The sequence below is a fragment of the Podarcis liolepis genome (assembly GCF_965112155.1).
Source record: "Podarcis liolepis genome assembly, chromosome: Z".
In the NCBI taxonomy this organism is placed as follows: Eukaryota; Metazoa; Chordata; class Lepidosauria; order Squamata; family Lacertidae; genus Podarcis; species Podarcis liolepis.
The window spans coordinates 37,769,309-38,311,256 of NC_139570.1; the positions used below are offsets into that span (position 1 = coordinate 37,769,309).

The 541,948-nt window shown below is 46.0% G+C and overlaps 14 protein-coding genes and 3 long non-coding RNA genes across 43 annotated transcripts; 13 read left to right on the forward strand and 4 right to left on the reverse strand.

Moving 5' to 3' along the window:
- The first annotated feature begins 662 nt into the window (after positions 1 to 662).
- On the forward strand, positions 663 to 46,556 carry ADAMTS13 (ADAM metallopeptidase with thrombospondin type 1 motif 13). 9 transcript variants are annotated; one of them, XR_014521519.1, is made up of 32 exons: positions 663 to 859; positions 2,334 to 2,400; positions 2,840 to 3,123; positions 4,167 to 4,308; positions 4,880 to 5,019; positions 6,209 to 6,292; positions 10,099 to 10,223; positions 10,957 to 11,103; positions 15,347 to 15,481; positions 17,520 to 17,670; positions 18,199 to 18,303; positions 18,594 to 18,745; positions 19,279 to 19,342; positions 27,467 to 27,596; positions 27,717 to 27,865; positions 29,620 to 29,740; positions 30,664 to 30,744; positions 32,120 to 32,301; positions 32,453 to 32,588; positions 33,342 to 33,471; positions 34,978 to 35,157; positions 35,724 to 35,913; positions 36,863 to 36,980; positions 37,975 to 38,104; positions 38,376 to 38,555; positions 38,746 to 38,928; positions 39,626 to 39,830; positions 40,761 to 41,097; positions 41,775 to 41,921; positions 42,823 to 43,021; positions 44,208 to 44,392; positions 46,027 to 46,556. XR_014521519.1 is itself a non-coding variant. In XM_083485495.1 (32 exons), exons 1-32 carry the CDS (start codon positions 785 to 787, stop codon positions 46,177 to 46,179), a joined length of 4,782 nt encoding a protein of 1,593 aa, XP_083341621.1. In that variant the 5' UTR covers positions 667 to 784; the 3' UTR covers positions 46,180 to 46,556. The 9 variants fall into 9 exon arrangements, 7 of the variants coding, with proteins under 7 accessions (XP_083341621.1, XP_083341620.1, XP_083341622.1 ...); XR_014521520.1 differs by having other exon boundaries at positions 664 to 859; positions 42,845 to 43,021; positions 44,208 to 45,089; positions 45,290 to 46,556; XM_083485495.1 differs by having other exon boundaries at positions 667 to 859; positions 36,866 to 36,980; positions 42,845 to 43,021.
- A 2,247-nt stretch (positions 46,557 to 48,803) lies between these two features.
- CACFD1 (calcium channel flower domain containing 1) lies at positions 48,804 to 62,048 on the forward strand. The gene is made up of 5 exons (XM_083485603.1): positions 48,804 to 49,100; positions 53,335 to 53,407; positions 56,645 to 56,770; positions 58,173 to 58,280; positions 58,406 to 62,048. Exons 1-5 carry the CDS (start codon positions 48,965 to 48,967, stop codon positions 58,500 to 58,502), a joined length of 540 nt encoding a protein of 179 aa, XP_083341729.1. The 5' UTR covers positions 48,804 to 48,964; the 3' UTR covers positions 58,503 to 62,048.
- A 1,685-nt stretch (positions 62,049 to 63,733) lies between these two features.
- SLC2A6 (solute carrier family 2 member 6) lies at positions 63,734 to 82,271 on the reverse strand (the record flags this gene model as incomplete). The annotated part of the gene is given in 12 exon segments (XM_083484508.1): positions 63,734 to 64,040; positions 64,044 to 64,181; positions 65,553 to 65,698; positions 66,406 to 66,579; positions 67,249 to 67,357; positions 68,434 to 68,586; positions 70,821 to 71,032; positions 72,773 to 72,872; positions 74,349 to 74,555; positions 79,324 to 79,486; positions 81,020 to 81,128; positions 82,193 to 82,271. Coding segments are annotated over 12 exon segments (1,620 nt in total). The 3' UTR covers positions 63,734 to 64,010.
- Positions 82,272 to 84,232: 1,961 nt separating this feature from the next.
- On the forward strand, positions 84,233 to 94,267 carry RNF183 (ring finger protein 183). 3 transcript variants are annotated; one of them, XM_083485588.1, is made up of 4 exons: positions 84,239 to 84,418; positions 87,364 to 87,466; positions 88,115 to 92,031; positions 92,625 to 94,267. In XM_083485588.1, exon 4 carries the CDS (start codon positions 92,670 to 92,672, stop codon positions 93,258 to 93,260), a length of 591 nt encoding a protein of 196 aa, XP_083341714.1. In that variant the 5' UTR covers positions 84,239 to 84,418; positions 87,364 to 87,466; positions 88,115 to 92,031; positions 92,625 to 92,669; the 3' UTR covers positions 93,261 to 94,267. The 3 variants fall into 3 exon arrangements, with proteins under 3 accessions (XP_083341713.1, XP_083341712.1, XP_083341714.1); XM_083485587.1 differs by lacking the exon at positions 92,625 to 94,267 and having other exon boundaries at positions 84,233 to 84,418; positions 88,118 to 92,031; XM_083485586.1 differs by lacking the exon at positions 92,625 to 94,267 and having other exon boundaries at positions 84,238 to 84,418.
- Positions 94,268 to 94,961: 694 nt separating this feature from the next.
- PRPF4 (pre-mRNA splicing tri-snRNP complex factor PRPF4) lies at positions 94,962 to 107,376 on the reverse strand. Of its 2 annotated transcripts, none has more exons than XM_083485570.1 (14): positions 107,243 to 107,376; positions 105,861 to 106,038; positions 104,180 to 104,366; positions 103,990 to 104,077; positions 103,706 to 103,785; positions 103,385 to 103,478; positions 102,843 to 102,937; positions 102,307 to 102,365; positions 101,275 to 101,398; positions 98,523 to 98,612; positions 97,787 to 97,909; positions 96,508 to 96,615; positions 95,984 to 96,102; positions 94,962 to 95,557 (listed from the first exon to the last, which is right to left on the reverse strand). In XM_083485570.1, exons 1-14 carry the CDS (start codon positions 107,273 to 107,275, stop codon positions 95,364 to 95,366), a joined length of 1,572 nt encoding a protein of 523 aa, XP_083341696.1. In that variant the 5' UTR covers positions 107,276 to 107,376; the 3' UTR covers positions 94,962 to 95,363. The 2 variants fall into 2 exon arrangements, with proteins under 2 accessions (XP_083341696.1, XP_083341697.1); XM_083485571.1 differs by having other exon boundaries at positions 107,252 to 107,354.
- Positions 107,377 to 107,453: 77 nt separating this feature from the next.
- Positions 107,454 to 109,697, forward strand: CDC26 (cell division cycle 26). Its single transcript, XM_083485610.1, has 2 exons — positions 107,454 to 107,702; positions 109,264 to 109,697. The coding sequence occupies exons 1-2, from the start codon at positions 107,622 to 107,624 to the stop codon at positions 109,435 to 109,437; spliced, it is 255 nt and encodes an 84-aa protein (XP_083341736.1). The 5' UTR covers positions 107,454 to 107,621; the 3' UTR covers positions 109,438 to 109,697.
- Positions 109,698 to 120,810: 11,113 nt separating this feature from the next.
- Positions 120,811 to 155,370, reverse strand: SLC31A1 (solute carrier family 31 member 1). 4 transcript variants are annotated; one of them, XM_083485599.1, is made up of 6 exons: positions 155,267 to 155,370; positions 151,522 to 151,696; positions 124,432 to 124,609; positions 123,527 to 123,599; positions 122,880 to 123,048; positions 120,811 to 121,119 (listed from the first exon to the last, which is right to left on the reverse strand). In XM_083485599.1, the coding sequence occupies exons 3-6, from the start codon at positions 124,564 to 124,566 to the stop codon at positions 120,918 to 120,920; spliced, it is 579 nt and encodes a 192-aa protein (XP_083341725.1). In that variant the 5' UTR covers positions 124,567 to 124,609; positions 151,522 to 151,696; positions 155,267 to 155,370; the 3' UTR covers positions 120,811 to 120,917. The 4 variants fall into 4 exon arrangements, with proteins under 4 accessions (XP_083341725.1, XP_083341728.1, XP_083341727.1 ...); XM_083485602.1 differs by lacking the exons at positions 151,522 to 151,696; positions 155,267 to 155,370 and adding an exon at positions 141,642 to 141,666; XM_083485601.1 differs by lacking the exons at positions 151,522 to 151,696; positions 155,267 to 155,370 and adding an exon at positions 131,232 to 131,350.
- LOC310698428 (FK506-binding protein 15-like) lies at positions 154,785 to 187,405 on the forward strand. 11 transcript variants are annotated; one of them, XM_083485526.1, is made up of 27 exons: positions 155,536 to 155,769; positions 162,931 to 163,040; positions 163,387 to 163,525; positions 164,302 to 164,371; positions 165,651 to 165,725; positions 166,762 to 166,860; positions 167,140 to 167,289; positions 168,067 to 168,135; positions 168,704 to 168,847; positions 168,997 to 169,139; positions 169,721 to 169,769; positions 171,262 to 171,381; positions 172,764 to 172,845; positions 173,473 to 173,558; positions 174,381 to 174,471; positions 175,568 to 175,677; positions 176,679 to 176,786; positions 177,859 to 177,953; positions 178,231 to 178,333; positions 179,691 to 179,723; positions 180,561 to 180,732; positions 181,693 to 181,829; positions 182,443 to 182,526; positions 183,293 to 183,400; positions 184,937 to 185,532; positions 186,258 to 186,354; positions 186,886 to 187,405. In XM_083485526.1, exons 1-27 carry the CDS (start codon positions 155,627 to 155,629, stop codon positions 186,964 to 186,966), a joined length of 3,294 nt encoding a protein of 1,097 aa, XP_083341652.1. In that variant the 5' UTR covers positions 155,536 to 155,626; the 3' UTR covers positions 186,967 to 187,405. The 11 variants fall into 11 exon arrangements, with proteins under 11 accessions (XP_083341657.1, XP_083341649.1, XP_083341650.1 ...); XM_083485527.1 differs by having other exon boundaries at positions 175,571 to 175,677; XM_083485531.1 differs by lacking the exons at positions 155,536 to 155,769; positions 186,886 to 187,405 and adding an exon at positions 154,785 to 154,887 and having other exon boundaries at positions 186,258 to 186,548.
- A 5,235-nt stretch (positions 187,406 to 192,640) lies between these two features.
- Positions 192,641 to 461,436, forward strand: LOC310698429 (FK506-binding protein 15-like). Of its 2 annotated transcripts, XM_083485533.1 has the most exons (26): positions 192,641 to 192,745; positions 193,422 to 193,439; positions 240,535 to 240,579; positions 250,273 to 250,382; positions 292,706 to 292,829; positions 293,930 to 293,999; positions 295,306 to 295,380; positions 295,914 to 296,012; positions 296,622 to 296,771; positions 297,554 to 297,622; positions 298,489 to 298,632; positions 298,782 to 298,924; positions 299,505 to 299,553; positions 350,387 to 350,468; positions 397,383 to 397,468; positions 398,243 to 398,333; positions 399,422 to 399,531; positions 401,684 to 401,791; positions 403,962 to 404,056; positions 451,503 to 451,605; positions 452,563 to 452,595; positions 453,461 to 453,632; positions 454,669 to 454,793; positions 455,383 to 455,466; positions 456,241 to 456,348; positions 460,384 to 461,436. In XM_083485533.1, the coding sequence occupies exons 1-26, from the start codon at positions 192,693 to 192,695 to the stop codon at positions 461,053 to 461,055; spliced, it is 3,018 nt and encodes a 1,005-aa protein (XP_083341659.1). In that variant the 5' UTR covers positions 192,641 to 192,692; the 3' UTR covers positions 461,056 to 461,436. The 2 variants fall into 2 exon arrangements, with proteins under 2 accessions (XP_083341659.1, XP_083341660.1); XM_083485534.1 differs by lacking the exons at positions 192,641 to 192,745; positions 193,422 to 193,439; positions 240,535 to 240,579; ... (14 more) ...; positions 401,684 to 401,791; positions 403,962 to 404,056 and adding exons at positions 432,901 to 433,185; positions 442,196 to 442,305; positions 442,671 to 442,794; ... (5 more) ...; positions 449,499 to 449,642; positions 449,792 to 449,934.
- LOC310698467 lies at positions 206,160 to 207,899 on the forward strand. Its single transcript, XR_014521537.1, has 3 exons — positions 206,160 to 206,259; positions 206,877 to 207,026; positions 207,809 to 207,899. It is a non-coding gene; the product is annotated as an uncharacterized lncRNA (long non-coding RNA).
- On the reverse strand, positions 244,130 to 249,991 carry LOC310698486. The gene is made up of 2 exons (XR_014521557.1): positions 248,572 to 249,991; positions 244,130 to 246,724 (listed from the first exon to the last, which is right to left on the reverse strand). It is a non-coding gene; the product is annotated as an uncharacterized lncRNA (long non-coding RNA).
- Positions 272,960 to 274,341, forward strand: LOC310698469. The gene is made up of 3 exons (XR_014521539.1): positions 272,960 to 273,555; positions 273,680 to 273,776; positions 274,308 to 274,341. It is a non-coding gene; the product is annotated as an uncharacterized lncRNA (long non-coding RNA).
- On the forward strand, positions 327,969 to 349,786 carry LOC310697906 (FK506-binding protein 15-like; the record flags this gene model as incomplete). Its single annotated transcript, XM_083484509.1, has 8 exons — positions 327,969 to 328,009; positions 338,781 to 338,850; positions 340,147 to 340,221; positions 340,810 to 340,908; positions 341,437 to 341,586; positions 342,369 to 342,437; positions 343,299 to 343,442; positions 349,778 to 349,786. The coding sequence occupies 8 exons, from the start codon at positions 327,969 to 327,971 to the stop codon at positions 349,784 to 349,786; spliced, it is 657 nt and encodes a 218-aa protein (XP_083340635.1).
- On the forward strand, positions 351,507 to 373,258 carry LOC310697907 (FK506-binding protein 15-like; the record flags this gene model as incomplete). The annotated part of the gene is made up of 9 exons (XM_083484510.1): positions 351,507 to 351,626; positions 352,374 to 352,464; positions 353,531 to 353,676; positions 354,671 to 354,778; positions 355,829 to 355,923; positions 356,468 to 356,570; positions 368,462 to 368,633; positions 369,759 to 369,895; positions 372,785 to 373,258. The coding sequence occupies 9 exons, from the start codon at positions 351,507 to 351,509 to the stop codon at positions 373,085 to 373,087; spliced, it is 1,275 nt and encodes a 424-aa protein (XP_083340636.1). The 3' UTR covers positions 373,088 to 373,258.
- Positions 461,437 to 464,010: 2,574 nt separating the features above from the next.
- Positions 464,011 to 466,344, forward strand: LOC310698464 (uncharacterized protein). Its single transcript, XM_083485611.1, has 3 exons — positions 464,011 to 464,457; positions 465,186 to 465,282; positions 465,823 to 466,344. The coding sequence occupies exons 1-3, from the start codon at positions 464,231 to 464,233 to the stop codon at positions 465,901 to 465,903; spliced, it is 405 nt and encodes a 134-aa protein (XP_083341737.1). The 5' UTR covers positions 464,011 to 464,230; the 3' UTR covers positions 465,904 to 466,344.
- A 10,522-nt stretch (positions 466,345 to 476,866) lies between these two features.
- Positions 476,867 to 504,526, forward strand: LOC310698432 (FK506-binding protein 15-like). Of its 2 annotated transcripts, XM_083485544.1 has the most exons (21): positions 476,867 to 477,201; positions 483,202 to 483,311; positions 484,858 to 484,978; positions 486,073 to 486,142; positions 487,416 to 487,490; positions 488,123 to 488,221; positions 488,501 to 488,650; positions 489,253 to 489,321; positions 490,032 to 490,175; positions 490,325 to 490,467; positions 491,089 to 491,137; positions 492,330 to 492,411; positions 493,476 to 493,561; positions 494,753 to 494,843; positions 495,949 to 496,058; positions 497,058 to 497,165; positions 498,243 to 498,337; positions 499,219 to 499,321; positions 500,999 to 501,170; positions 502,157 to 502,293; positions 503,535 to 504,526. In XM_083485544.1, the coding sequence occupies exons 1-21, from the start codon at positions 477,059 to 477,061 to the stop codon at positions 503,835 to 503,837; spliced, it is 2,460 nt and encodes an 819-aa protein (XP_083341670.1). In that variant the 5' UTR covers positions 476,867 to 477,058; the 3' UTR covers positions 503,838 to 504,526. The 2 variants fall into 2 exon arrangements, with proteins under 2 accessions (XP_083341670.1, XP_083341671.1); XM_083485545.1 differs by lacking the exons at positions 502,157 to 502,293; positions 503,535 to 504,526 and having other exon boundaries at positions 476,917 to 477,201; positions 495,952 to 496,058; positions 500,508 to 501,170.
- Positions 504,527 to 507,164: 2,638 nt separating this feature from the next.
- On the forward strand, positions 507,165 to 534,931 carry LOC310698434 (uncharacterized protein). The gene is made up of 16 exons (XM_083485551.1): positions 507,165 to 507,449; positions 516,471 to 516,580; positions 516,923 to 517,046; positions 517,842 to 517,911; positions 519,193 to 519,267; positions 519,782 to 519,880; positions 520,160 to 520,309; positions 521,077 to 521,145; positions 521,856 to 521,999; positions 522,149 to 522,291; positions 523,355 to 523,457; positions 529,426 to 529,458; positions 530,325 to 530,496; positions 531,387 to 531,520; positions 532,810 to 532,911; positions 534,056 to 534,931. The coding sequence occupies exons 1-16, from the start codon at positions 507,307 to 507,309 to the stop codon at positions 534,548 to 534,550; spliced, it is 2,166 nt and encodes a 721-aa protein (XP_083341677.1). The 5' UTR covers positions 507,165 to 507,306; the 3' UTR covers positions 534,551 to 534,931.
- Positions 534,932 to 541,948: the final 7,017 nt, after the last annotated feature.

The window sequence follows — 541,948 nt, forward strand, 5'->3', positions numbered from 1 at the left end:
TGGAGCATGATTGGGTGGTTCCTGCCAACCAATCATACTGCTGCATTGTTCTTGGACCAATCAGACTGCTGCATTCTGAATCCTATTCTTCTAGGACCAATCAGACTGCTGCAATTTGGATCCTATTGTTCTAGGACCAATCAGACTGCTGCCGTTTGGATCCTATTCAACTCAGTACATAACAGAAAAATTAGGAAAAAATGCTTGCAAAAATGTTTACACTAGTCAAAACTGCAGAGAAATATGTGTTTTAATACAAGAAATTGACACCACAGTGCCGTAGAATTTTTGTGAGGGTTTTTAAAAGTTTGCAAACTGCTTCATAAATATGGAGAATTGATTAAAGATTGGAAAAATGAGAAACTGAAATGACCAAAATTGACAAGAGCCTTCCATCCCTGGTTGACACAAACCGGGAATCTGCTTGAAAGTAGAACAAATGCCTCTTCCACCCCCCTGCACTCCTGGGCTTCTCTTTTCTGTCTTGTTTTGCTGTGTGTGCATTTTCAAAATAACCCATCCCAAAGCTCCTATTTCCATCACTGATTGTTTGGCTGAGGTCAGTCTGTGCAAACATTGCACAAGCCTTCCTCCGCCCTTCAGCTCCTTTGGCAGAGCCCCCAGCTGCAGCAGAAAAATACCCTTTCCCCTGAAATGCCCCACCTCACTTGTTTAAACTCTCTGCCGTTTGTTGATTCTGCTCCATGACACGAAAAGGCCAAAAGGAAGCCCAGAGTTTCTCACTTGCTCCGAGGTGTACATTGTAGATCCTGCTGGTATCATCATGACCCTAAATACCTGGGTGGTATTTTGTGCAGTGTTCCCCTTGGGAGTTTGCTGGCTGTCAAGAACCCAACGGGTAAGTTTGACCTGTAGAAAACAGGGCTGCAAGGGAAAGAGTTCATTTCCTCCTGCAAAAGAAATACTTGATGGAGTTGATCCAGCTCTTTAAATAAAACTGTGGGGTAGTTCAGTGGTAAACCTCCATTAATTTGCCCTCCTCAGCTTTGAGCCTGCTCTCTGCTCCCGCATCTCTATGAATGGCACCATCTAGTCAGCAGTTTTTGTGTGGCTAGTTTCATGCATGGAAAGAAGCACTCAGTCAGATACTAGGTTGAAAAAATATATAAGCCCAGATCATTGCAGTGAGTGAAGGGGGAATGTATTGCTGTAGTGTTGTCTCTGAACAAGACACTTAAAATTTATTTATTATGGTACTTGGACCTCTTTAACCACAGACTTGTCAGAGCAGCTTACAAAGATAAACACTAAGATGGCCCCAGCCCTCAAGTATCACAATCTAAAAACACACACAGCACACAAGGAAAAAAACAAGAGGGTGGGAGGAGTAGAAAGTTCAAGCACAAGTCCTTTCAACTGCAGTTTTTATTTACAGCCAATGTCAGCAGAGGTTCTGGCACACTCTCCAATACTCCTCAGATGAAAATAGGGACATTTCTCCCCACCTCCCAAGTGACCCTCCTCAAATCCCCATTCCACCCCCCCCCCCAGCATTTCCTATCAGAAGAAGGGTGGGTGCCATCACCACTTCACCAATGGGACACAGCACACATGCCTTCCACCTTCCTGGAAAAAAACACCTTAATCTTTATTTGATTTTATTCTTTGGTAGATTTACAAAAAGAAAAATACACCAAAAATATCAAAGATTTGCAAGGGATTATGGGGGGGGGGTTAAATAAACCTTTTACAAGTGACACAAGCTTACTTAGAATGTTAGGGGTGCCTTTTGGGGTAAAGGCTCCTGACACTTGGCTCCTTTTAGAGCTGGGCTATTTTTTTGTTAAGGGTCCTGGCTATTTAGTTTCCATGTCAACACGGTATCTGTATTTGACCTCTTTAGTTACACAAAGGCCTGTTCACAAAGGTAGCCGCTAAGGAGACAACTGTCAGATAATATAGGGACATGCCAGACCAGTCCCTATCCTCTTGACAATTATAGGTTCCCAAGTCCTGCTTTAAAATCATAATCAATGACACACAAACTAGCCATCTCTTAAGCAGCACACACACATCTTTCATTCCAAATATGTGACTACACTTTCTTGCTTTTAAAAATGGCCCTCAAATACACCCAACTTAGGAGGGTGGGTAGGGATTGGGACCCTCCGTACTGCAGTTTCGTCAGGCAGGCTGTCATCTGAAGAAGGCCCCTCTGGTTTACCCCTCATAGTACCCAGGTTCCCTGTCTGCATTGGAGGGGGTGCTCTATCATCCAACTCCACTTCTTCAAAGGGCATCCCATCAAGCCAAGAGTCAGGTCCACGCATTCATAGTTTCTGACTCTCTCCCTGCCCTCTCGCCCCTTGCAGACGTTTCTGGATTCTTTGGAAACTCATGACACTTCCTCATATTTTGGCACCAATTCAGTTTTTGAAGGTAAGAAGTTAACTACTACCCTGCTTTTGATTTAGCAAGCCCAGTCTGGGTTCAAATAGGTTGTCTGCTCTGCAATTGCAGGGGGGAAGCCTTCTATTGGCTACCAACTTTGTAACCTGGGTTTGGAGGGAGGAGGGGATGCTGTGTGTGCGTGTGTGTGTGTGCGCGTGCGTGTGTATGATTATTAAAATTTGTATACCACCCTATACACATGGGTCTCAGGACAGTTCACAGGATAAAATCACAACAAAATACACAATCAAAATGAAACAAAAACAACCAAATAGCACCCCCCCCCTCACACACACACATTGTAAAAGAGCATTTGAATGTCAATCAGCCAAAGACCTGGTTAAAGAATCACTGCACTTGTTTGAATTCTTCATCAATATCTATTGCTTTTATTAACGCCAGGTGTTTCCACTCCCAATTTCCACAGTGCCAGAGTTCAAAGTGGTATACCTGACTTGCTCCTGTGAAGAGGGCCATGCTGGACGGACATCTTGCAAAACCCAACTTTGCTTATTCAGAGCCTCAGGGGAAGTCTTTGCCTTCAAATTCCCAGAGGACCAAGCCCTCTTTTCCACATCCTTCGTGAGCAACCGAAGGCTGAGCTCATCCGGCAGTTTGCTACGCCGTTTCTGGGGCAACTGTTTTGCTGGGGGACAGGTCCTCAGTCCTCCAGGTGCAGAAGGCCAAGTGACATATTGTGAAGGGCAGCTGGTGAGTTTAGTCTCAGAATGTTTTAGAAAGCAAAGATCCCCCACGAGGCAGGCAAATATCACATTTCTGCAAGTATCTAAATACATCAGCTTGAGCTCCAAGATTGGCAGGGGAGCCGCTGTTGGTGATGTTGGCTTTGGGGGTTATCAAGTTGGTGCTGACCTGGGACAGGGCCTTCTCAGTGGTGGTTCTTTGTGAAAAGCATCTGGCTGATACTGTTTCTGGCAACTTTGAAATTATTAGCTGTGAGGATATGTGATTGTTTCTATATATTTTACATTTTTTTTAACATCATTAATTGAGAGGTATTACCATACTTTTTGGGGTGGGGGTGAGTGGGTTTTTTTTTTTAATAATAATTTTTATTAATTTTCCAAACATATAATAAGACAAATAACAAAACAAAACCATACAAGACATACAAACAAATAAACATGTATAATTTCTTAAACTTATTTTCATAAACCTTCTTTCCCGGACTTCCCCACACCTCCCTTTTTCTGCATCCTTATGTTAACCCTTTCTCAGCAACCCTTCGTTCAATTGGTTCGCTCATTTTCGTTATGCATTCTTTAAAATTATAGTTTACAGCTGCAATTCTCTATTTCTTATAACCATAACATCTCAGCTATCAGGGGGGGGGGTGAGTGGGTTTTTGGTTTGCCAGCCTGGGCTTCTTTGACAGCAAGGGAAGAATATAAATCTAATTTAATAATCATAATCATATCACATAATTAAACTATGGAACTCATTCCCAGAGTAGGCAATGATGGCTACCAGTTCGGATGGTTTAAAAGAGGGCTGGAGAAACTCACAGAGGATAAGGCTTTCAGTGGCTACTAGCCATGATGGCTAGGCTCTGCCTCCACAGCCGAGGCAACAATACTTCCGAATACCAGTTGCTAGAGACTGCCCCAGTGTTTTTGTGCTCAGGCCTGCTTGTGAGTTTCCTGCAGGCCACTGTCAGAGGCGGGTGCTGGAGTAGATGGGTCCTTGGCTTGATCCAGGAGATTCTTCTTTCTTATGTTTTTACCTCCTCCTAGCAAGGATTTGTCATTGTCCATGGTGCTAAAATTCACATTAAGCCAGTTAGAAGACAAGACCAAGGGCTGCTGATGGGCCCACTCCTTCCCAAACCTCACGTCATCTTAAGGACTCAACAGAACAACAAAACAACACAGACAGGTAGGCATTTTTGTCAGAACCTTGTCAAGAACCAGGGGGTCTGGTCTGCGTGTCAGTCTATGTTGTTCAGAGTAGGAATGGGGAAGAAATTCAGTACAGTAAACTTGAACCTACCTGTCCTCTGAAACAATATGCAAATCAAATTGCAGACACCCCCTGAAATTCGCAATGCAGGTCTCCAGCCAAGTAATACTTTTAAAAATGTATATAGTATGTATGGAATACTTTAGCGATAATGACATCCATAGATCTGAAGGCAGCCCTGTTTAGGGAAGCTTTTAATATTTGATGAATTATTGTATTTTAATATTTTGCTGGAAGCCTCCCAGAGTGGCTGGGAAAACCCAGCCAGATGGGCGGGGGTATAAATAAATTATTATTATTATTATTATTATTATTATTATTATTATTATTAAACTGGATTATATCAGAGAAAACTGTAAACAATGTGTATATTAGGCGAACAAAGGAAGCAGCATCATATCGGCTCTGAGCACTGGTCCAAATAGCTCAGTACTATTTACTGGCTTGGCAGAAGCTCTTGAGGGATTCAGTCTGTGTGCTATTGCAGGGCGGAGGTTCCCGTCCCGATACCGCAGAGGGACTGAAGGGGACGTGAAACACTTGGAGCTTTTGGTTGTCGTGGGCCCAGATGTCTTTCAGTTCCACAAAGAAGATACCGAGAGGTACATCCTCACCAACGTGAACATTGTGAGTTGCTCTCTGGCTGTATGCAGGTGTTCTCTCTCTCTCTCTCTCTCTCTCTCTCTCTCTCTCTCTCTCTCTCTCTCCCTCTCTCCCCCCTTCTTTTCCTGATCCAGTGGCAGTTTGTATCTTTTATGTGATGCTACACTAAAAAATTTTAAAAGGTCCTGCTGGATCAGGCGAAAAGCTTATCTAAGAGCAGGATTCTCAGATCCCAAGGGCTAGCCTGATGCCCTAACAAGAAGTTTGCAAGCAGGGCATGAACGCACTAGTAGCTAGAGCACAAAAAATAGGTGTGACGCAATGATATCTATACATCAATAACATCTAGCAAACTCTGCCAACATCCTGATAGCGCTGGAGGTTTGCTTCCTCCCCTCCACCCACAGTAAAACCCTTGCTTCATCAGACCAAATGTTTGTTTTATTTTAGCACTCTGTTTCACTTCCATGGTGGCCAGCCATGGGCTTCCAAAAAGCCAAGCCTCCTCCTTTGCTCTTCCTCCTTTCCCCCCAGCAACTGGAATCCAGAGATAGTCTGCCCCTGGATCTGGAGGTTCCATTCAGTTAAGCATGTATTGGGTTTAATACATTTTATGTTACAATGCATGTTCTACCCAATCATATAAGCGTTGGTAGACAAACGTTCTAATGGCAAGTAAGTGCATGCACTTTCAACTGTCAACTATCAACTGTCAACTGTCAACTGTCAACTGTCAACGGTCAGTTCATGCTTGGCATTATTATCGTCCAGTCAGTTTGGTTCTTGTGTTCCTATGAGTGAGCTATTGTCACTGACAAATGTTGAATAAACTTAGTTGAGGAACTTGTACTGCCTTGGGCTTCTGACTTTTTCCGAGCATGTAACAGCGTTTCTGAGACTGTTTTAGCTCTCACATTTATTGCAACAGAGAATGCAAAAAACCAGTGTTTAAAAGGTGGCCCTTTCCTTCCAAAGCTTCACAGAACAAGTTGAAATGGCTTGTGTTCTGCACTGTAATTCATCTACAGCTGTTGATATGCTCATAGCTTTGTCTTAAACCAGGGACTTGTAGCCCTCCATGTAAAGTTAGATTAAAACTTCCATCTATGAGGGTTGGCTATGCTGGGGCTGATGGGAGCTGTAGTCCTACAATATCTAAGAGAGCCACATGTTCCCCACCCTTGCCTTAAGCTTTCTTTCTTTTTCTCAACAGGGAGCAGAGCTTCTTCGAGATGTGTCACTGGGAGCACAGTTCAGGGTTCACCTAGTCCAAATGATTGTCCTCACTGAACCTGAGGTATAAATAAATGAAGACCGTGTCGGCTCTAGGCATGGGCAATATATTGATTAATCACCCGAAAATGGTTTTGAAACCTGCATCACAGTGACAAATTCACGATTTTAGGCAAGGCAATATACTGTGAAAGCCAGCAGGTGTCACCAGTGTTTCATGCATGGCCTCCTCAGTCCTCAGCTCTCCTCAGAGAGCCATGCAAGGCCACCTGAGGCCTCCTCCCTCCCTCCCTCCACTGCCCAGCCATCCCCATAGATACGGGAGTGGTCACTCACTCGCTCGCCCACCTGCGCACTTGCCTGCCAGCGCCATCCCTTCTCCAGCCAAACAAGTGGGCTGCCTCCTCCTTTCTGCCTCACACTTGGCGCTGGGAAGCGGAGGCATGGCCGAGTCCTTTGAGCCCCTGAGGAGGCAGCACGCAGGGAGCAGCGGCAAGAGCAGTGCTAGCTCCTCTTCCTCACCTCCAGGCCCAGGCCTTCATGGTGGTTTGGTGGTAGCGGCGGTGCCCATTTCCCCTCAAGCGGCTGCCCGAAAGATGGAGGTTGTGGGACTGGTTGTGGCGCTGGCACCATGAGGCGCAGCATGAAGCAGTGAGGTCCATGGGGAAGACTAGAAGGGAACCAGCGCGTCTGCTTGGGGGCAGTGAGAGGTGCTGAGGCGAGATGATACTATCGGTATATGCTGTCCTATCAGTGCAGATAGAAACTACAATGTGGTACAAAGGAGGAATGGCTGTGGAGCGCTAGTTGACTACTGTACTGAGATAGTTCAAACCGCTTTGAAGTCCTCCTTCCTCTTCATTTTCAGACATCATTTTATATATATATATATATATATATATATTTGTTTTCGTAGATTTTCACGGGTACAGGAATGCAGGTTTTGGTGTCCTCGGGTGTCTTCCCGTGTAAAAGTTGGGGTGTCTAGGCGACGTTTCGACGAGGTCTCACTCGTCATCTTCAGGCTGGTGCTTTCGGCTTCTTGTTACTGGAACAGAGCGGGATCTCAGTGTTTGAGTTCCTATAAATACTGTAGAGGGGTGTGGTGTATTGCCTCAAAAGTTCTGGGCAGAGGGGAAGTTCCCAGGCTAGTGTTCTTTTCTTCTTTTGTTCCTTAATTACTTGAGGGATATCTTGAGTGATTTTTTGAGTGATATTCTGAGTACCACTTAGGTGGGTCATTAGGTGTGGATTAGTTGCTAAAGCCTTCGTGTCTTGACCTCTTGAATTTGTGAAGAGTTTTTCTGGGAAGATGGCTGTACTGCACTTAGTTGTGCTTTGGCTTGGCTTCGTGTATAGGGGCGAGCTGTGGTTTTGTGCCCTGTGCCAGCCAGATCTGTGTAGGGATTGCAGGGGGGTGCAGCATCCGGAGTTGCCACTATGGTTTGGTTACTGGATGGTGTCTGTAATTTATCTGTGGAGAGGGTCTGGGTTTGGGTCTGGTGTGGTTGATTGGTGGTGGCGTTCTGTGTGTCTCTGGATCTGGTGTCGGTTTTTGTGGGGAGGGCTAATTTCCAGATGTCTGGCAGGCGGGACGTGTCGTCACGCTTGTTCATGTTGTGAGGGTGTTTCTCTATCTCGATGGCTTCCATGATTATTCTCTTGTGGTGATGTTCCATGTTAAAGAGCAATTTGGAATCTGCAAAATTAATTTCGTGTCCTGTTTCTTTCATGTGTTGGAAAAGAGAGGAAGATTTTTCTTCTTTTTTGACGGCATTCTTGTGTTCTGCGATACGTGCATTTATTCGTCTGTTTGTTTGTCCAATGTACGTGGCTGGGCAGACTTTGCAGGGTATTTCATAGACCCCTTGGTTTTCCAACTGGATTTTATCTTTGGGGTTTCTGAGGATATTGGCTATTTTTTGGTTGGTGCAAAAGGCTGTTTTGATATTGTGTTTATGGAGGATTTTGCTAATTTTATCTGTAGTGCCCTTGATATAAGGAAGGAGGGCCATGCCATTGTTTTCTTCCGTGTCTTGGTTTTTGGGGGGTGTTTCTTTTTGGATTAGCTTCTTAACCCTGTTTTGCTGGTATCCATTGGCGATTAACACATTTGAGAGATTCTGTAACTCAGTTGTCAAGTGGTCTTTGTCAGCCAGGCGTTTGGTTCTGGAGATGAGGGTCTTGGCTACGGAGTTTATTTGTGCAGGGTGGTGGTGTGATTGAGCATGTAAGTAGCGGTTGGTGTGTGTTTTTTTCCGGTAGATAGTGTGTCCTAGGGAGCCATCAGGTTTTTTGTAGATTAGGACGTCAAGGAAGGGAAGCTGGTTGTTGGCTTCTATTTCCATAGTGAATTGTATTTTGGGGTGTAGGCTGTTGAGATGTGTGAGGAAGCTATCTAGTTTTTCTTTCCCGTGTGGCCAAATTACAAAGGTGTCGTCAACATATCTGAGCCAAAGTTTGGGTTTGTGTTCTGACTTGTCTAAAGCATTGGTTTCAAAGTGTTCCATGTACAGATTTGCGATGACCGGTGAGAGGGGTGATCCCATAGGTGCTCCTTCTATCTGTTTGTATCTTTGTCCATTGTGGATGAAGTACGTGTTGGTTAGGCAGTGGTTGGTCAGGTCCAGGATGTATTCGGGGGGATTGTATTTGTTTTGAATGGCTGTCAAGGCTTCATTAATGGGCACTTGTGTGAAGAGAGATACAACATCGAAGCTCACAAGTAGGTCATCGGGATGTAGGTTTTGCTTCTTTATTGTTTCTATGAACTGGAAGGAGTTTGTAACGTGTGAAGAGATGGATTCTGCATAGGGCATAACAAGAAGCCGAAAGCACCAGCCTGAAGATGACGAGTGAGACCTCGTCGAAACGTCGCCTAGACACCCCAACTTTTACACGGGAAGACACCCGAGGACACCAAAACCTGCATATATATATATATATATATATATATATATATATCACAATGTGGAACGCTCTGCCTCATGAGACCAGGGCCCTGCAGGATCTGATTTCTTTCTGCAGGGCCTGTAAGACAGAGTTGTTCCGCCTGGCCTTTGGCTTGGAGCCAATTTGATTCCCTCCCTCTCTTTTTTCTTTTCTTTTCCTTCTCCTCCTGCGAGGAGAAGGAAATAATTTTATTAATATTAAAATATTAATATTTTAATGTTTCAATATTTTAATGTTGTATTTTAATTTTGTTTTTAAGTTGTAATCATTCAACTTGTTTTTATTATTGCTTGTAAGCCGCTCTAAGCCCGGCCTTGGCTGGGGAGGGCGGGGTATAAATAAAAATTATTATTATTATTAATGTTTGGCTGGTGATACATCACAATGTTGAAAAGCAGATATCACCCAGCCCTAGTCAGCTCCAGGTTTTAGTTGACCCTGACGCATGACACCCTCCGTAGGGACCTCTCGCACAGTGAGTCCGTCTCCTAAATGCATCAGGTTCTAGGGACTTTTATCAGTAGCGTGCCCTACTGGGAACCTCCTGGCCTATTAACCTCATATGGATCTGTGTACACTCAGATCCAGAACCCTCATCACGCAGGAACAAACTAGCACTTAGATTACAATATTAAAGTGAGCCGTGGGCCAAGCTAGGATCAATAACTCGTGAATGGTAAATGAAATGAATCCAACTCACGAATGACGTCCCTAATTGGGTGGTTGTTGGCCATTGGGATGGGTAGGGGGAGGCAAGGAGCCCAAACAGTAGATGGAGCCCCAGTCCATGACAAGCAGAGCCATAGCCGTTGAGAACCAGAGACAACTAATTCTCGTTTGTGCCCATCCTCCTCCCTGCTGAGTTTTACAAGGGCACCCCTGAGACTAAAGTGGCCTCAGTGAACACCCTCTCTCTAGGAAGGCATCAACATCTCTACCAACATCACTTCCTCAATCATCAGCATTTGCACATGGGCTGGGAAAGTCAACCCTGAGAATGATTCGGATCCTCACCATGCAGATCTAGTTCTGTACGTGACCAGGTAAATTAAGCTCTCTCTCCTTTCTTTGAGTGATGTGTAATGGAAGGTGGACCATAGGCCCAGTGTGTTCCAAGTTTTGCTTGCCTGAACCTCTCCCGTGAGCACATGGTCCCTACATGGATGGCGTGAGAGCACCCAGTGCTGGAACTTAGCAGTTCAGTAGGTCTTACAATGCCCATGGAACTGCAAAGCAGCTCTTGATAGCCTTGTCCAGGGATAGAAAAAACTGTGGCCCTCCAGACTCTTAAGTCCCATCAGCCCCAGCCAATACAGCTAGTGGAAAGGGGATAATGGGAATCGTAGTCCAACAGCATGGGGAGAGCCACTGGTTTCCTATCTCTCCATCTGCCCGGGCTCCTTGAGACAACATATTTACTGAGCAATTGCCCTGATCTGCTTGCACAAAACTTACACAGAGGTTAGACAATGCCTGTCTTTATTGAACATCCATCTTGATTTGCTTGCAGGAAGTTTATATGTCTTTCCATTAGTCATTTCTTAATGCTGCACTTTTCAATGCATCCCCCCCCCCCACTTTCCTAACTTCAAAAAAGTCAAACTTTGTTTAAAAGTAGATTTGTTGCACTAGGGCAACAGAGTTCTTTAATCCCACTTTAATTGTGCACAACCTAAATTTTCCAGTATGCACTTGCACTCCCACAAAACACATTCTGGAGGAGCTCCCCCCCCCCAATTGTTCTAGTGTTCTTCCTCTTTACCTGTTTTGCTTTAGATTTGACCTGGAATTACCTGATGGAAACAAGCAAGTGCGTGGTGTCACTCAGCTGGGCGGGGCCTGTTCCAGTTCATGGAGCTGCATCATCACCGAGGACACTGGATTTGGTCTGGGAGTTACCATTGCCCACGAGATCGGTCACAGGTCAGTGGGCAAGGAATTAATCTCATCATTGTTATTTATTGAACTTGTATACAACCCTTCATCCGAAGATCACAGGGCCAGTGGCTTAGCGTGGGGGGTGCAGGGGGGCCGGCCGCACCGGGTGCAACATCTGGGGGTTAGGGGTGCAAATCCACGGTTTAGGAGGCGCAAACCCACGGGTTAGGGGGCGCAAATTACTTGCCTTGCCCCGGGTGCTGACAACCCATGCTATTCCACTGGCACCCAGCCTCCGCCAGAGTGCTTGGCCTCCTTCTGAGGACATGAAGTTGCACATGAATCGTGCCTGTGATGTCGGGGCCCCTCAATCTTGGGGGCAACCCCCTCAATCTGCCGGGCCCCCTCAATCTTGTGGGCAACCTGGTGCCTCGGCTCAAGGAGGGGTCAACACTTGGCTAGTGAGGGATGTTGCATGAAGAGAGATCCAAGGAACAGAAAGAGTGGCCTGGGGGTGAGGAATACCAGCTTGAGGAAAGATTACTCAACAAGTTTAAACATAGGGAGCAAAGTACAGCAGGAGCAAAGTTCAACCCCACTATCAGGTGTGCCCTAAACCATGAGTAAGAAATCACATCACAGAGAAGCAACTGGGAACAGGTATCCAGGGCTGGGCGCAGCAAGGGAGAAGCTCTTTCAAGTCGTAAGCAAGTGTCTCAGGCACTGTCCCCAACTTAATCAGCCTTTGCAAAACACTTTTTAAAGACACTGACTTCTACAAAAGTAAACTCTGCTTAGAAATGCAAACATACCAGAGAACGAGCAAATGGGCTCTGCAACAAAATGGTACAGCACAGAGTGCTCCTGTACCCAGTTGGCTGGGCAGCCATGCCCTCCATTCCACTCTTGAATGAAGAGAGGGTGCACTTTTTGCAAAGAGTTTCATTCTATCTATCTGCTTTTATTTATTTGAATGTTTTCAGACCACCTTTTAGAGCAACACTCTTGCAAGGAAGGCAGCTTACGGCAAACACAAAATGCAATATTACATTTCGATTAAAAACAAAAACAAATCAAGAACCAGTCAAACCAGGTCCCTTAACTAACCCACAGGCTAGCAAAGGGCCATTGTAGTGAATGAAAACAAACTTAATATTAGATAAAAGCCAGCAACAACACAAAACTAAAACAAAAGTTTCAGGCCAGTTGCCCTATTAAATCTTTCAAGGACAAAGATCCTGGAAATGTGTGGTTTTTATATAAAAAGTCCAGCTGCACTGATGGCAGACATATGCAAATAACTTGAAAGGGTGTGTCACAAGCATGGAGCCACCACCAATAAGGTCCCAGTTCTCATGCCCCTGCCTCACAGAGCTACAATTCCAGTGTGGTTTAATAGTTGATCCCTCTTCACAGGGAACTCAGGGAACTGTAGCTCTGTGAAGGGAATAGGAGGTCATCTCAGTGGCATAGCGTGCACGGGGGGCCGGCCGCACCGGGCGCAACACCTGGGGGTTAAGGTTAGGGGGCGCAAATCCACGAGTTAGGGGGCGCAAATCCACGGGTTAGGGGGCGCAAATTACTTGCCTTGCCCCGGGTGCTGACAACCCACGCTACGCCACTGCACAGGGCAGTTCACAACATTAAAAAGACCAAATGAAAACACAAAATGCATGATCAAAAACAAATCAATACCCCCCCCTTTCATAAATGCACTGAAAAGGCCATAGAATGTTTAATCAGCCAAAGGCCTGGTTTTAGAGAAATGTTTTTGCCCGGTGCCTAAAGATATGTAATGAAGGCTGGAAGTCCTCTTGTGTTTTGAGGGAACATACAGAGCTAAGGGCAGATCCCCGGCATACATTTAAAGCGCATCCAAAACACATTTAAAACACATGACTTTGCTCAAAGAATCTTGGCAGCTGTTGTTTGCTGAGGGTGCCTGGAAATGTAGCTCTGCAAGGAATAAACTGCTTTGTGCTTTGTGGTTTGTATACAGCCTCTGATATTTTTTCTATGTGACTCCTGGGCATAGCTGTCAACCTTCCCTTTTTTTGCGGGAAATTCCCTTATTTCAGCACCATTTCCCACTGCTTCCTGCTGCTATCCCGGATTGTTAGATATCCCGTAGACTGTCCCTGGGACAGGTAATGCTGCTGATCCCTTATTTTCAAATCCGAAAGTTGACAGCTATGCTTCTGGGTGCTTTTATTTCACTTTTCTAATTTAAAACCATGCAATACAATTCAAACAGCAAAGAATGTGTTATCTATTGAAGTTTTCACCCTGGCCACCAGGGGTATTGTGTACGTATATACCGTAGTTTTCACTCAGGTCCACGTCAGTTAATTTAGGCGGGAAACCCTGGGTTGTTGTTACAATGTTGACAGCCGGCTGCTTATAAAAGCAGGCCGACTGCTATGTCCACCTACAACTTAATAGAATGAACACTTTATTTTAATATATGGTGTGAATACAGTCAGAGTGCATGATCTGTCTTCAACCTGGAAAAACTGGGGGTTGGGGGGGGAGTTACAAGCATCTGTCTGTACCCACCTACATATCCAGCACTCACATGTATTCATACACACATTACAGAGAGATTTGGGCTCTTTTGCTGGAGTTATAACGTTTGTCCATTTACGAATATGTGTTTTACCCTTAAACCTATACCCATAGAAGTTCTTGCACAAAGGAATAAAGCTTGGTTTGTTATATGAAATGAAAGTGACAGAATATATATCTGTATTTTGCGCCCCATAGGACGCACCGGCCCATAAGGCGCACCTAGTTTTTTTGGGGGGAAATAAAGAAAAAAAAGTTATTCCCCCCCCCCCAGGTGCGGGGCTGGGGCGGGGGAAGCCCGAGCTTCCCCCAACCCCAGCCCCCAGAACAGGCTGCTCTGTGCAAGCCGTGGGAGCCCTCCCGTGGCTTGCGCGGAGCTACCCGAAGCCCCGGCGCAACTGCCCAGCGCGCCGGGGCTTCAGGATAAGAGGCAGCTCTGCGCAAGCCGGGGGAGGGCTCCCGTGGCTTGTGTGGAGCTACCCGAAGCCCCGGCGCGACTGACCAGCGCGCCGGGGCTTCGGGATAAGAGGCAGCTCTGCGCAAGCTGCAGGAACCCTCCTGCGGCTTGCGCAGAGCTACCCGGACCCCTCCCGTGGCTTGCACAGAGCTACACAAAGACCCGACGTGACTGCCCAGCGCGCCGGGGCTTCGGGATAAGAGGTGGCTCTGCGCAAGCTGCGGGAGCCCTCCCGCGGCTTGCACGGAGCTACCTGAAGCCCCGGCGCGACTGCTGAGTGCGTCGCAGCTTCGGGATAAGAGGCAGCTCTGTGCAAGCTGGGGGAGGGCTCCTGCGGCTTACGCAGTTTCCTGAAGCCTGGAGAGCGAGAGGGGTCGGTGCACACCAACCCCTCTCGCTCTCCAGGCTTCAGCGAAAGCCTGCATTCGCCCCATAGGACGCACACACATTTCCCCATCCTTTTTGGAGGGGGGAAAGTGCGTCCTATAGGGTGAAAAATACGGTAAATGCTACAGCAAAATTACTATTCAGCTGGCAGCAAATTATTTCATATGTCCACACCTTGATCTGAAGAGTAAAAGATTCCCCAATTGTTTTTAAAAACCTAGAAAAGTGAGAATTTTGCTATAGAACTCACACTGAAAGTAAAGCAGAGAGCAAGGCGGGGGGGGGGGAGTACACCCAACCTTAAAGCAAAGCAGGCATGGGAGTGCTGAGTAAGCTCTTTGCTGTTGGAGCTATGAGAGCTATCTAACTTGAAAATCTAGGGAATTTTAAATTCACCAAAGCCCTCTAGTGGAGAAGGGGGGGGGCTTGAGATGAACAATTCCTAAATTTCCAGAGTTATTGTGCTATTGATCTTATCTCAGTTTCTTGCCTGCTTCCCACTCTCTGTGTTTTGCTTAAAACAAAAGGTTGAAAGAATATGTTCCAAGTAAGCAATTGACTAAACCTGCCCATCCTTTTTTTCTACCTGCTGCCTTAAAATTATCTCACCATTAACTTGATGCCATTCATTCCGGTGTTGAACAGACTTTAGTGGCAACTGGCGTCAGGATGTCTTCCTGCCTGGCTTTTAGAATATGTTTGTGATAAGGCTGGTACAAGGGTCAAGCAAGGTTCATGCCATGATTTGCAGTAATAAACCACAGAATTTAAGTTCAGATTCATTCTCTCATTCTCTCTTTCTCTTTCTCACACACATACACACACACACCTATTCACACTTCCTACCTTTCATTCCTTCCCTTTTTATTTTCATTGCAGCTTTGGGATCCAGCATGACGGAGAAGGGAACCGATGTGCAGGCGATGGGCACATCATGGGCTCTGAAGGTGGCCACAACAGTGTGGATTTGACCTGGTCCGCCTGTAGCAGAGAGCAGTTCTTAGCCTTTGTCAGGTAAAAGGGCCAAGGGGCCCTTCGGACCATGTCTTTTGCAACCTCTTGGGCAGTGGTGGATCGGTGTTCCTTGGGACTGGTAGGAGCACAACAGTAGGGAGAGCCAGCCAGCATTAGGCAGAGCCAACTAATTTTTGTTTTCCCCCCATAATCCGCCCTGCTGAGTGCTCCCACCCCCTGGAATGATTGTAAGTAAGAAGGCAGGCAGGTGGGATATGCCGGAGGGTGGGGGAGACTGAGATTGGCAGGGCTGTGCCCTGCTCACCACCTAATGGACCATCCTTCACTTGGTCCTGGGCACACAGTTAATGGGAACAAAACACCAGGCAAGAGAAGTCACATACACTTTTTATAGATCATTTTAAGAATGGGATTCTGGGATCACATCAGTCTATATACAGGAAGACCACCACTAGCGCTGTGGTCTAAACCACTGAGCCTCTTGGGCTTGCCGATCAGAAGGTTGGCGGTTTGAATCTGCGTGACGGCGTGAGCTCCCGTTGCTTTGTCCCAGCTTCTGCCATCCTAGCAGTTCAAAAGCATACCAGCGCGAGCAGATAAATAGGTACCACTGTGGCAGGAAGGTAAATGGCGTTTCTGTGTGCTCTGGCACTTGTCATGGTGTCCTGTTACGCCAGAAGCGGTTTAGTCATGCTGGCCCCATGACCCGGAAAGCTGTTGGTGTACAAACACTGGTTCCCTCGGCCTGAAGCGAGATGAGTGCCACAACCCCATAGTCGTCTTTGACTGGACTTAACTGTCCAGGGGTCCTTTACCTATAGACATGGAGAAGTTACAGTGGTACCTCTGGTTACGTACTTAATTCATTCCGGAGGTCTGTTCTTAACATGAAACTGTTCTTAACCTGAAGCACCACTTTAGCTAATGGGGCCTCCCACTGCTGCTGCGCTGCCGCGCGATTTCTGTTCTCATCCTGAAGCAAAGTTCTTAACCCGAGGTACTATTTCTGGGTTGGCGGAGTCTGTAACCTGAAGCATATGTAACCTGAAGCGTATGTAACCCGAGGTACCGCTGTATTTCAGGATCTGTTCTCCACAGGGTGTGGGGAAATAAAACTGGGTAAATATCTCCTGCTATAAGGGAATCTTCCTTTTCCATCCTTTTTTTATTATTACTATAATCTTATTACCTCATCAATAGCAAAGCCCCAGGGCAAGTTAATGATTCATATAGAAGCAGTGCCGGAGCTTCATGCTCTGGCAGGGGGGGGGGCGGAGAGCAGGCGGGGGCGGGGCTGGCACGCGTCCTGGGGGTGGGGCACACCGCCTGCAGGGGCATGGCGCCCAGCGTGGGCGGGGGGAGGGGCAGCCGCGATGACACCCTGCAGGGATCGCACTGCCACGGACAGTGTGCTCCCCCCGCACTATACCCCGCCAGTGTATAGAAGTCAGTGGAAGCCACTGAAAGCTGAGTCAGCCTTCAATTTCATAGCCCCACTTCCTTCATCTGCAAATACTAAACTGCACTCCCTGAGAGCTCAGCCAGCTCCTATCTGAATAGCCCATCCCACTTCATCTGCATATTATAAACAGCCTCTCCCGGAGTGGCTTTGCTCAGCCCCATAGAACTCAATGACAGCCGGTGAGAGCTGAGGTAAGACTTATCTGCATAGTTATCTCCTAGCTACATGACCCCGCCCAGAGTGGCTCGACCATTAAGCGGACTGAGGTGATTGAAGCCCCCAAAGTCAATATCCCAGGTTGATTTCAGCAAGATTCATGCAAATTGGTGCAGATACAGGGACCGCTTTTCCACCAGTGGTGGAGGTAACAGGGCGGGCAGAGAAGCAGGTACAGCAGCAACCAGGCAACACTTTCCATTCTGCTTCAAGCAGCAAAACGGGCCACACCACTCCTGACTCCACCTCTTCTATCTGCATAGCCCTGCCCTAGCATCTGGACTATGATGGAACCCATTGGTTTTTTTAAGAGATCACTGGTGGGCTACACATTTAATAACAGTTGGCACTCCTTGAAGCTAATCCACAAGCAATTTTTCTGTCTTGGTTTTTCCCCAGTACAGGCCAAGCAAGCTGCACAAATGACTTGCCAGACCTCAAGGATAATATCCCAGGAGGGAAGCCAGGCCTTTATTATGGGGTGGATGAGCAGTGCAAAACGGCCTTTGGGGGCGGAGCTACAGCTTGCACTTTCTCCAGGCACGACATTGTATGTATTACATTTACCTGCTGGATCATGCTGATATTACATGCAAATAATCATAGCATTTCCAATTCAGTTACGTATTACATTTTTCTCTTATCTTTTCTTCAAAAAGCTCAAGGTGTCATACATTCCACTTCTCCCTTTGCGCCGGTCCCCCCCATATTTTATCCTTGCAACAGTTCTGTGGTGTAGGACAGGCTGAGAGATGGTAAGAGGCCCAAGATCAGCCAGTGAGCTTTGTGGCTGAGAAGGGGATTTGAACCCTGGTCTTCCAGATCCTAATCTGACACACCACCACACTGGCTCTCAGATTCACTTTGTGTTTTGGCATGTTCAAAGCATGTCATGTACGTTATCTTTGTCATATTGGACAACAGCCCAGTAAGGTAGGCCAGTGTTGTGGCAGTGTGCTGAGGCTGTGGGAGTGGTTTCCCTTACACTCCCCACTCCCATGTTTTCCCTAAGTCAAATAAATAATAACCAATAAAGCAGCAGGTCACCTATCTTCCTCCTCCCTTCTCCTATTTCTAGGATATGTGCAAAGTTCTTTCTTGCCACACTAATCCAGCTGACCAATCCAGCTGCACTCGGATCCTCATTCCCCTCCTGGATGGCACTGAATGTGGAATCAATAAGGTAAATGGGTCTTCTGATTTGAAACAGCAGTAGAATGGGGATGAAGACAATGTGGCCCTCTAGATGTCTAGCTCCCTGAATGTCGGCCAGGCTGCCTTGAACTGATGGGAGTCCCATCAGTCTAAGGAACCTGTAGCCCTCCAGATGTTGTGGTCATGGTTGATGGGAATTGAGAGTTCAGCTACATGCATTTTGCTTAGCTTCTCTGTGGCCCTTCTGGGTTCACACCTCCATGGCCTTAGTTGTGCTGCAGTTCTGGTGCTTGATGGCCGTGCTGTTCTCAATTCCAGTGGTGCTCCAAAGGTCGCTGTAGATCTTTGGAAGAACTGATTCCTATTGCAGCGGTCCATGGGAAGTGGTCTACCTGGACCGCATTTACTGCCTGCTCCCGGAGCTGTGGTGGGGGAATCGTGGCCAGGCGGCGACAGTGCAACAACCCCAGGTGAGTAAGTCCTTGTTAGGGCAGCGTTTTTGGGGGGGACTGTGTTCAAAGGGAGCCATAGAACCTGGGAGAGAGTTGGATGCAGGTGGACTGAGGATGGTGGGGCAAAGCTCCATTCACCCCAGTGGGACAGCCTCTGCGGCACTTAATTGAAACGAGATGAGTAAATGTCTGCTTAGTAGCGCAGTGCATATTCATAGGTCCTTCCATGACTCCTGGGCAAAGCTGCTTGTCGGCCAGGTGTGTCCCGGGTCTGTGCTGACCAGCATCTTGTCTATGCTCAGAGAGCAGCTTCACTTCAGAAACAGAGATCTGATGGGTCACACACCATGCATTTAAAGCATTTTTCACTCACCCAATGCAAAGAATCCTGGGGACTGTATTCCCTCCCTCATGGAGCTACAATTCCCAGCACCCTTAAGAAACTACAGTTCCCAGGATTGGGGTCAGGACTTGCTTTAAATGTACAGTGCGGGTGTGATTAAGATCCTCTCTCCTCCTGCCACATATACAAAGGTGTCCTTTCCTTCCAGACCTGCTTTTGGTGGACGTCAGTGTGAGGGAGAAGACTTGCAAGCAGAGATGTGTAATGAACAGGTAGGCAGGCAGCCATTTTTGCTTCTGTCCTCTGTTTAGAAAGCCCTGGCAGTTTTTCCTTTTGTAAATAGTAGGACACTCTTCATATACATAGGCTCTGTGGTGTCTTCCATGATTCCTTACATGTGGAACGTACCAGTTATGCCAGTTTTTGGAAAATCACAGGAGGGGAGAACGCTGTTGCACTTAGATCCCACTAGCGTGCTTCCCATAAGCATCTGGTTGGCCGCTGTGGAGAACAGGATGCTGGACTAAATAAGCAACTGGTCTGATCCAGCAGGCTCTTCTTACATTGGTGAGGAGTCTAGTTCAGCATCCACAGATGTGGACCTCTAATTCCTAGTTTTGTGTCAAGTTTCTAGTCCTCAAGTTGTAGAGAAAATCTCAGGTGCACAGAAAGCTGCCTGATACCAAGTCAGACCATTGGTCCAGCTAACTCCTTATTGTCCATACACTGTTAGGTAGCAATTCTCCAGGGTTTCAGGCAAAAGCCTTTCCCAGTTCTACCTGACTGTCCACCCCCGAGCTGTACAGCTCTTCCCAATGGAGCATGTATAGAGGTTGCAATAATAATGATGATAATGATAATGATGATGATAATAATAATAATAATAATAATAGTAGTAGTAATAATAATAATAATAATAATAATAATATATAACCTGCCCATCTGGCTGGGTTTCCCCAGCCACTCTGGGCGGCTTCCAACAAAATATTAAAATAAAATATTCTATTAAACATTAAAAGCTTCCCTAAACAGAGAAAGAACACGCTCCAGATAGTAATGGATGGTCTTAAGGTAGAAAAAGGCTACATAAGGGAATTGCATGGATGTGGTCCCTTGCATACAGGACGCGGGTGGTGCTGTGGTGTAAACCACTGAGCCTAGGGCTTTCCGATCAGAAGGTCAGCGGTTCAAATCCCAGTGACAGGGTGAGCTCCTGTTGTTCAGTCTCAGCTCCTGCCAACCTAGCAGTTCGAAAGCACATCAAAATATAAAAATAGGTACTGCTCCAGCGGGAAGGTAAACGGCGTTTCCATGCTGTCAGAGCTGCTTGAAGATCCTAGCTCACAGAGGATCACGCTAGCCAGCGATCATTAAGTAAAAGTCTTTATTGAGTTACAGTTTCCATTCTCAAGCTGCTGCGTGCAACTCTACGTCTAGTAGCTAGATCGGCGAAGCTCCGTCTGAGTCTCCGCCCCGTGTGCACCAACTTAATATCCTAGCCCGGCTCCACCTTTTCCGCCTGACTGTCCTCCTCTGGGTCCCTCTACCCCCCGGGGTCTCTTCCTTCCGGGATTCTTCTGACGCTGACCCCCCAGACCCTCCTGTCTCCTTGCGCCGGGCTTTAGGACCTGGCTCCCTTTCCGGGCTGCTTACTGCGCCGCCTTCCTCTGCATTTGAACTTGGCGCGCGCGCCCAACCTTCCACTTTCCGCTTAACCGTTTCTTCGCTCCCCGATGGAGGTGTGGCCACTCCTGACTCGTGCCCTCCCTCCTGTGGTGAGCTGCCAGCGCTTGCCCCCTGGCTCCCTTCCTCTTCCCTGCTCTCTGGCGGTGACGCTGGTCCCGATTTCCAACTGCTCTCCTCTGAGTCCCCTCTGGCTCTATCTTCCTGGGGTGCCCCCCTAGACTCCCCCCTTGCCCTGGCCACTGGTGCTCCTTTCTGTGAATCCTCTGATTCACTGGAAAGACTCGGAGATCTCGGGTCGTCGTCATCACTCATCTTTTCTTCTGCCTCCTCCCCTTCGCTCTCTGTTTCCTCCCTTGCCCTTGCCTCTGCTCCTAAACCCCTGACATCCATCCCCCCTCAAAGCCCCCCATTCCCCCCTCCCCTCCTTCCGGTGCTGGAGCTGGGTGCTGCTGTTGCAAAGGGACGAACGTCGGATATCGTTCGCTTCCCGTGGCGGGCCTCCATCTGAAGTCTCCCGGGTCTTCCTCCCTGCTCTCGTCGACGACGGTCACCTCCGCTTCCATCTCTGTGCCGCCGTGCTCGAAACCAGGGTCGTCCCCGAAAACGTCCATGTCCGTCTCTCCCTCACTTCCTCCTGGCGGCGTTGCTCGTCCTGGGCATTCCAGCCACTTTCTGCGGAACTGCTCCTCTGGTCTATCGTCCCACCAATACGAGGGTTCTGAGGCAGATCCCGAGGGTGACCCCTCCGGGGAACGGACGTCTCGTGTCGGGTCCTCGTCCGAGTCGAACCCCCGGAACGTGCTGGCCGAAAGCGTGGGCGTGAAAAGCCAGTCGTTGAAAAAGTCTGCTGGCATTGGTCTATGTGGGAAGAGGGCATGAAACTCGTCTTTGAGCAGAGGTTCGTCCAAGGCGTAGCCCGGCACCCAGCTGTTCGCACTGGCCGGGGTGCCCTCCTTGGCGAGAAAGTATTCTACCCCCTCTTCCCCCCATCTGGAGTCCAAAATCTCCGTGACTTCGTTGATGCGCTCCTTCTGTGCCACTCCCGCGTGCCCTGTTCTGTCTCTGACCGGACTCGGCGCCGTTCCGGGTTCCTGGAACCTGTGCGGTGCCTTGTAGGGAGTGAGCACCGATCTGTGGAACACCGGATGCATTCTGGAACCCACCGGAAGTGCCAGTCTGAAAGCTACCGGGTTGACCTGCTCTTCGACTTGGTAGGGCCCCAGTTGTTTATGCCCTAGTTTCTTCTTGGCCAACGACCTGGCCGGCACTGCGTGGGCTGCTAACCAGACCCAGTCTCCCACGTGGAGCTCTTCGCCAACCCTTCTGTGTTTGTCCGCTTGTACCTTGTATGCGTGCTTGGCCAGCTCCAGGTGGCGCCTCAGCTGATCGTGGACTTCCTGCAGCTCCGACGCGAACGCATCTGCTGTCTGCGGCTCCCCCTCCCCCATTCTTTCCAGTCCCGGGAAGGTTCTGGGGTGCCTCCCGTTGTTGGCGAAGAACGGCGTGACCCCCGTGGACACGTGCTTCGTGTTGTTGTAGGCGAACTCGGCAAGCGGCAGATAATCCACCCACGTCGCAGGCTGTTGATTTGCATAACATCTCAGGTACTGCTGCATGATGGCATTGACCCGCTCCGCTTGCCCGTTGGTCTGCGGGTGTCTCGCCGACGCCAGGTTGATCTTGACGTTCAGGAAGCCCATCAGCTTCTGCCAGAAATTCGAGATGAACTGCCGCCCCCGGTCGGACAGAATAGACCGTGGCAGACCGTGAACCCTGAACACGTGGTCTATGAACAGTTTGGCGGTTTGCTCCGCCGTGGCCACCTTAGCACACGGAATGAAATGTGCCATCTTGGAAAACAGGTCCACCACCACCAGCACTGCCGTCTTGCCCCTCGAGCTGGGCAGATCCGTGACAAAGTCCAGGGCCACCCTTTCCCAAGGTTCGACCGGAGTTTGCAGCGGTTCCAACAGTCCGGCCGGCGGTCTGTGCACTGGCTTGGCCCTCTGGCAGGTGTCACACCTCGCCACGTAGTCTGCGACCTCCCCTCTCATTCCAGGCCACCAGAAATCCCTGGCGACTAATTCCACCGTCTTCTCCTTGCCAAAGTGCCCGGCAGTGGGCGCGTCGTGCAGCTGCTGCAGCACCTTGGCGCGAAGGTCGTCTCCCGGCACGTAGATGGCCCCTTTACGGATGAGCAATCCATCTCTTAGCTGGAAACCGTCGGCCGCTGCCTTGCCCCTTTGCACCTCTGCCATATTTGCTTGCGCGAAGGAGTCATCCTGCAACGCTCGTCGCACCGCCTCCAGGTCCACGGTTGCCGCGGCGCACGCCCACACTGTTGGTGCGAAGATGTGCATGGCGGCCGCTGGCGTTGCGTCCTCCAGATACTGTGGCTTACGGGAGAGAGCGTCCGCCATGATGTTAGTGTCCCCCGGGACATACTCTATGCGGAAGTCGAAGTTCGCAAAGAACTCAGCCCAACGTATCTGCCTCTGGTTTAGGAACTGTGCCGTGCGCCAGTGCTCCAGATTCTTGTGGTCCGTGCAAACCTGCACCGTGTGCTTGGCGCCGATCAGGAAGTGCCTCCACGCTTTGAACGCTGCATGAATGGCCAGCAACTTCCTGTCCCAGATGGTGTAGTTCTGCTCGGACTTGCTGAGCTTCCTGGAGTAAAACGCTCCCGGTCGCCACACCCCCTGCGGGTCCTTCTGCAGCAGGACCGCCCCCACGGCTCTGTCCGAGGCGTCTGTCTCCACCCTCATCGGCCTGCTGGGGTTGACATGAAGCAGCTGCTCTTCCGACGCGAAGAGACGCTTGAGTGCCTGAAAGGACTGCTCCGCCTGCTCTGTCCAAATGAACTTCTTTTTCTTGGAGCTAAGCGTGTCTGTGATGGCCGCTGTCTGCATAGCGAAGCCCTTGATAAACTTGCGATAGAAGTTCGCAAAGCCAACAAACCGTTGGACCTCCTTCCGGTTGCGTGGGCTCTTCCAATCCAACACCGCTCGAACCTTGGCGCTGTCCATGGCGAGCCCCTTGTCAGACAGCTTGTAGCCCAGAAAATCCACCTCCGTCACGTCAAATTGGCACTTCTCCAGCTTGGCGTAGAGCCTATGTTGCTTTAGCCTGCTCAGCACTTCCTTGACGTGTCCATCATGCTCCTGCTGCGATTCCGAAAAGATCAGGATGTCATCTAAGAAACAGACGCACGTCTTGTAGAGAAGTCCCGCCAACACGTGATGCATGAAAGCTTGAAAAACGTGGGAGCCATTTAGCAATCCAAAAGGCATAACTCTATATTCGTAGGTACCCAGTGGCGTGAACATGGCCGTCTTCCACTCATCTCCTTCCCGCATGCGAATGAGGTTGTACGCCCCTCGCAGGTCTAACTTGGTGAACACTTTTCCCTTCCGCACCTTCGCTAGGAGGTCGTCGATTCGGGGCATGGGGAAGTCCGATGGCTTGGTCCCATTGTTTAAAATGCGATAGTCCACTACCAGTCTTTTTTGGGGCGTGTCCCGCTTTTTAACAAAGAATACAGGACTGCCCCCCCGCTGCCTTGGACTCTCGGATGAAACTGCGCTCCAAATTATGATCTATGAACTCTTTGAGTTCTTGCAGTTCGTCCTCTGACATGGAATACAGTTTCCCTTTAGGCAGCGCCGCCCCCGGCAGCAGGTCAATTTTGCAGTCATATGGTCTGTGAGGGGGTAGCCTGCCTGCCTCCTTCTCGCAGAAAACTTCCAAAAATTCTGCGTACTTGTGGGGAATCGCTTGCAGCGTGCCTAGCAGCAGCTGTGACTCCTCTTCCTCTCCTTCCTGCCTGGGCACGATGCAGTGTTCAGCACAAAAGGAAGAGCCGAAGGTCAGCTGCCTCTGGAACCAAGCCAGCGTTGGGCTGTGCTTGTCCAGCCAACTCATTCCCAATACAATGGGCGTATCCGATAGTTGAGTGACATTGAAGCTGATGATTTCTTTGTGATTCCCAAGTCGCATCACCATTGGTGGCGTCTGCTTCACCACTTGCCCCCCGAGCAGCTCCCTGCCATCCACCGTGACAACCTGCAGGGGCAGTGTGGCCGGCAGCAACTGTATAGCGTGTTTGTCGACAAAGTCCTGCCCTATAAAGTCCGCATTGCTGCCTGAGTCAATGGTGATTGGCACGTCCATGGTGATTCCATTGGGCAGCTGGAGAGATGCGGTGAGCCTCACTACTGGTTTGGGCGGGAGGGGGTTCACGGGCTGTAAAATCTCTGGGGACTGCGTCACTAACACGTCTGGCTGGGCCCCAGGGCCTCTTCCTCCAGCCAGACTGCGTCGTTTCCCTGCTGTGGTCTTCCTTGCTGCGTTGCTGCAGTCACCATTGCTGAGGCTGCAGTGAGCTTGTGGAGCCTCTGGGGACACTCTTTCGCCATATGCCCTGGCTCCTCACAGACGTAACACTTCCTGTTCCCTCTAGAAGGCTTCGCTTTCACTGCTGCCGGTGCTAGGGCTCTGGTTGCTGACTGAGCCCTTGCACCTCCAACCTCCATAGGTTCCGCTCCTCCTCCTGGCGGAGGCGTGGATTGCGCACGCGCTGCTTCTCTGGGAAGGAAGGAGGAGCCCCTGGCTGGTTCGCGCCCTCCACGCCCTTCGTCCCTGCTCCACGGACGTTCTTCCATCCGCACCCCCACTGCCAGCGCCCTCTGAACGACCTCCTGGGTGGTCCGGGGTCTCTCCCCCCTCGCGATTTCATCTTTAATCGAGCTGTGCAACCCCTCCCAAAAGAGGTCTCTTACAGGGGCCGAATCTCTGTCCCATTCCAGGGCACTGACCAAAGCGAAAAAGCGGGCATGGTACTGCCTCACGCTGGCCCTCCCTTGCCTTAGTCCATGCACCTCCTTCCGGGCAAGATCCACGTCAATGCTTGATAAAAAACACCCATCCATCGCTTTAATAAAGGCATCCGCATTTTGGAGCGCCGGATCCTTATCTCTCCATAAATTGCGCAGCCATGCTTTAGCATCCCCATGCAAATGGGACATGATGAATCCCACTTTCTCTTGCTCATCTCTAAAGTCTTTATTCAGCAGTTGCAGTGCGCACAGTACGTCTGCTCTAAAGTTGGGATACTGTTGCAGGTTCCCATCGAAGTGAGAGACCAGACCGCCTGTTCGTCTCGCCAACCCAATTCCCTCCTGCCTGGGTGTCTGCTTTGTAAGCACGTCTAACCTGACCTGGAGATCCCTGCAGGCGGCAGCTGCCTCCTCCTCTCTCTTCCTGGATGCGAGAGCCGCTGCATTCAGTTGTGACACTGCTTCTCTGAGTTCCGCTATCTGCTGCTCAGCCGTCATGTCGGCTGCCGTTCGTGAGCTCGCTGGTAGGCACCTGCTTCTCTCCCCTCCTCGAGGCTGTAGATGCCCACAATTGTGAGACGGAGCTTACTGTCAGAGCTGCTTGAAGATCCTAGCCCACAGAGGATCACGCTAGCCAGCGATCATTAAGTAAAAGTCTTTATTGAGTTACAGTTTCCATTCTCAAGCTGCTGCGTGCAACTCTACGTCTAGTAGCTAGATCGGCGAAGCTCCGTCTGAGTCTCCGCCCCGTGTGCACCAACTTAATATCCTAGCCCGGCTCCACCTTTTCCGCCTGACTGTCCTCCTCTGGGTCCCTCTACCCCCCGGGGTCTCTTCCTTCCGGGATTCTTCTGACGCTGACCCCCCGGACCCTCCTGTCTCCTTGCGCCGGGCTTTAGGACCTGGCTCCCTTTCCGGGCTGCTTACTGCGCCGCCTTCCTCTGCATTTGAACTTGGCGCGCGCGCCCAACCTTCCACTTTCCGCTTAACCGTTTCTTCGCTCCCCGATGGAGGTGTGGCCACTCCTGACTCGTGCCCTCCCTCCTGTGGTGAGCTGCCAGCGCTTGCCCCCTGGCTCCCTTCCTCTTCCCTGCTCTCTGGCGGTGACGCTGGTCCCGATTTCCAACTGCTCTCCTCTGAGTCCCCTCTGGCTCTATCTTCCTGGGGTGCCCCCCTAGACTCCCCCCTTGCCCTGGCCACTGGTGCTCCTTTCTGTGAATCCTCTGATTCACTGGAAAGACTCGGAGATCTCGGGTCGTCGTCATCACTCATCTTTTCTTCTGCCTCCTCCCCTTCGCTCTCTGTTTCCTCCCTTGCCCTTGCCTCTGCTCCTAAACCCCTGACACATGCGCTGTTCTGGTTTGCCAGAAGCGGCTTAGTCATGCTGCCCACTTGACCCAGAAAAACTATCTGCGGACAAATACCAGCTCCCTCAGCCAGTAAAGCGAGGTGAGCACTGCAACCCTAGGGTTGTTTGTGACTGGACTTAACTGTCAGGGTCCCTTGCATAAGAGTATTAGCAACTAGAATTAGAATACAGTATGTGTGTACTTGTTTAAATTGAAGTATAGTTGGTGGGCACAGGAAGGGTTAAGTACCCCATCTTCCCACCTGCCAATCCATCTCTAAAAGCACTGCCTCTCTTTTGATGCTATCTCCACAAATTCAGGTTTGGGACATGATATTCATCCCTTAAAAGCCCCTGCTTGGAATTAAGCTCCATTTAAATGAGCAGGACTTGCCTCCAACTCCAACTTGTGGTTAGAAGAATGCGCCATTTACTTGTTCCCCCAAAGCAAAGGGCAGCCCAGCTGTTATGGTGGTATGAAATGGCATGTTTGATCTCAGCCATTTGATCTGTCTCCTCTTCCACAGCCCTGCCCAACGACAACCCAGGTGGGTTTCATGGATGAACAATGTGCTTTGACGGATATGAAGCCACTTTACCTCAGCCTTGAGTTCCCATCCTTCTATAAGTGGGTGTCGGCTGTTGGCTACACCAAAGGTAATCCAAATTTGGGAGTTTTATGAAAAGGTGGTGGGGAGGGGAGTTCTAACATTTTCTCAAAAACCATTTAAATTCATTGTCACACTAAAACCCTTATGTACTTTCTACCCATCACAGGAGACGCCATGTGCAAACACATGTGTAGGGCATCTGGGAAGAATTTCATGGTGAGCCGAGGGGATCGATTCACAGATGGAACAAGGTGTGAGCTGAGCAGCCCTGCAGAAGAGACAGCGGTTGGCCTGTGTGTGATGGGCAGCTGCAGGGTAAGGACAATAGCCATGCAGAGGTGTGCCAGAGAACATCTGACACTTCATTAAGGCAGGCAGGTCCAGGAGTTGTTGTTTGTAATCCTGTGCCTTTTTCTGACTTGCACCCATTCTTAGTTTGTCTCCTCAGTGACTCAGCCCAGTGAAGCTTTCCCTATAATGTATATCCAGGACAGGAAAAGCCTTGCTTGTGCATTTATGTAATTATTATGATTCATTTGACAGTTGCTCCCTGCATAAAAATATGCTTTCAAAAGATTAAGAGCTGAAGGCATAACATAAAATCAGAAAACAAGGCTTTGTTATTGAACATAAGAATTTAAGAATAGCCCTGCTGGATTGTGCCAGTGACTCATCCGGTCCAGCATCTTCTTCTTTCAGATGCTCCAGTGGAAATCCCACAAGGAGCAATTGAGCAATAACCCGTTAAAAGAAATAACCTGTTAAACAGCACTTAGTTTAGTTTTCCTGGCTGCTGTTAAAGGCACAGGAGCAAGGCTGAAAGGAAAAGGTGGCAACCCGTAATTATGCCTCGCTGTAAACAGCCTTACTAGAAAAATTAACCAATAAACTGAAACTGACATGGGGACAAACAGAAGAAGACGCCTTCACCCCGGTATGGCTCCCCTTTATCACATACACATCCCAACAAGACAATGACAAAAATCCACCAACAGCATACAAATCAATATGACTAACCTGATCCAAAACACCCACCCACCCCACTCACATACAAAAACAAAGATCACCACAGCCAACCACAACCAAACAACCACACCCTAGGCCAACCCCAACCTCTCTCACCACCAAAGGAACACAAGTGAACAGCAGAGAACCTGCACAAGCAACACTGACACCAAACCCTACATACATTAAGTAAAATAGAAACATTGCCACCCGACCCCCCCATCTTCCCCCCTCCGCCTCCCCCTCCCCTTTTCTTTCTAATGTCTCAACAAATGAAACTGATTTGTAAAAATGTTACATGGAAAAATACGAGAGAGAGACATTACACATACTCATGTAAATCAAGAAAATCTTTAATAAAAATACATTTTTTTTAAAAAAATATTCCTCCCTGTTTTCCCCATCACCCAGTTGCACAGAAGAGGAAGGGACCTTAGGAACACAGGAAGCTGCCTTATTCCATGTCAACCCCTTTGTCCATCCAGCTTAGTATTGTCTACACTGATTGGTAGCACTCTCCAGGATTTCAGACCAAGTTCTCCCCCCAGCTTTACCTGGAAATGCCAGAGATAGAACCTAAGACCTTCAGCGTGCAAAGCAGAAGCTCTGCCACTGTAGTGGTTCTTCCACTGGCCACTGTGAGAACAGGACGTTGGACTAGATAGGCCTTTCACCTGATCCAGTAGAACTCTACTTATCTAGTAAACTGCAATGGGCTGCACAGAATATCCATTTCTTGGGGGAGGGGGAATGACAATGCTTAGAACCCCCCCCAAAAAAGACCCCCCCAAAAAAACCCTGCAACTCCCCTAATAAGTAAAGATATATTTAAAAAACAGGCAGGCAACTCCCCCGCAATAGACAACACTCCCCAAAGTCCAAACAACTCATTTTGGGGGAGGGAGAGGGAGGGGCGGAAACTAAGGGGTGATGGACTGAGGGCCCTATGGTGTCCGTGGGCACCATGCTGGGGACCTTAATCATATCCTATCACTGCATTAGGCCAGTTGTGGCTCCATCATCCCCTGGGCGAACTGAAGCAGCTTTCTTTCTTTTTTGCCCAGATGTTTGGTTGTGATGGTAGGATGGATTCTGTGAAGAGGATGGATATGTGCCGAGTATGTGGTGGAGACAACACTACCTGTTTCGGTGTGAAGGACTCTTACGCGGAAGGAAAATCCAGAGGTATAGCACTGCTCCTTCTCTTTTTCCTTTCTAATTGTTACATTTTTATTATTCTTTTTCCTCCAAGAATGGAGCACACTGTTTTCTTCATTACATTCAGAACAAGCCTGGAAGGTAGGTTAAGCTGAAATATAGTGAGTGGCTCCTGGTAGGGATAGGGAAGAAATCAGGTTATCTCAAAACAATTTGCAAACTGAAATTTTGCTTGGATCTAAGTTTAGTTCAGTGATTAAAAGTAAAAAATTTAAAACCAATTTTTGCACTGGGATGCTGAAATCTTTTGGCATAGCTTTGGCATAGTTTTGAATGTCACATGGCTGGGGCTGTAAAAAAGCAGCAACTTCCATTCTGAGCTGTTCTTATCCCAACCAGCACTGTTTCCTTGCCCCTGCAGTTCGGTTTCCACCAGATAATATATTATTTGCCTTGCTTTCTGCTATTTCATGTAAGTTAAATAATAATTTCCATATAACCGCCCAGAGTGACTGGGGAAACTCAGCCATATGAGCAGGGTATAAATAATAAATTATTGCATTATTATCATATCACATGTAAGTTACAAATTTAATGCAATGAACAACATAATAATTTCCTCATTCATTTAAATACAAAGAAAGCACAATTTAAACTGAGGGCGCATGAAAGGAAGTAATCAATTACACATCCTTTGCAGACTGAAAACACCACCAATTACCAATCGGTATTTGCTGGATTGATTTACATTCCAAACACAGGCCAAGCAAATAAGCACCAGCAATTTCTGCTTCTATTTTTAAATGGAATTTTTCACTTTGCCTGTTTGTGCCTCAATCCCACACATTTTTAGCTGCAGACATCTTCTCCTGCCTCTCGTTTTTCCTTTCTTGGATCTTCTTTGGTATAAATGTGCCCCGTTTCTCCCTTCTCTTTTGTCCCCCTTCCAGAGTATGTTACATTTTTGAGGCTCCCTCCTAACACCACCATGGTCCATGTGGTCAACCGGAACCCACTGTTCACGCATTTGGGTGAGTTTAGTAATGCAGCTTTTAAAAAACACACAACTGAAATCCTTTAAACATATAAGACAAAACTACAGATAGTAAAGTTGCTTTAAGATTACCACAACCAACCTCAATAATTTCTAAAGCAAACCCATACTAGATTTCCTCGAGAATGCAAACATTTTGCAGGGGGAAATCAGTCACAAACCAGAAATATACATTTGCGTAATTAAAGTGGATTAAAGTGCTCTGTTGCGCTAGCACAACAAATTCACTTTTTAAAAGAAAAATATGACTTTTTGTGGTAATGAAAGTTAGGGGAAATGCATTAAAAAGTGGAATAAATGAATAAACACCACACAAGAAAATCAGGATGAATGCTCTCATTTGATGTATAACCTCCCCGCAGACGATTCTGAACAGCAGCTCAGTTAATAGGGTACGTTGTCTGGCCTCTGCATAAACTTTGCCCAAGGAAATCAGGATGAATGCTCAACAAACCCATCATTTTGTGGGAACCCCAATATTCCAATGTAGCAACCCCCCCGTTTCCTTTAACCAAAAACCAATCCAAAAACAAATGTCTTGGGAGTGTGCCTACTAAGCCATGCTTTCGCAAAGCTCCGTTTTTAATATGCTTATATTCACAGCAAAAGCTGTACCAATTAGATGTGGAGAATAGGGCTGGGGAAACATTGCCCGAAACTGGGTTTGAAACGGGTCATAGCGGTGACAATTTCAGTTTTAAGGTAGGCAATATACAATGAAGGCCAGCAGGTGTCGCCAGCGTTTCACGCATAGCCTCCTCAGCTCTCCTCAGACTGTCAGTGCCATCGCTTCTCCAGCCAAGCAAGCAAACTGCCTCCTTCCTTCTGCCTCACACTGGGTGCTGGGAAGCGAAGGCAGGGCCGCGTCTTTTGAGTCCCTGTGGTGGGAGCACATGGGGAGCAGTGCTGGCTCCTCTTCCTCACCTCTGGGCCTTCATGGTGGCTTGGCAGTGGCACCAGTTTCCCCTCAATCTGCTGCCCGCAAGATGGAGGTAGTGGAGCTGGCTGGGACGTCGGCAATGTCAGGTGCTCCGTGAGGTGCAGCAAGGCCCATGGGGTAGGCTAGGAGGGAGCTGGTGCACCTGCTTCAGGGCGGCGAGAGGCGCTGAGGCGAGGCAATGCTGTCGGTATATGCTGTGCCATTAGCGCAGCAAAGGAGGAATGACTACGGAGGGCTGGCTGGCTACTGTACTGAGGCAGTTCAATCTGCTTTGAAGTCCTCCTTCCTCCTCATTTTCAGACATCATGATATATTACTCTACTACGATGTTTTGCTGGTGATAACATTGCAATGTTGAAAAGCGGGTATCTCCCATCCCTTGTGGTGACACATTGCTGTTGCCTCCTTCTAGGTGTGAAGGTACAAGGGCAGTATGTAGTGGCAGGGAAAGGCAGAATCTCTTTCAACATCACGTATCCCTCAGCCCTGGAAGACAATCGGATAGAATACAAGGTCTTTCTCACTGTGGAGAACCTGCCAAGCTTGGAGGAGATTCATGTTAATGGGCCAACGCAGGAGGACATAGACATACAGGTAACACGGTACAGCCTGGTAGAGAAGGCTGGCAGGCCATTTGGCCTGTAGGCCTGAGTTTTCCCACTCCCTGCTTAAACCCATTGAAATCAGCCAAACCATTGGTTGATCTCTGGACGCCATTCAAACCCTGGTTCCTTTTCCCTTCTAGGTTTATAGGAAATATGGGAAGGAGTATGGGGCTGCCACTAGCCCAGACATTGCCTTCAGCTACTTCAGACCAAGTGAGAAAGAGATACATTCATGGGTACCCCAGCTTGGCCCCTGCTCCGTGAGCTGTGGGGAAGGTGAGGCACATTGTTTTCTGGCTCCACGCTCAATTCAGTGGGACATTTCTGTGATGAAGTTATTTGAGCGCAGAGGTGGGATTGCTCTCCAGGGTGCTGATTTAGAAAAGGTGCACTGGGGCAAGTGGAACACTGTCTCAACAACCTCTGTCTACCTTCTTACTTAAATATAGTCCACAGGCCCCGCCTGTCAGCTTCCTCCTTATTTGCAAGGGTTATTGTCATTGGCTATGGCTCCACCTCCTCTTGGTCTTCTTGCACACCCCACCGCTCCCAATTGACACCACTGGGTGTTATAGCCTCAGGTTTCCTGCAAGGGGTTGGATGAGGATGGTTGAGAATTTCATTTGGTCCACAGCTCTAAGTGGACTAACCTGATCCACCCTACTCAGGGCTAAAAGGCATTAACTTTCCAGTTTTGCCACTCTCAAATTCCTTGAGTCCGTCCCCCCCCCCAAAAAAGTGGCAATATGTGTGCTTGGGGTTGAGATGTGCACAAAAATGAGCTTTTTTGGATTAAATTTGTACAAAGATTCATACGTCACACGGCAAAGTATGTACTGAAAAGCAATTAGTTGTATCCAGCTAAGTTCTACTTAGAGTAGACCCATAGAAAATAATTCACCTGTTAGTTGTGGCCATCTGCTTTAATATTGTCTGTCTTGTCACCTATAGCTGTTCTGTCCAATCAGCACTGACTCCCCTCTTTCCTTCTGGCAAATCCTGATCTCCTTTACACTTCATATTTTGCAGGTGCTCTGAAGGTCAGTTACTCCTGCTTTGACAAGGCAAGGAATGAAATGACGGATGACCTACATTGTCAGAAGACCCCAAGGCCCCCTGCAAGGCAAGAGCCTTGTGCTGTGGCCCCCTGCCAGCCCCAGTGAGTAAAGGTCCTGCTAGTTCTCTTTGTGGGAAAGGAAGAGCCCAGGTGACCCATGTTCATCTTCAAAAGCCTCTGCATTGCCCATTGCTGCCATCACTGAAAATGCTAAAGTTAGGGTATCAGTGGTAGAACATCTGCTTTGCATACAGAAGGTTCCAAGTTCAATCCTATTAGGGCTGGGGATGCCTGAAATCCCAAGAGAACCACTGCCAGCGTGAGCAGAGAATATTGAGCTAGGTGGACCAATGGATTGACTGGGTACAAAGCAACTTTCTATGAAAGGGTTGTAGCTCATGGTTTCCATGCAGATGATCCCAGATTTAGTTTCCAGCATCTTCAGGTAGGGCTGAAAATAATCCTCTGAAACTCCAAAGAACTGTCAGTGTAGACAGTGAGCTGGGTAACCAACAGTCTGGGTCAATATAGGACAGTAGGACAGCTTCCTATGTTAGTTATGTCCTAACAGTAAATATAGGTTAATTTAGGAGATGTGTACATATTGAAGCTATCTCAGAAGACCAACTCTGCATGAATCCACTAGTCCTAATATTCCAGTTTGGTTGCTAGAATTGGCTAGGCAAGTGTGGTGCAATGGTCTTACTAGGTGGCACAGAGTCCCAGGAAGAGCATCTTCCTTGCATGCAGAAGGTCCCAGGTTCAACCCCCAGCATCTTCAGCTTGGGCTGGGAGAGATTCTCTGCCTGAAATGCTGGAGAGTCACTACTGAGCTAGATAGGCCAGTGGTCTGACTCATACAAGGCAGCTTCCAACATTCTTTTTTATTTCATCCCCTGTACTCAGAACCACAAGGACTAGAATATTGCTTTCTTTTCAAGTAAACTGCAGCAGCTCAGAATCTGCTTTGCTTGCAAAAGGTTCCAGGTTCAGTCTCCAATGGCATCTCCAGGTGGGGCTGGAAGAGACCCGTCTGAAACCCTGGAGAGCCACTGCCAGTCACTGAAGACATTACTGCACTATTTGAATCAATGTTCTGAACAGGGCTGGGCAATATCTGGTTTTCAACCTTGTGATATATCACCTGTTAAACATTGGTGATATACCAATACATCCCAGTGACCAAAATAAGGATGAAGCTTTGTAGAGGCATTGGTTGGCTCAGTGGTGTAGCGTGGGGGTGCAGGGGGGGGCCGACCGCACCAGGCGCAACATCTGGGGGTTAGGGTTAGGGGGCGCAAATCCACGGGTTAGGGGGCGCAAATTACTTGCCTTGCCACGGGTGCTGACAACCCACGCTACGCCACTGGGTTGGCTTTCCCCACATTGTGATTTTTGTATAGCACATAAACACACACACATCATGATTTGTGATATATTGCCAGGTCAAGAATTATGAAACTGATATGATACGGACTTCAAACCAGTTCTGGGTATATCGCCCACCCCTAGCTCTGACTCTGTTATAAGGCAGCTTCCTGTGTTCCTGATGCCACTTCCTGCATGACTGTGGGGTGGGTGTGACAGGCCCTTCCTGTTTTCTCCAAGATGGGTAGCAGAGTACTTTGGGCCCTGCAGCGCCCCCTGTGGCGGTGGTGTGATGGAGCGACTGGTTTACTGTGCAAAGGAAGAAAGAGGATTGAATGTGACCCTGCCTGATTCAGAATGTGTGGATGCTCCCAAACCATCAGCTGTCGAGTCCTGCAACACTGAGATGTGTCTTCCAAGGTAAGTAAACATATAAGTCACCCATAAGGGACAATGGGTTGTCCAATGTCTTGGCCTCCTGTGATTCTTCAGAAGAGCAAGGAAGAACTGCAGAAATGTGCAGTGATTGGTGAAGATGGGTGGTGGCACACACATACACCTGGAACCATGAGTCTTTTAATTGGCTCACAAAATTACATTGAGGGGTTTTTCTGATCTCGCCCAACTACACCAGGGAAACTTTGATCATTTCTAAGTTAATCCAAGGAGAACATAGGAAGAGCCTGGCTGCTGGGTCAGACCAAAAAATTTAGTCCAGCACCCTGTTTTTATAGTGGCCAACCTGATTCCTCCAATGGCAAGTCCGCAAGCAGGACCTGAGTGCAACAGCAACTCTCCCCTCTTGCAGAGGCAGACTGCCTCAGACAATGAAGGGAAAACAGAACCATTGTGGTTAGAAGCCATTAATAGCATTATATTCCATGAAAGATTCTCCACCCACGAACACACAGTGAATACAGAATCTGTTGCAGAGAAATCCAGAAGTGGCCAAGGTCATTCTGTAATGGCTGTTACTTCCTATCCAGGTGGAAGGAATCAGAGCCAGGCCAGTGCTCTGTGATTTGTGGCTTGGGGGTTGCCCCAGTGAATTTGACTTGCGTTCAACTCTGGGATGGGGTGGAAAGTACCATGGATGCCAGCCTGTGCCCAGCGGATGAGAAGCCCCTGGCCTTTGTGTCTTGCATGGTGAACATCTGCCCTTTGGGATGGAACACGGTATGTAGAGCATAGGAGGAGCTCTGTTGGACTGGACTAAAGGCCAATCTAATTAGGGTTGCAGGGAAAGCCCAGTTTAGTTTGTGTCTGAAGAAAAATGTACCTAATTTGCCATTTCAAAACAATATACAAACTAAAACGCAGCCATGGTTCAAAATTTGCACTTCTCCGAGTTTGAGAATGCAGTTCTCCACGTATACCAAAATATGCATGTATTAAAGTGTGTATAAAAATGCATATAATAGTGGAAAGAACATACAAAATGCATTATATAAGGGAAAATAGAAATATTGGGGGAGATACAATTGCAGTTGAATGTAGCCACTGTATGCTAACAGCTCAAGCCATGTCTGATACACTTATTCAGCTTTTCTCTCCATCGACTCTTGAGTAATATAGCTTTGCAACTGACAGAAACCCCAGCATATTTGTGATATGAAATGGTTTTCTGGAGGAGACCGTGTTGACAATGTAGCCTATTAAAATAAGTTGGTCAAGTACATAGGTAGGCAAACTAAGGCCTGGGGGCTGGATCTGGCCCAGTTGCCTTCTAAATCCGGCCCACGGATTTGGTGTGTTTAACATGAATAGAATGTGTCCTTTTATTTCAAATGCATCTCTGGGTTATTTTTGGGTAATAGGAATTCGTTCATTCCCCATCCCCCCCCAAAATAGCCCGCCCCCCCCCACAAGGTCTGAGGGACTGGCCCCCTGCTGAAAAAGTTTGCTGACCCCTGGTCAAGTATGTAGCATAGATGCATCCTCAAACTGGACGCATAAGCGCTACATACTTCATTACCCTGGGAGCTGTAGTACGATGAAGCTGCTGAGAAGATCCTTGTGCCAAAACTGGAGTCCCCTGGGTTCCCTAAAGGGGAGCCTTGACAGATATGTTACATTCCACATCCTAACTTGTTTCCCTGCCATGAGATATTGTGCTCTTCTGCAGCAGGAAGACATGCCCCACTCAGAGCTCTTGGTCCCGTTTTGGCCTCATAAGACTGGAAATCGCTCAGTGTATGTCTGGAGCCCTTTGGCTGGAGCATGCCCTGTCACCTGCGGGGGAGGTAAGGTGGTTTCCTAGGTGCTTCTTGTGCATTAATGAGCTCATCAAAGACTATTTTGTGTATTATCATTTTCCAGAAGGGAGCTTTGTCTTGACAACCCTCTTATCCTACACTAATTGTTTGTTTGACTTCAAAACATTTTCATTCTGCTCTTCAACCAAAACAGCTCCCAGAGTGGCTTACATATGATCAATAAAGCAAGACAATCCCTGTCCATAGGCTAACAGTCTATCCTGAGTGATGTGACATGAAAGAAAATAGGGATGAGGAGGGAAGAGGAAAAAGCAAGCTCAGGGACTGGTTCTTAATGTTAGATGGAATGCCTGATGGAATGCAAAGGCCATGGCTAGATGGCAGTTGAAGGCTGGAGAAGCCCAATGGAATTGGTCTCTCAGTAGAGCTGATGTAGTCCCAACCCTCTCTCTGCTGCAGCCTGATGGGATGGCTGCTGCCCAGCTGAGATGAAGCCAAATGCAACTGATGTCTTAGTAGAGCCAGTAGAATAGCTCTGTTTTTATTCTCTTTTTCTGCTGCAGTCCAATGGAATGATCACTACTAGTTGTATGGGAGCCAAAGATGACTGGTGGAGTAGCCCTGCTTCTTGTTTCTTTCCCACTCCTCTGCATAGCTGTCAACCTTTCCCTTTTCTTGCGAGGAATCCTATTCAGGAAGAGGGAATTTCCCTTAAAAAAAGGGAAACGTTGATAGCTATTCTCTTCTGCAGCCTGATTGGATGGTGGCTACTAGGTGACAGTTGAGAGAGAACCAAAATCAATTGGTCTTTCAGCAGAGCCAATGGAATAGCACTGCTTCCCTTCTGTGCTTCTGGCTTCACAGCCAGATGGAATGGCTGCTGCCAGGCTGAGAGCTGGAAAGAGGGAAGATCCAGTGTCCCTGCAAGAAGGAATTAAAAGAAATTGGAGCTCATCAAGTGTGCTCCTGGGGGGAAACAAAGGAGTTTTACATAATCCATTCTGGCCACTTCTCTTTCCAGGCTTGATGTGGCTGAGCTATGTCTGCCTGGTCTTTGACACCAGAGAGGAAGCAGAGGAGGAACATTGTAACCAGGCACCAAAGCCAGCGAGTCAGCTGGAACTGTGTAACCCCACGCCATGTCCAGCAAGGTAAAAGTGCATAGCATGAGCATAAGTATGAATAAATCTTGCAGGTCTAGCCTTGTAATCCTTTCACAGGCCCGTGAGGCACATTCGCAGCCCGGAAGAAAGAAAAAAGAATCCACTCATGCGTTTACAAACGATTCTTTGCCTGATGGTCACCTGGAGATTATTCCTGCTTGCCACCGGTGACTGGATCCGTGGTTTTGTCACAAGCCCAAGGAAGTTGATGGAATAAGTTGATTTGTGTCTGTCTCCTCCTTTCCTGCACTCTCTCCAGCTGGGAAGTGAAGGAACTCTCTCCATGCCCTGTGACCTGTGGTGGAGGAAAGATACCCCTCTCGGTCCGCTGCGTCCGGCAAGACAAGAACACAACCCGGACTCTTCCTCACTCGAAATGTAGTCGGATACACAGGCCAGCTAGCAGCAGAGAATGTGCTATGGAGCCATGCCCAGCCAGGTAAGTGCCAATCATTTTGAGGGCAGTGGCCAAGGAGAGCCTTCTTTGTCTTTTATGATGAATTCACAATCTCTAGAGCCAGGTCTGGGATTGGCCTGTTAGCAGTGGGTGGAACTGATGGTGGGAGTCACATGTTGCCCCCCGGGTGCTTTTGATTCAACAACTGGGTTCTGTTGTTTCCACCTGCCAGGTGGTCCTACAAAATGGGCACGTGTAGCACCAGTTGTGGTAGAGGCGTGATGCGCAAGGTCCTGTACTGTGCACGAGCAATGGGGGAGAAGGCGGAGGAAGAGATTCTACCAGACACGGTCTGTGAGAGTTTGCCTCGCCCTGAAGAGCAGGAAGTGTGCAACCTGGAACCATGTCCCCCAAGGTCATTCATTAGTTGTGAATTCATTTAACTGGAGTCTTTTCCTCATCACCACAAATATTATTTTGTTATTATTTAGCCAATTTATAGACTGCTTATCTATCTGTACTATATATCTAGGATATATCTAGGAAAGTTGATTTTTCAGTGTGCATTTGAATATTGCAACCAAATTTAGCATGATGGTTCCTGAGGTGAAGGAGCAAGTTTTTGTCTATATTGGAATACAGTTGAAAGCAATTTTGAATTAAGATGGTGGACTGAACCTTTCAAATCTTCAATGATTTTCTTTTGTTTCTTAGAATTCTCAAGGCATGCCAGCTACGAGGCTGCTAGTTATGCATAAATTATATTCAAATGGTTCAGACTGAGACGAAATCACTAGAACAACAACAACAAAATGTCAAGGGCTCCAAAACATGCAACAGCTCTTTACACATAAACAGATAACTTTAAAATGCTACATATAATTTTCTTATTACCTTGATGTTTTAGATTGAATTTGAATGTGGTGTGTAAATTGCTATGGGCTGTATTTATGAAGAGCAGTATAGATAGATATAGATAATCTGATATTCCCAAATGTTTTGTGCAAAGTGGAATGATAGGAAGGCCCTGTTAAAATCTGGGGATGGTGCGGAGGGCAGTTGTGTGTGTTCACTTGACTCACTGATCAACTCTTTTCTCTCTCTCTGAGAAGGTGGAAAGTGACTAGAATGGGTCCGTGTTCCTCCTCCTGTGGACTTGGGGTAGCCACCCAGTTGGTGACTTGCATGCAGCTTTCTGGGGGACAAGAGATTGAGCTGGCTAAGAGCCAGTGCCGAGAAGCAGAGAAGCCCCCCTTCAGTGTGCCTTGTGTGATCCGGGTCTGCCCTTATGAATGGAGGGTCACCAAATGGACACAGGTAAACCTTTCAGTCAGGGGTGGGAACTAAAGCCTTGGGGTCACCTGGCCTCTCTATCTGGCCAGCAAAACTCTTCCCAGGCCACACACCCCATTGGCCTTGCTTCACATCTCAAGTGCTTTTACTTGGCTAGAATGTGTCCCTGAAATCTGATAATGCCTCTTGCTTGGATGGAAGATGGAGACAGGGTGGGGTGAGTCTGCAAAATTTCCATCCATTGCTCCTCCTACTTATGCCTCTGGCCCCAACATGGAATGTGGCCTTCAGAAGGCTGTCTAGAAGGGAATGTGGCTCTCAGGCTAAAAATGGTTCCCCACCCCTGGTTCAGGCTTCAATACATTCAGAGATGTGTTGGAATTAGGACAGAGCTGGGTTGCTCTCAAGAACCCCCCTTGGCATTTGCCAAGGCCCCCTGCCCCTCTCGTTATTATTTTTTACTTTGAGGACTTGTTCTGTGGGCATTGCCTGCTTTTTTGTTAGTCTTTGTTTTTTGGGAAAGTGGTTAAGTGTTTTGCTTGTTTAGAGAGGGAGATTCAGTATCACCAGCTTTTCTTCTGTGAAATGGGCATTTTGTGGTGCCCACCACAGTTTTCTTAGATTTCTAGATGTGACCTCCAGCCCAAACTGGTTTTGGGGAGCCCTGGGTTAGACTCTTCGACTAGAGCTAGATCAGCCTAGCTTCAAATCCCAAATGCCACCCTTGTGAGAGTCATTCTTTCCCAGCCCACCCTTCTCACACAAAACAGGGAAAGCCATCTGTACTGCCTTGTGGTCTCAGAGGAAAAGGCAGCATAGAAGTGTCATAAGCCAATGATGGGAAAGTTGGGGGTGATGCATAAAAGTGTTTCCTGCCCATATTATTCCAGGACTCCTCTCATCTGTGAATACTTACTGTGCATTTAAAAATAGCTTCTGGGTTTCTCCCTCCAGTGTTCTGCCTCTTGTGGGAATGGTATTCAGACACGACAGGATTTCTGCATCAATCCCGAAACTGGGGCATGGGTGAACCCCACCTTTTGCATGCACTCCCCTAAGCCTGTGATGCTGCAAAGTTGCTCCGTCGCTCCCTGCCTTGAACAGGCCACAGCAGGTCCGGTCTCCAGGACAGATCTCAGGACTTTGCCGCCTCCTACAGAGCAACTGATGGCTGCAGTGACCATTGGCCCTGAAAAGCCACACCATAGAGCTTTGGACCTTCCACAGCCTGATGGACTAGCTCCTTCCATGAAACGATTTGAGGATATACTGTGGGATGCTGATGAGTACAGTTGCGCAGCTTGTATTTACTTACGTGTGATTATCACTAGACTTCGCCTTTTAACAGGGGCTGCCAACCCCTTTTAGGCCAGGAAGTACATTTGTGAGGAAGTGCAATTGGTGGGGCATATTTGAGAGACCACCTCTTTCCCTACGGACTCTCTTGGGTGTTAATATCAGAAAAGCCTTCAAAAGTTCAGGGGTGGTGGTTGCCTGGAAGAGAGCATTCTCTGTGGCAGCCCCTAAGTTTTGGAATTCCCTCTCCACAGAGGTCCATCTGGCTTCTTAACTATACTGCTTCCAGAGAAAGCTGTACAGATGTACTTTTTTACCCTGGCCGTTGACACCTGAGTTGTGTGTGGTTTTGGACCCACAGTGTACCTATGATTGCTAAGTGTTCTTAGTAATAAATTCCAAATTGTTGTAACCCACCTTGGGACCTGCAGGAGAAAGGCAGGTAATAATTTAATAATAATAAATTCATAAAATGGCTGTTGCAGGGCATGACATAATGACTTCAACGTAAGAGAAGCTGGTTCTCTGGTACTGAGCTATGCCCTCTTAAGAACATAAGAAGAGCCTACCTGATCAGTCCAAGGGGCCAGCTAGTCCTCTTCTCACAATTGCTGATCAGATACACTAATAGGAATGGCATTCAGAAGCATTGCTGCCTTTCTTCCTTTGCAGGTCCCTGTGGGCAGCTGTTCCTAAATTCCACTGGGTTCATCAACATGACTGGTGTGCAAGCCAGCGACTGCATTGTTGCCATTGGCCGCCCCTTAGGAGAGGTCCTAAGGGTCCAAGTGCTGGAGAGCTCCCTGAACTGCAGTGCAGGTGAGTGTTTGGTTCATAGCATTGGAGGACATGAGACCTGGGAAGCCACCAGTTCAAATCTTAACTCAACCAGGAGATGCTAGGCTGAAATAGCTTCTCCACACTATTCTGTGGCCTGAATTGAGATTACAGCTGCCTGCATAGTTATGTATGTCCCCGACAGCTCAGGATGAGAGAGAAATCCAACTGAATTTTTGCATTGAAAGACAAACCTATAATAATTCACATTTTCTGAAACAATGCATGACCTGAAGCACAGCCCTCCTTCAAAATCTGTTTTGCAGTTCTCCAGCCTCAAGTAATGTGTGCAGGGAAACATGCTTTTGGGTGAAGTGCACATATAAATAAATGTATATATTAGTGAAAATGGCATACAAAAATGGATTTCATTAGGGAAAGGTGCTGTGCCAAAATATACATGTATTAAGCAAAATTGTGGAATATTCTGCCAATAGAGATTCAGCAGGCACCTTGTGCTTCAGCACTTGCTGGAAAATTTTCTATTCTGTCAGACTTATACAGATGATTAAGAAAACATATTTCTAGAATAGTTAGCCGATTCTGATGTTAACTTTATACCGGGTTTCTATTGTATTGTTTCATGTATAGCAGTTTTAAAAAAATGAATAGTGGTTTATAAATATTTTTACAATTAAGATTACAAACAAGCATATGCATATAAAGATAAAATAGCAGATTATAAGAAATAGCAGCTAAATGTTCATGAGGACCTTTTTAAAAATTATGCACTGATGCAGAAATGCAGTGAACACAAAACTGGAAAAATTAGGAACTGAGAGGAACCAAAATGGACAGAATTAATTGCCCTTCCCTACTATCAGCAGACAATCTCATTTTTTTATAAAATGGTTGTGGATGATCAGTCTTACATGTTCCCCAGCATCCCTTGTCTTTTGCTCCAGGTGACGTGATGTTGTTTTCTACACGGATGATGTGGCGGACAGGCTGTAAGAAGCTGGTGCATTCCACCATAAACACCAGGACCAACACACTGGTGGTGAGACAGCGCCGCCTGGGTCCTGGGAATGGAGTTTCCCTTTGGTACAGCAGCAAAGTGGCAGCTAAGAAATACCATCAAGGTAGGTTTGGTTGCATACTGAGCTGGCTCCACTGGAAGTGAAAAAGGGAGAAGGGCTTAAGGGTGGCGCTGTGGGTTAAACCACAGAGCCTAGGGCTTGCCGATCAGAAGGTCAGCGGTTCGAATCCCCGCAACGGGGTGAGCTCCCATTGCTTGGTCCCAGCTTCTGCCAACCTAGCACATCAAAGTGCAAGTAGATAAATAGGTACCGCTCCGGCGGGAAGGTAAGTGGCGTTTCCGTGCGCTGCTCTGGTTCGCCAAAAGCGGCTTACTCATGCTGGCCACATGACCCGGAAGCTGTCTGTGGACAAACACTGACTCCCTTGGCCAATAAAGCAAGATGAGCGCTGCAACCCCAGAGTCGGTCACGACTGGATTTAATGGTCAGGGTTCCCTTTACCTTTTTAAGAAGGGCTTAGGTCTCCATGAGAGACATGAGGTCTGTGGCTGGATCCTCTGGTGTCTTTTTCAGAGTGTAAAAATAGGTTGGTGCACGGGCCACCCTGGCCAGGCACTTGTGTTAGGGGTCGGGCGCACCACTGGGCAGTGCACTCACCCATGGAAGCCTACCACTTCCCTTGCTTTTAATGTTTTTTTCTTGTAATGCAACTACAGTCTGTTTTCACTGCTACTTTGTCTCTGCCTTGCTCTGAGGAAGGGAAAGCGGGTCCTTTCACAGAGTGAGGCATTTGGGAAGGGATAGTCTAGGACATGGGTAGGCAAACTAAGGCCTGGGGACTGGATCTGGCCCAATCGCCTTCTAAATCTGGCCCGCGGACAGTCCAGGAATCAGTGTGTTTTTACATGAGTAGAATGTGTCCTTTTATTTAAAATGCATCTCTGGGTTATTTGTGGGGCCTGCCTGTTGTTTTTACATGACTAGAATGTGTGCTTTTATTTAAAATGCATCTCTGGGTTATTTGTGGGGCATAGGAAGTCGTTCATTTATTTCCCCACAAAAAAATATAGTCCGGCCCCCCACAAGGTCTGAGGGACTGTGGACTGGCCCCCTGCTGAAAAAGTCTGCTGACCCCTGGTCTAGGAGAGTTCCTGGGTTGCTTTCATTTTTCCAGGGCAGCTAGGCATTCTCTTTCAAAAACATTTTTAAAGTTTTAAAGCACAAGTAAAACTCTATCACAAACTCCTGGACTCATTGCTCTCTTCTGCATCCATTTCCTTAACCACAGATTGTGACGTGCAGTTGTTCGGTCCCAGTGGGAGAATAGTGACCCCTATGCCTTTGGCAGGCTGGGAACAACAAGGGGCTTGCAGGACATTTGTTGACGTGGCTCCAAGGCATCGCATTGCCATTCACGCTGCATATGTGGACCCAACAGCTGACTCCAACCAAACACACTCCAGTTACATCTCGGTGAGAAAACTGCACAGAGTAAGGGTCCAGGTGTCACACACTAGGAGAATAAAAGCAAAACATTAATCAGACACAAGGGTGGGGAACCTGATCAGCACTCAATTTACAGCGGTGTGGGTGGTTCCTTCCGCACAGGGGGCTGAGCCAAGGGAGTGCAAAACAACAACAACAACCTATATTCATATGGGTACCTACTGAGAAGATCCACTGTACCAAAATGAATTATTGTGAAAATAAAAAATATGGGAGGTGGGAAGGGCAAGCCAGATTTTGTTCTCACTCAGGGCGACATATTACGAAAGTCCGCCACTGACCTATTGGTTGCATTCCTTCCTGGACAACTTTCTGGGAGCCATTTACCCATGGTGAGCAGAGCCAGAGGCAAAAGTGTGTGGAGCAATGAGTGCAAATGTTACCTTTGTACAGGAGGCTATTTTCTAACATGCAATCAGATTTTGTTGTTGTCTTCTGCTTTTTCTTTCTCCCGCCATCTCTGCTCCTTTTCCATTAAAATGCTGCTTCTACCCTGGACATTTATGGTGGAAGAGCCACTCTTGGGACCCCTCCAGAATCCATACTAGGTTTGGGTTGTTGTTGTTTTTCTTTCTGAAATCATGTAACTTTCCACACCACAAATGTTCTGGTTTATTTTTTATCCCGCATTTGTTGCCCTGTAGCAGAAGAGTTATCCCTCCAGGTAGACCAACTAAGTTAGTTCTTGGTATGAGCTTTCGTGTGCATGCACACTTCTTCAGATACACTGTATCTGAAGAAGTGTGCATGCACACGAAAGCTCATACCAAGAACTAACTTAGTTGGTCTTTAAGGTGCTACTGGAAGGAATTTTTTATTTTGACTATGGCAGACCAACACGGCTACCTATCTACTACCCTCCAGGTAGTAATAGTGTGGTTCCATTTTGGGGAAGCATTGCAGAACAACCAATAAAGCAGAAGAATGTGTGAACAGTCCAGGATAAACCCACCACCAATGCAACAAATGTAGGACAAAATAAATAAATAAACCAGAACGTTTGTGGTGTGAAAAGTTACATGATTTCAGCAGGAATTTTATGGGACATGTGCTGACTGGAAATGGAGCAGTAAGTCCGCCGCGAAAACATCTGCAGGTGCAAAAGTGTGGTCGTGTATAACCCTCCTGATACCATCATAAGCACAAATCAAAATGAACGTAAAGTAAAACTGGAGAAATGAAGGAATCCTTAGGCACTGTGAACATAAGAACATAAAGAAAGCCTGTTGTATCAGGCCAATGGCCCACCTAGTCCAGCATCCTGTTCTCACAGTGACCAACCAGGTATCTGTGGGAAACCCGAAAACAGAACCCGAGCACAAGAGCACTCTCCCCTCCTGTGGTTTCCAGCAAATGATGTTCAGAAGCATTGCTGCCTCCAACTGTGGAGTTAGAGCATAGGCAACATGGCTAGTAGCCATTGATAGCCCTCTCTTCCATTAAATTTGTCTGCTTCTCTTCTAATGTTGCTCAAGTTGATGGCCATCACTGCCTACTTTGGGAGTGAGTTCCATGGTTTAACTCTGCACTGCAAAGCATAGTTTAACTGTTGTGGATGTCACGTTTCTGGGTCTTTGGCTGACCTGACTTCCATTCTTCAGATCCGAGACGTCAATGCCTTGAAGACCGCAGTTTTCCATGGAAACCAGCCATTCTACTGGGAGTCAGTTGGGAGCAGGGCCGAAATTGAATTCAGCAAAGACTTTGCCAGCGTCGGTTTCCAAGCAGAATACTGGGTAACTTTACCCAAATAAGCACAGCCTCAAGTTATTTCAAGTGCAACTGTTCATCCAAGGGTTATATAGCCAGGGGGAGTTAGTAAACACAGTTTGTCTTGTAAGAGGGATGAATATGATATCGTCTAAAAAACTCTTAGAGGTTGCAGGAACCCTTCTCTTTTTGCACCTGTTCCCATTGCTGTGGAAGGGAGGGGCTTCTCATGCCTGAACTCACCCTGGCTCTGCCACTGTCTCAGGTGGGGATCTCCACCGATTCAATGATTTTTCCTTCAAATGCTGCTGCTGTTGTTTTCGAGCAGGGTTAGTCCTGCTCCTCTCATGTGCTAAAGTCAACATACACATACCTCTTGGAGATCTGCCAATAAAGTCTTTATATGGTGTGAACCTGAAAAGTTATTAGCCTGAAATTAACAATCCCTGCACCTGTGTACTTTATCATGTAAGCCTGAGTTGGCCAATCTCTGCTGTCCTTTACCTAGAAATTATTATTCCAAATGCCTGTGATTTATAGATGAGGTGTATACAGTATATTGAAAAATGCAGTGTGTTCAAATATGTTTGCAGTTGTGTGTGTTATGCATCTACACTCACTGCACATACAGGCTTGGCCATGGCACGCTGGAGGATGTGTAGACTCAGTTGCAAATGCAGGTTTTCCAACTCTTGAATGTGAGGCAAATAGTGTTGGAGTTTGGTATATATTTTCCTATATACTTAAAAATCAAAAGCTGTCATCATACAGCTCCCATCGGAGGATTTGTAGTGCTGGATCACACTTCTGGATTTGCCTGGTCAGGGTGGGGGAAGGGAGCAGAAGAGAAAGGAAGTTTTAAAATGGTGGTTTTAAACAGTAAGAATTGAAGGATGCAGGGATGGAGAGAGACAGGAGCTGTGAGAGGGTGGAGGGGCAGGCAGGCGGTAGGAGGGAGTAGTGAGCAACACTAGCAGTGGCAACAGCCTTGAGAGTGTGTGTGTACACAGCAGAGTGCAGGAATAAATAGTTTGATAATGCTGCAACTTATTGCAAGAGTTGCTTTACTCCCAACACTCCTTCTGAACAAAGTGTGTCCGGTGGTCCCTGGGAAGCGGATTAGTGAGACTGTCTAAAAAATATTCTTAAAACTGAGGTGGCATGGGTGTAGCGGGGGGGGGGGGGGGTCGCTGCCCCCTAAACCAAGTAAACAAATAAAAATGCTTAACTAACTGACCCATTGCATTGCAAACGACTTGGTTCTGCCCCCCCCCAACATAAAGTCTGGCTGTACCCATGTGAGGTGGTGTAAATAGTTCTCTTTTTTCCATTATCCTCACAACCAGTCCTTTTTATCTAGAAAAAGAGGTGCAGGTACCCTTGAGTACCCCCTGGGAAAAAAGCATTGCTTACAACCAGCCTGTGAGGTAGAGGTTAGGTTGAGAGAATTAACTGCCCCAAAAGTCACCCAGTGAGCTTCATGGCTGAATGGGTATTTGAAAACTTCCATATCCTAGTTCAGCACTCTAACCCAGAGCTTTCCAAGCTTTTCATGTTGGTGACACACTTTTTAGAAATGCATCATTTCGTGACACAGTAATTCATTTTTACTAGCAAACCAGAGGTTAAACCTTTCCAGCCCCTAGAGGAGCGTGGCGGGAGCATTCGCGTGACACACTTACACACTGCAGCCGACACACTAAGGTGTTGTGACACACAGTTTGGAAAGCTCTGCTCTAACCATCACACTGCACTAGCATCTCCTTCCATTTGCACTGGGAAGCAAGATTTTAACATGTTTCAAAATTCAACTTCACATGAAAATTCAGCATCACATCTTAGAAAGAGCATAAACATTGTTATGTATTTGCTGCTATTCCTCCCCCTTTCTTTTCCTTTTTTTTAAAGGGGGTGTGAGATCTCTCAGCTACCAGTTTCCTATAGCATACCCTCCAACACTGTAGGAACATACTCCATACATCTGACTGGGTCGCCCCAGCCACTCTGGGCAGCTTCCAATATATACAGTGGTACCTCGGATTAAGCACCACTTTAGCTAATGGGGCCTCCCGCTGCTGCCGCGCCGCCCGAGCACGATTTCTGTTCTCATCCTGAAGCAAAGTTCTTAACCTGAAGCACTATTTCTGGGTTAGCAGAGTTTGTAACCTGAAGCGTATGTAACCTGAAGCATATGTAACCCGAGGTACCACTGTAGATATAAACATAATAAAACATTAAACATTTACCAAAAAATGAAAGAAAAACCACCCCTATACAGGATTGCCTTCAGACGACTTGGGGGTCAGATAACTCCATACCCTCCAACATTTCTCCAATGAAAACACGGACATCCTAAGGAAAAGTGGGACATTCCGGAATCAAGTCAGAAATTGGGGCAGCTTCTTTAAATCAAGGACACCCCTGGAAAATAGGAACACTTGGAGGCAGTTTTATTACGTGGCTTCAAAATTAACAAGGGAGTTGCAGCCCTTAACAAACAAAGGTCAGTCTACTTTTCCCTCCTTAAGTCTATGGATGAGAGATGTAGACAGCCCCTCCCACTTCATCCTCTTGCAGAGGAGGAGGGGACCCAGAATGCAATACAAAGGGAGACGCTTGGGGGGGCAGCTGGTTGGGGTGGGCGGGGCTGTCTCCATTGTCAGCTGGAGCTGCTTTTAAAGGGACAGTGGGTGGGCAGTGGGTGTACAGCGATGCGCTGAGGACTAGGATCCTGCCCAGTGCTGGGGGCGGGGGAGAAATTACAGTGGCAAGCAGCAGAGGAGAAAGGTGGATTTACCTGTCGTTTTAACACACATACCCAAAGGCAGGATGAATTCCCATGAAGAGCAGCCTCAGTCAGATGCAGCTACTGCTGCTGCTACCCCGTCTTCCACCGATGATGATGATGGGATGACCTGGTGGTACAAGTGGTTATGCAGACTGGCTGGCATCATTGGGGGCATCTGTGAGTATTTCCTCCCACCCCACAGTTTTTTCCTCTAGTGATTCCCCTATCCCCGCACCTCCAGAGCAAAGTCCCAAGATCCAATTTGCCTCCTATGCTGGGGGCTTGCTTTGCACCCACTGGCTGATTTTGTGTCTTTGGGGATTTTTGCTTTAATTTTCTCTCCTGTAGGGGGCAGGGGAATAGCACTGCAAACTTTTTGTACACATGTTTTTGGGGTGGGTGTTTTTTATATATATATAAAAACATGTTTTGTCACTCTTCTGTTGTGAGCTGTCAAGAGGACTAACCTCTTTACTGCCTTCGTTTAAATATAGTTAGTAGGTAAATAAATACCTACATCAGGGTGTGCAATATGCAAAACAGATCAAAAGTGCAACAGGGTAGTGCCTATTTTGCATTAGCAAATGTTTGTATTTCTGCATTGCATTTTGGTGTTTGATTGAGTTACTCAGAGTCACTTCATTGATTTTTTAAAAATATATATATTAATATCCCACCTTTTCTCAAAGGAGCTCAAGGCTCTCCCCCTCCCCATTTTATCCTCGCAACAACCCTGTGAGGTAGTTGAGGCTGGGAGGCAACAACTAGTCCAAGCTCAGCCAGTTGTCTCTCTCATGTCTCAGTCTACAGTGCTGTCATGTGGGGGACAGCCACCCAGTCTCTGCTTGTGCCTAAATGTCCCCCACCCTCCTGATTCATAAGAACTCCATGACCGAATCAGATCAAAGGTCCAACCAGTCCAAAACCCTGGCCAGCCAGATGCCACCAGGAAACCAGTAAGAAGGGTATAATGATATTAGCCATTCCATATTCTTCACCTCCGGATCTGATATTCAGTGGGTAATCTGCTTCCGACCATGGAGGCTCCACTATCTTATCAGGGCCAGCCGATGTTGACTCAGGTCACATCTGCACTACACATTTAAAGCAATAACATACCACTTTAAACAACCATGGCTTCCCACAAAGAATCATGGGAACTGTAGTTTGCTAAGGGTGCTGAGAGTTGTTAGATGACCTCCTATTCCCTTCACAGAGCTACAGTTCCCTGAGTTCCCTGTGAAGAGGGATCAACTATTAAACCACACTGGAATTGTAGCTCTGTGAGGCAGGGGCATGAGAACTGGGACCTTATTGGTGGTGACTCCATGCTTGTGACACACCCTTTCAAGTTATTTGCATATGTCTGCCATCAGTGCAGCTGGACTTTTTATATAAAAACCACACATTTCCAGGATCTTTTTCCTTGAAAGATTTAATAGGACAACTGGCCTGAAACTTTTGTTTTAGTTTTGTGTTGTTGCTGGCTTTTTTCTAATATTAAGTTTGTTTTCATTCACTACAATGGCCCTTTGCTAGCCTGTGGGTTAGTTAAGGGACCTGGTTTGACTGGTTCTTGATTTGTTTTTGTTTTTAATCGAAATGTAATATTGCATTTTGTGTTTGCCGTAAGCTGCCTTCCTTGCAAGAGTGTTGCTCTAAAAGGTGGTCTGAAAACATTCAAATAAATAAAAGCAGATAGATAGAATGAAACTCTTTGCAAAAAGTGCACCCTCTCTTCATTCAAGAGTGGAATGGAGGGCATGGCTGCCCAGCCAACTGGGTACAGGAGCACTCTGTGCTGTACCATTTTGTTGCAGAGCCCATTTGCTCGTTCTCTGGTATGTTTGCATTTCTAAGCAGAGTTTACTTTTGTAGAAGTCAGTGTCTTTAAAAAGCGTTTTGCAAAGGCTGATTAAGTTGGGGACAGTGCCTGAGACACTTGCTTACGACTTGAAAGAACTTCTCCCTTGCTGCACCCAGCCCTGGATACCTGTTCCCAGTTGCTTCTCTGTGATGTGATTTCTTACTCATGGTTTAGGGCACACCTGATAGTGGGGTTGAACTTTGCTCCTGCTGTACTTTGCTCCCTATGTTTAAACTTGTTGAGTAATCTTTCGTCAAGCTGGTATTCCTCACCCCCAAGCCACTCTTTCTGTTCCTTGGCTCTCTCTTCATGCAACATCCCTCACCAGCCAAGTGTTGACCCCTCCTTGAGCCGAGGCACCAGGTGGCCCCCAAGATTGAGGGGGCCCGACATCACAGGCACGATTCATGTGCAACTTCAGAAAGAGGCCAAGCACTCTGGCGGAGGCTGGGTGCTGAAACTGCAGCACACACAGGGTCCCCTTCAAACAAATATCGAGGAGAGTTTTTTCCCTTGAACTCTGATAATGCTTCCTACATGTCTACATGGAGGTTAGAGAGGGGTGTGTGAGGCTGTAGAATCTGGCCTACTGTACAAAAATTCACATTCATTGTCCCAGCCACTATTCTCCTTGCTTCATGGGCGAGCTGGCTGGCTATAATAGAATTTGGCTGGGTTCCACTCTCTGCTTCTCCTCCCCACTTGTTAGGGAAAGTTTCACCTGCTAAAATTCTCAGACCTTTGGCTGCTTTTAAAGGCAGCACTTCCCCCTGCCCCTCCCCACCCACACAAAAAAGCAACTATGCCCTGAACAGTCCGAAAATAAGCCTTGGAACCACCTGGGATTTGGTCCTCATTAAACTTGCAGCAAGGTTCTCTGCATCCGATACAGCATCAGACCCCTTTCGCAGTCGTCAGCAGGTAACTTAATCCCAGTATTATGCGACACTGCTCATGAAAAAACAAGGGCCAGCAGAGCTGAGTTGACAAGAAATAATGGCACAAAGAACACAGATGCACTCAATTCTCCCACCCCACCCCCCAAAAAAACCCTACAAAAATTAGTTTTGGAAACATTGTCAGAGTTTGTAGAGAACAAACGTCCAGTTTTCAAAGCTCTCGGAACCCAGTCTGGTTACGTCCAGGAGAATCACATCAAAGTTTTTCCTCTGCTATGAAGGCGGAGCGTAACCTTAGGCAGGTGACTAGCCCTCGGTGTCAGAACCTGTCCTCAGAATAGCCACAAAATTTTGTGATCTTCATCATGTGATGTCATGTTGCAGCTTCATTTCTCACAATCCATGGTTGAACTGTGGAACTCACTCCCACAAGATGTAGTGATGACAACCAACCTGGATGGCTTTAAAAGAAGATTTGTAGACAAAATCGTGGAGGACAAGGATATGGATCCCGATGTTCTACCTCCACTGCTGGAAGCAATGAATACCATTGTTAGTGTGCCTCTTGGAGTGAAGTCAAACTGCTGTGACCTTCTGTGATGTGCAAGCCTGGGCAGTATTTGGGGGTCCCGGGTTGCCCAGACTACAAGCCTCTCAGCCTTGCCGATGTGGTCCAGAAGAAAGCAGAGCAATATGTTTGGCACCAGCTTGGCTGCAGGATTTGCTGGAAGGAGGACTGCGAGGTGCCATCCATCCATCTTAGGGACTCCAAATTTGTGTAGGATTTACTCCTTAGCCTTCCCCGCCCCCCTGAAGATATCCCACAAGACAGTGGAGGTTTAGGATCAGAGTTTTTCTTCAGCTAGATGGGCTAACTTCCTAGAAGAGTTTGGATTTGTTATCCCACTTTATCACTACCCGAAGGAGACTCAAAGCGGCTAACAATCTCCTTCCTCCCCCACAACAAACTGTGAGGTGAGTGAGGCTGAGAGACTTCAGAGAAGTGTGACTACCCCAAGGTCACCCAGTAGCTGCATGTGGAAGAGCGGAGACACGAACCCAGTTCTCTAGATTACGAGTCTACTGCTCTTAACCACTACACCACACTGGCTCTCCTAGGTTGATGAGCCCCATCTGCCCCTCACTTCTCTCTACAACATGAATGCAAAACGCCTTCTTGACTATTGGACCCAGTATTGGTCTGATCCACTCAATCCACCAGAGCCTGTCTTCACATGCAGGGGAAGTCCCTGACTCACCAAGGGTTTGAGACCCATCAGCTACCTTCACCAGGTTTAGCTGGCCAGTTGAATCTGCTCCTGGGTTGTGGCCACTGTCACATGCTGGCAACTTCTAGGAGCCACAGGTGAGAGCTGGAGGGGGGGGGAGGTGGACAAGCTACCCCAGAAGTAGCATGTTATTTCCCCTGCCAGAGGTACTGCCCCTCCCCTAACACCTCATACACCCCAGTATATACCAGTGTAGACAGACCAGTTGCTGGGAAATGCAAGTAGACAGAGTGTGCTGCTGCACTCAAGACCTTCTTGGGAGCCTCCCAGAGGAATCAGGTCAGTAATTGTGAGAACAGGATGCACTGACCCACCAGGGCTGATCTTAACATTTTCTACCTGCTTTGTCCATTCAGCGTGTGCCTTTGCTGGCCTCTTTAACTGTGTGACCATCCACCCTCTCAACATCGCAGCTGGCGTTTGGATGATGTAAGTAAACTTGACTTCCTTTGCGGTGACTATTTGTTTCGAGTACTGGGGTTCTGCAAGTCAACACCAGCTGAGATGAAAGTCTGTTGCAAATTCAGAGGCAGGCAATGAATGATTTGTCCTGGTGGGATGTGTGGCCATTGCACTGCCCACTCAGCACAGTCTCTGGCCTCCCTGCTAGTTCCAACCCCCCCCCCCCCCAGGCTGAATCTACACAGGTATAAAAAACACTGTGAAAGTGCTTTTTTTTTTAATTAAAAAAAAGTAGTAAAGTATATATGGAATTTGCCATTAGCTCACCAGTGTCACCTAGTGCCACATTTGTTTAATACACTTAAAATACACTTAAAACGTTATACAGTGGTACCTCTGGTTGCGAACGGGATCCGTTCCAGAGGCCCGTTTGCAAAATGAGCAGAACGCAATCTGCACCTGTGTGTCTGCATGTGCGCGGGTCTCGATTCACCGCTTCTGCGCATGCGTGTGACGTCATTTTACACACCTGTGCATGCGCGAGTGGCGAAACCTGGAAGTAACCCTTTCCAGTACTTCCGGGTCGCCACAGGACGCAACCTGAAAACGCTCAACCTGAAGCAAACATAACATGAGGTATGGCTGTATTTGCAGCTGAGTCCCTGTGGCACCGAAAATAGAAAACCGTTGAGAGTAGCTTTGGGAGAGGGCCACAGCTTACTGGTAGAGCAAGGCTTAATCCCTGGCATCTCCAGGTGGGGCTGGGAATGTCTGATACTCTGGAGAGCCACTGTCAATCAATGTAGACAGTTCTGAGCTAGACGGACATGGGGTCTTACTGAGTACTAGGCAATTCCATGTGTCAACTGGCTGTTTGTTCAGAACCATGAGGACTAGAATCTTACCTTATTTCTAGGGAAAGAGCCATAGCTCAGTGCTAGAGCATCTGCTTTGCATGCAGAAGGTCCCAGGTCCAATTCCCAACATCTCTAGGTATGGCTGGGAAGTCTCTTGCTCTTAAATCCCAGAGAGCTGCTGCCAGTTTATTCTATTCAATTTTAATTGAAAATGTTTTAAAGCCACTTTTCTAAGTAAATGCCCCAGGGCAAGCAAGGTGGAAGATTTAAAACAACAATGCAGTACAAACTGGAAAACTTTTAAAACACTACAAAATTTAAAACACTTAAAACTAGAAGTAAAATAAAGCACAGAACCCAAGAAAGCATAACTGAGTCAGACCAAGCTAACAATCACCGTACCTGGAGGGTCGGCTGCATTTAAAGGCACACCAACCACACCCACACTTTCGGAAACAACGAGAACTGAAACACAGCCAAATATTGAAATTTGTGCTTCTCTGGATTTTGCAGTGCAGTTCTCCAGCCAGCTCATGTGTCCACATTTGCATAGACAAAGGTAAAATCTGCCTATCAGTACATAGATCAGTGAAAGTAACATATAAAAATGCTTTATACAGTGGTACCTCAGGTTAAGTACTTAATTCGTTCCGGAGGTCGGTTCTTAACCTGAAACTGTTCTTAACTTGAAGCACCACTTTAGCTAATAGGGCCTCTCGCTGCCACCATGCCGCCGGAGCACAATTTCTGTTCTCATCCTGAAGCAAAGTTCTTAACCCGAGGTACTATTTCTGGGTTAGCGGAGTCTGTAACCTGAAGCGTATGTAACCTGAAGCGTATGTAACCCGAGGTACCACTGTATATGGGGAAATTGCCGTCTTGGCTGTCTCTTAGTCCAGACCCAGGTCACTGAGCCTGAGCTTCCACAGCCGCTACCTGCTATGAACCACCAATGGCAGGATTGGCAGCAACAGCAGCAGATATGTTCTATGCTTAAGGTAATTTTTTATTCTCTTGCTAGTGCTGTTTTAAATGTGCATTTTATATTTGACATTATTAATGTTTTCTTTTGAAATCTTTAAGATAATTTGTTTGTTAACATTGCTGCATTAAATGGGCATTCTGTAGTTGGCTTCTTTTGCAATGTTCGGTTTTGAAATCTTTAAGATAATATTTTAGTTTCCTGTTAAATATCATTGTTTGAATGTATACTTGAATTTCTTTAGTAATGTTTTATTCTGGATTGTTTTATCTGATGTTTCAATGTTGGTTCTAAGCTGCTTTGAGATTTTTTAATTAAGAGTATAAAGCAGTAGAGAAATGAATAATAATAGGCAAAAATTCATAACAAAATGTGCACATAGGAAAAAGTTTGGGGGTGATTTTTCATGTGGACTTTTTTTTTTACAAAAGAAAATATTGCACATGTGTAGAAACATAGAGAACTGAACTTAAAATCAGAAAAATGAGAAATTGAGAGAAACCAAAACTGGCAGATTTGCCCATTCCAATTCCAGTGGATCTCAAATGCCTTGGCTCCCAAACAATACGATTCCCGAACGATTGAAACCCAAAAGTGAGTGTTCCAGTTTTCAAACGAGTTTCGGAAGCTGAAAGTCCGGTGCAGCTTCCGCAGCCTCTGATTGGCTGCAGGACGCTCCTACAGCCAATCGGAAGCCATGCCTTGGTTTTCGAACGGTTCTGTGAGTTGAACGGAATTCCGGAAGGCATTCTGTTCGAGAACCAAGGTACGAACTGTACTAGCTAAATAGCCCTCTGGCCCCAGTAAGGTTATAAAAGCTTAGAACCTAAAGCAGCCTAAGAGTTTCACTGGCTGTGGTGTCTAGTACTTTTGAGAAAAGGCAAGCAAGAGTTGACATAGTAGAAGTTCATAAAATTATGAATGGCATGAAGAAAGTGGGTAGAAAAAAGTTTAAATCCCTCTCTTATAATGTTAGAACTCATGGTCATCCAACATGGCTGAAAGTCAAATCATTTAGGACAGATGAAAGGGTGGACTTCTTCTCTCAGTGTAGAGAAGAACTTGCTCCCACAGGAGGTAGTGATGGCCACCAACTTTAAGATGCCTTTAAGAAAAGATTAGGTAAATTCATGGAGGAGAAGGCTATCCATGATTTCTAAACTATGATGGCTCTACCCTGCCTCCGCAGTTCAAAGCAGCAATGCTTCTTTGCAATGCCACAGGAGAAGAGACAGCTCTTGTCCTTGGCTTCTGCTTGTGGGTTTCCAGTTGGGGCAACTGGTTGGCCACTGTGAGAACAGGATGCTGGACTAGATGGGCCATTGGCCTGATCCAGCAAAAAATGCATGCGTTCACCAGATGGGCCCTTTCATTATGGATGGGGTGGGTTCTCTCTGGTTTTGAGTGTGACTTCTTGCCCCAAAGGTTGAATGCCTTCGTCCTTTTCCTGTGCGAGGCCCCCTTCTGCTGCCAGTTCATCGAGTTTGCAAACGCTGTGTCAGCAAGGGCAGACAAACTGCGCCCATGGCAGAAAGGTGCCTTCTACTGCGGGTAAGTGTGTCTTGGGGTTGGGAGTGTCTCTGGATTACCAGTATTGTGCCAGAGGGATTCAAGTGCATACCAGAGCTCTAGGTTTGCACAATTAAAGTGTTCTGGCATAACAAATCCATGATAAACACAACAAAGCATACTCTTTGTGGTTTGGAAGGTGACGATGACTAGTGAGAAGAATCACAGAATCATAGGATTGTAGAGTTGGAAGGGACCATGAGAACCATCTAGTTCAAACCCCTGCAATGCAGGGATCTTTTATCCAACATGGGGCTCAAACCCACAACCCTGAAGTTAAAAGTCTCATGCTCTACCAACTGAGCTGTCCTAGAGTTCATTTATATATATATATATTTAAAAAGCATTTGTATCCTACTCTTCAGCCAAAAAGGTTCCTAGAGCAGCTTGCAGTACAAACAAAACAAGACAGTCCCTACCCACAAGCTTACAATCTAACAAGAACCCACATGACACACAAGGGGTAAAGGACAAGGAGGGTAGAGGAAAACAAAAAACACAAGCACAGATTTCTAGACAGTTGGTCCTGTATTAACCATCTGGTCCTGTATAGGGTCAGGAGGTGCCTGATGAAGCTGGGCCTCAAGTAAAGCTGATGAAATGAGCCTGGCTTCCTGGGGTGGAATGGCTGCCCTCAAGTAACAGTTAAGGAAGAAGAGGCCTGGTGAAGGCTGGCTTACACCCTGGGAAGAGGGGTTGATAATTAAAGAACTCTGGGAATTGTAGTTCTGTGAGGGGAATGGGGGTTTCCTAAACATTCTCAGCTAACTACAATTCTCAGGATTCTTTTTCTGAGGGGAAGCCATGACTGTTTAAAACTTATCTAATAAAGCTTTAAATGCATGGTGCAGATGTGGCCAAAATCTTTTAATTATTATTTTTTTAAGTTAATGAGTGTTGCCTGGCGTATGCTTCCTAGAAAAGTTGTTAATGGGCAGTATCTCATATTTGGAGTAGACCTGTTCAGTCATTTGTCCAGTAACTTTCAATGAGTCTATTCTGACACTGACCTGTTGGATATCACCCAGTATGTTTAAAATACAAATTGTTCTAAACTTTTCCCCCTTGAATGCCTTTGGTTCTTGAAGCTGGGTATGTTTTCCCTCTCCACAGACCCCTTTCCAATATCTGGTTTGTATGTACCCTAAATCTGGTTGTGTGATTAAAACGCATTGTAATTCATGGGTATGCCTAACCTGGGTTCATTCACTTCAGTAGGTCATTTCAGTGACCATTTGGAAGCGAAAAATCTGAGATCACAAAATCCTGTACCAGCAAACTGTTGATCCACATTTGGGTCCTTGTTTTGCTAGGCATCCTGTGTTGAAGTGGATTGCAGCACAACACTGCCTTAACTTCACAAATTTCCTCTCTTTCCCCCCAGGATGGCGATATTCCCAGTTATACTGAGCCTGACTCTGACAACTTTATTAGGCAATGCCATTGCCTTTGCGACCGGAGTGCTCTATGGACTTTCAGCATTAGGCAAAAAGTAAGAGAGAAGAGATTTCCCTCCCTCCCTGTTTCAGCCAGTGGATTGCTGGTCTGTCTTGGGTGCTGTGCCTGTCAAAACCACCACTCACTCCAAGCTCCTATGCTGTCTTTTGCCTTTTGTAGGGGAGACGCCATCACGTACGCAAGGATGCAGCAGTTGCAACGGAAGCAAACAAACGAAGAAGGGGTGACAGGAAGTGTCGAACCACAGGCTGTGTGACATCGCCATTCTTTTGAGGCCAGTCATTCCCATCTCATTGAAAAGCAAAGCTTGGGAATTCACTCCAGCCTTAGAAACTGGCCTTGGAATCCTGTGCTGTGAAACTCTTTCAAAACTTCTAATTTCAAGCCGGAGAGTGCAGAATGAAAACATACCTTCTCCTTTGTCCCCAGAACATTTTTTAAAAAACAAAAACACATTTATGCAACACTGTGAATCTTATATGCTGCAGTTTAAGGGGGCAGGATTTAATGTGGGGTCCTCCCTTCTCCCACCCTGCTCCTTTCTCAGGTTGGTGTGGAACCAAATAGGGTGAACAAGCCCCATTTGTCACATCACTGTGGTGGACTCTTAGTCGCCTGTGTTGCAACAGCCTTTTGATACAGTTTTAGCAGCTCAATACGGTACTTCTGAGATCATCAGAAGCTACATTCTGGGCCTTGATTTTATTTTGACATTTGGGGTGATGGGGAAGCTATTTTGGGAGCTGGAAAATGTGGTACCAAATGAATTCTAGGATCTCAGCGTTTAATATTTTAGCCACCAACCCAGTCTCTGATTTGGTGTTCTCTCTTAGAGTTACAAACTTTGGGGGCTTGATGGACCTTGCTGTCTTCCTACTTTAGAGTCTTGTTTTCCCACCTCTGCATTGCAGAGAATTATTCCCCCGATGAATTTTTAGACCCATTTCTTTAGTAATTTTAGAACTGACGTTTCTTTAGTAATTTAAGAACTGAGCAAACTGTGTGTTGATTTGTGAGATGCATTTTCTTAAGGAGAGAAATTACTTGAAAACCCTTAGTTTGTTTGCATTTGGTATTTTTCCTTTTAGGATTCTTCAGCAGTGGGAGCGGGGGGAGGACTAGCTTTTGCTGTGGGGGAAAAGGAAACTTTTTGGAGTGATCCTGGATTCCAAGGGTGGAAAGGGCAGCCACTGTTGCATCCCAAAGTCTAGCAAAGGACCCCCTGCTTCCTTGAGAAAACTGTTGCTCTCACTTTGCAGCAAAGATGGCCAGAGGTGGCATGAGAGAATTATTGGTTTACAATACCTCAAAGCATTTCATGTTAAGGGCCTCAGTAAGCCCCTTCCCCGTCCCCCATAAAAAACACTTGAGCTGCAATTATAGGCATTTTTTGTACATGTAAAAAGCACAAATCTTAGGTTCCATAATGCAATACTGTAAAATGGTTCAAGCAGCTGGCCAGTTTTGTTTCTGGTCATCTCTTTTTATAACTGGAAAAAAAACTTCCTTGCCTGAAATGCTACGCAGTTGCAATCTTCTTTGCTACTGTTTAACCTGTTTTACTACTTGATAATTCCACTTTCCATATTTATACCCTTTAGCTAAAATTTAATTTATTATTCCTTTTCCTTGTAATTTGCTTTGGAAAGCATAAAAAATGTATTATTATTATTATTATTATTTATTTGGAGTTCCTTGAACTGTTCCGGTGGGGGATCTGTTCTCTTGGGGTATAGAACATGAGACAGGTGCTTTCATTTGCTGGGAAACAATTTCTGTCTAGTAGTGTTAGGTCACTGTCTTTTTAGGAAGAGGAAGATGGGGCTAGTTGGGAACTGAGTAGGGCACAGAAATAGTGTGAAGAATTAATTAAGTCTATAGATGTAGTTGATAGAAGGGCGTGTGAGAATCTTACTTGCCAGATGCAGTGTTGTGTCCCACCGCTAAGGGTCAGTATTTTCAAATGCATTATCAACAAGAAGTGATGGTATTATAGGCTTCCTTTAGGAGGAAATGCTTTGCTAGAGATTCCCGTTTCTTGTTGAAAGATAAGGTTTCAGAGGAAGGGACCTTTGTCAAAAACCTCACCCTGTCTCTGAAGATTGAACAAAGCTGGATCACTGCCATTTTGAAGGAGCATAAAAGAATAAGGCAGTCTCTTCTCAGGCGTAGTTAATTTTTGTGAATAATTATTGGAGACTCTGGATTCTACATTGTAAGAATTTCTTTTTCTTTTACTGTGCTGTATAACGGATAATATTTTCTTGTTTCTAGGATGCGTATTGCACAGTATTGTCTGATTTTTCCCTTCAGGTTTTTTTTTTTTTTTAGCATGCAACAAACATACCACTTGTATTCACCAACACTATCTTTCAAGCAGATGGAAATGCAATAATTTAATTCTAGGGTCCCTTCTGAAATTAATTTATCTTGTAATTAATGGCGGAATGAAAAGCTATTGTTTGAAAGACTGTGTATGCACCCTAGTGCAGGGGCACAGAACCCTGGTCAGCCCGAGGGCCACATTCCCTTTTTGACAACCTTCAGGGGCCACATACCAGAGGCAAAAGTGGGCCAAATGACAGGTGTAACATTTGTACAGTAGACGAGTTTCAGCACACACTCACACACGCCTTACTTTCCTCCATCCTGGCAAGCAAGCAAGAGGCACCTTCAGGACCCTGGGACACATTTCAGCCTGGCAAAACCACCTGAGGATGTGATGCAGGGCTGCTGAAGGTTGTGGCTTGGGGAGCTTTCTGAAGGCCGGCTAGAGAGGTCTGGAGGGCCACAGCTGGCCCCTGAACCTGAGGTTCTCCACCCCTGCTGTTAAGGGGCCTCAGCAAGAGCTGTGCTGGATCAGACCAAAGGCCCATCTATGTCAGCATCCTGGTCTTATAGTGAACAACCAGGTGCCTGTGGGAAGCTCATAAGACAGACCCAAGCACAACAGCACTCTCCTCACTTGTGATTCCCAGTAACTGGCACTTAGAGGCAGGATGTAAACCACCTTGAGAGCTGCAGGTATAGGGTGGTATATAAATTCAATTAACAACAACAACAACAACATAGCGGCTGTGGCCAGTAGCCTTATTACCCTTCACAAATTTGTCCTAACCCATTTTAAAGCCATCTTTGCTTGGTGCCCCTCACGGAACAACTCTCTGGAGTAAAATCCATAGCTCAACTACGTTCTGTGTGAAGAAGTCCTTACGCCTGTCTCGTGAATTATATGATGCACTAGGGGAGGGTTTTGTGTAGAGTATGTCCCCTAGATGTTCATGGACTACAATTCCCATCAGCCCCTGCCAACATGGCCAATGGCCAGGGATTCTGGAAGTAAGATTCTGGAAGGCAACTGGCTGGTTATCTCTGGCCTACAGGATAAGCAACCATGAGCAGATGGCCTCCTCCTTTTCAAGGATGTGAAGCTTTAGGGCCCATGAGGCAAATGAAGCAGCCCAGTTTAGGCAGTGGAATCCCATGGGTTAGTGCTGGGATTGTGCAGCTGTGGCTTCCAGGGAGATTTCGCCAGAAGTCACCATACAACTCCAGTAAGTGAGGCTTTGAGGGGGTGCTGATGCAAGGGCGCACCTTCCCGTTTCTCCTCAGTTGGCAAAATGGGATGGGCCACTTCTGTGAAGCTGAGACTGCTGGCTTGCATCACTGGTCTACGGGGAAAGGGTTGATCTGAGTAAACCAGTTTTTATTCTGTGTAGAATCCTTGACAACCACCAGTTTACTGAACCTGCCTGTCACTGATCCTCTTTTTGTGTATGCAGTGAATAAAAAGACCATTCTACCTCTGGTAATAAGTTATTCAGTTTCAAAAGCTACTTACTACAGTGGAATGTGTGTGTGTTTGTGTATGTATGTGCTTCCTGCTGCTAAAGAATGTACTCTGGAAACAGAAAAAGCAGGATACATTCTATAGAGCTGATTCCTGTGGATTAAAGAGCTTCTGACCCTTTTGATCTTTTCAGAGCTATTTCAGACTTAGAGGAGCTACTTCCTAGCTCATGAAAATTGCACGCGTTTCACTTTTTCTGAAAGTTCCCCAGTACAGAATTGGGTGCTTTGCATAGCTTTTCTTTTTAATCACCCCAAGTTCTAACCATCACGATTCCAGAAGATAGCTTGAAAGTATGCTGACATGGATGATGAATGTTCAAAAGACCAAAAGTGAGGGGGAGGCATCCAGCTATGAGGGTTGTGCAGAGTCTTGGTGCTACTGAAAAGCTCCTACTTCTTCTGTAGTTGTTGAGCTTAACCTAGTCCAGGCATGTCCAAAGTCAATTTCGGGTGCCTAATCTGGCCCGCCGGTCGGTTTAATCCTGCCCCTGTGGCAATTTATTTCCTGGGGTAAAATCCTAAAAAACCCTCAACAACTTCAATCCTGAAAAAAGGTTGACAACTTTGGTCAGCCCTCATGGCCCTTCACTTCATCAAATCTGGCACTCTTTGAAAAAAGTTTGGACACCACTGACCTAGTCCATAAAGCCCTCCCCCTTTTCTCCGTTCCCCTCTTGCGCTCTCTTCTTTGCCAAACAATTATTCATTATTTGAAATATGGCACTATTAAAGCAAATATATGCATATGTGTGCTTGGGCTGCAAATACAAGAACAGAATGCAATGCCATTTGCTGACATTTTAAATACATAAACATTCTCCATCTAGTTCAATTAATAGTTGGGGCTTCCTCTTCTCCTTAGAAGTAGTATGAAACCAATATGCAGTTTAAAAAGCTAAAGCTGCCTATGGTTAATGCACATAATGCATTCTGATGCTTGGCGTTGGATTCCATGGTGTGGTCGTTGGGGCTGCCAACTTTTTCAACTGGTTCCTGCAGCTGTGCCTCTCACTGCAGTTTTCTGAGCAGATGGCTTTTCTGACTTTGCTCTCCATGATATGAAAAGAAACCCCTGTTTATTTCTGCCAGTGGGATTTGGGTCCTTGACAGACTTCTTAAATGCTATTGGCTAAACATCTAATGGACTGGGGCCCATAGCAATGTAGTGTTCTTTTCCATTTCCATTGTCTCTCATGAACCAGGAAAATAGGTGTGGTGATTGTCAGGTAACCTGCTAGACCCACGCTGAGCACATGGGGAAATGACAAATGGTGCCTCTAGCCAATATTTTGTAGGAGGGATTTCAAACACATACTGAAATGTCAGATTTGCTTAAATAAAGAACTCAGTTGCTCTAGTTCAAATAAATCCTTTGGTGGTGGAATGTGTGGTTTGGATAGTGATGGAGAAGTCCATTGAAAAGCATGGGATGAACAAATGATTAATTGCACCCATGGCACTTTCTCAAAATTCCAGATATGCTCACTGGCTCACAGATGTTAGCGGCTCCTGATTTATAATGTTCAAAATGCTTCACACACATCCTAATAGCAGCCCTTACAATAACCTTGCAAGGCAGGTCAGTATCATTGTTTTCATATTGCAGACGGAGGGAGCTAATAAAGAGAGAGTGGCTTGCCTTCAACCATTTAATAAGTTTGCGACTGAGGCAAGGTTCCAGCTGAGAACTTTCTGTTGTGTATTGCAACCTCTTAGCTGCCATGGCATCTGTCAGTTTTAAGGAAATTAATAAATGCATATGAGCAAGATCTCACTATATCCGCCCCACCTCCCATCCCAGTTTAAGGACTGGGGAAACTTGGATAATAAGTTGTCACAGTGGTCAACCTGTCATGGCCTCAAAAGTCTCTCATTTGCTTATATTGTAAGGACTTGAATTGATGCTGAAAGTTCATTTAAGGTGGTGGAAAGATTCCATAAATTATTTCTGCCCAGTCCTGAAGTATGATTCAATCTGCTCCAAGGACCTTCCTTTGGTTTCGGGAATGAAAAACGTGAAGATAAGGTTCACTATGCAGATGGCCCCAAAGAAGAAGAAAGGAACCTCCAGACCATACTGTGCCTGGAAAAGAAAAAGAAATTATCCTTTGGACAAGCAGAGAAAGAGGACATGGGGCAGAGTGAAAAGTACTTATTTATGCATTAGATCTATTTCCTAGATGCTCCTCCCACTTTTGACTGTGGCCTTGCCCACTAGTCATATGTGGCCCCTGTGGTAAAAAAACAAACATTCCCCAACCCTGCTCTAGACCCTGGTGAGGGTACTGAGACTTTGGCTTCATTCACACCACTATGCGCCATGGTGGTGCTATGATGCCACTTTAAACAGTCATGGTTTCCTCCAAAGGATTCTGTGGGTTGTACAGTGGTACCTCGGGTTACAGACGCTTCAGGTTACAGACTCCGCTAACCCAGAAATAGTGCTTCAGGTTAAGAACTTTGCTTCAGGGTAAGAACAGAAATCGTGCTCTGGCAGCGCGGCAGCAGCAGGAGGCCCCATTAGCTAAAGTGGTGCTTCAGGTTAAGAACAGTTTCAGGTTAAGCACGGACCTCTGGAACGAATTAAGTACTTAACCCGAGGTACCACTGTAGTTTGTTAAGGGTGCTAAAGGTTCCCAGGATCAGGGGTCAGACTGTTAAAGCAGGTTAGGGCTGTGTAAATGTTACCAGCTTAAAACACCGCTAGGTCCTTTTTCTCAGTTTCACCTGAAGCTGGGTTTGTGGGGAAAACACATCAAACCATAATATTCCATAAGAAATGACACGATAGATACAGATTGTGGTGGGGCTGCACTGAAGGTGAATGGGGGTGTGTACACAGCCCCTTTCTGTGGCATATCTTGCAACATGTATGAAGTCTCTTCTTCAGGGCTGTCTTAAGCATATGCGGCACTGAGGTCCAAAGATCCACCTGGCGCCCCCCAAGTTGACCTTTTTTAGGGGGGGACCCCCAAGTTGTTGACATTTTTTTTAGGGCAGGCCGGCGAGGTGCACACAGCAGAGCTGGCTGGGCTGGCCACCTCAGCAGCAACAGAGGAGCCTGAGGCGGCGGCGGCAGAGCAAGGCTGGGGCCAGGCGCCTGGGGGGAGGGGTGGGCAAGGAGAGCCCAGCACAACAACAATCGAGCCTGAGGTGGCGGTGACTGAGTGAAGCCAGACGCCTTGTGTGAGCAGCGTGCTCTGGGCGGGCCTCTTGGCGGCCCACCAATCCCAGGCACGCAGGAGAGTGGAGTCAGCCGGCTGCCTCAGCACCTCGCTTGCCCACTCTGACGGGCTCTGCTCCACTCGGCAGCGGCTGTCGGCTCTTCCCAATCCCCCGACTCCAAATCTCGGCCCCAGACTCTCGGCCTGGCACCCCTGAGAGCCCGCGCCTGAGTGCCCCGCACCCCTTGCACCTATGAGTAAGATGACCCTGCTCTTCTTCCTCTACTTACCTTAACCAACAGAAAGACTTTTGTCAAGACAAAGGCAGTCAACCAGCTCACAAGCACACACAGCCCAGACACTGTCCCTCGGGCCTTCAGTGGGAGAATCTCAGCCATCAGCAGCCAGGTGATGGGGCCCCACCCAATGGCATAACCTAGAGACAGGAAAGAGGAGCCCCTCTGAAAAACCTGGAAGAGGTGAGGCCTCAGGCAAAGCTGAATGACTAGTCCTTCCTCAAACATGTTAGTGTGGCAAACCAAAACAGCTATAAATGTCAATTTTGATTTAGTTCTGTTCTATAACAGCAGGAGAGCCCTGCTGGCTCAGAGGAAAGGCCCATCTAATCCAGTATCCTGTTGTTATAGTGGCCAACCACATACCCCAAAAGGGAAGCCTACAAACAGGTTCTGAGCACAACAGCATTCTCCCAACTCATGTTCCTCAGTGACAGGTACTGGAGGTAATACACTTCCATCATGACTGGTAGTCATTGACAGGCTCCTCTTCCTCCATGAATTTGTACAGTACTCATTTAAAGTCATCCAAGCCGGTGGTCGTCATTGCCTCTTGTGAATTCCATAGTTAAATTATCTTACTGTGTTTCTCTGATCTGTCCTGCATCTTCCAACGTTCGGCTTCACTGGATGTCCATGAATTCCAGCATTATGACAGACAAGAGAAAAGTTCCTCTCTTTCCACATTCTCCACACCTTACATAATTTTATACTATAAATGCCCTGTGATCCTCAGTTGAAGGATGGTATATAAATCTAATTTGCAATAATAATAAGCCACATCAAGCTACTGCTTAAAACATTCAGAGGGTATCTGGGTGGCTTCCTGTTCTTGACAATAACATACCTACAATGAAGACCATGGTGGCGATCAGAGGGATGACGGTGAGGCCACTTATCCAGCTGGTAGCCAGGCCCTCGTGGCTACTACTGTTAACCATAATTGCTGAATTATGGGAATATTGAGGTATGAAGTGGATGTAGAAGCCCAAAGTCAAGTTTGAGGCAAGCATAATGATGGCTGTCAAAAAAGAAGAACAACAGTGTGAGATGTGAGGTTTTTTATGTCTGGGAATTTCCTCAACCTGCTCATTATTTCACACCCAGTCTTTGGATCCTGACATTCTAGGGAGATGGCCCTGCGGCTAAGAACCTACTGGGTTTCCCCCCCCTGTAAAGTGCTTGGGGTAGGAGAACTTTGGCCTACCCCATGGATGTTGCTGAACTACACCTACCATCCCTAGTGTAGTTTAATGACCAATCTCTCTTCAGAAGGAACTCCAGAATTGTAGCTCTGTGAAGGCCATAAGGGGTTTCCTTAACAGCTTTCAGTACCCTTAACTACAGCTCCCAGAATTATTGTGTGCAAACCATGACTGTTTAAAGTGGTATCATAGTGGTTTAAATGTGTGGTATGAATGTGGCCTAGGCTGGCAAAGGCAAATGCTGCAAAGCACCAGCGGCCCATTTTACTTTATTGGGTATCTGGTTTGGGGGTGATGGGGAGAGAATGCCCACCCGCACCCCACATGTTCAGTGTTTTCAATTTATTACTTTCTCTCTCCCCGCTCCTCTCTCCCCCACCCCCCAATGATTGAGCCAAACAATTCCCCAAAGCTGGTTTTGACTCTGCAAAATAGATCTATAGATGCACCAGGTGGGGTGTAATAAGAGTGGACAAAACCTGCACCTGAGATACACAGAAGAACCTTCCTTCCGACTTTGTCCATTGAGAAGGTGGCAACTGCCACTGATGCTAAGCGTACGGCCCCCACGATAACAGCATCATATTGCGGCTCCTGCAAAAGTAAAAGGAGAAACAATTTAGCATATCTGAGGCTCCTTCTTCCCTGAGTCAGCATTTTCTTAAAACAGACACACACAGCGAACAGGAGATAACTGGCCAAACTGGACATGATAATAAATCCTCCCCCGCCCCCAACCCATTTCCCCTTTTTCTCGTGTCTCTTTAGGTTGTAAGCCTGAGGAAAATGAGAGTTGTTGTTTTTTCCTGTTACGAGAACGAATTTAATAAACTAAGAATGATATTATATTTTTTCTTAATCAATAGCAGATGTGGATGAGGAGCAATTTTTTATGGTGATTCCAAATGCCACATTTAGCTTCATGTCTAGTTTGGTGCTGGGGTGTGGGGAACGTACAGGTTGTAAAGGTATTTTATTTTATTTATCACCTCTATATGCCGCCTTTTCTCAAGGTGGTGTACATCGTTTCCCTCCTCCCCAATTCATCCTCACAAAAATCCTGTGAGGTATATTAGGCAGAGAGATGGTGACTGGCGCAAGGTCACTCAAGCAGCTTCATGGCTGAGTCAGGATTCGAACCCTGGTCTCCCAGGTCCTGGTCCAACACTCTAACCATTGTGCCACAATGGTAGAAACTAAACACACAGTGAACAAGCAGCGCCCTCACTTCTGTAGGCTGATTTGGTATTTGATTCCCTCAATGCTGTTAAATTAGAACTCCCATCAGCCCATCAGCATAGGCAATGGTCAGGGGAGTTGCGGGGCAGTACTGTCTGTATAATGAAAAACTTTAATAAAAACATGGGGAAACACCCTCCCCTTGGGCAGTGATACTGATGTAGAACAGAATGTCTCTCCTTTCATCTGAGGAACGTTGGAAGGCATGCTTTAAAGACTAAATTACATCTGCTCCATAAATTTAAATCACTCTCTTACTACTTTAAGCAGTCATGGCTTCCCCCAAAGCATCCTGGGAACTGTTATTAGGAGGCCCCTTCACAAATGAGAGTTCGCAGGATACTTCAGTGGAAGCCAAAAAAGGAAGGCAGTGGGTGGAATGGGGGTGGGGACAGGTCCTGAGGAGAATTTTGGATAAGTGGCTAGCTTACCAATATGACCTCTGTGCTGTTAAATATCACCTGCAAGTATACAAGAATGGGGGTAACGCCTGAGAGCTGCTGCAGGAACCTCATCAACAAGGTGATAGCCAGCGGTTTCCAGATGTAGGGCTGCTTGATCTCTCTCCAAGAAATTGGTCTGTTCTAAGGAAATATGGATACAAATGGTTCAGACAGACCCATTTCACACACACCCAGGAACAAGGTCAGGATTTTGTGGAATGGCCTCCAAGGAATGGAATGACGCCTTTCCTTTTGCTTGGCTCTCCCTTTCGATAGACAATTGCTCCTATGTGTAGGGAGCCTTTGGCCTTCAAGAAAGTGCTGAAGTACCATTCTCCCCTGGGAGTTGTAGTTCAGCAGCCCCTGAAGGGTCAATGGCTCACCACACCTGTTCTACATCAAGAAGAAGACAGATTCACATCGCACTTGAGGATTCGCTGCCTTCCAGATGAACAGAGGAGGAATTGCTGTGGGAAACTATTTCCATTCAGGGGTATATTCTAGACTTGGCTAACCTCGTGCCCTCTCGGTAGTGGCGCCCTCCCTGTGGAACGCCCTCCCACCAGATGTCAAAGAGAACAACAACTACCAGACTTTTAGAAGACATCTGAAGGCAGCCCTGTTTAGGGAAGCTTTTAATGTTTGATGTATTACAGTATTTTAATATTTTTTGGGAAGCCGCCCAGAGTGGCTGGGGAAGCCCAGCCAGATGGGCGGGGTATAAATAATAAATTATTATTATTAATAATATTACTAGATGTTTTGAACTACAATTCCCACCGGCCCCAGCAAGCATAGGCAGCTCGGCAGGCTATTTCAAAAGCTTCAAAGGTGGGGAAGACAGTGCGGGGGAGCCAGGGTCGTCTTAAGCATATCTGGCGCCATGGTGCAAGGATCCCTCCGCTGCCCCACCCCCACCCCCACGTTTCCTTCTAGGCAGGCAGTGGCTGGAGGGCAGCTCCTCCAGCGGAGCGGAGGCTCCTGGTGCATGGCGGAGGCAGGTGAGGGTGGCGAGCTGATGTTGGGAGGCGCCACGTCCAGCCTCTGCCTCTTCCCTTGCACCCTCCAGAACTTGGTGCTGTGGAGCCCCACGCCACTAGCCTCTATGGCTAAGACACCCCTGGGGAGAGTGTGCAATACGACTACCATGTTAAGTAATTGTAGCTTTAAAACTCCAGGCCACTTTGCAAAGGAATCTGCCAGACTGCAGATTCTAAAATGGGCCACTGACCTGCCCCTGGTCATAATCCTCTTGGGTTGGATTAAGTACTGTACTTTTCCATGTATAAAACTATATTTTTTACTGAAAAATTATGTTTAAAAATAGGGGGTTGTCTTACACATGGGTAGTGCCTAGCGGGGACGTGGGATTTTCTTAATTTTTAGTCCCCCAAAATAGGGGGCATCTTATACATGGGGGCGTGTTATACACGGAAAAGTACAGTAAGTGAGATTTAGAATCTGAGTAAAGGCAGATTCCTCCTCCAGCCCTACTTTTGAGACACAAGAGTGTAATTTGGGAGCAGGGGGCACAGAAGGAGATCAGAAAATTGGGGTGGTGCCACTTTAGACTGCAAACTGCAAGGCAGTTTTTATATTACATATATATATATATATATATATATATATATATATATATATATATATTACAGGGTGGGTTGGAGTATCATTTCCCATCATTTCGTAGCAGTCATAGCAGTAAAGAAGGGATAGGGGGAGAAATTTGGTTTGGTTACCAAGTTCACTGTTTCCAAAACAATATACAGTGGTACCCCAGTTTACGAACTTAATCCGTTCTGGAAGTTCTGTTCTTAAACCGAAACTGTTCTTAAACCAAGGTGCTCTCTCCCTAATGAGGCCTCCTGCAGCTGGCGCTCTTCCACCGTTCGGCTTCCATTCTTAGACCGAGGTAAAGTTTGCACTTTACTTCCAGTTTTGCGGAGTTCATAAACTGAATAGTTCGTAAACAGGGCTGTTCTTAAACTGAGGTACCACTGTACAAACTAAAACACAGCCTTTCAAAATTCACACTTTGCCAAATTTTGCAGTGCTCCACTTCAGCCAAGAAAGATGTATAAAAATGAAAATGCTAGGCAAAGCATCCATAAAAAATGCATATATGGGTGAAAATTGGTTCAAAAATGCATTGAATTAGAGAAAATTGGCCTTGCCAAAAAAAGGGGGGGGAATTAGGCAACATTTCATTAAAAAATGTGTACAGTAAGAGAAATTCACACAAAAATGCTGACAAATTTTCACAGGAGCTTTTTTTTTTTTTGTAAGTTGCAAAAGGATGTGAAAATGTGGAGAACTGAATTTATGACTGGAACAAAGGAACTGAAATTGACATGTTCGCCCATCCTTCCATTGCACACCTGCTCACTGAAGCTTTCCTTGATTCGCTCGTATTCCCACCAGTACTGTGCATTTGCTCCTCTCAGCCATACCAAGGCATCAAGGGCCTTATCCTCCTTCCCCTTGGAGACCAGAAAACGAGGTGAGTCAGGCATGAAAGACAGCAGTACGATCATGAGAAGGACAGGCACCTGTCCAGCCACCGCCATCCAGCGCCAGGGAAGAACGAGGCCTGCAGTGGGAAGAGGACAGCTGCAACAGTAATAAACAACCATACCCCTCTATTCCCCATGTTCAGAGATGGTGTAGTCCACACTTGGGGAACCTTTGGGCCTCCAGATGTTGCTGAATTACTGCTCCCATCATCCCTGGCTGTTGGCCATGCTGACTGGGGCTGATATAGTTCAAGAGTATCTGGAGGGCCAAAGATTACCCATACCTGTTGTAGTCCATTATCAGCTGGAAGACACCATGGTGATTGCCCCAGCTTTGGGCACAACAGCTTAAATGTATGGTAATTCCGGTCCTTTTAATCATCTTGGGAAGGCCTACAACATTACTGCTGGATCCCCTTTCTCTCTCCATTCCTTTACCAGGCAGGCTGTTTCAAAAACCTTACATGTTCTGACTTAATTGGCAGGCGCCCTGAGCGACTGCATTATCTCTAACCAATCTGTTGTTTCGATCTCGGGTTTTGCAACCAAGAGCCTGACTGAGACATTATCGGCTCCCCAATCCTGTCCAGTGTGTTTGGTCTTCCGTGTGCACTTCCTGGCTCTTGTGTTACGCAGTCTTTGCCTCTTGAATGTCAACCTGAACATTTACAGAAAAGGTTGCCTGGCCCCTGAAAGAATAACCTGAAGAGCCAGCATGGTGCAATGGTTGGAGAGTTGGACTACGACCTGGGAGGCCAGGGTTCAAATCTATCTGATTCCAACAGGAAGTGCCTTTTGTGACTCCAACCATTGGTTCATCTAGCTCAGTAATGCCTGCACTGGATGGCAACAGACCTCGAAAGGTTTCAGATGCAGGTCTCTCCCAGCCTTAACTGGAGAAGCTGGGGACTGAACATGGCACGCAAAGCAGATGCTCTTTTATGGTGCTATGGCCCTTTCCAGGAATATAAGAAACCACCTTATGTTGAGTCAGCCCATTGGTCCATCTAGCTCAGCGGTTCTCAACCTATGGGTCCCCAGATGTTGTTGGACTACAACTCCCATCATTCCTGAGCTCTGGCCTTGCTAGCTTGGAGTGATGGGAGTTGATCTAGCTCATTACTGTTTGTACTGACTGCAGCAGTTCTCCAAGAGTTTCAGACAAAGGAATAAGAGCCTGCTGGATCAGGCCAATGGCCCTTCTAGTCCAGCATACTGTTCTCACAGTTGCCAACCCGATGCCCCAATGGGTAGCCCGCAAGCAGCACCCAAGATCAAGGGCACTCTCCTCTCCTCTGGAGTCTTTCACAGCCCTACCTGGAGCTACTGGCTATTAAACCTAGGACATTTCTACATGCAAAGCAGATGCTCTGCCACTGATCTGAAGCCCACGCCCCAGACATTGGCTAAGCTCTGATAACCAATGTGTGTTTCTGCCAAAGGTCTGAGAAAGGGTTAAATGCAGAATGACTTCAAAAGATCAGATAAATTGCTTGTGAAATTTCCAGTGTTTCTCCAAACAAATAAACAAGGAGTCACTGGGTTGGAAACCCTGCAATTTGGGGAGGTCCTGAGCTGGTCTTACTTGTCCAACCAGAAGACTAGGCCCCTGCATTGGAAGAGGGGATGCAAGACTCTGGCAGGGGGAGGAGAAGGATACCTTAATCCTTCCAGAACAAACAAAGCATTCCAATCATCTCTGAAGCCCAGTTCTCCTGTCTGAAGACACCACTGATCTAAGGACCACCAGCCGCTCTATGTTTAAGCCAATAGTCTGATGCTGATCCGTTCCTCCAGAATTCACATCTATTACTTGCCTAAAGCATAGAGGAAAAGGGCACCCAAGACGGCCATGATCTGAGGGCAGGAGCCCAAAGCTCCCCGGACTCCAGGGTGAGAGATCTCAGAGATGTACACCTGGAGGGACAGAAAAGGAAGGTAAGTTGCCAGAATTTTAATCAGCAGAACAGGGGTGTGTGTGTGTCCAAGTAGGCTTTGCACAGAGTAGACCCAGTGAAATTAATGGACCTAAGTTAATGGATGTAGCCACAGTTAGGGATGGATAAATCTATCAGTTTCAGCTCCTCTCAGTTTCTCGTTTTAACAAGCATAACGTCAGTCATCTACGTTTGTACATCAGACTGCGTTGTTTTTTTTATAAATAACATGTCCTCGAAAAAAATTCATCAACATTTTTTGTGCAAATGTCTCCTTCTCTACATGTTATTTCTGAGCAGTTTTGCACTTCTGTAGGTTATTTTCACTGATGTATGCATTGATGCACTTTACCTTAGCACATACATTTTTTGAGGCATTGTGTGGCTGGAAAACTGTAGTGCAAAATCCAGCTGAGTGGGGATTTTGTAGAATGGCTGTGTTTTGGTTCAAATATTGTGTTGGGAATTGCATTTTTTTAAAGTTTACATTTGAATGAGAACTTAATTTCTCCCCTGTTCCTTGCCACAGACTGTCGGATGCAATATGCCTCTGACTCCCAGTTGCTGGGAATCATAGGTGTAGAGTACTCTGAGTTGCACTCAGGGCCCTACAAAGGTAGGTTAGTATGAAAATCAAACAGCTCATTATTGTCAACACTGATTGGCAGTGACTTTCCAAGATTTTAGCCGGGGAAATTTTCCCAGATAACAGGGACCTTCCACATAAAAAGCAGGTGCTCTACCACTGAGCTACGACTGTTCCCCTAAAATTAAATTAAGCTTTCCAGTCCTTATGGTTCCGAATAATGGTCTGGTCTAAATGGAAAAACTTGGGAAGCTGCCTTCTACTACGTCAGATGCACTGTTCCAGTATTGTTGACTTTGTTAGTGGCTCTCCAAGGTTTCAGACTGGGGATATTCCCAGCCCTACCTGAAGATACCAGGGGTTGAATCTGGGGCCTTCTGTATGCAAGGCAGATGCTCTCCCATTGAACTACAACTCAGGACACCACTACCTCCAACTTTCCCTATTTTAAATATTGCTTAACCAAATTACACTGGCTCAACCAGTAAATGGAAGAGGAGGGAGGTGTGTGGCAAAGACAATTATCACTTTACCATCCAGGCTCTTGGGCACATGCCTGAAAGCAGCTGCAGAGGCAAGAAAATCTCTATGAGCCATCCAAGTTCCAGTGTGGGCTTGGCAATTCCTGGATGTTTTCTGGGAAGAGGGACTGGTTATTACACCACTCTCAGAATGGTGGTTTTGGGAGGTGAACAGGAGTCTCCTAATGACTCTTGGCACCCTGAACAAACTGCCGTACACTTCCCAGGATTCTTTGGGAGGAAGCCATGACTGTTTAAAGTGGCCTCAAGGTGCTCTCAATGTATGGTACACAATTTGAGTTTGCTGGAATGAGATTGAACCGCAAGGAAAAGTACATTGTTGACTTACTGGGATGGAAGCAGAAGTCACTCCCCCAGCAAATCCTGTTAACAGCCTGCCCACCAGCAGCATCCAGGTCCCTTGGGCGCTGGTCATGAAGAGATATCCGATGACAGATGGGACAGCAGAGAACATGATGCTCAGCTTGCGGCCCAGGTAGTCGTTGAAATACATGGTGCCCAAACCACCTGCTGCGACTCCAAGGGTGAACACAGACTGCCAGACACACAAAGAAACAGGGGCAATATGTTAGGAAAGCAAATTTGATCATGATGGTGGCCTGAAACCATAGAAATAGGAGTGTAACTAGTAAGCTTTGAATTCAGCACCCTGAGAAATCTGGTCTGGGGGGGGGGGAATAAATTTTCTATGATGAAGGAAAGATTTGAGGGAGCTGGGTATGCATAGCATGGAGAAGAGCATTTTGCAAAAAAACAACAACTCAACAACTTTTGTTCGAATTGCGTCCGAAATATGGCAACCCTAATATAATGGCCGAAGTGCTGTCACATGGAAGATGGAGCCTCTTGTTTTCTGTTGTTCCAGAGGGCAGGATCTGAACCAATAAATTCAAATGATTAAAAAGAAGATTCCGACTAAGCGTAAGGAAGATATTTCTGACAGTAAGAGCTGTTTGAGAACAGTGGAATGGACTCTCTCAGGAGGTGATGGACTCTCCTTCATTGGAGATTTCTGAACAAATGCCAGGTGGCCATCAGTTGGGGATTCTTTAGCTACAATTCCTGCATTGCAGGGGGTTGAACTAGATGACCCTTGTGGTCCCTTCCAGTGGCGGAGCTTCATGCTCTGGCACCGGGGGCAGAGATCAGGCATGGGCGTGGCTGGCGCGCATCCTGAGGGCATGGCACACCGCCTGCAGGGTCTTGGTGCCCAGCACGGGTGGTGGTGGGCAGCTGCGATGGCGTTCCATCGGGATTGCACTGTCGGGGGTGGTATGCTCCCCCTCTTCCTCCGCCAGTGGTCCCTTCTAGCTCTCAGGGTGATTAGCTTCTCCTATATAGAACTATGAGTATTTTGCCCAGGAAGGAAGCATCACAAGCAAGTCTAGTGGGTTGTATGGTCTGTTCATTAAAGTTGTGTTTGTCTTTGGAGTCGGCAATGACACCTGAACAATTACTCTCACTAGAATGAAGATTACAAACTAGGGGGGCTGGGATAGGTTGTGGAAAATAGGCAGAGCTGACATGCCTCTTAAACCCACCCATCAACTATATTTAAGTATATTTGCATATTGTTAAAGCCTCAGTGTAGGCGATGTTAAGAGAAAGAAAGGAAACATATGACATTATGGTTTAATCAACAAAAAACTCCCACATTGTCAGACAGGAAGGCCACTTTTAACACAGCCTCCTCTGCTAGAGCAACACACTGGAGCCAAAGCAGCAGCACCCAGTGGATGTATTTATCTCTCTGCCCTACTGGTTAAAATTAGCATCCGTTGACTAATCTGATGGATTTGCAGATCGCTTCCCAGATTAAAATTCTTAGGCCTAATCATCTCTGCAAAATGCACTTGTTTAATTTTGCAGAATCCTAGAGTTGGGCAGGGTCTTGTAGGCCATCTTCTAATTCAGGTCCCTGGAAAATCTTCCCAGGCCACAACCCTCACCAGCCCTGCTTTGCATACTCCTCGAGTGGTTGAAATGAGCTGGATGAAGGCAAATACCTCAAGGAATTGCCTCTTTCCATATGAAGCAACTTGGACTCTGAGATCATCTTCTGAGGCCCTTCTTTGAGAGATCCGGAGGATGGCAACACGAGAACGGGCCTTTTCGGCAGCGGCTCCCTGTGTGTGGAATGCTCTCCCCAAGGAGGTTCATCTGGTGCCTTCATTATACACCTTTAGGCACCAGGGGAAAGCATTGTTCTTTAACCCATAGAAGAAATAGACCTGAGAGGTGCATGCCATCGGTTGGATTGCAGTGTTCCCAAGGGGTGCCAGGTCTCAAAATATGACCCAAATCTTCAGGGTTTTAGCCTCTTTCTCTGGGTCTCCATGGGAAATATGATGGGGTGGTCTAGTTTCTGCTTGGGAACTTTTGCTGCTAACCAGGGCTGGTCCACCTATGAAGCAGGATCCACAAGGGTGGAAGGACTCAGAGGGGAAACAGATCACCCTCCAATAAATTTATCGCTTCTACCCAGTGGCAGCTGCAGCATGCTTCTTGGAGGCCAGATCTGCCACTTCCTTGGCAGCACGCCCATGCCACTTCTACAGCGGCCTTTTGCTATACAGGAAGTGCTGCTAGTCTCCACCCACCCTTGTTCCCAAAGAATTGCCTTATCCCCCCCCCCCCCCTTGTTCCTGATGTAGATCTTCACTCACTCTTTCACTGCTGATGGTGATGGGGTGTGTGTGCACCTTTTTGTGGTTTGGCCCATTCCATGTTGACCAAGCCCCACCCCATCCTGGTAGGCTCAACCCCCTGGTCTATATGCCATCACGTGAGCCTTAGGAGACCCAGCAGCCCTGGGCTCAACCAAAAGATTGTTGGCCCCCAGAATCTGCTTCAACCTTTGCAATGGAAGAATCCAAGCTGAGTGAGGGGGTGAGGCTGAAGCAACCAGGCTGATTGGCATCCACTGCCCTTTTAAAATGTGTTGGGGGGGAGGGGATTATTGGATTGTTTTTGTTTTTATTATTTATTCTCTGTTTTTACATTGTGGTTTTATGTTCTAACTGCCCTGAGACTTGCAGGTATATACAGTGGTACCTCAGGTTAAGTACTTAATTTGTTCCGGAGGTCCGTTCTTAGCCTGAAACTGTTCTTAACCTGAAGCACCACTTTAGCAAATGGGGCCTCCTGCTGCTGCTGCGCCACCAGAGCACGATTTCTGTTCTCATCCTGAAGCAAAGTTCTTAACCCGAGGTACTATTTCTGGGTTAGCGGAGTCTGTCACCTGAAGCTTATGTAACCTGAAGCGTATGTAACCTGAGGTACCGCTGTATATTCATTCATTCATTCACCCCGCCCACTCTGGGCGGCTTGCAACACATATAAAACCACAGAAAATCATCAACCATTAAAAGCTTCCCTACACAGTCATACCTCGAGTTGAATGTGCACGTTGAATGTGTTGAATGTGAACGGAGCACGATACTTCTGGGTTTCGCCGCTCGCGCATGCGCAGACGCTCAAAATGACGTCACGCGAATGCGTGGAAGCGGCGAAACGCGACCCACGCATGTGCAGACGTGCCGTCATGTCTTACGTTCCATTCAGGATGTGAACGGGACTCCGGAACGGATCCCGTTCGCATCCCGAGGTACCACTGTACAGGATTGCCTTCAAATGTCTTCTAAAAGTCGTGTAGTTATAAATAATAGCATTTGCATTGTAGTTCCACCCACTTTTGCCTCTAGCCCCTCCCACAACTGCTTTGCAGCCCTTGGAAAGTTATCCAGGGGGGAATGTGGCCCTTGATTTATTATTATTATTATTATTATTATTATTATTATTATTATTATTAATTTATTTATACCCTGCCCATCTGGCTGGGTTTCCCCAGCCACTCTGGGCGGCTTCCAACAGAATATTAAAATACGATAGTCTATTAAACATTAAGAGCTTCCCTAAACAGGGCTGCCTTCAGATGTCTTCTAAAAGTCTGGTAGTTGTTGTTCTCTTTGACATCTGGTGGGAGGGCGGGTGCCACTACCAAGAAGGCCCTCTGCCTGGTTTCCTGTAACTTGGCTTCTCGCAGCGAGGGAACCGCCAGAAGGCCCTCGGCACTGGCCCTCAGTGTCCGGGCAGAACGATGGGGGTGGAGACGCTCCTTCAGGTATACTGGACTGAGGCCGTTTAGGGCTTTAAAGGTCAGCAGTGACACTTTGAATTGTGCTCAGAAACGTACTGGGAGCCAGTGTAGATCTTTGCAAAAAGGTTCCCCACCCCTATGCTAATCCAATCACAAGGTCATAGAAGAAAACTTAAGAGTAAGAACATCTCCAGGGCTCATCAGGTTCCAGCTGAAGACTTCCAAAGCAGAGGAGTCTATTCCTCCTCTTGGTAATTGGTTTGTTGCTAAACCTCTCTTACTGACAATATAATTTTCCTAACGTTCCATCTAAACCTACCCTCCTGTACCTGAAGCCTATGAGATCCACCTCTGCCCTCTGGAGCAGCAGAGAACCATTTTGTCCCCTTACAGATTTGAAAAATGCAATCATGTCCTCTCAACAACCCTGCAAGCGAGGTAGAGTCGACCAATCCAAGATACAGCAACTTGCCCAGAAATAGAAGGCATATCCTTGCTTCAGCCTCACCCCCTCACTCAGCTTGGATTCTTCCATTGCAAAGGTTGAAGCAGATTCTGGGGGCCAACAATCTTTTGGTTGAGCCCAGGGCTGCTGGGTCTCCTAAGGCTCACGTGATGGCATATAGACCAGGGGGTTGAGCCTACCAGGATGGGGTGGGGCTTGGTCAACATGGAATGGGCCAAACCACAAAAAGGTGCACACACACCCCATCACCATCAGCAGTGAAAGAGTGAGTGAAGATCTACATCAGGAACAAGGGGGGGGGGGATAAGGCAATTCTTTGGGAACAAGGGTGGGTGGAGACTAGCAGCACTTCCTGTATAGCAAAAGGCCGCTGTAGAAGTGGCATGGGCGTGCTGCCAAGGAAGTGGCAGATCTGGCCTCCAAGAAGCATGCTGCAGCTGCCACTGGGTAGAAGCGATAAATTTATTGGAGGGTGATCTGTTTCCCCTCTGAGTCCTTCCACCCTTGTGGATCCTGCTTCATAGGTGGACCAGCCCTGGTTAGCAGCAAAAGTTCCCAAGCAGAAACTAGACCACCCCATCATATTTCCCATGGAGACCCAGAGAAAGAGGCTAAAACCCTGAAGATTTGGGTCATATTTTGAGACCTGGCACCCCTTGGGAACACTGCAATCCAACCGATGGCATGCACCTCTCAGGTCTATTTCTCCCGCCTTTCCTGGTGGCTGGCCATTCTTACCCCAAACCAGGATGCCGTTGCCTCTGTTAGTCTTAAATTGCGGACCAGAGATTTTTCCAAAGCAGGGATGACCGGGGAGGTGTAGACTAAAGCAAAACCAAAACTAAAGTTCCCAAGCACAGCAGCGAAGGTGGCAAGGAAGAGCCGATGGTTTTTAAGAGTCCTGGAAAGGAAAGGGAGAGAGAAGAAAACAATTATGGAATGACCAATGTGGTCCATCACGGATGTTGATGGCAAGAGAGTTCCTGTATTTTTATGAGTTTGGTGGAACATAGGAAGAGCCCAGCTGGATGAGGTCAAAATTGGGTGGCCAAGGCAGCCATTGGCAGCATGCCCCTACCAGGCTGTCAGGCTCCTAGCAACTTGCCCAGGGTTGCCAGGTACTGGTTCTATCATTGAGTGGAGCCTTCTTCTTTTGCAGCCCCATCTTATCGTCCTAAACTCCATGCACCTGCCCTCCATGCAGGCTGAATCCAACCCTCCAAGTCTCTCTGTATGGCCCCCTGAACTTTCTCCAGGCTTCGCACCGCTCCTAAGCCACACCCTCTTTTAGTACTTTTTCTTGGCTGAAATGTGTCCTTGAACTCTTATGTGTTAAGTATACTTGTTTAATTGACACTGAAATGGTGAATGCCTGTATGTATATCACTAAGGGTTGAACTGGAAATTTCCGAAACTAAAGAAGAGCAACAGGAGCTTTCTGCTCTCTAGCAGGTTGATGATTAACTGTTGATGTCTTCTGGTTTGTCTCGTGACTGACTTAGATCACATGAAAGAGATAGACTGATCTTTTATGCATATGTTAATCTGCGGGGGTCTCTGTTTTGTGTGAGTTGAGTTCTCAAGCAGCCAATAACAAAGGGTGTGATAATGAGGTCTCTCCTAAAGAGAAAACAGCTCCAGGCTGTAATGGAGGTTGTGGGAGAGACAGACCCTTGGTTTCATATTTTATAAGAAGCCCAACCTGTGTTGGGACATGCACATAAGTGTAAGGAATTGTTTTGGATGCATCATTAATGTTTTTGTACCTGTTTTGAAAGAAGATCTGGTTAGTAAAGCTTTGAACAATACTTATGGGTCTGGGCAGCGTTTTTCCCCAAGAGGAGTTAGTTTTAATGCATCCAATTGCTTCAAGCTGCACAATATTAATATCTGCAATATTATCATGCTTCTTGCTTTACATGTGTTACTTCACCCGCTTTTCCCTCTGGCAAATCTGGCCATTGCTGGCATGTAACCCTTGCCAGAACTGAATGTCTTGCCTCAGGCTGAAAATGTTTTCTCCCACTCCTGGGTCACAGAAACACAAACAACACATTATCAAAGTACATGATGTTTTGTACAGGAACCGTAAGCTAAACTGTCAGCTCCCTAGCCACCACCACCACCAAGAATCCTGGGACCTGTAGTTTTCCCTCCACAGAGGCACAATTCCCAACACCCTTTCAAACTACAGTACCCAGGATTCTTTGGGGGAGGGTGAGCCATGTGCTTTAAACATGCGTTAGATATGCTTTAAAAGTATGGTGTGGATCTGGTGCGGGATGAGGACCAGCAGCTTATGCCAAAAGTATTCCAGGAAAGTGGGATTTAAGGGGGAAGAGTTATAAGCAAGAAAGGTGTGCCTCTAGGCATGAGAAGGGAAAAAAGAGAGATGAAATTAGCAGAGCTGTCTTAAGAGAGGCAGAAACTGTACCTGTAATATTCTTGCTCCGCCTGCTGAGCATCTTTCTCCTTCAAGCTTTGATAATCTTCTCTAGGCTCCCTGCAGAGGAGCGGCTCTTTGCTGCGGGGATCCAGGGTGGCTCAAGGTGTGCCTTTCCCTCTCAGAGAGAGATGGAGATGCAGCTGGAGGGCACAGAGCTGTTTGCCCAGTTGTTCCCCCTCCCTCTGCACCCAGAGATGCTGTTTGCCTTCCAGCAAACCTTCCTTTCCCAAATGGGCAAGGAAAAAGCAGAAAAGGCAAAAATAATAGCAACCGTGGAAGAGACACCAAATGAAGTGTGCTATTGGGGGGGAAATCTCTGTTCTGGTTGGCCTAGCAGCAGACCAAAAAGAGGAAGTCAGGGAGGATAAGCAAACAGGGTGTAGAAATAAGATAACAGAGGAGGTATCATGCTTGAGCTGGATGACAAAGATAGGCAAATCAGATGGGTGGGATACAAATAATAAAACTATCATTATTATTGTCATTATCCTTGTTATGTTAGGAGAGAATCTAGCTCCCTTGGGCTGTGTACATGCCATACATTTAAAACACACATCTCCAAAGGATCCTGGCAATTCCAGTTGACTCCTCACAGAGCAACTAATTCCCAGCAGCCATAACAATGATGGGGGGATGTGATGCATGCTGTGTATGCAGTGTTTGTCCTCCCCCAATAGGTCTCTCCCCCAAGGTCAACTGGGGGAGGCTGCACCCTGCAGCTAAGCCCCTCCCACCACCTTCCCTCAGTTCCACCCCCCCACCCTGTTCCACCCTAACCTATGGGCATTCCATTATCTGTGGCAAAACTCTTATCACATGCTGGATCCCTGACAGGAATTTTCCCAAGTCCAAGACCCCTTAAAGATTCCCACCCAGATGCTGCCTAAACAATTTTGCCAAAGAAGAGCCCATGACCCTTCCCAAGGAAGGTCTATTCTACTATCAAGCAGCTCCTTCTGTTAGGAAATCTCTCCTAAGGTTCATTGTGAATGAGCAAAGCTTGACATAGGTCTGAACCCAGTTTGTTCCGCAAGTAACTTGTGCCCATAATTTTAAGTGGGTCCACTCTGTGTAGGGCTAGTACTGAATACAACCCAATGCTTTTTAATAGTGACACAACAGGCTATCATTCAGTAGGTGATGTATCTGCTTTTTACTAACCCACTGGTGGTCTCCCCCACTCAATTGCCACAAAGCCTTGAAGGAGGATGAAAGCTGTCCACAGGATCAGCCCAGCCATTTGACTGCAGCATCTATATCTTCTGGGGATTGGGAGACCTGTGGCCCTCCAGATGTTGGTGGGCTCCAGTTCCCATCATCCCTGATCTTCAGCAATGCTGGCTGGGACTAATGAGTCCAACATCTATACACAGGGCCACTGAGGTTCTCCATTCCTCACAGATATACTGCAGCCACATATACTGGGATCACATCACATGAAAACAGCAAGCCATGTGTATGTGAGAAACTAAGAAGTCTTAGGGGCATTAGAACTGCCAACCTTTTTCTTACCAGCTTTACTCTTGTGCTATCTTTTTAACTGGCCAAAAGCCCTTGGTCTTCCTGAACTGCTGTGTGCTGGAAGTGGGGGAAACCACAGGCTGCATTTCCCCCACCTCTCCTTGGAATAGCTCAACCTGTTGAATTTTTGCTTGGTGCGCAGGTGTTGCAGGCGATCGACTTAAAACAGGGCACAGGGCACCCTTAAGGGTGGTTCATTGTGGGAATCTCCACTTTCAGTGGAAACAGCCAGCTTGCTTTTGCTTTCCAAAAGAAGCAGTGCAAACATTATTGCATAGTTACTGGTTAGGACTTGCCAAACCTTTGCTAATTTGCGTGGCTTGCCTGGCGGCTTCACTACATACTTTTAGGCACCAGGCAAAAAGCTTTCTTTTTAGCCGGGCTTATTAACATTCCATGTTCTTTTAAATGTGTTTGGTTGAATGGGGTTATTGGCTTGTTTGTTTGTTTTTTGTTCTTGCTTTTATTATGTGAACTGCCCTGTGATCTTTGGATGAAGGGTGATATGGAAATTTAATAAATATCAATAATTATAATAGTTCAGCTACTGTGCTGTCTTTGAATCTTATCCACTGCACTTTTTTGGGGGGGGGGGCTTTAACACAAAGGCATGGGAAATCTGTGGCCTTAGAGAGGTTGATGGACTACAGTTCCTATCTCCCTCAGCCAGCATAACCTGTGACTAGGACTGGGGGAGAAGTTAGTTTCTGCACATTTAAAGATGAATCTATCTGATTTGAACTTTCCAAAACCATGTGCAGATCAAAACACAGTCTCCCTTCTCGGAATTTTGCAAGCCAGATCCCCAGTCATGTATTGTGTGCAGAATTCTATATATTGGCTGGAAGTGTGCATAAAGATGTCTATATTAATGGAAACAAGATACAAAGATGTTGGGGAAATTGCTTTGCAAGAATATGTATATCAGGCAAAATTGCATAGCAAACTGTTTATATTAGGAATAATTTACATCAAAAGGCTGCTGAATTTTCAGGAGGACTTAAAAATAAATAAATCGCCAACCAATGTGGAAAGGGGGGGGAATGAGAAACAAAAATTGATAGGTTTGCCCATCCATACCTGCTAGTAACAATTTGTGGAGGGAGGTTTTGAGCACGTCCAGAGCGCATCTCTCAATCCACAGAGCAGCAGGAATTTGCCATTAGGATTGCTGGTTCCTCTTTTCTAAATGGCAGCATCATATATTGTATGTGCCGGAGGCTTTGTTGTCATGCTGGGAAATGTTTCATGCCCTAATTTTTTGTTTATAACACATTTAATTTTTTTGCACAGGAGCACAGTAGTAGGGGGACACACAGTGTATAATAGGTTGCATTTAGGGACTTAGCTGTAGTGTATTCAGTTGCATGTATCTTAGTAACAGAGTACATGTCTCACATTTGAAAAGGTGCTAGGTTAAATCCTCAGCATCTCCAGGTCGGGATAAGAGAGATTCCTGCTCAAAACCCAGGAGAATCTCTGCTAATCAATGTGGATCTAGATGGAACAATAGGCCTGAATTACTGTAAGGTAGCTTCTGATGTTGCTGGGATGAGATCAAGCCAGGTGTGACTTCTCTGCAGAACCTATACAAATGAATTCAGCCCTGGCTTGTACGCACTCATTATGTATTACGCCCAAAACGAAGACGTACTAGCTTTAGGACCTGGGGAAAACTGTGCCTTGGAGGGAGGAGATCTTCTGTTAGTTGCATACCTGTGATAATATCTACCTGTATGCAGATGAGAGGTGTCTGCAGGGAAGTTGGCGATGCCAAGTTGAAAGAGCAGTGGGCAACTTGAAATGCAACAAGGGAACCTTTCCATGGGGGAGTGGAGTGTACCCCATTTGTACATGGAAAGGGTTGTAAGTATTTGCTCCTTTTCAAGACTTGTTCTCCTTGGTTCTATAATAACTTTTTTGGGGAGAGGTGGTGGGGAACGAACCATTTTATGTTTCTTGCAAATCTAGAAAGTGCCAGGAATCTGAGAACTTTTGCCAACTTTTGCGCATACAGCAAAGCATGAAGTAAAGGAGAGTCTAAACATCTCAAGAATGAAGACAAGAGGCGATCCCAAATATTTTCAGTAAATAAAACCAGACATCATTTTTGGGGTGGTGGGCAGATAATGTTATCAGGTTTTGCACAAGTGCCTGTAGCTATGCTTTTAATGGGCATTGTCTGAGCTGCAGCCAGAGGAACATCAGAAGCTGCCTCAGTCTGAGCCAGACAATTGGTTTATCTAGCTTGCCTTATCTACTCTGACCAGCAGAAGCTCTCCAGAGCCTCGTTTGGGTGGGTGGGTGGGGGGTCTCTCAGCTCTACCTGGAGATGCCATTGGAGATTTAACCTGGCACCTTCCGCATGCAAAGCAGATGCTCTACCACTGAGCTATGGTGCTTTCCAGGAACACAGGATACCTGCTTTAGCCCAAGTACTGATCGACAGCAGCAATCCAGAATTTTAGGCAGAGATGTCTCCCAGCCCTACCTGAGGTCCCAGGAACTGAACCTGGGACTTCCTACATGCAAAATGGTGATGCTCTTATGCTAAGCTACAGCCCCTCCAAATAAGATGGCTAGATGAATATTGTTAAGAGTTGGGTCAGAGGGAGACCCCCCCCAAACCCAAGAAATTAATTAAGCAAGCAAGCTAATGTCTGGGATAGGAATGGGAAATGCAGGCTACAGAACTGTGTCAGAAAAGGAATCCATGGGCCAGCTTATGCAAACCAGTCTGGCCTGGCTGGTTGACTGCAAGCCATTATGAAACAGTGGCCAGGTACTAAGAAGGTTCTCAGGTCTGTGCAAAACAGGAGTGACAGGGAGGGGGCGCTGAGGTGACAGGGAAAAGTATAATTTCACAGGAGGCTTGGGGTTTTGGCAAGAGGCATGCCAGGAAGGAGAGCAAAGGCTAGTTCTCCATGAGCTGATGGGAAGGCCAGAACTTTATGTGTGTGGGTGTGTGTGGGTGTGTAGAGGTCAGAACCACTTTGGCACTGGCTGGAGGAGGCTGTACCAGGAGCCATGACTGGCTGCTGTTTGGAACCCAAGTTTGCTGAAGATATGAGAGGGGCAATGAGAGACACTCCTGGGGTATAGTGTTCAGCAACCCCTCCATCGCAGATATCCAGGTGTAAACATGTGTTAATAAGACATATTTCTTAAAGATACTAACCGCTGCTGTGCCTCGATCTTCCCAACGGAGACACAACCTTGGGTAAACACTTGGAGCTCCAGGAATCTCTTACAGCTCATGGGGATTGGAGTGGCGTGTAGCACTGGTGTTAGATGTGGGATCTGTGTTTGCCCAAGAGCAAAAGTGAATGGTAGTGTGCATGCAGCTGAAGAACTATTACTTTAAAATGACTGAATATACACTAGCAAAAGTGGAAACTCAGCAGAGAGCTCTTCATTTTTCTCCCTCTTTAAAACTTTGCCTTTAGCCTACTTTGTCCCACCTCACTGGGGTGGCCAATGTTTATTGATCACTTTGTAGAGAAAATGGCACCTTTCTCTGAGATTATCCTATAAAAACTGCCAGGCCTATTTTTTATGGCTCAGAACAGATCATAAGAGTTTATAAGCATTTCAGTGCTCACATTCACTTTATTGCCAAAGTTCAGAGTCAAGTGCCGATCCTTATATAGCCACATGACAACACCCAGACGCAAGAAAGCAGGCGTTGTATCCCCAAACAAGTTCGGAGGAACCCCATTGTTTGCAGAAATACAAAAATATGGGGGGGGGGCAGAAATCCTAAATTGAGGGAGCTCCCCGCCCCCGAATACTTCCCAGTTAGGACTGAATGTACTCATTGATCAGCCTCCTTGGAGGGTTAGTAGAGGCTGGTCCATTGGCATGTAGAGCACTGCCTCCACCAATTTCACCATGCCCTCAGCCAGCCCCCAACCTACTTGCCTTCTTACTTGCTGTCAGTCTATGCCAGGGGAAGACAGAAGTTTTTTAACTCACAAGTGTATATATAAAGGTCTAACAGCCTATATTTTCATACTTTACTTTGCTGCATGTGTTGTGATTTTTAAATTTCTGCTGGGGTTCTTTCACCAAAGAGTACAATTTATTTTTGCTCCTGTGGGAGGAGAAGGTAAAGGTAAAGGGACCCCTTACCTTTAGGTCCAGTCGTGACCGACTCTGGGGTTGCAGCGCTCATCTCGCTTTATTGGCCGAGGGAGCCGGCGTACAGCTTCCGGGTCATGTGGCCATCAGGACTAAGCCGCTTCTGGCGAACCAGAACCAGAAATGCCATTTACCTTCCCACCAGAGCAGTACCTATTTATCTACTTGCACTTTGACGTGCTTTTGAACTGCTAGGTTGGCAGGAGCAGGGACCAAGCAACAGTAGCTCACCCCATTGCGGGGATTCGAACCACCAGCAAGTGTTCTAGGCTCTGTGGTTTAACCCACAGCGCCACCCAGAGAAAGGAGGAGAAAGGTGGAGCCAAATTACTCCCTCACTTTCCCATGTGTCTCTCTCTCATTACCAGCATCTCCAGGTAAAGATTGGGAGAAACCCTTGCCTAAAACCCTGGAGAGCCATTGCCAGTCAGAGTAGAGAAGACTGGACTATATGCACCAGCCATCTGACTTGGGATTAGGCAGTTACCTATATTTCAGTCTCAGCAGCCTACTTTGTGTATCTGACAAACTGGGCTCTTGTCTATGCAAATGTTTGCCACAGAGAATGTGTTGGTCTCTTAAGGGGTCTCAGGGGTTTTGGCTGTTTTTGCTACAAGAGGCTAATTTAACTGGGCCACTCTCTCTCCTCTTTTCCTTCTCTCCATACTCAGTAGGTGCCAGATGTAAGAGAGATGTACCTATAGATGAAGATTTGTGGGAAACGACCCTCTATACAGAGAATGGCTCAAGACATGTCTGCACTCCAAGCTGAAAGTAAGTCGCTGGTGTAGGTGTGGCAACTTCTTGGCATTGTCTTTTGCATGTGATGTGCAATAAACCTTTGGAACTCACAACCACAAGGTGTTGAGATGGCCGCTACCAAATATGGTTTTTAGGTAGAGGCAAATAGGTCAAGGTGGCATACACACTTCTCCTCCTGTTGCTTTTATTCTCACAACAACCCTGTGTGGTAAGTAAGGCTAAGAGTGTGTGACTGGGCCCAGGGTGACCCAGCGGGCTTCATGACTGAGTGAAGAAATGAACTCTGGTCTCCCATGTCCTAGTTTAGCATTCTAACCACTACATCACACTGGCTCTCAGAGAAGGGGTAGAGTTTTAAGGGGACAAAAACTGGAGACAAGGGCAGCCACTGGGGTGATTATTAATGCTTCTCTGTATTAAAATCAATCCATCAATCCAGACCCTACAAATAAAAGGTCAGCACAGCAGGCAGAGAAGTTCCAGCTATGTTGGATTTGGACCTGCAGGGAACATTCCAAAATGTGACCCTCTCCCTTCAGAGTGAAATGGTACAGCCATACTATTTCAGGTCTCTACTACCTTGTTCAGTGCTATGCTTACGTGTGTGTGTGTTGTTTTTAAGACCCTGCTTCTGAGCTTTCCTTTCTTTCTCTGTGCTAGAAGATCAAGATATGCAAAGGATGTGGAAAGATGTTGATGATGAGGAGACCTATTTGTTTGACTGTAGAAACTTCCCTGAAGAACCGTGTTGTGAACCCTGGAAGCGTGCAGAGATGGAGGCCAGAGAAGGATCAGCTCCTTCTGCCTCTACTGAAACTCCTGCACCAGACCTGCAAGACTCTGATTTCCTCCCTTCTGTTTCCCTTGCTGCCTTTTTGGCCCTCGTGTTTGTCTTTGTTTCCGTGATCCTGCTCCATCATGGTAACAGCCACTTATCCTTGGATGACTACAGGGCTGTGAGCCCCACCAAGAACCAATTGCCCCAAAGCCGGCTTGGACTCCTTCGCCTTCTCTTCCCAAACCAGCCAGAAACTACATGGCAGATTCTGCAGCAATACATATGTGGCCAGCTGGGAGGGACAAATCCTGACAAACCTTGGGTCCTGGTCACCGCTGGGCTGGGTGATGCAAGAAGCACACTTCTGTGCCTCACCAAAGCAACTCTTTCCCTCCTGACGGAGGAGAGTGCCGTGAAACTTCGGTATCTCGAGCAAAGTAGTGTCTGGCTTCCCTGGAGGGGCATCCTGGAAAATGGGACCTGTGATATCTCTGCTGCAGAGATTTATGTGGGGCAAAGTCTTGTACCTTACGGCATAATGGTGTCCACACGGAGCTCTGTGAATGGAAAACGGTTGGCCACCAAGATCAACCTTGCTGTGCTGCTGAATGGTATGAAACGAGCACGGGAAGAGTTCCTCCTCCAAGTCTTCACTCCCAGATTGGTGTCTGATATTTTGAATACTGTTCTCTTTGCTGATAGGGCAGTGGATAAATTGGTGGCTTCCAATGGGAGCTTCCTTGTCCTCCTGGTAAGGTCTGAACAGTATTTGGAAAGTGGTTTTGTTTGCTAAGGAGCAGGTGTCTGGAGCGCCAACACTCTCAGAAGAGGACACCTTCCTTTCGATGTCTAGTGTGGCTGCAGAGTAACAGGAGAGTCTGGATGGCATGCATTAAAAAACAGAAGCCACTGTTCCTTGGGTTTTGAAGATTCTATAGGTTAAGAAACTTTCAACTTGAATTGTAGCATCAGGAGTACGACCCCAGTTCCAGTCAGCTGTATTCCTGGAAATAAACACACCCAGTATTGTCTACACTGACTGGCAGCAGCAGTCCAGATTTTAGGCTGGGTTCTCTCCCAGTCCTATGTGGAGATGTTGCAGGAGACGGATCCTGGCATCTTCTGCATACAAAACAGATACTCTGCCATTGAGTTGCAGCCAGCAAGCCTGGAGGATTATATGCATCCTGTTTGTCCAAAACACTGGCTGGCCACTCACAGCTGCTGAGCAGATGCCTATGGAAAACCCAGAAACAGGACCTGAGTGCAACAGCACTCTTCAATTTCTAATTCTCAGCCATCCTGCCTCTGACAGAGCAGGTAGAACTGTTATAAAGCACTTTGGGTTGGAAAGGAGAAGAGGTTCTTCTTCTTCTTTTGGCAACTGAAACAATGCACAGAGGTAATAAGACCAAGGACTACAGTTACCCAGCTGCACCACTATACTAATAGTCTGAGGTATACTGCCTCTGAAACTGGAAGTTCCATTACAGTATATTATGGCCAATGGATAAAGGATGGTTCCTCTGGAATTTGGGAAGGGAGGGAAGGATTTTAGTGGTTTGCCAATTGGCTTTGCCCATCCCAATGAGGGTGATTGGTTGTGGGGTGGGCTTGCTCCTTGTTGAGACACCAGAGCGGAGGGGAAGGGGGAGGGGGGCAGGATGTGTGTTAGCCTGGCTTCCAAATGAGAAGCAGAATGATGGGAGTTTTGTGTGTGATGAGAGCATGAAGGCAGTTCACAAACACATATCCAGAGTAATAAGAGGATATTTAGTATTTTGCCAGTCTCTTCATGCAGCACTGGGCAATGCGCTTCAACACTTCTTGTAAATCTTGCTTAGCCAGCTAATTTTTATGACCCCCCACAACATGACCGTTCTGAAGACAAATTTGAGGAGCAGTATGCTTTTACTTGGGATGCAGGTGGCACTGTGGGTTAAACCACAGAGCCTAGGGCTTGCCGATCAGAAGGTCGGCAGTTCGAATCCCCGCGATGAGGTGAGCTCCTGTTGTTCGGTCCCAGCTCCTGCCAAACCTTGAAACCTTTGAAAGCACGTCAAAGTGCAAGTACAGTGGTACCTCGGGTTACATACGCTTCAGGTTACATACGCTTCAGGTTACACACTCCGTTAACCCAGAAATAGTGCTTCAGGTTAAGAACTTTGCTTCAGGATAAGAACAGAAATCGGGCTCCGGCGGTGCGGCAGCAGCAGGAGGCCCCATTAGCTAAAGTGGTGCTTCAGGTTAAAAACAGTTTCAGGTTAAGAACGGACCTCCGGAATGAATTAAGTACTTAATCCGAGGTACCACTGTAGATAAATAGGTACCGCTCCAGCGGGAAGGTAAACGGCATTTTCGAGAGCTGCTCTGGTTCGCCAGAAGCGTCTTAGTCCTTCTGGCCACATGACCCAGAAGCTATATGCCGGCTCCCTTGGCCAATAAAGCGAGATGAGCGCTGCAACCCCAGAGTCGTCCGCTAACACTCAGGGGTCCCTTTACCTTTTATGCTTTTACTTAGCAGTCATTCAACTATAAATTAGCCCCTTTCATATAGGAGATGCTGGGTCAGGCTGCCATTAGGCTTCTCGGCAAGCCATGCTCCTTCACCATTTTATATTGCTTTGATTGATTCATTGTATTTTATTGTGTGTTTTCTTTCATATTAATATTCTCTTCATTGCTTGGGGGGGGGGGGCTCTGCACACACAAAAGTAAACAAACCATAATATCACTTACAAATGCAGGAGATTTTTATTATTATTGTGGGATCACCTTATCTCCTATGTGCCCACTTAAGCACTGTTACTAGCTCCACAGAATACTTGTTCCACACTTGCAAATAGTCAAACTTTTACTGTGGCAGCACATACACTTTGGAACTCCTTGCCAATTGAAATCAGGTGAGAAACCGTTGTGGTATTCTTTTTGGTGCCTGCTAAAAACATTTTAGTGTCGGAAAGCTGATGTGGGCATGTTGATGTTAACATGTTTTAATCTGTTGACTATTAGTTTCAATTATCTTTAAATGCTTTTGTTTTTAACTTTAAAAAATATGGGGGGGGAATGTATTGTTTAGAGGTTTTAGCACAATCAAGCAGTATATTAAATATGTTAAATAATACATTTACACCTGTTTCCACCATCAATGGACATGGTCCATTGCAATGTATAAGGGGGGAGGTTTTTGCCCTCCCACCAGGGTTTAGAAGCTACAATTCAGTACTAGAAGGAGATGGTGGAAGGTGTTTGAGAATTGTGCTGGGATTTTAGGGCAAATGCTGCTCTGCCTCTTGGAGCATGCCTTATTGTTCTCCCACGCTCCTAAACCAAGGTACCTAAAAATCAATGGCAGCAGTGCTGAAAAATAGGTCAGCTTGGGGCTTCCTGACTTCCAAGGCAGCCCGAGGCTTTCCCCGCCGGCCTTCCACCAGTTCTCTCACCTTGGCTGCCAGGCCCTGGTAGTAAACAACAGCTGCTTACCAACCTGACAGAGGAGAATGCCAAGCTCAGCCTAAGGGACAAAGTCCCCTGAGAATGGGAGGAGGAGAGCGAACACCTTTGGTTTAGCAGCACCAGCAAAGGAAGCATCTTCCTGCCTAGGCTCTCTCTCTCTTCATTTTGGACCAGTTCAGATCCCGCTGCAAACCCACACTTGCTCACCAATCTTAAGAAAGAATAAGGGAGCAGAAGGAGAATGCATCAGACTTCTGGCAAGTGTGAAAAGCAACATTGTTCATGGATGGAATTGAGTTAGGATGAGGCCATACTGTCCACATCTCCTGCTTTTCAAGGCAAGGTAGGTTTTGGGTATTGTTTTTTTTGCAGGGGTGAGTGGGTGTAGGACACAGGCAGCTGCCTTTATGCTATAGAGTCAGAGCATTGATCCTTCTACTGGCAGGCTATACCACTATAGCACAAGCCTCTGTGTGCTTCCTCTGATAAGGCTATCAATGGCTACTAGCCATGACACCTATGGTTTGTGCGCAGTTTCCCATGTATTTCTGGTTGGCTGCTGTGAGAAGAGGATGGGCTAGATTGCCACTGGCCTGATCCAGCAGGCTGTTCTGATGTGGATGCTTATCTTCCCACCCTTGCCTTATCAATTGCTTTGCAAGAGAAGGGCTTGCTTCCACTCTTAAACTTCATACTGCAAATACCCTTGGGCGGAGGACCTCTCTCTTTGCATTTGCTGATGCTGTAAAAGCCAGATGTTGGGGACCTTTGTCCCCCCACCCCCACCAATGCTGAAGAACTACAACTCCCATCAGCCTCAGCAAGCACGGCCCTATGGCAAGCCTATTGTTGCATCTCATGGGCCAAAGGTTCCACTGCATTGATGCTGCTGTATGATTACTGTCACTGAGCTTCCACCTGCCCTTGTTTTTTTAGTCTCCTAGGTAGCAAAGAAGGCTGTGTTGCTGATTGGGTCTCCCCATGGCTGAGAAGGAGGTCCAGGGGCTGGAGGCCGAATGCCCCATCTGCTGGAACCCATACGACAACACTTTCCGCACCCCCAAGGTCCTTCAGTGCCAACATTCCTTCTGCATTGAGTGCCTGGCTCATCTCAGCTTGGTGTCCCTGGCTCAGAACCGCTTGCAGTGCCCACTCTGCCGCCACCCTACCGTCCTCCCCTCTGACCAGCCTGTCACTGAGCTGCCCACCAATGAGGCCATCCTGCGCCTGCTGCGCCTGGAGCCCAACCACATCATCCTGGAGGGCCGGCAGCTGTGCTTGAAGGAGCAGCGTAAGAGCAGGTACTTCCTCCGCCAGCCCAGGGTCTACACCTTGGACCTGGGCCCAGTGACAGACCCCAGCATTGACAGCTACCGTGAGCAAAGCCGCCCGGCAAGCACTACCACTGCCGCCACAACCCTGCCCAACCACCACCGCTCCCCAATGTGGGCGTGTGCCTGCAATCCCCAGCTCCGGATTTTCACCTACTTGATGGCTGTCATCTTAAGTGTGACTTTACTACTCATCTTCTCTATCTTTTGGACCAGGCAGTTCTTTTGGGGGTGGGGGTGACAGGGACCAGCAGCCTCCTCAGGTGGAAGATGCTGGGAGCAGGGTAGAGGTGGTTGCCAAGCAGCAGCAAAGTGTTGGGAGGACTAGCTTGTGTGTGCCACACAACCTGCCTTGAGTTCTCTAAGTCAGCTCAAGTGTGCCAGAAGACATCGCCCAGAATTATGATTTAAGACTCAAAGCTCTGTCAGATTCTGCCTATCGAACGAGAGAGAGGCTGCCAATTGTCGTTTGCCCCAGACAGCAAAATGGTTTGCACTGCCAGTGGGTCCCAGGACTTTACCTTGAGGGTTACTTGTGAGCTTTAAAATAAGGATACGGATGAGGACATGACAGGGCAGTGGGAGTATTTCAACAAACTCACTGCTTCTTAAGTTGGCTAAAGTGGGTAAGAGGGTGAAAATGGATAATGGGAACATAGCAGGTGTGGAGAGGAGAGCTTTTCTCATTCCAGATGTTGCTGAACTCCAATTCCCATCATCTCTGGTCATGATGGGAGCTGTAACAACCACGTCTGGAGGGCCCAAGCTTCTCCATACTTGGAGTAAAAGGACATAGGAATCTGCCTTAAGTCAGGCCATTGGTCCATCTAGCTCCATATTGTCTACACTGAGTGGCAGCTCTCCAGGGTTTCAGGCAGTGGTCTGTCTCTCTTATTCCTACCTGGAGATTCTGGGGATTGAACCTGGAAGCTTCTGCATGTAAGACTCTACCACTGAGCTATGCCGACCCTCCAAACCGGACTCTTCCCCTGTGCCAAATGCCTCTGCTGCAGCCAATGAAGAGTTCCCAACATCCAGAGAACACTGACTGCACTGCTGAATGTGGAACCACCGAGGCTGCAGATCATCACTGTTCTCTGTCCAGGCTTGGAGATGGTCTCCTCTGTGTACTCAAGTCATGCAGGCACAAAAATGAAGGCAGATGCTCAACGTTTTTTCTCTCTCCTGGTGTATGCACTAACGGTTAGAGAGCCAAATGGCAGTGACATTAAAACTTTTGTATCTCAATGCTGCAGTGTTTTGTTTCAAATTGCATCAGCTTGTAAGAGTGGGGGCTGATAATAGGATCAAAGCAATCTTTTGGGTCTTGCAAGGAGGTAGGTTTAGCATGGACAGGGTGGATTGGGAAAGGGACACACAAAATGAACATTAGTGGGGTGGCTGCAGCGCCTTTCCCTACAAGGAAATGCCAATTCAGGGGTGGAAAATCTTTTTTCCAACCCAATTACCTCATTCCGTTCTGGGCAACCTTCTGAGCGCCACATGCTGGTGGTAGGTGGGGTGAGGCAAAAGTGAGTAGGGCAGCTAATGTAAATGTTACCTCTGTGCAGCAGGCCAGTTTCCATATCCACACACACCCTTCCATATCCTCCATCTAGGCAAGCAAGAGTATTATCAGAGTGAAAGGACATATTCCTGCCAGGCAAAAACTCTCAGGGAGGATGTGAAACATGGTTTGCGGAGGGTTGTGGCCAGGGGAGAGTACTGAGGGCCAGGCAGGGAAGCCTGGAGGGTCACATCTGGCTTAGGGGGCCTGTGGTTTCACCATTCCTGGGCTAATGATCTTTAAGGTCCCTACCAACTTGATGATTCCATGGAAACAGGAAAGCTGAGCACTGAGGGGTGGGGCAGGGGAGGCACCCCATCACCAGAGGCTGTTTGGCTCAAGAAACAATGTGTCAAAAACACAACCCACACAGGCTTCACCATTTTCAAGCAGCCACTCTGCTTTAATGTTAGGGTGTCGTTTTTCAAGAAAAGTCTCTGTCCGAGTGAGAAGCTGTGACCCCACTCCCAAATAACAACCAGAACAACCCACCCTACCAGCTCTGCTAGCACCATGGGTATTCCTAAAGGCTGGTGGTGTTGGATCAATGCAAGCCCATTCCACAGGGAAGGGACGGGAGAGTACACAACTACAGCAAAATGCAATAGGAAAGGCGTTCTCAAACTCAGCTTGGCCTGACCAGAGGGTGTGCAGGTGTGAGGAGGAGGCAGTATCCCAGAAGCGCATTAAGCCATGCCCTGATCTGTGGCGGAGGCCCAGGGAGTCACAGCAGGCTGCCTTCCTTGGCTGTGGATCCGGCATAAATGCTCCTTCCCCCTACTCTGCCATCCAAAGCTTGAAAGTCCTGTCATAAGAGCATGTGGCGATCAGCTGCCCGTCCAGGGAGATGTCCAAGCCCATGACTTTGCCCTCATGTCCTGCCAAGGTTTTCAGCGGGGATGAGCCTGGGTGCGTCCAGACCTTGGCTGTGTTGTCATAAGCGCCAGTAAGTAGGAAGTTGCCATGATTTGCTGGGTGGCGGGAAAGAGAAAAATAACAGGATGTAAAGAGGAGGACTAAGGAGGCAATATAGAGATTCACCACTTACAGCAGGGGTGAGGAACTACAACTCCCATCGTCCATGACCATTAGCTATGCTGGCTGGGGCTGATGGGAGTTGGGAGTCCAATAACTTCCAGAGTGCTACCAGTTTCCCCAAAGCCTTACCCAGAAGCCAACCATAAGCAGGGAACAGGGGGGATGCAGGAAGAGGGAGGGCGAGTGACAGAGCATACAGGCTATTCTCAAGAGCCAGTGTATTTGGGGAGGATGGGGAGCGGTATATATCTATGTCTTGGGAATCTATGTTGCACATGGAAACCATAGACAAGGTACTTTTCAGCCCATTATATATCCTCAGTTTCTGGGGAAAGGCCTTAGCAGCTGCAGAGACTTACGTTCAAACTTCACTCCGGTCACCAGGTTCTGATGGGCAGGGATGGTGTAGATGCACTTTCTCTGGCGGAGATCCCACACTTTACAGGTGTTGTCGCCGCTTCCAGTGGCAATGTGGTACCTATGAGAAGTACGGAAGAGGAGGAATTCGGGTTTGCGTGCAAGGGGGTTGTTCCCAGTTTCAGCCCTATTCATAATCCCACATGATTATGAAAAAGCTTTAATAAAATATATTGGGGGAGGGGGGAAGGCTATGTACCCAGCATACATTTAAAGCACACGGCTTCTGCCAAAGAATCCTGGGAACTGTAGTTTACTAAGGGTATAGGGAATTATAAGCTCTGTGAGGGGGAAACTAAAGTTCCCAGGATGATTTGGGGTGGGAAATGTGCTTTGAATATATAGTGTGCATGCAGGCTAAATTAGTTCCATTAATTTCAATTAATCTACTCCGAGCAGAAGTTAGTTGTCTGTGTGTCAATATTAAGACCTGCACCCCAAGAGGGGATAGCAAATTGGTTCTTACCCGTTAGGGGAAAAGTTGATCCCATAGATCTCCTTGAGATGACCCTCCAAAAACATGATACAACGCCCCGTGCGCAGATCCCACACGCGGCCAAATGCATCAAGGCCACTGAAAGGAAGAGGAAAATATCAAACAATCTTTTTCTCACATAAACCCCTTCCTGTGCTTCCACCCTGAATAAGAGGCTTCACTTAAAGCCATCTTTGGATCTTCTTTCCTCTTTAGTTGTCACCTAGGCTGGATGCCTCTTAACATCACTAAACAGGAGCCAAAGGAGCTTCTGTGAACCACAGCCGTTAAACTGGAGCAAAGCCTTTCTGCAATACAGCTTGGATTGCCTCCCATGTTACTACCACCTCCTGTCTGCAGATCCAAGGTTTTGCAAGCAGGACCCAGATCTGACCTACCTGGCAAATCACATGTAGCAAAGTCTAATTTGCACACTTTGTTTGTATAGATTTAGAATATCTATAATGCACTTAAATCAAAAAGTTATCTAAGAGTACAAAAACTGTAAGTGAAACATAGCTAAAATCTACAAAACAATTAAAAAGCAAATATACATAAAAGCCATTGGCATTATAAACGCACATAAAAATAAGCAGAACTTTAAAAACAAAGTAACTAAATTATGCACCTGGGTAGGCTTGTCAAACCAAAAAAAAATAAAAAAAAAATTTCAGTAGGTGCCTAGAACTATATAGCTTGCTTAAGGCAGGGAGTTCCAAAGCATAGTTATGTGACAATCAAGGATCGACTCAATTACAAACAAGCTAAAGCAAGAGCTGCCCAGATCAGAATTTGCAAATTAGGAACAATGATGGGGCAAATCTTAATATTACCCTAAATAGTTGAAACTTTTATTTTAATGAGTAGTATAAACTCAGGAATACAGTCAAGCTATTAGGAACGAAGGAAGTTTCCTTGAAATGAAATGAGTCAGAACATTGGTCCATCTAATTCAGTAGTGTCTACACTGACTGGCAGCTGCTCTCCAGGATTGTAGATAGGAAGATAACCATTGGGGATTGAAGCCGTGACTTTCTCCACGCAGAGCAGATGCTCTTATCAAAGCTATGGCCCCTCCCTCATTAGAATTTCCACCCCGTGACTTTTTAGCTCCAGGAGCGAAGACTTGTGTGGGATCTTCTGTTGGTCCTAACCAGTTCTCTCTCTTTTCTGGCATTTTAGAACTAGCAGGAATGAGCATCATTACTGACTGGCTGATACTCGCTCAGTGACACCCCCAGGGAGGGTTAGGACTTGCATGTAGATTTACCCAGTGGCAGAAAGGGAGCCATCAACATGGAAGGCGATGTCGTAAACTCCTTTGCTGTGCCCCTCCTGGTGCAAGATCTCCTCCTGAGCCTCCAGGTCCCACAGGCGCCAAGAGTGGTCATAGCTGCAGCGGGGGTGGGGGTGGGGGGTGGAGAAGAGACAAAGACCCACGTGAATATCTCACAAGTCCCTAACAGGTCGTCCCGCCCGAAGTTCAAGCAGGTGGCTGGATTGTCTATCCTGATCTCCACTCCAAGCTGAGACCATGGAATTAATCTAATCTGCCCCTGGCCCCCACAAACTGAGACGATCAGCCAACTGATACAGGGATATGAGGAGCATTTAGGACACATAATTCAATTCCCTGCTCAGTTGCCAATCTCACTGAGGAAGTATTGGGATCTTCAACTGCAGCTCCCTCCCATTCCGACCTCTCACTTTCCAGTGTTGTGTAATGAGTGCTGGGCTGAGTGGAAAGAAGTAACATATCACAAGGGGATATGTTTTTCTATCGAGGGCAGAATTCTTTTGAAGGTAACCCATGGCGGTGGCATTGCCAGTGAGGGCGAGACTACTAACAATGGAAGGCACTCCCTTTTCTTCCTTTCTGCCGCTCTCTGCTCTTCCTCTCCCTCCATCACATCATTTCCCTACTTATTCTCCTCCTTGCTACCCACAAGAAATTAGACCAGGTGCCACATGTGACCCTTTGGGCCGCACCCCCTCCTCTGACTTACCAGGTGGTGCCCAGAAACCTGCCAGAGGGATGCCATGCCACCCGGGCTACTCTCACTGTGTGTCCCTCGATGTCAGCCACTGGTTCATCACTGAAAGAAACATAACATCTCATGGCAAAGTCTTGATGGTGCTGGCTGTTCCGTAAGTGAGACTAAAATAAAGAGGCAGTTTGGAAAACACAAGAAGTACCAACAGTGGAAGATTGGCAGATGAAGATGATGGACTTTTCGGAGCTAGCCAACCTGACTGGAAGAGTCCGTGACCAGAAGGAGGAGGATTACCAGGAAATTTAAAGACTATTTAGTTAAATATGTTAAGTTAACTTAATTGGAAAAACTGGCAAATATCAGGTAGGCTTAGGATTTAAATATGTAATGTGATGAATCAATATGTTTAATGACGAACTGGGAAGAAAGAAAGGTGCTAAGTGATTAAGTTAATTTTATAAGAATATTGGATTTGGAAAACCGTTAAAATAATATACACTGAAATTCAACCAGGGGGATACGAGGAAGTCACTTAACAATGTTACTAAGATTGGTTTAAATACGGTTGAGATTTATGTTTGTTTGTTTGTTTGTCTGTCTTAAAATTTTTTTAGGAAAATCAATTTGAAACCTTGAAAATAAATAAATAAATAAAATAAAGAGGCAGCAATACAGAAGAGGAGAAAGGTGTGATGGGTGGATCCAGCTGGCTGGCTGGAGGACAGAGTGTGTGTACAGAAACTAATCTGCTGTGTGAAGGTAAAATTTACAGTAGCTACTCTACTTACCACTGGTAAGTGACCCCCCCAAAGGCTGCCCAGAAGAGAAAAGGGTTTCAGTTGTTACTGAAAGATTCACAGACTAGCTTGGCTTTATCCAATGACTTTATCAACAGCTTAGTTATAGTACACTATAAGATTTGTACACTGCTTGCTGCCTTTCAAGCCTAAAATATGTTGTGATTGGTCTTTGCAAAACTAGTTCACAAGGAAACAAACCAATGCTGTCTCTGTCTCTGACTGGCTGCAAAAATACACAGGCAGCTTGGGATGCTTCATGTAGGCTACTCCCCATTGTTCCCAGGGCTGCAAAGTACAAATATTAAAGTAATCAAAGGGCATTCGAAACAGAAGGGAAAACCCTGACTGCCCAAGCAGAGCAGTTGTGGCTCAGTGGTAGACACACTCTGCAGGCAAAAGAATCCCAGATTCAATCCCTGGTGTCTCCAAGTACGGCTGGGAAATCCTCCCACCTGAAACTGTGGAGAGCCACTGCCTGTCAGAGCAGACAACAGTGGCCTTGAGAGGCAATTAGTCTGGCTTGCTATAAAGCAGCTTCCTATGGGGTTGTATTCAATTAAGTTCCTTTCAGTGCAGACCCAATGAAATTAATGAACCTAGGTTAACCATGTCCATGCATTTCAATGGGTCTGCAACCCTGTGTTCCAAAAGAAAGCGATCGGATAGTGAACCAGTAACCGCATTGGCAGGGGGGGGAGTCTTAATACTTCCTCAAGTATCAGAGTTACTAGACCAGCTCCACTTACTGTAGCTGCTCTCTTCAGTTTGACTGAGCCCCCTTGCTGCTGGAATGATCCAGTCCTGTACACGCAACCCTGACTTTCTTAAATAAAAGGTGAAGGAACTCAGGGAACTCCAGAAGGAAGCCTAACCCAGTGGGGTTTGAATTTGACATCAATATAACAAGCCAGAGTGGCCCCAGAACAACACATTTTAAAAGCTCTTCTACATGTTCCTTTTGTGGCCGTGTCTTTACCTGCCCCAAATTATACAATATGTCAGGGGTGGGGCAGGTGCGGCTTGGCAAAAATGGCCCCATGGGCCATATCAGGTTCCCTGCCAGGCCCAGTCAGGCCCATGGGACACAGGTCCCTCACTGTTGCAAAAGAGGGTCTTGAGTTCAACAGGTGAGAGAAAATTTATCACTAAATATGAGTTTGAGCAAAAGATTCCTGCATTGCAGGGGGTTGGATTCCATGACCCTCGTGGTCCCCTCCAACTTGACAATTATATGATTCTATGACCTCACAGGCACCCAAGACTGAGATAAGGAGTGTGAATTTACCGCCACTGATGCTTCTGCCCACAGCAACAGTATCTGACAGAAATAAACCTCTTCCCTGAGGCCCAATTAAAGAATCTGCGCTCTCTGTTTCCTTGGATAAGGCACTGACAAAATCAACTGTCTTCCCCAAGAGTCACAGCGCCTTGACTGTTGGAACAAACCCAGCTTGTCTGGGTGCTACTAACAGGGGACATAGCAAGACATGAGGTGTAAAATGTAAGACAAATATAACATGAGGGAGAACTGGGAACCCCACAACTCACAGTTTGGGCCGGGGGCACAACCAATAAGCCAAGCAAACTCGTGTCTCTATAAAGCTTTAGAAACAGTAACACAGAAAAGAAGCCTCATTATAAGGAGGAGTACTGCTGGATCAGGCCCCAAAAAGCACCCATGGCAAAATAACTCTGGGAACTATAGTTCACCCGTACAGGACTATAATTCCCAGCACTTGTAACAAACTACAACTCCCAGGATTCTTTGGGGGGAGCCATGTGCTTTAAAAGTATGGTGTGGTCATGCCCCTGCCTCAGCCACTTGTGTTAGCTTTTTGTTTGTTGCAGAAGGAAGTTAAACAGGAAGCCATTCTCTGGGCTGCTTTAATATTTTTCTCTACCACCCGCAGCAGCCAATAAAATAAGGAAGGGAAGGCAACTGATTTTCCTGGGCCCAGGCATACCTTTCAAGACTCCAGAGTTTGACAGAGCCATCCGCTGCGCATGAAGCCAGGTTAACGTCCTTCTTGTCCAGGGAGATGGTTGCCTTGGGGTGAAAGACAATGGCTCCAACGTTGGTGTTGTGCCCTTGGGAACAGACGAGACAGACAGTTTGAGAGCCATCCAATTTTAAGCTTGCTTCCTCTGTCTGAGTCTGGGCCTCATCCTATTGCTCCGAAGAGACTGGGAATCACTCCAAATTTGACTGGGAATCACTCCAATTTTAGTTTTTGTGCTAAAGCAGGGGTGGGAAAGCTTGGCCCTGTAAGCCAAATGTGGCTCTCAAGGCCTTCCACTTTGGTCCTTGGCACTCTCCCCACACTAATTCACTCTTTCTCCTCAGGCCACACACTTCACTGTCCCTGCTTCACGCCCTTCTTGAGTGTCTTCTGCCAGCCCGGATTGCATCCTTGAATTCTGAAAATGACTCTGGCTGGCCTGAATGGAGGATGGCTGCATGCCAATAGTGGGAGGGGCCAAAAGCAAAAGAAGGTGGAGCAACAAATGCAGCTTTCCCCTTTGTATAGTAGGCTACCTGCCTTCACACTCCCATTTCTAGTCTCCTTCCAGGCCTGATCAGAATTCAAGGACACACTCCACCCAAGTAAAAACACTAGAGGGTGCCAAGCAGGGTTGGTGCAGCTTGAAGAGAGTCCCAAGAGCCAGAGAGGCTGTGAGGGCCACATGTGGCCCACGGGCCTGACGTTCCCAAGCCCTGAACTAGTCAGCAGCTAAGCAGTGGGCCTATAGGATATGACTCCCAACACAGATTATTAGAGTTCAGGCTGTCTTCGAGAAAGGAATGCCATCTCACCCAAGCCCAAGGTGGGGGGGGAGGAAGAAGTTTGCACAGCACCACTCTCAAAATTCATAGCCTCCCACCCATGTAGCCTTATGCTCCTAATCAGCCATATAATTGCTCCAGTCATTTGAGGGAAGATAAGAGAAAAGCAGGTTGCTTTGGCAATGGGTGCGGTAGGAAACAGATACGATACCTCGCAAAGTGTGGATGAGATTACAATCCGGCACTGACCACAGCTTACAGAGGCCGCTCCTGGGAGAGGAAAGGCAGAAGGAAAACTGACTGGCATTTTATTTTATCTTAAAATGTTTTCAATCCCTTGTCTTTCTGTTTTTCAAACAAAACCAACCAAACAAAACCAATCAAGGAAGCTAAGAGTAAAAAAAAAAATCATAAACATAAACACCAAGCAAAATTCAATAGCAACACACACGCCAGTTGCAAGATAACAAGTCTAAAAACAAAACAGAAGATAGCAAGTCTAAAAACAACCTTCAACAAAATGATAAAATGCACCCACAGCACTATCACTTTCTAAATACTCCCACAATAGCCTTCCCGAGCTTGCTAATTGCCGGCCTTGAACAAGATTACTTTCGGGATCCCTTCCAGCGCTACAATTTTATGAGTCTATGACTGCCCTCAACGGCTCAGGCAGCCTCTCCTGTGCACTATAGGAGAACTTAGCAGGATTGGGAGGGAGATAATAAAAAGCAGAATAAAGTTTACCAGCAAGCTGTAGCCAGGAGCTTGGAGTTGGGGCTGAAGTTGCAATAGGAGATAGGGCGGTCGTCCCCAATTTGGCTGCAGAAATTATTCAAAGACTGAAAGGGAAAAAAAAAAAGATAATATTTTGCCACCAGAGGAACTGATGGGCTCACTAAAATGAGATGGCCCTGAGATGGTAAAGAAAAGAGATGGCGTTTCCTGCCCAGGCTGCTCCCCCACCTCACCCCCAGTAGTGTTTTCTACTGAGCTGAATTGTTGGGCCCATTTAGTGCAATGTTACGTGCTCTGAACTGGCAGGTGAATTCCAAGCAACCAGCAGAAATCTTTCCTTGTCCAGGTGTTCTTGGAGATGGAGATGCCAGGGAGTCAAGCTGGGATCATCCACATTCAAAGCATTTACCATTGAACTATGCTGAGGAGGAGCAGAGGCACAGAAGCCTTCTGCAAGCTCATTTGAACCTCTGCATCTCGGGGGGCCTTCTGGGCTGCAGCAGCCCAGTGCCCAGAACTTTTAAGTCATAGCAGAGATGGGTCCCACTTACCCTTAGAGATTTGTGCAGCTCCTGTTTCTGGGATGTCCGTGTGGCCTCAGGGACCTCCTTGAGCAGCCGGGCTTCCTCCAATCGCTTCATTGCCCTGTGAAGGGGACAAAAATTAATGTAACCAGGTCTTGCCCATATTCAACCCTTGCAGAGGCCTGCAAGTTGTAATGGTGACAATTCTTCTGCCATGTGCCACCTGTCTTTTGAGGTGGGTTTGAAATCCCCCATTTCTCAACCATCACCACCACTCTAGTTAGGGACAACAGATATACAAGGCCTCATCAATGTCTGCATTAGCATTTCTGAATCCCATCCCCTTACCGAGGGAGAGAGTAGTTGGCGATCCACAGTCTGGCTGTCTTCAAGGTATTTGGTCCTTCATGGTACCAGGTTTGCTGATACTAAGAGAAAGGAAACATTAAAGGGGTGGGAATCTCTTGTGAGACTTGGCTAGTATAGTGGGCACACATTTATAGCTAAGGGGAAAGGTCAGAGCCCAGTGGGAAAGTGTGAGCTGTGCATACAAAAGGTCCTAGGGTTTGTGAAGACTCCCATTTGAAACCCCAGAGCTGCTGTCACTCATAACACACTTTAAAATTTATTACCTCCTCTTTTGATTTCTTGGACTTCTCATCATCTTTTTTGGTCTTCTTCAATGCGTCCGTGCCAACCACAGACAGAATATTACGTAGCCTGTTGAGAAATAAAGTGAAGATTAAATTGCCTTTGTTTATATGAGTCACATCAATGAACTGGAAAAAGAAGTGAGAGCAAGTCAATTTCATCCTCTCTCACCTCTCCCTCCTTTCTGCAGGGCCCTCTCCAAAAAGTGTGATGGGCTCCCCGAGGGCTCGTAAGCAGGCCTTGACCTCTGAGTCATCTGTGGAAACATTGATTTGCCTGGCCCGCTTCCGGCGCTCAAACTCTGCCAGGACCTCTGCCTGGCGCTCGCTGATGTGCTCTTCCAAGTCAAAAACTTCACCTGATCATAGTAGAAAGCCAAAAGTTATAGGAAATACAACCCCAACAGGACCCTACAAAGCCTCAACACTTGACCCTCACTTCGTAAGTTTGCTTCATTCCAATGAAGCCACAAGCAAAGAGCAACAAAATGTGGTATATGTTGCGTCACCTCTCTCTGCTCCTTGAGTGTCCAGGTCAAAGCTTATGTTATCAGTGAGGCCTGTGGCTTAAGACTTTGATCTACACCCCTCTTTTCAGCCAAAAGTGGCTCCCCAAATGGCTTAAAATCAAAATTCATACAAAGGCACAATGTAATTAAGGTATTGCTTGGGGGCGGTTAAGACAGCACAATCTTTTATGGCCACTGGCAGTACACATTTTTATATCCAGAGGGAACAAAAAGGACCTGTAGATGGGCAGGAGCTAGCCAACAACCATTTCCTCCCCTGAAATGAAACCTAAGCAGAGTGTACCTACATTGATCTGCTGCCACCTGTGACACTCCTTCTCATCTAGTGTTTTGCTTCTTACCACCCCTATCTAGACTTAGATTATAAAGACCTCAGGGCAGGGATTTGTCTCTTGCTTGCTTTCTCCTATAAAGAACTACAGTGGTACCTCGTGTTGCGAACCACCCCCCTTATGAATTCTTTGGGTTATGCGCTCCACTAACCCGGAAGTAGACGCCCCTCGCTGCGAACTTTGCCCCAGGATGTGAGCAGAAATCACACTCTGGTGGTGTGGCAGCAGCGGGAGGTGCCATTAGCATGTCATGAGCGGTTTCCGGTTACGAACAGACCTCTGGAACGGGTTAAGTTTGTAACCAGAGGTACCACTGTATGTATAACTGATAGCATCCCTGGGATAAAGATAGCCTGGTCACATTTATCCATGGAATGATTACTACAATGCACTGTACTTGGGGCTGTCTTTGAAGATTGCTTGGAAACTACAGTTAAAGCAAATAAATGGGACTGGACATGTGGAAGCTATTTTGCCTGTCCTAAAGAGATACACTGGATTAAAGTTCATTGCCAAGCTCAAGCCAAAGTGCAGATTTTGACCTACAAAACCCCAGATGGGTTGGGGCCAGGCTAGTTGAAAGATTACCTGTTCCCGCATGAACCCACCCAAACATTAAGATCTATTCTAGGTCCTACCACCCTTGGAAGTATGGTGGACAATGACACAGGCTTCTTAGATGTGGCATTCTGTCAGAACCAGGTGAATGCCTTCTTTGCTAGCACAAACTTTTAAAATGTTCTACTGCAGCACGTGGTTTTATGTCAGCATCTCGTTTAATCTCCATTATGCTGTGTAATGCTTTAGTGTGATTTGTTTTAAAGGACTTCCTAATTTAATTGTAATTTTAGTATTGAACTGTAAGCTCTGAGAGCATTTGCTGAAAACAACCTGCTTACAAGCATTCTAAACAAATTATCAGCCCCACTTAGCAGTTCTTCCCTCCATCCTTTTCCTTCCATCTCCCAGTCAGCTCATTACCATCTCTTACCACTGGTGATATTGATGTTGCCAGCCTCAATAGCTGCTTTGACCGCATCCTTGCCCATCATCCCAGATTCCCCTTTGAGAAGACGCTCTCGCTCTTTCTCCTCCAAGCTCCCATAGAAAATTGGGGCTTTCTTGGCTGGAGGAGCATCCCCTTCATCTGAAGCCTTTGTTTTTGAACCCTGCAAGAAGGAAACCCAGCAGTAGCCTACATGGAGAAGTAAGAGAGCAAATGTGGATTTCCCCCCACCTGCTGTCATAGGCTGGCTTGATGCAGAGAACTGGGGAAGAAGGTTCAGAGCCAGGGGGACAGTGATGCGTGGTCAGTGGGAGAAGATGCAACAGGCTTTAGTGAGCAGGAAGAGACTTGGGGCAGAGAGCAGTCCAGACTGAGGCAGAAAAGGAGGCTGAAAAGGAATAGGGCCAAAAGGCAGCAACCAGCTCCCCTCCCCCTATACTCCTGACTCATGACATCTGCCCATATCTGACAGCCCCCACCCCATCAAACAGTACATGAGACAATTTTGTTTTGAATCCCAGCATAATGTTAATCACTAAGACTAAAACCCTAAGCCCACCTCTGTGGGAGTCAGCCCTACTGAACTGAATAGGACTTTCTTCTGAGCTGACATGGTTAAGGATTATACTGTTTGGTAATATATTTATTACAGTGACTAACATAAAATATTCCACAGGAAAAGTCATATTAGTCCATGAGTATCATGCTACTTTAAAAGCAAAGGACTGTATCCATATCTTGCTCTGAGTGGGCCCAGTAAAACTAAGGGGCTTGAATTGGTTATGTCTATTCATTTCAGTGGGTCTGCTCTGTGTAGAGATAGCACTGGATACAATCCTAACATACATACATATATATATATATATATATATATATATATATATATATATATATATATATATATTCTGGCATACTCTTCATGGACTACAAGTCCACTCTAATAGGTGGTTTTGCAACAACAACGTTTGTTAGTCTTTAAGGTGGCAAAGAATGCCTTGTTATTTTAATGCAGCAGAAATATTACAAATCTTAAAGCATAACATTCTGCCTTTTGTGGCAGAAGCCGAAGCGTTGAGTTGCACCCAACTCCGCTCCACTGAAAGAGTAGAACCACTGAAATTAACAGCCGCAAGCGAGTCATATTCATTAATTCAAATGAGTCCAACCTTGAATTGAGCTTTAGTTGGATACAATCCGTTACGCTTTAAAAACATTTACTACCGACGTGAGGTTACGTTAGTCACTGCAGTAAATAAGTAGACACTGGCGTCTATTTCAAACAGATTTTTCATTTTATCATTTCTATGAAAAGATACACGTTTTTTAAACTAAGAAACCACATTATATCCCAGTTTCAAGCTCCCTGCCTTATTCACCACGGCGATCCGCGACGCAGCCATGGCGCTTTCCCAACCCCTCTTCTCAGACCGGGGCTCTGTAGTGGGGGAATCGCACACAACGGGCTCCCCACAAACACTTCCGGCACAGCGGCTTCCCCCGCCCTCGCGGAGCGCCACAGCCAATGATGCCTTTCCATTCCGTCCCGGAGAGCGGGTCACTCTAACCTGCCTAGGAGCTCTATGGTTATGCGGAGCGAGACCTTCCGGGTTGCTGGCCGGCGACGTGGGGCATGGTGGGATCGAGCCTCTGGCGTTGGCGTCTGAACTAGAGGTGCAGGTGAAGAAAAGAGCGGGTTGCTGCTGCGCACGCGCGGGAGAGCCGCGGGGGGAAAGGTGTACTTGCAAGATGCTGCGGCGGAAGCCGACGCGGCTTGAACTGAAGCTGGACGACATCGAGGAGTTCGACGGCGCCCGCAAGGAACTCGAGGTGGGTGGGTGAGTGGGTGGTTGGTTGCGGGACGGCGAGGCGCTCCTTGCCCACCTTTCTTCGGTGGTGGTGTTGTTGTTTGCGCACTCTGCACATGCTTTGTTGTTGTTTAGTCATTTAGTTGTGTCCGACTCTTCGTGACCCCATGGACCAGAGCACGCCAGGCACTCCTGTCTTCCACTGCCTCCCGCAGTTTGGTCAGGCTCATGTTTGTAGCTCCGAGAACACTGTCCAACCATCTCGTCCTCTGTCGTCCCCTTCTCCTTGTGTCCTTCATCTTTCCCAACATCAGGGTCTTTTCCAGGGAGTCTTCTCTTCTCGTGAGGTGGCCAAAGTACTGGAGCCTCAACTTCACGATCTGTCCTTCCAGTGAGCACTCAGGGCTGATTTCCTTCAGAATGGAGAGGTTTGATCTTCTTGCAGTCCATGGGACTCTCAAGAGTCTCCTCCAGCACCATAATTCAAAAGCATCAATTATTCGGCGATCAGCCTTCTTTATGGTCCAGCTCTCACTTCCATACATCACTACTGGGAAAACCATAGCTTTAACTATATGGACCTTTGTTGGCAAGGTGATGTCTTAGAGATTCTCTTGTCCTTGCTCTCTCTTTTCTTTTTTAAAAAGCTGTTTCTCCTCACAAGGGGAGTAGCCATCCTGTTATTGAGCTGCCTGGCCCGGGCTGCTCTGTCTCAATCAGGAGGGTACTGAGTATAGTAAACAGGCGGTGAGGTAGAGCCACCCGCTGGGGTTGGATGCAATTCCCCCCTCCTACCGTTCTTACTTGGGTGGAACATGCAGAACCAAGCTTATAAAATTATTCACAGTATGGAGAAAGAACACCGGCTCCTCAGGGCTGCTATTTGCTTGTTTTAATATAAGGTTGTTGGCTGGGGAAAGGTCGCAGCTCAGTGGCAAAGGGTTTTCTTTGCATTGAGCAGGTCCCAGGTTCAATTGTGAGTACTGTATCCCCAAATAAGTCTGGAAGAGCCTTCCTGCCTGAAACTGTGGAGAAGTGCTGCCAAACAGGGTGGACAATACTGAGCTAAGTGGATCCAATGGTCTGACTCGGTAAAAGGCAGCTTCCTGTGTTCTATGTTAGATGATCATAAGCTCAGCTGTAAAGCATTTCCTTTGCATGCAGAAGCTCCCAAGTTCAGTCTCCCAGGTAGGGCTGGGAGACTCCCTGCCTGAAATCCTGCAATATTGTTGTTAGAGTAGACAATACTGAGCAAGATGAAACAATGGTCCAATTTGGTATAAAACTGCTACCTGTATTCCTGTGCAAGAAGGTGTGTTTGTGCGTGCACAATAGCAGATCTAAATGCCAAATGATTCTTGAGGTTGCCTTCATGTTAGCCCCCTGCACTCACAAGTAAAGGTCTTTGGCACCTTTCTGTGGCAGAACCTTTTGACAGCTTGCAGTGTCTTAAATCTGAAAGCAAAGAATCTGATACATTGCAGCTATATTTGAAAAAGAAGACATGTCATGGGTGGAGGAGACACATATGTGATTGTCCTGGAGAAGTTTTCTTTAATCATGCTTCCCATTTGTTTCCACAGAGTCGTAGGAAGCGTGAGGAGGTGGACGTGGTGGGAGGCAGCGATGGTGAGGGTGCGCTGGGACTCAGCACTGATCATAAGAGCCGGGAGCAGATGATACATGACCGGATTGGCTACAAACCCCAGCCCAAACCAAACAACCGTTCATCTCAGTTTGGGAACTTTGAGTTCTAGAGCCCAAAGGGCGGACAATGGCAGTGCCTGGTACCTGTGAGCTTCGGAAGAAAGCAGGAATTTGTTTCAGGAGCCCAACAAACCCCGTTTAGAAATAGCAGAAGAGACTGATCTTCTCTCCTCTTGGTTTTAAATGGAGTTCCTCCTCCAAGCAGAGCAAGTCTTGCTTTCCCTTCAAAGATGGGATCTCTGCCTTACTTGATGGTTTCTTTTGTGGAACCTTGCTAGGCTGCCGTGCTTAATAAAATGTTTGTTTTTAACTTTGCATGCTTCATTGTATAAACATGATAGACATTTTTACTTGTGAAAGAGACCTTGAGCCTTGCTGACGGGTGCCGTAACAGAAGTGAAATTGAGCAATTTTTATTTTTTTTACTTTGAGGTGGTTTTAGAGTGGGTTTATTTACAATTGAGAGGCCCTAGATTATTAGCGGAAGAGTACAGACTGGATATGCAGAAGGTCCCAGGCTGAACTGCTGACATTGCCAGTTAAAAATGCTTCTGAGTTGCCAGCCTGGGAAATGACCATGTCCTGCCTGTATCCCTGGAGTAGACAAGGAGTGCGGAAGCTGTGGTCCTCCAGACAGTGCTGAATCATAGCTCTCATCCTCCCTGACCATTGAAATAGGCTGGCTGACATTGATAGGAATTAGGAGTTCACCATTGTCTGGTGGACAGTGGCAGAATTTCGCCTGCTTTAGAGTGGACTGAACTGAGTTAGGTGGACGAAAAGTCTGACTTTGAAGCAAGATTGATTTGGGGGGCAATCACACTATATTCCTCATCTTTCTCACACAAAGATGGAGTTGACCACGGTTATGATCAATATGCTTTTATTTGCGGGGTGAAACAAGGTACCAAGATCTACTTGTTACAGAGATGCTCCAAAGGTGCAGGAGATGTTAGTGTTTGAGGATCTCCCACTCCCCCTTTTGTCTTGGGAAGAAGGCATTCTCTCTAAAGCTGCTGCATACTGACAAATTAATCTTCCTGCAAAACAGTATGCCACAAGAGGCTGCCTTATAAGTCCATGGGTTGCAATAAAATCTGCTCCTGCCTTTTGTGTTTGAATTCTGTGTGATCCATTCATAAGCAATGGGCTGTAGCCAATGTTAGTCCTACTCAGAGTAGATCCACTGAAATTAATGAACGAGACTAACTTGGGTCCATTAGTTTAATTGAGTTTACTGATTAGAACAAGTGTTAGCTGGTAATGGTTTTCTGCAAAGAATTCTGGGAGCTGCAGTTTGTTAAGGGTGCTCAGAGTTGTTTTAGTTAACACAGCTGATTTTTGGTTCTTGCCAATAAACTGAGCAGCATAAAAATTATAGCGGGGATCAAACACTGGAGAGAAATCACAAAAATAATAATTCTAATAACATCTTTTGTCTTCAGAATTGACGGGTAAATCTCAGTCTAATTGGAGCTTAAACAAAGGGAGTAGGGGAACTTCCATTATTGTTAGCAGGCAGGTCTGGTTCTGGAGTTGGGTGGCCTAACAGTGAGGGGGGTTTCTATTAAAGCCACGTAAAAAACAACGACCTACTTGATGTTTAGAACATTTTATGTTTCTCAATCCTCTCCCTGGAGGAAAAAAGATTCAGTTACATTAAAAGGCAGCCATGGCTTCCCCCCACCCTGCCCCAGTGTTGGGAGCAATAGCCCTCAGCAGCCTGTGTAGATGCTGGAAGGTTTATATGAAGTAGGTGCTGAGAGAGATGGGGAGGAACAATCTCTGTTCAACTACAAAAGCCCTCACAGCATCCACCAGGCCTTGGTCAAAAGTCACAAGAAAGCATCACACCATTCCTTCAGGCAGCCATAACAGTCTCTGGATTGCTTGGCGTTGGCACTGCACATGTTCTTCAGCCACTCGCGGAAGAGGTCATTGTCCTTCAGCACTAAGAACTGTCCCAGAACCACGTACGCCTTGTCACAGTTTTTGTCTTCTGGTTTCCTGCCAAGTACTTTTCCGCCATGAAGTCCTGACGCTTCTGACTGGTGGTCATGTTGCCTGCAGCTCTGCCTGCTCTCTTGCCTCAACCACTGCTCCCGCCAAAGGGTGCTGAGAGTTGTTAGAAGACCCATTAGTCTCCTCACAGAGCTACAATTCCCAGAGTTCCCTGTGAAGAGGGATTGATAAACCGCTCTGGGAGCAGAAAAGGGGTTCTCAGCCTTCTTAACAAATCAGTTCTCAGGATTCTTTGAAGGAAGCCATGACTATTTAAAACAATAGTGTTTTAAATGTGTTTTGTGAATGTGGCCAGTATATATAAGGAGGCATCATCAAAATCTATCTCCTGCACGTGGTTCTAAAAAATGTTTTGACACCGAAATGCATGAAAGATGCTGCCCCCCCAAAGACACTAGCTTCATGGTACTGCTAGGTGCTTTGAAACATTCCACACACATCCACAATTTCTATAAGATACATTCTGCTTTATTAGTTACATACACAGACTGTTCATCTGTACTTATATAATGTTATCAGATGGGCAATCTCAAACTGGATTTAATGTACATCTGCCATAGAATATTTTGCTAGAAGAGAGAGACAAGTCTGAAAATACATTGAAAGGCACCATTGTTTATTGGGCACAGTGGGGTATACAGCACCAGCAACACAATTCTTTAGCAAGTAAAATGAGGCCCCAACTGCACCATATGTTTAAAGCAATAGCACATTGCTTTAAGCAGTCATGATTTCCCCAAAGAATCTTGGGAACTTCAATTTGTTATGGGTGCTGCAGTTGTTAGGAAACCCCTAGTCCTCTGTTAGCTACAATTCCCTGAGTGGTTTAACAGTCAATCCTTTTAGCATGGGAACTTTGGGAGTTGTAACTCTGTGAGGTGAAAAGGGGGTCTCCTAGCAACTCTCAGTACCTTTAACTAAGGATCACAGGATTCTTTGAGAAACCATGACTGTTCAAAGGGGGCAACTGGCAAGTTGAAGGCTCGGAGGTGGGAGGAAGCTGGAGGCCTCAAGTACACCCATGAAAAGCCTTTCTTGCAACTTCTCATGAGAACATTGCGGATCTTCACTCTCAGAGCTGCCACACTTCCACCAAAGGCACCCCACTCACAGAACATGCCAAGCAGTACTTGCCTGGGCAGAAATGGGTTTGTGGACCGATGGCAGGAAGCAAGCAGAGAGGCAGAAGCAGGCAGAAGAAAAAGGCTGGAATGTAGCTGCCGCCAAGCACATATTGCTGAAATCACATGTTAAATGCACATAAGATGCAAATTGCCTGTTTTGTTTTGCTTCCAGTTATACATAAGATATAAGCCAAGATTAGGCACACTAGAAGAGACTGGTTTCCTCCCATCTATATAAAATGAAAGTTTAGGTCTCCTAAAGCTGGGAGCACACTGATACTAGCATTGGGGTGGGGGGGGGGGAATCTGTGGCCTTGCAGATGTTGGGACTCCCAGTTCCCATCAGCCCTAACCAGCACAGCCCCTGCTCAGAAATATGGGAACTTTTGTGCAGCAGTACCTAGTGGGCCCAAAGGTTCCCCATCCCTGTACTCTAGTATGAGCATCTTGCCTGTAAAGGAATGATTCAGAGGTTTGAAGTTGCTTACACATAGCTCAGTTACCTACAATCTACTATAGACTTTCACCTTTCCGAGTGACGTAGTGTATAGTGAAATGTTAAAAACACATAAAACACAACAGACCTGGGGAAGCTATTTGACTGTGACATTTAAACTAGGACACAGTTTGTTTGCTTCATGCTAAAGACAGACTGCATGCAGAAATTCTGTAATAACCTTACATCTCACTTTATAAAGTTACTAACTTTACTTACACAGTATTATTCATTTGGGGCACGTAGTGATCTTGGATGAAAAGAACCAACCACACTCAAAGCAATTTACAAAAAAAAAGGACCAGTTGAAGCAAATGGCTATCTAAATTCTACTCTTTTGTTGCCTCTAAAGTCATTTTTTGCAGACGTCTAAAGCAGAAAAGTGGGTATGATTTTAATATGCAGGCACTGAAAGCCAAGCTCAAGAAGGGTTGCACATGCCTTCTAAAGAAATTATGCCAAAGAAATCAGTCCAAAATAGGGGACTTGCGGGGTGGCGCCATCGGCAATGGCGGACTCCCTCTGAATTGGAGGTACTAGCTCCGCGCGAAACGGGTCTTTTCCGCTACGGTGAAGTGGGGACCCTTTTAAAAATCACAGGCGGATGAAGCCTGTGACCATGGGACTCGGCGGGCACCCTTAGCGCCCCCCCAACCCGCAAAGGAACCCACTAACGGGCTCCGAAGCGAAGAGGGGGAAGTGGCGTGGTGCTGTGAGTCAACTGCTATTTCCGTGGAGCGAAGCCGCACAGCCGTTGCTGGAGAGCACTGCCTTTTTCCTGGGAAAATTTGGCTTCTAAAATAAGCACCCGTGAGTACTTAAACTTTGAGCAATTGGGCTTTAAATAAGGACTGGCGAGCAGAAAGGAATTGGACTTAAAATTTTTATTTCAATTTGGTACTGAAACGGGAAGGTCTAAACAGGAAGTCAGCCTTCCGTTTCTTTGTAAACAGAATAAAGCAAAGACAACGTAAACTAGAGCTCAGAAAATCGCTTCTAAAGGATTGGCTTTCATCATTTAAAATTGTTGAACCCCCCTTCGGCAGCAGGAGAAGAAGGGGGATCTTTTCTGGACTGTTTAAACCTGCAGAAGTGAGTTTAAAGTAAAGTAACTTTCCATCGTCCTGATCCTGGAGTGGGGTGTCAGGACTGACGTTTGAAGCTCATTGACCAGAGACAAATGCTTTTGACAGATAGCTAAAAGAAGAGAAACATAGTGATTCCATTGTTTCCTTTCGCACCTTAAAGGAACAAATATTGACAAAATATCTGAAAAAATCTGAAAAAAGGAAACTCTGTTGCTAGACTTGTCTTTAAAAGAAAGATTAAATAGAAGTTTTCCCCCTAGAGGGAGACTGTGAAACTGTAACCAACTCCTGGGAGCTGGCAGCTGTTACAGATTATAATCGTGGGAATAGACATCTGACCTTCAGGACAATGTATTCAGAAGCTCTGTTGTGTGCTTTCTATAAAACAAATGCCCTACTGGAGCAGCTACATGAGAAGACGAATTTGATGGCTGATTCGATTAGAAATTTTGAACAGGCAGTGGGAAAATATTTGGAGCCCACCCAGGAATTAAATCAGGAGTGTGCCCTGACAAAACAGGCCCAACAGGAATATGAACTTTTGGATTTGACAAATGAACTTGGAAAAAGCCAGATTTGGAAAGAAAAAGTTTGGTTTGGTCTGGAAATGGGGGGTTGGATAGACCCTCCTATGCAGGGATGTTTGGACTTTTCAAGTCTGGCAATGAGCCGTGAGATGTTTGGGATTGGGGGGGCTTTTGGAGGGATTTTGAAACATGTCTTTAAATACCACATGGAATTTAGTGTCGATTATGGAAAAGGGGCTGATCTGTCGAGAAGGGTCAAAAATATTGCTAAGCTGGAGTTCCCACGAGTGAAACGAGGAGACAAGGGAAAATACAGTTACAAATATGAAGAAGAGCTGCGGAAGGGACATGGAAGAGACTTAAGGGCCTTGGATATTAGGATACCAGGTTAATGCGCCAGATTGATGGGATAATGAGGACTGACAAAACCCGGGACCAGGAGGAAGGGACGCTGGATGAAGATTGGATTTGTTTTTATTTCCTTTTTTCACTACTAGGACTGTTTTACAAAATTGATGAATGTTAGAAAAATGTTGGAATGAAATTACTTGGCTTTAGTAAAAATGTTTAAAGAATTATGCAAGAATATTATGGTTATGAGAAGTTGGTAAAAATAAGATTTAAGTTTTAAGTTTCAAGGTTTTTTATAGTAAGATAAGATTAAAATAGTTTAAGGTAATGTAATGACAGAATATTATGAAATATGGAAAGGACAATTAACAACCAGGATACAAGGAAGTGGAGGAGGAGGAGGTCAAGGAAAGAGGGTAATGATAGTTGAGGAGTTGAGAATAATGGATTTGTTTTTAAATGTTTTTAAATGATGGCCGAAATATTGGGAAATTTTGGAACAAGAAGGAGACAAATTGAAATTGCAGCGTTTCGAGAAATTAAAAAACAAAGTGAGAGATTGGTTTCATTATTATCAGATAATGGAGGCATATAATTTGGATAAAAAAATTGGCTTCCAGGTGGAAAAATCAAAACTAGAAACAGAACTGCTAGAACCCAAAACTAAGAATTTGTCAAAAATGTATAACTTGCTGTTGAAATGGAATACTCAGGATGAAACGGTGAAATCTGTTATGATTAAATGGGCACAAGATGTTGGACATAATATTATGTTTGCTGACTGGGAACAGTTATGGACCACAGGTATGAAGTTTACGGCATGTAATGCCTTAAGAGAGAATATTATGAAAATGATATACAGGTGGTACATGACCCCAGTCAAGCTTGCAAAAAGTTATCATTTGCCCGATAATAAATGCTGGAAATGTAAAGAAACGGAAGGTACATTCTTTCACCTTTGGTGGACGTGCCCAAGGATTAAGGCTTTCTGGGAAATGATATATAATGAACTGAAAAAGGTATTTAAATATACCTTCTTGAAGAAACCAGAGGCCTTTCTTCTGGGCATTGTCGGCCAATTGGTGCCAAAGAAGGACAGAACTTTCTTTATGTACGCCACAACAACAGCAAGAATACTTATTGCAAAGTATTGGAAGACACAAGATCTACCCACTTTGGAAGAATGGCAGATGAAGGTGATGGACTATATGGAATTGGCAGAAATGACTGGCAGAATCCGAGACCAGGGAGAAGAGTTGGTGGAAGAAGACTGGAAGAAATTTAAAGACTATCTACAGAAATATTGTAAAATTAATGAATGATAGAACGATAGAATGATGTTGGATAGCAACTAAGGGGTTTCCAGCTGTAATGACTTAAGAGAATATGAAAAAAGGGTTATAAATGGGTTAAAATCTAATGGTAAGGATTTGCTGAACCAATAAATTGAAGTGGAATACAAAAAAGGGAGGTATGAGGAGGTCCGGAAAATAAGCTAAAAGAAAATAAGTAAAAGAAAAAATGTATGTTTTTAACTGTTTTTATTTTGTATTTTTCTTTTTCATTTTTACTGTTATATTTCAAAAAAAATTTGATAAATATTTTATAAAAAAAATAGATGTTTTTAAATGTTTGTGGTGTATTTTTTGTATTTTTTTCCTTTTCCTTTTTCTCTTATTTTGAATTTGTATATGTATGGTTGAAAGTGGCTTTCTTTTTCTTTTTCTACTTTGTTTTTCTTTTGTAACTTAAAAAGAAAGAAAGAAATCAGTCCAAAATATTTCCCTTACTGGTAATGGAGGTATAGACCTTCAGTCTTAAGTGTTCCCCTACAGAGGAGCTGTTTCATTTCAATTAGGACCATTAATATGGTTGCAGGGAAGAGTTTAGGCAAATTATTTAAATAAAGCCTCTCTTATTATATGCTAAGCAACATAACAACATATTGAATGACCAAGAGTTAAATGATACACTGCTTTCATTTTTAGCTTCCAATAAACTTGCCCAAAGGGCTTCTGTAGACAGGGGTAGCCAAATGGTGACCCTCTGTGGATGTTGTGAAATCCCAACAGCCCTAGCCAACATGGCCAATGACCAGGGATGCTGGCAGCTGTAGTTCCAACAAGAAGTATGTACAGGGACCTTCATCTGCTACGCAATGCTTTACTACATCAATGGCAACAGATTCAAGACATACTCAAAACAACGAACATCTAAATTAGTTTATGGAATTCACTGACACAGGATTTGGCAACGACCACTGGTTTGATGCCTTTAAAGGGAGATTGGTCAAATTTATAGCCAATAAAGTAATTGGTGGCTGTTAGCTAGATAACCTCTAGATAAAGGTAAAGAGACCCCTGACCATTAAGTCCAGTTGCGGACGACTCTGGAGTTGCAGCGCTCATCTCATTTTACTGGCCGAGGGAGCTGGCGTTTGTCCGCAGAGAGCTTCTGGGTCCTGTGGCCAGCATGAGGAACCAGAGCAGCGCATGGAAACGCCGTTTACCTTCCGACCGGAGCAGTACCTATTTATCTACTTGCACTTTGACGTGCTTTCGAACTGCTAGGTTGGCAGGAGCAGGGACCAAGCAATGGGAGTTCACGCCATTGTGGGGATTCGAACTGCCGACCTTCTGATCAGCAAGCCCTAGGCTCTGTGGTTTAGACCACAGCGCCACCCACATCCCTAACCTACAGAGGTAGAAATGCCTATGTGAATACCTGCTGCAGGGGAATGAGGTAGTGAGAGGAGCCTGTTTGCTACATACCTTTTAATGCAGGACAAACTAATGCTGATTAAAGTCCTATTCTGCTTCTGTGTCAGTTATTTCAGTTTGATGCTGTTTGGCACTTCCAGCTACACCTATGGCCTTCCAGAAGTTCCTGAACTACAACACCCATCAACCTCAGCAAGCATGGTCAACAGCCGGGAATGATGGGAGTTGTAGTTCAGCAACATCTGGAGGGCCAAAGGTACTCTACATCAAACTTAAACTATTGTTTGTTGTATTGAAAGGAAAACTGGCCCAGTCCCTCATGAGATGTTTTTCTTGCAGACTTCCTTGTTCTTGTGAATAAACCCACCGAGGCCCTACTGGCTGTGTATTAATCAGCACAGAAAAAAGAGCTACATCCTTCATTAGCTCTAGTTGTATTTGTGTGGTCTGCTACAAGGCAGCTTTTGAATCTGTATATTAAGGGTCATCAAGTGAGCAGTGGCATGCAACATAGGCCACTGATTCCCCAACTGCAGCCTCCAGGTCGTCCTTCCTACCTAAGAAAGTAGCCTCTTGCAAGACATTAAAACAGATAATTGGTTCTTCACATTTGTTCCTTTTGGGGAAGGTAGGTATGCCCTGAATGACATCAACAGAGTCCTGTAACCCTTCCAGGAAAGATTTCTTACATTGTACTGCTGACGGGCTTAGGGCAGGTGTGGGGGAACCTTTGGCCCTCCAGATGTCTTGAAATACAACTCCCATCAGTCCAGGCAACGAGCATGGCTAACAGCTAACAGCCAGAGATGAGAAATGTAGTTCAGCAACATCTGGCAGGCCAAAGGTTCTCCACACCTGACTTTGGGGCAGACACACAGCTATATTGGTTGCTGAATTCTTTGTTTGCTCCAGGACTGATCAAAACACAAGGGGGACGACTCTACAATTCTATGATTCTATGACATAGTGGACTTTTTGGGATGCGGTTATGGTATTTCTACTGGGATTTTTGGGTATACAAAGCAGTTCACAATTATAAAATTTCATTTTGGATAGCCCTGTGCTAATAGTGTAAGGTACCACTTTTCCAGAAAACAACACTCAGGTGGTCTTCACCATCTTTTTTAAATAAATTAGGTTATGCCCTAAACCTACATTAGAAAAGAAGTGCAAGAAAGGCAAAAGTCACAGGGTTGCTTTGAAAATAAAAAATATATTTTTTCAGCATCCTGAGACATGCACTATTATTTTGGGGCTAGATCTAGAACATACCAGGAATCACCGGCACAACCGGCACTTTCTTCTGGGATAGTGTTACTTCAGGGAAAACCAGTAATGTTCTTAGGAGGGAAACTAAGTTTCTTGTGATGATTTAGACAGTCAAGGACATTGATCCCTAGCTAGCTTGCTGCTTGAAACTGCAAACTGAGATGCCTACCTGTAAATGAATTAACACAGGTGTGGGGAACCTTTGGCCTTTCAGTTGCTGCTAAACTCTAACTCCCATCAGCCAATGGCTAGGGAGGATGATGGAAGTTGTAGTTCAGTATCTTCTGGAGTGGGTAATAGGTTTGTGTGTGCTCCCTGGCAACTCCTGTGCTGGTCTTTATCTTAAAGGGGCTGGGAAATAGACAAAAGCCCTTGCAGAAATGTACCAGGAGGAGAGAAACCCACCCACCACTCCTTCCTCAAAAAAGAACAACAGATAGATCGCTGAAGCAGAAACTGCCTAAAGATTTCCCAACTCCAGCCTGGTCTGAGGGAGTTCCAATCTTGTGGGTCAATATGCAAACCGTTTGTATAAGACAGACACTCTTCCTACCCAAAAGTCGAAACGAAGCCAGTGTTTTGTTCCATCAGTTTATTTAAAATAGAACTTGCTACTTTGAAAACTGGTTTCATTTGCATTCATTTTTGCACATCCCATCGTTAAATCAGCAGGTCCCAGTTGCACATGAGCTATGTGTTGTTCTTAGCAGTTGGCCTATTACCCTTGGCTGATGTGTAGAGGCCCACTGCTGTTCTGAAAAGCAGGTGCTGCAGCAGTTCCTGGACCAGACGCAACAGGCTGCCCCAAACCAGGGGGGCATAAACTGCTTGGCTTGGGGGTTTGGGAGAAGAGCACAATACTAAACTCAAACATTGAGGAAACAAGTGATCAAGAGCCTCCAAGCAATAGGCACAGGCCTCTATTATATTACCAGAAAGAAGTACTGGCACAATGACTGAAGCTCTCTGTACATTTCTGCTACCACTGATTTGAGTAAAAAATAACAATAGAGCTTATGCTACTTAAAAGTATTATTAAAAGAACGTGGAATAATTTTCCTGTCAGCTTGCCAGCTATTTTCAATCATGGTACAGTCTAAAAACAAAAAAGTACAATCAAGCACACTAATTGTATCTAGCATATAAAGCCAACCATCCTAAGCAGGCTATCTTAGCTGGCGATCAGCACTCTTTCCACCAGTCAGGAGCATAGCTGTCAACTTTCAGATTTGAAAATACAGTGGTGCCTCGCAAGATGAAATTAATCCGTTCCGCGAGTCTCTTCGTCTAGCGGTTTTTTTGTCTTGCGAAGCAACCCTATTAGCGGCTTAGCGGCTTAGCACTATTAGCGGTTTAGCGGCTATTAAAGGCTTAGCGGCTATTAAAGGCTTAGCGGATTAGCGGCTAAAAGGCTATTAGCAGCTTAGCGGCTTAGAAAAAGGGGGGGGGAAGCAGAAAAAAATCGGAACACTCGCAAGACGTTTTTGTCTTGCAAAGCAAGCCCATAGGGAAAATCATCTTACGAAGCAGCTCAAAAACGGAAAACCCTTTCGTCTAGCGGGTTTTCCGTCTTGCGAGGCATTTGTCTTGTGGGGCACCACTGTACGGGATCAGCAGCCTCGACAATAAAAGATCAGCAGCCTCACCTGTCCTGGGGACCATCCGGGATAGCAGCGGGAAGTGGCACTGGAATAAGAGAATTTCCCGCAAAAAAGGGAAGGTTGACAGCTATGGTCAGGAGCCCATGTTTATTGGGAAGGAGAGGGATATGGGGGGAGGGGGGAGTGAGAGGCACAGGCACAGGTTTCATCCCCAGAGAGTTTGGGGGGGGGAGCATCACATGGGATGTTCTTGGCCTGGTTTCCAGTAAGACTGGGGCTGCACCTGGTCCCTGCCAGAGGCTGTAGGGAAGGCCTGGATCTGTTGCCTGGTGTTAATGGCAATGCTCCGTGATATCCACCACCACAGCCTTCTTCCAGCTGAAGAGGAAGTAGCCTGTCCCAGCGCCTGCTGCCACGGCAATGCAGAGGTAGCCATTGTAGGTCATGAAGATAAGCATAAGGAAGTAGCTGACCACCACCTGGACGATGTGCAGCGCAGTCTGGAAAAGGTGAGGGAAGCTCAGCATCTGTTGCCTGACCAATTAGAAAGAAAAAGAGAGAGAGAAAGGAAACATTCAGTACATGCTGGGTGGATGGGCAAGGACTGACTACGAATGGCAGACTTTGGAGCGAGAAAGGGTTAAGATCTATAAATGACCTACGAACTGAAGCAACAAGGTGTAATAAGAAAGAATTAAATTGACACATCTCTCACACATCTAGCATAGAATGGCTCCCAGCCCCCTGCTAGAGAAGGAGCAGCCCACTTTGGTTCCTGACACAACAAGGCTGAAACCAGCAGGGTGGAAGTTCAGCAGGAATGAATGTGAAGTCCTGCATTTAGGGACACACAAAATATGGTTGCAAGCATAGCATGTGGGAGACTGGTGTGGCTGCAGCATACGTGAAAAGGATCTAGGTAACTTGGTGGATCACAAGCTAAACTTGAAGGGTGGTATAGAAATAACAACAACAACACTAGAGTAATGTAATCTTAGGCTGCAAAGCATCCAGAACATGAAAAATAACAGCTCATTCTATTCTGCATTGGTCAAGCCTTGTTCTGGGTTCCACGTTTCAAGACACACATTGACAAACTGGAGCATGCCCAGAGGAGGGCAGCCAGGATGGTAAGGTGTCTAGAAACCAAGCCTTATGAGGAATGGTTGAAAGAACTGGGAATGTTCAGCTTAAATGTGAGAAGATTAAGGAGAGGCATCTTAGCCAACTTCAAATATCTGAAGTGCTGTCACACAAAAGATGGAGTGGGCTTGATTCCTATTGCGCCAGAGGACAGGATGAGAACAAGAGTGGAGTGGGAAACAGAGTGTAAGACTTGTGTTTGGAAGACCAGGGTTCAAATCTTCACTTAGTCACAAAGCTAACTACATGACCTTGGGTCAGTCGCTGTCTCTCAGGGTTGTTGTGGGGAGGGAGAAGACCATGTACAGTGGTACCTCTGGTTACGTACTTAATTCGTTCCAGAGGTCCGTTCTTAACCTAAAACTGTTCTTAACCTGAAGACCACTTTAGCTAATGGGGCCTCCCACTGCTGCCGCGCTACTGCCGCACGATTTCTGTTCTCATCCTGAAGCAAAGTTCTTAACCCGAGGTACTATTTCTGGGTTAGTGGAGTCTGTAACCTGAAGCGTCTGTAACCTGAAGCGTCTGTAACCCGAGGTACCACTGTATGCCAAACCTTGAGCTCTTTGGAAGAAAAGGCAAGAAATAAATGTAGCAAACAAGAATTAGTGGGCAGGAAGCAGGTCTTGGGGTAAACGTTTGAGAGGGGTTGTATCCAATTAGGTTATACCCGAAGGAGACCCACTGAAATTAATGAGCCTAAGTTAGATGTGTTCATCAGTTTCAACGGGTGCTCTGAGTAGGACGGCTAACATTGGATATAACCTGGTGGAATAGTCTGCCTCAAGAGGTGGTGGACTTTTCTTTGTGGAAGGTATTTAAAACCATCTGCCATGGATGCTGAAGCTGCAACCTACACCGTGGATCCTGCTTTCTTTCATCTCTGATTCTACAGCAGCCTTCCCCAACCTGGTATCCTCTACAGATAATTTTAGACTCCTGACTCCCGTCAGACCCAGCCAGCACAACCCCAGTGGTCAGGGCTGATGGGAGATGTGGTCTAAAGCATATGGAGGGCACCAGGCTGAGAAAAGCTGCTTTGTGAGATACCACAAGTACTGTGAGTTAGGTCAGAAAGGACCATGAACTGGCTATGCCCCAGTTGGGTTTCCCATGTTAAAGTCCCCTGTAGATAGAAAGTGTGTGCATACCCAACTGTTTTGTGTGTTTCCATCAAGACTGTGCCATTTGGTCCAGGAACTGGCATGGAGTTGTAGCGGATGCTGACTTGCGACTTCCGGAGGAGGCTCTCTCGGGCAATCTTCAGGCCTTCGTAGAACATGGCCAGGAGGAAAATGGCCACAAATGCACCAGCCATTTCTAGCAGAGTGAGAAGGAGGAAAGTTCCTGGATCTATTCCGTGCTAGGATATCAGCACTCCAGTTAAGGCAGGTAAAGCACACAAGTGATACTACAATCTGATCGACTGAGGTTGTTACTTAGCAACATTGATTCCAGCATTAAGTTATTCAGAAGGACCACATGTGATATGCCATTGAGCTATGGCCCACCCCCATTGTTAACATTTCCAAGGAGGTCTGGATAATGGAACAAGTCTTGAAGTTGATCTACCATACATAAATCAGTAAATCTAACAGTTCCCAAACTCTCTCCCCCCTCTCCCCTGCCTAAGAACCACTTGAAAATTGCTGAGGGTCTTGGCAGATTATTTGATGTTTTTTCCTGCCTGTTGCTGTACTGTATTCGGCCCAACATCCCCCACTCCTCCACCAGACTGTGGTTTGGGCAACAGATACTTTGAACCATCTCAGTGGCACCTAGTAAATCACTCACTCACCTCCAGCAGTGTTGATGACAAGCCCGGAAAACAGCAAAGGCACATTGTTATAACTAAAGTGGAAGGTCATATCCTGCACAAGAAACAAGGAGTCCATTTAATGCCACAATGCAGCTTTGTGAGTGGCAGGGTCTTTGGGCATCACAGTTTCAAACAGATTGCATGGGACTAGAACCACAGAGACTGCAAATTAATTGGAGTGGCACCCTACTCACCCAGCCCCACCCCACTGCCTCTCTCTTTACCAGCATGATCCAAGGGTGGTGAATGTGTACATGTGAGAAAAGAGAGTGGCCAACATTTGCACTCTCCAGTCACCATTTGCAGTCAGCCGCTGAATTCTCGAGATGGAAGGAGGCTCATCTCAGAAACACTTGCAGTTCCACTAAGGTTTGAAGACCCTCTGAAATTACCTGTCAATCGTTCAACATCACCCTGTTGTCAGGTGACCCAATTTCAAAGCTGACTTTTGTGTGGCTTGCTGCAAGGGCCAATCTGCAAGCCCTGCTTCAGGCAGGGATCACCTTCACCAAAAAGTCACTGATCAGGATGCTACAGGGCTTGCTGTTGGTGTTGATCAGCACCTTGCTTAAAATTTGGTGGGGCCACAAACAGGCCATGTGACTGGCAGTCAGCACCCACAGAGCTGAAGAGTCCAAGTGGGATGTGCGTGCTGTTGCTTCTCTCTGTCTTTCTGGATCTGGACAGATTTTTAGTAGATCTGGTGACGTTGCTGATATACCCTACCATTCAGAAAGCAGGAGTCAAGTCCTATTTCTGCAAGGTTCAGGTGCACAAGCAGCACACCTCTGCCTACCCTACACCTGACATCCAATGTGGAGACCTGGCAGACCAAATTTGTCACACAGCTTCTGCACCAGAGGTATCGCTTGAGCTCTACTCACCATCATCATCATCATCCCTCCATCGTGTATATGCCCCGATGTTGTCATGGCATGATGGTGTGCGTGAGGATCTGGGGTGGGCGTTGTTGAGCTATTCATATCATGGCCCATGTGCGCCATGTGATGGTTGGACATTTTGACCCCCAAGGAACTAGAGGGCAGTGGATGCTGTAGAAGCCTGGAACACACACACAAAATAGAAGAAATTAAGAAGAAAGTACCTCTAGAGGAAGAGGCATGCCTGTAGCTAATCTTAAGAAACTTGGCCCTTAGACCAAGCCTATGGATATTCTACACAAGCACTGGAATGTTCATTACTCTTTTGGGTTTTTTTTAGAAAACCAAGTTTCCAGACCTTATAAGGATATGGAAATCAGTTCTGGAAGATTGCGCAATGCGAGAACAGCTAACATGTATATAGAGAAGAGCATTCATTAAAAGTGCTTTTAATTTATATTCCATCATTTCCCCCCTCTGCTCTACTGTATCTCACAACCACTCTGAGGTTAGGCTGAAAGCCGGTGAGTGGCCCAAAGTCACCTGCAGCAGTAGTCTTCAACCTTTACAGACCTGGGACCCAACTTTAACTCAAGCATACATTTGGGGACCCAGTTCTTTTTCTCTCCCCCCCCCCCCATATGGTGGTGATGCTACAGCCTACTTTAGATCAGGCCATGAACCAGTAGTGGCTCGGTTCAGGGGCGGCTCGTGGGTTGGTTTAACAACCCCCATGGGCCTTAGGTTGCTGACCCCTGACCAATACTATAATGGACAGAGCAGTACAAGGCTATCCCATTCAGCTCTCCCAGCTGTGAAGGGCAACGAGCCCATGGAAGAGTCCCTTAGCAGCTTGGCAGAAGGAATTGGCATTTAAGAACTGGAGAAGGAAGGGTAGCCGGAGGGTACATAAAAGCATGTAGCAGGCCAGGAACTATTCCATAATAATTTCCAAGGCTGCCATAGACATAGTAGAGCAAACAGGGGACTGCCCCATCAAACTCAGTCTACCCTCTGCCAGCCCCAGCCTGCCTCATTACTTACATCCAGCCCAGACTCCTCCTCTTAGTCTCAGTGTTGCCCTTGTAGAACTCAGCAGGTGGGAGAACGCTGAACTAAAATTCACTCTGCCTGTCACTGATTCAGGCTCCACCTACTGATGTTCTTCATAACATTGGCCAACCAGGCCCAATGAGCATCATCCTACACTGCATAGACACACAGAGGACCAAAGGGAACCTGGTCACCTTGTAGCCAGACCCACAATTCTATGACGCAACAGGGAGCAGGAATAAGCAAAAGTGGACATGCTTTTTATCAAATATCTGCTTGGGAACTGCAGGAGTTATCCACAAACATCTACAAAGATAACTTTGTTGCCACAGGGTTTAATTGTGCTACAGCCCTATTTTAAATTACATCAACTCAAAAGTCAAATGCATGGAAACTTTCCCCTCTAATTGGCAACTGGACATTTTTATGGGGAACAGATCTCTACAGTCACATTAGGTGAAGGTGTTGTCCAGTAGCAGAAAAGGACATCGACTGCCCCCAGTCATCTAGTCCCCATTGCCAGGCAACAGCCTCCCCCATCTCTTCATAATTGAATGAGACGGGAGATGGTTAAGTGCACAGAAGGCTGGATTGAAATCTTTTTAATCTCATTGCCACGGATAATCAAATAGTCTCCCGGGAAAGAAAGAGAAAATGTGGCTGCCCAACATTCAAGGTGTAGCTGTTTCCACAGGAAGAAAAGTGGTAAGAAATCCAAGCAAGGAGATGTTTAAACGTTTACCATATAATGATCCAAACCATATAGTAGATTGGTACTGTAAAGAAGGTACTTTACAGGTACTGTAAGAAAGCTAGTAATGATGAACACTGGACACAAACTCCTGCCTCCCCCCTTTTCTCAGAGTCAAGAAAACTCAGCTAGATAAGGGGGATTTATGGTTTATAATGCCATGGCACGTCCAAGGAGTAACATATTTGGGGAGTGGGGCAGGAAGAGAGCCATGTCCTTGCTCAAAGGAGCTCACAGCCTAAATTTCAACAGAGAGAGAAGAAGGAAGAGTCAAGAATAACAAGGAATGAATATTATCAAACTCTACCACATGTAGGCTTTGTTTCAATTGGGGATGAGGACTTTCAGGGAATAAAACAAAAGATTGACTCCAAGGAAAGTTATGAAGGAAGAAATGGATTGGTGGTGCCAGCGATTTTATATGTGTAAACCAGGAGTGGGGAACCAGATAGTGGGCACCCCACTATCTTCCTGAGTTTTCCTCTTGAGATATGTTGTGAACTGCTCTGATACCTCCGGGTATAGGACGGTGTATAAGTTGAATAAATAATAAAAATAATAATATGTCAGGCACCTGCCATCTGTACTTTCCAGAAACAATTGAAGACTGTTTGTTTTCATCTTTGCTTCAACAAGAGGAAAAGGTCTCTGCCTAGGTGTCCATCCTGTGTTGATTTTAAACCTATGCACAGTTGTTCTACTGCTTTTTAAATTATTTAAACCGGTTTTAAGAATGTGTCCACAAATCACCTTGCAACGTTAATCCACAGATTAATAAATAAATATTTACTTGTGGCCCTCTAGATGCTGTTGGACTACAGCTCTTACCATCCCTGTCTATTAAGCTGATGGGGAGTCCAATAACTTCAGGAGGGCCACAGAATCCCTATGCATGGGGCAAACCGAACAGTCTCCCAAGTAGGGCAAAAACAAGGGCGGAAGCTATGGTAAAAGGTTGGAATGTTACAGGATCCAACCCAGCTCTGAATGACTTTCGATCTGGTGATGGCAGCAGTAGTAGTAGTGAGGCCCTCGGTCCCACAACCCTCACAGGCACGCTTGGTACAAACGTGGGAAACGGCATCCTCGGTGTCTGCTCCCAGACTTTGGAACTCCCTCCCTAGAGAAGCTGGACTGGCTCTCTCCTTGTTGTCCTTCTGCCAGCAGGTGATGACCTTCTTGTTCCAGTAGCCTTGGGGGAATTGACTGCTTTTAATGAAAGGTCTGGTGCTGTGCTGTTTTTATTGCAAATATTGATATGGTTTTAATAGATTTTATATATGTATACATTTTTTATTTTATTGTTTAGTTGTTTTTAATTACGGTCTTTTCTATGTTTTTAACCCTTCTTGTTATTTATTTGTAAGTTGCCTTGTGTAACGTCAGGCAAAAAGGTGGGTATCAAATAAGAATATACAATAATAATAATAGTCAGTAACTTAAGATGATGTGTGGGGACAGCCTCTTTCCTACCCCACAAACATGCCAAGGCCCACACCTTACACAGCAATACCAAATGCTCAGAGATTTTCCAGCCACTGCAAAAGGAGATCCCTGCACAACATAGCCAGTCAAGTGCAATACCAGAGCTACAGGCCCCAAAGCAAAGTGTGCGGTTCTTGACAGGAAGCCAGTGGCTCAGCCTGAAAGCACCTTATTGTCTGCCGCAGGCAGGGCTCCCAAGCAGCCCGGGCAACCCAAGTGAATCCTGGCAGCTGAATCTCAGGGCAGGGAGGGGCTCCACCTCTCGGCACTGTGTCTGCTCTGCACATTAGCATAAATGATGAAAAAGCATGAAGATCAAGAGCTGAATGTGTTCCAGTGCTAGGCAACCTCCCCTGCTACAAGCGCACACCATGTACTCACATGCATATTAAAGGGCTGTGTATAACTCAAAGTTTGCAACTTTAAATATAGAAACTGGTCCTTGAAGGGCTGTAGCCTGGTGCAGAGCACACGCTTTACATGCAAAGGATCTCATAGAGCCATTGAGCTTAAAGGAATCTTTAGTCTAACACTTCGTAAATGTAGTACTACATACAGGGAGTCTGATAGATGTCCATCAAACCTCCACTTACAGTCTGTCTCACTGCCCAACAGATTGTAACATCAGGGTTTTTCCTAATGTTTATGTCAGAGATGGGAAACTAGTCTACAGCTGTTATTGGACTACAATGCTCATCATCCCTGGTTACTGTCTGGGCTGGCAGGGCCTGGTGGGAACTGGAGACCAACACTACTCAGAGTGCCAGAGGTTTCCCATCCCCAGTCTGAATAATTTTTCTTTCAATTTGAACCCACTGGTTCAGGTTTATTCTCTCTGAACTTTGTCAACATATAAGTGGTATTTTGCAGCCAATTTAGTTATGTTTAACATGTCCACTGAACTTTTTTTGTAAAAAACCCCAAAAGAACCAAATTGGAGGTTCTGCTCCTTGTCTCATTTGGGAAAATCAGCTACAAAGGTACCCATGACAGAGCCTTTTCTTTCATTTATTGAAAACTTTGTTTCAATGGTGCTTTGGCTGTCACTACATGACTTTTAACTTCTTTTTTAGATTCAGTTTTACCTGCCTGAGTCTTAAAAGTATTCCTATTTTATGAAGATTATTTATGCTTTTACAACACAAATCCCAGGCAAGTAAGCCCTAGGAGGCACAAGATTGCAGCCTTAATATCTTTTTTCCCCCTTCCATTTTGTAGGATGATTTTTGCATGTGCACACAAACAAAGGAGGGAAGTGTGGGGTTGTGGGGTAAATATTATTAATAATTGCATTTATTCATTACTTTCTACCAAAAATGTCTCAGAAGCAACTTACAAAAATATAAAAATATCCAACAGCTCATAAATCATTTTAAACAATGGGTTGTACTTGATTTAGTTGGGTAGACCCGCTGAGATTAAGAAACCTAAATTAGGCATCTCCATTAATTTCAATTGGTCTACTCTGGATGGTGCCCTGCACACCTCCTTCTGGTAACTCCTGCAGCCAAGGTGGTGCCAAACGTATTACTTTGCGTTCCTTTGGACAACAACAGTGAGGCTGAGAGGTGATTCTTATTGTATGGGCAGCCCAGGATCTCCATATACACTGCCCGGGCTTACACAGTGGAGAGGTCACTTTGGTGCTGCTAACACAGCGGTTTGACTTTACCCCCAGAGATGAACTCAGTTGTCTCTCGAGACAGACAGATACCAACAACAACTCTTGGCAGATCTTGGAGAGCTTGTAGCTCGAGTGAATTGGATTGAAATAATCACAATGTCTGGAGTTCAAAGGTTTTATTAATGCAAAAGCAGGTTTATCTTGGCAGGAACGGTTTACAGGACCAGTAGAGGAGGCAGAGAGAGAGAGAGAGAGAGAGAGAGAGAGAGAGAGAGAGAGAGAGAGAAAGAAAGAAAGAAAGAAAGAAAGAAAGAAAGAAAGAAAGAAAGAAAGAAAGAAAGAAAGAATAGCAAATATCTTGCCTCAACAAGTTGGGAGAGAGAAAACAAAATGGCTCAACTTGTAGGGGGCAGAATTAACTTAGAGAGGATACAAGCAAGTGCTGGCTAGATTGCTGAACAAACAGTGCCCTCGTGTAACAAAGGACCTAGAACCTCAGAAGAATTAAATGTATTTGCTTTTTTCCAATAGGCCAAACATTGGATACAACCTTATAAACATAGAATAAGAATACAGTAAAAAAAAATGCCTATAGGTGTCCATCCAACAAAAATAAAAACAACAAATCCTACCCCACCCCACTAGAAGATGAACACCCAGATTATAAATTGATCTAAGTGTGATCTAAATTAAAACCAAAAACTTGAGCAAACAGGCTCAGCGCCCCAAAGCTGACAATGTTGGCACCAGGCCAAAACCAATCAAATATCCAGTGGACAAAGTGTCCTGCTCAGATCTCACTCCTTCCTCAGGACCAGCAGAATCAGAACAAGTTTTTTTAAATTAAATAAATTTTGCTTATTTTATACAGGACATGTAAACCACCTAAAGCACCCCCCCACTTCAATAGCAAAATTGAAGGAGTTAGAAAACCTGTTTTGCAACACAGCCCATTAGCTGTTCAAACGGGAAAAGTCCTACTGGGTCTAAGGAAACACTTGGGCGAGTCTAAGTAGGGCTTTGGATTTCAGCCGACAATGTGCAGCTGTAAAAATAGATTTGAACCAAAACCCTTAAGATAAAAAAATAATAACTGAGTGGCTAACAAGCTTTACTGCAATGGTTAATCCAATGGTTAACAGCAAAATCTCTTAAATCAAAACACTACACTGCTAAGGAGATTATAGCACCAGGAAGCTTCCCTCCTCCAACATGTACATGTTCAAGGAAGCACAAATCAAAACGACTTTCCCTCTCACCCAACACTTACAGATGCAGAGCACTTACAAATGCAGAATACAATATCTTTTAAAATTCAACACTCACATATCCCTCTGCCCTTTAATCACTGCCCTCAGGTCTTCCCAGAAGAACAAGAGTTAAACATCACACTTCTTGGGTTTCCATTGTGACCAGGTTGTTCAACACACACATAACCTTTTCCCTCCCCACCAGATCCCAGGTTTGGGAAAAAAGCAGCCGTCCAATGAGGCAGATAACAAATGGTTTGCCACCCTGGGATGTTCCCATCTTGCAGCAATTCCACATGAGCCGACAATGCTTGTTAGGAATGCTCTCCAGATTGTAGTGAGATACAGCCACTATTTCTGGTGCTCTGATCCATCCCATAAGCAGACAGCAGATAGTCCACAGCTCAGACATACATATGTAAATTATTCCCTTTCTATCTCCCAGGACAAATGATATAAACTTCAAACAAATGCTGGGGAGCATCTAATTAGCCCTGTCTCCTTGTTAACCGGGAAAGATTCCCTGTTACACATGAAGAGTTAGAAATAACAGCCAATACATACAGGTGAGGCAGAAGCTGGCAGGTAAACACAAGTGTTAGGGATTCTTACCTCTGAGCCAAGCTCTTTTCAGACTAACCTTTTGCCCGCTAAAGGGAGATGAGGGACCCCAGAGCTGTTTATTCACACTCTCTTGCCAATTGCAATGGATACTCTTAATCTCAACATCATGAGACCAGAATGCTGCTCCCAGTTTATTCAATTTCCTGACATCCTTTTGCAAATATTAACCATTTCCTCTCCAAAGTAAATACTACCACATTTCAAGTCCTGAACCTCAGCAGTTTGCAAAAAGGAGTTGTTGAGGGGAATAATATTTATGGAAAGAGCCACAACAGGATTCGATCCAAGTGTTTGCCCACACTTCCACAAATATTCAGAGAAATGGCGAGCAAAGAGCTGTTGCAATTTTACATCCAGACACACACAACTCATACGTTCAGTCTCCTCCTCTTCTCCTTTTAAAAACAAACAAACAAACAACCTCATTATCTGGCTCCTTCCTTTCCCTTATCACTGCCTCTGTTTGGTTGTAAACCTTTGCTCTCTGTGCTTATGCTGCTCTTCCCTGCCCCCTCCCTGAGTTGCATTATTTTTCAAATTTGGGTTGCAAACCAGGCTCATTTGACACACAGGCTGGTTTATGGCTTATGATTTACTGGGTCTGTGACTGAATAATAAAATATGTATTGGTGGCTTATGACAAACTATGTACAACACCATGTCCATTGCCCAGGGTGGTGGCAGGCTGTATTACTAGGAGAACACATATGGAGAGATGCTGCTCCATCATCTCATATTCATAGGACTGCAATGTTCATGGGTAAAATGGGAGAATGGGAGGGTCTGCTTTGCTCCCTCAAAGGAGTTCACGGCTAAGGGGAAACTGAATCTTGTCTCACCTTCCGTCCTATCCTGACTGAAAACTATAATCAAGCTAGGCTGGGGAGATACGGTTAGTGGCAGGGTACATGAAAGGTCAGAATAGGGAGAGGTTTGGAAGGGAAATGCAGGTCTGGGCTTGAGCCAATTTTTTCTTGGGGGATATATTTGGTGCAGAATTTCAGGATGCTCAAGTGTCATGGAATATGGGGAGCGGGGAGACATCTCACCAAGATATTCTCCAAGAGACCTCTCTAAACCCTTTTTTCACATTACAGTGGTGCCTCGCAAGACGAAATTAATTCGTTCCGCAAGTCTCTTCGTCTTGCGAGTTTTTCGTCTTGCGATGCACGGTTTCCCATAGGAATGCATTGAAAATCAATTAATGCGTTCCTAGGGAAACCGCCTTCAGACCAGGTCCGGGGACAGTCTGTCCCCGACCTCTTCTGAAGGCTGGGGGGGACGACAAGGGCTTTTCTTCCCACCCCCAGCATTTTAAAAAACCCCGGGACAGCGGAGGACTTCTCCGCTGTCCGGGGCGATCTTATAATGCTGGCGGGCGGCATTTTAAAATCGCCCCGGGACAGCGGAGGACTTTTCCGCTGTCCGGGGCGATTTAAAAGCCCCTGGGAAGGCAGGCAGGGGGGGACAAAGACTTTTGCCCCCCGCCAGCCTTCAGAAGAGGTCCTGGACCTCTTCTGAAGGTGGGCGGGGGGCGAAAGTCTTTGCTCCCCCCCTGCCTTCAAAAGCCCTCCGGGACAGGCAGGCAGGGGGGAGCAAAGACTTTTGCCCCCCGCCCGCCTTCAGAAGGTGTTCCCTCCCCCCCGCCCGGCTTCGGAGCACCGTTCCGAAACCGGGCGGCGGCGGGAGGTGTTCCCTCCCCGCCGCCCGGCTTCGGAGGAGCCTTCCGAAGCCCGGCGGTGGGTGGAGGTGTTCCCGCCCCACCGCCCGGCTTCCGAAGGAGCCTTCCGAAGCCCGGCGGCGGCGGGAGGAGGTGTCCCCGCCCCGCCGCCAGGCTTCGGAGGAGGTCCGAGGACAGTGGGGAAGATGCACTGCGCTTCCCCGCTGTCCCTGAGATTTCCCTATGGGCTGTCGTCTTGCAAAGCAAGCCTATAGGGAAATTCGTTTAGCGAAGCGCCTCCAAAACGGAAAACCCTTTCGTCTAGCGGGTTTTCCGTCTTGCGAGGCGTTCGTCTTGCGGGGTACCACTGTATTTCACTTCCTCTTTTCACTGCCGCCTTGGCACTTTTTGGCTAGGGAAAAATTATCTCACTGGCTATGTCATCCAGGCAATCAATGATCATATAATCAATATGACAACAACATCATGGCAACAGATTTGGTTCTGCAATAGCATCATTAAACCAAATCAAAGTGAGGCCAATGCTTCCCACCCTCAAACCAAATGGAGGAAAATTTTGCCCTATATTCCAGTGCCCCCACCTCAAATACTTATTGCTGCATTTGTGAATGTGAGTATATACAGTACTGTATTTTTCCGTGTATTGGACGAGGTTTTTTGACTCAAAAATCACGTCAAAAACTGGTGTTATCCAATACATGGATAGTGGATTGGGGGGGGGGGAGAAGTGGCGTGCCGCCAGCCAGCTTGTTGGCGGGAGCGCAGCTTCCCCCGATGCCACAGCAAGAAGGGAGCGACCTGGGGGGTGTTTCCTGCCTGCAGCTACATGGGGGTGGGAGAAGCTGCGTACCACCAGCCAGCTCGTTGGAGGGAGTGCAACTTCCCCCGCTGCTGCTGCATGCGGTGGGTGCTCCCTGGATTGTTTTCCCCAATGCTGCTGCGTGCGGCGGCCGTTCCCTGGATTGTTTCCCACAAGCAGCAGCACTGGAGCGCAATGGCTGATGGGAGCGCAAATCCCCCCCCCATGCTGCTGTGCATGGGAAACTAGGAAATGTTTCCTGCCCCCAGCTGCGTGGGGGGAGAGGCTCAACAACTTTGGGCCATCTCCCCTCATTTTCCTAAAATTGAGTCCCCTAAAATAGGGGGGTCTTATATACGGGGTGTCCTATAGACGGAAAAATATGGTAGCCTTCACAAGGGGTGATTGTTTCCCATGAAAAATGCTTTTCCATTTCAGCTCAGCCCTAGTCCTGTGTATTAGATGTGGACTAATAGGACAGTACAGAGGCATGACCTTGTGAGTCATTTCTTATAGCGGCACACTACTTCTATTTGGCCTTTTGTATGTGTGCATGCACATTTATGCAGCTAGAGACCAAGTTCCATGGGCAGGAAATTGAAGCTTGCCACCCTGCTATTGGCTATTCTAAAAGCTTGAAATCAGCTGCCAGCCCAGAAAGTATTTATGATGGGCCAATTATCACAGCAACAACATACTTGACAGGCAAGTCACACCCAATTGCATTGAGACAATCTAGAGGTCTACATTCACCAGAGGTACAGGTTTTACAACTTATCCTGCCAATGAGGTTATCTTTAAGCTTTAAAAAGAAGTTAATACTATTAGGTTCATGTTTCTGCATGTTTATAATCATGAAGTTGATAAAGATTTTGCCCAGTTGTGTTTGTTTTGTTTAATGTCTCTCCCACACTCCAATCCCACACTTGGCAATTTTGCTATTTTTAGCACAGATTCAAGTATTTGGAGAGCACTGCCTCTACTCCTGGGAACCTGAGGTCAGGGGTCAGAACACAGAAGCTCATGAGAGTTCAGAGGTGGCTTATAGCTTCTCTAATGTGTGATGCAGCTCAGATTCAATTCTGGAGATAGTCTCCCACACAAGTGTTTTTCTCACTTAATCCTTCTATAACTGAGATGAGGGACCTGTGGTCCAACAATATGGGATGATCATGGGAGTTATGGTCCAATATGTGGAGAACCAGAGGTTCTTGCACCTCTGCTCTAGAAAACCGGAGTTTCCCCTTGAGATCAGATCAAGGTCCACCTAGTTCAGACCTCCTCATCTAACAGTATCCAAACAGATATTCCAAAGAAGATCACAAGTAGTGACTGGAGACAACAACCTATCCCCAAATCCCCTTTTTATTCTCCATATAATGCTATCCTGGCAATGTGGCACACAGCCTTAAAAAGACAACAAAAACTGAACTGGCCTCAGTCCCAATATTAACCCCTAATTTCTTCCAAACCTCAAAGGCAACTGGTCTGTATTGTGATGGGATGATGAGCTGCTTGTGCGTAAAATGCAAGTCCCTCAGAGTTTGATCAGGTTTTCAAACCTCTGCCTGTGACGGAGCCCCTCCGGCATGGCTGCGTCAATCGCTAGTAGAATCCGAAAGTGGTTGTTTTCGGAAACGTTTCCAACATAAGAGCTCTTTCACGGAAACACGTCTTCTGGACTCTCTGCGTGACAGTTTCCGGCGAGGAGTGGGTGTCCCTATAGGAGGTCCTGAAACCTCTCCACTGTTTTCGCTGGAAACGTCTCTGAGCCATCCCTCCGACTCACTTTCCCTGGAAGTTCCTGCTCGCCCCCTACTGGTTCCCTCTTCAGCTGCTACGTCTCTTTCAACCTCAGGGAGCCTTTGCACCTCCTGTCCTTCCGATGGCAGTTCCCTGACATCCACCTCCCCTCCAGGGCCCCCTTCACCCCCTCCCGTCTCCTCCCCTCCGGGCTGGGAGGAAGTAAAACCCCTGAAAGAACCTTCATCATCGTCCGAAGTTTCGAACACTTCCCTCCACCTGCTACTGTCCCTCGTCTCTCGATACTCCTCGTCATCGGAGTCTATTCCCTCTTCCAAATCCGACTCCGCGAATCCTTCCATTTCCTGTTCCTCGTCGGTGGTGCCAAAGTACTCCCTCCTAAACCTTTCTACCGGCTGTGGTTTCCTAGGGAATCTTCGGTGGAACGTTTCTGTTAAAACCTCGTCATTGACCTCCCCTGCAGTCACCCAGGTGTTTTCCGACTCCGGTTCCCCTTCCCACGCCACCAAATACTCTACCTGATTTCCCTTCCACCTGGAATCGAGAATTTCCGCTACATGGTTGCTGCGTTCCCTTTCTTCCAAGGCTGGTCCCCTGGCGTGCTCCCCTGCACTCCCCCCCCTGTATGGTGACAGTAACGACCTGTGGAACACTGGGTGCAATTTCATGTGGTTGGGTAACCGGAGTTTGAAAGCCACTGGGTTGACCTGCTGAATGACCTCAAAGGGTCCCAATCTTTTGGGCCTCAATTTCTTACAGCCCCCTTTGAACGGCAACCCTTGGGTTGACAGCCACACCTGATCGCCCACCCTTATGGTTTCACCTTCCCTCCTGTTCTTGTCTGCCTGCTTCTTATATTGTGCCTTGGCCCTTTCTAAGTTGAGCTGGAGCTGCTGATGGATCGCTTCCATCTCTTCTACAAAATGCTCGGCCGCTGGGACGCTCCATCTCTCCCCTCCCTCCCCTGGAAAAGCCCTGGGGTGACAGCCGTAATTAGCCAAAAAGGGGCTCATCCCTGTGGACACATTCTCCGCATTATTGTAGGCAAATTCTGCCAGCGCCAACTTTTCGGCCCAATCGTTCTCTCTGTCATTGACATAACACCTCAGATATTGTTGGAGTATGCCATTTGCTCTTTCCGCCTGCCCGTTGGTTTCTGGGTGCCGGGCAGTCGAAAAATTGACTTCCACATGCAGCAAGCTCATGAGCTTCCTCCAGAACCTGGAAGTAAATTGTTTGCCGCGGTCTGAGATCACCCTCAAGGGGGCGCCGTGCAACCTAAAGATGTGTTCTACAAACAACTTCGCTGTTTCTTCCGCTGTGACTGCATGTGAGCATGCCACAAAGTGGCACATCTTAGTTAACAGGTCTACTACTACCATGATGGCTGTTTTCCCCTTGGATTTCGGCAGATCCGTCATAAAATCTATTGATACCGCTTCCCAAGGCCGTTCTGGTGTGGGTAATGGTTCTAATAACCCTGCCGGTGCCCTTCTTTCCCCTTTGGCTCGCTGACATTGGTCACACCCTCTTACATACTCCTTTACATCTTCTCTCACCTTGGGCCACCAAAATTCCCAGGTCACCAACCACATGGTCTTGTGTTGCCCAAAATGTCCCGCCGTGGGGCTATCGTGCAACTGCTTGAGTATTCTTCCCCTCAATTCACCTTCGGGTATATACAGTGCCCCTTTGTAATACAATGCCCCATTTCTTTCCTCAAAACCTCCGGGGCTCTCGCCCTCCCCCCTGAGACCTCTGAGCTTATCCTGGGCATATTCATCATTTTCCGTTTCCTGTACCAGTTCACGTTGCCCCACCATCACCGCCCCACACACCCAGCGGTCCTCAGGGATGACATGTCTCTCTTCGATTGCCCCCTCCCCCTCCAAATACTCTGGTTTGCGTGAGAGGGCATCCGCCCTGACGTTTTCTGGGCCTGGCACATAACAAATTTCAAAGTGGAATTTGGAAAATTCCTGGGCCCATCTGACTTGTCGTTGGTTGAGTACTCGAGCTGTTCTCCAATACTCTAAATTCTTGTGGTCGGTGCACACTTGCACCTTGTGTTGTGCCCCAATCAATAAATGTCTCCACCTCCGGAACGCTTCGTGGATGGCGAGTAGTTCCCTGTCATACACCGTGTAGTTCCTCTCGGATTTATTCAGCTTCCTCGAGAAGAAGGCACAAGGTCTCCACTCCAACGTACTCCTCCCCGGTTGAAGAAGTACTGCTCCGATAGCCCGGTCGGACGCATCGGTTTCCACTCTCATGGGTTTTCGTAAGTCCACATGCAGAAGTTGTTCTTCCGAGGCGAAAGCCCTTTTTAGTTCTTCAAATGCTCGCTCCGCCTCCGCCGTCCAAACAAATTTCTTCTTGCTGCTGAGGCAGTCGGTGATGGGCGCCGTCAAATGTGCAAAGTTCTTGATGAACTTCCTATAAAAGTTCCCAAACCCCAGGAATCTTTGCACATCCTTCTTGGTCTTCGGTGTCTTCCATTCCAGTACCGCTTGGACCTTGCCTGGGTCCATGGCCAATCCCTTGTCTGACAAGCGGTACCCCAGGAATTCCACCTCCTTGGTATGAAACTGGCACTTCTCCAGTTTCACCCACAGCTGGTTGGCTTGCAGCTTGCCCAACACTTCTCGAACGTCCTTCACGTGCTGCTCCTCATCCTCCGAATACACCAACACGTCGTCTAAAAAGGCCACACAATTCTTGTAGAGCAAAGGTCCCAGGACGTGGTTCATAAAAGCTTGAAAGCACGCCGAGCCTGCTTGTAGACCGAAGGGCATAACGAGGTATTCAAAGGCCCCCAAAGGGGTGAACACGGTGGTCTTCCATTCATCCCCCTTCCTTATGCGTATCAGATTGTACGCCCCCCGCAGGTCCAGCTTTGTAAAAATTTTCCCCTTCCTCACCCGGGTCAAAAGGTCATCAATTCGGGGCATCGGAAAAGCCAGGGGTTCCGACACGGCATTGAGGGCCCTAAAGTCCACTACCAATCTCGGCTTATCGGTGTTTTTTTTGTCCACAAAAAACACTGGGCTGCCCCCCACCGCTCGTGACTCTCTGATGAAACCTCGCTTCAGGTTCTTGTCAATGAACTCCCTCAACTCCTGCATCTCCCTGTCAGACATGGCGTACAGCTTGCCCACTGGGAGTTGAGCCCCAGGGAGTAGGTTGATTTGACAGTCAAAGGGTCTATGCGGCGGCAGCTTGTCTGCTTCCCTTTCGCTGAATACGTTGCTCAGATCTGCGTATTGTGGGGGCACTTTCCCTTTATCCATTACTTCCATCCCGGCTAGGGTGACGCCAGCTCCTCCCGGAACCTTCCCCTGCTTGCAGTGTTCTAGGCAATACGCTGACCCAAATGAGACCACCCTCTGATGCCAGCCCACTAGCGGGTCATGTAGCGCCAGCCAGCTCATCCCCAAAATGATGGGCGCTCCTCCCAAGGTGGCCACATTAAATGCTATTGGTTCAGTGTGCCTTGCCACCCTCATTATCATTGGGACAGTCTGTTGGCTAACTTCTCCTCCCAACAGCTCTCTGCCGTCAATCGTGGTCACCTGCAAGGGGTTACTTAAAGGGATGGTCTGTATCTGGTGCTCAGCTGCAAACCCCTTACTCATAAAATTACAGGAGCTGCCTGAATCCAAAAGCGCCTTGACCTGTAGTGGGTGTCCATTTTGCAGCTCTAGTGACACTTCTATCACTAAAGCAGGTCTGGGTGGTTCTGGCGTGGGCACTTTCACTGCTCTTTGGCCTGGCTGCTGTGCCCCAACGGTGGCAGCCAGGCGTTGGCTTTTACTTGCTCCTTGCTTTCTTCCTCCCTCTCCCCAACAGCTCCTGCCATCCCTTGCCATTCCTTTCTTTGTGGGCAGACTCTGGCAAAGTGCCCTGGCTGTTGGCAGAGATAACATTTCTTGGCGCTCTTTCCCTCCTTCTTCCGCCCTTCACTGGGATTTGAAACTGCGCGCGCCCGCGCTGTTCCAACTTCCATCGGCTCTGCCGGCGGGAAAGGTGGCTCTGGAATGTCTGGAATGCGCAGTTCCCTCCAACGTTCTCCTTTCCCTTCCCGCCTTTCCAAAGCCCTCGCTTCCTGGCGCGCTCCTATGGCCAGCGCTGATTTGGTCAGCTGATCCATAGACTCGGCCCTTGGCCCCCGGGACAATTCATCTTTAACGGCCGAAGAAAGCCCCTCTTCGAAAAGCATCTGGATGGGTTCCGCCGATAGGTCCCACCCCAATTTGTGAATCAACATAGTAAACTCAGTCCAGTACTCACGGACAGATCGGCTCCCCTGTTTGCAAGCCATTAACTGCCTTCGCACCACTCCCTGCTCAATGTCGCTGGAAAACATCAGGTCCATGGCACGAAAAACTTCCTCGTGTCCTTTAGGATCTCATTATTCACTGCCATCAGGGGTCGAACCCAATCCTTCGCCCCCCCTTCGAGATGGCCAATTACAAAAGCCACTCGCGATTCCTCGTCGGGGAAGTCATCATACTGCAGGTTGAGAGCGTATTGCATCTCAGTTCTAAAGGCATGATAGTTTCTGGGATCCCCCCCGAATTTCTGCACCAATCCTGGCACCTTTCTGGCGATCGAGGTGGTTTTCTCCTTTCCCTTTTCTGCATCCTGAGCCCTCCTCTCCTCAAGCCTCGCCGTTTGCATGGCAAGCTGGATCTCCAACGCCCTGTACCTTTCTTCCAGGCTTGGACCTCCTCCAGCTGCTCCTGCTCCTCCGGTTCCGGCTGGGTCGCTCATGATGCCGCTGCTTGCACAAGCTGGCTTTCAGGGACTTTCGGATTGCTGTGATGGGATGATGAGCTGCTTGTGCGTAAAATGCAAGTCCCTCAGAGTTTGATCAGGTTTTCAAACCTCTGCCTGTGACGGAGCCCCTCCGGCATGGCTGCGTCAATCGCTAGTAGAATCCGAAAGTGGTTGTTTTCGGAAACGTTTCCAACATAAGAGCTCTTTCACGGAAACACGTCTTCTGGACTCTCTGCGTGACAGTTTCCGGCGAGGAGTGGGTGTCCCTATAGGAGGTCCTGAAACCTCTCCACTGTTTTCGCTGGAAACGTCTCTGAGCCATCCCTCCGACTCACTTTCCCTGGAAGTTCCTGCTCGCCCCCTACTGGTTCCCTCTTCAGCTGCTACGTCTCTTTCAACCTCAGGGAGCCTTTGCACCTCCTGTCCTTCCGATGGCAGTTCCCTGACATGTATATTTTGCTTCATAGCTGCAATTAGCTCATTGTCAGCAAATAATTCCTCTTCCTCTCCCAGGTGGATGAGAATTAGTACATCCTACAGCAAAGTGTTCCCCAGACAGCAAAAAATACTGTTGTGTTTTCTTCCGATCTAAAACACAACCAATCTAAGACACAGCAGAAGCTCCTCCTCCTCATCTGCTCACATTGGACGAGGTAGCGGATTCAGACATTATAGTGCAGCACCACATACTCTACTCTCCAAACAATAAGCGAGCACTGCAGCAATCTTTCCTTCCTAGCCCAGGGGATCATTGAGGGTAGGATGCTGCATTCACTCTTCCCATTTGGAAAGAATAAGCACAAACCAGGCAGGAAGAAAGAGGACAAAAAAGAACAATATCTGACTTCTTGAAACCAAAAGAGGCCAGGATTTTCAGGCCACACACCAAGATGTTCAGCACCAAAGAGTGTGCTTAACATTTCAGAGAAACATAGGATACTTTCTTATTCAAAGTCAGAACATGCAGAAGCTCCCCAGACTTTTGGACTGAGGTCTCTCTGAGCCCTACCTGAAGATGCCTGCTACTGAGCTACAGCCCTTCCTCAGACAGTCTCCTCCCAGAGAGGAGCCTGTGCAATGTGCAAGGTGGACATAAGCAATAAAGCCATGCGAACCACACCAAAGGGCACAGAGCAATATTGTAAGAGATTCAAACCCCTCTTCCCTCAGCAGATCATCACTATTATTTCCTGGGAGAACTTAAAGAGGCACAGGCTGGTACACTAATGACCATATCAAGGCAAGAATCTAGGTTACAGGAAGAAAAGCACCAGGGAAACTGGCTCCTGCTGAAGGAGCAATTTTATTTCCTGAAACCCCGCAGATATTTTGCAAACTCAATACTGTTGTTCATGAGGTGACAAGAGAATGGACATTGTGCCCTTGCACAATGTAAGACTTACTGTACCAGGGGAAACAATACCTCTGTACCTCTCCTCTGACTAAGCCTTTAGATTAGAATGTCATTGTAAAGGAATTGCTGCCACTATTATTTACAGCTATTGCAACAGGCTGTAATGATCCAATTGGCAAGCTCCACCCTCAAGTCCATTGCCCGTGCCTGACCCCAAAAAAGATGGTAAACCTGCTTACAGTGGGGTTCTGCCAAAAGTCACTGCAGCATCAAAAGAAAACAGGAGCAATGGTTTTGGTCCCGTGCCCCCCATCCTCCAAAGAAGCACTGCAACCCTTTGGCTACAGGCAACTGTTGTGCAACTTTGAACTCTAGAACAGCACCCAACTTTGTCTTGGCATGATAAGGCCAGAGGGCTGGCAGATTAGAGCCTTTGACGCAAGTCCATTGCTTGCTGGGGCAGGTATCTGTGGGGGCCAACAGCCAGGAGCAGTGAATAGTATGTACCTCCTATGAACCATCACTATTGCCAGTGAAATCTGGATGGAGGACCACATAACGGAAGATAGTGTGTTCTGACAGTTTACAGAAAAGTCAGAAACATAAGGAGGACAATGGGGCAAGGGGGGGAGAAATGAGGCAAGAAGTTCTATTCAGAGTTGAATGGCAAAGTACCCCCACAACATCTTATACACTTTGTACAGCAAGAACATAGGATTGAACCAGACCATTGGTCCATCTAACTCAATACTGTCTACCCTGACTGGCAGTGGATCTCCAGGGGTTTAGGCAGAGCTCTCTCCTAACCTTAACTTGGAGGTACTGCTAGAGACTGAACCTGGGATTTTCTGCATGCAAAACCAATGCTTTCCCACTCAGCTATGACCCTTTCCTGTGCTGTAAATACTCAACATTAAACACAGCCAAATGTATGTACGGTAAACCCATTCTTTATTTTAGTATAGCACATAGCAATTGTAGGGATCATCAGGTTTCAAAACCAGGAAGGACCTCAGCCAAATGGAACAATGAGCAGTTCAGTTTGTGTTAGGAAGGTCCTTCTCACCCCCTAGTGAGAACAGCAGACAGGCAGACTCTGTATTTTGGCAGATTATTCAATCTGCCAAAATACACATTAAAGTTGTGGGTATGGAGCTCTGGGATGGGAGGGGGGAAAATGTAACCAAAGCAAGAAAAAATTGTTTCTGCAATGGATGGTGTCAAGCTGGTGGTATATTTTTGCTGCCTTGCTAAAGAAGCCTCTCAAGACTGCTCCTTCTTCAGAAGCCTTCCTTGAATTCAAATGTTATCGCCTTTGAATATTACCCTCTATCTAATTGTCAGGTGAGCAGCTGATTGGAGGAGGGCTGTGCGGGGAGGGAAGATATAGTGGTAGCTAGGCCATGTTGTGACAACATGCTGTGCATTTGGTCATAAGAAAGATATTGAAGTGGTCAAAGATAAAGATTTGCATATATGGTCCGGCCAGTAGGAAATGCAGCTCGCCTTTCCCACTAGCAATCCAAGCTATGTGGTGCCCAGAGGACTCATAGTTCAATGTAAGAGCTGATTTTTCGCATGCAGGAATTCCCAGGTTAAGAGGGATGTCAGGTAGCTAGGACAGACCACTACCTGAGGTCTTGGGAGAGCCTGCTGCCAATCAGCACAGGGAAAGAGTGAACTCCTGTTTGGCATCAGAACAATAAAGGTTTGCAAGTTCCAATAATCTAGCTTCTTGGCTTCTTAAACACGTAATGCTTTTCAAGAAATCCTGAATAGGCCAACAAGGGTTGGGGGCTTCCTTTCTCCCCATCTGCTTCCCCATTTCACAGCTGGCAGGAGACCAGCTTTCCGCCCTTGCCAACAATCCCTCAGCAGATCAAAGTTTCCACACAGCAGCTTTCAATGGCACTGACATGCAGCATCCAGACCCACTGTGTATACCTGGAGGGTAATTATTAACTCTCCAAAGCTGCTTCAGCTTCACAGTCTCTCTTCTTCCAAGCCATCACCCCCAGGGAGGTTTGAGACTTGAGCTCATTCTAATAGATATATTTGGGGAGAGGGCAACAGAAGCAAAAAGAGGGAGTGGAACTAACCAAAACCAAGTCGGCCTGCTTCCTCCATGTACCACTATTTCTAGCAATTAAAGATTCTGTATGACCTGCGATTAAGCACTGCTAGCCTAGAAAGTCACATGACCCAAACCTAAATGCCCCACCAAATAACTCCACAGACTACTCTAGATTAAGAAAAAATAGTTTTCTGTTTGGAAGCCTCCATACAGGCATGGGTAAATGACACTGACAAAGGACAAGAAGAGATTAACTTTAAGGCACATGAATATAGGCATGTGATGCACATTTGTGAGTGACTCTCTGTATGGGTCGCTTGTGTGTTTTGCAACTGTTTTCTAGCTGTGGACCCTATGTTCAAGTAACACCCACTCTGAGGAGAGCTGGCAAGACTCCATTCCTGTGGAGTCAAGGAAAGCCTTTTCACATTATCACTGTGTACTCTCAAGGCTTTCTCCCACCCTACTGCCACGTAGAGTAACTAGAGAACAGACAGGGGGCAGTCAGAAGGTGGATTGGAATCTACTGATAGATCTCTGTGTGACTTGCAGCCAATCGACAAGGTGTTTTTTTTGTTTTGTTTTTTGTTGTTTTTGTTGTTTTTGTTTGTTTGTTTAACAAACAACTATTCTTTCCATATGAATAATCTGCTGAAATGAAAAAAGCTGAAGGCTAACCGGGAGGACTATGAGCTTAGTTCAGTTCTTGTACTGAGAACAAATCCCTAGTCTCAAAATGCACTTAGACACATGCCCTTTAAATCTTGTGCATCTTTTGCATCTGACTCTGGTTGATAGATCCTGAGATTCCGGGGTGGCGCCTCCGGCAATGGCGGACTCCCTCTGAACTGGAGGGACTAGCTCCGCATGAAACGGGTCTTTTCCGCTGCGGCGTAGCGGGGACCCTTCTGGAAATCACAGGCAGATGAAGCCTGTGACTGTGGGACTCGGGCGGGCACCCTTAGCGCCCCCCCCAACCCGCAAAGGAACCCACTAACGGGCTCCGAAGCGAAGAGGGGGAAGTGGCTCGGTGCTGTGAGTTAATTGCTTTTTCTGTGGACGAAGCCGCATAGCCGTTGCCGGAGAGCACTGCCTTTTTCCTGGGACAATTTGGCATCTAAAATAACCAACCGTGAGTACTGGAACACTAAATATTTGGACTTTAAATAAGAACTGGCGAAATAAAAGGAATTTGGACTTTAAAATTTACTCTAATTTGGTACTGAAACGGAAAGGTTTAAACAGGAAGTCACCCTTCCGTTTTCTTGTAGTCAGAACAAAGCAAAGACAACGCAAACTAGAGCCTTAAAAATCACTTTTAAAGGATCGACTTTCATCATTTAAAATCGCGGGAACCCCCCTTCGGTAGCAGGAGAAGAAGGGGGACTTTTTCCTGAGCCGTTTAAACCTGCAGAAATGAAGCTAAAGTAAAGTAATTTTCCACCGTCCTGACCCTGGAGCGGGGTGTCAGATTTGATGCTTGAAGCTCATTGACCAGAAATAAATGCTTTGACAGACAGTTAAAAGGAGAGAAACATTGTGACTCCATTGTTTCCTTTCGTCTTTTAAAAGAACAAATATGGACAAAATATCTTAAAAAAGAAACTTTGTTGCTATTGTTTTCAAGGAAAAGAACAATCAGAAGTTTTTCCCCCTAGAGGGGAACTGTGAAATTGTAACTAAATCCTGGGAACTTGCAGCTGCTACTGATTACAACTGTGGGAAAGGATTTGTGACCTTGTAGGACAATGCCTTCAGAAGCACTGTTGGGTGCTTTCTGTAAAATAAATGCCCTATTGGATCAGTTAAGTCAGAAGACGGTTTTTATGACCAATGCGGCCAGAACCTTTGATCAGGTAGTGGAAAATTATACGAAGCCCACTCAGGAACCAAAACAGGAGCGTGCCATGACAGAACAACAGAAAGAAGAGGACCTTGCTGAATCTTGGGCGCCAGGGATGGAGGGACTTTTGGCCCAGCAGGAAAATGAGTCTTTGGATTTGACAAATGAACTTGGAAAAAAACCAGATTTGGAAAGACAAAGTTTGGATTGATTTGGAATTGGGGGGTTGGAATGGCCCCCCTATGCAGGGATGTTTGGACTTTCCGAGTCTGGCAATGGGCCGTCAGAGGGTTGGAGCTGTTGGGACTTCCAACTTTGGAGGGAATTTGAATCATGTCTTAAAATACCACATGGAGTCTAGTCTGGACTATGAGAAAGGGGCTGAGTTGTTGAAAAGGGTCAAAAACACTACTAAGCTGGAGTTCCCACGAGTGAAAGGAAAATATGAAGAAGAGCTGCGGAAGGGACATGGAAGAGATTTGAAGGCCTCGGATATAAGATCACCAGGTTAATGTGCAGACTAAATGTTGAAATGAAATTAATTGGCTCTTGTAAAAATGTTTAAAGAATTAGGTAAAAAGGTAAGGGTTATGAGAAGCCTGTAAAAATAAGATTTAAATATTAAATTTTAAGGTTTTTTATAAGATAAGATGAAAATAGAGTGAGGTAATGTAATGACAGAATATTATGGAAAGGATTTGCTGGGACAATTATTAATCAAGATACAAGAGATGGGAGGAGGAGGAGGTCATGGAAAGAAGGTAATGAAAGTGGAGAATTTGAAAATGATGGTTTTATTTTTTCTTTTTCTTTTTCTGTTTTTGTCTTTTTTCTCTGTAATTTTGTTTTTTTTTCCTTTGTAATTTTAAAAAATTCTTTTCTCAATAAATATTATTATAAAAAAGATAGATCCTGAGATTCTAGGGGGGGGGGAGAAAGAAAAAACCAAGGGGGGAGGACATTCACCTAAGTTTTACTCAGAACAGACCCATTGAAATTAATGAAATTAGGTCCATTAATTTCAATAGCTCTACTCTGAGTTTAATAAAGCTTAACTTTAATTAACACCACCCAATCCAACAAACATGAAGTCTATTCTGGGGTAAGCAGACAAGTCAGCACAAATGAGACTGTCCCTTCTTATCAAAAACAGGCCTGCTTTGGATGCCACTGCAAGAAAATTAAAATATTTAAGAAGCAAAAAGCAGAAGCACCTAGGCTAGTTACCATGGTTTATCCTCTATGAAGCTGTACATGGTCTGGGACAAGAGTATTTCATAGAATCATAGAATTGCACAGTTGGAAGGGACCTCAAGGGACATCTAGTCCAACCCCTTGCAATGCAAGAATCTCAACTAAAGTAGGGCTGCCATATGTCCAGGAATTGTTCAGAAAATGGTGTCTGGGCGATTCTTTGCTGAATCAGCAAAATGTCTGGGAAAACCTGAAAGTATGGCAAGTTGGGCTATTTTTTTAAAAAAAATCTTAAAAATCTAAGAAAAGCCCCCCCAAAAGAGAGATGTTCCCAAAAAAAGCTAAGCAACTTTGATCCAAAGAAAAAACAACAACTGTCCAGATTTTCACCATTGGGAATATGGCAACCCTAACTAAAGCATCTAACATCAATGACAGATGGCCATCCAACCTACGCTTAAAAATTTCCAAGGAAGGAGAGTCCACAACCTCCCAAGAGTCTCTGTTCCACTGTTGAACAGTTCCTACAGTCAGAAAGTTATTTCTGATGTTTAGTTGGAATCTCCTTTCTTGTAACTGGAAGCCATTGATTCGAGTGCTACCCTCCAGACCATAAAACAAGCTTGCTCCATCTTCCATGTGACAGCCCTTGGGATATTTGAATATGGCTATCACATCTCCTCTTAGTTTCCTCTTTTCCAAGCTAAATATACCCAGCTCTTTCCAACTGTTCCCATGAAGTCTTTATTTCCAGACCCTTGATCATCTTGGTTGCCTTCCTCTGCACATGTTCCAGCTTGTCAATATATTGGCTATGGTCTGACTAAGGTAGAATAGAGTGGTGTTGTTACTTCCTTTGATCTGGACACTATTCTTCTGTTGATGCAGTCTAGAATTGCATTAGCTTTCTTGCTGCTGCATCACACTATTGACTTATGTTAAGCTTGTGGTCCACCAAGACCCCTAGGTCCTTTTCACAAGTGTCCCTGATCTTATATTTGTGAATCTGGTTCTTCCTGCCTAAGTGCAGAACCCTGCATTTGCCCGTATTGAAATTCATTTTGTTAGTTTGGGTCCAGTTCTCCAATCTGTTACGGTCATCTTGAATCCATTAGCTACCTGTCCTATTTGGTGTTATCTGCCAATTTAATGAGCATCCCCATCAATTCCTTTATCCTAGTAATTTTTAAAGACATTGAACAACAACGAACCCAGGAGAGAACCCTATGGTACCCCTTGTCACTTTTTTCCAGGATGATGATTAGTGAGCACTCTTTAGGTTCGGTCAGTGAACCAGTCAACAGTTACCTCATCCAGTCTACATTTTACCACCTACCGTATTTTTTGCACCATAACACTCACTTTTTTCCTCCTAGAAAGTAAGGGAAAATGTCTGTGCGTGTTATGGAGCGAATGCTTGCGGGTGGCGGGGGGGGGGGAATCTGCTGCAGTCGTGAGCAGAGGATCCATGGTTCCCCTTCCTTCCCTCCTCCGTGGTTACAAAGCATGGATCCACATGGATCCTCAGGATTTTTGCATTGGGCTACTCCAAACTCACTGTCAGATCACATGTCTGTGGCCACAGCATGAACCACAAAAATCATATATCCACTATTTTGTTTAGAATATTTTTTTCCCTTGTTTTCCTCCTCTAAAAACTACGTGCGTGTTATGGTCTGGTGCGTGTTATAGAGCGAAAAATACGGTACTTTGCAAGAATATCAGGGGGAACGTCAAAAGCCTTACTGAACTCAACTTCTGAGGAGGAATGATGGCAGACTAGTTATCAGCTGCTGACACTCCTGTCCTCAGAGATCCTGGCTGGTGTACCGGCCACCTAGCGCACCAGCAGCCACCCTGTCAGGCCTGCTGGAGGCGGTGGCCGGCTGGGCCTTGGAGTTCTCTAACCTATTGGTATTGGGGGACTTCAACATCCATGCCGATGCCACTCCCTCCTCACAGGCTCTGGACCTGGTGTCTTCCATGGCGACACTAGGGCTCTCCCAGTTTGTTTCGGGCGCCACACATCAAGCAGGCCACACGCTGGATCTGATCTTTGGCGTCGGTATAGATGTGATCATGTTTCCTTCGATGAAGGTGCCATGGTCTGATCACTACACTCTGAAAGCCAGGATTGACGTTCCACCCCCACCCTGCTTAGGTGGTGAGCCGATTTGGGCTCGCCCGCGGAGGCTGATGGACCCTGATAGATTCCGTCAAGCCTTGCGGGACCGTTCTCCCCCTGGCGACTCATTGACTGAGCTTGTTGAGGGCTGGAATACCCAGCTCCTGGCAGCCATCAATGAGATCGCACCTAAGCGCCCTCTGCGACCCCGCAGAAACCGGGCTCCCTGGTTTACTGAGGAGCTCCGGAAAATGAAGCGGGACCTCAGACGGCTAGAGCGAGTATGGCGGGGTGCCCGTGACGGAGCCTCAAGAACATCTTATAGGGTTTTTATGAAAACCTACGAGATGGCAGTGAAGGCCACTAAGAAGTCCTACTTCTCGGCCTCCATTGCATCCGCTAGCTCTCGCCCGGCACAATTATTTAGTATAATTCGGTCTTTAACGTCCCTCGAAGGACAGCCAAATTTAAATAACAATTCGACACACAGCTGTGAGGCATTTGCGAGCTTTTTTGCGGAGAAGGTCCTGTCGCTCCGCCATGACCTCCCTGCCAATTTGGATACAATAAAGGAACTGGAGGCCCCTCGACTGTCCTCGGGTCCAGTATTGGACCACTTTGACTGGATATCCCCAGCCGATGTGGACAGACTCCTCCGAGCTGGAAAGCCCACCACTTGTCCTCTCGACCCGTGCCCGTCTTGGCTGATTAGAGCGTGTCCAGACGAGGTGCGGGCCCCCCTGGGGGATATCATCAATTTGTCCCTTGGCACCGGGACATTCCCAGGGGAACTGAAGGAGGCAGTGGTGCGTCCGCTCTTAAAGAAAACATCGTTAGATCCCTTAGATCTATCCAATTACCGCCCAGTTTCGAATCTTCCATTCCTGGGTAAGGTGATTGAGAGAGCGGTTGCTGAACAGCTTGGTAGGTTTCTGGATGAAACATCGGCTCTGGATCCATTCCAGTCCGGCTTCCGCGCTGGTCATGGGACCGAGACGGCTCTGGTCGCCCTAACAGATGATCTTCGTAGACAGCTGGATCGAGGCGGGTCGGGGCTGCTGATTCTTCTAGATCTGTCAGCAGCTTTCGACATGGTTGATCACGAACTTCTGGACCACCGCCTCGCCGACGTGGGGATCCAGGGCGCAGTCCTTCAATGGCTGCGCTCGTTTCTCTCTGGTCGAGGACAGAGGGTGGCGCTTGGGGGGGAACTGTCATCCCGCCACTCCTTGGTGTGTGGAGTGCCTCAGGGTGCGATTCTCTCCCCGATGCTTTTTAACATCTTTATGCGCCCCCTCGCCCAGCTTGTCCGGAGTTTTGGGCTGGGCTGCCATCAGTATGCTGATGACACCCAACTCTATCTGTTGATGGATGGCCATCCTGACTCGGCCCCAGACAGATGCTTGGAAGCTGTGGCTGGATGGTTACGTGGGAGCCGGTTGAAGTTAAATCCTTCGAAGACAGAGGTCCTCTGGCTGGGACGGGACGATATGGGATTGAGGGGGCAACTCCCATCTCTTGCGGGGGTGCAATTAGTGCCAGCACCGTCCGTTAAGAGTTTGGGTGTAATCTTCGATACCTCCCTCTCCATGGAGGCGCAGATTGCAGCTATAACAAAGGCGGCATTTTTTCATCTCCGCCAAGCTAAGCAGTTGGCTCCTTACCTCTCTCGCCCTGACCTAGCCACTGTGATCCACGCGACGGTCACCTCCAGACTGGATTATTGTAACTCGCTCTATGTGGGGCTGCCCTTGAGACTGACCCAGAAACTCCAGCGGGTGCAGAATGCCGCAGCGAGACTACTTACGGGGTCTTCGCTGCGGGATCACATCCATCCGGTGCTATACCAGCTGCACTGGCTCCCGGTGGAGTACAGGATCAGGTTTAAGGTGCTGGTTTTAACCTTCAAAGCCCTACACGGCCTAGGACCCTCGTATCTACGGGACCGCCTCTCCTGGTATGCCCCACAGAGGAACTTACGGTCCTCAAATAAAAACATCTTGAAGGTCCCAGGCCACAGAGAGGTTAGGCTGGCCTCAACTAGAGCCAGGGCTTTTTCGGCTGCGGCTCCAACCTGGTGGAACGCTCTGTCACAAGAGACAAGGGCCCTGCAGGACTTGACATCTTTCCGCAGGGCCTGCAAGACAGAGCTGTTCCACCAGGCCTTTGGTTAGGGCACAGCCTGACTCCCTCCTTTGGCAATCTTTACAATACTTTAGTTTATGGTTGCCATCAATTTTGTTTTTAATTAATTCTTATGATGTTTTATAATGTTGCACTATTTTAGTGTTGTTAGCCGCCCTGAGCCCGGCTTCGGCTGGGGAGGGCGGGATATAAATAAATTTTTTTATTATTATTATTATGCCGTGATTAAAGGCAACCAAGGCATATTGACAAAACTCCCTTTTGAGATAAGGGGGTCAGGGATAAGATAAACCTCTCATACGACATAAAGGTTTTGGGAGGTGGAGAACTGTCTTGAGCAAGGAACATTAATGAAGTCCACACACTGTATAACAGTTCTTAAATTAGGGCACTAGGTCAGCAATATCTTCTTCTTTTAACTATTCACGAAACTAGAAGAACTATTTGGATTCTCTATCTGCCAGCTAATTAGTGTCCACAAAATAAATGAACTGCTGGAAGATAAACAAGCATTAATTAACAAGCTAAAAATAGACCAAAAAGCTTACCTTAACTACGGATGACTTCAAAAGTTTACAAATGAAGAGATAGCTCTTATCCTGTGTAAAATTTGCAGTCTATATTATCTGTAATTCTCCGTTGTTTGTGTGCTCAGCCCTGCTCCCGAACACCAAAGCCTAAGCAAGCTCCAACTCCTGGCAGCAGACTGATGATTTCTGTACACTGTCAAGAAAGAAAAAAATGGACTGTTTAGTCAATAGGAATACCACCTTTAAGAACCTCAGGGACATGGGCAGGTACACAGTAAAAGGAGGAAAGTTGCCCTCATGTTGATTTTTATTTTGTGCCTTCTTCTCATGAAAACACTCTCAATTTGGCAAATACAGAGTCCAAGGTCAGATGGATAGCACAGTGGCTGGAATCAAACAGCTAGAACAAGGCAATGTGGTTTCTGGGGATTTGTTTTTTAAACTGTGTACATGCTCTAACAAAAGTATGAAGAACCTCCCCCCCCCCCATGAGGTTGCTGAAGTACAACTCCAATTATTATTGTCCATTGTGTATGCTTGCTAGGGCTGATAGGAGTGCAGCAACATCTGGAGGAACAAAGCTTCCCCTGCCCCCCTGCATCTGGGATGTGCTTGCTTCCTTCATCAGGGCAAGGAGTCAGACGTTCTGTTGCGAGTGAGTCAAGTCTGAGGCCTTCTTCTGACATTAGAGCTGCAGTGGGGTAGAAATAACTACTCCCTCCACTGTCCCAAACATGGTTAGAAGCCTACAGTTTGCTTTAGTTCTGCACTTGCTGGGTGTGAACAGAGAGCCAAAACAAACCTCTGTCTTACCTTTCTGGCTCTGAGCTGGAGGAAGATGATGCAGGTGCAGAGACAGGGAAAGATATCACACCCTTGCATCTTTGTCCTTCATCTTACTCCATCTTTCAGTGGTGCAGCAGGCTCTTTGTAGCAAGGGCATGTTCTGGTGACCACAAATTTTGAATTGGCTACCCAGGTTACACAAGCTTTACAAGCTCGTTATAAGACATTGTAGAAAAATCAGCAATGCTTCTGTTCACTGATTCCTGGAACTTTCTTGAAATGTAGGCTTCAGCTGCAAATATTACTGGAGCAGCATGTGGGAATGAAAGGCACACCACTTGTTCAGTGCAAGAATTAACCTCAAGAGATGATCCCAGAGTTGGATTATTTTCTATGACAATTCATGGGTGTTTAGAGTAAGATGCATCACCAAACCTCTTAAATCCCACATTATTGGCTACACCAGCTCAGTTTCCTCTTCAGCTATTTGTCCGATCTAACCAACATCTGTTAGGATTTGAATGAGTACAAAGAATTTGAATCTGCTGTTTCTGGTGATGCAGTTTTCAAAGACACAATTGACAGGGAAAATACAGCTGGCTTCTAAACTCTCAAGTTTCAAATCACATTTTGAGAGAGACTCTTATTACAGAAATCTCTCTTTTTTAAAAAACAGAGTTAATCTCCAAGAGTGTAAAAGCCTTTTTAAAATCAGTTCTTAATTCTTCTGGGAGACGTGCCTAGCCAACTCTCCAGACAAAGGCATTCTAAACCAGGAGATCCTGGACAACAGCCCAGAAATGGAACCTGAGGCACAGAAGATAACAGAAGAAGGGTGCATTTCTGGGCAGAATGAATTAGACTACACCTGCAAAAAAGATAGCCTACTCCTCAGTAGTCAGCACCAATCATGATAGTTCAAGCCTGAGAAGTTCTAGGTGCCACCTTTACACTTCTTGGAGCCTGGGAAACCAGATGCCTAGAATGCTTATCCACCTACTCCTGTCCGCCGATCTAGGAAGTGCCCTACAACACTGCCACCTCCAAAGCAAGGGTGGAAAAAAAACATTTCACACAAGCCACTCCTATGCAATACAGATTTATTGATTTATTTGTATTTTGAGCCTGTTTGTCTTCCAAATCAGCAAACACTTCTTCACCAGCTTGGAAACTGAGATTCTTTCTAGCTAAGTCTTGAAAAACCCCAAAAGAAAAATCCCCCAAAGAAACTGTTTGGACATAAAAGAACTAGAGAGTTAGGAAGGTAAGTTACATCGCTTCCTAGAACGGCACTTTGGAAGGTCTGCTGGTCATAAATACACACCTTCCCATTTCCCTATAACATTAAACTCTACTAGTCCAGCCAGCTGATCATTCTCTACCACCACTCTCCTTTCTCATTCGGCCTCTGTCTCTCACCTATCATTCACTCTCATGGTCTTTCCTTTAACCCACCTATTCATCCTGTCACTTTACAAATCCCATTTCAATTCAACACTCAGGTCCCATCCTTCTCGCCATTCCACACACTCACTCACAAACAATAATGGTTTTAAGAGGCTAGCAACAGCTACTAGCCATGATGCTATGTCTTCCCTCCACTGTTAGAGGCAGTCTGCCTCTGAATATGAGCTGCTAGGATTCACAAGTGGGGAGAACTGTAGTTGCACTCAGCTCCTGCCTGTGGGCTTTCCATGAGGACATCCATCTGGTTGGCCTCAGTCAGGACCGAAAGCTGGATTAGATAGGCTTTGGCTTGACCCAGTAATAGAGTTCTTCTGCCCATCTTCTGCTTTCATGGATCCTTGCTCTTCACTCAATTCATTTTATTTTTATTTATTATTTTACAGTTATTAGTGACATTTTTGCATTCGGGTACCTCAAAGCAACTTACACAGTAAAACAACTGAGACTGCGAACACACTACATTGTTAAAGCACACAATTCCTCCTCACCTCAAAAGAATGTTGGGAACTGTGGTCTGTTAAGGGTTTGGGGAACTTGAAGGTGGGAAATGTAATTTAAATGTATGTTGCATTTGCAACCAGGTTGCACACATGCCACACATTTAAAGCACATTCCCCACAAAGTACCATGGGCACTTTAGTTTATGGGTGCTTGGAACTGTAGCCCAGTGAGGGGTACACTACGATTTCCAGGGTTCTTTGGGGGAAAGACGCATGCTTTAAACGTATTATGTGTATGAAGCCAGCCGGGGAACTTAAGTTTAAGGGTGCTGGGAAATGTAGCTCCACGATGAACAAACAACTCATCCCAGGATCCTTTGGGGGAGGCAAGCATGTGCTTTGAATGTGACTTAAGTGTACTGTGTGCCACATGCACCCAAAGGTATTGAAATCAGACGAAAGCAATAATAAACAAGAACTAAAATGCCACATCGGAATACAACGGCACTTCCCACCTCCCGAGCTCCAGCCACCCGCCTTTTCCGCCCTCGTCCCTCCTGCCCTCTGCCTCCCCCTCGGAATCCTGCCCTTCTTCACCCCCGTTTCACTCCTCCTTTTCACCCTCAGGCCCCCAGGCTCCCTGCGTTCCCGTTGCTCCTCTGTCATTTAGGATTTATTCATTATTCTTGAGGTAACGATCATATTTATTTTATTATTTTTCCAAGATTACCATATAGATATATGAACACATATAAAAACGGAACTGTTTCCAGTTATCTTCGTTCCCTGCCTCCTCGTCCACCTCCCTCAGCCATAGATGTCAACTTTCAGATTTGAAAATAAGGGATCAGCAGCCTCGAAAAAAAGGGATCAGCAGCCTCACCTGTCCCGGGGACAGTCTACTCTACGGGATCTCTAACAATCCGGGACAGCAGCGGGAAGCGGCGCTGGAATAAGGGGATTTGCCGCAAAAAAAGGAAGGTTGACAGCTATGCCCTCAGCCCCCCCCCCCCCCCCGTGAGGCGCTGGCACCGGAACCCTCGCACTCGCTCCCTCTGATCGCCGCCTACCTGCGCCTTCCTCGCCTTCTCCTCCTTCCCTCGACCTCCTCAGACGTGTCCCTTCTTCGCCCGGCGAACGGAGGCGCCACCTCACTGGCCAGCATCGAGCGAGCGTCACCCGCCCTCCCGCCTCCCTCTCCCAGAAACCAGCTTCCCATTGGTCCAGCCATGTCCCCCTCCCTTTCCGTCAAACATAAGAGCCCCGGCGCTAAAATCACGGCAGCGGCTCGCGAGCGCCCCTGTGGACGCGTTTCTTTCTTCCGCCTGGAAGTTTGGGCCGCTTGGTGACCGGTAAATGCTTGGCCGTGATCACGTGCCGCCGGCCGCTTTGGCTTGTTAGTTTCGCTTCCGCAGCCCAGCGCTTGAGCCATGGCCGAGAAGTTGCAGCCGCGCACTTTGCGGCTCTCGCCCCCCGGCTTGGGCTTAGTCGAGGGGCGCGGGGAGCGAGGGGCCGTCAGGATGTTGGGGGACATGGATGAAGAAGACGAGGCCTTCCAGCTTCCGACGGGAGGGTGAGAATGCGGCGCCTCTCTGCGGGGGGGGAGATGCGGGGTGTGCGGGTGTCTTTGGGTCCGCGTGAGGGGGCGGGGCTGTGTGAGGGGACCATAGCTGTATGTGGGGCTGGGGCAGCATGTGGGGTTGGGGCAGCATGTGGGGTTGGGGTGGGTGTGGGGCTGGGACTGCATGTGGTTCTGGGGCTGCATGTCGTTCTGGGGCTGTATGTGGGTCTGGGGCTGCATGTGGGACTAGAGCTGTATGTGGGGCTGGGGCTGCATGTGGGGCTGGGGCTACATGTGGGGCTGGGGCAGCATGTGGGACTAGAGCTGTATGTGGGGTTCTGGGGCTGTATGTGGGGCTGGGGTGGGTGGGTGCAGGCTTGCGAAGGGTGATTCCGAACACATGCAGAAGGCTTTGTCTGCAAATACGTGCTGTTAGGCGCTGAGAGGCGAAGTTCAGCTGAGCCAGGCGTCTTTGAGCCAGCTGTTGAGGATGAAATGGGCGGGGTTTCGTCCAGCTAAGGATGAAATGGGAGGCGCTGGGTTGCATCCGACTAAGCTATGCGTTGGTTATGCCCGCCCATTTCAGTGGACCTGCTCTGAGCAGAGCCAGCATTGAGCTGAAACCGAAGTGCCTTGTGTTTTCACTGTTTCTTACATGCTTAGCTTTGGAGCATGCAGTGGCTAAAAAGTTCGCCTCTCATGATGATTGGGTGCGGGAGGCAGGGACCCTGCTGCAGAAATAGTAACCTCCGCAACCCCGGACCGCTACACCACTGGTGATGGGAGTGCACTTGCGCTACAATCCAGAGGGCCAAAGGAACCCCACACCTTTTGTAGAGTGAGGGAATACATTATCTTTTAGTAGTGGTTTGGGACTAGGAAGTTCGGCCCAGGGGTTAATGGGGAAAGGAGGATTATTCCTAAAAAGCAAGACTTATTGGGGAGTAGACTCCACTGAATTCAACTGAACTTCCCCATGAATGTACATAGGGTTGATTTGCATACAAATGCCTGTTGCCTGTGCTGTGGTGAAATATTTTCCCATTTCCTGATTCTAACTTTCTGTTTCCACTTCTTCTTTGCTGATGTTACACTGAGAGAGAGTCACAAAGTGAGCTTCATCTCCAAGTGGGGGTCTGCACCCTGATCTCCCAGGTCACAAGTTGCCATTCTAACTCCTGCCCTAAAGTGGGTGCCAGTAACAGGACTGAATGGAGGTGTTTTGTGGTCTTAGATTCCTTCTACAAAAGGAACCCTAAGAAAGATTTCTAGTGCCCTTACACTGTGACATTTTAGGTGTTCAAAATAAGGGCACTGCACTGCTGCTTTTGGCAACGCTGGCAGTGAGCAAAGGTCAGAGTGACATATAGCCACCTGAATAAAGTGACCACTGAACCCTAACTGCTCCATGAGAGGACGACTCATCTGGAGGGTAACGTAGGTCTGCAGCTTGGTCAGCTAGAATTCACTCTTCCTAACACTTGTAGCTGATTAATTTGCTTCAGGAACTGGTGTGATAATTAGTAAGAAAGAGAAAAAGGCATCACTTGGAAAGTCCCCAATTCAGTACGTACATTATTTAAGTGAATCTGCTATCTTTCAGGCTTTGGTCACTTCTTCCTATATGACTGGGAATACTATACTTGGTCTACATCACAGACTTGTAAGGGCTAAGGTCAGAAGGAGAACCCTGCTGAATCAGGCCCAGAGCCCATGTAGCTAAGTGCTCTGTTCCTGCAGGGCCCAACCTCTTCAACCCACACTTTCCAACACTGGCATTACAGGGTGGTGAAGTATCTTCTTTGCATGTAGAAGGTCCTGGGTTCAATGCCCAGCATCTGCAGGTAAGGCTGGGAAAAACTTCCTGATCTCATCTTCACTTTACATTTAAAGCAGTATCATACAGCATTCAATAGTTTTTGCATCCACACACAATTCTCAGAGTGACTGCAGTCCCTCTTCCCAGGGAACTCTGGGAATGGTAAGTCTGTGAGGGGAACAGGGGGTCTCCTAACAACTCATAGCAGCCTTAACATACTACCGTTCCCAGGATTCTTTGTAGGAGAAGCCATGAGGGCATAAAGAGGTATAATAGTGCTTCCAATGTATAGTGCAGATGAGGTCCCTGTCTGGGACCCTGGAGAGCTGTTGCTATAGGTGAAATTGAACTAGATGGAACAAGGACGTGACTCAATGTAAGGCCACTTCTTATGTTCCTAGGAAGAAGACATCCAACCACACACACCGGAATGGCCTTCAAGCTGGGCTGGGGTGCTTGGGCAAGTTGAGGAGGTTTTAAAAAAAATCTCTCCCCCCCAAATTATTATGGAACCACAGAGACAAGTAAACTAACAAAAATTCAATGCTTTATACAACTAAAGGCAGGGTATACAAAACCTAAACATACTAAATTGTCTTCCACCTCACATTTCTCTGCCAAAGCAATGAGAATCCTCTGCAAGGGCATCAGCTTGACTTGAGAGATGTCTGTCAGTCTCCTTGGGAAACTAAATCAGGGCAGCGCCTCTTGCAGCTCAACTTAGTTTGTTTTTCCTACTGCAAAAGACATTTCCCCAAGCTGCAGCTTCCCCCCGCCCCAAGGCTGAAGGTAAAGTCCTTTGATTAGCTGAGTTGATTCTTTTGGAATGCTTTGGGAACAAAATTAAGTGTCTGCTTTGCATGCAGAAGGTCCTAAGTTCAATCCCTAGTATCTCCAAGTAGGGCTGGGAATGCCCCCTGTTTGAAACCCAGGAAAGCCACAGCCAGTCAGTAGACAGTACTGAGCTAGACAGACCAAGGGTCTCGTTTGATAGACGACAGCTTCTTACATTCCTGATCTTTTTCCTTTCAGGCATGACATTTTCCTTGGGTGTTCACCTCTCATGTCTTATGGTGGTTGGTGGGGAGAAGGCTCTACCTTGTTTCCATAACTACCTCCTCCTAAATCTGTGCCTCCAAAGGAGAGATTGCCCCACAGTAGAACATTCTTCCAGAGCAAGGGGGCTATTTCTCTTATCAAGAATTATTATGGGCATTGCCATGTCAGAGGGCCACAAGGAGGGCATAAGGCAGAGATGAGAACCTATGGCTGGACTCCAGCTTCTGTCAGTCCTTGCCAGCATGGCTGAAGGCCAGGGACGGTGGGAGTTGTAGTCCAGTAATTTCTGGAGAACTGCTGATGCCCCCCCCCCAATATCATGAGCTGACATGATAGTGTTGGAGAGTGTCGTCGTTGCCTTGGAACTCTTAAGGGTGGCAATGGGGGAGGTTAACTGTCTGGACCCCGAGTGAATGTTGCAAGAATTCAGTGAGATAAGCAAGCTGTGAATACTGATTGCACAAAAGGAACAAGTGCAGTTGGGTTTAGCAAGGTTGGGGTGCCATTCATTGACTTGTTGGCTGTTCCTGTGGTAGTGGATTCCTGGATGAGGAGGCATGTAAAAATGAACCCTGATCCAGCAGGGAACATTGCATCATCATCATTGGCAATACATTGAGGAATAGGAAAGATCATTGGTGTTAGTTTCCAGTTTAGGAAGGATTTTCAGAAAAAACAGGAATCTAAAAGAATTCAGAAGGGCAAACACTGAGGAAATGCTGGTGTAGGAGCTTGGTGAATTCCTCAATTGCACCACTACTGCACTCAGCCTAGTTCTTGGCATAGAACTGAGAAATACTGTACTGGGAATAGATTCAGGTAGGTAGCTGTGTTGGTCTGACGCAGTCGAAATATATATTTAAAAAATTTAAAAATGTCCAGTAGCACCTTAGAGAACAACTAGGTGTGTATCTGAAGAAGTGTGTATGCACATGAAAGCTTATACCAAGAACAAACTTAGTTGGTCTCTAAGGTGCTACTGGACTTTTTTTTATTAATATATTTGTATTGGGAATCTTGGCTTTCACTTATGAGAGTTTTCACCTAAGGTTGTGCCTTTACAAAATCATCATCATCATCTAACTATCTAGCCTTGAAGGATATGAAGAGAAGCTTGAAAACGTGATTAATGCCTGGTTGAATATTGATGTCAATTTTTAAGGGGGAAAGAACTGCTCTTTTGAGTGCTTTCGGTGCGCAAGTAGGGGAAATGTCATGATTCTGAGTAACAGTGTCAAACTTTTAAGCCCTTGGGAAGCCATCAGAAGCTGCTGTTTTAGGGCATATGGGACACTGCCCCATCAACTTCAGTCTTCCCTTAGCCAGCTCCCACCTGCGTCCCTTCTTGTCTATGCCCACCAGTCCAAGGAGTGGCCCTAGTTTTCCCATTGTAGAATTCAGCAGGAAGGAAGAGGATGGGGACAACACCACCAGACTTTCCTGGCTCTGCCTCCTCCTACTGTTGGGCTCCCAGCCTTCCACCCCACCAGTCCCAATGGAAACCAGTCATCACCAGTTCAGTTAATGTACAAATGTGGGAGCAGAGAGATCCTTTGGAATTCAGTTCTTCAGGCCTTTACCAAGGTGATGCCCACTCCCTGGTTTACTCTTCTGACTGGCCCTGCCCTGCGCACACCTCAGGTGCTTTTGCTTGTGTGGAATGTTTTATTGAACTGTGATGGTGCCTCTTGCTTCCCTAGATGGAGAAAATAGAGAGAGGGGTGTGTGGAAACCTCTGACTTTTGCATGGATGGGATGTAGCCTCATGTGCAGAGTCAAATTTCAGATGTATTAATAAGGCAACCAAATATAGGTTGCAGCATAAATTATGCATAAAGATTGAACATAAAAATAAAAAGTTGACCAGTGCAGTAAGGTAAGAGTCACACTTTGGCCCCTGATCCCACCCACAACTAGTATGTGGCCCCTGAAAGGTTGCCCACAGGGGAATGAGGTCCTTTGTCTGAAAAAGTTTCTCATCCCCTACTTTAGTTTAGAGAGGCCATGGAAAGAGAGCCTGTGAGATACAGGGAAATCCTATCTTGGCACCGCTGAAGTCCCAGATTACTTAAGGCATTTCCGTACTCCATGCAGTACTTGTCAGTTTAATCCCTTTCAACCTGTGGAACTTGCACTTCGGCAAGGGCCATGCGTGTACCATCTGTCACTAGGGAGTCATTTATTTTAGTGTGGCAGCACCCAAACTTTGGAACTCCCTGCCTGTTGACATTAGGCAGGCACTATCACTGCTCTTCTAGATGCCTGCTGAAAACTCTTCTGTTTTAACAAGCCTCTCCAGGCACATGATTGGATTCCTGTTCTTAAATTGGTTTTAGATGCTTTGTTATGCTTTTAGATGTTTTTAACAGTTTCTCTATTTTTATTTAAGTTTTAATTGTATTTTGTATATATATCACACACTTGTTTGCTGCTATGGCAAGGGGGTGTGGTGTATAAAGAAAGAAATGCTTTGAGGGTCCTGCCAACTCCAATTCCTGTTTTACTTCCTCTTCTTTAGTTTGCTCTCCCTGCCTCCAAGTGGAACTGAGTAGGCACGTGAGTGGGGTGAGCTGGATCTACTATGTCTTCCCAGAATGTCACTCTCCCCAGAAGGGGAAGCCAAGCTCACAATCTCTGTTCCGCTCGCTTCTTTTGGGAGCCCCTCAAACATGCATGTTGCCACTTGTGGTTTTTCTCTAGCTGGAATCCTATAAGAACTGCTTAGGGATGATACGGGATAGATTTTCGTATCTCTCACAAGGTCATGCAGCCATTCCAGAGGCTTGCTGTTGTGCAAACACAGAATTGCCTTTGGAAACCTTAGCTGTTTAATTCACCCCCCACTGCCCACGCCTTACTTGGCTGATGCTTCAGGATGGAAAAGAGAGGGGAGGGGTAATGACACGAGAAAACAGCAGCCAACATTGAATGGGTGGGAGCTGGAGAACCGACTGGGGCACTTCAACAGCGATGTCAGACCCAGGGCGAACAGAGTACCTTTGGCAGGCAGTCCACGGGTTTGTTTCATCTGGACCAGCTGTTTGGGGTGCTGTCAGGCATTTAAAATGGGCACTTCACCCCTTGGATATTTTTGCTTGCTGTTCAGTATAGCATGGAGTTTGGGGCTAAGTCTGGAAATTTAATGTTTGAAGATACTTAGTGTTTGTTTGTTTGTTTGTTTGTTTGTTTGTTTTAATCTGCAAGTTTCTGGCTCTCAGGAGTGCAGGGAAGCGGGCTAGGATGTGGGGTAACTGGTATGTTTCTACTCCTAGAACAACCCTGAGATGAGATACTTCTGAATGTCTATAGGGAAAACTACTTCTGTTCAGGCAGGTTTATTCCCTCTCCCCACATTCCTGGCTATGAATCTACCTGTGTAAAGGGTAAACTGCAAGGGCAGGGCTTGTATCTTTGCAATAATGGATACCTTTAAATTTTTGTTTTGTTTACTAGGTTCTATAAAAGCCTGGGTGCACTAATTTGGCAGCAGTCTTTTCAGTTTTAGGGACTTTGTAGTTTAGACAAAAAGCAAGTAATAGGTAATATGATAGAAGTTTATCAAATTAGGCATGGCATGGAGAAAGTGGATAGGGAACAATTTCTCTCCCTCTTGTGAACATCTGATGAAGCTGAATATTGGAAGACCTTCAGGAAAGGCAAAAGAAAGTACTTTCTCACACCATGCACAGTTAAACTACAGAACTCTCGCGCAGGAGGCAGGAATGGCCACCAACTTGGGTGACTTTAAAAGAGGATTAGAAAAATTCAGGGAGGAGAAGTCTAGCGATGGTGGCTATGCTCACCAAGTTGGCGGCAGCAGGGCTTCTGAACAACTGTTGCTGGAGACCACAGGAGGGGAGCGGCCTCTTGTGCTTGGGTTCTGTTGACTACTGTAAGAACAGAATGCTGGACTCGCTGGGCCTTTGGCCAGATCCTGCAGGCTTTTCTTTTGTTCTTAAGAGAGGTTATAGAAACTTGATAGGAAAAGGAAGGGATTGTCTCCAACTAAGTTCTGCTTAGAGAAGACCCACAATGTGTCTACTCCTTTAGTTGTGTGCATTAATTTCTTACGACAGCTCTGCCAGGCTGGTTACCCCCAAGAGAGACTGGGCAAAGCTCCCCTCGGCAAGCATTATGACCTAGTGGGGTGGCCAACATCCTAATCCCTGACTGGATTCTAGTTTTTGAATCCATTACCCTCTGGTCTTTGGGGAAGGCTGCAACAAAATCGCCAACCTGCAGTGAAACATGAGCATCTGTGAATGAAGTGAATGGTTACTTTTCTGTCTGCCCAGGACCAGGCTGGCCTCTCTCTTTGGACAGGATCAGACAACTACAGAATCTGGAAATGTGCTGTTCCAATACATGCCACCCAAGCAGCCTAAAAAAGGTCAACCAGCTACCGGTAAGTAAACTGTTCACAATGCCTAGGAACATAAGATGAGCCCTTGTGGACCATCTAGTCCAACCTTTGGTTCTGAAGCCCCACAGAATCAACTGGGTTGGTCAACTCCCGAGTAGCGCTGGGGAGAGACCCCTGACCTGGGGCCCCAGAAAGGTGCTGGTGGTCTGTATTCACCACACTGAGGTAGATGGACCCAGTGGTTTGACCCCATACAAGGCAACTTCCTATTTTTCATTAATCTGAGCAACTGGCTTGGTCCCAAGACAAGGGAGCTAAGTTGGCCTGATGTTTGAAAGCAATGCTCTGTTTGCGACAGAGCACTTACCCTTCTCATGTGCTGCTCCAGCTGCAGGTCTGTCTACCCAGAAGCATCCTCCTGCAGCTGCTGCTGCTGCACCCACTGCTGCGCCTACTGCTGCTGCTCCTGCACCCACTGCAGCAGTGCATTCAGTCTTCTTTGCTACAGCTGTTCATGCATATCTGTTGTGAGTACTACAGTAGAGGGGATGAGCTGCAGTTTGTTCTTGCTACCTAAGTCCTGTGCTCACATCTTTTGCAATCATCTCTCCATCTTGCCTGGCTTGTTCGGAAAGAGGTGGAACTGAACAATGGTGGGGGGTGGTCAAATGGGGCACTGCCTCCCCAACCTCAGCCTGCCCCCACCCACCTGGTTGTTGTTTTTTACAACGAATCAGGCTGTGGATATCATTGACTCTGGCTCGATGTGCTGTTGATTTCCTTCCCTTATGCCACACCAGTGAAAGCAGGTCCAGTAGGAAGGCGCCCCCTCATTCTGCCCCCGGCTGGCTCCCACCTGCCTGCCTTCTTATGTCCAACCGATCCAGAGGGCAGGACTGCCTGTCAGCTTCCTCTTCCCCCTCAGTCTCCATGCTGCCATGGTAGAACACAGCAGGGAGGAGGATGGGGACAGCCCTAGACTTAGCTGGCCTTTCTTGTCGTTGGTTCTGGTGCCACCTAGAGTTGGGCTCCCTGCATTCACCCCAATGAGGCACCAGCCAACACTGAACTGAAATGAGGATAGAGACCTCCTGGGATGGGGAGCTTGTGGGCTGATAAAATGTTGCTGGGCTGCTACCGCCCACCCCCCACAATGCCCCTCACCGTTGGCCAGATGGCCTGGGCTGATGGGAGTCACACAACCCCTGGGAAGTCTTTGTAAAAAGCTGCTTAATATAACCGATGGGGTTGGCATGGTGGCAACAATTGTGGGAAGCTAAGAGGTGTTCTCTTCTCATTCCAGTACCAATGGGAAATATGTGAAACATGGCAAGTATGGAGCAGCTGTAGTGGGCAGCAATGCAACCAAGGAGGTAAGAGGAGGAGGTGTGGTGTCTTGAAGTAGCCTGGCTTTCTGCCAACTTGCTGTCCTCCAAATGTTTGGGACTACAGCTGCTGTTGGTCCTAAACATCTGGAGGATAGCAGGTTGATGTAGGTTGGGCTAAGGAAATGCTTCCCTTTGTCTGAATCCTGGTTTCCTGATGGTGTTTTACTCTGGAAAAAGCAAAGGTGCTGTTTTGGCTCTTGTCTCTTTCTGCCCAATCAGCTCGCAAGGGTTATAGCTCCCATTTTTCTTATTCTGACCTCACTTCTCTACAAAAAGTATTCGCAGCAGGGAAGGGGCTGTCACTCAGCAATACAGCATCCACTTTGCAGACAGAAGCTCCCAAATCCAATTGCTAGCTCCTCTGGGTAGGGCTGGGGACACTGCTGCCGGTCAGAGTAGGCAGTCCTGAGCTAGAGAGACCAGTGGTTTGATTCAGTCCAAGGCAGCTCCCTGTGCTCTTATTTAACTAGAACCATGTGAACTAGCATCTTGACAAAAGAAGGGCCTAGGGGGTATTGTGTGTGGAGTGGATAGAGGGAGGTGAGACAGTAACTTTGTTGTGGCTTGAAAAATCAATAAACGTTCCCACCACACTCAAAAAAGGAAGCGGGTTTCAGCAGCTTATGTTGGAAAAGGGATTCAGTTTTTCCAGCCTCTGTCCTTTTCAGCTCAGTCAGTAGCTCTTCAGTGGTTTGTTCTGCCCCACTTTGCTATGAAAGGATTCACAGGTGTTTTACAAGCAACAGATAAAATATGTCAGGAAACATATGCGTTTATTCCAGGAAGACTCTGGTATGATTGCCTTGTCCCACTCCCCTGTTGCAGGTGAGGGTGGTGGGGACAGGATAAAACACTGGGATGTCATTCCCGTTTAGCTGATTGGGCGGAGAAGGACAGATCTCACCCCTTGGTTTCTCCAGGTGTAGGGAGCCTTTGGTCCTCCAGATGTCGCTGAACGACAGCTCCCATCATCCCTCTCCACTGGCCATGTGGCAAGAGCCAATGGGTGTTGTAGCTCATCACCAAAGGCTCCCCACGCCTGCTCCACTGTAACGAAGTCACTCCACATGTAACTAAGCCAGGCACCTGCAACCAAAGCAATTCCTACGATGAACACCTCTGATGTATTTGTATGTTAATGTGTCATTTGGCTGTTGGTATAAGAGCAGCTCCAGGTGCTTTTGAAAAGAGCCAGCCCCGTAGTTTTTGATTCCTCACTTTTGCTCCTGTTTTCTTCTGTCCTTCTATCTCTTGTGGAATCCAGTACAGAGTGCTTCTTTACATCAGCAAGCAGCAGCAGATTGCAACCGCCAGGATTGATGCCTGGTTTGTATTCACGGTAAGCTTTCGTGCTAAGACCTGCAAGGACCATGGCATAGGCTGAGGTTACACGATGCAACGCATCTTGCTGAAGCTAAGGAGGTGTGGATCTGGTTGGCTCCTGGACAGCAGACCTTCTAGGAACCCTGTGGGGCTGCCTTGAGATCTCTCATGTAGTAATAGAAATCACTCGGCATAAGCCAGGTATTGTGCATCCAGAAGGTCAGCAAAAATAATTGATGCAAAAAAATCCTGGAAACCTAATGGTCTGCCTTTTTGCTTATTTTTTGCATTTCTATGCCTCCTTTTTCTCAAGGTGGTATGTGTGGTTCTCTTTTTGCCTCATTTAATCCCCACAAACACCCTGTAGGGGGAGGTGAGGCTGAGAAGCAGTGATTGGCCCAAGGTCACACTCAGCGATCTTCCTGTTTCAACGGTCAGTCCCTCTTAGTACAGAACTGGGGGGGATTGTAACCCTGTGGTGAGGGGAGTAGGGGCGTCTCCCAATAACATTTCAGCACTCTTTGCAAACTGCAATTCCCAGGATTCTTTGGTGGTATGATATTGTTTGAAAAGCACATTGCATATGAGGTCTCAACTGTGGTCAATTAATTTCAGTGGGTCTGCTTTGAGTAGGGCTAATGCTTGTTGAAACCCATTAGATTTGAGTAGTGTTAGATCCAAGGGGCCCCTCTATGGTTAAAACGCTTACCTAGAGGTAACAAAGTAAAGTAGATGACATTCTGCCCTCTGTCCTACTGTAGCTTACATCCCTTGGGGTAGCCCTCCACCCCGAAGTCCTATAGCATTTTTCCATTTCTAAACATGACACACTACAGACGTTGATGTGTGTGTGTGTGTGTACTTAGAGTAGACTCACTGAAATTAATGCACCAAAGTTCATCATGTCCATCAATTTTCATGGGTCTGCTCTGAGTAGGGCTAACATTGGGACACAACCCAAAGTCTTTAGCAATACCCATCAGGAAGAAAGTTGTTTTGAGCAGAGGCTGTCTGCTGCTCAGAATTCCACTTTCTCCTTTCTCTTTCCGCAGCTGCAGCCCAACAACTACTGCACATTTTATGATGATCAGAGGCAGAATTGGTCCATCATGTTTGAATCAGAAATGGCGGCTGTGGACTTCAGCAAGCAGGTGCCAGAGGCGTGCATTGCATTTTGGGGTAGGGGGTGACTGTCCTGCAGACACTGAACCAGTGTTCGCGAGAGCTCAGCTCTCTTGCATCAGTCACCAGAAGCTTTCTCTGCCAACCACTAAGAAGCATCCAGGGAGGGCAAGGAATGGTGGTGTAGCCAGTTGGGGCCTTTTCAGGCCCCTGGGGTCCTCAGCCAGTGCTGCGCTGGGTCAGATTGCATAGGTGCGGATGACAATGCAGGCTAATAACACAAATGGCTTGGTTCTTCCTCCTTGCAGCTGTGCATTGCCAAGTATAACAGCAGCCGTTCTCCAGACTCTGTGCTGTGCCAGGATCTTGTTCTCGGAGACGGCCAAGGAGTGGAGACTGGAGATGCCCTGGAGATCACTTTTACAGGCTGGCTGTTCCAGAACGGTAGTCTTGGGCAGGTGAGACCTGGCAGAGGGGGTGGCTGGGGATGATGGGGGTTGAAGTCTCTAGCAGCACTGCATGGTCACAGCTTTCCCACTCCTGGTTTATAGATTGCATACAGCCCTTTTCTCCCACAACCCCGTCTTTTTGCCTTTCAATAACATTTCAAGGAAATTCCTCCTGAAACAGGAGAGGGACTTGGTGAGGTTCACCCAGCTTGCTTCACAGCTCAATGTGCATTTGACCCCAACCCCAATGGGCTCTAGCCAGTGCTTTTCCATGGGGTTTGCATTGGTTGCTCTCCAGAGGTGGGGCCTTTCCCAGCCTTGCCGCCCTTTCTCAACTGGGGATGCTGGAGAGGGAACCCAGGACCTTCTTCCTGGGAAGCACATGCTGTTAGGTCCTAAGCTACACCTGTCTCCAAGGTGTAGATCCTATTTCTCAACCATAATTCTACCCAATCTGCAACATGGGAGGCACCGCTAGGTAGGGGATTCAACATAGAAAGCTGCCTTGCACTGCATCAGGCCACCTGGTCTAGGTTGGCATCGCCCACATTGACTGGCAGTAGCTCTCCAGGCTTCCAAGCAAAAGCCTTTCCCTGACCTTACTTGGAGATGCCAGTTTTGAACCTGGAACCTTTTGCCTGCAAAACAGGTGCTGTGTCCCTGAGCTGTGCCCCGTCCTTCGATACTCATTGCTGTTGGCTCAGCAACTGGAGTAGCGGAACGTGAGCCTATTACCTTCTGCATTAAAAGTAATTTCACCCCATTGACCTTCCACTTTTGGAACAGGTTTTTGACTCGAATGTAAATAAAGAGAAGCTGCTCCGTCTGAAGCTTGGCTCTGGCAAAGTCATCAAGGTAAGATGGCACTATCTTCCCACCGCAGTGCAAGGATTCTTTCTTCCACTTCCACATCTAAGCAGAGTGGGAAGCCTGCTCTGTGGCCTGGACCAAAACAGTCCTGGACCTCCAGTGTTGCCTCTTGCTGTCCTGGATGAGAGACAGAGGGGGGAGTGTGAGTGGGTGTCTAAGGTAGCCTATTGTACAAAGGGAAAGATTACATTCGTTGCCCCTCCCACTTTCCCCTCTAGCCCCGCCCACTCCTGGCATGCTCCTCCCCACCAAGAAGGTTTCCCCGGAGGGAATGGTTTTCATCCCTGCTTTAAACTACAGTACTGTCCTCAAGAGTGCAAGAGAACTGTCAGTATTCCTGTGCCCTGCTCTCGACCAGCCTTTACCAACCTGACAAACGCACACAAAGATCCTGTGGACACCAACTCCCATCATCCCCAGCCTGCTGATTGGAGTTGGAGTACAAGGTATCTGGATGACGTCAGGTTGGCGAAGGCTGTGTGGTTCTGGCACTTAGCGAAGGCGGTCACCTAAACCTGTTTTTTGCTTGGTTCTCCATTTCTGGAAATTGAAGGGCTGGGAAGATGGGATGATTGGCATGAAGAGAGGAGGCAGGCGGTTCCTCCTCATCCCACCAGCATTGGCTTACGGGTCTTTGGGAGAAGCTGAACGCATTCCTCCGGACTCAACTCTGGCCTTTGAGGTGGAAGTCAAACGGGTGAGTGTGTCTTCCTCCCAACGTGTTAGCAACCAAGAGAACCTCAGAAGGTTGTTGGGTGGTCGGTCTACTGCCTGGATAAAGTTCTACAAATGGAGGTAGTGGTTGCCTTGACCAGACTCCATGATGCCTCTTTTTTGCTCCCTTAGGTGAGGTTTGCAAAGGGTGCTGACTCCGCCGGACAGAGCCTGGGCCCCAGGGACTCCCTCACACCTTCACCAGCACCACAATCAGAAAGCCCCGCTACAGACCCAGCCTGGCTGACTCCTCCTACTCCCGCTCCAAAGCCAGGGTGAGAAATAAATTGAGGGTGCCCTTAGCTTTTAATCCTTCCATTCTCCCAGTTGTCCCATCCTAACTCTGCATAACCTCAGCTGCATAACTCAGACCCCATCTGCACTGTACCACCTTGGGATCTACGGATGAAGTCTGGTATACAAATTCAATAAATCACAATAAATCATACGTTCCAAATAGCGCCATGCCATTTTCAACAGCTGTGGCTTCCTCCAAAGAATCCTGAGGGCCACCTTGTCTCATAGACAACCTGGCAGGGGCCACATTCCAGGGCTGGGCTGGGGCTCCAGTGGACAGAGCAACAGATGCTGCTCCTGCCTTCTGTGCAGCCAGAAAATACACCATGTGGGGCTTCTTTCTGCACACACCCCTCCCTGTCCAGGGAAGCAAGGTGCACTGTCACAGTTCAAGGACACATTCCAGCCAGGCTCAAGCTCCCTTGGGGAGGTAATGAGGTGGGGTAGGTGAGGGGCTTGGCCAAGGCAGAGTCCCAAAGGCCAGTTTGTGTATCCTACCCCTTAATAGACTCTTCCTACTGTGCTCAGGTTTGTTAACTCCCTTCCTTCCATACTGCAGGGAGCCAGCTGTGCGTGCCAAATCAAGCTCTATTAGCGAACAACTAGCGGTAAGTCCCCATTGGAGCCAAATCTGCCTATTGATTGTATAGTTCCGGTTGAATGTGGCCAAAGCAATGAGAATTAACTTGGTCCTCCCATAGAGAGTGGGATCCTTATTGGTGAGCATTTTTTGAGAAACTCAAAAGCTCCCACATAAAAAAGGTACTGTATTTTTCAGTCTATAAGAGAAGACTTAGATTTGGGACTTAGATTTAAGAAAATGGGGGGAAATGTATCCGTGTATAAGATCCCCCCTAATTTTTGACATTATTTTTAAGAGAAAAGGCCTTGTCTTATACACGGAAAAATACAGTGTGTCACAGGAAATGCATATCATCAGTAACCACGAGTAATTAACATTTGATATTGTGCTTGCATAGACTTCTGAGATGGGTTTCTAAGTGGTTTTTTAAAAAATAATAATGCAGTTTTAAAGTTCTTTCATTAATAGTTTTAGAGTGAAAATGTAGCAAGGAAATGGTGTGTTCATGAGGAACCCCCACACACACACATTGGAAGGTTCTATAAATGTAAGCCCCCCCCCCCCCGTATGGGTGTGCATGTTTACAGCATCTTAGTTGATTATCTGTGTATTTCATTCCCGTTTCCTATCAGAGGGCATGCTGGCTGGGGGTTGATGGGAGTTGTAGTCCGTTACACCTATAGGGCCCCAGGTTGGTGAAGGTTGCTGTGCCCTTTTCTATAATAATTTTTATAAAGTTTTCTATTTTACATTTCAAAGTAAACATTTTACAAACTGTAAAATATCCAGTCATTTCCCTTCTTTTCCTTCCATGGTTCATTTTATATATTATACATTCTGGCATATTTTAGTATACCATTCAAATCAGTTTTCCACTTTTACACCCATCAAAAATTATTTACTCTGTTGAATTTATCTCAGTTCTGCCGTCATTTTCAGCTGGTTGATAGGCCCTTAACTAAGGCCTAAGTACTGAGCATCTGACATGCATTGTCAGGCACACAAAGGAAGCCACAGGGCGAGGTGGGGGGGTAAGAGAAGGACAAACCAGCTGCTTTCTCTTAGGGGATCTTGCTTGGGCTCTGGTCCCCTTGGCTTAATCCTGCCCAGGGGATGTGACAGCCCTCACCACCATTTTGAAATCCCACTGGTAGGCTTTGAAAGGGTATGAGAGGTTGTTTTACTGGATGCATCCCATGATATGGGAAGAGGAATCTCTCTCTTTTTTTAAGAAACCATGAAGATATCTAATGCAGGAAGATTGGAAATCTAAATGCAATTTAAGCTGTTGTATGAGCTTGTAAACCACTTTTATTTTCCTTAGCTGGGCAATGAAGTCACTTTGGCTTGGGGAGTTGTAGCCGACAACATGTAGATGGAAGGTCCTCTCTATCACCCTCCCTGTTTTATAGCCTGATGTCATATTATGACAAACAATAACTTCGTTTCTGAAAAACCTGGATGGCCAATTATATTATTTCTCATCTTCTCGCCCCCCTTTCTCTTTCCCTGGACAGAATCCTGATGTAACAAAAGTGAAACTGATTTCCCGTATGGCGAAGATGGGTCAGCCTATGCTACCTGTCCCCTCCAGCACATTTGCACCCCAGCAAGACTCAGCTGACAAGGAGGTAGAGGTGTGTTAGCTTCAATTCTCAGGTTTTTTTCAGTGGGGTTTGTGTGTGTTGGCTGTTGCTGAAATTCAGGTAGGTTGGCAGGATGACTGTTGAGGAACATAGCAAGCTGCCTTATACCAAGTGAGACCAGTGGCGTAGCGTGGGGGGTGCCAGGGGTGCCGGCCGCACCGGGCGCAACATCTGGGGGGGATGCGAGTCCAGAGGGAAGGGACAAGTTCCTTCCTCCGCCGGGCTCCCCGCCGCCACCGCCAGCCTTGCGCCCTAGCGCACGCGCCCCCTGCCGCCGCCGTGGCTGCGCTCCACTCACTGCTCGCAGGAGGAGCAGCCGCTGCAGCAGCGCCGACGCCGCCACCGACGCCTGGCCGGGCACGGGCAGCCTCCGCACGCCGACGCCATCCGCCATTCTGCCGACTGGGAGGGAGGAGAGCTCCGAGGGGCCTCACCGCGCCCTGCGCTCCCCAAAACCCTCCGAGAGGAAGCCGGCGGGCAGGCAAGGGTCTCCCGGCAGAAGGGGGCGCTGCTGGCTCCGGCTCTCAGCGCAAGTCTCAGCCGCGGGGGGGGGGGCGAGGACGGAGCACGGCTGGAAGCCCCCGGACCCAGCCGGGAGGAGGAGAGGCGCTCGCCAAGCCCGGATCTGGAGCTCCACCTACAGCCCAAGGAGAGGAGGGGGCGGGGAGGCGCCCGAGGGGAGGGGGCTTCGGCTGCCTCGGCCCGCGGGGGCTCTGCAAATAATAAATTTAATAAATTCTTGCTGAGCCTTTGGGGGGGGTCATTGGCTCCTTCGCTCGCCCCCAGCCCCAGTGGCGTAGCGTGGGGGTGCAGGGGGGCCGGGCGCAACAACTGGGGGCGCACGCTCGCACTCGAGTGCTAAAATCCACGGGTTAGGGGCGCAAATTACTTGCCTTGCCTCGGGTGCTGACAACCCACGCTACGCGGCTGAGTGAGACTGCTCATCCACCTAGCTGCCTACTGTCTACACTGACTGGCAGTGAAGGAGGGGAGGGCCCTTTTTCTAGTTAATTACAAAGCTACCTGGTTCTCCAGGGTTTCAGACAGGGGGCATTCCCTGCCTACCGGGTATCAAACCTGGGGCCTTTTGCATGAAACTGAGGGCCTTGCCCTCCCAAGATCCAGTAGTCACCCCAAACATTTTTTGGGTCTGAATCTTAATTTGAGGGAAAACCTTGTAAGGATCATCAATCATTTTGTTTGTATGTCACCTTTACCAAATTAAAACAATGCTCAAAGCGGCTTACAACGTATTAAAAAACCCCATAGCTACAAATGCTCTGGCATGCCTCTCTCTCGTTAATGTGGGATTTGAAGCCTCCAGGGTCCCTTTCCACTTCCCAGGAGGGTTAATTGTGCACTTTCTTCTTCAGGAGCCGCATGCCATTCAAGAATTTTCAACCCTCTGTCCGAACGACTACCGTCCAATGGCCCCTCCTCAGTGGGCAATGCAAGGTAAAAAGTGTGTTCCCTTGTTGTGCCTTGGTGATGGTCACCAACTTGGGTGGCTTCAAAAGAGGGTTAGGCAAGTTCATGGAGGAGAGGGCTGTCAGTGGCCACTGGCACTGTGGCTGCGCCCTCCCTCCACGGCTGGAGGAAAGAATGCTTCTGAATGCCAGTGGCTGGAAACCGCAGGAGGGGAGAGGGCTCTTGCGCTCAGGTGCTGTTTACAGGCTTCCCATGGGGGCACCTGGTTGGCCACTGTGAGAAGAGGGTGCCGGACTAGATGGGCCACTGGCCTGATCTGGCAGGGTTCTTCTTGAGTGCAGTGGCTCTACTCAGTAGAATTTAGTTGGACACAACCCAGAAGCCAGCATGATGATTGTGCATGGAAAGCGGAGGAAATCTGGATGTGTGGGGATGGGGGAGCAGTGTCCTTCATTTGCTGTAGATCAGCTTGAGCAGAGTCTGCATCGGTCACTGGCATTGTGTTTACATGCTTGAATTGATCTGTTTGTGTGCTGACTCTTCTGGGCTCCTTTGGGTGGAAATAGAGACAAACATTTTGATGTTGATGATGATGATGATGATGGACTGCTTGTATTGAGATGGGCAACGCTGATGCCTCTGCTTCCTTCCTAGCTCCTCATCCAGCTGTGTCAGGGCTCCAGCCGCCTGCTGCCCCCCAGCCACACCCACCTCTTCCAAGAACCCCTCAAAACTGTCAGGTAAGGAATCCTTTGTAGGCAGGGAAAGGTTCTTTCATAGGTTGCCAGGTGAGCCACAACATCATGCTCTGTTCCCTGGTTTGCTCAAGACAGGGGCATGTGACTAGCAGGCTTGACTAAGTTTCCTCATCCTTTTCTGTCAGTGTCAGGTCTTCATTTGCAAAATAGGGAGGGTGCAGCATAACCGTGAAGGTAATAGCCCTTCGGTGCAAATGCCAAAAGCGCTAGATTAAGAGCTGGCAGCATCCATTGCCTTGGGTTGGAGGGAAGCAGTTTCTTACCTCGGCAGTGCTGAGGTAGTTTCCACCAAATCCAGCGGGGATCTTCTATATATTGGATGATCTTTAGAAGAATGTAAGAAGAACCTCTGCTGGATCAGGCCAATGGCCTATCTAACCCAGCATCCTGTTCAGATGGGGGCACCAGTTCTCAGTGGCTACCTGGATGCCCCAGTGCAAAGTGCACAAACAGTGCCTGCATGCAAGAGCTCTTTCCCCTCCTCCAGTTTCCAGCAACTGGCATTCAGAAGCATTCCTTCTTCCAGCCATTAGCTGTCGAGGCCAGTGGCCCATCTAGTCCGGCACCCTCAATAGGCGCCTACCCATGGATTTGCCCAATCCTCTTTTAAAGCTATCCAAATGGCTGTCCATCATTGCCTTTTGCAGGAGAGGATCCCTTGCAGTCCTTGGCCTTTGGGTCTTCTAGCCCTTGAGAGCAGGCTTAAGCAATCCTGCTGTTTTAATGGGGGGCCTTGTTGCCGTCTGTTTGGTCAGTGTGACAAGTCACCTGACTCTCCTTTCCCTCCCCCACCTGTGTTCTCAGCCTTATGCAGGGATGCCATATGCTTACCCCCAAGTGAGTGCCGCAGTTTCCCAGCTCCAGCCTGTTGGGTTGTGCCCAGCTCCTTTCCAAGGTATGTTCAAACTGTGCACTATGTAGCTTTGGGAACTGCTTCCAAACATTAACTTTTTTAAAAAAGCAAACCCCTTTATTAACATTGTTGACAACCCAAAAGTCTGGTAGCAGGCTTGCCATATATGAAGAAAGCAAACAATAAATAATAAGAGAAAGAAATGGTGACTCACCAGGATTAATTAAGACACCCATATTTCCCAAACTGGTACGGATAGTGAATGTTGAGCATCTACCTCTGTAGCTCAGGAAATGAAATCCTACCTGTTGAGCATTGACTCAGTGAAAGTTAGAAATCCCCCCGTTCAGAGCATCACAGCCTACTGGATCAGGCCAGTGACCCATGTAGTCCAGCATTTTCTTCTTACATTGGCCAATCATATGCCTGTGGGAAACCCACAAGCAGGATCTGAGCACCTTTCCCTTCCTGTGCTTTTCAGCAGCTGGTATTCAGAAGCATTTATTGCCCCCAATTGTGAAGTCGGAACATGGACTCATGGCTAGTTGCCATCAATAGCCTTCTCCTCCTCCGTGAATTTGTCCAATCCTCTTTTAAAGCCATCCATGTTGGTGGCCATCACTGCCTCCAGCAGAAGAGAGTTGCTCGGTTTAAGTCTGCACTGTGTGAGGAATCATTTCCTTTTGCCTTATTCCAGCCGTTTAAAAGCTGGGAAGAGGCAGCTAAGTTGTCTTAAAGTCCCCCACCCTAGAAGATTCACGGCTGCTTGTTAAGATGCTCAAGGACAACTGTGTTCTTTTCTCCCTGCCCTTTCTTATTGGTGTGACCCCTCTCTTCCCGCCCTGTCCACTTCTACAGTGGTACCTCGGGTTAAGTACTTAATTCATTCGGGAGGTCCGTTCTTAACCTGAAACTGTTCTTAACCTGAAGCACCACTTTACCTAATGGGGCCTCCTGCTCCTGCTGCGCGGTTTCAGTTCTCATCCTGAAGCAAAGTTCTTAACCCGAGGTACTATTTCTGGGTTAGCGGAATCTGTAACCTGAACCCAAGGTACCACTGTATTTGCTTCTGCTGGCAGTCTCATTTTGAAACAACAATAAGAAACACAACCTTGCAAAGTTTTCTTTCCTGTCACAGCAGCTGGAGACCTTGGTTCATTCCTGCTGACAGAGACCCGGCAGCAGAACACAGAGATCCGCCTGGCCGTTGGGAAGGTGGCTGACAAGATGGACCAGCTGTCAGTCAAGGTAATACAGAACTTTCAGGATAGGAAGCTGCTTAAGAACTGCCTTGCTAGCACTTTCCAGAAACAATAGGAAGGTGTTTTTCTTGCAACAGGCTTTTCCAGTGGGCTGAAAAGCTCCCTCCCCTGAGGTGTTGGTTTTGTATTGTTGATTATTTTATTTCATAAAATAACTCAAAGCACTTTACAAAAAGAATAAAACAATAGAATTATTAGTAAAAACAATTTAAATATTCAAAAAATTAAAACCAGCGATAAACTAGAAACCTATCAGCGTTCTAGAGATCTAAAGAAGCATGTGCCGAAAAGGGTACAGGCAGTTCCCCATTTACACGGGGTTTGCGTTCTGAGGCACTGTGCACGTCAGCCTGCCCCGCACCCCTGCAGGGCCAAAACTGGTGCGCCCACAGATGGGGAGTTGCCTGTACAGTGAAGGTGCCTGCCTGATATTGATTCTTGTTCAACTGTTTTAAGGCTTTTAAACAACTTTGGCGTTTTATGTTCCTTAAAAAATACATGTATCAGGCAGTATATACATTTTCTGAAATAATAAATCAGTCTACCTTCAGGTTTTGCTTCTGTTTCATACTGTTTGGAGAACTGTATCTAGCTGTTTTTATAGTAGGCTTGTGAATTGTCTTTTTAATCTCTGGTGGGGGGGGGAGGTTTGGGACGAGGGAAGTTGCTTCAGCTAGGTGGTGGAGCACCTTTTTGCATGCAGAAGGTTCCATGTTAGCTCCCTGACGTCTCCAGGAAGGACTGGGCGACTCCCCAGTCTGAAAACCCAGGGAGATGCTGCCCGCCAGTGTTGACAGCACTGAGCTAGATGGACCCAGTGGTCTGATACTGAGCCAGGTTCCTGTGCTCCCGGCAGTTTCTCTCCTTGGCAAACAAGTGAGCAGCTCAAAGGGCCCAGGCCTGATCAGGCTTCTTCTCTCCCATGTGCTGATGCTTCAAGCTGCATCTCCTTTTTGTTTTTCCTTTCTCTCCCCACATCCCTTGCAGATGGAGGAACTACGGAAGCAAAACTCTGGCCCCGGTTTGCTGCCAGGCGTCTCTTCTGTTACCATGGAAACCTCTATGATCATGAGTAACATCCAGCGTATCCTGCAGGTAAAGAGCCTGTCTACTTGAGAGCATGAAGACTAGAACCTTGCTTTTACCTTCAGGTGAAGGGTCACAGTTAGCGGCAGAGCATGTGATTCGCAGGCAACAGGTCCTGGGTACAGTCCCCAGTGGTGTCTCCTGGCAGGGCTGAGAGAGACCCTGTGCCTGAAACCCTGGAGGAGACGCTGCCAGTCAGTGGGGAGCCTTGGGCACAGATGCTGCCCTGTCCTTCCCTGTTCCTGCTCTGCACCTTCCTTGAGTTCTTTTGGCCAGCTGGAAGTGTCTTTGTTGCTAGCCTGGATGTGGAGCAATCGGTGTAGAGACTTCTAGTCTCCTGTATTATAGCCACATCTGTTGCTCCACCCACTTTTGTCCCTAGCCCCACCCACACCTGGACAGTTGATCCAGAGGCAAGGCAGCCTTTGGACTGGCAGAGGTTCTTTGCCCCTGTTGTAGGCTGCACTGAGCTGGATACACGCAACTATCTGGCTTGAGCTAAGGGAGCTTCCTCTGTTCCAGTTCCTCTAAGGCTCCACTAGCAATTGGGCTTTTAGTATTGCAGCTCCAGACAGTTTCCAGCCCAAATCAGACCAGGGCCTAGTGTGACGCTGTTCAGATGCCTCTTGAAAGCATGCTTGCTTTGGAGGGCTTCCATCCTGAGATGTCAGTTATGCAGATCAAGTTTTATACCTGCTGAAATGGTGTTGTTTTTTAAAGTTGAGTAGAAGAGATGGGCTTATTGTATCAGAGTTTGTGAGACTGATTTTATTCATTCTCAGAGCTTGGATTTCTGTGTTGTATTTTGCTTTTACCATGTATCTTGCTTCCATGGCTTCATGCTGTACAGCTGTCTCGCAATTTGCTGACTAAATAAAGTTTACCTAAGAGGCTTGCTAAAGGGGAGCAGCTCCAAACTGCCCATGTTCTGTCCATGACCATGGCGGAAGACCACAATGATTTCTCTCCTCAAATCTGGGTCCCCGAGAGAGGTTGGGGAAGAGATTGTGGCTGGAGATTGTGAGAGTTGTAGAGGCCAGGACTGCCTCTGACACATTCCGTTTTGCTCTTTGTGCCACAGGAAAATGAGAGGTTGAAGCAGGAGATCGTTGAGAAGAGCAGCCGCATTGAGGAGCAGAACAAGAAGATTGGTGAACTGATTGACCGCAACCAACGGTGAGGGAGACTCTTGCTCACTTTTGATGCTCTATGAGAAACAGCTGGTATTTGTGGCTGAAGCCTAAAGCTCAGGTGGCCTGGCTCAATCCCCAGGCACCCCAAGGCTGCTGCCAGTCTGAGTGGACAGTACTGGGCTGGATGGACAAATAGAGGAATACAGGAATATAGCCAGTGTGGGGTAGCAGTTAAGAGGGTCTGTCAGAGTAAGATCTGGGAGACCAGGGTATCAAATCATGCAAACATTCACATGTGCAAAAAACAATTCTTCCCCCAGCTATGTGGAGCAGAGCAACCTGTTATCTGAGCAGAGCAACAGCTCACTGCAGAGGACCATGGAGCACACCCAGGCAAGGGTCCTACATGCTGAACAGGAGAAGGTAAGCCCTGGCAGTGTGACAGCCACAACAGGAAGGCCAAGTGACTGAGGCTGTGGGGAGGGCAAGTGCTATCCCAGGAGTTCACAATCGCTAGTGCAGGTCACAATTCCCCTTTGCCTGCAGGCCAGAAAGAAGTTGCATTTCTGAGCAGCAGCAACAACAAAATACAGTGGTACCTCGGGTTACATACACTTCAAGTTACACGCACTTCAGGTTACAGACTTTGCTAACCCAGAAATAGTACCTCGGGTTAAGAACTTTGCTTCAGGATGAGAACGCAAATCGTGCAGCGGCGGCAGCAGGAGGCCCTTTTAGCTAAAGTGGTGCTTCAGGTTAAGAACAATTTCAGGTTAAGAACAGACCTAATGAACGAATTAAGTACTTAACCCGAGGTACCACTGTAGAAGAAATGACAGTCTAGGTATACATGCACATAAAGGTAAAAGATTCATAAGCTTCAGGTAATCCGTTGAAAAGCACCTCAGATCGAATATGAAAGAACAACAGAATGTTCTTTTAAAATCTAACAGAGTGCCTAAGGAAGAAAATGCACCACATTGGGGTCAATTAAGATCTCATTGGCTGCATTCATATGCCATGCTAAACTGTGGTTTTGCATGACGTGAGCAAGCACAATTAACGTCCCCATCACCTCCTCCTATGCTGCCAAGAAGAAGGGCGTGAGAGTTTCCACTTCTAGGTAACCGCTGCTTCCTTTCTTGTTTGGACTGAGAACAGGCATTAATGTTAAGCAGAATTACCGTATTTTTCGCTCTATAACACGCACCCAACCATAACACGCACGTAGTTTTTAGAGGAGGAAAATCCGTAGGCATGCCACCCGTAGGCATTCCCTCCATAACACGCACAGACATTTCCCCTTACTTTTTAGGAGGAAAAAAGTGAGTGTTATGGTGCAAAAAATACGGTAGTTTCTGAAGTTAGCTTATAGAAACAAACATTTGAAGTTGGTGTGTTTGATATTACCCATAGTTGATGTTAGCTGCAGCTCGTTGTCCCAGGCAACACAGCAAACCATGGCTGGGCATAAGTGTCAGGGTTCCTGGCCGCATGAGAGGAGGAGATGTAAGGGAAGAGCATGCAAGTCCAGGTTTGCTGTGGCTTGTTCTTGCTTGGGCATCAGCGTGCAAACCCTGCCATTAAGGGATCTTCCATGCATCTTACCCTGAGGCCGCTGGGATTTTCAGTGATATAATCAGCCCTTGGACCACAGAATAAGCAGAGTGCTCTTAACCCAGAATGCCATTGCCTCTTTTGATAAAACTTTCTCCCCTCTTGCTGTTCTTGCTTCTAGTGGTGTTAACTCTCCTCTCCTTGTCGCCGCTTTTCTCTCTAGCACATGCCGCCACTGGATCAGGGGTGGGACCAGGTGAGGCATTGTCCTTGGGTGTCCTGATTACCTAAACACTTCCTTACTCCCTTCATACTTTCCAGGTCAACCATTTCATACTTTTAGCAGGGGAAAACCCCACGCCTTCTGCAGGTGTCTCTTGTTGTGAGGCCTCTCTGTGCCTTGGCATCCCAGCTTCAGTGACAATGGGTTTTCCTAAATCAGGGGTGGGGGGACTCCAGGCCCCTGGACCAAAGGCCACCTTCCAGGCCCTCAAAACTCCTTCCAAGCCACGCACCCTCACCAGTCCTACATTGCACCCTCCTTGAGTGCTTTTGCCTGGCTGGATCAGGCCCAAAGCCTGTCTTATTCTCACAACCAGATGTGAATCCTACAAGCAGGATCTGCGCTCACCCTACTTGCAATTCCCAGGAACAGCATGCTGCCTCCAACAGTGGAGGGAGACCCTACCCTTGTGGCTGCTGGCTGTGGATAGCTTTTCCTGCCCCATTGTTTTGTCTAATCTGCTGCTAAAGCCATCCACCTTTTTGGCCTTCATTCCATCTTGTGGGAGAGAGCTCTGCTGTGTGAAGATGTCCTTTCTTATGTCTGTCCTGAATTTTCTGAGAAAATTCTGCTCTCCATTTTATGCACCTTTGTCGTGCATGCTTTCTCCTGAACTAACTAAAAAGCCCAAGGCTTCTGCCTCCCCCTGCTCCTCATAGCCTTGCCAGTAGACCAGTTCTTCAGGGTGTTTCCTGGGAGACTCATTCTTAGCATTTGGGAGCCTCCAAAAGCACAGCTCTTGCATCCTCCCAGGAAAGGTCTTGTGGGCTCTCCTTCCCCATATGTTCTCCTGTCTCTTTTGCGTTGCAGGTCAGAATCAGCAAGGAGCTAACGGAATCCACGGCACAGATCTCCCAGCTCCAGCTGGAGCTGACCCGTCATCAGAAGCTGGAGATAGATCTCCACTCCCAACTGAATGAAGCCCTGACAGAGTCGGAGAGGCAGAAAGCCCAGGTCAGCCGACTCCGTGCACAGCTGGCAGGTAAGGGAAGCTGAGAGGAGGCGCTGAAATGGCAGAAGAGCACTATCCAAGCACATACAGAGTAGTTTTATCATCCTAGGAAATTCTTTAGGTTGCAGGTAGGGAGCCTGTGGCCCTCCAAGTATTACTGGCCTTCACCTCTCATGAGCCCCAGCAAGCGTAGCCAGGGATGCTGGGGTTGGAGTCCAGCAATCTCTGGAGGTCCTGCTCCTTAGGGCCTCCTGCAGTGTAGCTGTTAAAAATCAGACACACAATCTCCAAAAAGACTCTTGACTGATTGTATTTCTATGCTGCTTTTTGTTGAAATGAATCTCCAGCTTACAAACAATAACATAATGTAACATAATAGAAAATGGGTTTGTGCATATTCTGCACCTTCCTTGCCCTGCATGCAAGAGCAGAGCAGTGTAAGAGTGAGATATGTCTATAAATGCCATGATCATCACAATTATAACAAATAGAGGCTTGACCTATCTCGCTTTGCATGTCATGAGTTATCTCATATATTAGTTTCACCTTTTAAGTTGCAGTACTGAAATAAATGAACTTTTCCATGATATTCTAATTTTTCAAGTTTCACCTGTATGTCTTTAAAGTTACACAGAGGCCCCATCCACACTATACAGCGTTATCATGCCACTGCAGTCAGTCATGGCTTTCTCCCAAGGAATCCTGGGAAGTGTGGTTCATTCCAGCTGCCAATAGTTGTGCTGAAGTTGAGAGCCCTGCTTAAGCGGCAATTTCCAGCATAGTTTAACAGTCTGGGAATTGTAGCTGTCTCCGGTCTCCCACCACCCCTCAGCACCCTTAAGAGAATGTTCCCATTTCCCAGAATGTTTTCTGGGAAGCTGTGAGTGTTTGACGCATATAGTGCAGATGGCGCTGTACTTAGGTTTAGCTACAGCAGTGGATGGAAACAAGGACATGCACTGTAACCGGCTCTCTGCCCCACCTCCACAGAACTTCAGAAATCGTCTGACGTCATGAAAAGCAGATACCAGGAGGAGAAGCTGAGTGGGAAGAAGTTGGATGAGAAGGTGGTAGCCCTGGAAGAGGAGCTGGCTGATATCCGCATTAAGAAGGAGAATCTGGAGAAGGTAGTGCCCAGGGGTGGCAAAAGTCATCACCCGAGGCCAAAAGTGGCTCCCTGGAAAACTCTCTCTGACCCTTAGGATTATCCCAGTGCCACACCCCTCCCCTTCCCCCACAGCTTTGCACCCTTGACTGTTCTTTGCCTCCCTGGAAGATCTAATAATAATAATGATGATGATGATGATGATGATGAAAGAATCTATACCCCGCCCATCTGGCTGGGCTTCTTCTTTCATTTTTAAATGGAGGATTGAAAGGGACAAGTGGGGAAATTAACGTGTGTTGCTCCACCTACTTTTACTCCTGGCAGGTGGCCCCCAAGAAGTGATAGTCAGTGGAGTCTAGTCTATTAGGCAAACAGGGCACTGCCCTCACCCAGCCACCACTGGCTTGCCTTCTTCCTTACAGCCAATCAGGATGTGGCTCTGCCTGTCATTGGACTCCTTGCCTTCTGCCCCACCCACCTCAATGGGCAGGAGCCACCTATCCTTGGAACACCTCTGCTCACTCTGCTGGGTTCTCATGTCTGCCGTAGGTCTCTCTGCTTACTGTTTATTACAAGGGCTCTTGAACTGTGGTCTGCAGACCACCACTTAGTTAATGCTGGTTTCCTTCTAGCTTTCCCTGCTTAAAACCACAAGAAGCTCAGGGAACGAGAAGCTGTCACCACAGCAGGAACAGCCAGAGCCTGTGAAAGGCAAGGTCAGTGGGGCTCTCTTAAAACGTCTTGATGGAGGGTCTGCGGTTCTAATGTGTCCCACAAGCTTGTTACACATCTGTGCTGTGAGCCAGTGTGATGCTGTGTAGTAATGCAGAGACTGAACTGCATTACTGTATATAGAGCTTAGCGCTAGCTGAAAAAGCAACTCATAAATTACATGTTGTCAAAGGCTGAAGGACCCTGAAAAATTCAATGCAGGCAGCTGGGTAGGAGTTTACCTTGTATACAAACTGTAGAGAGAGACGCTGGACTCCCTGTCCACAATACAGTGTGGAAATGTGACTTGCCTAATTGGTCCCAAACTTTTGGAAGGGCACCAGGTTAGCAGAGGCAACAGCAGTTAACAACAGTTTAAAACAGTTTACAGTCTCACAAATAAGGTATCTCCTAAAAATACACACTCTGTAACCTCTCTCTGTAACAAACCCTGAAGTGCTCTTGAAATAAGAAGTGTTAAGGAAAGCGGCGGGGGGGACAAGCAGTAGAGAGAAATCTTAGTCACATTCAGCAAAAGCAATGGCAAACCGCACTTCTGTAACTTCAATCGGGAGTTCTTACCTGTTAGTCTGAACAGCACTGCAATGTCATCCATCTCTTGGCACGTGGATGCTATCCAGATAATGTATGTTGATTGTAAAATAAATGAAATCATCACCACATTTGGCTGTCCAGAAGCTCTTGAAAGCCCACTGTCCTTGCTGGTGTTGCTTCCCTGCCTTCTGACTCTTTGGCATCATCCTGCCCCAGGTGAAGAAGATCATGAACGAGGTCTTCCAGTCCCTGCGGGGCCAGTTCAACTTAGAGGAGTCCTATACTGGCCAGGAGGTCCTGGGTATCGTCCTGAACACCATCAAGGTACAGCCCAGGGCAGATGGATCCTGAAACATGAATAAGATGCAGATTGAGTGAACTGGTCTATCATTTCTCTTCCTTTTTGTATGGTTCCAAATGTCATGAGTTTGGGTGCCAGAGTTTTGGGTGCAAGGTGCCCATAACTACTGGGTTTAGTAAGTGTTAGAATTTAATCTGCTTGGAGAGTGAAACTGAAAGTCAGACGCTTAACGGCCGGACTCAGCTTCCTGTGTTGAGGAGATTGCTTGAGAGGTGGGCCATTAGAGAACTAATGATGATGATGATGGTAATGATGAAGATGATGATGATGGTGATAATGTTGTTGTTGTTGTTGTTGTTGTTATTATTATTATTATTATTATTATTATTATTATTATTATTATTTTATTTTATACCCAGCCACTCTGGGTGGCTTCCAACACATATATAAAACATATTCAAACATTAAACATCTTTATAAAATGGAACACTTCACCAATTTGCAGAGGCCATGCTAACCTCTTTATCAATCCAATTTTAGTATACAGTATGTGCTGCAGACAGAAAGATGGGCCATCAGCAAGACAGACACTCTACCAGCCAGCAGATGGGTGAAGCCCCACCCAGAGCTTTGAGATAGCGAGTTTGAAGAGAGTGCCAATGTTTTGGTTAGGAGGAAGTTTTAGGATTTCAGTTGGCTATGGTGTGATCAAAAGAAAAAAGGCTTTCAGTCTGTTAAATGCAGCAAGCTGGAGAGGCAGGATCAGAGCACAGTTTGAATTAGAGGTTGCAGCAACGGGGAAAACGGGACTCTCTTGGAGTGTATGCTGGGGGCCCCCTCCATTACAGGCTCAGGTGTAAATAAACTATATATCATTATGACACCACAGTCTACACTGTGCCTCATTTCCAAAGAAACACAGACTAAGTGCCTAGACCCCTGGAATCTTGCACCGGTCAGAGATTGGGGTGGCATTTAGCCCCATATTACTAATCATGGGAGCAGCAAAGAGGGTGAAGCCCAGCTCTCTAGAAATACAGTGGTACCTTGCAAGACGGAAAACTCGCAAAACGAAAGGGGTTTTGGTTTTTTTAGTTGCTTCGCAAGACGATTTTCACTATGGGCTTGCTTTGCAAGACGGAAACGTCTTGCAAGTTTGTTTCCTTTTTCTTAAAACCGTTAATACAGTTGCAACTTGACTTCTAGGAGCAACTCATAGCACGTGGTGTGGTAGCCTTTTTTGAGGTTTTTGAAGACTTTGGTGATTTTTTAAGCTTTTCCAAAACTTTTCCGACACCGTGCTTCGCAAGAAGAAAAAAACCGCAAGACGAAAAAACTCGCAGAACGAATTAATCTCGTCTTGCAAGGCACCACTGTAACAGGTTGTATCTAAGGTACTACAAAGTGAAAGTCACTTAGCTGTGCCTGTGTGGCTGAGTAGGGATTCAAACCCTGGTCTCCTGAGTCCTGGTTAGAGGCCAACCATTACACAGTACTTTCATCAGGGGCTGCAGTCTTTTTTGTGGCAAATAATCCCTCCTCCCCTCTACTTGTTCCAGACAACAACTCTGCAGCTGCTGGAGAGTCAGGAGGAGCAAAGGGGGAGCAGCAGCACCGAGGAGGAAGGACCTGCGGGAAGGAAGCAGCCAAGTGCCGCACCCCTTTATGGAGATCCCCACAGCAACTCTCTCCGAGAACCAGCCCCAGTGGCATCCCCCGCTCCTTTGGCTAATCTGAAGGAAAGCTCAAGCAGTCCTCCATCCACCGCTCTCGAAGGAGCCCAAGACAGTCTGCTTTTTGCAGCTCCTGAGGCTCATTCTTTGGAAGCACCGGTTGAACAAACGCGTGCAGCCTCTGCTCAAGCTGCAAGGCCGCCTCTCAGGCTCTCCGCCAGTATTGAGAAGGAGAGGCCAAGCACTCAGGGTGAAATGGACACAATAGACACTGCCTTTCTGGCACCTCCAAATCCAGCGGCGGATGAGACGGCACCTCCAGTGGAGGGGTCCACAACGGGTCCAGAGGGCAAGGAGGAGAGTGGGGCAAGTCAGCACACCGCTGGCCCCACATCTCAAGCTGCTGTAGCCGACAAGCAGCAGGACTTGGCTGGAGCCTCACAGCCAAGACCAGCGTCCAGCCCCATGGAAGCGGATTCCAGGTCTGTGCCAGGGCGGGAGGGGGACGGGAACTGTACCCATTATGAGTCTCTTGCCTTTCCGTGCCTTCCCCCCACCCCCTAATAACATGGGGTTTAAGGCACAAAGGAAGACCCTGGCTCCCCCTTGTTGGGTGATAACGCCAAGGCCTGTTGCCTCCCCCCAACTGCAGCGTCGCCTGGGATTCATTCCTCGGGTCTCCCGTCACACTGATGTGGCCCATATCCAGGGACATGAGCACACAGTGAGCAGAGTTCAAAACAGAAGCTCAGCCTTGAGTAGTAACATCTAAGCCTAATTTATTGCAAATTAAATCAAAGGTAACAGAACAAAGAAAACATGGCTGCTCTCTCTGTCTTTCTTCCTCGGAGAGAGAGCGGCAAAAAACAAAAGCTATACAGAGCGGAAACAGCATATCTCAATTTCATCTCACAAGACTCCCACAATCAGTGCTGGAATGTAAACAGACATGTGACATGTAACAATCAAACACATCTGCAGTACGGGAGGAATGGAATTCTCAACACCCCTCTGCTCCATTCATTGACATCAGCGCTAGCACTCCCCCACTCCCTCATTTAACCCCCACATCAACCCTGTATGGTAGGCACTACCCAATGAGCTTCAGGACTGAGTAGAGATTTGAACTCTGGTCTCCCAGGGTTCTGGTCCGTTAACCACTGCATCACTCCCACTCTCCTTTTCCTTCTGTCTTTTTCTCTTGCAGTCTTCTTGAGGACAAGGGTGGTTTCTTCAAAGTTGCCACTCCCAAGCCATCTGCATTGGGAACTCTCTTGGCAGAAGACGACGACGAGGAAGAGGTGGTAAGAGCTTTGAGGGAGTGCAGTGGTGTATGGTGCCATTTGGGACGGCTTAAGGTGGCAGGCATAGAGGCCCTCAATAGGTGTTTGATAAACTAAAGTGGTAGTGTTTTGTTACCAGGGCACCACCAATCTTTCCTGTGGCTGTTAGGGGCACTATATTGTTACGGTTTTGTGGCATGTTCATATTTGTTTCAAGCATGCTTTCAGCTGCTATGGCCTTTGAGTAACAAGTGACTAACAAGTCCAATCAGTCCAATCACTTTATTAGGCTCAATGTCCACTATTCAATACTAACAATAGCTGCCACTGACGGGCAGCAGAGCCAATTACTTCCAGTTTTGTCCTCTTCTTCCCTGCTGAGTCCCACAAGGGGCAACCCTGAGACTTACTAGGAGAAAGCTAGAGCCCGCATCCTTGGCTTCCTTCTCCCGCTTGCCTTGCTGATGGTCCTGCTCAGCTGGCCACCTGAGTCAGAGCCTGCTCTGCCAAGCAGCAGTGACCTAACCCTGCCTTTTTTTCTCTCGGTTTCAGAGCCTTAAGGGTCGGCCTCCCCCCACCCCACTCTTCGATGATGATGACGATGACGACGACGACCTGTACCTGCTGGGATGAGCAGCTTGGCAAATGCCATGGCAATACTTTCTTTTCTCAAGAGCTTCAGTGATTGCTATCTGGGGCTGAGATGGATGGAGCTGGGGTTTTTCCTGTGGGCCTCCCCAGATTGCTCATTTGGGCTTTGGTGGCCTTAACTTGTGGTTTTTGAGGCTGCTAGCAGGAAGAGGGCTGACTCTCTCTCTCTCGGTAGCAAATGTCAATTGGGGACTTTGTCTAGCTTCAAAGTCCTGACTGTTTAATTCACCACTGCCGAACACACCTGTACCCTACACACTTTTGTCCCAGCTGCTGCTGGGAGTAGCGATGGGTATCACCTTGAACAGCTCCTCTCTGTGGAAACCAAACTTAACCTATTGCCATAGCTCACTTCCAGTTTTGAACCTTGGCAAAACGGATCTTGAAGAAGAAAATAATAATAAAGTGCAATTAAAATAAATTAACCCTGTTGCCTTAGTTCTTTCACTTTAGCAAGGCAAGAAGGGGAGGGGTATTTGTGTGGTTCTGTACGCCAAAAACCGACTCACCATTTATAGGGCACCTTAGGTGCTTCACGTTCATACACCCAATATGTTATAATAATAATAATAATAATTTATTACGGCCGTAGGCCCATACAGATAAAAACAAGACATAAATAACAGCCTGTGCACGTGGGAAAAAACAGCCGCTAAAACACTACTATAACAATAAAATACTATAAGATGGAATCCCAATATGTTAAGAATTAACACCAGTCCTGTGAGGGAGGCCAGTATTAGTAATCTCTTCGTATTGCAGATGGGGAGGCTGAAACAGAGAGTGGCTTGCCCAAAGGTTGAATGATATGCAGAAGGTGATACAGTGGTGCCTCGCAAGACGAAATTAATCCGTTCCGCGAGTCTCTTCGTCTAGCGGTTTTTTCGTCTTGCAAAGCAACGCTATTAGCGGCTTAGCACTATTAGCGGTTTAGCGTCTATTAAAGGCTTAGCGGCTTCCCTGGGTCCTAAATGCCATTGGAACGGAGAAGATTGATACAATGAGTGATTTCCGATGAATTTCTAAAGTTTTCCCATTGAGCCAGTGCATACATACATTTATCAGTGAATCGCTCCCAACTCCTTCTTTCCTGCTCCCAAGAGCTGGGACTCATGATTTTACAGCTTTTAAATGGAATTATGTATTGACAAGACACTGGCTTTTTCTGCCATCTATTAATTCCAACTCTGGGGAGCCCAACTCTCCCTCCCACCCTACCCCCAACACTTTTTCTTTCATGCTGGAGGAATATGTTGACCTGACTGATATTTTGGGAAATGGTTTGCCCATTTACCCTCTATACAATTGGAGAACTCTCCATTTATAATACTAAACTTGGCATGAGGATTCCCAGGGTGGGGCGGCAGACCTTATTGCTGTTTGTATGTTGGGTGCCATTTTGAATCAAGATGGCAGACTGAAATTTCAGTTTGGCATGACTTTGCCCGTTTTGTGGCATATGTTCAGCCACAAGTAGAGATATGATTGCGAGATTCAGCTCAGGAGTGCTCAAGGTGTGTGTGTGGGGGGTCTTCATTGATGTTTGGATGTTGGGTGCCATTTTGAATCCTGGACAGTACCTGTGTGTGTGTTATTAGTGTGGGGGGTGTTAGAGGAGAGGTAGTACCTTTGGTGGAGGACACACCATGCTCCTTCGGTGGTAGTTTGTTCTCAGTGAGCCAGCCAGCAAGAAATCATACGGAGTAAGTGAAGTTAACTCTTTATTAGAAGAAAAAAGGCCTGCTTGCTCCCTTCATCAGAGCAAGGAGTTAGACGTGCTCTTGCGAGTGGGTCAAGTCTGAGGCCTTCTTCTGACATTAGAGCTGCTGAGGGATAAAAATAATTACGCTCTCCGCAGTCCCAAACATGGTTAGAAGCCTACAGCTTCCTTTAGTTCTGCTAAACACTTGCTGGGTGTGAACAGAGAGCCAAAACAAACCTCTGTCTTCCCTTTCTGGCTCTGAGCTGGAGGAAGATGATGCAGGTGCAGAGACAGGGAAAGATATCACACCCTTGCATCTTTGTCCTTCATCTTACTCCATCTTTCAGTGGTGCAGCAGGCTCTTTGTAGCAAGGGCATGTTCTGGTGAGCACAAATTTTGAATTGGCTACCCAGGTTACACTAGCTTTACAAGCTCGTTATAAGACATTGTAGAAAAATCAGCAATGCTTCTGTTCACTGATTCCTGGAACTTTCTTGAAATGTAGGCTTCAGCTGCAAACATTACTGGAGCAGCGTGTGGGAATGAAAGGCACACCACTTGTTCAGTGCAAGAATTAACCTCAAGAGATGATCCCAGAGTTGGATTATTTTCTACGACATGTCATGGGTGTTTAGAGTAAAATGCATCACCAAACCTCTTAAATCCCACATTATTTTTGCATTCAGGTACCTCAAAGCGACTTTCATAATAAAGCAAACTGAGACTGCGAACACACTACATTGTTAAAGCAGACAATTCCCCCTCACGACAAAAGAATGTTGGGAACTATGGTCTGTTAAGGGTTTGGGGAACTTGAAGGTGGGAAATGTAATTTAAATTTATGTTGCATATGCAACCAGGTTGCACAAATGCCACACATTTAAAGCACATTCCCCTCAAAGTACCCTGGGCACTTTAGTTTAAAGGTGCTTGGAACTGTAGCCCAGTGAGGGGTACACTATGATTTCCAGGGTTCTTTGGGGGGAAAGATGCATGCTTTAAACGTATGATGTGTATGAAGCCAGCCGGGGAACTTAAGTTTAAGGGTGCTGGGAAATGTAGCTCCACGATGAACAAGCTACAATTCCCAGGATCCTTTGGGGGAGGGAAGCATGTACTTTGAATGTGACTTAAGTGACTGGGAAGTCAAGGAGGAGGAACTAAAATGGGTTATGATACACTGGGCCCAACATATTGGACACAATATATATGGAGGAGTGAGAAAGGCTGTGGAAGGAGGACATAAGATTCACTGCATGCTATAATCTTAGAGAAAATGTGATGAAGATGATGGAAGCTAAAGCTGTTAAGAAGCTTAATATGGAGTCTAAATGGCCGAGATACTGGGAAATTCTGGAACATGAAGGGGACAGACTGAAATTGCAGAGTTTTGAGAAACTAAAAGGGAAAGTGAGAGACTGGCTTCACTATTATCAAATAATGGAGCTTTTTAAAATGGACAGGAAAATTGGCTTCCAGGTGGAAAAATCGAAATTGCAGAGTGAGTTGTTAGAATCCAGTACTAAAAATTTGTCAAAAATGTATAACTTGCTGCTGAAATGGAATACACAGGATGAAACGGTTAAATCACAATGATTAAGTGGGCTCAGGACATTGGTCATAATATCATGTTTGCTGACTGGGAAAAGTTGTGGACCACCGGGATGAAATTTACGGCATGTAATGCCTTAAGAGAAAATGTTATGAAAATGATTTACAGGTGGTACATGACCCCAGTCAAGCTTGCAAAAATTTATCATTTGCCCGATAATAAGTGTTGGAAATGTAAAGAAAACGAAGGCACTTTTTTTCACCTTTGGTGGACATGCCCAAAGATTAAGGCTTTCTGGGAAATGATATATAATGAACTGAAAAAGGTATTTAAATATACCTTCCCGAAGAAACCAGAGGCCTTTCTCTTGGGTATTGTCGACTAGGGGGTGTTAAATAAGGATAAAACTTTTTTTATGTATGCTACAACAGCAGCAAGAATACTCATCGCAAAGTACTGGAAGACACAAGATCTACCCACCTTGGAAGAATGGCAGATGAAGGTGATTGACTACATGGGTTTGGCAGAAATGACGAGCAGAATCCGAAACCAGGGAAGAGAAACAGCGGAAGAAGATTGGAAAAAATTTAAGGACTATTTAAAGAAGTATTGCAAAATTAATGAGTTTTAAAATGATGTTGGATTAGAAAATAAGCAGTTACTAGCGGTAACGGATAAGCTAAGGAGAATAAGTAAGATTAAATTCAAGTTAAAAGAAGGGAAGGATTTGCTGAATAGTTGATTAGAAATTGGAATACAGAAAGGGGAAGTATGAGGAAGTCGGGGAAGTAAATTATAAGAAAATAAGATTTTGAAATTGTACCTGTTTTTTGTTTGTTGTGTTTATTGTATTGTCTTGTTTTGTTTTTGTTGTTATAAAAATTATGGAAACTCTAATAAAAAATTTATATATAAAAAAAGAAAATGTGATGAAGATGTTATACAGGTGGTACCTAACCCTGGCCAAATTGGCCAAGATGTACAAAAACAGTTCAGATGTTTCTTGGAGAGGCAAAAGTGGGGTTGGTACCTTTATACACATGTGGTGGGAATGCAAGAGGATAAAAGAATTCTGGGATATAATTTCTAAGAAGAAGAAGAAGATGAAGAAGAGTTTGGATTTGATATCCCGCTTTGTCACTACCCTAGGGAGTCTCAAAGCAGCTAACATTCTCCTTTCCCTTCCTCCCCACAACAAACACTCTGTGAGGTGAGTGGGGCTGAGAGACTTCAGAGAAGTGTGACTAGCCCAAGGTCACCCAGCAGCTGCATGTGGAGGAGCAGAGACGCGAACCCGGTTCCCCAGATTACCGCTCCTAATCACTACACCACACTGGCTCTTTACTCTTTACTCTAAAGTTTAAAAGATCTTCAAACTCTCATTTCCAAAAAAAACCCTGAATCCTTCCTGTTAGGTGTTATGTCCATGGAAATTAATAAAAACCACAGACCACTTTTTATGTATGAAACCACAGCAGCCAGGATTTTAGTAGCAAGGAATTGGAAAGGTGATGTTATAACAGTGGCGTAGCGTGGGTTATCAGCACCCGGGCCAAGGCAAGTAATTTGCGCCCCCTAACCCGTGGATTTGCGCCCCCTAACCCGTGGATTTGCGCCCCCTAACCCTAACCCCCATATGTTGCGTCCGGTGCGGCCGGCCCCCCCTGCACCCCCCACGCTATGCCACTGTGTTATAAGTTCTATAACAGTGATATCATCCCCACAAAAACGGGCTGGCAAGCAAAAATGATAGAAGATCTACAGCTTGCCAGAACAACAGGGAGAATAAGAGGAAATTCCATACCAAAAGTTAATCAAGATCGGATAAAATTTAAGGAAGATCTTAAAAAGGAGTGGCAACGTTAATCTCCTGACAGACCTAGAATGAATCTTGGAATATGGAGAATGTACATAGTAAAAGTTTATGGATATTAAACGAGAAGGCTAAATAAGAAGAAAGAAATGTGTTTTGCCAGACCAAGTGTAAATAGCACAATGAGAAGAATCGGAAGTTAGCTACCTGCGCCTTCCTCGCCTTCTCTTCCTTCGCTCGATCTCCTCAGACGCGTCCCTTCTTCGCCCGGCGAGCGGAGGCGCCACCTCATTGGCCAGCATCGAGCGAGCGTCACCCGCCCTCCCGCCTCCCTCTCCCAGAAACCAGCTTCCCATTGGTCCAGCCGTGTCCCCCTCCCTTTCCGTCAAACTTAAGAGTCCCGCCGCCAAATTCGCGGCAGCGGCAGCAACAGCTGATCGCTGGCGTCCCCGTGCACGCGCTTCTTCCCTCCGCGTGGAAGTTTGGCCCCTTTGGGGGCCGCGAATGCCGCCGGCCGCTTTGGCTTGCTAGTTTCGCTTCCGCAGCCCAGCGCTTGAGCCATGGCCGAGAAGTTGCAGCCGCGCTCTCGCCTCCCGGCTTGGGCTTAGTCGAGGGGCGCGGGGAGCGAGGGGCCGTCAGGATGTTGGGGGACATGGATGAAGAAGACGAGGCCTTCCAGCTTCCGACGGGAGGGTGAGAATGCGGCGCCTCTCTGCGGGGGGGGGGGAGATGCGGGGTGTGCGGGTGTCTTTGGGTCGGCGTGAGGCGGCGGGGCTGTGTGAGGGGACCATAGTTGTGTGTGGGGCTGGGGCTGCATGTGGGGTTGGGGCAGCATGTGGGGTTGGGGCAGCATGTGGGACCAGAGCTGTATGTGGGGCTGGGGCAGCATGTGGGGCTGGGGCAGCATGTGCGGCTGGGGCAGCATGTGGGACCATAGCTGTGTGGGGGGCTGGGGCAGCATGTGGGGCTGGGGCAGCATGTGCGGCTGGGGCAGCATGTGGGACCATAGCTGTGTGGGGGGCTGGGGCAGCATGTGGGGCTGGGGCAGCATGTGGGGCTGGGGTGGGTGTGGGTCTGGGACTGTATGTGGTTCTGGGGCTGCATGTGCGGCTGGGGCAGCATGTGGGACTACAGCTGTATGTGGGGCTGGGGCAGCATGTGGGGTTGGGGCAGCATGTGGGGCTGGGGTGGGTGGGTGCAGGCTTGCGAAGGGTGATTCCGAGCACATGCAGAGGGGTTTGTCTGCAAATACGTGCTGTTAGGCGCTGAGAGAGAGGCGAAGTTCAGCTGAGCTAGGCGTCTTTGAGCCAGCAAGGTTCCTTCTCTCTTTATCTCTCTTTTTCCTTCTTTCTGTCTCTCTGCCTCACAGCGTTGCTTGTGAGGATGAAATGGGCGGGGTTTCGGCCAGCTAAGGATGAATTGGGAGGCGCTGGGTTGCATCCGACTAAGCTATGCGTTGGTTTCGCCCGCCCATTTCAGTGGACCAACTCTGAGCTGAAACCGAAGTGCCTTGTGTTTTCACTGTTTCTTACATGCTTAGCTTTGGAGCATGCAGTGGCTAAAAAGTTCGCCTCTCATGATGATTGGGTGCGGGAGGCAGGGACCACTTCTTCTGTGCTAATGTTACACTAAGAGAGAGTCACAAAGTGAGCTTCATCTCCAAGTGGGGGTCTGCACCCTGATCTCCCAGGTCACAAGTTGGCATTCTAACTCCTGCCCTAAAGTGGGTGCCAGTAACAGGACTGAATGGAGGTGTTTTGTGGTCTTAGATTCCTTCTACAAAAGGAACCCTAAGAAAGATTTCTAGTGCCCTTTACACTGTGACATTTTAGGTGTTCAAAATAAGGGCACTGCACTGCTGCTTTTGGCAACGCTGGCAGTGAGCAAAGGTCAGAGTGACATATAGCCAGTGGGAGTTGTAGTTCAGAAATTTATGGAGAACTGCAGATGCCCCCCCCCAATATTCAAAATATAGTCCGGCCCCCCACAAGGTTTGGGGGACAATGCACTGCCCCCCTGCTTAAAAAGTTTGCTGACCCCTGATCTATGTCTTCCCAGAATGTCACTCTCCCCAGAAGGAGAAGCCAAGCTCACAATCTCTGTTCCGCTCGCTTCTTTTGGGAGCCCCTCAAACATGCATGTTGCCACTTGTGGTTTTTCTCTAGCTGTTTGGAGTGCTGTCAGGCATTTAAAATGGGCACTTCACCCCTTGGATATTTTTGCTTGCTGTTCAGTATAGCATGGAGTTTGGGTCTAAGGCTGGAGATTTAATGTTTGAAGATACTTGACCTTGGTATGTGTGTGTTGTTTGTTTGTTTTTTTTTAATCTGCAAGTTTCTAGCTCTCAGGAGTGCGGGGAAGTGGGCTAGGATGTGTTGTAACTGGTAAGTTTCAGCTTCCAAAACAACCCTGAGATGAGATACTTCTGAATGTCTGTAGGGAAAACCACTTGTGTTCAGCCAGGTTTATTCCCTCTCCCCACCTTCCTGGCAGTGAATCTCCGTATGTGGGGAAAGGTAAGCCGCAAGGGCAGGGCTTGTATCTTTGCAGTACAATAGTACCTCGGGTTACATACGCTTCAGGTTACAGACTCCACTAACCCAGAAATAGTACCTCAGATTGAGAACAGAAATCGTGCTCCGGTGGCGTGGCAGCAGCAGGAGGCCCCATTAGCTAAAATGGTGCTTCAGGTTAAGAACAGTTTCAGGTTAAGAACGGACCTCTTCCACAAATTAAGTACTTAACCCGAGGTACCACTGTAATGGATACCTTTTAAATTTTTGTTTTGTTTACAATGTCTTCCGGACATCTGTTCCAAAACCAAAGCATTCCAAAACCAAGGCGTACTTTCCTATAGAAAGTAATGCAAAATGGATTAATCCATTCCAGACAATTAAAAACAACCCCCAGAATAGCAATTTAGCATGAAAATGACTATCTAATTAGACTATTGATCCATAAAATGAAAGCAATAGACCAGGCTGCTATCTGCTACCCAGTATTAAAAACTGGCAGTGATTTGCTCATTGCCATTGGAGGGATGAGTGCACGGGGTGTGTGATGGGGGAGTTCCAGTGGTGGCGGGGGGGGGGGATGGAAAGGAAGGCAAAAGTCATCTCTCTGAGGAGCCAGTTGGCTTCTCTTCCTCCCCCCATGCTAGCCTTTCTGGATCCATCCCCCCACCCACCCAACCCGCCACTCTTACTACAGTGGTGGCACCAGCATCCTGTCACGGCAGTCACTTCTGGGTGTGGATCAGTAGCAACGAAAGCGGAGAAGGCGAAGTCGCTACATCATTAACGACACCTTCTCTGCCTCCAGATTTCACTGCTGGCACCAACTGAGGGAAGGCCGTGCCGAGCAGACAGGGGGTGTTGCTGCCACCCTCTGGGTCCCTCTGCCACCGCTGTCCTTGCAGCATCAGCCACCCCCTCCTCCACTTTTGGGTGTCGCCAGTGGCTGATGCGGCTGGCGCTGAATAAGGGAAGCCCAGGTCAGGCAGCAAGCAAGCAGGCAATGGAATTGTGGCACTCAAAACAAAAGTGCAACCCCCCCCCCCAACGAAGTACGTCCAGATGCCAAAAAAAGTTTGAAAACCGGAACACTCATTTCCGGGTTTGAAGCATTCGGGTTCCAAGTAGTTTGTGAACTAAGCTGTTCAAAAACCAAGGTACCACTGAACTAGGTTCTATAAAAGCTTGGGTGCAATAATTGGGCAACGGCCTTTTCAGTTTTAGAGACTTTGTAGTTTAGACAAAAAGCAAGTAAGAGATAATATGATAGAAGTTTATCAAATTAGGCATGCCAGGGAGAAAGTGGATAGGGAACAGTTTCTCTCCCTCTTGTGAACATCTGATGAAGCTGAATGTTGGAAGACCTTCAGGAAAAGCAAAAGAAAGTACTTTCTCACACCATGCACAGTTAAACTACAGAACTCTCACGCAGGAGGCAGGAATGTCCACCAATCTGGGTGACTTTAAAAGAGGATTAGAAAAGTTCAGGGAGGAGAAATCTAGCGATGGTGGCTATGCTCACCATGTTGGCGGCAGCAGGGCTTCTGAACAACTGTTGCTGGAGACCACAGGAGGGGAGCGGCCTCTTGGGCTTGGGTTCTGTTGGCTACTGTAAGAACAGAATGCTGGACTCGCTGGGCCTTTGGCCAGATCCTGCAGGCTTTTCTTTTGTTCTTAAGAGAGGTTATAGAAACTAATAGGAAAAAGAAGGGGTTGTCTCCAACTAAGTTCTGCTTAGAGAAGACCCACAATGTGTCTACTCCTTTAGTTGTGCGCATTAATTTCTTACGACAGCTCTTCCAGGCTGGTTACCCCAAGAGAGACTGGGCAAAGCACCCCTCGGCAAGAACCCCTAGTGGGGTGGCCAACATCCTAATCCCTGACAGGATTCTAGTTTTTGAATCCATTACCCTCTGGTCTTTGGGGAAGGCTGCAACAAAATCGCCAACCTGCAGTGAAACATGAGCATCTTTGCGCTTGCAGATACATGTCTTGTTCTGTTCCCATCTACTTGCCTCTCCCTGTGAATGAAGTGAATGGTTACTTTTCTCTCTGCCCAGGACCAGGCTGGCCTCTCTCTTTGGACAGGATCAGACAACTACAGAATCTGGAAATGTGCTCTTCCAATACATGCCACCCAAGCAGCCTAAAAAACGTCAACCAGCTACCGGTAAGTAAACTGTTCACAATGCCTAGGAACATAAGATGAGCTCTTGTGGACCATCTAGTCCAACCTTTGGTTCTGAAGCCCCACAGAATCAACTGGGTTGGTCAACTCCCGAGGAGCGCTGGGGAGAGACCCCTGACCTGGGGCCCCAGAAAGGTGCTGGTGGTCTGTATTCACCACACTGGGGTAGATGGACCCGGTGGTTTGACGCCATACAAGGCAACTTCCTGTTCTTATATCATTTTGTGAGAAGGGCACTATATGAAGTATGGGGGAGAAGTAAAAAATCAGTAGTGACCAAAACACCATGGTGGCTGTCACCGATGGAATCTATGACAGTTCATAGGAAAAATATGAACAGTGATTGGTTAACATACAAGGATTTAGTAGAGGAAATAAGTAGCAACCCGAAAATAAAGGACCTAAGAGAATTGAAACAGAAGGGAATAACCTGGCTGGAATATTATCAACTAAAAGCCGCCAAACTATTTTTAAATTGGGAAAGAAAGGACGAGGATATCAAAGAAATTACAGTAAAATGGGAGAGGGACCTGGGACATATGATCAAACCCAGTATTTGGAATGAAGAATGGACTAAAAAATCATGGCTTGCTTCCTTATAAGGGAAAATCTTATGAAAATGTACTATAGATGGTACTTGACCCCCGTAAAACTAGCAAAAGTAAATAAATCATATAATAACAAGTGCAGAAGATGTAAAGAACAGTTAGGAATATACTACCATATGTGGTGGTCCTGTATAGAGATATAAAGGTTTTGGAATATGATTTATGAAGAGATAAAGAGATTGATAAAAACTACATTTAGCAAGAATCCGGAAGAATTTTTATTAGGAATGGTCTCAGATAATATTCCCAAAACCAAAACCAGGTTATTTATGTATGCAATGTCAGCAGCAAGGGTTATAGTGGCAAAACACTGGAAAGATAAAAATACACCCACTAAAGAGGAATGGGGAGTCAAATTGTGCGAGTACTTGGAGCTCGTGAAGCTGACAGATGCAATAAGAGATAAACCTAAAAAGATGGTGAAAGAAGAATGGAAATGTTTAAATAATTATCTTTTTCTTTTTTTAAAATAAATTTTTATTAATTTTTTCCACCATAATAACACAAGCCACAAAGCAGAATAATACACAAAAATAGAAAAGGAAAAAGAGAAGAAGAGAAAAAAGGGGGGAAAGGGAGGAGGGAAAGGGAGGTAACAATAAACAAATAAACAATAATAACAAACTTAATTCTTCACAAATCCAACTTTTTAAACATCTTGATTGACTTCCTCAAATCCCTCCCTTCTGAGTTTCCTTGTAATTTAAAAGTAAGAGTTTTCCAATATCATTATTAAACTAAAACAATTTCCAATTATAGTCATCTTATTCACTTTTCTTGACATTCTGAATCCCATTTATTTAATTATAACTTAATTTGTCCTAGGCCTATTTGTTTCTTTCAAGTAATTTCTAATTTTTTATATTACAATATTTGTTCAAATAGTCCTTGACTTTCCTCCAGTCCTCTTGAAACTCCTCTTCTTTCTGGTCGCGGATTCTTCAGCTAGCTCCAAAAAGTCCATCATCTTCATCTGCCAATCTTCCACTATTAGTACTTCTTGTATTTTCCAGTTTTTAGCAAGTCATATTCGAGCGGCCGTTGTGGCATGCAAAAATAATTTAACATTTTTCTTGGGCAATTCTAAACCTGTTATTCCAAGGAGAAAGGCCTCTGGTTTCTTAATAAATGTATATTTCAACATTTTTTCCAGTTCATTATAAATCTTCTCCCAGAAGTCTTTCACCTTGGGACAAGTCCACCACATATGGAAAAAAGTACCTTCTTTTTCTTTACATTTCCAACAAAGATTATCACTTTTGTGATAAATCTTTGCTAATTTTACAGGGGTCAAGTACCACCTATACATCATCTTCATAATGTTTTCCTTTAACATCATACATGCAGTGAACCTAACCCCTTTCCTCCATAGCCTCTCCCAGTCCTCCGTCATTATATTATGTCCCACATCCCTTGCCCAATCAATCATGACCGATTTAACTTGTTCATCCTTTGTATGCCACCCCAACAACAAACTGTACATTTTAGACATATTCTTATCATTAGTGTCTAACAACTTCGTTTCCAATTTGGTTTTTTCTGTTGCAAAACCATTTCTCTTATCCATCTTATATAATTTGTTAATTTGATAATAATGCAACCAATTCACTTTATCTTTAATTTGTTCAAATGGTTTTAATTTAAAACCTTCCTGATTTTCTAACAACAAATCTGAATACCTCAACCATTTGTTTTCCATATTTAACTTTTTTTGGGGCCTGTGCTTCCATTGGTGAAATCCATTTTGGTGTTTTTCTTACTAAGAGATCTTTGTATCTAGTCCATACATTGTATAATGCCTTTCTAATTACATGATTATTAAAACCCCTGTGGGCCTTTACCTTGTCATACCATAGATATGCATGCCATCCAAATCGATTATCCAGTCCCTCCAAGTCTAACACATCATCATTCTCTAATTGAATCCAATCCTTGATCCAGCAGAATGCAGCAGCTTCAAAATATATCTTCAAATCTGGCAGGGAAAAGCCCCCTCTTTCTTTTATATCTGTAAGTAATTTATATTTAATTCTAGGTTTTTCCCCCTGCCAGATAAATTTAGACAATACGTTCTGCCATTCTTTAAAACATTTGACATTATCAATGATTGGTAAAACTTGAAATAAGAACATCTTCGGCAATACATTCATCTTAACCACCAATATTCGGCCCATCAATGAGAGTTTTAAATTTGACCATACCTCAAGATCTCTCTTAATTTCATTCCATAATTTTTCATAGTTATCTTTGTAAAAATTCAAATTCTTTACTGATAAATTCACAATCAAATATTTAACTTTTTTCACCAAAACAAGGCCTGTCCTTTCAAAAAGGTTTTTTCTTTCCTCATTATCTAAGTTTTTTCCTAAAACTTTGGTTTTGCTCTTGTTTAATTTAAACCCTGCTACCTGCCCAATCTCTTGAATCAGCTCCAGTGCTTTCACTACACTGGTTTCTGAATCTTGTAATGTTAAAACCAAATCATCAGCAAAGGCTTTTAATTTATATTGCTTGAATCCTACTACAATGCCTTTAACCACCTCCTCTTTCTTCAACATGTTTAACAAAACCTCCAGAACAGAAATAAATAGCAGAGGGAAAAGCAGGCATCCTTGCCTGGTTCCTTTCTCAATTCTGATTTCCTCTGAGACATTATTAACTATGATTTTTGCTTTTTGTTCAAAATAGATCGCATTAATACCATTAAAAAATTCCTGGCCAACCTCAATTCTTTCTAGATTTTTCATCATAAATAACCAAGAAACATTATCAAAGGCCTTTTCAGCATCAATAAACATTAACATTGCTTTACAATTTCTTTTCGCTTCCAACCTTTCTATTATATCAATTAAATTTCTAATGTTATCTTTCCTATGTCTCCCAGGCAGAAATCCTGTCTGGTCCTTATGTATATAATTTGATAGAACCTTTTTTAATCTACTGGCCAAAATGTTTGCGAAGATTTTATCCACATTAAGTAATGAGATTGGTCTATAATTTTTTACATGAGATCTATCTTGATCTGTTTTTGGAATCAGAGTAATAAATGCATCTTTCCAGGTTTTGGGAGCTTTGTCCCCTCTTAAAATCTTAGTACACACATCTGCCAACGGTTGAATTAGCCAATCTTTCAATATTTTATAATATTTTGCAGAAAAACCATCCGGTCCCGGGGCTTTGCCTGACTGCATCTTATTTATTGCCATCTCAACCTCCTGTCTTGTAATCATGCCATTTAGTAGGAACCTTTTATCCTCGGGAATTTTCTGCATTTCATTTGCCACAAGAAATTGCTCAATTTTATCCTTATCTTCTTTACCTTTTTTATACAGCTGTTTAAAGTATTTCTGAAAACATTTTCTTATATCGCCAGGGTTTTCCATAGATTTTCCTTCAGATACAATGTTTGTAATAGTACTTTGCTTCTGTCTCTTTTTTAATTGCCAAGCCAACAATTTCCCACATTTATTTGCAGATTCAAAATTTCTCTGTTTCATCATTTTAATTTTCCATTCTATTTCCTGGTTAATAATTTGAGAAAATTGAATCTGCAATGCTTTAATTTCTTTTGGAATCTGTTGACTCTTTGGCATTAATCTTAAACTTTTCTCTTTGTCTTTTATTTGAGACAGAATTTTCTCTTTTTTCTCATTCTGTATCTTTTTCCTTATCGAGTTCTGTTGTATGAGGAAACCTCTCATTACTGCCTTACTTGCATCCCAAATGACTCTTGTTTCAACCTCTGTGTTCATATTTAGTTCAAAATAGTCTTTTAGAGTCTTTAGGGCCTTACTAATTATCTGTTCATTCCTCAACAACTCATCATACATCCTCCATCTAAAGGAACCCTGCAGGTATAATTTCATCTCCAAAACCACTGCATTATGATCTGAGCAAGTCTTAGGGCAAATTTCTGTTTTAGGAACCTTAGGAACCAAATCTCTGGATACCCATATATAGTTGATTCGCAAGAAAGATTGATTTGAATTTGAGAAAAAAGTGAAATCTATCTCCATTGGATTTCGTAGCCTCTGTATGTCCGACAAATCGTATTTATCAGTCATATCAAAGAAAATCTTTGGTAATCTGCCGGAACTTGGATTTTTCTGTCCCTGTGTTTTATCCATTCATGTTGATGCTACTCCATTCAGATCTCCCATTAAAATCAATTTGTAATCCATACAATCCATGTTTTAAGTCCAGATTCTTAAAGAATTCCACTTTGCCATCATTTGGTGCATAAATTCCCAGCAAAAGAAATTTATCGCCTTGTGCAGTAATGTCAACTGCAATGTACCTCCCTTCCTCATCTTTAAACAACAATTTGGGATTCCATTTTTCTTTAACATAAAAAACCACACCTTTTTTCACTTTGTCGGATGAAATAAATTCCTGCCCAAGTTTCTTATTTTGGAGAATTTTCTTATGAAGTCTTATAACATGTGTTTCTTGTAAACAAATTATATCCAAATTCTGTCTTGCCAGTACGTGATAAACTTGGTTCCTCTTAAAACATGAATTTAGACCATTCACATTCCAGGAGTAGATTTTCAAAGACATCCTGATTTATTAGGGGCCCACTGCCCCTGCCCCCTGATGAAGGAGAACTTTCCAGTCCAAGCTCTTTTGCGTTTTTCGCCAAGAATCTTTCTTTCTCTCCGACAGTTGTTATTCTTTGTTTCCTTCCTTGAAATTTAAAAGATAGTCCTTCCGGGAACTCCCACCTGAAGAAAATGTTCTTTCTTCTTAGGGCACTGGCCAAATCCGTATAATTATTTCTCAGGGCCAAAAAATATGTCGGAATATCTTTAAAAAAAATTATTCCCTTCTCATCTATCTTTAGAATTTATTTATAATGGTGGCCTAAAATAATGTCTTTCTGCTCTTTATTTTTAAAAATCACCATACAGTCATGTGTGATCTTAGTGTCTTTTTTAGGTCCAAATCTGTAGGCCTTGTCTATCCGGGAATTTAGATCTTCCAACATGGAAGATGGTGAAAGAAGAATGGGAATGTTTAAATAATTATCTAGGGGATAAGAGTACATCAATAAAGACCTGGTTATGTTTAGAATGATACCACATAGGGAAATGTTCCCTGATACCAAGATGAGGGATTCTATGGAATGCAGATAGAGAGAACTGATAAGAATAATGATCTGTTGTGATCTTGACGGAAGCGTACAATGGACGAGCCTTCTTGTGTTTTGGCTCATTTCCCCCCTCTTTCCCCCCCACTTTTTTCTTTTCCCTCCTCCTCCTCCTCCTCCTTTCCTCTTTTTTCTTCTACCCCATAATGGCTTATATTCTATGCCATCTACTTTGATATTTTTGGTAGTTGTTTAGCTTTTTCCATTATTGTTATTAATAATTTTTCTTTTGTAATTTTGGTTGTTTATATTTATCTGTATTTGTTTAAAGCAAAATAAAAGTATTAAAAGAAAAAAAGTCAACTTCCTGTTTTCCATAAATCTGAGCTACTGGCTCAGACAAGGGAGCGAACTTGGCCTGATGTTTGCAAGCAATGCTCTGTTTGCAACAGAACACTTACCCTTCTCATGTGCTGCTCCAGCTGCAGGTCTGCCCACCCAGAAGCATCCTCCTGCAGCTGCTCCTGTGGCCGCTGCTGCTCCTGCGCCCACTGCAGCAGTGCAGTCAGTCTTCTTCGCTACAGTTGTTCATGCATATTTGTTGTGAGTACTACAGCAGAGGGGATGAGCTGCAGGGTGTTCTTGCTACCCAAGTCCTGTGTTCACATCTTTTGCAATCATCTCTCCATCTTGCCTGGCTTGTTTGGAAAGAGGTGCAGCTGAATAGTAATAATAATAATTTATTTTTTTATACCCCAGCTACTCTGGGCAGCTTCCAACCAAATATTAAAAACAGTACAGCATCAGACATTAAAAATTTCCCTAAATAGGACCACCTTCAGTTGTCTTTTAAAAGTAAAGTAGTTGCTCATTGCCTTATTGCCTTGACATCTGCTGGGAGGGCGTTCCACAGGGCAGGTGCCACTACCGAGAAGGCCCTCTGCCTGGTTGCCTGTAACCTCACTTCTCACAGCGAGGGAACCACCAGAAGGGCCTCGGGGCTGGACCTCAGTGTCTGGGCTGCACGATGGAGGTGGAGCAACAATGGGGGGGGGTGTCAATCGGGGCGAATGGGGCACCGCCTCCCCAACCTCAGCCTGCCCCCACCTGCCTGTTGTTGTTTTTTTACTTCCAGCCAATCAGGCTGTGGATATCATTGACTCTGGCTCAATGTGCTGGCTCAATTGCCTTATGCCATACCAGTGAAAGCAGGTCCAGTAGGACACCACCCCCTCATTCTGCCCTCAGCTGGCTCCCACCTGCCTGCCTTGTTATGTCCAACCGATCCAGAGGGCAGGACTGCCTGTCAGCTTCCTCTCCCCCCTCAGTCTCCATGCTGCCGTGGTAGAACACAGCAGGGAGGAGGATGGAGACAGCCCTAGACTTAGCTGGCCCTTCTTGTCGTTGGCTCTGGTGCCACCTAGAGTTGGGCTCCCTCCATTCGCCCCAATGAGGCACCAGCCAACACTGAACTGAAATGAGGGTAGAGACCTCCTGGGATGGGCAGCTTGTGGGCTGATAAAATGTTGCTGGACTGCTACCACCCACCCCCCACATCGCCCCTCACCGTTGGCCAGATGGTCTGGGCTGATCAAACAACCCCTGGGAAGTCTTTGTAAAGAGCTGCTTAATATAACCGATGGGGTTGGCATGGTGGCAACAACTGTGGGAAGCTAAGAGGTGTTCTCTTCTCATTCCAGTACCAATGGGAAATATGTGAAACATGGCAAGTATGGAGCAGCTGTAGTGGGCAGCAATGCAACCAAGGAGGTAAGAGGAGGAGGAGGTGTGGTGTCTTGAAGTAGCCTGGCTTTCTGCCAACCTGCTGTCCTCCAGATGTTTGGGACTACAGCTGCTGTTGGTCCTAAACATCTGGAGGATACCGGGTTGATGTAGGTTGGGCTAAGGAAATGCTTCCCTTTGTCTGAATCCTGGTTTCCTGATGGTGTCTTACTCTGGAAAAAGCAAAGGTGCTGTTTTGGCTCTAGTCTCTTTCTGCCCAATCAGCTTACAAGGGTTATAGCTCCCATTTTTCTTATTCTGACCTCACTTCTCTACAAAAAGTATTCGCAGCAGGGAAGGGGCTGTCGCACAGCAACACAGCATCCACTTTGCAGACAGAAGCTCCCAAATCCAATTGCTAGCTCCTCTGGGTAGGGCTGGGGACACTGCTGCCGGTCAGAGTAGGCAGTCCTGAGCTAGAGAGACCAGTGGTTTGATTCAGTCCAAGGCAGCTCCCTGTGCTCTTATTTAACAAGAACCATGTGGACTAGCATCTTGACAAAAGAAGGGCCTAGGGGGTATTGTGTGCGGAGTGGATAGAGGGAGGTGAGACAGTAACTTTGTCGTGGCTTGAAAAATCAATAAACGTTCCCACCACAGTCAAAAAAGGAAGGGGGTTTCAGCAGCTTATGTTGCAAAAGGGATTCAGTTTTTCCAGCCTCTGTCCTTTTCAGCCCAGTCAGCTAGCTCTTCAGTGGTTTGTTCTGCCCCACTTTGCTATGAAAGGATTCACAGGTGTTTTACAAGCAACGGATAAAATATGTCAGGAAACATATGCATTTATTCCAGGAAGACTCTGGTATGATAGCCTTGGCCCATCTCCCCTGTTGCAGGTGAGGGTGGTGGGGACAGGATAAAACACTGGGATGTCATTCCCGTTTAGCTGATTGGGCGGAAAAGGACAGATCTCACCCCTTGGTTTCTCCAGGTGTAGGGAGCCTTTGGTCCTCCAGATGTCGCTGAACGACAGCTCCCATCATCCCTCTCCAATGGCCATGCTGGCAAGAGCCAATGGGTGTTGTAGCTCATCACCAAAGGCTCCCCACGCCTGCTCCACTGTAATGAAGTCACTCCACATGTAACTAAGCCAGGCACCTGCAGCCAAAGCAATTCCTACGATGAACACCTCTGATGTATTTATATGTTAATATGTCATTTAGCTGTTGGGGTGCTGTGGAAATGCTACCTGGTATAAGAAGAGCTCCAGGTGCTTTTGAAAAGAGCCAGCCCCGTAGTTTTTGATTCCTCACTTTTGCTCTTGTTTTCTTCTGTCCTTCTATCTCTTGTGGAATCCAGTACAAAGTGCTTCTTTATATCAGCCAGCTGCAGCAGATTGCGACCGCCAGCATCCATGCCTGTTTTGTATTCACGGTAAGCTTTGACGTTAAGACCTGCAAGGACCATGGCATAGGCTGAAGCTAAGCAGAATTCTTTGGTGGTTGGAAATACACATTGCATATGAGGTCTCAGCTGTGGTCAATTAATTTCAGTGGGTCTGCTTTGAGTAGGGCTAATGCTTGTTGCAACGCATTAGATTTGAGTAGTGTTAGATCCAAGGGGCCCCCTCTATGGTTAAAACGCTTACCTAGAGGTAACAAAGTAAAGTAGATTACATTCTGCCCTCTGTCCTACTGTAGCTTACATCCCTTCGGGTAGCCCTCCACCCCGAAGTCCTATAGCATTTTTCCATTTCTAAACATGACACACTACAGACGTTGGTGTGTGTGTGCGTGTGTACTTAGAGTAGACTCACTGAAATTAATGCACCAAAGTTCATCATGTCCATCAATTTTCATGGGTCTGCTCTGAGTAGGGCTAACATTGGGACACAACCCAAAGTCTTTAGCAATACCCATCAGGAAGAAAGTTGTTTTGAGCAGAGGCTGTCTGCTGCTCAGAATTCCACTTTCTCCTTTCTCTTTCTGCAGGTATAGCCCAACAACTACTGCACATTTTATGATGATCAGAGGCAGAATTGGTCCATCATGTTTGAATCAGAAATGGCGGCTGTGGACTTCAGCAAGCAGGTGCCAGAGGCGTGCATTGCATTGTGGGGTGGGGGGTGACTGTCCTGCAGACACTGAACCAGTGTTCGCGAGAGCTCAGCTCTCTTGCATCAGTCACCAGAAGCTTTCTCTGCCAACTACAGTGGTGCCCCGCAAGACGAATGCCTCGCAAGACGAAAAACCCGCTAGAGGATAGGGGTTTCCATTTTTCGATGCGCTTTGCAAGACGAATTTCCCTATGGACTTGCTTCGCAAGATGAAAACGTCTTGCGAGTCTTGCGATTTTTTTCGCTCCCCCCTTTTTCTAAGCCGCTAATAGCCTTTTAGCCACTAAGGCACTAAGCCTTTAATAGCCGCTAAACCGCTAATGGCGCTAATCCGCTAATAGGCTAATAGGGTTGCTTCGCAAGACAAAAAAACCGCTAGCCGAAGAGACTCGCGGAACGGATTATTTTCGTCTTGCGAGGCACCACTGTACTAAGAAGTATCCAGGGAGAGCAAGGAATGGTGGTGTAGCCAGTTGGGGCTTTTTCAGGCCCCTGGGGTCTTCAGCCAGTGCTGCACTGGGCCAGATTGCATAGGTGCAGATGACAATGCAGGCTAATGACACAAAGGGCCTTGGTTCTTCCTTCTTGCAGCTGTGCATTGCCAAGTATAACAGCAGCCGTTCTCCTGACTCTGTGCTGTGCCAGGATCTTGTTCTCGGAAACGGCCAAGGTGTGGCGACTGGAGATGTCCTGGAGATCAGTTTTACAGGCTGGCTGTTCCAGAACGGTAGTCTTGGGCAGGTGAGGCTGGCAGAGGGGGTGGCTGGGGATGATGGGGGTTGAAGTCTATAGCAGCACTTCATATCCACAGCTTTCCCAATCCTGGTTTATAGTTTGCATACATCCTTTTTGTCCCACAAAACCATCCTTTTGCCTTGCCATAACATTGCAAGGAAATGAAACAGGAGAGGGACTTCCTGAGGCTCACCCAGCTTGCTTCACAGCTCAATGTGCATTTCAACCTGACCTTTGCTCACTGAGGCTTGTTTCTATAGAAAAAAGGCTTTTTCATGGGATTTGCATTGGTTGCTCTCCAGAGGTGAGGCCTTGCCCAGCCTTGCCTCCCTTTCTCAACTGGAGATACCAGGGAGGGAACCCAGGACCTTTTTCCTGGGAAGCACATGCTGTTAGGCCCTAAGCTACACCTGTCTCCAAGGTGTAGATCCTATTTCTCAACCTCATTTTACCCAATCTGTAACATGGGAGGCACCGCTAGGTATGGGATTCAACATAGAAAGCTGCCTTGCACTGCATCAGGCCCCTGGTCTAGGTTGGCATCGCCCACATTGACTGGCAGTAGCTCTCCAGGCTTCCAAGCAAAAGCCTTTCCCTGGCCTTCCTTGGAGATGCCAGTTTTGAACCTGGAACCTTCTGCCTGCAAAACAGGTGCTGTGTCCCTGAGCTGTGCCCCGTCCTTCAATACTCATTGCTGTTGGCTCAGCAGTGGGAGTAGCAAAACGTGAACCTATTACCTTCCGCATTAAAAGTAACTTCACCCCATTGAACTTCCACTTTTGGAACAGGTTTTTGACTCGAATGTAAATAAAGAGAAGCTGCTCCGTCTGAAGCTAGGCTCTGGCAAAGTCATCAAGGTAAGATGGCGCTATCTTCCCACCACAGTGCAAGGATTCTTTCTTCCACTTCCACATCTAAGCAGAGTTCAGCAGCCCGGGCTATGTGGAAGGCTGAATAGCAGTGATGTTTTTTGAGCTCAGACCCTGATCAAATGGCTTCCTCAAGAACAGCAGGCACGTAGCTGTCCCAGCTTGTCTACGCCTGCCATGATCTGCTGGAGTGGGAGGCCCAAACAGGGTTCCTCGATCCCTGCAAAATTCCTCATCCTGCCCTACTGGTCAGTCAGGCTTGGCCTTTCTTTACAGGAGGGGTGGGGGAACCTCAGGCCCAGCAGGGACTGAAACTGGCCCTCAGGATTCACCCCAGGCCATGCCCCTCGCCAAGCCTGCTCTGTGGCCTGGACCAAAACAGTCCTGGACCTCCAGTGTTGCCTCTTGCTGTCCTGGATGAGAGACACGGGGGGAGTGTGAGTGGGTGTCTAAGGTAGCCTATTGTACAAAGGGAAAAATTACATTCGTTGCCCCTCCCGCTTTCCCCTCTTGCCTCGCCCACTCCTGGCATGCGCCTCCCCACCAAGAAGGTTTCCCCGGAGGGAATGTTTTTCATCCCTGCTTTCAACTACTTTCCTCAAGACTGCAAGAGAACTTTCAGTATTCCTGTGCCCTAGCTCTCGACCGGCCTTTATCAACCTGACAAACATACACACAGATCCTGTGGACTCCAACTCCCATCATCCCCAGCCAGCACCTTCTGATTGGAGTTGGAGTACAAGGTATCTGGACGAGGTCAGGTTGGCGAAGGCTGTGTGGTTCTGGCATTTAGCGAAGGCGGTCACCTAAACTGGTTTTTTGCTTGGTTCTCCATTTCTGGAACTTGAAGGCCTGGGAAGATGGAATGATTGGCATGAAGAGAGGAGGCAGGCGGTTCCTCCTTGTCCCGCCAGCATTGGCTTACGGGCCTTTGGCAGAAGCTGAACGCATTCCTCCGGACTCGACCCTAGCCTTTGAGGTGGAAGTCAAACGGGTGAGTGTGTCTTCCTCCCAACGTGTTAGCAACCAAGAGAACCTCAGAAGGTTGTTGGGTGGTCGGTCTACCGCCTGGATAAAGTTCTACAAGTGGAGGCAGTGGTTGCCTTGACCAGACTCCGTGATGCCCCTCTTTTGCTCCCTTAGGTGAGGTTTGCAAAGGATGCTGGCTCCGCTGGACAAAGCCTGGGCCCAAGGGACTACCTCACACCTTCACCAGCACCACAATCAGAAAGCCCCGCTACATACCCAGCATGGCTGACTCCTCCTACTCCCGCTCCAAAGCCAGGGTGAGAAATAAATTGAGGGTGCCCTTAGCTTTTAATCCTTCCATTTTCCCAGTTGTCCCATCCTAACTCTGCATAACCTCAGCTGCATAACTCAGACCCCATCTGCACTGTACCACCTTGGGATCTACGGATGAAGTCTGGTATACAAATTCAATAAATCATACGTTCCAAATAGCGCCATGCCATTTTCAACAGCTGTGGCTTCCTCCAAAGAATCCTGAGGGCCACCTTGTCTCATAGACAACCTGGCAGGGGCCACATTCCAGGGCTGGGCTGGGGCTCCAGTGGACAGAGCAACAGATGCTGCTCCTGCCTTCTGTGCAGCCAGAAAATACACCATGTGGGGCTTCTTTCTGCACACACCTCTCCCTGTCCAGGGAAGCAAGGTGCACTGTCACAGTTCAAGGACACATTCCAGCCAGGCTCAAGCTCCCTTGGGGAGGTAATGAGGTGGGGTAGGTGAGGGGCTTGGCCGAGGCAGAGTCCCAAAGGCCACTTGAGTATCCTACCCCTTAACAGACTCTTCTTACTATGCTCAGGTTTGTTAACTCCCTTCCTTCCATACTGCAGGGAGCCAGCTGTGCGTGCCAAATCAAGCTCTATTAGCAAACAACTAGCGGTAAGTCCCCATTGGAGCCAAATCTTCCTATTGATTGTATAGTTCCGGTTGAATGTGACCAAAGCAATGAGAAGTAACTTGGTCCTCTCATAGAGAGTGGGATCCTTATTGGTGGGCATTTTTTGAGAAACTCAAAAGCTCCCGCATAAAAAAGGTACCGTATTTTTCGGTCTATAAGACGCCCCCTGTTTTTTGGGACTTAGATTTAAGAAAATGGGGGGAAATGTATCCGTGTATAAGATCCCCCCTAATTTTTGACATTATTTTAAAGAGAAAATGCCTAGTCTTATACACGGAAAAATACGGTGTGTCACAGGAAAAGCGTATCATCAGTAACCACGAGTAATTAACATTTGATATTGTGCTTGCATAGACTTCTGAGATGGGTTTCTAAGTGGTTTTTTTAAAAAAATATGCAGTTTTAAAGTTCTTTCATTAATAGTTTTAGAGTGAAAATGTAGCAAGGAAATGGTGTGTTCATGAGGAACCCCCACACACACACATTGGAAGGTTCTATAAATGTAAGCCCCCCCCCCCCCGTATGGGTGTGCATGTTTACAGCATCTTAGTTGATTATCTGTGTATTTCATTCCCGTTTCCTATCAGAGGGCATGCTGGCTGGGGGTTGATGGGAGTTGTAGTCCGTTACACCTATAAGGCCCCAGGTTGGTGAAGGTTGCTGTGCCCTTTTCTATAATTTTATTAAGTTTTCTATTTTACATTTCAAAATAAACATTTTACAAACTGTAAAATATCCAGTCACTTCCCTTCTTCTCCTTCCATGGTTCTTTTTATATATTATACATTCCTGCATATTTTTGTAAACCATTCAAATCAGTTTTCCACTTTTACACCATCAAAAATTATTTACTCTGTTGAATTTATCTCAGTTCTGCCGTCATTTTCAGCTGGTTGATATGCCCTTAACTAAGGCCTAAGTACTGAGCATCTGACATGCATTGTCAGGCACACAAAGGAAGCCACAGGGCGGGGTGGGGGGTAAGAGAAGGACAAACCAGCTGCTTTCTCTTAGGGGATCTTGCTTGGGCTCTGGCCCCCTTGGCTTAATCCTGCCCAGGGGATGTGACAGCCCTCACCACCATTTTGAAATCCCACTGTTAGGCTTTGAAAGGGTATGAGAGGTTGTTTTACTGGATGCATCCCATGATATGGGAAGAGGAATCTCTCTCTTTTTTTAAGAAACCATGAAGATATCTAATGTTAGATGTTGGAAATCTAAATGCAATTTAAGCTGTTGTATGAGCTTGTAAACCACTTTTATTTTCCCTGAAAGAGGGGAGGCCCTTCTTTTTTTTTACTTAATTACAAACCCACCTGGTTCTCCAGGGTTTCAGACAGGGGGCATTCCCTGCCTACCGGGTATCAAACCTGGGGCCCTTTGCATGAAACTGAGGGTCTTGCCCTCCCCAGATCTAGTAGTCACCCCAAACTGGTTTTGGGTGTGAATCTTAATTTGCGGGAAAGCCTTGTAAGGATCATCAGTCATTTTATTTGTATGTCGCCTTTCCCAAGTTAAAACAATGCTCAAAGCGGCTTACAACGTATTAAAAAAACCCCATAGCTACAAATGTTCTGGCATGCCTCTCTCTCGTTAATGTGGGATTTGAAGCCTCCAGGGTCCCTTTCCGCTTCCCAGGAGGGTTAATTGTGCACTTTCTTCTTCAGGAGCTGCATGCCATTCAAGAATTTTCAACCCTCTGTCTGAACGACTACTGTCCAATGGCCCCTCCTCAGTGGACAACGCAAGGTAAAAAGTGTGTTCCCTTGTTGTGCCTTGGTGATGGTCACCAACTTGGGTGGCTTCAAAAGAGGGTTAGGCAAGTTCATGGAGGAGAGGGCTGTCAGTGGCTGGAAACCGCAGGAGGGGAGAGGGCTCTTGGCCTCAGGTGCTGTTTGCAGGCTTCCCATGGGGGCACCAGCATCTTAAAAAGCAGAGACATCACCTTACCAACAAAGGTCCGTATAGTTAAAGCCATGGTTTTCCCAGTAGTGATGTATGGAAGTGATAGCGGAACCATCAAGAAGATTGATCGCCGAAGAATTGATGCTTTTGAATTATGGTGCTGGAGGAGACTCTTGAGAGTCCCATGGACTGCAAGAAGATCAAACGTATCCATTCTTAAGGAAACCAGCCCTGAGTGCTCACTGGAAGGACAGATTGTGAAGTTGAGGCTCCAGTACTTTGGCCACCTCATGAGAAGAGAAGACTCCCTGGAAAAGACCCTGATGTTGGGAAAGATGGAGGGCACAAGGAGAAGGGGACTGCAGAGGACGAGATGGTTGGACAGTGTTCTCGAAGCTGCAAACATGAGCCTGACCAAACTGCGGGAGGCAGTGGAAGACAGGAGTGCCTGGCGTGCTCTGGTCCATGGGGTCACGAAGAGTCGGACATGACTAAACGACTAAACAACAACAACATGGGGGCACCTGGTGGGCCACTGTGAGAAGAGGGTGCCGGACTAGATGGGCCACTGGCCTGATCTGGCTGGGTTCTTCTTGAGTGCAGTGGCTCTACTCAGTAGAATTTAGTTGGACACAACCCAGAAGCCAGCATGATGATTGTGCATGGAAAGTGGAGGAAATCTGGATGTGTGGGGATGGGGGAGCAGTGTCCTTCATTTGCTGTAGATCAGCTTGAGCAGAGTCTGCATCGGTCACTGGCATTGTGTTTACATGCTTGAATTGATCTGTTTGTGTGCTGACTCTTCTGGGCTCCTTTGGGTGGAAATAGAGACAAACATTTTGATGCTGTTGATGATGATGATGGACTGCTTGTATTGAGATGGGCAACGCTGATGCCTCTGCTTCCTTCCTAGCTCCTCATCCAGCTGTGTCAGGGCTCCAGGCGCCTGCTGCCCCCCAGCCACACCCACCTCTTCCAAGAACCCCTCAAAACTGTCAGGTAAGGAGTCCTTTGTAGGCAGGGAAAGGTTCTTTCATAGGCTGCCAGGTGAGCCACAACATCATGCTCTGTTCCCTGGTTTGCTCAAGACAGGGGCATGCGACTAGCAGGCTTGACTAAGTTTCCTCATCCTTTTCTGTCAGTGTCAGGTCTTCATTTGCAAAATAGGGAGGGTGCAGCATAGCCATGAAGGTAATAGCCCTTCGGTGCAAATCCCAAAAGCGCTAGATTAAGAACTGGCAGCATCCATTGCCTTGGGTTGGAGGGAAGCAGTTTGTTACCTCGGCAGTGCTGAGGTAGTTTCCACCAAATCCAGCGGGGATCTTCTATATATTGGATTATGTTTAGAAGAATGTAAGAAGAACCTCTGCTGGATCAGGCCAATGGCCTATCTTGCCCAGCATCCTGTTCACATGGGGGCACCTGTTCTCAGTGGCTACCTGGATGCCCCAGTAGCTCTTTCCCCTCCTCCAGTTTCCAGCAACTGGCATTCAGAAGCATTCCTTCTTCCAGCCATTAGCTGCCGAGGCCAGTAGCCATCAATAGGCGCCTACCCATGGATTTGCCCAATCCTCTTTTAAAGCTATCCAAATGGTTGTCCATCATTGCCTTTTGCAGGAGAGGATCCCTTGCAGTCCTTGGCCTTTGGGTCTTCTAGCCCTTGAGAGCAGGCTTAAGCAATCCTGCTGTTTTAATGGGGGGCCTTGTTGCCGTCTGTTTGGTCAGTGTGACAAGTCACCTGACTCTCCTTTCCCTCCCCCACCTGTGTTCTCAGCCTTATGCAGCGATGCCATATGCTTACCCCCAAGTGAGTGCCGCAGTTTCCCAGCTCCAGCCTGTTGGGTTGTGCCCAGCTCCTTTCCAAGGTATGTTCAAACTGTGCACTATGTAGCTTTGGGAACTGCTTCCAAACACTAACTTTTTTAAAAAAGCAAACCCCTTTATTAACATTGTTGACAACCCAAAAGTCTGGTAGCAGGCTTGCCATATATGAAGAAAGCAAACAATAAATAATAAGAGAAAGAAATGGTGACTCACCAGTATTAATTAAGACACCCATATTTCCCAAACTGGTACGGATAGTGAATGTTGAGCATCTACCTCTGTAGCTCAGGAAATGAAATCCTACCTGTTGAGCATTGACTCAGTGAAAGTTAGAAATCCCCCCGTTCAGAGCATCACAGCCTACTGGATCAGGCCAGTGACCCATGTAGTCCAGCATTTTCTTCTTACAGTGGCCAATCATATGCCTGTGGGAAACCCACAAGCAGGATCTGATCACCTTTCCCTTCCTGTGCTTTTCAGCAGCTGGTATTCAGAAGCATTTATTGCCCCCAATTGTGAAGTCGGAACATGGACTCATGGCTAGTTGCCATCAATAGCCTTCTCCTCCTCCGTGAATTTGTCCAATCCTCTTTTAAAGCCATCCATGTTGGTGGCCATCACTGCCTCCAGCAGAAGAGAGTTGCTCGGTTTAAGTCTGCACTGTGTGAAGAAGCATTTCCTTTTGCCTTATTCCAGCCGTTTAAAAGCTGGGAAGAGGCAGCTAAGTTGCCTTAAAGTCCCCCACCCTAGAAGATTCACGGCTGCTTGTTAAGATGCTCAAGGACAACTGTGTTCTTTTCTCCCTGCCCTTTCTTATTGGTGTGACCCCTCTCTTCCCGCCCTGTCCACTTCTACAGTGGTACCTCGGGTTAAGTACTTAATTCGTTCCGGAGGTCCGTTCTTAACCTGAAACTGTTCTTAACCTGAAGCACCACTTTACCTAATGGGGCCTCCCGCTGCTGCTGCTGCGCAGTTTCAGTTCTCATCCTGAAGCAAAGTTCTTAACCCGAGGTACTATTTCTTGGTTAGTGGAATCTGTAACCTGAACCCAAGGTACCACTGTATTTGCTTCTGCTGGCAGCCTCATTTTGAAACAACAATAACAAACACAACCTTGCAAAGTTTTCTTTCCTGTCACAGCAGCTGGAGACCTTGGTTCATTCCTGCTGACAGAGACCCGGCAGCAGAACACAGAGATCCGCCTGGCCGTTGGGAAGGTGGCTGACAAGATGGACCAGCTGTCAGTCAAGGTAATACAGAACTTTCAGGATAGGAAGCTGCTTAAGAACTGCCTTGCTGGCACTTTCCAGAAACAATAGGAAGGTGTTTTTCTTGCAACAGGCTTTTCCAGTGGGCTGAAAAGCTCCCTCCCCTGAGGTGTTGGTTTTGTATTGTTGATTATTTTATTTCATAAAATAACTCAAAGCACTTTACAAAAAGAATAAAACAATACAGTGGTACCTCGCAAGACGAATGCCTCGCAAGATGGAAAATTCGCAAGACGAAAGGGTTTTCCGTTTTTGAGTTGCTTCGCAAGACGGAAACGTCTTGCACCTGGAGACCTATGGGCTTGCTTCGCAAGACGGAAACGTCTTGCAAGTTTGTTTCCTTTTTCTTAAAAGCGTTGATACAGTTGCGACTTGACTTCGAGGAGCAACTCATAGCACGCAGTGTGCGTCTCCGTAGGGGCAAGAACGCGTGAAGGCGGGAGAGGGAGCTTTGTTTCGGCGAAAAATAGCAAGGCGCGCACACTTCCCTCCCCACAACTCCCAGTTAGGGAGGCCAGGCTCCGGGGCTCTTCGGACGGGGCTCCTTCCTTCTCCCCCCCCCCCCAGCGCCCCGGCGGTGACAAGAGCGCCTGCCCTGGCCCTCCGCGCTCGCCCTGCGAGGGGCGCCCCCTACCTGCATCTCCGCGTTTTCCAACCCCGCGCCTTCTACAGCTGCGGCAAGTTTGCCTCTCGGTGTGTGCGCGTGCGAGTGTGTGTTCTCCTCGCTCCGCTCGAGTTAGTCCCGGCGCAGTGCAGGCAGCAGGTGAGTCGCCCTTTGGCAGCGCGGAAGGCGCCGGGCCAGGCAAGGGCAGCTCGGGAGCCACCGGGGACGCGCCCCTGCGCTCCTCTCCAACGGGCTGGATGCACCCCTCTCCGCTCGCGCGCTTCTGGCTGGCTGGCTGGCTGCAGCAGCAACAGGGGCAATAGGCATCCACCGTCGCCGACGCTCCCTCCCTCCCTCCTGCCCGCGGCGGGCAGCTGGCTGGCTGGCGCTCTCGCTTTCTTTCGGGCTGCTGCTGCAGAAGGGATTTTGCACCAGACAACTTTTAGGCCGGTAGGAGTTTTGACTACCACGGCGACAGCAGCAGCAGCAAGACGGCGCTGACTGTAGTGCAAATGGTCGGAGCAAGGTGAGCCGAACCGATCCCGGGGGCTCAGGCAGCAACCTCCGCCCCACGCCCGCCTCTCCCTCCCTCCCAAGCACCCCCCTTTTTTGAGGTTTTTGAAGACTTTGGTGATTTTTGAAGCTTTTCCAAAACTTTCCCGACACCGTGCTTCGCAAGACGAAAAAAATCGCAAGACGAAAAAACTCGCGGAACGAATTAATTTCATCTTGCGAGGCACCACTTTAGAATTATTAGTAAAAACAATTTAAATATTCAAAAAATTAAAACCAGCGATAAACTAGAAACCTATCAGCATTCTAGAGATCTAAAGAAGCATGTGCCGAAAAGGGTACAGGCAGTTCCCCATTTACACGGGGTTTGCGTTCTGAGGCACTGTGCATGTCAGCCTGCCCCGCACCCCTGCAGGGCCAAAACTGGTGCGCCCACAGATGGGGAGTTGCCTGTAGAGTGAAGGTGCCTGCCTGATATTGATTCTTGTTCAACTGTTTTAAGGCTTTTAAACAACTGTGGCGTTTTATGTTCATTAAAAAATACATGTATCAGGCAGTATATACATTTTCTGAAATAATAAATCAGTCTACCTTCAGGTTTTGCTTCTGTTTCATACTGTTTGGAGAACTGTATCTAGCAGTTTTTATAGTAGGCTTGTGAATTGTCTTTTTAATCTCTGATGGGGGGGAGGTTTGGGACGAGGGAAGTTGCTTCAGCTAGGTGGTGGAGCACCTTTTTGCATGCAGAAGGTTCCATGTTAGCTCCCTGACGTCTCCAGGAAGGACTGGGCGACTCCCCAGTCTGAAAACGCAGGGAGATGCTGCCCACCAGTGTTGACAGCACTGAGCTAGATGGACCCAGTGGTCTGATACTGAGCCAGGTTCCTGTGCTCCCGGCAGTTTCTCTCCTTGGCAAACAAGTGAGCAGCTCAAAGGGCCCAGGCCTGATCTGGCTTCTTCTCTCCCGTGTGCTGATGCTTCAAGCTGCATCTCCTTTTTGTTTTTCCTTTCTCTCCCCACATCCCTTGCAGATGGAGGAACTACGGAAGCAAAACTCTGGCCCCGGTTTGCTGCCAGGCGTCTCTTCTGTTACCATGGAAACCTCTATGATCATGAGTAACATCCAGCGTATCCTGCAGGTAAAGAGCCTGTCTACTTGAGAGCATGAAGACTAGAACCTTGCTTTTACCTGCAGGTGAAGGGTCACAGCTAAGCGGCAGAGCATGTGATTCGCAGGCAACAGGTCCTGGGTACAGTCCCCAGTGGTGTCTCCTGGCAGGGCTGAGAGAGACCCTGTGCCTGAAACCCTGGAGGAGACGCTGCCAGTCAGTGGGGAGCCTTGGGCACAGATGCTGCCCTGTCCTTTCCTGTTCCTGCTCTGCACCTTCCTTGAGTTCTTTTGGCCAACTGGAAGTGTCTTTGTTGCTAGCCTGGATGTGGAGCAATCGGTGGAGAGACTTCTAGTCTCCTGTATTATAGCCACATCTGTTGCTCCACCCACTTTTGCCCCTAGCCCCGCCCACACCTGGATCCAGAGTTGATCCAGAGGCAAGGCAGCCTTTGGACTGGCAGAGGTTCTTTGCCCCTGTTGTAGGCTGCACTGAGCTGGATACACGCAACTATCTGGCTTGAGCTAAGGGAGCTTCCTCTGTTCCAGTTCCTCTAAGGCTCCGCTAGCAATTGGGCTTTTAGTATTGCAGCTCCAGACAGTTTCCAGCCCAAATCAGACCAGGGCCTAGTGTGACGCTGTTCAGATGCCTCTTGAAAGCATGCTTGCTTTGGAGGGCTTCCATCCTGAGATGTCAGTTATGCAGATCAAGTTTTATACCTGCTGAAATGGTGTTGTTTTTTAAAGTTGAGTAGAATAGATGGGCTTATTGTATCAGAGTTTGTGAAACTGATTTTATTCATTCTCAGAGCTTGGATTTCTGTGTTGTATTTTGCTTTTACCATGTATCTTGCTTCCATGGTGTAAAGGGAATTGGGGTTGCTTGTGCGTAGAGGGTGTGCATGCTCTAGGCAACGTTCCCTGGCTAAACCTTTCCCTAGCTGGTCAGCCTTTACTCCGTGGCTGTGTCAGTCACTGGTAGAATCCGTCAGTGGGCGTTTCCTGAACTTCTTCCAACATAAAAACTCCTTGACACCAAGTCTCCGCTTAGACTGCCTGCGCGGAGGTCTTCTGTGCAGAGTGGGCGTGGCCAGCGGAGGTCCTGGACTCTCCCCGCTGGTCTCTGTGGAAGAGTCCTGGAGCCCTCTCTCCGAAGTCCTTCCCTGCTCCCCTTCCTTCCAGGTGTCACGCTGATTTCCTTCTCCAAGGGAAGTGTTCTCTCTCCCTCTGCTGGTCCCTTCTCCCGCATCGTCGCGGAGCCTTACCTCCACTCTGGGCTTCGATGGCAGTTCCCTGACATCCACCTCCCCCCCAGGACCCCCCTCACCTCCGTCCCGTTCCTTGGGCCTAAATTCCTCCCTTTCCTCTGACAGTGATGGGGGAAATCCCCGGAAGGAACTACCCCCCTCTTCTGAAGATTCAAACATTGCTCTCCACCTGCTGCTATATCTCCGCACAGGGTAATCTTCCCAGTCCGATTCCTCTCCCTCGGATACCTCTCCTCCCTCCTCTTCGGAAGCCGGAAACCCCATAAAATCTTCTTCCTCATCTGTGGTGCCAAATTGCTCCTCCCAGAACCTCGCTGTTGGTTTGGGTTTCCTTGGGAACCTGCCATGAAACTCCCCCCGGAGATACTCATCCCTAATGGTTTCCGCAGGAACCCACGTGTTTTCCGACTCGGGTTCCCCCTCCCAAGCCACCCAATACTCCACCTGTCCTCCTCTCCATCTTGAATCGAGTATTTCCTTGGCTTGACTACTAAGTTCCCTCTCCTCTACGCGTGGGTGAGTGGGGACCTCTCTCTCCCGCCCCGGAAATTCCAGTCCCTCCCTGTACGGAGAGAGTAGGGACCTATGGAACACTGGGTGTAGTTTCATGCTGGTTGGCAACTTGAGCCTGGTTGGCAACGGAGCCTTACCTCCACTCTTGGTTTCGATGGCAGTTCCCTGACACATGGCTTCATGCAGTACAGCTGTCTCACAATTTGCTTACTAAATAAAGTTTACCTAAGAGACTTGCTAAAGGGGAGCAGCTCCAAACTGCCCATGTTCTGTCCATGACCATGGCGGAAGACCACAATGATTTCTCTCCTCAAATCTGGGTCCCCGAGAGAGGTTGGGGAAGAGATTGTGGCTGGAGATTGTGAGAGTTGTAGAGGCCAGGACTGCCTCTGACACATTCCGTTTTGCTCTTTGTGCCACAGGAAAATGAGAGGTTGAAGCAGGAGATCGTTGAGAAGAGCAGCCGCATTGAGGAGCAGAACAAGAAGATTGGTGAACTGATTGACCGCAACCAACGGTGAGGGAGACTCTTGCTCACTTTTGATGCTCTATGAGAAACAGCTGGTATTTGTGGCTGAAGCCTAAAGCTCAGGTGGCCTGGCTCAATCCCCAGGCACCCCAAGGCTGCTGCCAGTCTGAGTGGACAGTACTGGGCTGGATGGACAAATAGAGGAATACAGGAATATAGCCAGTGTGGGGTAGCAGTTAAGAGGGTCTGTCAGAGTAAGATCTGGGAGACCAGGGTTCCAATCCCCACTCTGCCTTGAAGGTGACCTTGGGCCAGTCACACTCTCTCAGCCTAAGCTACCTCACAGGCTTGTGAAGATAAAAAAGGGAGGAGAACTATATACCAGTATTTGAGCTCCTTGGAGGAAAGATGGAACATAAAATAAGAACTATTATGATTCTGATATAAAGGATAGAAGCTCTCCTAGGGTGGCTTTTCAAAAGTGAGATCTACATATGATACTGCCTTGATTTATTATTATTTTTCACATGAGAGGATGGAAAGTATCAAATCATGCAAACATTCACGTGTGCAAAAAACAATTCTTCCCCCAGCTATGTGGAGCAGGGCAACCTGTTATTTGAGCAGAGCAACAGCTCACTGCAGAGGACCATGAAGCACACCCAGGCAAGGGTCCTACATGCTGAAGAGGAGAAGGTAAGCCCTGGCAGCGTGACAGCCACAACAGGAAGGCCAAGTGACTGAGGCTGTGGGGAGGGCAAGTGCTATCCCAGGAGTTCACAATCGCTAGTGCAGGTCACAATTCCCCTTTGCCTGCAGGCCAGAAAGAAGTTACATTTCTGAGCAGCAGCAACAACAAAATAGAACAAACGATTAGCTAGGTATACATGCACATACAGGTAAAAGATTCATAAGCTTCAGGTAATCCTTTGAAAAGCACCTCAGGTTGGCATGACGTGAGCAAGCACAATGAATCTCCCCCTCACTTCCTCCTATGCAGCCAAGAAGAAGGGTGTGAGAGTTTCCACTTCTAGGTAACTGCTGCTTCCTCTGTTGTCTGGACTGAGAACAGCCATTAATGTTAAGCAGAATTAGTTTCTGAAGTTAGCTTATAGTAACAGACATTTGAAGTTGGTGTGTTTGATATTACCCATAGTTGATGTTAGCTGCAGCTTGTTGTCCCAGGCAACACAGCAAACCATGGCTGGGCATAAGTGTCAGGGTTCCCGGGCGCATGAGAGGAGGAGATGTAAGGGGAGAGCATGCAAGTCCAGGTTTGCTGTGGCTTGTTCTTGCTTGGGCATGAGCGTGCAAATCTTGCCATTAAGGGATCTTCCATGCATCTTACCCTGAGGCCGCTGGGATTTTGAGAGATATAATCAGCCCTTGGACCACAGAATAAGCAGAGTGCTCTTAACCCAGAATGCCATTGCCTCTTTTGATAAAACTTTCTCCCCTCTTGCTGTTCTTGCTTCTGGTGGTGTTAACTCTCCTCTCCTTGTCGCCACTTTTCTCTCTAGCACATGCCACCACTGGATTACTTGCAATTCCCAGGAACAGCATGCTGTCTCCAACAGTGGAGGGAGACCCTAGCCCTTGTGGCTGCTGGCTGTGTATAGCTTTTCCTGCCCCATTGTTTTGTCTAAGCCGCTGCTAAAGCCATCTAACTGTTTGGCCTTTATTTTATCTTGTGGGAGAGAGCTCTGCTGTGTGAAGATGTCCTTTCTTTTGTCTGTCCCGAATTTTCTGGGGAAATCTTTTCTGCTCTCCATTTTATGCACCTTTGTCGTGCATGCTTTTTCCTGAACTAACTAAAAAGCCTCCCCCTGCTCCTCATAGCCTTGCCAGTAGACCAGTTCTTCAGGGTGTTTCCTGGGAGACTCATTCTTAGCATTTGGGAGCCTCCAAAAGCACAGCTCTTGCATCCTCCCAGGAAAGGTCTTGTGGGCACTCCTTTTTAAAAAAATGATATTTATTAAAGTTTCAAAAAAGGTTACAAAAATAAGAAAAAGGGGGGGGGGGAAAGGAAAAAATACACAATACAGAAAAATAAAAACACTTAAAAACAGATCAATCTTTCCATATCTTGTCTTTCATTTACTTGTTTCCCTGACCTCCTCACACCTCCCTTTTTTGTATTCCAGTTCAGTTAGTTAGTTAGTTCAGCAAATCCTTTCCCTCTTTGTTTTCATCCTAATCCTTTAACTTAATATATTGTAACTTTGGATTCTCACCTGTTAACAAACCATTTTTACATACTCCTTTGTAACATTGCTGCTAAAACCACTTAACTTCATTCTGACATCATTCTAACATTCATTAATTTTGCAGTATTTCTGTAAATAGTCTTTAAATTTCTTCCAATCTTCTTCCACCGACTCTTCTTCCTGGTCTCGGATTCTGCCAGTCATTTCCGCCAGTTCCATGTAGTCCATCACCTTCATCTGCCATTCTTCCAGGGTGGGTAGATCTTGTGTCTTCCAGTACTTTGCAAGAAGTATTCTTGCTGCTGTTGTAGCATACATAAAGAAAGTTCTATCCTTCTTTGGCACCAATTGGCCAACCATGCCCAGGAGAAAGGCCTCTGGTTTCTTCCGGAAGGTATATTTAAATACCTTTTTCATTTCATTATAGATCATCTCCCGGAAAGCCTTAATTCTTGGGCATGTCCACCAAAGGTGAAAGAATGTACCTTCAGTTTCCTTACATTTCCAACATTTATTATCGGGCAAATGATAGATTTTTGCAAGCTTGACTGGTGTCATGTACCACCTGTATATTATTTTCATAATATTCTCTCTTAAGGCATTACATGCCGTAAACTTCATACCTGTGGTCCATAACTGTTCCCAGTCAGCCATCATTATGTTATGTCCAACATCTTGTGGCCATTTAATCATAGCAGATTTCACCGTTTCATCCTGAGTATTCTATTTCAACAGCAAGTTATACATCTTTGACAAAATCTTGGTTTTGGGTTCTAACAGTTCTGTCTCCAATTTTGATTTTTCCACCTGGAAGCCAATTTTCTTGTCCAAATTATATGCCTCCATTATCTGATAATAATGAAGCCAATCTCGCACTTTATTTTTTAGTTTTTCAAAACTCTGCAATTTCAATCTGTCTCCCTCTTGTTCCCAAATTTCCCAATATTTTGGCCATTTGGCCTCCATATTGAGCTTTTTCTGCGCCTTCGCTTCCATCGGTGACAACCACCTTGGGGTTTTATTTTGAAGTAGGTCCTTGTATCTTATCCAGACATTAAACAATGCTTTCCTGACAATATGATTTTTAAATGCTTTATGTGCTTTGACCTTATCATACCATAAATATGCATGCCATCCAAATACATTATTAAAGCCTTCTAAATCCAAAATGTCTGTGTTTTCAAGAAGCAGCCATTCTTTCAGCCAGCAAAAAGCTGCTGATTCATAATAAAGTTTAAGGTCTGGCAGGGTAAATCCACCTCTTTCCTTTGCATCCGTTAGTATTTTAAATTTTATTCTAGGCTTCTTGCCCTGCCAGACAAATCTAGAAATATCTCTCTGCCACTTCTTGAAGCAATCCATTTTATCCAAAATTTGCAATGTTTGAAACAGAAATAACATTCTAGGCAATACATTCATTTTAATCGCAGCAATACGGCCTAGCAGTGAAAGCTTCAAATTTGACCAGATTTCTAGATCTTTTTTCACTTCAGTCCAGCATTTTTCATAATTGTCTTTAAATAAATTCCCATTTTTAGCTGTCATGATAATCCCCAGGTATTTCACTTTCTTAACCACTGTTAAGCCTGTCTCATTCTGAAACCTCTCTCTCTCAATCTCTGTTAATTTTTTTTTAATATAAAATATTTATTAAGGGTTTTAAACAATTTAAACAATACAACAAACTTCCCTCTCACAATCCAAAAAAAAGAAAGAAAAACACCCTAAACCAAAAAAAAGACAAAAGAAAACATACCAAACATACAAAAAAGCAAGCAAAAAAGACATAAAAAGACATAAGAAAGAAAACAATTCAATTTCTTAAATATTATTTCCATAACCCTCTTTCATGACTCCCTCACGTTTCCCTTTTCTGTGTTCCTGATTAGCAAATCATGTTCAGCAATACATCACCTTCTCTCAAAATTTGTTATAAATTGTACATTTCAACTATTATGTCTCCAATTTTACCCTTTGTTGTCAAGTGTTTAGATATTTTAGCTTGACATAATATTGTTCAAATTTCATCTTTGTTCATATAGTTCAGTTATTTTCATACTCCTTTCCGCTAGGTTACTAATGCCATATTTTCTTTATATCCTGCATCATTCTAACATTCATACAATTTACAATACTTTTGCAAATAATCCTTGAATTTCTTCCAGTCCTCTTCCACTGTCTCTTCTCCCAGGTCTCGAATTCGGCCAGTCATTTCTGCCAGTTCCATATAGTCTATCAGTTGCGTCTGCCATTCTTCCAGTGCTTTGCGATGAGTATTCTTGCTGCTGTTGTCGCATACAAAAAAAAAGTTTGGTCCTTCTTTGGCACCATTTGGCCGACAATGCCCAAAAGGAAGGCCTCTGGTTTCTTAAGGAAGGTATATTTAAATACCTTTTTTAGCTCATTATAGATCATTTCCCAGAAAGCCTTAACCCTTGGGCACGTCACCAAAGGTAGAAGAATGTTCCTTCAGTTTCTTTACATTTCCAACAGTTATTGTCTGGCAGATGGTATATTTTTGCAAGCTTGACTGGGGTCATGTACCACCTATATATCATTTTCATAATATTTTCTTTCAAGGCATTACATGCCGTGAATTTCACACCGGTGGTCCATAACCGTTCCCAGTCAGCAAACATAATGTTGTAACCAATGTCTTGCGCCCATTTTATCATAGCTGATTTAACCGTTTCATCCTGAGTGTTCCATTTTAACAGCAAGTTATACATTTTTGAAAGTATCTTAGTTTTTGGTTCTAACAGTTCTGTTTCTAGTTTCGATTTTTCCACCTGGAAACCTGTTTTTTTTTTTGTCCATATTAAAAGCCTCCCTGATCTGAGCATAATGTAGCCAGTCTTGCACTTTATCCTTTAATTTCTCAAAACTCTGCAATCTCCATATGTCTCCATCTTTTTCTACTATTTCCCAATATTTTGGCCAATTGGCCTCCATATTGAGTCTTTTCTGAGCCTTAGCTTCCATTGGTGACAGCCACCTTGGGGTCTTACTTTCTAACAAATCTTTGTATCTTATCCAGACATTAAACACTGCCTTCCTGACAATATGGTTTTTGAAAGCTTTGTGAGCTTTAACCTTGTCGTACCACAAATATGCATGCCACCCAAATACATTGTTAAACCCTTCCAAATCCAAAACGTCAGTGTTCTCCAGAAGTAGCCAATCTTTCATCCAGCAGAAAGCTGCTGATTCATAGTACAATTTCATGTCTGGCAGGGCAAACCCCCCCCCCCTCTTTCTTTAGCATCAGTTAATATTTTAAATTTTATTCTGGGCTTTTTGCGCTGCCAGACAAACCTGGAGATATCTCTCTGCCACCTCTTGAAACACTCCATCTTATCCACAATCTGCAAAGTCTGAAACAGAAATAACATTTTTGGCAATACATTCATCTTTATAGCAGCAATTCGACCCAACAAGAAAAGCTTCATTTTTGACCAAATTTCTAGGTCCTTTTTAATTTCTGACCAACATTTTTCATAGTTATCTTTAAATAGATTCAGATTTTTAGCTGTCATATTGACCCCTAGATAATTCACCTTTTTAACCACATTTAGGTCTGTCTCCTTCTGAAACCTTTCTTTTCCTGCAATTGTCAAGTTTTTTTCCAAAACCTTAGTTTTCTGCTTATTTAATTTAAATCCCGCCACCCGACCAAATTCTTGAATCAGTTCTAACACCCTTTTCGTACTAAATTCTGGCTCCTGTAATGTCAAAACTAGATCATCTGCAAAAGCTTTAAGTTTATACTGTTTAGCTCCGACCTGAATTCCTTCAACCAACCGGTCCCCTCTGATCATGCTCAGGAGCACCTCCAGGACCGAGATAAATAGCAGTGGGGAGATGAGCAACCCTGTCGTGTTCCTTTCTCAATCTTAAACTCTTCTGTCACCACATTATTAACTATCAGTTTTGCCTTTTGTTCTGAATAAATTGCTTCTATACCGTTTTCAAACCCCCGTCCCACTCCCATCCCTCTAAGATTTTCCTTCATAAATTTCCATGAAATGTTGTCAAAGGCCTTCTCCGCATCAATAAAAATCAATACTGCTTTTGTATTGGTGTTCATTTGCAAAAGTTCCAAAATATCAATAATGTTCCTTGTATTGTCAGACAAATGTCTACCTGGGAGAAAGCCTGCCTGGTCCTTGTGAATCACTTCATTAGTCTATTTGCCAAAATATCTGCAAAAATTTTGTAATCCACATTTAACAGGGAAATGGGACGGTAGTTCTTAAGTTGTGTCTTTTCAGTTTCAGATTTAGGTATCAATGCGATGAAAGCTTCTTTCCACGACTCCGGTGCCTTCCCCCCCCCCCTAATCTCATTGCAAACCTCCTTTAATGGTTGAATCAGATGGTCTTTCAAAGTCTTATAATACTTAGAGGTAAGCCCATCCGGCCCTGGAGATTTGCCCAATTGCATATTCTGAATGGCACCTTCAATCTCTTGTTCTGTTATTTTATAGTTCAATGTTGTCTTATTTTCTTGAGATAGTTTTGGTAATCCATTGTTTCGTAAAAAATGGTCTATCTCAATCTCTTTTTGCGGCCCTTGGGTATAAAGTTGTTTAAAATATCTCTGGAAGCATTTTCTAATCTCCACAGGGTTCTGAATGTTTCTCCCTTCAACTTCTAGGTTAGTAACCGTATTCAATTTTTGTCTCTTTTTCAACTGCCAAGCTACCAGTTTTCCACATTTATTTGCCGATTCAAAAGTCCTTTGTTTCATTTGTTTGATTTTCCATTCAACTTCCTGATTTATCAATTTTGAATATTGTGCTTGATAGAGTTTAATTTCTCTCAGAATCTCCTGTGACTTTGGTTTCAGTCTTAACTTTTTCTCACCTTCTTTTATTTTATCCAAGATCTTATCTTTTTTCTCATTCTGAGCTCTTTTCTTTATTGTATTCTGTTGTATCAGAAACCCCCTCATAACCGCCTTACTTGCATCCCAGATTACTCTTTTTTCCACTGTGGTTTTCAAATTTATTTCAAAATAATCACTCAGAGTCTTATGGGCCTTTTTAACAATCTCCTGGTCTCTAAATAAGGTGTCGTTCATCTTCCATCTAAAGAAGCCGGTTGTAGTTAGTCTCATTTCCATCTTTACTGTGTTATGGTCGGAGCAGGTTTTTGGGCAGATTTCCACTTTTCTAGTCTTAGGTGCCAGTCCTCTAGTTATCCATATTTGGTCGATTCTTGTCCATGTCATTTTGGCTTCAGAGAAGAATGTCCCCTCTCTTTCCAGGGGGTTCTTTGTCCTCCAGATGTCAACCAAGTCCATATTGTCAGTTAGTTCAAAAAAAGTTTTTGGTAGTCTGCCCTCTTTTGTCATAGTTTGGTTCTGCGCTTTATCCATGTTCGTAGATACCACCCCATTCATATCACCCATCATAATGATGTTGTTATAGTCCATGTAGTCCAACATTGTCTCATGCAGCTTCTTGTAAAATTCCGATTTCCCCTCATTCGGTGCATAGATTCCCAAATTAAGAATTTCCCCCCTTGTATTTGCACTTCAATTGCCAAAATTCTTCCTTGCTCGTCTTTAAAAAGAAATTTTGGTGACAGGCTCTCCTTTGCATATATCACAACTCCTCTTTTCTTCACTCGGTCCGATGAAATAAATTCTTGGCCTAGTCTCTTGTTGATTAACACTTTTCTGTGGAGCCTGATCACATGTGTTTCCTGCAAGCAGATAATATCTAATTGTTCCTTTTTTAATAAATGAAAGATCCTCTTCCTTTTTTCCGGGGAATTACAGCCGTTAATGTTCCAACTTATAAGCTGCAGACATCCTGGACGTTTCTATTCTCCCTTTTGTGGTGGTGTCTCTTTCTCCTGGTCTTTAGGCCCCAAGGGTGCAGGTAACAATCCTGGTAGTCCAGAACCCAAGGCCCCAGTTCTACAGTCCCTTTCTGAAGGTCTTCTCCGTGATCACTCAAAAATTTTTCCTTGTCTTCAGCTGTTTTAATTTTCACTTTCTTCCCTCTAAAATTAAAGGATAGTCCCTGGGGAAACTCCCACCTAAAAACAATTGAGTTGCTTCTCAACAGTTTAACAAGATCTGCGTAGCAAGATCTGAGCTCCAATAGATGTTTCGGGATATCTTTATAGATTTCCACTCTCAAATCTTGAATTTCAAGTGATTTTTGAAAGTGAGCACTCAGTATCTTATCTCTTTCCTCCTTCGTTCTCAGAGAAATCAAACAGTCTCTAGGCTTGCCCTTTTTCACAACTTTTCCCAGTCTGAATGCACTTACAATAATAAAATCTTTGTCTTCTTCCAAAGGCCAAAATTTTGTAAATTCTTTTGTCAAGTAATCAATTAAATCCCCTTTTTCAAGCTCAGGAATTGACCTCAATCTCAAATTATTCTCCTTACTTCGTAATTCAATCATAGACAGAGAGGCCTGCTGTTCACCTATCTGCTTGCGCATAGGTTTAACTTCCTCTTGTACAGCTTCTGCTTTCTGTTTAGCCTCCTCAGCTATTTTGCGATTTTCTGTAGTAGCTTCAAACAACTTCCCAATTGATTGTGCATTTAAAGCCACTTGTTTAGTCAGGTTGTCAACACTAGCTGTATTTTGATCAATTTTAGATGATTGTTCAGATACTTGTCTACTCAGGCCTTCCAATTTTTCAAAAATTTTATCAAGTACTGAGTCCCCTCCTGCAGCCATTCCTTCTGTCCTGGCCTGCTCTGATTCTTCCTCTTGTGCCAGTACAATGGGAACCGATGATCTGCGCAGATGTGAAATTACAGTAGTTTGTTGTGTCTTAGTTTTAGCTGATCTTGTTCTCCCAGTTCCACTCATCCCAGTTCTGTCTACGTGTCAAGGTCAGTCAGTGAGCTATTCCCATGGGAATCCACAAGCCAAGAGATAAACAAAAAAAAAGGAAGAATAGCAGTTCCCCAGCAGTTATAACCCACAATTCCTCTAGAGGGAGTTTAGATGAATTAGGGAGGAGATCAAAGTTATTGTTCTTATAAAAGTTTCTTACACTCTCCAAAATCCCTAAATAACAGTGACCAACAGCTTCTAAGTCCCAAAAGTCCTTCAGCACTTTAAATCTTAGCAGAGTTCTCCTTAAGTTACTTACAATGTCTCAGAAAGTGCCAGGTTCCATGAAACAATGTATCAGTTCAGCAGAACAAGTAACAGTCCAATGTAACAATCCAGTTATCCAAATCCACAAACTGACAGTTTTGACAGTCTGGCAGCCCGACTGCCTGGGTTTCTTGAAGAAATTTATAAATCCAATAAGAAAGAGGTACAATAGCGTCCAAAGATCGGGAAATAAAATCAAATAGTGCCAAAACCAAATCCAATTTGATTGATGCTCGGATTAGTTCCTTTTTAAGTACGACTTCAAAGGCGTTAGAAAGTTTAGAATCTTTCCTTTGAATCTTTTAAACAGTACCGGGAGACGGACTTCCTGGTTGCGTCTCCCGTTTTAGCCAAATTCTCAATTTAAAGTTGGTCCCCCAGATCGGTCTTTTCCCCTTACTCACGGGTTGTTGCGTTCTTTAGCTGAATTGTTCCAGGAAAAGGGTCAGCGCTCACCGACAGCAGCTTTGCGGCTTCACTCCACAGAAAGAGCGATCGACTCACAGCACCGCGCCAGCCCCTTTACGCTCCGGATCCCCTTGCGGGTTTCCTTCAACGTTTTGGGGGGCGCTAATGGTGCCCGCCGAGTCCCACGGCCACAGGCCAACTCTGCCTGTGGTTTTCTGATATGGGTTTCCGCTTCGTCGTAGCGGACGACCCGTTTCTGTGGAGCTTCCCCTTCACAGCAAGAAGGAGACCGCCATTGTCGTTTGCGTCGCCCCCGGAAGTCCTGTTAAATTTTTCTCTAAGACCTTTGTTTTTAACTTATTTTGTTTAAATCCTGCAACCTGACCAAATTCTTGAATCAGTTCCAAAACTCTTTTAGTACTAGATTCTGGCTCCTGTAACGTCAATACTAAGTCATCTGCAAATGCTCTCAATTTGTACTGTTTGGCTCCGACTTGTATACCTTTAACCAATTGGTCCCTTCTAATCATATTCAACAGGACCACCAGGACAGATATAAAAAGCAGTGGGGAGATTGGGCAACCTTGTCGTGTCCCTTTCTCCATCTTAAATTCCTCTGTCACCACGTTATTCACAATTAATTTAGCCTTTTGTTCTGAATAAATTGCACTTATACCATTTCCAAAGCCTTGACCTACCCCCATCCCCTGTAGATTCTTCTTCATAAAACTCCAAGAAATGTTGTCAAAAGCTTTCTCCGCGTCCACAAATATCAGAACTGCCTTGGTATTAATATTCACTTGTAATTTTTCTAAAATATTGATTATGTTTCTCATATTATCAGACAAGTGTCTACCCGGGAGAAAGCCTGCTTGATCTTTATGAATCTCTTCCATTAACACTTTTTTTAGTCTTTTAGCCAGAATGTCTGCAAAGATTTTATAATCCACATTAAGCAGTGATATGGGGCGGTAGTTCTTAAGCTGCGTCTTTTCAGTCTCTGTTTTCGGTATAAGTGTAATATATGCTTCTTTCCACGACTCTGGTGCCCTTTTCCCATCCATTATTTCATTACAGACTTCCTTTAAAGGTTGTACTAACCATTCTCTTAAAGATCTGTAGTATCTAGAAGTCAGTCCATCCGGTCCTGGAGATTTACCTAATTGCATATTCTGAATGGCACCTTCTACCTCCTGTTCAGTTATTTTATAGTTCAGCATTAATTTATTTTCTTGAGAGATTTTTTGTAATCCATTTATTTTCAAAAATCGGTCTACATCAATTTCTTTCTGTGGCCTTTGTGTATATAGTTGTTTAAAATACCTCTGGAAACAGTTTCTAATCTCAACTGGGTTCTGTATGTTCTTTCCTTCCACTTCTAAATTTATAATAGTATTTAGTTTTTGTCTTTTTTTCATTTGCCAAGCCAACAATTTCCCACATTTATTAGCCGACTCAAATGTCTTTTGTCTCATTTGTTTAATTTCCCATTCTATCTCCTTATTCATCATTTTCATGTATTGTACTTGATATAACTTTATTTCTCTCAAGATCTCTTGCAACTTTGGTTTTGCTCTCAATTTCTTTTCACTTTCCTTTATTTTCTCCAATATTTTATCCTTCTTTTCATTTTGAATTCTCTTCTTTATTGCATTCTGTTGTATCAAGAACCCTCTCATAACAGCTTTGCTTGCGTCCCAGATTACTCTTTTTTCAACATTAGTGTTCATATTTGACTCGAAATAGTCTCTCAAGGTTTTTTGGGCCTTCTTAGTCACTTCTTCATCTCTAAATAAGGTGTCATTCATCCTCCATCTGAAGGAGCCAGTTGGTGTTAGTTTCATCTCCATCTTCACAGCATTATGGTCGGAACAGGTTTTTGGGCAAATTTCCACTTTTCTTGTCTTTGGTGCCATTCCTCTAGTGACCCATATTTGGTCAATTCTTGTCCATGTCATTTTGGCTTCAGAGAAGAAGGTTCCCTCTCTAGCCAAGGGATTCTTTGTTCTCCAGATATCAACTAAATCCAAGTTGTCTGTCATCTCAAAAAAGGTTTTCGGTAGTCTGCCATCCTTAGTGACTACCTGTCTTTGTGCCTTGTCCATATGTGTAGATACCACTCCATTCATATCTCCCATCAAAATCACATTATAATCCAAATAGTCCATCAAGGTCTCATGCAACTTTTTAAAGAATTCAGATTTCCCCTCATTTGGTGCGTAAACTCCTACTATTAAGAATTTCTCTCCTTGTATTTGAATTTCAATTGCCACAAATCTTCCTTGGTCATCCTTAAATATAAATTTCGGTGATAGTCTCTCCTTTGCATAAATCACTACTCCTCTTTTTTTAACTTTATCTGATGAGATAAATTCCTGGCCCAGTCTTTTATTAATCAATACTTTTCTATGTAGCCTTATCACATGTGTTTCCTGTAGACAAATCAAGTCCAATTGTTCCTTTTTTAATAAATGAAACACACTTTTCCTTTTCTGGGGGGAGTTGAGACCATTACAATTCCAGCTTAATAGTTGCATAGCCATGATGTAGTTACTTTACTTTTCCTCCAACTGCACCAAGTGCCTGTTCCTGCTCTATCGGTGGTATCACCTTCTCTGGCAGTCTTTTAATCCAAAAGGTAATTTTGCTATGTCTAATATTCGTCTTTCTAGTGCTCTTAACTCTTCTCCAGATACTTTCTGCAGGTTTTCTCCGTGGTCTTTCAAAAATCTTTCTTTGTCATTCACTGATCTTATTTTTATCTTTCTTCCTTTGAAGCTAAAAGATAGGCCTTGGGGAAATTCCCACCTAAAGATGATTCTGTTGCTTCTCAACAGGGCAACCAAATCTCCATAATTGGACCTAAGGTCCAAAAGATATTTCGGAATGTCTTTAAATATCTCCACTTTTGACTGGTGTATTTCCAAAGTCTTCTGGAAGTGCAGACTCAAGATTTTGTCTCTCTCCTCTTTTGTTCAGAGGGTGATCAAACAGTCTCTCACCCTGTTCTTCTTCCCTCCTCTTCCCAGCCTGAAAGCACTCACTATCTTGAAATCTTCCTTGTCCAAATCTGGGTTCCAAAAGTCTGCAAATTCCTGCATAAGAAAGTCAGTCAGATTGTCTTTCTCAAGTTCAGGTACGGCCCTGATCCTCAAATTCGTTTGTTTCTCCTTCAATTCAATCATAGACAATATCGACCTGTGGTCTTCAAGTTGCTTATGTATCGGTGGTATCTTCTCTTCTACAGAAACTGCTATTTCATTTGCTTCTTCAGCTGTCTTTCAGGTCAAAGTAGATTCCTGTAGCAGTTTCTCAATAGTTACTGTATTAGTATTTACCTTCTGTCCCAAATTGTTGACACTTGTAGGATTTTGGTCAATTTTGATTGATGCTTCAGCTACTTGTTTACTTAGTTTTTCCAGAGATTCATTAATTTTGCCTAATGCTTGAGCTAAAACATCTTTGGGTGTCATTTATTTAGGTTTAGGTTGTACAAATGCAGCCCCTGATGATACAGAGGGGCCAGATGTTGAAGCTCTTCGTTGAAGCCCAGCTTCTGGGCGAAAAGATCTACCAGACCTCGTTGTTTTTTCCTGAGGCAAATCTGTCTTTTCTTTTCCATCTGCCATAACACTCTAGTTAAAGCCCAAGGTCAGTCCCATGGCCAGAATTTGTTTTGAAGTGGAAAATTCCCCTCGCCCAGTTGTTATTGTAACAATTTCAAACTTCCTCTAGGGGAACACAGTAGCAGTCAAAAGTTGTTGCCTTAAAATAAATAACCTTTTTTTTAATCCCCCAATTCACAAAATAGACAACAGTTTCAATTTCAGTTATTTTCCAGTTACTTTAGAACCAGGAGAAGCCAGCCAGAAACATTGTATCTCACTTGCAGAGTTAGCTGTCAAAAAGTACTCTATTCATTAACAGTGCATTTCACAGTACGGCATTCTTGTTGTCCAATGGCAGCCCGTTCCCAGGTTTTAAGCGGTGGATTTTAGCTTCCTTTTCTCTCTTTTTGCAGGGAAATACAGTTCACACCTTTTCCCCCTCCTCTCCTGCAGCCAAGGGGGGAGATCGCTTGTTTTGATGTTAGAATTATAGTCCTTTTCAAGTGTCTTTCAAGGTTTTAGCTTACAAGTTCATTGCTTTGCTCTATTTACAAAGAACGGAAGGCAGACTTCCTGTTTATGCCTCCCCGCTTCGGTATCAAATTACGTCTTTGTTCTCCTTTATTTCCAAAATTTGTTTCCTTTATTTGTTCTCCTTTATTTCCAAAATTAACCTACTCACGGGTAGTTGTTTTTGTAGCCAGATTGTCACAGGAAAAAGGTAGCACTCTCCGGTAACGACTGTGCGGCTTCACTCCACAGAAGAAGCAGTTGACTCTCAGCACCACGCCACTTCCCCACTTCACTCCGGAGCCCGTAATTGGGCTCCTTTGCAGATTTGGGGGGGCGCAAAAGGTGCCCGCCGAGTCCCACGGTCACAGGCTTCACCTGCCTGTGATTTTTTCAAGGGTCCCTGCTTCGCCGTAGCGGAACAGACCTGATTCGCGTAGAGCCAGTCCCTCCGGATCAGTGGGAGTCCGCCATTACCGATGGCGCCACCCCGGAAGTCCAACCGTGGGCACTCCTTCCCCATATGTTCTCCTGTCTCTTCTGCTCCTTTGCGTTGCAGGTCAGGATCAGCAAGAAGCTAGCGGAAGCCACGGCGCAGATCACCCAGCTCCAGCTGGAGCTGGCCCGTCATCAGAAGCAGGAGATGAATCTCCACTCCCAACTGAATGAAGCCCTGACAGAGTCGGAGAGGCAGAAAGCCCAGGTCAGCCGACTCCGTGCACAGCTGGCAGGTAAGGGAAGCTGAGAGGAGGCGCTGAAATGGCAGAAGAGCACTATCCAAGCACATGCAGAGTAGTTTTATCATCCTAGGAAATTCTTTAGCTTGCGGGTACGGAGCCTGTGGCCCTCCAAGTACTACTGGCCTTCACATCTCATGAGCCCCAGCAAGCGTAGCCAGGGATGATGGGGTTGGAGTCCAGCAATCTCTGGAGGTCCTGCTCCTTAGGGCCTCCTGCAATGTAGCTGTTAAAAATCAGACACACAATCTCCAAAATACTCTTGACTTTAATTCCATCTTTTTAAAAAAGGCAAGCTTCTGATCTCTACAAACTTGATTGATTGTATTTCTATGCTGCTTTTTGTTGAAATAAATCTCCAGCTTACAAACAATAACATAATGTAACATAATAGAAAATGGGTTTGTGCAGATTCTGCACCTTCCTTGCCCTGCATGCAAGAGCAGAGCAGTGTAAGAGTGAGAAGAAACATATGATATGTCTTCAAAGTTACACGGAGGCCCCATCCACACTATACAGCATTATCATGCCACTGCAGAAGGCATGGCTTTCTCCCTAGGAATCCTGGGAAGTGTGGTTCGTTCCTGCTGCCAATACAGTGGTACCTCGAGTTACAGACGCTTCAGGTTACAGACACTTCAGATTACAGACTCCACTAACCCAGAAATAGTACCTCGGGTTAAGAATTTGTTTCAGGATGAGAACAGAAATTGTGCTCTGGTGGCGTGGCAGCAGCAGCAGCGGGAGGACCCATTAGGTAAAGTGGTACCTTAGATTAAGAACAGTTTCAGGTTAAGAACGGACCTCCAGAACGAAATAAGTACTTAACCCAATGTACCACTGTAGTTGTGTTGAACTGGAGAGCCCTGCTTAAGCAGCCATTTCCAGCATAGTTTAACAGTCTGGGAATTGTAGCTGGGGGTGATGGCAGACTGGGGTTTCCCACCACCTCTCAGCTCCCTTAAGAGAATGTTCTCAGTTCCCAGAATGTTTTGTGGGAAGCTGTGAGTGTTTAAAGCATATAGTGCAGATGGCACTGTACTTAGGCATAGCTACAGCAGTGGATGGAAACAAGGACTTGCATTGTAACCGGCTCTGTGCCCCACCTCCACAGAACTTCAGAAATCGTCTGACGACATGAAAAGCAGATACCAGGAGGAGAAGCTGAGTGGGAAGAAGTTGGATGAGAAGGTGGCAGCCCTGGAAGAGGAGGTGGCTGATCTCCGCGTTAAGAAGGAGAATCTGGAGAAGGTAGTGCCCAGGGGTGGCAAAAGTCATCACCCGAGGCCAGAAGTGGCTCCCTGGAAAACTCTCTCTGACCCTTAGGATTCTCCCAGTGCCACCCCTCCCCCCCAGCTTTGCACCCTTGACTGTTCTTTGCCTCCCTGGAAGATGCCCTTGAACTCTGATCATGCGTCTTCTTTCATTCTTAAAGGGAGGATTGAAAGGGACAAGTGGGGAAATTAACGTATGTTGCTCCACTACCATCACCCCTCTTATATCATCTGGGTTATGACACTGCCCTTGAATCCTTGAGGCAAAGGCTTTGGGACATCTCACATAGGGACCTGCGATCCCGATCTTATGTAATTTGTAGCCTGGTCGCAGCTGGAATCCAATGCGGGTATGACTATTAAATATCCTCATACCTTAGGAATTTGTCTGTACCTACCTATCGGCGTTTATTTACCAAAGCCAGACTAAATATATTTCCCTTAGAAGTTCTAAATGACAGGCTGAGAGGCAGCCTCTATCAGAATAGGCTTTGTTTATGTTCTCAGGACATCGATTGCATGAACAAGCAAGGGACCAACTGATCAATCCCCTACTGGCAAATTTTCCAGGAAAATCTGAATCCTCCCATATTAAATACCTTTTGGAAGACAGGTCAAATGATATTACACTGGCCGTGGCAAAGTTTCTTTCGGAGGTTGTAAGAAACAAATATCATTATGCTGTAGATAAAACAAAATGGACTGCCTTGGTTTCTTCCATCCGTCTGGTTGTTTTAACTGTATCTAGTTTAGAAATTGTTTTGTGGATCTTTGGACCACAATAAAGTATAGATAGATAGATAGATAGATAGATAGATAGATAGATATCATTATGACACCACAGTCTACACTGTGCCTCATTTCCAAAGAAACACAGACTAAGTGCCTAGACCCCTGGAATCTTGCACCGGTCAGAGATTGGAGTGGCATTTAGCCCCATATTACTAATCATGGGAGCAGCAAAGAGGGTGAAGCCCAGCCCTCTAGAAATAACAGGTTGTATCTAAGGTACTACAAAGTGAAAGTCACTTAGCTGAGCCTGTGTGGCTGAGTAGGGATTCAAACCCTGGTCTCCTGAGTCCTGGTTAGAGACCAACCATTACACAGTACTTTCATCAGGGGCTGCAGTCGTTTTTGTGGCAAATAATCCCCCCTCCCCTCTACTTGTTCCAGACAACAACTCTGCAGCTGCTGGAGAGTCAGGAGGAGCAAAGGGGGAGCAGCAGCACCGAGGAGGAAGGACCTGCGGGAAGGAAGCAGCCAAGTGCCGCACCCCTTTATGGGGATCCCCACAGCAACTCTCTCCGAGAACCAGCCCCAGTGGCATCCCCCGCTCCTTTGGCTAATCTGAAGGAAAGCTCAAGCAGTCCTCCATCCACCGCTCTCGAAGGAGCCCAAGACAGTCTGCTTTTTGCAGCTCCTGAGGCTCATTCTTCGGAAGCACTGGTTGAAGAAACACGTGCAGCCTCTGCTTAAACTGCAAGGCCGCCTCTCAGGCTCTCCACAAGAATTGAGAAGGAGAGGCCAAGCACTCAGGGTGAAATGGACACAATAGAAATAATTTTGAAATAATTTATTTATTTTTTACTTGCATTTTCATTATTTGGGTCTTTGGCTAATGTTTTCTCATTTGCTTCTATTTCCTTTCTAATTTGATCGAGTTTTTCCTCTCTAATTCTTTTTTGTATCGCATCATGTTGTATATAAAAGCCTCTTATGAAAGCTTTTCTTGCATCCCATATCACTCTGATGTATGTTTCTTGTGCCATGTTTATTTGAAAAAATTCCTTCAGAAGCTCTTGTGCTTTGTTCATTATCTTTTCATTGTTTAAGATTTTTTCATTCATTCTCCATCTTCGGTTACGAATGGGATCTGTTCTGGAGCCTGGCCACATCCCAAAAACTTTGAAACTGGAGACGCCCTTCTGTGCATGCGCACAGCTCGATTGAGCACTTCTGTGCATGACCACGCAGTGAAACCCGGAAGTATACACTTCCAGGTTTGCAACCCAAGGATTACGTTACCCAAAGGTAACATAACCTAAGGGTCAACTGTATTTTTTTGTTGTTTCTTAACTCCATCATAATTGAATTATGGTCTGTTATTGATTTAGGTTGTATTTCTACCTTTTTGATTTTCCAAATTAAATTGTTTGATACACAAATTCCAGCTATTCTTCCTGCCTATTGCTTGGCCTCAGAATAATTAGTGTATTATTTTTTCATTTGGGTATCTATGTCTCCATGCGTTTTTTAAATTTAAATTTTCTGCCATTTGAAAAAATGAATATGGTAATCTCCCTTCTTTTGATTTTTCCCCTCTCTCTGTTCTAATTCTATTGAGGTAATGCCTGAGAACCTGAGATCCAGGCATACCCCTGTCACGCAAATATAGTCTTTCACACTTACTCCCATCTCAGTACAAAGGAAAGTATTTACAGCTCCTTGGTCCCTGAGTCAAATCAAATACACCCCTCTGTCTTGTCCGGCTTCATCCCACTATAGGATGGATAGTCATTGTGACTGAGGTGGTTGGATATCACTGGCCATGACTCCTTGGGAAGGCCCTGCAGATGTGTCTGTACATCTCGGGGATTATGGTGGGCTCACTCACCCCTCCCCTTATACCTCACTTCCCTGGATCCTAAATGCCATTGGAACGGAGAAGATAGATACAATGAGTGATTTCCGATGAATTTCTAAAGTTTTCCCATTGAGCCAGTGCATAAATACATTTATCAGTGAATCGCTCCCAACCCCTTCTTTCCTGCTCTCAAGAGCTGGGACTCAAGATTTTACAGCTTTTAATTGGAATTATATATTGACAAGACACTGGCTTTTTCTGCCATCTATTAATTCCAACTCTGGGGAGCCCAACTCTCCCTCCCACCCTACCCCCAACACTTTTTCTGTCATGCTGGAGGAATATGTTGACAGGGACGCGGACTTATAAAAAATATTGGGGGGGCCCGGGAAAGCTCATGAATAATAAATAAGCTCATGCATATGCAAATAAAGTGGCGCGTCCTCCTCGTGAGCGAATAGGGAGAGCGTGCTGCGCCTATTAATCAGCTCTGGAGCGGAAATTGGGTGGAGCTTTTGCTCGGGAGGGAGGGCAGGAGGCATGCAGCCCGACCCTGTGCATTTTGGGCTGGGGGAGGGGCGGCGATGGCGCTCTGCTGGAGGGGCGCTGAAGATTATTGGGGGGGCGGAGCACCCCCAAACGAATTTTTGAGGGGGCTCGGGCCCCCTCAAGCCCCATGGAGTCGGCGCCTATGTATGTTGACCTGACTGATATTTTGGGAAATGGTTTGCCCATTTACCCTCTATACAATTGGAGAACTCTCCATCTATAATACCAAACTTGGCATGAGGGTTCCCAGGGTGGGGCGGCAGACCTTATTGCTGTTTCTATGTTGGGTGCCATTTTGAATCAAGATGGCAGACTTAAATTTCAGTTTGGCATGACTTTGCCCGTTTTGTGGCACATGGTAAACCACAAGTAGATATATGATCGCTAGATTCAGCTCAGGAGTGCTCAAGGTGTGTGTAGGGGGGTCTTCATTGATGTTTGGATTTTGGGTGCCATTGTGAATCCTGGACAGTACCTGTGTGTGTGTTATTAGTGTGGGGGGTGTTAGAGGAGAGGTAGTACCTTTGGTGGAGGACACACCATGCTCCTTCGGTGGTAGTTTGTTCTCAGTGAGCCAGCCAGCAAGAAATCATACGGAATAACTGAGGTTAACTCTTTATTAGAAGAAAAAAGGCCTGCTTGCTCCCTTCATCAGAGCAAGGAGTTAGACGTGCTCTTGCGAGTGGGTCAAGTCTGAGGCCTTCTTCTGACATTAGAGCTGCTGAGGGATAAAAATAATTACGCTCTCCGCAGTCCCAAACATGGTTAGAAGCCTACAGCTTGCTTTAGTTCTGCTAAACACTTGCTGGGTGTGAACAGAGAGCCAAAACAAACCTCTGTCTTACCTTTCTGGCTCTGAGCTGGAGGAAGATGATGCAGGTGCAGAGACAGGGAAAGATACATCTTTGTCCTTCATCTTACTTCATCTTTCAGTGGTGCAGCAGGCTCTTTGTAGCAAGGGCATGTTCTGGTGACCACAAATTTTGAATTGGCTACTCAGGTTACGCTAGCTTTACAAGCTCGTTATAAGACATTGTAGAAAAATCAGCAATGCTTCTGTTCACTGATTCCTGGAATTTTCTTGAAATGTAGGCTTCAGCTGCAAATATTACTGGAGCAGTGTGTGGGAATGAAAGGCACACCACTTGTTCAGTGCAAGAATTAACCTCAAGAGATGATCCCAGAGTTGGATTATTTTCTACGACATGTCATGGGTGTTTAGAGTAAGATGCATCACCAAACCTCTTAAATCCGACATTATTTTTGCATTCAGGTACCTCAAAGGGACTTACACAGTAAAGCAACTGAGGGTGTGAACACACTCCATTGTCAAAGCACACAATGCCCCCTTACCACAAAAACCTCTTAAATCCCACATTATTGGCTACACCAGCTCAGTTTCCTCTTCAGCTATTTGTCCGATCTAACCAACATCTGTTAGGATTTGAATGAGTACAAAGAATTTGAACCTGCTGTTTCTGGTAACAGTGATATTATCCCCACAAAAACGGGCTGGCAAGCAAAAATGATAGAAGATCTACAGCTTGCCAGAACAACAGGGAGAATAAGAGGAAATTCCATACCAAAAGTTAATCAAGATCGGATAAGATTTAAGGAAGATCTTAAAAAGGAGTGGCAACGTTAATCTCCTGACAGACCTAGAATGAATCTTGGAATATGGAGAATGTACATAGTAAAAGTTTATGGATATTAAACGAGAAGGCTAAATAAGAAGAAAGAAATGTGTTTTGCCAGACCAAGTGTAAATAGCACAATGAGAAGAATCGGAAGTTAGCTACCTGCGCCTTCCTCGCCTTCTCTTCCTTCGCTCGATCTCCTCAGACGCGTCCCTTCTTCGCCCGGCGAGCGGAGGCGCCACCTCATTGGCCAGCATCGAGCGAGCGTCACCCGCCCTCCCGCCTCCCTCTCCCAGAAGCCAGCTTCCCATTGGTCCAGCCGTGTCCCCCTCCCTTTCCGTCAAACTTAAGAGTCCCGCCGCCAAATTCGCGGCAGCGGCAGCAACAGCTGATCGCTGGCGTCCCCGTGCACGCGCTTCTTCCCTCCGCGTGGAAGTTTGGCCCCTTTGGGGGCCGCGAATGCCGCCGGCCGCTTTGGCTTGCTAGTTTCGCTTCCGCAGCCCAGCGCTTGAGCCATGGCCGAGAAGTTGCAGCCGCGCTCTCGCCTCCCGGCTTGGGCTTAGTCGAGGGGCGCGGGGAGCGAGGGGCCGTCAGGATGTTGGGGGACATGGATGAAGAAGACGAGGCCTTCCAGCTTCCGACGGGAGGGTGAGAATGCGGCGCCTCTCTGCGGGGGGGGGGGGAGATGCGGGGTGTGCGGGTGTCTTTGGGTCGGCGTGAGGCGGCGGGGCTGTGTGAGGGGACCATAGTTGTGTGTGGGGCTGGGGCTGCATGTGGGGTTGGGGCAGCATGTGGGGTTGGGGCAGCATGTGGGGCTGGGGCAGCATGTGGGACTAGAGCTGTATGTGGGGCTGGGGCAGCATGTGGGACTAGAGCTGCATGTGGGGCTGGGGCAGCATGTGGTACTAGAGCTGCATGTGGGGCTGGGGCAGCATGTGGGACTAGAGCTGCATGTGGGGCTGGGGCAGCATGTGGGACTAGAGCTGTATGTGGGGCTGGGGCAGCATGTGGGACTAGAGCTGTATGTGGGGTTGGGGCAGCATGTGGTACTAGAGCTGCATGTGGGGCTGGGGCAGCATGTGGGACTAGAGCTGTATGTGGGGTTGGGGCAGCATGTGGGACTAGAGCTGTATGTGGGGCTGGGGCAGCATGTGGGACTAGAGCTGCATGTGGGGCTGGGGCAGCATGTGGTACTAGAGCTGCATGTGGGGCTGGGGCAGCATGTGGGACTAGAGCTGCATGTGGGGCTGGGGCAGCATGTGGGACTAGAGCTGCATGTGGGGCTGGGGCAGCATGTGGTACTAGAGCTGCATGTGGGGCTGGGGCAGCATGTGGGACTAGAGCTGCATGTGGGGCTGGGGCAGCATGTGGGACTAGAGCTGTATGTGGGGCTGGGGCAGCATGTGGGACTAGAGCTGTATGTGGGGTTGGGGCAGCATGTGGTACTAGAGCTGCATGTGGGGCTGGGGCAGCATGTGGGACTAGAGCTGTATGTGGGGTTGGGGCAGCATGTGGGACCATAGCTGTGTGGGGGGCTGGGACAGCATGTGGGTCTGGGGCAGCATGTGGGTCTGGGGCAGCATGTGGGACCATAGCTGTGTGGGGGGCTGGGCAGCATGTGGGGTTGGGGCAGCATGTGGGGCTGGGATGGGTGTCTGCAGGCTTGCGAAGGGTGATTCCGAGCACATGCAGAGGGGTTTGTCTGCAAATACGTGCTGTTAGGCGCTGAGAGAGGCGAAGTTCAGAGTCTTTGAGCCAGCAAGGTTCCTTCTCTCTCTTTCTCTCTTTTTCCTTCTTTCTGTCTCTCTGCCTCACAGCGTTGCTGGTGAGGATGAAATGGGCGGGGTTTCGGCCAGCTAAGGATGAAATGGGAGGCGCTGGGTTGCATCCGACTAAGCTATGCGTTGGTTACGCCCGCCCATTTCAGTGGACCAACTCTGAGCTGAAACCGAAGTGCCTTGTGTTTTCACTGTTTCTTACATGCTTAGCTTTGGAGCATGCAGTGGCTAAAAAGTTCGCCTCTCATGATGATGGGTGCGGGAGGCAGGGACCCTGCTGCAGAAATAGTAACCTCCGCAACCCCAGACCCCTACACCACTGGTGATGGGAGTGCACTTGCTCTACAATCCAGAGGGCCAAAGGAACCCCACACCTTTTGTAGAGTGAGAGAATACATTATGTTTTAGTAGTGGTTTGGGACTAGGAAGTTCAGCCCAAGGGTTAATGGGGAAAGGAGCATTTTTCTTAAAAAGCAAGACTTATTGGGGAGTAGACTCCACTGAATTCAACTGAACTTCCCCATGAATGTACATAGGGTTGATTTGCATACAAATGCCTGTTGCCTGTGCTGTGGTGAAATATTTTCCCTTTTCCTGATTCTAGCTTTCTGTTTCCACTTCTTCTGTGCTGATGTTACACTGAGAGAGAGTCACAAAGTGAGCTTCATCTCCAAGTGGGGGTCTGCACCCTGATCTCCCAGGTCACAAGTTGGCATTCTAACTCCTGCCCTAAAGTGGGTGCCAGTAACAGGACTGAATGGAGGTGTTTTGTGGTCTTAAATTCCTTCTACAAAAGGAACCCTAAGAAAGATTTCTAGTGCCCTTTACACTGTGACATTTTAGGTGTTCAAAATAAGGGCACTGCACTGCTGCTTTTGGCAACACTGGCAGTGAGCAAAGGTCAGAGTGACATATAGCCAGTGGGAGTTGTAGTTCAGAAATTTATGGAGAACTGCAGATGCCCCCCCAATATTCAAAATATAGTCTGGCCCCCCACAAGGTTTGGGGGACAATGCACTGCCCCCTGCTTAAAAAGTTTGCTGGCCCCCGATCTATGTCTTCCCAGAATGTCACTCTCCCCAGAAGGGGAAGCAAAGCTCACAATCTCTGTTCCGCTTGCTTCTTCTTTTTTTTTAGATAATTTTATTTATTTATACATACAACAAGAAAAACACACAGAGAGAAAAACACAAATACCAAATTACACACAAATTACAAAAATAACCATAGACACATAATTTTCTTGGCAAACAATAAAACATCTATTGGTCTTAACACTAAAGACCCAACTTCCCGTCTATTCCATATTTCAAATTCATATTACGTATTGCCAATACACATTTTTTTTCATAATTAAACTTATTCTCAATAAATCTAATTTCTTCTATCTACCTAGCAACTATCACTGAAGTTCCTCGAATGCTGCAACAGAATTTAAACTACTATATTTATTTTTCAGATATTCTTTGAAAACCTCCTATTTAGAAACAAATTCTTGTTTTGATTTATTCTTTATTTTTTCTGATAAACCATCTAATTCGGCATATTCTGTCAGCTTTTGGATCCAATCTTGTATAGAGGGGATTTCATTACTCTTCCATTTTGCTGCGATCAAAACTCTTGCTGCTGCCGTCGCATATAAAAAGATACCCTTACTCTTTTGTGGAATATCCAAATCTGTTATTCCCAGGAGGTAGGCCTCTGGTTTTTTATTGAAAGAGATCTTTAGCATTTTTTGCAGTTCTGCATGTATACTCTCCCAGAATACCTGTATTTTCCTACATATCCACCACATATGATTGAATGTTCCTGAGTCTCCGCATCTCCAACAATTACTTGACACATTTTTATACATTTTTGAAAGTTTCCGTGGTGTTAGATACCATCGATGTTGCATTTATGAAAGTTCTCTCTAATTGTGTAACAGTTTGTGAATTTCCAATTGATCTTCCATAAATTTTCCCATTGGGCCATGGTTATTGGATGGCCAAAATCCTGGGACCACCTCACCATTGCCACTGTTACCTCCTCCTCCTTGACTGTCCAGTCAAGGAGGAGTCGGTAAGTTTTGGAAAGAGTTTTTCTTTTAGAGTTTACAAGATCAGATTCGAATCGGGAAATTTCTGCTGAGAACCCCTTTTGTTTGTCAGATTTAAATTTTTCAAATAACTGATGGTATTGGAACCAGTCTGAAATGTGTTCTCTTATCTCCTCAAAGTTTTTTAATTTTATTTGGTTATCCTCATTTTTTAGAAGTATTTTATATGTTGGCCAGCTTTCCCGAGTATTTTTCCGTTTTACTGCTATGGCTTCTACTGGAGAAGTCCACCACGGGACTTTAGGCTCCATCAGGTCTTTATATTTTTCCCATACAGCAAAGAGTGACTTTCTTATTATATGGTTGGTAAAATTTTTATGAATTTTTGCTTTTCCATATATTAGGTAGGCGTGCCATCCCCAACGGTTGTCAAAACCTTCCAGGTCCAGGAGGTCCGGATCCTGCAACGTGCACCAATCTTTTAGCCAAGTGAAACAGGCAGCCTCGTAGTAAAGTTTTAGATCGGGTAGGGAAAAGCCTCCTCTCTCTTTTATGTCTATTAAGATCAGGTGTTTAATCCTAGGTTTCTTCCCTTCCCGCAAGAATTTGGAAATTTCTCTTTGCCATATCTTGAGACAACCTGCTTCACCCAGTATCGGAATCATTTGAAATAAGAAGATTAATTTTGGAAGCACATTCATCTTTATAATGGAAATCCTACCCAGAAATGTTAATTTTAGTTTACTCCAGATTACCAAATTTTTTCTAATCTCTAACCAAGTTTTGGTGTAATTATCCTGAAATAAGTTTATGTTCTTGGGGGTGATCCAAATACCCAAGTATTTCGCTTTTGAAGAGATTTTCAGGCCCAGTATTTTTTCTAAGTCGTCCTTTTCTTCTGTGGTTACATTTTTAACAAGCATTTTTGTTTTTGTTATATTCAGTTTAAAGCCTGCCACCTCTCCAAATTCTTTAATCAATTCCAGCACTCTTTTCAGACTTTCTTTAGGGTTTTCAGTCATAACAAGTAAATCGTCCGCAAAAGCTTTGATTTTATATGTTTTGTTTCCCAGAGTGATGCCTTTAACAAGCTCATCCTTTCTTATCTGATTGTTCAAGACTTCCATCACCAAGATAAATATCAGTGGTGACAGTGGGCAGCCCTGTCTTGTTCCCTTGTTTATTTTGCACTCCTCAGTAATTCTTCCGTTGATTATCAATTTTGCATATTGTTCCGAATAGATGGCATTTATTCCTTTAGAAATATTTTCTCCCAGTCCGATTTCTTCCATTAATTTTTTCATAAACTTCCAGGACACATTATCAAAAGCTTTTTCAGCGTCTACTAACATAATAGCTGCTTGTTTATCAATTTTAATATCCAAATATTCTAATACATTAATCACACATCTAATTTGGATTGCATAAATCGTCCGGGAAGAAATCCTGTTTGATCTTTATGAATTATATCTTTCAGCACCATTTTTAATCTATTTGCAAGAATGTCTGCGAATATCTTGTAATCGTTATTTAGCAGTGCAATGGGTCTGTAATTGGCCATGTTCGAGGCATCTGTTCCCTGTTTATGGATAAGAGTAATAAAGCTGTCCTTCCAGGTTTTTGGAAGCATTCCATTTGCCAGAATATTATTCATTAGGTCTTTCATGGGAAGAGATAATGCTTGTTCTAACTTTTTATAGTAATTAGCTGGAAGACCATCTGGGCCCGGTGTCTTTCCTAATTTTGATCTCTGTATAGCTTGTTGCATCTCCATAGCTGTTATTGGTGAGTTCAGGCTTTCAGTTTTTTCCTTAGGTATTATTGGTAGTTTATTTTTGCCCAAATAATCAATTATTTTTTCTAGAGTCTCTGGATCTTCTTTATATAGTTTTCCGAAAAAACTAGCAAAGTTTTTACTAATTTCCTTCGGTTCTTGAATCCATTTGTCTTCAATTTTAATTTTATTGATAATTCTATCTTCCTTTTTCTTCTTTAATTGCCAGGCCAGAAGTTTGCCAGGTTTATTTGCAAACTCAAAATTTCTATGTCTCAACCATTTTATCTTCCATTCTATCTCTTCATTTATTATCATGGAGAATTGCGTCTGTAAAATTTTTATACTTTGCTTAATTAGTTCATCATCTGGTTTTTGGAAAAGGATCCTTTCCTTTTTTCTAATTTCCTCCCAGATCTCCATTTTCTTCTTCTCTTTTATTTTCCTTTGGAATGTGTTTTGTTGTATAAAGAAGCCTCTTATGATGGCTTTACCCGTGTCCCAAACCGTCTCTAGATCTACTCCTTGATTTAAATTAAACTTAAAATATTCTTCTAAGATTTGCTTGGCCTTCTGTACAATTTTTTCATCGTTTAGCATACTCTCATTAAGTTGCCACCTTTTAACCTTTTATTCTTTTCCTTTAAAGTTAACCCAGACTGTGATCAGAAATTGTCCTTGGATGGATTTCTGCTTTTGTAATATTATTTAATAAATCCTTTGTTGTCCAGATCGCGTTGATTCGTCCCGCCGATTTATGTGGCTCTGAGTAATGTGTAAATTCTTTCTCTGTTGGATTCTTAGACCTCCAAGCATCAAACAAATTCAGGAGTTCTATTAATTGGAAAAATGTAGTTGGGAGTTTGTTCTGCCTCTTTTCTTTCTTCTTTATTGTTCTGTCCATGTTTGGATTGACTACTCCATTAAAATCTCCTAATAATATAATTTCCCCCCAAAAAAAATTCTATGACTTTTTCTTCCAGGAATTGATAGAATTTGGATTTTCTTTCATTTGGTGCATAAATTCCAATAACTATCACTTTTTCATTATTGATCTTAACCTCTATAATCACTGTTCGACCTTTTTCATCATTGTAAAGCAGTTTTGGCTCCAGCTGAGGTTTTACATAGATTACCACCCCTCTCTTTTTTTCTTTACTTGATGCAATAAACTCAAGCCCCAATCTCTTATTTATTAATACTCTTTTATGGAGACTTCCGGGTTGACGCGATCTGGAAATGGCGGATTCCCTCCGAGCTGCGGAGGGAATCGGCTCTACCGAGGACGGGTCTTTGCCGCGCCGGCGATGCGGGGACCCTTAGAAACCGCAGGCGCGGAAGCCTGCGGACTGAAGACTCGGCGGGTGCCTTAAGCGCCCCCCGATTCACGAAGAGCCTTTTTAAAGGCTGCGGAGAGGATACGGGGGTGGCGTGGCACTGAGAGTCGATCGCTACCTCGGTGGAGCGAAGCCGCGAGCCATGACCAGAGAGCGCTGACTTCCTTCCTTGAAAATTTGGACTGAAAGAATCACCCATGAGTAAGACAGATTGGGACTTTAAAAAAGTTTTACCCTGAATTGGAGACGACCGGGGGGTGTGCTAAAAGGAAGTCTGCACCCCCCCCTGCAGACGATCTAAGCAACGACATAAGAGCTAAGCTGGAGAACCTACCCTTGGTGGGGTGAGTTAAAAAGGACGTTATCTTTCAAGATTTAGCTAAAGGAAATTTTGGGCTGGAGAGTGGAGTTTTGGAAACCTTCTTTTTGTTTTAAACAACCCCCCCTCCCGGGCTCGGGAACGTCCTGCCTTTGTGCCTGTGTAAGAGCTGCGGAGTTTGACAGCTGTCAAAGCTGTCAAACGGGCGGTTTAAAGTGGAAAAATCGCTATCTAAGATTCCTCTGGACTAAGACGAGTTATAATTGAGCCAAAATCGTTGGAAACAAAGTAATAATAATAAGTTAAAGGACTGTTGGAGAAAAGACTAATAAGTAACCAGATTCCCCCTAGGGGGAATTCTGTGAAACTACAATGGATACAATGGCTGTGGAAGGAAAGTTACTAGCGGAAATCGAAAGGATGTTTCAATTGGTGGGAATCTTACAAGAGCAGAGCTTGGCCATGAATAAACAACTTGTGACTATGACCTTGGGAACAGGCAACTCTGCTGTTTGTATTGAGGACCTGAATGAGAAAGAATCCACAGCTGAATGGGAAACAATATCTACAGAGGTGGAAGAGACTAAACAACAAGAAAAAGAGGAAGTAACCTTGGGAAGCAACAACCAAAAGCTGACATCTGTGGAACATAAGCAAGGAGACTCTGGGAACATATCTACCACAAGTCTGCGAAAGACACAGAAGAAGAAGGAGGAGGTCCCGGGACAATATGGAATACAGGAACTTAAAATAAAGAAATATGATTGGGGCCTCCGTCTGGACTTTGATTTTGAAGACACAGGCTTTGTGGAAATTTTTCAGCAGTTACTTTTAAATCTCCTTGTGGGAAGAGAATATATTTTGATGGTGAAAGAACTTTTTCCAGACTCGACGACTGACATAAAGGACTACCAACAAGACAGGCGGAGAGGGACTGAAAGAGACTTGAAAGCCTCGGACATGAGGAACCCAGGCTGAGATTTTCAACTTTGGATTTTTATTGGGAAGGGACAAAAACCAGGGATGGGAGGGAGGGAAGAGGAGATTCTTAAAAACTCTTAAGACTTTTAGGTTTGGTTAATATGACTTCTAATTAAGATAAAATGAAAAATCGATGGAAGAGAACTTAAGTCCAACTTAGGAAAATCAATTTTTTATTATAAAAGAGGTAATAAGATGAATAAGATGGTTAAGAGGAGAAATACCAACTTGCTGATATAATCTTGGGAATTGGGATGCACGAGGGGGGGTGGGGGGAAGTCAGGGAACAAGGTTATGAAACGAGGATTTGCTGATTTTATACATGTTTTTGTCTTGTGTTTCTTTTTTGTGTGTGTTTTGTTTCTATAAAAGCAGAAAACCCAATAAAAATTTATTAAAAAAAAAATTAATACTCTTTTATGTTTTTCCGCTACATGAGTTTCTTGCAGACAGATTAGATCATATTTTTGCTTAACCAGAATATGTTCCACCTTGTTCCTTTTTGATTTTTCATTTAAACCATTTACGTTCCAAGTAATAAATTTATAATCCATACTTTATTTCTTATGATACGTCAACGGGTTAAAAAAATAAAAAAATTACACATTCAAGGTCTCAGTATACATTTAATAAATTCCCTTCTTAGATCTGTCTCCTAACTCTCAACTGTTTGTTCAATTTCCTCTGATTCTCCCAACAATTGCCTTTTTCCTCCGAGGTCTTTCCGGTACTTTCTCCAGAACTTGTCCGCATCTAATGCCGACAAGCACTTTCTATGTTTCCCTTTAAAGAAAAAAGAGATGCCTGCCGGGTACTCCACCTATAGTACACTGCCTTTGCCTTTAGTGCCTCAGCCAGAGGTCTATAAGCTTCTCTCTTTTTTATCAACCGATTTGGAATAATCTTGTGGACGATAATATCATTTCCTTCTGATTGAAATTTCTTCTTGTTACTAGCTTGTAAAATTCTATTTCTGAAATCCATAGAGTTAAAAGAGACTAAACAATCAGCCGGCCAGTTGTTTGCTTTTGCTACATTAGATTTGACTCTGAATGCTTTTTCTATTTTTTGTGCTACTTCTGCTTCTTCTAGGTCTAACCAAGCTGCTAGCTCTTTTGAGATTTTTTTCTCAATTATTTCCTCTGCGTCCTCTGTTAGTCCTCTGAATCTTAGGGTATTCTCCCTTCTCTGCTTTTGCAACATCGCAATAGAGTCCAAAGTTGAATCCTGCTGTTCTTTCAGATCTGCTGTTTCTTTCCTTATCTTATCGCATTCCCTTTTCAACTCTCTATTTTCATTTTGTAATTTTTTCTGAGCTTCCTCTAGGTTCTGTGTTTTACCTTTAAGGTCTAGCACTATTTTCGTCAGTTCTGAATTTTTTTTGTACTAAATTATTGACCTGAGTTGATAACTCAGCTGTTATTTTCACATTTTCATCTATTTTGACTCCCATTGAAATAAGTTTTTCTTCTGTTGCTTTTGCCTTTTCATTTACATTATTTTTTAAATCTTGGATATCTTTCTTCAAACTTAAAATTAATTCTCTCATATCTAGTGATTGATGCATGTCAGTTACAGAAGTTCTCCTGTTTTGTGAGGCTGAAACTGCCGCAGAACCTGTCACAGTTGTTTTTTTTACCATACATCACTAAGAAATTCAGTTAGCTCACTAGGTAATTTGTTCTCTTTCCTTCTGTCTTACAGATTGGATATCAATTAAGTTCAATCTTTCTTAATACAATCATGTCAATATTCCAATGTGATAATTAATGAATGTCAATTAAGTTCAATCTTTCTTAATACAATCACGACAATTTTACCAATCTGATAGTAATCTTCGGCCTATGTATCCACTAATTTTTATATTCCCAGTTTCACTAAATATATTTTAAATTGATTATGAACAATTATCTAATTAGTTACAGCCAAGCATCAATACAGCAATATCACAAATTCATCAGATCAAATAAATATAAACTAATCACTGACAGGATTCTAGTTTTTGAATCCATTACCCTCTGGTCTTTGGGGAAGGCTGCAACAAAATCGCCAACCTGCAGTGAAATATGAGCATCTGTGAATGAAGTGAATGGTTACTTTTTTTTTCTGCCCAGGACCAGGCTGGCCTCTCTCTTTGAACAGGATCAGACAACTACAGAATCTGGAAATGTGCTCTTCCAATACAGGCCATCCAAGCGGGCCAAAATTAGTCATCCAGCTACCGGTAAGTAAACTGTTCACAATGCCCAGGAACATAAGATGAGCCCTTGTGGACCAGGCCAGTGGCCCATCTAGTCCAACCTTTGGTTCTGAAGCCCCACATAATCAACTGGGTTGGTCTGTGACAACTCACGAGTAGTGCTGGGGAGAGACCCCTGACCTGGGGCCCCAGAAAGGTGCTGGTGGTCTGTATTCACCACACTGGGGTAGATGGACCCAGTGGTTTGACGCCATACAAGGCAACTTCCTGTTTTTCATTAATCTGAGCAACTGGCTTGGTCCCAAGACAAGGGAGCTAACTTGGCCTGATGTTTGCAAGCAATGCTCTGTTTGCGACAGCGCACTTACCCTTCTCATGTGCTGCTCCAGCTGCAGGTCTGTCTACCCAGAAGCATCCTCCTGCAGCTGCTGCTGCTGCACCCACTGCTTCTCCTGTGCCCACTGCAGCAGTGCAGTCAGTTTTCTTCACTACAGTTGTTCATGCATATTTGTTGTGAGTACTACAGCAGAGGGGATGAGCTGCAGGGTGTTCTTGCTACCCAAGTCCTGTGCTCACATCTTTTGCAATCATCTCTCCATCTTGCCTGGCTTCTTTGGAAAGAGGGGGAACTGAACAACAGTTGGGGGTGGTCGATTAGGGTGAATGGGGCACTGCCAACTCAACCTCAGCCTGCCCCCACCTGCCCGTTGTTGTTTTTTTACTTCCAGCCAATCAGGCTGTGGATATCATTCACTCTGGCTCTATGTGCTGTTGATTTCCTTGCCTTATGCCACACCAGTGAAAGCAGGTCCAGTAGGAAGGTACCCCCTCATTCTGCCCTCAGCTGCCTCCCACCTACCTGCCTTCTTACGTCCAACCGATCCAGAGGGCAGGACTGCCTGTCAGCTTCCTCTTCCCCCTCAGTCTCCATGCTGCCATGGTAGAGCACAGCAGGGAGGAGGATGGGGACAGCCCTAGACTTAGCTGGCCCTTCTTGCTGTTGGCTCTGGTGCCACCTAGAGTTGGGCTCCCTGCATTCACCCCATTGAGGCACCAGCCAACACTGAACTGAAATGAGGATAGAGACCTCCTGGGATGGGGAGCTTGTGGGCTGATAAAATGTTGCTGGGCTGCTATTGCCCGCCCCCGCCCCCCACATCACCCCTCACTGTTGGCCAGATGGCCTGGGCTGATGGGAGTTAAACAACCCCTGGGAAGTCTCTGTAAAGAGCTGCTTAATATAACCCATGGGGTTGGCATGGTGGCAACAATTGTGGGAAGCTAAGAGGTGTTCTCTTCTCATTCCAGTACCAATGGGAAATATGTGAAACATGGCAAGTATGGAGCAGCTGTAGTGGGCAGCAATGCAACCAAGGAGGTAAGAGGAGGAGGTGTGGTGTCTTGAAGTAGCCTGGCTTTCTGCCAACCTGCTGTCCTCCAGATGTTTGGGACTACAGCTGCTGTTGGTCCTAAACATCTGGAGGATACCAGGTTGATGTAGGTTGGGCTAAGGAAATGCTTCCCTTTCTCTGAATCCTGGTTTCCTGGTGATGTCTTACTCTGGAAAAAGCAAAGGTGCTGTTTTGGCTCCTGTCTCTTTCTGCCCAATCAGCTCACAAGGGTTATAGCTCCTATTTTTCTTATTCTGACCTTACTTCTCTACAAAAAGTATTTGCAGCAGGGAAGGGGCTGTCACTCAGCAATACAGCATCCACTTTGCAGACAGAAGCTCCCAAATCCAATTGCTAGCTCCTCTGGGTAGGGCTGGGGACACTGCTGCCGGTCAGAGTAGGCAGTCCTGAGCTAGAGAGACCAGTGGTTTGATTCAGTCCAAGGCAGCTCCTTGTGCTCTTATTTAACTAGAACCATGTGGAGTAGCATCTTGACTAAAGAAGGGCCTAGGGGGTACTGGGTGTGGAGTGGATAGAGGGAGGTGAGACGGTAACTTTGTCGTGGCTTGAAAAATCAATAAACGTTCCCACCAGACTCAAAAAAGGAAGGGGGTTTCAGCAGCTTATGTTGGAAAAGGGATTCAGTTTTCCCAGCCTCTGTCCATTCAGCCCAGTCAGCTAGCTCTTCAGTGGTTTGTTCTGCCCCACTTTGCTGTGAAAGGATTCACAGGTGTTTTACAAGCAACAGATAAAATATGTCAGGAAACATATGCGTTTATTCCAGGAAGACTCTGGTATGATTGCCTTGTCCCACTCCCCTGTTGGAGGTGAGGGTGGTGGGGACAGGATAAAACACTGGGCTGTCATTCCCGTTTAGCTGATTGGGCGGAAAAGGACAGATCTCACCCCTTGGTTTCTCCAGGTGTAGGGAGCCTTTGGTCCTCCAGATGTCCCTGAATGACAGCTCCCATCATCCCTCTCCACTGGCCATGCTGGCAAGAGCCAATGGGTGTTGTAGCTCATCACCAAAGGCTCCCCACGCCTGCTCCATTGTAACAAAGTCACTCCACATGTAACTAAGCCAGGCACCTGCAGCCAAAGCAATTCCTACGATGAACACCTCTGATGTATTTGTATGTTAATGTGTCATTTGGCTGTTGGTATAAGAGCAGCTCCAGGTGCTTTTGAAAAGAGCCAGCCCCGTAGTTTTTGATTCCTCACTTTTGCTCTTGTTTTCTTCTGTCCTTCCGTCTCTTGTGGAATCCAGTACAGAGTGCTTCTTTATATCAGCCAGCTGCAGCAGATTGCGACCGCCAGCATCCATGCTTGCTTTGTATTCACGGTAAGCTTTGACGTTAAGACCTGCAAGGACCATGGCATGGGCTGAAGCTAAGCAGAATTCTTTGGTGGTTGGAAATGCACATTGCATATGAGGTCTCAGCTGTGGTCAATTAATTTCAGTGGGTCTGCTTTGAGTAGGGCTAATGCTTGTTGCAGGAGTGCCTGGCATGCTCTGGTCCATCGGGTCACAAAGAGTCGGACACGACTAAACGACTAAACAACAACAACAATGCTTGTTGCAACCCATTAGATTTGAATGGTGTCCCCGCCCCCCCTCCCCGCTTTGGAACAGCTTTCCGAAGTGGGGCGGCTGGGGCAGGTGTCCCCGCCCCCCCTCCCCTCTTCGGAACAGCTTTCCGAAGTGGGGCGGCTGGGGCAGGTGTCCCCGCCCCCCCGCCCCACTTCGGAACAGCTTTCCGAAGTGGGGCGGCTGGGGCAGGTGTCCCCGCCCCCCCGCCCCGCTTCGGAACAGCTTTCCGAAGTGGGGCGGCTGGGGCAGGTGTCCCCGCCCCCCCGCCCCGCTTCGGAACAGCTTTCCGAAGTGGGGCGGCTGGGGCAGGTGTCCCCGCCCCCCCTCCCTGCTTCGGAACAACGTTCTGAAGAGGGGCGGCTGGGGCAGGTGTCCCCGCCCCCCCTCCCTGCTTCGGAACAACGTTCTGAAGAGGGGCGGCTGGGGCAGGTGTCCCCGCCCCCCCTCCCCACTTCGGAACAGCTTTCCGAAGCGGGGCGGCTGGGGCAGGTGTCCCCGCCCCCCCTCCCCACTTCGGAACAGCTTTCCGAAGTGGGGCGGCTGGGGCAGGTGTCCCCGCCCCCCCGCCCCACTTCGGAACAGCTTTCCGAAGTGGGGCTTTCCGAAGTGGGGCGGCTTTCTGAAGTGGGGCGGCTGGGGCAGGTGTCCCCGCCCCCCCTTCGGAACAGCGTTTTAAAATGCTGGGGGTCGGGAGTGAAGCGCTGCCGACCCCCAGCATTTTAAAACCTTCCCGGGACACGGGGAGATTTTAAAATGCTGGGGTTCGGCAGCGCTTCGCTCCCGACCCCCAGCATTTTAAAACCTCCCCGGGACACGGGGAGATTTTAAAATGCTGGGGGTCGGCAGCGCTTCGCTCCCGACCCCCAGCATTTTAAAACCTCCCCGGGACACGGGGAGATTTTAAAATGCTGGGGGTCGGCAGCGAACGCTTCGCTCCCGACCCCCAGCATTTTAAAATCTCCCCGGGACAGGGGGAGATTTTAAAATGCTGGGGGTCGGCAGCGAACGCTTCGCTCCCGCCCGCCAGCATTTTAAGATCGCCCGGGGCAGGCGGGGGGGAAGGCTGGCGGGGGGGAGCAAAGACTTTTGCCCCCCGCCGGCCTTCAGAAGAGGTCCTCTTCTGAAGGCCGGCTGTGGGCGAAAGTCTTTGCTCCCGACCGCCAGCATTTCCCTATGGGCTTTCGTCTTGCGATGCAAGCCCATAGGGAAATTCGTCTTGCGAAGCGCCTCCAAAACAGAAAACCCTTTCGTCTTGCGGGTTTTCCGTCTTGCGAGGCATTCGTCTTGCGGGGTACCACTGTACAAAGATATACATACGATAACAAACAAACACGTATAATTTCAACTCCTTTTTTTCCTTAAACTTACTTCATCGACTTCCCCATACCTCCCCTTTCTGCATTCCAATTCCCAAAATTATTTCAGCAAATCCTTCCCCTTAATTTATCCGATTTTTTCCTTTCCTTTTCTTTTACTTAATCTTTAACAGCTGTAATTCCTTACTTTATATAACCACAACATTTTAACATTCATTAATTTTGCAATATTTCTTAAGATAAATTTTAAATTTCTTCCAGTCGTCTTCCGCCGTCTCTTTCCCCTGGTCTCGGATTCTGTCAGTCATTTCAGCCAGTCCCATATAGTCAATCACCTTCATCTGCCACTCTTCCAAGGTGGGTAGATCTTGTGTCTTCCAATACTTTGCTATAAGTATTCTTGCTGCTGTTGTAGCATACATAAAGAATGTTCTGTCCCTCTTTGACGCCAATTGGCCGACAATGCCCATGAGAAAGGCCTCTGGTTTCTTAGGGAAGGTACATTTAAGTACCTTTTTCATTTCATTATATATCATTTCCCAGAAGGCCTTAATCTTCGGGCACGTCCACCAAAGGTGAAAGAAAGTACCTTCAGTTTCTTTACATTTCCAACATTTATTATCGGGCAGATGATAGATCTTTGCAAGCTTGACTGGGGTCATGTACCACCTGTAAATCATTTTCATGATATTCTCTCTTAAGGCATTACATGCCGTAAATTTTAAACTGGTGGTCCACAACTGTTCCCAGTCAGCAAACATAATGTTATGACCAATGTCTTGTGCCCACTTAATTACGGCCGATTTAACAGTTTCATCTTGTGTATTCCATTTCAGCAACAAATTGTACATTCTTGACAAATTCTTAGTATTGGGTTCTAACAGTTCTGTTTCTAATTTTGATTTCTCCACCTAGAAGCCAATTTTCCTGTCCTGTTCGTAAACCTCCATTATTTGGTAATAATGGAGCCAGTCTCGTACTTTAAACTTCAATTTCTCATAACTCTGTAATTTCAATTTATCACCCTCTTGTTCCAAAATTTCCCAATATTTTGGCCATTTGGCCTCCCTATTAAGCTTTTTCACGGCTTTCGCCTCCATCGGCGACAACCACCTTGGGGCTTTATTTTCCAACAAATCTTTATATCTTATCCAAACATTGTATAGAGCTTTCCTGACAATATGGTTTTTAAAAGCTTTATGAGCTTTAACCTTGTCATACCATATATATGCATGCCATCCAAATACATTGTTAAAACCTTCCAAATCCAAAATGTCTGTATTCTCAAGAAGTAGCCATTCTTTCAACCAGCAAAAGGCTGCTGATTCATAATAAAGTTTAAGGTCTGGCAGAGCAAATCCCCCTCTTTCCTTTGCATCAGTTAAAATCTTAAATTTTATTCTGGGTTTTTTTGCCCTGCCAGACAAACTTCGAAATGTCTTTCTGCCACCTCTTGAAACAATCCATCTTGCCCACAATTTGCATTGTTTGAAATAAAAATAACATTCTAGGCAATACATTCATCTTAATAACAGCAATTCGGCCTAACAAGGAAAGCTTCAAATTTGACCATGTTTCTAGATCTTTTTTTACTTCTGTCCAACATTTCTCATAGTTATCTTTAAATAGATTTACATTCTTAGATGTCATATTGATCCCCAAGTATTTCACCTTCTTAACCACAGTTAATCCTGTTTCATTCTGGAACCTCTCTCTTTCAATAACTGTTAAATTTTTCTCCAATACCTTAGTTTTTTGTTTGTTCAGCTTAAATCCTGCAACTTGACCAAATTCTTGAATCAATTCTAACACCCTTTTCGTACTAGTGTCTGGCTCTTGTAAAGTAAGTACCAAATCGTCTGCAAAAGCCCTCAATTTGTACTGATTAGCTCCGACCTGTACCCCTTTAACCAGCTGGTCCCTTCTAATCATATTTAGCAAAACCTCCAGAACCGATATGAAGAGTAATGGGGAGATTGGGCACCCCTGTCGTGTCCCTTTTTCTATTTTAAATTCTTCCGTTATCACATTATTTACAATTAATTTGGCCTTTTGTTCTGAATATATTGCACCCATACCATTCTCAAATCCTTGTCCTACCCCCATCCCATGTAGATTCTTCTTCATAAAACTCCAAGAGATATTGTCAAAGGCTTTCTCCGCGTCCACAAATATCAGTACTGCTTTAGTGTTTATGTTCGCTTCTAATAGTTCCAAAATGTCTATTATATTCCTCACATTGTCTGACAAATGCCTTCCTGGGAGAAAGCCTGCTTGATCCTTATAAATCTCTTCCATCAGCACTTTTTTCAGTCTTTTTGCCAAAATGTCTGCAAAAATTTTGTAATCCACATTAAGTAATGAAATGGGGCGGTAGTTCTTAAGCTGAGTCTTTTCAGTCTCTGTTTTCGGTATGAGTGTGATATAAGCTTCTTTCCACGATTCTGGTGCCCTTTTCCCCTCCAAAATTTCATTACAGACTTCCTTCAAAGGTTGTAGTAACCACTCCTTCAAGGCTTTGTAATATCTGGAAGTCAACCCATCCGGTCCTGGAGATTTGCCCAATTGCATGTTTTGAATGGCACCTTCTATCTCTTGTTCGGTTATTTTCTGATCTATCTTATTTTGATGAGAGATTTTTTGTAATCCATATTTCTTTAGAAACTCATCTATATCCCCTTCTTTCTGCGGCCCTTGCGAATAAAGTTTTTTAAAGTAACTTTGGAAACAGTTTCTAATCTCATTTGGCTTATAGATATTCTTTCCTTCAACCTCTAAGCTTGTAACCGTATTTAATTTTTGTCTTTTCTTCAATTGCCACGCCAGAAGTTTGCTACATTTATCTGCAGATTCATATGTCCTTTGTCTCATTTGTTTGATCTTCCATTCTATTTCTTGATTTGTCAATTCCATATATTGCGTCTGATATAGCTTAATTTCTCTCAAAATCTCTTGGGACTTTGGTTTAGATCTCAATTTCTTTTCTCCTTCTTTTATCTTTTCCAAAATCTTGTCCTTTTTCTCATTTTGGCTTCTCTTCTTTATTGTATTTTGTTGTATTAAAAATCCTCGCATAACAGCTTTCCTTGCATCCCAAATTACTCTTTTTTCAACATCTGTTTTTAAATTTATTTCGAAATAGTCTCTCAAAGTTTTTTGGGCCTTTTTGTAGATCTCTTCATCTCTAAATAAGGTGTCATTCATCCTCCATCTGAAGGAGCCAGCTGTTGTTAACTTCATCTCCATCTTTACAGCATTGTGGTCGGAGCAGGTTTTGGGGCAGATTTCCACTTTCTTTATCTTTGGAGCCATCCCACTAGTAACCCATATTTGGTCAATTCTAGTCCATGTCATCATAGCTTCAGAAAAGAAAGTTCCCTCTCTCTCGAGAGGGTTCTTTGTTCTCCAGATGTCAATCAAGTCCATGTTTTCAGTCATTTCAAAGAAAGTCTTTGGTAGTCTCCCATCTTTGGAGATTACCTGTCTTTGTGCTTTGTCCATATTTGTAGATACTACTCCGTTCATGTCCCCCGTCAAAATTAAATTATAATCCAAGTAATCCAGTAGAGTCTCATGCAACTTCTTAAAAAATTCAGATTTCCCCTCGTTTGGTGCATAAATTCCCACGATCAGAAATTTTTCTCCTTGAACTTGAATTTCAATTTCCAAAAATCTTCCTTGTTCATCTTTAAACATCAATTTCGGTAACAGTTTTTCCTTTGCATAAATCACAACTCCTCTTTTCTTAACTTTGTCAGAGGAAATAAATTCTTGTCCCAATCTTTTGTTGATAAGTAATTTTCTATGCAGCCTCGTCACATGTGTTTCTTGTAAACAAATCAAGTCCAATTGTTCTTTTTTCAATATATAAAACACATTTCTCCTCTTTCGAGGAAGGTTCAAACCATTGCAGCTCCAGCTTAGAAGTTGCAGAGCCATCTTAGAGTTATTTACTTGCCCCTCCTGCCGCTCCAAGTAGTTGTTCGTCAGTAATCGGTAATTTCAGTCCAAATGATAGATTGGCAATGTCAGGTATTACTTCTGCTGATGATCTAGGTTCCACTCCAACCACTTCTTTCAGAAGGTCTTCTTCGTTGTCTCGTAAAAATATCTCCTTGTCACTCACAGATTTAATTTTTATTTTCCTTTCCTTGTACTTAAAAGATAGGCCTTGAGGAAATTCCCACCTGAAGAGTATTCTGTTCTTTTTCAGTAAATCAACCAAATCTTTATAATGAGCTCTGGCGTCTAAAATGTGCTTGGGTATGTCCTTGAAGATTTCCACAAAGGAATTTTCAATTTCCAAAGTCCTTTGGTAATGTAGATTCAATATTTTATCTCTTTCTTCTTTTGATCTTAAAGTTATCAGACAGTCCCTTGGTTTCTTTCTGTTTTGTCTTCTGCCCAATCTGAAAGCAGCCTCTATTTTAAATTCTTCTTTCCGCAGCTCCTGTTGCCAAAAGTTCAAAAATTCTTTTGTGAGAAAGTCCGCCAAACTATCTTTCTCACTTTCAGGCACTGCTCTTATTCTCAAATTTCTCTCTTTTCTTTGCATTTCAAGCATAGACAAAGCTAGCTCATGTTCTTCCAATTTTTTCTGAACTGGTGGTATCTTTTCCTGGGTGGTGACAGCAATCTCTTTAGCTTCTTCTGCAATCTTTCGAGTTGTAGCTGATTCTTCTAAAAGTTTCCCGATAGACTGCGTGTTAGAATTCACCTTCTCACCCAGGTCATTAATACTTTTCGTGTGCAAATGAAGCTTTGCTGCAACCTCAGCCAGTTGTTTCCTAGATTCCGCCAATTGTTTGCTGGATTCCTCACCTTGTTTTGTCAAATGTTCCAAAGATTCATTTATCTTACAAAGAGCTTACGTTACAGCATCGGTAGACATAGCTTTTGGTTTTGTCTGGTCAGCTGCAGCTGTTACTGTACCAGAAACTGAGGCCCTTCTCCGGTGTGAGGCGTCAGTCCTGTGTTGTTTACCCGATCTAGTTCCATATGCCATAACACTCTCACATCAGCCAAGGTTGTTCCCACGCTTGTAGGTTGTTTTCAAGTGGAAGTTTCCAGTGGCTTAACTTCTACAGTCCCATTTACAGCTATTTTAACCAAATCCTCTAGAGGGGGAAATCTCCAACGTTCTTGCAACAAAATGTCTCTTTTAAAAGAGTCCAAGTTTCCTGTTGTAACAATTCCCCCAAAGTCTTATAATCCAGTAATTCTGTATCTTTCACAGAGTTAAGTTAAATTAAGTATCAATTTAGAAGAATTTCCTTTAACAAAGTGACAGTCCTCTATTTGGCTTCCCTGTCAAGACAGTCCGTTCCCAGGGTTTTAAGACAGCAGATGTAATTCCAAAAAGTTCCTTTTTCATGCAGGTATATCAAATAAGTCTTCCTCCCCCTCTGCTCCTGCATGCATGAGGGGGATTTCAAATTCAATGTCTAGTTTACTGATTTTCAAAATAGTCCTCTCAAGTTACGCTTTGCGCTCTCTTTGCTTTGATCTTTCTGCAGTCCGGAAAGGCAGACTTCCTTATTTTTTGCCATTCCCATTTCCGGCCGAATTGTTCAATAATTTGTTCCAATTCCAGATAGTTATTTGTATCCTACTCACGGGTAGTTGTTTTCAGTCCGAATTACAGGAAGGAATCAGCGCTCTCCGACAATGGCGACGCGGCTTTGCTCCACGGGCTTGAGTAACGACTCTCAGCACCGCTCCTCACACCCGCTGCCGTTTCGGAGCCTTTAAAAAGGCTCCTTCGTGATTTCGGGGGGGAGCAAAGCTGCCCGCTGAGTCTCCTTGTTCACAGGCTTCCACGCCTGTGACTTTTAAGGGTCCCCGCTTCGCCGTAGCGGTCAGACCCGAACTTGCGGAGCAGACTCCCTCCGGAGCTCGGAGGGAAATACGCCATTAATCGCTGCTGTATCAAGAACCCTCTCATTACAGCTTTACTTGCGTCCCAGATTACTCTTTTTTCCACAGTGGTCTTCAAATTTATCTCAAAGTAGTCTTTCATAATTTTTTGGGCCTTCTTGGTAATTTCTGAATCTCTAAACAAGGTGTCATTCATCCTCCATCTGAAGGAACCAGTCGGTGTTAGTTTCATTTCCATTTTCACAGGGTTATGGTCAGAGCAAGTTTTTGGGCAAATTTCCACTTTTCGAATCTTGGGAGCCATTCCTCTGGTTATCCAGATTTGGTCAATTCTTGTCCAGGTCTTTTGGGCTTCAGAAAAGAAAGTCCCCTCTCTACCTAGGGGGTTCTTAGTTCTCCAAGTATTGATTAAGTCCATATTGTCTGTCATTTCAAAAAAAGTTTTCGGTAGTCTTCCATCTTTTGTCACCACTTGTCTTTCTGACTTATCCATATTTGTCGATACCACTCCATTCATGTCTCCAAGCATAATAATATTATAGTCCATAAAGTCCAACAACGTCTTATGCAGTTTCTTAAAAAATTCTGATTTCCCCTCATTTGGTGCATATACCCTACTATCAAGAGTCTCTCTCCTTGAAATTGTATTTCAATTGCCACAAATCTTCCTTGATCATCTTTAAAAATGAATTTTGGTGATAAACTTTCTTTTGCGTAAATCACCACTCCTCTCTTTTTAACTTTATCTGATGAAATAAATTCTTGACCTAGTCTTTTATTAGTTAATACTTTCCTATGTATTCTAGTCACATGGGTTTCTTGCAAACATATCAAATCCAATTTTTCCTTTTTCAATAAATGAAAGATTCTTTTCCTCGTCAGGGGAGTTCAGACCTCGAATGTTCCAACTTAATACCTGCAGAGACATTATATAGTTATTCTGTTTCCCCTCCAACTGCTCCTAATAGTTGTTCTTGATCTGTGGGTGGTATCACTTTCTCTGGTTTATCCAATTCCAATGGTAGCTTTGCTGGGTCCAAAACTCCTGGTTTTGGTATCTTTGGTTCTTTTTCCTCTGCCTCTTTTTGTAAATCTTCCTCGTGGTCCTTCAGGAATCTCACTTTGTCCTCCTCTGATCTTATCTTCACCTTTTCCCCTTTGTAAGTAAAAGACAAGCCCTGGGGAAACTCCCACCTGAAGATAATACTGTTTCTTCTTAACAGGTTCACTAGATCTCCGTAATTAGCTCTAAGGTCCAGTAAATATTTTGGGATATCTTTAAAAATTTCTATCCTTGAATCCTCTATTTCCAATGATTTCTGGTAATGCAGGCTCAGTATTTTATCCCCCTCTTCTTTGGATCTGAATGTAATCAAACAGTCTCTTACCCTGTTCTTTCTTCCCCCTTTGCTCCCTTTACCAAGTCTGAAGGCAGTCACTATCTTAAAGTCTTTTTCTGGATCAAGGACCCAGAATTCTTCAAATTCCTGTGTAAGGAAATCACTCAAATTACCTTCTTCCAATTCCGGTACCGCTCTGATCCTTAAATTGGTCTGTTTGTCTTTAAGTTCAATTAAGGACAATTGTACCTTATGGTCCTCTAGTTGTTTATTAATTGGCTGTATTTTTCCTTTTACCGCCAACACCTTTTCTTTTGCTTCCTCGGCAATTTTTCTTGTCAATTTAGATTCCTGCAGCAACCGATCAATGGCCTGTGTATTAGAGCTGATAGTTGTAGTGTTTAAATCAATTTTGGTTGACAATTTTTCCAAAGCTCCAAATACTTTATCTAGTGATGCATTTAATGTCTCTTCAGAGCCCACATCTTTTGCTCCAGACTGCCCAGTATCTTCTTTTTCTAGAACAGGAGGTGCTACTACTGATTGTCTTCATTGCTGCTGCCTGGCTTTTATCCTTGAAGGCTGGGGTTTTTCCTGATCCACTACTTTATCTTTAAAATTCAAGGTCACTCACACAGTTCGGATTTCTTTTGTGGTGGGAAAATTTCCTAGCCAACTGTAATGGAAAATCCCCAGCTATGTCCCAAGCCTCCTCTAGGGGAGCACCTTGGCAACAATGTTCCTTTCAAAGCAACTTATTTCTAAAGGCAGTCGTATCCTTTTTAACTTCCAATTTTCCAATAAAAAGCAACAATTACAGAGAGGGTCCTTCAATATTTTCAGTTCAATTGCAGAGTAGTCACATATGGTTACAAATGTCTATAAATGGTGCAACACTTTCTTACTGTCTCTGGCAGACCAATATCAGGGATTAAGCGGTGGTCTTTTTTTCCACCCTTTCCCCTCAAATCCGAAAGTTTCTTCTCCCCCCCCCCCCCGCTCTGAGAGGGAGTTCTTGTATCTGGCATTAAAATTTAGCTCCTCTTAATTCAGCTTTTCCAGTTCTTAGCTTCAAAAGTCTTTGCTTTAGTCCTATTTACAAAACCGGAAGACGGACTTCCTTTTTGCGCCTTCCCGCTTCAGTGCCAAATTCAAGTTCGTTGCGTCGATCAAAAGAAACGAATCCTTTGATCTCCCAAATTTTACAGGATCTTACTCACGGGTTGTAGTTTAGAAGCCGAAATTTCAAAGGAAAAAGGTCAGCGCTCTCCGGCACCAGCTGTGCAGCTTCACTCCGCAGAAGTAGCGATCAACTCTAAGCACCGCGCCGCATACCCCGTCTCACTCCAGAACTCTTTGCCGAGTTCCTTTACAAAACGGGGGGGGGGGGGGCGCAAAGGGTGCCCGCCGAGTCCCACGGTCGCAGGCTTCACTCGCCTGTGGTTTTCGATAGGGTCCCCCGCTTCGCTGCAGCAGGTAGACCCGATTTCTGCGGAGCTTCTCCCTCCGATTCAGAGGGATTCCGCCATTGCCGATGGTGCCGCCTCTGCTGGGTTCTCATGTCTGCCGTAGGTCTCTCTGCTTACTGTTTATTACAAGGGCTCCTGAACTGTGGTCTGCAGTCCACCACTTAGTTAATGCTGGTTTCCTGCTAGCTTTCCCTGCTTAAAACCACAAGAAGCTCAGAAAACGAGAAGCTGTCACCACAGCAGGAACAGCCAGAGCCTGTGAAAGGCAAGGTCAGTGGGGCTCTCTTAAAACGTCTTGATGGAGGGTCTGCGGTTCTAATGTGTCCCACAAGCTTGTTACACATCTGTGCTGTGAACCAGCGTGATGCTGTGTAGTAATGCAGAGACTGAACTGCATTACTGTATATAGAGCTTAGCGTTAGCTGAAAAAGCAACTCATAAATTACATGTTGTCAAAGGCTGGAGGACCCTGAAAAATTCGATGCAGGCAGCTGGGTAGGAGTTTACCTTGTATACAATCTGTAGAGAGAGACACTGGACTCCCTGTCCATAGTACAGTGTGAAATGTGGCTTGCCTAATTGGTCCCAAACTTTTGGAAGGGCACCAGGTTGGCAGAGGCAACATCAGTTAACAACAGTTTAAAACAGTTTACAGTCTCACAAATAAGGTATCTCCTTAAAAAAACACACAGATGTGTTCCTCTCTCTGTAACAAACCGTGAAGTGCTCTTGAAATAAGAAGTGTTAAGGAAAGTGGTGGGGGGACAAGTAGTAGAGAGAAATCTTAATCACATTCAGCAAAAGCAATGGCAATCCACACTTCTGTAACTTCAATCAGGAGTTGTTACCTGTTAGTCTGAACAGCACAATTCAATGTCATCCATCGCTTAGCACGTGGATGCTATCCAGATAATGTATGTTGGTTGTAAAATAAATGAATAAATGAAATCATCACCACATTTGGCTGTCCAGAAGCTCTTGAAAGCCCACTGTCCTTGCTGGTGTTGCTTCCCTGCCTTCTGACTCTTTGGCATCATCCTGCCCCAGGTGAAGAAGATCATGAACGAGGTCTTCCAGTCCCTGCGGGGCCAGTTCAACTTAGAGGAGTCCTATACTGGCCAGGAGGTCCTGGGTATCGTCCTGAACGCCATCAAGGTACAGCCCAGGGCAGATGGATCCTGACACATGAATAAGATGCAGATTGAGTGAACTGGTCTATCATTTCTCTTCCTTTTTGTATGGTTCCAAATGTCATGAGTTTGGGTGCCAGAGTTTTGGGTGCAAGATGCCCATAACTACTGGGTTTAGTAAGTGTTAGAATTTAATCACTGCTTGGAGAGTGAAACAGAAAGTCAGACACTTAACAGCTGGACTCAGCTTCCTGTGTTGAGGAGATTGCTTGAGAGGTGGGCCATTAGAGAACTAATAATGAAGATGATGATGATGATGATGATTTATTATTTTGTTTATACCCAGCCACTCTGGGTGGCTTCCAACACATATATAAAACATAGTCAAACATTAAACATCTTTAAAAAATGGAACACTTCACCAATTTGCAGAGGCCATGCTAACCTCTTTATCAATCCAACTTTAGTATACAGTATGTGCTGCAGACAGAAAGATGGGCTATCAGCAAGACAGACACTCTACCAGCCAGCAGATGGGTGAAGCCCCACCCAGAGCTTTGAGATAGTGAGTTTGAAGACAGTGCCAATGTTTTGGTTAGGAGGAAGTTTTAGGATTTCAGTTGGCTATGGTGTGATCAAAAGAAAAAAGGCTTTCAGTCTGTTAAATGCAGCAAGCTGGAGAGGCAGGATCAGAGCACAATGCAGACTGACAGTTTGAATTAGAGGTTGCAGCAACGGGAAAAACGGAACTCTCTTGGAGTGTATGCTGGGGGCCCCCTCCATTACAGGCTCAGGTGTAAATTGTTAGTATCTTCGCTCACAGTCAGAGGTACCTGGCCTCCCCCGAGGCAATTGAGTGAGATACCGTGTTTACCTTCCATCTGCAACTGCCGGCAGGCTAGGTAAACAAACCCGGCGATTCTTCTCATTAGTCGTGAGAAAGAACACACCCTCTGCTTCTCTGCTTCTCTCTCCCTCCCTGCATTCTCCCAGGGAGGGGAAATGAGACAGACAGGAGTCCTTTTACATGTTTTATTCCTGTCACTCAGCAGTACATAGAAAAGCGACTGCTCCCTTCAGACTCCATCAGAAGAGACACAATTCCGCCCCTGTACTTCCAGCACAGGTCATATTACACTCAGAGCTAACATCCGGTGCTCAGTACAGAGAATAGACTCCACCTTTTCCCCAACAGTACAGCTGCAAAACACAACATCCTGTTTTGCATTCCAGCCATCTGGAGCTGGCTTTTGCCTTGGTGCTTTTTCCCAACATCCTCCCCCAAAAGCATCAATGGGCAAAACATGATCCAGAGAAGAAAACAAACAGTTGTTATACATATAACAGTCCCCTGTTGTTTCAGTTCCACCCTTGGAACTCCCCACCACTGGTTTCACCAGTGTACCTCTCTGGTTGTCTGGCTTCCAAGGTATGAGTGCTTCTACATTACCTTGGCTTGCTACTCTCTGTTGTGTCTTTGTCTCTGACTTAGACACTGCTTCAATCTGTCTTGAGTTGTTAACAATAGCAACACATGCAACAGCTAAGTTAGCAAACTCTTTTGAGTACCTCTTTGGTGGTACACCCTTTGTAACTCTTGCAGACCTGCGTATGAGGTTCTGACCCTCTGTGCTCACTGGTTCAACCTCTGGACTCTGTTGAGAACCAGTAGCAATGGCTAACAGTGGTTCTTCCTTCATCTGTGAAGGTCTATCCATTGTGTGAGATTTTCTCTCAATGACTGTTACGACTGAACTCTCTGAGCTATCAGTGTCATCATCAGTACCACTGTAACTTGTGACATCAGAAAAATCATCATCATCATCATCGTTTCCTGTGGAAAATGTGTGTTCTACAACCCGCTCTTGCTCTGGAGCACTCTCTAGAAACTTTGTGAGAATCACCTGACCAGATTCAGACAAAATTACTCTGTAGAGACCCTTTTCATAACCCACAAAAATGCCTCTGGCATTCTTTACTCCACCTGGAGCTTCTGTTCTCACATGAGACCCGAAAACCTTAAAATAGGCAACAGAAGGTTTTCTATTGAACAGCTTCTCAAAAGGAGAACATCCCAACTCTGTTGAGACTTTTCTCAACCACACATGAAGATAGGACGCTAGCGATTCGGCCCAATAATCATGTGGCAAGTGTGAACTCAGCAATTGCGCATTCATCCCCTTTTGCAATTCTTTGTTCACTCTAACACAGACCCCCCCTGTTCCACGCTTCAGTCGAAACAGCAACTTTGTGGTCTATCCCTTTTCCATCCAGGAACTTCTGAAACTTCTGTAACAGAAAAATTTGCTTCTCATCTGTGAAAAGACAATCAATGTTAGCATCATGCATATTCTTAACCTTGTCACAAAACTCCTGAAACTTTTCTAAAGTTTCTTGCGGTTTCTCCATCATATAAACCCAAGAATAATTAGTGAAACAATCCACACACAAAAGGTAATATTTTGCACCACCCCTAGATGGTTCTAGAGGACCAATCACATCAGCATACACCCGCTGAAACGCTCTGTCGACCTTCTTGGTCACCTTCCTGGTGCTCGTTTTGGTCACACCCGCAAGAGAGATTTCGTTAGAATCAGAAGAATTACATTTCATGTAATCACTTTGATCAAAAGTCAACAAATACAGTCCATCTTTCTCTTTGGCAGTAAGAAACAGTTCTACATCCTTGTAGATCTTGCAGCTTTTAGCATCATAGAACAGTTTCAGTCCTTTCTTTGCAATCTGCGACACACTCAGCAGATTAAATCTCAGTTCTGGAACCAGGTAAACATCACTTATAGTCAAGTTCAGACTCTCAAGATACACAGTCCCAATTCCTGTTGCTTCCAACTCTTGACCGTTGGCCTGTTTCACAGTGAAGCTTTGCTTCTTCAACGTCGAAAACAGTTGTCTGTGCGGGCATAAATATTTTGTACATCCAGTGTCGATTATAAAGGCATTCCCAACATCTGGCGTGGTTCCTTTCGCCATCATAGCCTTTGCAGGTTTCACCTGGCACTTGGAACGGCTTTTGCCTGACGCCTCAGGCTTCGTAGAGCTGCTCTTTGCTCCTCTTGTCTGGTGCGGCTTCCTACAGTTCCGCTGTAGATGCCCAGTCTGTCCACAATTGTAGCATCGGACAGCACTCAATGCTACTCCATGCTCCCTAGTAGATTCAGCAGTGGGGGGATTAGAACTCTGTTCTTCCCTCCCCCTGTCCTTCACTTCCAGTGCAGCAAGTCTGTCGTGTTCATTCAGGACCACAGCACACACTCTCTCCGCGGTTAGCTGTGAGGCCGGTAGGGAACCAAGCTGACTGGCAACAACCTTGTAGGTGCGATTAAGGCTGTTTATCATCATGAAGCAAAACACTTCCTCCTGAAGACGGAAATTGCGTTCCACCATCTGTTGACGCAGAAACTTCATCTCTGTCAGGTGCGCTTGAACATCTCCATCAGGCGCAAGTCTCAGATTGGTCAATTTCTCAAAATACAGCAACGCTGAAGAACCAGCATCTCTCTGATGCGTTGTACGCAGCGTGTCCCAAACCTCTTTCGCATTTTGTAAATGCTGGATATGCACAAGCTGCTGATCTGAGACACACAGAATTATAGCAGTCCTGGTCCTCATGTTCTGTGATTCCCAACCTCTGGTTGGTGCTGCAGGGATGGGGTTTTCAATTACATCAAAAAGCCTCTGATTCTGCAGCAGGGCCTTCATCTTAACAGACCAAGATGAATAATTGTCATTGGTTAGGGGAGGTGGCCAAGGCAGAGCTCCCCCTTTCTTGGCATCCATCTTGAAGCCAAGCCTCCAGCTCACACTCTCAAACAAACTGTAAAATCCAACAGTTGTTTTTTTCTTTCTCAGGCAGGCAAACTGCAAGCTGTTTACGCTTTTTGCACCTGGCAGCTAAACGCTGGCTGCTATGGAAAGTCCCTCCAAGAGCACGTAAACGTGTAGCCAAAACATTCCGTGGCTTTGTTTCGCTTTCCCAGGCTCACACTCACAGTCCAGCCCCTTTGCCAGTAACTTTCCACGCAAGAGTGCATTCATGACTTCTTATCTTAACCACAAGAATTTGTGGAATGCAGGCTTCAGCCTCTGAGCTGCAGGCCTCTCCTATCAGAGCTGGCTTTTCCAAACGCAGCTCCCGTGAACCAGGGAATTAATCAACCTGCGTTCACACTTTTAGCCCGAAATGTGCAGCATACCTTGAGCTCCGTTGCTTGGAAACACTTTCCTCTGGGTCTGTTCAGCCTCTGGCTTCTCTCAGACGCTTGCCTTCTCCCTTGGAGCAGAGGAGGACAATCCACCAGCCTCTCATGCAGATATCCGATGAATCGCAACCATCCGAAGGCTGCCATATTCTAGTATCTTCGCTCACAGTCAGAGGTACCTGGCCTCCCCCGAGGCAATTGAGTGAGATACCGTGTTTACCTTCCGTCTGCAACTGCCGGCAGGCTAGGTAAACAAACCCGGCGATTCTTCTCATTAGTCGTGAGAAAGAACACACCCTCTGCTTCTCTGCTTCTCTCTCCCTCCCTGCATTCTCCCAGGGAGGGGAAATGAGACAGACAGGAGTCCTTTTACATGTTTTATTCCTGTCACTCAGCAGTACATAGAAAAGCGACTGCTCCCTTCAGACTCCATCAGAAGAGACACAATTCCGCCCCTGTACTTCCAGCACAGGTCATATTACACTCAGAGCTAACATCCGGTGCTCAGTACAGAGAATAGACTCCACCTTTTCCCCAACAGTACATCTGCAAAACACAACATCCTGTTTTGCATTCCAGCCATCTGGAGCTGGCTTTTGCCTTGGTGCTTTTTCCCAACATAATGAAACTATATATCATTATGACACCACAGTCTAAACTGTGCCTCATTTCCAAAGAAACACAGACTAAGTGCCTAGACCCCTGCAATCTTGCACCGGTCAGAGACTGGGGTGGCATTTAGCCCCATATTACTAATCATGGGAGCAGCAAAGAGGGTGAAGGCCAGCTCTCACTTCCGGGGTGGCGCCATCGACAATGGCGGACTCCCTCTGATCTGGAGGGACTAGCTCCACGCGAAACGGGTCTTTTCCGCTACGGCAAAGCGGGGACTCTTTCAAAAATCACAGGCGGATGAAGCCTGTGACCATGGGACTTGGCGGCCACCTTTAGTGCCCCCCAACCTGCAAAGGAACCCACTAACGGGCTCCGGAGCGAAGAGGGGGAAGTGGCGCGGTGCTGAGAGTCAACTGCTTCTTCCGTGGAGTGAAGCCGCACAGCCGTTGCCGGAGAGCACTGCCTTTTTCCTGGGACAATTTGGCTTCTAAAATAATCACCCGTGAGTACTTAAATCTCAGACAATTGGACTTTAAATAAGGACTTGCGAGCAGAAAGGAAAATTGGACTTAAAAGTTTACTTCAATTTGGCACTGAAACGGGAAGGTCTAAACAGGAAGTCAGCCTTCCGTTTCTTTGTAGATAGATTAAAGCAAAGACATAGCAAACTAGAGCTCAGAAAATCGCTTGTAAAAGGTTAACTTTCATCATTTAAAATTGTTGAACCCCCTTCGGAAGCAGGAGAAGAAGGGTTTTGTTTTTTTTCAGACTATTTAAACCTGCAGAAGTGAGTGCAAAATAAAGTAACTTTCCACCGTCTTGATCCTGGAGCGGGGTGTCAGGACTGACGTTTTTTGAAGCTCATTGACCAGAGACAAACGTCTTTGACAGATAGCTAAAAGAAGAGAAACATAGTGATTCCATTGTTCCCTTTCGCATTTTAAAGGAACAAATATTGACAAAATATCTGAAAAAGGAAACTTTGTTGTCAGACTTGTCTTTAAAAGAAAGAACAAATAGAAGTTTTCCCCCTAGAGGGAGACTGTGAAACTGTAACCAGCTTGCAGCTGTTACTGATTACAATTGTGGGAATAGACTCTGACCTTGCAGGACACAATGTATTCAGAAGCTCTGTTGTGTGCTCTCTGTAAAACAAATGCCCTACTGGAACAGCTACATGACAAGACGGACTTGATGACTGATGCGATCAGAAATTTTGAACAGGCAGTGGGAAATTATATGGAGCCCACGCAGGAATTAAATCAGGAGTATGCCCTGACAGAACAGATGAGGGAAGAGGATGTTGCTGAATCTGGGGCGCCAGAGATGGAGGGAGTTGTGGCCCAGAAGGATCATGAGCTTTTGGATTTGACAAATGAACTTGGAAAAAGCCAGATTTGGAAAGATAAAGTTTGGTTTGGTTTGGAAATGGGGGGTTGGATAGACCCCTATGCAGGGATGTTTGGACTTTTCGAGTCTGGCAATGGGCCATGAGATGTTTGGGGTTGTGGGGGCTCTTAATTTTGGAGGGACTTTGAAACATGTTCTTAAATACCATATGGAGTTTAGTGTGGACTATGGAAAAGGGGCTGATTTGTTGAGAAGGGTCAAAAACATTGTTAAGCTGGAGTTCCCACGAGTGGAGTTCCCCCCACCCTTCCCCGGTTTCGATTCCCCATGTCCATCGGTCTATCTGCTATCAGCCTGGAGATCTCACGTTTATGACCAAATCTTTCTCAACTCCACTTTGCCGGTTTTCTTGGTAATCTTTAGCTTCAGACGCCCAATCTTAGAGAAACCCCTGACAGGCCTTTGGTCTTCCTTGGTCTTTCACAATAATATGGCTCCTCCTTTGTTCTCTTCCAAATCTTCATCAGTCCTTTGTTCTCTTTCCTCACTTTTCTCAAGTTTCTTTTCCTGTTCCGCTGCAAAAACATTCTAATTCAAAAACTTGGTTCCTCTACAGGGGTTATTATTTGTTCAGGAACAAGAACTTGCGTCAAGTCCCTTCCATTCTTCAATAGATAATTCTATTGTCTCCTTTAGTGTAGAAACCTCTGTAGACAAAATAATGTTTCGTTTTTGCAGCTTTCCCAGGAGATAAAAAGTCCTGTTCGATTCCAAGAGTATTTTTACACTTACAACCGTTCTTGTAATGTCCCAAAACCCCTCTAGGGGGATTATAGTAACTTTGTTTCCTTCCAAATCAAATCCAAAAGTCAAATTGTTATTCCTTGTTTTCAACAATTTATATCCAAATTGTAACAAAACTAACCAACAAAGTCCTCATAGCAAAGTCCTCTTTATATTCTCCAACTTTGACAGCTACTTTGACAGCTGTCAATGTCTCTATCTCTCTTCACCAGGTTCTCTCACGGATCGCCCCGGTTCCCGGGGGGGTTGCACTTTGACTCTCACCATCCACTCTTCTCCTCCAGCACAGTTCTTATAACTTCCCACCATGGAATTAATAACTTTTATCAATAAACAGAAGCAAGCTCTTTTCTCGACCTTAGTTGCCAAATCCTTGTTTTAAATAGTCTACAATAGGGGGGAGACAGACTTCCTTTTTGCACCTCCCCCGCTCGTGCCGAATCCGGAATTTTTTTTTTTCCTTTTAGGTCCGATTTCCAAATTACTCACGGGTTGTTGTTTTTAGTCCAAATTTTCAATAGAAGAAGTCAGCGCTCTCCGTCGAATGGCATGCGGCTTCGCTCGGCAGGGAAAGCAGAGGACTCATAGTACCGCGCCACCCCCCGTCCCCCGCTCCGTAGCCTTTAAAAAAAGGCTCCTTCGCGGGTCGGGGGCGCTAATGGTGCCCGCCGAGTCACCAGGTCCATGGGCATCCGCGCCCATGGTTTTTGAGGGTCCCCACGTCGCCAGCGCGGCAGGACCCAACCCCTACCGAGCAGACTCCCTCCGGAGCTCGGAGGGAGTCCGCCATTCGGCGATGGCGCCAACCCGGAAGCCCCCATTACACAGTACTTTCATCAGGGGCTGCAGTCGTTTTTGTGGCAAATAATCCCCCCTCCCCTCTACTTGTTCCAGACAACAACTCTGCAGCTGCTGGAGAGTCAGGAGGAGCAAAGGGGGAGCAGCAGCACCGAGGAGGAAGGACCTGCGGGAAGGAAGCAGCCAAGTGCTGCACCCCTTTATGGGGATCCCCACAGCAACTCTCTCCAAGAATCAGCACCAGTGGCATCCCCCGCTCCTTTGGCTAATCTGAAGGAAAGCTCAAGCAGTCCTCCATCCACCGCTCTCGAAGGAGCCCAAGACAGTCTGCTTTTTGCAGCTCCTGAGGCTCATTCTTTGGAAGCACCAGTTGAGCAAACGCGTGCAGCCTCTGCTCAAGCTGCAAGGCCGCCTCTCAGGCTCTCTGCCAGTATTGAGAAGGAGAGGCCAAGCACTCAGGGTGAAATGGACACAATAGACACTGCCATTCTGGCACCTCCAAATCCAGCAGTGGATGAGATGGCCCCTGCAATGGAGGGGCCCACAACGAGTCCAGAGGGCAAGGAGCAGAGTGGGGCAAGTCAGCACACTGCTGGCCCCACTTCTCAAGCTGCTGTAGCCGACAAGCAGCAGGACTTGGCTGGAGCCTCACAGCCAAGACCAGCGTCCAGCCCCATGGAAGCGGATTCCAGGTCTGTGCCAGGGCGGGAGGGGGACGGGAACTGTACCCATTATGAGTCTCTTGCCTTTCCGTGCCTTCCCCCCCACCCCCTAATAACATGGGGTTTAAGGCACAAAGGAAGACCCTGGCTCCCCCTTGTTGGGTGATAACGCCGAGGCCTGTTGCCTCTCCCCAACTGCAGCGTCGCCTGGGATTCATTCCTCGGGTCTCCCATCACACTGATGTGGCCCATATCCAGGGACATGAGCACACAGTGAGCAGAGTTCAAAACAGAAGCTCAGCCTTGAGTAGTAACATCTAAGCCTAATTTATTGCAAATTAAATCAAAGGTAACAGAACAAAGAAAACATGGCTGCTCTCTCTGTCTTTCTTCCTCGGAGAGAGAGCGGCAAAAAACAAAAGCTATACAGAGCGGAAACAGCATATCTCAATTTCATCTCACAAGACTCCCACAATCAGTGCTGGAATGTAAACAGACATGTGACATGTAACAATCAAACACACATCTGCAGTACGGGAGGAATGGAATTCTCAACACCCCTCTGCTCCATTCATTGACATCAGTGCTAGCACTCCCCCACTCCCTCATTTAACCCCCACATCAACCCTGTATGGTAGGCACTACCCAATGAGCTTCAGGACTGAGTAGAGATTTGAACTCTGGTCTCCCAGGGTTCTGGTCCGTTAACCACTGCATCACTCCCACTCTCCTTTTCCTTCTGTCTTTTTCTCTTGCAGTCTTCTTGAGGACAAGGGTGGTTTCTTCAAAGTTGCCACTCCCAAGCCATCTGCATTGGGAACTCTCTTGGCAGAAGACGACGACGAGGAAGAGGTGGTAAGAGCTTTGAGGGAGTGCAGTGGTGTATGGTGCCATTTGGGACGGCTTAAGGTGGCAGGCATAGAGGCCCTCAATAGGTGTTTGATAAACTAAAGTGGTAGTGTTTTGTTACCAGGGCACCACCAATCTTTCCTGTGGCTGTTAGGGGCACTATATTGTTACGGTTTTGTGGCATGTTCATATTTGTTTCAAGCATGCTTTCAGCTGCTATGGCCTTTGAGTAACAAGTGACTAACAAGTCCAATCAGTCCAATCACTTTATTAGGCTCAATGTCCACTATTCAATACTAACAATAGCTGCCACTGACGGGCAGCAGAGCCAATTACTTCCAGTTTTGTCCTCTTCTTCCCTGCTGAGTCCCACAAGGGGCAACCCTGAGACTTACTAGGAGAAAGCTAGAGCCCGCATCCTTGGCTTCCTTCTCCCGCTTGCCTTGCTGATGGTCCTGCTCAGCTGGCCACCTGAGTCAGAGCCTGCTCTGCCAAGCAGCAGTGACCTAACCCTGCCTTTCTTTCTCTTCGTTTCAGAGCCTTAAGGGTCGGCCTCCCCCCACCCCACTCTTCGATGATGATGACGATGACGACGACGACCTGTACCTGCTGGGATGAGCAGCTTGGCAAATGCCATGGCAATACTTTCTTTTCTCAAGAGCTTCAGTGATTGCTATCTGGGGCTGAGATGGATGGAGTTGGGGTTTTTCCTGTGGGCCTCCCCAGATTGCTCATTTGGGCTTTGGTGGCCTTAACTTGTGGTTTTTGAGGCTGCTAGCAGGAAGAGGGGTGACTCTCTCTCTCTCGGTAGCAAATGTCAATTGGGGACTTTGTCTAGCTTCAAAGTCCTGACTGTTTAATTCACCACTGCCGAACACACCTGTACCCTACACACTTTTGACCCAGTTGCTGCTGGGAGTAGCGATGGGTATCACCTTGAACAGCTCCTCTCTGTGGAAACCAAACTTAACCTATTGCCATAGCTCACTTCCAGTTTTGAACCTTGGCAAAACGGATCTTGAAGAAAATAATAAAGTGCAATTAAAATAAATTAACCCTGTTGCCTTAGTTCTTTCACTTTAGCAAGGCAAGAAGGGGAGGGGTATTTGTGTGGTTCTGTACGCCAAAAACCGACTCACCATTTATAGGGCACCTTAGGTGCTTCACGTTCATACACCCAATATGTTAAGAATTAACACCAGTCCTGTGAGGGAGGCCAGTATTAGTAATCTCTTCGTATTGCAGATGGGGAGGCTGAAACAGAGAGTGGCTTGCCCAAAGGTTGAATGATATGCAGAAGGTGATACAGTGGTGCCTCGCAAGACGAAATTAATCCGTTCCGCGAGTCTCTTCGTCTAGCGGTTTTTTCGTCTTGCAAAGCAACGCTATTAGCGGCTTAGCACTATTAGCGGTTTAGCGGCTATTAAAGGCTTAGCGGCTTCCCTGGGTCCTAAATGCCATTGGAACGGAGAAGATTGATACAATGAGTGATTTCCGATGAATTTCTAAAGTTTTCCCATTGAGCCAGTGCATACATACATTTATCAGTGAATCGCTCCCAACTCCTTCTTTCCTGCTCTCAAGAGCTGGGACTCATGATTTTACAGCTTTTAATTGGAATTATATATTGACAAGACCCTGGCTTTTTCTGCCATCTATTAATTCCAACTCTGGGGAGCCCAACTCTCCCTCCCACCCTACCCCCAACACTTTTTCTGTCATGCTGGAGGAATATGTTGACCTGACTGATATTTTGGGAAATGGTTTGCCCATTTACCCTCTATACAATTGGAGAACTCTCCATTTATAATACTAAACTTGGCATGAGGGTTCCCAGGGTGGGGCGGCAGACCTTATTGCTGTTTGTATGTTGGGTGCCATTTTGAATCAAGATGGCAGACTGAAATTTCAGTTTGGCATGACTTTGCCCATTTTGTGGCATATGTTCAGCCACAAGTAGAGATATGATCGCTAGATTCAGCTCAAGGTGTGTGTGGGGGGGTCTTCATTGATGTTTGGATGTTGGGTGCCATTTTGAATCCTGGACAGTACCTGTGTGTGTGTTATTAGTGTGGGGGGTGTTAGAGGAGAGGTAGTACCTTTGGTGGAGGACACACCATGCTCCTTCGGTGGTAGTTCGTTCTCAGCGAGCCAGCCAGCAAGAAATCATACGGAGTAAGTGAAGTTAACTCTTTATTAGAAGAAAAAAGGCCTGCTTGCTCCCTTCATCAGAGCAAGGAGTTAGACGTGCTCTTGCGAGTGGGTCAAGTCTGAGGCCTTCTTCTGACATTAGAGCTGCTGAGGGATAAAAATAATTACGCTCTCCGCAGTCCCAAACATGGTTAGAAGCCTACAGCTTGCTTTAGTTCTGCTAAACACTTGCTGGGTGTGAACAGAGAGCCAAAACAAACCTCTGTCTTACCTTTCTGGCTCTGAGCTGGAGGAAGATGATGCAGGTGCAGAGACAGGGAAAGATATCACACCCTTGCATCTTTGTCCTTCATCTTACTCCATCTTTCAGTGGTGCAGCAGGCTCTTTGTAGCAAGGGCATGTTCTGGTGAGCACAAATTTTGAATTGGCTACCCAGGTTACACTAGCTTGTAGAAAAATCAGCAATGCTTCTGTTCACTGATTCCTGGAACTTTCTTGAAATGTAGGCTTCAGCTGCAAACATTACTGGAGCAGCGTGTGGGAATGAAACGCACAACACTTGTTCAGTGCAAGAATTAACCTCAAGAGATGATCCCAGAGTTGGATTATTTTCTACGACATGTCATGGGTGTTTAGAGTAAGATGCATCACCAAACCTCTTAAATCCGACATTATTTTTGCATTCAGGTACCTCAAAGCGACTTTCATAATAAAGCAAACTGAGACTGCGAACACACTACATTGTTAAAGCAGACAATTCCCCCTCACGACAAAAGAATGTTGGGAACTATGGTCTGTTAAGGGTTTGGGGAACTTGAAGGTGGGAAATGTAATTTAAATTTATGTTGCATATGCAACCAGGTTGCACAAATGCCACACATTTAAAGCACATTCCCCTCAAAGTACCCTGGGCACTTTAGTTTAAAGGTGCTTGGAACTGTAGCCCAGTGAGGGGTACACTACGATTTCCAGGGTTCTTTGGGGGGAAAGATGCATGCTTTAAACGTATGATGTGTATGCAGCCAACCGGGGAACTTAAGTTTAAGGGTGCTGGGAAATGTAGCTCCACGATGAACAAGCTTCAATTCCCAGGATCCTTTGGGGGAGGGAAGCATGTACTTTGAATGTGACTTAAGTGACTGGGAAGTCAAGGAGGAGGAACTAAAATGGGTTATGATACACTGGGCCCAACATATTGGACACAATATATATGGAGGAGTGAGAAAGGCTGTGGAAGGAGGACATAAGATTCACTGCATGCTATAATCTTAGAGAAAATGTGATGAACATGATGGAACCTAAAGCTGTTAAGAAGCTTAATATGGAGTCTAAATGGCCGAGATACTGGGAAATTCTGGAACATGAAGGGGACAGACTGAAATTGCAGAGTTTTGAGAAACTAAAAGGGAAAGTGAGAGACTGGCTTCACTGTTATCAAATAATGGAGCTTTTTAAGATGGACAGGAAAATTGGCTTCCAGGTGGAAAAATCGAAATTGGAGAGTGAGTTGTTAGAATCCAGTACTAAAAATTTGTCAAAAATGTATAACTTGCTGCTGAAATGGAATACACAGGATGAAATGGTTAAATCAGCAATGATTAAGTGGGCTCAGGACATTGGTCATAATATCATGTTTGCTGACTGGGAAAAGTTGTGGACCACCGGGATGAAATTTACGGCATGTAATGCCTTAAGAGAAAATGTTATGAAAATGATTTACAGGTGGTACACGACCCCAGTCAAGCTTGCAAAAATTTATCATTTGCTGGACAATAAGTGTTGGAAATGTAAAGAAAATGAAGGCACTTTTTTCACCTTTGGTGGACATGCCCAAAGATTAAGGCTTTCTGGGAAATGATATATAATGAACTGAACTGAAAAAGGTATTTAAATATACCTTCCCGAAGAAACCAGAGGCCTTTCTCTTGGGTATTGTCGACCAGGGGGTGTTAAATAAGGATAAAACTTTTTTATGTATGCTACAACAGCAGCAAGAATACTCATCGCAAAGTACTGGAAGACACAAGATCTACCCACCTTGGCAGATGAAGGTGATTGACTACATGGGTTTGGCAGAAATGACGAGCAGAATCCAAAACCAGGGAAGAGAAACAGCGGAAGAAGATTGGAAAAAATTTAAGGACTATTTAAAGAAGTATTGCAAAATTAATGAGTGTTAAAATGGTGTTGGATTAGAAAATAAGCAGTTACTAGTGGTAACGGATAAGCTAAGGAGAATAAGTAAGATTAAATTCAAGTTAAAAGAAGGGAAGGATTTGCTGAATAATTGATTAGAAATTGGAATACAGAAAGGGGAAGTATGAGGAAGTCGGGGAAGTAAATTATAAGAAAATAAGATTTTGAAATTGTACCTGTTTTTTGTTTGTTGTGTTTATTGTATTGTCTTGTTTTGTTTTTGTTGTTATAAAAATTATGGAAACTCTAATAAAAAATTTATAAAAAAAAGAAAATGTGATGAAGATGTTATACAGGTGGTAGCTAACCCCGGCCAAATTGGCCAAGATGTACAAAAACAGTTCAGATGTTTCTTGGGGAGGCAAAAGGGGGGTTGGTACCTTTATACACATGTGGTGGGAATGCAAGAGGATAAAAGAATTCTGGGATATAATTTCTAAGAAGAAGAAGAAGATGAAGAAGAGTTTGGATTTGATATCCCGCTTTGTCACTACCCTAGGGAGTCTCAAAGCAGCTAACATTCTCCTTTCCCTTCCTCCCCACAACAAACACTCTGTGAGGTGAGTGGGGCTGAGAGACTTCAGAGAAGTGTGACTAGCCCAAGGTCACCCAGCAGCTGCATGTGGAGGAGCAGAGACGCGAACCCGGTTCCCCAGATTACCGCTCCTAATCACTACACCACACTGGCTCTTTACTCTTTACTCTAAAGTTTAAAAGATCTTCAAACTCTCATTTCCAAAAAAACCCCTGAATCCTTCCTGTTAGGTGTTATGTCCATGGAAATTAATAAAAACCACAGACCACTTTTTATGTATGAAACCACAGCAGCCAGGATTTTAGTAGCAAGGAATTGGAAAGGTGATGTTATAACAGTGGCGTAGCGTGGGTTGTCAGCACCCGGGGCAAGGCAAGTAATTTGCGCCCCCTAACCCGTGGATTTGCGCCCCCTAACCCGTGGATTTGCGCCCCCTAACCCTAACCCCCATATGTTGCGTCCGGTGCGGCCGGCCCCCCCTGCACCCCCCACGCTATGCCACTGTGTTATAAGTTCTATAACAGTGATATCATCCCCACAAAAACGGGCTGGCAAGCAAAAATGATAGAAGATCTACAGCTTGCCAGAACAACAGGGAGAATAAGAGGAAATTCCATACCAAAAGTTAATCAAGATCGGATAACATTTAAGGAAGATCTTAAAAAGGAGTGGCAACGTTAATCTCCTGACAGACCTAGAATGAATCTTGGAATATGGAGAATGTACATAGTAAAAGTTTATGGATATTAAACGAGAAGGCTAAATAAGAAGAAAGAAATGTGTTTTGCCAGACCAAGTGTAAATAGCACAATGAGAAGAATCGGAAGTTAGCTACCTGCGCCTTCCTCGCCTTCTCTTCCTTCGCTCGATCTCCTCAGACGCGTCCCTTCTTCGCCCGGCGAGCGGAGGCGCCACCTCATTGGCCAGCATCGAGCGAGCGTCACCCGTCCTCCCGCCTCCCTCTCCCAGAAGCCAGCTTCCCATTGGTCCAGCCGTGTCCCCCTCCCTTTCCGTCAAACTTAAGAGTCCCGCCGCCAAATTCGCGGCAGCGGCAGCAACAGCTGATCGCTGGCGTCCCCGTGCACGCGCTTCTTCCCTCCGCGTGGAAGTTTGGCCCCTTTGGGGGCCGCGAATGCCGCCGGCCGCTTTGGCTTGCTAGTTTCGCTTCCGCAGCACAGCGCTTGAGCCATGGCCGAGAAGTTGCAGCCGCGCGCTTTGCGGCTCTCGCCTCCCGGCTTGGGCTTAGTCGAGGGGCGCGGGGAGCGAGGGGCCGTCAGGATGTTGGGGGACATGGATGAAGAAGACGAGGCCTTCCAGCTTCCGACGGGAGGGTGAGAATGCGGCGCCTCTCTGCGGGGGGGGGGGGGAGATGCGGGGTGTGCGGGTGTCTTTGGGTCGGCGTGAGGCGGCGGGGCTGTGTGAGGGGACCATAGTTGTGTGTGGGGCTGGGGCTGCATGTGGGGTTGGGGCAGCATGTGGGACTAGAGCTGTATGTGGGGCTGGGGCAGCATGTGGGACTAGAGCTGTATGTGGGGCTGGGGTGGGTGTGGGGCTGGGACTGTGTGTGCTTCTGGGGCTGTATGTGGGGCTGGGGCAGCATGTGGGGTTGGGGCAGCATGTGGGGTTGGGGCAGCATGTGGGACCATAGCTGTGTGGGGGGCTGGGGCAGCATGTGCGGCTGGGGCAGCATGTGGGACCATAGCTGTGTGGGGGGCTGGGGCAGCATGTGGGGCTGGGGCAGCATGTGGGGCTGGGGTGGGTGGGTGCAGGCTTGCGAAGGGTGATTCCGAGCACATGCAGAGGGGTTTGTCTGCAAATACGTGCTGTTAGGCGCTGAGAGAGAGGCGAAGTTCAGCTGAGCTAGGCGTCTTTGAGCCAGCAAGGTTCCTTCTCTCTTTATCTCTCTTTTTCCTTCTTTCTGTCTCTCTGCCTCACAGCGTTGCTTGTGAGGATGAAATGGGCGGGGTTTCGGCCAGCTAAGGATGAAATGGGAGGCGCTGGGTTGCATCCGACTAAGCTATGCGTTGGTTTCGCCCGCCCATTTCAGTGGACCAACTCTGAGCTGAAACAGAAGTGCCTTGTGTTTTCACTGTTTCTTACATGCTTAGCTCTGGAGCATGCAGTGGCTAAAAAGTTCGCCTCTCATGATGATTGGGTGCGGGAGGCAGGGACCCTGCTGCAGAAATAGTAACCTCCGCAACCCCAGACCTCTACACCACTGGTGATGGGAGTGCACTTGCTCTACAATCCAGAGGGCCAAACATACCCCACACCTTTTGTAGAGTGAGGGAATACATTATGTTTTAGTAGTGGTTTGGGACTAGGAAGTTCAGCCCAAGGGTAATGAGGAAAGGAGCATTTTTCTTAAAAAGCAAGACTTACTGGGGAGTAGACTCCATTGAATTCAACTGAACTTCCCCATGAATGTACATAGGGTTGATTTGCATACAAATGCCTGTTGCCTGTGCTGTGGTGAAATATTTTCCCATTTCCTGATTCTAGCTTTCTGTTTCCACTTCTTCTGTGCTGATGTTACACTGAGAGAGAGTCACAAAGTGAGCTTCATCTCCAAGTGGGGGTCTGCACCTGATCTCCCAGGTCACAATTTGGCATTCTAATTCCTGCCCTAAAGTGGGTGCCAGTAACAGGACTGAATGGAGGTGTTTTGTGGTCTTAGATTCCTTCTACAAAAGGAACCCTAAGAAAGATTTCTAGTGCCCTTTACACTGTGACATTTTAGGTGTTCAAAATAAGGGCACTGCACTGTTGTTTTTGGCAACACTGGCAGTGAGCAAAGGTCAGAGTGACATATAGCCACCTGAATAAAGTGACCACTGAACCCTAACTGCCCCATGAGAGGACGACTCATCTGGAGGGTAACGTAGGTCTGCACCTTGGTCAGCTAGAATTCACTCTTCCTAACACTTGTAGCTGATTAATTTGCTTCAGGAACTGGTGTGATAATTAGTAAGCAAGAGAAAAAGGCATCACTTGGAAAGTCCCCAATTCAGTACGTACATTATTTAAGTGAATCTGCTATCTTTCAGGCTTTGGTCACTTCTTCCTATAGGATTGGGAATACTATTCTTGGCCTTAACATACTACCGTTCCCAGGATTCTTTGTAGGAGAAGCCATGAGGGCATAAAGAGGTATAATAGTGCTTCCAATGTATAGTGCAGATGAGGTCCCTGTCTGGGACCCTGGAGAGCTGTTGCTATAGGTGAAATTGAACTAGATGGAACAAGGACGTGACTCAATGTAAGGCCACTTCTTATGTTCCTAGGAAGAAGACATCCAACCACACACACACACACACACACACACACACAGGAATGGCCTTAAAGCTGGGCTGGGGTGCTTGGGCAAGTTGAGGGGTTTTTAAAAAAAATCTTTTTCCCCCCCTCAAATTATTATGGAACCACAGAGACAAGTAAACTAACAAAAATTCAATGCTTTATACAACTAAAGGCAGGGTATACAAAACCTAAACATACTAAATTGTCTTCCACCTCACATTTCTCTGCCAAAGCAATGAGAATCCTCTGCAAGGGCATCAGCTTGACTTGAGGGATGTCTGTCAGTCTCCTTGGGAAACTAAATCAGGGCAGCGCCTCTTGCAGCTCAACTTAGCTTGTTTTTCCTACTGCAAAAGACATTTCCCCAAGCTGCAGCTTCCCCCCGCCCCAAGGCTGAAGGTAAAGTCCTTTGATTAGCTGAGTTGATTCTTTTGGAATGCTTTGGGAACAAAATGAAGTGTCTGCTTTGCATGCAGAAGGTCCTAAGTTCAATCCCTGGTATCTCCAAGTAGGGCTGGAAATGCCCCCTGTTTTAAACCCAGGAAAGCCACAGCCAGTCAGTAGACAGTACTGAGCTAGATAGACAAAGGGTCTCGTTTGATAGAAGACAGCTTCTTACATTCCTGATCTTTTTCCTTTCAGGCATGACATTTTCCTTGGGTGTTCACCTCTCATGTGTTATGGTGGTTGGTGGGGAGAAGGCTCTGCCTTGTTTCCATAACTACCTCCTCCTAAATCTGTGCCTCCAAAGGAGAGATTGCCCCACAGTAGAACATTCTTCCAGAGCAAGGGGGCTAGAGCTCTTATCTAGGAATTATTATGGGCATTGCCATGTCAGAGGGCCACAAGGAGGGCATAAGGCAGAGATGAGGAACCTATGGCTGGACTCCAGCTTCCGAACACATGCAGAGGGCTTTGTCTGCAAATACGTGCTGTTAGGCGCTGAGAGAGAGGCGAAGTTCAGCTGAGCTAGGCGTCTTTGAGCCAGCTGGTGAGGATGAAATGGGCGGGGTTTCGTCCAGCTAAGGATGAAATGGGAGGCGCTGGGTTGCATCCGACTAAGCTATGCGTTGGTTTCGCCCGCCCATTTCAGTGGACCAACTCTGAGCTGAAACCGAAGTGCCTTGTGTTTTCACTGTTTCTTACATGCTTAGCTTTGGAGCATGCAGTGGCTAAAAAGTTCGCCTCTCATGATGATTGGGTGCGGGCGGCAGGGACCACTTCTTCTGTGCTAATGTTACACTAAGAGAGAGTCACAAAGTGAGCTTCATCTCCAAGTGGGGGTCTGCACCCTGATCTCCCAGGTCACAAGTTGGCATTCTAACTCCTGCCCTAAAGTGGGTGCCAGTAACAGGACTGAATGGAGGTGTTTTGTGGTCTTTGATTCCTTCTACAAAAGGAACCCTAAGAAAGATTTCTAGTGCCCTTTACACTGTGACATTTTAGGTGTTCAAAATAAGGGCACTGCACTGCTGCTTTTGGCAACGCTGGCAGTGAGCAAAGGTCAGAGTGACATATAGCCAGTGGGAGTTGTAGTTCAGAAATTTATGGAGAACTGCAGATGCCTCCACCCAAATATTCAAAATATAGTCCGGCCCCCCACAAGGTTTGGGGGACAATGGACTGCCCCCCTGCTTAAAAAGTTTGCTGACCCCTGATCTATGTCTTCCCAGAATGTCACTCCCCAGAAGGAGAAGCCAAGCTCACAATCTCTGTTCCGCTCGCTTCTTTTGGGAGCCCCTCAAACATGCATGTTGCCACTTGTGGTTTTTCTCTAGCTGTTTGGAGTGCTGTCAGGCATTTAAAATGGGCACTTCACCCCTTGGATATTTTTGCTTGCTGTTCAGTATAGCATGGAGTTTGGGTCTAAGGCTGGAGATTTAATGTTTGAAGATACTTGACCTTGGTATGTGTGTGTGTTGTTTGTTTGTTTGTTTGTTTGTTTTAATCTGCAAGTTTCTAGCTCTCAGGAGTGCGGGGAAGTGGGCTAGGGTGTGTTGTAACTGGTAAGTTTCTGCTTCCAGAACAACCCTGAGATGAGATACTTCTGAATGTCTGTAGGGAAAATCACTTGTGTTCAGCCAGGTTTATTCCCTCTCCCCACCTTCCTGGCAGTGAATCTCCGCATGTGGGGAAAGATAAACCGCAAGGGCAGGGCTTGTATCTTTGCAGTACAATAGTACCTCGGGTTACATACGCTTCAGGTTACAGACTCCACTAACCCAGAAATAGTACCTCAGATTGAGAACAGAAATTGTGCTCCGGTGGCGTGTCAGCAGCAGGAGGCCCCATTAGCTAAAATGGTGCTTCAGGTTAAGAACAGTTTCAGGTTAAGAACAGTTTCAGTTTCAGAATGGACCTCTTCAACAAATTAAGTACTTAACCCGAGGTACCACTGTAATGGATACCTTTTAAATTTTTGTTTTGTTTACAATGTCTTCCGGACATCTGTTCCAAAACCAAAACATTCCAAAACCAAGGCGTACTTTCCTATAGAAAGTAATGCAAAATGGATTAATCCATTCCAGACAATTAAAAACAACCCCCAAAATAGCAATTTAGCATGAAAATGACTATCTAATTAGACTATTGATCCATAAAATGAAAGCAATAGACCAGGCTGCTATCTGCTACCCAGTATTAAAAACTGGCAGTGATTTACCCATTGCCATTGGAGGGATGAGTGCACGGGGTGTGTGATGGGGGAGTTCCAGTGGCGGGGGGGGGGGGATGGAAAGGAAGGCAAAAGTCATCTCTCTGAGGAGCCAGTTGGCTTCTCTTCCTCCCCCCATGCTAGCCTTTCTGGATCCATCCCCCCACCCACCCAACCCGCCACTCTTACTACAGTGGTGGCACCAGCATCCTGTCACGGCAGTCACTTCTGGGTGTGGATCAGTGGCAACGAAAGCGGAGAAGGCGAAGTCGCTACATCATTAACGACACCCTTCTCTGCCTCCAGATTTCACTGCTGGCACCAACTGAGGGAAGGCCGTGCCGAGCAGACAGGGGGTGTCGCTGCCACCCTCTGGGTCCCTCTGCCACCGCTGTCCTTGCAGCATCAGCCACCCCCTCCTCCGCTTTTGGGTGTCGCCAGTGGCTGATGCGGCTGGCGCTGAATAAGGGAAGCCCAGGTCAGGCAGCAAGCAAGCAGGCAATGGAATTGTGGCACTCAAAACAAAAGTGCAACCCCCCCCCCAACGAAGTACGTCCAGATGCCAAAAAAAGTTTGAAAACCGGAACACTCATTTCCGGGTTTGAAGCATTCGGGTTCCAAGTAGTTTGTGAACTAAGCTGTTCAAAAACCAAGGTACCACTGAACTAGGTTCTATAAAAGCTTGGGTGCAATAATTGGGCAACGGCCTTTTCAGTTTTAGAGACTTTGTAGTTTAGACAAAAAGCAAGTAAGAGATAATATGATAGAAGTTTATCAAATTAGGCATGGCATGGAGAAAGTGGATAGGGAACAGTTTCTCTCCCTCTTGTGAACATCTGATGAAGCTGAATGTTGGAAGACCTTCAGGAAAAGCAAAAGAAAGTACTTTCTCACACCATGCACAGTTAAACTACAGAACTCTCGCGCAGGAGGCAGGAATGTCCACCAATCTGGGTGACTTTAAAAGAGGATTAGAAAAATTCAGGGAGGAGAAATCTAGCGATGGTGGCTATGCTCACCAAGTTGGCGGCGGCAGAGCTTCTGAACAACTGTTGCTGGAGACCACAGGAGGGGAGCAGCCTCTTGTGCTTGGGTTCTGTTGGCTACTGTAAGAACAGAATGCTGGACTCGCTGGGCCTTTGGCCAGATCCTGCAGGCTTTTCTTTTGTTCTTAAGAGAGGTTATAGAAACTAATAGGAAAAGGAAGGGACTGTCTCCAACTAAGTTCTGCTTAGAGAAGACCCACAATGTGTCTACTCCTTTAGTTGTGCGCATTAATTTCTTACAACAGCTCTTCCAGGCTGGTTACCCCAAGAGAGACTGGGCAAAGCTCCCTTCGGCAAGCATTATGACCTAGTGGGGTGGCCAACATCCTAATCCCTGACAGGATTATAGTTTTTGAATCCATTACCCTCTGGTCTTTGGGGAAGGCTGCAACAAAATCGCCAACCTGCAGTGAAACATGAGCATCTTTGTGCTTGCAGATACATGTCTTGTTCTGTTCCCATCTACTTGCCTCTCTCTGTGAATGAAGTGAATGGTTACTTTTCTCTCTGCCCAGGACCAGGCTGGCCTCTCTCTTTGGACAGGATCAGACAACTACAGAATCTGGAAATGTGCTCTTCCAATACATGTCACCCAAGCAGCCTAAAAAACGTCAACCAGCTACCGGTAAGTAAACTGTTCACAATGCCTAGGAACATAAGATGAGCTCTTGTGGACCATCTAGTCCAACCTTTGGTTCTGAAGCCCCACAGAATCAACTGGGTTGGTCAACTCCCGAGGAGCGCTGGGGAGAGACCCCTGACCTGGGGCCCCAGAAAGGTGCTGGTGGTCTGTATTCACCACACTGGGGTAGATGGACCCGGTGGTTTGACGCCATACAAGGCAACTTCCTGTTCTTATATCATTTTGTGAGAAGGGCACTATATGAAGTATGGGGGAGAAGTAAAAAATCAGTAGTGACCAAAACACCATGGTGGCTGTCACCGATGGAATCTATGACAGTTCATAGGAAAAATATGAACAGTGATTGGTTAACATACAAGGATTTAGTAGAGGAAATAAGTAGCAACCCGAAAATAAAGGACCTAAGAGAACTGAAACAGAAGGGAATAACCTGGCTGGAATATTATCAACTAAAAGCCGCCAAACTATTTTTGAATTGGGAAAGAAAGGAGGAGGATATCAAAGAAATTACAGTAAAATGGGAGAGGGACCTGGGACATATGATCAAACCCAGTATTTGGAATGAAGAATGGACTAAAAAATCATGGCTTGCTTCCTTATAAGGGAAAATCTTATGAAAATGTACTATAGATGGTACTTGACCCCCGTAAAACTAGCAAAAGTAAATAAATCATATAATAACAAGTGCAGAAGATGTAAAGAACAGTTAGGAATATACTACCATATGTGGTGGTCCTGTATAGAGATATAAAGGTTTTGGAATATGATTTATGAAGAGATAAAGAGATTGATAAAAACTACATTTAGCAAGAATCCGGAAGAATTTTTATTAGGAATGGTCTCAGATAATATTCCCAAAACCAAAACCAGGTTATTTATGTATGCAATGTCAGCAGCAAGGGTTATAGTGGCAAAACACTGGAAAGATAAAAATACACCCACTAAAGAGGAATGGGGAGTTAAATTGTGTGAGTACTTGGAGCTCGTGAAGCTGACAGATGCAATAAGAGATAAACCTAAAAAGATGGTGAAAGAAGAATGGAAATGTTTAAATAATTATCTTTTTCTTTTTTTTAAATAAATTTTTATTAATTTTTTCCACCATAATAACACAAGCCACAAAGCAGAATAATACACAAAAATAGAAAAGGAAAAAGAGAAGAAGAGAAAAAAGGGGGGAAAGGGAGGGAACAATAAACAAATAAACAATAATAACAAACTTAATTCTTCACAAATCCAACTTTTTAAACATCTTGATTGACTTCCTCAAATCCCTCCCTTCTGAGTTTCCTTGTAATTTAAAAGTAAGAGTTTTCCAATATCATTATTAAACTAAAACAATTTCCAATTATAGTCATCTTATTCACTTTTCTTGACATTCTGAATCCCATTTATTTAATTATAACTTAATTTGTCCTAGGCCTATTTGTTTCTTTCAAGTAATTTCTAATTTTTTATATTACAATATTTGTTCAAATAGTCCTTGAATTTCCTCCAGTCCTCTTGAAACTCCTCTTCTTTCTGGTCGCGGATTCTTCAGCTAGCTCCGAAAAGTCCATCATCTTCATCTGCCAATCTTCCACTATTAGTACTTCTTGTATTTTCCAGTTTTTAGCAAGTCATATTCGAGCGGCCGTTGTGGCATGCAAAAATAATTTAACATTTTTCTTGGGCAATTCTAAACCTGTTATTCCAAGGAGAAAGGCCTCTGGTTTCTTAATAAATGTATATTTCAACATTTTTTCCAGTTCATTATAAATCTTCTCCCAGAAGTCTTTCACCTTGGGACAAGTCCACCACATATGGAAAAAAGTACCTTCTTTTTCTTTACATTTCCAACAAAGATTATCACTTTTGTGATAAATCTTTGCTAATTTTACAGGGGTCAAGTACCACCTATACATCATCTTCATAATGTTTTCCTTTAACATCATACATGCAGTGAACCTAACCCCTTTCCTCCATAGCCTCTCCCAGTCCTCCGTCATTATATTATGTCCTACATCCCTTGCCCAATCAATCATGACCGATTTAACTTGTTCATCCTTTGTATGCCACCCCAACAACAAACTGTACATTTTAGACATATTCTTATCATTAGTGTCTAACAACTTCGTTTCCAATTTGGTTTTTTCTGTTGCAAAACCATTTCTCTTATCCATCTTATATAATTTGTTAATTTGATAATAATGCAACCAATTCACTTTATCTTTAATTTGTTCAAATGGTTTTAATTTAAAACCTTCCTGATTTTCTAACAACAAATCTGAATACCTCAACCATTTGTTTTCCATATTTAACTTTTTTTGGGGCCTGTGCTTCCATTGGTGAAATCCATTTTGGTGTTTTTCTTACTAAGAGATCTTTGTATCTAGTCCATACATTGTATAATGCCTTTCTAATTACATGATTCTTAAAACCCCTGTGGGCCTTTACCTTGTCATACCATAGATATGCATGCCATCCAAATCGATTATCCAGTCCCTCCAAGTCTAACACATCATCATTCTCTAATTGAATCCAATCCTTGATCCAGCAGAATGCAGCAGCTTCAAAATATATCTTCAAATCTGGCAGGGAAAAGCCCCCTCTTTCTTTTATATCTGTAAGTAATTTATATTTAATTCTAGGTTTTTCCCCCTGCCAGATAAATTTAGACAATACGTTCTGCCATTCTTTAAAACATTTGACATTATCAATGATTGGTAAAACTTGAAATAAGAACATCTTCGGCAATACATTCATCTTAACCACCGATATTCGGCCCATCAATGAGAGTTTTAAATTTGACCATACCTCAAGATCTCTCTTAATTTCATTCCATAATTTTTCATAGTTATCTTTGTAAAGATTCAAATTCTTTACTGAAATTCACACTTAAATATTTAACTTTTTTCACCAAAACAAGGCCTGTCCTTTCAAAAAGGTTTTTTCTTTCCTCATTATCTAAGTTTTTTTCTAAAACTTTGGTTTTGCTCTTGTTTAATTTAAATCCTGCTACCTGCCCAATCTCTTGAATCAGCTCCAGTGCTTTCACTACACTGGTTTCTGAATCTTGTAATGTTAAAACCAAATCATCAGCAAAGGCTTTTAATTTATATTGCTGGAATCCTACTACAATGCCTTTAACCACCTCCTCTTTCTTCAACATGTTTAACAAAACCTCCAGAACAGAAATAAATAGCAGAGGGAAAAGCGGGCATCCTTGCCTGGTTCCTTTCTCAATTCTGATTTCCTCTGAGACATTATTAACTATGATTTTTGCTTTTTGTTCAAAATAGATCGCATTAATACCATTAAAAAATTCCTGGCCAACCTCAATTCTTTCTAGATTTTTCATCATAAATAACCAAGAAACATTATCAAAAGCCTTTTCAGCATCAATAAACATTAACATTGCTTTACAATTTCTTTTCGCTTCCAACCTTTCTATTATATCAATTAAATTTCTAATGTTATCTTTCCTATGTCTCCCAGGCAGAAATCCTGTCTGGTTCTTATGTATATAATTTGATAGAACCTTTTTTAATCTATTGGCCAAAATGTTTGCGAAGATTTTATCCACATTAAGTAATGAGATTGGTCTATAATTTTTTACATGAGATCTATCTTGATCTGTTTTTGGAATCAGAGTAATAAATGCATCTTTCCAGGTTTCGGGAGCTTTGTCCCCTCTTAAAATCTTAGTACACACATCTGCCAACGGTTGAATTAGCCAATCTTTCAATATTTTATAATATTTTGCAGAAAGACCATCCGGTCCCGGGGCTTTGCCTGACTGCATCTTATTTATTGCCATCTCAACCTCCTGTCTTGTAATCATGCCATTTAGTAGGAACCTTTTATCCTCGGGAATTTTCTGCATTTCATTTGCCACAAGAAATTGCTCAATTTTATCCTTATCTTCTTTACCTTTTTTATACAGCTGTTTAAAGTATTTCTGAAAACATTTTCTTATATCGCCAGGGTTTTCCATAGATTTTCCTTCAGATACAATGTTTGTAATAGTACTTTGCTTCTGTCTCTTTTTTAATTGCCAAGCCAACAATTTCCCACATTTATTTGCAGATTCAAAATTTCTCTGTTTCATCATTTTAATTTTCCATTCTATTTCCTGGTTAATAATTTGAGAAAATTGAATCTGCAATGCTTTAATTTCTTTTGGAATCTGTTGACTCTTTGGCATTAATCTTAAACTTTTCTCTTTGTCTTTTATTTGAGACAGAATTTTCTCTTTTTTCTCATTCTGTATCTTTTTCCTTATCGAGTTCTGTTGTATGAGGAAACCTCTCATTACTGCCTTACTTGCATCCCAAATGACTCTTGTTTCAACCTCTGTGTTCATATTTAGTTCAAAATAGTCTTTTAGAGTCTTTTGGGCCTTACTAATTATCTGTTCATTCCTCAACAACTCATCATACATCCTCCATCTAAAGGAACCCTGCAGGTATAATTTCATCTCCAAAACCACTGCATTATGATCTGAGCAAGTCTTAGGGCAAATTTCTGTTTTAGGAACCTTAGGAACCAAATCTCTGGATACCCATATATAGTTGATTCGCAAGAAAGATTGATTTGAATTTGAGAAAAAAGTGAAATCTATCTCCATTGGATTTCGTAGCCTCTGTATGTCCGACAAATCGTATTTATCAGTCATATCAAAGAAAATCTTTGGTAATCTGCCGGAACTTGGATTTTTCTGTCCCTGTGTTTTATCCATTCATGTTGATGCTACTCCATTCAGATCTCCCATTAAAATCAATTTGTAATCCATACAATCCATGTTTTAAGTCCAGATTCTTAAAGAATTCCACTTTGCCATCATTTGGTGCATAAATTCCCAGCAAAAGAAATTTATCGCCTTGTGCAGTAATGTCAACTGCAATGTACCTCCCTTCCTCATCTTTAAACAACAATTTGGGATTCCATTTTTCTTTAACATAAAAAACCACACCTTTTTTCACTTTGTCGGATGAAATAAATTCCTGCCCAAGTTTCTTATCTTGGAGAATTTTCTTATGAAGTCTTATAACATGTGTTTCTTGTAAACAAATTATATCCAAATTCTGTCTTGCCAGTACGTGATAAACTTGGTTCCTCTTAAAACATGAATTTAGACCATTCACATTCCAGGAGTAGATTTTCAAAGACATCTGGAGAGCCAGTGTGGTGTAGTGGTTAAGAGCGGTAGTCACGTAATCTGGGTAACCGGGTTCGCGTCTCCGCTCCTCCACATGCAGCTGCTGGGTGACCTTGGGCCAGTCACACTTCTTTGAAGTCTCTCAGCCCCACGCACCTCACAGAGTGTTTGTTGTGGGGAAGGAAGGGAAAGGAGATTGTTAGCCGCTTTGAGACTCCTGAAGGGGAGTGAAAGGCGGGATATCAAATCCAAACTCTTCTTCTTCTTCTTCTTCTATTAGGGGCCCACTGCCCCTGCCCCTGATGAAGGAGAACTTTCCAGTCCAAGCTCTTTTGCGTTTTTCGCCAAGAATCTTTCTTTCTCTCCGACAGTTGTTATTCTTTGTTTCCTTCCTTGAAATTTAAAAGATAGTCCTTCCGGGAACTCCCACCTGAAGAAAATGTTCTTTCTTCTTAGGGCACTGGCCAAATCCGTATAATTATTTCTCAGGGCCAAAAAATATGTCGGAATATCTTTAAACAAAATTATTCCCTTCTCATCTATCTTTAGACTTTATTTATAATGGTGGCCTAAAATAATGTCTCTCTGCTCCTTAGTTTTAAAAATCACCATACAGTCATGTGTGATCTTAGTGTCTTTTTTAGGTCCAAATCTGTAGGCCTTGTCTATCCAGGAATTTAGATCTTCCAACATGGAAGATGGTGAAAGAAGAATGGGAATGTTTAAATAATTATCTAGGGGATAAGGGTACATCAATAAAGACCTGGTTATGTTTAGAATGATACCACATAGGGAAATGTTCCCTGATACCAAGATGAGGGATTCTATGGAATGCAGATAGAGAGAACTGATAAGAATAATGATCTGTTGTGATCTTGACGGAAGCGTACAATGGACGAGCCTTCTTGTGTTTTGGCTCATTTCCCCCCTCTTTCCCCCCCACTTTTTTCTTTTCCCTCCTCCTCCTCCTTTCCTCTTTTTTCTTCTACCCCATAATGGCTTATATTCTATGCCATCTACTTTGATATTTTTGGTAGTTGTTTAGCTTTTTCCATTATTGTTATTAATAATTTTTCTTTTGTAATTTTGGTTGTTTATATTTATCTGTATTTGTTTAAAGCAAAATAAAAGTGTTAAAAGAAAAAAAAAGTCAATTTCCCGTTTTCCATTAATCTGAGCAACTGGCTCAGACAAGGGAGCTAACTTGGCCTGATGTTTCCAAGCAATGTTCTGTTTGCAACAGAGCACTTACCCTTCTCATGTGCTGCTCCAGCTGCAGGTCTGTCTACCCAGAAGGATCCTCCTGCAGCTGCTGCTGCTGCACCCACTGATGCTCCTGTGCCCACAGCAGCAGTGCAGTCAGTCTTCTTCGCTACAGTTGTTCATGCATATTTGTTGTGAGTACTACAGCAGAGGGGATGAGCTGCAGTGTGTTCTTGCTACCCAGGTCCTGTGCTCACATCTTTTGCAATCATCTCTCCATCTTGCCTGGCTTGTTTGGAAAGAGGTGCAGCTGAATAGTAATAATAATAATTTATTTTTTATACCCCAGCTACTCTGGGCAGCTTCCAACCAAATATTAAAAACAGTACAGCATCAGACATTAAAAAATTCCCTAAACAGGACCACCTTCAGTTGTCTTTTAAAAGTAAAATAGTTGCTCATTGCCTTATTGCCTTGACATCTGCTGGGAGGGCGTTCCACAGGGCAGGTGCCACTACGGAGAAGGCCCTCTGCCTGGTTGCCTGTAACCTCACTTCTCACAGCGAGGGAACCACCAGAAGGGCCTCGGGGCTGGACCTCAGTGTCTGGGCTGCACGATGGAGGTGGAGCAACAATGGGGGGGTGTCAATTGGGGCGAATGGGGCACCGCCTCCCCAACCTCAGCCTGCCCCCACCTGCCTGTTGTTGTTTTTTTACTTCCAGCCAATCAGGCTGTGGATATCATTGACTCTGGCTCAATGTGCTGGCTCAATTGCCTTATGCCATACCAGTGAAAGCAGGTCCAGTAGGACACCACCCCCTCATTCTGCCCTCAGCTGGCTCCCACCTGCCTGCCTTGTTACGTCCAACCGATCCAGAGGGCAGGACTTCCTGTCAGCTTCCTCTTCCCCCTCAGTCTCCATGCTGCCATGGTAGAACACAGCAGGGAGGAGGATGGGAACAGCCCTAGACTTAGCTGGCCCTTCTTGTCGTTGGCTCTGGTGCCACCTAGAGTTGGGCTCCCTGCATTCACCCCAATGAGGCACCAGCCAACACTGAACTGAACTGAGGGTAGAGACCTCCTGGGATGGGGAGCTTGTGGGCTGATAAAATGTTGCTGGGCTGCTACTGCCCACCCCCCACATCGCCCCTCACCGTTGGCCAGATGGTCTGGGCTGATGGGAGTCACACAACCCCTGGGAAGTCTTTGTAAAAAGCTGCTTAATATAACCCATGGGGTTGGCATGGTGGCAACAACTGTGGGAAGCTAAGAGGTGTTCTCTTCTCATTCCAGTACCAATGGGAAATATGTGAAACATGGCAAGTATGGAGCAGCTGTAGTGGGCAGCAATGCAACCAAGGAGGTAAGAGGAGGAGGAGGTGTGGTGTCTTGAAGTAGCCTGGCTTTCTGCCAACCTGCTGTCCTCCAGATGTTTGGGACTACAGCTGCTGTTGGTCCTAAACATCTGGAGGATACCGGGTTGATGTAGGTTGGGCTAAGGAAATGCTTCCCTTTGTCTGAATCCTGGTTTCCTGATGGTGTCTTACTCTGGAAAAAGCAAAGGTGCTGTTTTGGCTCTAGTCTCTTTCTGCCCAATCAGCTCACAAGGGTTATAGCTCCCATTTTTTTTATTCTGACCTCACTTCTCTACAAAAAGTATTCGCAGCAGGGAAGGGGCTGTCGCACAGCAACACAGCATCCACTTTGCAGACAGAAGCTCCCAAATCCAATTGCTAGCTCCTCTGGGTAGGGCTGGGGACACTGCTGCCGGTCAGAGTAGGCAGTCCTGAGCTAGAGAGACCAGTGGTTTGATTCAGTCCAAGGCAGCTCCCTGTGCTCTTATTTAACAAGAACCATGTGGACTAGCATCTTGACAAAAGAAGGGCCTAGGGGGTATTGTGTGTGGAGTGGATAGAGGGAGGTGAGACAGTAACTTTGTCGTGGCTTGAAAAATCAATAAACGTTCCCACCACAGTCAAAAAAGGAAGGGGGTTTCAGCAGCTTATGTTGCAAAAGGGATTCAGTTTTTCCAGCCTCTGTCCTTTTCAGCCCAGTCAGCTAGCTCTTCAGTGGTTTGTTCTGCCCCACTTTGCTGTGAAAGGATTCACAGGTGTTTTACAAGCAACGGATAAAATATGTCAGGAAACATATGCATTTATTCCAGGAAGACTCTGGTATGATTGCCTTGTCCCACTCCCCTGTTGCAGGTGAGGGTGGTGGGGACAGGATAAAACACTGGGCTGTCATTCCCGTTTAGCTGATTGGGCGGAAAAGGACAGATCTCACCCCTTGGTTTCTCCAGGTGTAGGGAGCCTTTGGTCCTCCAGATGTCCCTGAACGACAGCTCCCATCACCCCTCTCCACTGGGCATGTGGCAAGAGCCAATGGGTGTTGTAGCTCAGCACCAAAGGCTCCCCACGCCTGCTCCATTGTAACGAAGTCACTCCACATGTAACTAAGCCAGGCACCTGCAGCCAAAGCAATTCCTACGATGAACACCTCTGATGTATTTATATGTTAATATGTCATTTAGCTGTTGGGGTGCTGTGGAAATGCTACCTGGTATAAGAAGAGCTCCAGGTGCTTTTGAAAAGAGCCAGCCCCGTAGTTTTTGATTCCTCACTTTTGCTCTTGTTTTCTTCTGTCTTTCTATCTCTTGTGGAATCCAGTACAAAGTGCTTCTTTATATCAGCCAGCTGCAGCAGATTGCGACCGCCAGCATCCATGCCTGTTTTGTATTCACGGTAAGCTTTGACATTAAGACCTTCAAGGACCATGGCATGGGCTGAAGCTAAGCAGAATTCTGTGGTCAATTAATTTCAGTGGGTCTGCTTTGAGTAGGGCTAATGCTTGTTGCAACGCATTAGATTTGAGTAGTGTTAGATCCAAGGGGCCCCTCTATGGTTAAAACGCTTACCTAGAGGTAACAAAGTAAAGTAGATGACATTCTGCCCTCTGTCCTACTGTAGCTTACATCCCTTGGGGTAGCCCTCCACCCCGAAGTCCTATAGCATTTTTCCATTTCTAAACATGACACACTACAGACGTTGATGGGTGTGTGTGTGTGTGTGTGTGTGCGCGCGCGCGCTCAGAGTAGACTCACTGAAATTAATGCACCAAATTCGTCATGTCCATCAATTTTCATGGGTCTGCTCTGAGTAGGGCTAACATTGGGACACAACCCAAAGTCTTTAGCAATACCCATCAGGAAGAAAGTTGTTTTGAGCAGAGGCTGTCTGCTGCTCAGAATTCCACTTTCTCCTTTCTCTTTCCGCAGGTGCAGCCCAACAACTACTGCACATTTTATGATGATCAGAGGCAGAATTGGTCCATCATGTTTGAATCAGAAATGGCGGCTGTGGACTTCAGCAAACAGGTGCCAGAGGCGTGCATTGCATTGTGGGGTGGGGGGTGACTGTCCTGCAGACACTGAATCAGTGTTCGCAAGAGCTCAGCTCTCTTGCATCAGTCACCAGAAGCTTTCTCTGCCAACTACAGTGGTGCCCCGCAAGACGAATGCCTCGCAAGACGAAAAACCCGCTAGAGGATAGGGGTTTCCATTTTTCGATGCGCTTTGCAAGACGAATTTCCCTATGGACTTGCTTCGCAATACGAAAACGTCTTGCGAGTCTTGCGATTTTTTTCACTCCCCCCTTTTTCTAAGCCGCTAATAGCCTTTTAGCCACTAAGGCGCTAAGCCTTTAATAGCCGCTAAACCGCTAATAGCGCTAATCCGCTAATAGGGTTGCTTCGCAAGACAAAAAAACCGCTAGCCGAAGAGACTCGCGGAACGGATTATTTTCGTCTTGCGAGGCACCACTGTACTAAGAAGTATCCAGGGAGAGCAAGGAATGGTGGTGTAGCCAGTTGGGGCTTTTTCAGGCCCCTGGGGTCTTCAGCCAGTGCTGCACTGGGCCAGATTGCATAGGTGCAGATGACAATGCAGGCTAATGACACAAAGGGCCTTGGTTCTTCCTTCTTGCAGCTGTGCATTGCCAAGTATAACAGCAGCCGTTCTCCTGACTCTGTGCTGTGCCAGGATCTTGTTCTCGGAAACGGCCAAGGTGTGGCGACTGGAGATGTCCTGGAGATCAGTTTTACAGGCTGGCTGTTCCAGAACGGTAGTCTTGGGCAGGTGAGGCTGGCAGAGGGGGTGGCTGGGGATGATGGGGGTTGAAGTCTATAGCAGCACTGCATGGTCACAGCTTTCCCACTCCTGGTTTATAGTTTGCATACATCCTTTTTGTCCCACAAAACCATCCTTTTGCCTTGCCATAACATTGCAAGGAAATGAAACAGGAGAGGGACTTCCTGAGGCTCACCCAGCTTGCTTCACAGCTCAATGTGCATTTCAACCTGACCTTTGCTCACTGAGGCTTGTTTCTATAGAAAAAAGGCTTTTTCATGGGGTTTGCATTGGTTGCTCTCCAGAGGTGAGGCCTTGCCCAGCCTTGCCTCCCTTTCTCAACTGGAGATACCAGGGAGGGAACCCAGGACCTTCTTCCTGGGAAGCACATGCTGTTAGGTCCTAAGCTACACCTGTCTCCAAGGTGTAGATCCTATTTCTCAACCTCATTTTACCCAATCTGCAATATGGGAGGCACCGCTAGGCAGGGGATTCAATATAGAAAGCTGCCTTGCACTGCATCAGGCCCCTGGTCTAGGTTGGCATCGCCCACATTGACTGGCAGTAGCTCTCCAGGCTTCCAAGCAAAAGCCTTTCCCTGACCTTCCTTGGAGATGCCAGGTTTGAACCTGGAACCTTCTGCCTGCAAAACAGGTGCTGTGTCCCTGAGCTGTGCCCCGTCCTTCGATACTCATTGCTGTTGGCTCAGCAGTGGGAGTAGCAAAACATGAACCTATTACCTTCCGCATTAAAAGTAATTTCACCCCATTGAACTTCCACTTTTGGAACAGGTTTTTGACTCGAATGTAAATAAAGAGAAGCTGCTCCGTCTGAAGCTAGGCTCTGGCAAAGTCATCAAGGTAAGATAGCGCTATCTTCCCACCACAGTGCAAGGATTCTTTCTTCCACTTCCACATCTAAGCAGAGTTCAGCAGCCCGGGCTGTGTGGAAGGCTGAATAGCAGTGATGTTTTTTGAGCTCAGACCCTGATCAAATGGCTTCCTCAAGAACGGCAGGCAGGTAGCTGTCCCAGCTTGTCTACGCCTGCCATGATCTGCTGGAGTGGGAGGCCCAAACAGGGTTCCTCGATCCCTGCAAAATTCCTCATCCTGCCCTACTGGTCAGTCAGGCTTGGCCTTTCTTTACAGGAGGGGTGGGGGAACCTCAGGCCCAGGAGGGACTGAAACTGGCCCTCAGGATTCACCCCAGGCCATGCCCCTCGCCAAGCCTGCTCTGTGGCCTGGACCAAAACAGTCCTGGACCTCCAGTGTTGCCTCTTGCTGTCCTGGATGAGAGACACGGGGGGAGTGTGAGTGGGTGTCTAAGGTAGCCTATTGTACAAAAAGAAAAATTACATTTGTTGCCCCTCCCGCTTTCCCCTCTTGCCTCACCCACTCCTGGCATGCGCCTCCCCACCAAGAAGGTTTCCCCGGAGGGAATGTTTTTCATCCCTGCTTTAAACTACAGTACTGTCCTCAAGAGTGCAAGAGAACTGTCAGTATTCCTGTGCCCTGCTCTCGACCAGCCTTTACCAACCTGACAAACATACACACAGATCCTGTGGACTCCAACTCCCATCATCCCCAGCCAGCGCCTGCTGATTGGAGTTGGAGTCCAAGGTATCTGGACGACGTCAGGTTGGCGAAGGCTGTGTGGTTCTGGTATTTAGCGAAGGCGGTCACCTAAACTTGTTTTTTGCTTGGTTCTCCATTTCTGGAACTTGAAGGCCTGGGAAGATGGAATGATTGGCATGAAGAGAGGAGGCAGGCGGTTCCTCCTCGTCCCGCCAGCATTGGCTTACGGGCCTTTGGCAGAAGCTGAACGCATTCCTCCGGACTCAACTCTGGCCTTTGAGGTGCAAGTCAAACGGGTGAGTGTGTCTTCCTCCCAACGTGTTAGCAACCAAGAGAACCTCAGAAGGTTGTTGGGTGGTCGGTCTACCGCCTGGATAAAGTTCTACAAGTGGAGGCAGTGGTTGCCTTGACCAGACTCCGTGATGCCCCTCTTTTGCTCCCTTAGGTGAGGTTTGCAAAGGATGCTGGCTCCGCTGGACAAAGCCTGGGCCCAAGGGACTACCTCACACCTTCACCAGCACCACAATCAGAAAGCCCCGCTACATACCCAGCATGGCTGACTCCTCCTACTCCCGCTCCAAAGCCAGGGTGAGAAATAAATTGAGGGTGCCCTTAGCTTTTAATCCTTCCATTCTCCCAGTTGTCCCATCCTAACTCTGCATAACCTCAGCTGCATAACTCAGACCCCATCTGCACTGTACCACCTTGGGATCTACGGATGAAGTCTGGTATACAAATTCAATAAATCACAATAAATCATACGTTCCAAATAGCGCCATGCCATTTTCAACAGCTGTGGCTTCCTCCAAAGAATCCTGAGGGCCACCTTGTCTCATTGACAACCTGGCAGGGGCCACATTCCAGGGCTGGGCTGGGGCTCCAGTGGACAGAGCAACAGATGCTGCTCCTGCCTTCTGTGCAGCCAGAAAATACACCATGTGGGGCTTCTTTCTGCACACACCTCTCCCTGTCCAGGGAAGCAAGGTGCACTGTCACAGTTCAAGGACACATTCCCCCCAGGCTCAAGCTCCCTTGGGGAGGTAATGAGGTGGGGTAGGTGGGGGCTGGGCCAAGGCAGAGTCCCAAAGGCCACTTGAGTATCCTACCCCTTAATAGACTCTTCCCTACTATGCTCAGGTTTGTTAACTCCCTTCCTTCCATACTGCAGGGAGCCAGCTGTGCGTGCCAAATCAAGCTCTATTAGCAAACAGCTAGCGGTAAGTCCCAATTGGAGCCAAATCTTCCTATTGATTGTATAGTTCCGGTTGAATGTGACCAAAGCAATGAGAATTAACTTGGTCCTCTCATAGAGAGTGGGATCCTTATTGGTGGGCATTTTTTGAGAAACCCAAAAGCTCCCACATAAAAAAGGTACCGTATTTTTCGGTCTATAAGACGCCCCCTGTTTTTTGGGACTTTAAGAAAATGGGGGGAAATGTATCAGTGTATAAGATCCCCCCTAATTTTTGACATTATTTTTAAGAGAAAAAGCCTAGTCTTATACACGGAAAAATACGGTATGTCACAGGAAATGCATATCATCAGTAACCACGAGTATTTAACATTTGATATTGTGCTTGCATAGACTTCTGAGATGGGTTTCTAAGTGGTTTTTTAAAAAAATAATGCAGTTTTAAAGTTCTTTCATTAATAGTTTTAGAGTGAAAAGGTAGCAAGGAAATGGTGTGTTCATGAGGAACCCCACCCCATTGGAAGGTTCTATAAATGTAAGCCCCCCCCCCCGTATGGGTGTGCATGTTTACAGCATCTTAGTTGATTATCTGTGTATTTCATTCCCGTTTCCTATCAGAGGGCATGCTGGCTGGGGGTTGATGGGAGTTGTAGTCCGTTATACCTATAGGGCCCCAGGTTGGTGAAGGTTGCTGTGCCCTTTTCTATAATTTTATTAAGTTTTCTATTTTACATTTCAAAATAAACATTTTACAAACTGTAAAATATCCAGTCACTTCCCTTCTTCTCCTTCCATGGTTCTTTTTATATATTATACATTCCTGCATATTTTTGTAAACCATTCAAATCAGTTTTCCACTTTTACACCATCAAAAATTATTTACTCTGTTGAATTTATCTCAGTTCTGCCGTCATTTTCAGCTGGTTGATATGCCCTTAACTAAGGCCTAAGTACTGAGCATCTGACATGCATTGTCAGGCACACAAAGGAAGCCACAGGGCGGGGTGGGGGGTAAGAGAAGGACAAACCAGCTGCTTTCTCTTAGGGGATCTTGCTTGGGCTCTGGCCCCCTTGGCTTAATCCTGCCCAGGGGATGTGACAGACCTCACCACCATTTTGAAATCCCACTGGTAGGCTTTGAAAGGGTATGAGAGGTTGTTTTACTGGATGCATCCCATGATATGGGAAGAGGAATCTCTCTCTTTTTTTAAGAAACCATGAAGATATCTAATGCAGGAAGATTGGAAATCTAAATGCAATTTAAGCTGTTGTATGAGCTTGTAAACCACTTTTATTTTCCCTGAAGGAGGGGAGGCCCTTCTTTTTTTTTACTTAATTACAAACCCACCTGGTTCTCCAGGGTTTCAGACAGGGGGAATTCCCTGCCTACCGGGTATCAAACCTGGGGCCCTTTGCATGAAACTGAGGGTCTTGCCCTCCCTAGATCCAGTAGTCACCCCAAACTGGTTTTGGGTCTGAATCTTAATTTGAGGGAAAGCCTTGTAAGGATCATCAGTCATTTTATTTGTATGTCGCCTTTCCCAAGTTAAAACAATGCTCAAAGCGGCTTACAACGTATTAAAAAAAAACCATAACTACAAATGTTCTGGCATGCCTCTCTCTCGTTAATGTGGGATTTGAAGCCTCCAGGGTCCCTTTCCACTTCCCAGGAGGGTTAATTGTGCACTTTCTTCTTCAGGAGCTGCATGCCATTCAAGAATTTTCAACCCTCTGTCTGAACGACTACTGTCCAATGGCCCCTCCTCAGTGGGCAATGCAAGGTAAAAAGTGTGTTCCCTTGTTGTGCCTTGGTGATGGTCACCAACTTGGGTGGCTTCAAAAGAGGGTTAGGCAAGTTCATGGAGGAGAGGGCTGTCAGTGGCTGGAAACCGCAGGAGGGGAGAGGGCTCTTGGCCTCAGGTGCTGTTTGCAGGCTTCCCATGGGGGCACCAGCATCTTAAAAAGCAGAGACATCACCTTACCAACAAAGGTCCGTATAGTTAAAGCCATGGTTTTCCCAGTAGTGATGTATGGAAGTGATAGCGGAACCATCAAGAAGATTGATCGCCGAAGAATTGATGCTTTTGAATTATGGTGCTGGAGGAGACTCTTGAGAGTCCCATGGACTGCAAGAAGATCAAACGTATCCATTCTTAAGGAAACCAGCCCTGAGTGCTCACTGGAAGGACAGATTGTGAAGTTGAGGCTCCAGTACTTTGGCCACCTCATGAGAAGAGAAGACTCCCTGGAAAAGACCCTGATGTTGGGAAAGATGGAGGGCACAAGGAGAAGGGGACGACAGAGGACGAGATGGTTGGACAGTGTTCTCGAAGCTGCAAACATGAGCCTGACCAAACTGCGGGAGGCAGTGGAAGACAGGAGTGCCTGGCGTGCTCTGGTCCATGGGGTCACAAAGAGTCGGACATGACTAAACGACTAAACAACAACAACATGGGGGCACCTGGTTGGCCACTGTGAGAAGAGGGTGCCGGACTAGATGGGCCACTGGCCTGATCTGGCAGGGTTCTTCTTGAGGGCAGTGGCTCTACTCAGTAGAATTTAGTTGGACACAACCCAGAAGCCAGCATGATGATTGTGCATGGAAAGCAGAGGAAATCTGGATGTGTGGGGATGGGGGAGCAGTGTCCTTCATTTGCTGTAGATCAGCTTGAGCAGAGTCTGCATCGGTCACTGGCATTGTGTTTACATGCTTGAATTGATCTGTTTGTGTGCTGACTCTTCTGGGCTCCTTTGGGTGGAAATAGAGAGAAACATTTTGATGCTGTTGATGATGATGATGGACTGCTTGTATTGAGATGGGCAACGCTGATGCCTCTGCTTTTTTCCTAGCTCCTCATCCAGCTGTGTCGGGGCTCCAGGCACCTGCTGCCCCCCAGCCACACCCACCCCTTCCAAGAACCCCTCAAAACTATCAGGTAAGGAGTCCTTTGTAGGCAGGGAAAGGTTCTTTCATAGGCTGCCAGGTGAGCCACAACATCATGCTCTGTTCCCTGGTTTGCTCAAGACAGGGCCATGCGACTAGCAGGCTTGACTAAGTTTCCTCATCCTTTTCTGTCAGTGTCAGGTCTTCATTTGCAAAATAGGGAGGGTGCAGCATAACCATGAAGGTAATAGCCCTTCGGTGCAAATCCCAAAAGCGCTAGATTAAGAACTGGCAGTATTAATAGCCTTGGGTTGGAGGGAAGCAGTTTGTTACCTTGGCAGTGCTGAGGTATTTTCCACCAAATCCAGCGGGGATCTTCTATATATTGGGTGATCTTTAGAAGAATGTAAGAAGAACCTCTGCTGGATCAGGCCAATGGCCTTTCTCACCCAGCATCCTGTTCAGATGGGGGCACCAGTTCTCAGTGGCTACCTGGATGCCCCAGTAGCTCTTTCCCCTCCTCCAGTTTCCAGCAACTGGCATTCAGAAGCATTCCTTCTTCCAGCCATTAGCTGTCGAGGCCAGTAGCCATCAATAGGCGCCTACCCATGGATTTGCCCAATCCTCTTTTAAATGGTTGTCCATCATTGCCTTTTGCAGGAGAGGATCCCTTGCAGTCCTTGGCCTTTGGGTCTTCTAGCCCTTGAGAGCAGGCTTAAGCAATCCTGCTGTTTTAATGGGGGGCCTTGTTGCCGTCTGTTTGGTCAGTGTGACAAGTCACCTGACTCTCCTTTCCCTCCCCCACCTGTGTTCTCAGCCTTATGCAGCGATGCCATATGCTTACCCCCAAGTGAGTGCCGCAGTTTCCCAGCTCCAGCCTGTTGGGTTGTGCCCAGCTCCTTTCCAAGGTATGTTCAAACTGTGCACTATGTAGCTTTGGGAACTGCTTCCAAACATTAACTTTTTTAAAAAAGCAAACCCCTTTATTAACATTGTTGACAACCCAAAAGTCTGGTAGCAGGCTTGCCATATATGAAGAAAGCAAACAATAAATAATAAGAGAAAGAAATGGTGACTCACCAGTATTAATTAAGACACCCATATTTCCCAAACTGGTACGGATAGTGAATGTTGAGCATCTACCTCTGTAGCTCAGGAAATGAAATCCTACCTGTTGAGCATTGACTCAGTGAAAGTTAGAAATCCCCCCGTTCAGAGCATCACAGCCTACTGGATCAGGCCAGTGACCCATGTAGTCCAGCATTTTCTTCTTACAGTGGCCAATCATATGCCTGTGGGAAACCCACAAGCAGGATCTGATCACCTTTCCCTTCCTGTGCTTTTCAGCAGCTGGTATTCAGAAGCATTTACTGCCCCCAATTGTGAAGTCGGAACATGGACTCATGGCTAGTTGCCATCAATAGCCTTCTCCTCCTCCGTGAATTTGTCCAATCCTCTTTTAAAGCCATCCATGTTGGTGGCCATCACTGCCTCCAGCAGAAGAGAGTTGCTCGGTTTAAGTCTGCACTGTGTGAAGAAGCATTTCCTTTTGCCTTATTCCAGCCGTTTAAAAGCTGGGAAGAGGCAGCTAAGTTGCCTTAAAGTCCCCCACCCTAGAAGATTCACGGCTGCTTGTTAAGATGCTCAAGGACAACTGTGTTCTTTTCTCCCTGCCCTTTCTTATTGGTGTGACCCCTCTCTTCCCGCCCTGTCCACTTCTACAGTGGTACCTCGGGTTAAGTACTTAATTTGTTCCGGAGGTCCGTTCTTAACCTGAAACTGTTCTTAACCTGAAGCACCACTTTACCTAATGGGGCCTCCCGCTGCTGCTGCGCGGTTTCAGTTCTCATCCTGAAGCAAAGTTCTTAACCCGAGGTACTATTTCTGGGTTAGCGGAATCTGTAACCTGAACCCAAGGTACCACTGTATTTGCTTCTGCTGGCAGCCTCATTTTGAAACAACAATAACAAACACAACCTTGCAAAGTTTTCTTTCCTGTCACAGCAGCTGGAGACCTTGGTTCATTCCTGCTGACAGAGACCCGGCAGCAGAACACAGAGATCCGCCTGGCCGTTGGGAAGGTGGCTGACAAGATGGACCAGCTGTCAGTCAAGGTAATACAGAACTTTCAGGATAGGAAGCTTAAGAACTGCCTTGCTAGCACTTTCCAGAAAGAATAGGAAGGTGTTTTTCTTGCAACAGGCTTTTCCAGTGGGCTGAAAAGCTCCCTCCCCTGAGGTGTTGGTTTTGTATTGTTGATTATTTTATTTCATAAAAAAACTCAAAGCACTTTACAAAAAGAATAAAACAATACAGTGGTACCTCGCAAGACGAATGCCTCGCAAGACGGAAAACTCGCAAGACGAAAGGGTTTTCCATTTTTGAGTTGCTTCGCTAGACGATTTTCCTTATGGGCTTGCTTCGCAAGACGGAAACGTCTTGCAAGTTTGTTTCCTTTTTCTTAAAACTGTTAATACAGTTGCGACTTGACTTCGAGGAGCAACTCATAGCACGTGGTGTGCGTCTCCGTAGGGGCAAGAACGCGTGAAGGCGGGTTCTGAGGGAGAGGGAGCTTTGTTTCGGCGAAAAATAGCAAGGCGAGACACACTTCCCTCCTCATAACTCCCAGTTAGGGAGGCCAGGCTCCGGGGGTCTTCGGATGGGGCTCCTTCCTTCTCCCCCCCCCCCAGCGCCCCGGCGGTGACAAGAGCACCTGCCCGGGCCCTCCAGCACTCGTCCTGCGAGGGGCGCCCCCTACCTGCATCTCCGCGCTTTCCAACCCCGCGCCTTCTACGGCTGCGGCAAGTTTGCCTCTCGGTGTGTGCGCGTGCGAGTGTGTGTTCTCCTCGCTCCGCTCGAGTTAGTCCCGGCGCAGCGCAGGCAGCAGGTGAGTCGCCCTTTGGCAGCGCGGAAGGCGCCGGGCCAGGCAAGGGCAGCTCGGGAGCCACCAGGGACGAGCCCCTGCGCTCCTCTCCAACGGGCTGGATGCACCCCTCTCCGCTCGTGCGCTTCTGGCTGGCTGGCCGGCTGCAGCAGCAACAGGGGCAATAGGCATCCACCGTCGCCGACGCTCCCTCCCTCCTGCCCGCGGCGGGCAGCTGGCTGGCTGGCACTCTCACTTTCTTTCGGGCTGCTGCTGCAGAAGGGATTTTGCACCAGACAACTTTTAGGCCGGTAGGAGTTTTGACTACCACGGCGACAGCAGCAGCAGCAAGACGGCGCTGACTGTAGTGCAAATGGTCGGAGCAAGGTGAGCCGAACCGATCCCGGGGGCTCAGGCAGCAACCTCCGCCCCGCGCCCGCCTCTCCCTCCCTCCCAAGCATCCCCTTTTTTGAGGTTTTTGAAGACTTTGGTGATTTTTTAAGCTTTTCCAAAACTTTCCCAACACCGTGCTTCGCAAGACGAAAAAAATCGCAAGACGAAAAAACTCGCGGAACGAATTAATTTCATCTTGCGAGGCACCACTGTAGAATTATTAGTAAAAACAATTTAAATATTCAAAAAATTAAAACCAGCGATAAACTAGAAACCTATCAGCATTCTAGAGATCTAAAGAAGCATGTGCCGAAAAGGGTACAGGCGGTTCCCCATTTACACGGGGTTTGCGTTCTGAGGCACTGTGCATGTCAGCCTGCCCCGCACCCCTGCAGGGCCAAAACTGGTGCGCCCACAGATGGGGAGTTGCCTGTAGAGTGAAGGTGCCTGCCTGATATTGATTCTTGTTCAACTGTTTTAAGGCTTTTAAACAACTTTGGCGTTTTATGTTCATTAAAAAATACATATATCAGGCAGTATATACATTTTCTGAAATAATAAATCAGTCTACCTTCAGGTTTTGCTTCTGTTTCATACTGTTTGGAGAACTGTATCTAGCTGTTTTTATAGTAGGCTTGTGAATTGTCTTTTTAATCTCTGATGGGGGGGGGAGGTTTGGGACGAGGGAAGTTGCTTCAGCTAGGTGGTGGAGCACCTTTTTGCATGCAGAAGGTTCCATGTTAGCTCCCTGATGTCTCCAGGAAGGACTGGGCGACTCCCCAGTCTGAAAACCCAGGGAGATGCTGCCCGCCAGTGTTGACAGCACTGAGCTAGATGGACCCAGTGGTCTGATACTGAGCCAGGTTCCTGTGCTCCCGGCAGTTTCTCTCCTTGGCAAACAAGTGAGCAGCTCAAAGGGCCCAGGCCTGATCTGGCTTCTTCTCTCCCGTGTGCTGGTGCTTCAAGCTGCATCTCCTTTTTGTTTTTCCTTTCTCTCCCCACATCCCTTGCAGATGGAGGAACTACGGAAGCAAAACTCTGGCCCCGGTTTGCTGCCAGGCGTCTCTTCTGTTACCATGGAAACCTCTATGATCATGAGTAACATCCAGCGTATCCTGCAGGTAAAGAGCCTGTCTACTTGAGAGCATGAAGACTAGAACCTTGCTTTTACCTGCAGGTGAAGGGTCACAGCTAAGCGGCAGAGCATGTGATTCGCAGGCAACAGGTCCTGGGTACAGTCCCCAGTGGTGTCTCCTGGCAGGGCTGAGAGAGACCCTGTGCCTGAAACCCTGGAGGAGACGCTGCCAGTCAGTGGGGAGCCTTGGGCACAGATGCTGCCCTGTCCTTCCCTGTTCCTGCTCTGCACCTTTCTTGAGTTCTTTTGGCCAGCTGGAAGTGTCTTTGTTGCTAGCCTGGATGTGGAGCAATCGGTGGAGAGACTTCTAGTCTCCTGTATTATAGCCACATCTGTTGCTCCACCCACTTTTTCCCTAGTCCCACCCACACCTGGATCCAGAGTTGATCCAGAGGCAAGGCAGCCTTTGGACTGGCAGTTCTTTGCCCCTGTTGGAGGCTGCACTGAGCTGGATACACGCAACTATCTGGCTTGAGCTAAGGGAGCTTCCTCTGTTCCAGTTCCTCTAAGGCTCCGCTAGCAATTGGGCTTTTAGTATTGCAGCTCCAGACAGTTTCCAGCCCAAATCAGACCAGGGCCTAGTGTGACGCTGTTCAGATGCCTCTTGAAAGCATGCTTGCTTTGGAGGGCTTCCATCCTGAGATGTCAGTTATGCAGATCAAGTTTTATACCTGCTGAAATGGTGTTGTTTTTTAAAGTTGAGTAGAATAGATGGGCTTATTGTATCAGAGTTTGTGAGACTGATTTTATTCATTCTCAGAACTTGGATTTCTGTGTTGTATTTTGCTTTTACCATGTATCTTGCTTCCATGGCTTCATGCTGTACAGCTGTCTCGCAATTTGCTGACTAAATAAAGTTTACCTAAGAGGCTTGCCCATGTTCTGTCCATGACCATGGCGGAAGACCACAATGATTTCTCTCCTCAAATCTGGGTCCCCAAGAGAGGTTGGGGAAGAGATTGTGGCTGGAGATTGTGAGAGTTGTAGAGGCCAGGACTGCCTCTGACACATTCCGTTTTGCTCTTTGTGCCACAGGAAAATGAGAGGTTGAAGCAGGAGATCGTTGAGAAGAGCAGCCGCATTGAGGAGCAGAACAAGAAGATTGGTGAACTGATTGACCGCAACCAACGGTGAGGGAGACTCTTGCTCACTTTTGATGCTCAATGAGAAACAGCTGGTATTTGTGGCTGAAGCCTAAAGCTCAGGTGGCCTGGCTCAATCCCCAGGCACCCCAAGGCTGCTGCCAGTCTGAGTGGACAGTACTGGGCTGGATGGACAAATAGAGGAATACAGGAATATAGCCAGTGTGGGGTAGCAGTTAAGAGGGTCTGTCAGAGTAAGATCTGGGAGACCAGGGTTCCAATCCCCACTCTGCCCTGAAGGTGACCTTGGGCCAGTCACACTCTCTCAGCCTAAGCTACCTCACAGGCTTGTGAAGATAAAAAGGGAGGAAAACTATATACCAGTATTTGAGCTCCTTGGAGGAAAGATGGAACATAAAATAAGAACTATTATGATTCTGATATAAAGGATAGAAGCTCTCCTAGGGTGGCTTTTCAAAAGGGAAATCTACATATGATACTGCCTTGGTTTATTATTATTTTTCACATGAGAGGATGGAAAGTATCAAATCATGCAAACATTCATGTGTGTAAAAAACAATTCTTCCCCCAGCTATGTGGAGCAGGGCAACCTGATATTTGAGCAGAGCAACATCTCACTGCAGAGGACCATGAAGCACACCCAGGCAAGGGTCCTACATGCTGAAGAGGAGAAGGTAAGCCCTGGCAGTGTGACAGCCACAACAGGAAGGCCAAGTGACTGAGGCTGTGGGGAGGGCAAGTGCTATCCCAGGATCATAGAATCATAGAGTTGGAAGAGACCACAAGGGCCATCGAGTCCAACCCCCTGCCAAGCAGGAAACACCATCAGAGCACTCCTGACATATGGTTGTCAAGCCTCTGCTTAAAGACCTCCAAAGAAGGAGACTCCACCACACTCCTTGGCAGCAAATTCCACTTTCGAACAGCTCTTACTGTCAGTAAGTTCTTCCTAATGTTTAGGTGGAATCTTCTTTCTTGTAGTTTGGATCCATTGCTCCGTGTCCGCTTCTCTGGAGCAGCAGAAAACAACCTTTCTCCCTCCTCTATGTGACATCCTTTTATATATTTGAACATGGCTATCATATCACCCCTTAACCTCCTCTTCTCCAGGCTAAACATGCCCAGCTCCCTTAGCCGTTCCTCATAAGGCATCGTTTCCAGGCCTTTGACCATTTTGGTTGCCCTCCTCTGGACACGTTCCAGTTTGTCAGTGTCCTTCTTGAATTGTGGTGCCCAGAACTGGACACAGTACTTCAGGTGAGGTCTGACCAGAGCAGAATACAGTGGCACTATTACTTCCCTTGATCTAGATGCTATACTCCTATTGATGCAGCCCAGAATTGCATTGGCTTTTTTAGCTGCCGCGTCACACTGTTGGCTCATGTCAAGTTTGTGGTCAACCAAGACTCCTAGATCCTTTTCACATGTACTGCTCTCAAGCCAAGTGTCACCCATCTTGTATTTGTGCCTCTCATTTTTTTTGCCCAAGTGCAATACTTTACATTTCTCCCTGTTAAAATTCATCTTGTTTGTTTTGGCCCAGTTCTCTAATCTGTCAAGGTCGTTTTGAAGTGTGATCCTGTCCTCTGGAGTGTTAGCCACCCCTCCCAATTTGGTGTCATCTGCAAATTTGATCAGGATGCCCTTGAGTCCATCATCCAAGTCGTTGATAAAGATGTTTAATAAGACCGGGCCCAAGACAGAACCCTGTGGCACCCCACTAGTCACTCTTCTCCAGGATGAAGAGGAACCATTGATGAGCACCCTTTGGTTTCGGTCAGTCAGCCAGTTACAAATACACTGAGTGGTAGCATAGTCAAGACCGCATTTTACCAGCTTCTTTACAAGAATATCATGGGGCACCTTGTCAAATGCCTTGCTGAAATCAAGGTAGGCTACATCCACTGCGTTCCCTTCATCTACCAGGCTTGTAATTCTGTCAAAAAATGAGATCAGGTTAGTCTGACATGACTTATTTTTCAGAAATCCATGCTGACTATTGGTGATCACAGCATTCCTTTCTAGGTGCTCACAGACTGTTTGCTTAATGATCTGCTCCAAGATCCCGTCCTTGAGTTCACAATCGCTAGTGCAGGTCACAATTCCCCTTTGCCTGCAGGCCAGAAAGAAGTTACGTTTCTGAGCAGCAGCAGCAACAAAATAGAACAAACGATTAGCTAGGTATACATGCACATACAGGTAAAAGATTCATAAGCTTCAGGTAATCCTTTGAAAAGCACCTCAGGTTGGCATGACGTGAGCAAGCACAATGAATGTCCCCCTCACTTCCTCCTATGCAGCCAAGAAGAAGAGTTTCCACTTCTAGGTAACTGCTGCTTCCTCTGTTGTCTGGACTGAGAACAGCCATTAATGTTAAGCAGAATTAGTTTCTGAAGTTAGCTTATTGAAACAAACATTTGAAGTTGGTGTGTTTGATATTACCCATAGTTGATGTTAGCTGCAGCTCGTTGTCCCAGGCAACACAGCAAACCATGGCTGGGCATAAGTGTCAGGGTTTCTGGGCGCATGAGAGGAGGAGATGTAAGGGGAGAGCATGCAAGTCCAGGTTTGCTGTGGCCTGTTCTTGCTTGGGCATCAGCGTGCAAACCCTGCCATTAAGGGATCTTCCATGCATCTTACCCTGAGGCCGCTGGGATTTTCAGTGATATAATCAGCCCTTGGACCACAGAATAAGCAGAGTGCTCTTAACCCAGAATGCCATTGCCTCTTTTGATAAAACTTTCTCCCCTCTTGCTGTTCTTGCTTCTGGTGGTGTTAACTCTCCTCTCCTTGTCGCCGCTTTTCTCTCTAGCACATGCCACCACTGGATTACTTGCAATTCCCAGGAACAGCATGCTGCCTCCAACGGTGGAGGGAGACCTTGTGGCTGTTGGCTGTGTATAGCTTTTCCTGCCCCATTGTTTTGTCTAATCCGCTGCTAAAGCCATCTAACTGTTTGGCCTTCATTTTATCTTGTGGGAGAGAGCTCCTCTGTGAAGATGTCCTTTCTTTTGTCTGTCCTGAGTTTTCTGGGGAAATCTTTTCTGCTCTCCGTTTTATGCACCTTTGTCGTGCATGCTTTTTCCTGAACTAACTAAAAAGCCCAAGGCTTCTGCCTCCCCCTGCTCCTCATAGCCTTGCCAGTAGACCAGTTCTTCAGGGTGTTTCCTGGGAGACTCATTTTTAGCATTTGGGAGCCTCCAAAAGCACAGCTCTTGCATCCTCCCAGGAAAGGTCTTGTGGGCACTCCTTTTTTTTTTTTTTAATGATATTTATTAAAGTTTCAAAAAAGGTTACAAGAATAAGAAAAAGGGGGGAAAAAGAAAAGAAAAAATACAGAATACAGAAAAATAAAAACACTTAAAAACAGATCAATCTTTCCATATCTTGTCTTTCATTTACTTGTTTCCCTGACCTCCTCACACCTCCCTTTTTTGTATTCCAGTTCAGTTAGTTAGTTAGTTAGTTCAGAAAATCCTTTCCCTCTTTGTTTTTATCCTAATCCTTTAACTTAATATATTGTAACTTTGGATTCTCACCTGTTAACAAACCATTTTTACATACTCCTTTGTAACATTGCTGCTAAAACCACTTAACTTCATTCTGACATAATTCTATCATTCATTAATTTTGCAGTATTTCTATGAGAAATCTTACTTTGCAGCTTCCATTGCATCCGCTAGCTCTCGCCCGGCACAACTTTTTAGAATAACGTCCTTAGGTCAATAACGTCCTTAGGTCAATAACGTCCTTAGGAGGACAACCAAATTTAAGCACAAATTCGACCCACAGCTGTGAGGCATTCGCGAGCTTTTTGCGGAGAAAGTCCTGTTGCTCCGCCGTGACCTCCCTGCCAATTTAGATACAGTGACTGAACTGGAGGCCCCTCGACTGACTTCAGGTCCAGTGTTGGACCATTTCGATCGGATACTCCCTACTGATGTGGATAGATTCCTCCAAGTTGGTAGGCCCACCACCTGCCTCCTTGATCCGTGCCCGTCTTGGCTGATTAGGGAGTGTCCAGATGTTGCGCGGACCCCCCTGGTTGAAATTATCAATTTGTCCCTTGACACGGGGACATTCCCAGGGGAACTGAAGGAAGCAGTGGTGCGTCCACTCTTAAAGAAAACTTCATTAGATCCCTTAGACCTATCCAATTACCGCCCAGTTTCAAATCTTCCATACCTGGGTAAGGTAATTGAAAGAGCGGTTGCTGAACAGCTTGGTAGGTTTCTGGAGGAAACATCGGTCCCAGGCCCTAAGGAAGTTAGATTGGCTTCAACCAGAGCCAGGGCCTTTTCAGCACTGGCCCCAACTTGGTGGAACACTCTGTCTCATGAGACCAGGGCCCTGCAGGATCTGATTTCTTTCCGCAGGGCCTGTAAGACAGAGTTGTTCCGCCTGGCCTTTGGATTGGAGCCAATTTGATTCCCCCCCTTTTCTTTTTTCTTTTCCTTCTCCTGCAATGAGGCTACATTTTAATATTTTAATGTTCCATTATTTTAATGTTGTATTTTATTTTTGTTTTTAAGTTGTAATCATTCATCTTGTTTTTATTATTGCTTGTAAGCCGCTCTGAGCCCGGCCTTGGCTGGGGAGGGCGGGGTATAAATAAAATTATTATTATTATTATTATTATTATTATTATTATTATTATTATTATTAAATAGTCTTTAAATTTCTTCCAATCTTCTTCCACCGACTCTTCTCCCTGGTCTCGGATTCTGCCAGTCATTTCGGCCAGTTCCATGTAGTCCATCACCTTCATCTGCCATTCTTCCAGGGTGGGTAGATCTTGTGTCTTCCAGTACTTTGCAATAAGTATTCTTGCTGCTGTTGTAGCATACATAAAGAAAGTTCTATCCTTCTTTGGCACCAATTGGCCAACCATGCCCAGGAGAAAGGCCTCTGGTTTCTTCAGAAAGGTATATTTAAATACCTTTTTCATTTCATTATAGATCATCTCCCAGAAAGCCTTAATCCTTGGGCATGTCCACCAAAGGTGAAAGAATGTACCTTCAATTTCTTTACATTTCCAAAATTTATTATTGGGCAAATGATAGATTTTTGCAAGCTTGACTGGTGTCATGTACCACCTGTATATCATTTTCATAATATTCTCTCTTAAGACATTACATGCCGTAAACTTCATACCTGTGGTCCATAACTGTTCCCAGTCAGCCATCATTATGTTATGTCCAACATCTTGTGGCCATTTAATCATAGCAGATTTCACCGTTTCATCCTGAGTATTCCATTTCAACAGCAAGTTACACATCTTTGACAAAATCTTGGTTTTGGGTTCTAACAGTTCTGTTTCCAATTTTGATTTTTCCACCTGGAAGCCAATTTTCTTGTCCAAATTATATGCCTCCATTATCTGATAATAATGAAGCCAATCTCGCACTTTATTTTTTAGTTTTTCAAAACTCTGCAATTTCAATCTGTCTCCCTCTTGTTCCCAAATTTCCCAATATTTCGGCCATTTGGCCTCCATATTGAGCTTTTTCTGCGCCTTCGCTTCCATCGGTGACAACCACCTTGGGGTTTTATTTTCAAGTAGGTCCTTGTATCTTATCCAGACATTAAACAATGCTTTCCTGACAATATCATTTTTAAATGCTTTATGTGCTTTGACCTTATCATACTATAAATATGCATGCCATCCAAATACATTATTAAAGCCTTCTAAATCCAAAATGTCTGTGTTTTCGAGAAGCAGCCATTCTTTCAGCCAGCAAAAAGCTGCTGGTTCATAATAAAGTTTAAGGTCTGGCAGGGCAAATCCACCTCTTTCCTTTGCATCCGTTAGTATTTTAAATTTTATTCTAGGCTTCTTGCCCTGCCAGACAAATCTAGAAATCTCTCTCTGCCACTTCTTGAAGCAATCCATTTTATCCAAAATTTGCAATGTTTGAAACAGAAATAACATTCTAGGCAATACATTCATTTTTATCGCAGCAATACGGCCTAGCAGTGAAAGCTTCAAATTTGACCAGATTTCTAGATCTTTTTTCACTTCAGTCCAACATTTTTCATAATTGTCTTTAAATAGATTCCCATTTTTAGCTGTCGTGATAATCCCCAGGTATTTCACTTTCTTAACCACTGTTAAACCTGTCTCATTCTGAAACCTCTCTCTCTCAATCTCTGTTAAATTTTTCTCTAAGACCTTTGTTTTTAACTTATTTAGTTTAAATCCTGCAACATGACCGAATTCTTGAATCAGTTCCAAAACTCTTTTAGTACTAGATTCTGGCTCCTGTAACGTCAATACTAAGTCATCTGCAAATGCTCTCAATTTGGACTGTTTGGCTCCGACTTGTATACCTTTAACCAATTGGTCCCTTCTAATCATATTCAACAGGACCTCCAGGACCAATATAAAAAGCAGTGGGGAGATTGGGCAACCTTGTCGTGTCCCTTTTTCTATCTTAAATTCCTCTGTCACCACGTTATTCACAATTAATTTAGCCTTTTGTTCTGAATAAATTGCACTTATACCATTTCCAAAGCCTTGACCTACCCCCATCCCCTGTAGATTCTTCTTCATAAAACTCCAAGAAATGTTGTCAAAAGCTTTCTCCGCTTCCACAAATATCAAAACTGCCTTGGTATTAATATTCACTTGTAATTTTTCTAAAATATTGATTATGTTTCTTATATTATCAGACAAGTGTCTACCCGGGAGAAAGCCTGCTTGATCTTTATGAATCTCTTCCATTAACACTTTTTTTAGTCTTTTAGCCAGAATGTCTGCAAAGATTTTATAATCCACATTAAGCAGTGATATGGGGCGGTAGTTCTTAAGCTGCGTCTTTTCAGTCTCTGTTTTCGGTATAAGTGTAATATATGCTTCTTTCCACGACTCTGGTGCCCTTTTCCCATCCATTATTTCATTACAGACTTCCTTTAAAGGTTGTACTAACCATTCTCTTAAAGATCTGTAGTATCTAGAAGTCAGTCCATCCGGTCCTGGAGATTTACCTAATTGCATATTCTGAATGGCACCTTCTACCTCCTGTTCAGTTATTTTATAGTTCAGCATTAATTTATTTTCTTGAGAGATTTTTTGTAATCCATTTATTTTCAAAAATCGGTCTACATCAATTTCTTTCTGTGGCCTTTGTGTATATAGTTGTTTAAAATACCTCTGGAAACAGTTTCTAATCTCAACTGGGTTCTGTATGTTCTTTCCTTCCACTTCTAAATTTATAATAGCATTTAGTTTTTGTCTTTTTTTATTTGCCAAGCCAACAATTTCCCACATTTATTAGCCGACTCAAATGTCTTTTGTCTCATTTGTTTCATTTTCCATTCTCTCTCCTGATTCATCATTTTCATGTATTGTACTTGATATAACTTTATTTCTCTCAAGATCTCTTGCGACTTTGGTTTTGCTCTCAATTTCTTTTCACTTTCCTTTATTTTCTCCAATATTTTATCCTTCTTCTCATTTTGAATTCTCTTCTTTATTGCATTCTGTTGTATCAAGAACCCTCTCATAACAGCTTTGCTTGCGTCCCAGATTACTCTTTTTTCAACATTAGTGTTCATATTTGTCTCGAAATAGTCTCTCAAGGTTTTTTGGGCCTTCTTAGTCACTTCTTCATCTCTAAATAAGGTGTCATTCATCCTCCATCTGAAGGAGCCAGTTGGTGTTAGTTTCATCTCCATCTTCACAGCATTATGGTCGGAGCAGGTTTTTGGGCAAATTTCCACTTTTCTTGTCTTTGGTGCCATTCCTCTAGTGACCCATATTTGGTCAATTCTTGTCCCTGTCACTTTGGCTTCAGAGAAGAAGGTTCCCTCTCCAGCCAAGGGATTCTTTGTTCTCCAGATATCAACTAAGTCCAAGTTGTCTGTCATCTCAAAAAAGGTTTTCGGTAGTCTGCCATCCTTAGTGACTACCTGTCTTTGTGCCTTGTCCATATGTGTAGATACCACTCCATTCATATCTCCCATCAAAATCACATTATAATCCAAATAGTCCATCAAGGTCTCATGCAACTTTTTAAAGAATTCAGATTTCCCCTCATTTGGTGCGTAAACTCCTACTATTAAGAATTTCTCTCCTTGTATTTGAATTTTAATTGCCACAAGTCTTCCTTGGTCATCCTTAAAGATAAATTTCGGTGATAGTCTCTCCTTTGCATAAATCACTACTCCTCTTTTTTAACTTTATCCGATGAGATAAATTCCTGGCCCAGTCTTTTATTAATCAATACTTTTCTATGTAGCCTTATCACATGTGTTTCCTGTAGAAAAATCAAGTCCAATTGTTCCTTTTTTAATAAATGAAACACACTTTCCCTTTTCTGGGGGGAGTTGAGACCATTACAATTCCAGCTTAATAGTTGCATAGCCATGATGTAGTTACTTTACTTTTCCTCCAACTGCACCAAGTGCCTGTTCCTGCTCTATCGGTGGTATCACCTTCTCTGGCAGTCTTTTAATCCAAAAGGTAATTTTGCTATGTCTAATATTCCTCTTTCTAGTGCTCTTAACTCTTCTCCAGATTCTTTCTGCAGGTCTTCTCCGTGGTCTTTCAAAAATCTTTCTTTGTCGTCCACTGATCTTATTTTTATCTTTCTTCCTTTGAAGCTAAAAAATAGGCCTTGGGGAAATTCCCACCTAAAGATGATTCTGTTGCTTCTCAACAGGGCAACCAAATCTCCATAATTGGACCTAAGGTCCAAAAGATATTTCAGAATGTCTTTAAATATATCCACTTTTGACTGGTGTATTTCCAAAGTCTTCTGGAAGTGCAGACTCAAGATTTTGTCTCTCTCCTCTTTTGTTCGGAGGGTGATCAAACAGTCTCTCACCCTGTTCTTCTTCCCTCCTCTTCCCAGCCTGAAAGCACTCACTATCTTGAAATCTTCCTTGTCCAAATCTGGGTTCCAAAAGTCTGCAAATTCCTGCATAAGAAAGTCAGTCAGATTGTCTTTCTCAAGTTCAGGTACGGCCCTGATCCTCAAATTCGTTTGTTTCTCCTTCAATTCAATCATAGACAATATCGACCTGTGGTCTTCAAGTTGCTTATGTATCGGTGGTATCTTCTCTTCTACAGAAACTGCTATTTCCTTTTTTTTATTTAATAGATATTTATTGAGGTTTCAGAAATTATATAAAGAAAACAGACAAAACACAGACAAAAAAACAAGTATAATTTCGATCCCTTATTTTCTTATACCTAACTTCGCTGACCTCCTCCTACCTCCCCTTTCTGTATTCCAATTTCAAATTTTTTATTCAGCAAGTCCTCTTCCTTAATTTCATTTAGTTTTTTAACCTTTCTTTTCTTTTAACTTAAACATTACTGTTGTAAACCACTTAACTTCTAAACCATCATCATTCTAACATTCATTAATTTTACAGTGTTTCTCAGCCCTTCCTTCAATTTGTTTTTGATAACCTTATTTTCATTTAGTTTGGTTCATTTAAGAAAATAGGAAGAAAAAGAAGAAGATCCAATTTTACCTTGTCCAGACTTAAGCATCGAACTTATACATCAGTTCTTATTCTTAAAACATTTTTTCTAAGGTCAACCAAAATTCCCTTCCACGAATTTCCCAATTTACATAACAATAACAAACAAAAAAACAAAAAGAAAAACAAAATACATTATAGTTATGAACCCTTTGGATTCCCAAACTCCACCCCCCCTTTCCCGGTTTCAGCCCCCAACAATGTCCATCAGTCTTTTTCTACTATCAGCCTGGAGATCTCACGTCCGAGGCTCTTGATAGTCTCTCAGTTCCTCTCTGCCGGTCTTTTTGATGGACCTTGATATTAAACACCAAATCTTGGAGAAGGTCCAGCCCAACAGTGTCCATTTTTTTCCAGCTAGGCCTCCATACTTAAAAGTAGAGCCTATGGGGTGCTCCATTTCTTGTTTCTTGCTCCTTTCCAGTTCAAAAATCCCCAAAGCTCTAACCTCCACCTTAACCACATTTGTAATCCTTAGGTCTTCTGATCTCCACATAAGAAGATCTCTCCATTTCTCGATCTCCAATTCAGGCCGGGCTTTCCACATCAGATTTTTATTTTCCTTTATTGCCATCATGCCAGGCCTCAAAGTAGAACTCTCTTTTAACATCTGCACACCAGCTCCTCCTTCCTTTTCTTCAAGGGCAACATATGTCTCCTTCTCCATATTCTCAAGACTCTCGGATTTCTCTATTTGTCCAGTTAAATAAGCTCCTTGTTTCCAATCCTTATCCAATCCAAGAATGTTATTTACTGTTAAGTCCAGAGTTGAAACATTTGTAGCCATAACATCAAATTGGCCTTGTAACTTTCCCAAGAGAACAAATGCTCTGCCTAATTCAGCCTGGATTTTCTCTCCTCCAGCCATTTCTGTAATGTCACTAAGTCCCTCTAGGGGGATTTTAGTTCCTTAATATTCTTTTCAGCACGAGTCCAGAAATCCAGTTATTTTGTAACCGCCCTTCCTTATTGTCAACAAATTGTAACAAATTGTAACCAGTGTAACCGGCAGAAGCAACAAATACAGGGTTCTCTTTTTCTGTCTTGACAGCTGACTTGACAGCTGTCAAGCTCTTCAATACTTCATCAACAGGCTCTCTCACGGGGCGATCCCAGGCCCGGGGGGGGGGTGGAACTTCAGCTCTCAAAAACAGTTCTTAATCCTCCAGTAAAAACATGTAATATCATATCGTGAAATTAAAATCTTTTGCGAAAAAGAAAGAAGAAATTCTCTCGACCTTAGCTAGCAGGTCCTTTGCTTTATATTGTTTACAAAGAGAGGAGGGCGGACTTCCTTTTTAACCCTTCCCCGCTCGTTCCTGATTCCAATAAATTTTTTCTTTAAAGTTCCAATTTCCGTATCACTCACGGGTTGATGTTTTAAAGTCCGAATGTCCCAAGGAAAAAGTCGGCGCTCTCCGATAATGGCTTGCAGCTTCACTCTGCAGATGAGGGAGTACTCTCAGCACCGCGCCGCACCCCGTCCCCGTTCCGAAGCCCTTTTTAACCCTTCCCCGCTCGTTCCTGATTCCAATAAATTTTTTCTTTAAAACATCAACCCGTGAGTAATACGGAAATTGGAACTTTAAAGAAAAAATTTATTGGAATCAGGAACGAGCGGGGAAGGGTTAAAAAGGGCTTCGGAACGGGGACGGGGTGCGGCGCGGTGCTGAGAGTACTCCCTCATCTGCAGAGTGAAGCTGCAAGCCATTATCGGAGAGCGCCGACTTTTTCCTTGGGACATTCGGACTTTAAAACATCAACCCGTGAGTAATACGGAAATTGGAACTTTAAAGTCCGAATGTCCCAAGGAAAAAGTCGGCGCTCTCCGATAATGGCTTGCAGCTTCACTCTGCAGATGAGGGAGTACTCTCAGCACCGCGCCGCACCCCGTCCCCGTTCCGAAGCCCTTAGAAGGGCTCCTTCACGGATTGGGGGGGCGCAAATGGTGCCCGCCGAGTCACTACGCTCACAGGCTTCTGGGCCTGTGATTTTAAGGGTCCCCGCGTTGTCGCCGCGGCAAGACCCAGCTCTGCAGAGCCGATTCCCTCCGGAACTCGGAGGGAATCCGCCATTAAACGATGGTGTCAACCCGGAAGTCCTGAAACTGCTATTTCCTTTGCTTCTTCAGCTGTCTTTCGGGTCAAAGTAGATTCCTGTAGCAGTTTCTCAATAGTTTCTGTATTAGTATTTACCTTCTGTCCCAAATTCTTGATACTTGTAGTATTTTGGTCAATTTTGATTGATGCTTCAGCTACTTGTTTACTTAGTTTTTCCAGAGATTCATTAATTTTGCCTAATGCTTGAGCTAAAACATCTTTGGGTGTCATTTATTTAGGTTTAGGTTGTACAAATGCAGCCCCTGATGATACAGAGGGGCCAGATGTTGAAGCTCTTCGTTGAAGCCCAGCTTCTGGGCGAAAAGATCTACCAGACCTCGTTGTTTTTTCCTGAGGCAAATCTGTCTTTTCTTTTCCATCTGCCATAACACTCTAGTTAAAGCCCAAGGTCAGTCCCACGGCCAGAATTAGTTTTGAAGTGGAAAATTCCCCTGGCCCAGTTGTTATTGTAACAATTTCAAACTTCCTCTAGGGGGACACAGTAGCAGTCAAAAGTTGTTGCCTTAAAATAAATAAAAAAATTTTTATCCCCCAATTCACAAAATAGACAACAGTTTCAATTTCAGTTATTTTCCAGTTACTTTAGAACCAGGAGAAGCCAGCCAGAAACATTGTATCTCACTTGCAGAGTTAGCTGTCAAAAAGTACTCTATTCACTAACAGTGCATTTCACAGTACGGCATTCTTGTTGTCCAATGGCAGCCCGCAGTGGATTTTAGCTTCCTTTTCTCTCTTTTTGCAGGGAAATACAGTTCACACCTTTCCCCCTCCTCTCCTGTAGCCAAGGGGGGAGATCGCTTGTTTTGATGTTAGAATTATACTTCTTTTCAAGTGTCTTTCAAGGTTTTAGCTTACAAGTTCATTGCTTTGCTCTATTTACAAAGAACGGAAGGCAGACTTCCTGTTTATGCCTCCCCGCTTCGGTATCAAATTACGTCTTTGTTCTCCTTTATTTCCAAAATTTGTTTCCTTTATTTGTTCTCCTTTATTTCCAAAATTAACCTACTCACGAGTAGTTGTTTTTGTAGCCAGATTGTCACAGGAAAAAGGTAGCGCTCTCCGGTAACGGCTGTGCGGCTTCGCTCCACGGAAGAAGCAGTTGACTCTCAGCACCACGCCACTTCCCCGCTTCACTCCAGAGCCCGTAATTGGGCTCCTTTGCAGATTGGGGGGGTGCAAAAGGTGCCCGCCGAGTCCCACGGTCACAGGCTTCACCCGCCTGTGATGTTTTCAAGGGTCCCCGCTTCGCCGTAGTGGAACAGACCCGATTCGCGTAGAGCCAGTCCCTCCGGATCAGTGAGAGTCCGCCATTACCGATGGCACCACCCCGGAAGTCCAACCGTGGGCACTCCTTCCCCATATGTTCTCCTGTCTCTTCTGCTCCTTTGCGTTGCAGGTCAGGATCAGCAAGAAGCTAGCGGAAGCCACGGCGCAGATCACCCAGCTCCAGCTGGAGCTGGCCCGTCATCAGAAGCAGGAGATTGATCTCCACTCCCAACTGAATGAAGCCCTGACAGAGTCCGAGAGGCAGAAAGCCCAGGTCAGCCGACTCCGTGCACAGCTGGCAGGTAAGGGAAGCTGAGAGGAGGCGCTGAAATGGCAGAAGAGCACTATCTAAGCACATGCAGAGTAGTTTTATCATCCTAGGAAATTCTTTAGCTTGCGGGTAGGGGGCCTGTGGCCCTCCAAGTATTACTGGCCTTCACCTCTCATGAGCCCCAGCAAGCGTAGCCAGGGATGCTGGGGTTGGAGTCCAATCTCTGGAGGTCCTGCTCCTTAGGGCCTCCTGCAATGTAGCTGTTAAAAATCAGACACACAATCTCCAAAATACTCTTGACTTTAATTCCATCTGTTTAAAAAAGGCAAACTTCTGATCTCTACAAACTTGATTGATTGTATTTCTATGCTGCTTTTTGTTGAAATGAATCTCCAGCTTACAAACAATAACATAATGTAACATAATAGAAAATGGGTTTGTGCAGATTCTGCACCTTCCTTGCCCTGCATGCAAGAGCAGAGCGGTGTAAGAGTGAGAAGAAACATATGATATGTCTTTAAAGTTACACGGAGGCCCCATCCACACTATACAGCATTATCATGCCACTGCAGAAGGCATGGCTTTCTCCCTAGGAATCCTGGGAAGTGTGGTTCGTTCCTGCTGCCAGTCAGTGGTACCTCGAGTTACAGACGCTTCAGGTTACAGACACTTCAGATTACAGACTCCACTAACCCAGAAATAGTACCTCGGGTTAAGAATTTTGTTTCAGGATGAGAACAGAAATTGTGCTCCGGTGGCGTGGCAGCAGCAGCAGCAGTGGGAAGACCCATTGGTAAAGTGGTACCTTAGATTAAGAACAGTTTCAGGTTAAGAACGGACCTCCAGAACGAAATAAGTACTTAACCCAAGGTACCACTGTAGTTGGGTAGAAGTGGAGAGCCCTGCTTAAGCAGCCATTTCCAGCATAGTTTAACAGTCTGGGAATTGTAGCTGGGGGTGATGGCAGACTGGGGTTTCCCACCACCTCTCAGCTCCCTTAACAGAATGTTCTCAGTTCCCAGAATGTTTTGTGGGAAGCTGTGAGTGTTTAAAGCATATAGTGCAGATGGCGCTGTACTTAGGCTTAGCTACAGCAGTGGATGGAAACAAGGACATGCATTGTAACCGGCTCTCTGCCCCACCTCCACAGAACTTCAGAAATCGTCTGACGACATGAAAAGCAGATACCAGGAGGAGAAGCTGAGTGGGAAGAAGTTGGATGAGAAGGTGGCAGCCCTGGAAGAGGAGGTGGCTGATCTCCGCGTTAAGAAGGAGAATCTGGAGAAGGTAGTGCCCAGGGGTGGCAAAAGTCATCACCCGAGGCCAGAAGTGGCTCCCTGGAAAACTCTCTCTGACCCTTAGGATTCTCCCAGTGCCACCCCTCCCCCCCAGCTTTGCACCCTTGACTGTTCTTTGCCTCCCTGGAAGATGCCCTTGAACTCTGATCATGCGTCTTCTTTCATTCTTAAAGGAAGGATTGAAAGGGACAAGTGGGGAAATTAACGTGTGTTGCTCCACTACCATCATCCCTCTTATATCATCTGGGTTATGACACTGCCCTTGAATCCTTGAGGCAAAGGCTTTGGGACATCTCACATAGGGACCTGCAATCCCGATCTTATGTAATTTGTAGCCTGGTCGCAGATGGAATCCAATGCGGGTATGACTATCAAATATCCTCATACCTTAGGAATTTGTCTGTACCTACCTATCGGCGTTTATTTACCAAAGCCAGACTAAATATATTTCCCTTGGAAGTTCTAAATGACAGGCTGAGAGGCATCCTCTATCAGAATAGGCTTTGTTTATGTTCTGCAGACATCGATTGCATGAACACGCAAGGGACCAACTGATCAATCCCCTACTGGCAAATTTTCCAGGAAAATCTGAATCCTCCCATATTAAATACCTTTTGGAAGACAGGTCAAATGATATTACACTGGCCGTGGCAAAGTTTCTTTCGGAGGTTGTAAGAAACAAATATCATTATGCTGTAGATAAAACAAAATGGACTGACTTGGTTTCTTCCATCTGTCTGGTTGTTTTAACTGTATCTAGTTTAGAAATTGTTTTGTGGATCTTTGGACCACAATAAAGGATAGATAGATAGATAGATAGATAGATAGATAGATAGATAGATATCATTATGACACCACAGTCTACACTGTGCCTCATTTCCAAAGAAACACAGACTAAGTGCCTAGACCCCTGGAATCTTGCACCGGTCAGAGATTGGAGTGGCATTTAGCCCCATATTACTAATCATGGGAGCAGCAAAGAGGGTGAAGCCCAGCCCTCTAGAAATAACAGGTTGTATCTAAGGTACTACAAAGTGAAAGTCACTTAGCTGTGCCTGTGTGGCTGAGTAGGGATTCAAACCCTGGTCTCCTGAGTCCTGGTTAGAGACCAACCATTACACAGTACTTTCATCAGGGGCTGCAGTCGTTTTTGTGGCAAATAATCCCCCCTCCCCTCTACTTGTTCCAGACAACAAGTTTGCAGCTGCTGGAGAGTCAGGAGGAGCAAAGGGGGAGCAGCAGCACCGAGGAGGAAGGACCTGCGGGAAGGAAGCAGCCAAGTGCCGCACCCCTTTATGGAGATCCCCACAGCAACTCTCTCCGAGAACCAGCACCAGTGGCATCCCCCGCTCCTTTGGCTAATCTGAAGGAAAGCTCAAGCAGTCCTCCATCCACCGCTCTCGAAGGAGCCCAAGACAGTCTGCTTTTTGCAGCTCCTGAGGCTCATTCTTCGGAAGCACTGGTTGAAGAAACACGTGCAGCCTCTGCTTAAACTGCAAGGCCGCCTCTCAGGCTCTCCACAAGAATTGAGATGGAGAGGCCAAGCACTCAGGGTGAAATGGACACAATAGAAATAATTTTGAAATAATTTATTTATTTTTTACTTGCATTTTCACTCTTTGGTCTTTGGCTAATGTTTTCTCATTTGCTTCTATTTCCTTTCTAATTTGATCGAGTTTTTCCTCTCTAATTCTTTTTTGTATCGCATCATGTTGTATATAAAAGCCTCTTATGAAAGCTTTTCTTGCATCCCATATCACTCTGATGTATGTTTCTTGTGCCATGTTTATTTGAAAAAATTCCTTCAGAAGTTCTTGTGCTTTGTTCATTAACTTTTCATTGTTTAAGATTTTTTCATTCATTCTCCATCTTCGGTTACGAATGGGATCTGTGCTGGAGCCTGGCCACATCCCAAAAACTTTGAAACTGGAGACGCCCTTCTGTGCATGCGCACAGCTCGATTGAGCACTTCTGTGCATGACCACGCAGTGAAACCCGGAAGTATACACTTCCAGGTTTGCAACCCAAGGATTACGTTACCCAAAGGTAACATAACCTAAGGGTCAACTGTATTTTTCTGTTGTTTCTTAACTCCATCATAATTGAATTATGGTCTGTTATTGATTTAGGTTGTATTTCTACCTTTTTGATTTTCCAAATTAAATTGTTTGATACACAAATTCCAGCTATTCTTCCTGCCTATTGCTTGGCCTCAGAATAATTAGTGTATTATTTTTTCATTTGGGTATCTATGTCTCCATGCGTTTTTTAAATTTAAATTTTCTGCCATTTGAAAAAATGAATATGGTAATCTCCCTTCTTTTGATTTTTCCCCTCTCTCTGTTCTAATTCTATTGAGGTAATGCCTGAGAACCTGAGATCCAGGCATACCCCTGTCACGCAAATATAGTCTTTCACACTTACTCCCATCTCAGTACAAAGGAAAGTATTTACAGCTCCTTGGTCCCTGAGTCAAATCAAATACACCCCTCTGTCTTGTCCGGCTTCATCCCACTATAGGATGGATAGTCATTGTGACTGAGGTGGTTGGATATCACTGGCCATGACTCCTTGGGAAGGCCCTGCAGATGTGTCTGTACATCTCGGGGATTATGGTGGGCTCACTCACCCCTCCCCTTATACCTCACTTCCCTGGGTCCTAAATGCCATTGGAATGGAGAAGATAGATAAAATGAGTGATTTCCGGTGAATTTCTAAAGTTTTCCCATTGAGCCAGTGCATAAATACATTTATCAGTGAATCAGTCCCAACCCCTTCTTTCCTGCTCTCAAGAGCTGGGACTCATGATTTTACAGCTTTTATGTATTGTCAAGACAAGACACTGGCTTTTTCTGCCATCTATTAATTCCAACTCTGGGGAGTCCAACTCTCCCTCCCACCCTACCCCCAACACTTTTTCTATGTCATGCTGGAGGAATATGTTGACCTGACTGATATTTTGGGAAATGATTTGCCCATTTACCCTCTATACAATTGGAGAACTCTCCATTTATAATACTAAACTTGGCATGAGGGTTCCCAGGGTGGGGCGGCAGACCTTATTGCTGTTTGTATGTTGGGTGCCATTTTGAATCAAGATGGCAGACTGAAATTTCAGTTTGGCATGACTTTTTGTGGCACATGGTAAACCACAAGTAGAGATATGATCGCGAGATTCAGCTCAGGAGTGCTCAAGGTGTGGGGGGGGGGGGGCTTCATTGATGTTTGGATTTTGGGTGCCATTGTGAATCCTGGACAGTACCTGTGTGTGTGTTATTAGTGTGGGGGGTGTTAGAGGAGAGGTAGTACCTTTGGTGGAGGACACACCATGCTCCTTAGGTGGTAGTTTGTTCTCAGCGAGCCAGCCAGCAAGAAATCATACGGAGTAAGTGAAGTTAACTCTTTATTAGAAGAAAAAAGGCCTGCTTGCTCCCTTCATCAGAGCAAGGAGTTAGATGTGCTCTTGCGAGTGGGTCAAGTCTGAGGCCTTCTTCTGACATTAGAGCCACTGAGGGATAGAAATAATATCTCCCTCTGCGGTCCCAAACATGGTTAGAAGCCCACATCTTGCTTTAGTTCTGCACTTGCTGGGTGTGAACAGAGAGCCAAAACAAACCTCTATCTTAGCTTTCTGGCTCTGAGCTGGAGGAAGATGATGCAGGTGCAGAGACAGGGAAAGATATCACACCCTTGCATCTTTGTCCTTCATCTTACTCCATCTTTCAGTGGTGCAGCAGGCTCTTTGTAGCAAGGGCATGTTCTGGTGAGCACAAATTTTGAATTGGCTACCCAGGTTACACTAGCTTTACAAGCTCGTTATAAGACATTGTAGAAAAATCAGCAATGCTTCTGTTCACTGATTCCTGGAACTTTCTTGAAATGTAGGCTTCAGCTGCAAATATTACTGGAGCAGTGTGTGGGAATGAAAGGCACACCACTTGTTCAGTGCAAGAATTAACCTCAAGAGATGATCCCAGAGTTGGATTATTTTCTATGACATGTCATGGGTGTTTAGAGTAAGATGCATCATCAAACCTCTTAAATCCGACATTATTTTTGCATTCAGGTACCTCAAAGCGACTTACACAGTAAAGCAACTGAGGGTGTGAACACACTACATTGTCAAAGCACACAATTCCCCCTTACCACAAAAACCTCTTAAATCCCACATTATTGAGCCAGAGGCCTTTCTCTTGGGCATTGTTGGCCAATTGGTGCCAAAGAAAGACAGAACTTTTTTTATGTACGCTACGACAGCAGCAAGAATACTCATCGCAAAGTATTGGAAGATACAAGATCTACCCACCGTGGAAGAATGGCAGATGAAAGTGATGGACTATATGACACTGGCTGAGATGACTGGCAGAATCCGTGATCAGAGGAGAGAGACGGCGGAAGAGGACTGGAAGAAATTTAAAATTTATCTTAAGAACTATTATAAAATTGATGAATGTTAAAATGCTGAGGTGTTGAAAGAAAAAGGGATACAGTAACATAAGATTAAGTTAAAGAAAAGATTAAGAGGACACATATTTGATAAAATTCCATAGAAGTTGCTGAAACAATTTGGAAAATTGGGATGCAGAAAGGGGAGGTATGGGGGAGTCCGGGAAACGAAGGTTATGGAAAAAAGGTTATGAAATTATACATGTTTGTTTGTCTTTTTATTTGTTTGTATTGTTTAAAAATTGTTGTAAAACCAATAATTTTTTTTTTAAAAAAATAAATAAATCCCACATTATTGGCTACACCAGCTCAGTTTCCTCTTCAGCTATTTGTCCGATCTAACCAACATCTGTTAGGATTTGAATGAGTACAAAGAATTTGAACCTGCTGTTTCTGGTAACAGTGATATCATCCCCACAAAAACGGACTGGCAAGCAAAAATGATAGAAGATCTACAGCTTGCCAGAACAACAGGGAGAATAAGAGGAAATTCCATACCAAAAGTTAATCAAGATCGGATAAAATTTAAGGAAGATCTTAAAAAGGAGTGGCAACGTTAATCTCCTGACAGACCTAGAATGAATCTTGGAATATGGAGAATGTACATAGTAAAAGTTTATGGGTATTAAACGAGAAGGCTAAATAAGAAGAAAGAAATGTGTTTTGCCAGACCAAGTGTAAATAGCACAATGAGAAGAATCGGAAGTTAGCTACCTGCGCCTTCCTCGCCTTCTCTTCCTTCGCTCGATCTCCTCAGACGCGTCCCTTCTTCGCCCGGCGAGCGGAGGCGCCACCTCATTGGCCAGCATCGAGCGAGCGTCACCCGCCCTCCCGCCTCCCTCTCCCAGAAGCCAGCTTCCCATTGGTCCAGCCGTGTCCCCCTCCCTTTCCGTCAAACTTAAGAGTCCCGCCGCCAAATTCGCGGCAGCGGCAGCAACAGCTGATCGCTGGCGTCCCCGTGCACGCGCTTCTTCCCTCCGCGTGGAAGTTTGGCCCCTTTGGGGACCGCGAATGCCGCCGGCCGCTTTGGCTTGCTAGTTTCGCTTCCGCAGCCCAGCGCTTGAGCCATGGCCGAGAAGTTGCAGCCGCGCGCTTTGCGGCTCTCGCCTCCCGGCTTGGGCTTAGTCGAGGGGCGCGGGGAGCGAGGGGCCGTCAGGATGTTGGGGGACATGGATGAAGAAGACGAGGCCTTCCAGCTTCCGACGGGAGGGTGAGAATGCGGCGCCTCTCTGCGGGGGGGGAGATGCGGGGTGTGCGGGTGTCTTTGGGTCGGCGTGAGGCGGCGGGGCTGTGTGAGGGGACCATAGCTGTGTGTGGGGCTGGGGCAGCATGTGGGACTAGAGCTGTATGTGGGACTAGAGCTGCATGTGGGGCTGGGGCAGCATGTGGGACTAGAGCTGCATGTGGGGCTGGGGCAGCATGTGGGGCTGGGGCAGCATGTGGGACTAGAGCTGCATGTGGGGCTGGGGCAGCATGTGGGACTAGAGCTGTATGTGGGGCTGGGGCAGCATGTGGGACTAGAGCTGCATGTGGGGCTGCATGTGGGCTGGGGCAGCATGTGGGACTAGAGCTGTATGTGGGGCTGGGGCAGCATGTGGGACTAGAGCTGTATGTGGGGCTGGGGTGGGTGTGGGGCTGGGACTGCGTGTGCTTCTGGGGCTGTATGTGGGGCTGGGGCAGTATGTGGTTCTGGGGCTGCAGGTGGGACTAGAGCTGTATGTGGGGCTGGGGCAGCATGTGGGGCTGAGATGGGTGTGGGTCTGGGACTGTATGTGGTTCTGGGGCTGCATGTGCGGCTGGGGCAGCCTGTGGGACTAGAGCTGTATGTGGTTCTGGGGCAGCATGTGGGGCTGGGGTGGGTGGGTGCAGGCTTGCGAAGGGTGATTCCGAGCACATGCAGAGGGGTTTGTCTGCAAATACGTGCTGTTAGGCGCTGAGAGAGAGGCGAAGTTCAGCTGAGCTAGGCGTCTTTGAGCCAGCAAGGTTCCTTCTCTCTTTATCTCTCTTTTTCCTTCTTTCTGTCTCTCTGCCTCACAGCGTTGCTTGTGAGGATGAAATGGGCGGGGTTTCGGCCAGCTAAGGATGAAATGGGAGGCGCTGGGTTGCATCCGACTAAGCTATGCGTTGGTTACGCCCGCCCATTTCAGTGGACCAACTCTGAGCTGAAACCGAAGTGCCTTGTGTTTTCACTGTTTCTTACATGCTTAGCTTTGGAGCTAAAAAGTTCGCCTCTCATGATGATGGGTGCGGGAGGCAGGGACCCTGCTGCAGAAATAGTAACCTCCGCAACCCCAGACCTCTACACCACTGGTGATGGGAGTGCACTTGCGCTACAATCCAGAGGGCCAAACATACCCCACACCTTTTGTAGAGTGAGGGAATACATTATGTTTTAGTAGTGGTTTGGGACTAGGAAGTTCAGCCCAAGGGTTAATGGGGAAAGGAGCATTTTTCTTAAAAAGCAAGACTTATTGGGGAGTAGACTCCACTGAATTCAACTGAAGTTCCCCATGAATGTACATAGGGTTGATTTGCATACAAATGCCTGTTGCCTGTGCTGTGGTGAAATATTTTCCCATTTCCTGATTCTAGCTTTCTGTTTCCACTTCTTCTGTGCTGATGTTACACTGAGAGAGAGTCACAAAGTGAGCTTCATCTCCAAGTGGGGGTCTGCACCCTGATCTCCCAGGTCACAAGTTGGCATTCTAACTCCTGCCCTAAAGTGGGTGCCAGTAACAGGACTGAATGGAGGTGTTTTGTGGTCTTAGATTCCTTCTACAAAAGGAACCCTAAGAAAGATTTCTAGTGCCCTTTACACTGTGACATTTTAGGTGTTCAAAATAAGGGCACTGCACTGTTGTTTTTGGCAACACTGGCAGTGAGCAAAGGTCAGAGTGACATATAGCCAGTGGGAGTTGTAGTTCAGAAATTTATGGAGAACTGCAGATGCCCCCCCCAATATTCAAAATATAGTCCGGTCCCCCACAAGGTTTGGGGGACAATGGACTGCCCCCCTGCTTAAAAAGTTTGCTGACCCCTGATCTATGTCTTCCCAGAATGTCATTCCCCAGAAGGAGAAGCCAAGCTCACAATCTCTGTTCCACTCGCTTCTTTTGGGAGCCCCTCAAACATGCATGTTGCCACTTGTGGTTTTTCTCTAGCTGTTTGGGGTGCTGTCAGGCATTTAAAATGGGCACTTCACCCCTTGGATATTTTTGCTTGCTGTTCAGTATAGCATGGAGTTTGGGTCTAAGGCTGGAGATTTAATGTTTGAAGATACTTGACCTTGGTATGTGTGTGTTGTTTGTTTGTTTGTTTGTTTGTTTGTTTGTTTGTTTGTTTTAATCTGCAAGTTTCTAGCTCTCAGGAGTGCGGGGAAGTGGGCTAGGATGTGTTGTAACTGGTAAGTTTCTGCTTCCAAAACAACCCTGAGATGAGATACTTCTGAATGTCTGTAGGGAAAACCACTTGTGTTCAGCCAGGTTTATTCCCTCTCCCCACCTTCCTGACAATGAATCTCCGTATGTGGGGAAAGGTAAGCCGCAAGGGCAGGGTTGTATCTTTGCAATACAATAGTACCTCGGGTTACATACGCTTCAGGTTACAGACTCCACTAACCCAGAAATAGTACCTCAGATTGAGAACAGAAATCGTGCTCCGGTGGCGTGGCAGCAGCAGGAGGCCCCATTAGCTAAAATGGTGCTTCAGGTTAAGAACAGTTTCAGGTTAAGAACGGACCTCTTCAACAAATTAAGTACTTAACCCGAGGTACCACTGTAATGGATACCTTTTAAATTTTTGTTTTGTTTACAATGTCTTCCGGACATCTGTTCCAAAACCAAAGCATTCCAAAACCAAGGCGTACTTTCCTATAGAAAGTAATGCAAAATGGATTAATCCATTCCAGACAATTAAAAACAACCCCCAGAATAGCAATTTAGCATGAAAATGACTATCTAAGTAGACTATTGATCCATAAAATGAAAGCAATAGACCAGGCTGCTATCTGCTACCCAGTATTAAAAACTGGCAGTGATTTACCCATTGCCATTGGAGGGATGAGTGCACGGGGTGTGTGATGGGGGAGTTCCAGTGGTGGCGGGGGGGGGGGATGGAAAGGAAGGCAAAAGTCATCTCTCTGAGGAGCCAGTTGGCTTCTCTTCCTCCCCCCATGCCAGCCTTTCTGGATCCATCCCCCCACCCACCCAACCCGCCACTCTTACTACAGTGGTGGCACCAGCATCTTGTCACGGCAGTCACTTCTGGGTGTGGCTCAGTGGCAACGAAAGCGGAGAAGGCGAAGTCGCTACATCATTAACGACACCTTCTCTGCCTCCAGATTTCACTGCCGGCACCAACTGAGGGAAGGCCGTGCCGAGCAGACAGGGGGTGTCGCTGCCACCCTCTGGGTCCCTCTGCCACCGCTGTCCTTGCAGCATCAGCCACCCCCTCCTCCACTTTTGGGTGTCGCCAGTGGCTGATGCGGCTGGCGCTGAATAAGGGAAGCCCAGGTCAGGCAGCAAGCAAGCAGGCAATGGAATTGTGGCACTCAAAACAAAAGTGCAACCCCCCCCCCAACGAAGTACGTCCAGATGCCAAAAAAAGTTTGAAAACCGGAACACTCATTTCTGGGTTTGAAGCATTCGGGTTCCAAGTAGTTTGTGAACTAAGCTGTTCAAAAACCAAGGTACCACTGAACTAGGTTCTATAAAAGCTTGGGTGCAATAATTGGGCAACGGCCTTTTCAGTTTTAGAGACTTTGTAGTTTAGACAAAAAGCAAGTAAGAGATAATATGATAGAAGTTTATCAAATTAGGCATGGCATGGAGAAAGTGGATAGGGAACAGTTTCTCTCCCTCTTGTGAACATCTGATGAAGCTGAATGTTGGAAGACCTTCAGGAAAAGCAAAAGAAAGTACTTTCTCACACCATGCACAGTTAAACTACAGAACTCTCGCGCAGGAGGCAGGAATGGCCACCAACCTGGGTGACTTTAAAAGAGGATTAGAAAAATTCAGGGAGGAGAAATCTAGCGATGGTGGCTATGCTCACCATGTTGGCGGCAGCAGGGCTTCTGAACAACTGTTGCTGGAGACCACAGGAGGGGAGCAGCCTCTTGTGCTTGGGTTCTGTTGGCTACTGTAAGAACAGAATGCTGGACTCGCTGGGCCTTTGGCCAGATCCTGCAGGCTTTTCTTTTGTTCTGAAGAGAGGTTATAGAAACTTGATAGGAAAAGGAAGGTATTGTCTCCAACTAAGTTCTGCTTAGAGAGGACCCACAATGCGTCTACTCCTTTAGTTGTGTGCATTAATTTCTTACAACAGCTCTTCCAGGCTGGTTACCCCAAGAGAGACTGGGCAAAGCTCCCTTCGGCAAGCATTATGACCTAGTGGGGTGGCCAACATCCTAATCCCTGACAGGATTCTAGTTTTTGAATCCATTACCCTCTGGTCTTTGGGGAAGGCTGCAACAAAATCGCCAACCTGCAGTGAAACATGAGCATCTTTGTGCTTGCAGATACATGTCTTGTTCTGTTCCCATCTACTTGCCTCTCTCTGTGAATGAAGTGAATGGTTACTTTTCTCTCTGCCCAGGACCAGGCTGGCCTCTCTCTTTGGACAGGATCAGACAACTACAGAATCTGGAAATGTGCTCTTCCAATACATGCCACCCAAGCAGCCTAAAAAACGTCAACCAGCTACCGGTAAGTAAACTGTTCACAATGCCTAGGAACATAAGATGAGCTCTTGTGGACCATCTAGTCCAACCTTTGGTTCTGAAGCCCCACAGAATCAACTGGGTTGGTCAACTCCCGAGGAGCGCTGGGGAGAGACCCCTGACCTGGGGCCCCAGAAAGGTGCTGGTGGTCTGTATTCACCACACTGGGGTAGATGGACCCGGTGGTTTGACACCATACAAGGCAAATTCCTGTTCTTATATCATTTTGTGAGAAGGGCACTATATGAAGTATGGGGGAGAAGTAAAAAATCAGTAGTGACCAAAACTCCATGGTGGCTGTCACCGATGGAATCTATGACAGTTCATAGGAAAAATATGAACAGTGATTGGTTAACATACAAGGATTTAGTAGAGGAAATAAGTAGCAACCCGAAAATAAAGGACCTAAGAGAACTGAAACAGAAGGGAATAACCTGGCTGGAATATTATCAACTAAAAGCCGCCAAACTATTTTTGAATTGGGAAAGAAAGGAGGAGGATATCAAAGAAATTACAGTAAAATGGGAGAGGGACCTGGGACATATGATCAAACCCAGTATTTGGAATGAAGAATGGACTAAAAAATCATGGCTTGCTTCCTTATAAGGGAAAATCTTATGAAAATGTACTATAGATGGTACTTGACCCCCGTAAAACTAGCAAAAGTAAATAAATCATATAATAACAAGTGCAGAAGATGTAAAGAACAGTTAGGAATATACTACCATATGTGGTGGTCCTGTATAGAGATATAAAGGTTTTGGAATATGATTTATGAAGAGATAAAGAGATTGATAAAAGCTACATTTAGCAAGAATCCGGAAGAATTTTTATTAGGAATGGTCTCAGATAATATTCCCAAAACCAAAACCAGGTTATTTATGTATGCAATGTCAGCAGCAAGGGTTATAGTGGCAAAACACTGGAAAGATAAAAATACACCCACTAAAGAGGAATGGGGAGTCAAATTGTGCGAGTACTTGGAGCTCGTGAAGCTGACAGATGCAATAAGAGATAAACCTAAAAAGATGGTGAAAGAAGAATGGAAATGTTTAAATAATTATCTTTTTCTTTTTTTAAAATAAATTTTTATTAATTTTTTCCACCATAATAACACAAGCCACAAAGCAGAATAATACACAAAAATAGAAAAGGAAAAAGAGAAGAAGAGAAAAAAGGGGGGAAAGGGAGGAGGGAAAGGGAGGTAACAATAAACAAATAAACAATAATAACAAACTTAATTCTTCACAAATCCAACTTTTTAAACATCTTGATTGACTTCCTCAAATCCCTCCCTTCTGAGTTTCCTTGTAATTTAAAAGTAAGAGTTTTCCAATATCATTATTAAACTAAAACAATTTCCAATTATAGTCATCTTATTCACTTTTCTTGACATTCTGAATCCCATTTATTTAATTATAACTTAATTTGTCCTAGGCCTATTTGTTTCTTTCAAGTAATTTCTAATTTTTTATATTACAATATTTGTTCAAATAGTCCTTGACTTTCCTCCAGTCCTCTTGAAACTCCTCTTCTTTCTGGTCGCGGATTCTTCAGCTAGCTCCAAAAAGTCCATCATCTTCATCTGCCAATCTTCCACTATTAGTACTTCTTGTATTTTCCAATTTTTAGCAAGTCATATTCGAGCGGCCGTTGTGGCATACAAAAATAATTTAACATTTTTCTTGGGCAATTCTAAACCTGTTATTCCAAGGAGAAAGGCCTCTGGTTTCTTAATAAATGTATATTTCAACATTTTTTCCAGTTCATTATAAATCTTCTCCCAGAAGTCTTTCACCTTGGGACAAGTCCACCACATATGGAAAAAAGTACCTTCTTTTTCTTTACATTTCCAACAAAGATTATCACTTTTGTGATAAATCTTTGCTAATTTTACAGGGGTCAAGTACCACCTATACATCATCTTCATAATGTTTTCCTTTAACATCATACATGCAGTGAACCTAACCCCTTTCCTCCATAGCCTCTCCCAGTCCTCCGTCATTATATTATGTCCCACATCCCTTGCCCAATCAATCATGACCGATTTAACTTGTTCATCCTTTGTATGCCACCCCAACAACAAACTGTACATTTTAGACATATTCTTATCATTAGTGTCTAACAACTTTGTTTCCAATTTGGTTTTTTCTGTTGCAAAACCATTTCTCTTATCCATCTTATATAATTTGTTAATTTGATAATATTGCAACCAATTCACTTTATCTTTAATTTGTTCAAATGGTTTTAATTTAAAACCTTCCTGATTTTCTAACAACAAATCTGAATACCTCAACCATTTGTTTTCCATATTTAACTTTTTTGGGGCCTGTGCTTCCATTGGTGAAATCCATTTTGGTGTTTTTCTTACTAAGAGATCTTTGTATCTAGTCCATACATTGTATAATGCCTTTCTAATTACATGATTATTAAAACCCCTGTGGGCCTTTACCTTGTCATACCATAGATATGCATGCCATCCAAATCGATTATCCAGTCCCTCCAAGTCTAACACATCATCATTCTCTAATTGAATCCAATCCTTGATCCAGCAGAATGCAGCAGCTTCAAAATATATCTTCAAATCTGGCAGGGAAAAGCCCCCTCTTTCTTTTATATCTGTAAGTAATTTATATTTAATTCTAGGTTTTTTCCCCTGCCAGATAAATTTAGACAATACGTTCTGCCATTCTTTAAAACATTTGACATTATCAATGATTGGTAAAACTTGAAATAAGAACATCTTCGGCAATACATTCATCTTAACCACCAATATTCGGCCCATCAATGAGAGTTTTAAATTTGACCATACCTCAAGATCTCTCTTAATTTCATTCCATAATTTTTCATAGTTATCTTTGTAAAAATTCAAATTCTTTACTGATAAATTCACACTCAAATATTTAACTTTTTTCACCAAAACAAGGCCTGTCCTTTCAAAAAGGTTTTTTCTTTCCTCATTATCTAAGTTTTTTTCTAAAACTTTGGTTTTGCTCTTGTTTAATTTAAATCCTGCTACCTGCCCAATCTCTTGAATCAGCTCCAGTGCTTTCACTACACTGGTTTCTGAATCTTGTAATGTTAAAACCAAATCATCAGCAAAGGCTTTTAATTTATATTGCTGGAATCCTACTACAATGCCTTTAACCACCTCCTCTTTCTTCAACATGTTTAACAAAACCTCCAGAACAGAAATAAATAGCAGAGGGAAAAGCGGGCATCCTTGCCTGGTTCCTTTCTCAATTCTGATTTCCTCTGAGACATTATTAACTATGATTTTTGCTTTTTGTTCAAAATAGATCGCATTAATACCATTAAAAAATTCCTGGCCAACCTCAATTCTTTCTAGATTTTTCATCATAAATAACCAAGAAACATTATCAAAGGCCTTTTCAGCATCAATAAACATTAACATTGCTTTACAATTTCTTTTCGCTTCCAACCTTTCTATTATATCAATTAAATTTCTAATGTTATCTTTCCTATGTCTCCCAGGCAGAAATCCTGTCTGGTTCTTATGTATATAATTTGATAGAACCTTTTTTAATCTATTGGCCAAAATGTTTGCGAAGATTTTATCCACATTAAGTAATGAGATTGGTCTATAATTTTTTACATGAGATCTATCTTGATCTGTTTTTGGAATCAGAGTAATAAATGCATCTTTCCAGGTTTCGGGAGCTTTGTCCCCTCTTAAAATCTTAGTACACACATCTGCCAACGGTTGAATTAGCCAATCTTTCAATATTTTATAATATTTTGCAGAAAGACCATCCGGTCCCGGGGCTTTGCCTGACTGCATCTTATTTATTGCCATCTCAACCTCCTGTCTTGTAATCATGCCATTTAGTAGGAACCTTTTATCCTTGGGAATTTTCTGCATTTCATTTGCCACAAGAAATTGCTCAATTTTATCCTTATCTTCTTTACCTTTTTTATACAGCTGTTTAAAGTATTTCTGAAAACATTTTCTTATATCGCCAGGGTTTTCCATAGATTTTCCTTCAGATACAATGTTTGTAATAGTACTTTGCTTCTGTCTCTTTTTTAATTGCCAAGCCAACAATTTCCCACATTTATTTGCAGATTCAAAATTTCTCTGTTTCATCATTTTAATTTTCCATTCTATTTCCTGGTTAATAATTTGAGAAAATTGAATCTGCAATGCTTTAATTTCTTTTGGAATCTGTTGACTCTTTGGCATTAATCTTAAACTTTTCTCTTTGTCTTTTATTTGAGACAGAATTTTCTCTTTTTTCTCATTCTGTATCTTTTTCCTTATTGAGTTCTGTTGTATGAGGAAACCTCTCATTACTGCCTTACTTGCATCCCAAATGACTCTTGTTTCAACCTCTGTGTTCATATTTAGTTCAAAATAGTCTTTTAGAGTCTTTTGGGCCTTACTAATTATCTGTTCATTCCTCAACAACTCATCATACATCCTCCATCTAAAGGAACCCTGCAGGTATAATTTCATCTCCAAAACCACTGCATTATGATCTGAGCAAGTCTTAGGGCAAATTTCTGTTTTAGGAACCTTAGGAACCAAATCTCTGGATACCCATATATAGTTGATTCGCAAGAAAGATTGATTTGAATTTGAGAAAAAAGTGAAATCTATCTCCATTGGATTTCGTAGCCTCTGTATGTCCGACAAATCGTATTTATCAGTCATATCAAAGAAAATCTTTGGTAATCTGCCGGAACTTGGATTTTTCTGTCCCTGTGTTTTATCCATTCATGTTGATGCTACTCCATTCAGATCTCCCATTAAAATCAATTTGTAATCCATACAATCCATGTTTTAAGTCCAGATTCTTAAAGAATTCCACTTTGCCATCATTTGGTGCATAAATTCCCAGCAAAAGAAATTTATCGCCTTGTGCAGTAATGTCAACTGCAATGTACCTCCCTTCCTCATCTTTAAACAACAATTTGGGATTCCATTTTTCTTTAACATAAAAAACCACACCTTTTTTCACTTTGTCGGATGAAATAAATTCCTGCCCAAGTTTCTTATTTTGGAGAATTTTCTTATGAAGTCTTATAACATGTGTTTCTTGTAAACAAATTATATCCAAATTCTGTCTTGCCAGTACGTGATAAACTTGGTTCCTCTTAAAACATGAATTTAGACCATTCACATTCCAGGAGTAGATTTTCAAAGACATCCTGATTTATTAGGGGCCCACTGCCCCTGCCCCTGATGAAGGAGAACTTTCCAGCTCACATCTTTTGCAATCATCTCTCCATCTTGCCTGGCTTGTTTGGAAAGAGGTGCAGCTGAATAGTAATAATAATAATTTTTTTTTTTATACCCCAGCTACTCTGGGCAGCTTCCAACCAAATATTAAAAACAGTACAGCATCAGACATTAAAAAATTCCCTAAACAGGACCACCTTCAGTTGTCTTTTAAAAGTAAAATAGTTGCTCATTGCCTTATTGCCTTGACATCTGCTGGGAGGGCGTTCCACAGGGCAGGTGCCACTACGGAGAAGGCCCTCTGCCTGGTTGCCTGTAACCTCACTTCTCACAGCGAGGGAACCACCAGAAGGGCCTTGGGGCTGGACCTCAGTGTCTGGGCTGCACGATGGAGGTGGAGCAACAATGGGGGGGTGTCAATCGGGGCGAATGGGGCACCGCCTCCCCAACCTCAGCCTGCCCCCACCTGCCTGTTGTTGTTTTTTTACTTCCAGCCAATCAGGCTGTGGATATCATTGACTCTGGCTCAATCTGCTGGCTCAATAGCCTTATGCCATACCAGTGAAAGCAGGTCCAGTAGGACACCACCCCCTCATTCTGCCCTCAGCTGGCTCCCACCTGCCTGCCTTGTTACGTCCAACCGATCCAGAGGGCAGGACTTCCTGTCAGCTTCCTCTCCCCCCTCAGTCTCCATGCTGCCATGGTAGAACACAGCAGGGAGGAGGATGGAGACAGCCCTAGACTTAGCTGGCCCTTCTTGTCGTTGGTTCTGGTGCCACCTATAGTTGGGCTCCCTGCATTTGCCCCAATGAGGCACCAGCCAACACTGAACTGAACTGAGGGTAGAGACCTCCTGGGATGGGGAGCTTGTGGGCTGATAAAATGTTGCTGGGCTGCTACTGCCCACCCCCCACATCGCCCCTCACCGTTGGCCAGATGGTCTGGGCTGATCAAACAACCCCTGGGAAGTCTTTGTAAAAAGCTGCTTAATATAACCCATGGGGTTGGCATGGTGGCAACAATTGTGGGAAGCTAAGAGGTGTTCTCTTCTCATTCCAGTACCAATGGGAAATATGTGAAACATGGCAAGTATGGAGCAGCTGTAGTGGGCAGCAATGCAACCAAGGAGGTAAGAGGAGGAGGTGTGGTGTCTTGAAGTAGCCTGGCTTTCTGCCAACCTGCTGTCCTCCTGATATTTGGACTACAGCTGCTGTTGGTCCTAAACATCTGGAGGATACCGGGTTGATGTAGGTTGGGCTAAGGAAATGCTTCCCTTTGTCTGAATCCTGGTTTCCTGATGGTGTCTTACTCTGGAAAAAGCAAAGGTGCTGTTTTGGCTCCTGTCTCTTTCTGCCCAATCAGCTCACAAGGGTTATAGCTCCTATTTTTCTTATTCTGACCTCACTTCTCTACAAAAAGTATTCGCAGCAGGGAAGGGGCTGTCGCACAGCAACACAGGATCCACTTTGCAGACAGAAGCTCCCAAATCCTATTGCTAGCTCCTCTGGGTAGGGCTGGGGACACTGCTGCTGGTCAGAGTAGGCAGTCCTGAGCTAGAGAGACCAGTGGTTTGATTCAGTCCAAGGCCCTGTGCTCTTATTTAACTAGAACCATGTGGACTAGCATCTTGACAAAAGAAGGGCCTAGGGGGTATTGTGTGTGGAGTGGATAGAGGGAGGTGAGACGGTAACTTTGTCGTGGCTTGAAAAATCAATAAACATTCCCACCACACTCAAAAAAGGAAGGGGGTTTCAGCAGCTTATGTTGCAAAAGGGATTCAGTTTTTCCAGCCTCTGTCCATTCAGCTCAGTCAGTAGCTCTTCAGTAGTTTGTTCTGCCCCACTTTGCTATGAAAGGATTCACAGGTGTTTTACAAGCAACAGATAAAATATGTCAGGAAACATATGCGTTTATTCCAGGAAGACTCTGGTATGATTGCCTTGTCCCACTCCCCTGTTGGAGGTGAGGGTGGTGGGGACAGGATAAAACACTGGGATGTCATTCTCATTTAGCTGTTTGGGCGGAAAAGGACAGATCTCACCCCTTGGTTTCTCCAGGTGTAGGGAGCCTTTGGTCCTCCAGATGTCGCTGAACGACAGCTCCCATCATCCCTCTCCACTGGCCATGCTGGCAAGAGCCAATGGGTGTTGTAGCTCAGCACCAAAGGTTCCCCACGCCTGCTCCATTGTAACGAAGTCACTCCACATGTAACTAAGCCAGGCACCTGCAACCAAAGCAATTCCTACGATGAACACCTCTGATGTATTTGTATGTTAATATGTCATTTGGCTGTTGGGGTGCTGTGGAAATGCTACCTGGTATAAGAAGAGCTCCAGGTGCTTTTGAAAAGAGCCAGCCCCGTAGTTTTTGATTCCTCACTTTTGCTCTTGTTTTCTTCTGTCCTTCTATCTCTTGTGGAATCCAGTACAAAGTGCTTCTTTATATCAGCCAGCTGCAGCAGATTGCGACCGCCAGCATCCATGCCTGTTTTGTATTCACGGTAAGCTTTGACGTTAAGACCTGCAAGGACCATGGCATGGGCTGAAGCTAAGCCGAATTCTTTGGTGGTTTGAAATGCACATTGCATATGAGGTCTCAGCTGTGGTCAATTAATTTCAGTGGGTCTGCTTTGAGTAGGGCTAATGCTTGTTGCAACCCATTAGATTTGAGTAGTGTTAGATCCAAGGGGCCCCTCTATGGTTAAAACGCTTACCTAGAGGTAACAAAGTAAAGTAAATGACATTCTGCCCTCTATCCTACTGTAGCTTACATCCCTTGGGGTAGCACTCCACCCCGAAGTCCTATAGCATTTTTCCATTTCTAAACATGACACACTACAGACGCTGATATGTATGTGTGTGTGTGTGTGTGTGTGTGTGTGTGTGTGTGTGTGTGTACTTAGAGTAGACTCACTGAAATTAATGCACCAAAGTTCATCATGTCCATCAATTTTCATGGGTCTGCTCTGAGTAGGGCTAACATTGGGACACAACCCAAAGTCTTTAGCAATACCCATCAGGAAGAAAGTTGTTTTGAGCAGAGGCTGTCTGCTGCTCAGAATTCCACTTTCTCCTTTCTCTTTCTGCAGGTGCAGCCCAACAACTACTGCACATTTTATGATGATCAGAGGCAGAATTGGTCCATCATGTTTGAATCAGAAATGGCGGCTGTGGACTTCAGCAAGCAGGTGCCAGAGGCGTGCATTGCATTGTGGGGTGGGGGGTGACTGTCCTGCAGACACTGAACCAGTGTTCGCAAGAGCTCAGCTCTCTTGCATCAGTCACCAGAAGCTTTCTCTGCCAACTACAGTGGTGCCCCGCAAGACGAATGCCTCGCAAGACGAAAAACCCGCTAGAGGATAGGGGTTTCCATTTTTCGATACGCTTCGCAAGACGAAAACGTAGCCTTTTAGCCACTAAGGCGCTAAGCCTTTAATAGCCGCTAAACCGCTAATAGCGCTAATCCGCTAATAGGGTTGCTTCGCAAGACAAAAAAACCGCTAGCCGAAGAGACTCGCGGAACGGATTATTTGCGTCTTGCGAGGCACCACTGTACTAAGAAGTATCCAGGGAGAGCAAGGAATGGTGGTGTAGCCAGTTGGGGCTTTTTCAGGCCCCTGGGGTCTTCAGCCAGTGCTGCACTGGGCCAGATTGCATAGGTGCAGATGACAATGCAGGCTAATGACACAAAGGGCCTTGGTTCTTCCTTCTTGCAGCTGTGCATTGCCAAGTATAACAGCAGCCGTTCTCCTGACTCTGTGCTGTGCCAGGATCTTGTTCTCGGAAACGGCCAAGGTGTGGCGACTGGAGATGTCCTGGAGATCAGTTTTACAGGCTGGCTGTTCCAGAACGGTAGTCTTGGGCAGGTGAGGCTGGCAGAGGGGGTGGCTGGGGATGATGGGGGTTGAAGTCTATAGCAGCACTGCATGGTCACAGCTTTCCCACTCCTGGTTTATAGTTTGCATACATCCTTTTTGTCCCACAACCCCATCCTTTTGCCTTGCCATAACATTGCAAGGAAATGAAACAGGAGAGGGACTTCCTGAGGCTCACCCAGCTTGCTTCACAGCTCAATGTGCATTTCAACCTGACCTTTGCTCACTGAGGCTTGTTTCTATAGAAAAAAGGCTTTTTCATGGTGCTTGCATTGGTTGCTCTCCAGAGGTGAGGCCTTGCCCAGCCTTGCCTCCCTTTCTCAACTGGAGATACCAGGGAGGGAACCCAGGACCTTTTTCCTAGGAAGCACATGCTGTTAGGCCCTAAGCTACACCTGTCTCCAAGGTGTAGATCCTATTTCTCAACCTCATTTTACCCAATCTGCAACATGGGAGGCACCGCTAGGCAGGGGATTCAACATAGAAAGCTGCCTTGCACTGCATCAGGCCACTGGTCTAGGTTGGCATCGCCCACATTGACTGGCAGTAGCTCTCCAGGCTTCCAAGCAAAAGCCTTTCCCTGACCTTACTTGGAGATGCCAGTTTTGAACCTGGAACCTTCTGCCTGCAAAACAGGTGCTGTGTCCCTGAGCTGTGCCCCGTCCTTCGATACTCATTGCTGTTGGCTCAGCAGTGGGAGTAGCAAAACGTGAACCTATTACCTTCCGCATTAAAAGTAATTTCACCCCATTGAACTTCCACTTTTGGAACAGGTTTTTGACTCGAATGTAAATAAAGAGAAGCTGCTCCGTCTGAAGCTAGGCTCTGGCAAAGTCATCAAGGTAAGATGGCGCTATCTTTCCACCACAGTGCAAGGATTCTTTCTTCCACTTCCACATCTAAGCAGAGTTCAGCAGCCCGGGCTATGTGGAAGGCTGAATAGCAGTGATGTTTTTTGAGCTCGAACCCTGATCAAATGGCTTCCTCAAGAACGGCAGGCAGGTAGCTGTCCCAGCTTGTCTACGCCTGCCATGATCTGCTGGAGTGGGAGGCCCAAACAGGGTTCCTCGATCCCTGCAAAATTCCTCATCCTGCCCTACTGGTCAGTCAGGCTTGGCCTTTCTTTACAGGAGGGGTGGGGAACCTCAGGCCCAGCAGGGACTGAAACTGGCCCTCAGGATTCACCCCAGGCCATGCCCCTCGCCAAGCCTGCTCTGTGGCCTGGACCAAAACAGTCCTGGACCTCCAGTGTTGCCTCTTGCTGTCCTGGATGAGAGACAGGGGAGGGAGTGTGAGTGGGTGTCTAAGGTAGCCTATTGTACAAAAAGAAAAATTACATTTGTTGCCCCTCCCGCTTTCCCCTCTTGCCTCGCCCACTCCTGGCATGTTCCTCCCCACCATGAAGGTTGCCCCGAAGGGAATGTTTTTCATCCCTGCTTTCAACTACTTTCCTCAAAACTGCAAGAGAACTTTCAGTATTCCTGTGCCCTGCTCTCGACCAGCCTTTACCAACCTGACAAACATACACACAGATCCTGTGGACTCCAACTCCCATCATCCCCAGCCAGCGCCTGCTGATTGGAGTTGGAGTCCAAGGTATCTGGACGACGTCAGGTTGGCGAAGGCTGTGTGGTTCTGGTACTTAGCGAAGGCGGTCACCTAAACTTGTTTTTTGCTTGGTTCTCCGTTTCTGGAACTTGAAGGGCTGGGAAGATGGGATGGTTGGCATGAAGAAAGGAGGCAGGCGGTTCCTCCTTGTCCCGCCAGCATTGGTTTACGGGCCTTTGGCAGAAGCTGAACGCATTCCTCCGGACTCAACTCTGGCCTTTGAGGTGCAAGTCAAACGGGTGAGTGTGTCTTCCTCCCAACGTGTTAGCAACCAAGAGAACCTCAGAAGGGCTTTAGGACCTGGCTCCCTTTCCGGGCTGCTTACTGCGCCACCTTCCTCTGCATTTGAACTTGGCGCGCGCGCCCAACCTTCCACTTTCCGCTTAACCGTTTCTTCGCTCCCCGATGGAGGTGTGGCCACTCCTGACTCGTGCCCTCCCTCCTGTGGTGAGCTGCCAGCGCTTGCCCCCTGGCTCCTTTCCTCTTCCCTGCTCTCTGGCGGTGACGCTGGTCCCGATTTCCAACTGCTCTCCTCTGAGTCCCCTCTGGCTCTATCTTCCTGGGGTGCCCCCCTAGACTCCCCCCTTGCCCTGGCCACTGGTGCTCCTTTCTGTGAATCCTCTGATTCACTGGAAAGACTCGGAGATCTCGGGTCGTCGTCATCACTCATCTTTTCTTCTGCCTCCTCCCCTTCGCTCTCTGTTTCCTCCCTTGCCCTTGCCTCTGCTCCTAAACCCCTGACATCCATCCCCCCCTCGAAGCCCCCCATTCCCCCCTCCCCTCCTTCCGGTGCTGGAGCTGGGTGCTGCTGTTGCAAAGGGACGAACGTCGGATATCGTTCGCTTCCCGTGGCGGGTCTCCATCTGAAGTCTCCCGGGTCTTCCTCCCTGCTCTTGTCGACGACGGTCACCTCCGTTTCCATCTCTGTGCCGCCGTGCTCGAAACCAGGGTCGTCCCCGAAAATGTCCATGTCCGTCTCTCCCTCACTTCCTCCTGGCGGCGTTGCTCGTCCTGAGCATTCCAGCCACTTTCTGCGGAACTGCTCCTCTGGCCTATCGTCCCACCAATACGAGGGTTGTGATGCAGATCCCGAGGGTGACCCCTCCGGGGAACGGACGTCTCGTGTCGGGTCCTCGTCCGAGTCGAACCCCTGGAACGTGCTGGCCGAAAGCGTGGGCGTGAAAAGCCAGTCGTCGAAAAAGTCTGCTGGCATAGGTCTATGTGGGAAGAGGGCATGAAACTCGTCTTTGAGCAGAGGTTCGTCCAAGGCGTAGCCCGGCACCCAGCTGTTCGCACTGGCCGGGGTGCCCTCCTTGGCGAGAAAGTATTCTACCCCCTCTTCCCCCCATCTGGAGTCCAAAATCTCCGTGACTTCGTTGATGCGCTCCTTCTGTGCCACTCCCGCGTGCCCTGTTCTGTCTCTGACCGGACTCGGCGCCGTTCCGGGTTCCTGGAACCTGTGCGGTGCCTTGTAGGGAGTGAGCACCGATCTGTGGAATACCGGATGCATTCTGGAACCCTTCGGAAGTGCCAGTCTGAAAGCTACCGGGTTGACCTGCTCTTCGACTTGGTAGGGCCCCAGTTGTTTATGCCCTAGTTTCTTCTTGGCCAACGACCTGGCCGGCACTGCGTGGGCTGCTAACCAGACCCAGTCTCCCACGTGGAGCTCTTCGCCAACCCTTCTGTGTTTGTCCGCTTGTACCTTGTATGCGTGCTTGGCCAGCTCCAGGTGGCGCCTCAGCTGATCGTGGACTTCCTGCAGCTCCGACGCGAACGCATCTGCTGTCTGCGGCTCCCCCTCCCCCATTCTTTCCAGTCCCGGGAAGGTTCTGGGGTGCCTCCCGTTGTTGGCGAAGAACGGCGTGACCCCCATGGAGACGTGTTTCGTGTTGTTGTAGGCGAACTCGGCAAGCGGCAGGTAATCCATCCACGTCGCAGGCTGTTGATTTGCATAACATCTCAGGTACCGCTGCATGATGGCATTGACCCGCTCCGCTTGCCCGTTGGTCTGCGGGTGTCTCGCCGACGCCAGGTTGATCTTGACGTTCAGGAAGCCCATCAGCTTCTGCCAGAAATTCGAGATGAACTGCCGCCCCCGGTCGGACAGAATAGACCGTGGCAGACCGTGAACCTTGAACACGTGGTCTATGAACAGTTTGGCGGTTTGCTCCGCCGTGGCCACCTTAGCACACGGAATGAAATGTGCCATCTTGGAAAACAGGTCCACCACCACCAGCACTGCCGTCTTGCCCCTCGAGCTGGGCAGATCCGTGACAAAGTCCAGGGCCACCCTTTCCCAAGGTTCGACCGGAGTTTGCAGCGGTTCCAACAGTCCGGCCGGTGGTCTGTGCACTGGCTTGGCCCTCTGGCAGGTGTCACACCTCGCCACGTAGTCTGCGACCTCCCCTCTCATTCCAGGCCACCAGAAATCCCTGGCTACTAATTCCACCGTCTTCTCCTTGCCGAAGTGCCCGGCAGTGGGCGCGTCGTGCAGCTGCTGCAGCACCTTGGCGCGAAGGTCGTCTCCCGGCACGTAGATGGCCCCTTTACGGATGAGCAAACCATCTCGTAGCTGGAAACCGTCGGCCGCTGCCTTGCCCCTTTGCACCTCTGCCATCTTTGCTTGCGCGAAGGAGTCGTCCTGCAACGCTCGGCGCACCGCCTCCAGGTCCACGGTTGCCGCGGCGCACGCCCACACTGTTGGTGCGAAGATGTGCATGGCGGCTGCTGGCGTTGCGTCCTCCAGATACTGCGGCTTACGGGAGAGAGCGTCCGCCATGATGTTGGTGTCCCCCGGGACATACTCTATGCGGAAGTCGAAGTTCGCAAAGAACTCAGCCCAACGTATCTGCCTCTGGTTTAGGAACTGTGCCGTGCGCCAGTGCTCCAGATTCTTGTGGTCCGTGCAAACCTGCACCGTGTGCTTGGCGCCGATCAGGAAGTGCCTCCACGCTTTGAACGCTGCATGAATGGCCAGCAACTCCCTGTCCCAGATGGTGTAGTTCTGCTCGGACTTGCTGAGCTTCCTGGAGTAAAACGCTCCCGGTCGCCACACCCCCTGCGGGTCCTTTTGCAGCAGGACCGCCCCCACGGCTCTGTCCGAGGCGACTGTCTCCACCCTCATCGGCCTGCTGGGGTTGACGTGAAGCAGCTGCTCTTCCGACGCGAAGAGACGCTTGAGTGCCTGAAAGGACTGCTCCGCCTGCTCTGTCCAAACGAACTTCTTTTTCTTGGAGCTAAGCGTGTCTGTGATGGCCGCTGTCTGCATAGCGAAGCCCTTGATAAACTTGCGATAGAAGTTCGCAAAGCCGACAAACCGTTGGACCTCTTTCCGGTTGCGTGGACTCTTCCAATCCAATACCGCTCGAACCTTGGCGCTGTCCATGGCGAGCCCCTTGTCAGACAACTTGTAGCCCAGAAAATCCACCTCCGTCACGTCAAATTGGCACTTCTCCAGCTTGGCGTAGAGCCTATGTTGCTTTAGCCTGCTCAGCACTTCCTTGACGTGTCCGTCATGCTCCTGCTGCGATTCCGAAAAGATCAGGATGTCATCTAAGAAACAGACGCACGTCTTGTAGAGAAGTCCCGCCAACACGTGATGCATGAAAGCTTGAAAAACGTGGGAGCCATTTTGCAATCCAAAAGGCATAACTCTATATTCGTAGGTGCCCAGGGGCGTGAACATGGCTGTCTTCCACTCATCTCCTTCCCGCATGCGAATGAGGTTGTACGCCCCTCGCAGGTCTAACTTGGTGAACACTTTTCCCTTCCGCACCTTCGCCAGGAGGTCGTCGATTCGGGGCATGGGGAAGTCCGATGGCTTGGTCCCATTGTTTAAAATGCGATAGTCCACTACCAGTCTTTTTTGGGGCGTGTCTCGCTTTTTAACAAAGAATACAGGACTGCCCCCCGCTGCCTTGGACTCTCGGATGAAACCGCGCTCCAAATTATGATCTATGAACTCTTTGAGTTCCTGCAGTTCGTCCTCTGACATGGAATACAGTTTCCCTTTAGGCAGCGCCGCCCCCGGCAGCAGGTCAATTTTGCAGTCATATGGTCTGTGAGGGGGTAGCCTGTCTGCCTCCTTCTCGCAGAAAACTTCCAAAAATTCTGCGTACTTGTGGGGAATCGCTTGCAGCGTGCCTAGCAGCAGCTGTGACTCCTCTTCCTCTCCTTCCTGCCGGGGCACGATGCAGTGTTCAGCACAAAAGGAAGAGCCGAAGATCAGCTGCCTCTGGTACCAAGCCAGCGTTGGGCTGTGCTTGTCCAGCCAACTCATTCCCAATACAATGGGCGTATCCGATAGTTGAGTGACATTGAAGCTGATGATTTCTTTGTGATTCCCAAGTCGCATCGCCATCGGTGGCGTCTGCTTCACCACTTGCCCCCCTAGCAACTCCCTGCCATCCACCGTGACAACCTGCAGGGGCAGTGTGGCCGGCAGCAACTGTATAGCGTGTTTGTCGACAAAGTCCTGCCCTATAAAGTCCGCATTGCTGCCCGAGTCAACTGTGATTGGCACGTCCATGGTGATTCCATTGGGCAGCTGGAGAGATGCGGTGAGCCTCACTACTGGTTTGGGCGGGAGGGGGTTCACGGGCTGTAAAATCTCTGGGGACTGCGTCACTAACACGTCTGGCTGGGCCCCAGGGCCTCTTCCTCCAGCCAGACTGCGTCGTTTCCCTGCTGTGGTCCTCCTTGCTGCGTTGCTGCAGTCACCATTGCTGAGGCTGCAGTGAGCTTGTGGAGCCTCTGGGGACACTCTTTCGCCATATGCCCTGGCTCCTCACAGACGTAACACTTCCTGTTCCCTCTAGGAGGCTTCGCTTTCACTGCTGCCGGTGCTAGGGCTCTGGTTGCTGACTGAGCCCTTGCACCTCCAACCTCCATAGGTTCCGCTCCTCCTCCTGGCGGAGGCGTGGATTGCGCACGCGCTGCTTCTCTGGGAAGGAAGGAGGAGCCCCTGGCTGGTTCGCGCCCTCCACGCCCTTCGTCCCTGCTCCACGGACGTTCTTCCAGCCGCACCCCCACTGCCAGTGCCCTCTGAACGACCTCCTGGGTGGTCCGGGGTCTCTCCCCCCTCGCGATCTCATCTTTAATCGAGCTGTGCAGCCCCTCCCAAAAGAGGTCTCTTACAGGGGCCGAATCTCTGTCCCATTCCAGGGCACTGACCAAAGCGAAAAAGCGGGCATGGTACTGCCTCACGCTGGCCCTCCCTTGCCTTAGTCCATGCACCTCCTTCCGGGCAAGATCCACGTCAATGCTTGATAAAAAACACCCATCCATCGCTTTAATAAAGGCATCCGCATTTTGGAGCGCCGGATCCTTATCTCTCCATAAATTGCGCAGCCATGCTTTAGCATCCCCATGCAAATGGGACATGATGAATCCCACTTTCTCTTGCTCATCTCTAAAGTCTTTATTCAGCAGTTGCAGTGCGCACAGTACGTCTGCTCTAAAGTTGGGATACTGTTGCAGGTTCCCATCGAAGTGAGAGACCAGACCGCCTGTTCGTCTCGCCAACCCAATTCCCTCCTGCCTGGGTGTCTGCTTTGTCAGCACGTCTAACCTGACCTGGAGATCCCTGCAGGCGGCAGCTGCCTCCTCCTCTCTCTTCCTGGATGCGAGAGCCTCGGCATTCAGTTGTGACACTGCTTTTCTGAGTTCCTCTATCTGCTGCTCAGCCGTCATGTCGTCTGCCGTTCGTGAGCTCGCTAGTAGGCACCTGCTTCTCTCCCCTCCTCGAGGCTGTAGATGCCCACAATTCTGAGACGGAGCTTACTGTCAGAGCTGCTTGAAGATCCTAGCTCACAGAGGATCACGCTAGCCAGCGATCATTAAGTAAAAGTCTTTATTGAGTTACAGTTTCCATTCTCACGCTGCTGCGCGCAACTCTACGTCTAGTAGCTAGATCGGCGAAGCTCCGTCTGAGTCTCCGCCCCGTGTGCACCAACTTAATATCCTAGCCCGGCTCCACCTTTTCCGCCTGACTGTCCTCCTCTGGGTCCCTCTACCCCCCGGGGTCTCTTCCTTCCGGGATTCTTCTGACGCTGACCCCCCGGACCCTCCTGTCTCCTTGCGCCGGGCTTTAGGACCTGGCTCCCTTTCCGGGCTGCTTACTGCGCCACCTTCCTCTGCATTTGAACTTGGCGCGCGCGCCCAACCTTCCACTTTCCGCTTAACCGTTTCTTCGCTCCCCGATGGAGGTGTGGCCACTCCTGACTCGTGCCCTCCCTCCTGTGGTGAGCTGCCAGCGCTTGCCCCCTGGCTCCTTTCCTCTTCCCTGCTCTCTGGCGGTGACGCTGGTCCCGATTTCCAACTGCTCTCCTCTGAGTCCCCTCTGGCTCTATCTTCCTGGGGTGCCCCCCTAGACTCCCCCCTTGCCCTGGCCACTGGTGCTCCTTTCTGTGAATCCTCTGATTCACTGGAAAGACTCGGAGATCTCGGGTCGTCGTCATCACTCATCTTTTCTTCTGCCTCCTCCCCTTCGCTCTCTGTTTCCTCCCTTGCCCTTGCCTCTGCTCCTAAACCCCTGACACTTGGGCTCTGGTCCCCTTGGCTTAATCCTGCCCAGGGGATGTGACAGCCCTCACCACCATTTTGAAATCCCACTGTTAGGCTTGGAAAGGGTATGAGAGGTTGTTTTACTGGATGCATCCCATGATATGGGAAGAGGAATCTCTCTCTTTTTTTAAGAAACCATGAAGATATCTAATGCAGGAAGATTGGAAATCTAAATGCAATTTAAGCTGTTCTATGAGCTTGTAAACCACTTTTATTTTCCCTGAAGGAGGGGAGGCCCTTCTTTTTTTTTACTTAATTACAAACCCACCTGGTTCTCCAGGGTTTCAGACAGGGGGCATTCCCTGCCTACCGGGTATCAAACCTGGGGCCCTTTGCATGAAACTGAGGGTCTTGCCCTCCCCAGATCTAGTAGTCACCCCAAACTGGTTTTGGGTCTGAATCTTAATTTGAGGGAAAGCCTTGTAAGGATCATCAATCATTTTGTTTGTATGTCGCCTTTCCCAAGTTAAAACAATGCTCAAAGCATCTTACATCGTATTAAAAAAACCCCATAGCTACAAATGTTCTGGCATGCCTCTCTCTCGTTAATGTGGGATTTGAAGCCTCCAGGGTCCCTTTCCGCTTCCCAGGAGGGTTAATTGTGCACTTTCTTCTTCAGGAGCCGCATGCCATTCAAGAATTTTCAACCCTCTGTCTGAACGACTACCGTCCAATGGCCCCTCCTCAGTGGACAACGCAAGGTAAAAAGTGTGTTCCCTTGTTGTGCCTTGGTGATGGTCACCAACTTGGGTGGCTTCAAAAGAGGGTTAGGCAAGTTCATGGAGGAGAGGGCTGTCAGTGGCTGGAAACCGCAGGAGGGGAGAGGGCTCTTGGCCTCAGGTGCTGTTTGCAGGCTTCCCATGGGGGCACCAGCATCTTAAAAAGCAGAGACATCACCTTACCAACAAAGGTCCGTATAGTTAAAGCCATGGTTTTCCCAGTAGTGATGTATAGAAGTGATAGCGGAACCATCAAGAAGATTGATCGCCGAAGAATTGATGCTTTTGAATTATGGTGCTGGAGGAGACTCTTGAGAGTCCCATGGACTGCAAGAAGATCAAACGTATCCATTCTTAAGGAAACCAGCCCTGAGTGCTCACTGGAAGGACAGATCGTGAAGTTGAGGCTCCAGTACTTTGGCCACCTCATGAGAAGAGAAGACTCCCTGGAAAAGACCCTGATGTTGGGAAAGATGGAGGGCACAAGGAGAAGGGGACGGCAGAGGACGAGATGGTTGGACAGTGTTCTCGAAGCTGCAAACATGAGCCTGACCAAACTGCGGGAGGCAGTGGAAGACAGGAGTGCCTGGCGTGCTCTGGTCCATGGGGTCACAAAGAGTCGGACATGACTAAACGACTAAACAACAACAACATGGGGGCACCTGGTTGGCCACTGTGAGAAGAGGGTGCCGGACTAGATGGGCCACTGGCCTGATCTGGCAGGGTTCTTCTTGAGTGCAGTGGCTCTACTCAGTAGAATTTAGTTGGACACAACCCAGAAGCCAGCATGATGATTGTGCATGGAAAGCGGAGGAAATCTGGATGTGTGGGGATGGGGGAGCAGTGTCCTTCATTTGCTGTAGATCAGCTTGAGCAGAGTCTGCATCGGTCACTGGCATTGTGTTTACATGCTTGAATTGATCTGTTTGTGTGCTGACTCCTCTGGGCTCCTTTGGGTGGAAATAGAGACAAACATTTTGATGTTGATGATGATGATGATGATGGACTGCTTGTATTGAGATGGGCAACGCTGATGCCTCTGCTTCCTTCCTAGCTCCTCATCCAGCTGTGTCGGGGCTCCAGCCGCCTGCTGCCCCCCAGCCACACCCACCTCTTCCAAGAACCCCTCAAGACTGTCAGGTAAGGAGTCTTTTGTAGGTAGGGAAAGGTTCTTTCATAGGCTGCCAGGTGAGCCACAACATCATGCTCTGTTCCCTGGTTTGCTCAAGACAGGGGCATGCGACTAGCAGGCTTGACTAAGTTTCCTCATCCTTTTCTGTCAGTGTCAGGTCTTCATTTGCAAAATAGGGAGGGTGCAGCATAACCATGAAGGTAATAGCCCTTCGGTGCAAATCCCAAAAGCGCTAGATTAAGAGCTGGCAGCATCCATTGCCTTGGGTTGGAGGGAAGCAGTTTGTTACCTGGGCAATGCTGAGGTAGTTTCCACCAAATCCAGCGGGGATCTTCTATATATTGGATTATGTTTAGAAGAATGTAAGAAGAACCTCTGCTGGATCAGGCCAATGGCCTATCTTGCCCAGCATCCTGTTCACATGGGGGTACCTGTTCTCAGTGGCTACCTGGATGCCCCAGTAGCTCTTTCCCCTCCTCCAGTTTCCAGCAACGGCATTCAGAAGCATTCCTTCTTCCAGCCATTAGCTGTCGAGGCCAGTAGCCATCAATCCTCTTTTAAAGCTATCCAAATGGCTGTCCATCATTGCCTTTTGCAGGAGAGGATCCCTTGCAGTCCTTGGCCTTTGGGTCTTCTAGCCCTTGAGAGCAGGCTTAAGCAATCCTGCTGTTTTAATGGGGGGCCTTGTTGCCGTCTGTTTGGTCAGTGTGACAAGTCACCTGACTCTCCTTTCCCTCCCCCACCTGTGTTCTCAGCCTTATGCAGCGATGCCATATGCTTACCCCCAAGTGAGTGCCGCAGTTTCCCAGCTCCAGCCTGTTGGGTTGTGCCCAGCTCTTTTCCAAGGTATGTTCAAACTGTGCACTATGTAGCTTTGGGAGCTGCTTCCAAACATTAACTTTTTTAAAAAAGCAAACCCCTTTATTAACATTGTTGACAACCCAAAAGTCTGGTAGCAGGTTTGCTATATATGAAGAAAGCAAACAATAAATAATAAGAGAAAGAAATGGTGACTCACCAGGATTAATTAAGACACCCATATTTCCCAAACTGGTACGGATAGGGAATCTTGAGCATCTGCCTCTGTAGCCCAGGAAATGAAATCCTACCTGTTGAGCATTAACTCAGTGAAAGTTAGAAATCCCCCCGTTCAGAGCATCACAGCCTACTGCTGGATCAGGCCAGTGACCCATGTAGTCCAGCATTTTCTTCTTACAGTGGCCAACCAGATGCCTGTGGGAAACCCACAAGCAGGATCTGATCACCTTTCCCTTCCTGTGCTTTTCAGCAGCTGTTATTCAGAAGCATTTATTGCCCCCAATTGTGAAGTCGGAACATGGACTCATGGCTAGTTGCCATCAATAGCCTTCTCCTCCTCCGTGAATTTGTCCAATCCTCTTTTAAAGCCATCCATGTTGGTGGCCATCACTGCCTCCAGCAGAAGAGAGTTGCTTGGTTTAAGTCTGCACTGTGTGAGGAATCATTTCCTTTTGCCTTATTCCAGCTGTTTAAAAGCTGGGAAGAGGCAGCTAAGTTGCCTTAAAGTCCCCCACCCTAGAAGATTCACGGCTGCTTGTTAAGATGCTCAAGGACAACTGTGTTCTTTTCTCCCTGCCCTTTCTTATTGGTGTGACCCCTCTCTTCCCGCCCTGTCCACTTCTACAGTGGTACCTCGGGTTAAGTACTTAATTTGTTCCGGAGGTCCGTTCTTAACCTGAAACTGTTCTTAACCTGAAGCACCACTTTACCTAATGGGGCCTCCCGCTGCTGCTGCTGCGCGGTTTCAGTTCTCATCCTGAAGCAAAGTTCTTAACCCGAGGTACTATTTCTGGGTTAGCGGAATCTGTAACCTGAACCCAAGGTACCACTGTATTTGCTTCTGCTGGCAGTCTCATTTTGAAACAACAATAAGAAACACAACCTTGCAAAGTTTTCTTTCCTGTCACAGCAGCTGGAGACCTTGGTTCATTCCTGCTGACAGAGACCCGGCAGCAGAACACAGAGATCCGCCTGGCCGTTGGGAAGGTGGCTGACAAGATGGACCAGCTGTCAGTCAAGGTAATACAGAACTTTCAGGATAGGAAGCTGCTTAAGAACTGCCTTGCTAGCACTTTCCAGAAACAATAGGAAGGTGTTTTTCTTGCAACAGGCTTTTCCAGTGGGCTGAAAAGCTCCCTCCCCTGAGGTGTTGGTTTTGTATTGTTGATTATTTTATTTCATAAAAAAACTCAAAGCACTTTACAAAAAGAATAAAACAATAGAATTATTAGTAAAAACAATTTAAATATTCAAAAAATTAAAACCAGCGATAAACTAGAAACCTATCAGCATTCTAGAGATCTAAAGAAGCATGTGCCGAAAAGGGTACAGGCAGTTCCCCATTTACACGGGGTTTGCGTTCTGAGGCACTGTGCATGTCAGCCTGCCCCGCACCCCTGCAGGGCCAAAACTGGTGCGCCCACAGATGGGGAGTTGCCTGTACAGTGAAGGTGCCTGCCTGATATTGATTCTTGTTCAACTGTTTTAAGGCTTTTAAACAACTGTGGCGTTTTATGTTCATTAAAAAATACATATATCAGGCAGTATATACATTTTCTGAAATAATCAGTCTACCTTCAGGTTTTGCTTCTGTTTCATACTGTTGGAGAACTGTATCTAGCTGTTTTTATAGTAGGCTTGTGAATTGTCTTTTTAATCTCTGATGGGGGGGAGGTTTGGGACGAGGGAAGTTGCTTCAGCTAGGTGGTGGAGCACCTTTTTGCATGCAGAAGGTTCCATGTTAGCTCCCTGACGTCTCCAGGAAGGACTGGGCGACTCCCCAGTCTGAAAACCCAGGGAGATGCTGCCCGCCAGTGTTGACAGCACTGAGCTAGATGGACCCAGTGGTCTGATACTGAGCCAGGTTCCTGTGCTCCCGGCAGTTTCTCTCCTTGGCAAACAAGTGAGCAGCTCAAAGGGCCCAGGCCTGATCTGGCTTCTTCTCTCCCGTGTGCTGATGCTTCAAGCTGCATCTCCTTTTTGTTTTTCCTTTCTCTCCCCACATCCCTTGCAGCTGGAGGAACTACGGAAGCAAAACTCTGGCCCCGGTCTGCTGCCAGGCGTCTCTTCTGTTACCATGGAAACCTCTATAATCATGAGTAACATCCAGCGTATCCTGCAGGTAAAGAGCCTGTCTACTTGAGAGCATGAAGACTAGAACCTTGCTTTTACCTTCAGGTGAAGGGTCACAGCTAAGCGGCAGAGCATGTGATTCGCAGGCAACAGGTCCTGGGTACAGTCCCCAGTGGTGTCTCCTGGCAGGGCTGAGAGAGACCCTGTGCCTGAAACCCTGGAGGAGACGCTGCCAGTCAGTGGGGAGCCTTGGGCACAGATGCTGCCCTGTCCTTCCCTGTTCCTGCTCTGCACCTTCCTTGAGTTCTTTTGGCCAGCTGGAAGTGTCTTTGTTGCTAGCCTGGATGTGGAGCAATCGGTGTAGAGACTTCTAGTCTCCTGTATTATAGCCACATCTGTTGCTCCACCCACTTTTGTCCCTAGCCCCGCCCACACCTGGACAGTTGATCCAGAGGCAAGGCAGCCTTTGGACTGGCAGAAGTTCTTTGCCCCTGTTGTAGGCTGCACTGAGCTGGATACACGCAACTATCTGGCTTGAGCTAAGGGAGCTTCCTCTGTTCCAGTTCCTCTAAGGCTCCACTAGCAATTGGGCTTTTAGTATTGCAGCTCCAGACAGTTTCCAGCCCAAATCAGACCAGGGCCTAGTGTGACGCTGTTCAGATGCCTCTTGAAAGCATGCTTGCTTTGGAGGGCTTTCCATCCTGAGATGTCACTTATGCAGATCAAGTTTTATACCTGCTGAAATGGTGTTGTTTTTTAAAGTTGAGTAGAATAGATGGGCTTATTGTATCAGAGTTTGTGAAACTGATTTTATTCATTCTCAGAGCTTGGATTTCTGTGTTGTATTTTGCTTTTACCATGTATCTTGCTTCCATGGCTTCATGCTGTACAGCTGTCTCGCAATTTGCTGACTAAATAAAGTTTACCTAAGAGGCTTGCCCATGTTCTGTCCATGACCATGGCGGAAGACCACAATGATTTCTCTCCTCAAATCTGGGTCCCCGAGAGAGGTTGGGGAAGAGATTGTGGCTGGAGATTGTGAGAGTTGTAGAGGCCAGGACTGCCTCTGACACATTCCGTTTTGCTCTTTGTGCCACAGGAAAATGAGAGGTTGAAGCAGGAGATCGTTGAGAAGAGCAGCCGCATTGAGGAGCAGAACAAGAAGATTGGTGAACTGATTGACCGCAACCAACGGTGAGGGAGACTCTTGCTCACTTTTGATGCTCTATGAGAAACAGCTGGTATTTGTGGCTGAAGCCTAAAGCTCAGGTGGCCTGGCTCAATCCCCAGGCACCCCAAGGCTGCTGCCAGTCAAAGTAGATAGTACTGGGCTGGATGGACAAATAGAGGAATACAGGAATATAGCCAGTGTGGGGTAGTAGTTAAGAGGGTCTGTCAGAGTAAGATCTGGGAGACCAGGGTTCCAATCCCCACTCTGCCTTGAAGGTGACCTTGGGCCAGTCACACTCTCTCAGCCTAAGCTACCTCACAGGCTTGTGAAGATAAAAAGGGAGGAAAACTATATACCAGTATTTGAGCTCCTTGGAGGAAAGATGGAACATAAAATAAGAACTATTATGATTCTGATATAAAGGATAGAAGCTCTCCTAGGGTGGCTTTTCAAAAGGGAAATCTACATATGATACTGCCTTGGTTTATTATTATTTTTCACATGAGAGGATGGAAAGTATCAAATCATGCAAACATTCATGTGTGTAAAAAACAATTCTTCCCCCAGCTATGTGGAGCAGGGCAACCTGATATTTGAGCAGAGCAACATCTCACTGCAGAGGACCATGAAGCACACCCAGGCAAGGGTCCTACATGCTGAAGAGGAGAAGGTAAGCCCTGGCAGTGTGACAGCCACAACAGGAAGGCCAAGTGACTGAGGCTGTGGGGAGGGCAAGTGCTATCCCAGGATCATAGAATCATAGAGTTGGAAGAGACCACAAGGGCCATCGAGTCCAACCCCCTGCCAAGCAGGAAACACCATCAGAGCACTCCTGACATATGGTTGTCAAGCCTCTGCTTAAAGACCTCCAAAGAAGGAGACTCCACCACACTCCTTGGCAGCAAATTCCACTGTCGAACAGCTCTTACTGTCAGGAAGTTCTTCCTAATGTTTAGGTGGAATCTTCTTTCTTGTAGTTTGGATCCATTGCTCCGTGTCCGCTTCTCTGGAGCAGCAGAAAACAACCTTTCTCCCTCCTCTATGTGACATCCTTTTATATATTTGAACATGGCTATCATATCACCCCTTAACCTCCTCTTCTCCAGGCTAAACATGCCCAGCTCCCTTAGCCGTTCCTCATAAGGCATCGTTTCCAGGCCTTTGACCATTTTGGTTGCCCTCCTCTGGACACGTTCCAGTTTGTCAGTGTCCTTCTTGAACTGTGGTGCCCAGAACTGGACACAGTTCTCCAGGTGAGGTCTGACCAGAGCAGCATACAGTGGCACTATTACTTCCCTTGATCTAGATGCTATATTCCTATTGATGCAGCCCAGAATTGCATTGGCTTTTTTAGCTGCCGCGTCACACTGTTGGCTCATGTCAAGTTTGTGGTCAACCAAGACTCCTAGATCCTTTTCACATGTACTGCTCTCAAGCCAAGTGTCACCCATCTTGTATTTGTGCCTCTCATTTTTTTTGCCCAAGTGCAATACTTTACATTTCTCCCTGTTAAAATTCATCTTGTTTGTTTTGGCCCAGTTCTCTAATCTGTCAAGGTCGTTTTGAAGTGTGATCCTGTCCTCTGGAGTGTTAGCCACCCCTCCCAATTTGGTGTCATCTGCAAATTTGATCAGGATGCCCTTGAGTCCATCATCCAAGTCGTTGATAAAGATGTTTAATAAGACCGGGCCCAAGACAGAACCCTGTGGCACCCCACTAGTCACTCTTCTCCAGGATGAAGAGGAACCATTGATGAGCACCCTTTGGTTTCGGTCAGTCAGCCAGTTACAAATCCACTGAGTGGTAGCATAGTCAAGACCGCATTTTACCAGCTTCTTTACAAGAATATCATGGGGCACCTTGTCAAATGCCTTGCTGAAATCAAGGTAGGCTACATCCACTGCGTTCCCTTCATCTACCAGGCTTGTAATTCTGTCAAAAAATGAGATCAGGTTAGTCTGACATGACTTATTTTTCAGAAATCCATGCTGACTATTGGTGATCACAGCATTCCTTTCTAGGTGCTCACAGACTGTTTGCTTAATGATCTGCTCCAAGAGCCCGTCCTTGAGTTCACAATCGCTAGTGCAGGTCACAATTCCCCTTTGCCTGTAGGCCAGAAAGAAGTTACGTTTCTGAGCAGCAGCAGCAACAAAATAGAACAAACGATTAGCTAGGTATACATGCACATACAGGTAAAAGATTCATAAGCTTCAGGTAATCCTTTGAAAAGCACCTCAGGTTGGCATGACGTGAGCAAGCACAATGAATCTCCCCCTCACTTCCTCCTATGCAGCCAAGAAGAAGGGTGTGAGAGTTTCCACTTCTAGGTAACTGCTTCTTCCTCTGTTGTCTGGACTGAGAACAGCCATTAATGTTAAGCAGAATTAGTTTCTGAAGTTAGCTTATTGAAACAAACATTTGAAGTTGGTGTGTTTGATATTACCCATAGTTGATGTTAGCTGCAGCTCGTTGTCCCAGGCAACACAGCAAACCATGGCTGGGCATAAGTGTCAGGGTTCCTGGCCGCATGAGAGGAGGAGATGTAAGGGGAGAGCATGCAAGTCCAGGTTTGCTGTGGCCTGTTCTTGCTTGGGCATCAGCGTGCAAACCCTGCCATTAAGGGATCTTCCATGCATCTTACCCTGAGGCCGCTGGGATTTTCAGTGATATAATCAGCCCTTGGACCACAGAATAAGCAGAGTGCTCTTAACCCAGAATGCCATTGCCTCTTTTGATAAAACTTTCTCCCCTCTTGCTGTTCTTGCTTCTGGTGGTGTTAACTCTCCTCTCCTTGTCGCCGCTTTTCTCTCTAGCACATGCCACCACTGGATTACTTGCAATTCCCAGGAACAGCATGCTGCCTCCAACGGTGGAGGGAGACCTTGTGGCTGCTGGCTGTGTATAGCTTTTCCTGCCCCATTGTTTTGTCTAATCCGCTGCTAAAGCCATCTAACTGTTTGGCCTTCATTTTATCTTGTGGGAGAGAGCTCCTCTGTGAATATGTCCTTTCTTTTGTCTGTCCTGAGTTTTCTGGGGAAATCTTTTCTGCTCTCCATTTTATGCACCTTTGTCGTGCATGCTTTTTCCTGAACTAACTAAAAAGCCCAAGGCTTCTGCCTCCCCCTGCTCCTCATAGCCTTGCCAGTAGACCAGTTCTTCAGGGTGTTTCCTGGGAGACTCATTTTTAGCATTTGGGAGCCTCCAAAAGCACAGCTCTTGCATCCTCCCAGGAAAGGTCTTGTGGGCACTCCTTTTTTTTTTTTTTAATGATATTTATTAAAGTTTCAAAAAAGGTTACAAGAATAAGAAAAAGGGGGGAAAAAGAAAAGAAAAAATACAGAATACAGAAAAATAAAAACACTTAAAAACAGATCAATCTTTCCATATCTTGTCTTTCATTTACTTGTTTCCCTGACCTCCTCACACCTCCCTTTTTTGTATTCCAGTTCAGTTAGTTAGTTAGTTAGTTCAGAAAATCCTTTCCCTCTTTGTTTTTATCCTAATCCTTTAACTTAATATATTGTAACTTTGGATTCTCACCTGTTAACAAACCATTTTTACATACTCCTTTGTAACATTGCTGCTAAAACCACTTAACTTCATTCTGACATAATTCTATCATTCATTAATTTTGCAGTATTTCTATGAGAAATCTTACTTTGCAGCTTCCATTGCATCCGCTAGCTCTCGCCCGGCACAACTTTTTAGAATAATTAGGTCAATAACGTCCTTAGGAGGACAACCAAATTTAAGCACAAATTCGACCCACAGCTGTGAGGCATTCGCGAGCTTTTTGCGGAGAAAGTCCTGTTGCTCCGCCGTGACCTCCCTGCCAATTTGGATACAGTGACTGAACTGGAGGCCCCTCGACTGACTTCAGGTCCAGTGTTGGACCATTTCGATCGGATACTCCCTACTGATGTGGATAGATTCCTCCAAGTTGGTAGGCCCACCACCTGCCTCCTTGATCCGTGCCCGTCTTGGCTGATTAGGGAGTGTCCAGATGTTGCGCGGACCCCCCTGGTTGAAATTATCAATTTGTCCCTTGACACGGGGACATTCCCAGGGGAACTGAAGGAAGCAGTGGTGCGTCCACTCTTAAAGAAAACTTCATTAGATCCCTTAGACCTATCCAATTACCGCCCAGTTTCAAATCTTCCATACCTGGGTAAGGTAATTGAAAGAGCGGTTGCTGAACAGCTTGGTAGGTTTCTGGAGGAAACATCGGTCCCAGGCCCTAAGGAAGTTAGATTGGCTTCAACCAGAGCCAGGGCCTTTTCAGCACTGGCCCCAACTTGGTGGAACACTCTGTCTCATGAGACCAGGGCCCTGCAGGATCTGATTTCTTTCTGCAGGGCCTGTAAGACAGAGTTGTTCCGCCTGGCCTTTGGATTGGAGCCAATTTGATTCCCCCCCCTTTTCTTTTTTCTTTTCCTTCTCCTGCAATGAGGCTACATTTTAATATTTTAATGTTCCATTATTTTAATGTTGTATTTTATTTTTGTTTTTAAGTTGTAATCATTCATCTTGTTTTTATTATTGCTTGTAAGCCGCTCTGAGCCCGGCCTTGGCTGGGGAGGGCGGGGTATAAATAAAATTATTATTATTATTATTATTAAATAGTCTTTAAATTTCTTCCAATCTTCTTCCACCGACTCTTCTCCCTGGTCTCGGATTCTGCCAGTCATTTCGGCCAGTTCCATGTAGTCCATCACCTTCATCTGCCATTCTTCCAGGGTGGGTAGATCTTGTGTCTTCCAGTACTTTGCAATAAGTATTCTTGCTGCTGTTGTAGCATACATAAAGAAAGTTCTATCCTTCTTTGGCACCAATTGGCCAACCATGCCCAGGAGAAAGGCCTCTGGTTTCTTCAGAAAGGTATATTTAAATACCTTTTTCATTTCATTATAGATCATCTCCCAGAAAGCCTTAATCCTTGGGCATGTCCACCAAAGGTGAAAGAATGTACCTTCAATTTCTTTACATTTCCAAAATTTATTATTGGGCAAATGATAGATTTTTGCAAGCTTGACTGGTGTCATGTACCACCTGTATATCATTTTCATAATATTCTCTCTTAAGACATTACATGCCGTAAACTTCATACCTGTGGTCCATAACTGTTCCCAGTCAGCCATCATTATGTTATGTCCAACATCTTGTGGCCATTTAATCATAGCAGATTTCACCGTTTCATCCTGAGTATTCCATTTCAACAGCAAGTTACACATCTTTGACAAAATCTTGGTTTTGGGTTCTAACAGTTCTGTTTCCAATTTTGATTTTTCCACCTGGAAGCCAATTTTCTTGTCCAAATTATATGCCTCCATTATCTGATAATAATGAAGCCAATCTCGCACTTTATTTTTTAGTTTTTCAAAACTCTGCAATTTCAATCTGTCTCCCTCTTGTTCCTAAATTTCCCAATATTTCGGCCATTTGGCCTCCATATTGAGCTTTTTCTGCGCCTTCGCTTCCATCGGTGACAACCACCTTGGGGTTTTATTTTCAAGTAGGTCCTTGTATCTTATCCAGACATTAAACAATGCTTTCCTGACAATATCATTTTTAAATGCTTTATGTGCTTTGACCTTATCATACTATAAATATGCATGCCATCCAAATACATTATTAAAGCCTTCTAAATCCAAAATGTCTGTGTTTTCGAGAAGCAGCCATTCTTTCAGCCAGCAAAAAGCTGCTGGTTCATAATAAAGTTTAAGGTCTGGCAGGGCAAATCCACCTCTTTCCTTTGCATCCGTTAGTATTTTAAATTTTATTCTAGGCTTCTTGCCCTGCCAGACAAATCTAGAAATCTCTCTCTGCCACTTCTTGAAGCAATCCATTTTATCCAAAATTTGCAATGTTTGAAACAGAAATAACATTCTAGGCAATACATTCATTTTTATCGCAGCAATACGGCCTAGCAGTGAAAGCTTCAAATTTGACCAGATTTCTAGATCTTTTTTCACTTCAGTCCAACATTTTTCATAATTGTCTTTAAATAGATTCCCATTTTTAGCTGTCCCAGGTATTTCACTTTCTTAACCACTGTTAAACCTGTCTCATTCTGAAACCTCTCTCTCTCAATCTCTGTTAAATTTTTCTCTAAGACCTTTGTTTTTAACTTATTTAGTTTAAATCCTGCAACCTGACCGAATTCTTGAATCAGTTCCAAAACTCTTTTAGTACTAGATTCTGGCTCCTGTAACGTCAATACTAAGTCATCTGCAAATGCTCTCAATTTGTACTGTTTGGCTCTGACTTGTATACCTTTAACCAATTGGTCCCTTCTAATCATATTCAACAGGACCTCCAGGACCAATATAAAAAGCAGTGGGGAGATTGGGCAACCTTGTCGTGTCCCTTTTTCTATCTTAAATTCCTCTGTCACCACGTTATTCACAATTAATTTAGCCTTTTGTTCTGAATAAATTGCACTTATACCATTTCCAAAGCCTTGACCTACCCCCATCCCCTGTAGATTCTTCTTCATAAAACTCCAAGAAATGTTGTCAAAAGCTTTCTCCGCTTCCACAAATATCAAAACTGCCTTGGTATTAATATTCACTTGTAATTTTTCTAAAATATTGATTATGTTTCTTATATTATCAGACAAGTGTCTACCCGGGAGAAAGCCTGCTTGATCTTTATGAATCTCTTCCATTAACACTTTTTTTAGTCTTTTAGCCAGAATGTCTGCAAAGATTTTATAATCCACATTAAGCAGTGATATGGGGCGGTAGTTCTTAAGCTGCGTCTTTTCAGTCTCTGTTTTCGGTATAAGTGTAATATATGCTTCTTTCCACGACTCTGGTGCCCTTTTCCCATCCATTATTTCATTACAGACTTCCTTTAAAGGTTGTACTAACCATTCTCTTAAAGATCTGTAGTATCTAGAAGTCAGTCCATCCGGTCCTGGAGATTTACCTAATTGCATATTCTGAATGGCACCTTCTACCTCCTGTTCAGTTATTTTATAGTTCAGCATTAATTTATTTTCTTGAGAGATTTTTTGTAATCCACTTATTTTCAAAAATCGGTCTACATCAATTTCTTTCTGTGGCCTTTGTGTATATAGTTGTTTAAAATACCTCTGGAAACAGTTTCTAATCTCAACTGGGTTCTGTATGTTCTTTCCTTCCACTTCTAAATTTATAATAGCATTTAGTTTTTGTCTTTTTTTATTTGCCAAGCCAACAATTTCCCACATTTATTAGCCGACTCAAATGTCTTTTGTCTCATTTGTTTAATTTTCCATTCTCTCTCCTGATTCATCATTTTCATGTATTGTACTTGATATAACTTTATTTCTCTCAAGATCTCTTGTGACTTTGGTTTTGCTCTCAATTTCTTTTCACTTTCCTTTATTTTCTCCAATATTTTATCCTTCTTCTCATTTTGAATTCTCTTCTTTATTGCATTCTGTTGTATCAAGAACCCTCTCATAACAGCTTTGCTTGCGTCCCAGATTACTCTTTTTTCAACATTAGTGTTCATATTTGTCTCGAAATAGTCTCTCAAGGTTTTTTGGGCCTCCTTAGTCACTTCTTCATCTCTAAATAAGGTGTCATTCATCCTCCATCTGAAGGAGCCAGTTGGTGTTAGTTTCATCTCCATCTTCACAGCATTATGGTCGGAGCAGGTTTTTGGGCAAATTTCCACTTTTCTTGTCTTTGGTGCCATTCCTCTAGTGACCCATATTTGGTCAATTCTTGTCCCTGTCATTTTGGCTTCAGAGAAGAAGGTTCCCTCTCCAGCCAAGGGATTCTTTGTTCTCCAGATATCAACTAAGTCCAAGTTGTTTGTCATCTCAAAAAAGGTTTTCGGTAGTCTGCCATCCTTAGTGACTACCTGTCTTTGTGCCTTGTCCATATGTGTAGATACCACTCCATTCATATCTCCCATCAAAATCACATTATAATCCAAATAGTCCATCAAGGTCTCATGCAACTTTTTAAAGAATTCAGATTTCCCCTCATTTGGTGCGTAAACTCCTACTATTAAGAATTTCTCTCCTTGTATTTGAATTTTAATTGCCACAAGTCTTCCTTGGTCATCCTTAAAGATAAATTTCGGTGATAGTCTCTCCTTTGAATAAATCACTACTCCTCTTTTTTTAACTTTATCCGATGAGATAAATTCCTGGCCCAGTCTTTTATTAATCAATACTTTTCTATGTAGCCTTATCACATGTGTTTCCTGTAGAAAAATCAAGTCCAATTGTTCCTTTTTTAATAAATGAAACACACTTTTCCTTTTCTGGGGGGAGTTGAGACCATTACAATTCCAGCTTAATAGTTGCATAGCCATGATGTAGTTACTTTACTTTTCCTCCAACTGCACCAAGTGCCTGTTCCTGCTCTATCGGTGGTATCACCTTCTCTGGCAGTCTTTTAATCCAAAAGGTAATTTTGCTATGTCTAATATTCCTCTTTCTAGTGCTCTTAACTCTTCTCCAGATTCTTTCTGCAGGTCTTCTCCGTGGTCTTTCAAAAATCTTTCTTTGTCGTCCACTGATCTTATTTTTATCTTTCTTCCTTTGAAGCTAAAAAATAGGCCTTGGGGAAATTCCCACCTAAAGATGATTCTGTTGCTTCTCAACAGGGCAACCAAATCTCCATAATTGGACCTAAGGTCCAAAAGATATTTCAGAATGTCTTTAAATATATCCACTTTTGACTGGTGTATTTCCAAAGTCTTCTGGAAGTGCAGACTCAAGATTTTGTCTCTCTCCTCTTTTGTTCGGAGGGTGATCAAACAGTCTCTCACCCTGTTCTTCTTCCCTCCTCTTCCCAGCCTGAAAGCACTCACTATCTTGAAATCTTCCTTGTCCAAATCTGGGTTCCAAAAGTCTGCAAATTCCTGCATAAGAAAGTCAGTCAGATTGTCTTTCTCAAGTTCAGGTACGGCCCTGATCCTCAAATTCGTTTGTTTCTCCTTCAATTCAATCATAGACAATATCGACCTGTGGTCTTCAAGTTGCTTATGTATCGGTGGTATCTTCTCTTCTACAGAAACTGCTATTTCCTTTTTTTTATTTAATAGATATTTATTGAGGTTTCAGAAATTATATAAAGAAAACAGACAAAACACAGACAAAAAAACAAGTATAATTTCGATCCCTTATTTTCTTATACCTAACTTCGCTGACCTCCTCCTACCTCCCCTTTCTGTATTCCAATTTCAAATTTTTTATTCAGCAAGTCCTCTTCCTTAATTTCATTTAGTTTTTTAACCTTTCTTTTCTTTTAACTTAAACATTACTGTTGTAAACCACTTAACTTCTAAACCATCATCATTCTAACATTCATTAATTTTACAGTGTTTCTCAGCCCTTCCTTCAATTTGTTTTTGATAACCTTATTTTCATTTAGTTTGGTTCATTTAAGAAAATAGGAAGAAAAAGAAGAAGATCCAATTTTACCTTGTCCAGACTTAAGCATCGAACTTATACATCAGTTCTTATTCTTAAAACATTTTTTCTAAGGTTGACCAAAATTCCCTTCCACGAATTTCCCAATTTACATAACAATAACAAACAAAAAAATAAAAAGAAAAACGAAATACATTATAGTTATGAACCCTTTGGATTCCCAAACTCCACCCCCCCTTTCCCGGTTTCAGCCCCCAACAATGTCCATCAGTCTTTTTCTACTATCAGCCTGGAGATCTCACGTCCGAGGCTCTTGATAGTCTCTCAGTTCCTCTCTGCCGGTCTTTTTGATGGACCTTGATATTAAACACCAAATCTTGGAGAAGCTCCAGCCCAACAGTGTCCATTTTTTTCCAGCTAGGCCTCCATACTTAAAAGTAGAGCCTATGGGGTGCTCCATTTCTTGTTTCTTGCTCCTTTCCAGTTCAAAAATCCCCAAAGCTCTAACCTCCACCTTAACCACATTTGTAATCCTTAGGTCTTCTGATCTCCACATAAGAAGATCTCTCCATTTCTCGATCTCCAATTCAGGCCGGGCTTTCCACATCAGATTTTTATTTTCCTTTATTGCCATCATGCCAGGCCTCAAAGTAGAACTCTCTTTTAACATCTGCACACCAGCTCCTCCTTCCTTTTCTTCAAGGGCAACATATGTCTCCTTCTCCATATTCTCAAGACTCTCGGATTTCTCTATTTGTCCAGTTAAATAAGCTCCTTGTTTCCAATCCTTATCCAATCCAAGAATGTTATTTACTGTTAAGTCCAGAGTTGAAACATTTGTAGCCATAACATCAAACTGGCCTTGTAACTTTCCCAAGAGAACAAATGCTCTGCCTAATTCAGCCTGGATTTTCTCTCCTCCAGCCATTTCTGTAATGTCACTAAGTCCCTCTAGGGGGATTTTAGTTCCTTAATATTCTTTTCAGCACGAGTCCAGAAATCCAGTTATTTTGTAACCGCCCTTCCTTATTGTCAACAAATTGTAACAAATTGTAACCAGTGTAACCGGCAGAAGCAACAAATACAGGGTTCTCTTTTTCCGTCTTGACAGCTGACTTGACAGCTGTCAAGCTCTTCAATACTTCATCAACAGGCTCTCTCACGGGGCGATCCCAGGCCCGGGGGGGGGTGGAACTTCAGCTCTCAAAAACAGTTCTTAATCCTCCAGTAAAAACTTGTAATATCATATCGTGAAATTAAAATCTTTTGCGAAAAAGAAAGAAGAAATTCTCTCGACCTTAGCTAGCAGGTCCTTTGCTTTATATTGTTTACAAAGAGGGGAGGGCGGACTTCCTTTTTAACCCTTCCCCGCTCGTTCCTGATTCCAATAAATTTTTTCTTTAAAGTTCCAATTTCCGTATTACTCACAGGTTGATGTTTTAAAGTCCGAATGTCCCAAGGAAAAAGTCGGCGCTCTCCGATAATGGCTTGCAGCTTCACTCTGCAGATGAGGGAGTACTCTCAGCACCGCGCCGCACCCCGTCCCCGTTCCGAAGCCCTTAGAAGGGCTCCTTCACGGATTGGGGGGGCGCAAATGGTGCCCGCCGAGTCACTACGCTCACAGGCTTCTGGGCCTGTGATTTTAAGGGTCTCCGCGTTGTCGCCGCGGCAAGACCCAGCTCTGCAGAGCCGATTCCCTCCGGAACTCGGAGGGAATCCGCCATTAAACGATGGCGTCAACCCGGAAGTCCTGAAACTGCTATTTCCTTTGCTTCTTCAGCTGTCTTTCGGGTCAAAGTAGATTCCTGTAGCAGTTTCTCAATAGTTTCTGTATTAGTATTTACCTTCTGTCCCAAATTCTTGATACTTGTAGTATTTTGGTCAATTTTGATTGATGCTTCAGCTACTTGTTTACTTAGTTTTTCCAGAGATTCATTAATTTTGCCTAATGCTTGAGCTAAAACATCTTTGGGTGTCATTTATTTAGGTTTAGGTTGTACAAATGCAGCCCCTGATGATACAGAGGGGCCAGATGTTGAAGCTCTTCGTTGAAGCCCAGCTTCTGGGCGAAAAGATCTACCAGACCTCGTTGTTTTTTCCTGAGGCAAATCTGTCTTTTCTTTTCCATCTGCCATAACACTCTAGTTAAAGCCCAAGGTCAGTCCCACGGCCAGAATTTGTTTTGAAGTGGAAAATTCCCCTGGCCCAGTTGTTATTGTAACAATTTCAAACTTCCTCTAGGGGGACACAGTAGCAGTCAAAAGTTGTTGCCTTAAAATAAATAACATTTTTTTTAATCCCCCAATTCACAAAATAGACAACAGTATCAATTTCAGTTATTTTCCAGTTACTTTAGAACCAGGAGAAGCCAGCCAGAAACATTGTATCTCACTTGCAGAGTTAGCTGTCAAAAAGTACTCTATTCACTAACAGTGCATTTCACAGTACGGCATTCTTGTTGTCCAATGGCAGCCCGTTCCCAGGTTTTAAGCGGTGGATTTTAGCTTCCTTTTCTCTCTTTTTGCAGGGAAATACAGTTCACACCTTTTCCCCCTCCTCTCCTGCAGCCAAGGGGGGAGATCGCTTGTTTTGATGTTAGAATTATACTTCTTTTCAAGTGTCTTTCAAGGTTTTAGCTTACAAGTTCATTGCTTTGCTCTATTTACAAAGAACAGAAGGCAGACTTCCTGTTTATGCCTCCCCGCTTCGGTATCAAATTACGTCTTTGTTCTCCTTTATTTCCAAAATTTGTTTCCTTTATTTGTTCTCCTTTATTTCCAAAATTAACCTACTCACGAGTAGTTGTTTTTGTAGCCAGATTGTCACAGGAAAAAGGTAGCGCTCTCCGGTAACGGCTGTGCGGCTTCGCTCCACGGAAGAAGCAGTTGACTCTCAGCACCACGCCACTTCCCCGCTTCACTCCAGAGCCCGTAATTGGGCTCCTTTGCAGATTGGGGGGGTGCAAAAGGTGCCCGCCGAGTCCCACGATCACAGGCTTCACCCGCCTGTGATTTTTTCAAGGGTCCCCGCTTCGCCGTAGTGGAACAGACCCGATTCGCGTAGAGCCAGTCCCTCCGGATCAGTGAGAGTCCGCCATTACCGATGGCACCACCCCGGAAGTCCAACCGTGGGCACTCCTTCCCCATATGTTCTCCTGTCTCTTCTGCTCCTTTGCGTTGCAGGTCAGGATCAGCAAGAAGCTAGCGGAAGCCACGGCGCAGATCACCCAGCTCCAGCTGGAGCTGGCCCGTCATCAGAAGCAGGAGATGAATCTCCACTCCCAACTGAATGAAGCCCTGACAGAGTCGGAGAGGCAGAAAGCCCAGGTCAGCCGACTCCGTGCACAGCTGGCAGGTAAGGGAAGCTGAGAGGAGGCGCTGAAATGGCAGAAGAGCACTATCCAAGCACATGCAGAGTAGTTTTATCATCCTAGGAAATTCTTTAGCTTGCGGGTAGGGAGCCTGTGGCCCTCCAAGTATTACTGGCCTTCACCTCTTATGAGCCCCAGCAAGCGTAGCCAGGGATGATGGGGTTGGAGTCCAGCAACCTCTGGAGGTCCTGCTCCTTAGGGCCTCCTGCAATGTAGCTGTTAAAAATTCAGACACACAATCTCCAAAAAGACTCTTGACTTTAATTCCATCTGTTTAAAAAAGGCAAACTTCTGATCTCTACAAACTTGATTGATTGTATTTCTATGCTGCTTTTTGTTGAAATGAATCTCCAGCTTACAAAAAATAACATAATGTAACATAATAGAAAATGGGTTTGTGCAGATTCTGCACCTTCCTTGCCCTGCATGCAAGAGCAGAGCGGTGTAAGGGTGAGAAGAAACGTGTGATATGTCTTTAAAGTTACACGGAGGCCCCATCCACACTATACAGCATTATCATGCCACTGCAGAAGGCATGGCTTTCTCCCTAGGAATCCTGGGAAGTGTGGTTCGTTCCTGCTGCCAGTCAGTGGTACCTCGAGTTACAGACGCTTCAGGTTACAGACACTTCAGATTACAGATTCCACTAACCCAGAAATAGTACCTCGGGTTAAGAATTTTGTTTCAGGATGAGAACAGAAATTGTGCTCCGGTGGCGTGGCAGCAGCAGCAGCAGTGGGAGGACCCATTAGGTAAAGTGGTACCTTAGATTAAGAACAGTTTCAGGTTAAGAACGGACCTCCAGAACGAAATAAGTACTTAACCCAAGGTACCACTGTAGTTGGGTAGAAGTGGAGAGCCCTGCTTAAGCAGCCATTTCCAGCATAGTTTAACAGTCTGGGAATTGTAGCTGGGGGTGATGGCAGACTGGGGTTTCCCACCACCTCTCAGCTCCCTTAACAGAATGTTCTCAGTTCCCAGAATGTTTTGTGGGAAGCTGTGAGTGTTTAAAGCATATAGTGCAGATGGCGCTGTACTTAGGCTTAGCTACAGCAGTGGATGGAAACAAGGACATGCATTGTAACCGGCTCTCTGCCCCACCTCCACAGAACTTCAGAAATCGTCTGACGACATGAAAAGCAGATACCAGGAGGAGAAGCTGAGTGGGAAGAAGTTGGATGAGAAGGTGGCAGCCCTGGAAGAGGAGGTGGCTGATCTCCGCGTTAAGAAGGAGAATCTGGAGAAGGTAGTGCCCAGGGGTGGCAAAAGTCATCACCCGAGGCCAGAAGTGGCTCCCTGGAAAACTCTCTCTGACCCTTAGGATTCTCCCAGTGCCACCCCTCCCCCCCAGCTTTGCACCCTTGACTGTTCTTTGCCTCCCTGGAAGATGCCCTTGAACTCTGATCATGCGTCTTCTTTCATTCTTAAAGGAAGGATTGAAAGGGACAAGTGGGGAAATTAACGTGTGTTGCTCCACTACCATCATCCCTCTTATATCATCTGGGTTATGACACTGCCCTTGAATCCTTGAGGCAAAGGCTTTGGGACATCTCACATAGGGACCTGCAATCCCGATCTTATGTAATTTGTAGCCTGGTCGCAGATGGAATCCAATGCGGGTATGACTATCAAATATCCTCATACCTTAGGAATTTGTCTGTACCTACCTATCGGCGTTTATTTACCAAAGCCAGACTACCGTATTTTTCGGACTATTGGACGCACCGGTCCATAGGACGCACCTAGATTTGGGGGGCGGAAATAAAGGCAAAAAAAATTTATCCCCCCCCCCCGCCAGGCGCGGGGCTGGGGCGGGGAAGCCCGAGCTTCCCCCTCCCCCAGAATGGGACCCAGAGCCATGCCGAAGCTGCGCGCAGCTTTGGCATCGCTCTGGGAACTTGCGGGGCTGGGGGAGGAGGAAGCCTTCCGCCAGCCTCCAAACCATGTCGGGAGACAGCTGGATGGCGCGCTGCGCCTCTCCCGCTGTCCCCCGAGTTTGCAGGGCTGGCGACGGGGAGGAGCAGGCTTCTCCCCCCGCCAGCCTTCTAGACAAGTCGGGGGACAGCGGCAAAGGCGCGCTGCGCCTCTCCCGCTGTCCCCCGAGTTTGCGGGGCTGGCGACGGGGAGGAGCAGGCTTCTCCCCCCGCCAGCCTTCTAGACAAGCCGGGGGACAGCGGCAAAGGCGCGCTGCGCCTCTCCCGCTGTCCCCCGAGTTTGCGGGGCTGGCGACGGGGAGGAGCAGGCTTCTCCCCCCGCCAGCCTTCTAGACAAGTCGGGGGACAGCAGCAAAGGCGCGCTGCGCCTCTCCCGCTGTCCCCCAAGTTTGCGGGGCTGGCGACGGGGAGGAGCAGGCTTCTCCCCCCGCCAGCCTTCTAGACAAGTCGGGGGACAGCGGTAAGGGCGCGCTGCGCCTCTCCCGCTGTCCCCCGAGCTTGTGGGGCTGGCGGTGGGGCTCTCCTGAAGCCTGGAGGCTCCCCCCCCAGCCTCCAGATCAGGTCGGGGAATAGCGGGATGGCGGAGCGCCGCCATCCCGCTTTTCCCCGACCTGATCTGGAGGTTGTGGGGATGGTGGGGGGGAGAAGCAGGCTTGCTTCTCCCTCCCCCAGCCTCCAGATCAGGTCGGGGAATAGCGGGATGGCGGAGCGCCGCCATCCCGCTTTTCCCCGACCTGATCTGGAGGTTGTGGGGATGGTGGGGGGGGAGAAGCAGACTTGCTTCTCCCTCCCCCAGCCTCCAGATCAGGTCGGGGAATAGCTGGATGGCGGAGCGCCGCCATCCCGCTTTTCCCCGACCTGATCTGGAGGTTGTGGGGATGGTGGGGGGGAGAAGCAGGCTTGCTTCTCCCTCCCCCAGCCTCCAGATCAGGTCGGGGAATAGCGGGATGGCGGAGCGCCGCCATCCCGCTTTTCCCCGACCTGATCTGGAGGTTGTGGGGATGGTGGGGGGGAGAAGCAGGCTTGCTTCTCCCTCCCCCAGCCTCCAGATCAGGTCGGGGAATAGCGGGATGGCGGAGCGCCGCCATCCCGCTTTTCCCCGACCTGATCTGGAGGTTGTGGGGATGGTGGGGGGGAGAAGCAGGCTTGCTTCTCCCCCCGCCAGCCTCCAGATCAGGTCGGGGAATAGCGGGGTGGCGGCTCTGCGCCTCCCCGCTGTCCCCAGCTTTTGGGTGCAGGCTGCTGCCCGCAAGCCTTGCGAGCCCGCGGGACATCCCGCCGGGCTTGCAAGACTTGGGATAGCTTCCTGAAGCCTGGAGAGCGAGAGGGGTCGGTGCGCACGGACCCCTCTCGCTCTCCAGGCTTCAGCAAAAGCCTGCATTCGCACCATAGGACGCACACACATTTCCCCTTCATTTTTGGAGGGGGAAAAGTGCGTCCTATAGTGCGAAAAATACGGTAAATATATTTCCCTTGGAAGTTCTAAATGACAGGCTGAGAGGCATCCTCTATCAGAATAGGCTTTGTTTATGTTCTGCAGACATCGATTGCATGAACACGCAAGGGACCAACTGATCAATCCCCTACTGGCAAATTTTCCAGGAAAATCTGAATCCTCCCATATTAAATACCTTTTGGAAGACAGGTCAAATGATATTACACTGGCCGTGGCAAAGTTTCTTTCGGAGGTTGTAAGAAACAAATATCATTATGCTGTAGATAAAACAAAATGGACTGACTTGGTTTCTTCCATCTGTCTGGTTGTTTTAACTGTATCTAGTTTAGAAATTGTTTTGTGGATCTTTGGACCACAATAAAGGATAGATAGATAGATAGATAGATAGATAGATAGATATCATTATGACACCACAGTCTACACTGTGCCTCATTTCCAAAGAAACACAGACTAAGTGCCTAGACCCCTGGAATCTTGCACCGGTCAGAGATTGGAGTGGCATTTAGCCCCATATTACTAATCATGGGAGCAGCAAAGAGGGTGAAGCCCAGCCCTCTAGAAATAACAGGTTGTATCTAAGGTACTACAAAGTGAAAGTCACTTAGCTGTGCCTGTGTGGCTGAGTAGGGATTCAAACCCTGGTCTCCTGAGTCCTGGTTAGAGACCAACCATTACACAGTACTTTCATCAGGGGCTGCAGTCGTTTTTGTGGCAAATAATCCCCCCTCCCCTCTACTTGTTCCAGACAACAACTCTGCAGCTGCTGGAGAGTCAGGAGGAGCAAAGGGGGAGCAGCAGCACCGAGGAGGAAGGACCTGCGGGAAGGAAGCAGCCAAGTGCCGCACCCCTTTATGGGGATCCCCACAGCAACTCTCTCCGAGAACCAGCACCAGTGGCATCCCCCGCTCCTTTGGCTAATCTGAAGGAAAGCTCAAGCAGTCCTCCATCCACCGCTCTCGAAGGAGCCCAAGACAGTCTGCTTTTTGCAGCTCCTGAGGCTCATTCTTCGGAAGCACTGGTTGAAGAAACACGTGCAGCCTCTGCTTAAACTGCAAGGCCGCCTCTCAGGCTCTCCACAAGAATTGAGAAGGAGAGGCCAAGCACTCAGGGTGAAATGGACACAATAGAAATAATTTTGAAATAATTTATTTATTTATTACTTGCATTTTCATTCTTTGGGTCTTTGGCTAATGTTTTCTCATTTGCTTCGATTTCCTTTCTAATTTGATCGAGTTTTTCCTCTCTAATTCTTTTTTGTATCGCATCATGTTGTATATAAAAGCCTCTTATGAAAGTATTTCTTGCATCCCATATCACTCTGATGTATGTTTCTTGTGCCATGTTTATTTGAAAAAATTCCTTCAGAGGTTCTTGTGCTTTGTTCATTAACTTTTCATTGTTTAAGATTTTTTCATTCATTCTCCATCTTCGGTTACGAATGGGATCTGTGCTGGAGCCTGGCCACATCCCAAAAACTTTGAAACTGGAGACGCCCTTCTGTGCATGCGCACAGCTCGATTGAGCACTTCTGTGCATGACCACGCAGTGAAACCCGGAAGTATACACTTCCAGGTTTGCAACCCAAGGATTACGTTACCCAAAGGTAACATAACCTAAGGGTCAACTGTATTTTTCTGATGTTTCTTAACTCCATCATAATTGAATTATGATCTGTTATTGATTTAGGTTGTATTTCTACCTTTTTGATTTTCCAAATTAAATTGTTTGATATCCAAATTCCAGCTATTCTTCCTGCCTATTGCTTGGCCTCAGAATAATTAGTGTATTATTTTTTCATTTGGGTATCTATGTCTCCATGCGTTTTTTAAATTTAAATTTTCTGCCATTTGAAAAAATGAATATGGTAATCTCCCTTCTTTTGATTTTTCCCCTCTCTCTGTTCTAATTCTATTGAGGTAATGCCTGAGAACCTGAGATCCAGGCATACCCCTGTCACGCAAATATAGTCTTTCACACTTACTCCCATCTCAGTACAAAGGAAAGTATTTACAGCTCCTTGGTCCCTGAGTCAAATCAAATACACCCCTCTGTCTTGTCTGGCTTCATCCCACTATAGGATGGATAGTCATTGTGACTGAGGTGGTTGGATATCACTGGCCATGACTCCTTGGGAAGGCCCTGCAGATGTGTCTGTACATCTCGGGGATTATGGTGGGCTCACTCACCCCTCCCCTTATACCTCACTTCCCTGGGTCCTAAATGCCATTGGAATGGAGAAGATAGATAAAATGAGTGATTTTCGGTGAATTTCTAAAGTTTTCCCATTGAGCCAGTGCATAAATACATTTATCAGTGAATCGGTCCCAACCCCTTCTTTCCTGCTCTCAAGAGCTGGGACTCATGATTTTACAGCTTTTATGTATTGTCAAGACAAGACACTGGCTTTTTCTGCCATCTATTAATTCCAACTCTGGGGAGTCCAACTCTCCCTCCCACCCTACCCCCAACACTTTTTCTATGTCATGCTGGAGGAATATGTTGACCTGACTGATATTTTGGGAAATGATTTGCCCATTTACCCTCTATACAATTGGAGAACTCTCCATTTATAATACTAAACTTGGCATGAGGGTTCCCAGGGTGGGGCGGCAGACCTTATTGCTGTTTGTATGTTGGGTGCCATTTTGAATCAAGATGGCAGACTGAAATTTCAGTTTGGCATGACTTTTTGTGGCACATGGTAAACCACAAGTAGAGATATGATCGCGAGATTCAGCTCAGGAGTGCTCAAGGTGTGTGTAGGGGGGTCTTCATTGATGTTTGGATTTTGGGTGCCATTGTGAATCCTGGACAGTACCTGTGTGTGTGTTATTAGTGTGGGGGGTGTTAGAGGAGAGGTAGTACCTTTGGTGGAGGACACACCATGCTCCTTAGGTGGTAGTTTGTTCTCAGCCAGCCAGCCAGCAAGAAATCATACGGAGTAAGTGAAGTTAACTCTTTATTAGAAGAAAAAAGGCCTGCTTGCTCCCTTCATCAGAGCAAGGAGTTAGATGTGCTCTTGCGAGTGGGTCAAGTCTGAGGCCTTCTTCTGACATTAGAGCCACTGAGGGATAGAAATAATATCTCCCTCTGCGGTCCCAAACATGGTTAGAAGCCCACATCTTGCTTTAGTTCTGCACTTGCTGGGTGTGAACAGAGAGCCAAAACAAACCTCTATCTTAGCTTTCTGGCTCTGAGCTGGAGGAAGATGATGCAGGTGCAGAGACAGGGAAAGATATCACACCCTTGCATCTTTGTCCTTCATCTTACACCATGTTCCAGTGCTGCAGTAGGCTCTATGTAGCAAGGGCATGTTCTGGTGAGCACAAATTTTGAATTGGCTACCCAGGTTACACTAGCTTTACAAGCTCATTATAAGACATTGTAGAAAAATCAGCAATGCTTCTGTTCACTGATTCCTGGAACTTTCTTGAAATGTAGGCTTCAGCTGCAAACATTACTGGAGCAGCGTGTGGGAATGAAACGCACACCACTTGTTCAGTGCAAGAATTAACCTCAAGAGATGATCCCAGAGTTGGATTATTTTCTATGACATGTCATGGGTGTTTAGAGTAAGATGCATCACCAAACCTCTTAAATCCCACATTATTTTTGCATTCAGGTACCTCAAAGCGACTTACACAGTAAAGCAACTGAGGGTGTGAACACACTCCATTGTCAAAGCACACAATTCCCCCTTACCACAAAAACCTCTTAAATCCCACATTATTGGCTACACCAGCTCAGTTTCCTCTTCAGCTATTTGTCCGATCTAACCAACATCTGTTAGGATTTGAATGAGTACAAAGAATTTGAACCTGCTGTTTCTGGTAACAGTGATATCATCCCCACAAAAACGGACTGGCAAGCAAAAATGATAGAAGATCTACAGCTTGCCAGAACAACAGGGAGAATAAGAGGAAATTCAATACCAAAAGTTAATCAAGATCGGATAAAATTTAAGGAAGATCTTAAAAAGGAGTGGCAACGTTAATCTCCTGACAGACCTAGAATGAATCTTGGAATATGGAGAATGTACATAGTAAAAGTTTATGGATATTAAACGAGAAGGCTAAATAAGAAGAAAGAAATGTGTTTTGCCAGACCAAGTGTAAATAGCACAATGAGAAGAATCGGAAGTTAGCTACCTGCGCCTTCCTCGCCTTCTCTTCCTTCGCTCGATCTCCTCAGACGCGTCCCTTCTTCGCCCGGCGAGCGGAGGCGCCACCTCATTGGCCAGCATCGAGCGAGCGTCACCCGCCCTCCCGCCTCCCTCTCCCAGAAACCAGCTTCCCATTGGTCCAGCCGTGTCCCCCTCCCTTTCCGTCAAACTTAAGAGTCCCGCCGCCAAATTCGCGGCAGCGGCAGCAACAGCTGATCGCTGGCGTCCCCGTGCACGCGCTTCTTCCCTCCGCGTGGAAGTTTGGCCCCTTTGGGGACCGCGAATGCCGCCGGCCGCTTTGGCTTGCTAGTTTCGCTTCCGCAGCCCAGCGCTTGAGCCATGGCCGAGAAGTTGCAGCCGCGCGCTTTGCGGCTCTCGCCTCCCGGCTTGGGCTTAGTCGAGGGGCGCGGGGAGCGAGGGGCCGTCAGGATGTTGGGGGACATGGATGAAGAAGACGAGGCCTTCCAGCTTCCGACGGGAGGGTGAGAATGCGGCGCCTCTCTGCGGGGGGGGAGATGCGGGGTGTGCGGGTGTCTTTGGGTCGGCGTGAGGCGGCGGGGCTGTGTGAGGGGACCATAGCTGTGTGTGGGGCTGGGGCAGCATGTGGGACTAGAGCTGTATGTGGGACTAGAGCTGCATGTGGGGCTGGGGCAGCATGTGGGACTAGAGCTGCATGTGGGGCTGGGGCAGCATGTGGGGCTGGGGCAGCATGTGGGACTAGAGCTGCATGTGGGGCTGGGGCAGCATGTGGGACTAGAGCTGTATGTGGGGCTGGGGCAGCATGTGGGACCATAGCTGTGGGGGGGGGGCCTGGGGCAGCATGTGGGTCTGGGGCAGCATGTGGGGCTGGGGCAGCATGTGGGACCATAGCTGTGTGGGGGGCTGGGGCAGCATGTGGGACTAGAGCTGCATGTGGGGCTGGGGCAGCATGTGGGACTAGAGCTGCATGTGGGGCTGGGGCTGCATGTGGGCTGGGGCAGCATGTGGGACTAGAGCTGTATGTGGGGCTGGGGCAGCATGTGGGACCATAGCTGGGGGGGGGGCCTGGGGCAGCATGTGGGTCTGGGGCAGCATGTGGGGCTGGGGCAGCATGTGGGACCATAGCTGTGTGGGGGGCTGGGGCAGCATGTGGGGTTGGGGCAGCATGTGGGGCTGGGGTGGGTGTCTGCAGGCTTGCGAATGGTGATTCCGAGCACATGCAGAGGGGTTTGTCTGCAAATACCGTATTTTTTGCACCATAACACTCACTTTTTTGTCTGTGCGTGTTATGGAGGGAATGCCTACAGGTGGCATGCCTACGGATTTTCCTCCTCTAAAAACTACGTGCATGTTATGGTCGGGTGCGTGTTATAGAGCGAAAAATACGGTACGTGCTGTTAGGCGCTGAGAGAGAGGCGAAGTTCAGCTGAGCTAGGCGTCTTTGAGCCAGCAAGGTTCCTTCTCTCTTTATCTCTCTTTTTCCTTCTTTCTGTCTCTCTGCCTCACAGCGTTGCTTGTGAGGATGAAATGGGCGGGGTTTCGGCCAGCTAAGGATGAAATGGGAGGCGCTGGGTTGCATCCGACTAAGCTATGCGTTGGTTACGCCCGCCCATTTCAGTGGACCAACTCTGAGCTGAAACCGAAGTGCCTTGTGTTTTCACTGTTTCTTACATGCTTAGCTTTGGAGCATGCAGTGGCTAAAAAGTTCGCCTCTCATGATGATTGGGTGCGGGTGGCAGGGACCACTTCTTCTGTGCTAATGTTACACTGAGAGAGAGTCACAAAGTGAGCTTCATCTCCAAGTGGGGGTCTGCACCCTGATCTCCCAGGTCACAAGTTGGCATTCTAACTCCTGCCCTAAAGTGGGTGCCAGTAACAGGACTGAATGGAGGTGTTTTGTGGTCTCAGATTCCTTCTATAAAAGGAACCCTAAGAAAGATTTCTAGTGCCCTTTACACTGTGACATTTTAGGTGTTCAAAATAAGGGCACTGCACTGCTGCTTTTGGCAACGCTGGCAGTGAGCAAAGGTCAGAGTGACATATAGCCAGTGGGAGTTGTAGTTCAGAAATTTATGGAGAACTGCAGATGCCCCCCCAATATTCAAAATATAGTCCGGTCCCCCACAAGGTTTGGGGGACAATGGACTGCCCCCCTGCTTAAAAAGTTTGCTGGCCCCCGATCTATGTCTTCCCAGAATGTCACTCTCCCCAGAAGGAGAAGCCAAGCTCACAATCTCTGTTCCGCTTGCTTCTTTTGGGAGCCCCTCAAACATGCATGTTGCCACTTGTGGTTTTTCTCTAGCTGTTTGGAGTGCTGTCAGGCATTTAAAATGGGCACTTCACCCCTTGGATATTTTTGCTTGCTGTTCAGTATAGCATGGAGTTTGGGTCTAAGGCTGGAGATTTAATGTTTGAAGATACTTGACCTTGGTATGTGTGTGTTGTTTGTTTGTTTGTTTTAATCTGCAAGTTTCTAGCTCTCAGGAGTGCAGGGAAGTGGGCTAGGATGTGTTGTAACTGGTAAGTTTCTGCTTCCAAAACAACCCTGAGATGAGATACTTCTGAATGTCTGTAGGGAAAACCACTTGTGTTCAGCCAGGTTTATTCCCTCTCCCCACCTTCCTGACAATGAATCTCCGTATGTGGGGAAAGGTAAGCCGCAAGGGCAGGGCTTGTATCTTTGCAATACAATAGTACCTCGGGTTACATACGCTTCAGGTTACAGACTCCACTAACCCAGAAATAGTACCTCAGATTGAGAACAGAAATCGTGCTCCGGTGGCGTGGCAGCAGCAGGAGGCCCCATTAGCTAAAATGGTGCTTCAGGTTAAGAACAGTTTAAGGTTAAGAACGGACCTCTTCAAGAAATTAAGTACTTAACCCGAGGTACCACTGTAATGGATACCTTTTAAATTTTTGTTTTGTTTACAATGTCTTCCGGACATCTGTTCCAAAACCAAAGCATTCCAAAACCAAGGCGTACTTTCCTATAGAAAGTAATGCAAAATGGATTAATCCATTCCAGACAATTAAAAACAACCCCCAGAATAGCAATTTAGCATGAAAATGACTATTTAATTAGACTATTGATCCATAAAATGAAAGCAATAGACCAGGCTGCTATCTGCTACCCAGTATTAAAAACTGGCAGTGATTTACCCATTGCCATTGGAGGGATGAGTGCACGGGGTGTGTGATGGGGGAGTTCCAGTGGCGGGGGGGGGGATGGAAAGGAAGGCAAAAGTCATCTCTCTGAGGAGCCAGTTGGCTTCTCTTCCTCCCCCCATGCTAGCCTTTCTGGATCCATCCCCCCACCCACCCAACCCGCCACTCTTACTACAGTGGTGGCACCAGCATCCTGTCACGGCAGTCACTTCTGGGTGTGGATCGGGGGCAGTGAAAGCGGAGAAGGAAGGTCGCTACATCATTAACGACACCCTTCTCTGCTTCCAGATTTCACTGCTGGCACCAACTGAGGGAAGGCCGTGCCGAGCAGACAGGGGGTGTCGCTGCCACCCTCTGGGTCCCTCTGCCACCGCTGTCCTTGCAGCATCAGCCACCCCCTCCTCCACTTTTGGGTGTCGCCAGTGGCTGGCGCTGAATAAGGGAAGCCCAGGTCAGGCAGCAAGCAAGCAGGCAATGGAATTGTGGCACTCAAAACAAAAGTGCAACCCCCCCCCCCAACGAAGTAGGTCCAGATGCCAAACAAAGTTTGAAAACCGGAACACTCATTTCCGGGTTTGAAGCATTCGGGTTCCAAGTAGTTTGTGAACTAAGCTGTTCAAAAACCACTGAACTAGGTTCTATAAAAGCTTGGGTGCAATAATTGGGCAACGGCCTTTTCAGTTTTAGAGACTTTGTAGTTTAGACAAAAAGCAAGTAAGAGATAATATGATAGAAGTTTATTAAATTAGGCATGGCGTGGAGAAAGTGGATAGGGAACAGTTTCTCTCCCTCTTGTGAACATCTGATGAAGCTGAATGTTGGAAGACCTTCAGGAAAAGCAAAAGAAAGTACTTTCTCACACCATGCACAGTTAAACTACAGAACTCTCCCGCAGGAGGCAGGAATGGCCACCAACTTGGGTGACTTTAAAAGAGGATTAGAAAAATTCAGGGAGGAGAAATCTAGCGATGGTGGCTATGCTCACCATGTTGGCGGCGGCAGAGCTTCTGAATAATTGTTGCTGGAGACCACAGGAGGGGGGAGGCCTGTTGTGCTTGGGTTCTGTTGGCTACTGTAAGAACAGAATGCTGGACTCGCTAGGCCTTTGGCCAGATCCTGCAGGCTTTTCTTTTGTTCTTAAGAGAGGTTATAGAAACTTGATAGGAAAAAGAAGGGGTTGTCTCCAACTAAGTTCTGCTTAGAGAAGACCCACAATGCGTCTACTCCTTTCGTTGTGTGCATTAATTTCTTATGACAGCTCTTCCAGGCTGGTTACCCCAAGAGAGACTGGGCAAAGCGCCCCTCGGCAAGAACCCCTAGTGGGGTGGCCAACATCCTAATCCCTGACTGGATTCTAGTTTTTGAATCCGTTACCCTCTGGTCTTTGGGGAAGGCTGCAATAAAATCGCCAACCTGCAGTGAAACATGAGCATCTGTGAATGAAGTGAATGGTTACTTTTCTCTCTGCCCAGGACCAGGCTGGCCTCTCTCTTTGGACAGGATCAGACAACTACAGAATCTGGAAATGTGCTCTTCCAATACATGTCACCCAAGCAGCCTAAAAAACGTCAACCAGCTACTGGTAAGTAAACTGTTCACAATGCCTAGGAACATAAGACGAGCCCTTGTGGACCATCTAGTCCAACCTTTGGTTCCGAAGCCCCACAGAATCAACTGGGTTGGTCAACTCCCGAGTAGCGCTGGGGCGAGACCCCTGACCTGGGGCCCCAGAAAGGTGCTGGTGGTCTGTATTCACCACACTGGGGTAGATGGACCCAGTGGTTTGACGCCATACAAGGCAACTTCCTGTTCTTATATCATTTTGTGAGAAGGGCACTATATGAAGTATGGGGGAGAAGTAAAAAATCAGTAGTGACCAAAACACCATGGTGGCTGTCACCGATGGAATCTATGACAGTTCATAGGAAAAATATGAACAGTGATTGGTTAACATACAAGGATTTAGTAGAGGAAACAAGTAGCAACCCGAAAATAAAGGACCTAAGAGAACTGAAACAGAAGGGAATAACCTGGCTGGAATATTATCAACTAAAAGCCGCCAAACTATTTTTGAATTGGGAAAGAAAGGAGGAGGATATCAAAGAAATTACAGTAAAATGGGAGAGGGACCTGGGACATATGATCAAACCCAGTATTTGGAATGAAGAATGGACTAAAAAATCATGGCTTGCTTCCTTATAAGGGAAAATCTTATGAAAATGTACTATAGATGGTACTTGACCCCCGTAAAACTAGCAAAAGTAAATAAATCATATAATAACAAGTGCAGAAGATGTAAAGAACAGTTAGGAATATACTACCATATGTGGTGGTCCTGTATAGAGATATAAAGGTTTTGGAATATGATTTATGAAGAGATAAAGAGATTGATAAAAACTACATTTAGCAAGAATCCGGAAGAATTTTTATTAGGAATAAGGTAAAGGTAAAGGTACTCCTGCCCGTACAGGCCAGTCTTGCCAGACTCTAGGGTTGTGCGCCCATCTCACTCAAGAGGCCGTGGGCCAGCGCTGTCCGAAGACACTTCCGGGTCACGTGGCCAGCGTGACATCGCTGCTCTGGCGAGCCAGAGCCGCACACGGAAACGCCGTTTACCTTCCCGCTGGTAAGCGGTCCCTATTTATCTACTTGCACCCGGAGGTGCTTTCGAACTGCTAGGTTGGCAGGCGCTGGGACCGAACGACGGGAGCGCACCCCGCCGCAGGGATTCGAACCGCCGACCTTTCGATCGGCAAGCCCTAGGCGCTGAGGCTTTAACCCACAGCACCACCTGCGTTTATTAGGAATGGTCTCAGATAATATTCCCAAAACCAAAACCAGGTTATTTATGTATGCAATGTCAGCAGCAAGGGTTATAGTGGCAAAACACTGGAAAGATAAAAATACACCCACTAAAGAGGAATGGGGAGTCAAATTGTGCGAGTACTTGGAGCTCGTGAAGCTGACAGATGCAATAAGAGATAAACCTAAAAAGATGGTGAAAGAAGAATGGAAATGTTTAAATAATTATCTTTTTCTTTTTTTAAAATAATTTTTTATTAAATTTTTCCACCATAATAACACAAGCCACAAAGCAGAATAATACACAAAAATAGAAAAGGAAAAAGAGAAGAAGAGAAAAAAGGGGGGAAAGGGAGGTAACAATAAACAAATAAACAATAATAACAAACTTAATTCTTCACAAATCCAACTTTTTAAACATCTTGATTGACTTCCTCAAATCCCTCCCTTCTGAGTTTCCTTGTAATTTAAAAGTAAGAGTTTTCCAATATCATTATTAAACTAAAACAATTTCCAATTATAGTCATCTTATTCACTTTTCTTGACATTCTGAATCCCATTTATTTAATTATAACTTAATTTGTCCTAGGCCTATTTGTTTCTTTCAAGTAATTTCTAATTTTTTATATTACAATATTTGTTCAAATAGTCCTTGACTTTCCTCCAGTCCTCTTGAAACTCCTCTTCTTTCTGGTCGCGGATTCTTCAGCTAGCTCCGAAAAGTCCATCATCTTCATCTGCCAATCTTCCACTGTTGGTAGTTCTTGTATTTTCCAATTTTTAGCAAGTCATATTCGAGCGGCCGTTGTGGCATACAAAAATAATTTAACATTTTTCTTGGGCAATTCTAAACCTGTTATTCCAAGGAGAAAGGCCTCTGGTTTCTTAATAAATGTATATTTCAACATTTTTTCCAGTTCATTATAAATCTTCTCCCAGAAGTCTTTCACCTTGGGACAAGTCCACCACATATGGAAAAAAGTACTTTCTTTTTCTTTACATTTCCAACAAAGATTATCACTTTTGTGATAAATCTTTGCTAATTTTACAGGGGTCAAGTACCATCTATACATCATCTTCATAATGTTTTCCTTTAACATCATACATGCAGTGAACCTAACCCCTTTCCTCCATAGCCTCTCCCAGTCCTCCGTCATTATATTATGTCCCACATCCCTTGCCCAATCAATCATGACCGATTTAACTTGTTCATCCTTTGTATGCCACCCCAACAACAAACTGTACATTTTAGACATATTCTTATCATTAGTGTCTAACAACTTTGTTTCCAATTTGGTTTTTTCTGTTGCAAAACCATTTCTCTTATCCATCTTATATAATTTGTTAATTTGATAATATTGCAACCAATTCACTTTATCTTTAATTTGTTCAAATGGTTTTAATTTAAAACCTTCCTGATTTTCTAACAACAAATCTGAATACCTCAACCATTTGTTTTCCATATTTAACTTTTTTGGGGCCTGTGCTTCCATTGGTGAAATCCATTTTGGTGTTTTTCTTACTAAGAGATCTTTGTATCTAGTCCATACATTGTATAATGCCTTTCTAATTACATGATTCTTAAAACCCCTGTGGGCCTTTACCTTGTCATACCATAGATATGCATGCCATCCAAATCGATTATCCAGTCCCTCCAAGTCTAACACATCATCATTCTCTAATTGAATCCAATCCTTGATCCAGCAGAATGCAGCAGCTTCAAAATATATCTTCAAATCTGGCAGGGAAAAGCCCCCTCTTTCTTTTATATCTGTAAGTAATTTATATTTAATTCTAGGTTTTTCCCCCTGCCAGATAAATTTAGACAATACGTTCTGCCATTCTTTAAAACATTTGACATTATCAATGATTGGTAAAACTTGAAATAAGAACATCTTCGGCAATACATTCATCTTAACCACCGATATTCGGCCCATCAATGAGAGTTTTAAATTTGACCATACCTCAAGATTTCTCTTAATTTCATTCCATAATTTTTCATAGTTATCTTTGTAAAGATTCAAATTCTTTACTGAAATTCACACTCAAATATTTAACTTTTTTCACCAAAACAAGGCCTGTCCTTTCAAAAAGGTTTTTTCTTTCCTCATTATCTAAGTTTTTTTCTAAAACTTTGGTTTTGCTCTTGTTTAATTTAAATCCTGCTACCTGCCCAATCTCTTGAATCAGCTCCAGTGCTTTCACTACACTGGTTTCTGAATCTTGTAATGTTAAAACCAAATCATCAGCAAAGGCTTTTAATTTATATTGCTGGAATCCTACTACAATGCCTTTAACCACCTCCTCTTTCTTCAACATGTTTAACAAAACCTCCAGAACAGAAATAAATAGCAGAGGGAAAAGCGGGCATCCTTGCCTGGTTCCTTTCTCAATTCTGATTTCCTCTGAGACATTATTAACTATGATTTTTGCTTTTTGTTCAAAATAGATCGCATTAATACCATTAAAAAATTCCTGGCCAACCTCAATTCTTTCTAGATTTTTCATCATAAATAACCAAGAAACATTATCAAAAGCCTTTTCAGCATCAATAAACATTAACATTGCTTTACAATTTCTTTTCGCTTCCAACCTTTCTATTATATCAATTATATTTCTAATGTTATCTTTCCTATGTCTCCCAGGCAGAAATCCTGTCTGGTCCTTATGTATATAATTTGATAGAACCTTTTTTAATCTAGTGGCCAAAATGTTTGCGAAGATTTTATCCACATTAAGTAATGAGATTGGTCTATAATTTTTTACATGAGATCTATCTTGATCTGTTTTTGGAATCAGAGTAATAAATGCATCTTTCCAGGTTTCGGGAGCTTTGTCCCCTCTTAAAATCTTAGTACACACATCTGCCAACGGTTGAATTAGCCAATCTTTCAATATTTTATAATATTTTGCAGAAAGACCATCCGGTCCCGGGGCTTTGCCTGACTGCATCTTATTTATTGCCATCTCAACCTCCTGTCTTGTAATCATGCCATTTAGTAGGAACCTTTTATCCTTGGGAATTTTCTGCATTTCATTTGCCACAAGAAATTGCTCAATTTTATCCTTATCTTCTTTACCTTTTTTATACAGCTGTTTAAAGTATTTCTGAAAACATTTTCTTATATCGCCAGGGTTTTCCATAGATTTTCCTTCAGATACAATGTTTGTAATAGTACTTTGCTTCTGTCTCTTTTTTAATTGCCAAGCCAACAATTTCCCACATTTATTTGCAGATTCAAAATTTCTCTGTTTCATCATTTTAATTTTCCATTCTATTTCCTGGTTAATAATTTGAGAAAATTGAATCTGCAATGCTTTAATTTCTTTTGGAATCTGTTGACTCTTTGGCATTAATCTTAAACTTTTCTCTTTGTCTTTTATTTGAGACAGAATTTTCTCTTTTTTCTCATTCTGTATCTTTTTCCTTATCGAGTTCTGTTGTATGAGGAAACCTCTCATTACTGCCTTACTTGCATCCCAAATGACTCTTGTTTCAACCTCTGTGTTCATATTTAGTTCAAAATAGTCTTTTAGAGTCTTTTGGGCCTTACTAATTATCTGTTCATTCCTCAACAACTCATCATACATCCTCCATCTAAAGGAACCCTGCAGGTATAATTTCATCTCCAAAACCACTGCATTATGATCTGAGCAAGTCTTAGGGCAAATTTCTGTTTTAGGAACCTTAGGAACCAAATCTCTGGATACCCATATATAGTTGATTCGCAAGAAAGATTGATTTGAATTTGAGAAAAAAGTGAAATCTATCTCCATTGGATTTCGTAGCCTCTGTATGTCCGACAAATCGTATTTATCAGTCATATCAAAGAAAATCTTTGGTAATCTGCCGGAACTTGGATTTTTCTGTCCCTGTGTTTTATCCATTCATGTTGATGCTACTCCATTCAGATCTCCCATTAAAATCAATTTGTAATCCATACAATCCATGTTTTAAGTCCAGATTCTTAAAGAATTCCACTTTGCCATCATTTGGTGCATAAATTCCCAGCAAAAGAAATTTATCGCCTTGTGCAGTAATGTCAACTGCAATGTACCTCCCTTCCTCATCTTTAAACAACAATTTGGGATTCCATTTTTCTTTAACATAAAAAACCACACCTTTTTTCACTTTGTCGGATGAAATAAATTCCTGCCCAAGTTTCTTATTTTGGAGAATTTTCTTATGAAGTCTTATAACATGTGTTTCTTGTAAACAAATTATATCCAAATTCTGTCTTGCCAGTACGTGATAAACTTGGTTCCTCTTAAAACATGAATTTAGACCATTCACATTCCAGGAGTAGATTTTCAAAGACATCTGGAGAGCCAGTGTGGTGTAGTGGTTAAGAGCGGTAGTCACGTAATCTGGGTAACCGGGTTCGCGTCTCCGCTCCTCCACATGCAGCTGCTGGGTGACCTTGGGCCAGTCACACTTCTTTGAAGTCTCTCAGCCCCACGCACCTCACAGAGTGTTTGTTGTGGGGAAGGAAGGGAAAGGAGATTGTTAGCCGCTTTGAGACTCCTGAAGGGGAGTGAAAGGCGGGATATCAAATCCAAACTCTTCTTCTTCTTCTTCTTCTATTAGGGGCCCACTGCCCCTGCCCCTGATGAAGGAGAACTTTCCAGTCCAAGCTCTTTTGCGTTTTTCGCCAAGAATCTTTCTTTCTCTCCGACAGTTGTTATTCTTTGTTTCCTTCCTTGAAATTTAAAAGATAGTCCTTCCGGGAACTCCCACCTGAAGAAAATGTTCTTTCTTCTTAGGGCACTGGCCAAATCCGTATAATTATTTCTCAGGGCCAAAAAATATGTCGGAATATCTTTAAACAAAATTATTCCCTTCTCATCTATCTTTAGACTTTATTTATAATGGTGGCCTAAAATAATGTCTCTCTGCTCCTTAGTTTTAAAAATCACCATACAGTCATGTGTGATCTTAGTGTCTTTTTTAGGTCCAAATCTGTAGGCCTTGTCTATCCAGGAATTTAGATCTTCCAACATGGAAGATGGTGAAAGAAGAATGGGAATGTTTAAATAATTATCTAGGGGATAAGGGTACATCAATAAAGACCTGGTTATGTTTAGAATGATACCACATAGGGAAATGTTCCCTGATACCAAGATGAGGGATTCTATGGAATGCAGATAGAGAGAACTGATAAGAATAATGATCTGTTGTGATCTTGACGGAAGCGTACAATGGACGAGCCTTCTTGTGTTTTGGCTCATTTCCCCCCTCTTTCCCCCCCACTTTTTTCTTTTCCCTCCTCCTCCTCCTCCTTTCCTCTTTTTTCTTCTACCCCATAATGGCTTATATTCTATGCCATCTACTTTGATATTTTTGGTAGTTGTTTAGCTTTTTCCATTATTGTTATTAATAATTTTTCTTTTGTAATTTTGGTTGTTTATATTTATCTGTATTTGTTTAAAGCAAAATAAAAGTGTTAAAAGAAAAAAAAAGCCAATTTCCCGTTTTCCATTAATCTGAGCAACTGGCTCAGACAAGGGAGCGAACTTGGCCTGATGTTTGCAAGCAATGTTCTGTTTGCAACAGAGCACTTACCCTTCTCATGTGCTGCTCCAGCTGCAGGTCTGTCTACCCAGAAGGATCCTCCTGCAGCTGCTGCTGCTGCACCCACTGATGCTCCTGTGCCCACAGCAGCAGTGCAGTCAGTTTGCTTCGCTACAGTTGTTCATGCATATTTGTTGTGAGTACTACAGCAGAGGGGATGAGCTGCAGTGTGTTCTTGCTACCCAAGTCCTGTGCTCACATCTTTTGCAATCATCTCTCCATCTTGCCTGGCTTGTTTGGAAAGAGGTGCAGCTGAATAGTAATAATAATAATTTATTTTTTATACCCCAGCTACTCTGGGCAGCTTCCAACCAAATATTAAAAACAGTACAGCATCAGACATTAAAAAATTCCCTAAACAGGACCACCTTCAGTTGTCTTTTAAAAGTAAAATAGTTGCTCATTGCCTTATTGCCTTGACATCTGCTGGGAGGGCGTTCCACAGGGCAGGTGCCACTACCGAGAAGGCCCTCTGCCTGGTTGCCTGTAACCTCACTTCTCACAGCGAGGGAACCACCAGAAGGGCCTCGGGGCTGGACCTCAGTGTCTGGGCTGCACGATGGAGGTGGAGCAACAATGGGGGGGTGTCAATTGGGGCGAATGGGGCACCGCCTCCCCAACCTCAGCCTGCCCCCACCTGCCTGTTGTTGTTTTTTTACTTCCAGCCAATCAGGCTGTGGATATCATTGACTCTGGCTCAATGTGCTGGCTCAATTGCCTTATGCCATACCAGTGAAAGCAGGTCCAGTAGGACACCACCCCCTCATTCTGCCCTCAGCTGGCTCCCACCTGCCTGCCTTGTTACGTCCAACCGATCCAGAGGGCAGGACTTCCTGTCAGCTTCCTCTTCCCCCTCAGTCTCCATGCTGCCATGGTAGAACACAGCAGGGAGGAGGATGGAGACAGCCCTAGACTTAGCTGGCCCTTCTTGTCGTTGGCTCTGGTGCCACCTAGAGTTGGGCTCCCTGCATTCACCCCAATGAGGCACCAGCCAACACTGAACTGAAATGAGGGTAGAGACCTCCTGGGATGGGCAGCTTGTGGGCTGATAAAATGTTGCTGGGCTGCTACTGCCCACCCCCCACATCGCCCCTCACCGTTGGCCAGATGGTCTGGGCTGATCAAACAACCCCTGGGAAGTCTTTGTAAAGAGCTGCAACCGATGGGGTTGGCATGGTGGCAACAATTGTGGGAAGCTAAGAGGTGTTCTCTTCTCATTCCAGTACCAATGGGAAATATGTGAAACATGGCAAGTATGGAGCAGCTGTAGTGGGCAGCAATGCAACCAAGGAGGTAAGAGGAGGAGGTGTGGTGTCTTGAAGTAGCCTGGCTTTCTGCCAACCTGCTGTCCTCCAGATGTTTGGGACTACAGCTGCTGTTGGTCCTAAACATCTGGAGGATACCGGGTTGATGTAGGTTGGGCTAAGGAAATGCTTCCCTTTGTCTGAATCCTGGTTTCCTGATGGTGTCTTACTCTGGAAAAAGCAAAGGTGCTGTTTTGGCTCTAGTCTCTTTCTGCCCAATCAGCTTACAAGGGTTATAGCTCCCATTTTTTTTATTCTGACCTCACTTCTCTACAAAAAGTATTCGCAGCAGGGAAGGGGCTGTCGCACAGCAACACAGCATCCACTTTGCAGACAGAAGCTCCCAAATCCAATTGCTAGCTCCTCTGGGTAGGGCTGGGGACACTGCTGCCGGTCAGAGTAAGCAGTCCTGAGCTAGACAGACCAGTGGTTTGATTCAGTCCAAGGCAGCTCCCTGTGCTCTTATTTAACTAGAACCATGTGGACTAGCATCTTGACAAAAGAAGGGCCTAGGGGGTATTGTGTGCGGAGTGGATAGAGGGAGGTGAGACGGTAACTTTGTCGTGGCTTGAAAAATCAATAAACGTTCCCACCACAGTCAAAAAAGGAAGGGGGTTTCAGCAGCTTATGTTGCAAAAGGGATTCAGTTTTTCCAGCCTCTGTCCTTTTCAGCCCAGTCAGCTAGCTCTTCAGTGGTTTGTTCTGCCCCACTTTGCTGTGAAAGGATTCACAGGTGTTTTACAAGCAACAGATAAAATATGTCAGGAAACATATGCGTTTACTCCAGGAAGACTCTGGTATGATTGCCTTGTCCCACTCCCCTGTTGCAGGTGAGGGTGGTGGGGACAGGATAAAACACTGGGCTGTCATTCCCGTTTAGCTGATTGGGCGGAAAAGGACAGATCTCACCCCTTGGTTTCTCCAGGTGTAGGGAGCCTTTGGTCCTCCAGATGTCCCTGAACGACAGCTCCCATCACCCCTCTCCAATGGCCATGCTGGCAAGAGCCAATGGGTGTTGTAGCTCAGCACCAAAGGCTCCCCACGCCTGCTCCATTGTAACGAAGTCACTCCACATGTAACTAAGCCAGGCACCTGCAGCCAAAGCAATTCCTACGATGAACACCTCTGATGTATTTATATGTTAATATGTCATTTAGCTGTTGGGGTGCTGTGGAAATGCTACCTGGTATAAGAAGAGCTCCAGGTGCTTTTGAAAAGAGCCAGCCCCGTAGTTTTTGATTCCTCACTTTTGCTCTTGTTTTCTTCTGTCCTTCTATCTCTTGTGGAATCCAGTACAAAGTGCTTCTTTATATCAGCCAGCTGCAGCAGATTGCGACCGCCAGCATCCATGCCTGTTTTGTATTCACGGTAAGCTTTGACATTAAGACCTTCAAGGACCATGGCATGGGCTGAAGCTAAGCAGAATTCTGTGGTCAATTAATTTCAGTGGGTCTGCTTTGAGTAGGGCTAATGCTTGTTGCAACGCATTAGATTTGAGTAGTGTTAGATCCAAGGGGCCCCTCTATGGTTAAAACGCTTACCTAGAGGTAACAAAGTAAAGTAGATGACATTCTGCCCTCTGTCCTACTGTAGCTTACATCCCTTCGGGTAGCCCTCCACCCCGAAGTCCTATAGCATTTTTCCATTTCTAAACATGACACACTACAGACGTTGATGGGTGTGTGTGTGCGCGCGCTCAGAGTAGACTCACTGAAATTAATGCACCAAATTCGTCATGTCCATCAATTTTCATGGGTCTGCTCTGAGTAGGGATAACATTGGGACACAACCCAAAGTCTTTAGCAATACCCATCAGGAAGAAAGTTGTTTTGAGCAGAGGCTGTCTGCTGCTCAGAATTCCACTTTCTCCTTTCTCTTTCCGCAGGTGCAGCCCAACAACTACTGCACATTTTATGATGATCAGAGGCAGAATTGGTCCATCATGTTTGAATCAGAAATGGCGGCTGTGGACTTCAGCAAGCAGGTGCCAGAGGCGTGCATTGCATTGTGGGGTAGGGGGTGACTGTTCTGCAGACACTGAACCAGTGTTCGCAAGAGCTCAGCTCTCTTGCATCAGTCACCAGAAGCTTTCTCTGCCAACTACAGTGGTGCCCCGCAAGACGAATGCCTCGCAAGACGAAAAACCCGCTAGAGGATAGGGGTTTCCATTTTTCGATGCGCTTTGCAAGACGAATTTCCCTATGGACTTGCTTCGCAAGACGAAAACGTCTTGCGAGTCTTGCGATTTTTTTCGCTCCCCCCTTTTTCTAAGCCGCTAATAGCCTTTTAGCCACTAAGGCGCTAAGCCTTTAATAGCTGCTAAACCGCTAATGGCGCTAATCCGCTAATAGGGTTGCTTCGCAAGACAAAAAAACCGCTAGCCGAAGAGACTCGCGGAACGGATTATTTTCGTCTTGCGAGGCACCACTGTACTAAGAAGTATCCAGGGAGAGCAAGGAATGGTGGTGTAGCCAGTTGGGGCTTTTTCAGGCCCCTGGGGTCTTCAGCCAGTGCTGCACTGGGCCAGATTGCATAGGTGCAGATGACAATGCAGGCTAATGACACAAAGGGCCTTGGTTCTTCCTTCTTGCAGCTGTGCATTGCCAAGTATAACAGCAGCCGTTCTCCTGACTCTGTGCTGTGCCAGGATCTTGTTCTCGGAAACGGCCAAGGTGTGGCGACTGGAGATGTCCTGGAGATCACTTTTACAGGCTGGCTGTTCCAGAACGGTAGTCTTGGGCAGGTGAGGCTGGCAGAGGGGGTGGCTGGGGATGATGGGGGTTGAAGTCTATAGCAGCACTGCATGGTCACAGCTTTCCCACTCCTGGTTTATAGTTTGCATACATCCTTTTTGTCCCACAAAACCATCCTTTTGCCTTGCCATAACATTGCAAGGAAATGAAACAGGAGAGGGACTTCCTGAGGCTCACCCAGCTTGCTTCACAGCTCAATGTACATTTCAACCTGACCTTTGCTCACTGAGGCTTGTTTCTATAGAAAAAAGGCTTTTTCATGGGGTTTGCATTGGTTGCTCTCCAGAGGTGAGGCCTTGCCCAGCCTTGCCTCCCTTTCTCAACTGGAGATACCAGGGAGGGAACCCAGGACCTTTTTCCTAGGAAGCACATGCTCTTAGGCCCTAAGCTACACCTGTCTCCAAGGTGTAGATCCTATTTCTCAACCTCATTTTACCCAATCTGCAACATGGGAGGCACCGCTAGGCAGGGGATTCAACATAGAAAGCTGCCTTGCACTGCATCAGGCCACTGGTCTAGGTTGGCATCACCCACATTGAGTGGCAGTAGCTCTCCAGGCTTCCAAGCAAAAGCCTTTCCCTGGCCTTCCTTGGAGATGCCAGTTTTGAACCTGGAACCTTCTGCCTGCAAAACAGGTGCTGTGTCCCTGAGCTGTGCCCCGTCCTTCGATACTCATTGCTGTTGGCTCAGCAGTGGGAGTAGCAAAACGTGAACCTATTACCTTCCGCATTAAAAGTAACTTCACCCCATTGAACTTCCACTTTTGGAACAGGTTTTTGACTCGAATGTAAATAAAGAGAAGCTGCTCCGTCTGAAGCTAGGCTCTGGCAAAGTCATCAAGGTAAGATAGCGCTATCTTCCCACCACAGTGCAAGGATTCTTTCTTCCACTTCCACATCTAAGCAGAGTTCAGCAGCCCGGGCTGTGTGGAAGGCTGAATAGCAGTGATGTTTTTTGAGCTCAGACCCTGATCAAATGGCTTCCTCAAGAACGGCAGGCAGGTAGCTGTCCCAGCTTGTCTACGCCTGCCATGATCTGCTGGAGTGGGAGGCCCAAACAGGGTTCCTCGATCCCTGCAAAATTCCTCATCCTGCCCTACTGGTCAGTCAGGCTTGGCCTTTCTTTACAGGAGGGGTGGGGGAACCTCAGGCCCAGGAGGGACTGAAACTGGCCCTCAGGATTCACCCCAGGCCATGCCCCTCGCCAAGCCTGCTCTGTGGCCTGGACCAAAACAGTCCTGGACCTCCAGTGTTGCCTCTTGCTGTCCTGGATGAGAGACACGGGGGGAGTGTGAGTGGGTGTCTAAGGTAGCCTATTGTACAAAAAGAAAAATTACATTTGTTGCCCCTCCCGCTTTCCCCTCTTGCCTCGCCCACTCCTGGCATGTTCCTCCCCACCATGAAGGTTGCCCCGAAGGGAATGTTTTTCATCCCTGCTTTCAACTACAGTACTGTCCTCAAGAGTGCAAGAGAACTGTCAGTATTCCTGTGCCCTGCTCTCGACCAGCCTTTACCAACCTGACAAACATACACACAGATCCTGTGGACTCCAACTCCCATCATCCCCAGCCAGCGCCTGCTGATTGGAGTTGGAGTCCAAGGTATCTGGACGACGTCAGGTTGGCGAAGTCTGTGTGGTTCTGGCACTTAGCGAAGGCGGTCACCTAAACTTGTTTTTTGCTTGGTTCTCCATTTCTGGAACTTGAAGGCCTGGGAAGATGGAATGATTGGCATGAAGAGAGGAGGCAGGCGGTTCCTCCTCGTCCCGCCAGCATTGGCTTACGGGCCTTTGGCAGAAGCTGAACGCATTCCTCCGGACTCAACTCTGGCCTTTGAGGTGCAAGTCAAACGGGTGAGTGTGTCTTCCTCCCAACGTGTTAGCAACCAAGAGAACCTCAGAAGGTTGTTGGGTGGTCGGTCTACCGCCTGGATAAAGTTCTACAAGTGGAGGCAGTGGTTGCCTTGCCCAGACTCCGCGATGCCCCTCTTTTGCTCCCTTAGGTGAGGTTTGCAAAGGATGCTGGATCCGCTGGACAAAGCCTGGGCCCAAGGGACTCCCTCACACCTTCACCAGCACCACAATCAGAAAGCCCCGCTACATACCCAGCATGGCTGACTCCTCCTACTCCCGCTCCAAAGCCAGGGTGAGAAATAAATTGAGGGTGCTCTTAGCTTTTAATCCTTCCATTCTCCCAGTTGTCCCATCCTAACTCTGCATAACCTCAGCTGCATAACTCAGACCCCATCTGCACTGTACCACCTTGGGATCTACGGATGAAGTCTGGTATACAAATTCAATAAATCACAATAAATCATACGTTCCAAATAGCGCCATGCCATTTTCAACAGCTGTGGCTTCCTCCAAAGAATCCTGAGGGCCACCTTGTCTCATAGACAACCTGGCAGGGGCCACATTCCAGGGCTGGGCTGGGGCTCCAGTGGACAGAGCAACAGATGCTGCTCCTGCCTTCTGTGCAGCCAGAAAATACACCATGTGGGGCTTCTTTCTGCACACACCCCTCCCTGTCCAGGGAAGCAAGGTGCACTGTCACAGTTCAAGGACACATTCCCCCCAGGCTCAAGCTCCCTTGGGGAGGTAATGAGGTGGGGTAGGTGGGGGCTGGGCCAAGGCAGAGTCCCAAAGGCCACTTGAGTATCCTACCCCTTAATAGACTCTTACTACTATGCTCAGGTTTGCTAACTCCCTTCCTTCCATACTGCAGGGAGCCAGCTGTGCGTGCCAAATCAAGCTCTATTAGCAAACAGCTAGCGGTAAGTCCCCATTGGAGCCAAATCTTCCTATTGATTGTATAGTTCCGGTTGAATGTGGCCAAAGCAATGAGAAGTAACTTAGTCCTCTCATAGAGAGTGGGATCCTTATTGGTGGGCATTTTTTGAGAAACCCAAAAGCTCCCACATAAAAAGGTACCGTATTTTTCGGTCTATAAGACGCCCCCTGTTTTTTGGGACTTAGATTTAAGAAAATGGGGGGAAATGTATCAGTGTATAAGATCCCCCCTAATTTTTGACATTATTTTTAAGAGAAAAGGCCTAGTCTTATACACGGAAAAATAAGGTGTGTCACAGGAAAGCATATCATCAGTAACCACGAGTAATTAACATTTGATATTGTGCTTGCATAGACTTCTGAGATGGGTTTCTAAGTGGTTTTTTTAAAAAAATAATGCAGTTTTAAAGTTCTTTCATTAATAGTTTTAGAGTGAAAAGGTAGCAAGGAAATGGTGTGTTCATGAGGAACCCCCCCCCCATTGGAAGGTTCTATAAATGTAAGCCCTCCCCCCCCCCCGTATGGGTGTGCATGTTTACAGCATCTTAGTTGATTATCTGTGTATTTCATTCCCGTTTCGTATCAGAGGGCATACTGGCTGGGGGTTGATGGGAGTTGTAGTCCGTTACACCTATAGGGCCCCAGGTTGGTGAAGGTTGCTGTGCCCTTTTCTATAATTTTATTAAGTTTTCTATTTTACATTTCAAAATAAACATTTTACAAACTGTAAAATATCCAGTCACTTCCCTTCTTCTCCTTCCATGGTTCTTTTTATATATTATACATTCCTGCATATTTTTGTAAACCATTCAAATCAGTTTTCCACTTTTACACCATCAAAAATTATTTACTCTGTTGAATTTATCTCAGTTCTGTCGTCATTTTCAGCTGGTTGATATGCCCTTAACTAAGGCCTAAGTACTGAGCATCTGACATGCATTGTCAGGCACACAAAGGAAGCCACAGGGCGGGGTGGGGGGTAAGAGAAGGACAAACCAGCTGCTTTCTCTTAGGGGATCTTGCTTGGGCTCTGGCCCCCTTGGCTTAATCCTGCCCAGGGGATGTGACAGACCTCACCACCATTTTGAAATCCCACTGGTAGGCTTTGAAAGGGTATGAGAGGTTGTTTTACTGGATGCATCCCATGATATGGGAAGAGGAATCTCTCTCTTTTTTTAAGAAACCATGAAGATATCTAATGCAGGAAGATTGGAAATCTAAATGCAATTTAAGCTGTTGTATGAGCTTGTAAACCACTTTTATTTTCCCTGAAGGAGGGGAGGCTCTTCTTTTTTTTTACTTAATTACAAACCCACCTGGTTCTCCAGGGTTTCAGACAGGGGGAATTCCCTGCCTACCGGGTATCAAACCTGGGGCCCTTTGCATGAAACTGAGGGTCTTGCCCTCCCTAGATCCAGTAGTCACCCCAAACTGGTTTTGGGTCTGAATCTTAATTTGAGGGAAAGCCTTGTAAGGATCACCAATCATTTTATTTGTATGTTGCCTTTCCCAAGTTAAAACAATGCTCAAAGCGGCTTACAACGTATTAAAAAAAACCCATAACTACAAATGTTCTGGCATGCCTCTCTCTCGTTAATGTGGGATTTGAAGCCTCCAGGGTCCCTTTCCGCTTCCCAGGAGGGTTAATTGTGCACTTTCTTCTTCAGGAGCTGCATGCCATTCAAGAATTTTCAACCCTCTGTCTGAACGACTACTGTCCAATGGCCCCTCCTCAGTGGGCAATGCAAGGTAAAAAGTGTGTTCCCTTGTTGTGCCTTGGTGATGGTCACCAACTTGGGTGGCTTCAAAAGAGGGTTAGGCAAGTTCATGGAGGAGAGGGCTGTCAGTGGCTGGAAACCGCAGGAGGGGAGAGGGCTCTTGGCCTCAGGTGCTGTTTGCAGGCTTCCCATGGGGGCACCAGCATCTTAAAAAGCAGAGACATCACCTTACCAACAAAGGTCCGTATAGTTAAAGCCATGGTTTTCCCAGTAGTGATGTATGGAAGTGATAGCGGAACCATCAAGAAGGCTGATCGCCGAAGAATTGATGCTTTTGAATTATGGTGCTGGAGGAGACTCTTGAGAGTCCCATGGACTGCAAGAAGATCAAACGTATCCATTCTTAAGGAAACCAGCCCTGAGTGCTCACTGGAAGGACAGATTGTGAAGTTGAGGCTCCAGTACTTTGGCCACCTCATGAGAAGAGAAGACTCCCTGGAAAAGACCCTAATGTTGGGAAAGATGGAGGGCACAAGGAGAAGGGGACGGCAGAGGACGAGATGGTTGGACAGTGTTCTCGAAGCTGCAAACATGAGCCTGACCAAACTGCGGGAGGCAGTGGAAGACAGGAGTGCCTGGCGTGCTCTGGTCCATGGGGTCACAAAGAGTCGGACATGACTAAACGACTAAACAACAACAACATGGGGGCACCTGGTTGGCCACTGTGAGAAGAGGGTGCCGGACTAGATGGGCCACTGGCCTGATCTGGCAGGGTTCTTCTTGAGTGCAGTGGCTCTACTCAGTAGAATTTAGTTGGACACAACCCAGAAGCCAGCATGATGATTGTGCATGGAAAGCGGAGGAAATCTGGATGTGTGGGGATGGGGGGAGCAGTGTCCTTCATTTGCTGTAGATCAGCTTGAGCAGAGTCTGCATCGGTCACTGGCATTGTGTTTACATGCTTGAATTGATCTGTTTGTGTGCTGACTCTTCTGGGCTCCTTTGGGTGGAAATAGAGACAAACATTTTGATGCTGTTGATGATGATGATGGACTGCTTGTATTGAGATGGGCAACGCTGATGCCTCTGCTTCCTTCCTAGCTCCTCATCCAGCTGTGTCGGGGCTCCAGGTGCCTGCTGCCCCCCAGCCACACCCACCCCTTCCAAGAACCCCTCAAAACTATCAGGTAAGGAGTCCTTTGTAGACAGGGAAAGGTTCTTTCATAGGTTGCCAGGTGAGCCACAACATCATGCTCTGTTCCCTGGTTTGCTCAAGACAGGGCCATGCGACTAGCAGGCTTGACTAAGTTTCCTCATCCTTTTCTGTCAGTGTCAGGTCTTCATTTGCAAAATAGGGAGGGTGCAGCATAGCCATGAAGGTAATAGCCCTTCGGTGCAAATCCCAAAAGCGCTAGATTAAGAACTGGCAGCATCCATTGCCTTGGGTTGGAGGGAAGCAGTTTGTTACCTTGGCAGTGCTGAGGTAGTTTCCACCAAATCCAGCGGGGATCTTCTATATATTGGGTGATCTTTAGAAGAATGTAAGAAGAACCTCTGCTGGATCAGGCCAATGGCCTTTCTCACCCAGCATCCTGTTCACATGGGGGCACCTGTTCTCAGTGGCTACCTGGATGCCCCAGTAGCTCTTTCCCCTCCTCCAGTTTCCAGCAACGGCATTCAGAAGCATTCCTTCTTCCAGCCATTAGCTGTCGAGGCCAGTAGCCATCAATAGGCGCCTACCCATGGATTTGCCCAATCCTCTTTTAAAGCTATCCAAATGGTTGTCCATCATTGCCTTTTGCAGGAGAGGATCCCTTGCAGTCCTTGGCCTTTGGGTCTTCTAGCCCTTGAGAGCAGGCTTAAGCAATCCTGCTGTTTTAATGGGGGGCCTTGTTGCCGTCTGTTTGGTCAGTGTGACAAGTCACCTGACTCTCCTTTCCCTCCCCCACCTGTGTTCTCAGCCTTATGCAGCGATGCCATATGCTTACCCCCAAGTGAGTGCCGCAGTTTCCCAGCTCCAGCCTGTTGGGTTGTGCCCAGCTCCTTTCCAAGGTATGTTCAAACTGTGCACTATGTAGCTTTGGGAGCTGCTTCCAAACATTAACTTTTTTACAAAAGCAAACCCCTTTATTAACATTGTTGACAACCCAAAAGTCTGGTAGCAGGCTTGCCATATATGAAGAAAGCAAACAATAAATAATAAGAGAAAGAAATGGTGACTCACCAGTATTAATTAAGACACCCATATTTCCCAAACTGGTACGGATAGGGAATCTTAAGCATCTACCTCTGTAGCCCAGGAAATGAAATCCTACCTGTTGAGCATTAACTCAGTGAAAGTTAGAAATCCCCCCGTTCAGAGCATCACAGCCTACTGGATCAGGCCAGTGACCCATGTAGTCCAGCATTTTCTTCTTACAGTGGCCAACCAGATGCCTGTGGGAAACCCACGAGCACCTTTCCCTTCCTGTGCTTTTCAGCAGCTGTTATTCAGAAGCATTTATTGCCCCCAATTGTGAAGTCGGAACATGGACTCATGGCTAGTTGCCATCAATAGCCTTCTCCCCCTCCGTGAATTTGTCCAATCCTCTTTTAAAGCCATCCATGTTGGTGGCCATCACTGCCTCCAGCAGAAGACAGTTGCTCGGTTTAAGTCTGCACTGTGTGAGGAATCATTTCCTTTTGCCTTATTCCAGCCGTTTAAAAGCTGGGAAGAGGCAGCTAAGTTGCCTTAAAGTCCCCCACCCTAGAAGATTCACGGCTGCTTGTTAAGATGCTCAAGGACAACTGTGTTCTTTTCTCCCTGCCCTTTCTTATTGGTGTGACCCCTCTCTTCCCGCCCTGTCCACTTCTACAGTGGTACCTTGGGTTAAGTACTTAATTCGTTCGGGAGGTCCGTTCTTAACCTGAAACTGTTCTTAACCTGAAGCACCACTTTACCTAATGGGGCCTCCCGCTGCTGCTGCTGCGCAGTTTCAGTTCTCATCCTGAAGCAAAGTTCTTAACCCGAGGTACTATTTCTGGGTTAGCGGAATCTGTAACCTGAACCCAAGGTACCACTGTATTTGCTTCTGCTTGCAGCCTCATTTTGAAACAACAATAACAAACACAACCTTGCAAAGTTTTCTTTCCTGTCACAGCAGCTGGAGACCTTGGTTCATTCCTGCTGACAGAGACCCGGCAGCAGAACACAGAGATCCGCCTGGCCGTTGGGAAGGTGGCTGACAAGATGGACCAGCTGTCAGTCAAGGTAATACAGAACTTTCAGGATAGGAAGCTGCTTAAGAACTGCCTTGCTAGCACTTTCCAGAAAGAATAGGAAGGTGTTTTTCTTGCAACAGGCTTTTCCAGTGGGCTGAAAAGCTCCCTCCCCTGAGGTGTTGGTTTTGTATTGTTGATTATTTTATTTCATAAAAAAACTCAAAGCACTTTACAAAAAGAATAAAACAATACAGTGGTACCTCGCAAGACGAATGCCTCGCAAGACGGAAAACTCGCAAGACGAAAGGGTTTTCCATTTTTGAGTTGCTTCGCTAGACGATTTTCCTTATGGGCTTGCTTCGCAAGACGGAAACGTCTTGCAAGTTTGTTTCCTTTTTCTTAAAACTGTTAATACAGTTGCGACTTGACTTCGAGGAGCAACTCATAGCACGTGGTGTGCGTCTCCGTAGGGGCAAGAACGCGTGAAGGCGGGTTCTGAGGGAGAGGGAGCTTTGTTTCGGCGAAAAATAGCAAGGCGAGACACACTTCCCTCCTCATAACTCCCAGTTAGGGAGGCCAGGCTCCGGGGGTCTTCGGATGGGGCTCCTTCCTTCTCCCCCCCCCCCCGCGCCCCGGCGGTGACAAGAGCACCTGCCCGGGCCCTCCAGCACTCGTCCTGCGAGGGGCGCCCCCTACCTGCATCTCCGCGCTTTCCAACCCCGCGCCTTCTACGGCTGCGGCAAGTTTGCCTCTCGGTGTGTGCGCGTGCGAGTGTGTGTTCTCCTCGCTCCGCTCGAGTTAGTCCCGGCGCAGCGCAGGCAGCAGGTGAGTCGCCCTTTGGCAGCGCGGAAGGCGCCGGGCCAGGCAAGGGCAGCTCGGGAGCCACCAGGGACGAGCCCCTGCGCTCCTCTCCAACGGGCTGGATGCACCCCTCTCCGCTCGTGCGCTTCTGGCTGGCTGGCCGGCTGCAGCAGCAACAGGGGCAATAGGCATCCACCGTCGCCGACGCTCCCTCCCTCCTGCCCGCGGCGGGCAGCTGGCTGGCTGGCACTCTCACTTTCTTTCGGGCTGCTGCTGCAGAAGGGATTTTGCACCAGACAACTTTTAGGCCGGTAGGAGTTTTGACTACCACGGCGACAGCAGCAGCAGCAAGACGGCGCTGACTGTAGTGCAAATGGTCGGAGCAAGGTGAGCCGAACCGATCCCGGGGGCTCAGGCAGCAACCTCCGCCCCGCGCCCGCCTCTCCCTCCCTCCCAAGCACCCCCCTTTTTTGAGGTTTTTGAAGACTTTGGTGATTTTTGAAGCTTTTCCAAAACTTTCCCGACACCGTGCTTCGCAAGACGAAAAAAATCGCAAGACAAAAAAACTCGCGGAACGAATTAATTTCATCTTGCGAGGCACCACTGTAGAATTATTAGTAAAAACGATTTAAATATTCAAAAAATTAAAACCAGCGATAAACTAGAAACCTATCAGCATTCTAGAGATCTAAAGAAGCATGTGCCGAAAAGGGTACAGGCGGTTCCCCATTTACACGGGGTTTGCGTTCTGAGGCACTGTGCACGTCAGCCTGCCCCGCACCCCTGCAGGGCCAAAACTGGTGCGCCCACAGATGGGAAGTTGCCTGTACAGTGAAGGTGCCTGCCTGATATTGATTCTTGTTCAACTGTTTTAAGGCTTTTAAACAACTTTGGCGTTTTATGTTCATTAAAAAATACATATATCAGGCAGTATATACATTTTCTGAAATAATCAGTCTACCTTCAGGTTTTGCTTCTGTTTCATACTGTTGGAGAACTGTATCTAGCTGTTTTTATAGTAGGCTTGTGAATTGTCTTTTTATTCTCTGATGGGGGGGAGGTTTGGGACGAGGGAAGTTGCTTCAGCTAGGTGGTGGAGCACCTTTTTGCATGCAGAAGGTTCCATGTTAGCTCCCTGACGTCTCCAGGAAGGACTGGGCGACTCCCCAGTCTGAAAACGCAGGGAGATGCTGCCCACCAGTGTTGACAGCACTGAGCTAGATGGACCCAGTGGTCTGATACTGAGCCAGGTTCCTGTGCTCCCAGCAGTTTCTCTCCTTGGCAAACAAGTGAGCAGCTCAAAGGGCCCAGGCCTGATCTGGCTTCTTCTCTCCTGTGTGCTGATGCTTCAAGCTGCATCTCCTTTTTGTTTTTCCTTTCTCTCCCCACATCCCTTGCAGCTGGAGGAACTACGGAAGCAAAACTCTGGCCCCGGTCTGCTGCCAGGCGTCTCTTCTGTTACCATGGAAACCTCTATAATCATGAGTAACATCCAGCGTATCCTGCAGGTAAAGAGCCTGTCTACTTGAGAGCATGAAGACTAGAACCTTGCTTTTACCTTCAGGTGAAGGGTCACAGTTAGCAGCAGAGCATGTGATTCGCAGGCAACAGTTCCTGGGTACAGTCCCCAGTGGTGCCTCCTGGCAGGGCTGAGAGAGACCCTGTGCCTGAAACCCTGGAGGAGACGCTGCCAGTCATTGGGAGCCTTGGGCACAGATGCTGCCCTGTCCTTCCCTGTTCCTGCTCTGCACCTTCCTTGAGTTCTTTTGGCCAGCTGGAAGTGTCTTTGTTGCTAGCCTGGATGTGGAGCAATCGGTGTAGAGACTTCTAGTCTCCTGTATTATAGCCACATCTGTTGCTCCACCCACTTTTTTCCCTAGCCCCGCCCACACCTGGATCCAGAGTTGATCCAGAGGCAAGGCAGTCTTTGGACTGGCAGAGGTTCTTTGCCCCTGTTGTAGGCTGTACTGAGCTGGATACACGCAACTATCTGGCTTGAGCTAAGGGAGCTTCCTCTGTTCCAGTTCCTCTAAGGCTCCGCTAGCAATTGGGCTTTTATTATTGCAGCTCCAGACAGTTTCCAGCCCAAATCAGACCAGGGCCTAGTGTGACGCTGTTCAGATGCCTCTTGAAAGCATGCTTGCTTTGGAGGGCTTCCATCCTGAGATGTCAGTTATGCAGATCAAGTTTTATACCTGCTGAAATGGTGTTGTTTTTTAAAGTTGAGTAGAATAGATGGGCTTATTGTATCAGAGTTTGTGAAACTGATTTTATTCATTCTCAGAGCTTGGATTTCTGTGTTGTATTTTGCTTTTACCATGTATCTTGCTTCCATGGTGTAAAGGGAATTGGGGTTGCTTGTGCGTAGAGGGTGTGCATGCTCTAGGCAACGTTCCCTGGCTAAACCTTTCCCTAGCTGGTCAGCCTTTACTCCGTGGCTGTGTCAGTCACTGGTAGAATCCGTCAGTGGGCGTTTCCTGAACTTCTTCCAACATAAAAACTCCTTGACACCAAGTCTCCGCTTAGACTGCCTGCGCGGAGGTCTTCTGTGCAGAGTGGGCGTGGCCAGCGGAGGTCCTGGACTCTCCCCGCTGGTCTCTGTGGAAGAGTCCTGGAGCCCTCTCTCCGAAGTCCTTCCCTGCTCCCCTTCCTTCCAGGTGTCACGCTGATTTCCTTCTCCAAGGGAAGTGTTCTCTCTCCCTCTGCTGGTCCCTTCTCCCGCATCGTCGCGGAGCCTTAGCTCCACTCTTGGCTTCGATGGCAGTTCCCTGACATCCACCTCCCCCCCAGGACCCCCCTCACCTCCGTCCCATTCCTTGGGCCTAAATTCCTCCCTTTCCTCTGACGGTGATGGGGGAAATCCCCGGAAGGAACTACCCCCCTCTTCTGAAGATTCAAACATTGCTCTCCACCTGCTGCTATATCTCCGCACAGGGTAATCTTCCCAGTCCGATTCCTCTCCCTCGGATACCTCTCCTCCCTCCTCTTCGGAGGCCGGAAACCCCATAGAATCTTCTTCCTCATCTGTGGTGCCAAATTGCTCCTCCCAGAACCTCGCTGTTGGTTTGGGTTTCCTTGGGAACCTGCCATGAAACTCCCCCCGGAGATACTCATCCCTAATGGTTTCCGCAGGAACCCACGTGTTTTCCGACTCGGGTTCCCCCTCCCAAGCCACCCAATACTCCACCTGTCCTCCTCTCCATCTTGAATCGAGTATTTCCTTGGCTTGACTACTAAGTTCCCTCTCCTCTACGCGTGGGTGAGTGGGGACCTCTCTCTCCCGCCCCGGAAATTCCAGTCCCTCCCTGTACGGAGAGAGTAGGGACCTATGGAACACTGGGTGTAGTTTCATGCTGGTTGGCAACTTGAGCCTGGTTGGCAACGGAGCCTTACCTCCACTCTTGGTTTCGATGGCAGTTCCCTGACACATGGCTTCATGCAGTACAGCTGTCTCACAATTTGCTTACTAAATAAAGTTTACCTAAGAGACTTGCTAAAGGGGAGCAGCTCCAAACTGCCCATGTTCTGTCCATGACCATGGCGGAAGACCACAATGATTTCTCTCCTCAAATCTGGGTCCCCGAGAGAGGTTGGGGAAGAGATTGTGGCTGGAGATTGTGAGAGTTGTAGAGGCCAGGACTGCCTCTGACACATTCCGTTTTGCTCTTTGTGCTACAGGAAAATGAGAGGTTGAAGCAGGAGATCGTTGAGAAGAGCAGCCGCATTGAGGAGCAGAACAAGAAGATTGGTGAACTGATTGACCGCAACCAACGGTGAGGGAGACTCTTGCTCACTTTTGATGCTCAATGAGAAACAGCTGGTATTTGTGGCTGAAGCCTAAAGCTCAGGTGGCCTGGCTCAATCCCCAGGCACCCCAAGGCTGCTGCCAGTCAAAGTAGATAGTACTGGGCTGGATGGACAAATAGAGGAATACAGGAATATAGCCAGTGTGGGGTAGCAGTTAAGAGGGTCTGTCAGAGTAAGATCTGGGAGATCAGGGTTCCAATCCCCACTCTGCCCTGAAGGTGACCTTGGGCCAGTCACACTCTCTCAGCCTAAGCTACCTCACAGGCTTGTGAAGATAAAAAAGGGAGGAAAACTATATACCAGTATTTGAGCTCCTTGGAGGAAAGATGGAACATAAAATAAGAACTATTATGATTCTGATATAAAGGATAGAAGCTCTCCTAGGGTGGCTTTTCAAAAGTGAGATCTACATATGATACTGCCTTGATTTATTATTATTTTTCACATGAGAGGATGGAAAGTATCAAATCATGCAAACATTCACGTGTGTAAAAAACAATTCTTCCCCCAGCTATGTGGAGCAGGGCAACCTGTTATTTGAGCAGAGCAACAGCTCACTGCAGAGGACCATGAAGCACACCCAGGCAAGGGTCCTACATGCTGAACAGGAGAAGGTAAGCCCTGGCAGCGTGACAGCCACAACAGGAAGGCCAAGTGACTGAGGCTGTGGGGAGGGCATGTGCTATCCCAGGAGTTCACAATCGCTAGTGCAGGTCACAATTCCCCTTTGCCTGCAGGCCAGAAAGAAGTTACATTTCTGAGCAGCAGCAACAACAAAATAGAACAAACGATTAGCTAGGTATACATGCACATACAGGTAAAAGATTCATAAGCTTCAGGTAATCCTTTGAAAAGCACCTCAGGTTGGCATGATGTGAGCAAGCACAATGAATCTCCCCCTCACTTCCTCCTATGCAGCCAAGAAGAAGGGTGTGAGAGTTTCCACTTCTAGGTAACTGCTGCTTCCTCTGTTGTCTGGACTGAGAACAGCCATTAATGTTAAGCAGAATTAGTTTCTGAAGTTAGCTTATAGAAACAAACATTTGAAGTTGGTGTGTTTGATATTACCCATAGTTGATGTTAGCTGCAGCTCGTTGTCCCAGGCAACACAGCAAACCATGGCTGGGCATAAGTGTCAGGGTTCCTGGCCGCATGAGAGGAGGAGATGTAAGGGGAGAGCATGCAAGTCCAGGTTTGCTGTGGCTTGTTCTTGCTTGGGCATCAGCGTGCAAACCCTGCCATTAAGGGATCTTCCATGCATCTTACCCTGAGGCCGCTGGGATTTTCAGTGATATAATCAGCCCTTGGACCACAGAATAAGCAGAGTGCTCTTAACCCAGAATGCCATTGCCTCTTTTGATAAAACTTTCTCCCCTCTTGCTGTTCTTGCTTCTGGTGGTGTTAACTCTCCTCTCCTTGTCGCCACTTTTCTCTCTAGCACATGCCACCACTGGATTACTTGCAATTCCCAGGAACAGCATGCTGTCTCCAACAGTGGAGGGAGACCCTAGCCCTTGTGGCTGCTGGCTGTGTATAGCTTTTCCTGCCCCATTGTTTTGTCTAAGCCGCTGCTAAAGCCATCTAACTGTTTGGCCTTCATTTTATCTTGTGGGAGAGAGCTCTGCTGTGTGAAGATGTCCTTTCTTTTGTCTGTCCCGAATTTTCTGGGGAAATCTTTTCTGCTCTCCATTTTATGCACCTTTGTCGTGCATGCTTTTTCCTGAACTAACTAAAAAGCCTCCCCCTGCTCCTCATAGCCTTGCCAGTAGACCAGTTCTTCAGGGTGTTTCCTGGGAGACTCATTCTTAGCATTTGGGAGCCTCCAAAAGCACAGCTCTTGCATCCTCCCAGGAAAGGTCTTGTGGGCACTCCTTTTTAAAAAAATGATATTTATTAAAGTTTCAAAAAAGGTTACAAAAATAAGAAAAAGGGGGGGGGGAAAGGAAAAAATACACAATACAGAAAAATAAAAACACTTAAAAACAGATCAATCTTTCCATATCTTGTCTTTCATTTACTTGTTTCCCTGACCTCCTCACACCTCCCTTTTTTGTATTCCAGTTCAGTTAGTTAGTTAGTTCAGCAAATCCTTTCCCTCTTTGTTTTCATCCTAATCCTTTAACTTAATATATTGTAACTTTGGATTCTCACCTGTTAACAAACCATTTTTACATACTCCTTTGTAACATTGCTGCTAAAACCACTTAACTTCATTCTGACATCATTCTAACATTCATTAATTTTGCAGTATTTCTGTAAATAGTCTTTAAATTTCTTCCAATCTTCTTCCACCGACTCTTCTTCCTGGTCTCGGATTCTGCCAGTCATTTCCGCCAGTTCCATGTAGTCCATCACCTTCATCTGCCATTCTTCCAGGGTGGGTAGATCTTGTGTCTTCCAGTACTTTGCAAGAAGTATTCTTGCTGCTGTTGTAGCATACATAAAGAAAGTTCTATCCTTCTTTGGCACCAATTGGCCAACCATGCCCAGGAGAAAGGCCTCTGGTTTCTTCCGGAAGGTATATTTAAATACCTTTTTCATTTCATTATAGATCATCTCCCAGAAAGCCTTAATTCTTGGGCATGTCCACCAAAGGTGAAAGAATGTACCTTCAGTTTCCTTACATTTCCAACATTTATTATCGGGCAAATGATAGATTTTTGCAAGCTTGACTGGTGTCATGTACCACCTGTATATTATTTTCATAATATTCTCTCTTAAGGCATTACATGCCGTAAACTTCATACCTGTGGTCCATAACTGTTCCCAGTCAGCCATCATTATGTTATGTCCAACATCTTGTGCCCATTTAATCATAGCAGATTTCACCGTTTCATCCTGAGTATTCTATTTCAACAGCAAGTTATACATCTTTGACAAAATCTTGGTTTTGGGTTCTAACAGTTCTGTCTCCAATTTTGATTTTTCCACCTGGAAGCCAATTTTCTTGTCCAAATTATATGCCTCCATTATCTGATAATAATGAAGCCAATCTCGCACTTTATTTTTTAGTTTTTCAAAACTCTGCAATTTCAATCTGTCTCCCTCTTGTTCCCAAATTTCCCAATATTTTGGCCATTTGGCCTCCATATTGAGCTTTTTCTGCGCCTTCGCTTCCATCGGTGACAACCACCTTGGGGTTTTATTTTGAAGTAGGTCCTTGTATCTTATCCAGACATTAAACAATGCTTTCCTGACAATATGATTTTTAAATGCTTTATGTGCTTTGACCTTATCATACCATAAATATGCATGCCATCCAAATACATTATTAAAGCCTTCTAAATCCAAAATGTCTGTGTTTTCAAGAAGCAGCCATTCTTTCAGCCAGCAAAAAGCTGCTGATTCATAATAAAGTTTAAGGTCTGGCAGGGTAAATCCACCTCTTTCCTTTGCATCCGTTAGTATTTTAAATTTTATTCTAGGCTTCTTGCCCTGCCAGACAAATCTAGAAATATCTCTCTGCCACTTCTTGAAGCAATCCATTTTATCCAAAATTTGCAATGTTTGAAACAGAAATAACATTCTAGGCAATACATTCATTTTAATCGCAGCAATACGGCCTAGCAGTGAAAGCTTCAAATTTGACCAGATTTCTAGATCTTTTTTCACTTCAGTCCAGCATTTTTCATAATTGTCTTTAAATAAATTCCCATTTTTAGCTGTCATGATAATCCCCAGGTATTTCACTTTCTTAACCACTGTTAAGCCTGTCTCATTCTGAAACCTCTCTCTCTCAATCTCTGTTAATTTTTTTTTAATATAAAATATTTATTAAGGGTTTTAAACAATTTAAACAATACAACAAACTTCCCTCTCACAATCCAAAAAAAAAAGAAAAACACCCTAAACCAAAAAAAAGACAAAAGAAAACATACCAAACATACAAAAAAGCAAGCAAAAAAGACATAAAAAGACATAAGAAAGAAAACAATTCAATTTCTTAAATATTATTTCCATAACCCTCTTTCATGACTCCCTCACGTTTCCCTTTTCTGTGTTCCTGATTAGCAAATCATGTTCAGCAATACATCACCTTCTCTCAAAATTTGTTATAAATTGTACATTTCAACTATTATGTCTCCAATTTTACCCTTTGTTGTCAAGTGTTTAGATATTTTAGCTTGACATAATATTGTTCAAATTTCATCTTTGTTCATATAGTTCAGTTATTTTCATACTCCTTTCCGCTAGGTTACTAATGCCATATTTTCTTTATATCCTGCATCATTCTAACATTCATACAATTTACAATACTTTTGCAAATAATCCTTGGATTTCTTCCAGTCCTCTTCCACTGTCTCTTCTCCCAGGTCTCAAATTCGGCCAGTCATTTCTGCCAGTTCCATATAGTCTATCAGTTGCGTCTGCCATTCTTCCAGTGCTTTGCGATGAGTATTCTTGCTGCTGTTGTCGCATACAAAAAAAAAGTTTGGTCCTTCTTTGGCACCATTTGGCCGACAATGCCCAAAAGGAAGGCCTCTGGTTTCTTAAGGAAGGTATATTTAAATACCTTTTTTAGCTCATTATAGATCATTTCCCAGAAAGCCTTAACCCTTGGGCACGTCACCAAAGGTAGAAGAATGTTCCTTCAGTTTCTTTACATTTCCAACAGTTATTGTCTGGCAGATGGTATATTTTTGCAAGCTTGACTGGGGTCATGTACCACCTATATATCATTTTCATAATATTTTCTTTCAAGGCATTACATGCCGTGAATTTCACACCGGTGGTCCATAACCGTTCCCAGTCAGCAAACATAATGTTGTAACCAATGTCTTGCGCCCATTTTATCATAGCTGATTTAACCGTTTCATCCTGAGTGTTCCATTTTAACAGCAAGTTATACATTTTTGAAAGTATCTTAGTTTTTGGTTCTAACAGTTCTGTTTCTAGTTTCGATTTTTCCACCTGGAAACCTGTTTTTTTTTTGTCCATATTAAAAGCCTCCCTGATCTGAGCATAATGTAGCCAGTCTTGCACTTTATCCTTTAATTTCTCAAAACTCTGCAATCTCCATATGTCTCCATCTTTTTCTACTATTTCCCAATATTTTGGCCAATTGGCCTCCATATTGAGTCTTTTCTGAGCCTTAGCTTCCATTGGTGACAGCCACCTTGGGGTCTTACTTTCTAACAAATCTTTGTATCTTATCCAGACATTAAACACTGCCTTCCTGACAATATGGTTTTTGAAAGCTTTGTGAGCTTTAACCTTGTCGTACCACAAATATGCATGCCACCCAAATACATTGTTAAACCCTTCCAAATCCAAAACGTCAGTGTTCTCCAGAAGTAGCCAATCTTTCATCCAGCAGAAAGCTGCTGATTCATAGTACAATTTCATGTCTGGCAGGGCAAACCCCCCCCCCCTCTTTCTTTAGCATCAGTTAATATTTTAAATTTTATTCTGGGCTTTTTGCGCTGCCAGACAAACCTGGAGATATCTCTCTGCCACCTCTTGAAACACTCCATCTTATCCACAATCTGCAAAGTCTGAAACAGAAATAACATTTTTGGCAATACATTCATCTTTATAGCAGCAATTCGACCCAACAAGAAAAGCTTCAATTTTGACCAAATTTCTAGGTCCTTTTTAATTTCTGACCAACATTTTTCATAGTTATCTTTAAATAGATTCAGATTTTTAGCTGTCATATTGACCCCTAGATATTTCACCTTTTTAACCACATTTAGGTCTGTCTCCTTCTGAAACCTTTCTTTTCCTGCAATTGTCAAGTTTTTTTCCAAAACCTTAGTTTTCTGCTTATTTAATTTAAATCCCGCCACCCGACCAAATTCTTGAATCAGTTCTAACACCCTTTTCGTACTAAATTCTGGCTCCTGTAATGTCAAAACTAGATCATCTGCAAAAGCTTTAAGTTTATACTGTTTAGCTCCGACCTGAATTCCTTCAACCAACCGGTCCCCTCTGATCATGCTCAGGAGCACCTCCAGGACCGAGATAAATAGCAGTGGGGAGATGAGCAACCCTGTCGTGTTCCTTTCTCAATCTTAAACTCTTCTGTCACCACATTATTAACTATCAGTTTTGCCTTTTGTTCTGAATAAATTGCTTCTATACCGTTTTCAAACCCCCGTCCCACTCCCATCCCTCTAAGATTTTCCTTCATAAATTTCCATGAAATGTTGTCAAAGGCCTTCTCCGCATCAATAAAAATCAATACTGCTTTTGTATTGGTGTTCATTTGCAAAAGTTCCAAAATATCAATAATGTTCCTTGTATTGTCAGACAAATGTCTACCTCGGAGAAAGCCTGCCTGGTCCTTGTGAATCACTTCATTTAACACTCTTTTTAGTCTTTTTGCCAAAATATCTGCAAAAATTTTGTAATCCACATTTAACAGGGAAATGGGACGGTAGTTCTTAAGTTGTGTCTTTTCAGTTTCAGATTTAGGTATCAATGCGATGAAAGCTTCTTTCCACGACTCCGGTGCCTTCCCCCCCCCTAATCTCATTGCAAACCTCCTTTAATGGTTGAATCAGATGGTCTTTCAAAGTCTTATAATACTTAGAGGTAAGCCCATCCGGCCCTGGAGATTTGCCCAATTGCATATTCTGAATGGCACCTTCAATCTCTTGTTCTGTTATTTTATAGTTCAATGTTGTCTTATTTTCTTGAGATAGTTTTGGTAATCCATTGTTTCGTAAAAAATGGTCTATCTCAATCTCTTTTTGCGGCCCTTGGGTATAAAGTTGTTTAAAATATCTCTGGAAGCATTTTCTAATCTCCACAGGGTTCTGAATGTTTCTCCCTTCAACTTCTAGGTTAGTAACCGTATTCAATTTTTGTCTCTTTTTCAACTGCCAAGCTACCAGTTTTCCACATTTATTTGCCGATTCAAAAGTCCTTTGTTTCATTTGTTTGATTTTCCATTCAACTTCCTGATTTATCAATTTTGAATATTGTGCTTGATAGAGTTTAATTTCTCTCAGAATCTCCTGTGACTTTGGTTTCAGTCTTAACTTTTTCTCACCTTCTTTTATTTTATCCAAGATCTTATCTTTTTTCTCATTCTGAGCTCTTTTCTTTATTGTATTCTGTTGTATCAGAAACCCCCTCATAACCGCCTTACTTGCATCCCAGATTACTCTTTTTTCCACTGTGGTTTTCAAATTTATTTCAAAATAATCACTCAGAGTCTTATGGGCCTTTTTAACAATCTCCTGGTCTCTAAATAAGGTGTCGTTCATCTTCCATCTAAAGAAGCCGGTTGTAGTTAGTCTCATTTCCATCTTTACTGTGTTATGGTCGGAGCAGGTTTTTGGGCAGATTTCCACTTTTCTAGTCTTAGGTGCCAGTCCTCTAGTTATCCATATTTGGTCGATTCTTGTCCATGTCATTTTGGCTTCAGAGAAGAATGTCCCCTCTCTTTCCAGGGGGTTCTTTGTCCTCCAGATGTCAACCAAGTCCATATTGTCAGTTAGTTCAAAAAAAGTTTTTGGTAGTCTGCCCTCTTTTGTCATAGTTTGGTTCTGTACTTTATCCATGTTCGTAGATACCACCCCATTCATATCACCCATCATAATGATGTTGTTATAGTCCATGTAGTCCAACATTGTCTCATGCAGCTTCTTGTAAAATTCCGATTTCCCCTCATTCGGTGCATAGATTCCCAAATTAAGAATTTTCCCCCTTGTATTTGCACTTCAATTGCCAAAATTCTTCCTTGCTCGTCTTTAAAAAGAAATTTTGGTGACAGGCTCTCCTTTGCATATATCACAACTCCTCTTTTCTTCACTCGGTCCGATGAAATAAATTCTTGGCCTAGTCTCTTGTTGATTAACACTTTTCTGTGGAGCCTGATCACATGTGTTTCCTGCAAGCAGATAATATCTAATTGTTCCTTTTTTAATAAATGAAAGATCCTCTTCCTTTTTTCCGGGGAATTACAGCCGTTAATGTTCCAACTTATAAGCTGCAGACATCCTGGACGTTTCTATTCTCCCTTTTGTGGTGGTGTCTCTTTCTCCTGGTCTTTAGGCCCCAAGGGTGCAGGTAACAATCCTGGTAGTCCAGAACCCAAGGCTCCCAGTTCTACAGTCCCTTTCTGAAGGTCTTCTCCATGATCACTCAAAAATTTTTCCTTGTCTTCAGCTGTTTTAATTTTCACTTTCTTCCCTCTAAAATTAAAGGATAGTCCCTGGGGAAACTCCCACCTAAAAACAATTGAGTTGCTTCTCAACAGTTTAACAAGATCTGCGTAGCAAGATCTGAGCTCCAATAGATGTTTCGGGATATCTTTATAGATTTCCACTCTCAAATATTGAATTTCAAGTGATTTTTGAAAGTGAGCACTCAGTATCTTATCTCCTTCCTCCTTCGTTCTCAGAGAAATCAAACAGTCTCTAGGCTTGCCCTTTTTCACAACTTTTCCCAGTCTGAATGCACTTACAATAATAAAATCTTTGTCTTCTTCCAAAGGCCAAAATTTTGTAAATTCTTTTGTCAAGTAATCAATTAAATCCCCTTTTTCAAGCTCAGGAATTGACCTCAATCTCAAATTATTCTCCTTACTTCGTAATTCAATCATAGACAGAGAGGCCTGCTGTTCACCTATCTGCTTGCGCATAGGTTTAACTTCCTCTTGTACAGCTTCTGCTTTCTGTTTAGCCTCCTCAGCTATTTTGCGATTTTCTGTAGTAGCTTCAAACAACTTCCCAATTGATTGTGCATTTAAAGCCACTTGTTTAGTCAGGTTGTCAACACTAGCTGTATTTTGATCAATTTTAGATGATTGTTCAGATACTTGTCTACTCAGGCCTTCCAATTTTTCAAAAATTTTATCAAGTACTGAGTCCCCTCCTGCAGCCATTCCTTCTGTCCTGGCCTGCTCTGATTCTTCCTCTTGTGCCAGTACAATGGGAACCGATGATCTGCGCAGATGTGAAATTACAGTAGTTTGTTGTGTCTTAGTTTTAGCTGATCTTGTTCTCCCAGTTCCACTCATCCCAGTTCTGTCTACGTGTCAAGGTCAGTCAGTGAGCTATTCCCATGGGAATCCACAAGCCAAGAGATAAACAAAAAAAAAGGAAGAATAGCAGTTCCCCAGCAGTTATAACCCACAATTCCTCTAGAGGGAGTTTAGATGAATTAGGGAGGAGATCAAAGTTATTGTTCTTATAAAAGTTTCTTACACTCTCCAAAATCCCTAAATAACAGTGACCAACAGCTTCTAAGTCCCAAAAGTCCTTCAGCACTTTAAATCTTAGCAGAGTTCTCCTTAAGTTACTTACAATGTCTCAGAAAGTGCCAGGTTCCATGAAACAATGTATCAGTTCAGCAGAACAAGTAACAGTCCAATGTAACAATCCAGTTATCCAAATCCACAAACTGACAGTTTTGACAGTCTGGCAGCCCGACTGCCTGGGTTTCTTGAAGAAATTTATAAATCCAATAAGAAAGAGGTACAATAGCGTCCAAAGATCGGGAAATAAAATCAAATAGTGCCAAAACCAAATCCAATTTGATTGATGCTCGGATTAGTTCCTTTTTAAGTACGACTTCAAAGGCGTTAGAAAGTTTAGAATCTTTCCTTTGAATCTTTTAAACAGTACCGGGAGACGGACTTCCTGGTTGCGTCTCCCGTTTTAGCCGAATTCTCAATTTAAAGTTGGTCCCCCAGATCGGTCTTTTCCCCTTACTCACGGGTTGTTGCGTTCTTTAGCCGAATTGTTCCAGGAAAAGGGTCAGCGCTCACCGACAGCAGCTTTGCGGCTTCACTCCACAGAAAGAGCGATCGACTCACAGCACCGCGCCAGCCCCTTCACGCTCCGGATCCCCTTACGGGGTTCCTTCAACGTTTTGGGGGGCGCTAATGGTGCCCGCCGAGTCCCACGGCCACAGGCTAACTCTGCCTGTGGTTTTCTGATATGGGTTTCCGCTTCGTCGTAGCGGACGACCCGTTTCTGTGGAGCTTCCCCTTCACAGCAAGAAGGAGACCGCCATTGTCGTTCGCGTCGCCCCCGGAAGTCCTGTTAAATTTTTCTCTAAGACCTTTGTTTTTAACTTATTTTGTTTAAATCCTGCAACCTGACCAAATTCTTGAATCAGTTCCAAAACTCTTTTAGTACTAGATTCTGGCTCCTGTAACGTCAATACTAAGTCATCTGCAAATGCTCTCAATTTGTACTGTTTGGCTCCGACTTGTATACCTTTAACCAATTGGTCCCTTCTAATCATATTCAACAGGACCACCAGGACAGATATAAAAAGCAGTGGGGAGATTGGGCAACCCTTTCTATCTTAAATTCCTCTGTCACCACGTTATTCACAATTAATTTAGCCTTTTGTTCTGAATAAATTGCACTTATACCATTTCCAAAGCCTTGACCTACCCCCATCCCCTGTAGATTCTTCTTCATAAAACTCCAAGAAATGTTGTCAAAAGCTTTCTCTGCGTCCACAAATATCAGAACTGCCTTGGTATTAATATTCACTTGTAATTTTTCTAAAATATTGATTATGTTTCTCATATTATCAGACAAGTGTCTACCCGGGAGAAAGCCTGCTTGATCTTTATGAATCTCTTCCATTAACACTTTTTTTAGTCTTTTAGCCAGAATGTCTGCAAAGATTTTATAATCCACATTAAGCAGTGATATGGGGCGGTAGTTCTTAAGCTGCGTCTTTTCAGTCTCTGTTTTCGGTATAAGTGTAATATATGCTTCTTTCCACGACTCTGGTGCCCTTTTCCCATCCATTATTTCATTACAGACTTCCTTTAAAGGTTGTACTAACCATTCTCTTAAAGATCTGTAGTATCTAGAAGTCAGTCCATCCGGTCCTGGAGATTTACCTAATTGCATATTCTGAATGGCACCTTCTACCTCCTGTTCAGTTATTTTATAGTTCAGCATTAATTTATTTTCTTGAGAGATTTTTTGTAATCCATTTATTTTCAAAAATCGGTCTACATCAATTTCTTTCTGTGGCTGTGAGGGTTTGATTAGCTGCTTGTGCGTGAAAACGTGCTCCCTCAGAGTTTGTGCGACCCCACAAACCTCCGTGTGTGACGGAGCTCCTCAGACATGTCTGCTCTAGTCACTAGTAGAGTCCGACAGTGGCTGTCTGCGGAAGCGTTTCCAGCAAAGAAGTTCCTTAACGGAAACGCGTCTCCTGGACTCACGGCGTGACAGTTTCCTGCGAGGTGTGGGTCTCCCTATGGGAGACTCCGATACCTCCCCACTGTTCTCGCTGGAAGCCTCCCTGAGCCCTCCCTCCTGCTCGCATTCCCTCAGAGACCCACTCCTCCCCCTGCTGGTCCCTGCTTCAGCAGTTGAGTCTCTTTCATCCTGCCTGAGTCCCTCCACCACCTGATGCTCTGATGGCAGTTCCCTGACATCCACCTCCCCTCCAGGGCCCCCCTCACCCCCTCCCAATTCCTCCCCCCTGGGAGGTGAAGGGCTAAAACCCCGAAACGAATCTTCCTCATCTTCTGACGTCTCGAACAATTCTCTCCATCGATCGTCGTCCTGGCCAGCTGAATCCTCCTCCTCTTCAGAATCTGGGAACCCCTCCAACTCCTCTTCCTCGTCGGTGGTGGCAAAGTATTCCCTTCGGAACCTCGCTACAGGCTGAGGTTTACGTGGGAACCTCTGATGAAAAGTCTCTATTAAAACCTCGTCATTGACATCCTCTGCCCTAACCCAGGTGTTTTCCGACTCCGGTTCCCCTTCCCACATTACCAAATACTCTACTTGATCTCCCTTCCACCTGGAATCGAGGATCTCCGCTACATGGTAGCTGTGTTCCTTCTCCTCCATTGCTGGTCCCCTAGTGACCCTCCCCTCACTGTCTCCTCTATACGGTGACAGCAACGACCTGTGAAAAACTGGGTGCAGCTTCATGTGGTTCGGTAACCGGAGCCTGAAAGCCACTGGATTGACCTGCTGTATGACTTCAAACGGACCCAGCCTTTTGGGTCTTAATTTCTTACAACCTCCTTTGAATGGCAACCCTTGGGTTGACAGCCACACCTGGTCCCCCACCCTGATGCTTTCACCTTCCCTTCGGTTTTTGTCTGCCTGCCTCTTATATTCCTCCTTAGCCCTGTTTAAATTGAGTTGGAGCTGGCGATGGATCGCTTCCATTTCTTCCACGAACTGTTCTGCAGCTGGAACGCTCCAGTTCTCCCCCTCCCCCCCTGGGAAGGCTCTGGGATGGCACCCGTGATTAGCCAAAAAGGGGCTCATCCCCGTGGACACGTTCTCTGCATTGTTGTAGGCAAATTCTGCCAACGCCAACTTCTCCACCCAGTCATTCTCTCTGTCATTAACATAACACCTCAAATATTGTTGGAGAACCCCATTTGCTCTTTCCGCCTGCCCGTTGGTTTCAGGATGACGGGCCGTCGAGAAATTAACCTCTACATGCAGTAAGCTCATGAGCTTCCTCCAGAACCTGGAAGTAAATTGTTTCCCTCGGTCTGAAACCACCCTCAAGGGGGCGCCATGCAACCTAAACACATTCTCTACAAACAATTTGGCGGTTTCTTCTGCTGTAACCGCATGTGAGCAGGCTATGAAGTGGGCCATTTTAGTTAACAGGTCTACTACAACCATGATGGCTGTTTTCCCTCTAGACCTTGGCAGATCAGTCATGAAATCTATTGCCACTGCTTCCCACGGTCTCTCAGGTGTGGGCAGTGGTTCTAATAAACCAGCCGGCGCCTGCCTCTCCCCCTTGGCTCTTTGGCATTGTTCACACCCTCTCACATACTCCCGCACATCTTCCCTGACCTTGGGCCACCAAAATTCCCTGGTAACCAGCCACATGGTTTTGTGTTGCCCAAAGTGCCCTGCTGTGGGGCTATCGTGCAGCTGCTTGAGTACCTTCTCCCTCAATTCCCCTTCAGGTATATATAACGCTCCCTTATAATACAATGCCCCATTTCTCTCCTCAAAACCACCGGATTTGTCTTCCTCCCCTCTGAGATCCCTGAGTTTCCCCTGGGCGTATGCATCCTGCACCGTACCCTCTACCAATTCCCTTTGCCCCACCAAAGTCGCCCCACACACCCAGCGGTCCTCTGGAATGATATGGGTTTCTTCGGGTGCTCCCTCCCCCTCCAAATATTCAGGTTTGCGTGAGAGAGCGTCCGCCCTAACATTCTCTGGGCCTGGCACATAACAAATCTCAAAGTTAAATTTGGAGAACTCTTGGGCCCATCTCAACTGCCTTTGGTTGAGCACTCGCGCCGTTCTCCAGTACTCTAGATTTTTATGGTCCGTGCACACTTGCACTTTATGTTGTGCACCAACTAGCAGATGCCTCCATCTCCGGAACGCCTCATGAATAGCAAGCAGTTCTCGGTCGTACACCGTGTAGTTCCTCTCGGATTTGTTCAGCTTCCGCGAGAAGAAGGCACACGGACGCCACTCTGACTCCTCCTTCCCCGGCTGCAGAAGAAGCACCGCCCCTATGGCTCTGTCAGATGCGTCTGTTTCAACCCTTAGCTTCTTTCGTAAATCCACATGCAGAAGTTGTTCTTCAGAGGCGAAGGCCCTTTTCAGTTCCTCAAACGCTCGCTCCGCCTCCGCCGTCCATACAAACTTCTTTTTACTGCTGAGACAGTCAGTGATGGGCGCCGTCAGATGGGCGAAGTTGCGGATGAACTTACGATAAAAGTTTCCAAACCCTAGGAACCTCTGCACATCCTTCTTGGTTTTGGGTGTTTTCCATTCCAGCACTGCCTGTACCTTGCCGGGATCCATGGCCAATCCCTTGTCTGACAGGCGGTACCCCAGGAATTCCACCTCCTTGGTATGGAACCGACACTTCTCCAGTTTGACCCACAGCCTGTTGGCTTGCAGTCTGCTCAACACTTCTCTGACGTCTCTCACATGTTGCTCCTCATTCTCAGAATACACCAACACATCATCTAGAAAGGCAACGCAATTCTTGTAGAGCAAAGGGCCCAGCACGTGGTTCATAAAAGATTGAAAACACGCGGAGCCTGCTTGTAATCCAAATGGCATAACGAGGTATTCAAACGCCCCCAAAGGGGTAAACATGGTGGTTTTCCATTCATCCCCTTTCCTTATGCGTATCAGGTTGTACGCCCCCCTTAGATCCAGCTTTGTGAAAATCTTTCCCTTCCTCACCCTGGTCAAAATATCATCAATTCTGGGCATAGGGAACGCCACCGGTTCAGTCACTGCATTCAGCCGCCTAAAATCACATACAAGTCTCGGCTTGTCCGCATTTTTTTTGTCCACAAAGAACACTGGGCTCCCCCCTGCTGCTTTGGACTCTCTGATGAAGCCTCTCTTCAGGTTCTTGTCAATGAACCCTCGCAACTCCTGCATTTCCCTGTCTGACATGGCATACAACTTGCCCACGGGAAGCTGTGCTCCTGGGAGTAAATTGATCTGACAATCAAAGGGTCTATGAGGTGGTAGTTGGTCAGCTTCCTTCTCGCTGAACACGTCGCTGAGATCTGCATACTGTGGTGGTACCTTCACCTTCCCCATTACTTCAGTCCCTGCTAGGGTGGCTTGGGCCCCTGCTGAACCCTTCTCCCCTTTGCAGTGTTCTAGGCAATGTGCTGAACCAAAGGACACCACTCTTTGATGCCAGCCAACCAGCGGATCATGTAGAGCTAGCCAGCTCATTCCCAAAATAATGGGAGCGCCTCCCAGGGTGGCCACATTAAACGCTATCAGTTCTGTGTGCCTTGCCACCCTCATTATCATTGGGACAGTCTGCAAGCGGACTCCTCCTCCCAACAACTCCCTGCCATCAATCGTGGTCACCTGCAGGGGGTTGCTTAAAGGGATGGTCTGTATCTGGTGTTCAGCAGCAAACTCCTTGCTCATAAAATTGCAGGAGCTGCCTGAGTCCAATAGCGCCTTTATTTTTAGGGGGTGCCCATTCTGCAGCTCTAGCGACACTTCAATCACTAGAGCAGGTCGAGGAGCTTCTGGCATGGGCACTTTCACTGCTCTTTGGCCTGGCTGCAGTGCCCCAATTGTGGCAACCAGGCGTTGGCTTTTACCTGCTCCGCTCCCCCTTCTTCTCCCCCCTCAACAGCTCCCACCATCCCTTGCCATTCCTTCCTCTGGGGGCAGACTCTGGCAAAGTGGCCTGGCTGTTGGCAGAGATAGCATTTCCGGGGGCCCTTTCCCTCCTTCTTAGCTCCCTCGCTGGTTTTTGAAAATGCGCGCGCGCGCGCTGTTCCGATTTCCATCGGCTCTGCCGGCGGGAAAGCTGGCTCAGGAATGTCTGGAATGCGGAACTCCTTCCAACGTTCCCCTCTCCCTTCCCGCCTCTCCAAGGCTCTTGCCTCCTGCCGCGCTCCTATGGTCAGCGCAGATTTGGTCAGCTGATCCATAGACTCCGCCCTGGGGCTCCGTGCCAGCTCGTCTTTCACCCCCGAAGAAAGACCTTCTTCAAATAGCATTTGAACGGGTGCCGCCGATAAATCCCAACTCAGTCTGTGAATCAGCATGGTAAACTCAGTCCAATATTCACGGACAGATCGACTTCCCTGCTTACAAGCCATTAGCTGTCTGCGCACCACCCCTTCCTCAATATCGCTGGAAAACATGATATCCATTGCACGAAAGAACTTCATTGTGTCCTTTAGTATGTCATTGTGCGTTGCCATTAGGGGTCGAACCCAGTCTCTAGCCCCTTTCTCAAGATGCCCAATTACAAAAGCAACTCGCGATTCCTCATCAGGGAACTCATCGAACTGCACATTAAGGGCATATTGCATCTCTGTCCTAAAAGCATGGTAGTCCTTGGGGTCCCCCCCAAATTTCTGCACCAATCCTGGTACCTTTCTGGGGAATTGCGTGGCTCTCCCCTTCTTGTCTGCATCCTGAGCCCTTCTCTCCTCCAACCTCGCCGTCTGCAGGGCCAGTTGAACCTCCAACGCTCGGTATCTATCTTCCAAGCTTGGACCAGCTCCAGCCCCTGCTCCTCCGGTTCCGGTTGGTTCGCTCATGATGCCTTCTCTTGCACAGGCAGCGTACAAAGACTGTCGGACTGCTGTGAGGGTTTGATTAGCTGCTTGTGCGTGAAAACGTGCTCCCTCAGAGTTTGTGCGACCCCACAAACCTCCGTGTGTGACGGAGCTCCTCAGACATGTCTGCTCTAGTCACTAGTAGAGTCCGACAGTGGCTGTCTGCGGAAGCGTTTCCAGCAAAGAAGTTCCTTAACGGAAACGCGTCTCCTGGACTCACGGCGTGACAGTTTCCTGCGAGGTGTGGGTCTCCCTATGGGAGACTCCGATACCTCCCCACTGTTCTCGCTGGAAGCCTCCCTGAGCCCTCCCTCCTGCTCGCATTCCCTCAGAGACCCACTCCTCCCCCTGCTGGTCCCTGCTTCAGCAGTTGAGTCTCTTTCATCCTGCCTGAGTCCCTCCACCACCTGATGCTCTGATGGCAGTTCCCTGACAGTGGCCTTTGTGTATATAGTTGTTTAAAATACCTCTGGAAACAGTTTCTAATCTCAACTGGGTTCTGTATGTTCTTTCCTTCCACTTCTAAATTTATAATAGTATTTAGTTTTTGTCTTTTTTTCATTTGCCAAGCCAACAATTTCCCACATTTATTAGCTGACTCAAATGTCTTTTGTCTCATTTGTTTAATTTCCCATTCTATCTCCTTATTCATCATTTTCATGTATTGTACTTGATATAACTTTATTTCTCTCAAGATCTCTTGCAACTTTGGTTTTGCTCTCAATTTCTTTTCACTTTCCTTTATTTTCTCCAATATTTTATCCTTCTTTTCATTTTGAATTCTCTTCTTTATTGCATTCTGTTGTATCAAGAACCCTCTCATAACAGCTTTGCTTGCGTCCCAGATTACTCTTTTTTCAACATTAGTGTTCATATTTGACTCGAAATAGTCTCTCAAGGTTTTTTGGGCCTTCTTAGTCACTTCTTCATCTCTAAATAAGGTGTCATTCATCCTCCATCTGAAGGAGCCAGTTGGTGTTAGTTTCATCTCCATCTTCACAGCATTATGGTCGGAACAGGTTTTTGGGCAAATTTCCACTTTTCTTGTCTTTGGTGCCATTCCTCTAGTGACCCATATTTGGTCAATTCTTGTCCATGTCATTTTGGCTTCAGAGAAGAAGGTTCCCTCTCTAGCCAAGGGATTCTTTGTTCTCCAGATATCAACTAAATCCAAGTTGTCTGTCATCTCAAAAAAGGTTTTCGGTAGTCTGCCATCCTTAGTGACCACCTGTCTTTGTGCCTTGTCCATATGTGTAGATACCACTCCGTTCATATCTCCCATCAAAATCACATTATAATCCAAATAGTCCATCAAGGTCTCATGCAACTTTTTAAAGAATTCAGATTTCCCCTCATTTGGTGCGTAAACTCCTACTATTAAGAATTTCTCTCCTTGTATTTGAATTTCAATTGCCACAAATCTTCCTTGGTCATCCTTAAAGATAAATTTCGGTGATAGTCTCTCCTTTGCATAAATCACTACTCCTCTTTTTTTAACTTTATCTGATGAGATAAATTCCTGGCCCAGTCTTTTATTAATCAATACTTTTCTATGTAGCCTTATCACATGTGTTTCCTGTAGAAAAATCAAGTCCAATTGTTCCTTTTTTAATAAATGAAACACACTTTCCCTTTTCTGGGGGGAGTTGAGACCATTACAATTCCAGCTTAATAGTTGCATAGCCATGATGTAGTTACTTTACTTTTCCTCCAACTGCACCAAGTGCCTGTTCCTGCTCTATCGGTGGTATCACCTTCTCTGGCAGTCTTTTAATCCAAAAGGTAATTTTGCTATGTCTAATATTCCTCTTTCTAGTGCTCTTAACTCTTCTCCAGATTCTTTCTGCAGGTTTTCTCCGTGGTCTTTCAAAAATCTTTCTTTGTCATTCACTGATCTTATTTTTATCTTTCTTCCTTTGAAGCTAAAAGATAGGCCTTGGGGAAATTCCCACCTAAAGATGATTCTGTTGCTTCTCAACAGGGCAACCAAATCTCCATAATTGGACCTAAGGTCCAAAAGATATTTCGGAATGTCTTTAAATATCTCCACTTTTGACTGGTGTATTTCCAAAGTCTTCTGGAAGTGCAGACTCAAGATTTTGTCTCTCTCCTCTTTTGTTCGGAGGGTGATCAAACAGTCTCTCACCCTGTTCTTCTTCCCTCCTCTTCCCAGCCTGAAAGCACTCACTATCTTGAAATCTTCCTTGTCCAAATCTGGGTTCCAAAAGTCTGCAAATTCCTGCATAAGAAAGTCAGTCAGATTGTCTTTCTCAAGTTCAGGTACGGCCCTGATCCTCAAATTCGTTCGTTTCTCCTTCAATTCAATCATAGACAATATCGACCTGTGGTCTTCAAGTTGCTTATGTATCGGTGGTATCTTCTCTTCTACAGAAACTGCTATTTCCTTTGCTTCTTCAGCTGTCTTTCAGGTCAAAGTAGATTCCTGTAGCAGTTTCTCAATAGTTACTGTATTAGTATTTACCTTCTGTCCCAAACTGTTGATACTTGTAGGATTTTGGTCAATTTTGATTGATGCTTCAGCTACTTGTTTACTTAGTTTTTCCAGAGATTCATTAATTTTGCCTAATGCTTGAGCTAAAACATCTTCGGATGTCATTTCTTTAGGTTTAGGTTGTAAAAATGCAGCCCCTGATGATACAGAGGGGCCAGATGTTGAAGCTCTTCGCTAAAGCCCAGCGTCTGGGCGAAAAGATCTACCAGACCTCGTTGTTTTTTCCTGAGGCAAATCTGTCTTTTCTTTTCCATCTGCCATAACACTCTAGTTAAAGCCCAAGGTCAGTCCCATGGCCAGAATTTGTTTTGAAGTGGAAAATTCCCCTGGCCCAGTTGTTATTGTAACAATTTCAAACTTCCTCTAGGGGGACACAGTAGCAGTCAAAAGTTGTTGCCTTAAAATAAATAACATTTTTTTTAATCCCCCAATTCACAAAATAGACAACAGTATCAATTTCAGTTATTTTCCAGTTACTTTAGAACCAGGAGAAGCCAGCCAGAAACATTGTATCTCACTTGCAGAGTTAGCTGTCAAAAAGTACTCTATTCATTAACAGTGCATTTCACAGTACGGCATTCTTGTTGTCCAATGGCAGCCCGTTCCCAGGTTTTAAGCGGTGGATTTTAGCTTCCTTTTCTCTCTTTTTGCAGGGAAATACAGTTCACACCTTTTCCCCCTCCTCTCCTGCAGCCAAGGGGGGAGATCGTTTGTTTTGATGTTAGAATTATAGTCCTTTTCAAGTGTCTTTCAAGGTTTTAGCTTACAAGTTCATTGCTTTGCTCTATTTACAAAGAACGGAAGGCAGACTTCCTGTTTATGCCTCCCCGCTTCGGTATCAAATTACGTCTTTGTTCTCCTTTATTTCCAAAATTTGTTTCCTTTATTTGTTCTCCTTTATTTCCAAAATTAACCTACTCACGGGTAGTTGTTTTTGTAGCCAGATTGTCACAGGAAAAAGGTAGCACTCTCCGGTAACGGCTGTGCGGCTTCACTCCACAGAAGAAGCAGTTGACTCTCAGCACCACGCCACTTCCCCACTTCTCTCCGGAGCCCGTAATTGGGCTCCTTTGCAGATTTGGGGGGGCGCAAAAGGTGCCCGCCGAGTCCCACGGTCACAGGCTTCACCCGCCTGTGATTTTTTCAAGGGTCCCTGCTTCGCCGTAGCGGAACAGACCTGATTCGCGTAGAGCCAGTCCCTCCGGATCAGTGGGAGTCCGCCATTACCGATGGCGCCACCCCGGAAGTCCAACCGTGGGCACTCCTTCCCCATATGTTCTCCTGTCTCTTCTGCTCCTTTGCGTTGCAGGTCAGGATCAGCAAGAAGCTAGCGGAAGCCACGGCGCAGATCACCCAGCTCCAGCTGGAGCTGGCCCGTCATCAGAAGCAGGAGATGAATCTCCACTCCCAACTGAATGAAGCCCTGACAGAGTCGGAGAGGCAGAAAGCCCAGGTCAGCCGACTCCGTGCACAGCTGGCAGGTAAGGGAAGCTGAGAGGAGGCGCTGAAATGGCAGAAGAGCACTATCCAAGCACATGCAGAGTAGTTTTATCATCCTAGGAAATTCTTTAGGTTGCGGGTAGGGAGCCTGTGGCCCTCCAAGTATTACTGGCCTTCACATCTCATGAGCCCCAGCAAGCGTAGCCAGGGATGATGGGGTTGGAGTCCAGCAATCTCTGGAGGTCCTGCTCCTTAGGGCCTCCTGCAGTGTAGCTGTTAAAAACTCAGACACACAATCTCCAAAAAGGCTCTTGACTTTAATTCCATCTGTTTAAAAAAGGCAAGCTTCTGATCTCTACAAACTTGATTGATTGTATTTCTATGCTGCTTTTTGTTGAAATAAATCTCCAGCTTACAAACAATAACATAATGTAACATAATAGAAAATGGGTTTGTGCAGATTCTGCACCTTCCTGGCCCTGCATGCAAGAGCAGAGCAGTGTAAGAGTGGGAAGAAACATATGATATGTCTTCAAAGTTACACGGAGGCCCCATCCACACTATACAGCATTATCATGCCACTGCAGAAGGCATGGCTTTCTCCCTAGGAATCCTGGGAAGTGTGGTTCGTTCCTGCTGCCAATACAGTGGTACCTCGAGTTACAGACGCTTCAGGTTACAGACACTTCAGATTACAGACTCCACTAACCCAGAAATAGTACCTCGGGTTAAGAATTTGTTTCAGGATGAGAACAGAAATTGTGCTCCGGTGGCGTGGCAGCAGCAGCAGCGGGAGGACCCATTAGGTAAAGTGGTACCTTAGATTAAGAACAGTTTCAGGTTAAGAACGGACCTCCAGAACGAAATAAGTACTTAACCCAATGTACCACTGTAGTTGTGTTGAACTGGAGAGCCCTGCTTAAGCAGCCATATCCAGCATAGTTTAACAGTCTGGGAATTGTAGCTGGGGGTGATGGCAGACTGGGGTTTCCCACCACCTCTCAGCTCCCTTAAGAGAATGTTCTCAGTTCCCAGAATGTTTTGTGGGAAGCTGTGAGTGTTTAAAGCATATAGTGCAGATGGCACTGTACTTAGGCATAGCTACAGCAGTGGATGGAAACAAGGACTTGCATTGTAACCGGCTCTGTGCCCCACCTCCACAGAACTTCAGAAATCGTCTGACGACATGAAAAGCAGATACCAGGAGGAGAAGCTGAGTGGGAAGAAGTTGGATGAGAAGGTGGCAGCCCTGGAAGAGGAGGTGGCTGATCTCCGCGTTAAGAAGGAGAATCTGGAGAAGGTAGTGCCCAGGGGTGGCAAAAGTCATCACCCGAGGCCAGAAGTGGCTCCCTGGAAAACTCTCTCTGACCCTTAGGATTCTCCCAGTGCCACCCCTCCCCCCCAGCTTTGCACCCTTGACTGTTCTTTGCCTCCCTGGAAGATGCCCTTGAACTCTGATCATGCGTCTTCTTTCATTCTTAAAGGGAGGATTGAAAGGGACAAGTGGGGAAATTAACGTATGTTGCTCCACTACCATCACCCCTCTTATATCATCTGGGTTATGACACTGCCCTTGAATCCTTGAGGCAAAGGCTTTGGGACATCTCACATAGGGACCTGCGATCCCGATCTTATGTAATTTGTAGCCTGGTCGCAGCTGGAATCCAATGCGGGTATGACTATCAAATATCCTCATACCTTAGGAATTTGTCTGTACCTACCTATCAGCGTTTATTTACCAAAGCCAGACTAAATATATTTCCCTTGGAAGTTCTAAATGACAGGCTGAGAGGCATCCTCTATCAGAATAGGCTTTGTTTATGTTCTGCAGACATCGATTGCATGAACACGCAAGGGACCAACTGATCAATCCCCTACTGGCAAATTTTCCAGGAAAATCTGAAGCCCCCCATATTAAATACCTTTTGGAAGACAGGTCAAATGATATTACACTGGCCGTGGCAAAGTTTCTTTCGGAGGTTGTAAGAAACAAATATTATGCTGTAGATAAAACAAAATGGACTGCCTTGGTTTCTTCCATCCGTCTGGTTGTTTTAACTGTATCTAGTTTAGAAATTGTTTTGTGGATCTTTGGACCACAATAAAGGATAGATAGATAGATAGATAGATAGATAGATAGATAGATAGATATCATTATGACACCACAGTCTACACTGTGCCTCATTTCCAAAGAAACACAGACTAAGTGCCTAGACCCCTGGAATCTTGCACCGGTCAGAGATTGGAGTGGCATTTAGCCCCATATTACTAATCATGGGAGCAGCAAAGAGGGTGAAGCCCAGCCCTCTAGAAATAACAGGTTGTATCTAAGGTACTACAAAGTGAAAGTCACTTAGCTGAGCCTGTGTGGCTGAGTAGGGATTCAAACCCTGGTCTCCTGAGTCCTGGTTAGAGACCAACCATTACACAGTACTTTCATCAGGGGCTGCAGTCGTTTTTGTGGCAAATAATCCCCCCTCCCCTCTACTTGTTCCAGACAACAACTCTGCAGCTGCTGGAGAGTCAGGAGGAGCAAAGGGGGAGCAGCAGCACCGAGGAGGAAGGACCTGCGGGAAGGAAGCAGCCAAGTGCCGCACCCCTTTATGGGGATCCCCACAGCAACTCTCTCCGAGAACCAGCACCAGTGGCATCCCCCGCTCCTTTGGCTAATCTGAAGGAAAGCTCAAGCAGTCCTCCATCCACCGCTCTCGAAGGAGCCCAAGACAGTCTGCTTTTTGCAGCTCCTGAGGCTCATTCTTCGGAAGCACTGGTTGAAGAAACACGTGCAGCCTCTGCTTAAACTGCAAGGCCGCCTCTCAGGCTCTCCACAAGAATTGAGAAGGAGAGGCCAAGCACTCAGGGTGAAATGGACACAATAGAAATAATTTTGAAACAATTTATTTATTTTTTACTTGCATTTTCACTCTTTGGGTCTTTGGCTAATGTTTTCTCATTTGCTTCTATTTCCTTTCTAATTTGATCGAGTTTTTCCTCTCTAATTCTTTTTTGTATCGCATCATGTTGTATATAAAAGCCTCTTATGAAAGCTTTTCTTGCATCCCATATCACTCTGATGTATGTTTCTTGTGCCATGTTTATTTGAAAAAATTCCTTCAGAAGCTCTTGTGCTTTGTTCATTATCTTTTCATTGTTTAAGATTTTTTCATTCATTCTCCATCTTCGGTTACGAATGGGATCTGTGCTGGAGCCTGGCCACATCCCAAAAACTTTGAAACTGGAGACGCCCTTCTGTGCATGCGCACAGCTCGATTGAGCACTTCTGTGCATGACCACGCAGTGAAACCCGGAAGTATACACTTCCAGGTTTGCAACCCAAGGATTACGTTACCCAAAGGTAACATAACCTAAGGGTCAACAGTATTTTTCTGTTGTTTCTTAACTCCATCATAATTGAATTATGGTCTGTTATTGATTTAGGTTGTATTTCTACCTTTTTGATTTTCCAAATTAAATTGTTTGATACACAAATTCCAGCTATTCTTCCTGCCTATTGCTTGGCCTCAGAATAATTAGTGTATTATTTTTTCATTTGGGTATCTATGTCTCCATGCGTTTTTTAAATTTAAATTTTCTGCCATTTGAAAAAATGAATATGGTAATCTCCCTTCTTTTGATTTTTCCCCTCTCTCTGTTCTAATTCTATTGAGGTAATGCCTGAGAACCTGAGATCCAGGCATACCCCTGTCACGCAAATATAGTCTTTCACACTTACTCCCATCTCAGTACAAAGGAAAGTATTTACAGCTCCTTGGTCCCTGAGTCAAATCAAATACACCCCTCTGTCTTGTCCGGCTTCATCCCACTATAGGATGGATAGTCATTGTGACTGAGGTGGTTGGATATCACCGGCCATGACTCCTTGGGAAGGCCCTGCAGATGTGTCTGTACATCTCGGGGATTATGGTGGGCTCACTCACCCCTCCCCTTATACCTCACTTCCCTGGATCCTAAATGCCATTGGAACGGAGAAGATAGATACAATGAGTGATTTCCGGTGAATTTCTAAAGTTTTCCCATTGAGCCAGTGCATAAATACATTTATCAGTGAATCGCTCCCAACCCCTTCTTTCCTGCTCTCAAGAGCTGGGACTCAAGATTTTACAGCTTTTAATTGGAATTATATATTGACAAGACACTGGCTTTTTCTGCCATCTATTAATTCCAACTCTGGGGAGCCCAACTCTCCCTCCCACCCTACCCCCAACACTTTTTCTGTCATGCTGGAGGAATATGTTGACAGGGACGCGGACTTATAAAAAATATTGGGGGGGGGGCCCGGGAAAGCTCATGAATAATAAATAAGCTCATGCATATGCAAATAAAGTGGCGCCGCCTCCTCGTGAGCGAATAGGGAGAGCGTGCTGCGCCTATTAATCAGCTCTGGAGCGGAAATTGGGTGGAGCTTTTGCTCGGGAGGGAGGGCAGGAGCCGCATGCAGCCCGACCCTGTGCATTTTGGGCTGGGGGAGGGGCGGCGATGGCGCTCTGCTGGAGGGGCGCTGAAGATTATTGGGGGGGGCGGAGCACCCCCAAACAAATTTTTGAGGGGGCTCGGGCCCCCTCAAGCCCCATGGAGTCGGCGCCTATGTATGTTGACCTGACTGATATTTTGGGAAATGGTTTGCCCATTTACCCTCTATACAATTGGAGAACTCTCCATTTATAATACTAAACTTGGCATGAGGGTTCCCAGGGTGGGGCGGCAGACCTTATTGCTGTTTCTATGTTGGGTGCCATTTTGAATCAAGATGGCAGACTTAAATTTCAGTTTGGCATGACTTTGCCCGTTTTGTGGCACATGGTAAACCACAAGTAGATATATGATCGCTAGATCCAGCTCAGGAGTGCTCAAGGTGTGTGGGGGGGGGGTCTTCATTGATGTTTGGATTTTGGGTGCCATTGTGAATCCTGGACAGTACCTGTGTGTGTGTTATTAGTGTGGGGGGTGTTAGAGGAGAGGTAGTACCTTTGGTGGAGGACACATCATGCTCCTTAGGTGGTAGTTTGTTCTCAGCGAGCCAGCCAGCAAGAAATCATACGGAATAACTGAGGTTACCGTATTTTTCGCTCTATAACACGCAGATTTTTTCTCCTAAAAAGGAAGGGGAAATGTCTGTGCGTGTTATGCAGCGAATGTGTGGTCCCTGGAGCCGAAAAATGAGGCAAAAATCAAACCGCGCTTCAGGGAGAAGGGAGCTCCGTGAGAGAGGAAGCTGTTGCTTTCCTGCATTCTGCCTCAGGGTCTTACTGCCCACCCTGCTCTGTTTCGTTGCTGTGTTTGCTCAAACGGAACAAAGAGCAGGGAAAGCCCCTCCCCTCCTGGCAAGAAGAGAGGAGAGCAGAGCGTCTTTCTAATTCCTCTCCCTGCTCCGGAGGGAACAATGTTTGTGAAGGGAAGAGAGATTACAGGTTCGGCTTAAAATTCTGATTTGACTTCCTGCTTTTTGTTTTTGGAGACACACAGCATTCAAATATGCTTTCTTCCATTTAAAAGGATGAAATCCTTAAACAGTGTTTTGCCTGTAAATTCATGCGATCTGGAAGATTACAGTGTCTGTACCTCTTAAGGGATGGCAAAGCTTAGGTTTCGCTGCTAAATAGTTCTTAATGCAGTTAAAATGCTTTCTTCTGTCATGCTGGTGGGAGGGAGAGGGAGAGAGAGAGCGCGCACGCTGGCTGGCTTGTGTGGGTGGGTGGGGGGAAACTTTTGCCTTCCTTTCCTCACGTTATAGCCCTCTCCTGCATTCTTAGCCTTCTGTGTTTTTCCTTCCCTCCCCACTTAAAATGTGGTTACAAAGCATGGATCCACATGGATCCTCAGGATCTTTGCATTGGGCCACCCCAAATTCACCATCAGAGCACACAGCATGTCCATGGCTACAGCCTGCCCCCCCAAAATCACGCACCCACTGTTGCCTGGGGCTGCAATGGTGCAAAAACGTGGTTACAAAGCATGGATCCACATGGATCCTCAGGATCTTTGCATTGGGTCAGCCAAAATTCACCATCAGAGCACATAGCATGTCCATGACTACAGCCTGTCCCCCCCCCCCCAAAAAAAAAATCACGCACCCACTGTTGCCTGGGGCTGCAATGGTGCAAAAACGTGGTTACAAAGCATGGATCCACATGGATCCTCAGGATCTTTGCATTGGGTCAGCCAAAATTCACCATCAGAGCACATAGCATGTCCATGGCTACAGCCTGTCCCCCCCAAAAAAAAATCACGCACCCACTGTTGCCTGGGGCTGCAATGGTGCAAAAACGTGGTTAAAAAGCATGGATCCACATGGATCCTCAGGATCTTTGCATTGGGTCAGCCAAAATTCACCATCAGAGCACATAGCATGTCCATGGCTACAGCCTGTCCCCCCCCCAAAAAAATCACGCACCCACTGTTGCCTGGGGCTGCAATGGTGCAAAAACGTGGTTAAAAAGTATGGGTCCACATGGATCCTCAGGATCTTTGCATTGGGTCAGCCAAAATTCACCATCAGAGCACATGTCTGTGGCCACAGCATGAAGCACAAAAATGATACGTCCACTGTTTCATTCAGAATATTTTTTCCCTTGTTTTCCTCCTCTAAAAACGATGTGCGTGTGTCAGGGGTTTAGGAGCAGAAGCACGGGCAAGGGAGGAAACAGAGAGCGAAGGGGAGGAGGCAGAAGAAAAGATGAGTGACGACGACGACCCGAGATCTCCTAGTCTTTCCAGTGAATCAGAGGATTCACAGAAAGGAGCACCAGTGGCGAGGGCAAGGGGGGAGTCTAGGGGGGCACCCCAGGAAGACAGAGCCAGAGAGGACTCAGGGGGGAGCAGCTGGAAATCGGGACCAGCGTCACCGCCAGGAAGCAGGGAAGAGGAAGGGAGCCAGGGGGGAAGCGCTGGCAGCTCACCACAGGAGGGAGGACATGAGTCAGGAGTGGCCACACCTCCACAGGAGGGAGGACATGAGTCGGGGATGGCCACACCTCCATCGGGGAGCGAAGAAACGGTTGAGAGGAAAGTGGAAGGTTGGGCGCGCGCGCCAAGTTCAAATGCAGAGGAAGGCGGCGCAGTAAGCAGCCCCGAAAGAGAGCCAGGTCCTAAAGCCCGGCGCAAGGAGGCAGGAGGGTCTGGGTCAGCGTCAGAAGAATCCCGGAAGGAAGAAGCCCCGGGGGGTAGAGGGACCCAGAGGAGGACAGTCAGGAGGAAAAGGTGGAGCAAGGCTAGGATATTAAGTTGGTGCACACAGGGCGGAGACTCAGACGGAGCTTCGCCGACCTAGCTACTAGGCGTAGAGTTGCGCGCAGCAGCGTGAGAATGGAAACTGTAATTCAATAAAGACTTTTACTTAATGACCGCTGGCTAGCGTGATCCTCTGTGAGCTAGGATCTTCAAGCAGCTCTGACAGCGTGTTATGGTCAGGTGCGTGTTATAGAGCGAAAAATACGGTAACTCTTAATTAGAAGAAAAAAGGCCTGCTTGCTCCCTTCATCAGAGCAAGGAGTTAGACGTGCTCCTGCGAGTGGGTCAAGTCTGAGGCCTTCTTCTGACATTAGAGCTGCTGAGGGATAAAAATAATTACGCTCTCTGCAGTCCCAAACATGGTTAGAAGCCTACAGCTTCCTTTAGTTCTGCTAAACACTTGCTGGGTGTGAACAGAGAGCCAAAACAAACCTCTGTCTTCCCTTTCTGGCTCTGAGCTGGAGGAAGATGATGCAGGTGCAGAGACAGGGAAAGATATCACACCCTTGCATCTTTGTCCTTCATCTTACTCCATCTTCCAGTGGTGCAGCAGGCTCTTTGTAGCAAGGGCATGTTCTGGTGAGCACAAATTTTGAATTGGCTACCCAGGTTACACTAGCTTTACAAGCTCGTTATAAGACATTGTAGAAAAATCAGCAATGCTTCTGTTCACTGATTCCTGGAACTTTCTTGAAATGTAGGCTTCAGCTGCAAATATTACTGGAGCAGTGTGTGGGAATGAAACGCACACCACTTGTTCAGTGCAAGAATTAACCTCAAGAGATGATCCCAGAGTTGGATTATTTTCTATGACATGTCATGGGTGTTTAGAGTAAGATGCATCACCAAACCTCTTAAATCCGACATTATTTTTGCATTCAGGTACCTCAAAGCGACTTACACAGTAAAGCAACTGAGGGTGTGAACACACTACATTGTCAAAGCACACAATGCCCCCTTACCACAAAAACCTCTTAAATCCCACATTATTGGCTACACCAGCTCAGTTTCCTCTTCAGCTATTTGTCCGATCTAACCAACATCTGTTAGGATTTGAATGAGTACAAAGAATTTGAACCTGCTGTTTCTGGTAACAGTGATATCATCCCCACAAAAACGGACTGGCAAGCAAAAATGATAGAAGATCTACAGCTTGCCAGAACAACAGGGAGAATAAGAGGAAATTCAATACCAAAAGTTAATCAAGATCGGATAACATTTAAGGAAGATCTTAAAAAGGAGTGGCAACGTTAATCTCCTGACAGACCTAGAATGAATCTTGGAATATGGAGAATGTACATAGTAAAAGTTTATGGATATTAAACGAGAAGGCTAAATAAGAAGAAAGAAATGTGTTTTGCCAGACCAAGTGTAAATAGCACAATGAGAAGAATCGGAAGTTAGCTACCTGCGCCTTCCTCGCCTTCTCTTCCTTCGCTCGATCTCCTCAGACGCGTCCCTTCTTCGCCCGGCGAGCGGAGGCGCCACCTCATTGGCCAGCATCGAGCGAGCGTCACCCGCCCTCCCGCCTCCCTCTCCCAGAAACCAGCTTCCCATTGGTCCAGCCGTGTCCCCCTCCCTTTCCGTCAAACTTAAGAGTCCCGCCGCCAAATTCGCGGCAGCGGCAGCAACAGCTGATCGCTGGCGTCCCCGTGCACGCGCTTCTTCCCTCCGCGTGGAAGTTTGGCCCCTTTGGGGACCGCGAATGCCGCCGGCCGCTTTGGCTTGCTAGTTTCGCTTCCGCAGCCCAGCGCTTGAGCCATGGCCGAGAAGTTGCAGCCGCGCGCTTTGCGGCTCTCGCCTCCCGGCTTGGGCTTAGTCGAGGGGCGCGGGGAGCGAGGGGCCGTCAGGATGTTGGGGGACATGGATGAAGAAGACGAGGCCTTCCAGCTTCCGACGGGAGGGTGAGAATGCGGCGCCTCTCTGCGTGGGGGGAGATGCGGGGTGTGCGGGTGTCTTTGGGTCGGCGTGAGGCGGCGGGGCTGTGTGAGGGGACCATAGTTGTGTGTGGGGCTGGGGCTGCATGTGGGGTTGGGGCAGCATGTGGGACTAGAGCTGTATGTGGGGCTGGGGCAGCATGTGGGACTAGAGCTGTATGTGGGGCTGGGGCAGCATGTGGTAGTAGAGCTGCATGTGGGGCTGGGGCAGCATGTGGGACTAGAGCTGCATGTGGGGCTGGGGCAGCATGTGGGACTAGAGCTGTATGTGGGGCTGGGGCAGCATGTGGGACTAGAGCTGCATGTGGGGCTGGGGCAGCATGTGGGACTAGAGCTGTATGTGGGGCTGGGGCAGCATGTGGGACTAGAGCTGCATGTGGGGCTGCATGTGGGCTGGGGCAGCATGTGGGACTAGAGCTGTATGTGGGGCTGGGGCAGCATGTGGGACTAGAGCTGTATGTGGGGCTGGGGTGGGTGTGGGGCTGGGACTGCGTGTGCTTCTGGGGCTGTATGTGGGGCTGGGGCAGTATGTGGTTCTGGGGCTGCAGGTGGGACTAGAGCTGTATGTGGGGCTGGGGCAGCATGTGGGGCTGAGATGGGTGTGGGTCTGGGACTGTATGTGGTTCTGGGGCTGCATGTGCGGCTGGGGCAGCCTGTGGGACTAGAGCTGTATGTGGGGCTGGGGCAGCATGTGGGGTTGGGGCAGCATGTGGGGCTGGGGTGGGTGGGTGCAGGCTTGCGAAGGGTGATTCCGAGCACATGCAGAGGGGTTTGTCTGCAAATACGTGCTGTTAGGTGCTGAGAGAGAGGCGAAGTTCAGCTGAGCTAGGCGTCTTTGAGCCAGCAAGGTTCCTTCTCTCTTTATCTCTCTTTTTCCTTCTTTCTGTCTCTCTGCCTCACAGCGTTGCTGGTGAGGATGAAATGGGCGGGGTTTCGGCCAGCTAAGGATGAATTGGGAGGCGCTGGGTTGCATCCGACTAAGCTATGCGTTGGTTACGCCCGCCCATTTCAGTGGACCAACTCTGAGCTGAAACCGAAGTGCCTTGTGTTTTCACTGTTTCTTACATGCTTAGCTTTGGAGCATGCAGTGGCTAAAAAGTTCGCCTCTCATGATGATTGGGTGCGGGCGGCAGGGACCACTTCTTCTGTGCTAATGTTACACTGAGAGAGAGTCACAAAGTGAGCTTCATCTCCAAGTGGGGGTCTGCACCCTGATCTCCCAGGTCACAAGTTGGCATTCTAACTCCTGCCCTAAAGTGGGTGCCAGTAACAGGACTGAATGGAGGTGTTTTGTGGTCTTAGATTCCTTCTACAAAAGGAACCCTAAGAAAGATTTCTAGTGCCCTTTACACTGTGACATTTTAGGTGTTCAAAATAAGGGCACTGCACTGCTGCTTTTGGCAACACTGGCAGTGAGCAAAGGTCAGAGTGACATATAGCCAGTGGGAGTTGTAGTTCAGAAATTTATGGAGAACTGCAGATGCCCCCCCCCAATATTCAAAATATAGTCCGGTCCCCCACAAGGTTTGGGGGACAATGGACTGCCCCCCTGCTTAAAAAGTTTGCTGACCCCTGACCTATGTCTTCCCAGAATGTCACTCTCCCCAGAAGGGGAAGCCAAGCTCACAATCTCTGTTCCACTCGCTCCTTTTTTTAAAAGATAATTTTATTTATTTATACATGCAACAAGAAAAAAAAACACACAGAAAAACACAAATACCAACATCTATTGGTCTTAACACTAAAGACCCAACTTCCCGTCTATTCCATATTTCAAATTCATATTACGTATTGCCAATACACATTTTTTTCATAATTAAACTTATTCTCAATAAATCTAATTTCTTCTATCTACCTAGCAACTATCACTGAAGTTCTTCGAATGCTGCAACAGAATTTAAACTACTATATTTATTTTTCAGGTATTTTTTGAAAACCTCCCATTTAGAAACAAATTCTTGTTTTGATTTATTCTTTATTTTTTCTGATAAACCATCTAATTCGGCATATTCTGTCAGCTTTTGGATTCAATCTTGTATAGAGGGGATTTCATTACTCTTCCATTTTGCTGCGATCAAAACTCTTGCTGCCACCATCGCATATAAAAAGATACCCTTACTCTTTTGTGGAATATCCAGATCTGTTATTCCCAGGAGGTAGGCCTCTGGTTTTTTATTGAAAGAGATCTTTAGCATTTTTTGCAGTTCTGCATGTATACTCTCCCAGAATACCTGTATTTTCCTACATATCCACCACATATGGTAGAATGTTCCTGAGTCTCCGCATCTCCAACAATTACTTGACACATTTTTATACATTTTTGAAAGTTTCCATGGTGTTAGATACCATCGATGTTGCATTTTTTGAAAGTTCTCTCTAAATGTGTAACAGTTTGTGAATTTCCAATTGATCTTCCATAAATTTTCCCATTGGGCCATGGTTATTGGATGGCCAAAATCCTGGGACCACCTCACCATTGCCACTGTTACCTCCTCCTCCTTGACTGTCCAGTCAAGGAGGAGTCGGTAAGTTTTGGAAAGAGTTTTTCTTTTAGAGTTTACAAGATCAGATTCGAATCGGGAAATTTCTGCTGAGAACCCCTTTTGTTTGTCAGATTTAAATTTTTCAAATAACTGATGGTATTGGAACCAGTCTGAAATGTGTTCTCTTATCTCCTCAAAGTTTTTTAATTTTATTTGGTTATCCTCATTTTTTAGAAGTATTTTATATGTTGGCCAGCTTTCCCGAGTATATTTCCGTTTTACTGCTATGGCTTCTACTGGAGAAGTCCACCACGGGACTTTAGGCTCCATCAGGTCTTTATATTTTTCCCATACAGGAAAGAATGACTTTCTTCTTATATGGTTGGTAAAATTTTTATGAATTTTTGCTTTCCCATATATTAGGTAGGCGTGCCATCCCCAACGGTTGTCAAAACCTTCCAGGTCCAGGAGGTCCGGATCCTGCAACGTGCACCAATCTTTTAGCCAAGTGAAACAGGCAGCCTCGTAGTAAAGTTTTAGATCGGGTAGGGAAAAGCCTCCTCTCTCTTTTATGTCTAGTAAGATCAGGTGTTTAATCCTAGGTTTCTTCCCTTCCCGCAAGAATTTGGAAATTTCTCTTTGCCATATCTTGAGACAACCTGCTTCACCCAGTATCGGAATCATTTGAAATAAGAAGATTAATTTTGGAAGCACATTCATCTTTATAATGGAAATCCTACCCAGAAATGTTAATTTTAGTTTACTCCAGATTACCAAGTTTTTTCTAATCTCTAACCAAGTTTTGGTGTAATTATCCTGAAATAAGTTTATGTTCTTGGGGGTGATCGCTTTTGAAGAGATTTTCAGGCCCAATATTTTTTCTAAGTCGTCCTTTTCTTCTGTGGTTACATTTTTAACAAGCATTGCCACATCTCCAAATTCTTTAATCAGTTCCAGCACTCTTTTCAGACTTTCTTTAGGGTTTTCAGTCATAACAAGTAAATCGTCCGCAAAAGCTTTGATTTTATATGTTTTGTTTCCCAGAGTGATGCCTTTAACAAGCTCATCCTTTCTTATCTGATTGTTCAAGACTTCCATCACCAAGATAAATATCAGTGGTGACAGTGGGCAGCCCTGTCTTGTTCCCTTGTTTATTTTGCACTCCTCAGTAATTCTTCCGTTGATCAATTCTGCATATTGTTCCGAATAGATGGCATTTATTCCTTTACAAATATTTTCTCCCAGTCCGATTTCTTCCATTAATTTTTTCATAAACTTCCAGGACACATTATCAAAAGCTTTTTCAGCGTCTACCAACATAATAGCTGCTGGTTTATCAATTTTAATATCCAAATATTCTAATACATTAATCACACATCTAATATTGGATTGCATAAATCGTCCGGGAAGAAATCCTGTTTGATCTTTATGAATTATCTCTTTCAGCACCATTTTTAATCTATTTGCAAGAATGTCTGCGAATATCTTGTAATCGTTATTTAGCAGTGCAATGGGTCTGTAATTGGCCATGTTTGAGGCATCTGTTCCCTGTTTATGGATAAGAGTAATAAAGCTGTCCTTCCAGGTTTTCGGAAGCATTCCATTTGCCAGAATATTATTCATTAGGTCTTTCATGGGGAGAGATAATGCTTGTTCTAACTTTTTATAGTAATTAGCTGGAAGACCATCTGGGCCCGGTGTCTTTCCTAATTTTGATCTCTGTATAGCTTGTTGCATCTCCATAGCTGTTATTGGTGAGTTCAGGCTTTCAGTTTTTTCCTTAGGTATTATTGGTAGTTTATTTTTGCCCAAATAATCAATTATTTTTTCTAGAGTCTCTGGACCTTCTTTATATAGTTTTCCGAAAAAACTAGCAAAGTTTTTACTAATTTCCTTCGGTTCTTGAATCCATTTGTCTTCAATTTTAATTTTATTGATAATTCTATCTTCCTTTTTCTTCTTTAATTGCCAGGCCAGAAGTTTGCCAGGTTTATTTGCAAACTCAAAATGTCTATGTCTCAACCATTTTATCTTCCATTCTATCTCTTCATTTATTATCATGGAGAATTGCGTCTGTAAAATTTTTATACTTTGCTTAATTAGTTCATCATCTGGTTTTTGGAAAAGGATCCTTTCCTTTTTTCTGATTTCCTCCCAGATCTCCATTTTCTTCTTCTCCTTTATTTTCCTTTGGAATGTGTTTTGTTGTATAAAGAAGCCTCTTATGATGGCTTTACCCGCGTCCCAAACCGCCTCTAGATCTACTCCTTGATTTAAATTAAACTTAAAATATTCTTCTAAGATTTGCTTGGCCTTCTGTACAATTTTTTCATTGTTTGGCATACTCTCATTAAGTTGCCACCTTTTAACCTTTTATTCTTTTCCTTTAAAGTTAACCCAGACTGTGATCAGAAATTGTCCTTGGATGGATTTCTGCTTTTGTAATATTATTTAATAAATCCTTTGTTGTCCAGATCGCGTTGATTCGTCCCGCCGATTTATGTGGCTCTGAGTAATGTGTAAATTCTTTCTCTGTTGGATTCTTAGACCTCCAAGCATCAAACAAATTCAGGAGTTCTGTTAATTGGAAAAATGTAGTTGGGAGTTTGTTCTGCCTCTTTTCTTTCTTCTTTATTGTTCTGTCCATGTTTGGATTGACTACTCCATTAAAATCTCCTAATAATATAATTTCCCCCCCAAAAAAATTCTATGACTTTTTCTTCCAGGAATTGATAGAATTTGGATTTTCTTTCATTTGGTGCATAAATTCCAATAACTATCACTTTTTCATTATTGATCTTAACCTCTATAATCACTGTTCGACCTTTTTCATCATTGTAAAGCAGTTTTGGCTCCAGCTGAGGTTTTACATAGATTACCACCCCTCTCTTTTTTTCTTTACTTGATGCAATAAACTCAAGCCCCAATCTCTTATTTATTAATACTCTTTTATGGAGACTTCCGGGTTGACGCGATCTGGAAATGGCGGATTCCCTCTGAGCTGCGGAGGGAATCGGCTCTACCGAGGACGGGTCTTTGCCGCGCCGGCGATGCGGGGACCCTTAGAAACCGCAGGCGCGGAAGCCTGCGGACTGAAGACTCGGCGGGTGCCTTAAGCGCCCCCCCGATTCACGAAGAGCCTTTTTAAAGGCTGCGGAGAGGATACGGGGGTGGCGTGGCACTGAGAGTCGATCGCTACCTCGGTGGAGCGAAGCCACGAGCCATGACCAGAGAGCACTGACTTCCTTCCTTGAAAATTTGGACTGAAAGAATCACCCGTGAGTAAGACAGATTGGGACTTTAAAAAAGTTTTACCCTGAATTGGAGACGACCGGGGGGTGTGCTAAAAGGAAGTCCGCACCCCCCCCTGCAGACGATCTAAGCAACGACATAAGAGCTAAGCTGGAGAGCCTACCCTTGGTGGGGTGAGTTAAAAAGGACATTATCTTTCAAGATTTAGCTAAAGGAAATTTTGGGCTGGAGAGTGGAGTTTTGGAAACCTTCTTTTTGTTTTAAACAACCCCCCCTCCCGGGCTCGGGAACGTCCTGCCTTTGTGCCTGTGTAAGAGCTGCGGAGTTTGACAGCTGTCAAAGCTGTCAAACGGGCGGTTTAAAGTGGAAAAATCGCTATCTAAGATTCCTCTGGACTAAGACGAGTTATAATTGAGCCAAAATCGTTGGAAACAAAGTAATAATAATAAGTTAAAGGACTGTTGGAGAAAAGACTAATAAGTAACCAGATTCCCCCTAGGGGGAATTCTGTGAAACTACAATGGATACAATGGCTGTGGAAGGAAAGTTACTAGCGGAAATCGAAAGGATGTTTCAATTGGTGGGAATCTTACAAGAGCAGAGCTTGGCCATGAATAAACAACTTGTGACTATGACCTTGGGAACAGGCAACTCTGCTGTTTGTATTGAGGACCTGAATGAGAAAGAATCCACAGCTGAATGGGAAACAATATCTACAGAGGTGGAAGAGACTAAACAACAAGAAAAAGAGGAAGTAACCTTGGGAAGCAACAACCAAAAGCTGACATCTGTGGAACATAAGCAAGGAGACTCTGGGAACATATCTACCACAAGTCTGCGAAAGACACAGAAGAAGAAGGAGGAGGTCCCGGGACAATATGGAATACAGGAACTTAAAATAAAGAAATATGATTGGGGCCTCCGTCTGGACTTTGATTTTGAAGACACAGGCTTTGTGGAAATTTTTCAGCAGTTACTTTTAAATCTCCTTGTGGGAAGAGAATATATTTTGATGGTGAAAGAACTTTTTCCAGACTCGACGACTGACATAAAGGACTACCAACAAGACAGGCGGAGAGGGACTGAAAGAGACTTGAAAGCCTCGGACGTGAGGAACCCAGGCTGAGATTTTCAACTTTGGATTTTTATTGGGAAGGGACAAAAACCGGGGATGGGAGGGAGGGAAGAGGAGATTCTTAAAAACTCTTAAGACTTTTAGGTTTGGTTAATATGACTTCTAATTAAGATAAAATGAAAAATCGATGGAAGAGAACTTAAGTCCAACTTAGGAAAATCAATTTTTTATTATAAAAGAGGTAATAAGATGAATAAGATGGTTAAGAGGAGAAATACCAACTTGCTGATATAATCTTGGGAATTGGGATGCACGAGGGGGGGTGGGGGGAAGTCAGGGAACAAGGTTATGAAACGAGGATTTGCTGATTTTATACATGTTTTTGTCTTGTGTTTCTTTTTTGTGTGTGTTTTGTTTCTATAAAAGCAGAAAACCCAATAAAAATTTATAAAAAAAAAAATTAATACTCTTTTATGTTTTTCCGCTACATGAGTTTCTTGCAGACAGATTAGATCATATTTTTGCTTAACCAGAATATGTTCCACCTTGTTCCTTTTTGATTTTTCATTTAAACCATTTACGTTCCAAGTAATAAATTTATAATCCATACTTTATTTCTTATGATACGTCAACGGGTTAAAAAAATAAAAAAATTACACATTCAAGGTCTCAGTATACATTTAATAAATTCCCTTCTTAGATCTGTCTCCTAACTCTCAACTGTTTGTTCAATTTCCTCTGATTCTCCCAACAATTGCCTTTTTCCTCCGAGGTCTTTCCGGTACTTTCTCCAGAACTTGTCCGCATCTAATGCCGACAAGCACTTTCTATGTTTCCCTTTAAAGAAAAAAGAGATGCCTGCCGGGTACTCCACCTATAGTCCACTGCCTTTGCCTTTAGTGCCTCAGCCAGAGGTCTATAAGCTTCTCTCTTTTTTATCAACCGATTTGGAATAATCTTGTGGACGATAATATCATTTCCTTCTGATTGAAATTTCTTCTTGTTACTAGCTTGTAAAATTCTATTTCTGAAATCCATAGAGTTAAAAGAGACTAAACAATCAGCCGGCCAGTTGTTTGCTTTTGCTACATTAGATTTGACTCTGAATGCTTTTTCTATTTTTTGTGCTACTTCTGCTTCTTCTAGGTCTAACCAAGCTGCTAGCTCTTTTGAGATTTTTTTCTCAATTATTTCCTCTGCGTCCTCTGTTAGTCCTCTGAATCTTAGGGTATTCTCCCTTCTCTGCTTTTGCAACATCGCAATAGAGTCCAAAGTTGAATCCTGCTGTTCTTTCAGATCTGCTGTTTCTTTCCTTATCTTATCGCATTCCCTTTTCAACTCTCTATTTTCATTTTGTAATTTTTTCTGAGCTTCCTCTAGGTTCTGTGTTTTACCTTTAAGGTCTAGCACTATTTTCGTCAGTTCTGAATTTTTTTTGTACTAAATTGTTGACCTGAGTTGATAACTCAGCTGTTATTTTCACATTTTCATCTATTTTGACTCCCATTGAAATAAGTTTTTCTTCTGTTGCTTTTGCCTTTTCATTTACATTATTTTTTAAATCTTGGATATCTTTCTTCAAACTTAAAATTAATTCTCTCATATCTAGTGATTGATGCATGTCAGTTACAGAAGTTCTCCTGTTTTGTGAGGCTGAAACTGCCGCAGAACCTGTCACAGTTGTTTTTTTTACCATACATCACTAAGAAATTCAGTTAGCTCACTAGGTAATTTGTTCTCTTTCCTTCTGTCTTACAGATTGGATATCAATTAAGTTCAATCTTTCTTAATACAATCATGTCAATATTCCAATGTGATAATTAATGAATGTCAATTAAGTTCAATCTTTCTTAATACAATCACAACAATTTTACCAATCTGATAGTAATCTCCGGCCTATGTATCCACTAATTTTTATATTCCCAGTTTCACTAAATATATTTTAAATTGATTATGAACAATTATCTAATTAGTTACAGCCAAGCATCAATACAGCAATATCACAAATTCATCAGATCAAATAAATATAAACTAATCACTGACAGGATTCTAGTTTTTGAATCCATTACCCTCTGGTCTTTGGGGAAGGCTGCAACAAAATCGCCAACCTGCAGTGAAATATGAGCATCTGCGAATGAAGTGAATGGTTACTTTTTTTTCTGCCCAGGACCAGGCTGGCCTCTCTCTTTGAACAGGATCAGACAACTACAGAATCTGGAAATGTGCTCTTCCAATACAGGCCATCCAAGCGGGCCAAAATTAGTCATCCAGCTACCGGTAAGTAAACTGTTCACAATGCCCAGGAACATAAGATGAGCCCTTGTGGACCAGGCCAGTGGCCCATCTAGTCCAACCTTTGGTTCTGAAGCCCCACATAATCAACTGGGTTGGTCTGTGACAACTCACGAGTAGTGCTGGGGAGAGACCCCTGACCTGGGGCCCCAGAAAGGTGCTGGTGGTCTGTATTCACCACACTGGGGTAGATGGACCCAGTGGTTTGACGCCATACAAGGCAACTTCCTGTTTTTCATTAATCTGAGCAACTGGCTTGGTCCCAAGACAAGGGAGCTAACTTGGCCTGATGTTTGCAAGCAATGCTCTGTTTGCGACAGCGCACTTACCCTTCTCATGTGCTGCTCCAGCTGCAGGTCTGTCTACCCAGAAGGATCCTCCTGCAGCTGCTGCTGCTGCACCCACTGATGCTCCTGTGCCCACAGCAGCAGTGCAGTCAGTTTTCTTCGCTACAGTTGTTCATGCATATTTGTTGTGAGTACTACAGCAGAGGGGATGAGCTGCAGGGTGTTCTTGCTACCCAAGTCCTGTGCTCACATCTTTTGCAATCATCTCTCCATCTTGCCTGGCTTCTTTGGAAAGAGGTGGAACTGAACAACAGTTGGGGGTGGTCGATTAGGGTGAATGGGGCACTGCCAACTCAACCTCAGCCTGCCCCCACCTGCCTGTTGTTGTTTTTTTACTTCCAGCCAATCAGGCTGTGGATATCATTGACTCTGGCTCAATGTGCTGTTGATTTCCTTGCCTTATGCCACACCAGTGAAAGCAGGTCCAGTAGGAAGGTACCCCCTCATTCTGCCCTCAGCTGCCTCCCACCTACCTATCTTCTTACGTCCAACCGATCCAGAGGGCAGGACTGCCTGTCAGCTTCCTCTTCCCCCTCAGTCTCCATGCTGCCATGGTAGAGCACAGCAGGGAGGAGGATGGGGACAGTAATAATAATAATAATAATAATAATAATAATAATAATAATAATAATAATAATTTATTATTTATACCCCGCCCATCTGGCTGGGCCTCCCCAGCCACTCTGGGCGGCTTCCATAAAAACCAAAAATACAATAAAATATCGCACGTTAAAAACTTCCCTGAACAGGGCTGCCTTAAGATGTCTCCTGAATGTCAGGTAGTTGTTTATCGCTTTGACATCTGCTGGAAGGGCGTTCCACAGGGCGGGCGCCACTACCGAGAAGACCCTCTGCCTGGTTCCCTGTAGCTTTGCTTCTCGCAATGAGGGAACCGCCAGAAGGCCCTCGGCGCTGGACCTCAGCGTCCGGGCAGAGTGATGGGGGTGGAGACGATCCTTCAGGTATACTGGACCGAGGCCGTTTAGGGCTTTAAAGGTCAGCACCAACACTTTGAATTGTGCTCGGAAACGTACTTGGGAGCCAATGTAGGTCTTTCAAGACCGGTGTTATATGGTCTCGGCGGCCGCTCCCAGTCACCAGTCTAGCTGCCGCATTCTGGATTAGTTGTAGTTTCCGAGTCACCTTCAAAGGTAGCCCCACGTAGAGTGCATTGCAGTAGTCCAAGCGGGAGATAACCAGAGCATGCACCACTCTGGCGAGACAGTCTGCAGGCAGATAGGGTCTCAGCCTACGTACCAGATGGAGTTGGTAAACAGCTGCCCTGGACACAGATTTGACCTGTGCCTCCATGGACAGCTGTGAGTCCAAAATGACTCCCAGGCTGCGCACCTGGTCCTTCAGGGGCACAGTTACCCCATTCAGGACCAGGGAATCCTCCACACCTACCCGCCTCCTGTCCCCCCAAAACAGTACTTCTGTCTTCTGGATTCAACCTCAATCTGTTAGCCGCCATCCATCCTCCAACCGCCTCCAGACACTCACACAGGACCTTCACCGCCTTCACTGGTTCTGATTTAAAAGAGAGGTAGAGCTGGGTATCATCCGCATACTGATGAACACCCAGCCCAAACCTCCTGATGATCTCTCCCAGCGGCCGCATGTAAATGTTGAAAAGCATGGGGGAGAGGACAGAACCCTGAGGCACCCCACAAGTGAGAGCCCAGGGGTCTGAACACTCATCCCCCCCACCACTTTCTGAACACGGCCCAGGAGGAAGGAGCGGAACCACTGTATAACAGTGCCCCCAGCTCCCAGCCCCTCAAGACGGTCCAGAAGGATGCTATGGTCGATGGTATCAAACGCCGCTGAGAGATCCAGCAGAACTAGGAAACAGCTCTCACCTTTGTCCCTAGCCCGCCGGAGATCATCAACCAATGCGACCAAGGCAGTTTCAGTCCCATGATGAGGCCTGAATCCCGACTGGAAGGGATCCAAATGGTCCGCTTCTTCCAGGCGTGCCTGGAGTTGTTCGGCAACCGCTCGCTCAATCATCTTGCCCAGGAATGGAAGATTTGAGACTGGGCGATAGTTGACCATCGTGGCCGCATCTAAATATGGTTTTTTAAGAAGCGGTTTAATAACCGCCTCTTTCAGCGGGTCTGGGAAGGCTCCCTCACGGAGGGAAGCATTCACCACCCCACGAAGCCCATTGCCCAGTCCTTCCCGGCTAGCTTTTATAAGCCAGGATGGGCAAGGATCCAGGAGACAGGTGGTTGGTTTCACTGGTCCAAGCAGCCTGTCCACATCCTCGGAGGTAACAGCCCTAGACTTAGCTGGCCCTTCTTGTCGTTGGCTCTGGTGCCACCTAGAGTTGTGCTCCCTCCATTCACCCCATTGAGGCACTAGCCCACACCGAACTGAAATGAGGATAGAGACCTCCTGGGATGGGGAGCTTGTGGGCTGATAAAATGTTGCTGGACTGCTACCACCCACCCCCCACATCGCCCCTCTCCGTTGGCCAGATGGCCTGGGCTGATGGGAGTCACACAACCCCTGGGAAGTCTTTGTAAAAAGCTGCTTAATATAACCCATGGGGTTGGCATGGTGGCAACAATTGTGGGAAGCTAAGAGGTGTTCTCTTCTCACTCCAGTACCAATGGGAAATATGTGAAACATGGCAAGTATGGAGCAGCTGTAGTGGGCAGCAATGCAACCAAGGAGGTAAGAGGAGGAGGTGTGGTGTCTTGAAGTAGCCTGGCTTTCTGCCAACCTGCTGTCCTCCAGATGTTTGGGACTACAGCTGCTGTTGGTCCTAAACATCTGGAGGATACAGGGTTGATGTAGGTTGGGCTAAGGAAATGCTTCCCTTTGTCTGAATCCTGGTTTCCTGATGGTGTCTTACTCTGGAAAAAGCAAAGGTGCTGTTTTGGCTCCTGTCTCTTTCTGCCCAATCAGCTCACAAGGGTTATAGCTCCCATTTTTCTTATTCTGACCTCACTTCTCTACAAAAAGTATTCGCAGCAGGGAAGGGGCTGTCACTCAACAATACAGCATCCACTTTGCAGACAGAAGCTCCCAAATCCAATCGCTAGCTCCTCTGGGTAGGGCTGGGGACACTGCTGCCAGTCAGAGTAGGCAGTCCTGAGCTAGAGAGACCAGTGGTTTGATTCAGTCCAAGGCAGCTCCCTGTGCTCTTATGTAACTAGAACCATGTGGACTAGCATCTTGACAAAAGAAGGGCCTAGAGGATATTGTGTGCGGAGTGGATAGAGGGAGGTGAGACAGTAACTTTGTCGTGGCTTGAAAAATCAATAAACGTTCCCACCACACTCAAAAAAGGAAGGGGGTTTCAGCAGCTTATGTTGCAAAAGGGATTCAGTTTTTCCAGCCTCTGTCCTTTCAGCCCAGCCAGTAGCTCTTCAGTGGTTTCTTCTGCCCCACTTTGCTGTGAAAGGATTCCCAGGTGTTTTACAAGCAACAGATAAAATATGTCAGGAAACATATGCATTTATTCCAGGAAGACTCTGGTATGATTGCCTTGTCCCACTCCCCTGTTGCAGGTGAGGGTGGTGGGGACAGGATAAAACACTGGGCTGTCATTCCCGTTTAGCTGATTGGGCGGAAAAGGACAGATCTCACCCCTTGGTTTCTCCAGGTGTAGGGAGCCTTTGGTCCTCCAGATGTCCCTGAACGACAGCTCCCATCACCCCTCTCCACTGGGCATGTGGCAAGAGCCAATGGGTGTTGTAGCTCAGCACCAAAGGTTCCCCACGCCTGCTCCACTGTAATGAAGTCACTCCACATGTAACTAAGCCAGGCACCTGCAACCAACGCAATTCCTACGATGAACACCTCTGATGTATTTGTATGTTAATGTGTCATTTGGCTGTTGGGGTGCTGTGGAAGTGCTGCCTGGTATAAGAGCAGCTCCAGGTGCTTTTGAAAAGAGCCAGCCCCGTAGTTTTTGATTCCTCACTTTTGCTCTTGTTTTCTTCTGTCCTTCCATCTCTTGTGGAATCCAGTACAAAGTGCTTCTTTATATCAGCCAGCTGCAGCAGATTGCGACCGCCAGCATCCATGCCTGTTTTGTATTCACGGTAAGCTTTGACGTTGAGACCTGCAAGGACCATGGCATGGGCTGAAGCTAAGCAGAATTCTTTGGTGGTTGGAAATGCACATTGTATATGAGGTCTCAGCTGTGGTCAATTAATTTCAGTGGGTCTGCTTTGAGTAGGGCTAATGCTTGTTGCAGGAGTGCCTGGCATGCTCTGGTCCATGGGGTCACAAAGAGTCGGACACGACTAAACGACTAAACAACAACAACAATGCTTGTTGCAACCCATTAGATTTGAATGGTGTTAGAACCAAGGGGCCCCTCTATGGATAAAATGCTTACATGGAGGCAACAAAGTAAAGGAAATGACATTCTACCTACTGTAGCTAACATCCCTTGGGGTAGCCCTCCACCTCGAAATCCTATAGCATTTTTCCATTTCTAAACATGACACACTACAGACGTTGATGTGTGTGTGTGTGTGTACTTAGAGTAGACTCACTGAAATTAATGCACCAAATTCGTCATGTCCATCAATTTTCATGGGTCTGCTCTGAGTAGGGCTAACATTGGGACACAACCCAAAGTCTTTAGCAATACCCATCAGGAAGAAAGTTGTTTTGAGCAGAGGCTGTCTGCTGCTCAGAATTCCACTTTCTCCTTTCTCTTTCCGCAGGTGAAGCCCAACAACTACTGCACATTTTATGATGATCAGAGGCAGAATTGGTCCATCATGTTTGAATCAGAAATGGCGGCTGTGGACTTCAGCAAACAGGTGCCAGAGGCGTGCATTGCATTTTGGGGTGGGGGGTGACTGTCCTGCAGACACTAAACTAGTGTTCTCGGGAGGTCAGCTCTCTTGCATCAGTCACCAGAAGCTTTCTCTGCCAACTACTAAGAAGCATCCAGGGAGGGCAAGGAATGGTGGTGTAGCCAGTTGGGGCCTTTTCAGGCCCCTGGGGTCTTCAGCCAGTGCTGCACTGGGTCAGATTGCATAGGTGCAGATGACAATGCAGGCTAATGACACAAAGGGGCTTGGTTCTTCCTCCTTGCAGCTGTGCATTGCCAAGTATAACAGCAGCCGTTCTCCTGACTCAGTGCTGTGTCAGGATCTTGTTCTCGGAAACGGCCAAGGTGTGGCAACTGGAGATGTCCTGGAGATCACTTTTACAGGCTGGCTGTTCCAGAACGGTAGTCTTGGGCAGGTGAGACCTGGCAGAGGGGGTGGCTGGGGATGATTGGGGTTGAAGTCTCTAGCAGCACTGCATGGCCACAGCTTTCCCACTCCTGGTTTATAGATTGCATACAGCCCTTTTCTCCCACAACCCCATCCTTTTGCCTTTCAATAACATTGCAAGGAAATGAAACAGGAGAGGGACTTGGTGAGGCTCACTCAGCTTGCTTCACAGCTCAATGTGCCTTTGACCCCAACCCCAATGGGCTCTAGCCAGTGCTTTTCCATGGGGTTTGCATTGGTTGCTCTCCAGAGGTGAGGCCTTGCCCAGCCTTGCCTCCCTTTCTCAACTGGAGATGCCAGGGAGGGAACCCAGGACCTTCTTCCTAGGAAGCACATGCTGTTAGGCCCTGAGCTACACTGTCTTCAAGGACTAGATCTATTTCTCAACCTTATTCTACCCAATCTGCAACATGGGAGACACTGCTAGGTAGGGGATTCAACATAGAAAGCTGCCTTGCACTGCATCAGGCCACTGGTCTAGGTTGGCATCGCCCACATTGAGTGGCAGTAGCTCTCCAGGCTTCCAAGCAAAAGCCTTTCCCTGACCTTACCTGAAGATGCCAGGGTTGAACCTGGAACCTTTTGCTTGTAAAACAGGTGCTGTGTCCCTGAGCTGTGCCCCGTCCTTCGATACTCATTGCTGTTGGCTCAGCAGTGGGAGTAGCAAAACGTAAACCTATTATCTTCTGCAGTAAAAGTAATTTCACCCCATTGACCTTCCACTTTTGGAACAGGTTTTCGACTCAAATATATACGCAAAGTTGCTGCGTGTGAAGCTAGGCTCTGGTAAAATCATCAAGGTAAGATGGCGCTATCTTCCCACTGCAGTGCAAGGTCCCAGTTAGGGATTGTTGCCTCCACTTCCACATCTAAGCAGAGTTCAGCAGCCCGGGCTATGTGGAAGGCTGAATAGCAGTGATGTTTTTTGAGCTCAGACCCTGATCAAATGGCTTCCTCAAGAACGGCAGGCAGGTAGCTGTCCCAGCTTGTCTACGCCTGCCATGATCTGCTGGAGTGGGAGGCCCAAACAGGGTTCCTCGATCCCTGCAAAATTCCTCATCCTGCCCTACTGGTCAGTCAGGCTTGGCCTTTCTTTACAGGAGGGGTGGGGAACCTCAGGCCCAGCAGGGACTGAAACTGGCCCTCAGGATTCACCCCAGGCCATGCCCCTCGCCAAGCCTGCTCTGTGGCCTGGACCAAAACAGTCCTGGACCTCCAGTGTTGCCTCTTGCTGTCCTGAATGAGAGACAGGGGGGAGTGTGAGTGGGTGTCTAAAGTAGCCTATTGTACAAAGGGAAAAATTACATTCGTTGCCCCTCCCACTTTCCCCTTTTGCCCTGCCCACTCCTGGCATGCTCCTCCCCACCATGAAGGTTGCCCCAGAGGGAATGTTTTTCATCCCTGCTTTAAACTACAGTACTGTCCTCAAGAGTGCAAGAGAACTGTCAGTATTCCTGTGCCCTGCTCTCAACCAGCCTTTACCAACATGACAAACATACACACGGATGCTGTTGGCCCTTAGCGAAGGCGGTCACCCAAATTTGTTTTCTGCTTGGTTCTCCGTTTCTGGAACTTGAAGGCCTGGGAAGATGCGATAATTGGCATGAAGAGAGGAGGCAGGCGGTTCCTCCTCATCCCGCCAGCATTGGCTTACAGGCTTTTGGCAGAATCTGAACGCATTCCTCCAGACTCGACCCTGGCCTTTGAGGTGGAAGTCAAACGGGTGAGTGTGTCCTCCTCCCAACATGTTAGCAACCAAGAGAACCTCAGAAGGTTGTTGGGTGGTCAGTCTACTGCCTGGATAAGGTTCTACAAATGGAGGCAGTGGTTGCTTTGACCAGACTCTATGATGCCCCTCTTTTGCTCCCTTAGGTGTGGTCTGCTAAGGGCGCTGACTCCGCCGGACAAAGCCTGGGCCCCAGGGACTCCCTCACACCTTCACCAGCACCACAATCAGAAAGCCCCGCTACAGACCCAGCCTGGCTGACTTCTCCTACTCCCGCTCCAAAGCCAGGGTGAGAAATAAATTGAGGGTGCTCTTAGCTTTTTTTTTTTTTTAAAGAAATTTTTATTGGTTTTTCACAATTTTTATAAACACAAACATTACACAATAACAACAAACAAACACATAAACAAACATGTATAATTTCGAATCCTTATTTCTTAAACCTTACTTCACCGACTTCCCCATACCTCCCCTTTCTGCATCCCAATTTCCAAGTTCGTTTCAGAAAATCCCACCCCTTGATTATATCAAATGTCGGTGCTCTTAGCTTTTAAGCCCTCCATTCTCCCAGTTGTCGCATCCTAACTCTGCAGTAAACAGGTTGCCACCTCTGTGTTTGAGGCTTTTGGCCTTCACCTCAGCTGCATAACTCAGGCCCCATCTGCACTGTACCACCTTGGCATCTACGGATGAAGTCCGGTATACAAATTCAATAAATCATAGTAAATCATACGTTCCAAATAGCGCCATGCCATTTTCAACAGGTGTGGCTTCCCTTGGGGAGGTAATGAGGTGGGGTAGGTGAGGGCTTGGCCAAGGCAGAGTCCCAAAGGCCAGTTGAGTATCCTACCCCTTAACAGACTCTTCCTACTGTGCTCAGGTTTGTTAACTCCCTTCCTTCCATACTGCAGGGAGCCTAAAGCTCAGGTGGCCTGGCTCAATCCCCAGGAACCCCAAGGCTGCTGCCAGTCTGAGTGGACAGTACTGGGCTGGATGGACAAATAGAGGAATACAGGAATATAGCCAGTGTGGGGTAGCAGTTAAGAGGGTCTGTCAGAGTAAGATATGGGAGACCAGGGTTCCAATCCCCACTCTGCCTTGAAGGTGACCTTGGGCCAGTCACACTCTCTCAGCCTAAGCTACTGTATTTTCCGCCCCATAGGACGCACCGGCCCATAGGACGCATCAAGTTTTTTGGGGGGGAAATAAAGGGGGGGAATTATTCCCCCCCCCCAGGCGCGTGTGGGGCCGGCAGCGGGGAGAAGCCCGCCTTCAGATCAGGTCCGGGGACAGCGGGGAGACGCGCTGCGCCTCCCCTCTGTCCCCGGAGCTTGCGGGGCTGGCGGCGGGGTCTCCCCACTGTCAGCCTCCAAACCACTTCGGGAGACAGAGGGATGGCGGCGTTCCGCCTCCCTCTGTCCCCTGACCTTGTGGGGCTGGCGCTGGGGCTCTCCTGAAGCCTGGAGAGCAAGAGGGGTCGGTGCGCACCGACCCCTCTTCCTCTCCAGGCTTCAGCGAAAGCCTGCATTCGCCCCATAGGGCGCACACACATTTTCCCTTCATTTTTGGAGGGGAAAAAGTGTGTCCTATACGGCGAAAAATACGGTACCTCACAGGCTTGTGAAGATAAAAAAGGGAGGAAAACTATATACCAGTATTTGAGCTCCTTGGAGGAAAGATGGAACATAAAATAAGAACTATTATGATATAAAGGATAGAAGCTCTCCTAGGGTGGCTTTTGAAAAGTGAGATCTACATATGATACAGCCTTGATTTATTATTATTTTTCACATGAGAGGATGGAAAGTATCAAATCATGCAAACATTCACGTGTGCAAAAAACAATTCTTCCCCCAGCTATGTGGAGCAGGGCAACCTGATATTTGAGCAGAGCAACATCTCACTGCAGAGGACCATGGAGCACACCCAGGCAAGGGTCCTACATGCTGAAGAGGAGAAGGTAAGCCCTGGCAGCGTGACAGCCACAACAGGAAGGCCAAGTGACTGAGGCTGTGGGGAGGGCAAGTGCTATCCCAGGATCCCGTCCTTGAGTTCACAATCGATAGTGCAGGTCACTATTCCCCTTTGCCTGCAGGCCAGAAATAAGTTAAATTTCTGAGCAGCAGCAACAACAAAATAGAACAAACGACTGGCTAGGTATACATGCACATACAGGTAAAAGATTCATAAGCTTCAGGTAATCCTTTGAAAAGCACCTCAGGATGAATTTGAGAGGACAGAATGTCCCTTTAAAATTTAACACAGTGACTAAAAAAAAATGCACCACATTGGTCCACAGTAAGATCTCATTGGCTGCATTCACATGCCATGCTAAACTGTGGATTGGCATGATGTGAGCAAGGACAGTGAATGTCCCCCTCATTTCCTCCTATGCAGCCAAGAAGAAGGGTGTGAGAGTTTCCACTTCTAGGTAACTGCTGCTTCCTCTGTTGTCTGGACTGAGAACAGCCATTAATGTTAAGTAGAATTAGTTTCTGAAGTTAGCTTATAGAAACAAACATTTGAAGTTGGTGTGTTTGATATTACCCATAGTTGATGTTAGCTGCAGCTCATTGTACCAGGCAACACAGCAAACCATGGCTGGGCATAAGTGTCAGGGTTCCTGGCCGCATGAGAGGAGGAGATGTAAGGGAAGAGCATGCAAGTCCAGGTTTGCTGTGGCCTGTTCTTGCTTGGGCATCAGCGTGCAAACCCTGCCATTAAGGGATCTTCCATGCATCTTACCCTGAGGCCGCTGGGATTTTCAGTGATATAATCAGCCCTTGGACCACAGAATAAGCAGAGTGCTCTTAACCCAGAATGCCATTGCCTCTTTTGATAAAACTTTCTCCCCTCTTGCTGTTCTTGCTTCTAGTGGTGTTAACTCTCCTCTCCTTGTCGCCGCTTTTCTCTCTAGCACATGCCGCCACTGGATCAGGGGTGGGACCAGGTGAGGCATTGTGCTTGGGTGTCCTGATCACCTGAGCACTTCCTTATTCCTTTCATACTTTCCAGGTCAACCATTTCATACTTTTAGCAGGGGAAAACCCACGCCTTCTGCAGGTGTCTCTTGTTGCGAAGCCTCTCTGTGCCTTGGCATCCCAGCTTCAGTGACAATGGGTTTTCCTAAATCAGGGGTGGGGGGACTCCAGGCCCCTGGACCAAAGGCCACTTTCCAGGCCTATGTGTCTGGCCCTCAAAACTCCTTCCAAGCAACGCACTCTCACCAGTCCTACATTGCACCCTCCTTGAGTGCTTTTGCCTGGCTGGATCAGGCCCAAAGCCCGTCTTATTCTCACAACCAGATGTCCCAAAAGGGAATTCTACAAACAGGATCTGTGCTCACCCCACTTGCAATTCCCAGGAACAGCATGCTGCCTCCAACGGTGGAGGTTAGACCTTGTGGCTGCTGGCTGTGTATAGCTTTTCCTGCCCCATTGTTTTGTCTAAGCCGCTGCTAAAGCCATCTAACTGTTTGGCCTTCATTTTATCTTGTGGGAGAGAGCTCTGCTGTGTGAAGATGTCCTTTCTTTTGTCTGTCCCGAATTTTCTGGGGAAATCTTTCCTGCTCTCCATTTTATGCACCTTTGTCGTGCATGCTTTCTCCTGAACTAACTAAAAAGCCCAAGGCTTCTGCCTCCCCCTGCTCCTCATAGCCTTGCCAGTAGACCAGTTCTTCAGGGTGTTTCCTGGGAGACTCATTCTTAGCATTTGGGAGCCTCCAAAAGCACAGCTCTTGCATCCTCCCAGGAAAGGTCTTGTGGGCACTCCTTCCCCATATGTTCTCCTGTCTCTTCTGCCCCTTTGCGTTGCAGGTCAGGATCAGCAAGGAGCTAGCGGAAAGCATGGTGCGTATCTCCCAAATCCAGCATAGGTTGATCTGTCTTCAGAAGAAGGGGATGGATTACCACTCCCAACTGAATGAAGCCCTGACAGAGTCGGAGAGGCAGAAAGCCCAGGTCAGCCGACTCCGTGCACAGCTGGCAGGTAAGGGAAGCTGAGAGGAGGCGCTGAAAAGGCAGAAGAGCACTATCCAAGCACATGCAGAGTAGTTTTATCATCCTAGGAAATTCTTTAGGTTGCAGGTAGGGAGCCTGTGGCCCTCCAAGTATTACTGGCCTTCACCTCTCATGAGCCCCAGCAAGCGTAGCCAGGGATGATGGGGTTGGAGTCCAGCAACCTCTGGAGGTCCTGCTCCTTAGGGCCTCCTGCAGTGTAGCTGTTAAAAATCAGACACACAATCTCCAAAATACTCTTGACTTTAATTCCATCCGTTTAAAAAGGGCAAGCTTCTGATCTCTACAAACTTGATTGATTGTATTTCTATGCTGCTTTTTGTTGAAATGAATCTCCAGATTACAAAAAATAACATAATGTAACATAATAGAAAATGGGTTTGTGCAGATTCTGCACCTTCCTTGCCCTGCATGCAAGAGCAGAGCAGTGTAAGAGTGAGAAGAAACGTGTGATCTGTCTATAAACCCCATGATCATGACAATTATAACAAATAAAGGCTTGACATATCTCACTTTGCATGTCATGAGTTATTTCATATTTTAGTTTCACCTTTTAAGTTGAATTACTGAAATAAACGAACTTTTCCACGATATTCTAATTTTTCAAGTTTCACCTGTATGTCTTTAAAGTTACACGGAGGCCCCATCCACACTATACAGCGTTATCATGCCACTGCAGTCAGTCATGGCTTTCTCCCAAGGAATCCTGGGAAGTGTGGTTTGTTCCACCTGCCAATAGTTGTGTAGAAGTGGAGAGCCCTGCTTAAGCGGCCATTTCCAGCATAGTTTAACAGTCTGGGAATTGTAGCTGGGGGTGGTGGCAGACTGGGGTGTCCCACCACCTCTCAGCACCCTTAAGAGAATGTTCCCATTTCCCAGAATGTTTTGTGGGAAGCTGTGAGTGTTTGACGCATATAGTGCAGATGGCGCTGTACTTAGGCTTAGCTAAAGCAGTGGATGGAAACAAGGACATGCACTGTAACCAGCTCTCTGCCCCACCTCCACAGAACTTCAGAAATCGTCTGACGACATGAAAAGCAGATACCAGGAGGAGAAGCTGAGTGGGAAGAAGTTGGATGAGAAGGTGGCAGCCCTGGAAGAGGAGAATCTGGAGAAGGAGAATCTGGAGAAGGTAGTGCCCAGGGGTGGCAAAAGTCATCACCCGAGGCCAGAAGTGGCTCCCTGGAAAACTCTCTTAGGATTCTCCCAGGGCCACACCCCTCTCCCTCCCCCCCCCAGCTTTGCACCCTTGACTGTTCTTTGCCTCCCTGGAAGATCTAATAATAATAATGATGATAATGATGAAATAATCTATACCCCGCCCATCTGGCTGGGCTTCTTCTTTCATTCTTAAATGGAGGATTGAAAGGGACAAGTGGGGAAATTAACGTATGTTGCTCCACCTACTTTTACTCCTGGCAGACGGCCCCCAAGAAGTGATAGTCAGTGGAGTCTAGTCTATTAGGCAAACAGGGCACTGCCCTCACCCAGCCACCACTGGCTTGCCTTCTTCCTTACAGCCAATCAGGATGTGGCTCTGCCTGTCATTGGACTCCTTGCCTTCTGCCCCACCCACCTCAATGGGCAGGAGCCACCTATCCTTGGAACACCTCTGCTCACTCCTCATGTCTGCCGTAGGTCTCTCTGCTTACTGTTTATTACAAGGGCTCTTGAACTGTGGTCTGCAGACCACCACTTAGTTAATGCTGGTTTCCTTCTAGCTTTCCCTGCTTAAAACCACAAGAAGCTCAGGGAACGAGAAGCTGTCACCACAGCAGGAACAGCCAGAGCCTGTGAAAGGCAAGGTCAGTGGGACTCTCTTAAAACGTCTTGATGGAGGGTCTGCGGTTCTAATGTGTCCCACAAGCTTGTTACACATCTGTGCTGTGAACCTGTGATGCTGTGTAGTAATGCAGAGACTGAACTGCATTACTGTATATAGAGCTTAGCGTTAGCTGAAAAAGCAACTCATAAATTACATGTTGTCAAAGGCTGGAGGACCCTGAAAAATTCAATGCAGGCAATTGGGTGGGATTTTACCTTGTATACAATCTGTAGAGAGAGACACTGGACTCCCTGTCCATAGTACAGTGTGAAATGTGGCTTGCCTAATTGGTCCCAAACTTTTGGAAGGGCACCAGGTTGGCAGAGGCAACAGCAGTTAACAACAGTTTAAAACAGTTTACAGTCTCACAAATAAGGTATCTCCTTAAAAAACACACAGATGTGTTCCTCTCTCTGTAACAAACCGTGAAGTGCTCTTGAAATAAGAAGTGTTAAGGAAAGTTGTGGGGGGACACACAGTAGAGAGAAATCTTAATCACATTCAGCAAAAGCAATGGCAATCCACACTTCCGTAACTTCAATCAGGAGTTGTTACCTGTTAGTCTGAATAGCACAATTCAATGTCATCCATCTCTTGGCACGTGGATGCTATCCAGATAATGTATGTTGGTTGTAAAATAAATGAATAAATGAAATCATCACCACATTTGGCTGTCCAGAAGCTCTTGAAAGCCCACTGTCCTTGCTGGTGTTGCTTCCCTGCCTTCTGACTCTTTGGCATCATCCTGCCCCAGGTGAAGAAGATCATGAACGAGGTCTTCCAGTCCCTGCGGGGCCAGTTCAACTTAGAGGAGTCCTATACTGGCCAGGAGGTCCTGCGTATCGTCCTGAACGCCATCAAGGTACAGCCCAGGGCAGATGGATCCTGAAACATGAATAAGATGCAGATTGAGTGAACTGGTCTATCATTTCTCTTCCTTTTTGTATGGTTCCAAATGTCATGAGTTTGGGTGCCAGAGTTTTGGGTGCAAGATGCCCATAACTACTGGGTTTAGTAAGTGTTAGAATTTAATCACTGCTTGGAGAGTGAAACAGAAAGTCAGACACTTAACAGCTGGACTCAGCTTCCTGTGTTGAGGAGATTGCTTGAGAGGTGGGCCATTAGAGAACAAATAATGATGATGATGATGATGATGATGATGATGATAATAATTTTATTTATACCCAGCCACTCTGGGTGGCTTCCAACACATATATAAAACATATTCAAACATTAAACATCTTTATAAAATGGAACACTTCACCAATTTGCAGAGGCCATGCTAACCTCTTTATCAATCCAATTTTAGTATACAGTATGTGCTGCAGACAGAAAGATGGGCCATCAGCAAGACAGACACTCTACCAGCCAGCAGATGGGTGAAGCCCCACCCAGAGCTTTGAGATAGTGAGTTTGAAGACAGTGCCAATGTTTTGGTTAGGAGGAAGTTTTAGGATTTCAGTTGGCTATGGTGTGATCAAAAGAAAAAAGGCTTTCAGTCTGTTAAATGCAGCAAGCTGGAGAGGCAGGATCAGAGCACAATGCAGACTGACAGTTTGAATTAGAGGTTGCAGCAACGGGAAAAACGGGACTCTCTTGGAGTGTATGCTGGGGGCCCCCTCCATTACAGGCTCAGGTGTAAATTGTTAGTATCTTCGCTCACAGTCAGAGGTACCTGGCCTCCCCCGAGGCAATTGAGTGAGATACCGTGTTTACCTTCCGTCTGCAACTGCCGGCAGGCTAGGTAAACAAACCCGGCGATTCTTCTCATTAGTCGTGAGAAAGAACACACCCTCTGCTTCTCTGCTTCTCTCTCCCTCCCTGCATTCTCCCAGGGAGGGGAAATGAGACAGACAGGAGTCCTTTTACATGTTTTATTCCTGTCACTCAGCAGTACATAGAAAAGCGACTGCTCCCTTCAGACTCCATCAGAAGAGACACAATTCCGCCCCTGTACTTCCAGCACAGGTCATATTACACTCAGAGCTAACATCCGGTGCTCAGTACAGAGAATAGACTCCACCTTTTCCCCAACAGTACATCTGCAAAACACAACATCCTGTTTTGCATTCCAGCCATCTGGAGCTGGCTTTTGCCTTGGTGCTTTTTCCCAACATAATGAAACTATATATCATTATGACACCACAGTCTAAACTGTGCCTCATTTCCAAAGAAACACAGACTAAGTGCCTAGACCCCTGCAATCTTGCACCGGTCAGAGACTGGGGTGGCATTTAGCCCCATATTACTAATCATGGGAGCAGCAAAGAGGGTGAAGGCCAGCTCTCACTTCCGGGGTGGCGCCATCGACAATGGCGGACTCCCTCTGATCTGGAGGGACTAGCTCCACGCGAAACGGGTCTTTTCCGCTACGGCAAAGCGGGGACTCTTTCAAAAATCACAGGCGGATGAAGCCTGTGACCATGGGACTTGGCGGCCACCTTTAGTGCCCCCCAACCCGCAAAGGAACCCACTAACGGGCTCCGGAGCGAAGAGGGGGAAGTGGCGCGGTGCTGAGAGTCAACTGCTTCTTCCGTGGAGTGAAGCCGCACAGCCGTTGCCAGAGAGCACTGCCTTTTTCCTGGGACAATTTGGCTTCTAAAATAATCACCCATGAGTACTTAAATCTCGGACAATTGGACTTTAAATAAGGACTTGCGAGCAGAAAGGAAAATTGGACTTAAAAGTTTACTTCAATTTGGCACTGAAACGGGAAGGTCTAAACAGGAAGTCAGCCTTCCGTTTCTTTGTAGATAGATTAAAACAAAGACATAGCAAACTAGAGCTCAGAAAATCGCTTGTAAAAGGTTAACTTTCATCATTTAAAATTGTTGAACCCCCTTCGGAAGCAGGAGAAGAAGGGTTTGTTTTTTTCCAGACTGTTTAAACCTGCAGAAGTGAGTGCAAAATAAAGTAACTTTCCACCGTCTTGATCCTGGAGCGGGGTGTCAGGACTGACGTTTTTTGAAGCTCATTGACCAGAGACAAACGTCTTTGACAGATAGCTAAAAGAAGAGAAACATAGTGATTCCATTGTTCCCTTTCGCATTTTAAAGGAACAAATATTGACAAAATATCTGAAAAAGGAAACTTTGTTGTCAGACTTGTCTTTAAAAGAAAGAACAAATAGAAGTTTTCCCCCTAGAGGGAGACTGTGAAACTGTAACCAGCTTGCAGCTGTTACTGATTACAATTGTGGGAATAGACTCTGACCTTGCAGGACACAATGTATTCAGAAGCTCTGTTGTGTGCTCTCTGTAAAACAAATGCCCTACTGGAACAGCTACATGACAAGACGGACTTGATGACTGATGCGATCAGAAATTTTGAACAGGCAGTGGGAAATTATATGGAGCCCACGCAGGAATTAAATCAGGAGTATGCCCTGACAGAACAGATGAGGGAAGAGGATGTTGCTGAATCTGGGGCGCCAGAGATGGAGGGAGTTGTGGCCCAGAAGGATCATGAGCTTTTGGATTTGACAAATGAACTTGGAAAAAGCCAGATTTGGAAAGATAAAGTTTGGTTTGGTTTGGAAATGGGGGGTTGGATAGACCCCTATGCAAAACAAGTTAAAAAAAAATAAAAGATTCAAAATATAGTTTTACACCCTTTGGATTCCAAATCTCCCCCCACCCTTCCCCGGTTTCGATTCCCCATGTCCATCGGTCTATCTGCTATCAGCCTGGAGATCTCACGTTTATGACCAAATCTTTCTCAACTCCACTTTGCCAGTTTTCTTGGTAATCTTTAGCTTCAGACGCCCAATCTTAGAGAAACCCCTGACAGGCCTTTGGTCTTCCTTGGTCTTTCACAATAATATGGCTCCTCCTTTGTTCTCTTCCAAATCTTCATCAGTCCTTTGTTCTCTTTCCTCACTTTTCTCAAGTTTCTTTTCCTGTTCCGCTGCAAAAACATTCTAATTCAAAAACTTGGTTCCTCTACAGGGGTTATTATTTGTTCAGGAACAAGAACTTGCGCCAAGTCCCTTCCATTCTTCAATAGATAATTCTATTGTCTCCTTTAGTGTAGAAACCTCTGTAGACAAAATAATGTTTCGTTTTTGCAGCTTTCCCAGGAGATAAAAAGTCCTGTTCGATTCCAAGAGTATTTTTACACTTACAACCGTTCTTGTAATGTCCCAAAACCCCTCTAGGGGGATTATAGTAACTTTGTTTCCTTCCAAATCAAATCCAAAAGTCAAATTGTTATTCCAGGTTCTCTCACGGATCGCCCCGGTTCCCGGGGGGGTTGCACTTTGACTCTCACCATCCACTCTTCTCCTCCAGCACAGTTCTTATAACTTCCCATCATGGAATTAATAACTTTTATCAATAAACAGAAGCAAGCTCTTTTCTCGGCCTTAGTTGCCAAATCCTTGTTTTAAATTGTCTACAATAGGGGGGAGACGGGCTTCCTTTTTGCACCTCCCCCGCTCGTGCCGAATCCGAAATTTTTTTTTTTCCTTTTAGGTCCGATTTCCAAATTACTCACGGGTTGTTGTTTTTAGTCCAAATTTTCAATAGAAGAAGTCAGCGCTCTCCGTCGAATGGCATGCGGCTTCGCTCGGCAGGGAAAGCAGAGGACTCATAGTACCGCTCCACCCCTGTCCCCCGCTCCGTAGCCTTTAAAAAGGCTCCTTCGCGGGTCGGGGGGCGCTAACTGTGCCCGCCGAGTCACCAGGTCCATGGGCATCCGCGCCCATGGTTTTTGAGGGTCCCCACATCGCTGGCGCGGCAGGACCCAACCCCTACCGAGCAGACTCCCTCCGGAGCTCGGAGGGAGTCCGCCATTCGGCGATGGCGCCAACCCGGAAGCCCCCATTACACAGTACTTTCATCAGGGGCTGCAGTCGTTTTTGTGGCAAATAATCCCTCCTCCCCTCTACTTGTTCCAGACAACAACTCTGCAGCTGCTGGAGAGTCAGGAGGAGCAAAGGGGGAGCAGCAGCACCGAGGAGGAAGGACCTGCGGGAAGGATGCAGCCAAGTGCCGCACCCCTTTATGGGGATCCCCACAGCAACTCTCTCCGAGAACCAGCACCAGTGGCATCCCCTGCTCCTTTGGCTAATCTGAAGGAAAGCTCAAGCAGTCCTCCATCCACCGCTCTCGAAGGAGCCCAAGACAGTCTGCTTTTTGCAGCTCCTGAGGCTCATTCTTTGGAAGCACCGGTTGAACAAACGCGTGCAGCCTCTGCTCAAGCTGCAAGGCCGCCTCTCAGGCTCTCCGCCAGTATTGAGAAGGAGAGGCCAAGCACTCAGGGTGAAATGGACACAATAGACACTGCCATTCTGGCACCTCCAAATCCAGCAGTGGATGAGATGGCCCCTGCAATGGAGAGGTCCACAACGAGTCCAGAGGGCAAGGAGCAGAGTGGGGCAAGTCAGCACACTGCTGGCCCCACTTCTCAAGCTGCTGTAGCCGACAAGCAGCAGGACTTGGCTGGAGCCTCACAGCCAAGACCAGCGTCCAGCCCCATGGAAGCGGATTCCAGGTCTGTGCCAGGGTGGGAGGGGGACGGGAACTGTACCTATGATGGGTCTTATGGTACTCAGTGCCTTGTGTTCTGATCTGGGGCTGATCTGGATGGAGATGGGGTTTTTCTGTGAGCCTCCCCAGATTGCTCATTTGGGCTGAGGTCGTCTTGACTTGTGGTTTTTGAGGCTGCTGGCAGGAAGAGGAGTGACACTATCTCTCTCTCTCTTGGTAGCAAATGTCAATTTGGGACTTTGTCTGGCTTCAAAGAACTGACTACTTAATTCACCACTGCCGAACACACCTGTACCCTACACACTTTTGACCCAGCTGCTGCTGGGAGTAGTGGTGGGTATCACCTTGAACAGCTCCTCCCTGTGGAAACCAAACTTAAACCTATTGCCATAGCTCACCTCCAGTTTTGAACCTTGGCAAAACCGGATCTTGAAAATAATAATAAAGTGCAATTAAAATAAATTAACCCTGTTGCCTCAGTTCTTTCACTTTAGCAAGGCAAGAAGGGGAGGGGTATTTGCATGGTTATGTATGCCAAAAACCCACTCACCATTTATAGGGCACCTTAGGTGCTTCACGTACATACACCCGATACGGTAAGAATTAGCACCAGTCCTGTGAGGGAAGCCAGTATTAGTAATCTCTTCATATTGCAGGTGCGGAGGCTGAAACAGAGTGAGAGTGGCTTGCCTAAAGGTTGAATGGTGAACTCAGGATAGGCATTGCAGGAGCCAGAATCTAGTACTAAAAGAGTATTAGAACTGATTCAAGAGTTTGGTCATGTGGCAGGATTTAAGTTGAATAAGTTAAAAACTAAAGTCCTTGAGAAAAATTTAACAAAGACTGAGAAAGAGAGATTTCAGAATGAGACAGGTTTAACAGTGGTTAGGAAGGTGAAATATTTGGGGATTAACATGACAGCTAAAAATGGGAACTTATTTAAAGACAACTACGAAAAATGTTGGTTGGAGGTTAAAAAGGATCTAGAAACATGGTCAAATCTGAAGCTTTCCTTGTTGGGTCGAATTGCTGTTATAAAGATGAATGTATTGCCAAGAATGTTGTTTTTGTTCCAATTATTACAAATTTTAGACAAGATGGACTGTTTCAAGAAGTGGCAGAGAGACATTTCTAGATTCGTCTGGCAGGGCAAGAAGCCCAGAATAAAATTTAAAATACTAACTGATGTAAAAGAAAGAGGGGGATTTGCCCTGCCAGACCTTAAACTTTATTATGAATCAGCAGCTTTCTGCTGGTTGAAAGACTGGCTGCTTCTTGAGAACACAGATATCCTGGACTTAGAAGGTTTTAATAATGTTTTTGGGTGGCATGCATACTTGTGGTACGACAAGGTCAAAGCACATAAAACGTTTAAAAACCATATTGTCAGGAAAGCATTGTTTAATGTCTGGACAAGATATAAAGACTTACTTGAAAACAAAACCCCAAGGTCGTTGTCACCGATGGAGGCGAAGGCTCAGAAAAAGCTCAATATGGAGGCCAAGTGGCCGAAATATTGGGAAATTTGGAGCAGGAAGGAGACAAATTGAAATTGCAGAGTTTTGAGAAACTAAAAGATAAAGTGCGAGACTGGCTTCACTATTGCCAAATAAGAGAGACCTTTAATCTAGATAAAAAATTTGGCTTCCAGGTGGAAAAATCAAAGTTGGAAACAGAACTGTGAGATCCTAAAACAAAGATACTTTCAAGAATGTATAACTTGCTGTTAAAATGGAACACTCAGGATGAGACGGTTAAATCTGCTATGATTAAATGGGCACAAGATGTTGGACATAACATTATGTTTGCTGACTGGGAACAGTTGTGGACCACAGGTATAAAATTTACGGCATGCAATGCCCTAAGAGAGAATATTATGAAAATGATCTATAGGTGGTACATGACCCCAGTCAAGCTTGCAAAAATCTATCATTTGCCCGAAAATAAATGTTGGAAATGTAAAGAGACTGAAGGTACATTCTTTCACCTTTGGTGGACGTGCCCAAAGATTAAGGCTTTCTGGGAGATGATCTATAATGAAATGAAAAAGGTATTTAAATATACCTTCCGGAAGAAACCAGAGGCCTTCCTCTTGGGCATAGTCGGCCAATTGGTGTCAAAGAAGGACAGAACTTTTTTTATGTATGCAACAACAGCAGCAAGAATACTCATCGCAAAGTATTGGAAGACACAAGATCTACCCACCTTGGAAGAATGGCAGATGAAGGTGATAGACTACATGGAATTGGCAGAAATGACTGTCAGAATCCGAGACCAGGGAGAACAGGCGGTGGAAGAAGAATGGAAAAAATTTAAAGACTATCTACAGAAATACTGTAAAATTAATGAATGTTAAAGGGACGTTGGATTGAAAACAAGTGGTGTTGGTTAAAAGATTAATAAGAATATGTAAATATGGATTGATAATGGTGGAAAATATATATTTATTATAGGTTAAGATGTTGAGTAAGGACAAATGATAGAGGGTAAGGATTTGCTGAACTAAATATCTGAACTGGAATATAAAAAGGGAGGTGTGAGGAGGTCAAGAAACTAGTGAATGAAGTATAAGATATGAAAATACTAATCTTTTTCTGTTTTGTTTTTTGGTGTTTTTTCTTCTTTTTTTCTTTTTTTTATTCTGTTAACTGTTCTCTATTGTGTGCTTTTATGTGTTTTGTATTTTCTCATTTTTGTAGCTTTTTTTTGTTTTGTTTTTTATGTTTAAATTTGGAAGCTTTTGATTGTTTACGAAACTTTAATAAAAAATTTTTTTAAAAAAACAACACCCTGGTCTCCTGAGTCCTGGTTAGAGACCAACCATTACACAGTACTTTCATCAGGGGCTGCAGTCGTTTTTGTGGCAAATAATCCCCCCTCCCCTCTACTTGTTCCAGACAACAACTTTGCAGCTGCTGGAGAGTCAGGAGGAGCAAAGGGGGAGCAAAGGAAGGACCTGCGGGAAGGAAGCAGCCAAGTGCCGCACCCCTTTATGGAGATCCCCACAGCAACTCTCTCCGAGAACCAGCCCCAGTGGCATCCCCCTCTCCTTTGGCTAATCTGAAGGAAAGCTCAAGCAGTCCTCCATCCACCGCTCTCGAAGGAGCCCAAGACAGTCTGCTTTTTGCAGCTCCTGAGGCTCATTCTTTGGAAGCACCGGTTGAACAAACGCGTGCAGCCTCTGCTCAAGCTGCAAGGCCGCCTCTCAGGCTCTCCGCCAGTATTGAGAAGGAGAGGCCAAGCACTCAGGGTGAAATGGACACAATAGACACTGCCATTCTGGCACCTCCAAATCCAGCAGTGGATGAGATGGCCCCTGCAATGGAGAGGTCCACAACGAGTCCAGAGGGCAAGGAGCAGAGTGGGGCAAGTCAGCACACTGCTGGTCCCACATCTCAAGCTGCTGTAGCCGACAAGCAGCAGGACTTGGCTGGAGCCTCACAGCCAAGACCAGCGTCCAGCCCCATGGAAGCGGATTCCAGGTCTGTGCCAGGGCGGGAGGGGGACGGGAACTGTACCCATTATGAGTCTCTTGCCTTTCCGTGCCTTCCCCCCCACCCCCTAATAACATGGGGTTTAAGGCACAAAGGAAGACCCTGGCTCCCCCTTGTTGGGTGATAACGCCGAGGCCTGTTGCCTCTCCCCAACTGCAGCGTCGCCTGGGATTCATTCCTCGGGTCTCCCATCACACTGATGTGGCCCATATCCAGGGACATGAGCACACAGTGAGCAGAGTTCAAAACAGAAGCTCAGCCTTGAGTAGTAACATCTAAGCCTAATTTATTGCAAATTAAATCAAAGGTAACAGAACAAAGAAAACATGGCTCCTCTCTCTGTCTTTCTTCCTTGGAGAGAGAGCGGCAAAAAACAAAAACTATACAGAGCGGAAACAGCATATCTCAATTTCATCTCACAAGACTCCCACAATCAGTGCTGGAATGTAAACAGACATGTGACATGTAACAATCAAACACACATCTGCAGTACGGGAGGAATGGAATTCTCAACACCCCTCTGCTCCATTCATTGACATCAGCGCTAGCACTCCCCCACTCCCTCATTTAACCCCCACATCAACCCTGTATGGTAGGCACTACCCAATGAGCTTCAGGACAGAGTAGAGATTTGAACTCTGGTCTCCCAGGGTTCTGGTCCGTTAACCACTGCATCACTCCCACTCTCCTTTTCCTTCTGTCTTTTTCTCTTGCAGTCTTCTTGAGGACAAGGGTGGTTTCTTCAAAGTTGCCACTCCCAAGCCATCTGCATTGGGAACTCTCTTGGCAGAAGACGACGACGAGGAAGAGGTGGTAAGAGCTTTGAGGGAGTGCAGTGGTGTATGGTGCCATTTGGGATGGCTTAAGGTGGCAGGCATAGAGGCCCTCAATAGGTGTTTGATAAACTAAAGTGGTAGTGTTTTGTTACCAGGGCACCACCAATCTTTCCTGTGGCTGTTAGGGGCGCTATATTGTTACGGTTTTGTGGCATGTTCATATTTGTTTCAAGCATGCTTTCAGCTGCTATGGCCTTTGAGTAACAAGTGACTAACAAGTCCAATCAGTCCAATCACTTTATTAGGCTCAATGTCCACTATTCAATACTAACAATAGCTGGAGCCATAGCCACTGACGGGCAGCAGAGCCAACTACTTCCAGTTTTGTCCTCTTCTTCCCTGCTGAGTCCCACAAGGGGCAACCCTGAGACTTACTAGGAGAAAGCTAGAGCCCGCATCCTTGGCTTCCTTCTCCCACTTGCCTTGCTGATGGTCCTGCTCAGCTGGCCACCTGAGTCAGAGCCTGCTCTGCCAAGCAGCAGTGACCTAACCCTGCCTTTCTTTCTCTTGGTTTCAGAGCCTTAAGGGTCGGCCTCCCCCCACCCCACTCTTCGATGATGATGACGATGACGATGATGACCTGTACCTGCTGGGATGAGCAGCTTGGCAAATGCCATGGCAATACTTTCTTTTCTCAAGAGCTTCAGTGATTGCTATCTGGGGCTGAGATGGATGGAGCTGGGGTTTTTCCTGTGGGCCTCCCCAGATTGCTCATTTGGGCTTTGGTGGCCTTAACTTGTGGTTTTTGAGGCTGCTGGCAGGAAGAGGGGTGACTCTCTCTCTCTTTCGGTAGCAAATGTCAATTGGGGACTTTGTCTAGCTTCAAAGTCCTGACTGTTTAATTCACCACTGCCGAACACACCTGTACCCTACACACTTTTGTCCCGGCTGCTGCTGGGAGTAGCGATGGGTATCACCTTGAACAGCTCCTCTCTGTGGAAACCAAACTTAACCTATTGCCATAGCTCACCCCCAGTTTTGAACCTTGGCAAAACGGATCTTGAAGAAGAAAATAATAATAAAGTGCAATTAAAATAAATTAACCCTGTTGCCTTAGTTCTTTCACTTTAGCAAGGCAAGAAGGGGAGGGGTATTTGTGTGGTTCTGTACGCCAAAAACCGACTCACCATTTATAGGGCATCTTTGGTGCTTCATGTTCATACACCCAATATGTTAAGAATTAACACCAGTCCTGTGAGGGAGGCCAGTATTAGTAATCTCTTCGTATTGCAGATGGGGAGGCTGAAACAGAGAGTGGCTTGCCCAAAGGTTGAATGATATGCAGAAGGTGATACCTTGGTCCTCATCTCTGATACAAAACTACAAAGTATATACAAAAGTAACGAATGTGGTGACAGTAATAATAATGCAGCAAAACAACACCACCACAAACTGGCTTAGAAGTATAAAACCAAATTTACTAGAATAATAACTAGAATACAGATAGACTTGTAACCATTCAAGCAACAAACATACTAAGGTGCCATGTGTAAGACAAAGTCTGGAGATACTGTAAAAATGGAGTGGATAAATATACAACTGTATCTTAACAAGTTGCATGTGCAATAAACGTTACACAGACTGGATAAATGAACCGTTCAACAAGTAGCATAAGTCCAATCACAGAACGGCAACCCCGTGCCGCCACAATGGCAAGGGTAGCACACTGGAGAATATGAAAAAGTTTTTCAAAGCTGTTCTTTAAAGATTGAACTGGATGAGATGTTCTTCAATAGGTCTTGAGTTGAAAACACAAAGCCGTTTGCATGGATCAATCACAGGAAGGCAAATCAAAGCCACCACCCTCGTGAGAATAACGCAAGTGGCAAAAGGAGACCTGTTCTCCGGATATATTACAGGTTTCGCTACACGCTTCATCAGTCCGAATAAACAGTCATAGAAAACGGTTTGCTCAGGATAAAGAAAGTATTCACAGGCACAGCGTGTTGTGAAACGCCTCGCTCTTCCCCAGTTCCCGTTTACCATGATTGGGCATGCTCCACTGATGCAGAGCACTTTCCCTCGACCCGCCACTGAGCGCACCACACCAGAAGTGTCATATATAAAAACATACAACATTACTTTTAAAAAAAACTTCCCTATACAGGATTGCCTTCAGATGGCTCAGGGGACGGATAACTCCATACCCTCCAACCTTTCTCCATTGAAAATAGGGACATCCTAAGGAAAAGTGGGACACTCCAAGATCAAATCATAAACCAGGATGGCATCTTTAAATCAGGAAAATCCCTGGTAAATATGGACACTTGGAGGGTCAGTAACCAGTGCCATTTTTCTAGAAAAAGATGTGCCAGAACGCACCGTGAACACCTCCCTCATTCTCTTAGAATGGCAATGGTACCCAGAGCTAGTGCTCTGCACTCTGGGGCAGGGCTAGCTGCCCGTGGGGGTGGGGCTAGCCACCTGCAGGGACAAGGTGAGTGTCGGGGGGGTGGTGGCGAGCATCCCAGGGAGGCATGGCGAGTATCCCAGGGAAGTGGCACAGTGATGCTCCCCCACAGGGATGACACCCAGGGCAGCCCGCACCCACATACCCCTTCCTCTGCCCGTGATAGCGCCCACCTGAGATGTGCCAGAACTGAGTTCCAGCAAGTTCCAGCTGAAAAAGCCCTGCTTCCAACATTATAATTATCGTACCAAAGAGCTTCGTAGCTTCACATACCCCACCTGTCACACACTCCAAACTTACATAACAGCAAAGGTTATTCCCCAGGGTTGCCAGTTCAGGAACATTCCAGACCCTTCCATTTCAGGTGTAACAGGGAGTCCTTGGAGCACCCCACAATACCCAACCCTAACTTCTATAAGTTCAGGTCAAGCATCACAAGCAAGAGACTATAGCCAGGTGATAGAAACAAAACAGCAGACAGTAGGCCTGATCTTTCTTGTTGCAACAAGACTTCCCACTGCCACAAAGACAAAGCAGCCAGAAGCCCCCATCAATGGTTACATCCGTATTTTAAAGTTTCCCATAAAACATCTCAGGATGCATCATCAAGACATCATAGATCTGTCACAGAAAAGGTGTGGTCTCAGGTAGAACCTGAGATCCAGGCATACCCCTGTCACGCAAATATACTCTTTCACACTTACTCCCATTCCAGTACCAAGGAAAGTATTTACAGCTCCTTGGTCCCTGAGTCAAATCAAATGCACCCCTCTGTCTTGTCCGGCTTCATCCCACTATAGGATGAATAGGCATTGTGACTGAGGTGGTTGGATATCACTGGCCATGACTCCTTGGGAAGGCCCTGCAGATGTGTCTGTACATCTCGGGGATTATGGTGGGCTCACTCACCCCTCCCCTTATACCTCACTTCCCTGGATCCTAAATGCCATTGGAACTGAGAAGACTGATACAATGAGTGATTTGCGATGAATTTCTAAAGTTTTCCCATTGAACCAGTACATAAATACATTTATCAGTGAATCGTTCCCAACCCCTTCTTTCCTGCTCCCAAGAGCTGGGACTCATGATTTTACAGCTTTTAAATGGAATTATGTCTTGACAAGACACTGGCTTTTTCTGCCATCTATTAATTCCAACTCTGGGGAGTCCAACTCTCCCTCCCACCCCACCCCCACACTTTTTCAATGTCATGCTGGAGGAATATGTTGACGACTGATATTTTGGGAAATGGTTTGCCAATTTTCCCTCTATACAATTGGACAACTCTCCATCTATAATACCAAACTTGGCATGAGGGTTCCCAGGGTGGGGCGGCAGACCTTATTGCTGTTTGTATGTTGGGTGCCATTTTGAATCAAGATGGCAGACTGAAATTTCAGTTTGGCATGACTTTGCCCGTTTTGTGGCATATGTTCAGCCACAAGTAGAGATATGATCGCTAGATTCAGCTCAAGGTGTGTGGGGGGGTCTTCATTGATGTTTGGATGTTGGGTGCCATTTTGAATCCTGGACAGTACCTGTGTGTGTGTTATTAGTGTGGGGGGTGTTAGAGGAGAGGTAGTACCTTTGGTGGAGGACACACCATGCTCCTTCGGTGGTAGTTTGTTCTCAGTGAGCCAGCCAGCAAGAAATCATACGGAGTAAGTGAAGTTAACTCTTTATTAGAAGAAAAAAGGCCTGCTTGCTCCCTTCATCAGAGCAAGGAGTTAGATGTGCTCTTGCGAGTGGGTCAAGTCTGAGGCCTTCTTCTGACATTAGAGCTGCTGAGGGATAAAAATAATTACGCTCTCCGCAGTCCCAAACATGGTTAGAAGCCCACAGCTTGCTTTAGTTCTGCACTTGCCGGGTGTGAACAGAGAGCCAAAACAAACCTCTGTCTTACCTTTCTGGCTCTGAGCTGGAGGAAGATGATGCAGGTGCAGAGACAGGGAAAGATACCACACCCTTGCATCTTTGTCCTTCATCTTACACCATGTTCCAGTGCTGCTGTAGGCTCTATGTAGCAAGGGCATGTTCTGGTGACCACAAATTTTGAATTGGCTACCCAGGTTACACTAGCTTGTAGAAAAATCAGCAATGCTTCTGTTCACTGATTCCTGGAACTTTCTTGAAATGTAGGCTTCAGCTGCAAACGTTACTGGAGCAGCATGTGGGAATGAAAGGCACACCACTTGTTCAGTGCAAGAATTAACCTCAAGAGATGATCCCAGAGTTGGATTATTTTCTACGACATGTCATGGGTGTTTAGAGTAAGATGCATCACCACTTCCGGAAGCGGCACCATCGGCAATGGCGGATTCCCTCTAGTTCTGAGGGAGTAGCTCCGCGGAAATCGGGTCTTGCCGCTACGGCGAAGCGGGGACCCCTTCGAAATCACAGGCGGGCACCTTTGGCGCCCCCCCAATCTGCGAGGGAACCCTGTAAGGGGCTCCGGAGCGAAACGGGGAGTCTGGCGCGGTGCTGAGAGTCAACTGCTTCTTCGGTGGAGTGAAGCCTCACAGCTGTTGCTGGAGAGCGCTGACCTTTTTCCTGTGACAATTCGGCTACTAAACAATTACCCGTGAGTAGGTCAAGTTTAAAGATCGGGGAATTTAAGGGAAAAAAGGATTAATTTGGCACTGAAGTGGGAAGGCGTAAACAGGAAGTCCGCCTTCCATTTTCTGTATACAGATCAAAGCAAAGACTGTCTAAGTTAAGACCTGGAGAGTTGCATTAAAAGGACTTAAATCCTAACGTCAAATCAAAAGAACTCCCTCCCTGAACTGCAGGAGCGGGGAGGGAAGAGGGGAAAGTATTTTTTGCCTGCAAAAAAAGGGGGGGAGGAGACAAAAGGGAATAAAGACCACCATTTAATCCTTGGGAACGGACTGCCAGGATCAATAGAATTGCTGTATTGAGAGTCGCACTGTTTATGGACAATGTAACTTTTTGACAGTTAACTCTGCAAGTGAGATACTTTTATTCTGAAGGGCTCCTTTGGACTTGAAACTGTTGCTTATTTTGTTGAAGGGGGACTTTGGAAAATTGGAAAAGAAACTTTATTGTAATACCATTGACTGTTACTGTGTCCCCCTAGTGGAACACTGAAATTGCTACAACTAGCTGGGGAATTTTCCACTTCTAACTGGTTAGGGAAATTTCCACTGCAAAACAAGCTTTGGCTGTGGGACTGACCTTGATCCTCAGATAAAGTGTTATGGCAAACTTGTCTCAGGAAAAAACAACAAGATCAGGCAAGGTTAGACTGCAGCAGACCAGTGCAGCATTGCAGCAACGCAGAGCATCTGCATCCGACCCTTCTGCACCACAAGGGGAAGATCCTGCACAAGCTGGGTCAAAAGGAATGACATCTGAAGAGGGATTTACTTCAGTATTAAGTAAAATCTATGAAACCTTGGGAAAATTAAGCAAACAAGTTACTGAAGCAACAACTAAAATTGACCAAAATACCACTAGCATTAATAACTTGGGGCAGAAGGTGAACTCAAACACAGAATCTATTGAAAAACTGCTGCAAGAATCTACTTCAAATTGAAATACAGCTGAGGAAGCAAAGGAAAAAGCATCGGCTGTAAAGGAAAGGATAACACCGATATGTAAGCAGATTGAGGACCACCGGTCGCTTTTGTCTATGATTGAACTGAAGGAGAAACAGACTAATTTGAGGATCAGGGCAGTACCTGAACTTGAAAAAGACAGCCTAAGTGATTTTCTTACACAGGAATTTGCGGACTTCTGGAACTTGGATGATAAGCAAGACTTCAAGATAGTAAGTGCTTTTAGACTTGGAAGAGGAGGGAGAAAGAACAGGGTGAGAGACTGTTTGATTACCCTCCGAACAAAAGAAGAAAGAGATAAAATATTGAATCTGCATTTCCAGCAGACTTTGGAGATACAAGAATCAAGAGTGGAGATTTTTAAGGACATTCCGAAATATTTATTGGATCTTAGGGCTAACTATGGAGAGTTGGTGGCCCTGCTAAGAGGAAACAGAATTGTTTTCAGGTGGGAGTTTCCCCAAGGCCTTTCTTTTACCTTTAAAGGGAAAAAAATCAAAATAAGATCAGTGGAAGATAAAGAATTTTTTTTGAGAGAACACGGAGAAAACCTACAAAAGGAAGCTGAAGAAGAAGAGCCAAGAGTACTAAAACCAGGAATATTAGACTTAGTGTCACTACCTTTGGGATTGGACAAACTAGAGAAAGTGACTCCACCGACAGAACAAGAACAATTACTTGGCACAGTTGGAGGAGAAGCAAAATAACGACAACATGTCTCTGCAACTATTAAGCTGGAACATTCACGGTTTTAATTCCCCGGAGAAAAGGAAAAAAGTTTTTCATTTGTTGAAAAAGGAACAATTGGACTTGATTTGTTTACAGGAAACTCACGTGATAAGGCTACACAGGAAAGTATTGATTAACAAAAGATTGGGCCAAGAGTTTATTTCATTGGATAAGGTTAAAAAGAGAGGAGTTGTAATTTATGCTAAAGAGAGCCTATCACCGAAATTCATTTTTAAAGATGACCAAGGAAGATTCGTGGCAATTGAAATTCAAATTCAAGGAGAGAAATTCTTGATAGTAGGAGTTTATGCACCAAACGAGGGGAAATCTGAATTTTTTAAGAAGTTGCATGAGACATTGTTGGACTACATGGAGTATAACATCATTATGATGGGAGACATGAATGGAGTGGTGTCCACAAATATGGATAAGTCACAAAGACAGGTAGTCACGAAAGACGGCAGACTGCCAAAACCCTTTTTTTGACATGACTGACAACATGGACTTGATTGACATTTGGAGAACTAAGAACCCCCTGGGTAGAGAGGGAACTTTCTTCTCTAAAGCCAAAATGACATGGACAAGAATTGACCAAATTTGGATAACTAGAGGATTGGCTCCTAAAATTCGAAAAGCGGAAATTTGTCCTAAAACTTGCTCCGACCATAATGCTGTGAGAATGGAGATGAAATTAACACCAATTGGTTCCTTTAGATGGAGGATGAATGACACCTTGTTTAGAGATGTAGAGGTTACCAAGAAGGCCCAAAAAATCTTGAGAGACTATTTTGAGATAAATTTGAATACCACGGTTGAAAAAAGAGTAATCTAGGACACAAGCAAAGCGGTCATGAGAGGGTTTCTGATTCAACAGAATGCAATAAAGAAGAGAACTCAAAATGAGAAAAAAAATAAAATTCTGGAGAAAATAAAAGGAGAGAAGAAATTAAGAGCAAAACCAAAGTCGCAAGAGATTCTGAGAGAAATAAAGTTATATCAAGTACAATATATGAAAATGATAAATCAGGAAATAGAATGGAAAATTAAACAGATGAGACAAAAGACATTTGAATCGGCTAATAAATGTGGGAAACTGCTAGCCTGGCAGATAAAAAAAAGACAAAAATTAAACACCATCACAAATTTGGAAGTGGAAGGAAAGAATATACAGAATCCATTGGAGATTAGAAAGTGTTTCCAGAGATATTTTAAACAACTATATACACAAGGGCCACAGAAAGAGACTGATATAGACCAATTTTTAAGAACAAATGGATTACAAAAAATTTCTCAAGAAAATAAGTTAATGCTGAACTATAAAATAACGGAACAGGAGGTTGAAGGTGCCATCCAGAATATGCAGTTGGGCAAATCTCCAGGGCCGGGCGGTTTAACCTCAAAATACTATAGATCTTTGAAAGATTGGTTAATTCAACCACTAAAGGAGGTTTGCAATGAAATTTTGGAGGGGGGAAAAAAGCACCAGAGTCGTGGAAGGAAGCTTACATCACACTTATACCGAAAACTGAGTTTGAAAAAACCCAACTTAAGAATTATCGCCCCATATCCCTGCTTAATGTGGATTACAAAATTTTTGCAGATATATTGGCTAAAAGATTGAAAAAAGTTTTAGTTGAGGAGATACATAAAGGCCAAGCTGGCTTTCTCCCGGGCAGACACTTGTCTGACAACACGAGAAATATAATTAACATTTTAGAGAAGCTGCAAGTGAACATTAATACTAAAGCAGTTTTGATATTTGTTGATGCGGAGAAAGCCTTTGATAATATTTCTTGGAGTTTTATGAAGAAAAATCTTCAGGGGATGGGGGTTGGTCAAGGCTTTGAAAATGGTAGAGGTGCAATTTATTCAGAACAAAAGGCCAAATTGATTGTTAACAACGTGGTGACAGAAGAATTTAAGATGGAGAAAGGGACACGACAAGGCTGCCCAATTTCCCCTTTGCTTTTTATTTCAGTCCTGGAGGTTTTGCTAAATATGATTAGAAGGGACCATTTGATCAAAGGTATTCAGGTCGGAGCTAAACAGTACAAACTTAAAGCTTTTGCAGATGATTTAGTACTGACGTTACAGGAGCCAGAATCTAGTACTAAAAGAGTATTAGAATTGATTGAGGAATTTGGCCAAATGGCAGGATTTAAGTTGAACAAGTTAAAGACTAAGGTTCTTGAGAAAAATTTAACACCGTTCGAGAAAGAGAGGTTTCAGAAGGAGACGGGTTTAACACTAGTTAAGAAAGTAAAATACCTGGGGGTTAACATGACTGCTAAGAACTTGAATTTATTTAAAGATAAATATGAGAAATGCTGGTCAGAAGTGAAAAAGGATCTTGAAATATGGTCAAACTTGAAGCTTTCCTTGTTTGGTCGAATTGCTGTGATAAAAATGAATGTATTGACTAGAATGTTATTTTTGTTTCAATCATTACAAATTTTGGACAAAATGGACTGTTTCAAGAAGTGGCAGAGAGACATTTCTAGATTTGTCTGGCAGGGCAAGAAGCCCAGAATAAAATTTAAAATATTAACTGATGCAAAGGACAGAGGTGGATTTGCCCTGCCAGACCTTAAACTTTATTATGAATCAGCGGCATTTTGCTGGTTGAAAGAATGGCTGCTTCTTGAGAACACAGACATTTTGGATTTAGAAGGTTTTAATAACGTTTTTGGGTGGCATGCATATTTGTGGTATGACAAGGTTAAAGCACATGAAGCATTTAAAAACCATATTGTCAGAAGAGCGTTGTTTAATGTCTGGACAAGATATAAAGACTTACTTGAAAATAAAACCCCAAGGTGGCTATCACCGATGGAGGCGAAGGCTCAGAAAAAACTCAATATGGAGGCCAAATGGCCAAAATATTGGGAGATTTTGGAACAGGAGGGTGACAAACTGAAATTGCAGAGTTTCGAGAAATTAAAAGACAGAGTGCGAGATTGGCTTCATTATTATCAAATAAGGGAGGCTTACAATTTGGACAAAAAAAATGGTTTCCAGGTGGAAAAATCAAAACTAGAAACAGAACTGTTAGATCCCAAAACCAAGATATTATCAAGAATGTATAATTTGCTGTTGAAATGGAATACTCAGGATGAAACGGTTAAATCTGCTATGATTAAATGGGCTCAAGATGTTGGACATAATATAATGTTTGCTGACTGGGAACAGTTGTGGACCACAGGTATGAAATTCACGGCATGTAGTTCCTTAAGAGAGAATATTATGAAAATGATATACAGGTGGTACATGACACCAGTCAAGCTTGCAAAAGTATATCATTTGCCCGATAATAAGTGTTGGAAATGTAAAGAAAATGAAGGTACATTCTTTCACCTTTGGTGGACGTGCCCAAGGATTAAGGCCTTCTGGGAGATGATCTATAATGAATTGAAAAAGGTATTTAAATATACCTTCTTGAAGAAACCAGAGGCCTTCCTCCTGGGCATGGCCGGCCAATTGGTGTTAAAGAAGGATAGAACTTTCTTTATGTACGCTACAACAGCAGCAAGAATACTTAATGCAAAGTATTGGAAGACACAAGATCTACCCACCTTGGAAGAATGGCAGATGAAAGTGATAGACTACATGGAACTGGCGGAAATGTCTGGCAGAATCCGAGACCAGGGAGAAGAGTTGGTGGAAGAAGATTGGAAGAAATTTAAAGACTTTTTGCAGAAATATTGTAAAATTAATGAATGTTAAAATGATGTTGGATTGAAATGAAACGGCTTTAGCAATAAGGTTAAAAAGAATATGTAAAAATGGATTGATAACTAGATGAAAATACGAAGTTATAATATGTTAAGATATAGAATTAAGATAAAAACGAAGAGGGAAGGGATTTGCTGAATTAACCATGTGAACTGGAAAACAAAAAAGGGAGGTGTGAGGAGGTCAGGAAACAAGTAAATGAAATATAAGACATGAAAATATTGATTTGTTTTTAATTGTTTTTTACTTTTCATGTATTTTGTCTTTGTATCTTTATATCTTTACTATTATTATTATTATTGTTGTTGTTGTTTTAATTCTGTAACTCTCTACTGTCTGTAAAATTTCAATAAATATCATTTAAAAAAAATAGAGTAAGATGCATCACCAAACCTCTTAAATCCGACATTATTTTTGCATTCAGGTACCTCAAAGCGACTTACATAATAAAGCAAACTGAGGGTGTGAACACACTGCATTGTCAAAGCACACAATTCCCCCTTACCACAAAAACCTCTTAAATCCCACATTATTGGCTACACCAGCTCAGTTTCCTCTTCAGCTATTTGTCCGATCTAACCAACATCTGTTAGGATTTGAATGAGTACAAAGAATTTGAACCTGCTGTTTCTGGTAACAGTGATATCATCCCCACAAAAACGGACTGGCAAGCAAAAATGATAGAAGATCTACAGCTTGCCAGAACAACAGGGAGAATAAGAGGAAATTCCATACCAAAAGTTAATCAAGATCGGATAAAATTTAAGGAAGATCTTAAAAAGGAGTGGCAACGTTAATCTCCTGACAGACCTAGAATGAATCTTGGAATATGGAGAATGTACATAGTAAAAGTTTATGGGTATTAAACGAGAAGGCTAAATAAGAAGAAAGAAATGTGTTTTGCCAGACCAAGTGTAAATAGCACAATGAGAAGAATCGGAAGTTAGCTACCTGCGCCTTCCTCGCCTTCTCTTCCTTCGCTCGATCTCCTCAGACGCGTCCCTTCTTCGCCCGGCGAGCGGAGGCGCCACCTCATTGGCCAGCATCGAGCGAGCGTCACCCGCCCTCCCGCCTCCCTCTCCCAGAAGCCAGCTTCCCATTGGTCCAGCCGTGTCCCCCTCCCTTTCCGTCAAACTTAAGAGTCCCGCCGCCAAATTCGCGGCAGCGGCAGCAACAGCTGATCGCTGGCGTCCCCGTGCACGCGCTTCTTCCCTCCGCGTGGAAGTTTGGCCCCTTTGGGGACCGCGAATGCCGCCGGCCGCTTTGGCTTGCTAGTTTCGCTTCCGCAGCCCAGCGCTTGAGCCATGGCCGAGAAGTTGCAGCCGCGCGCTTTGCGGCTCTCGCCTCCCGGCTTGGGCTTAGTCGAGGGGCGCGGGGAGCGAGGGGCCGTCAGGATGTTGGGGGACATGGATGAAGAAGACGAGGCCTTCCAGCTTCCGACGGGAGGGTGAGAATGCGGCGCCTCTCTGCGGGGGGGGGAGATGCGGGGTGTGCGGGTGTCTTTGGGTCGGCGTGAGGCGGCGGGGCTGTGTGAGGGGACCATAGCTGTATGTGGGGCTGGGGCTGCATGTGGGGCTGGGGCAGCATGTGGGGTTGGGGCAGCATGTGGGACTAGAGCTGTATGTGGGGCTGGGGCTGCATGTGGGGCTGGGGCAGCATGTGGGACTAGAGCTGTATGTGGGGTTGGGGCAGCATGTGGGACTAGAGCTGTATGTGGGACTAGAGCTGCATGTGGGGCTGGGGCAGCATGTGGGACTAGAGCTGCATGTGGGGCTGGGGCAGCATGTGGGGCTGGGGCAGCATGTGGGACTAGAGCTGCATGTGGGGCTGGGGCAGCATGTGGGACTAGAGCTGTATGTGGGGCTGGGGCAGCATGTGGGACTAGAGCTGCATGTGGGGCTGGGGCAGCATGTGGGACTAGAGCTGTATGTGGGGCTGGGGCAGCATGTGGGACTACTAGAGCTGCATGTGGGGCTGCATGTGGGCTGGGGCAGCATGTGGGACTAGAGCTGTATGTGGGGCTGGGGCAGCATGTGGGACTAGAGCTGTATGTGGGGCTGGGGTGGGTGTGGGGCTGGGACTGCGTGTGCTTCTGGGGCTGTATGTGGGGCTGGGGCAGTATGTGGTTCTGGGGCTGCAGGTGGGACTAGAGCTGTATGTGGGGCTGGGGCAGCATGTGGGGCTGGGGCAGCCTGTGGGACTAGAGCTGTATGTGGGGCTGGGGCAGCATGTGGGGTTGGGGCAGCATGTGGGGCTGGGGTGGGTGGGTGCAGGCTTGCGAAGGGTGATTCCGAGCACATGCAGAGGGGTTTGTCTGCAAATACGTGCTGTTAGGCGCTGAGAGAGAGGCGAAGTTCAGCTGAGCTAGGCGTCTTTGAGCCAGCAAGGTTCCTTCTCTCTTTATCTCTCTCTTTCCTTCTTTCTGTCTCTCTGCCTCACAGCGTTGCTGGTGAGGATGAAATGGGCGGGGTTTCGGCCAGCTAAGGATGAAATGGGAGGCGCTGGGTTGCATCCGACTAAGCTATGCGTTGGTTACGCCCGCCCATTTCAGTGGACCAACTCTGAGCTGAAACCGAAGTGCCTTGTGTTTTCACTGTTTCTTACATGCTTAGCTTTGGAGCATGCAGTGGCTAAAAAGTTCGCCTCTCATGATGATTGGGTGCGGGCGGCAGGGACCACTTCTTCTGTGCTAATGTTACACTAAGAGAGAGTCACAAAGTGAGCTTCATCTCCAAGTGGGGGTCTGCACCCTGATCTCCCAGGTCACAAGTTGGCATTCTAACTCCTGCCCTAAAGTGGGTGCCAGTAACAGGACTGAATGGAGGTGTTTTGTGGTCTCAGATTCCTTCTATAAAAGGAACCCTAAGAAAGATTTCTAGTGCCCTTTACACTGTGACATTTTAGGTGTTCAAAATAAGGGCACTGCACTGCTGCTTTTGGCAACGCTGGCAGTGAGCAAAGGTCAGAGTGACATATAGCCAGTGGGAGTTGTAGTTCAGAAATTTATGGAGAACTGCAGATGCCCCCCCCCCCCCAATATTCAAAATATAGTCCGGTCCCCCACAAGGTTTGGGGGACAATGGACTGCCCCCCTGCTTAAAAAGTTTGCTGACCCCTGATCTATGTCTTCCCAGAATGTCACTCTCCCCAGAAGGAGAAGCCAAGCTCACAATCTCTGTTCCGCTCGCTTCTTTTGGGAGCCCCTCAAACATGATGTTGCCACTTGTGGTTTTTCTCTAGCTGTTTGGAGTGCTGTCAGGCATTTAAAATGGGCACTTCACCCCTTGGATATTTTTGCTTGCTGTTCAGTATAGCATGGAGTTTGGGTCTAAGGCTGGAGATTTAATGTTTGAAGATACTTGACCTTGGTATGTGTGTGTTGTTTGTTTGTTTGTTTTAATCTGCAAGTTTCTAGCTCTCAGGAGTGCGGGGAAGTGGGCTAGGATGTGTTGTAACTGGTAAGTTTCTGCTTCCAAAACAACCCTGAGATGAGATACTTCTGAATGTCTGTAGGGAAAACCACTTGTGTTCAGCCAGGTTTATTCCCTCTCCCCACCTTCCTGGCAGTGAATCTCCGCATGTGGGGAAAGATAAACCGCAAGGGCAGGGCTTGTATCTTTGCAGTACAATAGTACCTCGGGTTACATACGCTTTAGGTTACAGACTCCACTAACCCAGAAATAGTACCTCAGATTGAGAACAGAAATCGTGCTCTGGTGGCGTGGCAGCAGCAGGAGGCCCCATTAGCTAAAATGGTGCTTCAGCTTAAGAACAGTTTCAGGTTAAGAACGGACCTCTTCCACAAATTAAGTACTTAACCCGTGGTACCACTGTAATGCATACCTTTTAAATTTTTGTTTTGTTTACAGTGTCTGCCGGAAATCTGTTCCAAAACCAAGGCATTCCAAAACCAAGGCGTACTTTCCTTTTTTTAAAAAAATCATATTTATTCAAGTTTCCAAAATACAAAAAATAAAAAGACAAAGAAAAAATAAAAATAAAATACATTTGAAACCTTACTTTCATTACCAACTTTCTGGGACTCCCCCATCCCCCTCCCTACCGTATTCCCCTTTCATTAATTTGGTTCTACAAGCTCTCACTCCCAATTTAAAACTTAATTTGTTCAACCCACTATTCGAATTAAAATTATACAATCAATTCACCATCCCTCCTCATTAACAGAAAGAAAAAAGATTTTTTCCCCGAGGTCCACCCCAGTTTCCTTCCACGAATTCCCTTATTTTAATAAACACGTCCAATCAAAATAAGATGATATACAAGAATTTATAAAAAGATAGAAAAGATAAAAGATATAAAAAGATTCAAAAAATAGTTACACAGCCTTTGGATTCCAAATCTCCCCCCCCCCTTCCCCGGTTTGAATTCCCCATGTCCATCAGTCTGTCTGTTGTTAGCCTGGAAATCTTAGATCCATGACCAGATTTTTCCCCAGTTCCACCTTGCCAGTTTTTTTAATTTATTTATTTTAGTGATATTTAACTTCAAACATCCAATCTAAAAAAAGGCCCCGAAGGGCTTTTAGCATCCTTGGTCTTTAAGGCTCCCCTCATTGTTCTTTCCATGTCGTAGTCAGTCCTTTGTTCTTTTTTCACACTTTCTCAGGTTTCTTGTCCTGTTCCACTGCTAAAACGTTCTAATTCAGAAATTTGGTACCTCTACAGGGGTTATTGTTGTTCAGGAACAAAAACTTACGTCCAGTCCCTTCCTTTCTTCAATAGAAAATTCTATTGTCTCCTTTAATATAAACACCCCTGTAGATGAAATACTGTTTCAGTTTTGCAGCTTTCCCAGGAGATAACAAGTCCTGTAGAATTCCAAGAGTATTTTTCCACTTACGACCGTTCTTGTAATGTCCCGAAACCCCTCTAGGGGGATTGTAATAACTTTGTTTCCTCTGATCCAAAAGTCCGATTGTTGTTCCTTATTTTCGACAGTTTATATCCAAATTGTAACAAATTGTAACGAAATTAACTAGCAAAGTCCTCATGGCAAAGTCCTCTTTAAATTCTCCAGCTTTGACAGCTCCTTTGACAGCTGTCAAAGTCTCCGTCTCTCTTCACCAGGCTCTCTCGCGAATCGCCCCGGTTCCCAGGGGGGGGGGTTACATTTTCCTTCTCACCCTCCACTCTTCTCCTCCAGCACAGTTCTTATGATTTCCCATCGTGGAATTATTAATTTTTGTCAGAAATACGCTTCTCTCTCGACCTTGGTTACCCAGTCCTTGTTTTAGAATGTTTACAATAGGGGGGGGACTGACTTCCTTTTTGGATCTCCCCCGCTCGTGCCAAATCCGAAAAAAATTTCTTTTTTCTCTCCTTTTAAACCCAGTTTCCAAATTACTTACGGGTTGTTGTTAATAGTCCGAATTTTCAATAGAAGAAGTCAGCGCTCTCCGTCGAATGGCATGCGGCTTCACTCGGCAGGGAAAGCAAAGGACTCACAGCACCACGCTTCTCCCCGGCACCCAATCCGTAGCCTTTAAAAAGGCTCCTTCACGAGTCGGGAGGGCGCTAACGGTGCCAGCCGAGTCACCCATGTCCACGGGCTCCGTGCCCGTGGTTTTTAAGGGTCCCCGCGTCGCCGGCGCGGTAGGACCCAGCCCCTGCCGAGCAGACTCCCTCCGGAGCTCGGAGGGAGTCCGCCATTCGGCGATGGCGCCAACCCGGAAGTCCTCCAAGGCGTACTTTCCTATAGAAAGTAATGCAAAATGGATTAATCCATTCCAGATAATTAAAAACAACCCCCAGAATAGCAATTTAGCATGAAAATGACTATCTAAGTAGACTATTGATCCAAAAAATGAAAGCAATAGACCAGGCTATCTGCTACCCAGTATTAAAAACTGGCAGTGATTTACCCATTGCCATTAGAGGGATGAGTGCACGGGGTGTGTGATGGGGGAGTTCCAGTGGCGGAGGGGGGGGTGGAAAGGAAGGCAAAAGTCATCTCTCTGAGGAGCCAGTTGGCTTCTCTTCCTCTCCCCATGCCAGCCTTTCTGGATCCATCCCCCCACCCACCCAACCCGCCACTTGGGTGTGTGAAGAACTCTTACTGCAGTGGTGGTACCAGCATCCTGTCACGGCAGTCACTTCTGGGTGTGGATCGGTGGCAGCGAAAGCGGAGAAGGCGAAGACGCTACATCATTAACGACACCCTTCTCTGCTTCCAGATTTCACTGCCGGCACCAACTGAGGGAAGGCCGTGCTGAGCAGGCAGGGGGTGTCGCTGCCACCCTCTGGGTCCCTCTGCCACCGCTGTCCTTGCAGCATCAGCCACCCCCTCCTCCGCTTTTGGGTGTCGCCAGTGGCTGATGCGGCTGGCGCTGAATAAGGGAAGCCCAGGTCAGGCAGCAAGCAAGCAGGCAATGGAATTGTGGCACTCAAAACAAAAGTGCAACCCCCCCCCAACGAAGTACGTCCAGATGCCAAAAAAAGTTTGAAAACCGGAACACTCATTTCCGGGTTTGAAGCATTCGGGTTCCAAGTAGTTTGTGAACTAAGCTGTTCAAAAACCAAGGTACCACTGAACTAGGTTCTATAAAAGCTTGGGTGCAATAATTGGGCAACGGCCTTTTCAGTTTTAGGGACTTTGTAGTTTAGACAAAAAGCAAGTAAGAGATAATATGATAGAAGTTTATCAAATTAGGCATGGCATGGAGAAAGTGGATAGGGAATAGTTTCTCTCCCTCTTGTGAACATCCGATGAAGCTGAATGTTGGAAGACCTTCAGGAAAAGCAAAAGAAAGTACTTTCTCACACCATGCACAGTTAAACTACAGAACTCTCGCACAGGAGGCAGGAATGGCCACCAATCTGGGTGACTTTAAAAGAGGATTAGAAAAGTTCAGGGAGGAGAAATCTAGCGATGGTGGCTATGCTCACCAAGTTGGTGGCGGCAGAGCTTCTGAACAACTGTTGCTGGAGACCACAGGAGGGGAGCGGCCTCTTGTGCTTGGGTTCTGTTGGCTACTGTAAGAACAGAATGCTGGACTCGCTGGGCCTTTGGCCAGATCCTGCAGGCTTTTCTTTTGTTCTTAAGAGAGGTTATAGAAACTAATAGGAAAAGGAAGGGATTGTCTCCAACTAAGTTCTGCTTAGAGAAGACCCACAATGCGTCTACTCCTTTAGTTGTGTGCATTAATTTCTTACAACAGCTCTTCCAGGCTGGTTACCCCAAGAGAGACTGGGCAAAGCTCCCTTCGGCAAGCATTATGACCTAGTGGGGTGGCCAACATCCTAATCCCTGACAGGATTATAGTTTTTGAATCCATTACCCTCTGGTCTTTGGGGAAGGCTGCAACAAAATCGCCAACCTGCAGTGAAACATGAGCATCTTTGTGCTTGCAGATACATGTCTTGTTCTGTTCCCATCTACTTGCCTCTCTCTGTGAATGAAGTGAATGGTTACTTTTCTCTCTGCCCAGGACCAGGCTGGCCTCTCTCTTTGGACAGGATCAGACAACTACAGAATCTGGAAATATGCTCTTCCAATACATGTCACCCAAGCAGCCTAAAAAGTGTCAACCAGCTACTGGTAAGTAAACTGTTCACAATGCCTAGGAACATAAGACGAGCTCTTGTGGACCATCTAGTCCAACCTTTGGTTCTGAAGCCCCACAGAATCAACTAGGTTGGTCAACTCCCGAGTAGCGCTGGGGAGAGACCCCTGACCTGGGGCCCCAGAAAGGTGCTGGTGGTGTGTATTCACCACATTGGGGTAGATGGACCCAGTGGTTTGACGCCATACAAGGCAACTTCCTGTTCTTATATCATTTTGTGAGAAGGGCACTATATGAAGTATGGGGGAGAAGTAAAAAATCAGTAGTGACCAAAACACCATGGTGGCTGTCACCGATGGAATCTATGACAGTTCATAGCAAAAATATGAACAGTGATTGGTTAACATACAAGGATTTAGTAGAGGAAATAAGTAGCAACCCGAAAATAAAGGACCTTATCAACTAAAAGCCGCCAAACTGAATTGGGAAAGAAAGGAGGAGGATATGAAAGTAATTACAGTAAAATGGGAGAGGGACCTGGGACATATGATCAAACCCAGTATTTGGAATGAATAATGGACTAAAAAATCATGGCTGGCTTCCTTATAAGGGAAAATCTTATGAAAATGTACTAAAGATGGTACTTGACCCCCGTAAAACTAGCAAAAATAAATAAATCATATAATAAGTGCAGGAGATGTAAAGAACAGTTAGGAACATACTACCATATGTGGTGGTCCTGTCTAGAGATATAAAGATTTTGGAATATGATTTATAAAGAGATTGATAAGAACTACATTTAGCAAGAATCCGGAAGAATTTTTACTAGGAATGGTTTCAGATAATATTCCCAAAAACAAAACCAGGTTATTTATGTATGCAATGTCAGCAGCAAGGGTTATTATGGCAAAACACTGGAAATATAAAAATACACCCACTAAAGAGGAATGGGTAGTTAAATTGAGTACTTGGAGCTCGTGAAGCTGACAGATGCAATAAGAGATAAACCTAAAAAATGGTGAAAGAAGAATGGAAATGTTTAAATAATTATCTAGGGGATAAGGGTACATCAATAAAGACCTGGTTATGTTTAGAATGATACCACATAGGGAAATGTTCCCTGATACCAAGATGAGGGATTCTATGGAATGCAGATAGAGAGAATTGATAAGAATAATAATGATCTGTTGTGATCTTGACGGAAGCATACAATGGACGAGCCTTCTTGTGTTTTGGCTCCCTTCCCCCCACTTTTTCTTTCCCCTCCTCCTCCTCCTCCTTTCCTCTTTTTTTCCTTCCCCATAATGGCTTATGTTCTATGCCATCTACTTTGATATTTTTTGTAGTTTTTTAGCTTTTTCCATTATTGTTATTAATAATTTTTCTTTTGTAATTTTGGTTGTTTATATTTATCTGTATTTGTTTAAAGCAAACTAAAAGTATTAAAAGGAAAAAAAGTCAACTTCCTGTTTTCCATAAATCTGAGTTACTGGCTCAGACAAGGGAGCGAACTTGGCCTGATGTTTGCAAGCAATGCTCTGTTTGCAACAGAGCACTTACCCTTCTCATGTGCTGCTCCAGCTGCAGGTCTGCCCACCCAGAAGCATCCTCCTGCAGCTGCTCCTGTGGCCGCTGCTGCTCCTGCGCCCACTGCAGCAGTGCAGTCAGTCTTCTTCGCTACAGTTGTTCATGCATATTTGTTGTGAGTACTACAGCAGAGGGGATGAGCTGCAGGGTGTTCTTGCTACCTAAGTCCTGTGTTCACATCTTTTGCAATCATCTCTCGATCTTGCCTGGCTTGTTTGGAAAGAGGTGCAGCTGAATAATAATAATTTATTTTTTATACCCCAGCCACTCTGGGCAGCTTCCAACCAAATATTAAAAACAGTACAGCATCAGACATAAAAAACCTCCCTAAACAGGACCACCTTCAGTTGTCTTTTAAAAGTAAAGTAGTTGCTCATTGCCTTATTGCCTTGACATCTGCTGGGAGGGCGTTCCACAGGGCAGGTGCCACTACCGAGAAGGCCCTCTGCCTGGTTGCCTGTAACCTCACTTCTCACAGCGAGGGAACCACCAGAAGGGCCTCGGGGCTGGACCTCAGTGTCTGGGTTGCACGATGGAGGTGGAGCAACAATGGGGGGGTGTCAATCGGGGCGAATGGGGCACCGCCTCCCCAACCTCAGCCTGCCCCCACCTGCCTGTTGTTGTTTTTTTATTTCCAGCCAATCAGGCTGTGGATATCATTGACTCTGGCTCAATGTGCTGGCTCAATTGCCTTATGCCATACCAGTGAAAGCAGGTCCAGTAGGACACCACCCCCTCATTCTGCCCTCAGCTGGCTCCCACCTGCCTGCCTTGTTATGTCCAACCGATCCAGAGGGCAGGACTGCCTGTCAGCTTCCTCTCCCCCCTCAGTCTCCCTGCTGCCATGGTAGAACACAGTAGGGAGGAGGATGGAGACAGCCCTAGACTTAGCTGGCCCTTCTGGTCGTTGGCTCTGGTGCCACCTATAGTTGGGCTCCCTGCATTCACCCCAATGAGGCACTAGCCAACACCGAACTGAACTGAGGGTAGAGACCTCCTGGGATGGGGAGCTTGTGGGCTGATAAAATGTTGCTGGACTGCTACCACCCACCACCCACATCGCCCCTCACCATTGGCCAGATGGCCTGGGCTGATGGGAGTCACACAACCCCTGGGAAGTCTTTGTAAAAAGCTGCTTAATATAACCCATGGGGTTGGCATGGTGGCAACAATTGTGGGAAGCTAAGAGGTGTTCTCTTCTCATTCCAGTACCAATGGGAAATATGTGAAACATGGCAAGTATGGAGCAGCTGTAGTGGGCAGCAATGCAACCAAGGAGGTAAGAGGAGGAGGTGTGGTGTCTTGAAGTAGCCTGGCTTTCTGCCAACCTGCTGTCCTCCTGATATTTGGACTACAGCTGCTGTTGGTCCTAAACATCTGGAGGATACAGGGTTGATGTAGGTTGGGCTAAGGAAATGCTTCCCTTTGTCTGAATCCTGGTTTCCTGATGGTGTCTTACTCTGGAAAAAGCAAAGGTGCTGTTTTGGCTCTTGTCTCTTTCTGCCCAATCAGCTTACAAGGGTTATAGCTCCCATTTTTCTTATTCTGACCTCACTTCTCTACAAAAAGTATTCGCAGCAGGGAAGGGGCTGTCGCACAGCAACACAGCATCCACTTTGCAGACAGAAGCTCCCAAATCCAATTGCTAGCTCCTCTGGGTAGGGCTGGGGACACTGCTGCCGGTCAGAGTAAGGCAGTCCTGAGCTAGAGAGACCAGTGGTTTGATTCAGTCCAAGGCAGCTCCCTGTGCTCTTATTTAACTAGAACCATGTGGACTAGCATCTTGACAAAAGAAGGGCCTAGGGGGTATTGTGTGCGGAGTGGATAGTGAGACAGTAACTTTGTCGTGGCTTGAAAAATCAATAAACGTTCCCACCACACTCAAAAAAGGAAGCGGGTTTCAGCAGCTTAAGTTGCAAAAGGGATTCAGTTTTTCCAGCCTCTGCCTTTTCAGCCCAGTCAGCTAGCTCTTCAGTGGTTTGTTCTGCCCCACTTTGCTATGAAAGGATTCACAGGTGTTTTACAAGCAACGGATAAAATATGTCAGGAAACATATGCGTTTATTCCAGGAAGACTCTGGTATGATTGCCTTGTCCCACTCCCCTGTTGCAGGTGAGGGTGGTGGGGACAGGATAAAACACTGGGCTGTCATTCCCGTTTAGCTGATTGGGCGGAAAAGGACAGATCTCACCCCTTGGTTTCTCCAGGTGTAGGGAGCCTTTGGTCCTCCAGATGTCCCTGAATGACAGCTCCCATCATCCCTCTCCACTGGCCATGCTGGCAAGAGCCAATGGGTGTTGTAGCTCAGCACCAAAGGCTCCCCACGCCTGCTCCATTGTAACGAAGTCACTCCACATGTAACTAAGCCAGGCACCTGCAGCCAAAGCAATTCCTACGATGAACACCTCTGATGTATTTGTATGTTAATGTGTCATTTGGCTGTTGGTATAAGAGCAGCTCCAGGTGCTTTTGAAAAGAGCCAGCCCCGTAGTTTTTGATTCCTCACTTTTGTTCTTGTTTTCTTCTGTCCTTCCGTCTCTTGTGGAATCCAGTACAAAGTGCTTCTTTATATCAGCCAGCTGCAGCAGATTGCGACCGCCAGCATCCATGCCTGTTTTGTATTCACGGTAAGCTTTGACGTTGAGACCTGCAAGGACCATGGCATGGGCTGAAGCTAAGCAGAATTCTTTGGTGGTTGGAAATGCACATTGTATATGAGGTCTCAGCTGTGGTCAATTAATTTCAGTGGGTCTGCTTTGAGTAGGGCTAATGCTTGTTGCAGGAGTGCCTGGCGTGCTCTGGTCCATGGGGTCACGAAGAGTCGGACACGACTAAACGACTAAACAACAACAACAATGCTTGTTGCAACCCATTAGATTTGAATGGTGTTAGAACCAAGGGGCCCCTCTATGGATAAAATGCTTACATGGAGGCAACAAAGTAAAGGAAATGACATTCTACCTACTGTAGCTAACATCCCTTGGGGTAGCCCTCCACCCCGAAGTACTATAGCATTTTCCCATTTCTAAACATGACACACTACAAACGTTGATGTTTGTGTCTGTGTGCTCAGAGTAGATTCACTGAAATTAATGCACCAAAGTTCATCATGTCCATCAATTTTCATGGGTCTGCTCTGAGTAGGGCTAACATTGGGACACAACCCAAAGTCTTTAGCAATACCCATCAGGAAGAAAGTTGTTTTGAGCAGAGGCTGTCTGCTGCTCAGAATTCCACTTTCTCCTTTCTCTTTCCGCAGGTGCAGCCCAACAACTACTGCACATTTTATGATGATCAGAGGCAGATTTGGTCCATCATGTTTGAATCAGAAATGGCGGCTGTGGACTTCAGCAAACAGGTGCCAGAGGCGTGCATTGCATTGTGGGGTGGGGGGTGACTGTCCTGCAGACACTAAACTAGTGTTCTCGGGAGGTCAGCTCTCTTGCATCAGTCACCAGAAGCTTTCTCTGCCAACTACTAAGAAGTATCCAGGGAGGGCAAGGAATGGTGGTGTAGCCAGTTGGGGCCTTTTCAGGCCCCTGGGGTCTTCAGCCAGTTCTGCGCTGGGCCAGATTCATAGGTGCAGATGACAATGCAGGCTAATGACACAAAGGGCCTTGGTTCTTCTTCTTCACAGCTGTGCATTGCCAAGTATAACAGCAGCCGTTCTCCTGACTCTGTGCTGTGTCAGGATCTTGTTCTCGGAGACGGCCAAGGTGTGGCGACTGGAGATGTCCTGGAGATCACTTTTACAGGCTGGCTGTTCCAGAATGGTAGTCTTGGGCAGGTGAGACCTGGCAGAGGGGGTGGCTGGGGATGATGGGGGTTGAAGTCTCTAGCAGCACTGCATGGCCACAGCTTTCCCACTCCTGGTTTATAGATTGCATACAGCCCTTTTCTCCCACAACCCCATCCAGAGGTGAGGCCTTGCCCAGCCTTGCCGCCCTTTCTCAGTTGGGGATGCTGACCTTCTTCCTGGGAAGCACATGCTGTTAGGTCCTAAGCTACACCTGTCTTCAAGGTGTAGATCCTATTTCTCAACCATAATTCTACCCAATCTGCAACATGGGAGACACTGCTAGGTAGGGGATTCAACATAGAAAGCTGCCTTGCACTGCATCAGGCCACTGGTCTAGGTTGGCATCGCCCACATTGAGTGGCAGTAGCTCTCCAGGCTTCCAAGCAAAAGCCTTTCCCTGACCTTACCTGAAGATGCCAGGGTTGAACCTGGAACCTTCTGCCTGCAAAACAGGTGCTGTGTCCCTGAGCTGTGCCCCGTCCTTCGATACTCATTGCTGTTGGCTCAGCAGTGGGAGTAGCAAAACGTGAACCTATTACCTTCCGCATTAAAAGTAATTTCACCCTATCGACCTTCCACTTTTGGAACAGGTTTTCGACTCAAATGTAAATAAAGAGAAGTTACTCCGTCTGAAGCTAGGCTCTGGCAAAGTCATCAAGGTAAGATGACGCTATCTTCCCACCACAGTGCAAGGATTCTTTCTTCCACTTCCACATCTAAGCAGAGTTCAGCAGCCCGGGCTATGTGGAAGGCTGAATAGCAGTGACGTTTTTCGAGCTCAAACCCTGATCAAATGGCTTCCTCAAGAACAGCAGGCACGTAGCTGTCCCAGCTTGTCTACGCCTGCCATGATCTGCTGGAGTGGGAGGCCTCCTCTGTGGCCTGGAAGAAAAATGTCCTGGACCTCCAGTGTTGCCTCTTTCTGTCCTGGATGAGAGACAGAGGGGGGAGTGTGAGTGGGTGTCTAAGGTAGCCTATTGTACAAAGGGAAAAATTACATTCGTTGCCCCTCCCGCTTTCCCCTCTAGCCCCGCCCACTCCTGGCATGCTCCTCCCCGCCAAGAAGGTTTCCCCGGAGGGAATGTTTTTCATCCCTGCTTTAAACTACAGTACTGTCCTCAAGAGTGCAAGAGAACTGTCAGTATTCCTGTGCCCTGCTCTCAACCAGCCTTTACCAACCTGACAAACGCACACAAAGATCCTGTGGACTCCAACTCCCATCATCCCCAGCCAGCACCTTCTGATTGGAGTTGGAGTACAAGGTATCTGGACGAGGTCAGGTTGGCGAAGGCTGTGTGGTTCTGGCATTTAGCGAAGGCGGTCACCTAAACTTGTTTTTTGCTTGGTTCTCCGTTTCTGGAACTTGAAGGGCTGGGAAGATGGGATGGTTGGCATGAAGAGAGGAGGCAGGCGGTTCCTCCTTGTCCCGCCAGCATTGGCTTACGGGCCTTTGGCAGAAGCTGAACGCATTCCTCCAGACTCAACTCTGGCCTTTGAGGTGGAAGTCAAACGGGTGAGTGTGTCTTCCTCCCAACGTGTTAGCAACCAAGAGAACCTCAGAAGGTTGTTGGGTGGTCGGTCTACCGCCTGGATAAAGTTCTACAAGTGGAGGCAGTGGTTGCCTTGACCAGACTCCGTGATGCCCCTCTTTTGCTCCCTTAGGTGAGGTTTGCAAAGGATGCTGGCTCCGCTGGACAAAGCCTGGGCCCAAGGGACTACCTCACACCTTCACCAGCACCACAATCAGAAAGCCCCGCTACATACCCAGCATGGCTGACTCCTCCTACTCCCGCTCCAAAGCCAGGGTGAGAAATAAATTGAGGGTGCCCTTAGCTTTTAAGCCTTCCATTCTCCCAGTTGTCGCATCCTAACTCTGCAGTAAACAGGTTGCCACCTCTGTGTTTGAGGCTTTTGGCCTTCACCTCAGCTGCATAACTCAGGCCCGATCTGCACTGTACCACCTTGGGATCTACGGATGAAGTCCGGTATACAAATTCAATAAATCATAGTAAATCATACGTTCCAAATAGCGCCATGCCATTTTCAACAGCTGTGGCTTCCTCCAAAGAATCCTGAGGGCCACCTTGTCTCATAGACAACCTGGCAGGGGCCACATTCCAGGGCTGGGCTGGGGCTCCTGTGGACAGAGCAACAGATGCTGCTCCTGCCTTCTGTGCAGCCAGAAAATACACCATGTGGGGCTTCTTTCTGCACACACCCCTCCCTGTCCAGGGAAGCAAGGTGCACTGTCACAGTTCAAGGACACATTCCAGCCAGGCTCAAGCTCCCTTGGGGAGGTAATGAGGTGGGGTAGGTGAGGGGCTTGGCCAAGGCAGAGTCCCAAAGGCCAGTTTGTGTATCCTACCCCTTAATAGACTCTTCCTACTGTGCTCAGGTTTGCTAACTCCCTTCCTTCCATACTGCAGGGAGCCAGCTGTGCGTGCCAAATCAAGCTCTATTAGCAAACAGCTAGCGGTAAGTCCCCATTGGAGCCAAATCTTCCTATTGATTGTATAGTTCCGGTTGAATGTGGCCAAAGCAATGAGAAGTAACTTAGTCCTCTCATAGAGAGTGGGATCCTTATTGGTGGGCATTTTTTGAGAAACTCAAAAGCTCCCGCATAATAAAAGTACCGTATTTTTCTGTCTATAAGTCTATAAGACGCCCCCTATTTTGGGAGACTTTGATTTAAGAAAATGGGGGGAAATGTATCCATGTATAAGATCCCCCCTAATTTTGACATTATTTTTAAGAGAAAAAGCCTAGTCTTATACACGGAAAAATAGTGTGTCACAGGAAAAGCGTATAATCAGTAACTATGAGTAATTAACATTTGATATTGTGCTTGCATAGACTTCTGAGATGGGTTTCTAAGTGTTTTTTAAAAAAAAAATAAGCAGTTTTAAAGTTCTTTCATTAATAGTTTTAGAGTGAAAAAGTAGCAAGGAAATGGTGTGTTCATGAGGACCCCCCCCCCACTTTCTCCCTGGACAGTTTCAAAAGTGAAACTGATTTCCTGTATGGCGAAGATGGGTCAGCCTATGCTACCTGTCCCCTCCAGCACATTTGCACCCCAGCAAGACTCAGCTGACAAGGAGGTAGAGGTGTGTTAGCTTCAATTCTCAGGTTTTTTTCAGTGGGGTTTGTGTGTGTTGGTGGTTGCTGAAATTCAGGTAGGTTGGCAGGATGACTGTTGAGGAACATAGCAAGCTGCCTTATACCAAGTGAGACTGCTCATCCACCTAGCTGCCTACTGTCTACACTGACTGGCAGTGAAGGAGGGGAGGCCCTTTTTTTTAGTTAATTACAAAGCTACCTGGTTCTCCAGGGTTTCAGACAGGGGGCATTCCCTGCCTACCGGGTATCAAACCTGGGGCCTTTTGCATGAAACTGAGGGTCTTGCCCTCCCCAGATCTAGTAGTCACCCCAAACTGGTTTTGGGTGTGAATCTTAATTTGCAGGAAAGCCTTGTAAGGATCATCAGTCATTTTATTTGTATGTCACCTTTCCCAAGTTAAAACAATGCTCAAAGCGGCTTACAACGTATTAAAAAAAAACCATAACTACAAATGTTCTGGCATGCCTCTCTCTCGTTAATGTGGGATTTGAAGCCTCCAGGGTCCCTTTCCACTTCCCAGGAGGGTTAATTGTGCACTTTCTTCTTCAGGAGCTGCATGCCATTCAAGAATTTTCAACCCTCTGTCTGAACGACTACTGTCCAATGGCCCCTCCTCAGTGGACAACGCAAGGTAAAAAGTGTGTTCCCTTGTTGTGCCTTGGTGATGGTCACCAACTTGGGTGGCTTCAAAAGAGGGTTAGGCAAGTTCATGGAGGAGAGGGCTGTCAGTGGCTGGAAACCGCAGGAGGGGAGAGGGCTCTTGGCCTCAGGTGCTGTTTGCAGGCTTCCCATGGGGGCACCAGCATCTTAAAAAGCAGAGACATCACCTTGCCAACAAAGGTCCGTATAGTTAAAGGCATGGTTTTCCCAGTAGTGATGTATGGAAGTGATAGCGGAACCATCAAGAAGGCTGATCGCCGAAGAATTGATGCTTTTGAATTATGGTGCTGGAGGAGACTCTTGAGAGTCCCATGGACTGCAAGAAGATCAAACGTATCCATTCTTAAGGAAACCAGCCCTGAGTGCTCACTGGAAGGACAGATTGTGAAGTTGAGGCTCCAGTACTTTGGCCACCTCATGAGAAGAGAAGACTCCCTGGAAAAGACCCTGATGTTGGGAAAGATGGAGGGCACAAGGAGAAGGGGACGGCAGAGGACGAGATGGTTGGACAGTGTTCTCGAAGCTGCAAACATGAGCCTGACCAAACTGCGGGAGGCAGTCGAAGACAGGAGTGCCTGGCGTGCTCTGGTCCATGGGGTCACGAAGAGTCGGACATGACTAAACGACAACAACATGGGGGCACCTGGTTGGCCACTGTGAGAAGAGGGTGCCGGACTAGATGGGCCACTGGCCTGATCTGGCAGGGTTCTTCTTGAGTGCAGTGGCTCTACTCAGTAGAATTTAGTTGGACACAACCCAGAAGCCAGCATGATGATTGTGCATGGAAAGCGGAGGAAATCTGGATGTGTGGGGATGGGGGAGCAGTGTCCTTCATTTGCTGTAGATCAGCTTGAGCAGAGTCTGCATCGGTCACTGGCATTGTGTTTACATGCTTGAATTGATCTGTTTGTGTGCTGACTCTTCTGGGCTCCTTTGGGTGGAAATAGAGACAAACATTTTGATGTTGATGATGATGATGATGATGGACTGCTTGTATTGAGATGGGCAACGCTGATGCCTCTGCTTTCTTCCTAGCTCCTCATCCAGCTGTGTCGGGGCTCCAGGCGCCTGCTGCCCCCCAGCCACACCCACCCCTTCCAAGAACCCCTCAAAACTGTCAGGTAAGGAGTCCTTTGTAGGCAGGGAAAGGTTCTTTCATAGGTTGCCAGGTGAGCCACAACATCATGCTCTGTTCCCTGGTTTGCTCAAGACAGGGGCATGCGACTAGCAGGCTTGACTAAGTTTCCTCATCCTTTTCTGTCAGTGTCAGGTCTTCATTTGCAAAATAGGGAGGGTGCAGCATAACCATGTAGCCTTATTGGAGTTCACCGATTTGGTCTGCGTTGCTCCGGGACAGGAGGAAGGAAGTCAAAATGACACCGAGGTTGGTTCAAAGAAAGAGTTTATTCTGCTCTCCGGATAGCAGAAGGCACTTTCGTGATTAGTCCCCAGCAAGTCCAAAGAAATGACAAGTTTCATGCAGTATATATATCTATCCTCCAGGCACCCTCTCCCTCCTTCCAACCACTTCAGCCTATGTATGCAGGTTGACATCACATATGTTCCTGCTCTGGTACTCTCAACCATAAAAGGATCTTCCTTCCTGTACTTCTGACCATAAAAGGGATCTTCCTCTTCCTACTCTTATCTGGGAAGAGGTAATCATCTCCGGGAACACGCTCTGGTGTTTGTTCCCGGACCTGGGTTTGTGTGTCAGAGTGTGTCCAGGACGTAAGATAAAGCACAGACATGTCTTCTCTCTGTTCTGTTCTACTACTGGTACAGTGAAGGCCATAGTTGCCGTCACAACTGATAAAGAAGAGGGCTCTGAGCACTTGTCTATACAGCCGGGCTTTTGTTTATGCATTGAGCTCTGCTAGATGAGGCCAATGGCCTAACTCACCCAGCATCCTGTTCAGATGGGGGCACCAGTTCTCCGTGGCTACCTGGATGCCCCAGTGCAAAGTGCACAAACAGTGCCTGCATGCAAGAGCTCTTTCCCCTCCTCCAGTTTCCAGCAACTGGCATTCAGAAGCATTCCTTCTTCCAGCCATTAGCTGTCGAGGCCAGTAGCCATCAATAGGCGCCTACCCATGGATTTGCCCAATCCTCTTTTAAAGCTATCCAAATGGTTGTCCATCATTGCCTTTTGCAGGAGAGGATCCCTTGCAGTCCTTGGCCTTTGGGTCTTCTAGCCCTTGAGAGCAGGCTTAAGCAATCCTGCTGTTTTAATGGGGGGCCTTGTTGCCGTCTGTTTGGTCAGTGTGACAAGTCACCTGACTCTCCTTTCCCTCCCCCACCTGTGTTCTCAGCCTTATGCAGCGATGCCATATGCTTACCCCCAAGTGAGTGCCGCAGTTTCCCAGCTCCAGCCTGTTGGGTTGTGCCCAGCTCCTTTCCAAGGTATGTTCAAACTGTGCACTATGTAGCTTTGGGAACTGCTTCCAAACATTAACTTTTTTAAAAAAGCAAACCCCTTTATTAACATTGTTGACAACCCAAAAGTCTGGTAGCAGGCTTGCCATATATGAAGAAAGCAAACAATAAATAATAAGAGAAAGAAATGGTGACTCACCAGTATTAATTAAGACACCCATATTTCCCAAACTGGTACGGATAGTGAATGTTGAGCATCTACCTCTGTAGCTCAGGAAATGAAATCCTACCTGTTGAGCATTGACTCAGTGAAAGTTAGAAGTCCCCCCGTTCAGAGCATCACAGCCTACTGGATCAGGCCAGTGACCCATGTAGTCCAGCATTTTCTTCTTACATTGGCCAATAATATGCCTGTGGGAAACCCACAAGCAGGATCTGAGCACCTTTCCCTTCCTGTGCTTTTCAGCAGCTGGTATTCAGAAGCATTTATTGCCCCCAATTGTGAAGTCGGAACATGGACTCATGGCTAGTTGCCATCAATAGCCTTCTCCTCCTCCGTGAATTTGTCCAATCCTCTTTTAAAGCCATCCATGTTGGTGGCCATCACTGCCTCCAGCAGAAGAGAGTTGCTCGGTTTAAGTCTGCACTGTGTGAAGAAGCATTTCCTTTTGCCTTATTCCAGCCGTTTAAAAGCTGGGAAGAGGCAGCTAAGTTGCCTTAAAGTCCCCCACCCTAGAAGATTCACGGCTGCTTGTTAAGATGCTCAAGGACAACTGTGTTCTTTTCTCCCTGCCCTTTCTTATTGGTGTGACCCCTCTCTTCCCGCCCTGTCCACTTCTACAGTGGTACCTTGGGTTAAGTACTTAATTCGTTCGGGAGGTCCGTTCTTAACCTGAAACTGTTCTTAACCTGAAGCACCACTTTACCTAATGGGGCCTCCTGCTGCTGCTGCTGCTGCTGCGCAGTTTCAGTTCTCATCCTGAAGCAAAGTCCTTAACCCGAGGTACTATTTCTGGGTTAGCGGAATCTGTAACCTGAACCCAAGGTACCACTGTATTTGCTTCTGCTGGCAGTCTCATTTTGAAACAACAATAAGAAACACAACCTTGCAAAGTTTTCTTTCCTGTCACAGCAGCTGGAGACCTTGGTTCATTCCTGCTGACAGAGACCCGGCAGCAGAACACAGAGATCCGCCTGGCCGTTGGGAAGGTGGCTGACAAGATGGACCAGCTGTCAGTCAAGGTAATACAGAACTTTCAGGATAGGAAGCTGCTTAAGAACTGCCTTGCTAGCACTTTCCAGAAACAATAGGAAGGTGTTTTTCTTGCAACAGGCTTTTCCAGTGGGCTGAAAAGCTCCCTCCCCTGAGGTGTTGGTTTTGTATTGTTGATTATTTTATTTCATAAAATAACTCAAAGCACTTTACAAAAAGAATAAAACAATAGAATTATTAGTAAAAACAATTTAAATATTCAAAAAATTAAAACCAGCGATAAACTAGAAACCTATCAGCATTCTAGAGATCTAAAGAAGCATGTGCCGAAAAGGGTACAGGCGGTTCCCCATTTACACGGGGTTTGCGTTCTGAGGCACTGTGCACGTCAGCCTGCCCCGCACCCCTGCAGGGCCAAAACTGGTGCGCCCACAGATGGGGAGTTGCCTGTAGAGTGAAGGTGCCTGCCTGATATTGATTCTTGTTCAACTGTTTTAAGGCTTTTAAACAACTTTGGCGTTTTATGTTCATTAAAAAATACATGTATCAGGCAGTATATACATTTTCTGAAATAATAAATCAGTCTACCTTCAGGTTTTGCTTCTGTTTCATACTGTTTGGAGAACTGTATCTAGCTGTTTTTATAGTAGGCTTGTGAATTGTCTTTTTAATCTCTGATAGGGGGGAGGTTTGGGACGAGGGAAGTTGCTTCAGCTAGGTGGTGGAGCACCTTTTTGCATGCAGAAGGTTCCATGTTAGCTCCCTGACGTCTCCAGGAAGGACTGGGCGACTCCCCAGTCTGAAAACCCAGGGAGATGCTGCCCGCCCATGTTGACAGCACTGAGCTAGATGGACCCAGTGGTCTGATACTGAGCCAGGTTCCTGTGCTCCCGGCAGTTTCTCTCCTTGGCAAACAAGTGAGCAGCTCAAAGGGCCCAGGCCTGATCTGGCTTCTTCTCTCCCGTGTGCTGATGCTTCAAGCTGCATCTCCTTTTTGTTTTTCCTTTCTCTTCCCACATCCCTTGCAGCTGGAGGAACTACGGAAGCAAAACTCTGGCCCCGGTTTGCTGCCAGGCGTCTCTTCTGTTACCATGGAAACCTCTATGATCATGAGTAACATCCAGCGTATCCTGCAGGTAAAGAGCCTGTCTACTTGAGAGCATGAAGACTAGAACCTTGCTTTTACCTTCAGGTGAAGGGTCACAGTTAGCAGCAGAGCATGTGATTCGCAGGCAACAGTTCCTGGGTACAGTCCCCAGTGGTGCCTCCTGGCAGGGCTGAGAGAGACCCTGTGCCGGAAACTCTGGAGGAGACGCTGCCAGTCAGTGGGGAGCCTTGGGCACAGATGCTGCCCTGTCCTTCCCTGTTCCTGCTCTGCACCTTCCTTGAGTTCTTTTGGCGAGCTGGAAGTGTCTTTGTTGCTAGCCTGGATGTGGAGCAATCGGTGTAGAGACTTCTAGTCTCCTGTATTATAGCCACATCTGTTGCTCCACCCACTTTTTTCCCTAGCCCCGCCCACACCTGGATCCAGAGTTGATCCAGAGGCAAGGCAGTCTTTGGACTGGCAGAGGTTCTTTGCCCCTGTTGTAGGCTGTACTGAGCTGGATACACGCAACTATCTGGCTTGAGCTAAGGGAGCTTCCTCTGTTCCAGTTCCTCTAAGGCTCCACTAGCAATTGGGCTTTTATTATTGCAGCTCCAGACAGTTTCCAGCCCAAATCAGACCAGGGCCTAGTGTGACGCTGTTCAGATGCCTCTTGAAAGCATGCTTGCTTTGGAGGGCTTCCATCCTGAGATGTCAGTTGTGCAGATCAAGTTTTATACCTGCTGAAATGGTGTTGTTTTTTAAAGTTGAGTAGAATAGATGGGCTTATTGTATCAGAGTTTGTGAAACTGATTTTATTCCTTCTCAGAGCTTGGATTTCTGTGTTGTATTTTGCTTTTACCATGTATCTTGCTTCCATGGCTTCATGCTGTACAGCTGTCTCGCAATTTGCTGACTAAATAAAGTTTACCTAAGAGGCTTGCTAAAGGGGAGCAGCTCCAAACTGCCCATGTTCTGTCCATGACCATGGCGGAAGACCACAATGATTTCTCTCCTCAAATCTGGGTCCCCGAGAGAGGTTGGGGAAGAGATTGTGGCTGGAGATTGTGAGAGTTGTAGAGGCCCAGGACTGCCTCTGACACATTCCGTTTTGCTCTTTGTGCCACAGGAAAATGAGAGGTTGAAGCAGGAGATCGTTGAGAAGAGCAGCCGCATTGAGGAGCAGAACAAGAAGATTGGTGAACTGATTGACCGCAACCAACGGTGAGGGAGACGCTTGTTCACTTTTGATGCTCTATGAGAAACAGCTGGTATCTGTGGCTGAAGCCTAAAGCTCAGGTGGCCTGGCTCAATCCCCAGGCACCCCAAGGCTGCTGCCAGTCAAAGTGGACAGTACTGGGCTGGATGGACAAATACAGTGGTGCCCCACAAGACGAATGCCTCGCAAGATGGAAAACTCGCTAGACGAAAGAGTTTTCCGTTTTGGAGGTGCTTCGCAAAACGAATTTCCTATGGGCTTGCTTCGCAAGACGACAATGTCTTGCGAGTTCCTGCTGGTTTTTTCCCCTCCCCCCCCTTTTCTAAGCCGCTAAGCCGCTTATCAGCTGATTCGATCAGCAGATAAGCCGCTAAAAGCCGCTAATAGCGCTAATCCGCTAATCCGTCAATGGGCTTGCCTCGCAAGACGAAAAAACTGCTAGACTAAGAGAATCACAGAACGGATTCTTTTCGTCTTGCGAGGCACCACTGTAGAGGAATACAGGAATATAGCCAGTGTGGGGTAGCAGTTAAGAGTGTCTGTCAGAGTAAGATCTGGGAGACCAGGGTTCCAATCCCCAATCTGCCCTGAAGGTGACCTTGGGCCAGTCACACACTCTCAGCCTAAGCTACCTCACAGGCTTGTGAAGATAAAAAAGGGAGGAAAACTATATACCAGTATTTGAGCTCCTTGGAGGAAAGATGGAACATAAAATAAGAACTATTCTGATTCGGATATAAAGGATAGAAGCTCTCCTAGGGTGGCTTTTCAAAAGTGAGATCTACATATGATACTGCCTTGATTTATTATTATTTTTCACATGAGAGGATGGAAAGTATCAAATCATGCAAACATTCACGTGTGCAAAAAACAATTCTTCCCCCAGCTATGTGGAGCAGGGCAACCTGATATTTGAGCAGAGCAACATCTCACTGCAGAGGACCATGAAGCACACCCAGGCAAGGGTCCTACATGCTGAAGAGGAGAAGGTAAGCCCTGGCAGTGTGACAGCCACAACAGGAGGGCCAAGTGACTGAGGCTGTGGGGAGGGCAAGGGCTATCCCAGGAGTTCACAATCGCTAGTGCAGGTCACAATTCCCCTTTGCCTGCAGGCCAGAAAGAAGTTACATTTCTGAGCAGCAGCAGGAACAACAAAATACAGTGGTACCTCGGGTTACATACACTTCAAGTTACACGCGCTTCTGGTTACAGACTTTGCTAACCCAGAAATAGTACCTCGGGTTAAGAACTTTGCTTCCGGATGAGAACACAAATCATGCTGCGGCGGCAGCAGGTCCTTTTAGCTAAAATGGTGCTTCAGGTTAAGAACAGTTTCAGGTTAAGAACAGACCTCATGAATGAATTAAGTACTTAACCCGAGGTACCACTGTAGAAGAAATGACAGTCTAGGTATACATGCACATACAGGTAAAAGATTCATAAGCTTCAGGTAATCCGTTGAAAAGCACCTCAGATCGAATATGAAAGAACAACAGAATGTTCTTTTAAAATCTAACAGAGTGCCTAAGGAAGAAAATGCACCACATTGGTCTACAGTAAGATCTCATTGGCTGCATTCACATGCCATGCTAAACTGTGGATTGGCATGATGTGAGCAAGGACAGTGAATGTCCCCCTCATTTCCTCCTATGCTGCCAAGAAGAAGGGTGTGAGAGTTTCCACTTCTAGGTAACTGCTGCTTCCTCTGTTGTCTGGACTGAGAACAGCCATTAATGTTAAGCAGAATTAGTTTCTGAAGTTAGCTTATAGAAACAAACATTTGAAGTTGGTGTGTTTGATATTACCCATAGTTGATGTTAGCTGCAGCTCGTTGTCCCAGGCAACACAGCAAACCATGGCTGGGCATAAGTGTCAGGGTTCCTGGCTGCATGAGAGGAGGAGATGTAAGGGGAGAGCATGCAAGTCCAGGTTTGCTGTGGCCTGTTCTTGCTTGGGCATCAGCGTGCAAACCCTGCCATTAAGGGATCTTCCATGCATCTTACCCTGAGGCCGCTGGGATTTTGAGAGATATAATCAGCCCTTGGACCACAGAATAAGCAGAGTGCTCTTAACACAGAATGCCATTGCCTCTTTTGATAAAACTTTCTCCCCTCTTGCTGTTCTTGCTTCTGGTGGTGTTAACTCTCCTCTCCTTGTCGCCACTTTTCTCTCTAGCACATGCCACCACTGGATTACTTGCAATTCCCAGGAACAGCATGCTGTCTCCAACAGTGGAGGGAGACCCTAGCCCTTGTGGCTGCTGGCTGTGTATAGCTTTTCCTGCCCCATTGTTTTGTCTAAGCCGCTGCTAAAGCCATCTAACTGTTTGGCCTTCATTTTATCTTGTGGGAGAGAGCTCTGCTGTGTGAAGATGTCCTTTCTTTTGTCTGTCCTGATTTTTCTGGGGAAACCTTTCCTGCTCTCCATTTTACGCACCTTTGTCGTGCATGCTTTCTCCTGAACTAACTAAAAAGCCCAAGGCTTCTGCCTCCCCCTGCTCCTCATAGCCTTGCCAGTAGACCAGTTCTTCAGGGTGTTTCCTGGGAGACTCATTCTTAGCATTTGGGAGCCTCCAAAAGCACAGCTCTTGCATCCTCCCAGGAAAGGTCTTGTGGGCACTCCTTCCCCATATGTTCTCCTGTCTCTTCTGCTCCTTTGCGTTGCAGGTCAGGATCAGCAAGAAGCTAGCGGAAGCCACGGCGCAGATCTCCCAGCTCCAGCTGGAGCTGGCCCGTCATCAGAAGCAGGAGATTGATCTCCACTCCCAACTGAATGAAGCCCTGACAGAGTCGGAGAGGCAGAAAGCCCAGGTCAGCCGACTCCGTGCACAGCTGGCAGGTAAGAGAAGCTGAGAGGAGGCGCTGGAATGGCAGAAGAGCACTATCCAAGCACATGCAGAGTAGTTTTATCATCCTAGGAAATTCTTTAGCTTGCGTGTAGGGAGCCTGTGGCCCTCCAAGTATTACTGGCCTTCACCTCTCATGAGCCCCAGCAAGCGTAGCCAGGGATGATGGGGTTGGAGTCCAGCAATCTCTGGAGGTCCTGCTCCTTAGGGCCTCCTGCAGTGTAGCTGTTAAAAATCAGACACACAATCTCCAAAATACTCTTGACTTTAATTCCATCCGTTTAAAAAGGGCAAACTTCTGATCTCTACAAACTTGATTGATTGTTTTTCTATGCTGCTTTTTGTTGAAATGAATCTCCAGATTACAAAAAATAACATAATGTAACATAATAGAAAATGGGTTTGTGCAGATTCTGCACCTTCCTTGCCCTGCATGCAAGAGCAGAGCGGTGTAAGGGTGAGAAGAAACATGTGATATGTCTTTAAAGTTACACGGAGGCCCCATCCACACTATACAGCATTATCATGCCACTGCAGTCAGGCATGGCTTTCTCCCAAGGAATCCTGGGAAGTGTGGTTTGTTCCTGCTGCCAATACAGTGGTACCTCAAGTTACAGACGCTTCAGGCTGGTACCGTAGATTAAGAACAGTTTCAGGTTAAGAACGGACCTCCAGAACGAAATAAGTACTTAACCCGAGGTACCACTGTAGTTGTGTTGAACTGGAGAGCCCTGCTTAAGCAGCCATTTCCAGCATAGTTTAACAGTTTGGGAATTGTAGCTGGGGGTGGTGGCAGACTGGGGTGTCCCACCACCTCTCAGCTCCCTTAAGAGAATGTTCTCAGTTCCCAGAATGTTTTGTGGGAAGCTGTGAGTGTTTGACGCATATAGTGCAGATGGCGCTGTACTTAGGCTTAGCTACAGCAGTGGATGGAAACAAGGACTTGCATTGTAACCGGCTCTGTGCCCCACCTCCACAGAACTTCAGAAATCGTCTGACGACATGAAAAGCAGATACCAGGAGGAGAAGCTGAGTGGGAAGAAGTTGGATGAGAAGGTGGCAACCCTGGAAGAGGAGGTGGCTGATCTCCGCGTTAAGAAGGAGAATCTGGAGAAGGTAGTGCCCAGGGGTGGCAAAAGTCATCACCCGAGGCCAGAAGTGGCTCCCTGGAAAACTCTCTCTGACCCTTAGGATTCTCCCAGTGCCACCCCTCCCCCCAGCTTTGCACCCTTGACTGTTCTTTGCCTCCCTGGAAGATGCCCTTGAACTCTGATCATGCGTCTTCTTTCATTCTTAAAGGGAGGATTGAAAGGGACAAGTGGGGAAATTAACGTGTGTTGCTCCACTACCATCATCCCTCTTATATCATCTGGGTTATGACACTGCCCTTGAATCCTTGAGGCAAAGGCTTTGGGACATCTCACATAGGGACCTGCGATCCCGATCTTATGTAATTTGTAGCCTGGTCGCAGCTGAAATCCAATGCGGGTATGACTATCAAATATCCTCATACCTTAGGAATTTGTCTGTACCTACCTATCGGCGTTTATTTACCAAAGCCAGACTAAATATATTTCCCTTGGAAGTTCTAAATGACAGGCTGAGAGGCAGCCTCTATCAGAATAGGCTTTGTTTATGTTCTCAGGACATCGATTGCATGAACAAGCAAGGGACCAACTGATCAATCCCCTACTGGCAAATTTTCCAGGAAAATCTGAAGCCTCCCATATTAAATACCTTTTGGAAGACAGGTCAAATGATATTACACTGGCCGTGGCAAAGTTTCTTTCAGAGGTTGTAAGAAACAAATATCATTATGCTGTAGATAAAACAAAATGGACTGCCTTGGTTTCTTCCATCTGTCTGGTTGTTTTAACTGTATCTAGTTTAGAAATTGTTTTGTGGATCTTTGGACCACAATAAAGTATAGATAGATAGATAGATAGATAGATAGATAGATAGATAGATAGATAGATAGATATAATTATGACACCACAGTCTACACTGTGCCTCATTTCCAAAAAAACACAGACTAAGTGCCTAGGCCCCTGGAATCTTGCACCGGGCAGAGATTGGGGTGGCATTTAGCCCCATATTACTAATTACTAATAAATTATTATTATTATTATTAATCATGGGAGCAGCAAAGAGAGGGAAGCCCAGCCCTCTAGAAATAACAGGTTGTATCTAAGGTACTACAAAGTGAAAGTCACTTAGCTGAGCCTGTGTGGCTGAGTAGGGATTCAAACCCTGGTCTCCTGAGTCCTGGTTAGAGACCAACCATTACACAGTACTTTCATCAGGGGCTGCAGTCGTTTTTGTGGCAAATAATCCCCCCTCCCCTCTACTTGTTCCAGACAACAACTCTGCAGCTGCTGGAGAGTCAGGAGGAGCAAAGGGGGAGCAGCAGCACCGAGGAGGAAGGACCAGCGGGAAGGAAGCAGCCAAGTGCCGCACCCCTTTATGGAGATCCCCACAGCAACTCTCTCCGAGAACCAGCCCCAGTGGCATCCCCCGCTCCTTTGGCTAATCTGAAGGAAAGCTCAAGCAGTCCTCCATCCACCGCTCTCGAAGGAGCCCAAGACAGTCTGCTTTTTGCAGCTCCTGAGGCTCATTCTTCGGAAGCACTGGTTGAAGAAACACGTGCAGCCTCTGCTTAAACTGCAAGGCCGCCTCTCAGGCTCTCCGCCAGTGTTGAGAAGGAGAGGCCAAGCACTCAGGGTGAAATGGACACAATAGAAATAATTTTGAAATAATTTATTTATTTTTTACTTGCATTTTCATTATTTGGGTCTTTGGCTAATGTTTTCTCATTTGCTTCTATTTCCTTTCTAATTTGATCGAGTTTTTCCTCTCTAATTCTTTTTTGTATCGCATCATGTTGTATATAAAAGCCTCTTATGAAAGCTTTTCTTGCATCCCATATCACTCTGATGTATGTTTCTTGTGCCATGTTTATTTGAAAAAATTCCTTCAGAAGTTCTTGTGCTTTGTTCATTAACTTTTCATTGTTTAAGATTTTTTCATTCATTCTCCATCTTCGGTAACGAATGGGATCTGTGCTGGAGCCTGGCCACATCCCAAAAACTTTGAAACTGGAGACGCCCTTCTGTGCATGCGCACAGCTCGATTGAGCACTTCTGTGCATGACCACGCAGTGAAACCCGGAAGTATACACTTCCAGGTTTGCAACCCAAGGATTACGTTACCCAAAGGTAACATAACCTAAGGGTCAACTGTATTTTTCTGTTGTTTCTTAACTCCATCATAATTGAATTATGGTCTGTTATTGATTTAGGTTGTATTTCTACCTTTTTGATTTTCCAAATTAAATTGTTTGATATCCAAATTCCAGCTATTCTTCCTGCCTATTGCTTGGCCTCAGAATAATTAGTGTATTATTTTTTCATTTGAGTATCTATGTCTCCATGCGTTTTTTAAATTTAAATTTTCTGCCATTTGAAAAAATGAATATGGTAATCTCCCTTCTTTTGATTTGTCCCCTCTCTCTGTTCTAATTCTATTGAGGTAATGCCTGAGAACCTGAGATCCAGGCATACCCCTGTCACGCAAATATAGTCTTTCACACTTACTGCCATCTCAGTACAAAGGAAAGTATTTACAGCTCCTTGATCCCTGAGTCAAATCAAATACACCCCTCTGTCTTGTCTGGCTTCATCCCACTATAGGATGGATAGGCATTGTGACTGAGGTGGTTGGATATCACTGGCCATGACTCCTTGGGAAGGCCCTGCAGATGTGTCTGTACATCTCGGGGATTATGGTGGGCTCACTCACCCCTCCCCTTATAACTCACTTCCCTGGGTCCTAAATGCCATTGGAATGGAGAAGATAGATACAATGAGTGATTTGCGATGAATTTCTAAAGTTTTCCCATTGAGCCAGTGCATAAACACATTTATCAGTGAATCGCTCCCAACCCCTTCTTTCCTGCTCTCAAGAGCTGGGACTCATGATTTTACAGCTTTTAATTGGAATTATATATTGACAAGACACTGGCTTTTTCTGCCATCTATTAATTCCAACTCTGGGGAGTCCAACTCTCCCTCCCACCCTACCCCCAACACTTTTTCTGTCATGCTGGAGGAATATGTTGACCTGACTGATATTTTGGGAAATGGTTTGCCCATTTACCCTCTATACAATTGGAGAACTCTCCATTTATAATACTAAACTTGGCATGAGGGTTCCCAGGGTGGGGCGGCAGACCTTATTGCTGTTTCTATGTTGGGTGCCATTTTGAATCAAGATGGCAGACTGAAATTTCAGTTTGGCATGACTTTGCCCCTTTTGTGGCATATGTTCAGCCACAAGTAGAGATATGATCGCTAGATTCAGCTCAGGAGTGCTCAAGGTGTGTGTGGGGGGGGTCTTCATTGATGTTTGGATGTTGGGTGCCATTTTGAATCCTGGACAGTACCTGTGTGTGTGTTATTAGTGTGGGGGGTGTTAGAGGAGAGGTAGTACCTTTGGTGGAGGACACACCATGCTCCTTCGGTGGTAGTTTGTTCTCAGTGAGCCAGCCAGCAAGAAATCATACGGAGTAAGTGAAGTTAACTCTTTATTAGAAGAAAAAAGGCCTGCTTGCTCCCTTCATCAGAGCAAGGAGTTAGACGTGCTCCTGCGAGTGGGTCAAGTCTGAGGCCTTCTTCTGACATTAGAGCTGCTGAGGGATAAAAATAATTACGCTCTCCGCAGTCCCAAACATGGTTAGAAGCCTACAGCTTGCTTTAGTTCTGCTAAACACTTGCTGGGTGTGAACAGAGAGCCAAAACAAACCTCTGTCTTACCTTTCTGGCTCTGAGCTGGAGGAAGATGATGCAGGTGCAGAGACAGGGAAAGATATCACACCCTTGCATCTTTGTCCTTCATCTTACTCCATCTTTCAGTGGTGCAGCAGGCTCTTTGTAGCAAGGGCATGTTCTGGTGAGCACAAATTTTGAATTGGCTACCCAGGTTACACTAGCTTTACAAGCTCGTTGTAAGACATTGTAGAAAAATCAGCAATGCTTCTGTTCACTGATTCCTGGAACTTTCTTGAAATGTAGGCTTCAGCTGCAAATATTACTGGAGCAGTGTGTGGGAATGAAACGCACAACACTTGTTCAGTGCAAGAATTAACCTCAAGAGATGATCCCAGAGTTGGATTATTTTCTACGACATGTCATGGGTGTTTAGAGTAAGATGCATCACCAAACCTCTTAAATCCGACATTATTTTTGCATTCAGGTACCTCAAAGCGACTTACACAGTAAAGCAACTGAGGGTGTGAACACACTACATTGTCAAAGCACACAATTCCCCCTTACCACAAAAACCTCTTAAATCCCACATTATTGGCTACACCAGCTCAGTTTCCTCTTCAGCTATTTGTCCGATCTAACCAACATCTGTTAGGATTTGAATGAGTACAAAGAATTTGAACCTGCTGTTTCTGGTAACAGTGATATCATCCCCACAAAAACGGACTGGCAAGCAAAAATGATAGAAGATCTACAGCTTGCCAGAACAACAGGGAGAATAAGAGGAAATTCCATACCAAAAGTTAATCAAGATCGGATAACATTTAAGGAAGATCTTAAAAAGGAGTGGCAACGTTAATCTCCTGACAGACCTAGAATGAATCTTGGAATATGGAGAATGTACATAGTAAAAGTTTATGGGTATTAAACGAGAAGGCTAAATAAGAAGAAAGAAATGTGTTTTGCCAGACCAAGTGTAAATAGCACAATGAGAAGAATCGGAAGTTAGCTACCTGCGCCTTCCTCGCCTTCTCTTCCTTCGCTCGATCTCCTCAGACGCGTCCCTTCTTCGCCCGGCGAGCGGAGGCGCCACCTCATTGGCCAGCATCGAGCGAGCGTCACCCGCCCTCCCGCCTCCCTCTCCCAGAAACCAGCTTCCCATTGGTCCAGCCGTGTCCCCCTCCCTTTCCGTCAAACTTAAGAGTCCCGCCGCCAAATTCGCGGCAGCGGCAGCAACAGCTGATCGCTGGCGTCCCCGTGCACGCGCTTCTTCCCTCCGCGTGGAAGTTTGGCCCCTTTGGGGACCGCGAATGCCGCCGGCCGCTTTGGCTTGCTAGTTTCGCTTCCGCAGCCCAGCGCTTGAGCCATGGCCGAGAAGTTGCAGCCGCGCGCTTTGCGGCTCTCGCCTCCCGGCTTGGGCTTAGTCGAGGGGCGCGGGGAGCGAGGGGCCGTCAGGATGTTGGGGGACATGGATGAAGAAGACGAGGCCTTCCAGCTTCCGACGGGAGGGTGAGAATGCGGCGCCTCTCTGCGTGGGGGGAGATGCGGGGTGTGCGGGTGTCTTTGGGTCGGCGTGAGGCGGCGGGGCTGTGTGAGGGGACCATAGTTGTGTGTGGGGCTGGGGCTGCATGTGGGGTTGGGGCAGCATGTGGGACTAGAGCTGTATGTGGGGCTGGGGCAGCATGTGGGACTAGAGCTGTATGTGGGGCTGGGGCAGCATGTGGGACTAGAGCTGTATGTGGGGCTGGGGCAGCATGTGGGACTAGAGCTGTATGTGGGGCTGGGGCAGCATGTGGGGCTGGGGCAGCATGTGGGACTAGAGCTGTATGTGGGGCTGGGGCAGCATGTGGGACTAGAGCTGTATGTGGGGCTGGGGCAGCATGTGGGACTAGAGCTGTATGTGGGGCTGGGGCAGCATGTGGGACTAGAGCTGTATGTGGGGCTGGGGTGGGTGTGGGGCTGGGACTGCGTGTGCTTCTGGGGCTGTATGTGGGGCTGGGGCAGTATGTGGTTCTGGGGCTGCAGGTGGGACTAGAGCTGTATGTGGGGCTGGGGCAGCATGTGGGGCTGAGATGGGTGTGGGTCTGGGACTGTATGTGGTTCTGGGGCTGCATGTGCGGCTGGGGCAGCCTGTGGGACTAGAGCTGTATGTGGGGCTGGGGCAGCATGTGGGGTTGGGGCAGCATGTGGGGCTGGGGTGGGTGGGTGCAGGCTTGCGAAGGGTGATTCCGAGCACATGCAGAGGGGTTTGTCTGCAAATACGTGCTGTTAGGCGCTGAGAGAGAGGCGAAGTTCAGCTGAGCTAGGCGTCTTTGAGCCAGCAAGATTCCTTCTCTCTTTATCTCTCTTTTTCCTTCTTTCTGTCTCTCTGCCTCACAGCGTTGCTTGTGAGGATGAAATGGGCGGGGTTTCGGCCAGCTAAGGATGAAATGGGAGGCGCTGGGTTGCATCCGACTAAGCTATGCGTTGGTTACGCCCGCCCATTTCAGTGGACCAACTCTGAGCTGAAACCGAAGTGCCTTGTGTTTTCACTGTTTCTTACATGCTTAGCTTTGGAGCATGCAGTGGCTAAAAAGTTCGCCTCTCATGATGATGGGCGCGGGAGGCAGGGACCCTGCTGCAGAAATAGTAACCTCCGCAACCCCAGACCTCTACACCACTGGTGATGGGAGTGCACTTGCGCTACAATCCAGAGGGCCAAACATACCCCACACCTTTTGTAGAGTGAGGGAATACATTATGTTTTAGTAGTGGTTTGGGACTAGGAAGTTCGGCCCAGCGGTTAATGGGGAAAGGAGCATTTTTCTTAAAAAGCAAGACTTATTGGGGAGTAGACTCCACTGAATTCAACTGAAGTTCCCCATGAATGTACATAGGGTTGATTTGCATACAAATGCCTGTTGCCTGTGCTGTGGTGAAATATTTTCCCATTTCCTGATTCTAGCTTTCTGTTTCCACTTCTTCTGTGCTGATGTTACACTGAGAGAGAGTCACAAAGTGAGCTTCATCTCCAAGTGGGGGTCTGCACCCTGATCTCCCAGGTCACAAGTTGGCATTCTAACTCCTGCCCTAAAGTGGGTGCCAGTAACAGGACTGAATGGAGGTGTTTTGTGGTCTTAGATTCCTTCTACAAAAGGAACCCTAAGAAAGATTTCTAGTGCCCTTTACACTGTGACATTTTAGGTGTTCAAAATAAGGGCACTGCACTACTGCTTTTGGCAACGCTGGCAGTGAGCAAAGGTCAGAGTGACATATAGCCAGTGGGAGTTGTAGTTCAGAAATTTATGGAGAACTGCAGATGCCCCCCCCAATATTCAAAATATAGTCCGGTCCCCCACAAGGTTTGGGGGACAATGGACTGCCCCCCTGCTTAAAAAGTTTGCTGACCCCTGACCTATGTCTTCCCAGAATGTCACTCTCCCCAGAAGGAGAAGCCAAGCTCACAATCTCTGTTCCGCTCGCTTCTTTTGAGAACCCCTCAAACATGCATGTTGCCACTTGTGGTTTTTCTCTAGCTGGAATCCTATAAGAACTGCTTAGGGATGATACGGGATAGATTTTCGTATCTCTCACAAGGTCATGCAGCCATTCCAGAGGATTGCTGTTGTGCAAACACAAAATTGCCTTTGGAAACCTTAGCTGTTTAATTCACCCCCCACTGCCCACGCCTTACTTGGCTGATGCTTCAGGATGGAAAAGAGAGGGGAGGGGTAATGACACGAGAAAACAGCAGCCAACATTGAATGGGTGGGAGCTGGAGAACCGACTGGGGCACTTCAACAGCGATGTCAGACCCAGGGCGAACAGAGTACCTTTGGCAGGCAGTCCACGGGTTTGTTTCATCTGGACCAGCTGTTTGGGGTGCTGTCAGGCATTTAAAATGGGCACTTCACCCCTTGGATATTTTTGCTTGCTGTTCAGTATAGCATGGAGTTTGGGGCTAAGTCTGGAAATTTAATGTTGGAAGATACTTGGTCTTAGTGTTTGTTCGTTTGTTTTAATCTGCAAGTTTCTAGCTCTCAGGAGTGCGGGGAACTGGGCTAGGATGTGTTGTTACTGGTAAGTTTCTGCTTCCAAAACAACCCTGAGATGAGATACTTCTGAATGTCTGTAGGGAAAACCACTTGTGTTCAGCCAGGTTTAGTCCCTCTCCCCACCTTCCTGACAGTGAATTGTCCCATGTGGGGAAGGGTAAACCGCAAGGGCTGGGCTTGTATCTTTTCAATAATGGATTCCTTTACAATTTTATTTTTGTTTACAGTGGTACCTTGGTTCTCAAACTTAATCAGTTCCGGACGTCTGTTCCAAAACCAAAGTGTTCCAAAACCAAGGTGTGCTTTCCCATAACTAGACTATTATTTTATTTTTATTTTTTATAAAGTTTTTTATTGGGTTTTAACAATAGAAGAAAAAGTACAAGGACAAAGAAAAAAAAGATATAAAAACACACAATACATTAAACACTAAAATACAAAAATACATAAAAAGAAAAAAACGCATATACAAAAAACACAAAAATTCCCTCTTTCTTATTTTATATCTTAAATTCACATATTTTCCTGACTTCCTCACATCTCCCATTCTTGTATCCCTTTTAAGGGTTGGTTCAGCAAATTCATAGCCCTTAATTTATCAAATTATTGGTTTGATCTTAAGTTTTTATCTTGTTACTAGAGCCTCCACAATTCATTTCAATGTCATCAACATTCAGAAATTTTACAGTATTTCTGCAAATATATCTTAAATTTCTCCCAATCTTCTTCCACTTGCTCTTCTCCCTGGTCTCGGATTCTGCCAGTCATCTCCGCCATCTCCATGTAATCAATTAGTTGCATCTGCCAGTCTTCCACGGTGGGTAGATCTTCTGTCTTCCAATGTTTTGCTATAAGGATTCTTGCTGCTGCTGTAGTGTACATAAAGAAAGTTCTATCCTTCTTTAACACCGATTGGTCGACTATACCCAGGAGAAAGGCCTCTGGTTTCTTCAAGAAGGTATATTTAAATACCCTTTTCAGTTCATTATATATCATTTCCCAGAAGGCTTTAATCCTCGGGCACGTCCACCAAAGGTGAAAGAATGTACCTTCAATCTCTTTGCATTTCCAACATCTGTTATCGGGCAAATGATATATCTTAGCAAGCTTGACTGGGGCATGTACCACCTATACATCATTTTCATAATATTCTCTCTTAAGGCATTACATGCCGTAAATTTAGTCCCGGTGGTCCACAACTTCTCCCAGTCAGCAAACATAATATTATGGCCTATGTCTTGTGCCCACTTTATCATTGCCAATTTTACTGTTTCTTCCTCAGTATTCCATTTCAACAGCAGATTGTACATTCTTGAAAGTATCTTTACATTGGGTTCTAACAATTCTGTTTCTAACTTTGATTTTTCCACCTGGAAACCAATTTTTTTTAATCCAAGTTATAAACCTCTCTTATTTGAAAGTAATGTAGCCAGTCCCGCACCTTCTCCTTAAGCTTGTCATAACTCTGCAATTTCAGTTTGTCACCATCTTGTTCTAAAATTTCCCAGTATTTCGGCCATTTGGCTTCCATGTTAAGTTTTTTCAAGGCTTTCGCCTCCATAGGTGATAGCCACCTTGGAGTTTTATTCTCCAAAAAGTCTTTATACCTTATCCAGACATTAAACAGTGCTTTTCTGACAATATGGTTTTTAAATGCCTTATGCACTTTTACCTTGCCGTACCAAAGATATGCATGCCACCCAAATACATTGTCATTCCCTTCAAGATCCAAAACATCTGTATTCTCCAGAAGTAGCCATTCTTTCAGCCAGCAGAAAGCTGCTGCCTCATAATAAAGTTTTAAATCTGGCAGGGCAAACCCCCCTCTGTCTTTAGCATCAGTGAGAATTTTAAATTTTATTCTGGGCTTTTTGCCCTGCCAGACAAATCTAGATATGTCTCTTTGCCACTTCTTGAAACAGTCCATCTTATCAACGATTTGCATTGATTGGAATAAAAATAACATCCTGGGCAATACATTCATCTTAATAACAGCAATTCGACCCAGCAAAGAAAGCTTCAAGTTCGTCCAAATTTCTAAGTCTTTTTTCACCTCTGACCAGCATTTTTCATAATTGTCTTTAAAAAGATTTACATTCTTAGATGTCATATTCACCCCCAAGTATTTTACCTTCTTTACTATTGTTAAATCTGTCTCATTCTGAAACCTTTCTCTTTCTATCGGTGTCAAATTTTTCTCCAAAACCTTAGTTTTCAATTTATTCAGTTTAAAACCTGCCACTTGGCCAAATTCCTGGATTACTTCTAAGGCCCTCTTAGTACTAGGTATCGGCTCCTGTAATGTCATAACAAGATCATCTGCAAAAGCTTTAAATTTGTATTGTTTAGCTCCGACCTGGATACCCTGGATCAACTGGTCTCTTCTAATCATGTTTAGGAGAACCTCCAGGACTGAAATAAAAAGCAATGGGGAAATTGGGCAACCTTGTCGTGTCCCTTTCTCTATTTTAAACTCTTCAGTAACCAATTTGGCTTTTTGTTCAGAGTATACCGCACCTATACCATTTCCAAAATTCTGTCCAACCCCCATCCCCTGAAGATTTTTCTTCATAAGACTCCAAGAAATGTTGTCAAATGCTTTCTCCGCATCTACAAAAATCAAAACTGCTTTAGTATTGATGTTCAACTGCAACTTTTCTAGAATATTAATAATATTCCTCGTGTTGTCCGATAAGTGTCTTCCAGGGAGAAAGCCAGCCTGGTCTTTATGTATTATCTCTGCCAAAACTTTTTTCAATCTTCTAGCCAAAATATCAGCAAAAATTTTGTAATCCACATTAAGCAAGGATATGGGGCGGTAGTTCTTAAGTTGTGTCTTCTCAGACTCAGTTTTCAGTATAAGTGTGATGTAGGCTTCTTTCCACGTCTCAGGTGCCTTTTTCCCTTCCATAATTTCATTGCAAACCTCCTTCAAAGGTTGAATTAGCCAGTCTTTCAAAGTTCTATAGTACTTGGAGGTAAGTCCATCAGGTCCTGGAGATTTGCCCAGTTGCATATTTTGGATTGCACCTTCCGCCTCTTGTTCAGATATTTTATAGTTCAAAAAGTCTTTATTTTCTTGAGAAATTTTTTGTAATCCATTAGTCAAAAATTGGTCAATTTTCGACTCCATCTGCGGCCCTTGTGTATAAAGCTCTTTAAAATATCTTTACATTCTTAGATGTCATATTCACCCCCAAGTAGATCCTCAAATTGGCTTGTTTATCTTTCAATTCCAGTAGGGACAGTTGTGCCTTGTGTTCTTCTATTTGCTTGTTAATTGGTTGCAATTTTCCTTCTACCACCAGCACCTTTTCTCTAGCTTCCTCAACAATTTTCTTTGTCAATTTGGATTCCTGAACCAGTCTGTCGATTGCTTGTGTATTGGAGCTAATAGTTGTGGTATTTAAATCAATTTTAGCTGACAGTTTTTCCAAAGCTCCAAATATTTTGTCTAATGATGCGGTTAAATTCTCTTCAGCAGCTGTGCTTTTTACAGCAGTCTGTCCTGTGTCCTCTTTTTCTGTGACAGGAGGTACTACTATTGATTGTCTTCGTTGCTGTTGTCTGGTTTTAATTCTTGTTGGCTGGGGCTTATCCTGATCCATTGCTTTGTTGTTCAAAAGTTCAAGGTCGCTTGCGCAGTTCAAATTCCTTTCCTATGGGAAAGTTTCCAGACCTTGTAATGGAAAATCCCCAGCTATGTTCTTAGTCTCCTCTAGGGGAGCACCTTAGCAACAATGTTGCTTTCAAAACAATTTTCCAAAGGCAGTCCTGTCCTACTTTCACTTTTCAATAACAGGCAACAGTTACAGAGAGTTCTTCCAATTCCAACTATTTCAGAAAGTCCTTTCCAATTCAGAAACAGAGTAACCTCAAACAGTTACTAATCTTTATAAACGGTGCAACACTTTCTTATTGTCTCTGGCAGTCCAATATCAGGGATTAGGCAGTGGTCTTCTTTCTTTTCCCCCTCTTTTCAATCTCAAGTCCAAAAAATTCCCCTCTCCCCCTCACTCCGGGGGGGGGGGGTTCTTACATCAGACATTGAAATCCGAGTCTTTTCAATTTGGTTTCTATGGCTCTAGCTTTGAAAGTCTTTGCTTTGTTTCTATCTACAGAAGCGGAAGACGGACTTCCTTTTTGCGTCTTTCCCACTTCAGTGCCAAGTTCAAAGTCTTTTTTCCTGATCAAAGGTAGTCCAATCCTTTGATCACTTAATTTAAAAGTCTTACTCACGGGTTGTAGTTTGTAATCCGAATTTCAAAGGAAAGAGTACAGCGCTCTCCGGCAACAGCTGCACGGCTTCACTCCACGGAAGTAGCGATCGACCCTCAGCGCCGCGCTACCCCCGCTCGGCTCCGGAGCCCCTCGCGGGGTTCCCTCGCTAAATGGGGGAGCACTTCTGGTGCCCGCCGGGTTCCACGGCCGCAGGCTTCTCCCGCCTGCGGTTTTTTTCGGGTCTCCGCTGCGCCGTAGCGGTGAGACCCCCAAATTCCGCGGAGCTTCTCCTCCCATTCAGAAGGAGACTGCCATTGCCGTTGGCGCCGCCTCCGGAAGTCCTCCCCATGACTAGACTATTAAAAACTGGCAGTGATTTACCCTTTGCCATTGGAGGGACGGGACAAGGGTGTGTGATGGGGGAGTTCCAGCGGGGGATGGGGGATGGAAAGGAAGGCGACTAGTCTGGACAACAGCCACACGAGAAATATGTAAAATAACTAAGCAAGTATTAGACATCACCCCAGAATTGGCCCTACTAAACATCTTCCAAGAAAGCAATGCCCATTTACACCACAAAGAACTCATAACCCACCTATTTTCAGCAGCCAGAAAACCAGACACTGGAGAGACCTGTCAGGAGTAAGCATGGACCAATGGTACCAAATAGTATGGGAAACAGCCGTACTAGAAAAATTAACCAATAAACTGAAACTGACACGGGGACAAACAGAAGAAGACGCCTTTACCCCGGTATGGCTCCCCTTTATCACGTACACAGCCCAACAAGACAATGACAATAATCCACCAACAGCATATAAATCAATATGACTAACCTGATCCAAAACACCCACCCACCCCACTCGCATACAAAAACAAAGATCACCACAGCCAATCACAAGCAAACAACCACACCCTAGGCCAACCCCAACCTCTCTCACCACCAAAGGAACACAAGTGAACAGCACAAGGAACGTTGACACCAAACCCTACATACATTAAGCATAATAGAAACATCGCCACCTGACCACACCCCCACCCATCTTCCCCCCCTCCACCCTTTTTTTTTCTCCCCCTAATGTCTCAACAAATGAAACGGATATGTAAAAATGTTACATGGAAAAAATACGAGAGACATTACACATACTTCTGTAAAACAAGAAAATCTTTAATTAAAAAAAATAATAAAGAATAAGGGAAGCCCAGGTCAGGCAACAAGCGAGCGAGCATTGGAAGTGTGGCACTCAAAACGAAAATGCCCCCCCCCCACAAAGTACGTCCAGATGCCAAAAAAAAGTTTGAAAACCTGAACACTCATTTCTGGGTTTGAAGCATTCGGGTTCCAAGTAGTTTGTGAACTAAGCTGTTCAAAAACCACTGAACTAGGTTCTATAAAAACTTGGGTGCAATAATTGGGCAACGGCCTTTTCAGTTTTAGGGACTTTGTAGTTTAGACAAAAAGCAAGTAAGAGATAATATGATAGAAGTTTATCAAATTAGGCATGGCGTGGAGAAAGTGGATAGGGAACAGTTTCTCTCCCTCTTGTGAACATCCGATGAAGCTGAATGTTGGAAGACCTTCAGGAAAAGCAAAAGAAAGTACTTTCTCACACCATGCACAGTTAAACTACAGAACTCTCGCACAGGAGGCAGGAATGGCCACCAACTTGGGTGACTTTAAAAGAGGATTAGAAAAATTCAGGGAGGAGAAATCTAGCGATGGTGGCTATGCTCACCATGTTGGCGGCAGCAGGGCTTCTGAACAACTGTTGCTGGAGACCACAGGAGGGGAGAGGCCTCTTGTGCTTGGGTTCTGTTGGCTACTGTAAGAACAGAATGCTGGACTCGCTGGGCCTTTGGCCAGATCCTGCAGGCTTTTCTTTTGTTCTTAAGAGAGGTTATAGAAACTTGACAGGAAAAAGAAGGGGTTGTCTCGAACTAAGTTCTGCTTAGAGAAGACCCACAATGCGCCTACTCCTTTAGTTGTGTGCATTAATTTCTTACAACAGCTCTTCCAGGCTGGTTACCCCAAGAGAGACTGGGCAAAGCGCCCCTCGGCAAGCACCCCTAGTGGGGTGGCCAACATCCTAATCCCTGACTGGATTCTAGTTTTTGAATCCATTACCCTCTGGTCTTTGGGGAAGGCTGCAACAAAATCGCCAACCTGCAGTGAAACATGAGCATCTTTGTGCTTGCAGATACATGTCTTGTTCTGTTCCCATCTACTTGCCTCTCTCTGTGAATGAAGTGAATGGTTACTTTTCTCTCTGCCCAGGACCAGGCTGGCCTCTCTCTTTGGACAGGATCAGAGAACTACAGAATCTGGAAATGTGCTCTTCCAATACATGTCACCCAAGCAGCCTAAAAAAGGTCAACCAGCTACCGGTAAGTAAACTGTTCACAATGCCTAGGAACATAAGACGAGCCCTTGTGGACCATCTAGTCCAACCTTTGGTTCTGAAGCCCCACAGAATCAACTGGATTGGTCAACTCCCAAGTAGCACTGGGGAGAGACCCCTGACCTGGGGCCCTAGAAAGGTGCTGGTGGTCTGTATTCACCACACTGGGGTAGATGGACCCAGTGGTTTGACCCCATACAAGGCAACTTCCTGTTTTTCATTAATCTGAGCAACTGGCTTGGTCCCAAGACAAGGGAGCTAAGTTGGCCTGATGTTTGCAAGCAATGTTCTGTAACAGAGCACTTACCCTTCTCATGTGCTGCTCCAGCTGCAGGTCTGTCTACCCAGAAGCATCCTCCTGCAGCTGCTGCTGCTGCACCCGCTGCTGCTCCTGTGCCAACTGCAGAAGTGCATTCAGTCTTCTTTGCTACAGCTGTTGATGCATATTTGTTGTGAGTACTACAGCAGAGGGGATGAGCTGCAGTGTGTTCTTGCTACCCAAGTCCTGTGCTCACATCTTTTGCAATCATCTCTCCATCTTGCCTGGCTTCTTCGGAAAGAGGTGGAACTGAACAACAGTGGGGGGTGGTCAACTGGGGCAAATGGGGCACTGCCTCTCCAACCTCAGCCTGCCCCCACCCACCTGGGTTTTTTTTGTTTTGTTTTTTTACAACGAATCAGGCTGTGGATATCATTGACTCTGGCTCTATGTGCTGTTGATTTCCTTGCCTTATGTCACACCAGTGAAAGCAGGTCCAGTAGGAAGGCGCCCCCTCATTCTGCCCTCAGCTGGCTCCCACCTGCCTGCCTTCTTACGTCCAACCGATCCAGAGGGCAGGACTGCCTGTCAGCTTCCTCTTCCCCCTCAGTCTCCATGCTGCCATGGTAGAACACAGCAGGGAGGAGAATGGGAACAGCCCTAGACTTAGCTGGCCCTTCTTGTCGTTGGCTCTGGTGCCACCTAGAGTTGGGCTCCCTGCATTCACCCCAATGAGGCACTAGCCAACACCGAACTGAAATGAGGATAGAGACCTCCTGAGATGGGGAGCTTGTGGGCTGATAAAATGTTGCTGGGCTGCTACCGCCCACCCCCCACATCGCCCCTCTCCGTTGGCCAAATGGCCTGGGCTGATGGGAGTTAAACAACCCCTGGGAAGTCTTTGTAAAAAGCTGCTTAATATAACCCATGGGGTTGGCATGGTGGCAACAATTGTGGGAAGCTAAGAGGTGTTCTCTTCTCATTCCAGTACCAATGGGAAATATGTGAAACATGGCAAGTATGGAGCAGCTGTAGTGGGCAGCAATGCAACCAAGGAGGTAAGAGGAGGAGGTGTGGTGTCTTGAAGTAGCCTGGCTTTCTGCCAACCTGCTGTCCTCCTGATATTTGGACTACAGCTGCTGTTGGTCCTAAACATCTGGAGGATACAGGGTTGATGTAGGTTGGGCTAAGGAAATGCTTCTCTTTGTCTGAATCCTGGTTTCCTGATGGTGTCTTACTCTGGAAAAAGCAAAGGTGCTGTTTTGGCTCTTGTCTCTTTCTGCCCAATCAGCTCACAAGTGTTATAGCTCCCATTTTTCTTATTCTGACCTCACTTCTCTACAAAAAGTATTCGCAGCAGGGAAGGGGCTGTCACTCAACAATACAGCATCCACTTTGCAGACAGAAGCTCCCAAATCCTATCGCTAGCTCCTCTGGGTAGGGCTGGGGACACTGCTGCCAGTCAGAGTAGGCAGTCCTGAGCTAGAGAGACCAGTGGTTTGATTCAGTCCAAGGCAGCTCCCTGTGCTCTTATTTAACTAGAACCATGTGGACTAGCATCTTGAAAAAAGAAGGGCCTAGGGAGTATTGTGTGCGGAGTGGATAGAGGGAGGTGAGACGGTAACTTTGTCGTGGCTTGAAAAATCAATAAACGTTCCCACCACACTCAAAAAAGGAAGGGGGTTTCAGCAGCTTATGTTGCAAAAGGGATTCATTTTTTCCAGCCTCTGTCCTTTTCAGCCCAGTCAGTAGCTCTTCAGTGGTTTGTTCTGCCCCACTTTGCTATGAAAGGATTCACAGGTGTTTTACAAGCAACAGATAAAATATGTCAGGAAACATATGCGTTTATTCCAGGAAGACTCTGGTATGATTGCCTTGTCCCACTCCCCTGTTGGAGGTGAGGGTGGTGGGGACAGGATAAAACACTGGGCTGTCATTCCCGTTTAGCTGATTGGGCGGAAAAGGACAGATCTCACCCCTTGGTTTCTTTGGTCCTCCAGATGTCCCTTTGGTCCTCCAGATGTCCCTGAACGACAGCTCCCATCACCCCTCTCCACTGGGCATGTGGCAAGAGCCAATGGGTGTTGTAGCTCAGCACCAAAGGCTCCCCATGCCTGCTCCATTGTAACGAAGTCACTCCACATGTAACTAAGCCAGGCACCTGCAACCAAAGCAATTCCTACGATGAACACCTCTGATGTATTTGTATGTTAATGTGTCATTTGGCTGTTGGTATAAGAGCAGCTCCAGGTGCTTTTGAAAAGAGCCAGCCCCGTAGTTTTTGATTCCTCACTTTTGCTCTTGTTTTCTTCTGTCCTTCCGTCTCTTGTGGAATCCAGTACAGAGTGCTTCTTTATATCAGCCAGCTGCAGCAGATTGCGACCGCCAGCATCCATGCCTGTTTTGTATTCACGGTAAGCTTTGACATGAAGACCTTCAAGGACCATGGCATGGGCTGAAGCTAAGCAGAATTCTGTGGTCAATTAATTTCAGTGGGTCTGCTTTGAGTAGGGCTAATGCTTGTTGCAACCCATTAGATTTGAGTAGTGTTAGATCCAAGGGGCCCCTCTATGGTTAAAACGCTTACCTAGAGGTAACAAAGTAAAGTAGATGACATTTTGCCCTCTATCCTACTGTAGCTTACATCCCTTGGGGTAGCACTCCACCCCGAAGTCCTATAGCATTTTTCCATTTCTAAACATGACACACTACATATGTTGATGTGTGTGTGTGTGTACTTAGAGTAGACTCACTGAAATTAATGCACCAAAGTTCATCATGTCCATCAATTTTCATGGGTCTGCTCTGAGTAGGGCTAACATTGGGACACAACCCAAAGTCTTTAGCAATACCCATCAGGAAGAAAGTTGTTTTGAGCAGAGGCTGTCTGCTGCTCAGAAATCCACTTTCTCTTTTCTCTTTCTGCAGGTGCATCCCAACAACTACTGCACATTTTATGATGATCAGAGGCAGATTTGGTCCATCATGTTTGAATCAGAAATGGCGGCTGTGGACTTCAGCAAACAGGTGCCAGAGGCGTGCATTGCATTTTGGGGTGGGGGGTGACTGTCCTGCAGACACTAAACTAGTGTTCTCGGGAGGTCAGCTCTCTTGCATCAGTCACCAGAAGCTTTCTCTGCCAACTACTAAGAAGCATCCAGGGAGGGCAAGGAATGGTGGTGTAGCCAGTTGGGGCCTTTTCAGGCCCCTGGGGTCTTCAGCCAGTTCTGCGCTGGGCCAGATTCATAGGTGCAGATGACAATGCAGGCTAATGACACAAAGGGCCTTGGTTCTTGTTCTTCACAGCTGTGCATTGCCAAGTATAACAGCAGCCGTTCTCCTGACTCTGTGCTGTGTCAGGATCTTGTTCTCGGAGACGGCCAAGGTGTGGCGACTGGAGATGTCCTGGAGATCACTTTTACAGGCTGGCTGTTCCAGAACGGTAGTCTTGGGCAGGTGAGACCTGGCAGAGGGGGTGGCTGGGGATGATGGGGGTTGAAGTCTCTAGCAGCACTGCATGGTCACAGCTTTCCCACTCCTGGTTTATAGATTGCATACAGCCCTTTTCTCCCACAACCCCATCCTTTTGCCTTTCAATAACACTGCAAGGAACTGAAACAGGAGAGGGACTTGCTGAGGCTCACCCAGCTTGCTTCACAGCTCAATGTGCATTTCAACCTAACCTTTGCTCACTGAGGCTTGTTTCTATAGAAAAAAGGCTTTTTCATGGTGTTTGCATTTGTTGCTCTCCAGAGGTGAGGCCTTGCCCAGCCTTGCCGCCCTTTCTCAGTTGGGGATGCTGACCTTCTTCCTGGGAAGCACATGCTGTTAGGCCCTAAGCTACACCTGTCTTCAAGGACTAGATCTATTTCTCAACCTCATTTTACCCAATCTGCAACATGGGAGGCACTGCTAGGTATGGGATTCAACATGGAAAGCTGCCTTGCACTGTATCAGGCCCCTGGTCTAGGTTGGCATCGCCCACATTGAGTGGCAGTAGCTTTCCAGGCTTCCAAGCAAAAGCCTTTCCCTGACCTTACTTGGAGATGCCAGGATTGAACCTAGAACCTTCTGCCTGCAAAACAGGTGCTGTGTCCCTGAGCTGTGCCCCGTCCTTCGATACTCATTGCTGTTGGCTCAGCAACTGGAGTAGCGGAACGTGAACCTATTACCTTCCGCGTTAAAGGTAATTTCACCCCATTGACCTTCCACTTTTGGAACAGGTTTTCGCCTCGAATGTAAATAAAGAGAAGCTGCTCCGTCTGAAGCTAGGCTCTGGCAAAGTCATCAAGGTAAGATGGCACTATCTTCCCACCACAGTGCAAGGATTCTTTCTTCCACTTCCACATCTAAGCAGAGTTCAGCAGCCCGGGCTGTGTGGAAGGCTGAATAGCAGTGATGTTTTCTGAGCTCAAACCCTGATCAAATGGCTTCCTCAAGAACGGCAGGCAGGTAGCTGTCCCAGCTTGTCTTCGCCTGCCAGGATCTGCTGGAGTGGGAGGCCTCCTTTGTGGCCTGGAAGAAAAATGTCCTGGACCTCCAGTGTTGCCTCTTGCTGTCCTGGATGAGAGACAGAGGGGGGAGTGTGAGTGGGTGTCTAAGGTAGCCTATTGTACAAAGGTAAAAATTACATTCATTGCCCCTCCCACTTTCCCCTTTTGCCCCGCCCACTCCTGGCATGCTCCTCCCCACCAAGAAGGTTTCCCCGGAGGGAATGTTTTTCATCCCTGCTTTCAACTACAGTACTGTCCTCAAGAGTGCAAGAGAACTGTCCGTATTCCTGTGCCCTGCTCTCAACCAGCCTTTACCAACCTGACAAACATACACACAGATCCTGTGGACTCCAACTCCCATCATCCCCAGCCAGCGCCTTCTGATTGGAGTTGGAGTCCAAGGTATCTGGACGACGTCAGGTTGGCGAAGGCTGTGTGGTTCTGGCACTTAACGAAGGCGGTCACCTAAACTTGTTTTTTGCTTGGTTCTCCATTTCTGGAACTTGAAGGCCTGGGAAGATGGAATGATTGGCATGAAGAGAGGAGGGAGGCGGTTCCTCCTCATCCCGCCAGCATTGGCTTACAGGCCTTTGGCAGAATCTGAACGCATTCCTCCGGACTCAACTCTGGCCTTTGAGGTGGAAGTCGAACGGGTGAGTGTGTCTTCCTCCCAACGTGTTAGTGACCAAGAGAACCTCAGAAGGTTGTTGGGTGGTCAGTCTACTGCCTGGATAAGGTTCTACAAATGGAGGCAGTGGTTGCCTTGACCAGACTCCATTATGCCCCTCTTTTGCTCCCTTAGGTGTGGTTTGCAAAGGGCGCTGACTCCGCCGGACAAAGCCTGGGCCCCAGGGACTCCCTCACACCTTCACCAGCACCACAATCAGAAAGCCCCGCTACAGACCCAGCATGGCTGACTCCTCCTACACCTGCTCCAAAGCCAGGGTGAGAAATAAATTGAGGGTGCTCTTAGCTTTTAAGCCTTCCATTCTCCCAGGTGTCACATCCTAACTCTGCATAACCTCAGCTGCATAACTCAGACCCCATCTGCACTGTACCACCTTGGGATCTACGGATGAAGTCCGGTATACAAATTCAATAAATCACAATAAATCATACGTTCCAAATAGCACCAGGCCATTTTCAACAGCTGTGGCTTCTTCCAAAGAATCCTGAGGGCCACCTTGTCTCATAGACAACCTGGCAGGGGCCACATTCCAGGGCTGGGCTGGGGCTCCAGTGGACAGAGCAACAGATGCTGCTCCTGCCTTCTGTGCAGCCAGAAAATACACCATGTGGGGCTTCTTTCTGCACACACCTCTCCCTGTCCAGGGAAGCAAGGTGCACTGTCACAGTTCAAGGACACATTCCAGCCAGGCTCAAGCTCCCTTGGGGAGGTAATGAGGTGGGGTAGGTGAGGGGCTTGGCCAAGGCAGAGTCCCAAAGGCCAGTTGCGAATCCTACCCCTTAACAGACTCTTCCTACTGTGCTCAGGTTTGTTAACTCCCTTTCTTCCATACTGCAGGGAGCATAAAGCTCAGATGGCCTGGCTCAATCCCCAGGAACCCCAAGGCTGCTGCCAGTCTGAGTGGACAGTACTGGGCTGGATGGACAAATAGAGGAATACAGGAATATAGCCAGTGTGGGGTAGCAGTTAAGAGGGTCTGTCAGAGTAAGATCTGGGAGACCAGGGTTCCAATCCCCACTCTGCCTTGAAGGTGACCTTGGGCCAGTCACACTCTCTCAGCCTAAGCTACCTCACAGGCTTGTGAAGATAAAAAAGGGAGGAAAACTATATACCAGTATTTGAGCTCCTTGGAGGAAAGATGGAACATAAAATAAGAACTATTCTGATTCTGATATAAAGGATAGAAGCTCTCCTAGGGTGGCTTTTCAAAAGTGAGAACTACATATGATACTGCCTTGGTTTATTTATTTTTACATGAGAGGATGGAAAGTATCAAATCATGCAAACATTCACGTGTGCAAAAAACAATTCTTTCCCCAGCTATGTGGAGCAGGGCAACCTGTTATTTGAGCAGAGCAACATCTCACTGCAGAGGACCATGAAGCACACCCAGGCAAGGGTCCTACATGCTGAAGAGGAGAAGGTAAGCCCTGGCAGCGTGACAGCCACAACAGGAAGGCCAAGTGACTGAGGCTGTGGGGAGGGCAAGTCCTATCCCAGGATCCCGTCCTTGAGTTCACAATCGCTAGTGCAGGTCACAATTCCCCTTTGCCTGCAGGCCAGAAAGAAGTTACATTTCTGAGCAGCAGCAACAACAAAATAGAACAAACGACTGGCTAGATATACATGCACATACAGGAAAAAGGTTCATAAGCTTCAGGTAATCCTTTGAAAAGCACCTCAGGTTGAATTTGAGAGGACAGAATGTCCCTTTAAAATTTAACACAGTGACTAAAAAAAAATGCACCACATTGGTCCACAGTAAGATCTCATTGGCTGCATTCACATGCCATGCTAAACTGTGGATTGGCATGATGTGAGCAAGGACAGTGAATGTCCCCCTCACTTCCTCCTATGCAGCCAAGAAGAAGGGTGTGAGAGTTTCCACTTCTAGGTAACTGCTGCTTCCTCTGTTGTCTGGACTGAGAACAGCCATTAATGTTAAGTAGAATTAGTTTCTGAAGTTAGCTTATTGAAACAAACATTTGAAGTTGGTGTGTTTGATATTACCCATAGTTGATGTTAGCTGCAGCTCATTGTCCCAGGCAACACAGCAAACCATGGCTGGGCATAAGTGTCAGGGTTCCTGGCCGCATGAGAGGAGGAGATGTAAGGGGAGAGCATGCAAGTCCAGGTTTGCTGTGGCCTGTTCTTGCTTGGGCATCAGCGTGCAAACCTTGCCATTAAGGGATCTTCCATGCATCTTACCCTGAGGCCGCTGGGATTTTCAGTGATATAATCAGCCCTTGGCCCACAGAATAAGCAGAGTGCTCTTAACCCAGAATGCCATTGCCTCTTTTGTTGTTTTTTTTAAATGATATTTATTAAGTTTTCAAAGGAAAAAAATTACATAAATAAAAAAATTAGAAGAAATACAAGAAAAGATAAAAAAGAAAAAAGTACAAAATAGAGAAAAAAGATAAAAACATTTAAAAAGAAAACACATCAATCTTTCTATGTCATATATTCATATCCTTGCTTCCCTGACCTCCTCACACCTCCCTTTTTTGTATTCCAATTCAATTAGTTAATTCAGCAATTTCTTTCCCTCTTTGTTTTTATCTTAATCCTTTAACTTAATATAATATAACTTTGAGTTCTCACCTGTTAATAATCCATTTTTCATACACCTAAAACATTACTGCTTAAACCACTTAACTTCATTCTGACATCATTCTAACATTCATTAATTTTGCAATATTTTTGTAAATAGTCTTTGAATTTCTTCCAATCTTCTTCCACCGACTCTTCTCCCTGGTCTCGGATTCTGCCAGTCATTTCCGCCAATTCCATGTAGTCCATCACCTTCATCTGCCATTCTCCCAGGGTGGGTAGATTTGCGTCTTCCAATACTTTGCATTAAGTATTCTTGCTGCTGTTGTAGCATACATAAAGAAAGTTCTATCCTTCTTTGGCACCATTTGGCCGACCATGCCCAGGAGAAAGGCCTCTGGTTTCTTCAGAAAGGTATATTTAAATACCCTTTTCAGTTCATTATAAATCATCTCCCAGAAAGCCTTAATCCTTGGGCACGTCCACCAAAGGTGAAAGAATGTACCTTCAGTTTCCTTACATTTCCAACATTTATTATCGGGCAAATGATAGATTTTTGCAAGCTTGACTGGTGTCATGTACCACCTGTATATCATTTTCATAATATTCTCTCTTAAGGCATTACATGCCGTAAACTTCATACCTGTGGTCCATAACTGTTCCAAGTCAGCCATCATTATGTTGTGTCCGACATCTTGTGCCCATTTAATCATAGCAGATTTCACCATTTCATCCTGTGTATTCCATTTCAGCAGCAAGTTATACATCTTTGACAAAATCTTAGTTTTGGGTTCTAGCAATTCTGTTTCTAATTTTGATTTTTCCACCTGAAAGCCAATTTTCTTGTCCAAATTATATGCCTCCATTATCTGATAACAATGAAGCCAGTCTCGCACTTTGTTTTTTAGTTTCTCAAAACTCTGCAATTTCAGTCTATCTCCCTCTTGTTCCAAAATTTCCCAATTCCCATCTGACCTCCATATTGAGCTTTTTCTGAGCTTTCGCTTCCATCGGTGACAGCCACCTTGGGGTTTTGTTTTCCAATAAGTCCTTATATCTTATCCAGACATTAAACAATGCTTTCCTGACAATATGGTTTTTAAATGCTTTATGTGCCTTGACCTTGTCATACCACAAATATGCATGCCATCCAAATACATTATTAAAACCTTCTAAATCTAAAATGTCTGTGTTTTCAAGAAGCAGCCATTCTTTCAACCAGCAAAAAGCTGCTGATTCATAATAAAGTTTAATGCCTGGCAGGGCAAATCCACCTCTTTCCTTTGCATCCATTAGTATTTTAAATTTTATTCTAGGCTTCTTGCCCTGCCAGACAAATCTAGAGATATCTCTCTGCCACTTCTTGAAACAGTCCATTTTGTCCAAAATTTGCAAAGTTTGGAACAGAAACAGCATTCTAGGCAATACATTCATTTTTATCACAGCAATACGGCCTAGCAGTGAAAGCTTCAAATTTGACCAGATTTCTAAATCTTTTTTCACTTCAGCCCAACATTTTTCGTAATTGTCTTTGAATAGGTTCCCATTTTTTGCTGTCATGTTAATCCCCAGGTATTTCACTTTCTTAACCACTGTTAAACCTGTCTCATTCTGAAACCTCTTTCTCTCAATCGGTGTTAGATTTTTCTCTAAAACCTTGGTTTTTAACTTATTCAGTTTAAATCCTGCAGCCTGACCAAATTCTTGAATCGGTTCCAATACCCTTTTAGTACTAGATTCTGGCTCCTGTAACGTCAATACTAAGTCATCTGCAAATGCTCTCAACTTGTACTGTTTAACTCCAAATTGTACCCATTTAACCAACTGGTCCCTTCTAATCATATTCAGCAGGACCTCCAGGACCGATATAAAAAGCAATGGGGAGATTGGGCAACCTTGTCATGTCCCTTTTTCTATCTTAAATTCTTCCGTCACCACGTTATTTACAATTAATTTAGCCTTTTGTTCTGAATAAATTGCACTTATACCGTTTTCAAAGCCTTGGCCTGCCCCCATCCCCTGTAGGTTCTTCTTCATAAAACTCCAAGAAATATTGTCAAAGGCTTTCTCCACGTCCATAAATATCAAAACTGCCTTAGTGTTTATGTTCACTTGTAATTTTTCTAAAATATTGATTATATTTCTCACATTGTCAGACAAATGTCTTCCGGGGAGAAAGCCTGCTTGGTCTTTATGGATCTCTTCCATTAACACCTTTTTTAGTCTTTTAGCCAAAATGTCTGCAAAAATTTTGTAATCCACATTGAGCAATGATATGGGGCGGTAGTTCTTAAGCTGCGTCTTTTCAGTCTCTGTTTTCGGTACAAGTGTAATATACGCTTCTTTCCACGACTCTGGTGCCCTTTTCCCACCCATTATTTCGTTACAGACTTCCTTCAAAGGTTGTACTAACCATTCTTTTAAGGATCTTTAATATTTGGAGGTCAGTCCGTCCGGTCCTGGAGATTTACCTAGTTGCATATTCTGAATGGCACCTTCTATCTCCTGTTCAGTTATTTTATAGTTCAGCATTCATTTATTTTCCTGAGAGATTTTTTGTAATCCATTTGTTTTCAAAAATCGATCTAAATCAATTTCTTTCTGTGGTCCTTGTGTATATAATTGTTTAAAATACCTCTGGAAACAGTTTCTAATCTCAGCTGGGTTCTGTATGTTCCTTCCTTCCACTTCTAAGTTTGTAACCGTATTTAATTTTTGTCTTTTTTTCATTTGCCAAGCCAACAATTTCCCACATTTATTAGCCGACTCGAATGTCTTTTGTCTCATTTGTTTGATTTTCCATTCTATCTCCTGATTCATCACTTTCATGTATTGTACTTGGTGTAAATTTATTTCTCTCAAAATCTCTTGCGACTTTGGTTTTGCTCTCAATTTCTTTTCACTTTCTTTTATTTTCTCCAATATCTTGTCCTTCTTCTCATTTTGGATTCTCTTCTTTAATACGTTCTGTTGTATCAAGAACCCTCTCATAACAGCTTTGCTTGCGTCCCAGATTACTCTTTTTTCCACATTGGTATTCAAATTTATATCAAAATAATCTCTCAAGGTTTTTTGGGCCTTCTTAATCACTTCTTCATCTCTGAATAAGGTACCATTCATCCTCCATCTGAAGGAGCCAGTTGGTGTTAGTTTCATCTCCATCTTCACAGCATTATGGTCAGAGCAGGTTTTTGGGCAAATTTCCACTTTTCTTGTCTTTGGAGCCATTCCTCTAGTGACCCATATTTGGTCAATTCTTGTCCATGTCAATTCGGCTTCAGGGAAGAAGGTTCCCTCTCTGACTAAGGGATTCTTTGTTCTCCAAATATCAACTAAATCCAAGTTGTCTGTCATCTCAAAAAAGGTTTTCGGTAATCTGCCATCTTTAGTGACTACCTGTCTTTGTGCCTTGTCCATATGTGTAGATACCACTCCGTTCATGTCTCCCATCAAAATCACATTGTAATCCAAATAGTCCATCAAAGTCTCATGCAACTTTTAAAAGAATTCAGATTTCCCCTCATTTGGTGCATAAACTCCTACTATCAAAAATTTATCTCCTTGTGTCTGTATTTCAATTGCCACAAATCTTCCTTGGTCATCTTTGAAGATAAATTTCGGTAATACAGTGGTACCCCGCAAGACGAACGCCTCGCAAGACGGAAAACCCGCTAGACGAAAGGGTTTTCCGTTTTGGAGGCGCTTTGCAAAACGAATTTCCCTATGGGCTTGCTTCGCAAGACGAAAGCCCATAGGGAAATCTCCGGGGACCTCTTTTAAATGCTAGCGGTGGGGAGCAAAGCCTTCCCCCCCCTCCGGCCTTCAGAAGAGGTCCAGGAAGGCTGGCAGGGGCCGAAAGGCTTTGCTCCCCAGCGCCAGCATTTTAAAAGCAGTCCGGGATAGCAGGGAAGCGCTTCCCGCTATCCCGGACGGCTTTTGAAGGCAGGAGAGGTCCGCGAAGCCTGGGCGCGCTGATGTCAGCGCGCGCAGGCTTCGGCATGCCGGCAAGTCTCCGCCAGCAGCGGCAGCACTGCCGCTGCTGGCGGAGCGCTCCGCGAAGCCTGGGCGCACTGATGTCAGCGCGCGCAGGCTTCGGCATGCCGGCAGAGGTCCGCGAAGCCTTGGCCGGACAGCTTTTGAAGGCAGGCGGGGGGAGCAAAGACTTTCGCCCCCGCCAGCCTTCAGAAGAGGTCCAGGACCTCTTCTGAAGGCTGGCGGGGGGCAAAAGTCTTTGTCCCCCCTGCCTGCCTTCCCAGGGGCTTTTAAATCGCCCCGGACAGCGGAGAAGTCCTCCGCTGTCCCGGGGCGATTTTAAAATGCCGCCTGCCAGCATTTTAAGATCGCCCCGGACAGCGGAGAAGCCCTCCGCTGTCCCGGGGTTTTTTAAAATGCTGGGGGTGGGAAGAAAAGCCCTTGTCCCCCCCCCCAGCCTTCAGAAGAGGTCGGGGGACAGACTGTCCCCGGACCTGGTCTGAAGTCGGTTTCCCTAGGAACGCATTAATTGATTTTCAATGCATTCCTATGGGAAACCGTGCATCGCAAGACGAAAAACTCGCAAGAAGAAGAAACTTGCGGAACGAATTAATTTCGTCTTGCGAGGCACCACTGTAGTCTCTCCTTTGCATAAATCACTGCCCCTCTTTTTTAAACCTTGTCCGAAGAAATAAACTCCTGGCCCAGTCTTTTGTTGATCAATACTTTCCTGTGTAGCCTTGTTACATGTGTTTCCTGTAAACAAATCAAGCCATTGCCTCTTTTGATAAAACTTTCTCCCCTCTTGCTGTTCTTGCTTCTAGTGGTGTTAACTCTCCTCTCCTTGTCACCGCTTTTCTCTCTAGCACATGCCGCCACTGGATCAGGGGTGGGACCAGGTGAGGCATTGTCCTTGGGTGTCCTGATTACCTGAACACTTCCTTACTCCCTTCATACTTTCCAGGTCAACCATTTCATACTTTTAGCAGGGGAAAACCCCACGCCTTCTGCAGGTGTCTCTTGTTGTGAGGCCTCTCTGTGCCTTGGCATCCCAGCTTCAGTGACAATGGGTTTTCCTAAATCAGGGGTGGGGGGACTCCAGGCCCCTGGACCAAAGGCCACTTTCCAGGCCTATGTGTCTGGCCCTCAAAACTCCTTCCAAGCAATGCACCCTCACCAGTCCTACATTGCACCCTCCTTGGGTGCTTTTGCCTGGCTGGATCAGGCCCAAAGCCCGTCTTATTCTCACAACCAGATGTCCCAAAAGGGAATTCTACAAGCAGGATCTGTGCTCACCCCACTTGCAATTCCCAGGAACAACATGCTGCCTCCAACGGTGGAGGTTAGACCTTGTGGCTGCTGGCTGTGTATAGCTTTTCCTGCCCCATTGTTTTGTCTAAGCCGCTGCTAAAGCCATCTAACTGTTTGGCCTTCATTTTATCTTGTGGGAGAGAGCTCTGCTGTGTGAAGATGTCCTTTCTTTTGTCTGTCCTGATTTTTCTGGGGAAACCTTTCCTGCTCTCCATTTTACGCACCTTTGTCGTGCATGCTTTCTCCTGAACTAACTAAAAAGCCCAAGGCTTCTGCCTCCCCCTGCTCCTCATAGCCTTGCCAGTAGACCAGTTCTTCAGGGTGTTTCCTGGGAGACTCATTCTTAGCATTTGGGAGCCTCCAAAAGCACAGCTCTTGCATCCTCCCAGGAAAGGTCTTGTGGGCTCTTCTTCCCCATATGTTCTCCTGTCTCTTCTGCTCCTGTGCGTTGCAGGTCAGGATCAGCAAGAAGCTAGCGGAAGCCACTGCGCAGATCTCCCAGCTCCAGCTGGAGCTGACCCGTCATCAGAAGCAGGAGATTGATCTCCACTCCCAACTGAATGAAGCCCTGACAGAGTCAGAGAGGCAGAAAGCCCAGGTCAGCCGACTCCGTGCACAGCTGGCAGGTAAGGGAAGCTGAGAGGAGGCGCTGAAATGGCAGAAGAGCACTATCCAAGCACATGCAGAGTAGTTTTATCATCCTAGTAAATTCTTTAGCTTGCGGGTAGGGGGCCTGTGGCCCTCCAAGTATTACTGGCCTTCACCTCTCATGAGCCCCAGCAAGCGTAGCCAGGGATGATGGGGTTGGAGTCCAGCAATCTCTGGAGGTCCTGCTCCTTAGGGCCTCCTGCAGTGTAGCTGTTAAAAACTCAGACACACAATCTCCAAAATACTCTTGACTTTAATTCCATCCGTTTAAAAAGGGCAAGCTTCTGATCTCTACAAACTTGATTGATTGTTTTTCTATGCTGCTTTTTGTTGAAATGAATCTCCAGCTTACAAACAATAACATAATGTAACATAATAGAAAATGGGTTTGTGCAGATTCTGCACCTTCCTTGCCCTGCATGCAAGAGCAGAGCAGTGTAAGAGTGAGAAGAAACGTGTGATATGTCTTTAAAGTTACACGGAGGCCCCATCCACACTATACAGCATTATCATGCCACTGCAGAAGGCATGGCTTCCTCCCAAGGAATCCTGGGAAGTGTGATTAATTCCAGCTGCCAATAGTTGTGTTGAAGTGGAGAGCCCTGCTTAAGCGGCCATTTCCAGCATAGTTTAACAGTCTGGGAATTGTAGCTGGGGGTGGTGGCAGACTGGGGTGTCCCACCACCTCTCAGCACCCTTAAGAGAATGTTCCCATTTCCCAGAATGTTTTGTGGGAAGCTGTGAGTGTTTAAAGCATATAGTTCAGATGGCGCTGTACTTAGGCTTAGCTACAGCAGTGGATGGAAACAGGGACATGTACTGTGGCGCAGGCTTCATCTGTCACTGGCTCTCTGCCCCACCTCCACAGAACATGAGAAGTTGTCTGACTTGAAACGCAGATACCAGGAGGTGAACCTGATTGCGATGCAGTTGGAGGAGAAGGTGGCAGGCCTGGACGCAGAGCTGGCTTATCACCGCGTTCAAATTGAAAATCTGGATAAGGTAGTGTCCAGGGGTGACAAAAGTCATCACCAAGGCCAGAAGTGGCTTCCTGGAAAACTCTCTGAGATCCTTAGGATTATCTCAGTGCGCCCCACCCCCCACCCCCAGCATTGCAACCTTGACTGTTTTTTGCCTCCCTGGAAGATGCCCTTGAACTCTGATCATGCGTCTTCTTTCATTCTTAAAGGGAGGATTGAAAGGGACAAGTGGGGAAATTAACGTGTGTTGCTCCACCTACTTTTACTCCTGGCAGACGGCCCCCAAGAAGTGATAGTCAGTGGAGTCTAGTCTATTAGGCAAACAGGGCACTGCCCTCACCCAGCCACCACTGGCTTGCCTTCTTCCTTACAGCCAATCAGGATGTGGCTCTGCCTGTCATTGGACTCCTTGCCTTCTGCCCCACCCACCTCAATGGGCAGGAGCCACCTATCCTTGGAACACCTCTGCTCACTCTGCTGGGTTCTCATGTCTGCCGTAGGTCTCTCTGCTTACTGTTTATTACAAGGGCTCTTGAACTGTGGTCTGCAGACCACCACTTAGTTAATGCTGGTTTCCTTCTAGCTTTCCCTGCTTAAAACCACAAGAAGCTCAGGGAACGAGAAGCTGTCACCACAGCAGGAACAGCCAGAGCCTGTGAAAGGCAATATCGGTGGGGCTCCCTTAAAATGTCTTGATGGAGGGTCTGCGGTTCTAATGTGTCCCACAAGCTTGTTACACATCTGTGCTGTGAGCCAGTGTGATGCCGTTTAGTAATGCAGAGACTGAACTGCATTACTGTATATAGAGCTTAGCGTTAGCTGAAAAAGCAACTCATAAATTACATGTTGTCAAAGGCTGGAGGACCCTGAAAAATTCAATGCAGGCAATTGGGTGGGATTTTACCTTGTATACAATCTGTAGAGAGAGACACTTGACTCCCTGTCCACAGTACAGTGTGAAATGTGGCTTGCCTAATTGGTCCCAAACTTTTGGAAGGACACCAGGTTGGCAGAGGCAACAGCAGTTAACAACAGTTTAAAACAGTTTACAGTCTCACAAATAAGGTATCTCCTAAAAATACACACAGATGTGTTCCTCTCTCTGTAACAAACCGTGAAGTGCTCTTGAAATAACAAGTGTTAAGGAAAGTGGCGGGGGGACAAGCAGTAGAGAGAAATCTTAATCACATTCAGCAAAAGCAATGGCAAACCCCACTTCTGTAACTTCAATCGGGAGTTGTTACCCATTGTCCTTTCTGATGTTGTTTCCCTGCCTTCTGACTCTTTGGCATCATCCTGCCCCACGTGAAGATCATCATCAATGAGGTCTTCCAGTCCCTGCGGGGCCAGTTCAACTTGGAGGAGTCCTATACTGGCCAGGAGGTCCTGGGTATCGTCCTGAACACCATCAAGGTACAGCCCAGGGCAGATGGATCCTGACACATGAATAAGATGCAGATTGAGTGAACTGGTCTATCATTTCTCTTCCTTTTTGTATGGTTCCAAATGTCATGAGTTTGGGTGCCAGAGTTTTGGGTGCAAGGTGCCCATAACTACTGGGTTTAGTAAGTGTTAGAATTTAATCACTGCTTGGAGAGTGAAACTGAAAGTCAGACGCTTAACGGCTGGACTCAGCTTCCTGTGTTGAGGAGATTGCTTGAGAGGTGGGCCATTAGAGAACTAATGATGATGATGATGATGGTGGTAATGATGAAGATGATGATGATGATGATGATGATGATTTTATTTTATACCCAGCCACTCTGGGTGGCTTCCAACACATATATAAAACATATTCAAACATTAAACATCTTTATAAAATGGAACACTTCACCAATTTGCAGAGGCCATGCTAACCTCTTTATCAATCCAATTTTAGTATACAGTATGTGCTGCAGACAGAAAGATGGGCCATCAGCAAGACAGACACTCTACCAGCCAGCAGATGGGTGAAGCCCCACCCAGAGCTTTGAGATAGCGAGTTTGAAGAGAGTGCCAATGTTTTGGTTAGGAGGAAGTTTTAGGATTTCAGTTGGCTATGGTGTGATCAAAAGAAAAAAGGCTTTCAGTCTGTTAAATGCAGCAAGCTGGAGAGGCAGGATCAGAGCACAGTTTGAATTAGAGGTTGCAGCAACGGGGAAAACGGGACTCTCTTGGAGTGTATGCTGGGGGCCCCCTCCATTACAGGCTCAGGTGTAAATAAACTATATATCATTATGACACCACAGTCTACACTGTGCCTCATTTCCAAAGAAACACAGACTAAGTGCCTAGACCCCTGGAATCTTGCACCGGTCAGAGATTGGGGTGGCATTTAGCCCCATATTACTAATCATGGGAGCAGCAAAGAGGGTGAAGCCCAGCTCTCTAGAAATAACAGGTTGTATCTAAGGTACAACAAAGTGAAAGTCACTTAGCTGTGCCTGTGTGGCTGAGTAGGGATTCAAACCCTGGTCTCCTGAGTCCTGGTTAGAGACCAACCATTACACAGTACTTTCATCAGGGGCTGCAGTCTTTTTTGTGGCAAATAATCCCTCCTCCCCTCTACTTGTTCCAGACAACAGCTCTGCAGCTGCTGGAGAGTCAGGAGGAGCAAAGGGGGAGCAGCAGCACCGAGGAGGAAGGACCTGCGGGAAGGAAGCAGCCAAGTGCCGCACCCCTTTATGGGGATCCCCACAGCAACTCTGCAAGGCCGCCTCTCAGGCTCTCCGCCAGTATTGAGAAGGAGAGGCCAAGCACTCAGGGTGAAATGGACACAAAAGACACCGCCATTCTGGCACCTCCAAATCCAGCGGCGGATGAGACGGCACCTCCAGTGGAGGGGTCCACAACGGGTCCAGAGGACAAGGAGGAGAGTGGGGCAAGTCAGCACACCGCTGGCCCCACATCTCAAGCTGCTGTAGCCGACAAGCAGCAGGACTTGGCTGGAGCCTCACAGCCAAGACCAGCGTCCAGCCCCATGGAAGCGGATTCCAGGTCTGTGCCAGGGCGGGAGGGGGACGGGAACTGTACCTATGATGGGTCTTATGGTACTCAGTGCCTTGTGTTCTGATCTGGGGCTGATCTGGATGGAGATGGGGTTTTTCTGTGAGCCTCCCCAGATTGCTCATTTGGGCTGAGGTCATCTTGACTTGTGGTTTTTGAGGCTGCTGGCAGGAAGAGGAGTGACACTATCTCTCTCTCTGTAGCAAATGTCAATTTGGGACTTTGTCTGGCTTCAAAGAACTGACTATTTAATTCACCACTGCCGAACACACCTGTACCCTACACACTTTTGACCCAGCTGCTGCTGGGAGTAGCGATGGGTATCACCTTGAACAGCTCCTCCCTGTGGAAACCAAACTTAAACCTATTGCCATAGCTCACCTCCAGTTTTGAACCTTGGCAAAACCGGATCTTGAAGAAAATAATAATAAAGTGCAATTAAAATAAATTAACCCTGTTGCCTCAGTTCTTTCACTTTAGCAAGGCAAGAAGGGGAGGGGTATTTGTGTGGTTCTGTACGCCAAAAACCGACTCACCATTTATAGGGCACCTTAGGTGCTTCACGTTCATACACCCAATACGGTAAGAATTAACACCAGTCCTGTGAGGGAGGCCAGTATTAGTAATCTCTTCGTACTGCAGGTGCGGAGGCTGAAACAGAGAGTGGCTTGCCTAAAGGTTGAATGGTGAACTCAGGATAGGCACAAGGCGGTGCCTTGGTCCTCATCTCGACTTGGAGGCCGTCAATGTAGCACCTGCAATGCAGGAAGCCATGGCCACTGCAATCTCCCCCACAATCCAGCCTCTGCATAAAGATTTCCCGGGAAGGAGAGCCCACCCCATCCTGAGGCAGGTAGTCCCACCATTGAACAGCTAATACAACTTGAAGATTCTCCCAGTTGAGCTGTAAGCTGTCTGCTACCTCTGATTGCTGGCTCTAGTCTTTCCTACTAGAACAACCAGAACCAATCTGCTGCAGCTTCTGTGATTGAAGGGGAAGCTCTGGCTCCCAGGGGCCACCTGCAGCCCTCCTTCTGATCCCCTTGAATCTCCTCAGTACACCCACCTCACTGGCTCTACTTCATACATTCACTGAGCTGGGATTTTGTTTGCCAGCCTGGAATGAGGCCTGATGTTTAGATAGATGCCACAAAGCAGCTTTTACAGCATGTGAAAGATTACATAAAATGCAAAAGTGAACACTTTTTATTTATTACATTACAGTTCTATCCCACCTTCCAAAGGAGCCCAGTACAGCAGACAACAAGGCAATAAACTGACACATAAAAATTTAGAACACCTAAAAACATTTTTTTTTATTAGCCACCTCTCCTCAAGATATCAACAGGAATGTTTCAGTACCTCCTGGAATGCTGATGATCAGGGAGGCAGGCAAACCTCACACTGGGGATAGAGCAATTTTGGGGAGCCCCTTTCCCAAACTTAAGGAATCCGTAAGAACTGGCCTGACACACCCCTGTAGTCACAACCTACATTTAAAGCACTCTGATGCAGCAATAGTTATTTCTGGGAACTGTAGGAGACCCATTGTTCTGTTCACAGTTCAACAGTGGGCAGAGTTCCCTGTGAAAAAGGGGTTTGTTGCAAAACAGCCAGGCAATTGCAGCTCTTTCAGGGATCTCCTAACTGCTTTCTGTGGGAATGGGTACCATAGTTTAAGGATGTGCTGTGTAAAGTAGTACTTTATTTTGTATGTCTTGAATCTGTTGACATTTGGCTTTATTGGGTGCCTATGACTTCTAGTATTATGAGACATTACTTGCCTTTTCCCTACATGAAAAACTTGCAAATGCTCCAACTTTTAATGGCAGTTTCCAGTTCTTGCCTTCAGCTGTTCATTAGGGCTTGCAAACCCTGGTACCATACATATACCTAGACAGATGGTCAGATAGCTATAAGTCAAGAGATCATGGCAGGGATGAAACGGCCTCTCCTATCAAATGCTGCCATAGGCTACACTCAACCTGGGCTTATCACATCACCAAAACACCAACCCTGGGCAGGAGTTGCTTGATTACAAAGCCAGTTCCCTCTCCTGCTGCTTAGAATCTGGACCCAGATCACCTTTTCTTGTTCGCTATGCTGTATCTTGGAATTGGGGCCAGCCCAAGACATTTTGGCATCTGAAGCGAACCACAAAATAAGAAGTGGAATAAAGATCTACCTTTGGAACAAGTGGGGGAGTCAAAGCAACCTTACCCAACTGTTGAAGTGGGACTCAAAGGCCATCATGGGCAGGAAAGGGACACTTTCTGAATCACGTTGGCTGGGTGCAGAGCGCAGGATACCCCAGAGAGCAGGAAGGAGTGAGCCACAGCTGTTGCTCTCACCACAGCAGCAGCAGCAGCAGCAGTGGGAGATGCATTCCTTGAAAGTTGAATCTGCTGCCTCTGTGGATCCTGATGCCCTAAGCGGTTGCCTCACTTTGTCTCCTGGGCAAACCAGCACTGCTTGGAGTGTCCAGGATTATGATGCTGCCGATTCACTCTATATTTTCCCTCAATAGCTGTCTGCCTTTGCTTCTTGGTAGATGAAAGCAAAGCACTTTGGAAGCCAGCTGGGCTCTTTACAATATGCCTTGTGTGACCCATGCAGCTAGATCGAAGCTGGGTTTGCTGGCAGCACCTTGGTGCCATTGCAAAGAAAGTCTGCAATCCTAAGCATACTGACAGCACCTAATGCATGGTAAACCAACAGGGCTCGTTTTGAGTAAAACCATTAGAGATGGGGCTGCTGGATAAAACTTATCTAAACCCCCAAGTAAGTCCAAACTACAATCCTGAGAAAGCATTGGATTAAAAAAAAAATGTTGCTGGAAAGCTGCATACAGATGCCTAAATTACTATTTTTATTTTTATTAATTAAATGTATCCCTCTCCTTTTGGCAACTCAGAGCAGCTTAGAGAATGACTTGCATAAAAACCCTATACATAAGTTAAAACCAGGGGGGAAAGAAAAATACAGCACATTAAACCATCAAGCCATTGATAGTTAAAAGCCGAAGGCCTGGTTAAAAAGGAACGTTTTTGCCTGGCACCTGAAGAGATGTAAATATGGTACCATGCAGGCATCTCTGGGGAGAATTGTCTCTGTGTACTAAGACCCACAAAGTGCCTCTTCCTCTTGGCAGAGAACATGTCTTCCCCAGGCTGCCTTCCCAGCCTCCCTACTTGAAGAAGACCAGCGCAAAGAAGACTGAGACAATGAGGAGAATGATGGTCACGGCGAAGCAAAGCCTCAAGTTCTCTACAGACGCAGGAGCCTCAGAGTCTCGGGAGGAGGCTCTGTGGGGAAGCTCCACCAAGACAGGGTTCTGCACTTCTTGCACATGGAACCAACTCCGGAAGCCCGGTCCTGAATGGAAACCCGTTGCTGGATACACCGGCACAATGCCACTGACAGTGAAGATAGGAGAGCCGGTCCGGTAGTTTAACTCCATGTCCAGAGTCAGGACTGAGTCACTGAGAGGCAGGTCCAAGGCACCCGGGGAGTCTTTGCTGTCTCCCAGTTCCTCTCTGTCCTCCAACTTCCACTCTCTCTGGGGAGCTATCTCACGCAGAAGGGCCTCATCGTTCCTCAAGGCCTGGAGCCCCGCTTCCGGCACAAGGGTCACCATGCGGCAAAATGGGCAGACCACGAAGGAGAAGGCCGTGTTCTGGCAAACCAGTTTCCTCAGGCAGGCTAGGCAGAGCGAGTGGCAGCACCACAGCAACTTTGGCACTTGCCCACTCGAAGCCTCCTTGTAGGCCTCGTAGCAAATCCCACATTCTACCATACGCGCTTCTGGCCGCAAATCAATGGCAGGAAGCAAAAGCGCCATCTCCTCTCTTTTCTACTGCCTTTGAGATGGTTTCTTTGCCAGCTCCCCTGCTTTAGGATTCTGACTGAGAACCCCAAGACCACAAAGCCAGAGACCCCTGAGACTCAGGAGCGCTCTGCCTGTCTATCAGCTCAAATAGTTCAGAATCCAGGGAGAGACTCCTTCCAGGTGGCTTTCAAAAACTTCTGACCCAGCTAAATACCAAGGGCAGTGCCCCAGTGTGCTAATTGAGGGCTGCTGGCTGGCAGTTAAGGGCGGGATCTTTGTATTCCAAAGCGACACCAAGGCTGAACTTTAATCCTTAATTGATGACTTGTTAACAGAAACCGGCTTGTTTTGTTTGTGAAGGGATCTCTCTCCATGGAGCTGGGGTGGGGTCAGTGCTGGGAACTGGCTGTGAGGCATGCCAGCCTAGGAATATCATTCATTGCTGTTGTAAACAAAAATTGCCCTTTTCCCTTATGGGGTAATCCAAGAGCCCATATAGAGTCCTTACATAGGTTCCCTATTGGTAGGAGAAAATAACAGAGGCCAACCAGAGAATACTGAGAAGCAAAGCAGCTAGTAAGCTTGATCTTTATTGATCTGTTGCAACAGGGTCCTTGCTCACTACACGCAGGAAGGAAGAGGAACCCAGAACAATGGTGCGCAAGGGCTTATAAAGACTTTTGAAATTTCTACCCTGTAGATCCAGACCACCCCCCAAAACATCATACATACATCACAGAAGGGGTGTAACCTAAGATCACCCCTCAGATACATCATATCTACATCACAAAAAGGTGGTCTAAAACAGAAAATTTGAATGTTGTTTTTCTCCTGTCCTTGTTTATCTCCTGTCTGGCAGGTTACTTGACTGAATTTCCTGGGGAGCCTGGCCATTCTTTTGTAGTGATAAATACTTAGTTCCTAGGCCATGCCACAGGCTCACATCCTATTCATATCTTAAATGTGCCCTTAAGACAGGATTTGTGAGGAAAGAGACAATAGGGAGGTTTCCCACTTTGACCTTGTAAAGAAAACATTTACTCAGTTTAGGAATCAAAATGGTTCCAGGTGGTCTTCCTGTGCTGATCTATTTTTTTTTTTATAAAATTTTTATTGATTTTACAAATTTTTAAAGACAAACAAACAACTAAAAAGACATACAAACACGTATAGTTTCATAGCATTTTTTCATAAACCTTTTCCAGGACTCCCCCATACCCCCCCTTCCTGCATCCCAATGTCCACAATTTTTAAGCAACTTCTAAATGTTCCTTTCCAACCTCTGTCATCTTAATCTTTTCTGTAATCTAATCTTATGTCACTGTATCCCTTTTTTTCCTAAAAACCTCGACATTCTAACATTCATCAAGTTTATAATAGTCCTTAAGATAACTTTTGAATTTTCTCCATTCTTCTTCCGCCGTCTCTTTTCCCTGATCACGGATTCTGCCTGTCATCTCGGCCAGTGTCATATAGTCCATCACTTTCATCTGCCATTCTTCCAGAGTGGGTAGATCTTGTGTCTTCCAATACTTTGCGATGAGTATTCTTGCTGCTGTTGTAGCATACATAAAAAAAGTTCTGTCCTTCTTTGACACCAATTGGCCGACAATGCCCAGGAGAAAGGCCTCTCTTCCTGTGCTGATCTATGTACGTGCTTGGTTGGTACACTTATGAACATTACCATATATCTAAGACCATAAAATTCCTATCACATTGCTTCACAGATTAAAAAAAAAAGAGCATGCTACTTCCTTCAACCACATGCCCTCCAACATTTCTCCGATGAAAATAGGGACTTCTCATTTCATAATGATAATTTTACTATTTATACCCCACACATCTTACTGGGTTGCCCCAGCCACTCTGAACAGCTTCCAACATATATAAAAGCATCATAAAACATTAAACAAACTTCCCTATACAGGATTGCCTTCAGATGGCTCAGGGGTCGGATAACTCCATCCCCTCCAACATTTCTCCAATGAAAATAGGGGCGTCCTAAGGAAAAGTGGGACATTCCAAGATCAAATCAGAAACCAGGATGGCTTCTCTAACTTAGGAACGTTCTGTGGGATGTGAAACACATAGCTTTCAAGTGATAATAATAATAATAATGATTTTTATTTATACCCCGCCCTCCCCAGCCAAGGCCGGGCTCAGAACAGCTTACAAGCAATAATAAAAACAAGTTGAATGATTACAACTTAAAAATAAAATTAAAATACAACATTAAAATATTGAAACATTAAAATATTAAAATGTAGCCTCATCGCACTAGGAGAAGGAAAAGAAAAAAGAAAGAGAGGGAGGGAGGGAATCAAATTGGCTCCAAGCCAAAGGCCAGGTGGAACAACTGTCTTACAGGCCCTGCGGAAAGAAATCAGATCCTGCAGGGCCCTGGTCTCATGAGGCCGGAGCCAGAGTTGAAAAGGCTCTGGCTCTGGTTGAAGCTAATCAAACTTCCTTAGGGCCTGGGACCACTAGGGTGTTGCTGTTTATGGACCTTGAGACTCTCCGTGTGGCATAAAGGGAAATCCTATTCGGAATAATAGGATTTCCCTTTAAAAAATGGAAAAGTTGACAGCTATGGGGATGACACCTGGGGCAAGCCACACCCACTGCACCCCCCTTCCTCTGTCAGTGATGGTGCCCACCTGAGACATACCAGAACTGAATTCCAGCAAGTTCCAGCTGAAAAAAGCCCTGCTTCCAACATTATAATTATTGTACAAAAGAGCTTCGCAGCTTCTATCTCTCTCTTTCACACACCCCACCTGTCACACACTCCAAACTTACATAACAGCAAAGGCTATTCACCAGGGTTGTCAGTTCAGACCCTTCCATTTCAGGTGTAACAGGGAGTCCTTGGAGCACCCCACAATCACCTAACCTTGATTCCCATAGGTTCAGGTTGAACGTCACAAGCAAGAGACTTTAGCCAGGTGATAGAAACAAAACAGCAGCCAGTAGGCCTGATCTTTCTTGTTGCAACAAGACTTCCCACTGCCACAAAGACAAAGCAGCCAGAATCCCCCATCAATAGTTACATCCGTATTTTAAAGTTTCCCATAAAACATCTCAGGATGCATCATCAAGACATCATAGATCTGTCACAGAAAAGGTGTGGTCTCAGGTAGAACCTGAGATCCAGGCATACCCCTGTCACGCAAATATACTCTTTCACACTTACTCCCATTCCAGTACCAAGGAAAGTATTTACAGCTCCTTGGTCCCTGAGTCAAATCAAATACACCCCTCTGTCTTGTCCGGCTTCATCCCACTATAGGATGGATAGGCATTGTGACTGAGGTGGTTGGATATCACTGGCCATGACTCCTTGGGAAGGCCCTGCAGATGTGTCTGTACATCTCGGGGATTATGGTGGGCTCACTCACCCCTCCCCTTATACCTCACTTCCCTGGATCCTAAATGCCATTGGAACTGAGAAGACTGATACAATGAGTGATTTGCGATGAATTTCTAAAGTTTTCCCATTGAGCCAGTGCATAAATACATTTATCAGTGAATCGCTACATTTGGTATTGCCACTTTTCCTGTTTTCCTTTGTTGGAGACCTGGGGCCCAGCGGGGAGTCACAGGCGCCTGAGCTGAGCTTCCCTTGCAGATGCAATG

Excerpts from the sequence above, each read along its gene's own strand:
- ADAMTS13 (XM_083485494.1), top strand. The coding sequence starts at position 785 with ATGACCCTAAATACCTGGGTGGTATTTTGTGCAGTGTTCCCCTTGGGA. Across the intron at positions 30,745-32,119 it reads CCCACTGTTCACGCATTTGG|GTGTGAAGGTACAAGGGCAG; the intron begins GTGAGTTTAGTA and ends GCCTCCTTCTAG. Across the intron at positions 35,158-35,723 it reads ACTGAGATGTGTCTTCCAAG|GTGGAAGGAATCAGAGCCAG; the intron begins GTAAGTAAACAT and ends CTTCCTATCCAG.
- CACFD1 (XM_083485603.1), top strand. The coding sequence starts at position 48,965 with ATGAATTCCCATGAAGAGCAGCCTCAGTCAGATGCAGCTACTGCTGCT. Across the intron at positions 49,101-53,334 it reads TGGCATCATTGGGGGCATCT|CGTGTGCCTTTGCTGGCCTC; the intron begins GTGAGTATTTCC and ends TTGTCCATTCAG. Across the intron at positions 58,281-58,405 it reads CTTTCAGCATTAGGCAAAAA|GGGAGACGCCATCACGTACG; the intron begins GTAAGAGAGAAG and ends TGCCTTTTGTAG.
- RNF183 (XM_083485586.1), top strand. The coding sequence starts at position 87,397 with ATGAAGATTTGTGGGAAACGACCCTCTATACAGAGAATGGCTCAAGAC. Across the intron at positions 87,467-88,114 it reads GTCTGCACTCCAAGCTGAAA|AAGATCAAGATATGCAAAGG; the intron begins GTAAGTCGCTGG and ends TCTCTGTGCTAG.
- PRPF4 (XM_083485570.1), bottom strand. The coding sequence starts at position 107,275 with ATGGCTGCGTCGCGGATCGCCGTGGTGAATAAG. Across the intron at positions 104,078-104,179 it reads CCTGCAGAAAGGAGGGAGAG|GCTACGTAATATTCTGTCTG; the intron begins GTGAGAGAGGAT and ends ATTTCTCAACAG. Across the intron at positions 102,938-103,384 it reads AGCTGCACAAATCTCTAAGG|TCTTTGAATAATTTCTGCAG; the intron begins GTAAGTGGGACC and ends TTTCCCTTTCAG.
- CDC26 (XM_083485610.1), top strand. The coding sequence starts at position 107,622 with ATGCTGCGGCGGAAGCCGACGCGGCTTGAACTGAAGCTGGACGACATC. Across the intron at positions 107,703-109,263 it reads GCGCCCGCAAGGAACTCGAG|AGTCGTAGGAAGCGTGAGGA; the intron begins GTGGGTGGGTGA and ends TTGTTTCCACAG.
- SLC31A1 (XM_083485599.1), bottom strand. The coding sequence starts at position 124,566 with ATGTCCAACCATCACATGGCGCACATGGGCCATGATATGAATAGCTCA. Across the intron at positions 123,600-124,431 it reads GAGGGATGATGATGATGATG|GATATGACCTTCCACTTTAG; the intron begins GTGAGTAGAGCT and ends TTTCTTGTGCAG. Across the intron at positions 123,049-123,526 it reads TGTCATCAACACTGCTGGAG|AAATGGCTGGTGCATTTGTG; the intron begins GTGAGTGAGTGA and ends TCACTCTGCTAG.
- LOC310698428 (XM_083485522.1), top strand. The coding sequence starts at position 155,627 with ATGGCCGAGAAGTTGCAGCCGCGCACTTTGCGGCTCTCGCCCCCCGGC. Across the intron at positions 164,372-165,650 it reads GCAGCAATGCAACCAAGGAG|TACAGAGTGCTTCTTTACAT; the intron begins GTAAGAGGAGGA and ends TGTGGAATCCAG. Across the intron at positions 165,726-166,761 it reads ATGCCTGGTTTGTATTCACG|CTGCAGCCCAACAACTACTG; the intron begins GTAAGCTTTCGT and ends CTCTTTCCGCAG.
- LOC310698429 (XM_083485533.1), top strand. The coding sequence starts at position 192,693 with ATGTTGGGGGACATGGATGAAGAAGACGAGGCCTTCCAGCTTCCGACG. Across the intron at positions 295,381-295,913 it reads ATGCCTGTTTTGTATTCACG|GTGCAGCCCAACAACTACTG; the intron begins GTAAGCTTTGAC and ends CTCTTTCCGCAG. Across the intron at positions 401,792-403,961 it reads ACATCCAGCGTATCCTGCAG|GAAAATGAGAGGTTGAAGCA; the intron begins GTAAAGAGCCTG and ends TTTGTGCTACAG.
- LOC310698464 (XM_083485611.1), top strand. The coding sequence starts at position 464,231 with ATGGACACAATAGACACTGCCATTCTGGCACCTCCAAATCCAGCAGTG. Across the intron at positions 464,458-465,185 it reads CCCATGGAAGCGGATTCCAG|TCTTCTTGAGGACAAGGGTG; the intron begins GTCTGTGCCAGG and ends TTTCTCTTGCAG. Across the intron at positions 465,283-465,822 it reads ACGACGACGAGGAAGAGGTG|AGCCTTAAGGGTCGGCCTCC; the intron begins GTAAGAGCTTTG and ends TCTTGGTTTCAG.
- LOC310698432 (XM_083485544.1), top strand. The coding sequence starts at position 477,059 with ATGGCCGAGAAGTTGCAGCCGCGCGCTTTGCGGCTCTCGCCTCCCGGC. Across the intron at positions 487,491-488,122 it reads ATGCCTGTTTTGTATTCACG|GTGCAGCCCAACAACTACTG; the intron begins GTAAGCTTTGAC and ends CTCTTTCCGCAG. Across the intron at positions 489,322-490,031 it reads GCTCTGGCAAAGTCATCAAG|GGCTGGGAAGATGGGATGGT; the intron begins GTAAGATGACGC and ends TGGAACTTGAAG.
- LOC310698434 (XM_083485551.1), top strand. The coding sequence starts at position 507,307 with ATGGCCGAGAAGTTGCAGCCGCGCGCTTTGCGGCTCTCGCCTCCCGGC. Across the intron at positions 516,581-516,922 it reads AAAAGGTCAACCAGCTACCG|CTGCAGGTCTGTCTACCCAG; the intron begins GTAAGTAAACTG and ends GTGCTGCTCCAG. Across the intron at positions 529,459-530,324 it reads TGGATCAGGGGTGGGACCAG|GTCAGGATCAGCAAGAAGCT; the intron begins GTGAGGCATTGT and ends TGTGCGTTGCAG.